Below are 576,716 nucleotides of genomic sequence, written 5' to 3' on the forward strand. Positions count from 1 at the left end.
AAATCTTTACAATAAACAGAAGGTAACCAGCCAAGCGGTGCCATGAACTTCCAATGAGTACAATTGTGTATCTAAACCCCTTCTTTTGATATGTCTGCTTCATTCTTCTGTCTGTGGAGTTTCTTTTCCATAGATTCCAAAATAGATGACTTAAAATGTGGAAATTATACAATCATTTGGCTGTTACAGGTAGATTAGAGTCCCTGTTGTTAAAATGGAGTGGCTTAGCCGGCCGGTAGGGGGTCCAGCTAACATTAGGTGCTGCCACTGGTCCAACTGGCCTCTGGAGGTGGAGGGGAGCAGGGAGGGTCTTGAAGTGAGTGACTGCGGCCGTGGTCGGGACGGATGTGCAAGAAGGACACGTGGACTGCGGCAGGCGCAGCGGGTGAGTGACGTGTCTAGAACACAGATGTCTCTGTGCACACGCACACACATGCAGTGCCTCGTGTGCAGCACTCTTGCTGTTTCTCACGGGTGGTGAACGGCTGTGCACCCTAATCCAGCGCCCTGTGTGATTGCTGGACAGTTTGTGGCAAGAGCTGAGGAATGGCCAGAGGCACCAACAGATTCTGACTATTTCAATGAACCTGAATTCCTTGGAAAAGGCATTCATGACCTTGGCTACACCAGCTGTGGTCTCCACCCCTGTATGAATTGCTATTAGTGCTTTGAAGAGAATTATGTTTAATGCTACATGATTTAAATATTCAAAAAAATTACTCTAGTAGTATGAATCTAGTAGTAAATTGTTGGGTTCTAGAGTCAGACAGACCCCAGCTTGAATCCAAATACTACAAAAGTTACCTAACGTGGTTAAGCGGCAAGATTCTTCATCCATAAAGTTGAGCTGATAACAATACCTGTGTGCCAGGTAAGAATTTTGTGGGATAGCATAGAAAAGACGACCGACCCAAAATAGCAGTGGCTTAAACATATATGGTTTAACTCTCTCTAAAAGAAGCACAGACAGAGCAGCCCAACGCTGACAGGGTAGCTCCAAGAAGCCATCCAGGACATAGGACCCTCAGCCTTTCTGCCCCCCATGCTCAGCACTGGCTTCCACCCTCAAGCTGCCTGGTCCATGCTGGCTGCTGAATCCTTAGGCATCACATCTGCATTCCAGAGAGTGAAAAAAGAGCAAGTGGGTAGAGGGTGGATTCAAAGAAAGCCTCTCCCAACAGCCTGAGCTCCACACAGCAGGGCTGTGCACGGTCACTGACTGGTGCTCGGTCCCGTCTGCGTGATGCTGCAAGGGAAGCCCGGAGAGGGACTCCTCAGCTGGCGCTTTGCCCCCTTAGGTAAAATTTGGGTACAAAGGGGGGGGAGTAGAGTGGTAGGCAACCAGCAGTCTCTGCCACAATGTTCCTCACAGCATTATTGTGCAAATTAAATGAGTTAATGCACGTTAAGCTCTTAGCAGTGTCCGAAGGATTCATTGTCAGCCCTCAGACACTACCATTCTTCGTTAGCCAGTTGCCAGGGACATAACATTCTATTATTTAAAACTCGTTAAAAAGGAAGTTATCTACAATTCTGCAAGATGTAAATTCCTTTATTCTATTTGGTACTGATTACATTTTAAAGGAAATGATTTAATCAAGTCATAGACAAAATATGTAGGAAAAGCAGTTTAAGCCAGTAGTTAAAAGTTATATTTTAGTGAGTTTATAAATCAAAAAAACAAAAAAAGTTAAATAAAAGGTCCAAAGTTAGAAAACTACATATATTGAGGAGGAAAACCGTTTCCTTCAATTCTAGAATGATTCTCAATAAATAACTTGGGAGAGATGAGGATAGAATTGGGCTCCTCCTGAATGCTTCGCAGGTTCCCACTCTCCCTTGGATGTCTTCACTCTCTGCTTGCTGACTCTTCACTTTCTATTTTCTCCAGCCTTTCCTTTTCCCTTTTTTCCCTAAGTACCCATCTTCTTTCTCCATCCCTTTGCATTTTTCTCCAGGACTGTTCTGTGACATTATACTGCAATGTGTTTGAGGGTTGATGCAAATTTCAACCAATGTCTTTTATTCCTTGTTAGAATGTGCATCTCCCTGAATCACTCTTTCCAGGCAAGAGAGGGTGCCAGGTACTTTTCACTCTAATTCTCCCCCTTCAATGGTCCCTGGACACGAAAATGGAAATATACTGCTGGGAACATAGTGGCAGGATGTATTCCAGCATCACACAGACCTGGGTATCCGTTACCTCATGAGAGGTGAATTCATTGTTCTCAGCCTCAGTTTATCTTCCCCTTGGGCTGGCACAATAGCAACGTATGTTACATAAGGACTTTTGCTAGGATTAAATATGGTAATGAAGGTAACTTCATAGCACAGTGAGAAACATGGAGCAAATAAATGTTAGCTCTGATAATGATGATAGTAATGAAATTAGATAGAGAAAATCCACAGTCAAGCTTTCGGCATCTACAACATACTGTTGTTAAATAATAATTATTTTACTAGATTAGTAGATCAATAAGAATTTTTCACATTGGACCATATCAATAAACAAAATCTCAGAAACTTTGCTATGTTTGATTCATCTGTTGGGTAAATTCCATTATCTGATAGGATACTACAAATTATCTAAAGTCTGTCGTTGTGACTCTAGGCCAGTAGCCAACACTGTTATGCATTATCTGTGTGATGAAATATGAAGCCAAACTCTCAGCCTTCCGTCATTTGGTCTAACTCAGAAATATGTCATCTCTCGGCTTAATTTTTCCCTTGTACCTTGGAATTAGTTCCTCATTGTTAATCATTCTCCAGACAGAATACTCCAGGCTTTCTCGAATTATTCATACTGTATCAGTCCTCACTGATACACCTTTAGTCAAATTAGCGTGGATACGTTTATTCTTTGCCTGGCCAAATGCTCCCACTCATTCACTTCTTTCCAAAACACATATGGCGTTTTTCTGTCTAATAGTCCTTTTCCCAAGGCACTGACATATCTTGACAGACTTTCAGTACCTCTATCAGAAACAAAGCTTCTTAAACTGTTTTTGGAAAACCTGACAAAAAGGATATATATTTTCTCTGGGGGGAATAAAAAAACACATGTTACTGTGGGATGAATGTTTGTGTCCTCCCAAAATTCATATGTTGAAATCCTAACTTCCAAGGTGGTGATAGCATTAGGAGGTGGGGAACTGGGGAAGTGATAAAAGGTCATGAGGGTAGAGCCCTCATGAGTGGTATTAGTGCCCTGATAAGAGAGACCTCAGAGAGCTCCCCAGCTCCTCCCACCATGTGAGGATTACAGTCAGTCTGCAACTTGCAGGAGGACCTTTCCTGGACCATGCTGGAACCCCAGTCTTGGACTTCTAGCCTTTGTAACTGTGAGAAATAAGTATTTGTTGTTATAAGCCACCCAGTTTATTGCATTTTGTTATAACAGCCCAAACAAAGGCGTCACCAAATTGCTAAGTGCTGCTTCTCCCTTCCCTTTTGACATTTTTTCTCCCCAAATTCTATGCCTTTCAAAGTCTGCCACTTCAAATCCCACACACTTTCCAACTCCTACCTATGGTCCACGCCTTAATCTACAGGCACAGGTTTAGCATTTCCATACCTCTTAGGATGGCTTGGCCTAGGTTTGGATCAACTCTAGGCCAGTTCTAGCCCCCATCTTCTCTCTCCCATCATGATTCCAGGCCGCCTCTGCTTCCTGCAAGCCCTTGATGTAGGAGGCGTTGAGTTGTAGTGTCAGACCCCAGGCTGGATTTTGCTGTTTCTACTTTTTACCTTAGAAACTAAATTTCTATAAAATTTAGTCTCTACATTATACTGAAGCTGTTGTTTTGGTATAGTTTTATTTTTCCTCTCATTTTGATCTCTATTATTTTTGGAAGAAATATTGGGAAATAGGGACAAAGGCAGCCACCATTGTCACGAACTATCTGGAATTCCTCAGAGATAAATCTGCAACCAGTGTGGAGGAAAGATTGGAAGAAATGCTAAAAAACGAAAAGACTAAATAGAAAGCTATTTTAATAGTGTAAGTAAAATACAATGAGGCCATGCTTTGTAGATGAAGAAGATATGGTGGATTCAGATGATATTAAAAATTTGGCGTCAAGAAGCATAAAGAGGAGAGGGTAACCCCTAGGTTCCTGGCTTAGCCATTGACTATCATTATCCTAGAACCATTCTGACACAAAGAAAAGAGGGTGAGGGCTGATTTGGGCAGATGGGCAGTGTCTGTAGAGGGAATTGAATTAATTCAATTTCAGAACTAAGAGTTCAGGGTGCCTGAGAAATACCCAGGAGGACTTAGAAACAGAGAGCTCAAAACATGTTGGAACTAAAGATAGAAATCTGAAAGCCTACAGCATAAAGCTGAGAGGAGACGCTGTGTTCATGTGTGAGGTTTTCAAAGGAAAGGGGGTAGAAAAGAGAAAAGGAAAGGATGTCAGGATAAAAACTTGGCAGACACTTCCATTGATGGTGCAGGCAGAGGGAGAGGAGGCAGTGGAAAGACCCAGGAAAGAGAAAGATGTCAGCGAGAGGGGAGGAAACGAGCAGAGGCCCATCTTGGAAGTCGAGGGTAAAGTCCACATCTTGATGGGCGTGTTGATCTATCTTTTAAGTATTGAATAGAAAATAAAGGAGGAAGTGAAAGTATCAACATCAAGTTGCTTGAAGACTGAAGATCTTTTGAATTTTTTAGCCTTAGGAGCTCATTGGGGATGTTTGCCAAGAACATTTCCTATGGGTTGATGAGGGTCAAATCAGATTACAGTGGGTCAAGGAATGGGTAAGAGGTGAAGACTGGGAGGCAGGAAGTCTAGACCTCTCATCCATAGAGCCTTATCCATTGCAGTCCTTAAAGAATGACACAAGGGCACTAGTTAAAGTCATACACCTACTAATATTCTCATAACATTGAACGCTCCTGGCCTGTGGCACTTTTGACAATACGTGTATACACCTTCTTTCCCATTTGAAATTGAGAGTTCCTTTATGTAAGGATATGTGTCTGAATCATGCCTGAATCACATAGTAGTGCGCACCTATGATGAATTTATTCAGAATTTGTTGGCCAAATAAATGAACCAATGAAAGACTCAGAGAGCCAGGACCCAACTCTGTTCCATATCCCAAGAATAACACTTAGTCTCTATTTCCAGGCACCACTGCCTGCGATAATGTTTAGCTCCAATTTGAAACGCCGAAGAGACGCCCACTCTTAGCTTATTTTAGGACATGTGACTGGAAGTTCATGGAGCCCAAGCAGAGGAGCTGTTAGGATGCACGGAAGACTCTGGCCACCAGCAGAGGTATGTAAATGGCTATTCTGACAGCCCTTCTTCAAAAGGGGCTTTCAGACCCTTTATCTGTCATTGCACAAGGAAAGAAATACTATTTCATATGTAACTACCCACAGGCATTTATTTAATTTTACTACTGTTCTCTGCAGCCAGGCAAATCTCCTTTGAGCCTATTTTGATTAATCACATGGTTTGCATTTATCGTTTGATTTCCAAGCCCATCTCAAAGCAAGACTCTGATGTGGGCCTCCAGATCTTCTCCACATCAGCTCTGTTTTGAAAGGAAGGCTCCTATTGTTGTAGATTTCGGAGAACACACCACTGAGCGTGAACACAAAAGCCACAGCATGTGCACAGCCACAGAAAGGAAGAGAAAACAACCCAGAGCCAACGTGCCAGAGCTTAGCTGCTGAGAGGAAAGAACCAAAGGATAAATGTGGACCAAAATATCTAATGCAAGATTTCAGAATCTATTTGCCTTCCACCCCAGGTGTGGCTTCGTATATAGGCCAATGGCTTTTTTGAAAGCCAAATAAAGAGGCACAATAGGGAGTTTTCTGTTAGACTTGTAATTCAAGTATCTAGACATGCTTAATTCCTCCTGCTGACTGTGGGGGCCATACCCTTAATATTTACATGAATTTGGCTGGAATGCTCAAATCCTCTATGACGATTTAGGAAAAGATATGGTGGGCAAATTCATGTTTTTCCATGTCATTTCAGCTAAATTCTCAATCTCCATTCCAAGTTATGCTTCCTGTGCCTGGGAGGAATCCTTCGTCCTACACCCCACCACCCCACTGAGTCAAACCCAGATCCTTCCAATTCCTCCAACCCGAGGTAATGTGTATTTCAGACTTCACTTAAGATTTTAGAGACAACAGAGGAAGGCGTAAGTTTACTTGGCTGCACAGCAGGACAAACAGCATTGATGAGTGACATCTCTGGCCTTAAAAGTCCTTGAACTTACCTAGGGAATTTGTGGTGGCCATTATTTTCCAACTAGGATTTGAGCCTCGCACCACATTGCTGCCCCCCCCCCTCCTTCTCAGACCAAGCTCACTCACCCATAGCTCCCACCCAAGGTTTCAGATAATTTCTGCTGCACAGCAGTTTAGCTAGCCCTCTGTTTTATCGCAAACCATCTGTTCATGCCCAAAGGGTCTCATTCTCATATTTATGACCAGACATGACTTTTCTCGCCCTAGGAGTTCTGTGCCAGCCCTTAAAGTAATATAATTTTACCTCCCACTGCTACTTTAAAATAAAGCTTGTATACTTACTTGGGTTCTTTGTTATGCAAATTTTGTACTTATCGGATTCTCAAAAAATTTAAAAGTATAAAAAAAAATAAGGATTTATTTTACTTATTTTGCTTTTGCACCCAAAGGAACGATCCTAACCCTTCCCCTCTTGAGCTAATCTATCTTTCAGAAGTCCTCAAAAAATGGTTAAGAAAGGAAAAGTGGAAACCTTTAGTTTTGAGCACCGTCTTTCCCCTCCAGTCCTCAATCCCCATCTTGGTTCACTGTTTCCAGAAGGTTTATTATATTCTTGTGATGGTTAATTTTATGTGTCAACCTGCCAAGGTCACAGGGTGCCCAGACTTTTGGCCAAACATTATTCTGGGTGTGTCTGTGAGGGTGTTTTTGAATGAGATTGACATTTGAGTCAGTAGACTGAGCAAAGCATATTGCAGTACATAGGGTAGCTCTATCATGTTTGTCAGATTTGTGGCCTTATATGGTCTTTATTTAGATAGTAAGTATTGGTTGATGGGATGTAAATGGGTACCAATTTGAAAAGGGACTTGTGAAGGTTAATTTTGTGTCAGCTTATTTTTAAGATGTCCACTAACATTTAATTTCATCCATTGTAATGGAAGCACATTTTATAAACCCAACCTAAAAAATACTCAGAATATTTTGCATTGGTTTAAAAACTTATATTTCTTAAATAAGGTTTCCTGAAACGCCTTTTAAAACTACCATACCTTACACTCCACATAAGTTGGATTAAAATCTTTAGCACTTAATAGTAATGGGAAGATTGTGGTCTCTCCTCTCAATCCTCCCAAAATCCACACTGTATATAATGCGTAATATTAAAATTTTAAAAAATGGGGTGCCCAGACATTTGGTGTGCCCGGGCATGTCTGTGACTATGCTTTCTAATCAGATTAACATTTGGCTCGGTAGGCAGAGTAAGGCAGACTGCCCTCCCTAATGTGGATAGCCCTCACCCAATCAATTAAAGACCATAATAGAATAGAAAGGCTAAGAGAAGGGTACTCACTCTGGCCTGACTGCTGAGATGGGACAGTGGCTGTCCTGGTCCTCCGACATTTGGACTTGGGCTGGAATTTATACCAGCCACTGGAGCAACCTCATGACAGTGTTTTAACTCTTTTTCAATTTTTCTCTTTACTCCTACCCAAATCACTCTATTCTAGATTATCATAAATTGAAAAGCCAACCTCCAGGCAATGTCTGCTTTCACCTAACAATAGTACAAAGCCCTGTAATATAACAGTTGAGGGTTTCATCACTGCTTGATCTACCCCAAGTAATGCATCATGGACTCTCTCTTTACAACATTTCTCTTTGTCCATTGCATTGTTTTAGAGCATTTGACCTACAATGATCCTGAGTGACTGAAAAGGGGAGTGGGGTAGGGAAGAAAAGAGGGGAGAGGCAGTCTTCTTGAGACCATCCAATTAGGTGTCAGCTAAGTCTCTGAACACAGGAACCACCTGGACAAGTTCAGGCAGTTTTTGATGGAAAACTCACCCAGCATTGACATGAACTGCTAGTGAGGCTCCCCTGCACCAGGAACAAATTGAGCTGGCTCAAGTGGCACCAATGGCCTGGAAGCCTTGGCCTGTCTCCCACGCTGCCTCCTGGAACAGGAGACTGAATGCATTCAGAGTCTCCTGGTGCTGACTATTATTTCTGAGGTAGCCTGCCAATTTGGAAGTCAAAAACTGAACCTTGTCTTTCTCTTTGCATTCCTGCCACAACAGTCTGATTCTCCAGGTGATATGCACACTTCTGAGTAGGGAAAGGACAATATACAGGAAGTTTATGTTCAGTGTTTTAATGTAATATCTCACTGCACAAAGCATCTACATTTCTCACTGCGTACATCCCCCAGAAAGCTGTGCACAGGGGAGTGAGCAAACAAAGGGAAGGAGCAAAGTTGAAGACTGGAGAGTTGCCCCATAGGTCTGAATACTTAATGGGGTCTTTTAAAATTCTGAGGGGTTAGAGAAATCTGTAAAATCTTTTGGTTAGTTATGTCCCCTCCTCCCCAAACATGTTTTCTGCCCCTTTTCATATTTCTTTGGAGTATAGATAAATCCACAGATCATCTTAGATGACTTATGCTACAGGGTCTAAATCTTTAGGATCTTTTTAGAAGAGTTTCCCTTCTATCTAGAAAATATTCAAAATAATCCATGTGAGCAAATCCAAAACCACTTATCTAGTTAGTGATCTGGGTCTTACCCCAAGTTTCTATCAGAGCTTTGGTTATCATCTGGCAGGGAGGGATGTGTCTCCCTCCTTGGAGGATTTATCCAGGATTGAACTGGATAAAAGTGAAAAGAGATGTGCGTGGGGAGAATAGGGAGACTTGGAAGTGGTTTGCCTCGTCAATATAGACATCAACCATCACAAGAGCCAGCAATCTGCAATCTCACCTAGCTCTTTGGTGTCCTGAAGATAGGGTATTTGGCAGTTTTAATGTGTACATGACTCATTCGATATTAACTCAGCAATATTTTTTGGCAACTTGCTATAGTGCCAGCCTCTGTTCTAGGTATTGGAGCTCACATCCTAGTGTTTGTGCACACATAGACAGTGACTCTACTATGCGACCCTTCTGTCCTGTATAACACAGAGCAAGGCATCTTGGCGTGTGGAAACATCATTCCCTAGGACTCAGCAATCCTAGGTTCTACTTCATAAACTCCCCTTTAAGCAGGTCTATAGTCTATTCAGTGCTAAAGTCTCAGTTTCCTTATGTGTTTACATGGATGTTAGTCTAGTAGCCTAATACCTAAGTCCCTATAAAGAGTAAACAAAAATGCATTAAAATACTCAAGGGAGAATAGACTCAAATGAAAATGTAATAAAGTATCAAGTGTCCATTAACAGGTAAATGGACAAAGAAGAGGCGGTACATTTATGAAATAGAATATTACTCAGCCGTAAACAGAGAATGAAATCTTGCCATTTGCAATAACATTGATGGACCCAGAGGGTATTATGCTAAGTGAAATAAGTCAGACAGAGAAAGATAAATACGGTATGATTTCACTTATATGTAGAATCTAAAAAAAGAAAAAATGAACAAACAAAACAGAAACAAACTCATAGATACAGAGAACATTTTGATAGTTTCCAGATGGGTGTGGGATTAGGGTGTGGGTGAAAAAGGGAAAGGGGTTAATATGTACAAATTGCCAGTTATAGAACCAGTCATGGGGATGTAAAGTACAGCATAGGAAATACAATCGATTATATTGTGTCAGGTGGGTACTAGGGTTACCAGGGTGATCATTTCATAAGTTACATAAATGTCTAATCACTATGTTGTACACCTGAAAATAATATATTTTATGTCAACTGTAATTGAAAAATAAAAATAGTATTTTTTTACAAAAGAAAATTTAATAAAGTACATTCAAGAGAGACAGTAAAACAGCCAGGAGAATAAATGTGACATAAAGAAAAACATTAAAAGGATAAAAAGAAAAGCAGTGGAATGGAAAACAGGCAAAGAAAGAATAACAGCGCTTATTATAAGTCACTGAAAAAGAGAACAAACTAACAATGGAAGAGAGTTAATATTTAAAACAATAACCTCACAGGTAAGTATGGAAATAAATGTCATCATGTCTAATTAAAAAATAAAAAATAAAACTCAGAAAACATTCCAGAAATATATTTGAAAAAAATCTATACATTGAAAGAGCTCAAAAAATTACCAAGAAAAAATTAATCCCATAGCAATAAATTCTGAGACATAGCTTAGCTAAAATTATTAGACTTCAAAGATGAAGATAAAATCTTGAAGACATGCAGGCAAAATGCTCAAATAACATATAAAGATATTTGAGTTTTCAAAACATAACAAGCAAGGCAACAATGGGACTTCATTTTGTAAAATTTCAATGAAGGAAAGTATGAATCAAGGATTCTGTACCTAGCCAAGTTGTCTTTCAAATAGCAAGAATGTAAAAACAAAGCCAATCAACAGTTTTCAATATACAAGAACTCGGGGAATCTGTACCCAGCAGCCCTTTTGAGAAATCTGTCAGAACGCTACTCGGCAAACGGTGGACAAGATGCTGTCCTGTCGGGTACACAGTCACACTCAATCCTTCACGAGGTGCCCGTGGCTACGTCGCACCGAAACAGAGAAGCTGTGACAGAAATAGCGTGTGGCCTCTTGATCTACAAAACCCCAAGTATTTTCTACCTGGACTTTTACGGAGCACATTTGTTAGCCTCTACCAACTAGAGAATAGTTTTCATCCAAAAATAATGATGAGATAAACTTTAACAAAACGACTGGAGGCAAGCGCTTTAAAATATAGGAATGTACATAGAAGGCTACGATAATATTGGCGGTGAGAGTGGAAAACTAATGTGCAGCTGTTGTATATTGTGATAAAGTAGAAATACGGCAGCTGAAAATGGGAAGATAAAACAGGGAAAAGAGTCAAATATAAAAAGCTCTTCGTTGTATAAACGTATGGGTGCTACAGATTACTTACAAAATAAAACAAAATTTGATAAACCGGGTGATAAAGAGTTAAATAAAGGACTTCAAAAGGGTTAAGTTCATGTTACCATCAGACAAAAATACAGAGCTTCCTATATACACCCCTAATTTTTTAAAATAAAAGAGCAAACTATATGCAACTCATATAGAAAGACTCATAGAGCAACATATGTAGTGAGCAAAATATATACATCTCAGGGACTTGAGACCAAACATAGGTGACAAAGATTATTGTGAATGAACTTAATTCACTGTATTAGTTTGCCAGGGCTGCCATAACAAAAGACGCAGACTAGGTGATTTAACAAAAACTTACTTTCTTATGGTCCTGAAGGCTAGAAATCCAAGATCAAGTAGAATTAGCTTCATATGGCCAACGCCTTTGGAATTATATGGATCAGAACTCTCTGGAGAAGCAGCACACCAACAGGATATACAGACCACATATATAAGGTGACACAGTTTATTTGACTGAAACGCAAAGTTCAAGGTGGAGACAATTAGTGAAGGATGAACATGGCTTAGTTAGCAGGAATTAATTATAAAATGCCTTATCGGAACTTTATTTAAAGATTTTTTTTTTAAAATATGGCTTTATTAATTTCAGAGAGAGGAAGAGAGAGGGAGAGAGAGAGAAACATCAACGATGAGAGAGTCATTGATCAGCTGCCTCCTGCAGGCCCCTGACTGGGGATCGAGCCCACAACCCTGCAGGTGCCCTGACCGGGACTCAAACCTCGATCTCCTAGATCATAGGTCGATCTCAACCACTGAGCCACACTGGCCGGGCAGCATTGAAAGATTTTAAGGTGGGGACTGACAAGGTCTTATTTTCATTTGTAAACCATAAACTGCAATTTAGATACTGTATTAGAAAGGGGCAAAGAAGAGAAGTGGTTGTTTCTAAAATGACCTTGCCTGTGTCTTCTTAAGGAGAAACAAAAGGCCAACAATATTATTAGATAGGAATCCATCCCCTACATTAAATACAAACAAAACTTGTTAGGAAAAAAGTGATGTGATTATAGATTTCTAAGTCCATGTTGCATTGAAATAAAAAGTCATTTTGAAGTAATAAACAAATATAATTGTAACAACGATTTGGGTACACATGGGAGCTGAGGAACTAATTATTTTCACTCTCTAAAGTGCCTACTGCTATTTATCAAGTTTGCAAGATAAATGCTTTAATTCATTATATTTGCGTAAATCCCCTTGCTGTACCTTCTTTATCAGTGCACTTACAAAAGGAATTGATTTTCTAACACTTTCTAACTTTTTTCAATTAGCATACTTACATTTGCACTGCATTAAATTCAGCTTTTCTCCCAGTAATGTATCTTATCAACTTATCACCAAAAATAGTGTTTTTCAGGATGAATAAAAATTTGAAAATTTAATTTCCTTCCTTATGAATAGAGTCCACCTCTCCTCACCTTCTGCAAAATACCCACTACTTTCATTAAATCAAAACTAGTAACTTTGTCCTCAGTAGGTTTAACTGCCTTAAAAAAAAAAAAAAAAAGAGACTGAAAAATTATATATCATGTTGGTACAAAAGCTGGGTATGTCATGGATAAGATTGTTGAATAATTTTTTTCCCTAAAAATAAAACTCAGGCATGAACTTTTTTCACTGTGAATTGTTCTCTTCTTCAGGACACAGAACTTAGTAACTTAATTTGTAATATTACATTATAATCAATAAGCAAAATTCCACTCTTTATGATACTCACTAAATAGATCAAAACAACAAGTATCAATACACTTTTCTGTTCTTATTACCTTCTTTAAGTACCTTTTAGAAGAAGATGAAGTAACATTTGACAGATGGTAGGGAGAAGCAGAGGATGTAATTATTACTTTAAGCACATTAAAGAATAGATTAGATCTAAGGTGATCCATTATACAAATAGCTCTTTTTTATTTTATTTTTTTTGTTCAAATATTACAGATGTCCCTTTTTCTCCCCAATGACCCATTCCCCCCCGTTCCTTCCCCCTCCCCAGTCCCTCTCCCCACCATTGTCCGTGTCCTTGGGTTGTGCATATATGCACATAAATTCTTTGGTTACTCTCTCCCCCTCCACCCACCCGCCCTCCTCCATCCCTCTGAGATTCCTCAGTCTCATCTATGCTTCCATGTCATTGAATCTATTCTGCTCATCAGTTTATTAAGTTCTTTAGATTCCACGTATAAGCGAGATCATGTGATGCTTGTCTTTCTCTGCCTGGCTTATTTTACTCAGCATAATATCCTCCAGGTCCATCCACACTGTCCCAAAGGGTATGAGATCCTTCTTCTTTACAGCTGCGTAGTATTCCAGGATGCAAATGTCCCACAGTGTTTTTATCCACTCATCTACTGATGGGCACTTGGGCTGTTTCCAGATCTTAGCTATTGTAAATTGTGCTATGAGCATAGGGATGCATATATTCTTTCTAATGAGTGTTTCAGGATTCTTAGGATACATTCCTAGAAGTGAGATCACTGGGTCAAAAGGTAGGTCAAATTTTAATCTTTTGAGGAACTCCACACTGTTTTCCACAGTGGCTGCCCCAGTCTGCATTCCCACCGGCAGTGTACCAGGGCTCCCCTTTCTCAAACAGCTCTTAGGGATCCTTGAGATGAGCCTAGATGACAGAATGGCTGTCTCTTCCTCATTCTCTATCCTTGGGAACAGAGTGACTCCGATTTTATTAACTGAGCTACTGTTTTTTATCTATTTCTGAGTCTTCTTGGTGCAAATTGACACCACCCACCTGAGTTCTGACTTCTCAGCCCAACTGAACTTTAGACAGATGCCTTCTTAACTACAGGCTCCCAAATAAAGCGCTTACTTTATTCTCTGACCCTTTGAGACTTAGTCTTCTACACGCCAGAAATGTCTTTCTCGGGGACCTGTGAGTCATCCCTTTGAAGAGCAATCATTAAGAAAGACAGAGCCTCAACCTCCCAGTCTCTGTGGGAGGGTAGGAGCTTAACTTCGTGACAAGCACCAATTAGGAAACTTGGATGGCCTACTCACGTTGACCAACCCCATCCAACGTCCTCCAGCACTTTTTCCTTAGCTCAGCCCAGCGTTTATAAGCTCCCCAGCCTTTTGTTTCAGTGAAATTTCATTCATTCTCTCGCCCCGATTACGGTCGTCTTGACTCCTGTTGGAATAGTCTTGAATAAAGGCTTCTTTGCCTCTATACCTGCTACAGGTACAGTTTTTATTTTGACATGTCTCAGGCTGATGTCCTCCACTGCTGGAGACAGTCGCAGGCCTGTTTGAGCATAGTTTTAATGCTTAAGCCCAAAGAGCATGAAGAATATAAGGACTGAGCGTGTGCTGGCTGGGTGTGTGAGGGAACATCCTTTCCTGGTTTCACCTACTCATCTAGAGGGGCTCCAGTGGATCATTTTCTTGTCCCATTGTTAGCGCAGGCAGCTAGTTAGTTATTAACAAAGGAAGGGCGCAAATGGAATCAGACATCAAGCCAGATTAACTAGGAAGGAGCAGCTTCGCAGTCCCTCTGTGCATCCGAGTGGGCAGAAAGATGGGCTTTCAGTCTCCCCGGGGAGCGACCTGCCTGCTGCTGCACCTTGCAGGGAGGAGGCAGAGCCGGTAAGGGGAAATGCCTGCGCTGGGGCCTGCACAGTGAAAGCTAAGCTGGCACAGGGGCAGTCCTTCTGCTAAGTGCATGTGCAGGAGAAGCCAGAGGACAAAGCAAAACCAGGAGGCGTGTACAGTAGGAGCCAAAACGGCGACCATAAAGGGGAGGAGTGTAGCCTTGGAAAATCTGGGGAACAGGCCTCATAGATAAAGGCACAAGACCCTGGAATATCCAGGAAAGAGATTGGATGGGGGAGGCACCAGCGTAGTCCTGGGAAGCCCAGGAAGGAGATTAGATAGTTTGAAAGGAAGCTTGCTCCTTCCTTAACCCAAGGAAATGTACTCAAAGCTTAACAAAGGCCCGAGTCTGGCACTCTCTCTTCAGCAGCCGTGTGCAATTGAAAAACACCTTTAAACTCAGGCAAGGAGCAGGTGGATCATTTTTGACATGCTAAGAGCTTGTCAGGTTAATGCTTAAAAAACTTGAAGATATTAAATTTATAAATTCTGTTTAGTTTAATTAACTAGCTGCTCAAGGAATTAAGAGAGTTTAACCATGAGACTTGAGCTAATCAAATGATAATTGAAGAATACGTGAAAAGAGTAAAGGTGGCTGTTCTTTCTCAAGTAAAATGTATTAGATTTATAAATGACATAACATTTACAAAAATGGCTTAAAGTCCTAAGGGAAAAATAAATTTTGTATTTATAACTCTAATAAATTGACTGTCAGCATAACTCCAAAATGTTGTTTCTGCTCCTTTCTGCCTTTAAAGTTCTTTCATTTTGTCCAGCTCCTTGGAGCTCCTTTCTATCTGCTTACCCAACTCATGAATCATTGAATAAAGCCAACCAGATCTTTAAAATGTACTCAGCTGAATTTTGTTTTTTGAAATACGACCCAATGACCCCATTCTACACATGGCCAGAATTTTATTTTTTAATGTTGTAAAACCAAACCAAAATAAAGACACTTATGTCAAGGACAAAATGGAGTAGGCCAACTCAGGCAGTCAAAGAAATTAAATTAAACCTTACCTAACATAAGCTGCAGGAATTTACAGCTTTTCTCAGAAATTAGCAGAGGATACGGGCCAATCCCCCAATACCAAGACTATTCATGCCACCTCTGGACTCCCTTGTTCCCATGACTCTGTTACCTGGCTCCAAATATGAGGAAGGCCTCTGGGCAACCAACCAGCTGAGACAGCCAAACCCTTGTGGAACAGGTAGGAACCTGAGAGCGGATGTGATGCAAACATATTATATATAACTAAATGTCCACTGTCACATACATGACTTCCCCAGCCTTGAAATTGTTCCCACGGGAAGTATGATGCATTTCATGGAGACCTAATTTATTCTGTGATCTTTAGGAAACAATTTAGTGAGAAAATGGGAACATTCTCTCTTCAGGCATATGAAGGCTGGCCCTGCTCCCTCTGTGAATAAACACATATTGCAGACATATTACCTGTTAAAGAAAATGTCATCAATGGGAAGTTAGCACTTAAAACAAAAGCTGCCTGGCCGGGCCTGCCTCAGAGGTTGAGCACTGACCTGGGATCCAGGAGATCACAGTTAGATTCCTGGTCAGGGCACATGCTGGGGTTGCGGGCTCGATCCCCAGTAGGGGGTTTGCAGGAGGCAGCCGATCTATGATGACTCATCATTGATGTTTCTATCTCTCCCTCTCCCTCTCCCTTCCTCTCTCTGAAATCAATAAAGATATATATTTTTTAAAAAGCTGATTGCAACACATTCAAGAGGAAACACCTGGAGAGACATCTCTGAATACTATGTGAAAAATAGTTGTGGGTTTAAGTGTAACTAAGAAATAAACTAAGCAAGGTTCAGGAATGCAGAAACATGAGGAGACAAGACAGTGAAAGATGATAGGAGGCTTTTGCACATGGATTTGAGAGAGGAGGAAAAGAGTAAGCGAAAGCAGTGAAATTTGGATTGCCAGGTACTAAAGGCCCTTTGGTTGTTCTCATCAATAACCAGGAAAGGCATTTCTCAAGGCCACTCCACAGCACAGGAAAAGAGAGCACCGGAGAAAACTGTGTCCCAAGGGCAACCAGTTTACCCAGCAGGGGCTGACCTAGAGCTCTGCAAGCTGTTGGGAAGAATTGCATGTGCGTAGCTGAGGGAGAAGTCCAGATCTTTCTGTTTTTCATTCAGTTCAAATAAAAACCAGGACACAATCAGCATAACAAAAGGTGTGCTGATTACTTAACATAATTCTACTGCATACATCAAAAACCTTTCTCTCTTTAGAAGCCTGTTCTCCAGGAGTTGTTAGGTGTCTCACAGAGCTAATGAAAGGCATCGTCAAAGCAGCCCTTGTACTCACCTGCATTAGCAAAAGCACAGGCAGGGCCGCCTCCTGGACATGCTGTGGAGTTTAAGGAGAGGCCCCGGTTCACAATACCTTCCTCATGGCTGCTACTCTGCAAAAATATCCCCTCAGCAGGGCCTTTCAGGCTGAGGCATTTTTCTTCTTTGAAGGCTCCGGTTTAAATGTAAGTCTGTTAACTGTAAAGAAATCTAGAGTTCTTTTCTAGACAATATCTTTACCTCTAATGGTTGATTACACTGCAGATGGCCACTTCGGGGTATCTCCCCAGCTCTTTTTCTTTGTAAACTAGCCCAGTTAATATGAGTTGGCCAGAGAGAAATGTCTTACTAGTGTGGACCTGCTATTCTGATCACAGCTCACTGAGCAAGCCGGGACACATGATTCAGGCTGGGCCAGTCGGGATCTTTTGCTGAAGAATTTAAACTGAGATACACAGAAATGAGGGATTGATTGCACACTGAGATGAACAAAATAGCTCAGCCTCTTTCCCTCAAATCTGAATTATGTAGGCACCACTTTTAAAGGAGGAAAATATCATGGAAGTGTGCTCTTACTAATTTTGTACAATGTCACTTGGTCATGGGAAAGCATAACACTATATTTGCATTTATAATCACTATCCATTTAAGATCAAAGACAATTATAAAATAAAATCATATAATAAAAATAGTCAAACCAAGAGCATAAATTTCATATAAAGAGAATGCTGTTTTGCTTAAAGTAAACCACTGAATACCCAAGGTGTTGCGTTGATGAACCAGTTTACCCATGACTAAACTTTACCTCAGCAAGTTTGACACCATGGGTTAATGTCACAGACATCTTAAGAGCCCATTGTTTATGCAATAACTTTGATTCCATTCTTTCATCAGTAGCTCTCAACATTTACAGTAGTACTGCCTGGTTGGAACTCCATTATAAACATCCAAATTCAAGGTCTTAAATCAAGCACAGAAATCAATTACCAGTATTTGGTTTTAAAAGGGTGGTTCAAACGATCCAGAATGTGTTAAAAAAAAAAAAAATCATTATGCCAAACATCTCAAATATTTAAATCCAAATAAAATTCACAAAACATATCCATGTTTTCCAGCTTTTGCAGCTTCCTATTTGAGCCTGATAGCTCTACAGCAACACTGCCTAATGGACCTTTCTGCGATAATGAAAATATTTTATATCTGCACAATCCAACACAATAGATACCAGTTACATGTGGCTCCAGAGTTACTTGAAATGTAGCTAATGTGACTGGTAAATTGAATGTTAAATTTTATTTAATTTTAACTAATATAAATTTAAATAGCCATATTTCAATAGGCCAGCAGTTACTATAATGGCCCACACAGCTGTATTTTTATCTGAACGGCCTTCAAATGCTAGCTTTGCAAAGTATTACTGAAACAACTTTATATGTGACAAATTACCCCCACAATTTTGTATCTTCAAACAAGCATTCATTTGCTCACACAGTTTTTATGAGTTTGGAATTTGGGAGCAACTTAGGTGGGTGGTTTTAACTCAAGGTTTCTCATGAAGCAGAGTCAAGATGTTTGCTGGGGCTGCTGTCACCTGAAGGTCATCTGGGGCTGAGAAATTAAGCCTACAGTGGCTCACTCACATGGCTGTTAGCAGAGGCCTTGGTTCCTTGCCAAGTGGATGTCTCCAAAAAGCTGGCTGTGTTCTCACAATGTGGCAGCTGGCTTTCTTGAGACTCGAGCATGCAATCTGAGAGAAGTTGAAACGATTTTCATGACCTACTGTCTAAATTCAAACACTGTCGTTTTTTTCCTTAATCCACTTAATCTGTAAATCACTATGTCCAGCAGGCACTCAACAGGAGGGAAATTAAAGAATCTGTGCACATAATTTAAATCCACTATAGATAGGTTAACTTATCTAAAGCAATGGAGGGAGGTAGTGGAAAAGCCTGCATCTGAACTTGTTTCAGTTTTTGTCTGGACCCAGCGTTTTTTATCACAGCTCTCCACTGCCTAGAACATATTATACATTCAAACACATGATTTCTTGAGGACAGGTTTAGAAGCCAAATGTAATCTAAATGCAAGTTGTAGTTTAAGTTTTGTTGGTTTTAAAAGGTAGGCATTTAGAAAAATCTATTTGTGAGTTCCCAAATACTATTTGACCTTATATCATCTTTTTTTTTTTTTGAGAGAGGGAGGTAAGGGGAGGGGGAGAGAAAGAGAAAGATGTGAGAGAGATACATAGATTAGTTGCCTCTTGCTATTGCCCAGATCGGGGATGAAACCTGCAACCTAGATATATGACTAACCAGGAATCAAACAGGAGACTTTCCAGTGCACTGGACAATGCTCCAATCAGCTGAGCCACACTGGCCAGAGCATCATTTCACCTCTTTGAAAAACTTCTCTTTCCTAAGCAACTGGAGATATATTATGCTCAGAAGGTGGTTAAGCGACCAGCAAGGTGTTTGGGATTCTAGGATCCACCACTATACTGGAAAATTAACTAAACTGCTCCCTTCCAAGAAGCCTCAGAATGACAGCCACATCCAGTCTCCTCTTTGGCAGTTCCTTATGTAATCCTATTTAAGGGGTGTCCCCATGGTTAGGCTCAGGGAAGTTTATAATCAAAGCATACTTCACATGATGTTTCCAGTCTTTGCCTGATTTCTCAAAGTAAAAAAAAAATAAAATGAAATAAGAGGACCCAAGTACATAGTCGACAAGAATTCTTACTGAAATCCCCAGCTTTCTTCTATTCTCCAGCATCGTGAAACACTCCACGGCCTCTCGTGATTCTGGCAGAAGAGCTCTTTCCACCCTCTGTGCCACTCGCTGCCCGCTTCCTCCCCGTCTCCTGCTCCACGCACAACGCGGCTTTCGCGTGGGCCTTTCTTTAGGCCAAGGGCCTCCCAGTGCACTAGCTGTTCTGTCCTCACTGTCCTTATGGTGGCGTTTGGCAATGAGGCTGTTGTCCCTTCTGCTTTTTCACTCGCAAACTCTTCACCATCACAGCCCGAAGTACCAATGACCTTGGGACCAGCAGAGACAGCAAAAGAATGGACTGACCCACAACCTACCTTCAAGGGCGCGGCGTCTGGGGAAACAGGCATGCCCTGCTTAACAGGGGGATGCATCCTGAGGGCCGGGCGGTTAGAGATTTCAAGCTGTGCAAACACCACAGAGCTCACTTACAGGGGCGCTGGGTAGTTAGACAGATGCGAGCGGGTCAAGGACAATGGGCCAAGCACAGAAGGTCACCAGGGTAGAAAGTCCCAGGTGCCTAGCAAAGGGCTATCGACAATTGTAGGGCAGGGCCTCATCCCCAGGGTGACATTTTCTCCCCAGCATAGCGCTGGTCATGCGGTTTGCACCCCTGACCTTTCCTCCCTAGAGATAACATGTAGGCCTCGGTTGTATTTCCGCTCCAGGCCCAGAGAAGCAGCAACAGCAGACAAGCCACACCAGGCCTGACCTCAGGACCAGCTGCAGTGGATAAAGCCCCCTGCCCTGGTGCTGACCAATCACGCAGCGGAGACCCCAACCCGAAAGGACACACCTGGGAAGCTGAACAGGCTATGGAGACCCGCCCCTGGGACCTCCCCTAAAATCTCCTCCCTTAAAACCCTTAGGAGGCGGACCCAGCCCACGCGCCCCCTCAGGGGACCCGGAGCTTTTCCCTTCCCCTCCCCTCCCCCTTCCCCTTCCCCTTCCCCCCAGGTGAATCGCCTTTACCTTCCGCACTTCTAAGCTCCAAGGGCCCTTCCTTTGCCTCTATAATTTGTTCCTAAGCCATTTCTTCTACAAATTACTTCTTCTACCTTTGTGGTTTTCTAAATAAATGCCCTCTTACAGTTTGGGTCTTGGCTCTGAATTCTTTCCTAGCCAGAATTAGAGTCCCAAGGTTGCTGAGCCCAGATGTGGGGGTCTGACCCCACCGGCCTAACACCCGGTGCCGTTCCGGCCACTGCCAACACAGGGACCGAGAAGGTACAGCCCACCGCACTCCTAGGCCGTACGCTGTGCCCTATGGCTCCTGGGTTATGAGCCTGTGCACCACGCTGCTGTGCTGAACTCTGCAGGCAACTGTAGCACAACAGCATTTGTGGATCTAAACATAGAAAAGGTAGAAAGTGTGTAATAAAAGATAAAGTGTGTGGGTGCACGCACATATGCACTGGAGGGGAAGGGGGCGCTGTGGAGGTAGGCTCCCGGGTGGACGTAGGGTAGCCTTCAGGAGGAGGGAGGGAGAAAAGAAAGTAGGGGAGAGCAGAGATCAAGAGAGACCCAGAGATAAAGCCTGAGAGGAGAATGGGAGAGAGAGAGAGGAAGGGAGAAGAAAAGGGCTGGGAGGAAAGAGAGATCAAGAAAAATGGAGGGGCCTGGACAGCATGGCTGAGCAGTTGAGCATCGACCTAGGATCTAGGAGATTGCGGTTCGATGCCCGGTCAGGGCACTTGCCTGGGTCGGGGGCTTGATCCCCAGTGGGGGCCGTACAGGAGGCAATCGATCAATGACTCTCTCATCATTGATATTTCTATCTCCCTCTCCCTTCTGTCTGAAATCAATAAAAATATATATATGTAAAAAAAGAAAAACGGAGGGAAGGAAAGTGAGTTTGTGTGCACACGTGTGTGTGTGTGTTTGCCTGTGGGTGTGCTTGAAGGGGCAGGCATCCGTGGACGGGGTGGGGCTCCCTTGCCAACCCCGGGGCCCTAGCCGTGGGTGGGTAAGACAGCATGCCGATTTAAATCACCTTGCTGATTTAAACCACCCAGAACTAGCAGTCAATTCAACGTGGTCGTCAGGTCCAGCCTTTTCTTTCAGCACCACAAGCAAACATTATGGGACCACCACTGTATATATGGCCCACATTGACCGAAATGTCATTAGGCTGCCGGAGCGTGACTGTAGCAGCATTTTCTCTGCCACCCTGGGCACAGCGGACTGGGCCAGGAACTGATGTTTGACACAAAGTCAGCCACCTACAGGAGGGACCAGGATCTGAGAAGTAAGTCGCTTGGCAGAACTGCTCAGACTGAGAAATCCACACTTAATGGCGACTGGGAAAACCACTCACGTTCTTTCTTTTAGAAATTTCAGTGTGTGATACTGAGCAAGAAAGTAAGTTAGTTTAGAGAAGAGAAGCAAAGGAATGGAGAGCTGCGGGCCGTAAGCCTTGCATAAACCTTAGGCCTGAGGCAGAAAGAAGGGAAACAGGTTTAAAACAAAGTCAGACAACTCAAGTGTGCCTCTTACTTGTAACCCAGAGGAATCTAAGAGACCTATTTAAAAGGACAAAAGTTGTGTTTGCTACCTTTTAACAACTTCTCTTTGGGACTTATTATCTACTTTAAAAAAAGAACACAATGTGGGCCCCAGCGGACTGTTAAGAGTAACAATACTGGCTGAGGTCCACGAGACTGCCACGACGTAAAGACATTGTTGCGAATGCTGCGAATACATGAACACATCTCTTACTATTCCCCTTTTACACGAAGATGTTAAGGCGTAGTGAATCAATATAATTTGCCCCAAGTCACACAGCTCATAAGTGGCAGAGGCAGGGTTTGGACCTGTCTAACCCCACGCTCCGTGCTCCTACCTGCTGTCTTCTGCTGCCGCTCTAGGTGAGAATGCCTGTTCATCAGATAATTTTCAAACTTGTGGCCCTGCCATGTACGGCCTCCACTACCTAGCCCACAAAAACCTTTCTTTAGCCAATTCCATTAGTACTTCAACCCTGATCAACTCCGGCCTCCCCTCCCACAGTCGCCCAAAGCAGGCAGCCTGCAGGCTCTGCACGGCCTCTCCCTGCACCCTTATGCCCCCTGGAACTGGAAAACTGTGAGCAGAGCAAGGACGATGGGCCAGAAAGCCCTGGGGGGCTCAGCAGGGGGCAGAACTAGGAAAACAGGGCCTCGCCCCAGGGTAACCTTTCCTTGCCTAGCATATGGCTGGTCATGTGGTTTGGACCCTCCCCTGACCTTTCCTCCCTGGCATGTTGCTAGTCATGCGGGTTAGTCCCCCTTAAAAGAGGAAGGAACATCGGGGGGCGCGCAGAATAGCCCTTAAGCATTAAGGCCCCAGGGCAACAAGGTTCTGACCTGCATCAAATGCGTACATCTAGGACTCAGTTGCGTTTCAGCGCCAGGTCCAGAGAAGCAGTGAAACCAGACAAGCGACGCCGTAGCCGACATCAGGACCAGCTGCAATAACTAATGACCCCCTAATGACCCCTGCCCTGGCGCTGACCAATCAGTGGAGACCAGGACCCTGAAAGGACACACCTGGAAAGCTGATGAATATTCTATTGAGGTCCTCCCAGGGACCTCCCCTAAAATCTCCACTATTTAAACCCTTATGGGGGATGGATCCTCCCTCCCTCCCTCCCCCTCTCTCCCCCTCTCTCACTCTCTCCCTCTCCCTCCCTCTCCCTCTCCCTCCCTCCCCCCCCTCTCTCCTTCTCTCTCTCCCTCCCTCCCTCCCTCCCTCTCTCTCTGGAGCACTCCTGAGCCTTCCCCCCCTTCTCTCCCCCCAGACATGTTACCTTTGCCTTCTCGCTCCTAAGCTCCAAGGGTCCTTCTTTTGCCTCTGTAACTTGGTTCCTGAGCCCTTTCCTTCTGCGATCACGTCTACCCCTGCGACGGCCTGAATAAATTTTCTGACAGTTCGGCCTCGCCTGGGCGCGCCCTCTTAGCCAGAACTCAGGTACCAGGTTGCTGAGCTGCGGGCCTGCCTGAAGCCCCTGGTGTAACGCCTGGGGCCATTCCCGCCACCCCGACAGCCCCTAACTGAGCAAGTCTGTGCACACAGAGAACCCCGGCCCGGGGAAGGAAAAGGCCTCCCAGCTGCCAGGCTCCCATACATCTGAATTCCGAGGCTGTAGAATCCAACTTTGATGAACAATGTGATCTTTCAGACCGTGTTATACATGTTTATTTAGCCTCTCAGCTGAAGAAAAAGGAAAATGAAATTTAGTGCCGAGCTGTGTGAACATGGTCTGATTCTTGGATAATTTATTTTTCATGACAGATTCCATTTTCTGCTGCTGGCATGATTACACGGGAATACATTTGTCCGCTGAGAGTACATTTGTGTCTTTTGCATGGGCTAACTCAGTGGTAGCATTTAATTTGTGTAATATTATTCACTTATCAGACCAAAAGACAGTACATGCTCAGAATTACTGAGTTTACTGAAATGTTATTACAAGAATCAGTCTTGAGAGTCAAAAAGAACAGCGGTGCTTAGCTCGAGATTGTCTCATTTTCTTCAAAGTGCAGATATCATCGAGATGATTAGTTTCCTGGACAAATTCAGGCTTGAAGAGGCGTGAGTAGGCACTCTGTCAGAAATGCTGTGTTGCAGCATTGTTTATTGTGCAAGGCAGTTGAAAACAGACATACGTGCAGAGTGGAACTGGCCGGAGGGACATCCACGGGGACGGGAATCCCCCTGGAGAGGCTGGGAAAGAGGCCGCCCCTGCTGGCCCGGCCAGCGGCTGTCATGGTAGAACGTGGCCCGTTGCTGGGCATTCTCACGTTAAGAGAAATCGATCTCTGGATATCTGCATGAAGTACCCTGATGTTTAAACGTTGGTAAGTGTGGCAGAATTATCAGAACGACTCCCAGCGGCCTTCTTCCGTGTATAATTCTTTTCCTTTTGAAGGTGAGCGGAATCTGTTAATATGCTGAGACCTCACACCCAGGGCTGTTACGGCAAAAGGTTGATTATCTAAATGGGCCTAATCTAATCACGGAGGATCGAAAGGGGAGAACACGAGGATACCGAGGACCTCTGCTGGCTTTGAAGGGACAGAAGGCCACGCCCAAGGACCAAGCAGCCTGCAGGAGTTGAGAGTAGTCACAGGTTGACAGTCAGCAGGAAAACGGGGACTTCCGTCGCACAACCACAAGGAACGGAACTCCGCCAACAAAGCGAATGAGCTTGGGAGTGAATTCTTCCCACGAGCCCCCTCGAGGAAGAGCTCATCCTAGCCAACACTTTCATTTTGGTCTTGTGAGAACCTGAGCAGAGCCCAAGGGAGCCCAGCCTGACTTAGGACATACGGACTGTGAGATAATAAATGGGTGTTGATTTAGGTCACTCTGGTTATCTGCTACCCAGCAGTAGAAAACTAATACAGTAGGCCACTGAAATTACTTTAAAATTGTTGGTACGCCAGTGAGTACCCATCACTCACTGAGCATCCGTTTGCAACCTGTGATATAACTAAGGTGAAGTGAGTGATTTCAGGTGAAAGGAATCAGAGTTTCTCCATCTTCTAAGATAACAAACTATACAGTGTGCTTCTCCTGGACATCACATGAAGGCACTCTTAAAAGAAACACACTTTTGATTTTAATGAAAGTAAGAATTATCCACAACGTGATGATGAGTGGACAGCGTAAGAGAATGAAACGCATAAATGAGCCCATTCATAGAGACAATTACTGGCTTTGTGGTGTTTGCATTGGGCAGTCTGAGGTCACTGGGATAACGCAAGAAGAAGGAAGTGCTCTTTACATTTTTCCCCCTAAATTGAGGATAAATGTTTCCTTAACACTATTGATTTTATGCCACCACAAATCTGCTCCCTTTATTCTTGATTGATGATGTATCTTTAAAATAAATGGCAAATATTTGCGTTTCCAAAGGTTCCCCAGCTTGAACACATGCAGTAAAGACAGGCAAGTTCAGACACTTGAAAAGAGGCAGTTTCCCTTTGGTAAGCAAATGTTGGTAGTTCCCTTGCAGCCCTTATATGACCTCTCTTTATTCAGCATCATTAATTGAACACCTAATATGTTTCAGATGCTATGTTATGAATGGAATGATAAGATTAAAGTTAATGACAAAAAACATGCTAGCTAGGTAGCAGCTAGTGCCTTACTCTCTTCTTTTAAAAATCTTTCTGTTACAGTTAGACGTGAGTACCTGTGGGTTCTATTAAAGATGCTACCAAGATTTCCCAGTTACCCTCCCTCACACCACAAACAGTAATTTGCAGGCAAAAGGCAGCTGGGTCCACTCAGTTGCAGGTGGAAAAGCTGGGAAAGGGCAGGCTCCGCAGCATCTCCTCCCACGGCTTGCAGAGCCCCTGCCCGGGGATGCTTGCTGCATAAGAATTGATAAACTGGATCTGAACACAAGAGCATTTAAGAGAACAGCCTGCCCTCTTAGGCAGGTAAATGTGACCGGCTGCACGTCTTACCATTCATATAAGTCACTCCTGCTCTTGGCAGGTTCAAGTCAGGGGTAGGACTTTCAAGAGCAGGCCTGGGCCCTGGAAAAGCCCAGAGGAAGACTGGCTAATAATTGTTACAAATACAACATATTTGGACTCTGGATAAACTCCCTCACCTCAGCCCTCCTTTCCAGAATACCAGGCAGTTAATTATTTGTACAGGCCCTTTACCTAGGGGATGGAGATGCAGAGAGGGCCCTTTCCCAGCTCTTTCTGGGTGGAATTTCTATTCCCTAGAGCCCAAGACCAAAATGCAGGGAGATGAGAAAGTGTTAACCTTTCGTTAGCACTTATTATGCCTTTAAAACAAGCCATTTGTTTCCTCAATGAGGTCATAAAATAATGGATGTTCAATAAATTAAACAAATGTCTTATGTTTAGAGGCCAAGATGATTCTTAATATCTGTTTGGAAATGCTAAAGCTTACATGAAAAATAACTATCACACGTTTCTTTGGGAATTTTCCAATTAGTGCCCCATACACATTAAATAAATCATGCATTTAACTGACTTGCTACCCTTTCAAAGAACAGTAGTGTTTACTCTGGGATTCCACGTTTTCCTGATTAGATGCCATGTTCTGTATGAAGAGCAATATAAAGTTATTTAATAGATATTTTTGCATGCCTTCTAAAAATTGGTTACACTACTTTGCAGATATACCTCAATGGTATTAACACATCATAACATGCTGGAACTTACGATTATTTGGCCACAAAAAATTTTTTTCCCTTCAAATTAACATTTGGGATGATTTTCCAATAAAAGGTAATGAGGCAGATTGCTCTCAGCATTTTCTATCATTTGTTCAAACCTATGTATGCTCCATTTTTGCCATATTGATGCTGAGATCTGCAACTTGACCTTTCTTTGAAATTAACGGTCACACAGGAACTGTAAGTCAGATTCTAGCCGTATCAATATTTGCTTGGCTGGAGAAATGTTTTCATCTGTTTGCACATGATCTATTTTCTAGTTCTCTGGAGGTCTTGCATGTCTTTTGCAATTCATTCTGTGAGAAGGAAATTTCCAGAGCAGACTGCAAATCCATGGCGTCCTGCAGGAGTAACACAGGAATCGCTCTCATGTAGTTATCGCACCAGATGGTCGCCCCAAAACTTTCCTCTACTATTGTTCTATGCTAATGGCATATAGAAAATTTATTTTCAAGTTGACAATTAAAATAACATCTGTATCAATTATATTTCATTTGATAGGATAATTAATTCATTTTACTTAAACCCTAATGTGTGTTTCAGGTATTAATAATTTCAAATTTGAGTGTGGCCTCAGTATATTACATGTTTTTCTCAAGCAAGTTAATAAAACTCCTGGCTGATGCTGAAAAGAGCAAACAGCTAAAAGCCACACTATTGAAAAAAAGGCTAATTACTGTGCTACACTCGCCAGGGGAGCTCCTTACAGTATTTACAGCCTGTTCTTTGTAGTCGGCCCTGTGGTTTCTGCAGGTGAACTAAATTTCTAGTAGCAGATTTTAAAAAACACATATGTAGGCAAGGAAATATGTTTTTCAGGTGTTGGAAATAATCACTTAACTTTCGTATATAAGGAAAATAAAGGAAAAAGACATTTGAGAAATACCTTTATAGGTGTGGGGTTTCTAGGTAGCCGGACTAACGATTAGAATGCTGTTCGGTGACCAGCGAAGGTGTGAGCAGAGGCGGCGGACAGCTGAGGGCGACATCTAACCAGAGCAGGAAACACTGCCTTCGTCTGCTCCCCCATGTTTAGTCTGCGCGATCATTGTTAGTGTACTCGCAGATTCTGCTATCTCCGATCTATGAAAACACTTTATCTTTATATATGTTAATATTGTTGATAGGTCTGCGTGAAGTTTTGATCTTGATCTGGAGGTCACTCTGCTATTTAAAATGTCTTTGGATGGTTATGCTTATTTTAAAATACAGAGAAGAGAATAATTTCCTATCAGGCAAAAGGACAATTTGAGTAGAGGTCAGTTTTATCCAAATGTAGGGATTTGCCCTGGGATTGCAGAGTAAAAAGATAATCTATCTATCTATCATCTGTCTATCTGTCTATCTATCTGTCTATCATCTATCTATCTATCTATCTATCTATCTATCTATCTATCTATCATCATCTATCTAATCTATCATCTCTATCTATCATCATCATCATCTATATCTATTTATTATCTATCTATCTATCATCTATCTATCTATCTATCATCTATCATCATCTATCATCTATCTACCTATCATCTATCTATCATCTATCTATCTATCATCTATCTATCATCTATTTTCATCTATCTATCTATCTATCTATCTATCTATCTATCTATCTATCTATCTATCATCATCATCTATCTAATCTATCATCTCTATCTATCATCATCATCATCATCTATATCTATTATCTATCTATCTATCTATCTATCTATCTATCTATCTATCTATCTATCTATCTATCATCTATCATCATCTATCATCTATCTACCTATCATCTATCTATCTATCTATCTATCTATCTATCTATCTATCTATCTATCTATCTATCATCTATCTATCATCATCTATCATCTATCATCTATCTATGATCATCTATAGATATACATACATAGGTGCTAAAATACATAGACAGGGATGGGTATGTATATAATGCGCATCTCCAAAGAGTGGACACATTTACTAAAGAGTCCATGGTTTTTCACTCAGTGGTTGACATTAAGGAAAAATCTTTGAAAGGACAGATCAGGGTAATCTTTATCAAAGCCTGAGAACAAAGAAGGGTAACAGATTCACTGAAATAGTTGCAATGAACTACTGTAACCCAGCTCTACCTGTGAAGGAAAAATGGCCTGGGTCCCTGAATCAAGTAATTTAAAAAGTCCAAACCAAAGCCCCAGGTTGGTGTGTGCACCCGGGAAGCAGCTCTATGTGTGATCTGAGAAAGCTGGTTGCCAAGTGAGGCTAGTGCTGTGCTGTCTGATTCCGTAGCAGCCACTGTCAACCTGTGGCTACTCAGCGCTTGATGCCTATAGTGATTTAGGGAATTGATTTTTAATTTTATAGGTAATTATCTAAAATTTAAATTCAAAACTAGTATGCAACTGATATTAACTATGTTTAGAACAACGTAGTGAATCTATTTTGTAACTGTAAATTTTTAAATTCTAAATAATCAGGTTGTTCTGGTGAACATTTAGTGTCCAAACTGAGATGTGTTGTAAGTATAAAATTACATGCTAGGTTTCAAAGACTTAGGTACAAAAAAAAAAAAAAAGAATTCAACATATCTTATTAAAAAGTATTTTAGCTTAATTATATATTGAAATTATATTTTTTGTATGTTATCATAATAAAGCACATAATTATAATTAATTTCACCTGTTTCTTTCTTACTGTTATTAGTAAGGCTACTGGAAATTTAAAAATTGCACATCTAGCTGTCATTATATTAATAATGGAAGTGTTGCAGTTGCCTAGAGTACAAAGCTTCACAGCGACGCGGGCCAGGTGCCTTCCCTCCCCGGATAAACCACTGATATTGGAGAGTCTCCTCTAGCCTCTGCGTAGCGGCCAAATGGGAGGATGGATCTCAAATCACTGTCAGCGTGACTCCGCCGCTCACTGTGCTGGCTTTGACCTCAGACTTGCATCTAATACGAGATTTCTGGGCAACATGGCCCAGTGGTCGTCTGGTCTCCAGCCCCACCAAGAGCCGGCCTCGTCTCTCCTGTACCACAGCCCAGTAACCAGGGAAGGGGTGGCCTGGGGAGTGGATCAGAGCAAAACATCTGCGTGGGAACTAGCAGCCCGCCCTCAGAGAGATGCTGATTTAGGCAAAGAAACCACCACGACCAAAGGGTCTGTAGGGAATTTGACCCAGTTTCTCCATTCTGAGCACCATCTCCTCAAACCAGCTCCTGCTCAGCTGCACTGCTCAGCGCACCAGCTTAGGGCCAAACCGGACTGAAGACAACTGCTGAAGATGCTCAGCAGCACGCAAGGGTCCCTGGATGGGCCCTGACTAGACTTCCAGCCTTTCTATTATTCCCTGGAAGAATGGTTCTCTGGGAACTGACAGACACACATTATTTGTATCACAGATGATGTTTAGACCACCCCAGGTACACTGGGTGCATTTTATCATCTGTGACCATTTTCCGGGTATAAAATCTAGATGAACAAAGGTGGCGGATTAGTTTATTCTTCCAGGAGAAATCACACAACATCGCTAGGATACAGATTTTCTGACTCTGAATTCAATGCTTTTTTCCTTACGTTATACGCCTCCTTTGTAAATGTTGCATTGAATGGGCGCAAACATCTCTCCAGTTCTATTTTCAGTCATTAATTGGTCAAGATCTTTCCTGTAGAGAAACATACCAAAGGGAAATTCACATCTTCGCTTCTGATTTCTGTGCTGAGCATTCCTGTTTTAATCCCTCCCCCACCTCTATTCTAGGTTACACTTCCAACTACTTGTATTTTATCTGTTACCCCCCAAAACCCCACACATTTAAATTATACTGTATATAACTAAGGCATCTTCAAAGGACTTGAAAAGTAGAAAGAAAAAGAAAAGTTGGTAGAAAGTATTACATCTAAAGGCGGAAAACATCCCAATTGTGAGGCAGTACTTTGTACTGGGTGACAGTTCCTCAGATTGTCCCTGGTCACTAACCTGCACTCTAATTATTCATCCGGCTTCCCAGGGAGCTCAACGCCTCTGACAGGGATTCTTCTCAAATCAAATGCTTTTGTTTAACATAAGGTAAAATTCAGTTGCTGTCTCCATGTTCAGAAATATTTTATTCAATACTTATGTATTGAGAATGTACTATATTTTAGGCCCTGAAACATTTTATATACATATATATGTGTGTATATACATACACACATTTCCCCTAGAAAGCAAATAACTCACTTTTTTACCTAGTCTGAGGGATCAGAAAGGCTTGTCTAAGGTAATGCCATTTGAGAATGTGTAAGGGCCTTGGGGTAAAAAGAAGTAAATTATTGTAAAAGAAATAATGCTCTAAACCTGGTCTGGGACAAACATTATTGCTGGATAAGTTAGTAATCTCCTTTAAAAAACTAAATTAAAACAAAAAAATGTTTAGCAATTTTCAACAACTGGTTATTTATGGGATTAATATTTGTCTTGGGAAACCAATCACTTACCCAAGAGGCTGGGGATCTTTAAAAAAAACAACTACACTTTTTTGTTTGTGTAATCTACATTTTCTATAAATGTGTTTACTGGGAGAGAAATCTTTGACCTACCAGAGGTTTTCCCATACAGCAAGAGTATGATAAAACTTGTTCATAACTAAATTGTTTGGAAAGTTGTTACTGTTTCAACAATTACTTCTAGGTTCTAAAGTAGCCTAATGTCATAGAGAACAGAACTAAATGGGGACATTGGACCTGTGAAAAGGGGTGCCAAGGGATAGAAGCAAGGTCCAGATTGAAAGGAATTTTTGTCTTTCAATAACTGAATCTTATTCTTAAAAACAAAATAGAAAAGAGATGAAGGAGGTGATCGCATTTACACTTTATAAAGGTCAATATTTCGCTATTCCATAGGAACAGAAACATCGGTGAGTCACAAATATGAGCAACATATTTAATTGTTAATATTCTAGTAGCTACATTAAAAAAGTGAAAAGAATCAGATCATTTAATTTTAATACTATAGTTAATATAACCCACTATATTGAAAATATTTCCATTTTAACATGTAAGCAATATCAAAATTATTTACTCTGTTGTTCATTAACTTCAACTCTACAATGCTAATCCAGGAAATTAAGGCGAAGTATTAAAAACTCTGATAAAGAAAAGGTGTATTTTTTTTTTTTGCAATTTTATGGAAAACAAACAACTTGAGAAGTTTCATTTTCCTCTAATAAGATTCTTACTCAGAATGTGCTTTCTATGTTTAATTTCTATTAATATATTTTCTCACTGATGAACTCCTGGGTAACAGAGATAATGTATACTCCATGTGGAGAAGAGATCTTCTAATGATTACTTACCCAAATCATTTTCACTGAACATAAAAAAATACTGAATTCAATAATGCAATATTTTACCTATTAGTTGGTGTCCCCCTCCTCCAAATAAAAAGCAAAACAGTCAGAAAAAGCTAAGAACTATATGATTTCATTCATATGTGGGATATAAAACTTAAACTCGTGGATACAAACAGCAGTGTGGTTGTTGCCAGAGGGAAGGGGAAGGGGCATGGGTGGAGGGTGAAGGGGTCCTAACTTATGGTGATGGAAGAAGATTTGGCTTTGGGTGGTGGGCACACAGTGCAATATATAGATCTTATGTCACAGAAATCTATACTTGAAACCTATATGATCCTATTAGCCAATGTCACCCCAATAAATTTAATAAAGAAATACAAATAAAAAAACAAACACCACTACCACCAACAAAACAAAAAACAATTGAACCTTCTTTTTAAACATCTTAACTGATCAAAGCATAGAACTAGACATTATTTAAGATGGTTTATTTGTTATAAAAATGTTTTGTTAATGTCAATTTCCTCAAGACTGAAATAAAGGTATTTGAATTTCTCCAAATTCAAACAGAGGTTATTGCTGATTCAACCAGTGTCTGAAAACAGATCCTGTATCTCCTAGTCAGTGGACTTCTCACTGGTCACCTTTATAATAGAGAACTTAGATACCTAAGAAGAAGCAAAGGACAGAGATGCAACTGTGCTAACTGTAAGTTCCTTAGGACCATGGCCTGTGTGCCAATGTTTCTGATGCCTAAGAAAGTCGCCTGGCACCTAATAGGTGTATAATAAATTTTTATTGAAAATAATCATAGCTAATACTCAGAGCACTTAAAATGTATCACTTGTCTGTGTGCTTTATATATTTTAAAACATTCCATCTCAAAAACAACCTTATGAGTAGATACTATAATTATCCCATTATACAGATGAGAAAACTGGATGATATACTTTTAATAAGACTTTAACATTACCTTTCATGTAGAGTTGGCCCTTGAACAATATGGGTTTGATCACAGTGGGTCCACTTATATGTGGATTTTTTTCAGTAAAAAAAATGCAGTCCACCCTCCCTGTCCTCGGGTTTCCCAGGCAAGGATTCAACAAACAGTATTTTCGACCCACAGGTGAGAATCTGAGGATGTGGAAAGCTGACTGTATGCACTGTTCTATGTCATTTTATATAAGGGACTTGGGCCTCAGCAGGTTATTATGGGGGTCCTGGAACCAATACCCAGCAGATACAAAGGACAACTTAAGGTTTTGTTGAGTCAAAAGTTATATGCAGAATTTTGACTGCATGGGGTCAGTGTCCCTAATCCCCCAGATGTTTAAAGGTCAACTGTACTTGTAAATTGAATCCTGAAAAAAGCTATGTGGTCCTTTTTATGAGGTATACAAAATAAAAATTCATACACATCCCTCTGGATGGCGTGTTACTAGTGCACACAACATTTTAAAGCTTGACACTTCTTGGTGCATAAGTATTCAAATTTTCTCCATATATAGACACTACACCTTATTGTCAATAAATAATTCCACTTTAATGGCAAAGTAATAATTTAGACAGATACAGGGTGCACATTTGCAAAAAAATATATGCAAGCTGGTTTACAAGCTAAAGGAACAATTAACCAATAGAAAATACATCATCCAGTTAAGTCCATTGACACCAAGTACTTATTGTTGGGGCTTTACAAAGACTACAAAACTTTCCAGATGATTTATTTCACTGTTTCTGCCTATTTACATGATATGTTACATCAAAAATGTACAAAATATAAAATGTATACAGACAAATGTTTCACAAACTAGTTTAAGTTGTAAACTAGGTGGACCTACTGGGATGTATTGCAGGAATCTGTTTATGATCATGTTTGGACTGTGTTTTCTCAAAATGGCAGGGAAAGATTAGCAATTTTCTTAGGTCACATATTATACAAGGGTAACTAGTCACTCATCCAGCTACATATGATGTTTCACAACAGATGTGATCCACGTTTGGGGCTTCAAAGTCAGGGTGGCAATCCTCTGTGCATAAATGCAGCTCCGGTTTCCCTTAGGGCAATAGCACCGTGTGGGACCTACAGACTCAGAGACACTCTGAAAACTGCACAGATGTCTGCTGCTGTTATTGTTCTAGAGCAACTGACCCACGGTGGTCGCAGAGAGTAGCACCAGTTACACGTCCTGAAAGGAACACATGTTCACACGCACAGAACAAGACTACACCACGGCCAAGCCCTTGGGTGTTATAAACTTAAAAACCTGTCTGTGTGTGGTGGTAACTTCTCTAATGAATCCAATCAGTTTTCATGCACTCTCCTTAAAGCCTGCCATGACAGATGCACTTTCGGGCATTTTTACTTTTCCAAAAATGTACTGGCTTCATGTCCAGTTTTGAAGCATGCTCACTCTAGCACTGATAGCTCCTGCATAGTCATAACAACTGTAAATACAGAACAAACACACCAGGTAAGAACAGCTTTGAGGGTCTGCATTCTGTTTTTTGTTTGCAACGTACAGGAAATCGCAGCAAGTGAAACACCTCTTAACACCAACAGGATAAAAGACACATTTTTTGTGTGTTTGTTTTGATTTGTGCAAGTTTTTAAAATTATTATTTACAATACCTACCCAGTAGACTGTGCAAATCTAACCTTCTTTTACAGTATCCACGCCTCCCCTTCCACAGTGATGTCACTGCTTCTGTGTTCTAGATGCTGAATTTCTCATGTACACCAACAGCAATCAAAACAACATGCTCCAAACTAATAATAATAAAAAAGGAACAGGAGAGGAAAGCCAAATAGTTGTGCTCATGCTGCATCTAGTGCTTCCAGCTCTGCTGGGTAAAAATTCAAAATCTCCCGCCTTCTAAAACTCTTTCACCTAGAACTGGATGGAATGTAGCCACATGTCTTTGCTTTTAAGTGACGGTCCAAGAGGGTTTCTGGGTTACATGGATATTTGGGGGGAGGACAGGCAAAGCGATCTATTCACAAGGAAAAAAATACTGATCTTTCTCCCAACCGTTTCTTGGGGGGGGAAAAAAATAAAAGATCTATAGAGATGAGGCTACTGCGTTAACTGGTGTTGCTTGGTCGTAAATGAAAAGACAGTGGAAATTACCAATGGTTTAGGATTGAAACCAGCTGTTAATCTGTTGTAGAAATCTGTTTTAAGGCAGTGAGACAGCACCATAGGAAATGTTCCTTCTTTCACTGAAAAGGCTCAAACAAATAAAGCCCTAAGAAAGCCTTTTGTCAGTGTTGGCTAATAATTGGTATAAAACTCTTGTTAAGGGAGTGGGCAGGTGGCTTCAAAAGACCACAGTGGTAAAAACAACCTTAGAAAACCTGTGACTCGTGCGCTGCCAGGTGGCGGAGCAAGCCGCGCGCACCGGCCGTGGGGAGCTCCCCACAGCAGCTCTCCTGGAGGCCCCGGTTCCATTTGTGCTTTCGGGGGGCTGGCCCCTTGGCCTCGTTTCGGAAAGGGCTGAGCGCACAGCACAAACGCCGCCGGAGCCCTGTGACCAGCACCGTGTGGCACGGAGGAGGCGGACGGGTCAGAAGAGTGGGCCCTGCTCGGGGAGAACAGCTTGTCAGAGGAAACGAAATGAAGGGGGACAAAAAAAGGGTCTGTATTGTAAACTTTTAAAGAGGAAAAAAATAAAGTCCAGTTTGGCTATCCCATGTGCAGTCTATTCAGTTGCCCTGTCGTTAGGGTCCTTTCCAGTCGAGTCACGGAGCCTTGTGTCACTCCACAGATATAAAAATGCCTAGAAATAAAGCAAGGTCGAGCTTCCGGTTCGGTTTAGCATCTTGGCGGTTCAGACTCAGTTCTGCTGCCTCCTCGGAGACCACGGCTCTGGGTCAGGAGCCTGGATAGGTGCTTTCATACTGGCAGTGGTTTAGTGAAAATCCCTTCCTTTTTAAACCTTTTTAAAAAGCATAGTCTTTCCCCCCCAGCGTTTCTCACCCTCTAGAGGGTAGATTCAAGAGATGAATCCAAGGTGTCCTCGTGGCGGCTGGTGCTGTCGCTGTCGCAGGTTTGCGTGCCCGAGTAATTGGCTGCTTCTTGGAGTTTCATCAGCATATTCATCTGAGGAGAGAAAAAGAGACATGGGATGGAGCACTGACGCGAGCAGCCGGCCCCGCAGAGGCGGCCCTGAGCCACCCGAGGAACCGGCTTGTCCCGTCCAAGGGAAACGGGAAAACAGTTTTAGATGCACCAGTCGCCCCTGGCTCCTACACGAGTTCTCCCAAATACGACACCACCACCAAACCATAAGGACGAAATAAAGCCTCTAGATCACTCTTTTATTTGGGGTTGTGAATGAATACTGCTCCGGCAGGGCGACTGGGAAGGAAACTGTATCACAGCTGGACATCTGGGCTCATTGCTGCAGAGTGTGCCAAGCTTCCCAGCTTTTTGGCCGGGAGAAGCAGAAAGCGCTGAATGGCAACTGAAAGTCGTGAGTGCTCCTGCACACACAGCCGCACACACAGGCGCACACACAGTCCCCTGGGGGAGGGAGGGGGAGGGGAATGGAGCCAGCTGCTGCACACAAGCGCACCATCTGCTGCTTAGGCCCTGGCCCCGAGAGGAGGTGACTGAACGAGGCAGACCATGAGTGTTTGAAGAGGGGGAAGGAAACAATCACTGTCAAGTTTCTGTTGTTGAATTTCTGGCTGAAATATGATTGATATATCACCGACAACAAAAGCCACCTTCTGGAACAAGAGCGGCTGTCTCGAGTTTCCCAGCCTTTTAGGACAATGGCGATATTTGTTCCAGTAAAAGGGACATATGCATGAAAGCACCTGGGGAGACAGGCAGCTAGCATTTCCATGTATTACAAAATAAAAGGCAGCCACTTTCCTTGGATTTCGATAGACCTGCAGATCCTCTGTTAGGGAGGGAAGTTAAAAGGAAGATTGCTTACAAGCGAATTGTAGACAAGCAGTTCAACAAAGCGTAGAAAAACTGGCACGTGTCTTCATGAGGTAGTGGGCTTGTGTGTTTTTTACCAAGGGTTTCCCTAAATTGTAATAGTCTTTATATTATTTAATGCATACTAATTTTATTAATTTGTAAAATCATCAAAGTTGTCTTTTTTTTAAACAAAGAGAAATAGGTAATCTGATGCAACAGAAAGAAGTTAAAACGGAATTCCGTAGTCATATGTCAGGCTATGCGTGCCTGTGCGTTCCGCGTAAAACGTGTGTTCACAAAATGCTTGTGATGTAAATGATAAACTGGTTATCACCAATTTCAGTAACAATGCCTTTCTGACAAAGAGGCTACAGTTATAGCATATTTTAACGTTATCTTAATATTCTTCAGGAAAATAGTTTTCAATATAGTTTTTGGTCTAACTCTGAATTTATTAAATCAGCTACATAAGAATATGAAATAAAAGTAGTTGGTGATAACCTCTTGAACTCAGGAAGCCAAAAAGCCAAAATGTCTCCATCAGCACAGTTTTCCTCTCTCCCTCTGTCCGGCTGTTTCTCTGTCTGCCTCTCACCCGCGCACCCCGGCCTCCGCGCACAATCTACTCCCTCCCTCCTGTCCTCGGTCCATTCCTCCCTCGTTAGCAGCTGGCTCCCTATGTGTTCAAGCGCCTGGGGGAAGAGCATTTGTACCCCAGATCTCTATTTTCAGCACCTTCCTGATCTACTAAGAAGAGCAATGGTAAATGAGGTCTGTTGGAAGGGTTATGATTCTACCTTCGTCACAAATGTTTGAAATCACTTGGATGCTGAATGTTGTAAAAGTTTTATGTTGGAATAACAGTGTTGTTAAGGTCTTAATTTTTGAAAATGGTGCCATATCATAAAGATGTTCCATTAGAACAAGTTGCAAGTCTTAGATTTATAATAAATGTAACAAGAGATTTACTTTGCCTTCTCATAGTGTGGCCTTGGGCATTCAAGTCAAAGGAGATTTTAAGAGGAAAGGAAGGTTACCTGTGATTCAACAGCCACTGGGATAAATTATTATTTTCCACATAAGTATTTCCCTCCTCTCTTCCCCCTTTCTCCTTCCCCTCGCCCATAATCATAAATATAGTGTTTATCATTGTAACACCTTGGTCAGGTCCTTATCATCTGTGATAGTTACAAAGCTGCTCATCTCCCAGCATCCATCCTCTCCCCTTCAACATGCCCTCTATTCTGCCACCGAAGTGATCCTTATAAACTGGAAATCTAACTAGGTCAGTCTCCTGCTCAAAAACTTTTGGTGGCTCCCCATTCTCTGTATGATCAAGTTTTTACTTCCTACAATGCCAAACATGGCTCAGCATGCTCTAGCAACTGCAGACTTCTGTAGCTTTGATTCCTCCTGCCACTTCTGTTCTAATTCCAATGAGTTGTATATCGTTCCCCAAATCCATCCTTTTTATTATACGGTTCCACAGTGTTTCACCTGCTGTATCCTTAATTTTGAAGGTCCTCTGTCCAACCACATGATGAACGTCTACCATTCATCCTTCCAGATCTAGCTCAAGCATTTCCCGTGAAGCTTTCTCCTACTCTCTTCCTAAGTGGACTTACAGCTTTACGTAGCATGTACCTCTATCATTATTTTACTGTAATTTAGATAGATATCTCTTTCCACTACTGGACTGTGAGCTTCCTGAGGTCAAAAACATCTTATTTATCGCCTGATCACCGAATCTTAGTCCTGAGTACATACTTATCACATATTAACAATTGTAGGATGAAAACACATTATATTTTTAAAATACAGTGAGCCCGGCCGGGCGTGGCTCAGCGGTTGAGCGTCAACCTAGGATCCAGGTGATCGGGGTTCGATTCCCGGTCAGGGCACATGCCCAGGTTGTGGGCTCGATCAATGACTCTGTCATCATTGATGTTTCTATCTCTCTCTCCCTCTCCTTTCCTCTCTCTGAAATCAATAAAGATATATTTTAAAAAAAGAAAATAAAATACAGTGAGATATACCAAAAAATCTGAATCTTTGTTTGGACTTAAAACCATATTTCTGACATTAAATATTACATTGTTTCCCTAATTTTTTATTTAAATTGGACTATAAATATATTTTGACCTTACATTAAAATGTTAGAAATACAGAGAAATAAAAATAGATGGAGAATATTTACTTTCCTACAAGAACATATCTGGTCCAAAGACTTATTTTTAGATCATAAGTCTTTTGCCTTTTAGCATGTCATGTATATCATAACTCCTTGTTTCTTCAGATGTTTAGCAGATTAGGAGTCAAGGATTTTTTTTACCCCAATTTTCACTCAGAATGGAAGACTCTGGATCTCTTTTTCATACTAGAAGACACGAGCATTCAGAGCCAGGGAAAAGAGTGTTTAATGGATTTAACTGACCAAGACTGTGGAAACTGGGGAAGTTGAGAGCATTCCCTAAGTGTCCCATACTCTGCAGATTAACTCTGAAAATAAACTTTAAAAATACTTCTTTCCGAAACAGACACAGTTTTTCAAAACCGCAAAGGTAGAACTGAAATTTATAAAAATGCATGTGAAATAACCCATATTTGTACCCTAAGGCTTATATTTACTCTATTACATTTTAACCATTCTAGCAGCAATTATTTAGTGCATGCTCACAATTATGCCACATTCAAACCAATTCCACCACTACTGTTAATTTCTATGAATAAACTAAAGGGTCAGGTGCCTGTTATAAAAATGTAAGTGCAGGCCTTTACATAGTTTAAAGTCTAGATCAAAAATCCTAAATAGGACATCCCCGGACTCCGTGAAGGTCTAGTATGTACTTCTGTGACATTATGGAATTCTTTGAAATTTTGTGCAAATTTTGTGTGTGTATGTGCACTTATTTTATTGGTGAAAGGATATTGAAAATGTATCAGGTTCTTCACATGTAACCTCCAAAACATTAATAATGACCAACTGGAATGGTGATGATACACATGTGTTGAGGTTGATGGTACAAGGGTACTCCATAGATATCAAGTCATTTTACGTCTTTGAGTACAGTCATAGATTATGATTTTAATAATTTCTTTCTGATTTAAGTAATGTAACGGTCTTTATTTCATTATGTTTTCTTTCTGTACCGGTGTGCAAGTCCAGAAATCTCTTTAGTCATAGAGTGGCAAGACAACAAACATGTTACATTTGATATCAACCTATAGGAAGTCATCTAGAAAAATAAAAAATACGTAAAAACTAGTTTTTTTCCAAATAATACCATGTACTAATATCTTTGGAGTATTCATACTTTGGGGTTTTATCAACTTTTGTTAAGCCATACACAATTGTAAATTGAACAAGGTAGGGAGAATAAATTTCCTTTGATTTCCACGTCAATTTATTCTTCTTTAATTGAATTGTTGGCCACAGGAGACTAATTCTAAATTAAGTCAAGCTAGAAGATATATGTAAAATATTCTTTGGTTCTCCAAGTGTACATTAGATTATATTCCTTTTGTTTCTTTATTTAAGAACAAAATTCTTAAATACCGAGTAAATTTAGTCATGCAATCTAAAAATTTAATTATCTTTTTATACAGTTTTATGCATAACAAGAGAAAAATTATCGTCATAAAGATTATTTTTAAGCATACAAATTTGGCCTTTCGTTTTAAGAAATTCACCCAATGAAAGTAGATCAAACGTAAGAGTTAAAACTGAGTATCAATTTCAGAACAACCCCAAGTATTATCTAAGACAACTATTGTCTTTGGTGCAAATGACTAAATACTAACGACCACACACTGCAATCAAGATTCTATAGGAAGAACCACACATCCGCTCCTTACCAGGGGATCCCCCTCCGTGTCAGGCTGTGGAATGTGCTTTGAGGTTGTGGCTTCCTTGGTGGAGATGCAACCCTCATACCCAACATCTTCTGGTCGCAACTGAAGTAACGCTGGGCCCTCCTGAGGCACAGATGCTGAGGTCCATGGGTAGGTATCAAGCACCCACTTTGAGGGATCTTCCCAAGGTGCCCGTTTCCCATACATCTAAAAGGGGATCAGATATTTAGCACATATAAAATGCATTTCTATTTAGTAAAAAAGGCAATTGGTAATTGAGTGATTCCTTTGCACACTGAGTTTTTATGGGACTTTCAAAGGAATTACTGTGTATGTACAATTTTCCATATTTTAAATATATAACTGTCTATATAGCTCACTTTAAACTTGAAGGCTAGAGAAATAATAAAGCTGAATATTGGGGAAAGATGGTCAACATTTGGGGGAGAGTGTGAGGGAGGTTTATTTTAAATAACATGTTGAAATGACTGCCCAATATTTATCTTTATTAGTAATTTTACAAACCAAAAGAAAACTCAAAATGCAGAAAGAAAAGTTCCAGTTATGGAGAATTGAACAAAGCTATGCTAGACACTTAACAGAATTCTCCACTAAAGTGTACCCTGGAAAGATGACTAATAAAAATAAAAAAGAGGGACTTCTTTTTCTCTGTCTAGTTCACTCTACTCAAAGTTCCTTTGAGAATACTTTCTCTGATAACCATTTTCCTCAAATTAATTTCATTTAACAATCTTGTTGCTTCCTGTAAAAACTCTTTTTAGATGTTTATTTATAAGGTCACTAGTGAAAGGAGAAAACTATGGGAAACAATATCATCAACTTTGTGAGGAGTCACATGGAGGGAAAGTCAGTAATAAAAAGGTGATAAAGGCGGTTAACGCACTGGCAGCGGAGTAGAGGGAGACAATGAATCCAAGAGACATTAAAAACCACGCTGGGCAGGGCACACTGAGGAGACTGTAAGAAAATGTAAGGCACATGGGGAGAGAAAGAGAAGTTAAAATGAGGAGGGCAGTCAAGTGGGTGCGCCAGTTCTCCCCCATCTCCCGGGGGCAGTCCTGGTTGCCAGGAGCATATTGGGTCGCAGGTGGCGTTCTTGGAGGCGTTCTGTCGCTTGCTGTGGTTCAACGAGACAAAAGCAAAATGGTGGGCAATGAGGCCTTGAACTGCCTTTGGGTTTCTCCTGGACAAGACGTATGTGGTTGCGGAAGCTTTGCCTTAAAGAAATGAGCCCAGGTCTTGGTATTTGTGTATCTCTTCAGGAGATGATGGGAGGGGTAGCAATCATGAACTTTTAAAAATAGTTCTCTTGTTTTGGAGCAGAAGTTCTTTTAGTTAAAAACTTACTTTAGAAAGGATGTAAAACAGCTTGCTATACCACTTAAACTAACTGAAGAAAAATGTGTAATTCTTGGAAAGCAAATGTTACAAAAAGAATATGAAAGTCTAGAATCAACTGATGCCAAATTTTTAAAGGATCACCAAGGACAGCAAAATAGGTGATTGATAAAACGGTAAACACATCCGATTCTATATTTCAGAGTTTAACAGATTTAAAAAATAATCGAAAAAAGAGAAATTTAAATATTCAGAATGAGAAGAACTCATTGTTGACATTTCAAGAAAGACAGAATCACCAGAATAAAAATCAGAATCCCTTGCATCACCGGGTGTTTTTTCCAACTAGAACATCTGGCACAGAGTATTCCCCATATGGTTCCTCACCAAAGCATCAGCCTTCATTTAAAAAGATATTTTTCTATTCCTCTCAACTCAGATTGTCATCTTTGCAATTAGGCTTTGTTTTTCCACCTCTTGCTCCAATTCAAGATTCTTTGCTGCAGTAGTAGATCCAAGGAAATGGTTCATGATATAAGTGATTCTTTTCTTCCCACTCCTCCAGAAGACATATATGGACCACCCAGGAACTCAACTTCTGGCTTAGCACAGCCTTCAGCAGCAATGAGAACTGTCTACCCACCAAAGGGTTTTCCTTTTTTAAAAATCTTTCCCATGTTCTGGATTTTCCTCCCAAACTCCTTACATCATAGCTGATTCAGCATTCACACTAACCTACTACTCAACATCCAGAACCCCAGCAAAAAACTTCAACATTTTTATCCTTTTTAAAAAATAATTTTGAAATATCTTTCAGTTTTAGTTGGGAAACTGATATCATTTTTCTGGTTATACTTTTCTCCAAATGGAAGCTTTATAGAATTATAATTCTCAGGATAGTGTTTTATAAATAATATGTATTTAAATATTTTTTTTTTAAATGAGATCTAAGAAATCTAATTGTTTTAAGTTTTTGAATTTTCCATAAGCAACAACTGCCTAAACCTTGACTGAGTTAGTGAAAAGAAGATTGGATTCTTCTATAATAAGGTAGGTAATTACACAACAGAAAACATTTCAACCTTGAGTTTTATAATTCTACAATTTCATGAAATTTCAACTCTAATTTAAGGAAACAGCAAAACTAATGGAAAAGGGATAATATGTTTTGTTGAAGAAACAGGGTTTTCTTATTACTAATATGTTTTGACCTTTTAGTTAAGAGTAAATAGAAGGCTGGTTGCAGGTCCGCATGAGAGGAACAGCAGAGATGGTGCTAAACCAACTTGTCATAGAACTGCCTTAGAATTTCAAGCACTCTCTCAAAAACAGTAAAGAATCTTACAAGTGATGTTAAAGGGCTTCAAACAATAAAACACTAAAAATGGACCTATAAACAAAAACTACGTGTTGCAAACTATACAATAAGAGAATAAAGATCATAGCTCATATAAACATGCCTATTTTATAAGATGTAGGGCTCTGCACCTAATGGGCTATTTAATTAATGGGCTATTTAATAAGAACAAGTCTGTAAAAACCCATGGCAATATATTTGGCCTTAAATGTGTAGTTATTGAAATAGCCATGTTTTCACTCTCTTCTAAATATTTATTCTCAGAACAGGCAAAAGTATTACATGTTAGTGGCTCTTTAAAAGTTTACCACTATATTTATATAGCTCATGCCTAGTTTTCTGCATAAATATCCAGAGAAATGAATGTTTTTGCATTTAAATGAATGATTTTTTTAGTAGTATTCCTTTGTATGGATATACCACAGTTTGTTTAACCACTTACCCACTAAAGGACATTTGAGTTGTCAATTTTTGGTGATTATGAATAATGCTGCTATAAACATATACAGATTTTTGTGTAAACAATAAATTTTCATTTCTCCAGGAAAAATACCCAGAAATAAGTTGTTGGGTGTTATGACAAGTGTATGTTTAACTTTAGAGAAAGCTGTCATACTACTTTCCGGAGTGGCTGACCTATTTTGCATCCCTACCAGCCATATGAGATTTTCAGTGGCTCCATATTTCTCCCCAGCATTTAATATTGTCATGAAAAACTTTTAGAGACACTTCAGTAGGTTTGCAGTGGTATCTCACTGTGTTTTTATTTTTACTCACCTAATAATTAATGATGTTTAGCATCTTTCCCTGTGCTTAAATTAATGATGTTTTTAAAACAGTAAAGAAAATTCAGTCCTATACCTGAAGACCTTCTCTTACTGCCTCCAGAATATAAGGTACCAAAGAATAGTTCCAGAGATCCATGAACCATACTCTAGAACCTTCTACATCCATGGGGCAAGAAAGAAAAAGTCGGGGACCTGAGAAGAAACAAATAACAAAACATTTTAAGAATAATTATATTTAACAATCTAAACACATATTTAGACATGATATGGGGGAAAGTAGGATTCTTAGAAAATTTTAATCTTGGCCAGCTTGGTTATTATTAAAGTATATTTTACAAAAGACCCAATCTCCTCCAGACTCTTTTCTTTTTATACTAAAATCTTAATAAAAAAGATGATATATTAGAGTTAGGAGAAACCTTAAAGGTCATAATCTAGTCAATCTGTCCCATTTTACAAATGACGAAACTTGTTCTGAAATGAATTGCCAAGTATGAAATATGTCATTCATTTTTCTAATCTATACTGTGTGTTTGGTGAGTATGTCTTAATGATCCAGAACAATGGGAAATGGACTTTTACACATGTAACTTAAGAAATATACCAAAAAAAACTTTATGCCAACTAAAGAAAAATAATTCAAACAATGTTGTCTTCATGAAAAATATAAAATACATGAATTATCTATAAAACACCTAAATTATCTCTAAAATCTTCTCTCACAACTCTATTTGATATGAGCCATTAGCTAAAATTTGTTTTTAGCATAAAAAGGCACTCTAAACAGATACAATTTATTTCAAACGGTTATCTGATTTTTAGAATATGTCTATATTAAACTTATTCGATCTCAGTAATATCTTAGTAAACCACAACTGTCAGACAAATTGGAGATTCAAAGCTTAGAAGGCAACCTTTCGGAAAGGGAAGAAAGAAAACAAATCTTTGGAAGCTTGAGAAACATAAGCTTCCCTTGTTATTTTCTACCATTCAGTCTGGCCATCGTTACCACGTACTCTTAATAGTTCCTGGAAAATGGCATATTGCAATTTTGGAACTCACCAATGGTAACATCAGAAGAACTGTGTGTTTCCAAAAAACTATTGAGATGATGCCATGTCTTAGGAATCCAATCTATTATTTTGACTAGGTCATTATTGCGTATGTTCCTTTCAATTTCCATCTCTATCAGTTTCCTTCGAAGATATCTGCCTAAGAAGCCTTTCACTGGTTCAGTGTGGTTTGCACATAGTACCCACCTACAAAAAGAAAAATACATATATCAAAAATCTTTACATAGTTAAATTTTAAGTCCATAACAATTCTCTTTCCACTACAGAGTTCCTATTTCCATGGGTGTCCACATTTCAATGATCAAAGGAGCTAAGACGTCTATTAGCATTTGAGCTATTATGCAACTAACTCTTCTTTTTGAGCTAAAGAGAGGCTCCTGTGCGTCAGAAGTGAGTGGGAGCATCCATGCTGAGCACCCTTCTGCAGAAGAATCACAAATCCTGAAATAGGAACTCTCTTCACAGTCCTCACACTTAGGAGAAGTGTTCTGCTTTAGCTAGTGACATAGTGAGCAGGAAAAATGCTTCTTTTCTTTTCTTTTCTTTTTTTTTTTAAAGAAACACTTCTTATTACAGGTTGAGGATCACACAATGTCTGCTTGAGAAAGAGCGTCATAGGAAGTGAGAATTATTTTCACACCACAGGTCACCGCAGGCAGGATCTGTCAATGCACAAATGGAAAAACAACAACCAAAGCAAACAGAAAAAGACAGTGGGGAAAAAAAGCAAAAACTCTCCAAAAACCAAAAAACAAAGCATTCAATTTATCTTTACCTGAAATTGTGATGCAGCTCTAGATTTGGTGATGAAGAAACTCCCTGATTCATTGTTCCAATAATATATGGACTGCAAAAAAATATAAAAAAGTAGACTATGCAGATATACTGAAAAGTAAAATACATTAATGTATTAAATTGTCTTAGAAAACAATTTAGATAATTATGATTATTCCATGTTATAATTGGGCTTTAAAAGGGTAATTCTGTAATGGTAGCTTGCAAAATGACAAAGATCACTGAACTGGAAATTAGGGTTTGGTGTTGTAATTTCAGCTCTCGAATTCTAGGTGAATCATTTTCCCTCTCTGAGCCTAAGTTTACTCATCTATAAAATAAAAAGATTAGACGGAATAATCACAGTGGTCTCATCCCACTCTAACATCTTATGATTCTCATGCTTATAAAAAAAATCATCAATTTTTCCTCTATTATTATTTCATAGTTATTAATAGCATGAACAAGTTTGTATTCTTGCTTCAGTATTTATTTTATGCTGATCTATATTAAAAAGTTTAAAAATCTCTAGCAGAGATTAATTGGAACACTTGCAACATTAAAACTAATGCTTATTCTATTGTACTTATATGCCTTTTTTTTAGAGGTCATGCTAATGATCTTAAGTGGGTTTTCAGATTTTTTATACCTTATTTTAACATTTTCTTTCATTTTAAATAGTTAAAAATTAGACCCATTAATGGAGAAAGGTATATCTGAATATATGAAATCTGTCTCTACAGGAACGCTGAATTGAAACTTTGATATGGACTGAGAATGAAACCAGAGCTCTAAAGCCTCATTCTAGTTCTTCCTTTTCCTTTCAAACATTCTATCATTGATACAGAATCCCAGGCCTCCTGCATATCTGTTGAAGCTAACGTCATCGGGTAAATCATGTTTCCATAATCATGCCTGGAATATCGTTGTTGAAAGAATAAGCAGATTTTCTAAGAAATACATAGAGCATTTTTAGCAGTAATGTGTAGTATTAACGAAGGCTTCTCAAATTAATGACATCTGTTACAGGTCTTAAAAGGCAGGAAGGCATAAGAAACCAAACTTGATCACAATTTTTTGTGTGCTTCATCATTCAAAGTATTTCATAAGCATACCATTTGTTGTATTTACAGTTGAGGAAACCATTGAAGATATCACTCAAAGAGCCCACGTGATGAAGATTATCGAGAATTATTACAGCTGGGAGCTCTGCAGCACTGTTGTCAGCACGGCACTGCTCAGCCAGGCTAGCCAGATACTGTTGCAATTCCTTTACAAAAAATAAAGAAAACAAGCACATCAACAACAAGTTTATACCACTGGCAAGAATTTCATTGTATAAGAAGAGCAGACTCTGTCCTCCATTCAGTACCTTTGATTAAAACTCAAAGAATATTCTGTTGACATAAACCCTTATTCTACAAAGCCAGTACACAACACCCGCAACAAATATAAAACCGAAACGCCAAAGCAGATTTCCCAGTTGCCTTTTCCCCTGACGCAAAGCAGAAACAGAGTTCCTGATGTGAGTTCTGAGGATAAACCACAAATATTAAGACTTCACTCCTGTTTTTTGAAATTTCAATGATAAAAATAGATTTTAGCAAACCTTATGATTACAAGTATAAAATAAATCCAAAATGGCACCCCTAAATTTCCACATATGCTTTAAACATTTTAATTCCAATTCATTTCAATGGGGGTGGATCTGAAAGTCCTGCCCTGAGACACAGATAAAAGCATGGTTATTTATTATTTATTTATTATTTATTTATTTATTTATCTGCATGCAACTGCTCTAATTATAAATAAAGCAAAAAAGTTGTTATATTCCACTGGGTTAATGGACATTACACTTAGCATTTCGTGAGCTTCTTGGTTCTTTTACAGTCATTATTCCTTTTTAATAGCTTTTAATCTTTGTAGGATAACCAGTTCCCTGATTGACTGCTCTCACAGATGCGTAGGCCAAAAACGTAATTAGGTTTCTTAGAATTATCCTAATCAGTAAGAACATTTCCATAACATTTGCATATTTACAATGACATTTTCAATTTGTAAGTCTTGCTCAGGGTTAAAAACAATTCCATGATCTCATTGCTGGCAGCCAGGTAAATTATGTGAACTGCTCACCCTAGATGCAACTCCCTCTGTCAGTAATAGTTTCTACTTTTAAAAGTAAAAGTAGAAAGGGGTAAATGACATTAACCAGAGTTTTGAGGTATTTAGTAATATATTCAAGTTCACATATAAAATTTATTAAGGAGCTAATACACTATCTTATATTAAGCCAATCACACAGAATAAATATTGCTGAAATCAGAGATTACAGAAAAACATGTTTAAACTGGTGAATGGTCTAGAGAATTTCATGTATCTTATTTATATCAATAATCTAGCTATATTGAGTCATTCATTTACTTATAAAATATTCACCGTCTATCTACTATGTTCATAACCAAACGTTGGGGTGTATATAAATAATGAAGCATTGTTCAAGTAAGTTTAACATTTATTATGAACTGAATCAAGTACTGCTCTGGGCACAGGGGTTAAAAAAGTACTCAGACTGTCTTCCCCCACAGACTTTAAGAGTTGTCACATTAGGGACTGAAACCTAAATATGATAAATCATTTGATGTCATAGTGTATTAGGAGCTATGAGAGGTGAGGGGAGGAGATTTCACCTAGCTGGGGGTGTCAAGGAAAGCTTTCGGGAGGAGGTATTGCCGGAATTGGGAGGGCGGTAGGCACATGTATAACTAATGAACTTACAAATGGGATGTGAAACATTCCATAACAGGGTAAAGAGATGTGCCTGTAGGAGAGAGAAAGATTACTTCCAACGGGGTGTTCTCCATGGACTTCACAGAGAGGTGGAATTTGAGATAGATCTTGAGTAATGAGTAGAATTCCAAATGATAAACATGCAGTTATTTATCCCTTCAACACACCTTTAGCAAGTACTTACTATGTATCAAGTATTCTGGCACCAAGGATTCAGAGAATGTTTCTGTATTTCATGAACTTAGAGCTGATATACAGAAAGGCAGGTCAACAAGTAAATCACAATACAGTGTGATAAGTGAAATGCACAACACAAAATAGGGAAACTTAGGAGCAGCATCTAACGCAGACTTGAGGTTCAGAGAACAACAGGGTAAAGGGGTGGGGGGAACTATCATAGTCTAATGAATAAAGAGGGAAAGGTGGAAGGCAGGGGTGTGTGATGTGTTTGGGGAAATAATGAGTGTTCTGTTGTTGCAAAAGAAATGATACATAGTCGTGGTGGTCACATGAAAGCAAAAACAGAAAAGACTTTGAATTCATTCAGAGGAATTTGGATTTTACTATATAAGCAACTGTGATCTATTAATTTCTTTTTCAGTAGGGAAAAGCAGTTTATTTATTAAAGGAAACATAAATGTGAAGGATATGATGATTAATTATAGATGGAAAAGCTTTCAAGAAGCACAGTACCCAGAAAAGTAGGTTAGGCTTGTGTGTATGTATATATCTATACTTCGCAGTAAAAATACATTACTTCAAAAAAGTATAAAGCAAAGATGTTGTTCAGAGCCCACAAGGATCACTTGTAGCTGCTGGAAAAGACTTTCTCATGGCAGCATTACTGCTATTAACCCTTTATTTTTAAGATTGAGCAGTGTTTTGATGCTTAACAACAGAAAAGCTTCCCAAATAGAGCGAGAAGAACAATGAGAGGCAGAAACACAAAAATATGATACCCAGGTAGGAAAGACCCAGTCACATATGTGCGGTGAATGTCAATAGTGGTAAATAAATTGGAAAGGAAAGTACGCAACCTTGAATGATTAGTAAGGTTACTGGAATCTTCCTATTGGCAAGGATGAGACATTGAATGCTCTGGGAATCTGAGGAATGTAATCAAAATCATAATTTCAAAGCGTGGAAACTATATTGTAAAGGAGAAAAGGGAACCAGTCAAAAGAATACTGAATGTGTAGAAACTAAAACACACGATGGGACTCAATGAAGACAGAAGTGTGGGAAGATTTCTGATCATGCAGAAAGCAATGGGGAAAAAATGGCAGAATTTTAATGTGTCAGATTTTGATATTTCCCATGAGGTGAAAGGATAAAGACAGGAAGTGAGAGAAGGGAAATTAAATGCAAGTTGTGAATCAAGCAGTGAGAAAACAATGATAGTAGCCCAGCTGATAGTGTGTTAATTTGGGCGGGAGGGCGGAGACAGGAGAGATGGATGGAAGATGATGGATTTATGATTATTTTTTTCAGAGTTAAGATTGGCATTTAGAAAAATATATATTTAGTGTGCTAACATAAACATCTTTGTAAGCTAACAGAAAGAGAGCTGGCACGGCTAAAAGTAGTGTCGATACAAGTGGACACCAAGGGAGTCACCCAGATGGGAACAGATGTGGGAGAGAACAGGGTGTGCTGGAATATTTTTACTTACTGGTAGGTGAAGGAAGAGTAGTCAGTGAAAGAGACTAAGAAGGAGCTTTCTATACAGTAGGAAGGAAACTAGGAAAAAGTGAAAATCAGAAGCATTTCTAGAAAGGGGGGGTGAACTATAGCAGTTTGCTATACGTAAGGGGGGGGTCAGCAGCAGCAGCCCAGTGCACTGGATTTGGTAATTAAGAAATCACTGGGCGACTTTTGAAAAAGTAGGGCCATCAGGTTCTATCACAGTTCACTCTCGTCTTGAGAAGGGTAGTCAGTGGAAGATCCCCCTGGGAATCTAAGAAAAGCTATGGAACAGTCGCAAATAGAAATCAGCCTACGCAAAACATTTTGTCGTATAAATTAAGAGCTGTTCAGACCTTTTGGAAATCCTCTCATGACTCTCACCTTAGCCTAACTGGGGACGAAGTCTTAGATTGAAGAACCGATGCATTAGCACTAAGGTCTCACGCCCAAGATCAAATCAGGCAGTATAAAACAGGTGTATCTACCCGATGGACAGCGATGATGAAATGAATCCCGTATTTGAAAATATACACAGAAAACAGCAGTTATATAAACACTGTTGATCATTGCTTTCTTTGGTTTTGACTCTAGGCACACGAAAAATAAATCTGCCACGTCCAGTTTTCTGATCTCTCCCCACCTAACATTGCAGGTGGCTTCAGATGGCCACACAGTCTCTGCTAAACCCATCTCTAGTCTCGGGGCCACGGTATCGAATGTCAGCAAGCAGAACTGTTTCTGTGTGCTGCTCTCAATCAAAATATTCCAGCTGGCAGCTTGAGGGAGGGCTTGAAGAGTGAGAGGAGGGACAGAATGTGAAATACAGACGTACCAAAAGCACGAAAAGCTTTTTTTTTTTTTCTTTTGATGGTTTATTGTTCGATGTTTTGGAATCAGTGAGTGCTTTTTGGCTTCATCCCTTCGGTGCCATCTATGGCGCAGTATAAAACACATCAACAATTACAAAGCGCCAGTTTTCAGGGACAGGGTTTATTATTTTGTGCCTCATTCCCACTTCACTTAATAAATCGACACCACTAGCAGCTACCCCTCGCACAATCTCACTTTGTCATCCCTGTTCCTTTATGACCATTCTCACCTGCCACTCCCACGAAAACAAACCAAACCAAAACAAAAAACAAAATGCCAGTGTAGATTCTCTCACACTTTGGCAAGAATTAACCAAATTCTCTGGCAACAGCTCTGCATCCAGCATGACTGATAGCTCACTCCTCTCTTACAAACATAAAGGAAAAAAATAAACATTTGTTAGTTGCATTTTGCACTTTCTTGGTGCTGACTGCCACAGGATTTGTCCACGGTTGTTGTTTTTCCCTTATTACTGCTTCTGAGCATCGCTAGTTCTATTCGAATACTCCTGGCAATGCTTTTATTCCATTATTTTGTAATAACAAAAACTAAATTGACCTAATAATGGCACAAATTATTGTATTATAAAACAGTAGAAAATTAAGAATGTTGGGAATATTAGAGCAAAAAAATTTTAAAGGACACATACAATGTTGATAAGAACAGCTCTAAGCACTAAACATTTTTTTTTAACTGAAATAAACAGAACTTATATATAACAGTGAATTTAGAGGTAAGGTAAATTTTAAAATTAATGTTAATTAACCTACTTTGTTTTCCCATAATGAAACTACATCCTAATGAAGCCCAAATCAATCTGACTTAAAACCTGATTTTAAGTGATGCCCAACTTCATCAAAATGTCTTGGTTTCCTGTAATAAATCTAGCCTTCTATTTTCTAACCACTTGTTTTCTCTTAAAGAGAGTGATGTTTAAAGAGTTCTGTCACATTAACACTGAAGGTATGCCAAAAGCACACTGAGGGTGACGAAGAAATGCCAACCCTTTTATCATTTTGGCTGAAAAGGGAAAAAATATATATGTTAAAAGGTTTTTAAATAAAGAGATGAGGAGACCCAGAATTCACAGTTGGCATTAAACAATGTTGGCTGCAGCCGGCAAACGATTGTGTTCTTCCTACTTCTTAGAAAAGAGTCAGACACCCTGCCCCAGGTCCCATGTCTCCTGAGCTGTAATGAGTAAGGGTGAGTCAGCCACATTCTGAATAGTGCCGAGTCCCAAGGAAATATTTGGAATACATGTTTGGAATCCATTTCTTCTAGGTTGCCCAGTTAGTTAGCATATAGCTGTTTATTTAACTTTAAGAGATCCCATCGTGCTTTATGACACCATTGTTCTCCTTGAAAAATACATGTAGGGCAATTTTGAACAAAGTGCTGTGTGTGAGTGTGCATGTATGTGTCTAAATGGGTCTGTGCGTATTTGTTTAAGAAAAACCTTCATTGGGAGGCAAGGACTATAATTAATAACACAGGCAACACTTACACTGCACTTGCTATTGTACTGCTATCTTCCTCACACACAGTATACACACACACACACACAATTAACTTACTAAATTAATTGGTTAGATCTAAGGGTTTTTTGGTTGAGTCTTTAGGATTCTTTCTCTATAAAATCATGTCATCTGCAAAAAGGGAACATCTTACTTCTTCCTTTCTAATCTTGATACGTTTTATTTCTTTCTCTTGCCTAACTGCTCTAGCTACGACTTCTGGTACTCTGTTGAATAGTTGTGGTAAGAGTGGGCACCCTTGTCTTGTTCCTAATTTTAGAGAAAAAACTCAGCCTTTCATCACTGAGTATGATGTCAGCTGTGGACTTGTCATAGATGGCCTTTATTTCGTTGAGATGCGTTCCTTAGATGCCTAATGTATTAAGAGTTTTTATCATGTTGAATTTTGTCAAATGCTTTTTCTGCTTCTATTAAAATGATCATATGATTCTTTTCTTTCATTTTGTTAATATGTTGCATCATGTGATTGATTTGTGTATGTTAAACTATTCCTGGATCCCTGGGATAAACCCAACGTGGTCATGGTGAATGATCCCATTAATGTGCTGCTGAATTCAGTTTGTTTTCTTTTCTAGTAGTGTCCATTTCTGGTTTTGGTATCAGGGGAATAGTTGGACCCATAAAATGAGCTTGCGAGTGTTCCCTCCTCTTTGATTTTTAAAAGAGTCTGAGAAGGATCGTTGTTAATTCATCTTTAAATGTTTCATATAACTCACCAGTGAAGTCATCTGGTCTTGGGCTTTTCTTCATTTGAAGATTTTTTTATTACTGATTCAATCTTCTTACTAGTAGTTGATCTACTCAGATATTATAATTCTTCCTGATTCATTCTTGGTAAAAGTTGTATATTTCTAAGAATTTTTCCATTTCTTCTAGGTTGCCCAGTTTGTTAGCATATAGTTGTTCATACCATTAAAAACTTTTTATTCGCTAAGCTACATGTATGGTTCATTTCAAGAATCCACTGGATTTCTGGTCCTTTGGGAGTCATGTTTATTTCTGAAAATTTGCAGGCCTGAGTTTTCTGAGAGTTTGGGTCAGTTTAGATCATCTAACCAGTTATGTGGAAAAACAGCATGGCCCAGTATCACGTGGATTCCCTCATGGACTACTCATAACACATGCAATTTTCTAAGAGAAACTTAGGTTGAATTAATTGAGAATGAAAGAATAATTATAGGAAAAGTCTAGTGTTAGGTGTAAACAATTTCTTTTTTAAGATTTTTTATTTTACTTAGAATATATAAAAGTACTAACTAGGTGTTATAGCCTCTCACGCCTATTTAGAAGCTGAGGGTGTTCAAGCTGACTATTATGGTACATGAGATTTGAGTTGATGCTAAAAGGAAATACTGTTCAATTTCCTAAGGTTCCTAAGCAGAAATCCTATAGAAACATGATGTAAGCAATTGTTGCTCCCAGAATTTCTGCCTGGGATATTCTAATTATACCCAAATCCCCATTACTGCCATACTTCAGTTAATCCCTACTTACTTATTAAAACCCAGACCAAGTACTGACTTTTTATAAAGCTCTGATTCCTCCAGGGATTGTTATTTTTACCTCTTGTATCTATAGCACTTTTCCTGGGTCTCTTTCTACTCCAACACTTCCTAAGATAAATCAGATAATAGGGACTCTGCCGTTTTCTTCTGTATATTCCCAATGCTTGTGATAACTTAATGGTATCGAACAGCAAAGTCACAAAGCAGCATTTAGACATCTACCTCCTATTAGTTTTAGTCAAAGAGATGGATACGTTTCCATGTACAAAATGGAACTTTTACTCAGTCTTACTGCCTAATTGCTTTAGACACTTACGGATGAACAGCAGCAGTTCTCGTAGGAATCTGTGACTTACCTTACTTGACTTGTGGTCCACATTAAAAGTAGCAATTGCATCCTCTGTTTTCTTCCTCCCAGATTTGGTTATTACATATTCAGCAAGTTTGTTTGCTAAATAGGTCTTTCCAGTACCACTGGGTCCCGAGAGTATAATCCTGTGATGCTCCATCAACAAGTTAAAGTACCTTTGGGTAATTGGCTTAGGGATCAGTGTATCAAAAACGAAACTGTCCAAACTGTTTTCCTCTACCCCTGAAGGAAGAAACAAAGGGAACAGCTTGCCTTATTGTTCTACACAAGCTACAATTTAAAATATAATGCCAACTCACAACAAAGCTTTGTTATTCATAGCAAAGGAGTCCTTGCAGAACACTTTCCTTGGTACTTCTATCCCACAAACCCATGCTGCCAATTTAGGACAGAAAACATTGGTAGTAAGACAGAAGGAACATGCCGACGATCCAAGCCATTGCCTTTTGTTCAGGCTTCCTTCCACTGTCTACTTTGCATTTCCCACTGAAGTTTCCAGAGAGAGGTGGAAGCATTACTATAATTTCTGTTATACAATCTCACTCCCTTCGAAGGTGGTAGTCTTGTTAAGAATAAATGTAAGATTGAAATATAAAATACAAGTGCGTGTCACTGCGTTCTCCCCTTTTCCCTCCCGTTTCTCCCCTGCATTTTCATTTAGCTTTTATTCCATCCCAGCTGTACAACCACTTGAGCTTTTGAAAAACACAAACTGTGATATTTGGCAAGAAATTAAAAAGGAGAGAAACAGTATCTGCTTTTACTTAATCATAAAATCAAATATTGACAAATTCCTCTAGTAATTCATAGTTTGTATAGGTGTGTCCTGATTTTTTCACATGTATGAACAAGGATTTATGGAGACAAGTATGATTTAGATATTCTATTTGCCTATAATTAATCACAACACCCAAAGCAAAGAAAACAGAATTTCTCACTCTTGATTCTTAACTTCCATTCTCTATCCCCAGTGGGTATTTGTTGGGTACACATATTTTAAAATCAAAGATATAGTGATGAATATATTACTTTGGAATATACAATACATTTTGTGAATCCTCCTAACATTAAAGATGATAATGGGAGAAACCTAGAAACTTGAAATTCCCTAAATCACATTCCTTTTTTGTAAATCCTGGAGAATTTTCAAAATTACATTCCAAGTTTCATATCATCAAATTCAAAGAATTTCATTTACTTGGATTTTAGTGTCTTAAGTAGGATTTCTGTGTTTAAAATACAAATAAACTGATGAACAAAATAGATCCAGAGACACAGAAGCATGAAACAGACTTACGAATCTCAGAGGGAAGGTGAGGGGAAGGTGGGGGGGCGAGGAGAGATTAACCAAAGAATTTATATGCATATCATATATGCATAACCCATGGACACAGACAATAGTGTGGTGAAGGCCCGGGGCAGGGGAGGGTGGGTGTGGGTACGGGGTAGAAAGGGGTCAATGGGGAGAAAAAAAGACGACATCTATAATGCTTTCAACAGTAAACATAAAGTGTGTGTGTGTGTATACAGCTCATTTCATACCAAAACTATCAAAGTAGTTAACATAGTTTTCAAATATGAAAATATGAAGGAAAACTGCAAAGCAAACAAAAGAGAAATGTTGGTTAGAAAAATACAGTGTGCTCTTCTTTTCATTTTGATTTTTACCTTTCAGGTTCACAGTGATGATGTTATTATCTCCAACAAGGTATCCACAAGGCAGCAGCTCAGGCACTTCTAGGCTATGGGATCTAATTAAATCTCCTATGCAGTAGCTGGCGATGCAGTCAGAGCTCAGACCAAGGCTGGCGGATGTATCAATTCGAAACACATATTCCTAAATGGTCCACACAAAGAAGGGGAAGTCAAAACAGGTTCAGCTCGGCTACAAAAAATTCAAAACTCAAGGGGATATGAAGCTAGCTGTCAAGGATTTTAGAAATGGGCAATATAAAACTCTTAATATCGAACAGTACAGAGATAGAAAGCTTTCCTTGATATTCGAAATGAAGGAAAGTAGAAACAAATATGCCTATGCCATTAAAGCTAAAGGAAGTATCCAACATGAAACACATTTGAAAATCAGTATCAGGATATTTTGCACAACTTACCTTAAAGAGACGTCTAATTACACCATCTAAGACATCCCACTTGGTTTTCCCACTAACACCAATGGATCCTATCAAATATGCCTGAGACTTCTGATCCTAAATAAGAACAAAATAAAACAAGATAAAAATCCAACTGTGTGTCTTGTCTTATTACTACATTTTCTACTAAATGTATTGATATAGTGATGATTAAGACTAACATATTTATTAAGCGTAGGGGTTTATAGTAACAGACACACAGTGAGTTATGTAAAATAAAATACACCCCAACTAAGCAACCAATCAAAGAAAGAAACAGCAATAGGAACAAAAACAAGTAAGAGATTAGATGAAACGGTATGGCCAAGGAAAACTGATTCATGACGTGTTCAGTAGAAGGGAAAGGGCCAGGAGAGAATAGTCTTCCGCTTTAATGCAGTGGGTGCATTCCTGAAGAGAAGCGCTTGGTGGGCAGGAAATGGTGATAGAGAACTATCATAGAGGTCCTAGAGCTTCATCTTACTATTTGTGTGATCTTACCTTTGTTAAGCTTTTTTTCGTTTATTAACTTAGATTATCTCTAAAATCGAATCCAGCTTTAAAAATAAGTTTTCCATGGTCGTACTGTATTCACATACTTAACAAAACCGGTCCCATTTTGAATTTATCAGAAAATTCACGATTTTAAAGGACTTGCTAGGGAATGTACAGGAATCTTTTTGGAGAGCAAAGAATTCCTTAACAATACAAATAATGGTCCCAATTTTATCTTTTTTGTAGGATGGGATTTTGAGGAATGTCTACACATCTTGGAAAAGTAAACAATTCAAGATTTATAGTCTAACTGGAGCCCCTTTTATGTAGTGGTCATGTGAAATAGTCATCATGGCACTAGGAGATATAATTAGAGAGCTGATTATATTACAATCTTGGTTCTAGTGGCCAACTGCATAGTCCTTAAGATGTGGTCAAATAATAACTGAGTCAGGTATTAGAAGACAGATTCTACAACACACAACATCTACCACATAATTAATAAATATGACCATAGGTAAGTCACTTAGTTGGCTCAGAGCCTCAATTTCTTCATCAGTAACATTTAAGTCTATAAGAGTAAATAATTATCACCATTACTTAGACTAAGAAGCCAATGACTTTAACATAAAAAGTGGAGAAATTCACAGCAAAACCACTGTGATCTTTTTTACTACTGTTATGGACTAAATGTTGGTGTTCTCCCCCACATTCCCCCAAAATTCAAGTTAAAGCCATAACCCCCAATGTGATGGTATTTGGAAATGGGAACTTTAGGAGGTAATTAGAATTAGATTAGGCCATTGAAGTGGCCTCTCATGATGGGATTAGTAGCCTTATAAGTAGTGGGAGAGAGAGATTTCTTTCCTCCACTCCACATATTGAGGAGAGGCCCTGTGAAGGCACAGTGAGAAGGTGGAAGACTGCAAGTCAAGGAGAAAGCCCTCATCAGGAATTAACTCAGCTAGCACCTTGATTTTGGACTGTAGAATTGCGAGAAAATAAATTTCTGCTGCTGAAGTCACCTAATCTATGGTATTTTGTTATGGCAGCCCAAAAAGTCTGAGACAACTATTTCCAATGTTCAAAGATACAGTCTTTAGAATTATTTTGAAAAAGAAAACTTGTTTTCCAGTGTTATTGTAACCCAGTCAAAATGCTTTATAAGCAGCTGGTTTTAACTTAGAGATAGTTTAAGCTTCACTGACATTAAGCTTTCACATTAAGACCCACTTCAGGAAATCAGACACAAATCTGCAGCTAAAGCAGAAAGTTTATGGCACTGGAATTCTTGTAATATTTGCTCAGTGTAAAAATATTAGTGCTATCTTACTTTTTTCAAAGTTAAATACTTCAATTGTTTTGAAATTCTGAAGTATTTTTTTGTTTTTCTGATTGAAAAAAAATTATATTCTTACAAATTTATATTCTTGGCCACTCAAATACAATTTCAGCTTGAAATATTATTTTTAGTTTTAAGAAAGGGCTAGAGTCACAATGACTTGTCACTTTGAAGGTAATATTTGATTCCAAAAAAATTAAACTACTTGCTTTCTCAGCTAAAAATGATACATACAAGTAGCATTGATGGAATTTATCATACTGAGTTCAACAGCTAGTCTTTCCAGTGTCTAGAATATTTATATAGCTTATGGTCTCTTCTTTGTATAAAGACCAAATTGGTAGATGTAGCAACATGTTACTGCGTATCATAAAGATCACCTATATTCTACAAGTGAAACCCAAAGAACATTTTAGACAAGATGTTTATGACGAAGAAAGCAATGTGTTTTTTGTAAGTTTTAGAAATAAGTGAGACTGACAATGCCATATTCAGTGAGTGGACATGATGTACCGAGGCACAGTTCTACCTATTTGATGATGTCCTTTCTTTCCAGTTCCTAACTTTTCTGCTTCTATAACATATTAAGGCAATGACAGAACAAACACTGCTGATAATATGTTTATAGAACAAATACTGAAACATAAAATACATTTGGTTCATGGTCATTCTCAGCCTTTAGTAATAAAGAACTTAAGATTGAAGAAATACCTTTGCACGGCCGTAGCCCTTGCTTATGGAGACTATAATTTTCACACTGCGTCCATCTTTATGTCCATTTGCATCACCAGCGTCATCTAGCAAAATATCTACCAAATTAAACAAAACACACACACATACAATAGAGTAACGTTAGCCCAATTTGTGTGTTATCATTGTTTTCTCCCTCAGTTAGTTTTATAATTTTCAATGGGAACAGTTAGACTTTCTGCTTCCCATTCTAGCCTAATTGGTTTAAAAATTCTCAGCCCCTAAGAAGATGAATTGCTCTGGTTGGGTTCAAGTTTTCAATCTAAGATTTTATTTCAGCTTCCAAAGAGCTTCGCCCAAGTGTTGGGCCATTGCCTTTAGATGAGGAAATAAGGGGTTTCCTTTTCCATTACACACCAGTCTGAGTAATACTTGAGTAATATTCAGTTACCGTTATAACTGTGACAAACTGAAAAGCAATCTTATTTTTCAATCCAATCTAAAATATCTGAGCTCAATATCCATATAATTTATGAATGCAAAGGTGCTGAGATTGACTGTCAACTGAAATTATTTTCAAGCACTTGGCACACATCCAGCTATATCACTGCTTAACTTATATCTATAATTACTAAACTGTTATTGAATTTCAACTGTGGCATTATACTTCCCTTTAGAAGTACATTAATTATCACTGTCCTCTATATGCTTATACTTTCAAAACCAGAATAGCATTTCCAGTAATCGGCTAAGAGTTATAGAAGCATGCTAAAGCTAGCTAACCTTTAAAGCGCCAGTCCTTAAATGTGAATAAAGATAATTCTTAAAAATATATTATATGAGATTAATGTCCAATTTGGAGAATTATTAAGGCAAACTATCCCAAACGTATGTTTTCCTTTGACAGTGATGCTATTATAGAGTCATGTTTAATATGAAGATAGTGTGCTGTGGGCGAAGGAAACTCGGTTACGTGCAGAAGAGCACATTTGCCTGGTGACCGGGGACTCAACTGCTCTGACTGTAATTTCATAAAAACAGGGGCTGTCATTGTGCTTATGAAAATGGAATGGTTCCATTATCTTAATAATTAGAACATGTAATTTTGCAAAGGGAGGGGTTTAAAAAATCCCTTAAGACCATCATGATAATAATAAATCAACATTTAGAATTTGAGGAATCTGAAGATTTTTGCTAGAAATTTTTTAATCATCAAAGACTGTCTCTCTTACCGCAATTTAAGTATTTTACCAGATTAATATTCTTATAGCCTCTCACCTTTCACCTATCCCACTAAAAAATAAAACCCTTCCTTAAGCGTTAATTCTCTTGCCCCTTTTCTCAGAAGTTTACAGTGGCTTACTATAGCTATTCATACCTAAATTTCTTATAGATCATGACCAAATCAACTTTTTAGTACTTTGCTCAAGTACTCATAAATGTTGATAAATATTAAAAAATATTTATTACACGTAAAATATATCAGAAACTGTGCTGGGGACAGGAAATAAATGCCAAGGTGAGAAGGAAAGTGAATTTTCTACTTTTTTGTAGTATGCATTCTCAACAAGATAGTTTCATGTGTTAAGTGTAGGAAATAAAGGGCATAGGGCAGTAAAACAGAGTAAGTGAAGGGAGCCTGCTCAAAACAGATAGGTCATCTTGGAAGGCTTCCTGGAGGAGGTGGTATTAAAGCTAAGACCAGGAGGCAGAGAAGTGGTATGCAGATGAAGACCTAGAAAAAGAAGTCCAGTCAACACAAACAAATGCAAAAGTCTTGATAAAAGAGCTAGGTGTGTTCAAGGAACAGATAGATATACGGAATGGCAGGAGCATGGAGACTACAGGGAGAGTGGGGAGTGTATGAAATGATGCTGAAGGGGGTAAGGGCCAGGTCATATATAACCTAGTAGTTCATAATAAGGAGTTTAATCTGATTTCTGATCCACATGTCTGGTCAAGTTTGCCTTAGAAGATGTTATTTATTTTATGTCATGTTTACTCTTTAAAACTATACTTAAAATATAAACTGTCTCCTGACAGCGATAGGGTAAATATTTACGAACAAATTAGTGACTGACTGTCCTTGGCTCTTGAGTTTGTGGCTACTTAAAGCAAAATGAATATAGTAGTTAAAAGTTCAGGCGCTGGATTCATTTAGTCTTGGGTTCAAATATTAGCTCTGCCACTTACTAGTTGCATGATCTTCAACAAATTATTACAGTCACTTTCCTAAGTCTTGATCTCCTCATCTGTAAAATGGGGCTCAAATTGCATCTGCTTCATAGGGTTACTGAGAGCATAAGAGATTATGCTTTTAAAGTACTTTATTCTCAGTGTTTAATAAATTTAGCTGTTCTAACTGCTATTCCTTTTTTCCATGTGTTTATTTTAACTACTTCTATTGATGATGGGAGGAGCCCATGGTGACTCACTCTGGGTCTCCCCTTATCCCCGGTATATGGTAGGCTGATCACCTGAAGAAATAACTCCCAGGAAAAACAAAAAACAGCAAGTTTGAGTTAAGGTTCCTCTGTATTTTTTTATGGAAAATTAGTTATGGTCCTCTGCAAACATTTTGAGGGAAGAATAAAAAGATCTGTCATTCTGGTTACAATAAAGTAAATTTTGACTCCCCCCCAAAAAAGGCTTTTCAAACTTCTGTCTTTACTGGATATATGGAGCCTGAAGTTATGTTTCAGCAAATGGACATCTGTCAATTATCCTTTCCTTTTTTAAAATGAATTAATCATGACCCTGAGGAAGTTTTTCTGTTAAAATGTCCCATCATAAATGTGCTTTTGATGTCCAATTTTGAACTCACTAAGTAAGAGTAAAGGCAATATCAATGAACACAGAAATTGTAAATTTGATTTCTTTAGTTTTATATTTAATCTTTATGAGTTCTAGTCTTTCCTGGACATGAATTTTAGTTTCATTTTTATATGGCTGTTCTTTCTAAATTACCATTAATACTAACCTTGCCTTCTTCAAACCTTATCATATTTCCCTAGGACAAAACAAAACTATGCAACAGGCAGTGAAATCCTGCCATTAAGTCATCTTGCAAGGAGCCAGCCCTTGTGTTTCCTTGGGAGTCAAGCCCTGGGCCACACGCAGGCACTGACTGCCACAGGCTTATGGGTCCCACTTCACGTCCCTGTCAGGTTCATCACCAAGAAGTCAACAGGCCATTTCTCAGGCTTCTCTGATTCTACATAGTTTAAGTTTTTGTTCTTTCTTTTTAAGCATCTTTTGAAAACTGTGGATGAACCTTAGAGACAATTCATACATTCAAGTTATTACCATAGTTCCATAGTTTTTTTTTTTTTAAACCTATTGATTTGTAAGTTTGTTATGACTTCTCTGTTTTTTCTCGGCTGCTAATATTTGTTTTACAGAATGCTTACTTATTCTCAGAACTAATTTTCCTTCCCCAGTCCCCACCAAAGGTTACTATAGACATTGTTTTCCTGAATTTCAGGAGTTCCTACTTGCTTTTTATAAGACGAAAGCAAGCATACATGCAGGACATTCAGGGCAGATCTAATAGAATTTTTTAAATTTTGACATTTTAGAAGCAAGAGACATGATTTAAAATGTCATCGATATTAGCATGTGGTGTCTCTGGTTTTCTCATTCATTTTTGTCGTCATCTTCTATATTTTAGTGTAATTTAAGGCAACTCGTGAAGTTTCTCAGTTCTAGAATGGAATCCAGTTACCCAGGAACATGTATATTATTGATTGTCAAGCGTCACCTGGTGGCTGTACCCTGCAATTACACAGATACACATGTAAATCTTTCCTGAACTAAATCTTATGTGAATAAAATAATTCAATACTGTAGGAGCTGTTATAATTTATAACTGAATAGTTTGTCAGCCATTAAGACAACATTATATCACATCATCTTATTTGCAACGGAATAAAACTGCACCCTTGGTCCATCCTTAGTACCACTGATACAATAACAGAATCCAGTGTGTGCTTTCTGTTGTTCGTTGAAAATTTAATAGAGCTGCAGACTAGCGATTAGCAGCATCGTTACATTCTCTCTCGGCAAATTCACTCAGGATCTTCTAGTCAAATTTAGGAACAGGTCCTGATGCACTTGGAAATGGGCTCTGTACACTCCAAACACTATAAAATCACATGAGGTTATTAGTGTTACATTCATGAGCACTAACGATCATCAAGTTTCTTTATCCTGTTTGTAATCATGGAGAAAATATTTCTCAAAAAGTGATATGGAAACCATATCCCTAAGCCTTCCACTCTTTCCCAGGGGATGTGCTTTTAAAATGATAATGAAGTACAATAAATTTACAAGAGAAAAATAGGACTTCTTCTGAGAATTAGAGTGTTTACATTTTAAGAGGGAATGAGTGAGAGCAGTGGGGGGTAAGGTTCTCCAAATTCCAGTATCTACCCCGCCCCGCCCCGCCAGGTCTTGGCATGCTTTCACTCGGGCAGGGCCTGCACACACTCACCTGAGGCCACAGGCTCTGTGATGTTCAGGTTGTTCAGAGACAGGCCCAGCGACTGCCGCGAGGATGAGGAGGAGGTGCTGCTTGAGGACTCCGAGGGTGGCCGCGCGGGCTTAGCCGTGTTTCCAGTTTCTGCCTTCAACCGGTCATTTTCAGCCTTCAGTATTTCAATTTCATTCTTTTGTGAAGATGGGAAACATGAAAAAAATCGAACGGGTTTGACTGAGAAAATGGCATCATCTCTTTTATCAGAGTTAATTAGTTCGTTTACTGAATAAAGCATGTGGTGATAAGTTAAATGAACAAACATTGATTATAAAAACAGATTTCCTCCACAAAGAAGAAAAGGTACTCTTTTCTTTCTCTCTCACATACATATATTCATGAATTCACAAATACAGATGCACTAACCACTAGAATTTTAATAATTATTTAATATATCATATATCTGAGGAGTTTTACAGGATATGGTCTCATTTGAATTAAGAATACTGTAATTGAAGACTTCATAACATTTCTCACTTTAAAAGTATTGTTAAAATCTCGTAGCAAATCACACTTGTAATACTCTGAATTCATGGAGAGTTGAAAATCAGAGCAAACTAATGCAAATAAGGTGATTTCAAATTACTTCAGAATCCTAGCTAGCACCTGAGAAAGTTTCTGTTCCATCAAAATGGGGCAGTAAGCTCTCTAAAATGACAAAAGCCTTTTGATGACTGTATATGGTGGCAGGGGAATCTGCCCAGCAATGCGCCTTTCTTCCTTCCGTCATCTGTGGTACCAAGTGATTACAGCTTTGCAATAATAAAATGAAAACTTAGTCTGAGCACAGACTGGTTCTGAATTTAGCCCTCAGATGCTTCCAAAAAAATACAAAAGCTTTACTTCTACAGATGGCATTCGACATCACTTTTACTTTCAAATTTAGAAAGCCCGAGTTATATTTCTGTAGTTTTCTCATTACTTTTGTTTTTCAGTAGGAAATAGGTAAAGGTATTTGAAAGTCAGATTTCAAAAGAGCAGAAAACAATTCAATGTAAAGGCAAATCATGGGAAAGGGAAGACACGAGGACTGTAGTTCTGTCTCTAAAAACTTAGCTGCCAGGTGAATCCAACCACCAGTGTAAGTGTGGTGAATGGTCTTTGTGTGCAAGTGGCCAGTCTGCACTCCCACTGCCAACACCTGAGCTTTCTCCATTCAGTATGAAGAAACAGGCAGGCTGCAGAGACTGAATAAACAGAGGCTATTTCCCAAAAAGGGTTTGCAGTGAGATCTGTTTTTGTAATGACTCAGGGAAGAAAACAAGCAGCATCTTCAGCCTCCCCAGTTTGCTCCTCGGAGGGGCGTCTGCACTGACCTGCATCCGGTTCATGGCTTCCCTGATCTGATCCAGGTGATGGGCAGAGCTGAGGGCCTCCAGCCGAATGTCCGTTAATTTCAATTCCTTTTCTCTGAGCTCACTCTTCAGCTGCAGAATGATCTCTGCCTCAGCCTCGGTGCATTCACAGATCCTGGGAAAGGAGATGAACACAAAATTGGTGGTTGGGGGGCCAGGGGATTAGGAAAAACAAAGCTTCTCTTAAAGGCTGAACTGTAATATTATCCAGCAGGTACAGAAATTATTTGCTGCTGGCAAGACCTAGACAAAAGAGAAAGAGTTTTACACACAGTCACACATTCACAGGTTCAAAACTGGAAACGGTAACTACCTTTTCCTTTAATCTTTCCTTCATATTTTCTGAAGTATGAAAACAGTCTATTATTCTGGTATATAAAGTGATCCTCAAAATTCCCTTGTTGCTGATATTTATGGGGCCGAGGAATCATTGTGATATTACATTTCATTCTGCCATTTTCCAAGAGACTTAAATCTCTTATTTGCAACACACGAAATATTCTTTTTTCTAAAAGCAAAGTTATTATGTCCTTAAAATGTTGATTTCTTGTTTTACAAAAATTGTGCAAAGAATAACCTTATTTACCACAATACTATCTTCAAGTTACCATGAAAATTCAATATAGATATTGTAGAAAATAAATCAGAGAGATTAGTTTTGAACATTTAAATAATGGATGAGTGTTATATAATCCTCCTGCTAGGCTCAGCTGATTCAGGGGATCACAGCTAATGAAGTTAAATCGAAGATTTCAATCCATAAAAGCAGGCTAGTCCAGGGCTGCTGAAAGGTCATATACATTACATGCTTATTGCTGTTCTGTCATTGTTTTGCGGACAGCTTTGTAGGGAATGTGTCAAAAGAATTTGTTTGACAACTAATATCACTGCCATTTAAAATGTGAGGACTAGGTTGCTGGTCACAAAAGGATAGCGCTCTGTTCTTCCTTCCTGCGTCAGTTATGAAATTTTATGGTGTGTACAAGTGTCTTAAATGGTCCTTCGCGGCCCTGCTCTATATGACAGCTGTAGGCTAGTCACCGTCATGGGCATACAAGGAAATATGATTTAAATAGCATATAAAACAAAGAGACTCATCAGAGCCCATGTTCCCACATTCTAAATGTTGCATTCTTCCTTGAAACATCAAGTAGTGGGCTGGGATAAAAATGCTACGCCAGATTATCTCATGCAGTTAAAGAGCGCGGACTGGGGTTTGGCTTTAGGAAACTAAATTTTGCTTCAAAAAACAGAAAGACAGGGGAGGTTCTGATTGTTCAAATGCATGCGAGTGATTTTAGAAAAAGCGAAAAGCAAACACCGCCTCGGTTAGAACCCGGGTTGTCGTCTGCGGTTTTCATGCATCACACTCCATTTTACCGGGATCTATGCTTGTAGATCACAGGGCCATTTTGCCGTTTCTTTGGTGGCCAGACAAGGGGCGACCTGCATTTAACGCACAGTTAGACAGATCCATGGACAAGTGCAAGGGAAAAGAAGTGAAAATGATAACTTAGAAAAGTGGAGATTGAGATCAAGAAACACTGAAATTCTAACAGATGAAAAAAAGAGCAACAAATGCTGCCTGAGGATCTAAGGGAGCTCTGAAATGACTGGTGTGGAGACAGTGCGACACACAGCCTGCTGACCTTCAGGCCACAAGCATGGGCTGGGCCTGAGGCTGCTTTTAGGAACTGCTTCGGACGGCATTCCCCAGGGGGAGTGACTTACGCCGAGGTGGACTGCGAGGGCTTCATGGATGCTGAGCCACAGTCACCAGCGTTGTGGGGCAACTTGGGGGACGCTGGCAGGGATGAGTCCGTGAGCTCTTCAATGTCCGAATGCGAGGAAGGAGGCTTGGTGGACTTTTTCTTCCCAAAGGCTTGTTTGAATGAGCTTCTCAGCTGAAAAAAAGACAGAAATTACCTTTCCTGTCTATTTGCTCTTGGGGAATTTTGCTTTGGGGCGTTAGTTTGCAGGTGCCATCCTAGCCACTGCCTGGGGTCAGTATGTATAAGCAGAGTATTAACAGTTGCAGCACAGTATTGCTAAAAAAAAAAAAAAAAAAAAAAAAAAAAAAGATACCGTGTTTTGTGTTTTTGTTTTATTTTTGTATTAATCCAGCGCAGCGCAAACATGGGAGGCTTTTAAATAGTGCAGGGTCAAGGGCATGGCTGTCAGAGCACTCATTTAAAACTAAGCACCTTGAAGGGATTTCATTCCCAATGCTTCTCTCTTCAAGGCAATTTGTTTTAAATGGCCACTTTAGCGCTACAATCAAGTCCTGTCCTGCTGACAGTATGAACTTAAAGAGCAAAATTAAATCAAATTCACCTAACACTTCATTAACTGTGGTTTTTCTATTCAAATTTTCAGTCCCCATACTATTCAAAACCAGAATTGGTATCCCCTACAGCTCTATTCAGAAAATGGTTTTACTTTTTCTTTTTAAAATTTGAGATTAAAATGAAAAGACACAAAGAAAAGACATACAAGGTAATCTGCTTTTAAAAGGTATAAAAGCCTACTGCCAAAATAAATAGCATTCATGCCAAGGTAGGGTGTTTTTACAAATGCATGCCAAATTGTCCACGGTTTATATTCACCTCACTTCCTCTAGAGTTCACCTTGCAGAAACATGAAAGAGTGTGTAATTACAAATCAAGGGAATGAAGGCTGATCAGTATTTTAAAATATTACCTGCATAAACATTTTTTAAAACAAAAAAAGATATTTCTTTCATTATTTAGAGAAGGCACACCAGTAAAATCCTCTGACAGTTATGTTTTGGATTTCATCAAGAGCTGTACTTATTTAAAATCTACCTTTGTTTCACAGTATTAAATGAAACCCTTTATTCCATTGTTTTTAAACATTTTTGCAGTAATAGCATCTTCCCCTCAGTTTGTTAGCCACTGCTTAATATGATCATAAATACTATCTCTAGCAAACTAGTTCTGTTAACTTGCCTGTCTATACCCCTGCTATATTCTCTTGGTAAAAAAAAATAATAAAGCAGACATTAATGTAGTTGATTTCTTACAAGGTGAAACTTTATTCGCACCATAAGCCCTGTTGACGTGAAGGGTGGGGTGGTTTTCAAGGGCTCTTCTTTCCCTTTTACCAACTCCATTTCTTCCCTTCCTCCATCACCATTATCATCACTGTCACCTCCACACCATCACCATCAACATGCCACCACCACCATAATCATCATCAGTCATCATCTTTTTCTTCTTCATCTGCACAATAAACCCCTACTCTACGTCATCTATTTGCAGGCGTTATTTTTCTTTACAACAACCCTATAAAGTCAGTATTAATTATCCTGTTTTTACAGACGAGATCATTCAGGCCTCACAAAAGGTGAAGTAACCAGCCCGAGATTCAAACAGTGGCAGAGCAGGAATTCGAACCCAAGGTTAGCCCCAACTCTAAAACGTGCTCTTCAGCACCATGCCACCCTAATTTTGGCGACGAGCGCGGCGTCTGGAGCGCCGGTCACTGAATGAGCCTCTCGATGACCCGCTGCCCATCTCTAACGCCCCAGAGGAAAACGCCTGCCTCGCCGTGCAACACTGAGCCCCGGAACTCCGGGACTGATGACGGCTTACCCAGTTTTTCTTTTTCTTTTTCTTGGAGTCAGCATCGTTACCACTGCCGATGCTGGAATGGCTTGTGGCACTGTTGATACTAGAAACGCTTTCAGAGGAATGCTGTCTTCTGATGCGGAGATCTAGCGACAGATAGAGAGGATCACGTTTGCTCATAAAGACTTTAATTCAGAACAAATAAGAATTTGGGTTTTCTGAGAGGTGGTCTGCTAATAAAAGTCAACGTGGCTTTGTAAGAGCATTTCAATGCAGTTTGGTGTTATGAGTTTAATAGCGTGAGACCATATTTGCTTTAATTAATGGGCTTATCAGCATTAAGGTTCAGTGGGAATCTCATATAAGCCTCTAGCACTGTTAGTTTAATAAGTTCTGAGTTTTGTCCAAAAATGAAATGCTATGCTAGCGATTCTACTGAATACCTGGATCAAACTGTGCTTCCAAAATGATTTATTTCAAATAATTAGTTTTATGGAATAAATGGAAACTGGAAATAGCATGGGAATTAATTGTGTCTTTTTAATATTTGTGCTTTGAATAAAGTTACTGAAACCAAATATATTAACTTTCCATTTCATAGAATCATACCATGTTAGAGCCAAAATAAACCTTTGCAGTCATCTAATAAGCACTTCATCTCACAGGTGAGGAACTGAAGTGCAAGGAAGTCAAGTAACTTGACCAAAGTCAGAGAGAGAGTGAGGAGAAGAGCCTTAAGAGAGAGGTGCGGGTAGAGCGCGTTTGTGAATTAAACAGAAGACATTCCACCATGCCCTAAATTCCTGTTGATGACTTGGAACAATAATAACAGTAACAATAACAACAGGTGATTATAACGCTAGCTTTTACTCTGTGCTTACTCTGCCCAAGGAACATCTAGTTTTAATCTTAAAGTAAACCCCTGAAATGAGTTTAATCACTAAATGCAATTTTCCCATGGTCACTTAGCTGAAAAACAGTGAAGCCAACCAGAGACCTGGACTGAGTCTAATGTCTGTTGTGCTAACTGCCATGTATACGACCTCTGCATATTTCTAAAAAGCATGTGATATTCTCTAGTTACATATTTTGAAGAGGATAGCATTTTATACTTAATCACTTTTTGAAGATATTGACTTACTCCATACAATCAGCTTATCAGATTTATTAATAGTTATTAAAATTAAAATCGAAGTTTTATCTACTTACAGTGAACTGACACTAAGTGTTAGTGGAGACACTAAGAGTTTATAAAATTATTTTTAAGGTCAAATCTGCTTTTAGGCTATTTCAATTACTATATTATAATTGGCATCAGTGAAAATTAGACAAACAAAAAATCTCAGTGGAACTTACAAGATAATGGAAATTACTATATGGATTTCAAAAAGTTTCCATAGAAATAATAGGATAAAATCAAAGCTTCCCAGTTGACTGATTTACCAGTAAATGACCCATGCCAATAAAACTGGAACTGGTTACTTTTAAAACGTATAATAAATGAGTATACATGTGGGTATATAATATATGTATACATATCTCCATCCTTACACTCATATACATACACACCAATAAGCACTTTAATTTTTCCATTAAGATAATAACATGCTGACAAATTTTATATGAGGGAAAAATTAGAGCTATTTTTCAGAATCCCTAGAGTTTTCTCTCTTAAAAGTATGTTTTAAAATAATGATAACATTTACTGTTTGCATGCCAAAAACATTATCAATGCTGAAAGCTAAATTCAGGTATGTATATGTGCTACTTGGATTCAATAGTAAGAGCATAATATCTCTTAACTAATATGGAAGTTATATGAATAAGCAAAAGAAATCTGTGCGTAGGCATTTACTTGTGTTGTAAATATCTTCTGTGATTGGCTATAAGCTTTTCTGAACAAGATGTAGTTTTGCTAGTTTTTGCCTAATAAATGGCTTTCACAAATAGAGCAGATGTATTAAGCATTTAAGTATTCCAGAGTTTTTATTACATCCAGATAATAAATTATATTTGACTTCGATTAATCCCCAATTTTAAAAAGACAGGTAAATTCTTGTAATCATAGGTCAAAAATAGTCCTTGGAGGTATTAATTATGTTCCAATAACGATCAGCAAAGGCATAATTTCAGTAGTATCACAGAATGAAGGTAATGCGTTTTACTTTTCCCTAACTATTCCCTTCTTGTGCTTACAAATTTTTGATTCAGTACATGGAACATCACAGAGACAGGTAAAGAATGGTTGACCAGATGGAGGAAAGAGAGACGCTTCTTTGAATGAACAGACAAGCTTACTTTCAAAGTATATATTTCAGTTATGTGCTTGTTCCTCCTTCATTTTCCACTCCCCACCCTTTGCACCACCACTGTCCAGGTCAAACTGCCACCATCATTTACAGGCTCCACAGCAAGAATAGTTGTCCAACTCACCTTCAAGCCATTCTATAAAGAGTAGCTAGGCAATCTTTTCAAAGGAAAAACTTCATCATGGCTCCCTCACTTAAGACTTTTCAATAGATTCCCATTTTAATAGGAATAAAACCCATTTTGACCCCTAAATATGGCCTAAAAGTCCCTCAGTAATCTGGTCAGTACTTATTTCTCCAGCCTGGTTCTACTTATTTTACCTTCACTTGTTACCTTCCTTATATTAGTTTCCTAAGGGCACTAATCTATTTTCTCAAGACCCTTCTTGAATGCTCCTCTCTTGGTATTTACAATATGACTTGGTACTTATTCCTTGGATCTCCCCTTAAGTGTTGCTGTCTTAGAGAGGCCTTTGCTGACTATGCCTCCTCTAGTGGGTTCCCCAGTGTCCTCACTTTCTATGGCACTTATTCTCGCCTATTTTATTTTTTTTTCTTTAAGACAATTGTTAATCTTTTTTTTTTTTTTAATATATTTTTATTGATTTCAGAGAGAGGAAAGGAGAGGGGGAGAGAGAGATAGAAACATCACTGATGAGAGAGTCATTGACCAGCTGCCTAGCCTGCAACCCAGGCATGTGCCCTGACCGGGAATCAAACTCTGATCGCCTGGATCTTAGGTCGACGCTCAACCGCTGAGCCACGCAGGGCCGGGCTCTCACCTATTTTAGAACTTACAACTACTTGGGTATGCACAGTCACCTATGCCAGCGATCATAACAATCATTTACTTTCTGCTCCCCTACAGACTAAAAATTGATGGAGACAGAGACTATGTCTGTTTTGTTTACCATTTTATATTCAGGGCTTTGTACAGAGTGTATTATATGTAGTAGGCCATCAATAAGTTCTTGTTGCATAAATTTATTCTTATTAGTTATTCAACACAACTATGTTTGCCTAACATTCCTAAAAAGTACTTACTGTTGACCACAATTTAATATATGTTATGTCAAATTGTACTTGGTATATCTTTTTTTAAATATATTTTTTATTGATTTCAGAGTGAGGAAGGGAGAGGGAGAGAGAGAGAAACATCAATGATGGGAGTCATTGATCAGCTGCCTCCTGCACGCCCCAAGCTAGGGATAGAGCCCGCAACCCAGGCATGTGCCCTGACCAGAAATCCAACCGCTATCTCCTGGATCACAGGTCAATGCTCAACCACTGAGCCACGCTGGCCATGCATACTTGGTATATCTTAAGGAAAAACTATTCCATGTTTATGCACAGAGCTAGTAACTTAAAAAGCAACAGAGTGGATTTCAAAAAATATAAATAACATTTTCCATTACCTTTACCTTTCAGCCTTACAGCAATTATTTTGTTATAAAGCCATAATTGTTACATATAATATACATAAATTACCTTTTGTTGGAGTGGATTGTGAGCCCTTGAGTACAGGGGCTCTCTCTTTTGTATCTTCATATTTCGAGATTAAACAGAGTGCCTAATACACAGCAGATGCTCAAATAATGTTTGGGAATAAATAAGTAAATTTATTCCATTATAGACTGCTACTATTTTCAAGTTTTGTTAATAAATGTGATGCACAAATATAGAGAAAGTATAAAGTTAACATAACTTTATAAATTGTTATGTGATTTTGCCATAGTTTGATCTGTCTACAAAAGTGCTGCCTCATTCCAAATACATATCTTAAGTTTACATGTTAAAATTTTACCTGACATAAAGATTTTAAAAGTCTCAAAAATGAAATTTCAATATCATTTAAGAATACAAACTTATAGCCTATACTAATCACCTTAATTACCCTAGGAGACATACATAAGTCCAACTGACTGTGTAGCTTCTCAATATAGTAAGCAAGTTTGTGTTCATTGAATTTAATGTTGAGTTTTAATATTATAGAAACACAATCTAAATATTCTATATACATTCAACCCTTTATTACTATTTGTTTTTATTAGTTTCAAATCCTGTAAAATTATTTTGTAATCTCTCCTGACAGTCAATTTGAAAATTAACTGTTATCATTTTGTTTACTTTAGGCACCCTCCCCATATTTTTGAGCCAAGAAATTCCAACTTTTTAATTCCAGTAGATACAGTAAGCTACCTGTTGCCTAAGATAAAAAGAAATCCTTCCAGAAAGTTTCACTTCAGTTACTTGCACTGTGTTAAAGAAACGATTAAGCCTCTTTAAATCCCTTCTAGACCTATTTACGACATGAAGATTTAGAACATAAGCTGCTTTATTATAGCTCCAAGATAAGCTTTAAATATGCAGTAATTTTGCATGCAGCACATAAATCAACTCCCCCACATGGAAAGTTGCTAAATTCTTAACAGAAGTAGCCCCTAGAGAACTAGTTTGTCTTTCAATTTAAGTATATCTCATTTTACATAACTGTTTTCCTAAAATTTAAATTAAAAAAAATTTAATTATATTATTCTTTTCTATAAAATTTGAATAAACCCCTTTTATAGGCAAGTTATCAACATAGCCACTAGGATTAAAAAAAACAAACCATCCTATCATAGATCAGGAAAGGCAGAACATTACATCAATGAAGGTACCAAAGTATAATGGAAATTTTGATAGGGAAGTACAGCTATTTCCAGAAACAAATCACAAGAGAACCTCACCCAGTTTAAGGGTCAAGGAAGCATATTTAGGTTAATTCTTGCAAGGTCTCAAAAAGTTTTTATGCTTCACAAACAGGGTAGAATATTCCAAGTTGAATAAATAGAATATATACAGAACTTCTGAAGAATTGGAAGACATTCAGGGTTGCTGAAATATAAAATATGCAATATGACAAAAAATCAGAGTCTAGAACAGTGTCCAGCACACAACTGGTAACCAATAGATATTTGTTGAATAAATGAAGCTTATGAAGAGAGATTACATCAGGTTAAGGAGTTTGTATTTCATCCTAAAGGCAGTACGGGATACCTGTAGATGTATGTTGTTGGGCAGCTGCTCTAGTTTCAGTGTGAGGGGACAGCGGTGTAAGATGAAGCGCAGGAAGGCTTTTGGAGATTCTGGTCCTGGCGTAAGGAAGAGATGAGGGATGTTGATAGCAGGGTCAGAGAAAAGGGAACAGATCTGAGAGATATTTAAGGGGTGGGATCAACAGAACTTGGCAGTTATTGGGTGAAGAGAGGAAGATTTATAAGTAACACTTAGAGTTCTGGCTACAAGAAGGGTGCCATCGACTAAGGCGAGGCACACTGAAGGCTAAGCAGGTGCAAGAGGGAAAGGTGACAGTTTCAAATGTGGAGATGCTGAGTTACAGTGACGCACAGACATCCAAAGATAACCAAATGGAGTTCTCCCTTTGGGAGCTGTATATACAGATCTGTAACTCAAGAGATGAGCCTAGACTGAAGAAATAAATTTGACAATTGAAAACACATAAATGGCAATTAAAGCTAGAGCACTAGATGAGTTTGTATAAAATTTTAGATAGGATGCAGAGAATCATAATGTGAAAAATCATAATGGAAGAGAGCTTAGGACCGGGTCTTAAGAAATATCAATATTTAACAAATGGATACAAATGAGTGAACCTATAAGAGAGAGTTTGAAAGAGATGTCAAAGAAGCAGAAGAAAAACTAAGAACGTGGAAGTCATGAACATTAGGGAAGAAAATGAACATTTCAAGCAGGAAGGAATGGGCATTGATATCAAATGCTGTTAGCATGTCAAATGCAATGAGAATTTTAAATGTTTTGCTGGATTTAATGTCATATCTGCCATTATTGATCCTGAAGGGAGCAGTTTTGGTGGAGTGGTAGGAAGAGAGGCAACGTTCCAGTGGTCTGAAGTGTGACTGCCTGCTGAAGACACTGAAAGTTTCCATAAAAATTTCCCAGAATACATCTGAAAATGGGAAGAAAGATGACAGAATTTAGGAAAGCATTTTTAATCTAGTAAAGAGGTGAGCATATTGAATGCTATGGAAAAGAGTTAGAACATGAATCAGTGGAACTTACATAAAGAAGAAAACCAAGATATTAATATAGAAGCATTTTTCCTTCAGTGGAAAACTAAGGGGTGAGGATGGTGGCAGAGAAAATTATTTTATTGTTGCTTAGAATTGTTGAAGCATAATAATAATGAAAAGCGACCAACTTTTAGTTCATTGTCTTACTGTTTTAAAATTCTCTGCAAGAAGTGTACCTTTTTACCGCCCTCACCCCTAAGATGAGTTGCTCCCCATACCCACTACTTTGTATTTTGATTTTTTTTTTTAACCCTTACCCACGGATATTTTTTCTATTGCTTTTCAGAGAGAGTGGAGGGAGAGAGAGAAAAAAAATATCAATGTGAGAGAGACACATCGATTGGCTGCCTCCCGCACAAACCATGACCAGGGCCGGGGATCGAGCCTGCAATCGAAGTATGTGCAGTTGGCTGGAACATGCGGTCCTTCAGTCCATGGGCCAATGCTCTAACCACTGAGAAAAACTGGCTAGGGCTGTATTTTGATTTTTGATTTTATTTTTTTATATAAATCTAGATTTTCATACACCTTACTTGCTTTGTTTTGCTTGATGTCAGATATGAATGTATTAACCAACTGTCCATCCCCACCTTCACCAAATCAAACTAAGAGAAATGCGTATATATAACTATAGAAGCTAATTCCCTAAGGTAAATTTAAAAATTATTTGATAACGAAAGCAACTGTTCTTGAATTCTGAGATTCTGACTACATTAATACTAAATTACTCATTATCAAAAGCAGTGTCACTGAGCAAAAGCAGCTCTTCTCCAATCAGTAGATAAAATAGGTGACTAATATATTGAATGCAAAATGGCAGTATTTCTAAATTACCTTTGGGAGGGTGATCGGGACCATTCAGTGCTCCCTGAATGGCGGCCTGGGCAGCAGAATTCTGGGCCTTCAGCATTTCGATGGTTTCTCTTAGTTCTATGAGTTCAGATTCCTGTAAAACAAACAATGTAGAAGCTTTAATACTTAGAGAGAGAAAAAAAAAACACATCCCTGTTGTTTGAAATTCACTATCAAATGGGTTTTATTATATATATATTGATTGATTTCAGAGAAAGGGAGAGAGAGATAGAAACATCAATAAGAGAGAGTCATTGATCGGCTGCCTCCTGCACGCCCCTTTCTGGGGATGGAGCCCGCAACCCGGGCATGTGCCCTGACAGGAATCGAACCACGATCTCCTGGATCCTAGGTTGATGCTCAACCGCTGAGCCACACTGGTCGGGCGAAGGGGTTTGATTTTATGTACTGTGAATGTCCTGGGAGATTTGGATATTTGGCTGACCTTGTCGAATTGTATCTGACAGTTTCTTACTTAGTTAAATGTAAAGGAGAATTTAAAAAAAATTTTTTTCTTGGTTATTTCTTATAAATATGATCTGAAAAGTCCTTATTCTTCTCAAAGGGTGGCACCCAGAGCTGACCAGTACAACATAAAGCATGATATCACATTGCTTATTTTATACCCAACTTATTAATACAACCTGTGGTCAAACCTCATAGTTACATATCAGTACGCATGGGTGCTCCACATTGCATTTACTGTCAACTGGAAACCCCGAGTTTTTGTCAAATAAGTGATTTCACATTTTGCCTCATGTATTTTGCACTTGGGGGGCAGATTATTTATATTCAAGTATAAAACCTGGAACTCATCCATAACTCACTCCTATTAAATGTAATCTCTTATTAAATTCTGCTGGCATATCAAGGTCATTTTAGATTCTGATACTTTTCATACTATAAAATTTTTAGTATGAAGGCCCAATTTCACCAAGCCAAAGCAACACAGGAATTTTAAAAAAAGTGAATAGAAATATATATAATATATAGTCCTTAAAGAAGAGTTAAATTACAAAAAAGTTTAAGAATCACATTTTTATAAAACATTCTTTTTTTTAATTGAATTTAGGTAATTTTAAGATATGCCTCAAGGAAAATCATTGTATAAATTTAAACTTTCACACTTGTTTAAGTAAATTATTTTGCCAGATATGACTCACCATGAGAAAGATAACACAGAAAAGAAAAAAAACACACCGAGAGTGCTTTTTCAGCATAGGCAATATTTCTATCAGGAGCTCAAAAACAAGAAGTATCCTTCTTGGCAGTGATGGCGATCCTAAAAATTAGAATCCCTGTCAGCGTCTTAGAGGGAGAATGCCTTGGTAATATATTTGTCATTCATCATTTTCTCTAACATCTCTGGCAGAACGCCAAAGAATCAGGCTTGGGTTCTCCATTCCACGGTAAATAGTTTATTCCTACTCGAGGTCTCCCAGAATTTACAAAAAAGTAGGATTATGACAACTGCCTTTGTAGGGAACTGCTGCATGTGTGGAAATGTCCAGTGACTATTCTAACCTTACACACTTAAAAAAAAAGATAGATGATGCTAATTGAAATGATATCCAGGTTTGGAATAGATACCTGGTGCATCCTATATCTATTTTCATTAGATACCTGACATATTTCTAACAGATGACAGATTTAAAAAAAAAGAAAACCCTTTTTTAAACCTCTAATAGCTTAAAAGTCAAAGAATGTCATAATGAAAAATCAATACAACCTCCTGGATTCACAGATAGATCTTCAAACACTTGACTGCAGTTTCATTTGCATTTATTTATGAAAAAGAAAAATGATCATGTTTGTGGAAAGTTTCCAATGTCATACACAAAATTCAGATCCAATTCATCATAATTTCTCAGTCTCTCCAAGTTCTGTCTATATTCTGTCCCTGTCCAACAAGTAACAGAATGTTTACCAAAGTTTAATTTACTTTCTATTTAAAATAAACTTTCCAAGAGATACAATGTTTACTGAAAATTCATTCTGCTTTTACCAGAAATTTATTCACAAAAAGATATCTATGGTGCATACTTAATGAATCACATAATTCAAATCGTAATTTTACAACCTATAGACTGGGAAGCATGTAAATATTAAGAGAAATCAGATTTTCATCCTTGAATTTAAAATCAATAGTGCTTACACTGAAAATGAAGAATCTGCTAAAATAATGGCTTTAGGTTTAAAGAGGGAAAATGGAAATGGGATCCTATGTAAATGTCTAAAAATTGCTTAATTTTATGAGTTAGCTGACTTATTTCAGTGTCAAAACTTTAATATTTTCTACAAAAATCTCTTCTAGAAATATTTTGAGAAGATTAGAAGTGGAATATTCAGGGAATGTTGCTTTTTTATTTCATTTATTTATTTATTTATTCTCACTCGAGGATTTTTTTTTTTTCATTGATTTTTAGAGAGAGTGGAAGAGAGGGAGAGAGAAACATCGAAGTGAGAGAGACACATCGATTGGTTGCCTCCCACATGAGCCCCAGCCAGGGCTGGGGATCAACGAGCCTGCAACGGAGGCACATGCCCTTTGGTCCGCAGGCCGACGCTCTAACGATTGAGCCAAACCAGCCAGGGCAAATGTTGCCTTTTTAGAAAATTATGTTTAATATGACATAGAAGAATGATCACTTTCTAATATTAAGTATATTTTTAAAAACAACAGATATTAGCAGGCTGCAGTGTGACACAAAAACCCAAAGGAAGAATAACTAGGCACGAAATATATCCATTCTACAACTTGGGAAAATCACATCTATCAGTTTAGCCAAATTCATATTAGTAATTTTTTAGGACAGCTTTATAAGTCTAAGCAAGCACCTATAAAACATTCCACCCTCTTTAATTAAAAACATAGTTAAGTTCTACATTGAAAATCCTTGCAAGCTTGAACAAGTTCTCTCTCCATATATGCAAAACTTCCTTCCTTCTTATTATTTCAGATGAGACCTACTTTCACCATCACTCCAATTAGAACCATCTTTCTCTGAGTCTTTCCGTACGATCTTCCCCCTTTGCTTTAAATATCCTTCCTCACTGTTAAAGGCCAAGTGATATTTTAAAACTGGAGAACCAAAAATAAAATTTCATTTATCTACAATGAGCCATTCAAGACGATGATGCCCCAAACACCTGCTGACTAGGTAGGATTCCACTTTTCCTTTAGAGTTTCTTGTGTAAAAGAATCTGGATGGGGTCAGCACCTCTTCTGTTTTATACGTGTTTCTGAGGCTAAACAAATTATGAAGGCCAGACTTGAAATGCTTAGAAATAAAATGATCAGACATCATGTTATAAAACTAGCTTTGCTTAGTGTTCTTTCCCACTTGATTTCCTAATTATATCTGACCTTTCTGCACATCTCTCCTCGACACAGGCCTTGTTGAGTATCCCACAAGCTTGGTAACAAATCTCATCAACCCACTTGACCTTCTAGGCCAGGCTCTTACAAATTTCTACCAAACCTGTCTTTTGCTTCCTCACATTGGCACTCAGTTAATATCACACTATTGAGCTGTAGTTCCTTTGAACATATCACACTCCCCCACCCCTTTGTACATGGCTTGGAATCATGCAGTTTTCTACTGAAAGAACCTGGCTAGCCCTGGTTCTAACAAAACAAACAAAATTCTCCAAATCCCAGTAGAGTAAGTAACCTGAATCCACAACTAACTAATGAATGTATTTTATGACTCTGTTAATAAATTTTTTAAAATACTTCTTGATAAAAAAATATTTTAACCTGAGCCTGTATGTCAAGACCCATTTGGACTACAAAATTTTAGCTTTGACATCTATTTCCAGAGGCTTGGCTTTGAATTTTCTCATTTTTAAGGTTTAAGTTTCTATTTATATAGTTGCTCAAAAAAATAGTTTCACAGAGGTAGGAAAGAACAATCCCTAGACTTTATATAAGGATCAATATCTGAGCTCCATCACTCTGACCTTCTAACAAGACTAACCTAGCCCACCTTAATGTATGTTCTAATTACCTGTGGCAATGCAGCTCTAGGGAACTGATTTGAAAGTCTTCTAATTATCAGTGGGGAGGGTCTTAGTGATTTTGCAAAGATTTAGCAGTAGTTCTGTAAAAACATAGATTTGTAAATCATAAAAATAAAGATTTGCAGAATTCTTGCTATTTTGTTGACTCATATTACAGCCTTACTCATCTGGCATTCTACAAGAAAATAAAACTCTAACCAATGATTTTTCAACTCTGATAAAAAATGGTACATAGCTAGTACCCCTCTAGATACAGAGAAAATAAATTATTTCATTACATATAATAGATGCCTCAGGGCATTCGGTCTTAATTCTTTGAAAGAATCTTGATGGAGAAGCGCCAGTAAAGGAAAAACCTGAAATCCAGGTAAAATTCTTGATCAAACTGTGTCACTATCACAATATGTTGAGCCTTACTTTAAGTCCGAGGCAATTTCTAGAGAGAATTTCACCCTCCAGCTAGTATTACTGACATACATCCTACTTCTGGACTTACAATGATATGACAAGGGGTCTTCTAGTGGCTATTGGGAATGCTGCTAAGCTGTTGGAAAATGCTGCTAGGTGGATTTTCATTAACTTTTATCATGTTAGTCTACTGTCAAAAACCTTTGAATGGCTCCTTGTTTTCCAAAGACCAGATTCTTTAAACATTTTTCTAGCCTCAGTGCCACATTTTCCTCCACATTCCTGCTTTTTCCCTTAATGTCTCCAATAACTTCCCTGCTGGCTGCTCATGCTCATGGTGCTCCTTCCTCTACGACATCCAGGCCTCCATGTCCCCTGAGTTAACTTTCTTCACCCTCCCAGAGCCTGAGGAGGCTCCTCCGTCACCTCTGCTCTGAAACCAGTGTGAACATGCCCTGGTCCCCTGTGAGAGCTCTCAGGCCACAGAGCTGTTAGGCTCTAATTGTCCCCCAAATGTTCTGCCTCCTGAGTTATTCATACATGTGCTTTTCTTTCCTACCAGGCTGTAAGCTTATAAAAGCAGTGTTCTGGCACATAAATTTGGCAAGAAAATCAGTGTGATTTGGCTTCTGGAAACAAGGAACGATTTTAGGACGCTATTCAAGAAAGTGATTTGGGTGCATAAAGGGAACTAAAATTTTGATTTAGTTTTCAGACTATTAATGCCATCAGATTGTGATAATCAAATTTTGAAGCCAAACCAGCCAGAAGACTTGGCCTTGAGTCCTAGATTAGTTTCTCTATTAAGTACACAACCAAGAGCATTAGCCACCTTGGCCTTTTGTTTTGTTTTTGTTTGCTTTTATTGAATTTAGAGAAAGAGAAGAAGGGAGAGAGAGGGGGAGAGAGAGACATCGATTTGTTGTTCCACTTACACATTCATTGGTTGATTCGTATATGTGCTCAGGCCAGGGATCAAATCCCCAACCTTGGGGTATGGGGATGACGCTCTAACCAACTGAGCTACCCGGCCAGGGCCAGCCTTTGGTTCTGTATGTGTTAGCACCCTACCTTGCTTCCCCATTTGCTCATTCCCAGCTTAAAAGTTTTCAGGGGTGCTTATCTTCACTTGCTTTAACTATAGTTTTATTTAGTCTGTCCCTTACTAGAATACAAACTCTATTTTACATTATAACCAGTTACAAAATAGGATGTAAACAATGTGCGCATGGAGATATATACATATACACACACACACACACTCATATATACATATATATACACACACACATGCATATATATATATATATATATATATATATATATATATATGAATCTTAGTAGCTAGAACAGCACCTCCCATAGAGTAGAAATTCAGTATAACTTGAGTAAATGACTAGATGGACACTGCACAAACCATGGAACTCCGGGAACAGAGGTTCAAAACCTCTGCTCTGAATTCTCTAATCTTCTCCTCAGGATTGTTGGTTCACCAGAGAGCAATATACCCTTTTATCTCAGCTCCCTGGAGAAATGGCTTTACTGAAATGTGATTAAATGTTATGCCCTCAGCCTTTAGAGAAATGCCTATTTGAACAGTGATTTTGTCTTTTGTTATTCCATGACCTCAATTTGAGAAACTTTACAATACATTTGTTCTTGAATTCAGTGCCGAAATGCTTGTCTCTTCGATCTAAATTATGTTCTGCTCGGAGAATGAGAGCTAAGGATGCCAAGCGGCCTCGCTCTGTGCCTAGTGTCCCTCGCATGCAAGTCAGTTGGCGCTTCGCGGCAGTCATTATACAGGCTCTGCTATCTTGTTAGATACATTCCTCTACTGGACTTCACTTGATTCTGTCACCGAGTTGTGCTACACATATTGCAATGAACTTTATAAGAATCTCCAAAAAGAAGAAAAAAATCAAAACCACTTGGAAATAGGCAAGTTATAAATCTCAGATTAACAAGCTAGTTACTAGCATGTTGTGTGTGTACAGCTTGCAATTAGAAGAGCAATAAGTTAAACAAAAAAGGGGGTGATTTCAGACGTCATGATATCCTCTGAGAAAATTTAATAGATTTACCAGTGTCACTCCAAGAATAATGACAATACTGAGCACATAAATTATAACATTCCTTGTGTTATGGAGATGTATCTTAAAGTATTCAGGCATAATTCAGAGGCATTATAAATTAACAAACCAGCATATTTTTTTCAAATTTCTATGAGATTTTTTATTTACAAATAAAAAAAGAGTTGAAGGAAAATGGGGCATATTAATTTTTTTAATTAATGAATTTTATTTTATTTTAGAGAGAAGAAGGAAGAGGGAGGGAGAGAAAAAGGAACATTAATGTGAGAGAGAAACATCGATCAGTTGCCTCCTGTAAGCACCCCAACACAGATCAAACCTGCAACCTGGGTATGTGCCCTGACCAGAAATTGAACCCACAACCTTTTGGTGCATGGGACGACACTCCAACCAACTGAGCCACACCAGCCAGGACAAAAATATATTAATTTTAACTTCTTAAAGATTTCCAGCAATATGCTGGGCATATGGCCAATGATGAATTTGTTTTTCTTACACTTGTAAAGGGAAAAAAGTAGAGATATGTAAAGAAAGGTAACCGCTATTGACTACCCACTGCATGTGACATTATTATAGTATCTCCCTTATTCTTCATAATGACTCTACAAAGTAGTTGTTTAAGCCCCAATTTAAAATAATGAATGTGAGGGTCAGAAAAGGAAGATTCCACAGCTTAATCTTAAGAGATCCCCCTGAGATTCACGCTCCAGCCTCCTGAGCTCTAAGGTTTCCATTCTTTCCCATTCAGCTGTCCTAAAAGGCCTTGTAATTATGTTTGCCGACTTCTTAAGTTACATAGTGAAGTGGTAGAAGGTAACCCCCATCCAAAAAGATGAAGATAAAATTTAAGTGCTCAAAAGGAGCACGTTATCTTCCCTTGCAGAACAGGTTTGACGGGAATGGGCAGTGTCCTCTTTCAGGGGCAGGAGAAACGCATGAAATAGGAGAATGGGAGATAAGGGTGAACAGAACACAGTTTGCTAACTATGCCAGGCAATTATAGGACTATCTGATTTTCTCTTTTGGTTTAATTGGGCTCTTCATTCTGGTTTGTGTTTCTGTTTTTAACTTAAAAAATGGTAAACTGACCAAACTTGATAATACATGCTAGTTTTTTAAATCTAAAGGCACACTTTATAGAACTAAAGACAAAATTGAAGCCACCCCTATAGATAGTGGTTCTGAAAATATCCCAAACCTCTTAGATTATGAATCTCTTTGAGAATTAGATGAAAACTGTAGACATCTGCTCACATTATACACATATGCAGTTTTTAAAACTATTTCCATACAATTTGAGAGACTTCATGTGTCTCTGACACCCATCCAAAGACTCAGGTTAGGGCCACCAAGCGAATGGCAGAGGTAAGTTACTGGTCATCAAATGGAAAGTGCCCAGGTTGTTTCTAGGAAGTGTGGAATTGTTGATATTTCTGCCTTTGGGAACTAACTTCTCTGTTTCTTTCTTTCTTTTTTTTAATTCTCACCTGAGGCTATTTTTTCCGCTGCTTTTCAGAGAGAGTGGAAGGGAGAGAGAGAAACATCCATGTGAGAGAGACACATCAATTGGTTGCCTCCCTCATGCACCCTGACTGGGGCTGGGGATGGAACCCTCAACCGAGGTATGTGCCCTTGGTTGGAATCGAACCCAGGACCCTTCAGTCCGCGGGCCAACGCTCCAACCATTGAGCAAAACCGGCTAGGGCTGTTTCTTTTTAGTTTTCCTTTTTCTACTTCATAAAATCCTTCACGTTTACTTTAAAGTTTTTGGTATAACTTAATTCTACTTAAAAGACAGCATCCCCAGATGCCAACTCATCCTTTTTACTGCAGAATTATACAGGATTGTCTCTTGTCCCATAGGAGCTGTAATGTAAATCCCCTAGTTTGTAGAATCCTAACATCTGTTCCAGGCCCTCTTCGTGGGTAGCTCAGCCACAGGCTTTCTGCATGGCATTTGTGAACATTATTGTCAGAGCGCCATTGTGTCAAATGCATAACAAATTGTCCCTAAAATATTCTCTCTTCCTCTACAATTATTTCTCTTTCTTAGTAGCGGGTATTCTTTTAATAGTTACAGTCAGAGGTAAAATAATAGATTACCTAGAAAGAACTGTATGTGTGTGCATATGCGTGTGTGTGTTCCGATATGGATTCGCCTGAATCATAAATCCTTAGACTAAAATCTGAAAAGAAAAGCCATTACCTTGTCATTGTTCCACTTTAGCATAGGATGGATGCTCTGCAGTATTATTTTTAAGGAGCGGCATCTCGGGTAATGTTTAAACATCCTATGCAACTTGCTGCCTTATTTCAAGCCCCAGTGGCAATTCCTGGACATACCTTTTGTTCCGCTGTCATGGTTAGACTTTGCAGTCGGCCAGTCATATTCCCTAAACTCTTTTCAAAAGCTGCTACGAGGTGAGCCTGTGAACAAAATGGAAGGAACAGATGTCCAATGTCAGAAACTTATATGGATGGATGAAAATGCTTCACTTTACAAAATGCTTAATTTCAGGCATTCCGACTCTTTAAACACCACGACCATCACCGTCAGCTTTCCATGGGGTCTCTCCATGAACACAAATCTTCATTTATCATTTTTAGGCTTCAGCTTAAAATCGGTGTTTCAGTCTCTTGACATGACATTTCATGTGAGTTCACCTTCTGAAAGGGGATGGCATTTTGCAAATAATGACACCTTCTAGCTTGCCCATCGTGGAGGATTTGACATGTAAAATGCTGAAAAGAGTTCTGAGTTGCCACATTTTTAGACGTAAATCCCAAGTGGAGGTCAGAGCGATAGTCAATGGGCAAATGTTCATCTTTATACCTGCACTGTGACCTCTGAAGATACTGTTAACTCCTTGACTCTCATGACACTCTCCTTCAAGTGTCAGACATCTGCTGAAAGCTATACCATTATCTTTCCTTTGTCTACTTACAAAGAACTGAATCGAAAAGAGTTGTCTTCACTTTCCAAATTCTTTTCAATAAAAGGGCTTTTATTTCTACTTTATTCCCTTCAACTAAGGAAGTATAGGTAGGCCAGCGAGAAATAATAATTGGTCCTATTTTATTTCACATTAATTTTCTGGCTCTGCGGTTTTATTTTAAATCTCAGAGAATTATACCTATCGCAGCAGATCGCTGTGAGTCTTGTGATGAAGTATTGGGCAATCTAATTATAGCTCTAAAATAGGCCAGTTTTTATTAACATGCCATTTTGCAATAGCTTGACCCACAAAATATTAAGCGTGAGGACGTGCTGCATTCTTACACGGTGGCTGGAGGCAGAACTCCAGGTATGTGATCTCAAACTGATCAACCTTAAAAGGATGTAACCTACATCTATAATAAACTATGTGTGGGTAACAGTTTGGCAATCCTTAGCCAAAGATTAATTTTTTGAGGGGAAAAAGAGAGAGGACTCAAAACGCATCACCTTGTAACTGTAGCAGAGCTGAAAGGCTGAGGTGCCTATTATCGAGTGGATCGCTGGGGGTCCAAGAGTTAGGGCACTACAAGTTTATGGCAGCTCTAGTGGCAGCTAGGAGTTTATTCCATTATTGGCAACAGCAAGAATGTACAAGTCCCTTCCATTAGCATCATGATACAAAGGTGTCTTTGTTTCAAGCTCTAAGTTTTTGCTGGGCGGCCTTTCTTTTCCTGACACTAGTGCAGAGAGCAAGGTAACTTGTAGAGAAGGCCCCATCTTTTGATCTTACGTCTATCAGTACGACTCTAGTCTTTTTCGACTCCCTCCTCCTGCTTTCCCCCTTCCCTTCCTCTCATACACGCACACATCTTGAGAATTACACTCAAAGGTTTGTTAGCAGATTTAATGGGATAAATAACACTTTAAAAAATTTATTTCAGAGAGAGGAGGAGGCGCGGGAGCGAGAGAGAGAGAGAGAGAGAGAGACATCCATGTGAAAGAGAAACATCCATCCGTTGCCTCTCACATGAGCCCCAACAGGGGATTGAACCTGCAACCTTTTGGTGCACAGGATGACGCTCCAACCAACTGAACGGTACTGGTCAGGGAAGGATAAATAACACTGTTTTTGTTTTTTTTAAAGGAATATTATCTTACAGTTTAAAATGATTTCATTGACAAGGAATGTTACTACATCAGACTTAGTACCCTCAGAAATTAACATAAGGTCATGTCCCACTTTCTCCTATACTTAACCTGTGCATTTTTTTTTATTGTAAAAATACATATAAAAGTGAACAAAATGAAAATATGTAGCTCACTGGTTTACCACATAGTAAACATTCATGCACGCACCAGCCCAGTCAAGAAATAGGGCACTGGAAGACCCTAGGGGCCCTCCCTTGCCCCTCCCCCACTACATCTCCTCTCCTTTCCCCAAAGATGAGCACTATTGTAACAGTTGTAGTAGTTATTTCTTGCTTCTTTATAGTTTTGCTACATAAGCTTACAGCCCTAAAAATTATGTTTTAGCTTTGCCTATTATGAAAACATTCAAGCGGAATCAAATGGCAGGATTTCTGTGTATGACTGCTATCTTTTCCTTAACATCCTGCTTTTCACATTCATCCCTGTGCTGTATAGCAGGAGTTAGATTTTGCTGTAAAGTGTTGCTTTGTGTAATTTATAATATATTTGGCCATGATAACCATTTGTGCTGATTTCAGTTTAGACTATTAGAAATAATCCCACTATGACCTGACAATGGGTTACTATACCCTAAAGCTAGAATTGCTTGTTTTATTTTAAAATACTGAAAATTCTGGCAGAATACCTTTGTTAACATTTACTAAAAGAAATGCAAGATTCTGCTTAATATTGCAAAGTTTTAATTCTCCCAAAGAATTATACGTTTTAATTGTTGGACTGTAAGTCCTTGCATATACAAACTTGAAGAAAATTCCTATACTTTTCTGTGCATATTTTATCAGTTCAATGGGTGTTAAAAACATGACAAAGCAAGCAAGGCTGTGAAGAATATACTGTACAAATACATTGCTTATGTTTTGTAGTTGTGAGTAAATACAAAATATTCCCCACGAGAATGTCAGTTTTCAGTCTTTGGAAAATTGCTCTGCATTTTCACAAGAAAACTGGTTACAAAGGAACATTTTAATTCGAGTCACATTGTTCTCAATGAAAAATACGTTAAAAATATGTTAGTGAAATATTGCTTTAAATTTATGTTGCTTTGGCTTAGTTTATCAGATTAACTTTGTTACTTTGAAGGTAATGAAAGGTTAAATTTCTCACCAATCGGGTTCATGGAAAGGGAGTACCAGAAGCAAATAAGGGAAACTACCAGGGATCATTTTTTTCACCATAATGGAGAGAAAATGGAAAATAAAACTGATCAAACTATAGGATAATACATCTTGTCTGAAAAACTTCATAAAATGATGACTTTTTAAAAAACTGTGGATTTTTAGGAGGGCTGTTAATCATAGTTTACTTGGTTCTGGCTTTTAACAGTTGCATAATTTTCAAGCCAGAGTAAAACTGTATCAATATGATGATGAATATGTTCCAACTTGTGTTTGGTGGAGTCTGTCAAGGTAGTAAATTAGACAAGGCTGAATATTAGTTAAGGGAAAATATTAACACATACTATTTTTAGTTTTGAAACCACACAATATAATCTGAATAGGCATGCAAAGAGAATTATTGTGCTACTAAATAATGAGATGAAACATCATTATGAAGAATCCCTATATTGCATTTGTTCATTTAGAATTCAGTGACAGCCTGTCAACCAAATAAAAATACTCTGTACATATATTAATATGAGGATGAAAAGGATGATGGATATGACTTTACATTTGAAAATCCATAGTTAGATGAACTAAAAATGATTCTGAAACTATCGTAAACATGGTATCACATTTCTTTTACTGTACATAATTGGCTCTTCACTGTCTGTCGTAGTTAGTATGTGCAAAATGGTTTTCTCTTAAAGGAGATGCAGAAAAGCAAGAGTAACGGCCGGATTATACAAAATTATGAAGTAGAGCAAAGAAATGAGACACAATCCTAAAACAAAATAATACCTGAGAGATTATTGTTTAAAACACTTACATGCTGAAAAGGCAAAAGAAAGTGCCTTCAGAGATGCCTTTGAAAAATGGTAGTAATAACCAGCCTTAGTGCTTACTTCCAAATTATCTAAGGGCTGAGATGTGCAAGAACATGTATTAAAGCACAAACAAACGCCTCCCACCTGACTTGGCTGCATGGCGGTGTGGGCGAGAAGCGGGAGGGCCCCGGGCTGGCCGTCAGGGGTGACCACACATCCACAGCTGCCTCTGCTGCTGGGGCTCCTGGCCGCTCTCTGTTCCTTGGTGGGGTACTGATTCAGGGAAGGCCAGGCAATAGCGCTTGCCAGCATGCCCTCTCTGCCTTCTAAGGACATCCTAGTGGAAGAGCTTCACAAAGACTCTTCCCAGGGCTTTCTGCAGCTCTGTTCAGGGAACGTCTGCAGTGGGCGGGGGGCTCAGTGCGCGTTCTGCTGAATGGAGGCGAGACTCTGCCAGTCAACTGAGAGGTGAGCTCGCTGGATACCTTTCTGCCTGACCACCGCCCCTTTAACAAAGGGCTCAGAAAGCCTCTGAGTGAGAAGCATGGAAGTTTCAAGTTTAAACAGTGAAACATGGATTACTATGTGGATCCATATAAATGTAATCGTGCCAGGTTCAAGCACGTGATACATCAAATATGAAACACACCCCAAATTCAGGAAACAATGTTTACTTGTAGTCTGAATAAATGAATAAATAAAAGGCTTATCTCTAAGTCCAAATGGAAACTACACAAGATTTAATTTTTTTAACTTATGTTGAAGAAATTCTATTCAGAAATAATTTTATTCAGTTTTATGATTAATTTAATTTCTGTGCACATATGTTAAAAATATATGTATCTATTACTTACATCAATGGATATTAACTCAGGGGCAGTGAAGTAAAACACACTGAATGAAATTTCAATGTAGTAGTTCTTAGAACCGAGGAAAACTCGAGCATTAACTAAATCCTTTCATGACTATTATGGTCTAGGGCATCTAAAGTGACATTTTAATAAACCAAATGCTAAAGTTCAACCTGATTTGTAGTAGAGAGGTAACTTGTGAATAATTCAGATTTCTGAATGTATAAAGGAGATTATATCCTTAAAAATACAAATGGACATAAATATGCAAGACTCCATTCTTTGTAATTATAATGATACTATTACAATGTTCAACATAGGATTGACATTCAAATTATTTTATAAACATTTATAGATGCACTCATTCACACAAGTTCTCAGCTACTGAGATATTTACATAAACAGTGAATTTTAATAAACTTCTTTGTAGAAGAATAGACAATAATGTGTATCTTCACTACCTGAATTTTTTTCTCTTTCATCTTTTGTCATTTTCAGCAATAAATGGATACGATGGTAATAAACTTTCACAATGCATATCACAACGTAAAGAAGCACTATATGGTGAAATAAGGTTGAAATAGGTAAGAAATTAGAAACTACACATCTCTTTAAAAAATTGTGGTAGATCTTTCAGTGTTCTTTTTTATTTTTCTAATTTGAAATAATTATAGATTCACAAGAAGGTGCAAAGAGAGTATTAAGAGGACCTGAGCACCTTTCACCCAGTTTCCCAGTGGTTACATCTTACATAATTATAGTGAAATATCAAAACCAGGGATTCAATATGGATACAAATATGTAGATTCACATATGAAATAACCATCTTAATCAAGATACAAAACCATTTCTTCACCACGAAGCTCTCATTTATATACTTTTACAGCTACACCCACCTCTCAGGGAGAAAGGTGACCGCCGCCCCTAACCCTTGGCAACCATTAAGCTCCTGTTCATTTCTGTAATTTTGTCCTTAGAATGTTATACAGATGGAATTATATATAGAATGTGACCTTTTGAAATTGAGCTTTTCCACTCAGCTTAGAGTGAACTTGGAGATATCCACCCAAGTTGTGTGTAGCAAAGGTTCATTCTTTTTACTGCTGAGTAGCAGTCCATGATATGGATACATCAATTTGTTTATACATGGGCCTATTAAGGGATACTTTGGTTATTTCCATTTTCTTTTTCCATTATTAAAAAATAAATCTGCTATGAGCAGGTTTTTCCGTGTAGGTCTAAGGTGATATGAGAAGATTTCTAAAATGCTTTATGGTGTAAAAAAAAAGATCATGCAAAATAGGATATATTTTAAGCTCCTATACATGTGTAAAATTGTACTACTAGTGATAATATAGATATACATTAGGGAAGCTGGAAATCTTTGGACTTTTTCTCTAAGGCTAGACTTTTTAAACAAAATCATCTATTTGGCACCGCTTCGTCTAAATCTGTGTTTCTTACATTTTTTTCATTATTGCCCTCTAGGAAGAGAGTATAGATATTTTTTTTTCCTAATTACCCCCTTTCTCCATGCCATTTTACTGCCACAGGTATGCTAGATACCTGCTTATATACCCTTTGTATACCTGTGCTTTATACATAAAAACAGTGAGTTTGCCTTTTCAGCACAACCACCAATTTTACCTTTTGATGGTCAGATCAATGCCAGCTGAGATACATACTCCAAACTCGTGAAAACACTGTGAAGACAGTGTGGCATGCAGGGCTGGGGCAGAAGTGTTAGGTAGCCAACGGCAAACATCATTTAAAAATGATGGCTCCCTTTCCAAACAAAAGCAAAGAGCTGATGCCCCAAGGACTGTTCCCCTATGTTAGAATTAGGTTCTGTGTGTGTGTGTGTGTGTGTGTGTGTGTGTGTGAGCCTTTGTAAGTGTGTATTGTGTATTTATGTTCATGGGTATATAAAAGAATGTTGAAAGGAAACACAAGAAACCAATAACCATGAACAGGAATGAGAGTATCAGAGGGAAAAACAAATAATGTCTTTTTTATTAAACATTTCTAAAATTTTCTTTTTTCTTTTTAATAAAATAAGCATGCATTACTTCTCTAAAAAGGAGTTTTTTATTTATCCCCACCCAAGAAAATGTTTACTGATTTTAAAGACAGCAGGGGGGGAGGGGGAGAGAGAGAGATACATGCCCCAACTTTGTATCGAACAGCAACCTAGGTATGGGCCCCGAGGAATCAAACCCACAACCTTTTGGTATTTAGAACAATGTTCTAACCCACTGAGCTACACTGGCCAGGGCAAGCATGTATTACTTTTTAAATGGAAATAGTTTAAAAATTACTGTGTAAAAGCCCAAATTCCATAATGTATAGCAGCCACTTATTATTGCAATATCTGAATATATAAGTCCATACAAGAGACATTTTGAAATAAAATAAAACCCTGAATAATCATTCAGGACATCCGTAAGTATCTTGACTACTCAATGCACGGAGTCTATCATCGAGCCTTCCTCTTTGCAGATACACACAACCCAGGGTGTTTTGGCATCTGCATTGTAATATGTCCTTTCGGTACAAATTTAGGAACCTACACAGGAGTGTTTTATATCACCATACACGTAGTTTATTGTATAAAATTTACAATTGCTATTGAACCATTAAAGAGTTATACTTAGACACAAAATATAGGTTACATAATACTGCTTTCTTTCAGTGTTGCCCAAACAATTCTCTAAAACCTACTATAATTTTATGAATCACCTAACATCTTTAAAACATAAATATAATCAATTCAAAATTAATTAGATTCCCACAAACTTGAAAGGATAAATTCAAATACAATGCTAAAATGAATACATTGTGAGTGAAATAATTTACTTAGATACTGTGAAAGTTTTATTAAACCCTAATTTTTCATCTTAAAAATCTCACTTATTCAAGTCATGCCCAGGGGGGCTACACCTGCTCAGTGTTGCTATGTCAAGCTCTGTCCAGGAGACAGAAAAATTCAGTGGAGAGCATAGAAAGGTGAGGCAGGCAACAGGCCCAAAGCTACACAGTGGAACTGAGGAGATTAATGTTGAGTGAAGGTGGCAGGACATATGGCAAAATAGCAGGAGTCTGCTTACCCCTCACTGCTGTTTCTAACTCTAATGTTCCTTAGGGCTAGGCACAGTGCCACGTGCTCTTTACTATTCTACTTCTGTGTACTCCCTGGCACACTGAAAATCTTCAGTAAATGCTAATATAATTGACGGTCTTCATTGTCATCATTTTTGCTGTTCTCAGCTGCTTAAACTACGACAAGGTTACCAAGTTTGTTGAGAGAAATATATCTCAGATAGAATATAGTTAAGATACACAAGTTTAGACCTAAGTTATTTTTTTAGAATTAATTGGATGCTTAACTAATTGTCTAATAAATTGCACTGAAAGAGTCAGGGCACATGAATTTTTTATCTTCCAAAGTGAATCACTATCAATCCCTAATAGTACTTGGCTTGAGAAAGTCTTATGTATGGGGAGTGATAAAAATAAAAAATAAGAAAATAACCTTTGTCGCTATTGCTAATACTCCCAGCCTTACAATAAACAAAAAGCCATTTTAACCACAGTATGAATCCTTATGAATTTGGGTTTACATTTTATTACTCACTGTACAGGAAATGTACCTTTATATGAGCCCCACTGTTTAGTGACTTAAGTTTGTATAATTTTTGACATTTAAAGTGTGTAAGTGTTACTAAAATTATCCTGTTTACTATATAAAAATCTGTTTTAATCTATCAAAAAAATCAAAAGTGACTTACATTTGCTGAAAGTTGAGATGTGAGGGTAGCCACTTTTTCTTGAGATGCAACCAGCTCTCTCCGAAGTTTATGAATTTGCTGAATGTAATTAAAAATAAATCAATTTAATATGCTAGCAGATTTTGACTTAAAACTAAAATTCAATCCAAGAAAGCAAAGCAGACATTATAGTTAGCCCCTTCTACTCCCACTATATCAGCACCAATTTCTGAAAATTAAAGAAATGTGAATACTAGCTGCACAGTAACAATGAAAGCCACTGATAAGAAGAGGGGTAAGTGCCTGTGTTCAAAGCTGGGACTCAAATCTGCCAGTGAAGGCATGTTTACTTGTTCCATTTGCCATCCCTGCCTGACTGAAGAATCAGTTTGCTCTTTATTGATTCTTTAGAGAAATCTGCAGTAATAAAACTCAGGTAGCAAAAATCTGTATTTTTAAAAAATTAAATATATATATACATATTTTTTCTGGGTCTTTTGAGTGAAAAATACTCCATGTTATTTACCTATCAAGTGTTTTTTTGCATGTTTATTTTAAATTTCCGTAATTTGGAGACTTCTTAGAGCTGCAGAAATCCTGCAGTCACTGAAAGCTGTCTCTGAGTCAACATTTAATGACCCCATATTTGAAAATAATTTTATTGGCTGGAGTTTTAATGACTGACACTCAGAGAAGCCTTCCCAAATCTTGATTATAATGCCCTTTATTCAATGAGTTACTCAGAAAGGCTTTATAGATTATCCGTAGTTTAAAAATAAGGGGAAAAATCAGTATTATTGTGCAAATAACTAGATAAACAACAAAGTAAATATGCTGAAATGTTTTCCTTTTCAGTTACGTTCACACTTGAATAAAACTGTACCAGAAAACTATAAGAATATATGATATATTTAAAATTTTAATTTAAGCATTTTCGCAGTTTAACCTGCATGTCTCATGCTGCCATGAACTAGAAAGGTAAGACATTTATACGTTGACAAGGAAACTTCTGGTCTCAAGGGGTTTTAGTTATTTAGATGTCAAACATTCTACCCTGATGATTCTCATTTCTTCAAAAACTACTCTCCTTTTGTTGTATTTGGATTTGTGCAATATGGTCTCAGTTTGAAAGAGAATTCTTGACACAGTTCGCTACGTCTCCTTTTCTCTTTTCTCCCTTCACATTAGACTTTTGTGGAGAAGAAACAGTGGTCAACATTGAGAGACTAATAAAGAAGTGAGCTGGAAGCCGGAAGCAGAGACAGAGGGCATTGTTATCATTTGGGCAAAGGCGATTCCTTTTCACTCTTGTTTTTTAAAAAGAGATACATCCTAGCCCCAGTTAACTTTTGAGTAACATTCCTAAGATGATGGCCACAAATAAGTCTCAGAAATCGGAGAATCCATTTTATTCCTAAACCCAATTCAAAGAGGCTTTATCAAATGAATAGCCTCTACTGCAGGATCCCACTTCCTTTAAAATATAACCCAGGAAAACTTAAAGTACTGTAAATTATTTTTTTTAAACCATGATCCATGGTGGGGCATGAATGATAAAAGGAGATTTGGATAATTACTAATAAGGCAAATAGATGTGGCATTTTTATACTTCGGTAGCTATATTATGATCAACGTTAGTCGCCTTGCCATGTCCATACAATGCAAATAAAATAGGTTTTAAAAAAACCATAATCACTTTTTTGGTCTAGTAATTACAAAGATGAAATTGGTATAATCAATACTTTTTCAGTATTTTGAAGTACATCACAAACTTTACATTAAAGGCTAATAAAAATACGACTTCAAAGGAAAGAATTCCTTTGTAGAGACTGTTGCCAAGACATTTATTTTCTCTGGGTTCTGACTGCCTCAGTGTAAGCCAATCAAAGAATCATTACTGTACCTTGAATAAAGGCCTAATTAAAGTCCTTCTGCTCTTCCTGGCCAGCACAACTCTTATACAAGGGAATATTCTCTCCAGGCTGAATTCTGATTTGTATGTGATTGCGAGGAAGTGTGTATTTCTGAAATGTGTATATTAGAGCAATATACTGCACTAGACATAAAGTGGTGGTTACAGGCAGCAAAGTCCTGGCACCGAAGACATGGACTGGGGTGCCGGTAGCTTGTGTTGTGGAGGTCTGGGGCTCCAGTCAACGGTTTCCTTAATCCTAGGCAGTTAGTTTTATAGGCAGTGGGGAGAAGAGGCTAATAAAATAGAAAGACTGTACACTCAATCATCCATCAAAGATTTTATGAGTGCTTGCTACTAGACATAATTTATTAGCTAAGACTCCAATCTATAATGTGAGAGGAGAATTTGCTTGTAAACGCTGCATTTCATTTTATTTTAAGAAGAAATATTTGACCTTTTATCAACTACTTTGGTCATTTGTATCCAGTGCTGGAAGGTTATGCTATTGTAACAGAGCCCTCTAGTGGGAGAAAACCTCATTTCATCATAAACCTATACTAGAGTAGTCAAATATAAAAATGCTACAAGCTTTTTACCTCTGAATGAGCTTTTTCTTCAGCCTGTAAAAGAGAAAATGCAAAAAAAAAGTTATTATAAATAATTAATGTCAATTAATTTCACATGTATGAATAAAATAATTAAAATGTGTATTTAAAAATAGGGGGGGTGAGGGAAAAGATTAACCAAAGAATTTATATGCACATATGCATAACCCATGACACAGGCAATAGTGTGGTGAAGGCGGGAGAGGGGGTGGGAGCGGAGAGGAGGGGATCAATGGGGGGAAAAAATGGGAACATTTGTATTACTTTCAATAATAAAGATAAATTTAAGAAGTAAAATAAAACTGTACTGTCAAAAGAGCAGCAACTAGCCACAGATGGCTGTTAAACACTTGAAATGTGACTAATTCAAACTGGGATGTACAAGTGAAAAATATACACAGGAGTTTGAAGACTTAACGCAGAAAATAATGTAAAATATCTTTACAACTGCTTTATACTAATTCCATGTTTAAATGATATTTTTGGACATACGGTGTTAAATAAAATATATTATTAAAAATATTATGATCTAACATAAGAATATAGTAAAATGTATAATATTAAATTAAAACAGTAAGAACAGGAACTTTTAGAATTGCAAATGAATATTTATTTATACATAAGCCATGTAGTATTTTTAAAAAATAGGTTAGTTGACTCATGGATATATAATATCCCTTAAAAGCAAAGGATGAAATCTAGAGATAGTATTAGTCAAAAATCCAGACCAAAGACAAAATAGTTTTAAAATTATACTCTAAAAAAAATGCGTACCAAAAAATATTGGAATTTAAAACTCAGATTGTAGGAAACGGACTCCATAAAATTATAGGGATCTGCAGCCAAGTTTTAGGAGCCAGAATTTTATTCTGTGATTTACAGATCATAAAGAATGTCCAATAAAGCTGAAGGGAAAATACTGGCCTCTACTGATAACCACAGAAATCAGGTTTCTAGTTTCTATTTTCTTTTAGTTTTCCTGATGATCATTAATTAAGTTTATTTGGCTACAAGTCAGAAAAACACTAAAATGTCCCTGGTTAAGGTGGTGATCAAAGGGGCTGAGGAACATCTTCAGTTTATGCAGATTATGCAAATGAGGGTGCCTGTGAAAACTGGCTGAGGGTTTTGGCTTCAGATGCAGAAGACTCCCAGCTCTGGTTTTCTTCTTTGTGCTGGGCTGCAAAGTGCCAGAGTGTGAATTGTGTGCACCATTACATTCGAGAAGCTCTCTCATTCTGGAAAAAGCTGGAGAATGCAAAATATAGAACAGCACAAGTCTGCTCATTGCTTTGAGCAGATCCAATGCTCAGAACAATCTCTTATCTCTTTTTGGGTATATTGCCTGATTAATTGATGCAGATATACCTGAACCACTTTTTATATCTTCTTTTCCTCCAGAAAATGTAAAATACAACAAAGTATTTTAAACATGGAGATATTTTTATGTGTAAGCATCTCTTGAGTTTTTTCTTTCCTATATTTTCTTTACTCTTAAAAATACAGTATAGTTAGTAATATAGTAGTTAAATAAAAGAGTGGTAAAGTAGTAGAGTCCTATTAGCCTTTACAAGAAAATTGTTTTAAAAATCAATGCTGACATAAAGCTCGAATATTTTACATCTCAACTTTAGTTCTTTTAAGTGAAAATCTTTTTAATTTTAGTAATTTCAAGGTTTCATAATAAGTTTGTTTTTGAATCATAAGTAGGAAAGGAATTTTAAATAAAATTTCATAAAATCAATAGACAGCTGCAGGCTGTTTGCCATAAGACATATGGCACGATTAACTATGACTATTTGATTTCCCTAGTACTTTGCATATTTATTGCCAGTTTATTCTGCCCAAATCCTGCCTCTAGGCTTGCTAAGATTATAGAAGACTGATACTCAGTAAATAATTTGTGTATTCCAAACAAGCAATGTAAATAGTCAAGGAATGGTCACTTTTTTTTCATTAAAAATGCATGGATAAGTTACATATACTAGTTATAAGCCTAATTATTATATATTAATTCTCTATATACTATACATAATGATTTCTCTCATTGCAGACTTCTCAGAATTATCTTTTCCTCTAATATTTGCCTACTTTCTTAGGCTTGGCTGTTAATACTGGGTAGGCGTTACTATAAAGCTGAAGCAATGAGCCAGAATATTAATATTACATTTTGTTCAGTGGGTTAGGCATAGCATGTGATTACTTGCCATTGTAAACAATGGTTTTAAAGCAGGCCCAATGTCCTGAAGGATGGTAAACATTATGAAACACCTTACCTAAATAAAACTATAGGAGATTATTCTTTATTCTATAAGCCATTAATTGGCCATTTATTCATCCATTCAAACTTACAAATTAAAAGTATATATTTACTTTAATATTAGCTGTGTGTTAGTAAATACTAAAGAGATCTACAATGAACTAAACATGGCCTTTGCTCTTATTAAACGAACACAAACTAGATTCCAAGTACAAATCAAGTTCAATGAAGTTTTTAATATATAGCCAATCAGAAAACTACTGTAAGAATAAAAAATGTAAATGCATAGCAGGTTCAGGCTTACAAAGAATAAAAAGGGCTCTGGGTCCTAAAAATAAAATTGAATAGCTTCCTAGGCTATCTTTATTCTCTCACTTTTCATAAATACATAGATAATGAGGATTATTCCTTTCCTATGAGAAATCCACAGTACAATGATAGCAACCCAAACTCAACTTCAGGAAGAAAAGGGGAGGTGGAGGCTTGGACTTGCCTGAAAAAACATGCCAGTCTCTAAAGGGGGTGATGCCAGGGGACTGTAACCCTGGAGGAATTTCATCTTAGTGATTTTAGATATTCTGGTTATTTTTAAAAAGAATTAAAAAACTTATTTTTAGGTCAAAGCTCCAGATTTCAGAGTGTTGTTTTGGATTACAAAACAAACATAAACTCTGTTTACCCAAAGTAATAACTTGGCAGATGAGACTGGGCCTGTCATTTGTAACGAGTTTGCAACCTCCCTGAACCTTTCAGTTCAGGAATTCTAGAAGGTGATTTACACAACTTTATAAACAGATACATTTGAAAAATTATACCAAATTATAATTGGTAGAGATTTTAATAGAACTACATGTGAAGAAAGAATTCTTCCAATGGGATTTGTTAGACTGGTGATTTTACAGGTAAAGGTTCTTTCCAACAAGCCATCTTTGTTAGTGTGCTTTAATATTTTAAAGCAAAATATGTAATTCCATAAATTGCATAAATAAGAGTGTTAGAGTAAACATGGGTTTTGCCCATGTTAATAAGAGCAGTATTTTACCTGATAAGAAGAGATAGTATCTAACATTCTTACAAAAAAGGAAATTTTCCCCCTAAACACCAATTTATTTTACTTAGGAACACCATGCACAGCAGTGTTAGTGTGCACTGCATACTTCAAAAGATGCGGTTACATAGACTATGACACAAATGGTGCTCCCTAGAACCAGGCAATTAACAATGTTTTGTCATTTATGGTATACAACATTCCTGGTCTTCTCTAATTATTTCAGAAAAACTATGAATATATCTGTCTGTTGTTTTCTAGTTTTATTTTACAGGTCTAGTCCAAAGAAATTTGGCAACTTGCCTAATGTCAAGCAATAATTACTGATATAGTCAGGCAAGAATGCAAATCAATAGAATCTATATCCAGAATCCTTAAAAAGGCATGAAAAATGATAAATTGCCTTTTCACTTCATATTTGAAAAGCACTGTCAGATATTTTATCATTGCCAATTAAGTCTCAGTGCATGGAAAGGGGAGTTAGAGACAGAATGACTCCTTATCGTCTTTAATTTTTATCTTTATTAGTCCTCCAAATAGTCATTTTTGAATGTTTTATTATAGGTTATTTGTTAATTCAAGTATATAATTTACATCACTTCTAATACAACTATTTAAATTTCCTAATTTCCTAATAATATCACCTTGTCATGTGGCTTGATCACCTAACCCATCCTTTTCACACTTAACACTAGGACGTAATTCATCTCTGATGTTGGCCTATAAATATGTGTTTATAGCCTATTTTCATCTCTGTTCCCATTTCATACTGTACTATTAATACAATGCTTCTCATTTATGTTTTCTAATTGCCCTTATTATTTCGACATATTTATATACCATATTATATCAATATCTATAAATCTGTATCTATATCATATATCTAGCCTTTTTTAAATATACCCCCTTTGTTCACAATAAACCTGCAATATCCAATATGGCAGCTACTTGACACATATACTTATTTAAGGTTAAATTAATTACAATTAAAAATTCAGTTCCTCTGTTACACGAGACACACTTGAAATACCCAATAACCACGTGTGGTTACTGCGTTAGACAGTGAAGTTATAGAACAGCTTTATTATCACAGAAAGGTCCGTTGGACTCTAGTATATACTAATTAGCTGTTTTTCTTCAATCCATACTCTTTTATTCTTGAGTCTTTCTTGGGCTTCATAAAGGTATTTTTATCCAAATGTTGCTTTTGTATATGTTTGTATATATTTAAAATATGATTATAATGATGTTGCATTTTCATGCCGTATAGAGACTTCAGCTGCAATGGTTTCAGTCAGAATACACCTCCCTGAAAAGCAGCAGCACTGGCCCAGGAGGAACACTAACTCTTAACATATTTCTCTTACACATTCCGTTTCCAATATATTTTCACATTTCTCACTTCTTTATCTATTTGCTTAACACAGTAGATTTAGCTAAACACTAATAGTGATTTCTTTAGTTATATATTTCATTGGAAATTTTAAAAAATGTTTTTATTGATTTCAGAGAGAGGAAGGGGGAGGGAGAGATAGAAACAGCGATGAGAGAGAATCATCGATCAGCTGCCTCCTACATGCCCCCTTCTGGGGATCAAGCCTGCAACCCAGGCATGTGGCCTGACCAGGAATTTAAACTGTGACCTCCTGGTTCATAGGTTGATGCTCAAATGCTGAGCCACCCTGGCCAGGCTCTATTAGCAATTTTAATCATTAAAAGGAGAAATGATAAGAAAAATACTGTCTCTGCTAATGATAACCTAATTTTGAATAACTTTGTAAAGCAATAAATATTAAGATAAACTTATAAAAAGAGAGGCATAACATTTGAACCTAATAAAAATGAGTTTAAAAACCCCAATTTTTCCCTTGATGCTTAATTGCTCAGCGAACAGCAAAGGCTGTGAACTTTTTATGAACCTTTCAGTGCAGGATTAAGGATTATTCCTACCCTTCAAGTCTCAGTGCAATTCAGTAACGCTAAATATACCTCTCTCTTACACAGGCATGAAAAAACCCTCCTGTAAAAAATAAATTCCTAAAGTCTATCTTTTTTGAAAAAGATGAAATTATATTAAGCAGACAGAAAACTCACCTTTACAAAAATAAAATATAACTTCACATATTGGGAAAATAAGTTGACACACTGGCATTTCTCTCTTAAGAAATGAAGTTTTAAAAATCATATTCTATTTCAGAAGATTATAAAATAAATCTCAAAGCCTCTGAGGCCTTTACACTTTGGCATAATCTTTTCAAAAAACAAACTAAAAAAAAATACCGTAGAACAATCATGGCTCAGGGAACCAAACAAAGAAAACTATCCAATATTATAAAATATGGTAGAGCACAGCACACGATTTCAGGAATTCCAAGTTATATCTTAACAGGTCTTGTGAAATTCCATTTTCCTTCCATAAACTGATTATAACAAGAACCCAAAAGTCAGGCGGAAGCCCACATACGTGGACCACAGAAGCGCTATTACTGTACTTGCCAGCTTCTCAGGTGTGCAGGAGCTTAGAGTATTTCACCAACAGCCCTCATTTCATTGTGAAATTTCTGTGTAAATGTCAGTCTGTTTAATCATTTGTGTGCTTGGCAAAGGCAGGAGCTTTTTCTTAACGGTCAATACTTACTGTGGAGTAAAGAGAAGAGGTGCTGGAGACCAGTGACAATGAAGAGCCATGAACTGAAGAAAACAAAAAGAACAAAAGGTAAACTGCAGAATTTGCTCTGGAACACCAGGTCTTGACTAAAGCATGAAGAACAGGGAAATAAAATAATAACTGCTGGACAAAAGAACTGGAGAATAAGTCTGTCATCATTTTTTTTGGACATAAATATGTTGAGACATGGAAAGACACATACCTACCCCCTAAAGTATCTTATTTATCATGTTATAGAGGGGGTGTTTTGCACATACTGAAAGCTATGGTAAACTCTCACATAATCAATAATCAGAAAATCATGAAAACTTGAACTACAGTTGCCATAAACTTTAAAAAGCCTTATGTACTTTATTTATTTGATTTTATTTTTATGCAACAAATATGCATTTTCAATATTTTTCACTATGTATTTTTGGGGAAGTATTTTATCCAACTTGTTAGATCAACATTTTCTGTGATAACTTGATTATGTTTTTTTTAAAATGGAGAATTATTCTTTATAGCTGCATAATATTCCTTGGTGTAAATGTCCCACAGCTTTTTTACCCACTCATCTACTGATGGGCACTTGGGCTGCTTCCAGATCTTAGCTATTGCAAATTGCGCTGCTATGAAGGTAAGGGTGCATAAGTTCTTTCTGATCAGTGTTTCAGGATTCTTAGGATATATTCCTAGAAGTGGGATCACTGGGTCAAAAGGCAGTTCCATTTTTAATTTTTTTGAGGAACCTCCATACTGTTTTTCATAGTGGCTGCCCCAGTCTGCATTCCCACCAGCAGTGTACTAGGGCTCCCCTTTCTCCGCGTCCTAGCAAGCACATGTCATTTGTTGATTTGTTGATGGAGCCATTCTGACAGATTAACCAAAGATTTTATGCACATATGCATAACCCATGGACACAGACAATAATGTGGTGAAGGCCTGGGGAAAGGAGTGGGTGCAGGGGGGAAGGGTCAATGGGGAAAAAAGGGGGACATCTGTAATATTTTCAACAATAAAGATAAATTTTTTTAAATGGAAAATTATTGTTTCTTTTGTAATTTTAATGATAGAAAAATACTTCTTATTTCAAGGTGGTATCTCACTGAAATTAAGAATGGAAATTGCTGTCCAGTTCCATGGATGGAACTGGAGAGTATTATGCTAAGCGAAATAAGCCAGTCAGAGAAAGACAAGTAGCACATGATCTCACTGGTACGTGGAATCTAACGAACAAAATAAACTGATGAACAAAATAGATCCAGAGATATAGAAGCATGGAACAGACTGAGGGATCTCAGAGGGAAGGCAGGGGTGGGGGAGTGGGTGGGGAGAGATTAATCAAAGAACTTACATGTATAAATGCATAACCTATGGACACAGACAATAGCGTGGAGAAGGCCTGGGGGTGGAGGAATGCAGGGTGGAGGGGATCAATGAGGGTAAAGGGGAACATCTGTAATACTTTCAACAATAAAGATAAATTTAAAAAAAAAGAATGGAAATTGCATACTGTCTTTTATCTAGGTATATCAAAATACCATCTCAAACAATTAACAGAATGCTTTATATTTCTGCACGTCCAATGTATTAAGCCCAAAATGAAGATAAAGTTGTGCTTAATTATATTTGTAGAAAAGTCTTTTCTTTTCTCATTGTGGTATAATATTAAGTTATCTCTGCTTATTCATCTATTAAATAAACATTAATTGAGTGTATACAATGTGACAGGCCCTTACTAGATCCTGGGACTATAAAAATGAATGACACTATCCTAGGAGCTGAAAAGGAAGTAGAAAGATACACAACTAAAAACATAATCACAACAGAGGAATATAAATACTATCAAGACTATGTATTGGGTAGTGTGAGAGCACATGGGAGGTGCTTACAACCTGTGTGGAGAGATCAGAGGGAAAAATGCAAATACTACCTTTCTGTGAGATATGCAAAATGTTAGTTTTTTTGTTTGTTTGTTTGTTTGGTTGGTTGGTTTTTAAAAGCACATTCTTTCAACCTGGTATGAACTAGTGTGGTATACCAGAAGGAAGGTGGACAATGAATCAGGACATCCCATTTTCAGCCTTTTTTCTGCTACTTGTACAGTATTTCTGCCATGTGATTACTTAGGATCACTTCATATTTATAGGTCTATGACCTTATAGTTTGTGGCTTAGTTACCTCATCTTTCCTGTGAGCACTGAGAAGTACTTCATTAAACTTCCTTCTATCTCTCTAGTCCAGTAATTTCTCAACTCTAGACCATAATTCAAGAATTATAATAGTTCAGTATTCAGTACATGGCCATCAAAAAGGCATCTTGCCCACTCAGGCTGGCATTCAGAAATTCAGATTATTCAATCCTCATAAATGGAAGGCCAGAAATTCCCAGCAGGTGAACAGTATTCTCTTTGTAAAGGAGGCAGTCTAGAAATCCATCAGTATGCTTATCAAGTTAGGAGGCCTATGAAGAGAGTGATAGAGCCATTTCAGGAAAGCAATGACAACATTGCAGATTAGTTATATTTTTTCCTATCTTCACTGCAGTAATCAGCAGACTCTCAAGGAAAAATTCACCCTTTGTCATGGTGAACTCAGTGGTTTGGTTACTATCCCAAAAAGCTGTGGCAACTGTGGTGAATTTTTTTTAGTGCCAGCATGTTAAATACACAGAGGTGACCTGAACACCATGAGCCAATTTTCAGAGCTGCCTAAGCTTTCAGTCAGAGACACTTTAAATAAGAAGGTAGGGAGGTAACGGAGAAAGGAACAAAACTATTCTTTACTTTAATTTCATTCTCATGACAAACCTGCAAGATTATTGATGTGGAAATTAGAGGTAATAAACTTAGGAAATTTGCTCAATGTTCATACCACAAATAAATGGGTAGCCAGAGGCTTAAGCCTTAGTATATTTCAAGATCTGGGGTCCTTTCTTTTATACATAATTATTAAGGAGTAGGAGACTATGGCTGATTTAATGTTTTAGTTTATTCTAATCAATTTGAACTTCTACATTTACTTTTATCTTTAACTGATTTGTTTTATAATCTGAATGCCACATTTTTCCTTTATATGTATTTAAAAATCAATCGTTAAATCAAAGAGGAAAATTTCCCAATATTATTATCAACTTTGATATTTTAGGTTATAGAGTTTAAAAAATTTATATACATTTAAAAATCAATTAGGCCTCCTAAGTGTTTCAAATAAGATTTATTATAAAGTGTTCATACAGAACTTTACAATTAAAAAGATATTTACTAGGAGAGGTGAGAATTTTATTACATTAAATAAGGAAATGTAACTTTTAAAGCAAAATATGAATTAAAAATGATATAATGAAAACTAACACAAGAGGGAGTTTCTGAGAAAGCAAGCTGGCAGCACATGATAGTTTCATAAGATAATTTTTCTGATTCATATTTCTTTATGGCCCTTTAACTGAGATGTCAAACAAAATGATTACTCTGACATTTGATACATTAAGTTAAGTAGTCTCTAAAACTATGTAAATTTTTGTATGAGAATTTATTCTGAACTATTTTATAGCCCATTATTAATCTAAATGATTTCTGGCATATTTCCAAATGCATGAAGAAAAAAAAGTAGTGCAAACTAAAACTTCTTCTAGCTCAGGGCTCTTCAAATAAGAGTTGCACTTATTTATTTACTCTTCAGGAATTGTTGTGATATGAGTGATGTGATAGTTTTCGTCTCAGTTAAATAAAGTAACCTCATCTTTATTTCCCTCCACACCTACCTTCTTCCATGCTGTCTCGAAAGGAGCCTGAATGACTGATGGCACGTGGCCTTTCCTCCAGAGACGTGGCACTCCCGCAGAGCTGGGAGTCATCGTAGAGGTCAAAGGAAGAGTCTTGGGCTGGGATGCTATTTGAGCGCATCATGCTGGGCCCGGGAAGGTTGAACTGAGACAGGTTGGTTGGGCTCACTGAAAAACAAAGCCCCCACAGCCTATTATTCTGTGGCTTGGGTGATGAAAATAGCAGGTTGAAAGTGAAAATGTTATTCCAGTTCTTATGGAAACATGAAGCTATAGGGTGTCCCTATCTAAGGTAATCCAAGAGTCTGCCTCTGAAATGTTCAATGACAGCTACAGTGAAGGACCTCTTTTCTTCTAGCACTTCTGTGAAAGCAGTATGTCAGTTTCTAAAATAATATTAAATAAAACCAGCAAGTTACCTCTACTGTTCATGCTAGAAATATAACATGGTATTTTCTGCTAGTCTATGAAGAAAAGACTGTCAATCTAGAGTCTGCAGCTTTCTTTTTTGAGAAGACTGTATCACTTTAATGGGAAAATCAAAATGAAAATACAAAAAATCTAAATTTCCCAAGAAGAGCCTTTCAAAGATTCCAGGCAAAGACTCTCAGTCATTTTGAGTTTCAATGTAGGTCTCTTCCAGCTCAGATTCTATGTTTCCATGAGTGTAGAAGAAAGGGATTAATTCTGAATAGTTTGAAGGGTGAACAGAGAGAATGGGGTAGAAGGTCATTCAAGGTGGAGGGATCCTTGGAAGCACAAACAGAGAAACTTCCATAAAAGGGTGTTTAAACATCACTCTGTGTGCATAGGGGTCTGTCAAATATACAGAACCTGGAAGTCACAGGTTGATAGTAAATCTTCTGCATGGTAACCCATAACGCAAGGTGAAAAAGCAACCTGGGCAATTGTTCTCTCTCTGGGGAAATGACAATGACTCTTACCAGGTTTGAGATGCCTCACCACGATTGTTATCAATAGTAAATAAAGTTTCATCCAAAAATTTATTTGGGATGGAAAAAAATGGATCTATTAAAAGATAACTAGCATATTTAAACTTCTTAGATTCTTGTCATTCTTCCCTATGTTTTCTATGATGTTTATATCAATGATTTTATATTTTATACAAATGATACTAAGCACAAAGTAACCCAAAGATTAAGCTAGTTATTTTTCATTGTATTTATCCAAAAATGTTCACAGGGTATTATCTTAATAGAAATTCTCATATGCATTTTTTAAATCCTTATCCGAGGATATTTTTTTCCATTGTTTTTAGAGAGTGGAAGGGAGAGAGAGACATCGATATGGGAGTCTATTGGTTGCCTCTCGCACGCATCCCGACCGGGGCCAGGGATCGAGCCTGCAACCGAGGTATGTATCCTTGTGTATCCTTGGCCGGAATCAAACCCGGGACCCTTCAGTCTGCGAGCCGACTCTCTAGCCACTGAGCCAAATGGGCGAGGGCTCATATGCATTTTTAAGGAGAGTTTTAGCTTTAAAATAGTGAAAGACATGATCTTGGAGTCATAAAATCACAGTCTTTCTTCTTAATAATTATTTATACTTTCTATTTTTCTACAAACAAGTTGATTAATTTTGTCATAAGGATTTTAAAAAACATTTTAAAGAAAATACAAGATGGTTTACTCATTTTTAAGAGGACTCTTTGAAAACCCCTAGGCTTGAAGTCGGTGTTCTGGAATCACCTGTTGCCCCTGCTTCTTACCAGGGGTAGAATTTCTTTTCAGGTCAGATCCTAGACTGCAAAATAACAACCTATGTGAAGTTGTTGTCGTGAGCAACAAACTGTATAATATTTGGAAATTATTTCAAGCACAGTGAGCAATCACACAAATAAAAGGGACTATTAGGATGCCTTTATCTCTTCTGTAAATGAACAGTTTTTGTAGAGAGATACCAGGGCTCCTGTGAGGCTGGGTGGTGAAAGGAGTGAGATGTAATTGATGTTTTAGACTCTTTTACCCAAGTTAGAGAAGTGGTATTTTCCTGCTGCAGAAGACGACATGGCAGAAGGGGAGACCAGAGGTGACTGGCTGCCGGTGTCCTGCAGCCCTCCGGTTGAATGGGATCGCAGCCACTCTTTGCCCTCCTCTTGGTTGGCCTGCCGAGATGATGGGGTGTATCTGCAAAACAGCACAGCTGAGACACTTAAGCACATGTAAAGGGGCAAGGCAACAGCAGGACAAGAAAGCAACTGAGAGGAGCTTACTGTTCAGACTAAACAACATTCTCAAACAGACTGAGTCGAATTATAATTGCTTAGTTCTTCCAGATGATTTGACACCATCTGTTTGAATCTCACAGGGGAAAAAAAGAGAGAATTTTGAAAAGAAAATTATGCTTTTGTGAGATATGTAGTTGATAATCATAAACAATGAGCAGACAGCCAAGTTAATTGAGAAGGACTGAAAAGCACAGTGCTTAGGAGGGTGTGCAAAGGGCGAAAACATAGACTAAAAATGATGGACAAGGGAATTGGAGTGATGGTCACAGGGAGGCATAGGAAATGGAACATAAATTAACAGCTCTTTTTCTTTAATAAAGAAAAATATTTATTTGGTTAAAAGCCATTTGACATTGTATCTGGATTTTTATTATTTTTTTTAAAGGTGGGAAAATGCTCTCACTTTATTAGAAAACACACTCAGGAACAAAATCTTGAAGTGGAATAATTGCAAGCTCTTTGCGATTGCTAAGGAACTGGAGAGAAAAGGGGTAAGATGAAAAGATCAATTTGGCCAGTACTCACTTTCACCAGAGTAATTCTCAGCACTAAAGAGCAGTCAACTTCTTATGTTCACACAGTTTTATAGCAACATTAGTAGTTTATTCTCTGACTTCTCCGCAGATAAAAGTGTGCAATAATGGATGGCCATGGATTAAATTTTCATTTTATTTTTTATGATGAAATGGTAAGTTATTTTGAGATTACGTAATATTAGACTAATTCATATTTAAATTAATGTGATAGGTATGAGCACTCTTAAAAAGACAGAAATTAAAACTCTTGAGTCTTTGCCAAAAGGATTAATTAAAAATTCATACCTATTTACAACACTTGTCCACTGATGATGAAAATATATTTTCCTTGCTCCAAATTAGAGCATCCTTTCAACATTAACTGGCCACATCTGTAGACTATATGGGATCTGAGGTTTTGTAAGTATATGCCTCCAAGATGCAAAAATTAGGGAAGTTAATTTTATTTTAATTTTCAGAAGTGAGTTCTGAATTCTACCAAAGTCACTGCCCCCATAAATGGTATTTACATTGGATTTAATTTGGGTTTTGTCCCGTATGAGCATCTCTGTCTGAGGGCCACCTCACCTACTCTTCAGACCTAAGAAAGTATTAAAAGTGACACCATCCTCAATATCAGGTCCTTCATTGCAAACAAACAAAGAAAGAGAAAGAAAGACAGCACAGAAAGTCTAAGTAACAACAGAGAAAGAAAGGCAGCAATTGTGCTGAGAGAAATATATATACCTTAGTCCCTTTTTGGGTAGTGTATTTCTGTCAAGCTGTATGCTGTTAAAACAAAAAAAAGCCCTAAGGACATAATGTAAACAAAACTTCCAAATTATACATCCAACAAAAATGGTTCTCTGTTTGAACTACAAAAAATAAACTTTTTGTAACATTTATTTAATGCTTAACTCTTTGGGAAAGGACAACCAAAGGTGACCACATGTCTACTGTTGCAACACATGTAAGCTCCTTTCTAACCCAGTTCCAATCAATTATAATTTAGTGACAGGATTATAAGAAAAAAGATTCAATCATATGTTAGAATAATTCATCTCTACATTCTATTTACCTAATAGACTGTAGATTTTCCCTCCCCATGAAACTGACTAGACTTCCGCTATGCAAGAGAATCACAGAGGTGGAAATGAGATAGGTCTGCTCTATTAATATGAATTGACAAGTTCCAACGGGCAGGGAAGATACAAACACTGTTTAATATTTATTATTGTCTTCGAATTATTTTTAATAAAAATAAAGGCAGACTTATTCCCCTTTCCCTATAAAAAAAATATATATATATAATAAATATCTTCTTGAAACATAATGTATCTGCCATTATTTATTTACATATTTTAATAAAATTAAACTATAGGCCATTTTTTGGAAATTATAAATTAAGTATTTAAAAGACTATAATTTTTATCGCTATTTTAAGGAATTAAAAAAAAATCTCAATTGGTTGTAGAAAGGGGTGAAAGAATGTGTCTAGAGAAAATGAGAAATGGCCTCTAAAAATAGAGGAAGAAGGTTTCAGCAACTACATGGGACAAGTCTTGAGATTTCTGTTATAATCTCTGGCATGTGGATAACGAAGTAATACAATTAATTCGAATTTGCAGGATTACAGCTCTCTTCCATTAGAATCTCAAATGATCAAAATTAAACACACAGGATATATGCGTAATGGGGATGATACAGCATGAATGAAATTTAATTCACATTGACTTGAAATTGAATCACTCAGAATCAAAGCTAAAATGTTTTCTTCTGTGTGTACTCCATTATTTAGCACTGCCATGGAAAGCATCCAAAGACATTATAAAACTTTAATTGTATTTTCTGGGAATGCCCACATGAGGTAATTACTATATTATGTAGAGGCCAGTTCTAATATATATCTTGACTATAGGAGTTTTTTTAGTATTGTAAATAAACAAACAAACAAAAAGCTATCACACTGAACACATATCAGAAATCTCCAAATGTCAGCTACATTGTGTTAAAGCTCTATTATGGTTAGAGGCCATTTTAAAGATTATCTCTTTCATGAGTGAAAATTTGTTAAAGTTTAACATAGTAGAGGAAATTGAATATAGGCACTGTCTTACCAATGTTATAACTGTATAAAAATTATATGTTTATGTGATGCAGGAAACTTGAAGAAAAATAAATATATATATATTTAAATTTACCAATGTAAGTGAAAACTTTAAGTAGAAATGTCTGTTCGAATCTAAATATCAATGATTTTATGATGTAGACACTTTCCACAAACCATGAAACGTCACAAACTCATGTGCCTGCAAGGGCCAGGCAGGCCCTGGAAACGGGGATTCTAGGCAGTAGTCTGTCTAAAGCCAATAGATGCTGTGCAGGATAGTGACAGCAGTGTTCTCAGATCTGACATTTAAAGACAAGCCAGAACCTTCTAAAATTGGTTACTACTTTAAGTTCTTTTTCAAGTTTGGTTAGTTCACATAAAACAAAACAAACAAAACAAACGTAAACTGGTTACGGCCTGAGGGCCACCAACGATCTAGAGCAGCTAAAGGGAAAATTATTAAAGAAGTTATTTTATTGCTGGTTTATTTATTATTTCATGATATTTTATCTTCTCCTAAAGATAATAAAGAGGGCTTGAAACAAAAATTAAAGTCTTTCTGAAAAATTGTTTTAATAGTACTAGCATATGAGTATCAATAAAGTAGATACTGTAGATGAACAGGCTATGTCATGAGCTTACTTTGGCCTCTATTACCTGCCTCTGATTACTTTGTCTTACATATTTACATTGCAGCACACTTGTTTCAGGTATGGCACTTTGGTTTCCTTAGCATTCTCAATATTCTGCTGACTGCTTCACGATAACTAAGCCAGGATCTCTGATAGGATCTAATTTCCTCTTCAATAGATCATAAACTTTTTTGAATGTACTTTAAAGGATTAGAATAAACTGCTTTCAATTTCCTTCTGAAGAAAGAAAAAGTACAACTTCTTATATCAAAAATTCAAACCAGTAGTAATTTACTGGGAGGGATTAATTAATACTTATATATCATATACTATACCTATGAAGGTATTTTAGTTTTCACAGTTTAAGAGTCATCGATACATTTTAGTGAGGATCATGGGGAAAACATTCACTTATTCGAAATTAGTGTAAAGCTTACTTTAGAAAAACTGTTCATCTGGTTGTTTTCAATATTAGAGGCCTCTCATTTGTAAAAATGGTCTATTTCAAAGATGAACAACAGTTAAAGATTTTCTTAAAGAGAATAAGTAACTGCATAGTTGCCAGTGTATTTTTATAGTGAAAATGTATATTGACTTCTGCTAAAATACAGATCAAAGTAAAGTATTAACATTGCACTATGTTATAGCTATAAACTTATCAACTTATCGTCTGCTTTGATTTGAGGGTTATACCTGCTTACAAATTAGCTATTTAATTATTCTTTTGAGTTTTTAATGTCTGACTGGGAAAGAAATAGGTTGATGGTTAAATGGTCAATTTCTGCAGTCATGTTTATGATTAAAAATTAATCAGTATTTTGGAGGGTGATTTTGGTTAATAAAGAATAACTTATTTGCAATGTACTTGGTTTGGTTATAAAATTGTTATTTGGATTCCTCATATATCAGTACATAAACCAAGACACATTAATTAAAAATATAGGTTGTTAATATATTTTCAACATAATTTAATTTATTTGTGAGAAGTTTTGAAAATGACATTGGAGGATACCCATTAACCTGCAAAGTGCTGAAACTTAAATCTAAGATGCTGTAGGAAGCCTAAGTTCTTAGATCAGAAATTAAATGCAACAGGACTTATACCAATGTTTTTGTGTATGCACTTGGTATTTACATGCTGTCCATAATGACAAACCCAGAGGGGAAATGTCACCCAGCTGCTTGTCTTGTTTCTCCTGGTGCAGTTTTTTGTTTATAAGTAAAAAATGTATTTGGTAGGTAGCAGTCTACCATAAGAAGTATAAAGCACCAATGTTACAATTAGCTTTAACATTCTCTTATCAAGGGCAAGTCTCATTTGCATGGCTGTCCATGTACCATTGTTAGGGGAGTGGGAAGTAAGTGGGATAGAAGCAATGTTTTGCTCTTGGTTTTGCATTTCACAAAGGCAACAGAAACAGGAAATCTTACATTAAGGGACTACTGGTACACTGCAGTGAGAGTTTAGGTACTGGCTTTAGTTGATGTTTTAAAAAATGATTCTGGGAGTAAGGCTGGAAGTCTGGAAAAGAGGTGATATATCAGCATCAGTACTAGATTGAACAAAAGTTTAGGGAAAGCCATCAGGTATTTTCAGTGACTAGTAGTGCTTTCACAAATAATACCATTAAGGTATGTGCCCAAGAGTTGTTTTTTTAAAAAGCTTTGGGTGTGCCAAGAAACAAACAGCATTAAGTTCATTAGGGGGAAAAAGTGGCTGTTTGAAGATATTTTCCTGGGGAAAGAGTTAGTGCCAAAATATCTGAGAAAGGAATTTTGTGGGGAGAGAATCTAGAGCCATTTTGGTCTACAGTGATGCTTTCTGGTAAGTGTATCAGGTAAAAAAAATGTCTCATTATGATCTTAACTTTCATTTTAAAAAATCCGTAACTCGTTAAACCAACAGGAAACACCTTGTAATAAGATATATTTTCAAGGGGCCTATTAAACATGTCACTGGTGTTACTATTATTTTCTCTAAGAATCCATATCTGACAATTGATTTTCTTTCCAATTCAACTACGATTCCCCAGTGGTCCATTTATTATTCTTCCATAGAAGTGCTAATAAAGCAAATTTAATATATTGCCCAGAGCGTAATTGCAGAATCGATTTAAATTTGGTCTTTAAAAACGCATACATTATCGTAAGGAGCTAGCTGTGTTGTCCTGGAGCTTACGCCAAATCGTTCAAATGGCTTGAGAAGGCACCATTTGATACATAAATGCATGCTTTGAATTTTATTCCAGCTGCCTGTTGGGTATATGTATATGCATTCATATTGAGAGAAACCTAATTATCCAATTATCCTAGCCTTGAAGATTTTGTTCTTGTGCAAACTTGGCAATAACAGTAAATAAAAGGCCCAGTCGCATCCATTTTACGTCCCTTTGCAGAAGCGGGGACTTCACGGGAAAGGGGGCAGGCATCGCGCAGGGCGGCGGGGGCGAGGGCTCCACCGACACCTCCAGGGAAGCTCACCTTTCTGAGAGAGTGGATCTCACACTACCCGTTCTCATGAGCAGGCTCTGCACCTCGTGGGTGCCTGCGGTCAGTCCAGACAGGGAGCCGTGATGGCTGAGGGGGAGGTCAATGGACTCAGAGCTCGTATGGAGGCTAGTCAGGGACTGGTAACTTGGAGTGTCCTTGCTGCCTGCAGAGGAACTGCTCAGATTGGCAGCCCACACGAGACCACCTGACGTGAAAGAGTGAACCGAAGCCGGGCTGGACGCCAACGAGTGACTTAAGCTTATAACATCTGCGGTTAGGTCTGAGGGCTTATTGAAGAGAGGGCTGCTGCCGCCACTCAGCCCGCCGGCACTGCCCATGCTGCCGGTGCCGGACGACGGTGACTCCAGGCTGCCTTGGCGCGCTAATGTGGTACTAGGACTGGGCATTACTGAGGAGGATTTCACACCCTCAGTACTAGGTGCAGAGGCAGGTTTGCCACCTGCCTTGGCACCAAACAACCTAAAAGAAAAACAAATAACAACTTCAGTTGTTCCAAGAAACTAACATCCACATTTCACCTTCAGGGTTCAGTACACAGAGCCAAGCGTGCTTGGAGGTGCCCGGCTCCCAAGCACTCCCCGTCTCTGTGTTAATGAACTTCATAAGCTTGAACTTTTGAACCTGCCGCTCAAAAGCTCTCATATCACCGTGAGGGTCAGTCCGCACTGGGCTGCTACCCAGGGGGTGGGGGAAGTGGGCAAAGCAGAAGTAAACCAGACACGAAAATCCCTGGCTTTCACAACTGAAGCAAGCATGAGAGTCTTTTACGAAAATTAAGCTGTTTGACTGTATTGGCTGTTACCTATTTACAGAACCATTGTAATGAAACAACTTCTACGCATTCAGTACATAAGAAACATTTTTTTTCCCCCCCGTTTTTAACATTTTTTTCAAAATCTAGAAAGAATGCGTCAGGCGAGGTTTGGGAGGTTACGTTGCATAGCTGGTGGTCTGGGTGACTGGCAGGGAGAAGTTGGTGAGAAACAATATGAGACACTACTGGCAACACATCAGCTTGTCTGCATTTTCCCCAAGAAAGGCCAGAGGGTTTTATGTCAGTTGCCAGGGCATTTCAAAGGCATATTTTTGTTAGTGATTTGAAACATAGTTGGTGCTGAGTTAGGTGTTGGAGCTTAGTTCAGAAAACATTTTAGTTTTGTAAATGAAGATGATATTACCAAATTTATGTAAGTATGGAAATAAAGTGACATGAAGTAATGGCATAATGATTACTAATTAAGTTGTGATGAAATCCATATTTCCTATAGTGAAATATTTTACGGCGAATATGAGAAATTGTTTCATAGGTAATGGGCCACTGGAGGGCACTATTGGCTTTTACTTAAGTGATGGAAATATTTACTCTCACTATGAGCCATAGTTTATTCTTTCCAATGAGAATCAACATTTTAAAAAGCCAGTTCTTCAGGATTAATATGTCTACTGAGGAATACACCCTCCAGGTTTTTCAAACAATCATGTATCAGAGATTGCTTGAAATATAAATGTTTTAAGACCTTCCCCCCAACTTAATCAGTATAATAAAAACAAACATTAAAAATACTTAACATGCAATAGACTATAAATCATACTCTATCATTTCAGAGATGAGGAAACAGACCCACAGAGGTTTAACTATTGTCCCAAGTCCTTAACTGTATGTATTTTCCTGTATGTATTATACTTAGAACATATAAGTATTTAAAAACAGTGGTATCTCAGAGCAGAACTCCACATATTCAATAACAAAGACAGTCCCGGTGCAGAAACCAAGCCATTCTTACCAGACTCATGCCAACGAAAGCTGATGAAGAGTTAGGAAACCTAGCTCATTCCTTAGTTGCGATCCTACACCCAACACACGAATGCTTTTGAATTCTTTCAATCATAATGTGCCTTAATTTTCAAAATAGGTCAAGATACGGTAGTACATACATGTGTCCAAGGTAATCTGTTAGAAGGAGCACAACCCCATCTACCTTCATGATCATCAACTCATTAAGAGCCAGCAAGATAATAAACATTGCAAAAGGATAACAAAAGTCATAAAAATCTATTTTGTTTTGCTTTAAATTGTGGAAAGAAGAGATGAAAATCTATGGATATTTACGAGCTCTTTATCTTTCCACTACCTCTCAGTATCGCTCCCTGCATTGAACTTTTTTATAAATGGTGTTTGTGTTGCAATTACTATAATAGTAAATAATGGTAGTAAAACTGGAAAGTTTGAGCATTTTTCAAAATAAGCACCATTTTTTTTGGTGCTAGCTAATTATATGACCAGCTTCTTAAAACTCATTGTACTAAAAAAACTGAATAAAAGAATCTAAGATATACGTGTTTTAGAATATGTTGGTGTATGTATATATACACACACATATACGTGAATTGTGTGTGTGTGTAGACTTACACATATATACACATACACATCTTGAGATGTAGCATTTTGTACTTCGCCAGCATCATGTCACCCATCCTTACCTTCGGAATGTAGGTGAGGCGATGTCAGGATACTTGGATCCTGGCTGCCTGAGCCCTTGTGTTCCACAGGCACTGGCAGAGGTGGGGCTGGACTTGGGGGACCCTGACAAAGAAACACTCTCTGAATCTGAGACGGCTACCTTCTCCTTCTCCTTGTCCGTCTGGTTGACAGTGACGGGACTGGAGCGCCCTGACCCAATCTTGGTGGGTTCTCTCAGCTTCGAGGTGGCGGCACCGGCCGACTTGCTGCTGACGTTGGAGTCGATGCTGCTGGTGCTGGAGCGGTGGCCCCCGCGGCCAGGAATGCCGCCGGCGCTGGACTTGGCGGGCCGGGGCAGGCTGCGGTACTGCAGCGAGGCCTTGGAGCTCGCGTGGAGCACCACGTCGTCCTGGTGCTGGGACCCGTCCAGGCTGGTTTTTCTCCCGGCGTTTGACTTCCCACCGATGGCGGCGGACTTGGGAATTTTACCCAGCGTGGCCGATCCACTCGTGATGGTGGCTCCACTGCTCGTGATCATGGTAGATGATCCTACTCCGCTTGGTTTCTTAAACCCAAAAGATCCCGTGGCAGTTGATCTTCCGATACCCGAGGGGGGCTTTTTCCCCTCATCTCCGCTGCTTTTTCCTGCATCTGAAGGAGACCTCTGCAGAGAGGATCCTTTCAGGGGAGTTTTCCCTTTCTCAGAAGCTTTGGTATCATCGGTTTTCCCTGATTAATGAGAAACACACAAATGTATTTGCCTGCACATTTTGATTTCATAATAATATTTCTTTGAAGAATGCGTCTAAGGTGAATATATCTTTATATTACTTCACTTCCTAAATATTAATTTTTTTAGATCTAAATAGGCAAGCACTCTAATACGTTGAGTAAAAAGCTGCAAAAACGGGGCTATTAGACAAGTGTGGTGAGAGATCAAGGAGATAACTGAAAACACATAATTTTGCCATTTACGATTGCTTTATATCTTACAACTGTTCCTTTATAGGGATAGCACTTCATCTTATCAAGCTAAGTATTAGAAAAGAAATTCATTTGAATATCTGTGAGATGATTACATTTGAAGTACCCTGTTACACCAGTACTTCAGGTGGCACTATTTAAAATTAGGCACCATTTAAAAAGTAGGGAGAGAGTCTTAATTTTTAAAAAAAGGATGGTGCAATTTCGAAGAATTCTTTCACAAAGTTTAATTCACAAATCATGTTTCAAATCTCTTGCATTCTAACCCCGTAGATTAATGTGATCAATCTTCTCTCACAGTTGGTAGTGAACCTCTGTGGCATACTTAACATGAATACAGTAATCCAAACTTTCATAAGGCAGTCAGAAGGAAAGCAATTATTTTTTATTAGATAGCCTTATTTTATTCCCACATGACGAGAAATGACTGTGGCAAAAGAAAGATACTCAATCGTTCCAATTATGACAGTGCTTCCTGGAGAATGCCTAGGTTGTTATAGACATGTGGATTTACATGGGAAAGTGTGTGAAATTTACCCTAAAAAGTATTTAACTATATGAAGAATAATATCATTTAATAAAAAAGAAAGCTATTATTCAAGAGAAGAAAGATCAAATGGAAACAATACATTAAAACACTTTTACGTAACAGCTGCCAGTTGGCAAGCCTACCAGGGGTCTTGAGAGCGCTTGTCCCAGCTTTCTGCCTGGGTGGTGCCCCTCCCTGGGCAGACATGCCCCTTCTCCAGGAACCCGTCTGGGAAACAGACAGGGAGGCTTTCTGCCCTGCCTTCTCAGGGTCTTCAGGGAGTCCTGAGGACACACCCTTCCACTTGCCACCGCCATCCCCGTGGCTGTCAAAGTCCTCTTCTGTTTTTTTCAGCTCCTCAGTGCTATCCCAGGTCTCATCTGTGGTAGAACGTTTCTCTGAATCTGTCTTCAGCTATGAAGAAAACATTACAGAAAAACTTTGTGCAGAAAAATCTATAACGTGTGAATAAGGCACTGGAATTTACTTTTAGTTAACTGGTAAAAAAAAAAAAAAAGCGCTGATTTATATTTCAAAAGAATTGCAAAAATTCCTCTATTTTTTTATGTCTTCATGTATGTTTTACTAATTTTAGCCACATAATTCTCACCTGTACATATTAGAGAATGTCAGAATAAATATATGTGCAGAAAAAACGCAATTAAACATTCTAGAGAGGAAGAAATTTTTTTCTATGTCAAATCTAACAAGGAAAAGTAAGACAAGATAAAACTTAATTATCTAATATCTATTCTTGATTTACCATCCTCAAGAGATTCAGTAATTTATTTCAAAGATATATATAAAATTGATCAAGAACTATTCAAAATTAGACTATTAAATATTTTTTAGATTTTAAACAAATATATTGATATTATAAAGCGTTATGGCAACATAAATCTTTCTGTGTTAGCTTTTAATCAATAGGAAATATATATTTATACACAAGCTGTTTAGATTATGCAATTATTTCAGATTAAGAGATTATGCTATATTTAGTTCTAATATACAATAATTTGGGGTAAAATCTGGCAGAAGCACTGGAAAAAGAAAGCAGGTGAGTCTCACCTGAGTGTTCTTCCTGGAAGGTAGAGTGATGTTGGAGTAAGAGCTGACTGAGGACGTGGTGTTCAAGTCATCGGTGCTGATGTTATCAAGGGTGTCACTGAGACCACTGCTCACAGAACTGCTGTCATCCCAGCTAAAGACAAGACATGCAGCAGCAGTGAGCTCCACACGGGATGCACAATGCAAGTCATTTCATTTACATGTGACCTTTATCATGCTTTGAGAAGACAATCCTTTCTTTTAACCTTATGATGAAAAATTATTCACTTTCCATTTTTGGAAAATAATATTAATAAGAAGTGAATGCAGACCTGAGAATAACCTTATCTAATATTTGCAAAGAATCAGTGTCTAGAGTAGATCCAGGTCCCAGGGGAATATTTATAGACTGAATGAAAACACTGATACAAATATTACATGTTATCAGGAAAGAATACCATTAAGGATGACTTTTTTCCCTTGAAACAGTAACCAGGAATCACATAGCATCTAAGAATACACCCTTTATTCTAATTATAAAGAAAACAAAACAAAACCGTGCTTTAATCAGAAACCATAAAGTCATCCTTCATTCTTTGTCCTACCTTAGTAACTACTTCCAATCATTCACCAAATCTTGAATATTGAGATTCATTCTATCATATGAATATCTCTTTTCATACCTCACATTTTCTGGCTGGTACAATCTCTCCTTTGGTCTTTCTTAATACAACTTTCCAGGCTAAAGTTCACATCTGGCCATGTGACTCCCCTCCTTAACACTCTTCAAAGAGTTCTCTTTACCAAAGCAGTAGATTCTCAAATGGAGTGTTCCGGCCCTGGGGGGGCACATGGGGAACCCACTGAGGTATTAAAACAATGCTAAAATTCTGAACATATTTGATTTTGATCCAGAGAAGAATTAATAAAATACGTGATATAAATATTCATGTATAAGCTAACATGGCACATAATATTCAAGCACATAAGCTAACTTAGTCAATGTGTCATATGATGTGGAAGTAAGGATGGAGCAGGGTCACCCGAAGGAGAATGGGACTCAAGAGTGCAAAGGGGTAAACCACAGTCCTCTCATTTACTGGGTGGTTCTCAGTCTACTGTGATGTAGTGCTGCTGCTCACCTGTGCTCTATTAAATGAATTCGTGCACACTGGATACGGATATCAGATAGAGACAAAAGTGAAGTCTCACAAAATGCCTAGGTGGCTTAAAGGACCTCCTGCAAATAATCCACACATTGAAGAGAATACCCATAAGGAAAGCACAAGCAAACCACAAAGAATGGTGAACTGATACTGTTCTTTCTCCGGTATGTGTACTTTACGAGTCACATAAATTCAAAATAATAGTGATGCATTGCAATCACATACAAAACCAACTGGAAAAGTAATTACCAAGAAGAAAATTTGAAATTTGAATTTATAGCAAATATTGTTAATGTGATACCTCCTTAGGTGTGTATTTTGGTTTGAGATACTAGGTACTAATGGCATAAAGTATCAATATTACCAAAGGCATTTATAAATCAGATTATTATCAATAATAACTGTATTATTCATGAGAGGAAAGGGGTATTTTGTATCACTGTCACAAATATCTGTCATTTGTGGCTACTCACATTTTTTGAATACTCTCCTTACATCATTTTAGATAATTTCCCACATTATGAGTCTTACCTTCCCAAGGCAAAATACAAAAACACTCGCATTTCCATTTTGCCTGAGAGATATGCATGCAACACAGGGCTTGTCTGTCATATGTTCCCAGAAAGTCACAAATGAGAAAATGAGAAAAACAATCTTCTGGGGAACATAGCAGAGTCCTGCAGTTCTTCTCTATCTGCAGTGGCAGATATCTGGCCAAGTGTTAGAGGTGCCCAGTGGAGGAAGGAGTGATGCCCTGTGGCTATGGCTGGTTAAGAGCATGCAAAGAGCCTGCTTTTCCAATCATATCAGAACTTCAGAGAGTCTTCTAATATCCTATAATTCCTTACATTAGCCAAAGCAGATTCTGCAGTTTTCAAAAATTATTATTCCTTTACTCTATCCTTTACATTTTTTCATATCTGTATATGTTGTATAATACATATACTATCTTCTCACAGTAATGCATACATATACATTATATGAATATAAGTATACACATTTTAATGACCACCAGTTTAAAGCAACGTCCAGGGTTCTTAAAAAGTCATCAGGGCTTTCCATTATATAGCTCCATACTACGCTTCAGTGTCAACATTTCATGTGCCCGCTTCACTTTCTGAACTTTGACCTAGAACCACATCAGATCCCATCACCATTACATTATTTCCAACCTTTGCTGTTGCTCTAGCTACCCCTCTGCCTACCTGACTAACCAATCCTTACCTCTGTAACACATCTTCTAGGAAGACTCTTTACTCTCTGCTGCCAGGATGGATTAGTTAGCTCTCCTCTTCACTGCCATGATGCCATGTACAGTTGTACAGGAGTGGATCTGGCCCATTGTTTAATAAATCAATAAAAACAGATCTAAATGGACCATTAGCCTGTGATTTTTCTAAGTATAGAGTATGTGTAATTTTCCTTTGAATTTCTACTATTTAGAGCAATGAGCAACACCTAAATGTTGAATAAAAGTCTTATGTTTCGACGAGATTAAGAGAAAAGCAATTATGGAGGTAATTTGTCACACTTATATAAAGTGAATTTTAAAGGAATGCTTGGCACACAGTATATTCTGCATTCAAATAATAAAATTAAACAAAAGAGTAAAATTTCTAATGAGTATTTTTACAGTGGCCATTTCTCTGGCAAAGAGACAGAGATCAATATTTCCAATAATAGCTTCTATCAGTGTGAATCAGTGACTAGGAAGTTAAATGCAACGACTCTTATTGGAATCATAACAACCACGTAGGTCCTGCTTTAAAACCATTTAAAGTTTAAAGTGAACACAACACCTTTGTGTTCATATAAATGATATAAATAGAAGTGCATGTCTGGTATATTTACTTAAACTTGCTGTTCTGACTTTCCCATCTCACAGGACGGTGTGAGAAGCAAATGAAATCACTTACTTGAATGATTTTGTAATACCTTACATCTTGCCTTCTCCTCAAATCACTTCACCTCTAAGGTCTCAAATTCTACATTCTCACTTTTGGATCACATTTTCTATACTTTCAATACTCTAAAATCTACTAATTCCTAATTGTCATATGTATGTATAGATACTTTCTATTATAAATTTTTAAGTCTTCTTGTGTATTTTATTCCACTAAGCTTTTTACCAAATGATCCAGGATCCAAAAATACTAGAGGAAAAGTGTCCTTAAAATGACAATCTAATCAGTACTATGTTCCTTTTTTTTTTTTTTTTAAATGTATTTATTGATTTCAGAGAGAGGAAGGGAGAGAGAGAGACAGAAAGAAACATCAATGATGAGAGAGAGTCATCAATCAGCTGCCTCCTGCACGCTGCCAACCGGGGATCTAGACCGCAACTGGGAAACAAACCGTGATCTCCTGGTTCACAGGCTGCTGCTCAACCACTGAGCCACACCAGCCAGGCAAATCAGTACTATATTCTAGTTTTTGCCACCCTAAAAGTCTTCCATATCTGTCCTGACCCATTCTTATTTTGAAAATGACAAGAAAGTCAATTTTAATGACTAATATAATAATAATATATACTTATTATATGTAAAAAACTAATTATAATGACAATGCCTATAGGTTCAAGTCATCTAACCTCAGGTGATTTCTCAGGGCTACTTAGGAATTTTGTTTTATCCAAAAGTAATTTTCTTCAAATTCCAAAGGCATAGTGTTATTTCTCTCTTTCTCCTATGGATTCTAAGATCTTGCTCCTAATACTTGACTGAAATTGCTTCCACAAAGGTCAATGGCATCCATGAATTGAATGCCTACTATGTGTTCTACTCTTCTAACATGACCTAATCCCCAAACAAATCTATGAGACAGACACTCCAAAGAAAAAGAGGTTCAGGTAGGTTAAATGACACGCCCAAGATCCCATCATGGTGCTGAAATCTGAATCCAGGGATTATGTCTCAGAGCTTGCTTAGTAATATGCTCCCCTGCCTACCACCTTCTTACCCCTTCTCTCCTGAAATATATCAGTAAAGATCCTCAGGCTCTCTGCAAACTTTACCAGAGTCCTCAGAATCCTCTTCCTTGGGCTTCTTCTGAATTCACCAATATTCAGAACTTAATTCACCTCAGACATTCTTCCTTGGAAACTTCCTAGTCTTCCACAACTTCGATATCACTCCCATGATCATGACACTCATTCACATCTCTAAGCCAGACTTCTTTCCTGACTACAAGGTCAGCATTTCCAGCCTTCTGCTGGGCAGTTTCTCAAGGATGTCCTCTCAACATCTCAAATTCACTCGGCCTAGATTACATCATTCATCTTCAAAAATTCTTTTCCATCTCAGTTATTTACATTTCTTGTTCATTCTTTGGCCATACAATATTAGTGTTACTACCTTTCTTCGCTTGCTTAGCTCCATTCTTAGTCAAGTTGTCCCTAATCCTTGAAAATCCATCTCAGCTATAGGTAACACAGCCAACCCTTTTATCCTACATCTTGACTGACCTTGCTTGTCTCTTCTTCCACAAAAGCTATTAGTAAGCATATGCTCTTATTCATTAGGTGATGAATAAATGATAACTCTTCTCCCTGAAGAACTGTGTTTACTGTGGAGCACAAACATTTAAACAAATGATTATAATACAGAGGTGCAATAATAGAGGTGAATGTTAAATGCATGCAGGGCAGAGCTACCAGAACTTATTTTAAGAGTTAAAGAAATTCTTCATGATAGGGACATTGTGGAGTGATCAGATACAGTCTATGTTAATCACTGTATTGTAAGCATAAACACCTGTTATAACCATTTTTGTGTGTGCTTTTATATCTTACTGGTCATAATTGGAATTACCTAAAGTCAGGGACTGTGTTTTATTTATCTTTATAATCCTAGCGTATAACACGGTGTCTGCTATTGAATAGATGGCTAGCAGATGTTTGTTAAATGAATGAAAGTTTTACTTTTGAAAGTGCTACTTGTAGCCAGTAATGTTAAAGTGGATTGTATCCAATAAATGTAGTTTTTGAGAAAAAAATTGTTCATCATATTTCTTTGCTAAGTAATCCTACAAGAGGAAGTTTTGATTGATGACGTTATTTTCCTAATCTTAAAGTTCTGTGATGTTGACATTCATCTTTGATTTTTCAGATACCAGAATTCTCCCTAGCCAGGATGCAATTAATCAGTTAATCTTATTTATTATGGCACATTTAATTAAGTTGAAAAAACTTCATAGAACATAGGTTTTTACTGGAAAAAAAAGATAATTTACTCACATGGTCTCATACCTCATCAATATATTTTTCCATCCTTTCTTTTTTAATTTCATTAAGATGAGCTAAGAATTCTTGACTAGGTGCCTTATAAAAGGTCTCTTTCTCCTCCAAGTTACAGATCACTCTGCTAAGTTTTTCTCAACAATCTAGGACAGCTCAATAAAACACAAGTCTGCGTATCTTATATACATAGCTTGCATTTGCACATTGGGTTGTTTCCCCATTTGAAATACTGTGAATAAATCTGTTAAGAATATTCCACTTATGTGACATTTTAGAAAAGGCAAAACTATAAATACGTAGGACAGATCAGTAATTGCTAGTGGTTAGGAGTGTTGAAGGTTTGTGGTGGCTGTTACATGACTTGATATGTATGTTAAAACTCAGATCTGTAGAAAATTTTTAAAAAAGTATGTAAACTTAAAAAAAATCAATTCACTTGTTAGCAAATTACAATTTGGGTATACATTAGATAACTAACTATTCTAAGAAGAATAGTAAGAAAAGGCATATCTTTTACTGTTCATATTTTTAATGCTCAGTCACTCAGTGGAACCAGGGATCTATTTTATTTATCTGGTCGTGAATTTATAGCTTTGGCTCTCACCTTCACCTCTGGATTCATACTTAGAAGCAGATCTGCCTGAAAACAAATGTCTCATATATTCAAGTTCTTTTTTCTTTCTTTCTACTTTTTATGAAGAATCCAGAAATATTAACTAAATAATTACTTAAATAATTTTGCATATTTAAAACTAATTCCAGAGGAAAATGCTGTCCCCGTTTGTAGGTAATTTTCCAACACATTCCTATATTTTGGTGCAGCACTTCATATAGCAGGTACTAAACAACCTCTTTTTTAAAAAAGAATTTTATTTTTTTACTTTAAGAGAGAGAGTAAGGGACAGAGAGAAACATTGATGTGAGAGTGAAACATGTATTGATTGCCTCCTGCAAGCCCCCTACTGGGGACTGAGCCTGCAGCATGGGCGTGTGCCCTCACCGGGAATTGAACCAGCAATCTTGCAACCTTTCGGTGCACAGGAGGATGCTCAACCAACTGAGGCACTGGCCAGGGCTAATCAAGCTCTTTGATAGCTTATATTGCCAGGTCAACATGTCCATTTAAACCACAGAGATTTTCTTTCAATAAATAATTCCTACACTTCGTATTTTTATGTCTGATTTCTATAAAAACACCTTTAGTCCTAACCTTTTAACAATTCACTTTTTTGTTAGCTTGTTTTATTAAAAGTTGAAATAACAAATAGCCATGTAAACAATGCTTGTGTATGTTTTTGAATGCTTTGATTACATACTGCATGATTATTTAAAAAACCAAACTGTGGATATTATAATATCCGTCAGTATCTGAGTGTTCTGGGGTCAGTGCTGTGGGAACCCTGTGGAACAAGTACGCCAACTATGGCCCAACAGCATAATGTTCCTCCTCCAGCATGTCTCATTCCCTCATTCAGAATGATCCTTAACATATACACTCAATACTCAAGGCCGATAGCACTCACCTGGCTGGACTCTATATCCCCAGCCATGCTTTAGATTCCTGGATGCACCTCCACTTAGGCCTCAGTCCTCTACACATCACTTCGATGTATTGGACAGGTCTTGAACCTAAACCCTTCCCCCACCACACCCTCACTCTGAGTTCCAAATTAAAGCTCATATATACTTGGTGTCATTTTTAAGAACCTCAAGAATACAAAAAAATTTTTTTTTTAAAGTTAAGAAAATTCAATATGTTTAATATATGATTGAAATACAAATTCTGGAATGAAGTATGTCATTGACAAAAATTGTAGATAATGGTAGAAAATGGTAGATAATGTAACTGCTTGAGACCTGTGGACATTCAACAAGTCTACAGGATGCTAGGCTTGATGTATTAAGGCACTGTTAGACACTTCTGTGAGTGGAGATTGCCATTTATTCCACAGGTGTCTATTATAAAATGGGTATTTTTTAAAGACATAAGTGAAGTAGCAGAAACAAAATATCTAGAGGCTAGAAGGGGATATAAACTCCTAAAATTTCACTGGCATGCCAATGTCAAAATTCTCATAGACAGACATACTAAGAAAAATAATTTGTTCTCTTGCAACCTAAAAATTAGCAAACATAATAATATATGATAAAGTATAAGTTCTAAGAATTTTACTAAATATTTCTTAAGACTAATATCATTCATAAAAAAGAAAAATTAAATAACCTTAGCAATCCATGAGATCATTTTTAAAAACTTCTGGATATGCTTCTTGTTTCTAGGGGAAGATAACATTTGCCTAAAAAAATGTAGGTACCACTTTAAAAAATCCTATCACATTCCAGGATAGCTTTGCTTACCATTTCCATTGTTTACAGCAATTTAAATAATAAACATAAGAAGATGTAGATATCTTTTAAAATATTATTTATACACAATGATAATAAAAATAATAAAAATAATACTGTGAATCAACTGGCTAGGCTTTATGCTTTGGTAACAATATTTTAAATCAATGATTTTCTCCCCAAAACTAAATGAGCGCAAAACCACTCAGTACCTTTTTTATCAGCAAACATAATATACTGCTTGTCAAGTCTGAGCACTGCAGCCACTGAGTGTAAATTATGTGTTATTTTCAGGGCCATTGATAAAAGCAACGTAGTATATTTCAACAAAGGTTTATTCAGCATTTCCCTAGAAAAATATTCTGTTACCAAGAAAAATAAAGCATTAAGAGAGACTTTTGAATTGGAAGAAACTAAGTATATAAAAATATCAATATGCTAAAAATATTATGTTAAAAATATTCCTTTCAACCAACAAAATATATGTGATTTTTTACTGAATTTTAAAAAGTAATTTCCTTCTACCTTCAAAGGTGCTTCATCCTGCCGCTGCTCAGTAACTGTGCATCTAGTGGAGTTTGAACAACTGGTTTAGAATCGAGCTGAAACATTGTTTCCTCTGTGAATCCTTCCATGCTTTCCAAGGAAACTTTAATTCTTCCATGTCTGTGTTTACTACTAGTGCGCTTCCAGGTACTGTAGTCTGTCTGCCTACAAAGCTGTTTAGGCCACAGTTTTGTGAATGAGAACAAGGGGAGTGGCTTTTCTCTCGTAGTCTGTGTCCAGCTGGCACCTGACCCATGACGGGTTCTCGGTGTTTGGGAAATTAACTCAATACATGACAAACCAATGAGACGAACTGAGAGTAACACCAATGAGAGGAGCTTACTATGCCTGGACGAATAAAAAAACTGCCTCTTTGAGGGGGTAATTTTAAAAAGGTATTAGTTAGACAGCTGAAAGGTGAAGAGAAGAAGCCATTTGTTGAAGGGGTGGAGAAGAAAGCAATAAAGGAAGGGGAGGTGGGGAGTGTAAAGACCTGGGAGAAACAAAAGTCAAAGGACCAATGGGACTAGTGCTAGAGGCAAAGGGGAAAGTGTAAGTTCTGAGGCTGGAAAGGAAGGCAGGGCAGCCCTAGAATGATCTTCTAGACAATTTTAACAAATTAAAGTTCCTTAGAAGTGCACCAGAAAGTCATCACATAGTTTAAAGTAATGAAATGACATAAGCAGATATGCGTTTTACAAACACTGTTTTAGTATTGAGAATATATAAGGGGTAAGGAGGAGTGGAAGTGGGAAACTCAGTGAAGAGAATATTGCAACATCCTTCAGTTTTTGACAGGTTACAAGTAAATTAAACAAGGCAGTTTCGAGATATATTTGGAAGTAGAAATGTTAAGATTTACTGTTGGTTGGTATGACATAATATGAAATATATATTTGGTCACTGCTCAGAGATGCAAAGTTGCTATAACTTTTGCAATTTCTTTAGCGATAGGGGTACTGACTGCAGTTCTTAAGCCAAAGCTCTTAAATTCCTTGGAATTTCCTGGGTGATAAGAGCGTTTTTTTGTTCTAATAAAGCAACTCTTGATTGGCTCCTGGATAGCCCATTAATATTTTGAAAATCACAATTCATAATTATTCGTGCATTTAAGTGTTAGAATGAGTGGATGCATTGCAGATTAAGGCCTTAATTTGTGACTATATGTAGGACTAGATCATTTATTGATTTATCCCACACCTCTACCCTCTGGGAGTGGGGAGGGGCTGAAGAGTGATTTAACAATGTCTCATGCCCACCTGATGAAGCCTCCATAAAAGTCTATAAATTATGGTGTTCAGAGTGCTTCCAGGTCGGTGAGCAGATGGAGTGTCTAGGAGATCGGTGTGCCCAGAGAGGGCTTGAAAGCTACATGCCCATTCCCTATACCTTGCCTTATGTACCTCTTCAATTATCTGTTCATCTGTGTCTGTATTCTTTGTCATATCCTTTATAATAAACAAGGAAATATAAGTAAGTGTTTCCAGGACTTTTGTGGGGCATTCTAGCAAATTATTGAACCTGTGGAGGGGGCCATGGAAACCCCTAATTTATAGCGGGTCAGTCAGAAATACAGAAAGCCCGGACTTGCAATTGGTATCTGAAGTGGGGGCAATCTTACAAGCTCTTGACCTGTGTGACCTGATGCCAACTCCAGGTAAAAAGTGTCAGAATTGAGTTGTATAAATTTTACAACACTTAGTTGGTGTCAGAGAATTGGTTGGTGTGGGACAAAACTCAAACATTTGATGTCAGGAGTATTCATTCAGTAGCGTGCATAGAAATCAGAAGTTTTTCTTTTAGTTGGAATGTGGTAAATGAGAAAAATGACTTCAGATCTCTTGCACGCTTTCCATTAGCAATAGTGGCATGAACGGGTGTTTGGAAAAAGAAAGAATCCATCAGCAGGACTCAAAACAAAATTTTAATCCCATGTTCTGTTTGCAGTCAATATCATTATTTTTAGTGCACACAGAATGCTATATAGTTATAGAGACTACTATTAATATCCAGTGGGTTTGGGGTCAGAAGAGAAATCAATAAACTCTATGAACTGACCTTTCCATTACCTTTTATTTCCTCTAGAAAACAAATAATAAAGACTTACAGTTATTCTATTGTGGCAACAGATGGGGTGAGATAAACAAAAAATAAAAAGCTCTTGTTCTTTATAAAAGAAAGCCCTGGATAGATTTGGTTAAGTGCAATAAATAATTTATGATAAATAATTTATGCAGATTGTTATGTTTTCATGATATTTCAGGCAGATGAGAAACATCTTCTTTCATTTTTACTATAATGTAGACAAAAATCACAAGCGATAAAACAATCTTATTAAAAATTATTTTGCTGAAACATTGCTTACTGGTTTGCTAGTTTGTTGCAATGTTCATTTTCATGATGCTGTTACATGGTTGAAATATGTACAAGTTTATTAAAAAGTTTTCTATTAGTGATAAACTGAGAATATAAATATGACACATGAAAGTTAACTCAAGAATCCATTAAGGTCCATTTGGTATCCTTTTATCTTTAATTTAAAAACTAATACCTGTTCATTGTTGAAAACTAGGCAGTCTGGAAATATATAAAAGAAACAAAGTAACTCCTCTGTAATCCTACCCAGAAGTAGCCACCATTAACATTTTGATGATTTCTGTCCAGTCATTTTCTGCACATATTATGCATACATATGCAAATTTACTTGGTTGAGATCTTGATTAAAATATTAGTACATTATACATTCTTTATATTATATTATAATGGTTTATTGCCCTAAAAATTTCTTTCACATAATTATATCATATGAACTATTATATACATAACCATTTCTGTTTTAGGAGATATGAAATATTTTACAATTTTCTTACTACTGTAAATAATGCTGCAATGAATACCTTTGTATATAAATATTTAGGTTACATTTATGATTATGCTCTTAGGATAAATTCCTAGAAAGAAAATTAGTGATTCATAGGATACAAACATTTGAAAGACTGCAGATGCTGCATAACAATTAAGAAACACATCGTTTTAGCCTCGCCAGACTGGCTCTGTGCCTGAAGCATCCTCCTGCGCACTGAAAGGTCGCCGGTTGGGTTCCTAGTCAGGGTGTGTGCAGAAGGCAACAGATTGATGTTTCTCTCTCTCTCTCTCTCTCTCTCTCTTTCTCTCTCTCCCCCCCCTTCCTCTCTCTAAGCATGTCCTCAGGTGAGGATTAAAAAAAAACACACAAAAAACCACATTATTTTATAGTCCTGTGAGCCATATGAGAGTCCCTCTCACACAATACACTGGATGCTTTCAGGTAATACGTTTTCCTTCAGTAAACAAAATCTTGAAATGTAAAATAGTTGCTCATTGTGATTTTAGTTTACATTTATCAAATTATAAGTGAGATTAAATTTGCTATAGATTTATTAGCTTTTTTATATCTATATAAGTTGCCTCTGTCCTTTGTATATTTTACAATAGAGTTTAAATAACTTATCTGTATTAGATATTTACATAGTAAAATTGTTTCAAATATTTTCCCAATCTATTTCTTGACTTTTATTTTTTATTCACGCTATGTTTATGTATAGGCTTCAAAAATGTTTTAACCAGTTCTATCAATCTTTGATCTTTTCTTCTGCCAGGAAATTTTGGTATATAATTGATTTCTCTTTCTTTTCCTTCTGTTATATTCCATTGTTACAGTAAAGTCAGGAACTATTTTTTCAAACAGTAAATTTCTTAGAGGCCATTTATTCATAATGATTTTAAAATATTTATGATTATGATTCACTTATCAAGTCTTAATATATGAATATACTAATATTAGTATTAGTATTTTTATAATGATTAGGATTAGTATTTTTTAAATGATCATTAAATTTGTTCCACTGATCTGCTTGTTAATATTTACAGAGATGCCATGCTGTTCTATTATAGTGATGTTTGGAGGGCTTTTTAAATGGACTACAGCTTTAAAAAATATACTTAACCAAGAATTCAAGCATGTTAGAAATCTTCTCAAAATTATAGAAATTGGTTATTGCTCTAAAAAATTATTACCATGCATGGTTTTATTCACCAATTACTGCCTGAAACATTTATTGAATGGTATCATTATGGCGGATGCTGAGAACATAGAAATCAGTACGATATAGAGACATAGCTTTCACTTTAATGTAGAAAAAGTGTAATTCTTACCTTTGAGAATTCACAGATTACTTTTTGCTATCTGAACATTTAGTTGTAGCATTTTACTTAATAAAAAGCAGTCACAAGTGTTACTTCTCAACTAACTTGTCTCTCCTCTCAAAAACCTTTATCACTTGAAATATTTGTGACATTAGCTACTTCTTTCAGAAGAATAAAAGTACCCAAATTACTATAACTTCAAGGTTCAGTGAAAAGAGAAACATTATGTAGACATAAAAGAACTTAGATAAAGCTCAACACCTAACTGCAAGCAAGGTTGAAAACAGAACTCTGGCCTGTGTTACCTTGCTTGAAATAGCATACATTAAAGCAACAAGAGTTCAATAAAATATATATTTTTTATTTTTAAGAAAAAAAATATTAACAATGGAGAAATATTTTTGCTCAGAGAGATATAAAATATGTTATATAAAACACTCTGGATTCTTTCATTTTAAAACATTTGGAACATTGCCTTGATAAAGACCATTTCTTAAAGAAAAGCCACTTCAGTGAGTGAGTATCTCTAGAAGGGGTGGCAGCTAGTGCAGAATGAGAGAGATGCTTGCCGGGAAATGCACATCCCAGCACTGAGGAACAACAGATGGCAGCAGTAACAATGAAAACATACAGCAGGTCCTGTCTGGCACCCTTTCAAAATGACCGTTTATATTTCCTGTCACAAACAGCCAACTTCTGTCTCCTTGTATTGCTTGCGTGGATATAGAAGAGAGGAAGAAAAATGCAGGAATGACCCTTGAATTGTCTTAACAGGGAAAGGATTAAACCTGAAAAGCAAGTGTCAGGTGAGGACAGGGCCCTGGCCATGTCTTCGTTTCCTGAGATGTCCCAGGCAGTCCCAGTGCTGTTTTGCTTACACTGCCCCCAGGTCTGAAATGTCGCCAGCTGTTCCCAGGCTACTGTCTTGGTTCCCACACCCTCGTCTCTGTTTCTGAGCCCTGCTTAGCAACTTCTATTTGATTTCTGTTTCCTCCAGATGAAGAATTGAATCCACAGATTTTTGTTGCTAATGCTGGACCATAATATCCGCCCTCTTTGATCTTGTGTCTCACTCAGCAGGAAGTGAGAATTCAGAAAAGATGCGCGAGGGGTTGGTCAACAGGCACCGTGGAGTCAGGGCACAACCACAAAGAGGAGGCAGGGGAGTCCTAGCACTGCCTGGAATTTGGGGATTCACAGGAGTTTAAAGGTCTTACAACATAAACAGGAGAAAAGATACGATATTCAGAAAAGACTGTGAAGAATGGCGCAGTCTTTCATCTCAGACAGAGCATTTGTATCGCTAGAGCAGAAATCGATTTCCCAGGACTTGGTGACGGCAAACAGAAGGGCCTGACAGAAAGGATGTAAAGAGTGGAGAAAAACAACTCCTCTCTAGGTGGTTTGGGATGCAGGTTATGATGTTGTTCCTTTTTCCTGTCAACAGAGGAGAGCTAGGTTTTATTCTGTAATGGGGATGTCAGATAATTGGTTGGGGCATATCCTATACGGTGCTGATTCCTGGGATTCATCTTGAGAATCACCTCTCTTTCCAAATAGCAAATTTAATACCACCTTGTCCTACTTTCAAGAATAAGATATATGGAATACTCTTCGTGGGCGATATGAGTTAAAATGGTAGAATTAACTTAATAAATGGAGGAATGAAATAAATTCCATGGCATGGAAGCATGGATCAGACTGATGAATCTCAGAGGGAAGGTGGGAGTGAGTGGGTGGGTGGGTGGGGAGAGATTAACCAAAGAATTTATATGCACATATGCATAACCCAGGGACACAGACAATGGTGTGGGTGAAGGCCTGGTGCGGGGAATAGGTGCAGGGTGGAAGGGGTCAGTGGGGAAAGAAGGGGACATCTGTAATATTTTGAACAATAAAAAAAATATTAGAATCAGAAAATGAATTTTATCAGTAGGACTTATAACAAATCTACTCATCTCCTATATGCCATATGGGTTACTTCCGGAGCTGTCAGTAGCCTGTGCGGTAGGTGCCTTCATATAGTCCCATGGGAGCATGGCTTTGCAAGCAGAGTGTGGTCTGGGCTTCAGCTACACGGTCATTCAGCTGTGTGTACTTGAATAGTACACAACCTGCACGGTCAGACATGTCCATCCTGAGTACTATCATGGAAACAATTGCCTAAGACAAAAACAAGAGCCTAGATTTCCCCATCTTGCATAACCTCAGTCCATATCCAGTTGGTCATCAAGCTCTATCTGATCTCTATTCCCTCCATTTGCATCTCTTCATCCCCACTGCCAGTGTCTTAACTAATGATCTCACCACTTCCCAACAGGCTGTTGCTATTTCCTAAATGATATCTCTGCCTCTGCCTGGCCTTCCAGTGCATCCTTCAAAGAGCCAGAATAAATGATCAAAAACTTAGCATGGGGTGAGATTCCTCAAAGTGTCACTAGTGTTTTAGACTAGGTTCCCATTTTTTCTCTTCATATAGTTATGTTGAGCTACTTTGCATTTCAAGTGTCCTCTCAGTTTCATGAATTTACATATTCCTAATGCATTTCTCTACTCATACATTCTTCCCAGATGGTCACTTTTCCTCAGTTACATTGTCTCCCTTCTGAAAATCCTTCAAACACCTGAAGCCTTTGAATAACCATCCTCTGTATTCTGCAAGTATCCAACTTAAATATTTGTCATCCTCATTAAAGCCCTTCTCTCGCCAAATCCATATTGCTTACTTTATTTATCTATATTTTTCATTAGAATATAATATGCTGGAACCAAGTAATGGAGAGATTTCTGATTCCATGTATAATAAATTTTGGAAATATGTATGAAATTTGGAAACATGTAGCATAGGCTACATTAATAAGAGGGTTATACAAGATCGGTGGATTTCTTTCTCAGAAAGCTAAAATACAGCCCCCTACTTCCCACTTGTCTTTTTGAAAAAATCACTGAAAAAGTAAAATGCAGCGAGTTGGTAATTTTTCCCTCATTAAATGTTAAACATAAACAACTGGTTTGAGGTAAGCGAATTCAAATGAAGCAAAAGATGCAGATTTTGGCATTTTTAAGCCAAACTCTCTCCACTGATCCTCCTTTCTTTGTTAATAGTTACTCCCCAGGTGATCTCCTTCAGTCTTATTATAACATATTGCAGTTTCTTCAGGTCAGCCCTACGTGAAGTAGCTAGGTATTTTGTTTTTTTAAATTTTTTTAAATTGATTTTAAAGAGGAAGGAATAGGGATAGAGAGAGAGAAACATCAATGGATGAGAGAGAAACATCGATCGGCCGCCTCCTGCACGCCCCCTACGGGGTGGCGGTTGAGCTGCAACCCGGGCACGTGCCCTGACTGGGAATCGAACCAGTGACCTCGTTTCATGGGTCGATGCTCAACCACTGTGCCACACCAGCCAGGCGAACTAGCTAGGTTTTATTGAGGGGGGGAAATATATGAAAGAAACGTATCTCCAATACTAGAATCATTGCTTGTCTCCCTGTACAAAGGACAAGTAGGGAATAGAACTGAAAGAACCACAAACATAACTCGCCCATCTATGCTCACCCCGGGGCATGGGCTCCTTGAGTAGTGAAATGAACTCCAGGAAAGCGTCAACTGTGTTTATCAACATAGTCATTCATATTCTTTCTCTCTCCCTCTCTCTCTCTTACCCTTCCTTTTCCTTCAAGATCTGAGTTTGAATTGATTGAGGAAGTTTGCAGATGCTTATAGAAGTCACTTCCACCAACTGGGATATCCTCTCACAGAGCCTACGTACCTTGCGAAGCTCTCTGAAGTGAGGTCTCATACACTGCGCTGCGGTATTAACAAAGTAAATGTATAGGAGGAAACACATCGGTTATGCTCTCTGTCATATCAAGAAATATGTTTAATATCTTAGAAGTGTAAGTCACTGTAACCAGGTGTTCTATGCTTCTGATTTATAATGTGGTATTGAAAACACTTTCGTTTTTCTTCAATCTTCATCATATTCTTGAGGGGGGTTTAAAGAATAATTAAATTTACAATTTTATATTCACAAAATGTTATAATTATGACCTCAAAAGATTAAATGCTTTAGAATGTTCACGATATGAAAGAGTTAATATCATCTTCAAAGTTTATATATGCAATTTTCAATCATCTCAATAATTGGACTTTATCAATTGCATATATTTTTGGTTTGGAAAATTATTTTCTTCTCATTAAAATGTTATATACCATTACATTCATTGAATCATTTCAATTAAAAATAAACAACCCATTACTTAACAATCTGGACATAATGTTAAACCACAGGCGTTTGAAATTAGTATTTTCTAGATTGCTTATTGGGATAAAGGTCAGCTGACTTCATAGCTGCATGTTGGATGGAAATTCCCACCTGGCTCAAGACTTTACAAAGAATGATCTCTACAGGGATTTTATTTTTTTTAATTTTAAACTTTTGTAATTCTCACCTGAGGATACATTTTTCATTGATTTTAGAGAAAGGAAAAGAGGGGGGGGGAGGAGGAAGAGCGAGAAGGAGAGAGAGGGAGGGAAGGAGGGAACAGGGAATCGAACCTGTAACCTGGGTATGTGTCCTGACCAGGAACTAAATCCCCCACTTTTCAGTTTGTGGGCAGCACTCCAACCAACTGAGCTACATTGGCTAGATCTCTACAGTGTTTTTTAGATAAACTCGCAAGTGAAGGGATACAGCATGAACATCTAAAACATCTAATTCTCTGATGTATTCACAATTGGTGCTTAAGAATATCTCCTTAAAAAATAACATAGAAATAAAATAAAATGATTACATATTATTTTTAAGACATCTAAATAAACAACAGTCTTTTGAATATATTCTGAAATTAATATATCTCCTAATGTAAGAGTAAAGATGGCTTTGGGCCCTGCTGGGCGTGGCTCAGCGGTTGAAGGTCGACCTGGGATCCAGGCGATTGGGGTTCGATTCCCGGTCAGGGCACATGCCCGGGTTGCGGGCTCAATCCCCAATGACTCTCTCATAGATGTTTCTATCTCTCCCTCTCCCTTCCTCTCTCTGAAATCAATAAAGATATATTTAAAAAAAAAAAAAAAAAAGATGGCTTTGGGTAGGAATGTTTACTGGGGAAAAACAAAATAAAACATTTGTCTATTTTTTTTTCTTACTGCTCTCCTGTTTGTTTTGCTTAATCCCTAGAATCCCTTTGTTTTGCCAAACTAAAGGAGAGTGTTTATGTCCTACAGCTTTTCCACTGCTCTGCAAATCTGTATACCATAGTCCTGTGTGCTTTATTTCCAAAGATAACATTTGGATTTGTTGTATTATGCAGCCCATCAGGACTTCATATACTATGAGATTTACGTGTACTTCAGATTTCCTAATCAAAGCTTAAAACGCTCCCTCTGTTCTTTTAGTCTATTCTTGGTTTACTGAGCAGCTTCTATATTCTAGACTCTGTACTAAAAGGGTAAATAAAAATTATATTTTGTCTTCAATAAGAATATAAAATGCAGGAAAAGATAGATGGGTAAACATTGGTAACTGAGAACCTGAATTTTAGCTAATTTTTAGACAAATAACAGAAAAATAAGATTGCATTATGTAAAACCCATGCCTGAATTTGCTTTTTCCCACAAAAGGCAGTCACAGATTTAGCCACAGAAACTTTAAAATCTTACTCAATAAATTATATTCATTGTTTAATGTTAAATCATTCCTTTCTTCATGTATTCATTCATCCTCCAAGGACTTGCTAAGTGTTTACGCACCCTGTGAAGATGAACAGAACAAAACCCAGCCACCTAGGGTTTGATCAAACGACAATTATTGCAGGAAGCAGACATGACTTGGTAAGTTTCTCTGGGGAATTTGTCCAGCCAACCAGCTAATACATATTTAACCAACGTACGAAAGGCAAATACATACCTTACTCTGCACTGTGTGACAGGGAGAAACAAATGTCTGCATCTCCTTAGAATGACACGGCCTTTGAATCTGGTTATGGACGAAACAGTTTGGAAAAGAACGAATACTTTCAAAGGGTGACGGACGTAAGATTTTTTCTGGCATTAGAAAAATATTACCATACCAAATATAACCACGTGTTTAAAGATGCATTTATTTTACATTCTACAATGATCCCTTAGCATAAGCCAACTATTTCATATGGAGCTGACCTCTTTCTGCCTCCAAGACTCCCAATTTACACAGGTACCATTTTGCAGTGTTACTCAAAATAGCCCCGAACTTGAATGTGAACTTTCAATAAATTCAAGAAATTATGCAAAAATCTAGGCCATGAGGAATGTGTGTGTCCTGGTCTATCCTGAGCACTGTTTTATCCCCAGTACTTTGTGCACAGCAGGTTTGATATTTGCTTGAAGAATAATGAATGAATGCTGCAGGCTTAAAAATATTAGCAAAATTAAATTATCATTTTCTTTCCTACCATTGTGACTGCTTTCACTTAGAGTGAGAGATATTTTGAGACTAGACTGAGAAAATAGTGATTTTTAATATTACATCTAAGTTTAAAAATGAAAACTCAAAGAGGGAGAAAAGGAGAAACTGAATAAGAAATGTAGCCCATCAACAGATAAATTACTTGCTAGACCCTGATTACTACATTGTTTTTATTTTAAATTTGTTTTACGTTTTTGGTCAATTGAACCTGCTGAGCAATGGGGATTTATCATAGGATCAGTTCCGGAATTGCAAACTTCCAACAATTTAAAAATTGTCAACATTAATCAAAGAACAATGCATTTTAGCAAGAAAGGGCCAATAGTGCACCTCCAAAGAACCCATCATAATCCTCTTCTGGAGCCAAATTTAAGTATACAAACTAAGGTTATTAAATGTTATACCTTCAAATGAGCCTTTAAATGTCAAAACATCAGTAAGAATCACTAGATGTTATTTCTATGATCTTTAGCCCATCAAGCACATATCTTAAACTAGTCTCCTTAATTAGCCGGGCTAGTATATCAGTTTTATTTCAAAACCACATTTCAAAATGGAAACTACACACTTTTCAATTATGCCATTTTCCATTATGACAGTTACTTGAGTAAAAAACTAAATGCGTGTCTCTTTGGGTATGTTCACACACACAGAAACATAGAGTGCAGAAACCGCTCTGACACTTTGCAAGATACCATTCATCTTTCCCTTTTATTGTTAGAGTTTGGAAGTGAAAGGACAAATCCTATGAAAAGACATTGAATTTTCACATCTTTTTAACTTTATCTCTAAAATCAATGGATTGTAGAACTATAAAAGCAATTATTATATGATCTTTTTTATCACTGTAAAGACAGGTCATAAAGGTAGTTGTAGGATGTGTCAACCATAGCAGTTTATTTTTTTAGAGAAAATTTAAAAATATATTTGGTGGTAATTTTAAGAAGCTACAAAAGAAGTGCCCAGGGTTACTCTGTAGTAAAGTCACGATATACTGACAACAAAGCTCCACTTAATGTCAATGGTACCATGATCACAGGTAAAATATTCCAAAAAGCTCACTCATCCTATCCTTTATATTAATCTCACAGTTTGGAATCATATAAGGCACAGTTCCTACAGCGAGAACTAACAGGCATCCTTAGGCAATTCGGTTAATGTTAGCAGCAGAGGCTCTAAATATAGACAAGCTTAAATTAGGATCTTGGATACGTTTCTTAACATCTTTGAATTTTCCTTTGCTTCCTATTATATTGCCACATTCACCTACAGGGCCGGAACCAAAGGAGTACGGCTATAGGAACGCTTACAATGTAATTCAACTTTCAAAATGTTTTTTGGAGGAGCCTGTCTACAAAGTACAGTAGCCATAGTTTAGTGAAGACACAAGAGCTGGAGAAATGTAGACAATGATTCTAATCTTGCAAAAAGGTAATAGAGGTGAACTGATAAAATAAGCACACAACATCACAGAAGTCAGTCAGTGCAGAGTAGAAGAGAGAGAGAGCTTAGACCAGAGTTTGAGAAATGGGTAATTTTAAGTAGATGTGGAAGGGAGAGAAAACTCATAGGACTGAAGATACCAGCCCAGCTGGAAATCAAGTCATAAACTGAAGAAGAATGGAAGATGAGATTGGATAGCTACACTGGAGCATTTGGGATCTGAAATCATGTTTTGTTGGATGAGCTAAAAGTAGTGGCTAAAGCAGCATTCTCAAGTAGGAGAGATGTATACTGGTGATCACAGGTATCAACCCACATCCGGTGAGGAGGGAGAAGAAAAGCAACGTCTCAGAAAATACCTGGTATCTCATCATAACTTGAGAGTCCTAACTTCTGCCCTTGACCCTGTCACTAAACGGTACATTCAAATTGGATAAATATTTCAAAAATCATTCATAATGCTAAATTGAAAAACCATCATCCAAGCCAACAGCTGAAATAAAGTGTATTCATCTTAAAAATAAGAGACAAAAAGTAGAGAAAGGAAACCTTTGAGAAAGCCAAATACAGTGGAATCTCAGTTCTCAATTTGTTCCCAAAGGCTGTTCGAGAAACAATTTGTTTGAAAACCGAATCATTTTTTCACATTAGAAATAATGTAAATATGTAGAATTAATTTGTTCCAGACCCCCAAATATTTCCCTGTTTTAACCTTTTTGATATACAGTATATGTCTAATGTACTGTTTAGTCTATAAACAAACACTTCTTTTCTTAAATGTATTAAACCAGCCCCTACTAGCCCTAACCAAATCACTTTCAGCACCTAGTCCAGGGTGTCTTTCAGGAGATCAGTATGCAGCATCTTCACTTTTTCATATATCACAGCATCCGAAACGCTGTCACCTGCTAACTGTTTTTCCTTTATCCAAATCAACAATTTTTCTACCTCTTCAACTGCCTGTGATCATCGTTTCGTTCACACCCTAAGCAACATCAGCATTCTTAATGGCCTCTTTGTGTTTTAAAATTGTGCTAATTGTCCATTTTCCCAGCAACTAAAGCAAAACACAACACAAAAATATTCACAGCACAATTTCCAGAGATTTTAACAAGGCAACCGTTAGCTGTAAAATAACTCATGCTGGTGCATTCTCTCCTTTGTTTGTGGCCAGACAGACACTTTTTGTCCTGCTGATGTATCAGCATCAAAGAATTGTCAGGTAGAGAACTGAAGTTAACTGAGACATTTTTTCCATGAAAAACTTGGTGGAGTTCCAAACTGTTCTAGATGGGAGACATTTGAGAACTGAGGTTTAACTGCACAGTGTATCTTTAAAAAGGCTAAGTATTCCAGAGATCTACAGGTTTTCTTGACAATTTAGAAACAATAGTAGGCCTCTTTAACCAAGGCAAATTGCCTTGGCTCTTTTAATATGTTAAAATGGAGTTTGTTTAATATGGTAACATGTTCCTCTGAATGTTTTATTAATAAGTATGGCCTCACCACATGGTTTAGCATTTGCCTTCTCATGCGTTGCACCTCTGTTATCTTTATCTCTACTTGAATGAACCTAAGAGGGAAAAATCTGACCTTGTAAAGTTTTTGGGGAGGGTGGAGTGGTGATGGGAGTAGAACAATAAGCTGTTTGACTAAATCACAAATATAAAATACCCAGCCTCTTTCCACATTTGCAAAGAGAGTGCAATATACAAACATACCTACAGTGCTGATTATGAGTGGAATAGAGTCCGTTCATAATCCCAAATTCTAAGAGATCGATGAGCAGATACTAACAATGAACTGCATAGTTTCTTATGAAAGGTCAAAATTCCAATAAGAGAATGTGTTTGGGGGTTGTAATATGCACAGATGTTTCCTTGGGTCCAACCTTTGCTAGTACAGCACGTCTCTCTACGGTCCCACTATGCTCAGGCTCTCAGACTCTGGGTCAACTGTCCCACCTTCAAATTCTCTGGGGACCCCTCTAAAATCAAGTAGTTGCAGCACAGGGTAGGCAAGACCTCGAGAGCTCCACAGTCACAAGGGCAGTAGCACTTATGTAAAGTTCTGGATGAGAGGACTTATATTAGTTGCTTCCTGAGCTTCTCTCTTGAGAGGAGAATAAAAAGAGAAAGAAGTGGGATGAAGATCTTCTTGTCTCCTCTTCTAGAGAGAACACTATTAGCATCACCTGTACGTTGATATGATACAAAGTACTGAAAGTTAAAAGGACAAGTTGCAAAACGAATTTGATCATTGGGTCTTCCCTCTGTCAATCTAGTTAAGATAATATTGTTTTCAGTAATAATACATTCACACATTCTATAATAGTGTTTTATTTACTGTTGGAAAAATGGTTGGAAAGAAAAGACAATGATTGAATGAATTTTCAATTTTAACCTGCAACATTTTGTTTAGAATATGCTAAATATTTTTCTTCATATGTATTTCAGAACCATTAACCAATTGACAATAATGTATTTTATGTTACATGTATTATAGAGCTATAATAATAAAGATTATTGCTAACTCTCATCATTAAAAGCTGCATATGTTAAGTAAACAAGCGGTATAAAAAACTGAATGAGCCTCATATGTGGGTAAAAACAAATACGCATGTAAAGAAAGACTGGAAAAGAAAAGAAAAATGGTGACAAATTGTGCTTTGAGAGTTGGGGATTTTTTTCTATTCAGCAAAAGTGTTCTATGATATTATTTGTTGCTTTTGCAACAAAAAATAATAGTTCATATTAATCATGTTGATCTATAAGTAAATATTCAAATTAATCTTCCATTAGGAGTTAATCTGTTAAACTAGTGCAAATAAATATATTTTTAATTAAATACCAAGTATCTATAGGACTATAAAAAGAATTAGCTGACTATTTTAATTCTAAAACATTCCTTGCCTATTATATAGGGAACAAATTCAAAAGAGGACAATTCACCTGAGTGGCTGCATTTATAAACCATTATTTCTAGAAACAGACAAGTAGGTGAGCACATACACTTTATGATAAATCTACTTGGACATTGCTCAATTACTTTACCACATTGTTCTCATGAAATTTTTAGAAATGACAAACAACATAAACTGCATGTTAAATCACATCCAAGTCACCACCCTACCTCAACACCCATTTCTTGGCTGTGCATTGCAATCTTGGGGAGGGTAACAATGGGGTCCTAATGAATGTATCAAACAACTTCCAAACCCCTCTTTGCAGCACAAGGCAGAATACACATGTGGATGCCAATATAACCTTTAATCCTCCCCGAGGCTGTTGATTTGCAGCTAAAAGTTTGATTTCTAGAATTAGATCATACTTGTCAAGGTCTGCTAGAAAATCAGCTCTCATAGGAGATTTATGTGTCTTGGCAGCTCAGCAAAGAAATCCTCAATTTCAGAGAGATCAACAGGACCATTTTTAGAAAATCACTGCCAGACCTGAAGCTAATTTCCTTTAATTCTACAACATCTGTACGTCTCATAGGGGAGTCTGGGTTTTAACTAGTCCTGCAGTCTAACAAATGTCTAGTGAGGCTTATAGAAAATAAACACCAAAAACCATTTCGCAAGAAAACCCCCAGAGTATTAAAGAGCAATATGGGCTACAGGCTCTAGAATACATACTGCTTCATTGACAACTGTTAAGTCTTCAAAGGCAATTAATTCAAAAATATGAAAGTGTGTTGGAGTCATAAAGACAATCTTCTTTACTAAAGATTATTTAACTATTTTTTTTACTAGATGGGCAGTGAAACCAGTATAACCCCAACACAGATATATCTCAATGTAAATCATATCTCAGTTGGAAAGAAGTGCTAGTGAAGAACAAAACGCAAAGTGAATCTGGGCCACAAGTGGGCTGCAGATGCAGAAATACTGACAGTGAAATAGACATATCTTCCCAAGTTTGTAATTCTACCCAGTTTTCAAGGGTTGTTTCATTTATACTTCAGGCTAAATGGAATCATCCCTCAGCAATGTTTAATCCCTTAAAAAATTTCTCATTACCATAATTTCTCATTAAGCACAGAAACTTAAGAAGTTAAAGATAAATAGTATCGACACTGTCCAAATAGCTTTTCCTACTTTCACTGTGATAAAAATATTGTTGGTAATAAATATGCAGGCGGCACAGCCATACTCTTACAAAGAACAAGAAATAAGTGTTTGGGCATAATGAATCCAGATAAATACATCATTACTCAAGGTGCTACATAAATTTTAAAATTTAATCTTAGTTGCATTTTACATAATTGGCTAATAATACACATCCCAGGCATTCTTGTTAAGTTGTCAACAGAATTTTTAACACTAGTAAATAAAGAACATATGTTTCAAGAAAAGACTAAGAAAAGCAAAGGTAAGCAAAGCCAGAGTCAAATATTTCTTTCTGTAATGCTGTTAGCAATATTACTAATGCCAATTCAATATTTAAAATAAGCTAGAAGCTCTGAACATTGGACAGGCATAATCTCATTTAGCCTCTAAACACTCCTATGAAGTATATGCTATTGCTACGAGAAGGAAAGTAATTTTCCCAGTTTCAAAGAGTTATGAAATGGCTGAGAGGGAAGATAACCCATATCTTGAGCTCCTGAGCTTGTGTTTTTAATTTCTATGCCATACTGTTTCTGATGAATTCATAGATCTCAGAACCTACCACTGAGCGTGGGCAACTTGACGGTGGGTGGCCAATTCATACTTTTGGCAGGATGCATTTTACTAAATATCTGAGCTTGGATTTTTGTAACTTGTGAACTCGGTAATTCTGTTCCCTATAGCTATACCCTTCATACTCATTCACCAGAAGGCAGGTGTCCCCAACTGATCTATTCTTGGCTCTATGAAAAATCTCCAGCCCTGACCTTTTCCTAAGTGCCAGTTTTCCCTTTCAAACCGCCTGCCTGACATCTCCTCCTGGATGTTCAGCCCACACACAATATGTTTCTCACTGAATTCATCTTCTTCCTTCCCAAATCCATCCTTTCTACTAGATTTTCTATTTCTGCCCCTTATTTTCACAGTCACTTAAAAGGATAGAGACTAGTTTGAACTGCCATTATAGTAAATGGCATTATTGTTCAGAAATATTTTTTATACCCCTTCCATTCTGTGGCTTATAGATGTCTATGCCATTGACTGACTTTGGCCACATGATCGCTTTGGCCAATGGAATGTAAGCAGATACGACATACGCCACATCTATTAAGGAGCACTGCCAGTTTCTGTCAGCTCTCTCCTTCCTCTCTGTCTCAAGAAAAGATATTCCAAACAGGGCCCGCTCCTTCCCTCTGGGTCTAGGAATGGGAAAATACCAAGTAAAGTCAAGCCACAGCAGCCAACCCACAGCTGTGCATGTATTGTAAATAAGAAATAAATGCGTATCATTGTAAGCCACTGATAATAGTGGGTTATTTATTATTACTACAAATGTAGATTTTCATTTTTGTTTCGCCTTAACATTAAATCCATGGCAATTGTGTTGGTTCTACATTTGTAAAGCATCTTCTGTCATTTTCTTTCTTTACTTTTACACCAGCACTACCCTAGTTAATTTTATCATTACCCATCCCTCTGATGACTGCAATTCCTTAGGCCTGTCTTTTTCTCTAGTTTCTGGTCTATCAAGGTGACTCTTCCTCAAGTGAACTTTGATTGTATCACTTCCTCATTCAAACACCATAAATGATCCTCCCAGGGGCAGAGGTGGGGAAGGTCTCACACAAGACTAAGTAATCAATTTACCAACCAGTGATGATAGGTCAGAAGAAAAATAAGAAATGATCCCTGGGGATTTAGCAACATATAGTTGATGTCAATGAAAATCACTTCTCACCTTAATTTGAAAAAGGTCATTCATTACCTAAGGTCAGATTTGGAAGAGTGGAGTGGATTCAAGAAACAAAAGAAAGAGAGAAATTGGAGATATAAAGAGATTTTAAATAAATCTTTTCAAGGGTTTTTGTGTAAAGAAGAACAGAGCAAAGAGGGTAGTGGCTCAAGGGCAATGTGAATTTGGGGGCTGGCTTTTGCTTTGTTTTGTCTTATTTTGTTTATCAGGAGGGAGAAATTTAACATGTTGGTGTGCTGATGGGAATAAGCTTGGGAAACAAACAAGCAAACAACAAGATGCCGCAGACAGCTTAGAAATAATGGAGCTGTAACTGAACAGAAGGGAGCGGGATCCAGTGCCTGTTTGAGTGTTTGGCCTTGTGTCGTATAAGACGGTTCCTACAGAGTAACAGGAGGTAATATATAAAAGTGAGCTGGAGGGAGGGAGGTGGTTAGGGTGATGACAATATCTGCACAGCTTTCATTTCATCAGTGAGCATGCTTACTGAGAATCTGAATGGGAAAAAGACACTAAAAGTTTGAGGAGAAAAAAAAGTAGGTGCAGAATGTTTGTTAAGAGAACAGAGTGAGTAGACCAGGGAAATATGGAATTTCTGGGCATACTAGGAATCCACTTGAGATGACTACTTACAAACTTACTATGAAATCAATCTGCATGATTTTTGAAAACTTTTCTGCTGGGTAGGTGCAGAGTGGATGAAATGTTGGATTTAACTAAAGGTTGAAGTTCTGCTATTTAAATAAGCAAAGGGAGAAATGGGCATGGAATAGAGGTGATCTCTTTATCCAATAAAAGGATTTTCAATGGATCATGGAATCTAACTCATGCAAAGAAGAATATAAAAACACAGTGAAGGTATGGGATTCTGACAAGTTTGAAATCAATGGATTGAAGGTCCTGATAGAATTATATTATTCTTGAAGCTGGGATGAAAAACAAAGGAGTAAACTAGAAAAGTGGGACCAGCTGTTAGAGAGCATGATACTCAAAATTGTTTCAATGGAGAGGCTAAAGCTTTTATCAATGACAAGCTCTGGGATGTGACAGTGAGACTGTGTGGCTAAGAAAGAATAGAAGGCTAGATCATTGGAGGGAAAGGTGTCAAGGCACTGAGAAGTTGGACTATTACGCAGTCTATGTAGACACTGATATCATAAAGAATTTTTACAGGAATAGTGTTGAGAAAGTGAGAGGAAAAAGTCAAAATGTTGAAAAACTGAGGGAGTATAGCTTAAGGTTCTTGGAATGACAATACCAAGGAGGGGTAGGAGGTGGCCTAAATTGATGGTAGGGGCTTCAAAGCTGCATGTTTTTAGGGAAGAGGGGTAGGAAACATGAGTTAGAGGAAGGAGATCATCTAACCTACATCCAGGCCCCTAGTAGCAGAGTCCTGGGGAAGTCCTTTGTGGGAAGCAGAAGCCTAGAGTGGGGAGAGGCAGTTTATTGGAAAAACGAGGTGAAGGGTGATATTTAAGAAGAGATTACTGATAGCGGCCACTTAGCTGACAGTGGATTTGAATTCTAAGAAGCTCAGTGAAAGGGTTCAAATATTTGGAAGGTATGGAAAAGGAAGGTTTACAGAACTGCACAGCTGTGGGGGTAGAGGTCTGAGGGAAAACCTTTTAATTTTCACATTAAGTGTATGTCTTGAGCTTTTGACATATGTAACACAGTTTGTATATCAAGTATCTTCTGTTAAAATATCAACAGTAGAACTTTATTACACACTGCTTTTGTTTAATAATTAACAGATGAACAGAAATCATACCCAGCATGTCTTAAACAAAACACCGAAGTACTGAACACACCGTGTGTTACCCTCAAGTTAAAACTTACCAGAAATAAAGTTAACTGATCAGAAAGAACATGTTTTTCTTAAAACAAATGCACATCTATTTTCAAAACAGGTCACTGATTTGACAAAACAATTAAGGGGGAATAATTCATCAGCCCACACATTCATTTGGAAAATGTGCATATGCCAGCGAGTAAGATAAATTACAGAGCCCCCAGGAAAATTGCTAATTCACATTTTTGCCCTTAGGAAATCTGGCATTTTTAAATGAAAAATGTTCTCTGTGGTGTGGTCAGGGGAAGAAATACAGAGTTTAAGTTACACAAGGAAAGGGACAGGTGAGTGAAGAGGCTGGGCACTGAGAATGCCTGCCCCAGGGAGGGCAAATGATTCCCTGGCCCTTCTCGTGAGACAGGGAGAAATACTCTTTCCATGTGGGAGGAAGGCAGAGCACCTCAGGCAAGCCTCTCTCCCACTTCAAGATCTGTCCCCATGAGTAAATAGGTTCTAAAAGAGAAAGCGGTGAGAGACAAGGAGAGTAAAAGATTGTGGACAGTGAGCAAGAGATTGTCAGCAAGACAGACAGCCGATAGAAGCTGAGACAAACATCTACGACAGAGGATGCTTCCCCTATTCATCTGCCATTCATGGTCCATAAAGGGCTGCAGTCACCACCTTGGGGCCCTCGAGCTGGGCTGAGCACCAAGATCTGCGTAGGTACTAGGTCTGCATGAGCCTTGCAGAGGTGGACCGACAGGCTCATTAGTTGTAACTCTCCGTAGAGAAGAATAAGAGGCATGGAAGTGTCTGTTGACTGACCAATAGAGAGTCTTTTGAGAAAAATACATTTCTGTGAGTCTGAAACATCAATTTAACTTTCTCTTAACATTTTATAATGATATATAGTTCATAACATATTAGAGACGGGTTATAACAATGTAAATAACTGGGTGTTTCATAGACACATTAAACAAAGACTCATATGGCTTGATAGGTGTTTCTCCAAAAGGAAAAAAAATCAAACTTTGCTTCTCTATTTCTTGCCTTATTGTCTTCCCTCTTCATACCTGCTGGCTTGTCACATGGATGTGGATGCATTTTCTAAAATGCACCAGACTCCATTTACAATGACTAGATTGCCTGTGGTTGACAAGGATTTTGAATTAGCCTGTTTGTTATTACCCTGTGCATGTGCTCAGCTAAATAAAGTCATAAGACAAACAAGTCTGAGATAATTAGATGGTGCTGATTGTACCTTCAGTACGCACTTGACTTTCATGATTAATTCTGCAGAGAAGACTGCAGATACTATTGTATTCTGCAAAACAGAGCATCCCTGTAGGAAAAAAAAAAGCCCAGGTTGCCTAGTGACCACCAGTGTTAAGTTGAGCACTGTTATCTTACCATGAATCCAATATCTCGGAAATACTCCAAGGTGGCCGTCCATTGAAAGTTATGATCTATTTTAGGTAGAAATTAAACTCTAATGAGGAAAAGTAAAATCCAAAAGTCATAATCGATACTGATACCCACTGAGTTAAGGAGCTGCCGTCATTAGCGTAACAGTGGAAGCAGAAGGTTAAGAAAAGCTTCTCTTTAAAGTGTGGTGATTAAGCCTTTAATTCAAAGAGCATTTACGCAGGTGAAAATTTATTTTAAATGCATGTTTCAAGATAGAAAACATTCAAAAGTTAATTTAAGGCTCACTCTATATAGCACACAGCTTAATTTTACAAAAGGGCTCTATTGATCTTTAGAAAGTGGGAAGAGTCCTGTTCTCTTCCTGCTGCCTGCTAGGGGGATGCGACACCCCCCTTTCCACTTTCTCCTGGCCTTCGTACTTTCATTCCTCACCCCACTCCCTGTGAACACCTGCTATGGAACAGACACTTTAAAGCTAGAAAAATCTTAACTGTACTCTATCCGTAGTCTGAAATGTCAGTCAAGAAGGCCCATGTGGATATAGTTTGAGATTCTACTGTCAACAAAATGGGGATGGAGAGGGGCAGAACCATGTTCATAAGGTATTAAAATATAAACAAAACACATTTAGTAATATTTAGGTAAAACATATTTAGGTAAATATGTTCACTCTCCATGCTACAGTTGCCTCCTTTGCAAAATGCAGAATACAGTATCTTCGATTATGAATATAAAGCGCTCGGTACAGCATCTCTCACATAGCTGGACAAACGTAAGTCCCCTCCCCTTTCTCTAGTGCCATATGTCAGAAAGGGATAACGGCACTCATCCTGCATGGAACTGACAGAAGCCCCATCTGGTGGACAGGCCTAATCACTTCTCCAGCGTTCACTTTGAAGATGGTTCCATTCTAAAGGTATGACCAGAGTATCTAGCCGTTCTCTAACTAACTAAAGAAGTGTCATGTTTGTTTTCTTATTTGTAAAGAAGTGTTTTTAAAAATTAACACTTTCTTCTATGTAGAGAAGAAAAAAAATCATTGTTGGCACTGTATAAGATAATTTTTATATGTCATCTTATGTATTCTTTATAATAGTCCTATTAAAGTGGATTTGGGCTGATAAGGGAGATATCGTGCAACAAATACCAAAATATACTCTCGGCCCAGCCGGGTGTGGCTCAGCAGTTGGGCGTCGACCTAGGATCCAGGCGATCGGGGTTCGATTCCCGGTCAGGGCACATGCCCAGGTTGCGGGCTCGATCAATGACTCTCTCATCATTGATGTTTCTATCTCTCTCTCTCTCCCTCTCCTTTCCTCTCTCTGAAATCAATAAAGATATATTTTAAAAAAAAATAAAAAAATAAAAATATATATATATGTGTGTGTATATATATATATATATATACACACACACACACTCTCCTTTTGCTGATAAAAATGCCATCATCAGTCGTGAAAATAATGCATGGATCAATGGCAGGCTAATAAGGTTTCTGTTTTAAAGCACATATCTTTAAAATTGATGACTATGGACAGATTTTTCAAGGACAGTGTCAGGCACATAAGCTACAAATCTAAGTCTTTATATTCTAAAGAACCTCACATAACCTTTTCATCTAAAAATAAAATAAAATCCTCTTTAGAACTCCTGTGCCAACCCACCCTTGTCCTGGCGGTAAGGCTTACCGGCACCTTGGCGTTGCAGGCTGTGACGGCTCTAGCTATGAAAGGTAAGATCCTTCCTGAGAACGAAGCACACGCATGGTGGGGGATTTTAAGTGGCAGTTCTATTTTAGAGTCAAATCTATCTGCTGCCTAGTGTGGCTTGTGGGAATCTTACTTTTGATACGTTTAGGGAATCACAGAGTTAAGGATCTCAACCAGCAGAATAAAATTCAAATTAATAATTTTCCTTATAATTTGATTTTTCTAAATATTGCTACCCATTTCCTAACGTGTTAAATACTCAGAGGATTGATATTATTCCGCATTTTCTCCTGGGTGTTTTGTAGGGTTGAGGTGGCAAGTCTAATGGGGTCATCTTTCTCTTTTCTCAGTTCAGTTCTCTTTGTCTATTATGTTGCAGGGTGGTTGAAAGAGAAACGATGGCTTCAGATTTAGGACAGAAAGAGGGAGGATACAGCTCTCATTCTTGTTCCTTTATCTCCTAATGGCAATTGAGTCAGATATAGTCCAAAGAGAATAAGAGTGTTATGGCTGAACTGTATGCTACTCCCATACACCAGCCGAAATTTGAAATTCGTATGTCAGAGTCCTAACCCCCAGCACCCCGGAATGTGACCTTTGGAGATAGGGTCTTTACAGAGACAATCAAGGTAAAGTAAGGTCACTAGGGTCTGCACTAATCCAATATGACTGGTGTCCTTAAAGAAAGGGGACATTTGGACACAGACAAGTAACAGAAAGACAATGCAAAGACAGAGGAAACAGCCATCTACAAGCTAAGGAGGTCTAGAACAGGTAGGGCCTTCCCTTATTGCCCTCAGAAGGAGTCAACCTGCCCGCACCTGGGTTTCCTACTTCTGTTCTCCAGAACTGAGACAATGCATTTCTCTTGTTTAATCCATCTAATTTATGGTTGTTTGTTATGGCAGCTCTAACAATCTAATACATAGAATGTTTGTCAGGCCTAAGAATGTCCTAGAACAGGAGTCAGCAAACTATGGCCATGAATCAAATCTAAACAGTAGATCCCATAAGCTAAGAATGTTCTTTAGATTTTTACATAGTTGAAAAAAATGTGTGGCTTTTTTTTCCTCTCATTATCTAAGCATGTGCACAATTTTCTCTCTTTCCTTGCAAAGCCTGAAATATTTATTGTCTGACCCTTTCCAGAAAAAGCTTGCAAACCCCTGTCCTAGATAAAAATCAATCTAGACTTATTGGGATGATCATTTCATAAGGTAGATGAATGTCTAATCACAATGTAACACACCTGAAGCATATAATATTGTATGTCGACTGCAATTGAAAAATTAAATTTTAAAAAAGTTCCAACTTCATTTAATTATTGGAAGTTCGTTTCGACTAACTTCATTGAGCTTTCATATTTTTATTTGTAGAATAAGGCTTTTTAAACAACTTTCCTGATTTCATAAAATTTGTATCAAGAAGTAAACAAAAAATGCAAAAAAACTTAAGAAATGTAGAAAGGTGTATCCATATATAATTGTAGCTTTTGCTAGAAATAGTAATATAAATTATATATATTACACCAAATTTTAGAAGTCTATAGTTGCACTCTATAAATTTCCTACATCCAGAGATGAGTTCTTTGTTGTTTTAGACCCAATCAAGCACACTTAAAGCAGAATTTCTGAGGAACATTGGCAATGGATATCCTAGTGTTATACTATGCTATTTAAATTTCTGGTTTGAGTGTCTTGATCAAAATATTTTTGAAAAGATCACCAGCTAGAATCAAATCAACATGTTATAAGTCTTAAACTTACACAATGCTATATGCCAAATACATCTCAAATTTAAAAAATAAATAAGTAGCAATATTCTGAATGGTATGGTTTTGAAAGACAGTAACACATAGTACAGTCTCTTCCATAATGCCTTCAATTGTTACCACCTTATCTACTTGCTTCTTTTTCTGCCCTGGTTTTTATAAAAAAAGCTCTCCAAAAAATAAACTTAAATAAAGATTTATTGAGTACTAATAGTGTATCAAGATCTGTGCTAGAGGCTAAGAAATAAGTCAAATAAGACATGGAACAAATAGTTTCAATACAATGGGGAGAGCATTATGTAATATAAAGATTCACATGATGAAATGAGATTTCAGGGTAACAGATGTATATTTTGTGTCAAGAATTGCATTTGAAACTGGCGATACAGGAATGAATAGTACATAGTTCCTCTCCTTGGATATATCACAGGCTTCGGGGAGAGATAGACACATAAAAAGAGCCTTCAAAATAATATGTTAAATTATAGGACTGAAGTTGACCTAGTGCACAGAGAATGGACACTGAGTCTACTCAGGTTTTGAGGAAAGTTCACAGAGGATACAACACCTGAAACGAGTAAGAATTGTGAAGGAAGACAGAATGGGTATTCCAGGTTGAACATGGGATTCCAGTCTAAGCAGAGGCATAAAACAGCAGATTTGTTGGAGAGGGGGGGACAATAAATAGTTCAATATTTTCAAAACATAAACTGTAAGGTCAGGCAAGGCATAGATGAGATAAAGCCGTGGACCAGAAGCCAAGATGCCCAGGTTTGGAACAGAAGGATGGAGCAAGTAGAAAAGGGTACATAGATAATTGTATAAAGTATGTTTAATGTAAGTAAGAACTTAGGCAATTAGATGCTTTTTTGGTCTTGGTGATTGGTTCAAGAATTTGCATATAGTAACCTGTCCAAGCCTAGGACTCTTGGGAGCTTGGCAGATGCTTGCTTCTCCCACACTGGACTTGAACCTTGAACCTTGAATTATGTAGGACTGACAATGAGTCTCGATAATGAGAGAAGTATGAAGCCTACCCATGCAAAATACCATAGCGAAGCCAAGACATAAAGGGGACCTGATGCTGTTCCATAAAGACACACCCAAATTCAGAGTGTAGCAGAGTGAAATGCTGTCTCTCAGATTCCATTTTGTTCAGCCTGGTTTGTTCCCATGGCCTTCAGGCTTATAGCTGTTGCTTAGTCTTGCATACAGACATGCTAATCATTAGAGGAATTCTGCTCTCAGTTTGAGGAGATAAGGGAAGTAAGTACAAAAATAATGCTTGTTTATAAAAGATTTGCAGAAACCTCATGACTAGACTCACATCAACTAGCACAATCTTCCTCAGACCCTGCTGGTGCCCAGATGTTTGCACCAGTCAATCACCTCTTGCCCCTCCTCTTGACCTAAAAGGAACCTGAACTCAGTACTTTGGTGAGATGGATTTGAGGATTAGGTCTCCCACCATCTGACTGGTGCTTTCTCGGTTAATAAACCTTTCCTTATTCCAAACTCTCATGTTCTGAGTTTTGACCTTTTGAAGCACTGGGCACACAGACATTGGACCTGTAACAATTGCTACCTATGGGCTTCTCAATGAATGCCTTTTTCCTAAGCCAGTTTTAATATGATTTTCTGTCATTTACAATCAACATAGGCCTAATAGTCTGACTAGTTAATTCATTTTTGTAAGAATAAAAATGAGGCTGAGAGAACTTTCCAGTCACACAAAGAGCCATTGCTTAGCTGGTATCAGCAGCCAGGAATCCAAAGTCCAAAACTCTTTGTAATAACCAATTATGCTAAATTCTATCTCACAATGCTATATTTTTTTCCAAATGTATATTACTTATAGCGATTTAAGGACTTATATTCAGTAAGCACATGACAGATATATGGGGAAAATAGAGGGTAAATGATGGTTCTGATAAGATGGACTCACACCTGGTTGCCGTGGTTATAGAATCTAAACAGGGGGAAAGCTGGTAATCTCCATGTTTACTATGCAAACTTCACTTATTTACTCTGTTGTCAGTCTACTGCTGTATCCTGTATCCCATACAGATTCCATTTCTTTTTCTCTCCCCAGAGAATAATCTCCAGTTTTTGTGCTAAGATAGAAAAGGGGCAGACACCCAGTTATTCATGGGCTGGGTTGAGGAATCTCGGGGTCTGACTGCTTCTTAAAAGCCTTTTCCTTAAAAATCCAATTCCCCTTATTCTTACTTCACGTTTATCATATATCATGAGGTAACCAATCCTAAAATTCCCAAGTCTTTTGGGGTTTCTGTGGTATAAACTGCACTGTTTCTTGACTTCACCTATAGTGTGCTCAGTGTTTTCATGTGGCTGCTAAATCACCTTTCTACCTCGGTTTCGCCCACAGCTTTCTTGCTATTGTTGCTTTCTGTACTCAGACCCTTGTGGCTGTGTACATTTTTTAAAAATCTCCTCACTGATATATTTGGAGAGCTTCAGCAGCAGTGGAGCTGGTGTGATATTTGACCATCAAAACATTTCTGCAATAAAATTAACTACACTAACATATTCTAAAAATATAGTAGCCAATTTGAATATGAACAGCAAGTATTTCTATTGGCTTTTACTATGATCAACCTGTTGTAGCTGCTAGCCAATCAAACTGGCTTAGAAAGTCAGGAAACAATAAAATTACTTAGTCAAAACTGAGGCTAAAAATGATTTCAAAAAATATTATTGACTTCATTTTTAAAAACCACTTATTTGTTTTACTTCACCTGAGTTTAAATCCAACTCTAACATTTACTAATGGTGTGACCTGGACAAAGTGACTCAAACTCTTTGTGTTAGGAATGCTTCATTTGCAAAAAGGTGGCGATAATACCAAATACAGAAGTGTGTTCTGAGGATTAAATTAGTTAATACATGTAAAATACTTAGAAATCATTTCATTGGTTTCTCCTTTTATGTATATATTTTCTTTGGTTTTAATTTACTATTCTTTTCCTAACTTCTTGAACTGAAAAATTACTTACTTCTTGGAAACACTGCTCATGGATTTTCAGCTTTATTTATTTATTTACTTATTTATTTGCTATTGTTTTTTAAACATGTTTTTAAGGCCTATTTTCCTTTAAGCATGATTTTTAACCACATCCCATAAATTTTAACATGTAGTGATCTTATCATTCAGTTAAAAATATTTTATATTTTCCATTGTGATTTCTTTTACCCCAATGTTATTTGGAAGTATATTTCATAATATTTAAACATAGAGTTAATGGTTTTTTTTTGTTTTGTTAATAATTTCTAGCTTAATTCCATTGTAGTCAAACAACATATTTTGTGGAATTTCAGTTCTTAGAAATTTGTTGAGATTTACTTCATGGCCCAATATCTAGTCTTTTGGTAAATATCCAAATGTGTGCTTGAAAAGCATGTGAATTTGCCATTCTTGGTTCTAGTGTTCTACATGTATGCATTAGGACAGGTTTTTTACTGTGGTTCAAATCTTCTATATTTTTATTGATCTTTTTGGTCTTCTTGTTCTGTTAGTGACTTAAAGAAGTATATTATGTCCCAGGATGAAAGAAATAAGCCTGGCATTAATGAGGAAACTATTATTATAATCATTTTTATTTTTATGTAGTCAATATTTGGATTGTCAAGGGAACATGGCTTGTACAAATTATCTGGGATCAGAACAAAATCTACTGTTAAAGAAACAAATGATGGGGTTTTTAAATCTGTAAGAAATAAGGCATCTCTGGATATTAAGTTTGAAGAGGAAGCACTGTTTCAGTCAATAGTTTTTGCCATCTATTTGTCAGCAGGAAAACCTGCGTGACAAAATATTTTAAAATTGCGACAAAGTCAGGAATCCTAACAGTTTATAAAACCCTAAATATATATTTGAAATAAAAAAACTAAAATTAAAAATAAATCATAACTTAATCTTAAGGAGCGAGATTTACATGGAATATTTAAATTCCAAATGTACATATGTGTGTGCAGGTATATATATATAGACAAGCATGCATAGGATATATGTGAGGCATCCTCTTTTAGTGAGTTCAAATGTCTGGGTGTTTTTAGAAAAAGCAACAACATGGATATAGACATACAACAAGATCAGGAAGATTCTGCTAATGACTTTGCCAATAAAATCAGATATTTGATGACTTTCTTAAATTTAATGGTTGATTAAACAACCTCCTTATATATAATTTATTCCATACGGTAGAATAGTATACAATCATTAAAATTCGTAATTTAAAATAATATTTCATACTATGTGGTAGTGTTTGTTATGTAAATTAAGTGAAGAAAGCAGGATGATACATTGTATAGATGGTGTAACCCAAACTGTGTAATGTGGCTAAGCAAGCCTGGGAGGGAAAGCATCAAAGCAATATTCTTGGTTGTTCTAGGGATGGGAAATTTATGGATTATTTTTAGATTCTTCTCTATACTTTTATTTATTCTGTGAATCTTCAAGATTCACAGAAAAGCTTTATAATAGCAAGATAACTATTTAATTCAGAAAATAAGCACTTATTTGTAATGAATACACTTTTATTTGCAACTTATCTGAAAAAAAAATATGTGGAAAGTCTGTTACTTGCTTTAAAAAACACAACTTAGCCTGGCTGGCATGGCTCAGTGGTTGAGTCGACTCATGAAACAGGAGGTCATAATTCGATTTCCAGTCAGGGCACATGCCCAGGTTGCAGGCGCGACCCCCAGCAGGGGGAGCGCAGGAGGCAGCTGATCAATGACTCTCTCATCATTGATGTTTTTATCTCTCTTTTCCTCTCCTTTCCTCTCTCTGAAATCAATAAAAAACATATTAAAAAACACACACCAGCTTATACAAATAATTTTAACCATTTTAAACACAAATTAAGTCAAGCAATAAAAAATGAATATAAATGGGCCACATATGACTCTAATAAATAAGTCTTTGCCACCTACTCTAGATAGCTGGAGTGAAGAAGATGCAGAATGTATCAGCTGTCAGCTGGAAGCCTTCAATTTAATTATCCCAAGTTGAATGTCTCACCCCATTAGTTAGCCTATTACAAAAAGAATTCACCCTTAGTTCTTGCAGGGAAAAAACAAATGTTTCATGTATAGATGTAACTTCTTAAATCAAATTAAACAATCAAATTAGCTGACACAGTCTCTCCTTTTTATTGCTCTTTGTGGGGGGAAAAAAAAAAATCATGTAATAATAAAAAGGCCCAAATTGATTTTCCCTTCACATATAAAACAACAAAATACTGCTAAATTGCTTTACTGGTATTAACAACTTAACCAGCCTTTTTGAAGCTCTAGTGCATGTGAAAATACTGTTCTATCAATTTTGTTTTTAGATTTATTGACAATCTGCAGTAGAACTAGAATAAGATTACTTACAGAAGGAACATAATTATCACATTTATGAAGTTGAATAAAAAAGATCTATTCATATTTTACAGGTATTTTAGACCAAAACGGAAAAATGAAATAATTTTAAAAATCAGAAAATGTCTTCTAGCATTATAAAAACCTTTATCTAAATTAATAATTTTATGAATAATAGAAAGAGCACAAGAACTGAATTCAAATCCTGCCACTTATTAACAAAGGTTCTATAGGCAAGTTACTTGATCTAAGAAATCTTTGTGTCACACGATGGCAGTAATAAAACCCACTTCACAGATCTGCTTCAAAGATAAAATAAAATAATGTATTTAAATAATATGGCATGTTGGCTGTACATCCTAGGTCCTCAATCTTGATAGTGACTATAAATTTTTATTATAACAACCATTATATCATCATTGGCATTTTCATAAGATTTATTAGTAAATTGTTTTGAAGGAAATAAGATAAAAATACTGCATAAATAAGAGTACTGGGGACCATTTTCTCTATTGGGAGATTAATTCTAAAATGGTAAAGTTTATTTCTGGTCAAGTTTAATGTCAGGAGCAGTCTTAAAAAGAGGTGCTAGAGCTTAGAGCCGCCTGTATGTATGTTTTGAAATGTATTAAAAGTTATGCCAACCAAAAATATCTACAACTTATGCTACTTGTACTATTCAAGTATCCTTTGAGTCTTCAATTTTTTATAGGCTTTAATAATCTCTATTCTAATGTCCTTCTAATTAAGGCCTCTGAGTGCAGGGTCCATGTCATTAAGCATAGTGCTTGGTACACAGTAGGTTCTCAATGTATGTCTACAGTGTGAAATAATTCTATGAGGGGTATTACTTAAAAGTATTGGGAGTTAATAAGATTATTTATAATGAGGCCAGTTAATTCTGAGAACTGGGAAAAAGTTCAACATCAGTTCACAAGCCTGTGTTGGTGAGCCGGTGCCAGGGGATAGTGAGAAGACAAATGTTTTCTACTTCCCTAGTGTTTTGCATTGGTGTCTCTCTACTTAAAGAAATGAGGGAGAGAAAATGCAGGCCATTTGATTATGAAATGAAATAATTATATTTACTTTATCTATTTCCATCTCAGCCTATTTAATCTCTTCCGTGTTTGCTTTTAATTACCATGGAAAGGGTAAGCTAATGAAGGAAATACTTAAGATGTGGGACTGTACTGATTCTGCGATTATGCTGAAACAAATCAGCACAGAATAGAATGCATTATTAGATTGTACACAGACCAGTGACAAGCATCATGAATCTGAACCCTGCAGATATTTGCTTGGTGGTTTAGGAGAATCTCTGATGCCTTCACTGCTATTTGGTGAAGTCATGGAAATATTAAAGGCCTCCCTCCCTTAGAAATGACTCCCCACCTGATTTTATAAGATTTTGTCAGGACTCCCTTTGTGGATTCAGTGAAATTTTCTACACGTAGATAACAACTGTAGGCTTAGGGTGAAGGGATCCAAAATATAGCACTGTAAAGAGTTGGATCTTCTTTTGTTATTGTTTTCTGAGCTCCCATATTTGCCTAAAAGGAGACATCCCAAGAGAATTCACAAATTCCCTCCTTTCCGATTTTACAACCAGAGAAGATTGCCTGCTATCACCAGACATAAGAAGTAGAGATAAGAAATCACCTAAAAGACATTGTTGAAACAGAACGATGAATCTCAGAGGAAAGGGGGGAGGGGCAGGAAGAGATTAACCAAAGAATTTATATTCATATATGCACCACTGCCCATGGACACAGACAATAGGGTGGTAAAGCCCTAGGCAGGGCGGAAACCGGGTGGAGGGGGCAATGGGAGGAAAAAGAGGGGACATCTGTAGTATTATCAACAATAAAGATAAATAAGTAGGTAGGTAGGAAGGTAGGTAGGTAGGTAGATAGATATAGATAGATAGATATAGATAGATAGATGATAGATAGATAGATAGATAGATAGATAGATAGATAGATAGATAGGTAGGTAGGTAGATAGATAGATAGATAGATAGATAGATAGATAGATAGATAGATAGATAGATAGATATAGATAGATGATAGATAGATGATAGATAGGTAAAATAAATAAAAGACATTGTCACAAAACTATCATATCTCCCATCTCTTCTTCTAAGGGCCCACTTGTTTTTCCAAAAAGTCATTTGTTTTCCCATGAGTGCCCTTCTCCCACTCTTCTTCCTCTATTAAAATGAGCCCCAAATTCTAACCACCTCCTTGATTCACATTTCCTATGAACAACCACAACATACATACATAAATGAAAAAATCTCTCATTTCTCTTGATAATCTGTCTTTTGTCGGTGTAATTTGCACACCACCAAACACTAAACCTAAGAGGGTAAAGTTTCTCTCCCCCAGCCCTTCAAGGGATTCAGAATGAGTCAATGTTTGCACCTAGGCTTTCCCTAATATACAGGGCATCCACCCAAAGTGTATGTATACTTTAACAGCTGATAGCTCAATTTTGAAAATGAAGTGTATTTTAATAATCACTGCCTTCATAATTATTCAAAGTGTGTGCATACATTTTTTTGGGGCACCCTATTAAGGCATGTAAAATCATGATAATTCCTTAGGGCTTTTAGCAAACTCCTTCTTCAACTGTGATTTCAGCATCTGAATTACAGTATCACATATCAAACCAATCTGTCAGTTACTACAATACAAAAAATTATAATTTCTATGCTTTGTTATGTATTTATATTTTTAAAAAGTCATAATTAAACATGTAAAAATCAACTAAAATATAAATAGCAAAATTGGCTATTTTATAACTAAAATCAACTATCACTATATTTAGGAATGTAACTTAGATAACAATGTAATAGGCAACCCAGAAGAGACCTAAAAAGGTATCTTTGTTAGTATGTTTTGTATACTTCTGTTCATATTTAATAAAGAATTTGGTATCTGGGGCTTTGTCTTCCTCTCCTTTAAGACCCATTCCATCATTATTAGGACCACCTGGATATATCATCTACATAACCCAATTTTGACTTCTATGACCACTCTACTTCAGTAATTCAGGCTGTGGCTTGTACCTGGTGTAATCATCCAGGAGAGTTCTAACTTCCAATGTTAGACTTCATATTACTCTTTTCTAGTTATTTTGGCATGAACTGTCTTCACTTAACTGCACTTGTCCTTGGAATTTGTCATCGTTGCCTATTCCCTCTTCTCTCCATCTCCAAGTTATCAGTTAACCCGATTTGTTTCTCAACATCATGTTAGACCTGATTTCTTTGTCTCTTCAGTGGCTTCTCTTTATTTACTTTTTAAACATCAAGGGTTTATTCTCAGGGCTTTTTTTACCCCTCTATATCACAGATACAAATGTGTGCTTAGCCTGTATAGTGTTGATTCGTATAATGGTTTAAACAAAATTAATTAATTACTGCCAGGCCAGCCCACTGAGCAATGCTCTGGCTGGGAAACAGACCTTAGATTTGCTCGTCTTGCACTAAACACTTGGAAACGTGCTCGATAGTTTTGCAGCTGGCGGGCCAGCTTCTCATAACTGGTGCATTCTCGTTCTATACCACAGGTATCAGCACCAGCGTACCTCTGTGGGAAACTTCAGGGGACCTAGGAAACTTACATGACCATACATGAGAATGAGAATGTTCATTGTCTCTTAACATACATGGGCTTCTCTGTGATTTCATAGATTATTTCCCACTAAAGAAATTTATATGTTTAACTGTCTATTGAGACCATAGTTAAGATAGTTAACAATATTTTAAAATTAAAAGATTTCTCACAAAAGTCCAGACTCTGGACTTCATTTAAAAAATCTAATGGTTTGGAAATCCTTAGCCCTCCTTTCCACATAGTGTATTTCTATAGGAAGCACCCTCTAGACACGGTGACTCCCCACTTTGGAGTGGGCATGCTTATTACCTCTCTTCTACTTCATTAATTTTATGTGATCTCCGTGATTCCTGTAGAATTTGAGCTTATAATGTGTATACGATATATACTCACTACTTTAATAAACCAGTACTTATATGACTGAACCTCTATCTCCAAGAATAAAACTACCTGAGAGTCACACAGTGATATGGACTGAATTGTGTCCCCCCTTCAAAATCCATATGTTGGAGCCTGAACCTCCAATGTGCCTGTTTTGGGCATAGAGCTTTTACTGAGGTGATTAAGGTTAAATGTGGTCCTAAGGGTGGGGCCCTATTCAGATACAACTGATATCCTTATAAGAAGAGAAATAGACAAGAGCTGTTTCTCTCTTTCTCCCTGAGAGTACAGGAGAAAAGCCACACGAGAACACAGTGAGAAGGTGACTATCTACAAACCAAGAGGAGAGCCCTCACCAGAAAATAAATTTCCAACACTGTAATCATGGATTTGTAGCCTCCAGAGCTGTAAGAACATAAAGATCTGCTTGTTAGCCACCCAGCCTGTGGTATTTTGTTATGGCAGTCCAAGCAGAGTAATACATGTAGACCAAACCCAGCTTCCTCTAGAAATGGCATCTCCACATTCACTCTTCAGTTAGACGCTTATCTTCTTTCACCTGGACTTCTACAGTCACTTCCTAAACAGTCCGCCTGTCTTTGCATCACCCCTCTCCAGTATTTGCTGTGGAAGAGTTCTTTTTAAAATGCAATGATTATAACATGTGCTCTTGCTTTGAAATAAAAAAAAATACTAATTAAAATTAGTAAAATTATCACCTGCAGACCCATACACTCTAGAGTGGCCCTGGAGATCCTTTGTTTCTTGTCTTCCCTGCCCACATTCCCAGGGCAATAGCAAAATCACATTAGCTTTGACCTGGGCCCCTTGCTCAGTCTTAGTAAGGATCTTGGTAGGTCACTTCAGAGAGAATCTCCACCCTTGATATCTGATCACCTTCAACATCTGGTCAAACTTCTCATCTCCCACCTTCAATATTTGATCACCCTGGCCTACCTTCAGCAAGACTCCTGTTGAGTGGGTTTAGCAAGAATCCCCCTACTGTGATATATCCTCTTAATAATTTTCCATCCACTGACCCCCACATTCTGCTTGTTGGCTATAAATCCCCACTTTTTCTTGTATTCAGAATTAAGCCCAGTTTTACACGGCAGTCTCTTTTCCCCTATTGCAATAGTTCCTCGTAAAATTGGCTTTTATGGCTTTGACTACTGTCCACCTATTGTTTTCTTTAACATCTCCCTAAACCAAATTCTCCTAAGCCTCTGTGCTTTTGCTCCTGCATTCCTTCTGCTGTCTTCCAGGCTACACGTCAGAAAGTCTTATGCTTTCTTTATGGGCCCATTAAAGTCATACTGCTTGTTGAAGTCTTCAGGGTAGAAATTATTATTTATTTCCCTTTGGTGCTTCTCAGGTACTTTGTATAGACATCTGTTATTACTTGGTCAGTTTTGTTATCACTTTATATTTTGTTTACATTATTCTGTCTGACTATGAAACTCAGGGCTTTTCATCTTTATTATTTATTTTATTTTTACCCAAGGTGCTATTATGCTGTTAGGCACTTAGGAGGTAATTATATACTTATTGCCCTGGCTAGGTAGCTCAGTTGGTTAGAGCATCGTTCTGAATATGCCAAGGTTGTAGGTTCAATCCCTAGTCAGGGCACATATAAGAATCAACCAATGAATGTATAAATAAGTGGAACAACAAATCGATCTCTCTCTCCCTCTCTCCTCTCCCTCTAAAATTAATAAATAAAATAATTATATATTTATTAATCAAGTATTTGTTAATGTTAGCAAAGAAGTCAGAGTATGGACAATAACAGAAGCAAATAAAGGCCAAAGCAACAACCATCTTCCTTTCCCCCATAATTACCTTTTAAATATAGCACAACTCAATTTTAAGTGTATGTGAGTTACAATCAACCTCATTATAACCAGAGCCAAACGTATAAAGCCCACACATTTTAACTGCTATGAATTTATTAGTGAAGTTCCCAGAGAGTTTCCAACATGTCTACAAGGCATAGTGCCATTCTGTAACCTTTTCTTAGCTTAATAAGATGTGGTTGGTGTTGGACTGATATGGAAAGTAAAGCAACTGTAATGTCTTTGAGTAACAAAATACTTAAAATACACTCCAGTTGGCTGTTGAAAGCCCTCCTATTTTCTTTGGGGCCATTTCAATCTGTTGGGAAGAGGAAATCAGCTGTTCTCTATTGCCCTTCACACTTGAACCAGAGTTTGATCAAAGGGGAACCTACAACATTTGCTATAGCAACACGAACAATTCAGGCCCATTGCTATTCCAGCCAGCTGGTTACTTTGCCATTATATGAGTGCATTTGCACTGATGCAGCTTTTTGCATCTAAGAAAAATTAATAAAACACTGTTGTTTGCTTTTAAGTTTTCTTATCAGTGAGCTATCACAAGCTTTATCATTTACCAGTTTACTAAAATGAACCAATTACTAATATGTTTCATATTATTTAAAAGACCTTCACTAAGGTAGCTGGAACTGGAAGTATAAGAGGTAAAAGACCCAAGGCCTTGTGTTATTAAAGCCACCAAATGAGGGCATTAGGCTAAATAAGCATTTCTTAAAATATTACAGGAACAGATGAAATATCATTATAGAGAAAAAAAGTGGGGGAATATGTGATGGAAAAAGCTTAAAGAGTACTGAATTGAATAAAGTTAAGGAGGTTTTATTTTGAATTGCAGGATTTCTCAGTAACTTTTTTGAGTAAAACCAGTATCATTACCTAGTAGCCATCCTTGCCTATCCTATTTAGAATTGATATCAGAATTATAAAAATTTTATGAAGTATAAAGTATTTTAAATTAACAGAAGAACTTACACAACTATGATACTTAAGACTATGCATTTTAAAAAGATATGCATCCTGAATCGCTTCCTGAATATAGGATTTTAAAAGAGCTTCAGGCTTATCTATAATAAAGGAGAAACTTCTATCTGCTGATAGTAGGATTTTTCACTATAATCTTTTTGCTGTTTAATATACATAATCGAGTAAAGTGTTTTAGTATTTCTTAAATTACATTAATTCTTTCAAAACACATATAATTCTCAAAAGCTGAATCTAACTCAGACAGTTATTTCAAGTGCAACACATCATTAGTTGATTTATTTTAAAGATTAGTGCCATTGTTATTTTAATATTCTCTTTCTCTTGACTAAACACAGCTAATAAAGTAAGGGACTTTAAAATGTCTTTTTTATGTTAAGCGTTTATGTTTTCATATGCCTGGCACCTATCTGTTAATTTTAAGACACTGGTTTGAGAACTTTAGAGTACAGAAGAATCACCAGAGGGCTGGTTAAGCTCAGACTGTGCCCCCACCCCCAAGAGTTTTTGACTCAGTAGGTCTTGGACGGAGCCCATAGTCTGCATCCCTACCAAGTCCCTAAGTGATGCTGACGCTGCAGGTCCAGTAGCACACTTGAGTAAACCACTGCTTTCATAGATTCCTATTTATTAGTGCATACCTGGGTCTTTCATTTGGCTGAGGTTCCTGTCAGGCCCCAATGTGGATGGAGCCTTAAAGGAACAAAGAGAGCTGGTTATCCCAATTGTCTCCAAAATTGTCACCTTTGTATTAATTCCTAGGTTCTACCACAATAATCTCATTTCCAAAAACCAACAAATTTTCCCCCTCTTTTAATATTTTCCACTGTGGGCTAACAATGGGTAGGTCATTATATTCAAAATGTGGTCCACACTTTAGATTTCTTCCCCTCTAATCTCTGCTTCTCATTTTCCCACATAACTCATTCCCTCCCTTACATAACATTTTTGCAGGATCGTGGCTCTTTCCTGACATCACGTGCCTCTCTTCCAAAGTGGAGGGTATTGCTAGCCTTTGTGAACATGTCGCCTACAGTCACTCCTAGGTTCACTTGCTCCACGAACATTTTTGTTAAGGGCTCGACCTACAACAACTATGACAATAACTCTGTCATGAGGGACATATGAAATAAATATGAAAATAAGTTTGCTACGTTCAAGAAGTGATGTGTAAATTGAAGAAAACGATATAAGGTAATGACCGAGAGAGAGACTGGAAATGAAATGTATCTTAGCTGCTCTGGAAACAGTTCTCTGAGAAGGTACCAGAAATGCTGCGATGGAGCAATCATGCGATGAATGTAGAGAGAAGGGCATTCCAGGCACAGAAAGCATCCGTTCAAAGCAGAAAGAGGCCCAGGGTGGTTGAGGTTAGAGGAGGAACCAGCAAGGGAAATGGCTGAAGAGGAATCCAGGGTGAGGGATGGGGGTGGCAGAAGTTTTCATAAGCCACTTATAACCCTGTGCTTCGCCCTCTCTCTGTCTCTCTGTCTCTGTCTCTCTGTCTCTCTCTGTCCCTCTGTCTCTCTCTGTCTGTCTGTCTCTGTCTGTCTCTGTCTCTCTGTCTGTCTCTGTCTCTTTCTCTGTCTCTCTCTCACACACACACACACACACACACACACACACACACACACACACACACACACACACACACACCCTGGCATACAGACCAGAAGGCTGGGCTGAGAGTCCGCCCGGTCCCTCTGACCCCCAGGAATTAAAATGCCAGCCGCATTTGAGAGGAGACCCTGACGACTAGAACCAGAACTCACTGTCTCGTCTTTGGGTTGGCAGCACAAGGAATCGTGCACAGCCCTTCTTTCTTTGGGACCGATTTCTTTGCGCTGACAGACTCAATAAACAGCACCGGACAGCCAAAGAACCAAAAAGCTCCCCACGCACCCGCGCCCTGCAGCGGCCTCCCCGGTCTCTCCCGCCCCGCGCCCCGCGCCCCGCGCCCCGCGCCCCGCGCCCCGCGCCCCGCGCCCCGCGCCCCGCGCCCCGCGCCCCGCGCCCCGCGCCCCGCGCCCCGCGCCCCGCGCCCCGCGCCCCGCGCCCCGCGCCCCGCGCCCCGCGCGCTCCCGCCACCGAGGCTCCCCCCGCCGCAGGGAGGGCGGGACGGGCCTTCCCTGCTGCGCTCGCTCACGGCCCGAGGCTACTGCCGGCGCCCCCTGGGCTCGCTTCCAGCAGCTGCTGCCCTGGAAGTGCCCAGTACCTGGGGAAGCCGACCCCACCACCCTGGTGTCCCCGAGGCCGACCCTGGTCACTGGGGGGCGAGCTTCTTTCTCGGGAAGCCGCTCTCCGGTTCCCAGCCGCAGTGTTGGATCCCAGAGCACTCGGAATCTCCCCACGCCCCCCGCAGCTGGTCCCCAGTGACCTGGCTCTGGGGGCACCAAGGAAGCAGCCTGGCAGCCAGCCCAGCAAAGCCACCTCGGGGCCCCCATCCCCAGCGGCCACCAGCAGCCACCAGACTTCCAGAGGCGCTGGGTTTTTTGAGCCCCTCCCCCCGCCCCTCTGTCTCTACCCCTTTCCCCCCTCGTCACCCCAAACCACAGGCTAGGCAGGCCCAGCCAGCAGCAGCTGGGGTCTTTTGTATCAAAACAGCAAAACACGAAAAAGGAAGTTGAGAGAGCCCCGCTCTTGACTACCCGAGCCACGCAGGAGCCTTCCTGACACCCCAAAACCAAAACGGTGCGCCTGCACCCAGTGGGAAACAAGGGACAAGCGGCCAGCGCTCATTTCAGAATATTGATACATGAACTCTTAATCTTTTGTGCCTTTCATAAATGCTGAATTAAACAGCCACTCTAGGTGCTGATACATGGTAGTGCTGGAACTGCGTGCTCGCTTCCTACTCAATGCAAAATTCTAAGTGAAGATGCAAAATTAAAATTAGGTCAGAAGTATGTCTTACAACATTATTTTACACAGACAATATTCTCGAGCAGCAGTGCTTCTGATAAAATTGACAAAACAATTTCCAGCAAAATAACAACTAGTATGTGAAACACACATACACACACACACACACACCTTTAAGCATTTTGAAACAATTATGAACCAGAGATTAGCCTAAAGTGAGAATTGTATGCTTTCAACAAACCCTTCAAGCAAAGCATCAAGCTTACTGTACCTGATCATCTGAATTACGGATTAATTTTTATATCTTTAGCCTCCAGGTACATCTGAGGGTATCCAAATGGAAAGGAATTTATCTGCCAGGGTTCTTTTTAAGTAAAGAACGTAGGTCTGCGTTTATAATTTTGCTTTAGGTGTTTTCAAGTTTGCTGCCATGAAACCTGAAATTTGTTAAATATTCTCACCAGCAATGCAATTTTTTTTCCGTATACAGCATTTAAAAAGCCTTGAAGTCTTCAATCGAAAACACCTTAGTTTTTTTAAACGCCCCATAATGATGATTGTATTAAAAAAAGTCCCTTGGTTTGGACTGTAAAACTCCTAGGATCTCGTTTGTGAAACTGCTGTATGCACTCCTTGTTACCATATACATGCCGATCGTATTACCTGTCTGCATCGACTGTCACATCGTGAACACCTCTCTGAATGACATCCCTGGAAGTCGCCGTGTCTGGTATTCGGTTCAGACTTCTAGTGTACAGGTTAAGTCCCCCATCTGTCATGTACCTGAAAATAAATGTGTGATCGATCAGCAGGAAGCGAAACGACTTCATCTGTATGATTGGATTTACTTAATAAATAAACTGTGTTCACATTTTTCAATAATTATGCAAATATCCTCTATTAAAGTTTTTTTTTTCCTACATAAACATACTCACCAGAAAGAATGAGAATATCTTTTCAAGTCTATTAGGAAATCAATCTTCCTTACTACAAGTTAGAAAACCTCTGTTTCCCTTCTTCTATTATCACTATTTTGAACAGGTTTGTAAATTATACAACTCTTAGCAAAATCAAAGTCAGATCATTTCATTTTTGAAGCACGGATGGCCACAGGAGTACTGGAACATTACTAAACTTAAAATTAATTCATTTGACAAGGAGAATATATGCTATAAGTGGCCACTATCATAAAATAATAACCAAGATGCATTAAATTTTTAATATGTTACCAGGAACTTTTGAAATAGTTTGCATGTAATAACATTATCATCCCCACATTAGAGATAAAAATAAGGGGGAGCCAGAAGAGATTAACTGAAGAATTTATATGCATCTATGCATACTTGTGGACACAGACAATAGTGTGGTGAAAGCCTGGGGAGGGATACGGAGTAGGATGGAGGGGGTTAAGCGGGGGAGGGGACATCTGCAACACAACAATAAAGGTGAATTTTTTAAAAAGACAATAAATAAAAGAATAAAAAAAATAAGCAGGCACGGAAAGTTTAAGGGCTTACCCAAGGTCACTCAACCAGTCATAGCAGAATTGAGAAATGGATCTAAAAGGTTTGCTCCAGGAACCGTGATCTTAACCACCACATGTTGCTGTCTGAACTGAAGGACCACGCTGTCTGCCCCACTCCCAGGCTCTGAGATCTTCTGCCCTGTGATCAGAGGACCACCGCTGTTCCACAGGGCTGGCACAGCCTCAGTCACGTTACTACTAGGTCATCTTAGGACAGGGATGGCTAATCTCATGCCCATGCTAGGCTAATTAATTTTTCTTGAGAACTGGGATAGAGCTGATGATAATGAAGACCCAGGAGCTGTGGGTATTTATCTTCACTAGATGCAAAGAGCCACAGAGAAAGCTGGTCAGTAAAGTAAAAACAATGACACAGGTGCACAAAAAGAAGCAAAGACCCTTGGCCACATGGTTTCAGCTTCACAACTTGCCCTTGTGTTCTAGGAGATATCCCTGCTTCATTATAATCATTGCCCAATGTGCTTAAGTAAATTCAAGTGGATTTCATTTTTTGGTATCAAAACATTTAATCCTGAACATACTAAACACTCACCAAATTGCTACAGCTAGGATTGTGAAATTGGCTAATTACTCACGTGATTAGTAAATTCTATTCTTACTAGTTGAAGGACCGTGAACAAGTCTCATAAACTGTGACTCAATTTATTCCTCTGAAAATAGGAAGAATAAAATCTACTGCAGGTAGGTTATATGACAAAGAAGAAATACAAAAAGCTCTTCATATAAGAACTCTATAAATAATAGCTACTTGTTGTTATTCACAAAGTTTCTCCCATATAATTTGAAAGGAAATATATGAATATTATATACAAAACAATAACACCAAGTCATAATGCTTTATCCTTATAAGGTTAATTTTCTTGATAACAGTTCAATTTCACCGAAATTAAAAAGTAAAAAGAGACCGTTGGCTCCAAAGTGTGTAGAACACTGACATACTCTGTTAAATAGGGAATGCGAGATATAATCTAATGTTTTTTATAATGAATTCATGATTGTGAGCATCATTTCCTGTACTCTGTTGAGTGATACAAAATGGGACAATTAAAGAGTAAAGGGATAGCTGTCCTTCTAAATGTCATTATTGCCTCTTTCCTTAAGGTGTATATAGACTTTCTGATAAAGTAAAAGTGTTTAGTAGCAAATATCTTTCTCATTTCACTATCCTTTTAAAATTATGTTTTAAAAGGTTGAGGGCAGTAGAAATCTTTTCTCCAGATAAGTGATATTTTTCCATTTTTTAAAAGCTATCAACATACTTAACCTCTGGACGAAGTTGTAACAACACTTAGATGTTATTCTTTACATCTTATTGGTCTACTTTATTCAGCTGTGTATCTCCAAAAGTGTATAGCAAAGTGTTTTTATATAGTTTGGGATCAACAAATATATTAAATGTTTGTTCAACTGAATTTAAAAGTCTTCCATTTTGTAAGAAGAAACAATCATAGCTGATCTCAGCAACTTGATCCATAACAGTGATGCATGTAAAAAAATATTAGAAACGAACCTTTCAATTATTCAATACTTAAAGAAAAGTTAAGTTCTATAGACAAAGCTTAACTGTTTTAAATCTAATTTTCAAAATAGTTTTCAAAAACAACAACATACGTTTAAACTTCCATGAATTAGAAAACAACTATGTTTTCAGGAAGCATTTCAAAGGACAGTCGTTTTCTTTGGCAAATTACCAGGTAATATCAAGTAGATTTATAACAGGTATTAATTGAACCCCAAAATGTTGTTGTATAAGTCTTCTGTTTACAGACTCTCTCATTTGAATGTTGGTAGAGCATTTTCATAACAGAACCATGAGTTTGTTATTTGAAAAATTAAAACAGGCATCGCATGAGTAAACAAATTCCTGATTTAAGTTTTTTCTTAGTAATTCTTCTTTCTTTTCATATTTTCTAGAGGATTTAAAAATCTAAAAGAACATAAATTTCATAGTTCCTCTAGAAAAATTATGCTACAATCTGGGAGCTATAAATGTTAGGGAATCAGTTTGAAAGAATAATGAAAAATTTTAAAAAGAATTTCCTAATAATACTCTATCAAAACTTCAAAACCATCAGCCAAGGTGAGTTAAGAAGAGGTAATAGTTACAAGGAAGACTGGTACAAACAAAAAGTTTCAAAGGAAACTTGTGAAGGGTAAAGACAAAAATAAATTCTCTCAAACTATGAAAGTCGTAGAATAATTTTAGCCACTTACAGATCCTGTAAGCTATAAAATTACTCACATTTAAAAACCCCAGTAGTCTCACAAAGCATTTCTAAGCCCTTATCCCTTCCACTGCCACCTCTCTTCTTCTTCTGCGAACCTTACACACTTAGGGCATATTTCCTTTAGGTGTCTGTTTTCCCAATTAATATTTCTAGGCCCTATGGCTGGCTCTACCCTGTTCTAGGATATTAAATTGCTTCCTATGCATAGACATGTGGATTTCCCACAAGCCTATGCAATATAGCATAAAGTGAGGACATATTATATTTACCACAAACGCTCACGCTCCTCTTGTACATGCTAATACACTTACAGGAAACACACCGTCAACCCAGTCAACCATCCGGAGACACGACTCTTCTTGTCATTCGCCACCCTACCTAGTATAAGACGGTGTCAGTTCAAATTTGTGAATCTGCATCGCTATGCTCTAATTTTGTCTGGAATTCACTGAAATAGGTAAAAAATATAAAAATCTCATTTTTAATGTTCAATCCTACTTTCTCAATCAACATAAAGATATACACCACTACCATCATGCTTTTTGAAGAAAGACTTATAGTGAAATATGTTTGTGCAAGGATATAAAGTGTAACAGTTTATTTAAATAATAAAATAGTATCAACTTTCATGTGCTTATTAACTGGCATCAGAAATAGAACATTTCCAGTTTCTTCAATGCCCATGTAGGCTCCTCCCAATTATACCCCAGAATCTCCCTTCCTGATATATCTACTGTGTTGGATTTTGTGTTAAGCATTCTTTTACTTTTCTTTATGGTTTTACCACATGGACATGTATCCCTAACTATATATATGTATTGTTTAGCATCGCTTGGATTTGAACTTTAAATAAATTGAATCATACTATATGTATTCTTTTGTGACTACTTTCCTTCACTTAAAATTACATTTTTGCAAATCACCTATCTTGATGTAGTACTCATTTTACAGATGTGTAGCTCGGACCAATGACTACAGTTTATTAATCCATTTGACTACTATGGTGGACATCTGAGCTGTTTTCAGTCCTCTTGCTATTACAAACAATGCTGCCAGGAACACTGTGTACACACATTTCCTTGTGCTGACAGGCGATTGCTTATCTAAAGTCTATAGCTAGGAAGAGATTCATTGGGGCCTAAGAAAGAAACACAGGTGTTCAATCTTGCTTGTCACTGATGAATAGTTCTCAAAATAGTTTCAGAATCAACTTCTACTTGCCCGTGGATGAAAGTTCTGATTTTGGTTTTAATTTACATGTTTTATTCAGAATCCTAAGCAGGTAGGTCACATTTTTACTTTGTCACAGGCCATTTTTGTTTTGTCTTTGAAATGTCTGTCTTTTGATAAACACAGATAATATTAAGAATTGTCCCCTAGATCAAATGCCCTAGGTAAGAAAACTATAGTAATAATAAATGCTTGCTATAAAGCTCTGTTATGTTTGTCTTGAAAGAAAGTACAAGTAGACGTGTAGACAATCTCATAGGGCCAGTATGATGGTTGAAAGTTCAGACTGGAGCCAGACTGTTTTGGTCCAAGTCCAGCATTGCATGCTTCAATATATTTTGAATTCTCAGAATGTGGATTAACTGTTTTTCTGAGTTCTACCTGAAGTCACTTAAATTCATAGAATACTGTCTTGCACAATTAAGTGCTTTATAAGTCTTGGCTAGAATTACCAGCTATTTTTCCACTAGAATTTCTACATTCACTAAAAATAACTCATACCTTGAATATAAAATTAGTAGAAGCATTAGAATTAGAAATCTGTTGTTTACCATGTACATCCTTTTCACCCAAATCAGGTAACCCTGCCCTTTCCAGTGTTATGCATGCTTCAGTCATCACAAAGCTTACCAAAGGGAAAGGAAAGGGGGATCCAGGAGAAAGCAGAATTAAAATACCCACCTCCCTTTTAAAAATTTCATTCCACAAAATTAAATTCCTTTGTGTCTGAGCCATGTGACTTGAAGTAGTATTTTAGGTTATTTTCTTAGCCCATTATCACTGTGAAATCTGCCGATAACTTCAATTTCTGCCCAATTAAAATACGTAACTTTTCCCCCAATATTCCAGGTTGTGCCTGTTCTACTTCATAAATAAAGACTTTTTCAAAGAGGCACATTCTAAATAAGAGGCCTTCCTCTGACTAATTCCTAATTACTGGCAGATTCACATCCCCAAGTGTTTAAAGTCATTTTCAAAAGAGAAGAAAGCGATAAGCCTTGGCATGCTTCAAGAAATTTTGAACTCTCAGAATGCTGATTAATTTTCTGAGTTCTACCTAAAGTACATAGAAAAAAATGAAACTCCATTCCCATTTACTTCATGATATTCCTGTGACTACATGAGAAAAAATCCTAAATTAAACATTTTCATTCATTATTGTCTGTTGAGCCCTTTGTCTCTTTCATCACTAAACTATATCAAAAATTGGGAACAGAAAGTTAACTTTGTGACTCAGTTTTTTCAAGAATCATAGCACAGACATGTCTGTGCCCTTTTTTCTTCAGGAAAATACCATTAAATTAAAATTCCCCTAGGATATCTCTAGCCCTCTCTTCTTTACACCTTTCAATTCTAGGCTGAGACTCCGGGGTACATCCTGCGGATGCCAACAATGGCACACTATGTAACCTGGCGAGCAATGATGTACAGACGCCCTGGGTGTCCTCCACACAATGCCCACTAGTCACACGTGAGCTGAGAGCAGCCATGTCACCTGCTGACCATGCCTAGACACCTTCCACCCGGGGAACAGAACTCTGAGTCATTCTTTAAATTTCAGGGTTCCATATTCTGTCTACCATGGGAAACAGAAAATGTATAAGGCCAAGCAGGTAAAAATCACCAGAGGAAGTTTTCATACAGGATGTGTGATTTTTACTTAGTTTATTTAGATGCTAAATTTGAATTACTGGTAAACATAAAACATGTGGACCACTGATGTTTATTTCAATGGACTCATTTGTTGAACCCTCCAAGACTTCACTGGAAAGACTGATAAGGAACAAAGGTGGAGAACAGAAGTCTGAATTGGGTTTCCACTGAGGCATGAAATAAGTAGAAAGGACAATGGGTGTAATTTTTTTTTTTTCTTAGTAAATTCAGAAGAGACCGGCCAGCTCTCACCAAAGCAGTTTCCCCTTCCTCCTGGGCACACAGCTGAACCATATTTCCTCGTCTGCCTACAGTTAGATGTGGCCTTCTGGACGAGGGACTGTGGGTAGAAGTCATATGCACCACTTCCCGGCCTGGTACGTATGAAATATTCTTCCTCTCTTTGCCACCTGCCTGTTGAATATTAATGCCCAGGGGGACACAGGAAACCTGGCCGGATAAAACCAGAATTACCTATCACCCATCCTTGTCTGTGAAAGACTATATGGTGCAATTCCACAACTGAAGGTCAGAAACCCCAGTGAGGGTTTTATGCAAAGGAGAAATGAACTTTGTGTGAAGTTACTGAGATCTTGAGAGTCCTCTGTTACAGAAGTTAGTGTTAACCAATAAGCTAGAGTCCTGGAAAATACAAAATGTTTCTGAGTATAGGTATGCCTGTAATATACACTATTATATGCAGAAATCAGTTGTTTAAAAATTTCCTTAAAAAACTACTTATCTAAGGATGTATACACACATTTACATACATATGTCTACGTATTACTATTCATTTATTGAATAAAGGAGCACATAAAAAAATATAAAAACACTAGCATGTAAATCACATGTGGGAAGGCAATGTATCTAATTATTAACCAATGCCTAGAATGTTGCTTGACACATAGGATGAACTCAGGAAAATTTTTCGGTACATACATACACACATAAGCGCCTCATCCCTCCCCTCTCTCTCTCTGTTCTTTCCCACGAATCCTCATGTCTCCCATAATTTCTACTATCTACTGTATGAGATCACACCCTCCCTTATATCCCGAGCCTGGGTATTGCTTTTGCTTTACATTACTTTTGCTTTATCACCCTGTAACTGCGCAGAAACCTTATTTTCTTCAATCTGGCCTTTTATTTTTATTTTTTTCCCTTTGACCCAAACTGGCCTCACCTAGCGCCCTGACTCACCCCCCTCTCTCCCCTGCTTAATCATTAAGCCCTCCAGACAATGAGGTTCTGGTCGGCATCCAGTAGTCTAAGAAACAAGGTCCTGGTTCTACCAACTACTGGGACAGAGTTTTCAATCAAACTAAACATAATACCTTGTCCTCAGTTGTATTTTAGCTCTGGACCCAGGAAAGTGGAAAGATCCCACAGAACAAATCCTTGTGAAGCTGAACAGAGTAACAACAGGGCTGACATCAGGACCAAAAGCAATGATCAATTACCCGCTACCTTCACACCAACCAATCAGTGGAGATCACCACCCTAACTCTACTAGTCACCATGTTTAATGATTTTTTCCCTGTATAACCCAACCCCTGGAAGCCACTGGGGAGCCAGGCCTTTGAGCATGAGCTGCCTCTGACTCCAGGCATGGCTCCATCTCCTTAATAAATCCTTATTTTTTGGCTGCAAACTCCTGTTCATGTTTTATTGGGCTTTGATGCACACAGTCGAGTAACACCCCTGTCTCCAACTCTGCATTTTTAACTCTGTACTTATCATCTCCTCTCTTTGCTTTCTCACCAAAATAAAAATATAGCAAGCTCTCTCTGTGCTTATTTTCCCTACTGGTATCATTTTCTATCTCCTGTGCTTATAAAATGGGCATCTTGTCTGAATTATCTTTCTCTCTTACACCCTCTTGAGCAGCCCATCATTGTGTCTGTAAATTTTTCCTTTGCGGTACCTCCCATATCAATTCTCCCCCAACCCTTCATCCCACATTTCTGGCCTTATGACTCTGGACACGAATTCTTGCAATAGTACCTGAAATCTGTCCCCAGAGCTTCTTCCCTCAATCCATCTTGCAGATTTCCCCTAAACTGGTCTTTCAAAACCCATCATCGATTGAGAAACAAGATGGCGCGTAGGTAACAGCTGCACCGGCCTCCCGCAACCACATCAAAATTCCAACTAAAATACAGAACCACCATCCCTCAGAGCCTCCTGAGATCTGGCTGCACAGAAGCCCCACAACCAGGGAGCTGAAGGAGCATCGAGACCGGGAGGAGGGGCGGAGACGCGGGCGGATCGGGGCTGAATCCTGGAGACTCGGCCGGGGGCCCACACCCGGTGCCGCGGTTTAAAATCAGGAGGGAATCTCGGCGGTGGGAGTTTCCCGGAGGAGGGAGGGGTCCCAGCCCCACATCAGGCCCCCAGCCCAGGGCTCCAGGGCCAGGAAGAGACGTCCCCACAACTCCGGGCTATGAAACCAGCGGGGACTGTCGCTGAGGGTCGCAGAGGCTGCGGGAGCCCCAGCAGCTCCTCTAAAGGCCCCGCACGGACTCACTCGGACGCTCCCTCTGAGCCCAGCGCCGGGCAGCAGCCGGAAAGGACCTGGGACCCTCGGGGAGGAACTAACCTGCCTGAAGTTGGGGCGAGAGCTGGAGGGGTGGCTTCCTCTCAAGCAGAAGAGGTGGCAGAAGCCACTGCTCCTTTGGCGAGTCCTCCCCGCACACAGCCGGCAGGCAGGCGCCATGTTTGAATCGCCAGCACCTGACTCACACCTTTGGCCCCGCCCCGTGATTCCCGGAGGCCCCGCCCCTCCCCACCTGCAGCTCATCCAGGCCATTTCCAGGGGCTTTTCTGTGCATGTGGCCTCTTGAGCCTCATGCTTAGGGCTTTCCTAAAATCTCTCACACAAGCAGCAGCGGGCCCCATATGGCTTGATAAGTGGTCTCAGGCCTGGCACTAGCGGCAACTGCATTGGTTCATGGCTTGGCCTCTCCTGGACACCTCCAAGCCCAGCACAAGTAGCAGCCAACTACGGTTTGCTGTGTAGCTCATGCTGGGTGGCCCTGGGCAAGGCACTGGCACAGGCTGACTTTTTACCTCCCAGGAGACCCCAGAGACAGTGGACCTGGTGGTCAGACTTGACCACGCTGGATTATAACCCAACCACATCCACGAGTGACACTCAAGGGGCACACTTGGTGAACACCAAAGCTCCGCTGAAGTAAATCCTGCTCCATAGCGGTGTCTCCAGCACAGCAGCTCTTTGGCTATAGTTGCAGCTGGTCCTCACAGCCGACTGGTCTGGGGGTCAGTTCCTCCCAGGAGCACCAACAGCAACCAAGGCTCAACTACAACAGGACAGTGCACACAGCCCACACAGGGGAGCATCTAGAAGGCCCAGCTAAGGTGACTGGGGAGGCTGAACCACTGGACCCTACAGGACACCTATTACACAAAGCCACTCTGCAAATTCCAGGAGACATAGCAGCTCTACTAATACATAGAAACAAACACCAGGAAGCAGCCAAAATGTGGATGCAAAGAAACATGTCACAAAGGAAAGAACAGAAGAAATCTCTAAAAGAGGAACTAAATGAAATAAATCCAAGCAAGCTAAGAGATACAGAATTCAGAATAATGGTTATAAGGATGCTCAAGGATATTAGTAAGAGTATGACGAAAATAATTGAGAAAACCAATGACATAATAAAGTACCAATTTGAAATGAAGGCTACACAAACTGAAATGAAGAATAATTTACAGGGAATCAACAGTAGAGTAGAGCACGCTGAGATTCAAATCAGCAATTTGGAACATAAAGAAACAAAAATCACCCAACCAGAAGAGCAAAAAGGAAAAAGAATCCAGAAATATGAAGATAGCATAAGGAGCCTCTGGGACAACTTCAAGAGGCCCAACATTCATATTATTGGGGTGCCAGAAGGGGAAGACAGAGACCAAGAAATTGAAAACCTATTTGAAAAAATAATTACAGAAAACTTCCCCTACCTGGGGAAAGAAATAGACTTACAAGTCCAGGAAGTACAGAGGGTTCCAAACAAGAGGAACCCAAAGAGGCCCACAGCAAGACACATCATAATTAAAATGCCAAAGGTTAAAGACAAAGAGAGAATCTTAAAAGCAGCAAGAGAAAAGCAATTAGTTACCTACAAGGGAGCACCCATATGACTGTCAGCTGATTTCTCAACAGAAACTTTGCAGGCCAGAAGGGAGTGGCAAGAAATATTCAAAGTGTTGAAAAACATGGAGCTACAACCAAGATTACTCTACCCAGCAAAGCTATCATTTAGAATTGAAGGTCAGATAAGGAGCTTCTCAGACAAGGAAATGTTAAAGGAGTTCATCACCAAACCAGCACTACAGGAAATGTTGAAGGGTCTTCTTTAACAAGAAGCTAATGAACCAAAGAATCTGATGAACTAAATAAATCCAGAGACATTGGTTGACACATGTAACAGACGATCATATTTCAGAGGAAAGAGGGAAGGGGGGTGGAGGGTGGGAAGAGATTAACCAAAGAAATTATATGCATATATGCATAATCCATGGACACAGACAATGATGGGGTGAAGGCCTGGGGGGGGAGTGGGAACGAGGTGGAGGGGGTCAGTTGGGGGGGAAAAATGGGACACCTGTAATACTTTCAACAATAAAGATCAATTAAAACAAAACAAAACATTATCACCCTATGTGTTGTTACTATTAGGGACTCTTCTCTAAGACACAGTACTTTCCATCACTCATAGTACATAGTTTAAACCTCTTACCTTAAAATTCTTGAAGCCTGACCCAGTAGCCCCTATCTCTCAAATCTTATCTTTAAATATTCAGATTCTATGAATCTCAATTCAAGGAAAGGTAATTGCATGTCATCTAATCCAACTGTCCCTCTGCTTTGATAATTATATTTTAGTAAAGGTTGCTGTATATGAAATTCCATATTTACGAATTTGGCTCCTCGCTGAAATTTTAGCCCCCAAATCAGTACTTGCAGCATGTTCGTGTCATTCATGGACATGCTCAGAGCAGCGAGACCTGTGAGCTGCCCATGTGGACATTTCCAACTGAGGTTGAATAAGGTGACATTATGCTTCTTGTTTCAGCTCTCCTACTATAAGTAATTGTCCTTTTCACAGTCTATTTAGAGCTACCTTTTTTCACATTTTTGTGCCTCTGTTGGAGATTTTGCTGTTTAAAATGGCCCCTCAGTGTAATGCTGAAGAGTTTGTCTTGTGTTCCCAACTGCAAGAAGGCTGTGATGTGTCTTACAGAAAAATGTGTTAGATAAGCTTTACTCGGGCATGAGTTACAGTGCTACTGGTGTGAGTTCAATGTTGATTAATCAACAGATATACAGTAAATAATAAAGAAGGTATCTTTCAACTGAAATACATATGAAACAATATTATATATTGATCCCTTAATGAAAATGTTATAACCAAACACTCAAAGGAAAATAAATTTGTATTTCCACCAGGGGAATGATTCAGCATTCACTAATTCAGTGTTTGTGGTGACTGTACAGAACATAACTACCGTAAGTATTGAGACTGACCACGTATGTGTGTGTGAGTATGCAGATACATATATATATATGAATTATTTAAATATATGTGTATATTTATGTATATAATTAAATCTTCATCCAGTGGTGGATATAAAAAGTGCATACACATATATGCCCTCATTTAAAGAAATAGGGAAAGAAAAGAGAGAAGAGTATTAGAGGGAGAGAGGAAAGAAGGGAGTGACAGAGTTTGAGCTTTGTACCATTTTGTGGATTATTTCCCTCATTCCAAACAATTTTGTCGAGATTCTGCAATGTTATCCTTTTTACAGGTGACAAAAATGAATTTGGATAAATTAAGCTCCTAAGGAGTCCACAGATAGCAAGCAGTAGAAAGGGATTTAAATTAGGAACTCTCACTCCGGTGACAACTCAATTATTTTCTACCTTAATTGACCATAATCTGTGTCCCTAATTATAAATCGTTAGAAACGCAGGGAAAGCGGCTACCAGGAATGGACTGGCAGGTATCAGGATAAGAGAGGAGAGATATAAATCTGATTAAACTCTCTTTTGTATGTTTTAGGTCTTGTCACCTTTCAAACAAGCTTTTCATGAATGAAGTCAGGAAGGGTTAGTCACGTAGAAAATGATTTCTGACACTGGTCCTCTCAGATGTAAAAGGGCAAAAATTAGGTCAAAACATGAAAAAATATAGATAAGGTTAATTGGGAAGCTTTTCCTTGCATTACAGAGCCTGGGTCTTGAAGTCAGGCTCACCTGAATTCTAATGCAAGCCTGCTCTTTCCTTAGCACATACAACTGGGGCCAGTTAGGATTAATTTCCCTATCTATAAAACAGGTACAAAAATACCTCATAAGGGATTGTGGTGGGAGATTAAATGAATCAGAATCTTTAACACACTTAACAACAGTGTAATAGTTAACAGAAAGTATTCAAAAGGGCAATTACAACTGTTAATAAAAGTGGTTTTAATAGAACTATCCTATTGCCTCCACTGAGGTTCACCCTCAGATTGAACTAAATATTCCAAATTGCCAAAATACTTTAAGAGTTTTATAATCACAACATTTTTTGAAATCTAATAGGAAACAGAAGGAAAACAGGGACTAAAAGAAGCAAATCTGATATCACACAAGGAACTGATGGAAACATTCAACTCTAAAATGATTTTCCCTCAAGTTAGATTGGAGGTGCAGAATTTAAGAATGCTAAAGAATACTTGTTCCTCAAAGCAGTTACAGGCAACTTTGACAAGCCAAAAGAAAAAAATAAAATAAATTAAAAAATCAAGCAGCTGAGCAAAATTCCTCCTGTCTCCTTCCCATGTCCTTCACTACAAAATCTGTTATTTAAGCATGTGAGAAATCACTCTGAAAAACACAGGGCATGAGTTTCTCTGAACTAACAATAGAAAAAATTAATGACTTAGAATGAAAAGATTGTATAGAAATTTTAGATATCTTACTTTTCATGAATGAGAAGAAAGGACCTGAATATCCCAACACCTTAGATTTCTCACATTTTCTAATGACTTTGAACTAAACTTATACGCTCTTTTATAACCAATGTGTCTTCCTAGACCACGTTTCTTCTTCACGTAATTCTGTTAGAAAGCAGTGCCCAGTGTCACTTACCCACTGTTGATGTCATCCGTCCTGAGACTTTTCCCCAGGATATCTCCATCGCTCATATATCCACCCACATCAACTTCAGAGGTCATGTCCAGGTCACTGCTTGCTTTCTCACTCATGTCAATTTGTGACATGTTTCCCAGCCGAGAGACAGCAGCTCGACGGAGAGGCGTTGTGTACATGAACCTGGAGGGGTCCGTGTGGATGAACCGACTGGTACTGCTGCGAGGGTAGCCAGCACCCAGGGAGGGAGCATCTCCAGCCTGCAGCCGGGGACACGCCTGGCCCAACCTCCAGGTCATAGGGGTGGGTCGGCTTGTCAAGTTGGGTATGGTCCTCCCATTCACTTCCGTTGTCACAGTGCTGTCAAATGTTGTCTCCAGGGTGCTGTCAAATAAAATAGAGACATAACTGTACCCTGGTTCACGTGGAGCCACTGACCAAGAATGCACAAGACCGGAAAAGCTGGAATTAAGAGTCATTTCTTAGAAGAATATCATTTTCATGAGAGCCAAATTACACATTCATGAGGAGATTCTAAACAGCTCTGCAGGTGTTAAATTGTAGGAAAGGGCATTCGTTAGCAGTTTTTTTTCCATTTTTGCTTTCAAAAGGAAGAGCATGATTACAGTTTAGATTAAACAAAACATTGTTTCCCATTCTCAACAACCATTCAATTTACCTTACTGCAGCCTTCCCAGAACTATTCTGGAAGTTAGCTACAAGGATGTTTGAAAGTCTCTCTACACTCCTCCTCAGATGCATTTCAACAGCAACTTCCCCAACTGCTCTTTAAGGCAGGCCTGGAAGGCTACTCTGTAGTGATGGTGGTACTTTCAGTAGCTAATTCAGTTTGAACGGGAAATTACACTGAAAAAAGGGTGGACAGGAGGAAAAAAGTCCCGGTGTATGTCCTGGTGAAGTAACCAGTTGATTGTCATGAAATATTTGAGTGAGAAAATAGTAAAGGAAAACTAAAGTTCCTTCTCTATCATTATAAGAAGTTAAGTGCCTGATTGTATTTTTTGTCTTTACTGGCCCCAAAATATGCAGAATTGAGGAAAAAACCTGTGGCTTATCTGGGTCCCACGAAGACTGGACATGGTCTCTTCTAAATTCTGCCTCAAATCTGCTATGTTTTTCACTGTTCGCATTCTTCTTGTTTCAGGGTCTTCACCTAGAATAGTAACTCACTTGTTATTCATGTCATTTACTGTCCCGAGAATAATTACATACATATATAAGTAATATAAACTATTTTCTTTAAAAGTAAAATGATAGCTGGGAAATTCCAAACAAATATTATCACCTAAAAATTATAATTCTTCTTTCTACAACTAAAATGTGAATAGAAACAAATATAATGTTACAAGTAATCATCTGAAGTGGTGATAATATAATAATACTTTGTAGGTCTATGACCTTAATCATTGCAAAATGAGAGAGTCATTTGGAGATACACTGTATACTACTCCATGTTACTGAGCTTAATTTGAAAATGTGAAATCATTTGGACTCAATTAATTATCTCCATAATTACCTGTTTCTAAGTGTACTCAGAATAGACGAGATAAAGTTGCCTTATGTATCAAGTATACATTTGGACTCTGAGATAAGATAATAGGATGGAGGCCTTTTCTTATAGGAGCAGTATCTTTTTTTCTCTTCATTTTGTTTTTTCCTCCAATTAGTATGACTTAGTGCTTTCTCTTTGTTCTTCCTCACTTTGCTCACTAAAATCCTGGCTGGCAGTTCTATCAGTGGAACTTCCAAAGACTGCCGCATTCCTTGCATAAGGCAAAGGTAGTCATGGGTTCATCTGGGCTGTGTCTGCCCCTCGTCATAGCTACAATTCTTCTTGCATTTGCTGCACTGGAAGAGGTCAGTGTTGGTGCCGCCTGTCTTGGCCAACTGGTGTTCACAGATAGCCTCCTGAGCCATGGCAACCTCAACTTCCTCGGCTCATCACTGACCATTTTCGCTGCTGTCATCTTGGCAACAAGGCTGGCAGAGATGTCCCGGCTGAGCATGGTCTGCTGCAGGGGGTTCCTGGGGCCATTGAGGTTGCTGATTTGGCTGTGCACATGCTTCTGGTAATTCATGTCTGAGCTCTTGAGCTCCTGTTAGACACGATATTCGATTTCTGATGCCATCTTGCCACAGTTGACTCCATAGTCCTTGTAATATTATCTGCCTTCAAGGCCGCTGAGAGCATCTCCACACACTTGTCCAGGACAGAGTCCCCATGAGACAGCAGGGTGCCAAGAGGCAGATGGAGGAAGCAAAGGTGGAGCTCAAGGACTGTTGGGTGTTTTGGGAGGGGACTCCACTTTTGAGGTGCTGCTGTTTTATCTTCCCATCGATGGCTATTTTTGGAGAGGAGGTGGCAGAGCACATAGAATCCACAGGGTCTCCACTGTCTTTGGGCTCTTCCCTCATTTTCCCCTGGGAGGAGAAAGGCCTGCCTCTGGCTTCCAACTGGAACAGTCAAACCCTTTTCTTTCTTCTTGGCTTTTTCTCTTTTCTTTCCTTTTTCTCCTTTGGGGAACCCAGAGGAGTCCAGCAGCTGCTTCCCGTTTTTGATGAGGAATTTGGCCAAGGACACTCCTCCTTATCTGGGCAGTGTTTTCAGCACTCTAATCCTGGTTGTCTGGGGCAGCTGGATGGACAGCTGGCAGCTGCTCTGCTTCTTGGGAAGGTGGAGGGCTTCTTCCCTACTCATGCTGGCTACCACCTTCTCCAGCTGCGCGGCGATCCTCAGCAGCCCCGCTGCCTGGCCCATGATGGCCCACAAAGCCCAGCGGGGTGAGGGGCGCAGGGGCAGTAACTAGGGCTCAGGGGTGGGAGGCACAGAGGCGGAAGGCGTGCAACCCGGGCCAAAGCCGTACCTGTTTAAGTCTTGTATTCTGTTAGACTCACGGGCCAAGACTCACAGCATTGGGTAGTTGTATTTTTAATTATGTCTCTACTTTCTACAGGGAACAAAACACCCTCCCATATGTTGCACTCGAATTCTAGTAAAGTGCTAAGCATCTAAACCGAGAATGTGCCATAATGCAGGTGAACAAACAGCTCCACCACAGTGACAGATGCTAGCCTTTTACAACCACTACTGTCATTTGAGGGCAGAGGTGCCATTAAACCGTTCTGTTTATGGCCAAGTAACACTTCCCAGGCCAGTGGCCATTTGAAGCTGATGTGTCTGGACAAGAATAACATGGCAACAGGGTAGAAAAAACAGTTTTCATTCTGTTTAATTTAGGCTCAAGAAGATGTCCAATGATGAGAAATTTTAATAAGAAAGAAGAAAAGAAGGAAGGAAGCAGTTGGATGATGGATGGATTAAGGGGAGGCAAGGTAAAAGGAAGGAAATAGAAAAGTGATGGAAGGAAAAGAAAAAGAGAAGGAAGAGTGGAGTTAGGAAATAGCATGTGTTAAATTCCACTGTGGAAACTGTCATAGAGAAATTCAAGATGCATATCTATGATCTGTGTTAAGAGCACGGGTAGATATTCAACCTGTTAATTGACTTCCACAGTACTCATGCCAAATGTTTCAGAACACACAACAAATGCACACATCTAACATTTATAATTTAATCATTCGCAGAGTTGGTGAGGATTTCAGAGATTGTCTCGCTGTATCTTTTAGCGGATGAATGAACTCATTTATGTCTCACTTTGGAGAAGGCCTCGTGCTTCTTCCTTTCCAGTTAAAGATGTCTCCTTCCAATATTAGACATGTTTCACTGTGAAAACATTTCTAAGGATGAGTAATAATTTGCCTCCCTTTAACCTTCACCCAGGGTCCCAGCGGCACTGAAACCAACTGAATATTTTGAGTGACTACCATGGCAGTCACTCACATACTGGAAGACAGCAACTGCTAATTCTCCTACTTTCTTTTTTAAAAAATATCTTTATTGATTTCAGAGAGAGGAAGGGGGAGAGAGAGAGATAAAAACATCAATGATGAGAGAGTCATCGATCGAGCCCGCAACCGGCGCATGTGCCCTGAGAGGGAATCGAACCCTGATCGCGAATCGAACCCTGATCGCTTGGATCCCTGATCACTCAACTGCTGAGCCACGCCCGGCCGGGCTAATTCTCCTATTTTCTTCTTCACCCAAATATTACTACATTGTTCATTATTCCTCCTTCGGGATGGTTGCCAAGACAACCACCATTCTGCTGACGGTCTATAAATCTCTTCCTTTCAATTTACACATTATTCCAATGGTTAAAATATGCTTAATAATAGCATTATTATTTGAAAACATAGAAAGTATTGAAAAACTTCCCTAAGGTAAATATATTAAGAGATAGTAAACCCCATGCTGTGTCCTCACACGCACGGCATAAACTTTCCCTGCACTGGTTCAAGTCACACAGTCTCTAACCTTATAGATCAACGTTCTTTTAAATGCAGAACTCGAACCACATTCTCCCTGGAAACTCTTTCCATCCTTCCCTTCATAAAAATAACACAGCATATTGGAGAAATGGCTGGAAAGCAGTCTACCTTCTACTGCCTAATAACCTGGCAGAACCCTGAAGAAAAAGGAGGGTTTTGTAAGGAAAGTCTTAAAGGGCAGAAAGAGAACGTCATTACAGTCAAAGGAGAGACAGGGGAAGAAGGTCTTGTACTCAAAGTGGACACAAGAAACAGTGAAGAGACAAATTGGGAGAAGCGCCAAAGCCAATATTCGTAAGATGTCACAGGGTATGGAAGCCTTTGATTCTCAGTGAGGGTGAGAGGAGGAGTCTTAGAGGAGGAGGGTACTGAGAGCACCCTTTTTGGAGGGGGCGGGGGTGCTAGTGTTGACCTTACACAAGTTCCTGGCATATGCCTCTCCCCCTGATACCCTTCCTTCTGGGGGAACTTTTAAGTGATCTCAACCACTTGCCAACTGGCATAATATTAATAACATTGATATTTGAATTATTTTCAATATCTGTTTTGCATAAATTTTAAGAACAGTGTATTTTAAGATATTCCCTTTTACTAAATCCCCCCCCCCCCATCTTCATCTCTTTAAATTCCCTTCTTCCAACAGGCATCTTAGATCCTTGGAGTCTTCTAGCCGATTCCATTATTTGTTTGCATAGCTTCCCTCAGGTTTCAGAACCATAATCCAGCCCCCCTTTGGTTTTTCTCATCAGGATATCCACTCATGACACTGCACCACTGATAACAATCAGACAAATGGACCTTTTCCTCCCAGCACCTATGGAGCAAAACATAATTGCTGCCTCGTTCATGTCATGAAAGATAATAGCCAAACTAAAATTTATTGCAGTGCATGTTCTCAATGATCTACAAAAGACAAGATGCAATTAAACGCACTTACAAACCCTCTAAGGATTGCTCACATCTGAAATATCCTGTAAATTTTTATCCAAATAATGTCTAGAGAATTGGGGGTGGAGAGGGAATTATAATTAAAAAGGTCTAATGTAAAAGCACAAACAAAATCAATACCTAGTAACAAAAGTTAGCAGAAAATCGCACAGGAAGAATTTACTGTCACAAAAATGTTGTACCCCTCTCACTTCCATAATCTCAAAGCCAAATATTGCTCCTGAAGGAAGCCTCTTAAGTGTCAGACACAGTAGTAAGGGCTTACACATATTTTCCAGAATTGTAAATTCTGCAATTCACTTGGAGTTTGTAGCGTTGGTACAAACTGCTCTCTCATGCTTGTAAGGTCTCCTCTGTGAGTAAGGCACAGGATAGCAGGCTCCATTTGGTGTTTTTGAAATTTTACTTAGTAGCAGACGGACCATTTAATCTATGTGGTCCTGCTCTTATTTTTTAGGCTTTAATTAAACACATTATTATTAACACTGCCAGCACTGTCATCTTTCAACAGGAAGTCAAATTACATATGAATGAGCCTGATTCACAGAGAATTATGTCCTTATACCATCCACATTACAAATGTTACTTCTTAGGGTAGAGCTCCCTGATTTATTTTGAGAAATAACCCTAATTTTGTGGATGACCCCAACAGTGATTTGGATTGAAAATTTTCAGCTCACCAGTTAGCTTTTAAATATACTCCTATAGAGCTATATAGTACAGAACCTCATCTGTCTGATTTTTTAGGATATCCAAGAATAAAGAGTTGAACTCAAGGAACCCAGACTAAAAATTAACTTGGAAGAGGCCATTTTGAGCCAGAAGCAGAACCTAGTCAGCCACGTGGCAGAAATCCTGAAATCCCTGTGGGCAATGGGCTTGCAAATATTCACCAACTCAACCTGCATCATTATTTAGGGAACTGCATTGCAATGCTTCATTATCCTGATATGATTATTCATATCAGAGCTATTTCAATGAACTCTTCCTCCTACTTTCTCATTTGCATTTTCTAGTACTGACATAAGTGGGGAAAAATGGCTTAAAGGGAATAATCCCATAAATACAGTAAATAGATGCTCAATTTAAAAGCCCTGGAATACACAGACTTCTATTGAGAGACTCCCTCTAACAGTAATGCTCCAAGTTATTTGTGCTCAGAAAGGCATGTATCATATATACACCCACCCACAGCATGCTGCACCTTGCAGAGCAACCAACAAATACCATCAGGGGAGGCTCTCTGTTCATATCCTTGAAAATGCTTACATAAGAAGTACTTAGAACGAGATAAACGCTACCATTTTAAAGGCAAAAGATGAATATTATCTGATTTTACAGTTCCAGAGGAGCAGAAAAGGAAAAAGGTTCTTAAGGATTAGGACTCCCTGTCTTGCCTTTGTACTGCATACAGGTCTTTTATGAAGAGCAGCTCATCACAGAAATCACCCACTGTGAAGAAGTAAACCTTCGGCATCTGAGCACCTGGTGGATTCAGATTCAGAAACCACTATTCCCACAACTGTGGAAACATTACCCCATAAAAGCTAAACTAACACTGAAAATGGAGCAATATTTGCTTTTGCTGTCTCTCTAAGCTTTTTGCTTCTAAAGCTGGTTCACTGAGATTCTGGAAAAGCTCATAAAACATCTAACAGGAGGGTCTACATAGAGAATAAAGAGAAACCTGTATTTAGCATCAGTTGTACGAATCAGAAACAAAGAGCTAACTGGTCAGGTTGAATTCTTTCCAACTTAAGGAACCCTATATGAAGTCCTTTGTGAAAACACACATTGGCATAAAATAGGTGTTCGATGGTTTAATAACTTGTGGATTTTTAATAAGGGACATTATGATGTAAATACACATCAGTAAAGCACTGAATTTAGGTATAAAAATTAAAATGTATCTAGTTTAGTTATTCGGGCAAGTGGCAAACTGACAAAGTTTAATCACAGAACTGAAAAATTACTTCAGACATCTTCATATCTAGTTAAAGATAATGTCTGAAGTTACTACTGAGACTCGTGTAATCAAAAGGCCTAGTTTGTAAAGTATAAAAACAGTTCAGTTACCTACATAGCAGTTTACATGTACACACTTAGGACCATTTTTTATTTTTTTCTGCCAAGAACCAAATAAACATGCACATAAAAAAAACCAAAGCCAAAAAGTATGTGAGCAAAGCTGTCAGAAGAGGCCTCTGCATTTCTGAAAGTGTTATTGGGTACCACTAAGGCAGCAGATGAAACACTTACTACACAGAAAATTTACTCATGAGGTTCTTCATTATTCAGTATATATCTGGGGTGAGGTTACCTCAAGGGACGTTGGATAAAAAGGCCCCATTAATGACTAAGTAAAAAACATGTTTGGAGTCATAAAATACTAACGCTTATTTATGGATGTCTAGAATGTACTGGACACCAAGGCCAATAATGCCCAGGACCCACTGCTGCTGTTTACTTCCTCCAAATAGACTTCACAACTAATTACCATAGCTCAGTTTTACAAAGAAAAAAATTTCAAGAAACAAGGAATTTAAAAAATTTTTAGTTAACTATAGCTTAAAAAAAAAAAAAAAAAAATCAGCCGGAAGCATGGAAGATAGATATCTGTCTAATGCAAACGTGCAGCTTCTTAAAATGCCATCTTCATTTTAAGAGCGAGCCTGACTTACCCAAGAAGTCAGTGTAAAGAGCCTGCTCCAGGTCGCCCAGCATGGTCAGGATCACCTCCTGGTCCAGGTGCGCGGTGCCTTCCCGCAGGCAGCTTTCTCCCTCTTCCTCCGCCCAGCTCCTGCTGATGCTGCTGGGCTGGGAGGCCACGTGCTCATCTTCGGACCTGCTGTCCTCGTCGCTCTCACCTTCCAGGCCTTTTCCGCACGACCAGTCCCCGAAGCCCTCGCCGGCCGCCTGGCTGGCAGGCAGGAGGCTCCAGGCCCCTGGGCCGCTGGTGTGGTACAGGGACTGCACGGACCGCGACAGGAACCTGGAGAGTGAGCGCCTCTCCGCATAGTGGGACTCCCTCTGGCTGGCCTTCGCAGCATTTCCAAACCAGTTGGAAATGCGCACAGTGGGTCTCCTCTCCCCTTCGCTGGCGAGGGAAAGATTGGTCAGCGACTTTTGTTTCTGAAGGCAGGATCCCTTCCTCCTTACTTCTTTGCTCTGGAACACAGACAGTTCAGCCGGGCGCTGCATGGTTCTTCTAGCGGTTTCTGCTTTTCAGTGGGACTTCATATTGTCTTTTCGCACCGAGAGGGCAACTGGCCCTTTTGGTTTTAATGAACACGAGCACTTCAATAAAAGCCCAGGCAGGCTCAAACATTCACATGAGATCCTAGAGCCACAGCACAATGAAGTAGCTGGCCGCAATTTAACTTGCTACATCAGCTCTGTAATCAGCAGTACTTACAAATATTTTGCTTGAACATATCTGAAGCAGAAAAGAGTTCACCAAAGACGCTGCTCCAGCTGAAAAGTAGCACAGGAAGCCAACTACGTCTCCCCATCTTCCTCCAATCGCAGGTCTCAGCAGGGCGATGGGTCCACATTTCCACCTCTCTGGCTCCTGTCTTCCCAGTCGTGAGGCAGTGAAGCACCAGCTATGTCTCGCTTCTTTTCCCCCCCCCTCTCCCCAGCCCTTCGCTGATTTAGGTCTGCAGCCCCTGCCTCCAGATGAGCTGCGGGTACAGCACGCACAGCCTCTGCATCAGGGCCCCGTGAGAGCAGGAATCAGGCTGTGCGCCCAGCCCGCACGAGCGCCCGCGTTCAGCATTCCACCTGCATCCGCAGATCTGTGGCTCTTCCCCGCGCTGCAGAGGCTGCTGCCGGCTGCCATGGCAGCACACGCGCTGCTAAATTAAACCGGGGCAGCAGGCGCCCATCAGCCTCCGTGCCACAGGTTTCAAAGCCAGGGCTGAAGGAGGCTGTGCTATTAACCCCACGCACGTTTAAATCGCTCTTGGCCGCCGGGTCTCAGACGCGGACACACTCACTCACAGTACACACGGCACGCGCTCCGACACCGAGAAAGACAGGCTCATTCTCTACAGCTCCCGGCGGCTGAAGCAGGCAGGTCTGCCTTCTGAGTGCTGGGATTTGTGCTGTAAAAGCACAAATCAAATTTAAGAGTGTAAAGGACCTAAAAAACGGAGCGTGACGTTCCGGCTGACAGATAAAGGCTTTAACAGAAAAGACTTTACCTCATCTTTTACAAATTCAAGGGCTTTTCATGCTGAGCTATTTAGGAAAATCCTAATGTGACAATAAAAATCATGATCGCTTTCTGTAGAAAACAGCAAAAAACAAAACAAAAAACACATGCGCAAAAGGTTTTCCCCCCAATATTTTTACTCAAAGCATAAAATGGAAAGTTTATGGCCAAGTACGTAGAACATAAATGATGAGACAAAAACATAAAATGTACATCATATCTTTTGATATTGAATATTTTCCCTAGTCTATTCCATAAATATACTGCAATGTAACCAGATTTTTATTTTTAATATTTTGATAAAAACAGAAAACTAACAAGATATCTTGCATTTATCCTGTACTGTATCACCACCCTGAAATTCTGATTTTAGGTAAACTTTTAAAACACCTACCAATAAAGTAGAGACCATGTATACCACCGAGAGCTAAGGAAATAGTATTTAAAGAAAAAACTTTGAGGTTTTCTGTTCATAAACATTCCTTATTAAAAGGGAAAAAGTGAAGGAATATATAGAAATATTCATGTGTCATTGAAATTGATTTATAAATCCCTATCATTGCCTGAACTAATATGATTAAATTAACATATTTCACCTCAGAAAAATCAACTACTTGAAATGCCCAATCTCTTAATTACATAAATTGCCATTTTAATGTATATTGCCTATACTTTTAAATATGATAACAATCTACTTTGCAAAGTTAATTATTCCTTACGCTCAAGCTCAAGGCACAACATCCCTAGATCCATTTTACGCAGATGCATAAAAAGGAATCAGATGGAAGGAACAGCGATTATTTGTGATAAATTGTTTCAACCAAACAAAACTGTGAATTATAAATACCAATTCTCAATTCTTAGCTCTTTAAAAATAAATTGTATTTATATAAAATGTGTTCAAATAAAATGAAGACACAAATGTCAAATTAGAGAAATGGACAATTACTCTTCTAAAATCATCATTTTGTGAGTATTTTTTTAAGGATCAAAATACTACTGCCTTTTGTATTTCTAGTCAGAACTTTTTTTTCTTCATTTTTAGTTATTGTGAATCAATGAATCGCCAGGTTATGGGACCATCATAAATTTGGTAAAGTTCTAAAACTTCTATTTGTCTGAGAGGTATTACACTAGTTTATTGTCATGTACTCTGAAGTCTTACAGATTCACAACCAGGGGATCCTTATGCTTTAAACATCAAAAAAATTAACTTTCTGCATCTATTAGTAAAAGCAGTAATTATGCCCTCTTTTCATACAAGGGTCCTTGTGTATCGTTCAGCTTAGGCTAGCGGTTCTTAAACTTTAATGTCCAGAACCTCTTGGAGGGCTTATTAAAATGTAGCTTGCTGGGCCTCAGCCCCGCCCCTACTCACTCAGTATGTCTGAAAGGGGCTTGTGATTTTGCTTATCTTACAAATTCCCAGGTGATATAGATATGGCTGGCTCTGGGACTCGTACTGAGAACTATTAGGCTAAGACTAGTGCTTTTCAACTGGGGGTGATTTTTTGTTTTGTTTTTTTTGTTAAATATATCTTTATTGATTTCAGAGAGAGGAAAGTAGAGGGAGAGACAGAGACAGAAACATCATTGATGAGAGAGTCATTGATCGGCTGCCCCTGACTGGGGATTGAGCCCGCAACCCGGGCACGTGCCCTGACCAGGAATCGAACCCCAATCGCCTGGATCCTAGGTCGATGCTCAACCGCTGAGCCATGCCCAGCCGGGCTGGGGGTGATTTTTAACTGACTTCCCCCTAGGGAACCTTCGGCAATATCAGGAGGTTTTTTTGGTTGTCGTATCTGGGGTGTGTGATGCTTCTGACATCTAAATGGCCGAGGCCAAAGATGCTGCTAAATATTCTACAGTGACAGAACCCCCCTTCCCCACAACAAAGAATTATGCAGACTCCAATGTCAACAGAGCAGAGGTTGAGAAATTCTGGTTTAGACTAAGTTATGTTCCATTGACAAACAACTTACACATTTCAGTGGCTTACAAAAAACAAACAAGAAAGATGCACATTAATGTCCATCTTATGTTGGCTGCCCACTTGATCTAGGTAGCCTTTATGCTAAGAGCCAGGCTAAAGGAGCAACTCCAATCAGAAACATGCTGATCTCATGAGAGAGGGAGGAGATGAGCGATGCAAGGATCCAAGCAATGGCTTTTAAAGCTTCTGCTCGGGAATGGCCCATGTCATACTTCCACTCGCATTTCATTGACCAAATCAAATCACATGGTCCATCCTGACTCAGTGGGGCAGGAAATACCTTCCTGCAGGGTCAACCCAGAAAGGGGTTGGCTGAGTCCAATGGAGCAAGTGAGGAGGGGCTGGTTATTTTAACAAAATAACCCTAGTGGAGAAAACATCAAAAGGGTATTTTTGTTTGGCTCTTTAAGATATTGTTGTCAAATTTGTAATTACAGTAGTTTTTTCTCCCCCTGAAAATATAGTAGTCTATAAATTTATCCTGAACAAAAGCAGAGAAGCTACTTACTGTTTCTCTAGAGGAATGTCTCTCTGCTTGCTTTGGGTGTATATTTATACATGAGTGTATTTATACTTATCTGAATTGACACATAAATATATGTTACACAAAGTGAAAGAGGAAGCCTTAATGCATAGGAGACAAATAAGCCCAATCAACACTAAAAATACAAATCACTCTAATTTTACCAAGACCTAAAACAAAATAAAATTTCTATTCTGTTCTGAATTGGAATTCTTTTCAGCTTTTTAGTAAACATAATTATAAAGTGACTAAAAGATCTAAACTGATTTTAATTACCTGAGCTCAATCTTCTTAATCTTCATAAACATTCAAGAAAAAAAGCAACTTAAGTGACCATAGACAAAGGTCTTAAATATCAGATATTTCTCATTATTCAATAAGAAGTCTGGTAAGTCAGGAATAACACAGGTAACCATTAGCTGACCCCTCCATTTAAATGAAATTCTCACTTCTAAAATGATTTCCTGAATTCATCCAATTATTTTATTACTTTTTTTTTTTACAAACTTCAAGCCAGCTTTGCTGAGACTGAGTTAGTCTGGCATCTATTAGTGTTTTTCAGTGAATGTAAATTCTAGGTAAAGGTTAAAAAGTGCATTAAACAAATGTCATACATGTTGGTAGATCATCTTATGCAAAAAAGGGCAAGTGTGAACTTATGTAGGAAAAAAAAATCTAAAAACTTTCTTGAATGATTCTGGTGGAATGAAAAATAAAGCTCACTTTACATTTGGCAGGATCTCCTGGCACTGGATGAAAAGGGGCGGTCTCTGGGGCCAGACTCCTTTTGTCAATGAATGCAAGGATGAAACCCAAGCCAAATCTGTAAAATCTGAACTGTCAATTCGGCCAGATTTGTAATATCAAGGTCATGGCATGAATCTTAAAGGATAGGCTAAAGCAAGAAGCTCCCTCACTACTTGCCACAAATGTTATAATTAATGGAACTGTTACTGGAGGACTGCATGAGCAGAACTAGTCTGATGGTAGTACGAGAGGGGTTTTTGCAATATCTTGAGAAAAAGAATGTTCTAAGACTCACGTGGGAGAATGAATGATTTTTTAAAAATATGTTTTTATTGATTTCAGAGAGAGGAAGGGAGAGGGAGTGATAGAAACATCAGTGATGAGAGAGAATCGTTGGTCGGCTGCCTCCTGCATGCTCCCTCCTGAGGATCAAGCCTGCAACCTGGGCATGTGCCTTTACTGTGGATGGAACCGTGATCTCCTGGTTCATGGGTTGACGCTCAACCACTGAGCCACACTGGCCAGGTGAGAATGAATGATTTTTATTTGGGTGAAATTATATTCCTTAGTTTTGAAAGAACCCATTTTCCTTAAACCATTCCTGGAAAATGGATAGCTGGGGCTTCAGTAGCGCTAGAAGGAAAGCCGGTGTCCAGAGCTTCGGTTCTATGATGGAGCTGGGTCCCATGTAGTATCAGGCCAGTCACAGTCCATTAGTCCATTGTGTGTGGGGTCCATGTGGCCATGAGCCATGTTGACGAGTGCAGAGTGTGAGAGCCCCTCAAACCATGAGTCAGGCTCGAGCAGCAAGAGAGAGGGGGGCTCCTTTGTTCAGGGGCTTAAATATAACATTTTCCCGAGCTTGCAGTGGCCACACCTACTTTGACCAATGCCCTGTTCCCAGGTATGACTGACAGACAAGCACCTTCCCACGTCACCCAGACCTTACTGGGCATGCATCTAAATTGCAGCTTTCTGTTGCTTCTTTCCAGTTATTAATTAATAACGAGGTTATGACAATGGTATCAGAACCATCATCTTCAGATCAGGTAAATATCACTAGTTTTCCTCCCTAGAACATGACAGATAGTAAGAAATCTGAATGATATACATAAGGACTTTGGAGGGATGCATGACTCTGAAAGTTTTGAGTTTTCTCTGGTATGCCATTTTATTGTGTGTCCCTCATTTCTGATGCTTATATTCACAGCATAATTTAATTACATTTTTAACTTCCACTATGTTTTTATTTCACCCAGGTTCCTGCTCAGTTGAACATGTGAATAGCAGAGCTTCCCAGATCACTTAGTGAATCCCTTTAAGAAATCTGCCTCAAGTTTGCTCCTTAACAGTATCACACATCATTGCATGTGTCTCCCAGGTTATGCAATAAGGATGCTATTTACATTTGTTTAAGCTCAAAAAGGGATTTTTCCCTGAGTACCATAACAGAAAATTGAAGGGACAGTGGGAGGGATAGTTTCAGATGGCTTGCTCAGACATTTTCTACAATGACGAGCTTACTCTCTCCTGCTTTAGGTTCTATTTCCTTTATGTTTGTTTCACTTGAGTGAGAAGGTACCACCAGCAGTTTCCAGCTTTATTTTGTTTAGTTTCAGGTCTAGTGGGGGGAAAAAGAAAGTGTCTCTTTTCTAATAGTCTCAGGAAAAGTTCTGAGATTGATTTTGAGCGAACTGAGTTGGGTTACACGACCATTCCAGAAAGTCACTGTGGTGAAGAGAATCGGTTGCTCTCATTGGATCTGCTTGGGTCAATTTCACTTGGTCCACATGAACAGAGAATTATGAGGCCACAGATCCAACCCCCCTACACCCCCCCAAAAAAATCAAGGTGCTGTTATTAGCAGATGGGGCAATGGGTGTTAATCAGGCAAAGCTACACCGAGACTCACAGTAAGCCACAGTGAAGCCCACGGTGCTTAAGACATGGAGCTCCTAACTGCTTGAGTCCCTTTCCTAAACACTGTATGCCATTTTGCATTTTTATTTTTGTATTATTTTCAGACTCCCCCAAATTGTATGGGCTTCAAAAGTTGACAAAACCTGGATCTTCTCCTGTGGAGGCTAACTCCATCATAGCTCTATATCATGCAGGCTATTCCACTTGGGGAGCAGGATAGAATTACCCCCAGTGAGGCCCCCACACTAACCATCAGCAATAAGAGTTCCACAGTAACAACAGCTTTGAAACTTTGGGTTATAGAAAACTCATGAACCACCAAGATCTCAATGAAGTTAGAAAAAAATGCTCAGTTTTACAATACGAAACTAATAAAAATCGTTAAGGTAAGGAGAATTTTTTTCTAAATTATTTTCATTGAAGTTATTTCTTCCTAAAATATTATTCCCTGGTTTCTCTGTGGATTAGAGTGCCACAATATACTTGTGTGACCTTCTTTTAAGCCCTATATAACTCTTTATAGCTAAGCTGGCTGTTCCCATATGTCTAGTAATTCAATTATTTGAGGTTTTAAAGTTTACTTTTCTCTTATTCTTCTAGAGGAAGACTCACATCATAGTCGTGTTGGTGTTCCCAATGTTTTGCATGCCTGGCATGTATAAGGTACCAGATGATAACGACTGAAAAGATGGATGGAAGAATAAAACCTTATCTCACAATAATCCTGTGAGTTTAATAAGCATCAAAAGAGTCACCTCACGAAAACAGGAACCAAGAAACAATTCATCCAGCTAAATAATGGCAGTGCAGAGGCCAGAATTAATTTTTCTACTTCTTAGAACACTTCTCTTCCCATATCTCATACTGTCTCAGAAAGAATATTCTGTGGGCCAGTCTAAGGTAGGGTGTGGCAATATATTTAAGTGCTTATGTGGTCTGTGGTTTCTCTAGCAGCCAGAATGAAGAGGCAGCAACAGAAATCAGAAAGAGAAGGGAAGCTGTAAAAGGGCTGAAGAAAAGTTGTTGTCTTAGTTAAGATTGCCGTGTCCTCTTGGCTAAAGAGAATGATTTGGTAGAAAGGGAGATATTAAAGAGTAGGAGAGAAAATAATCCAAGGAAAGGCAGAGAAAGTGGGTATTAATGCTGTACACACGTAGATATGGTAGCAGGGGTTTGTGAAATTGTTTTCTGTCTGCTTTAATTTTTCAAGGTCATTGGTTAAGAGAAAGGATGGAAGAGGTGGTATTGTAGGTCTGAAAAGAAAATAAAAGGTACAAAAAAGAGTGAATGGACCAGAGAAATACAGCATGACTGCTGGGCAGCATTAAATATTCACTTGAGATCCGTAGTCATGAAGGTAAAATGAGTCACATCAACATGTGACGTGCTTTTCTCAGGCTCCATTCATTGCTGGTGTGGACTAGGTGGGGAGTTGAATGCAACCAGGTCTGTGATTTCATCAAATGCATACAATGCAGTGAGAAAGAAGCAAGGAGGTTAAGGGAACGTGCAAGGGTGAGATTACATTCGGTTACCACAGGAATTCGGCTGATTAAGGGAGCTGAAAGAATACGCAGAGTTTGGGGAGGTCAGTAGAAGGTAGTGGAATCAATGAATTGGAAATCCTAGTGGAACCAGCATGGAGTAAGGAAACAAAAAGAACACTGATAAGACAGGAGACTGTAATCCGCAGAAGTGAGGTACAGAGAAGTTGCAGATTCTGAAGATGCCCAGATCTAGGGTATGACCATGAGAATAACTAGCTCGGGAGGGATTAGAAGACAAGGTCACTGAAGAAAAGGTCAGGATATGCTAACGATCCTCTCCTGTTGGTCACTGGCATACCCTCATCCAGGTGCCTCAGGCTATGGAACTCAATTTATAGTTTACTAACAAAAAACAAATACCAACTTTCCTCCACAAATCTCAAGTTTACATTGAGAGAAATTTTCACTACCCCACTACAGGCTAATTTTAAACAAATAATAGTAGAAATGACACAATCAGATGAGCCTCGTTTCAGCACTTATTTGTTGTTTTCTTTCTTTTATTATATTCCTACCTAAACCACACTCAAATCTGTGATTCTATACAAATGAATTATTGCTACAATATACATACTTCCTAATATTATTATATTATGTTAAAGTCTAGTTTATATTTCATTTTAAGTAGTATCCCATTAAAATATCAGAACATTAAATGAAAATATTAACCTGAAATATGAAAAACTAATCAAATGGTAGACAGAATAAGAAACTGAGGAGGAAACTCAAATAGGGATTATTTATTTAATCAGAAATACTGCGCGATATATTACTTTCAGAAAAAAACAATGCTCCTTTATGAAATTCATATAAAAATTAGAATTCAAGCAATACTAAATGTATACTTCCTTTCCGAATTGAACTCTATCTAGTATTTTACAGGCATACTGATGCTAATTGAAGGCATTCATGAAAAAAGAAATTCGTGAAGCGTATGCATCTTCACGCCACACTAGGTTTAAAAATATCTAGTCCCAGTGCCGACATGCATCATCGTCTGCGTGTGGGGCTATCTGGAGCTGTAGGAAAACGCTTCCCCCGAGTATCTGGAAAATCTAAACATTCCATTCCCGTAGCTGTGCTTTGGCAGCACCATTTCTACCCCTCCTCTGCACTGGACACTGCAATGGCCACACATAACCTCTGGTGCCTAATGAGACCACTGATGTTCATTCCAGAAGGAACCCGAGACGCTGTGCACTCACTGCCGTCAGTGTCCACTGGTGGGTGTTGCCGTGATGGCAAATGCCTGCCAAAGTGTTTCAAGTCTGCCCAGGTAGGAAGTTTCTTAAACCCCCAGATTTGTGATATGGTTATTTTCATGAGCTTCAGAGCAACACTTTGAGTCCTTGGGATACTATAATCATATTATAAATGAAACAGTTATTTTAGTTTTTTCTTTGGAATATACAAGGGCTGAGCCAGAGGTATTTTGGGATAATGGACATAGCTCTACTCCCATGCATTCTTATACTTAGAAACAGATAAAATGTTCTTAAAGTCTCTTTTCCTTTAGGAGCAGTATATTTTGCTAAGAGTTTACTTAGTTCCTCATGAACTATATGTAATAAAATTATACCAAAGGGCTTCTATATATGCCTGGGCTTATCTGGATTCTAGAAAAGCATTAGACTAAAGCTGAGAATCCTGCTTGATATACCTAAATATCTGACAAAATGTGTCTGGGGTGTGTATATGTCTTTGTTTTCTTACACTGTTCATATATTTAAAAATATTTCCACAGTTAGATTTTTTTTCCCCAGAACACACGTTTGCAGTGTTCTCAACAGTACAGAACTGAAGACAGGGCAGGGTTTGATTGGCCATGAAAAACAAACATTGACACCTGATCCTCAATATTTTTGAAATCTCCACATATAATCAACGGTTGCCTTATTAACAACAGAAGATTCTATAGGTTTTCTCTGATTATATTCAATTTGACCAAGGGCAACAATGACTTAAAATCCCAGCCTCTGAAAGCACTACCATTCTCTACAGAAATCTTAACACAGCAACAAAGAGATCACCCTAAGCAGAACAGCCAAATATCTAAGACTCTCTGAAGCATGAGACATACATAGTCCACTTATGCTTAAGAGGAAGAGTGTAGCACAAATATGATTTAATAAAAGCTCTATGGAGAGATTACAAGAATTCTGAGGCTTGACCTACCCATGAATCAGGTCACTTACCAGATATCTCCTCTAGGCACTGCTTAGCAGTCTTACTGTATGACAAATCCATCTTAGTAGGACTGGTACAGGAGTCAGCAGATGATAAAGAAGTACCTTCATTTTCTGAATGTGCTCTGAAGTTAACCAAGAAGACAGAAACAAATAGCAATTGCTGTTACCAATGACTCATTCAAGTTCTCTATTATAATAAGTCAACATATTAAAAGTTTTCTATCAAGGTGAGTAAGCATTTCTGTATGACGGGGACATTCCAAAGCTGTCTGAATATAGGGGGATGTTCTTACCCCTTCCTGCTCAACTTCTAAAGTCCACTATATTCTATTTCTTCTACTTGGGCTTGTTTCTTGTGGGCCGCCGTATCTCCCTGACCTGTTCCTTAGCCTGCTGTCTATAAAGGAAGGGGAGGGGAATCCTCTGAAGTTTTCTAAGGATTTTTATTACTTGCTGAATAAGTTTAAATGGAGAGTGTGTAATGAGACTGGAGATCCCAGGGAAAGCTTACTGGCTGCCTGCCGAGACTGGAGTCTCGGTGCCTTGGCGAACTGGCTGTGAGCCAGCGCTGGCTTATAGTCATGCAGGCCCGGTATTCACACACTGAGCTCTCAGAAGCTGAGTCACACTAAGCAGTGCGCTGAGATGGCTTCTAAAGCCCAGGGCCAGTGGCTCTCATCACAACAAGACCCACACTGTCACAGGAGCCCCAATGCCCGTGGCCCTGTTAGTTATAAACATTCACAGTATCCCCCTCTAGAAAATCTGTATGAAGCAAAAGAGTACTGAGAATGTATTTTGGGAGTTGAATTTTTGCTTTGCTGCAAAAAATAAATAAATAAATAAATCTTTAAAAGTATCCCTCAGGAGCTGACTGTGGCTAACTTCCCCAATCTATGAGACGCAGCACTCAATTCCGTTGGCTAAGTCCCCACTCCCTCTTCCTGACACGCTCTTTTATAAAAAGTATTCATGCTTCTGACAGCTCAGTCGTGTCTTAGAAGACATTGTTTTATTTTATTTTTAATGTGGCAGTGCACATTTTTGGCTGATTCACCCTTTAATGTGTTTTTAGTTTAAGTCCTATTTACCCTATTTTTAAGTTCCTTGTTGTATTTTCCATGGTATCCCCTAAATGAATTACCAACATTAGTGATGATAGGGAAACAGATTGATCAAGGAAAGGACCATGGACAAGGTAAACTTCAAATAATTATATAAAGGACTTAGAAGTCATCTTAGGTTTATATATACATCTAAATGGGTCCTGATCTCCGCCCTACATATATTATAAGCCATCCATTTCTCCAGGATTTCCACCTCATTATTTGGAATCAGGTTTTAACTCCCATATGTAAAGGGAGAATCTTTGCTAACTGGTAAAGATTTAAAATGTATACATATGATCAAAGAAGTTCAGTTAGGTATCTGAAGACTCTCAGCATGTCCTCTATTTGGGGCCATGCTTTGTTCCAGTAAAATAAAAGGTTTGGGATTGATTAATGGAACAACTTATGAAGACTTCAGAATCAATAGTGTTCTCTAATCATGAGGCACGCTTTGACATATTGCAGCGGCGCCAACTGCTATTCCCACATAAACTGATACTGCAATTCCCTCATATTTACTAGAAAAGAAAAATGAGCATCATGATGTTCCCTCAACATATTTAGCAGACACAGTCATGCACACGCTATCTTACTGCGCATTTCCAAGATGATCAACATGTTACAAGTACCTGTTGAAAGTACAAGATGTTGTATTGCAACAATGCCATTTAATTTAGTGAAATTAATAAGCCAGGCCCTCAGGGCTAGTGTCTGTTACTAAGAGTTGTGGTGGCTAAAAGTCTAGACTTCACCAACAATGAACACAAAAGCGATTTCTTGTACATGTGTACTATGTGCCAAGTACTACTCCTAGTGGTTTATTTACTGCACATCACTCAAACTTCACAACAATCCTGTGCTATGGATTAAATGTTTGTTTCCCCTGCAAATTCATATGCTGAGAAGTAATCCCCAATGGAATGGTATTTGGAGGTGGGGCCTTTGGGAGGTAGTTAGGGCATGTGAGTGGAGCCTGAGTGGTATCAGTTCCCTTATAAAATAGACAATCAGAGAGCTCCCTCGTCCTTTCTGCCAGTGAGAAGGTGGTCATCATGAGCCAGGAAGCAAGGCCTTCATTAGACACCAAATCTGCCAGCATTTGATATTGGACTTTCCCAGCCTCCAGAAAGTAAGAAATAAAAGTTTGTTGTTTAAGCCAATCAGGCTATAGCATTTTTGTTATGGTAGCCTGGATGGATTAAGACACCTGTAATGTATGTGCTATGGAAAAATTAAGAAGTTTACGCCCGGCTGGGCGTGGCTCAGCGATTGAGCATCGACCTAGGATCTGGGCGATCGAGGTTCGATTCCCGGTCAGGGCACATGCCCGGGCTGCAGGCTCGATCAATGACTCTCTCATCATTGATGTTTCTCTCTCTCTCTCTCTCTCCCTCTCCTTTCCTCTCTCTGAAATCAATAAAGATATATTTAAAAAAAAAAAAAAAGTTTACCATTTTGCCCTACAGAAGAAGCTGGTAAATAATCTATTCTTAAACCTATGAATACTATTCTGTTAACCACTGCTCTACATTTTAACTCCATCCAAATGCCTATGGACACTGAGCATTTTATTGCATTTTTTTGCAGCTATCCCCTTAGCTGAGAGATAGCTCAGTCACAAAGTTAACACATTTGAATGTGACAATATCCACCGGTCTACCCTAAATTTTACTCTTTACTACCTTAAGTTTTACTTATAAGAAGGAAACTATTAATGTGCCATTTAAAGGAACTCAGCAATAAATCCTAGATGCTTTCAATCTTTAAATTTCATACATATAGGTTTAAATATTGATTTACATTAAAAAAAATCTCCCTGTGGATTCATCTTGATATGATTATAGTCATAAATGTTGATACAAACAGAACTGGTTTGAGTCAACAATATTAATGAATGGTCTTGTAGTTTCTGCTTTACAAACCTAACAAAAGGGAATGAAAAGCAAATATCTTTCTAAAACCAGCAAGAGGTTTGCTTTCTTCTTTCCTTCCTGATGAGAAGGTAGGTAGATGACAACTAGGGCCCAGGCCAGATATAACAATATTTATATACAATAATAGATATTGAGATAAATAATGATATAAAGAAGTGTTTGTGTGTGTGTGTGTGTGTGTGTGTGTGTGTGTATGTGTATGTGTACCTACATGTATTTCACCATTTAGAAATGTTAGGAGCAGTAAGATCTGATTTTCTAAATATCACTTTCCACAAAAAGAAATCAGGGCTCCTTAGATAAAAGCTGAAGCCATGGCAGTGAGAGTATAATATCAATCTGAAACACCTTCAGCCAAAAAGAAAGAAAGTTCTTAAAAAATAATGGGAAAGAAGTCAGCTTGAAGGGGAGCCCAGTGGCCAAATCTGGGAAAATTTAAGCATTGTAACAAATAGTAATATCAATGGATTATATTCCATTGAATGCAGGGTGGGGCAAAAGTAAGTTTACAGTTTTGAGTATGAAAAACAGAGTTTATTCTTGTATTATTAGTTATTAATTATTGTATTATTTTCTATACAAACAACTGTAAACCTACATTTGTCCCACCCTTTTGTCCCACAATAGTAATCCATTAGTCCACACAATTTAGAGAGAGAGAGAGAGGAAAAGAGAAATCTCTTTCTTAAAGTAGACTGGTAGAATTCCAGGGCATAGACATAGATGAAATGATCAAATTAGAAATCATATGACATCCACTGGAGTAAATTATTATTTCAGGTAACAAACCTCAATGGATGCTAAAATTTAGGTAAAAGTAGATTAAATAATAGAAATTACATATGCAGTCTCAAAATACTTCCCACAAAAATACTGAGTAAATGAAAATGGGGCAAAGTAACTCTAGAGTAGAAAACCATGGCAGACATTATCTTAATCAAGTGATCAATTTGACACACCCAAAATGGAAAGTGTCAATACTTTATGATGCCTAATAGGATGCAATAGAAAAAAACACAGCATTATTTCTGTGACATTCCAGACAAATCAAATACACACATACACAAATACACACATACACACATACACATATATATGGGTCTAATCATGGGTCTAATCTATGTATGTGTGTGCGTGTGTGTGTGTATATATATATATATATATATATATATATATATATATATATATGGGTATAATCATCACAAAATATCAGACAAACCCAAATTAAGAGACATTCTACCAAATGCCTGCCTTCAACATATCAATGTCATGATGGTCAAGAAAATACCAAAGAACCATTCCAGACTGAGGGATATTGGGAAGACATGACAACTGGGTGCAAAAAGTTAAGTGTATGTGGGAGTTCTTTGTACTAGTCTTGCAAATTCCTGTAAGTTAAATTCCACCCCCCCCCAAAAAAAATGTAGAAAGAGGAAACGTCAATGGTTTGGTTAAGCTATCTGCAATGAACCTTGTAAGCCAAGTACAGAAAGGAGACTTCAGTGAAGTTTCCCTGCTGAGAGGATGCCAACTCACAGCAGTGCTCCATACACAGGCCCTCTTCTAGACGTGTTTCTTTGTTCCGTCTTTAAAAATATTGCTTTGTGAAAGTTTAAACTGCTACCCGATGCACAGACATATATCAAACCTAGCACATTTGAGCTCGGAAGGCAAGCATTCAATAAGCTTTTTGTGCTGATGACCAATTACGCCCAGTTCACATAAAACCACAATTGCAGCATAATCTGCAATAGTAGCTGCAGGGCTTACAAAAGCTTGATCTGCATGATGCTTATAGGCTCCACATTTCAATCTTTGTAAACTCACAGATCTATTGGTTCAAGAACTAAGCCAAACTTAAAACCATGTGAGTAAGCATTTTCAAATCTAGTATTTTGCGTTCTTTGTCTTTTAGAAGATAGTATAATTGTCAATTTCCCATTGTCACTTTTAGGCAAAACAAATCTCACAAAAACTTGTTACAATAAAAACCTCTTCTGAGAACCCGTGAAGCTGTTATATACGATACATCTTATATAAAAAACGAAACTATAAATTCAGACCTTTTTAACCTAAATTTACAAATCAAGTGTGTATAAAGGGTCTCTGCCCATGTCTAATTGATGGGCTAAAAAAGCAAGATGATTTTCTTCTCTGTATATCATTGTCTTGCTTTACCTAAGGATAGAGTTTCTTTTTTCTTTTGCAAATTGCCCACACCCCTGATTCTGCTTCCTTTGACTTTAGGAGTTTGCTTTATGTCCAATGCATTATTTTCTTAGCTTTTACTACAAATAGTCAGAAAATAAAGGAAAAAGAATATAGAGCTAAAAATAGTTGAGTTCTGCATCTTGTTAACAGCTATTTTGAAATTTTGTCAGGAGCTGCTAGAACTGAGGTCTCTCTTTTCTCCTTAACTAATTATGTCCCTGTTTTACTTCACATATCTTTGCAAGCATGAAGGACATAGGTCTAAAGTAATGATGCAAAGCAATGGAAGGCAAATGACTCATGGAAAGAGGGCAGGCATTCTGTGGGAGGTCTGAGGAGCTAAGGCAATTTTTGAACTGCAGGCAAGAAAAACAAGGTTGAAAAATATAACATAAAGAGAAGACACTAAGAAATAAGAAAAACAGTTAAAAGTAGGTTGGTTTCTTTTTCTTTAACTATGCTCCTCTCCTTCCTCTTTCTTTACTTCCTATAATTCGGGCCTTTGATTCAAGTCTGAAGAAAGATGCCTCCAAAAGTCAGTAACTCTCTCCTTCATCTAGCCATTCAGTGTGCTTCACCCTACCTCGATCTCTCCCACGAACAATCCATTTGACACATTAAAGACATAGTGACTTTCTCATCACGCTTCATACACACATGGTCGTGCGCACGTTTGTGTGCACACGCACACAAAGACACATACACACAGACCTCAGTTGCCTGACATTCAAGGATTTCTGCTACAATCATGCTCTAATAAATCTTCATTTTCTAAGAATACTGACCTACTCACCAACCACTCTACCTATCTTGCGTTCACCCTGTTTACATGGTTCCTCCAGCCTTGCATTTCTTTGCCTATCCCCTCCAGTTCCGTATGCCCAAATCCCACTTATCTTTCAGGACCCAGCGCAAGTGCCACTTGCCTTGATTCCAACAGCTAAAATAATTTTTCACTTTTTTGAAGTCTCAGTGTACCAATTCTGGTTCGCTGCTGGGGAGCTTTAAACTTTTGTAGTTATCTTTGAGTTAGCTTCTTGCCTACTACATTGTGGACAATGGAAAGAATATGATGTATAAGATGTGTGATGCTTCACTCTACCCTTGATAGCTTATGTATAATAGTTTATATGCTGAAAGAAGAAAAAGATATAAGCGAGTGAATGTCTTAAAGAGAAAGTATTATTTCATTCTGTAAATATTTAAAGCTATTTAGATTTCAGTTAAATCCTCTCATTTATAGAAAGGAAGAACCTATTCCACTGTACATTTTGGCAGTTTTTCTACTTTTCTGTAGCAGGTGAATCTACCCCAGGATGATGGTGTTGCATTCAACAATTTTTATTTGGTGCTTACTGTGGGTAGGCTCTGTTCTGGACAATTATGCTACTAAATAAAGAAGAAACTCTGGATCTCAATGAGTTTACACTGCAGTCAGAAGTGGGTGAAATCGTGCTTGTTAATAAGTAAAGAAAAAACAGTAGATAGCGGTAAACTCTATGAGTAAAATAGAAGAGATAATGGGGTATAATTTTGGGAAGAGATGATGGGTGTTCCTTTGGACTCGATAGTTGGAGATAGCTTCTGTTGAGAGGTAGCATGTAAGCAGGGGTGTAGTGAGAAGAAGGAGCCTGTTGTGATGAGAAGAGAGTCCTTATAGGCAAAAAGGACATCTGTGACAAAGCAGGACACATTAGTTTGCTGAGAAGCAGAACCGGGCAGGAGTTCAGTGTGCGGGGGAGAGCAGAGTGGGTGTGCCTTGAGGGTTAGGGAGAGGGCCAGGTTTTGCAGCACTTTGTAGGTCTTGGTAAGGCATCTGAGTTTCATCTTTTAAGAGTAATAGATGTCCAGTAGATGGTCTCTTTGAAATAACATATACAATTAATACTTTTAGAAGTTTAGAGGCTCTGCTGTATGAAGGATGATATTAGAAAGACCCCAAAGTGGATGCTGGAAGAGTCATCAGAAACTAGGTAAGAATTGGTAGTGACAATTTTGGACCAGGAAAGGGGTGTGGAAAGGCAAAGAAATGATCATTGAAATTACGTTTTGAAGGAAGAGCCATAGGACTAGCTGAAAATATACAAGGGGAGGTAGTAATCAAAAGAAAACAAAATATAGATTCTTCCTGTACTTTTCTTCTGTCTCCTAGTCAAGTAATCCTGAATACTAACCTCTAGCCTCTGTAGCAGTGTTAGTTATTAGCATTTGCATAGCACTTCATCATTTGCTTATATTTTCCATCATGTTCAGAGAGTGAAATTGTAAAATGTCAAATTTGGATGACAGTTCTCCTTTCTACTTGTCAAATTCTGATTCATCCTGTAAGTCTCATCTTTTATCTTACCTCCTATGTGACGCGTTTATTGAATCCAACCTAAGACTTAGGAAAACTCTACATTATTTCTATATGTTGCACGTGCTCTATAACAGCAATGATTTTAATTTTTTTATTATATTCTTTCATTATCCACAACAGACTGAGCTCCCAGAGGTTAGAGACTTAAAAAAAGTCTTCATAGCTCTTATGATTCAGTGTTTACAAAATGACTAATGTGTACATATATGAAAAGGTATTTGGTGGTTTCTCTTTACCTAAACCACGGCAAATGGTTATTTCACTAGTTCTTAAATGCCTCCAGTAATCACCTTAACATTTAAAAAGGCAGCCTATTCCATTCAGATAGATCAAATTATTGAGAACTACTTACACCAAATTAAAACTTTCACCTTATCCATTAAATGGATAAAGATATGTCAAATTCAAAACAATTTTTACCACATTACAGTGATAAATGAGTTATAGGACCTTAATATAGACTATCTTTGCATTGTCTAGGAAGTAGGACTACTAAGATAGTCATTAACTTCCGGAACCCAACATTAAATTTTTAGGACTCTGAAATTTCAATTTGTAAGAATATATTATGTAGCATATATTAGAGTCGCAGAAGGAATAATTAATAACCTAGCATGACCTAGAAGTTGGCTGAGAAAAGGGGAAAAAATCACTATCAGCCATCAATCTTTACATTATATTAAGGCTATTTATTTTTAAAAGTTTTTGTTTGGGGTGGGGCAAGGGCTGGGTGGAGGGGGGCAAAGGAGGGGATGGGGGACACCTGTAATACCCTCAACTATATATATATATACACACACACACACACACACACATCTTTATATATGTTTAAAAAATATATACTATTAAAAGTGATTATGAATTTCCCATTATGAGCTATGTTTGAAAATTTTACAAAACTATCATTGACATTCTCCCAGCCAGAATTTTCCCACTAACAATACCTCTTATTTTTTTTTAATGCAGAAAGAATTGACAAGCAAAGGAGGGCAAACTGTAGACTTAGGCAGACTTGGGTTCAAAGGCAAACTGCTACTAGCCCTGTGACTTGGAGAGATAATCACTAATCTGACCTGAAATCTCTGCTTCTTCATTTCTGTAAAGTGGGAATAACATTCCTTTCTCATGGGTTTCTGATAAAATTTTAAATAAGAAACTGCACATAAAATGCACATAAATCTTACAGCAGAGACTTACATCAAGTAAGCACTCAACAAATGAGAATACCATTATAAAACAGTAAATTATTATTACTTATCAAATGATTAGCAATTCCAGAAAGCCTGTGAGGGATTTTGCAGGAAAGATTTTTAATGGGGTTCGAGCAGCCAGAGTTGAAAGAATACCAGGGGTTACATGATTCAAACGACATATTTTATTTTTAAGAGAAAATAAATCATTATAATTATTTTCTTTACTTAAAACCCCATGTATTTGATAAATTTAATAAATTTTAAACCATGGAATCTTGATCCTCTCTTAGTTGTAACAGATGCTACTTTCTGTTCAGAAAATGTCTTCCCTGTTGCTGAACTGCTGACCTGCTAAAAGGGCTGACATGACTCCTCCCTGGGCTCTCTCCTCTCTGAAGGGACAGCGAACAAAAATAGAAACACGGCAGTGACTGACATATTTCTAATCGATTAAAACAAACCTTGGAGCAGTAGGCAAAACGTGCTATTTTTATAACCGTATTGTAGAACACATATTTTAAAATATGACATATGATGTAAATTTAATGCCTACACAGTGAAATAAATAGAATGCAAAAACAAATTTAAAAGTAAAGTATAAATATAATAGCTATGGGATATCCAGAAAAACATGTACACACACACTTTGAATACTTATAAAGGTAGTGTTTATTAAAACAGATTTCATTTTCAGAATTGAGCTATCAGCTGTAAAAGTGTGTATACGTTTTTGGGGACACCCCGTATATAGGCCATTATTTTTTGCCTAGAAACTTATGCCTAGCTGTGGGAAATTAATATAAATTCTATGTTGGGAAAACAATGCCTTATAAAGAACACATACTGAACATTTACAATGTACCAGGATATGCAGTGAACATTTTATATGCATTATCCCTGTTTTTCTCCCCAGCCCTAGGAGGTAGATACTATTGTTCCTATTTGACAGCTAAAGAAAAAGAGGCGAGTAATTGTCCAAAGTCATACAGCTGGTCAGTGGCCGAGCTGGGCACTAAGTCTCTGTTTGTCTGATTCCAGAGCCTGTTCCTTTATGCTATACTCTCTCTTACCAGTGCAAACAAAAAGATCTGTAAACTCTGTAAAACCGAGAAGTGTTTTAAAAGTCTAATAATAAAAACAACAGCCCTAGTAGCAGCAGTAATAGATACAGGAGAAAGGCAGGGCACCTGGCTTCTAGTTTGCTTCTGGCAAATCCGTTTACTTTTGAAGGAGAGGGGAGGGAAGGACGAGAGAATATTGAAGGTTTTTTTTTTTCCTTGAAAAATTAAATTTTGGGTATCTATCTTCAGAAGGAAACAGTGTTTCCAAACGACTATGTAAAACATGACTCGGGGAACCTTCCTTGTTCCACCGAGTGCGCAGGCTGCAAACGTTTACCACCGCGGGGAAGAGGGCCAGCTCACCTGTAAATGAAGGGGGCCACCGTGGCGGTGTTGGGGTGGCTGTGCTGCTGCTGCGGGAGCTGGACCGCACCGTTTCCCGGGGTCCCCGCACAGGAGCCGGCCTCCCTTCCCTCGGGGGGCGCAGGGCAACTGGCTGTGCTCGCTCTCTCGGCGGCCGCGGGCTTCGGGCAGGCCTGGGAAGGGCTCCCCTTGGTAGTCCTGAACTTGTCAGACTCCTTGCTGGCCGCGCCGCCCGGCGAGACGGTTTGTTTTGCAGTTGGCACCTTGGAGCCCGGCTTGGGGATCCCGCTGGAGGACGGGATCAGGCTTTCCTTCTTGGCGGCGGTGGTCTTGCTACCCTTTGGGATCAGGCTTGCGATTTTAGAAGTCTTTTTGGGAGCCGCCTCGGTCACCTGGTCCTTCTCATCCTTGACCGGTTTTTCAGTGCAAACTTTATTTTTGTCTCTGTTCTTCTCCTCTTTTTCCTTTGGCTGTAGCAAAGACTTTTTATTGCTGAGATTTTTGCTTCCAGCTTTCGGGGGGGCTAACTTAGGTGAGGCTTTGGGGCTGCTGTTGGTTGAGCCGCCGCTATTCAGGCCACTGTTCAAACCTTCCATGTCGCCGGGTTCAGAAAAGGCGTCCTCGTCCTTCCCACCATCACTGGGTCCTGAACTGGGAGGCTGCGGGGGGCGTAAAGCAGTCCGGGCATTGACCAGCTTGAATTTTTCAAGCATGGATTTCTGTCCCGAGGGAGCTGTTTTGACCCCCTCGGAGGCGGGGGGCTTCAGCCGGTCTGCAGGTGGCGGGGGAGAGGTGGCCGGGCTGGACTGCTTCACAGTCAGCATGGTGGAGGTGGCGCTGTGCTTGACATTCATGGACTTGCTGCGCCAGGGCTTGGCACTCGGAGAGGGGATGGCGGAGGCAGGGGGCTGCCCCGCAGAGCTGGGGGGCTGCACGTTCCCGTTTACACCTGAAGAAGGCTGAGGCCCTTTGGAGGAATCTGGACATCAAGGACAGAGATAAAGGAGAGGCGGGTGAGATGTGATCGTTCGTATCATACCACCGAGTATTTCTAACTGCGGACACATAGAAGTATTTCTCCTGTGAACTGAGAACAGACATGTCTTGCAGCATCAGTAACTTTTGTGATGTGGTTGTTTTGCTTTATCTTACCTTCTAAAATTCATCTCACCCAAATGAACTTTGCTAGTCATAGATATCTAAAGATGAATAAAACACTATCCCTCCCCCTAAGCAATTCTGTATATTTTTTCCAATTCCCGATGTAGCTCAGAGCAGTAAGTTGATATTCCACCTAGCCATATAAAAATGTCATATAATGAATATTGATAAATTGCTTAAACCTAGAGGGAACCTAGCTTATTATTGTCTGATTAAATATGCAATGAGTCATGATTTAGCTTTTTGTTAATATTGTTTATTTTTATTTGTATAAAAAGCATTTAAATCTATGCTTATGTGGGTCAGATAATCTACTAAGACATATAAATATATATACATATATTGATAAAATCCTTATAATAACCCAACAAGGTATGTTAACATTATTATTCTCATTTTTCAGATTAAAAAAAACTGAGACACAGAAAAACTACATAAATTGTCAGAGGTCTCTCAGCCTGGATTTGAGCTGAGTTCAAAGCCTGTGCTCTTAACTAGCATACCTACAGCCTCCTGCAGTGAGCTGGACAAACTTTCAATTCTAATTAACAATTGAGCTGCATTTCAGGGGCCATAGGGAAATAAGGCCTTTGTTATACAGGTACTTGACAATGCACTAATTGCCACTCAGAAATCTCATTACATGACTTTTTATATGACTGTTCCAGCACTGATTAATGTTTGATTATAAGCCTTATTTTTAAGCATGAAAAACTAAATCAAAAAGAGATTTTAGCCCTAGCCGGTCTGGGCATTGTACTGAACAGAAAAAGGTTACCAGTTCCATTCCTGGTCAGGGCTCAAGCCCCGGTTATGGGCGCAACCCCCAGTAGGGGGCGTGCAGAAGGCAGTCTGTGGATGTTTTGTTCTCACATCGATGTTTCTCTCTCCCTCTCCTTCTCCCTTTCTCTCTCTCTAAAATATCATTAAAAATATGTTTTAACAATATATTTTATGATCTGTTATAAATAAAGAAGAAGTGAACATGGAGTAAAAGACCTCAGTATAAATGCTAACATTGGGAACTGTACAATACTGACCAAGTCATTTGCTTTAAGTTTCATCTACCATAAATGCCTCCCTCTTCCATTGTCTTATTTTTTTTAAAGAGATGGAATGATAAATGATTAAATTGGATATTTATGTAAAAGATGCATCATTTGGTATTTTTGATATACTAGACATTGACAAATAGATGCAAAGCTGTTTTTGACGAAATGCCCAAAGGAAGTATTTTATAAAGAATATTCTCTTTATAATAATCAGAATTGGAACCCATTAAATTTCATTAAGTATTCACAAATATAAAAGTACAATGCTTTTACTTTTAAATGCTTTCCTCAAAGACATGAAAATGTATGATAAACAATATGTAATCAAGCCAATTAATACAATATGCTAGTCTCACCCATTTTTCAGAAGAGGAAATTGACATAGGAAAAAAGGAAATAAAAATAAAGGAAATAAAGAAGAGATAGGAAAATAGGTTAAAAATCATCAGATTTTTAAAAATAAGTGTGCCTAAAATAACAATAGGTTTGTGAAACTTTTATTAACAATAGTAATATAAACAAATGCACTTTATATTTTTTTCTTAAACAAATTGGTCTGCCAACACTGACTTCTAACACTTACTACCTTTCTATAATTCCACATGTCAACCGGCAAAAATTAATATAAGACTGTATCTATATTTCCCAGCCGGGTGGCTCAGTGGTTGAGCGTAGAGCTATGAACCAGGAGGTCATGGTTCGATTTTTGGTCAGGGTACATGCTTGGGTTGGAGGCCCTATCCCCAGTAGGGAGCATGCAGGAGGCAGCCGATGAATGACTCTCTCTCATCATTGATGTTTCTATCTCTCTCTCCCTCTCCCTTCCTCTCTCTGAAATCAACAAAAACATATTAAATAAAAGACTATGTATATACACTAGATTACAATGTAGTAGATCACTAAAGTCAAAATGTTTACATGGTATATTGAAACTTTAAAGCATAAGACGATGAATTTTTTTCAGTATTCATGTAAATTCAGCAATTGTGCCCACACTTCTAGGAATCCAAATTCATATTTAAACACTACGGTAGTCTAAAAAACTGTAGGATTCCTGACTAACTTAAGACAAATAGAACAAAATTCAAAAGATGCAATGTCTCAAATACGCTCACTCTCCGTGAATGAATTTCAGTCTTCTACCTCTATCTGTTTTCAGTATATTTAACTCCAAATGTATTTCACATACAGATGTGTCCCTTTCAGAGAGTCCTAATGTTTCATCCTAACCTGAATCATTCTTGGTAGAAAGAGCACATCTACCACCTCTAGGTAGAAATGCCTGCCATACTTTTCTTCAGAATCATTCCTATTTATTGCTCAAGTCTCAAGTTTGACCTTACTTCATCTGGAAAAAAACAACAACAAAAGCAAAAACATTATCCCCACGCCCACCTCTGACCATCTTAACGATAATTCTGGATCAGGTGGCTACTCTGCATCCTCCCATAGTTTATTATTTCCTCCACTATCGCCATTATAACTCCGCTGAACGGGCCTGTTTGCTCCGCTGCACTGTACATCCCGGGAGAGCAAAGGCCACGCCTGAGTCACACATAGTTTTATACTGTGCGCACAGCTCCTGCTATATGACAGGCGCTGAACCAAATATTCGACTTACATTAACTCAGTTCTCCCAACAACTGCACAAAGTTTTCATTAACACCCTCATTGTACATACAAGGAAGCTAAAGCACAAAGAGGTTAAACAACCTCGCCAGTTATACACTTTGTAAGGGATAAACTGAGAACTGAATTTACCTTGTATTCTAAGTTAATTCTATCAACTATATTATACTATTTCTCAAATGTATACGGATAAGTTTAACGGCTCATTAATTATAGTATTATTCCTTGAATACAGAAACATAGAAAATAGCAATTGTCAAATTCATGCCTTTAATTGAATTATATCAAGTGAACTTTATTTCTCAATTGCCTGAATTCAATTGGAAACTAAGAATACCTTCAAACAAAATGAATTTTCTCAAGTTCATTGAGTTGTGTACATGTTAATGACCTCACTGTTTTGCTGAGTTTTGTCCAACAGATATGGCTCTATGGTTCTACTATTTCTAGCAATATTGATCAATGCTTTTCGGTTCCTTCAATCTATAGAATTTTAATCTAAGCACACCATCTGTTAAAATTTACTGAGTGGCTAGTCTATGCAAGACAGCCCAAAACACCATGTAATCTAGTCAGAGAAAAGAAAACATACCTTATAAAAGATGAGTGGTATATATTAAATATTAAATGAGTAGGATGTGGGAAAGAAAATGGTAGAGATCAGAGTTGCACAAGCAGTGTACCATATTTAATAAAATCAAGACAGATGAGTTAAGGGAGATATGTAAGCATTCAAAGCAGTAGGAACTTTTATAGAATTTTATAGAATATTTTTAGGGAACTATGTGGAAATTTGGGGGGGGGGGGGCTCAGCTTTGATCCCACATTGTGTGTCTCTGGAGCCCAAGCTCCATCGTTGTAGAATGTCTAACATTCTAAGGGGTTAACACAGTGGTTCTCAAAAACTGTACTGTGCCTGAGTCGCCTGAGGTCTCACTAAACACCATCACATGTGACGCCACAGGTCTGCAGTGACCCTGACATGCTACATTGCTCACAAGCTTCCAAATGACATCAGTGCTCCTGGTCACAGGCCATGTTCTGAGCAGCAGACGTTTAAGACTCAGAAATCCTGGAAACTGCTGGTATTAGCAGCTTTAAAGGCTTGTTTCTTCTGAAAGCACCCAAACTGGCTTCATTTGTTACATGTCCCATAGCTGTGAGACATCAATATTCTTCCCTCTCTGAACACTGGAAACCTTCGCCAGTCCCGCATCCGCCTGGCGAAGGATCACGGAAAACAAAAGCAGCCTATTACGCTTCCCTAATGTCCTGTATTTCATTATTTTAGCCACATATTTAACATGCATCTTCCATTTTTATGCAACTGGGTTAAGAAGTCAGGGGATTCCCACCCTTGCACGCCTGGGAGCTTTGGTGGCGACGGAGCGAAGGGTAGAAACCCAGTCAGGGTGCTCTCCAAACGCGCTGCCCTCAGCCAGAGGCACCGCCGTCGGAGCTCGAGCGCAGGAGAGGAATTTCAGTATCGCTGCACCAAAAAACGAGACAGGAGGGACTGCAAATTACAGCATCCACGGTCACAGTCACAGCGACAGCTGTAAAATTGTTCTCAGACGAGCACACACGTATAAGACACTTCTCTAAGCTCAACTTAAATCTGTCCCCAGCCTGTCTCTAGACAGCAGCAAGGAGCTGCTTCAAGTTTCATGAAGAGGGCAAATCATAAGCCGCTGTGCATCAGCAGGCGCTGGGGTAACGGGGGTCCCTCTGGACCCCTCACAGTGAAGGTTAAACAACAGCCCCAGCTGAAAGGACAGCGTCTGTCGCCCTACAGAGTGGGTGTCGCCGCAAATTCTAGTTTCTGTGCCATTTATATATTCAATATTAAGTCGCTGGTCAAACTGACACATTTCTGAGTGTTGATAACTCAGCTTTTGACTGTGGATGAGTTGTTATCTGACTATGGGGGAAAGAACAGACACCCACCGTACTTATTTAAAGGCACTCCTGCAGTCGGTTTTCATCCTGCAGCTGCGGGGCCTATTTGTGCCTACAGCACTGTTTTTTGCCTCTGGCCTCCAAGGGAAAAATGTCTTCCATTCTCTCCCTCTCCTTTCCTCCCCCTTCTTCCATTTCCACATCTGCCATCACCAACTCCACAACAACCAAATAATGTAACTTATCAACTGCCTACTTTTCCTAAGAACTTTCATACTTGGTATCAGATTTAAAGGTCTTCAAACACGGTATCTCATTTAAAGCCATAATAATCTGCATTGTACTTATGATTTCTTGTTATAAATAAGACAACTGAAGTTTAGGAAGAGAAACCAACTTGTTTCAATCCACAGAGATAGCAAAACTTAGAAAAGACAAAATGAAAATTGGAACTCAGATTCATCGGGCTCCAGAGTTTGGAGGCTTTGGCTCTCTCTTCCTTTCATATGTTCGTCCCATGCCCCAAAATTCTGCTGGGACAGTTCTCCAGAAAGTCACGTGTTTGTCACAACAGTGCAGTGAACTGGGTAACTCCTCGCAGTGTGGTTTTCTTCTTTCCCAGTGAGCAGCGTATTAATGAGGAGAACGTCATAAAGAGACTCTCTACTCAGTAAAATATACATGGGTGGGCAGAAGTGGGTTACAGTTGTAATACAAATGAATAATACAATAATTAATAAATAATAATAGAAGAATAAACTCTGTTTCATGTACTCACAGCAGTAAACCTACTTTTGCCCACCCCTCTATACTATCTCCTTGGGCATCCTGCTTGCACCATCCATCTGAGCTGATGTAAGAATAGATTTTAATTCATGCTTAGAAAACATCTAAATTCACAGAGTTCATTTTTAATGATCTCACCTTGCAAAAACGTAACATTGATGACCTGGGGAAAATGCCAATCTAGTTTTAAAATTGATACATAGAGGTAGATGCGGCAACCGCAACAGGCATATGGGGATTAGCTAAGGAGATATCCCTGTGGAACTTTAGCAAGGGTTAGAGACTAGAGCCAGGTGCCAACAGTGTTATTAGCCTCAGAGAGGATACAGGGAACATCCTCAACTATTTAGCTCCTCTTCCTCATGGAACAGTGTATTACTTAAATGGAAGCAAACCAGTTCTCAACCCAAAAGGTAACAAAAAGTAACAACTACATGAATGACCACAGCAAGATGCTTTTGAAAGTATTCACTGTGTAGCAGGTGTCGTACTCAGTGTTATGTATGTACCCTGCTAAATTTAGGACAATTTAAGCATCACAGACCACTGTGAAAGGGAAAAAATGATTAATCAATGTGGCCACAGCAATAAGTTCGGCAAATAATAAATTTAGACCCTCATTTCACAATACAAAATACCTTTGAACATTTAAAAAGTAAAAAAAGAAAAGTAGCATTCAGAATTTATGCACCCCTATGTTCATAGCAGCATAATTTACAGTAGCTAAGATCTGGAAACAACCCAAGTGCCCACCAGTAGATGAGTGGGTAAAAAAGCTGTGGGACATATTTACAATGGAATATTACTGAGCCATAAAAAAGAATGAAATCTTACCATTTACAACAGCGTGGATGAACCTAGAGGGTATTATCCTAAGTGAAATAAGTTGTCAGTCAGAGAAAGACAAATATATGATTTCACTTATATGTGGAGTCTAAAGAATGAAATAAATAAACAAACAAAACAGAAACAGATTCACAGATACAGAGAAAAGACTGATGGTTGGGGAAATGGGTGAAAACTGTGAAGGGATTAAAAAGTACAAATTGGTAGTTACAAAATAGTCATGGGAATGTAAAGTCCAGCATTGGAAATAGTCAATATATTGTAATAATTATGTATAGTGCCAGGTGGGTACTGGAAACATCCAGGGGGAACACTTTGTAAAGTATATGATTGTCTAACCGTTATGCTGTACACCTGAAACTAATACAAAATAATATTGAATGTAAACTATAATTTAAAATAAAATTTAGTGCACCAAAAGCTTGTCAGTTTGGTTCTGTCAGGGCACATGTCTAGGTTGTAGGCTCTATCCCCAGTAGGGGATGTAAATTGTTCACATCAGTGTTTCTCTTTTTCTCTCCCTCTCTCTTCCTTTCTAGCTAAAAATCGATTAAAAAAATAAAATAAATGTTAAATTTAAATAAATAATAAGTACTTCCTCAATTAGTTAATCTCAGGGGGAGAAATGTCAAAGGATTCCCCCTGCAAAAGAAAAACAGAGAAAACACTTAAGAATTAGATATCTATATTTTAGCAGTCAAAATTCCATGAGTAATGCAACATTCATATTAAACCTTACAGTTTAAAAGTTCAATCAAAAATGTTGCTACGTTGAGTGTCAATGAAAGTAAACACTTCCACACCAGAAGGTACCTCATCAGGATTCAGGAGAAGAGAGGCTGTCTCCTCTTGAGGATGCACAGGTACAGTGCACACACCACATGGGGGGACAATGCAAAGGGGGAGCATGCCCTCTGGCGCTGGGGCGTCTCCTAGCAACACGGAAAACAGCTCTCTGCTAACAAACTCTGTCAAGTAATAGTGTTCACAGATCCTAATTCAGAAACCGAATTCCAGAGAAAGCTAGGAATATTAACATTCCTAATAATTCTAAGCTTTTTCATACTTATCCAGATTCTGTCAAACAAGAATGATTTCTTACGATAATTGGCTTTATGGATATAAAATGTGTGTCCAAATGAACCAGGGCGTCATTTTCACAGGGTCCCTGATTTCCAGTGAACAGGTATTTGGTTTTTCTTTCAAGCATATATCTGTCTAGAGTAATCTTGTCAGGTGCATGGGCCAAGTGATAAATGCTGGTGTCAGAACATATTATTCATTGTTCGTTTCTGAATGGCAGGTCACCAAGAGAAGACACTTGGACTCTCAAAAGAAACGGGTTTCTGGAAACAATGCTATCTTCATTTCGCCATTTGTTCTGAGAAATGTGTCCCCGCATTCCATTTCAACAGAATGGCAGGATGACATCGCCTTCCATCACAACTTTTCTATTGCAGCCTTCTCTGCAGGCGAAAATCGATGGCCATGTTCACTGATATTTTAATTCATTTGGTGAAATGAGCATTATTAAAATAATGTCAGATGTATCTTTTGAAGTACAATCTGTGTTTCTCTATGATTTCCTTTCATTAGATGGCAAATTAGATCGCAAATAAGCTATTTTACAATCCCATACATGTGAAAAGCTACTGTGCTTTCAATGGCATTTTTAAAATAGGGAAATGAAATTGTTTAATTGTGAATAAGCCTTTGCTATCTATTACAAATTCTAGGGATTCTTCAACTGACTCATATAACTCATCAACTAAGACTTGTTAAAGAAGGGAGAAAATGTGTTTCTATTTACAAGCATTCAGGGAGCATATTAGAGAATCTGGTTAACCCTTCCAGTAAAATATCTTAATTTATTAATTTTAAATGTTACGATTTCTAATAACTAGAAGGAATAGCAATTAGATTAGAATACTCAAGTTAGTACTTTCTGAATTCTGTCATTTTAATACTGTAACCTTTGAAAATTCTTGTTTAATTTTCATCTTACTTAGTTATGCCCTGGATATGTAAGCAAACTAGTTTTGACAGAGGTCAACTTGTCAGCAGATGGGATCTTGTATTGGTATGTTATACCAAATCTCCACGTCAAAAGTTAAATAGCCCTAGCCAGGTTGCTCAGTGGTTAGAGTATTGGCCCGGTTTGATCCCTGTCAAGGGCACGTGCCTCAGTTGCAGGCTCCATCCCACCCCTGCCAGGGCGCATGCAGGAGGCAACCAGTCAGTGTGTCTCTCTCACATTGATGTTTTTCTCTCTCTCTTTCTCCCTTCCACTCTCTCTGAAAAGCAATGGGAAAAATATCCTCAGGTGAGGATTTAAAAAAAACGTTAAATAAAATATTCATACCAGAAAAAAGATATACCACTGGAATAGTCTAAAGAACAAATTATAAATTGTTTCATATGAAATGTTTATTATTGTTTTGTTTGCTCTCATAATTTAAGATAATGTTTTTGAAATATAAAATATCATGACACAAATATTAATTTATAAACATTGATATTGGATATATTGACATAAATTTGCAACTCCATATTAATAGAAAATGCCATGTAGCATGTAAAACAAATTCCAGATGGCTATACTATATCATATGATACAATTTACGCTTAAAGTGCTCGCTTCGGCAGCACATATACTAAAATTTACGCTTAAGTTATTATTGGCAGCTTTCAGGCACTTAATGCCTACACTTGAGGTATTATAAATATTTGTGAATGTGAGATCATACACATTAAATATTTTGTAATTTTTAGTTAATTAGAATTAAAAATAATGACTAACTCACCATGAAAACTATTGTCTTTTGCTCTAGATCTGGACCTAAGTCTATCTGCTTTTCATGATCAAGACCCTCACAATGTATGTCATCTGTCTCCACCTTGTGGTTACTGTAAATATTGCTGTTTTCTAATTTTGTACTGCTTCCTAAATATACGTAAGAGAGACTGAACAACTATGAAAAAATATCACTGCTTGCCTACCCTTGGATTTTTACTTTAAAACACCAGAAATTTTTTTAAAATTTATTTCACATGACAAGAAAATTCAGATACATTGTGATATCGAAGTGTTAAGTCACCCAAAGCATTTCTGGGTCTCCTTGTCAATGTTATTAGTAATTGGTTGGGAAAATATTATATAACTGCACTATCACATAGCTAAATTGGATATATGATTGAGCAGCCTGTTCAGGATAACTCCTTGTCTAAATAGGTTTAGTTTCCCTGAGAATTTCACAGCACATACACTTTCGAGGAAAGTCACAAAATGAGGGAAATGTTTTTTCTGGTAAGGAATTGTTTTCCCACTTTTCCCCAGGAAAAGTATAAGTCTTCAGTAATATATCTCAGGTTCTTTAATTAATGGTTTTATTCTATATTTTAAAGACAAACACCTAACTTCCAAATACCCACTATATTCTTCTTTTTCCATTCAACTAAAAAACTGGGGATATTTCAGGGATCAAGACACATTGGTCTGCTTTCAGGGATTTATGGTCTGTCCAGTTTTGTGTTAGTAGATGGGAAATTCTTGCAAAAATACCTAATTCATAGATTACCCCTGTCAACTCATGTCTGAGTAAGAGAGAGTTGTCCAATCAGATCATCTATAGGAAATAATTTGAAATGTAATCTTAGCAAAAAAGTTCCTACTTGGTTCAATTAGTTAAACCAAATTTGCCAGCTGTTCTATTGACTAAGCATATTTGTCATTTTTGAATTTCATGTCTTGTTGCATGTATCATGAAGAGAAGTTAAAATTCTGTTGATTTGAAAATGCTACCTCAAAATCCAGCAGAATGCCCTAGTCCCTCACACAGTCACACAATAGTATAGGATCTTTATTTTCTCATGGTTTAGGTGTAAACTACATACTTTCTTGCTTGTACACACGATCCACAGTGAGATGCATCAAGTCAGCTCCTCTTTAAATGCGCATTTTGTACATTACAGAGACCTGTACACCGTTAGGTTAATACATAATCTGGCTTCAGCACAGACCTCTACTATGTGTCCTTTCTTCCTGATAACTGTGAGTTTTGATATTTCTATTTTGCATTCTTTCAAGAAAATAAACATGAATAATTTGTCCCTTTAGGAAAACTACAGTTATAATATTTCTGTGTCCTGCTGCTTTCAAAGATTAAACACCCATCATAATTATGTCTCAGAATTTGATGCCCCAACCTTAACTGCTCCAAACGCCATGGTACTTATTTATGTTAACTAAAGCTAAGGATTCCAATAAATTTAATACGGATTTATGATGTCAGGATAAATGTTCATAAAACATGAGAAGACAAAAGAAAATGCTAATTAGATGCATCCGGGAGAAACTATTTTGAGAAACAGATTTTATACTGTATATAATTAACCACTTTCACATAAATGAGTCTGTTTCCTTAAAATGTTCTTCAGATAAGAAACGCCCCGAAGAAAGCTGGAATTCAGGAGGGGCAGTTAGAAAACACAGGAGACTTCACTGGTAACATTTCCAATCCAAAAGCTTTAACACTGCTTAAATATTCGATTTAGCATGTAATTTACAACACAGGTAGGTTAGACTGAGGCCATCACGCTGTGACAGGCTACCGCTTACCTTTTTCATTGCCATTTGCATAAGTTGGAGGCTTGTTTTTGTCAATGCTGTTAAAGCTCTGACTTCTCCTATTTAAATTAGAGGCTCCCTGGGCCTTGCTGCTGCTGCTGCCTGCAGCGGGCACCCTAGAGGGACCTGGAAGCCTGAAATAGTATAAGAAAAATTACATCATTATTGTGCCTTATGAAAAGCTGTAGAGCAGAAGGTTCTGAGCAGGGAAGAGTTCATGGGAAAATCATAACCTACGATGTTCTAAAATCTACGTAGAGGAAAATGTTGCTTTAAGTGACAAATAACTAGCTAAACACAAGGTTTGAGAATCTTCAGAAAAATCCTGTTTCATTTTCCAGTAACTATGGCTCCAAAGTATATTAATAATATAGAGTGATTAGAAATAAAGTCACCTTTAACAGAAAAAAATCATACCACACCCTGATGAATAAGAAATTGACTAAATATACTGTAACAATTACATAAAAAGCAAGAGAAATAATGACACTTAGCTTTATTATGTTCTCAGGGCATTAATCAGTACCTGCATTTGTTAAGCTATATGGGCATTTGTTTTTATCTTCGGTAGCTGTGTCCTAAATCAACTTGCATGGCAATAACAAGAAGAATGAAGTTACCGAACCAACTGCAAACAGTAAAAATTTATTAAATATCTGAGCTAGTTAGCTCCTCTACAACTTGGAGTGCAGAGCAAGGTCACGAGCTAATTTATTTTTGACCGATCTGACTCTCATAAAAACTTTCATTCTCTTGCCCAAAGTAAGCATCTAGACTTCATCTCTCAAATGTGGCCAACTGATCACAGAGGCAATATCACAAGAAAGATTGCAGCTCTCAGAAGAAAATTTCTGTTAGCAGAAAGACAATTTAAAATGCATCTACAGTGACAGTGGCTTTAGCTGTTCTTCATGTATGAAGGACAGGACCTTAGGAAATATATGCAGACTGTCTTGAAATTAGGGGAAGTTGGACAAGAAGTTATAATCTACAGTTATTTTATTTGAACTATAAATATCAGTTTGGATCATTTATTTGACTGTTTAAACAGTTTCCATATTAAAATTTCAAGTATCAATTTTTTCCCCATGAATTATGCCTAAAATGTGCAATTACTGTACTTTATTTTATATTAACATATATTGTATATATAATAAACTCAATCCACGCAAATTAAAAACTAGAAATGAGGAACTAATTGTGGCATTCTGAGACACATTTAAATGCATGAAAGTAAAGGTTGCCAGCGATTTTGCTAGTATTTGCTGCCACCATGTGAGTGCCACTGTGTACTGCTGTGATCATTTCTATTTTAAAAGAAAAAAACAAAAATAACCCAGAATTATAAAACATCATTGAATTTTTTTACTGTTCTTATTTACAAAGTGTCTAAAATAAAAGACACTTTGTTTTATATCTGTTACACTGGTGTCTAATATAGCACAATTTCACAATTGGTTGTGACAATATTCACATTTTAAGTCACATTGCACAAATTATTTCAATTTATGATATTACTTAATATATTATTTCCATAGATTATTAGGAAATTGAATGCTTAAATAACATAAATACTTTTTTATAGTAATAGGTATTGCAAAATGGAATGAACATCGGGAAAACACAAATAGCAGCTTAAAAACAGAAGTGCTGATTTCTTGGAATAGTTAATAGTTTCAAAATGTTGACTGTATTTTAGAGTTTAGATACATGTGGCTGATAAAGATCTCATCAGCTATTTTGCTAATGAGAGTTTGTGTCATACACAAGATTAGAATTTTTTCCAAATGATTCCAGCAATTAAACTTTTGTTCAAATTGATCAACAGACGTTGTAAGTAAAGCACACTAACCACAGACACAGGGATTTTGAGAGCCCATGACTGCCCGGTGCAGAAAGGACTCAACTAATTAATTTGGCCAAACATCCCAATCATAATAAATCTGAAAAGTGTTCCTGTAGACACAATCATAGATTTAGAAAGTTCTTTCCAAACTCACATGTATAAACTAACTTTGTGAAAAACTGTCCTGCTTGCAATAAAAGTTGATCTGTTTCTAGAAAGCAATTAGAAGGCATTTTAATCTTTACTGTGACCCATGAAGCCAAGTGATCTTTAGTTCTCAGGAAAACAAATTAAAAAATCCATTTGCTCTTCTCATTACCCTCATTTGACAGGCAGCCAGAGCTCCAGATCATTTGTCAAAGTAATAAAAAGAGAAATGAGAATAAAGTTAAAAAAAAAAGAAATAGAGATGTTCTATTAAATCAAAGTCCTTAAAATATATTTTATGAGCATCAGTCTTAGAAGTGGTAATAAAAATACTTGTGCACATGGCAGGTCACTGTTCTTTGCACACTGTAATGTATAACATGTCTTCTAATTTTAATTAAATACCCTTTTACTTTGTCTCTCCAAAATAATTTTAATTACTATGGAAATGAACATAACTTAGAAAATCAAGGCCAGGGGTAAAGCACATACCTCAAGTCAAGGCATCATAAGCAGTCACTGTACTATGACTCATCACAGCACTGACTAGCAAACCACCCGGAGATACTTCCCCAGTGAGTGAGAGGCACAGTCACATAATAATCAGGGGTGCGAGACACATTGCTGTGGCTTCACTCAGCTGTTCCATGCCACCATCAAGCCTTCAGCAACTTCACAGTGAAAAGAGAGCCACTTTCCACACATTTTTATATACCAGTATTTTCCAAACAGTACATAACAAAATGTCATTTATTATAACAGACTGTCTTTAGAATACATATATCATAAAGAAGCAAACATTATATCTATTATAGATAAAAGAACAGTCCAGGCTGACCTGGTGCCACAAAAATCTGCCACTGTTTCTTAGTTCTGCTTCAAAATGTGCAATGATTACAGCATGCCTATCTTAGAAAGCAATCATAACCTTCGTGCATAACTTCCAGATTCCGTGACCTGAAATGGGTCCTTCCAAGCGGTTTTTTCCTTGACCCTCTCTAAGCCTGGAACCTAGGCTTCAGCCCAGCTGGAGCACTATGTGCAACAAAACTAGATTATACGAAGTCAAGCCCCACTTCAATGATCTAACACACACACTCATCCCCGAGACTGCATAAGAATATCCTCTTGGAAGATCAGTCCTCTAAACTTTTTATACAGAAGTATGTAATTTTCAAAAACAATTAGAATGACAGGACAAAGTATCACGGGGCATTTACTTTATTATCACTAATAAGCAATACATTAGAGATATTAACTGACCTAGTAGGCTTTTTTTGACTGGTTGCAATTCCACTGTGATTAGACTGAGTTGCATATCTGGCTGCCAGACTGTATGAGGAGAAACAGAGAAATTGAATTAAAGAGATTCTTTGAACATGAAAAGAAGGCACAAACTTACAAGAAAACTATGAGTTAATGAAATGCAATTGGAACATGTATACACATGTACAAAGAATAAATTAATTAGAAAATTATGATAATGCAACATATATACCATGACATTTGATTATGAACACACTATGAAATAATGCAGTCCGCCCCTGTAAAAAAGTGTGTCATCGCTGACTTTAAAATTAAGCCTGTGTGATATTATTCATATTATTTTAAGTTGTATTATTTCACCTTATACAATATTTAATCTTTGTAAATAACTATGGAAACTTTAGGAAAGCTAAAGTTTGACTTATACAATAGAAAGATCTCTTCCTCAAAAAGTTAACATGAAAATAAGAGTATGAAATGAGTCATTATTTTCTTTAATAGACTCTTCTAATTTGCTGTTTTAACCTAAATGTGATTTTCAAAACCACCTGGTTAAACTATCTGGTTTCTAATAATTTACTGTTGCTCTTTCATCCTAGATAGAGCGTTTTAAAGAAATAAACTATACAAATGTTTTTTTCTGAGGAAAGAGTTATGCACAACTTGAGATTAAAGTTAAGTTAAATTCTTCAAAAACAAACTGAACAACTACTCATGACAACTTCTGGGCATTCTCAAATTATAATTCTTAATAATTTTAACATAAAAATCTCTGATAAAAACCACACAAGAACACATTATTTAACCCAAGTCTTAAAGAGCAGTAACTACTTTATAAACAAAATGAAAATGTGTACTTTAAGTTAAATTGACTTCTGAATTACCCAAGGGGTCTGAAATTGGTGTTCTGAAGGATATGGTAAGACCCAGTAGACCTGAAACATGTCAACGCACCCTGGCATGGTTATGGGGTGACTGATGCCTGTGTGAAGAATCACCTCTCAGGTGAACTGGGATGACTCTACATGAACACTGTTGCATGCAGTTTCCAAGGCCTCCAAGGAAACAGGAACAACATGGGGCATTGGAACCAGGGTAGAAGGGTCGCTTGGAGCCCTGCTGCAGTGGATCCAGCTGCTTTGCTGCCAAGCAGAGGGTATCCTACTCAAAGGGTGGATTTCTTAAGGTGATGACGTATTTCCCAAGTTAACTCTTACTCCACCGAGCAAGTCTGTGGCAGGAACCTGCAAGCCCTTAAAACTGCCTGGTTAGACAGGACTAAATCCTCATGTCTAGGAAGATTTTTAGGTTCACAGAGCACTTGTTTTTCACATTTGATTTGAGATATGTTATTATTTGTATATAGTATTGCTTTCTGTATTCTAAGCACACTGGACACTGAGTCAACTGGCCACAAGTGGCCAAACTACCTAAGTAACAATAAAAACAGAGGATAATTTAAAATAAAAATCAAGTGTCTCAATGAAATGAGAAAATTAATTTCAAATTTAAATTTAAAAAAAAAAGCACCTAAAGTAAAGAAAATCTTTTGTGAACTTCTCAGTTTACTGTGTCAATCCAAGAGTAAGAGAACTACCTAAAGGTTCGCCACTGTGGCTTATCCTGTAACTCTCCAAAGTGAACACAAATATGAGCAGGAGTGACGGCAATAAAACAGTGGACTTTCCTCCATGGAATTGAAGCTACCTCACTGGGGTTTCCTCCATGACTTTAAGAAATATCATCATTTCTAGTAGAAAAGTGAAAAGCCAACAACAAAATTTAGAGAGGTCAACGGCCTTGGACAAAATCGATTTGGTTTTATGGCCCATGCGTGTTTTCCAATGTATTACAAGAGGATACTCGCTGCCTATATTTTTATACCAAGCCCTCATACTTTAATCTCTTGAAACTTGGCTTTTGCCCCGCTCCCCTTGTATGTGAAAACTGTTACTTGAAGGACACAGAGTGGTATTCGATTCTCACTGTAACATCTTTGTGTCTGGCCTCCTTCCCCCTGCCCTTTTCGAGCTCTCTCTTTCCCGGCTGTCATACCAAGAAGCTCATGGGATTTGCCCCCCGTCATTCTTGCCCATTTTCTCATTTCCTCAAAGGCCCTCTTCCTTAATCCAGCTCTCAAAGAAATGATTTTCTTATGCCCTCTTTCCTCAAACACTTACAAGTATTCTTTCACTTAGTAATTTGTTTCTTACCCAAGATTTCAAGTAAAATGTACTAGAAACTTAGAATTAATGTCTGCAACATACTCCCAGCCATGAATATCAACTGAGTAAAAGACGTCCGTTTCCATGACCCTCAAAATCACCATATGAAACTCGCCACTTTCCTTCTTGTATTAGCCAAGTTCTAACCAGAGCCTTCCTTTAGTTTCTTGATTTCTCTTTGCAGCATCACCATTTTCTCTGAAACCTCAATAATTGATTCTCCCCCTTTTTCTTTTAATCACTGCGGATGTTCCATCAATACCGTGTCATTTGCATCTAGGTTCTTGTTCAGTTTGCATTTTTTCCACAGTAACTCAAGCTCCCAACACTTCCCACACCGCCTCTAGCTCCCTTTATTTTTCTTATTTTTTTAAATTAATGGATATTTATTTACTTATTTATTTATCCTTTATATTGAATTTTTGGGGATGACACTGATTAACAAAATTATACAGATTTCAGGTGCTCAATTCCACAACACATCATCCGTACACTGTGTTGTGCGTTCACCACCCCAACCTACACAGCAAAAAAGCATTTTTTTTTCCCTCCAGAGTGCTTGATACCATTTCCCAAGTTTCAGATTTAAGAACAGACTAGTAAAAAGCAGGTGAGTAGGTATTGCTAACACAATTTATTAGTAAAACAGACACAAGGAACATGTAGACACAGCTCTGAGGCAAGTGGGGTAGAAAAATAAAGTCAGAACACCAGTAAACTATGGATTTTCAGACATCTGGACTGAAGATTGCATATTTTTTTCCTGAAATGCTGTCAAATGAGACTCCAAGCTAATGAGTGGCAAAAATACCAGGAACAAAAGCACAAAAGAAATAAATATTTCGAGACTCACTGTGGGTTCTACTAAAGGGAGTATCAGTTCATCTACCTGATAAAGTGGAATATCAAAGGAATGCTTTTTATTTCCCCTAACATGTAAGGTAAAAGGGGACTAGAGACACCCAATTTAAAAAAAAAAAAAAAAAAAAGGATGGAACTCATCTGGTGTCCAATACACAGAAAGATGCAAACTGCCAGAACTTTCTAATCCAGCATCAGTTAAATTCCCATATGGGACTGTAATATCCATTTACTGCAAGGAAAGACAGCTTCTCAGAGTAAACATCCTGAATTGTGATCACTTCACTAACCACCAGAGTCTTGCTACTCAAAGCGCTGTCCATAGACCAACAAAAATAGGCCCCACCTGGGGCTTGTTAGAAATACTGAATCTCAGGTCTCATCTGGACCTACTGAATCGGAATCTGCATGTTCACAGGACCCCCAGGTGGTTCCAAGGCATAATCAAATTGAAGAAGCTGTGCTGTACAGAAGATCACAAACCACAAACGTGCAACCTTGAAGAAAAAATAAACAACTTGTAGTTTCCTAAGTCAAACAGCATAATCAGCATAACCTAAATATCTCAGGCCATGCCTCATCTTCTATCCAGATGCTGCTTTCGATACTGTTGACTCCTTTCTTCTTCTAGAAACCCTAACCTCACCTTAGTGCAACAGCTATCTTTCTAGCTGCTCCTCTCCTATTTCCCAAATACAGGTCCACTCACTATCCCCTCCACTAAATTTTGTACTATGACATGAATATTTTCAAAATTATAATCCTAGGCATCAGCTAATTTATCTCTCCAATCCTTTCATAGCAACTCTATATTTTATACTCAAATCTAAATCCTAAACTCAGAGCCTCTTTTCTAAATATCTTACTGATATTTCTTAGATATTCCACCTGGACCTATCACCTACATTTCTGCCAAATATTCCAAAAATGTTCAAAACTTAACTCACTTTCCTTCTTTCAAAACATCTTCTCTCTTTGATTTTGCTATTTAAATTTAGTGTCACCATTTTCTCCATTGAACAATATGGAGTTGTCCTGATAAGTACCCACTTTTTTTTGTTTGTTTTTTACCTCCTTGTCATTTCTATCATGGACTCTAATAATATCTCTTCACTAGTCTCTTTGTTGTCAGTCCATTTTTATTTCCAGGCAAATCAGATCATTCTTCTCACAGCCAAGAGAATTAACTTCCCCAAGACAGAACGGATGTCAATGGCTTCCTTTGAAGTTGCTGTTGACTCCCCATTGTCTGCAGGATAAACTCCAAGCTCTGTGACTGGGTTTACAGACCCTGGGGCATGTCTCCACATCCTCTCTTACAGCTTCGTCTCCTCTGCACATCCACCCCCTGCTATCTGCTGTCACACCTTCTTCCCCTTGGCCGTGGCGTCTTTCCCATGGGTCCGCGGGTTTTCTCATGAGTTTCCCTTCAGCTGAAACACTGCTCCTCTTCCCCACATTATGAAATCTTACTTCTACTTCAAAATCTTACCCAGACATCAACTCAAGTTGAAGCATGTTTCAAGTCCTGAGGTAGTTTTCTCCCCCACTGGTGCACAGGTCTTTATTCCTCTCTAATTGTTGGGTCCATAGGGAAACTTATCAGGGTAAATGTCTGTTTCCTGGACTGATTGTTTATTGTTCACCAGGACAGGAATTATACTATGTTCATTTTTATTTTTTTTTTGCATTCTCCGTTCAGCTCAGGGGGTTGTGTGTGTTCAATAACTACATGATTGATTGATGTTCACTGGGGAGTATTATCAAACAATGATATGTTACAGCACCATCATTTAAGCTAGGAAAATTGTTTCAAGAATGGAATTACCAAAAGTATAGTAAGGGAGACTACAGGAACACTCATCTTCACTGTGTCCTTATTAAGTGACAGGCAGTTTACACTTATTTTCTCACTTCTTTCTTTCTCACTTCTTTCTCACTTTTCTTCCTCCCTCCCTCCCTCCCTCCCTCCCTCCCTCCCTCCCTCTCTCTCTCTCTCTCTCTCTCTCTCTCTCTCTCTCTCTCTTTCTCTCTTTCTCTCTTTCTTTCTTTCTTTCTTTCTTGCTTTTTCCCCCTGATTTTCAGGAATTCTTTATTTTATTGAATTTATTGGGGTGACATTGACAGTATTTAAACACTAAGTAATTTGTGTAAGTTACATCTCTTGTAAATAACAGTGCTAACATTTAAACTTTGGTTTGTTAGTTTCTATAATCTGTGCTCTGTTGTATCATACAATATCATCTTCTTGTAAATTGATTATAAATTATAATATTTTAATGCTTCTTTTGCTATTAATTCATTGCCTTTTCGATGTGCAAATATCTTTTAAGACATTATAACAGTAATTTTATACTTCACACAGAAAATAAACTCTTCCAACATCAAATAAATCTACTTTCAACAGATACTTTTCAACGTTCAGACAGATAACATCAAATAATTTCATTCAACAGGTCGCTTACGTAGAAATCTAGAATAGGCAATAACAAATGCCACAGGGTAAGATACTTTTAGTATCTAAGCAGCTCTCCTTAAATATCTTCCAAGTAAACACTATCTTTAAAAACTTTAAGCAGCATGTTAGTCATGGCGAGTAAATATGGCATATTATTTATAACTCCCCACTCCCATGCCCATAGCACACATGATCAATCAATCACAGGACTTTCCTTTCTGCTGAGTCCTGTGTTAGCCTCAAAATCCTTGGCCAGGATTCAAGCAACACTTATTAATAATAATAATAAAAGAATAAAATTGAAAATTATTTTCATCTCTTCTTTAAGCTCGCATCAAAATATTGTTAGATTTGAATGGTTCAGTACAGGATTTTTGTAGAAGATTCTATTTCTGTTGTAGTTATTTTAGCAGTGGACTTCCATGCAGAAGTAAAAATTATATAATCGTATTCCTTAGTTTTCATCCTCCAAAATATAATTCACCCTAGGCATAAAGTAATGTGCATAATTAAAAATCAGCAAAACATAATATATGAGCCTCACACGATCTGTCACTCTTTTTTTTTTTTTTTAATCCTCTCCTGAGAATATTTTTTCCATTGCTTTTCAGAGAGAGTGGGAGGGGGAGAGAGAGAGAAACATCGATGTGAGAGAGACATATAGATTGGTTGCCTCCCGCATGTGTCCCAACTGGGGCCAGGGATGGAGCCTGCAACCGAGGTACGTGCCCTTGGCCGGAATCAAACCCGGGACCCTTCAGTCTGCAGGCCGACACTCTAACCACTGGGCAAAACTGGCTAGGGCAATCCGTCATTTTTTATTTCCATGGCTGCTAACAAGTTTATTCTAAAAAAATCTTAGTTGAGACTGTTGATATTTAAATTGTCCCGATTGTTGTTTAATTACAAATATTTTTTTAAAAAATTTTTCTTATTCATTCATTACGCAAATATTCTTTTAACTCTGACTGTTTGCCCAGGTAAGAACCTAGAGAGCCACAGCAACTTGCTAAGGAACTGGGCCCTTCTCCTGACTGCAGTAGGAATACCAAAGGTTTTCATTGTGGAATAAATGATGACTTCTCAGATTAGAGAGATTCTTTTCTTAGATATGTAAAGGTGGAATTGGAGGAGGAAGGGCCTAGAGACCAAATAGGACCTCACTGCTATAATTCAGGAAGGACTTAATGAGCGTCTACATGAAGGCAGAGGCACAGAAAATAGAAGTAAATGATTAATTAGAGAAGTTATAATCATGGGCAAAGAAAATGTAGAAAAGGGAGGAATCTAAGTTAGCTCTAGGGCATCTGGCTTGACTTGCACAGTAAAATTATATGGAAGCAGTGTGTCGTAGAATGAGATTGAACATCCTTGGTATAGTGTATAAAGAGAAAAAATCAGGTCTTCACTTCTCTGTTATGTCACTAGTCAAATTGTGAATGAAGTAACAGGAAATACTGGGAAGATGGATATTCACAAGTGACTAAGTCCACTTTCATAGTACATATGAAGTAAAGATCACTTTATGATATTATAATGGTTCTCTTATAAATAAATAAGAATACTTTTGGATGTTGAATAAATAAATAAATAAATAAATAAATAAATAAATAAATAAATAAATAATAAATAAATAAGAAATTGACTTCATGCCCTTAAAGCTTTTATGGATAGACACAAATATTGCGAAATTTTATTTAGTTTTGTGTTTCTTTATTCTAATAAGCATATATTCATTCATTGATACAATCAACCAATTAATGAATCATTAAAAAGACTTGCTGACTGTCTACCTGTATTGGGACTATGCTGGAAAGATTTAATTTGGAAAAATTAGTTTTAAACGTGTAGGGATTAGTTATTTGCTCTAAGTATAACCCTTAAAACCCTTCCTAAAAACCCTTCCTAAAAACATATAAATTAATATTTAATGGAAACAGAATTTATTTCAAGCTTAGAAGGAGAAACACAAAAATATTAGGCAGGTGGGCAAAAAGTGATACATTCGAATATTTACTTGCTGTGGATCATTAAATTGAAATGCCAGCAGCAAAGACATAGTGTATTGGTTAACAGCACAGAATCTAGAACTAGACAATCCTACCTGAAGACCAGCTCATCTGTTCTCTGCCTGTGTCCTCATCAGTTAATGAGGACAATAGTTTTACCTACCTCATGGTTTTTATGAGGATTACATGACAAATCACTGAGAAGGGTGTCTTGTACAAATAAGTGTTGTATGGTTAAAAAAAAATTCGGTGGTATTTGTTAGGTGGGCCAGGTGCAGAAACTAGGGTACAGAAACTCACCCAGGCAGGAAGCCCCCAATGCCTAGCAAGGGGTGAAACTGGGAAAGCAAGAACTTTGTCCCCAGGATGGCCTATCCTCCCCCAGCATATCATTGGTCATTCAGTTTAGACCCCCTGAGCTTTCCTCCCCAAAGATAACGTCTAGGCCTCAGCTGTATTTCAGCTCCAGGCCCAGAAAAGCTGTGAAACCAGACAAGTGATGCTGTAGCTGCCTCAGGACCAGAACCATTGATTAATAACCTACTGACCAATCAGTGGAGACCAGGATGCTGAAGGAGCACCCCCGGAAAGCTGCTGAATATTCTATTGACCCTCCTCTGAGACCTCCCCTGAGATTCCCGCCTATAAGAAAGAGATAAATATGCTCAGGACACAGGACCCAGCACATGCTATCCCCTACCACCCAGGGGAGCGCGCCAGTGCCATTTCCTTCTCTCCTCCGAGGGGACCCCATGAGACTTGCAAAAGGGGACCAAAGGGCAGCGGCAGCTCGTCCCGGGTTTACCCCCTGGACCTGCTCCAAGGCCCCCCTTTCTCTCTCTGGCTCCCCAGGGAGCCACAGCAGCCCAGCCTGGGCTCTCCTGTTGCTTCTTCTATCCTAGGCTCCTCCTTGTTTCACTGTCCCGAGTATATTTTGCTCCCATCATGGATCCAATACTGTTTGGCTCAGCGCTGTGTAGCCCTTGCCTTTGGATGCCGCCATCCCCTTTTAATACAGTTAATTTTTCTTTATTCACCCGTCCAGATGGCTGTTTAGCTTCAGATGTATCTTTGAGAGCATGTGAATGCACTAAGGCCCCATAGGAGGCTCTATAAATATTCGGGTGAATTTAGTACAACATAAATTCCTATATTTTTCAATGCCATGACAGTTAGTTACCCTGCTCTCCTGAGCTTGGTAGTCTTACCAACACCGCATCCTTCAGTTCTCACCTGCTACTTTTGAGATTATTATGTTCTTACTCCACAAGCATGGACCTCTCAGTACAGTGGTTGAGCTTTAAACTCTTGCTCTCAGTCTTCAGCTTTGGGACCTTGAAAGATTTCTTGAAAGTGACTACAATGAAGTCTTATCCTCTCTCAAACCTTCCTGGATATTAAAATAAAATACTATAGCTTCTAAGCATATCACTCTTCTTTCTTGAACTCAGCAATATAAATCCCTAAAGGTCCCAATCTTATAAAGAATAACTAGAAATTGTCCCAAAATGACATTCAAGAAACCATCATTCCCACAACAATACACAGGGTGAGCCTCAGAAAACAAGGCATTCTTCAACAACAACAACAACAACAACAACAATCTGCCTTTAAGAAGGAAGCAAACAAGCTACCATAATTGAATATATTGCAAACAAACAAAAGGAACATTCTGTAGTTCACTCACTTTACCCATAAATGTAGTCACCGGAGCTTTGCTCTGAACCCTCCTTTCTCCCCCTAGCTTTATACCATTTTCTTGAGTAATCTCTTCCATTTCTATTGTTTCAATCAATAAAACACGGTTAAGCTAATGTTCCCAGGTCTTGGTCTCTGGCCCTGACTGCTGTCCTGGGTTCGAGCCACACACCAGAAATGGTCGTCCGGCTGAAAGATCAATTTCATGACCGCCAGAGCTGAACTTTTTCTCTCCGGCTCCTTCTTTTCCCCCGTTTTCACTCTTATGTTATTGTTTTATTCTTTATTAAAATGCATTACTAGTCAATGAGTCAACAAAAACAGACACATGATGATTTCCTTGCACTCTTATCTCCAAACAGTCCCCAAATCCATTGCCGCCAGACCCTCACGCCTGAACAGTGAACTCTTCACTCTCCGGCCTCTATAGCTGCCTGTCCCTCCCTCTCCTCTCCCGAAGCACATCTTTTCTCTACCCCGTTACCAAGCTTTTGTTCCTCAGTTACAAATGGCATTATTTTTCCTCTGTTAAAAAAAATCCAAGGCAGTTAAATTCAAGAAATAAGTCTCAGCTCCTAGACATAAGCATCCCGAGTCTCCAGAAACTGACCTCTGCTACCTCTTTATTCTTATCTCTCATCAAACCCTGTAGCAATTTAAACACAGAGCTATAGTAAATTTTTTGACTCCTTTCATTAAGAGGTGAGATCTTTGTCTCACCCCTATCCCCTTAAATGTGGATGGGCTTGTCATTCCTTCAACCAATAGGTCACCACACAAGAAGTAGCATGTCCCCGAGATTGCTCTGCTGCAGAGACCCTGTGTGGTCACTAGTCCGGCTAAGCTGCCAGACACGTGAAATAAAAAGTTACCTTAGAAGAAATTGGGGGACATCTGTAATACTGTCAAGAATAAATAATAATGATAATAATAATAATAATAATAATAATGAAAAAAAAAGTGGATTCTCCAGCTACAGATGTTTGGCTTCCCAGCAGTTCCCTCTAGGGGTGTGCCCTGTCTGATTCCTAGGCTCACAAAATCCCTAATAATAAAAAAATGGTTATTGTTTTGTGCCACTATATTTGTTTTGTTGTTGTTGTTAATTCTCACCCGAGGATATTTTTTCCATTGATTTTTAGAGGAGTGGGAGGGAGGGGGAGAGAGAGAGACAGAAACATCGATGTGAGAAAGACATATCGTGCCCTTGGCTGGAATTGAACCTGTGACCCTTTGGTGCTCGGGCCAACACTTTAACCACTGAACTGCATGGGTCAGAGCTGAGTTTGTCTTTTTAAACAGTAATAGATACCTGAACATACTTCTAGTTAAATTTTTTCCTTGGCTGAATAGTTGTCATTTCCTGACTGGGAAACGGCATTTCTTTCATCAGTGCCTTGGAAGGGGCTCTTTTCTCTAACAGTGACCACTGGGAAACTCCCCTCTGTTACACTAGTTAGCACACCTGCTGAATGATCTGGTTAAATAGGCCCTCTGACAGAGTGTGGGCAATTTGAAAGTTGAAACATCACCGTTTCTCAGCCACATATCAAGCATAATTCTTGGCATATAGTGGGGTCTGAATCTTTATTTGTGGAAAGGCAACATTTGAACTTTCAATCACCAATGGAAAAAACCACTGGGCTCTAATGTAATATCTAGAGCATCACCAGAAACAGTATCATGTTTCATTAAAACATTTCATTTCATTGCCATTCATTAACTATGCCCAACTGCACAGTGATTGGTTAACACATAAAAAGCAGGCACAAAACAGTCATTCTTAAAATGTATGTACTTAATACAAATCTAATTGAATAAACTATGCTTATCAGAGCAAGATAGAGCATAAGAGCAATTTTTCATATTATGTAGATTTTTATAACTCTACCTGTGTTAAGAAATTTTATAGAAAATTATTTTAGAATCATCCTTATCTCTCCCTGGTCTGTCGACCTTCAGTCTTGATGTCACACAAACACATCATGAGTTGAAATTCCTATATAGAAACCTTATACAGTCAAACATTTAGTTCTCTTGATTCCCAAAGAAAGAGAAAAATGTGCTTAATTATAACATCAATATTTGTCCTTTTAATAGCACTATACTCAAGGCACCAATGAGGAATACAAAGAAAGAAATCCCAGAATTTGAAGTAAGAAATTTCTTGGGCATGGGGTTTAGTGAACAACTTTACCACCTAATTGTACTTTTCTTTTACAAGATATAGTACAAGGTATATTAAAAAGGTAGGCATTATTTCCTTCAAAATTCAGAATATCACTTGAGAGGAAATTAGGATTAAGTTATCCGAGATATACTATAATTAAAGACATGGGAATAAAATTTTAAACTGAGAATTTTTAGACACAACAAACTTTGAAGACAGTGAAGCACGTTCACTAAAATTTTAAGACTTTAAAATTTAAAAAATTTGACAGATCAATTGAAATAGATTTCCTTATATATCCTATGACTGTTAAGTGTAGAAATGAAACCATATATTCAGAGTTAAGGTGTGAAGAATTCTTTTAACCAAATTCTTCCTTTAGTATAAAGATTTCTCTTTGTAGGATCCTTGTGCAATGTTATAAAATGGCAACTGACAAGCTATTGGCTCTAAGAAAGAGGGAGGTGTTCGGCTACTTTTACAAAAATACTTTTGTATCTCAAAACTATGTATATTCCTTCAAAAATATTTAAGACATTTTGTGACAATTATACTCCCATCAGAGAAGGTAATAAACATACTTTCTCCCTAAATTTAAATTTTGCTGAGACTTTGCTAAAAACAGTTATTGCCTAATCCATACATGAGTCAGGAACTTCGCTTTCATTCACATGTGTTTCTCCTTTAGTGGCTGGGTGGCTGAAATATCATCCCCATTGTATGCGAGACAGGTTACTGTGATAACTTATCCCATTAGTGAATTATGGTATGTAAATATGTTATAACCTCTGACTTAGCTTAAATTTCAACAGACAGTTAATAAGGCCACCTGAATGGTCTGCTTTCCTGGGATCTCAAAACAGTAACTAAAGAGGGAGATCCCTGTGTAAGATATTCCCGCATCAAAGTCTCATGCTCTTTTAAGAATGTAGAATTTCAAGATAAAGAAGTCAGGAAACCAGGGTCATATTTCTTTCACAACGTTACCATAAATTACATTTTCCACAGTGCCTTTACTTAAACGTAACTCAAAACATGCTGTTTCCAAGAATTTTTTCATTTACAATTTTCAGTATGGAGTAAAATTGTATTGTAATGCATTTAGTACTCCATTACAAAAGTTAACTTTAATACAACCACCTTCAAAAAAACTGCTCCTGAACACCAGTAGGCAAAGCTATTTTGTTAAGCTGAAAACTTAAACAAACTTTGGCAAAGACTACCCTGATTAGTGAAAAATATGGATTAATACCTCTAAAGACTTACAAAGTATTGTAGTAAGCACAAAATATGTTAAGCTAGTTCTTAGTTCATGAAAAATACCTTTAATTATCATACTTAGAAAATAATTATATAAATGGATGTTTTAAAGTGTTTAAAGACCAATTAGAAAGTCAATTTTATAGAGTCCTTATAATTGGGCTACACTCAGTTTACTGCGAAGTAAATGTCATCATCGGGACAATCAGACTCATCTTCTTAAGGGGTGGCTGGTGTCTCAAGACATCCGAGGGTGAGCTTTGGGCCAGAGTCTGCCCCAAGCCTTGCAGGGAGAGAAGGCTGGTTTCGTTATGCATCTCATGAGACTAAGAGGCCGCTCCCGAGCAGGAGGCAGTAGGGGCGGTGAGAAGTGGAAGCACAGGAAACAGAAGTGAAGAGGCAAACGCTGCCAGGGTGCTTTGTAACAGAGAAGAACCCTCGACCAATGGGTAAAATCTCACTGGCAAGACTCAGCTGCAGGAAAGTGTAAGTCCCTTAAATCCAATTCTGTGCTCACCCCATCACCCTCTAAATATGATTTGGCTTTCCACGTAGATCTGATTATAGGAACATAATTCAATGACATACTGACTTGATGACTATTGTTTTTGTGATGGTTGCATTTTCCATATTAAGTCAATAAGTTGAAATTTTGAAGTACAATCTTTAGTGGAAAATATTAATATTTAATAATTTCATACGGTATAAAATTTCAGGTATATTCATCAAGTCTATAGTACCAGTGCTCTATTCGAGAAGAGAGTGACCCATAAATACTAAAAATAAATAGAATCAAATAATTTCTTATGCTCAGGAGACAATGTTCATAAAATGTATGAACAGGATATCCAAATGTCCTGTGGTAAAATGTTAAAGAAATAAAACACAAATCAGTTATCCTGAATCACACCCTATGATGGTACACAAATCACATTAAAAAAAAAAGAAAAAGAAAAAAGATTTGGTAGCTGTAAGACCAAATTATAAAAAAAATGGCTCACTATTGTTTTTATCTAGATATCTATCCCAAAAGCACAAGTCTTAAATTCTCTAAATCAGGAGTCAGCCTAATACTGGAAAATATATATTATATTCTCACAATTCCCTTGGAAATATAAAATATAATTATGCTATTTTCATTTTCCACCTGGAGAAACTCTGTTCAAGTAAATGGTTTTTATTTTGTTAAAGAAACAAAGTTATCAGAACTAAGAATGATTCTGTCTATGCCTTTTGAGACTCAAACTTGGGTGTTATTGGCTTTTCACTATGTGATGTTACTAACATGTTGATAAAGGAATAATGAAGTTTTAAGTTCACAACATCAAGGATAACAGGATAGGGATGGGGGACATAAAGGGACAGGAGACTGCAAGAGATGTTGGAGAACTGAAAATAACTGGAGTAATGTTAAAGGAAAACACATCATAAGGGAAGCCTCATCCTAGTGTACACCCGGGGGAAGGATTAAATCCAGGCCAGTAAGGAGGGAAAGTGGACAAGCAAATTGCAGATGAAAAGACAGGACTATGAATAAAAGGAGGATTAACCAAATGTTTGAGTCAATCACTATCAATGACCAGTTACGGCCAGGCATAAACAAACCAATTAATCAGTCATCCAAACAAAAAAAAGCAACTTTAACTATAAAAACTGAGTAATCCCAGAAAAAAAGATGCTGACATAGAGGGGTCCCTCAGTATCCCTGAATGATTCCTCTAAAGCATCCTTCAATGGGCCCTGGCCCATTCTCAGTTATCTATCAGTTTATGCTTACCATTCAATCAAATGTCAACTTTCAACAGACATTTATTGAAGACCTTGAGTAGTAAAGAATCAGAGTGTATGTCTCGATTCTGCAGAACATATTTATAATTGCCATTATATACATACTCTATTGGTTTTCATATTTTTGGACTCAACCTACACTTGGAAAAATCATATGTGTACAAAACAGAATGTAAATTTTATGAAACTTAATAAAAAAATTAAAGTGCAGGTGACTGAGGTTAGAAAATGTGAGTGGATAGGCGAGGCCCACCCAGAAGTGCTAATATCCTGTTTTACAGAACACAAGGCCAAACGATATTCCACAGTTGACCGAGAAAGAATGAAAGGTGCTATTTTATTATATAAAGTTACCAACCTAACTATTACAAGAACAAATAGCGTGAAATTTAGCTGTTAGCAGCACTCCTAGAAAGAACTGTCCATATTCACTATCTCCAATTCCTCCCTCCTGTTGTATGTTGAACAGATTCCGGTCAAGCTCTCACAGCCACTACCCAGTGGAACAGCTCTAGGCAAAGTCTCCAGTGTAAAACCCACTCACGGGTTAGTTCTCAGCACTCATCCTACTTATGTGCAACATTTAATGCAGCTGGGGTCATGTAGGTAGATAGGTTAGAAACATAAACTGTGAGGACCGATTGTCTGGATTTAATTTATGAATTACTTACTGTGAAACCTTCTGCAATTTAATTGATCTTTTCATTTTCAGTCCCCTTATCTGAAAACTAGGATTAATAATATTACCTATGTCATAGGGTTGTTGTGAGGAGTGAAAGAATAGGTGTATAAGGTGCTCAGAATGGTGACTGGAACACAACAGGGGTTACATATACACTATTACTGTTGCTCTCTCCCTCCTCTTCAGAACACTTCTTTCACTTGCTTTCTAGGAAAAGAAGTTCTGATTTTCTTCCTGCATTGTAGGCTGGCTCTTTTCACTTGCTTCTACCAGGTCTTGCTATGTGCCTGCTCTATGAACATTGGTGGGCCCCCAACCCCAGTCTTCAGTCCTCTTTTCTTCATCTACACACACATTTGAGTGACTTGATCATGTCTAGTCTCGTAACTTTTCATAATTTCTGTATGCTTATACTTCCAGAATTTTTGTCTATAGCCTACACCTGTCCCTTCAACTCCAGTCTTGCAATTCCAATTGTCTCCGTAAGATCTCCACTTAGATAAATTTAGCAGAAGTTTCAAAATTGACATGTCGCAAGTGAATATTTGATGTTCTTCCTACCAAACCTGCTCTTCCACATTCTTTTCCATTTCAGTAGAGAGAGGTGGACAAGGTTTCTAATGTGAGTCAATGTGTTTTGTTTAAGGCAGGTTGCATAATCTAAAAGCAGAAGGGAATATGAAAGTAGTTGTTTGTGTATCTATTATATGCTGAGCATTAGGCTAAAGAGGCATTTTATACACACATGATTTCATGTGCTCTTCTCGATATCCACGTGAGGAAGTTCTCACCATTTCACTATTAGAGGTAAGAGCACTGATATTTGAGTAGGCTCAAATCACTTGCCGGATGTCACACCACTGGGAATTGGCAGGCAGAATTCAAGCCCATGTTTGCCTGACTCTACAATAACCCAGACTGTGGAGATGCAGCTTCATCTGCAACAAGAGAAGTATGAGTGGTCATCAGGCTTTTTAAACAGGGAATAAACACACAGAACATAAGCAAAGAGTGTGTGTGTGTGTGTGTGTGTGTGTGTGTGTACACATACATTCTTTTAATATTACACCCTCTTAGTTTCCTAAATTGCTCAATTAAAAATTAATTTCCTTCAGTTATTTCTCTTTAGGCATAAAAAGGCATGCCTTTTAAAAAAGATTCATCAATGCCCTTCTGTTGTGTTTGAATTTTAATTAATTCACTGACTTTTTTGACGAGCACACTATAGGCCACAACACAGAGCTGAGTTAAGCAACTAATAGAAGCCAGGTTCCTGAGGGCTTAAATTACAAGCGCATTCCTGTCATCTTAGATTAAACTTCCTCATAAGCTTCACAAGATTTATGACCTCAGGCTGAAAAGTCCTCCCAGTTTCAGAGTGAATCTCCCAGAAGGAAATGATGCTTCCTGGAAAAGAGAAAGGCAAACGTCTTCTATGGGGAGAGGGCTCCAAGAGCCTCGTGTGTGGCAGGGGTCCAGGGAACCCTGGAAGGGGCTGTGAGGGGAATAGACAAGTCCCTCAAAGAGCATGTTCCCAACGATTTGCAATTTGACTTGTGAGTTCTATAGGAACAAGATCATCTAAGTTGCAAGTGGACACAGTCATGATTTTCTCCTACAAAATAAAAGGCAGAAGAGCAATGATGATCTATGGAGGTCAAAATCTCCCCTATTCCTAAAATAATCCTTATTTTAGTTCAGAAAGATTTATCATCATCACTGCCTTTTGCACTTCTATCATCTACCAGTGTGATATCTTACCTACCTCTACTTTTACCTTCAATTATTTTCTTTTTTACCTGTTTTAATTATACAAAACATATAAAAGTATTTGCTCACATGATTCAAACTATTTAATAACTGGATAGAAAATCATTTAGTAATCTGGATCAAAATTAAACTAGAAGCCCCACATTTTAAGGAAGATCACCTCCCTTTAAAAAATTTTTTTAACAATTAAAAATTATGTTTTGCCTATACTATCATCCTAACACCTCATATGTATAACCAGATCTGTACATAAGAAAAATAAATTTTAATTTTATAATTTTCTTTCATTATAATCCTTTACCAGATATTCTTAGGAAAAGTGTACATTCATAGTATGCATTCTGCTCATCACTGGCTGTTCTCATGGTCCAGGCACTGTGTATGGTTTCCATGAAATTGAACTTTCTGCTACCTTTCATGTCAACTACAACTCTAACTGTCAACAAACAATCAAAAAACACATGTGGAAAAGAATGATTAGCAGAAATATTAGGAATACCTAAGACATATTTACTGATGGAAATTAATTTTCTGATTTTGAAAATTATAGAATTCATTTCCACTTTGTTTCTTAGAATCAGAAATAGTATTTCCCTCATCTCACAGTTAATACCTATATTAAATAACTCTGATTTCAACTCATCACTTTATATAAAAATATTTCTCACATTTTAACAGTTGGTTGGTGAAAGTGTATTTAATACTCCTTTCAAAATAGATAGAACAAACTGGTTTTATCTTTTGTATTATGTGATAAAGCAAGATATATAATACCCATGTAACGTCCTTCTAGAGATCTCTGATATAGAGAAAATCTAAGTTTTATTCTCAATGTATTAAAATTGTTGAGAATTGATGACTTGATTAATCAAGTCTTTACATTCCAAATATAACCAAATATTTCCCCATGTGAAGGATTTAAGAAATTTAAAATGTGAGTCCCACCTTTATTTTCATACAGATCCTACCGTGGATAATTCAAGTGAAATGATAAAAGAGATTGGTGATCAAGAAACAAGATTGCCTTCACATATCATCAGTTTAGATCACACAAACAAGGCCATTTTGAGATTAATTCAGAAGCATGTGCCTTTCAATAGTAAATTCCCCTTGTAAGATTAAATTTTATTGACAAGGGCCAATTTTTATATGAATATTATTTATTAACAAAATAAATCAGTAATCTGGACATCTTAAAGACAATAGTTTCATGTTGGATTAGTTGTAGCATTTATATTTTTTACCAGGCTATAATGAAAATTGTTTAAAAAGGCAGACTATGCTCTATCAGCTGCAAATTAGATACATCATTTCTGAATAACAGAACAGTTATCGCAATGGCTTGTCTAAGCAAAACAAGACAGAGGAGAAAGGAGTTATAAACACAAATGGCTTCAAATTCTCAGTGACCTTCCATTGCCCAAGCACTTGCTGCATCACCCATTTACTTTCCCCAGCACCAAAGTGCTAACAGACTTTGTCGTCTGCCTTCTTATCCCACAGAACTGACCTCGCTCATCAGTGAAGGAACATTATTGCAGAGAGGTAACAACACAGACAGCAGTGAATTAATGAATGACAGCCAGAAAGCGAAAGGAATCTAATAGCTATAACATACTGATAAAAGACCAAAGAAGGATATAATCAGGGATCAATGAAGAGGGAAGTAAACAGTACCATGCAGGGTAATTTCTGGTGGTTCTGTTATGTATCATTTTGAAACTTAACTTTAGCTCAATAACATGACAACCCAAAAATCAAGAAAATCTTTATCTTTACTATACTAATTTTATAAATACATACAATTATAATTTAAAATGAGTTAAATTGTAACTGTAAATCTTATAAAGAGTTCCTAATTTAAATTGGAAACAACTATAATACAGATTCTTACATTAACTTATTTCTAAAATAATTACTAAAAACTTACTTTATGGCCCTGGCTGGGTAGCTCAGTTGGTTAGAGCATCATCCTGATAAGCCAAGGTTGCAGGCTCCATCCCCAGTCAGGGCACATACAGGAATCAACCAATGAATGCATAAATAAGTGGAACAACAAGTCAATGTTTCCCTCTCTCTCTCTCTCCCTCTCTCTTTCTTTCTCTCTCCATAATCAATCAATCAATCAATCAATCAATAATAATAAAAGAGCTTACTATATGTAAGGCCCTGTGCTAATTCCTTGCACTACAACAGTGACTAAAATATAAAATATTGCTGTCTCCAGATTGCTTACATTCTAGAGAGGAGAAAATGGTAAGAATAAAGAATGAATATAATAAATAAGTAAATTGCAGGTTAGCCAATGATTAGAGTTACAGAAAAAAAGAAAAGTACAACAAAGTACTGCAATGAGGAATGAAGATGGGCAGCTTATAATGTTAAAAGTTTAGTCAAGATAAGCATCAGATAAAAAGTTGACTTGAAGAAGGTGAGAGGTTTAGCCAAACAGCTATCAGGGAAGAACATTCCAGGCAATGAATCAGCTAGCATACATTTCCTAAGATGGGAGCAAGCTTGGGATATTTGAAACCATTGCAAGGCTTTGAGCAGGGAAGTGAAATATGGCAGTTAGGTTCAGTGTTTTTTTATAAGTACTGGCCCATTGAACTCCCATAACAACCTCATGTAATCAGGGCCATTTTTTATTCTGTTTTGACAAATGAAAACCTGAAGCACAGAGGAGTTGGGTAAGTTGCCCTAGGCCACACAATTAGGAAGTGGTTAGATTGGATCTAAGTAATATGTAGAGCTCTAGTTGCTCCTTGAACAGGACACACACCCATGCACGCATGCTGGTCTGCTGTGTTTGCGCACGCCCACAAACACGTACCTGCAAGAGTGGAGAGGAAGCTGAGAGACTAGAGGAAGGTTTGTTTCCTACTTTCTATTCCTATTGGCCCACAATTTATTTTATTTTCCATTGTATATTTTACTTGTTAACCTTTAGATCAAAATGTCTGTTTAAATGAAAGATGCTCAAATTATTGAAAAGTGGTGTTATTTTCAAAACAGCAAAGCCAAATTAGCAATTCTTAATGTATAAAATAAATATTGTGAAAATATATACAGTTCTACCTATTTATTTTAAATAAACAAAGAGAATATTATCAAAACACTCATACTGAATTGTAACAATATACCTTAATTTTAAAAAAAGTAATCTACAGAAAAAAGAACATTTTCTGGATAAATATCCTGAATGATATAGCAACTAACCATTTATACTATTTATTTGGAAAGAGCTTTGGAACCAATAGAAAGACTTCATAAATTATGATTTATGACTCATATCTCAAGAGAATGAAGATAAATGTGTCACTAGGATTCTTTTTCTACATTAATTACCTTGGTTCTATTAGATACAATATTCTTTTGCTATGTATATTATCACTACAGGCTTTTGAAAAATGTTGAAATACATTGATTGTTATACGTAAGCCCACATAAATTCTAATTCACAGATGGTATCACTATACTAAATCTATACAAATGGAAATAAGTATTGATTTCTGAAATACAATATTCTCCAAACCCTATATACATTTATTAAAATTAAGACTTGAGCTCCTCTATATCAGGGTCCTAAGTACTCTACATGTATTAAATTAATTATCAACCCAAAACTAATTAAATCCAATTTAACAGAAGAAAATTATTTAAGTCCCTATCTCGGTCTTAAAGGACACTGGTGAGAAGAATACTTTTCATAAACTTGCAATGAAAGAAATAAGACAGCTCTCCCCCAAATGATGTACAATTACCATGCCTATTATATACAGCTCTGTATTTTAAAATATCATACAGTTTCATAGCAGCTATGCATATCCAGCAAGAATAGAAAAAAAAATACATCTCTACCAAATGGTCGTAACCATGGAGAAATTCTGGGCAGGAAATTACACATGGCAGATACAGAAATAGAATGAGGGAAATCAATGACAAATGAAATTCCATATCACTTCCAGAGTCAACATGCTTTGTATAACACCACTTTACTTCCTATATTTTTTCAGCTACTATTCTTGCTTCTTGTCAATTCAAATAGCTTAAACCAAACTCTAGGAAATATTATTTCTGGCAGTTTTCAAAATCTAGATAGATCTCTTTCTACCAACCATCGCCCTGAAAATTAGTAATAAATTAAAAAAATTGTTCCTTTTTTCTCTACATATATTCTTAAGAAATCCAAAGAACTTACACCATAGAGAATTTTTATTCACTTTGACTCCTGAGCACTTTCACTTGACATCACAAGAGCCAATTAAACACCAGCACACCCGCATTACTGAGTAATGAGAAAGACCCCTTATTACTCCGTGGACTTTGTAGTACTGCTATATTTTTTCAGTGAAACTATAATTTTCGTTTATTGATTTAATACTTAACTAATTAGCAAAACCTGCCAAAGGGAATAGACTTTACATAGCTACATAGAGAAAGATATTGGTTAAAATGAAGTGAGAGCTGGTTGACAGATTAAAAACAAAGGGATTTCTGAACTCTTGAATATTTGACAATAAGTGTGGGGTGGTTTGTGAATATATTTTGAAGTTTCATTTTAACTTTTTGAGTCAATGTTAATTACCAAAAAGAAACTCAAGGTAAATTGAGTATTATTAGGTTTCAAGCTTGGTTTCTCAGATGGAAAAAGTTAAATATTTACATATGTTTGGTATGTGTATATATTTTTAAAGACAATGAAGAGTATCTTCATATTGTACATTCTCCCTCCCTAAGAAAAGTCATCATAGCTATTTATGCAACAGAGCTAACTACGTGCTACTCTCATCATTGATGAGGAACAAAGGAGAGCTTGCATGAAACTCCTCATCTTAATTTCATTCTGAGATCACTGTTTGATGTGTCAGCTTGGCTAGGTTTATTCAGTCCCACTTATTCAACCAAACCCCAATCTAGCTGCTGTGGATGTGGCTGGAGTTCACAGCAGTTGCCTTTAATACGTTCAGCATTTCTGCTCTACTTTTCCTCTGTGGAGATAGCTATCTCATATTTGAGGTAAGCAAGTTTTCTTTTTTTTTGCTTTTTTAAGTATACTGTTGTTATGTATTTAAGAAGAGTTTTTCAAACTATGCATTCTTCACATTTCTTGAGTCAGAAGTGGTGTAAGGGAGATTATTTTAGATACTCTGGGTGGGTCTGATTCATCCCTTGAAAGATCTCAAACAGCAGGACAGAGGATCCCTTGAGAAGAAGCTCCACCTGTGCAGACAGCACTTTCAGCTCATGCTGCGAGTTTCAGCCTGTTCTTCCCGCTGAGCCGCTCTTAGGATTTCAGCAAGTCCCCACGAACATGTGAAATAATCGTTCACAATAAATCTCTTAATATGTGTCTCTTACTGGTTCTGCTTCTCTGGGTCAACCCTGACTAATATAATTCCAAATTGGGAAGAAAAAAAAAGCAGAAATGCAAGAGGAAGGAAGTAGCCATGATTTGTTAGCACCCCACCCCAGGCTGTGTCTACATGCACCAACAGACTCAAGTCAGACAGACGGATGCATGTGCGTATATAAATACACACGCACACTCACACACACGAGCTCACACCAAAAACAGTACATTTCCAAACACTCAAACTCCTATGTTTTTCAGACCTGACATTTTTGACAGATTTAATGACTCAATCAATCAAAAGCATCAACAAAAGATACCTACACAATTGGAGACTAGGATTCAATAGCACATTCTAAATAATACGGTGATTTGCGGAAGGAAGAAACTGCTATGTTTCTTAACAAGAAAGGCAAATCATATACTTTGCTACAAACCATAATCATCTTTAGAAAACAAACACAAATACTTCACCTAAAAAGTGCTGCGTTGCTCATCCAACCAAAAGAAGGGTGGTTTTAACTTCTATAACATTCGTCAAATAATCCCATCCCATCGATAGTACTACATAAATATATTCTTCAAAGTCACAGACAACAATTTGTTAAAAACAAGTTGTATCTGCCAACTGATTTAAACATATCCCCGGTGCCCTCCTTACCTGGACTGCATATCTTGCTGGGCTTTGGCCGGACCGGCTTCTGCCTGAGGAGAGGCGTGAGTGACCCGCTGCTGGAGCTCCACCAAGGACTGGTAATACTGCTGCTGGTGGTGCTGCTGCTGCTTGTAGCGCGACAAACTGAAAAACAGCCCTAGAATGGCTTTTAAGTTTCCATTTCTTATTTCTGCATCAAAGGGAAAATATAAAAACAGTATTATATGAAATGAATGTGGTTTTTATTTTTATATCTTTACAAATGAAATTCTAGATGCCAGTCTCCTAGGCTGTGTCTATGAAGATAGAAATGCAACTTGATTCTCTCGGTAACAGATTCAAGCAAATCTGAATTTCTGAAACATGTGAACATTTCCAAAGACTTGGAATTCCAGGAAGAAAGGGAAGAGAGCAAAGTTTCCTTGAGTGATGCTCTTTGCTGACCCTGAGCTACAATTTTTCTAGAGTTAGCTTCTTCCTGGAAATGGATGGGCTCTCTGTCTTGTGCTAATCATTTGATTTAGCACTGCTTCTCTCACAAATACACACAGCTGTCACCAGGCAGTGTGGCTATAAATCGAAGAAAGCAAGCCACTTCAATGTCTTTGCCCTGCATTATAAATACTGAAGGGTTGGGTGCACCTCATAATAGAAATTGAATTTATAGCAGGCAACATTCCTTCTAAATCATCCATAAAACAAAGTATTAAATATATATATATATATATATATATATATATATATATATATATATATATATACACACTCCAAAAAGCTTAGTGCATCACAGGTACCAATTTCTAATGGTCCAATTATTTTATTTTTAATTCATGGTATATACCAATAAATAATAAAGATCAATTTACTTATGACTTTAGACAACAATTGGGTAAATGCAAATAAAATTCCTAATTCTAAAACCTGGGTCTCCTGTGTAAATTTTTCTAATACTAAATAAAAAAAAATAAATGCACAAAGTAAGCTACAATCTGACTACAGTTTTCTCTTGTAGTAATAATTTTAAAATTAGGAAAAGAGATGGAAGTAAAGCTTGAAATAAGGCCATGAAACCAGCATTCATATTTTAAATAAAACTTGCTATTGGCAATGAAATACATCCTCTTGTGAGGCCAAGGTTTAATGCTTCCTTTTTGGAGTTTAGGAACATTAATAAACTATTTAGACTTCTTGCTCTCTGATAGTTTATAATGTCATACAAACAATGCAGTGGAATTACCCATATAAAATGAGGTAAAACTCTGAGTTTTTCTTCTATTTTTTCACCCAAACTTGCCTCACAGCTGCATAATACAGAAGAGTTGGCTTAATCAATATGAGGCTATGGTGAGAAAGTATTTTCTGAAAGAATGATCTTAAAGAGTTTTAAATTTTTTCTTATTTTATTATTATGCATGTTTAATTAATTTAGAAAGTCACATACATATATTTTAGAAGATAAAAAAATCAATAGTTTAATGTTAATAAAGGATGTTATGTGAGAAGGAAGATCTGTATCTATATCTATTTTTATCAGATAGATCGATATAAAATGGTAGCATTTTTAGCTTGCTTTTAGCCACTTAGAAAGTAAATTATCCTAGGGAATTTTATCAAATTTTATTCTAAGTAACAGAACCACCAGTGAGGTTTGAGCCTAAGTTTGTTGGTTATTGAATATGTAATTTAATATTAGACATTATAAATATAATAAAAATGTGAAACAAAAGAAAATTTAAATATGGAAGAAAAGTTGGGAAAAGTCAAACTAAATGTTCATTATGTTTGAGAAGCCACACAACCCTCTTTTTCCAATGGTAACAAAATTTTAAAAACTTAGAATTGTCTAATATTTCTAGTATCTATGGGGAAAAAGCCTTTTCAGAGCAAATAGATTGTAGTAGAAACATTAACCACTCTAAATGGCCAAAACATTTACCAGTAGCTAGCAGATTTTTTTAGATTATAATTAATATTCTAATTAAAATTGCTTGCTGTTGATGCAGGTCTCAAAGGACTTGCTTTCATAACTTTAGCAACTGGTTTTTGTTAGTAGTGCTTAAAAATTTTTCCTAAGTATGTATGTAGAAGAAAAAGATTCAGAAAAAAATGACGGAACCAGTTCAGTCTTTTTCAACTTTTCTATACTCAATTTTAGTGACAATCTTTTAAACCTTAATGACTTTAAAGCCTCTGTATACAATGGTTATTAAATACGGTTAGTGATAATTATTTCAGAGCTTATGATGACTTATTTACAATTATCAAATATTTAAACTAGAATTACAAACATGGTCATATTAGAGAAATGTTACTGATAAAATATTTGAGCATTAATTATACTATTTTTACCTGTATTTAGGTCCAAATATCACCCAGCATTATCTACCCACCCATTCTTCTAGTTAAGACTTTAAACATACTACACGCTGGTACTCTCATATAGATGTTTTGTTAAACTCCCCCTTCCCCATAAACTCAGTAATGTAAAGAGGAGTTAATTAAAGCATGCATTAATAACCACTGCATTTGTGTTTCTATTAGTTTAGAAACTTTACTCATTTCCTTTATTGTACTGAGGAGCTATGAACCCTCAATTTACATTTCTTGCATTATGAAAAAATCTCTTACAAACTTGGGTATCATTTGTGACATTTATGCTTTTTCTTACCTTCAGCAGATAGACCTTGGACATTTACTCCTCTGGCTGCTAGAAAACTAAGGCAGACATCAACATTTTCAATCTGTAACAGGAAAAGCAGTGAAAAAGTCACTTAGAGGATTATTTTTAAATAAATAAATGAGCTAGAATGAAACCAGAGAGAAAGAATGAATACTTTACATTCATTTCATACTAGAGATCTTTACCAGAGTTTAACTAGAATTATTTTGACTAATTGCAGAATGAATATAAAGCTTGCATTGTCCAGTTTGGTACTTACAAACAATTCATAAAGGCCTGATCAAAAATGGCATTCTTACAGATTAGCAACCCACCTACTTAACATAAAGCCCTATGTTTAAGATTCACAAGTGAGATTGCTTCACAAATGAGCCCCAACTAAACCATCCATTCAGGAAGAGACTGTGGCTTGTGTGTCTTGGAATGTTAGGATGTGGGTATTTGAGATCCAACCAGTAATATTTGGTAAGTGCGCCTAAAGATAAATAAGATGGACAAAGGGTTGATATGTCATGAGCAGAATGGAGCACATTTTCATCCTAAACCACAGCAAATCTTTATTTTAAAAACTGTATTTGCATCTCTACAGTTGAATAATTCTTTGATTAAATATAGGTATTGTCTTTGTAATTTGAGTGATGCCATGGCTTTTAAATAGGTTCAATATGATAACCAGCTTGTAATAACTTAGCATGACAAAAAACACCCAAAGACTGATTTAGGTTGATCCACGGGTTGATCTCAATATTGGCCATGGTATTCCACAGCAAAGTTAAACATGTAGGTCTTTTAAAAAAGGGTGTAGGGAACTAGAAAGTTTAAGTTCTTTATGAATCACCTTCCTGGGTTTTTTGGTATTCCATAAATCTTGAAATTCTAAAGAGGAGATTTAAAGTTAATACTTGGCAAAGTATTGTTCTCTGTCTCATCAGATTCTCATCAAAAACTATCCAAGAGGACATACAAAGTTCTGCCAATTCCTTCTCTAGCTTAGTTTCAGAGTAAGGTCAAAATGTCCTTTAAAGAAATTAAAAAAAAAGAGATTCAAGAATCTGTCCTGCCCGGCCAGGTGTGGCTCAGCGGTTGAGCGTCGACCTAGGATCCAGGCGATCGGGGTTCGATTCCTGGTCAGGGCACATGCCCGGGTTGCGGGCTCGATCCCCAGTCGGGGGCGTGCAAGAGGCAGCTGATCAATGATTCTCTCATCATTCATGTTTCTCTGTCTCCCTTCCTCTCCCTTCCTCTCTCTGAAATCAATAAAGATATATTTTTTTAAAAAAAGAATCTGTCCTTATAAAATAGACAACTGCTCGTGTTCCTTTTTAAATGTACTTTTGTGTAAAATTAAAATAATGATATCCAACGAGATGGTCTTTGCTTCAAAATCATCATAGCCAGGGTATACACTATTCCCATGAAAAATGGGAGCCGTTTTCCAAAACAGAAATTTCCTTTCTAATTTCATAATTATACATTTATCTTGACCCGTGTATACTCAGTAAATATTAGCATATCCATTGCTAAATCAAAAATTGGATTTCAAATGAGGAATAGAGTGTGTATTGAAAATAGCTATATTTATTCATTTTAGTGTTGAATAAAATATTTCCCCAAAATGTAGTTTTTAATTAGCACAACTTTTTATTGAACTCATACATTTTAAGCTGTATGTTTTATGACACCGAGTTTTTGAGCATTTTCACTATAACGCTGGTATAATGTGTTTTAGGAAATGTACCTGGAGGACTTTTTCACAATATTAACAAATTTATACCTTGTTCATTCACAGGTTTCTTTAACTTTTACTTATGGACATTTAATAGAAATTATATTTAGGTACTAAATATGTGGGTATAATTAATATCAAGTTTATAGTTGTTGATTCATTTTAGACGACAGCACCAACACAACGATTAACAAATTCATTCAGCAACTACTGACTGTTTAGTATGGGTAAAGAGCTCTGCTAAGGAGTAAAGGGATATAAAAGTTAATTATAAGGTCTTTGCCTATGTGAGCCTGTAAACAGCTGAAGAGCCGAAAACAATTCATAAATTACCATAACACATTCCAAAATAGAATTACAAACAACACTGAGAGGCAGTGAAGAGAACGGACTTACTAATTTCCATTACACATCTGGGGAAAGCTTCACAGAAGGTGCATCATTTAGACTAAAAAACGAAGTCCGATTTTGAGAAAGTTAGGAGTCAGAAGGAGGGGCCCGGGCATGCCTAGGGGAGCAGCTACGAGCTAAACGCTCACAAGGATGCTTGAGAGTAGGTCATGCCAGTCTTCACTTTCTGCAACTATGTTTACAGAGCTGAATTTAGCCTGCAATTGAAAAAGCTCTGCTGCCCCTTGGATTCTCTAGAACTACTGCAATATAGAAAGTTAAGGGACTGCAAGCCAGCAGCAGGCACCACAACTGACAGACAGAGTCCTCGCTCCGGGCGCAGTGTGTCCCGGGCCAGGCCCGCCCCGCGCCAGGCCCTGCTGCTCAGTTACACAGAGAAAGTGTGACTTTCTCCGGATGGTGACTTATTTTGTGACTTATGCTATTTTTGATTAACTTACACTTCCTATTTTTCAAGATAAACTTGTACTGTTAGTATCATTATATAAGTTAATTAAATAACCATGATTTCAACTAAAAAAAATAGATAAGATGGCTCAGGTTAAACAAACTCCTCCCCATCACAGAATTCAAAGTTATATTTTTTAGCTGCAACTTTAATCAAATATAAAGTTGTCTGGTGAATTAAAATAGAATGTAGCAGTATTTTTGCATTAATTAAACTTGATTAAGATGTTGATTCTCATTCACTTAATTATTAGTTCACGCCTTTCTCCCCTCCTTAAAGAATTCAGCCCGTGGCCACCGGAGGTCTTTTCTTTTCATGTGGTAGCTGCTGTGCAGTTTATTCAACGTTTTATTTATTCCTATGTGAGCAGACCCACTACACTGCTTGCATATAAATAGAGAAAATTACAATGTAAAGGACTTGTGATCCCTTCTTTTAGAGTAATTTGTGGCTGGCTGAAGCCTGGCTCATTCTGCAAAGAAAGAGAGAACTTCCTCTCCAGATAATTCCACTGCTTCATGGAGTCTATTCCAAGGAAATAATTAGACAAGTGCTCCAAGGTTCACAAAAGTACTGCAAGGTTCACCAAAAAAAAAAAAAAAAAAATTACTTATAAGGTTATTAATAATACCAAATATTTAAAATTAACCTAAATATCCACAAAAGGATGCTTGCCATTGAAATAAGCCATGGTAGAGAGTAATCCAAGATGGCAGATTAGGAGGAACTTGCACTCACTTCCTCACATGACCACATTGAAATTATAACTAAATGATAAGATAACCAACTGAAGACTAACTGAACAGTCTTATAACTAAGGATTTACAGAGGAAGCCACCTCGAGACTGGCAGGAGGGGCAGAGACACGGCAAGGGCTGGCCCAGCACCCACATGTGGTGGTTGAGAATCCAGAGGGATACCTCAGCTGCAAAGTTTCCCCTCTCCCCCAAGGAGTGCGGGGTCTCCACCCCATGCCAGGCTCACCAGCTCAGAGTACCAGTGCCAGGTGAAGAGCCCGCATAGCATCTGGCAGTGAAAATCAGTGGGGATTCTGTCTGCCTGGGTGAGATGGGAGACTGCTGGAATCCCAGGTGCCCTCCTAAAGGCAAAGTACACAAAATCTTGCTTGCAGGTACTCACCCTGGCTCCAGCGAGAGGAGGCCGAGGGTGCCAGAGTCATACAGGGAGAGCACGAGCTGTGTGGCTTCAGGGAGAAGGTTGAAAAGACAGCTGCCAATGTCCTTGTGTTGTCTCTCTCTCTCTCACACAGCCCACAGATGTCATCTTTCCTGGGTCCAGCATCCCCTTCCTATGGCATCTGCCTTGGGAGCTACACTAGCCCCACCCTGACAACTCCCTGAGGTCCCACCCTCCTGGCCTACATTTCATTTCTTGAAAAACTCTCAAGGAATTCCAGGCAAGCTGAGATGGGGGCAAGGGGGTGTGCCAGAGACACAGAAAAAGACTGAACTGTGTGGCTGTAGGGTGAAGACCACTTTTCCCATGCCTCCAACCAGTGCCACCATTCCTGTGTTGGGACTGCTCCCCAGGCATTAGCCTAGAGCTGCACTAGCTCCATCTGATGACTCCATGAGACCATGCCCCAACATAAAGGTCTGAAGGCCACAGGTGGGTGGTGGCTGGCCTCAGTGTACCCTGAGACTTTTGTTGAGTGGCCTCAGACCCAGACCTGGAACTGAGATGGAATCTATATTAACCCGGTGAACACCACTTACCCTTACCTAGTGCTTCCCTGAGAACCTGCACCAGGCAGCTGATGTGCTGCCCGGGCTCTTTCAGTGGCGGAGCCTGAAGGACTGCCGGCAGGCAGTGGCGGGTCTTGAGGTGCCCTGGGCCTTTTGCTGACTGGCCCCAGGCGCAGGACTGGTGGCAGCCAGCCTCAGTATGCAGCTTGGCCCCTCACGTGCACATTCAGACACACATGTTAAAAGGGATAGAAAAAGATATTTCATGCAAACGGCAACAAAAAAGCTGGGGTAACAATACTTAAATCAGACAAAATAGACTTTAAAACAAAGGCTAGAGTAAGAGATAAAGAAGGATACTACACAATGATAAAGGGAGCAATCCAACAAGAGGCTATACCTTTTTAAACATTTATGCATCCAACAGAGGAGCACTTAAATATATAAAGCAAATACTGATAGACATAAAGGGAGAGACTGACAGTAATACAGTCATAGTAGGGGACTTTAACACCCCATTGACATCACTGGATAGATTTTCCAGATAGAAAACCAACAAGGAAACAGTGACCTTAAATGACACAATAGACCCGATGGATTTAATTGATATTTTTAGAGCGCTGCATCCCCAAGCAGCAGAATATACTTTTTTTTTTCTCAAATGCACATGGAACATTTTCCAGAACAGACCACATGTTAGGCCATAAAATGAGTCTGAATAAATTTAAGAAGATTGAAAACATATCAAGCATCTTCTCCAATCACAATGGTATGAAACTAGAAATCAATTATAAAAACAAAACAAAACTGAAAAACACACAAAAACATGGGGGCTAAATAACATGTTACTGAACAATGAATGGATTAACAATGAGATCAAGGAAGAAATCAGAAGATAACTTGAAACAAATAAAAATAAAAATACAACAACTGAAATCTATGGGTCAGGCCTAAGAGGAAAATTCATAGCAATACAGGCCTACCTCAAGAAACAAGAAAAATCTCAAATAAACAATGTAACCATACACCTAAATAAACTAGAAAAAAAACAACAACAAACAAAGCCCAAAATGAGAAGGGAACAAATGATAAAGATCAGAACAAAAATAAATGAAACAGCCTAAAGAAACAATACAAAATATCAATGAAACCAAGAGTTTCTTTGAAAAGATAAACAAGATTGACAAACCTTTAACAAGATTTATCAGGAAAAAAAGAGAGAGGACCCAAGTAAGTAATATCAGAAATGAAAGAGGAGAAGCAAAAGCTGACACCACAGAAATACAAAGGATTATAAAAAATACTACGAACAATTATATGACAATAAATTGGACAGTCGGAAATAGATGAATAAATTCCTAGAAACATACAATCTTCTAAGACTGAATCAAGAAGAAAAAGGAAATCTGAACTGACCAATTACAACCAATGAAATTGAAGCAGTAATAAAGAAAACTCCCAACAACAAAAGTCCTAGACCGGATGGCTTCACAGGTGGATTTTGCCAAACACTCAAAGAACTATCCTTCTCAAACTATTTCAAAAAATTCAAAAGGAGGGAAGGCTCCCAAGGTCATTTTAAGAGGCCAGCATTATCCTAATTCCAAAACCAGATAAAGACACTGCAAAGAAATAAAATTATAGGCCAATATCCCTGATGAACATAGATGTAAAATCCTCAACAAAATATAAGTACACCAAATTCAGCAATACATTAAAAAGATCACACAGTTCTAGCCAGTTTGGCTCAGTGGTTAGAGTGTCGGCCCCTAGACTGAAGGATCCCGGGTTTGATTCCAGCCAAGGGCACGAACCTCAATCCCTGGCCCCAGTCGGGGTGCGTTCAGGAGGCAACCAATCGATGTGTCTCTCTCACATCGATGGCTTTCTCTCTCTCTCTTTCTTCCACTCTCTCTAAAAAGCAATGGAAAAAATATCCTCAGATGATAATTAAAAAAAACATACACACACAGAAACCTCCAAACAATTCAATTAAAAATTGGGCAAAGGAACTGAATAGGCACCTCCAAAAAGGGACATTCATGTGGCTAGTAGACATATGAAACAATGCTTAATGTCACTAATCATCAAAGAAACACAATTAAAACCACAATGAGATATCACCTCAAACCTGTCAGAATGGCTACCATCAATAAGTCAACAAACAACCAGGGTTGGCAAGGGTGTGGAGAAAGGGGCACCCTCATGCACTGTTGGCGGGAATGCAGACTGGGGCAGCCACTGTGGAAAACAGTATGGAGTTACCTAAACAATTAAAAATGGAACTGCCTTATGACCCAGCGATTCCACTTCTGGGAATACATCAGAAGAAACCCAAGCACTAATTTGAAAGAATATATGCACCCCTATGTTCATTGCAGCGTTACTTGCAATAGCCAAGATATGACAGCAACCCAAGTGCTCATCAATACATGAGTGGATAAAAAAGTGGTGGTATACATATAATACAATGGAATATTACTCAGCCATAAAAAGAATGAAATCTTATCTTTTGCAGCAGCATGGATAAACCTAGAGGGTATTATGCTAAGTGAAGTAAGTCAGACAAAGACAAATACCACATGATCTCTCTTACACGTGAAACCTAAAGAACAATATAAACAAACAAAATAGAGAACAGACTGATAGTTGCCAGAGAGGAAGGGAGTTAGGGGCCTGGGTGAAAATGGTGAAGGGATTAAGAAGTACAAATTGGTAGTTACAAAATAGTCCTGGGGATGTAGAGCACAGCATGAGGAATATAGTCAATAATATTGTAATAACTATGCCTGGTGCCAGGTAGGTACTTGAAATATTGGGGGTGAGGGGGAAATTATTTTCTAAAGTATATGATTATCTAACCACTATGCTGTATACCTGAACCTAATACAAAATAATATCACATATAAACTGTAAATAAGAAATAAATTTTAAAAAATAAAAACATCAATCAATCAATCAATCAATCATGGTGTAACTAGGAAAAACACAATTATTAGTTCATTAAAACACTGCCAAGCCCTTAAAAATAAATAAATAAATAAATAAATAAATAAATAAATAAATAAATAAATAAAATTTTACAGGAGAGAGAAAATTTCAATGTAATGCAAAAATGTTATGGTCAGAGAAACACAGACACCTAATGAGAAGCACGCAGTAGGGTTTATTCCTGATTAGAGATCCAGGGAAAAGAAATGGAGAAAGCTATTATTTTCTAAGGTATCTAACATAGTTATAAAGACATTTCCTTCTGAAGCCGCCATTACCATACCATTTTAAAATGAGAAAAGTGTTATTAGAGAATTCAATTGACATGCTAACGGCCACAGAGAATGTGTCAAAACCAGGGCCCATATCATGAACTCCCAGATTTTTCTTCTTCAAAGGAAGCCTTAGCTAGTCCCTGAAAAGTTAAGAAGAGTTTGCCAAATAGGAGGATGTGGTGTGAGGTGAACTTGAGAAAAAAGCACTATGTGAACTGGTCATGGTTGAGAAGCCATGCAAGGAATTCAGAGTAGCCAGGTATCCTGAGAGTTGAAACTCATTTAAATCTTTCTCCACAACTTCTTTGTTTACTGATGTGAAAATAGTCCACTCCAAAGGTTGGTAACCTTGAGTCAGTTTAAAGAACCTATGTAGGAGGAGAGAGTAGGAGGGAGAAACTCCAAAAGCAAGAATCCTGAAATCTGGAGAACAGTAGAGGCAGGCGATGAGGCCACCGAGACAACAGGGCTAGATGAAGAACCTCCTCCATGCCCCACCGAGGGCCTGCATTTGATCAGATGCACAGGGAGCTAAAGGCGTGTTTCAAGCAAAAGAAAGAAATGATCAGTGTTGCATTAAAGGCATACACTTTATATGACCACACAGTACATACATAGACCTATTGATAGATAGCCATAAAGGTTTCAGAAATAAATTTCTACCATACTATCTACAATAAACTCTGATTTTTAAAAAGTTCTATTTTTTTTTTAAATAGCACATGTAGCATATTGAGAGCATAATACACTAGGTGAACAGCTGCAGTTTGAAAAACCCTACAAATATGTCAGGAATGGAAGCAGGAAAATGGTTTTGAAGCTACTCCTTCCGCCCCCAAGAACCAACCTAGCACAGGAAGGAAATTCATTTTGAGTTTTAAGCACGTATATTATTTACTCCAAATACAAAAGCACTTTTTCATTTTCATCATAAACTGGTAAATTAGGCATTATTTTTCCTACTCAACAGAGGCCTACAGAGATGACATACTTTTTACAAGTTTGCGCAATTAATAAATAGCAGAGTCAGAAATAAAACTCAACGGTCAGCCTGCCGCCTGATGCTGCCTGCCATTGTAATTTAGACATTCTGACTGAGCCATTTCCAGCCTCTGACGCACGCTCTCTACATGACTGACGGGCAGCTAGGACATAGTGCCAGGCACAAAATAGGTGCTCAATAAATATTTGGTTGAATGTAAGGATGAAATTGTGTAGTGTGAAGGTAGACAGGTAGTATGCAAAATGTACTTGTTTCATACATATTCTAAGTTTACAAGGTGTAAATGTTTCCAAATTATTTCTCAAATATCCAATGCATTTTTACATCCTGATGGATTAATATATAGAATGACTGCCATGGTCCCAAGCCAAGGAATGTCTGTATTAACCAGAAGTCAAAAGAGGCAAGGAATGGATTTCCCTACAGATTTTGGAGGAAACACTGGGCTGCTGAACCTTGATTTTGGCCCTGTGATACTGATTTCAGACTTCTAGCCTCTAGAACTGTGGGAGAGTAAATTTCTATTGTTTTAATCCACCAGGTTATAGCAGCCACTGCTATAACAAATATAATTATCTTCTCGGTAGAGAAGTAGATATTGTAACTGCAGCAAGTCTAAGGGTGAGCAGGGTTCTGTGCACATGCAGATTTCCAGGCCTTCCCTCTGAGATTTGATTGGTTAAGCTTGTAAGGAGGGGAGGTGAAGGTACAGTTTAATTAATTATATGCCGGTGTCACTGCAATACTAGGTTGCATGTTTTCCCGTCCCATGTCCCATCTCAAGTTAGTTTGTTTTGTGGGATAGAAAGAGGGGTAGGGGACAACAGTTTTATTAGCTCTTCCGTTGGCTATTTTCTTTAGTTGGTCTCTGGTTAGATACAAGGAGTCAGTTTATTAATTAAGCACTTTCACATAATAATTAAAAGTTTTTCAGTCAAATAAAACTGAATGAGCATCCTAGTTATGCAATTTACATACTGTAAGAAATTGACAAAGTTTCTACTTTCCAGAGGCCTCAGCTTCCTTATTTGTGAAATGGGAATAAAAATAGTTCCCACATAATATATTGTATGAGAATTTAAGATGTTTATAAAGAACTTAGCTCCATACTAGGTATATGTGTATATGCATGTGTATGTATTTATATATATATCTTCATACTAGGAATGCTTTATATAAACACATACATGCTATTACAGAATTGTGTGTGTGTGCATAGATAAATGTATATATACAGATATGGATATAGATATGGAAAATTCATTAGGATTTCATCAGATAAAAATATTTTTGTTGTTAAAAATTCTACTATTCCACTTTAACTGACTTGGTAATTAGAGGGTAATGAACATCATTTAATTTCATTGTCTATTATAGATGATATTAAATCTTAATTATAAGCTATAATTGCCAATAGAAAGTGTTATAAATGTAACATTATTAAAACTGCATCAGTATTCATTGACTTAAAGATATACTCTGTGGGTTTTTAATAAATTCCTGCTTTTCAGTTTGTTTTAGACAAAAAACAAGGAATCTTACTCTTTTATTATGAAGTTATAAAATGGTTCTATACTTAATGTTTATATATAGGGACAATGTCAAACATAACAATTATTTGCCAAATGCATAATTTCACTACAAAATCTATAAATCATTATCTCACATGCCCATAACCTCTCCCAACCTAACCAAAGCTTATATTCCTGCTGTAGATGGAAGACACAAGTAGAATGGTCAAGAAAAATGCTTATTTCTATTGCAAGGCTGGAGATAAGGAGGGTGGGGAGGGACAGGGACAGGGACAGGGAGCGCAACCAAAACCCTGAAGGAGAAGGAGAGGGGCTGGAGGAGGCCTGGGGAAGGAGTGGGGAGCAGGGAAAGCAGGAGGCGGAAGCGGGGGTGGGGAAGGGGAGGAGGTGATGATTTCAATTTAAAGATTTGTATCCTGGGCCTTATTTCATTGAATATACTTGTTAATAATTTTAAAAGCATAATGACCTAGACATTAGGCCAAACACTCATTCTTCAACTTACTAAACAGGAACACAGGCAGCCTCCATGAGACCCAGTTCCTTTGTAGGTTTACTGTGATGACCACATGAAAACGCAAGGAAGCATCTAGCACAGCACCAGGCACACACGGTATTCAATCAACAGGGGGGTCAGCAAGCGATCCTGACGCTGCTGAACTCTGAGGCCCATCTCTGTAATCTGATGTGTCTATGCTTTGGTTTCACAATATTTTTTGGCTGAAACATGCCTAATACAAATCAAGTGGGCAATACAATTTTAAGTGTAGACAGGCATGTCATGAATTTTTGTCTGTGTCTATCCACACAAGTCAGTTTAACATATTAAAATCATTGAAATATAATATCATAAAGAAACTAGCCTGGACTTGTCAACTGACTTTCAAGTAATTTATCTCATCAAAGATAAATTTTTCAAATGACTGTACTGAGATCAAGTGAAAAATATTCCCCCTATTTCCTTTTTCCCTCTTCATAGAAGTAATTTTTATAACATTATTTAATCATCATAGATTTTTAGGCTGAGAATATCACAGTTCATATTCAAAATGGCCTCATGTCTTAGTATATTGTTTCCAAAGTAGGAGTTTACAAATTGTTCTTTGTTATATATTTTACTACAGAGTATTGTAAGTGGTAATTTTCTATTAAATTTCAAAAGGGAGGTTGAAAAACAATGGAGCAGTTCTTTAAAAATAAAATAAAATTATGAAAGAATTGCTACAGAATATGTTTTACTATACTAAGTTTGATTGTATTTTTGTTTGCTGGGGTACTGGCCTATCAGTGGGAAATAATTTATAGCATTTTAAGTTAAATTATCAGGATAAAAAGCATGCTAAGTGTTTAGGAAAGTGGTTGATATTTAAATATATAGCAGATGCCTCTTAGGCTGATAGCTGTCAGAGGGGAAGGGGATTGGGAGATGGATGAAAGGTAAAGGAATTAAGCAAAATACATATACACATATATAGATAGATACATATATAGAGAGATAGAAAGACACACACACACATATATATATGAATGACGCATAGACACAGACAACAGTGTGGTGACAGCCAGAGGGAAAGGGGGGTGGGGCGAGGCTGGGTGGAGGTGGGCAGAGGGAAATACTGGGACGTTAAGAGACTTTGCACTGGGAGATGGGCGACAAAACAGTGTGCAGATGATGTTTTGTTGAGTTGTACACTTGAAACCTGTATGGTTTTGTGAACCAATGTCACCCGAATAAATTCAATAAAGTAATTAACAAATAAATAGAAATATTAACATTTCTCAGTTTTTATTATATGTACATAATAGAGGTTATGAATTTCTCTCCAAAAAAATTTTTTTTTATATCTTGTCTCCAAAAAGAGAGAAAATGTACCTAGATTCTGGAATTTAATCCAAAATTAATTACTTTACTTCAATTTCTATTTGTCCTACTAATGGTACAAATCAACTTAATGACGATATTCCTAAGAAGAACACTTAAGTCATTGACTCGATAATACAAAGTTAATGTAGAAAAGCATTCTTGTATTTTCAACATTTATTTAATTCCTGAATGGCAGACCAGATAATTCCTATAAAAAATATAATTTCCAGCCTTGGCTGGTGGCTCAGTTGCAGTTGGTTGGAGAGTCGTCCTGTACACCAAAAAGGTTGAGGGTTCGATTCCCGGTCAGTGCACATACCTAGGTTTCGGGTTCAGGGTGCATACAGGAGGCAACCAATCGATGTTTCTCTGTCACATCGATGTTCCTCCCTCTCTCTCTATCTCTTTCTTTTTCTCACCCTCTCTCTAAACATATCCTTCGGTGAGGATTAAATATATAAATATGCATATATAATTTCCATGTTGCCATTGTTTTTCTTTATAAATTAGACAATATACAAGATATCCAAAAAAAATGTGTACACACTTTAACAGCTGATAGCTCAATTTTGAAAATGAAATGAATTTTAATAAACACTGACTTTATAATTATTCAAAGTGTGTGTATACATTTTTGGGGGACACCTTATATTTTCGGAAATATCTTTCTCACCTTACTATAAATGTAGTTTTAAAAAGCTACAAAGACTGAAAATCCAAACATTTCTTTAGGATAGGCTACTGAGCAGAAACCATGGTCTTTTGTGTTTTGTTAACTCAGTCTAGCAAGTCAGGGTTCCAATGGACTTTAGAGTTCTAATTCCCTCATTGCAGAAACAGGCAGAGAGACTTTGAGCATTTACTGAATTCTTTTTCCTGGGTCACAGAGTCAGAGTTAGAATTCCAGCGACCATTGTCTTTTCAACATGACACATTTCCTCTCAATGTCCCCATGATGTTTCAATTGCTTCATTTGAACTTCAAACTACTGGTATACACAGTAACTCTGAGAGACAAACTCAGTTTTAAAAATCACCAGCATGATATTCTAATAACTTCAATATACATTTCCTAATACTAGTAGTTTACAATTATTCTTCCAAAGTTTGAACCTATATGAAAAGAAGGAAACTGTTATAGAAAGTAGAGATTTTAATTTAGTGTTTTGTTAGGGATCGGAGTTATATTTGTAGTGAAGCATTTGTCTTCATTAAGCTATCTTTTTCTAGCCATTCCAAGAGATGAGCAGCTTCAAAAATGGCAGGGGATCATGGGAAAGGACTATCTTAGCAACCTTCCACTCCTCTGAGTCAGAGTCTACAGTCCTGCAGTGTGCCATTTATAAGATTTTATTAAAGCTTTAAGAGCATTCCAATATTCGATCTCTTCCCTATTTGGTTGGAAAGCTCATCTTCTTATCCTACCTAAATAGGTCTTTTAAGTGAGCCGCAATTACAAGTGACTGGAAGAATTAAAACTTTAAAGGGCAGAGTGCTGATAAAAGTACAGGATATCAGGAATAGTTCCACTGTCCAAATAACTGTAAACAACAGAAATGGAATGAAGATGCCTGTGAAATCCATACAGTAATTATTCTGGAAGTCACAACCCTGCCTTCATGGAATCACATAAATTAAGAGAAGACTGAAACCTAATTTTCCATCTTCTAGGAATAAAAAAGAAGAATTCCAAAAATTCTCTTATCAGCAAGTTTTCAATAATGCGATGTGACAGAAAACAAGGTTGAGGTTGTGGTGGAAAACAATTGAGCTACTGGGTGAGGTCAAGAGGGGAAGCAGCAAAGAGGAAGGACAAGCTGTGACCACACTGGCTCGATCCTTAGCCGAGACACATAATTGAATTCTTGGTGGGCAAATATTTCACATAATCGAGTTTCCATATCCCGCCATGCTCTTGTGAAGGTCCTAAAATATAATGGCCTACTTTAAAATAAAGAAACAAATCTGTTTTCAAAACAACTTTTCCCCTACGTGTCTTACATTTTTGTCTAAGAACCTTGCACTTGTGCCTGTGCATTTCAAATGAATGTTGGGCATTTTTTTCCTGCTATTTTTAATCTGCTGGGCATTCTGGACATTCCTGGTATTTATAGTTTACTAATTTATTTCCTGATGTAATCTCACCAAATCCTGATACCACCCACCTAGAAATTATTTAACAGGTGCTGTCCGTACTAGTAACTTCATCTTTGGATGAGGTTAAATATAGTGTTGAATAAGCTCCTACAAACTAAGTTTTGTTTTTCAGGATGAGTTTAGTCTCGGGCTTATTAAGGAATGGTAGCCATGGCTGTAAAACCCTGAATAAACATGAATCACAACCTCTCAATAGTGTCAGCATGTTGCTAAAAGGATAAGCTCATATTTTTCTTAAATATGTACTCTTTGGTCCACGTTACTTGAAAGAATTATTTTTTGCATCTTCTTTATCTATTATTAGATATTATAATTGAATTTTCTTTATATTATAACATAACCATTAGAGAACCACATGGAAACAAGCACACCCGTGTTATCTAATACCTGAAGGCGTCATATTGATTTGAATTCCTTCCATTTCTATGTAATCCCTGTAAAACACCCATATCTTCATGCAATCATATCTCATTATGACATGGCACAGAGAAAATTCGTATCACCATTCCTTCCAGCATTAAATCTTGCACACAGGCTTCCAATTTCCTCCTCTGCCATTTGCTGCAGAATTTCGCATCGTTGCTCGTCTCCCTTTCCCCCTGGACCCTCCTCTCTCCTTCCTCCTTCCTCCTGCTCTGCTGGCTCCCCCTCGCAAAAGCTCCCCTCACCCTGCCTTCCTCTCAAACTATATGTTGGTTTGTTTGTAATTTATTCTTCCATTCAATAGGAAACCTTTAGAAAGATTATTCAAGACTCAATGGATATCTGCACCCCTTACTCCTTGGAAGATGTTTCCATGAAGGCCATCAATGCCTGTCTAAGGACCAGAACGAGCTTCCTCACCCCGGTACACCAAGTCAGCAATGGAGCACTTCACAGCATCTGCCACATATGCTTACGTTACCTTGCCCTGTCCCACTCAGTCCAAATCTATAGCTTAAGCTCCCATAGCTGCCCTCGGGATTACCAGCCCACACCTGCTGACCCCCTCTCCCTCCACCATGGGCTCCGGCTCTCACCACTCTTTCCCTTCCTGCCTCCTGCACACACGTTCATCACAAACACACTGATATCCCCCAATGTGAGAACCTCAGCTTTCTTTCCATCTGACTTTCCACAGACCTGTGAGGTCTCACCGTTGTCCACAGCTTCAACCATGACCTCTACATTTGGTATATTCTAACCAATACCTTACTTCTGACCTTCAGAAACACATGCCTAATAGCCTGAAGTCACTGCCTGCTTGACGGATATGTAAAACTCTATTTGTCAAAATAGGTATCTGTCATCTTTTCCACTCTACCTTTTAGCTTTTTTCTCCCTCTCTATTAATCATCTTGTTTAATGGTAACCACTTACTCATTCAGGTGAAGAAATCAGGGACCATTTTATAGTCCCTATACTCTTCTGCCTCCTGTATGCTCCCTACTGGAGATCGAACCTGCAACCCGGGCATGTGCCCTGACTGGGAATCAAACTAGGGAGTTTTTGATGCATGGGATGGCACTCAACCAACTGAGCCACACTGGCCAGGGCTCCCTACACTCTTCATCTCTCACATACAACTTGAGAACAATACGCATTCTACAGTTCCCAGGAAGCATCTAGGGTGACCTCTCTGATATTCACATCTGATCCTGCCATAGCTCAGCTTTAAGTCCTCCAAAGGCTCCACAACCTTTGGAATAACAAAGAATAACATACAAACTCCTTGCTTTGGTCCTGCCTGATGAGGCTTCCATCATCCCCTGCAAACACCTTTCACTGTGTTCAAAACACAACGGTCTTCTATCTGTTTCTGGAACAAACCAAGCTCATTCCTTCACAGTCCTTTTGTTCTTGCCTACGCAACACTGTGGTTATTGTTTATTTAAATATTTGCTCCTGTGATCGTCAAGAGTCCCTATACCTGGTACCATAGGTGCTCAGTTAATATTAGCTAAGTATGAGCTGTCTGGCTGGTACAGGAATCCATCAATAATATATTATAGATTCATACTACCAGAGAACTTCTATTCTTGAAGGCTTAAAATAATCCAATGAAACTTATCAAGCCTGAAATTTAAATAAAGACAATCTGTGACTAAAAATAGTAGTGGACCTAATTTTACCTTACCTGTATTATTAAACACAAACAGTAGCCAAAGGCCATAAAAGATCAGATATGAAAAAGATGTAGTCAAAGTAGTTCTATGAGCAAGAACAGCACTCCCCGCTCCTGACAGTGCCTCTCGGCTGTTATATAATAAATAAGAAACATCCTGTTTGGAATAGATAGATGAAATTCATAAGTCTAGTCATGCTATAATAATTCTCTTTTCTCTACTTTCTTGTTTCTGTTAAAATCTAGAATTTTAATTCACTAATAACATAGTGCCAATGCTGATTAAGAACAGAGGCAAAAATAATTCATACCAAAAAAGTTTCATTTAAATCATGCGTATTCTTCTGAATCAACATGTTGAGGACATGCCAATTTTATTCAAAGTTCAACCACATCAGAAAAAATTAGAATCCAAGTCATTCTTACTCAACATCCAATGTGATTACAACTAATACTTTTTGGCTAGAAAGGCTACCTTCCATAGCATTTACATTTCTCAGGCTTGGATTTTTCTGGTTTTTTAAAATTTGTTTTTAATCAGAAGCAGAAATATCAACATGACATGCATACTAGATGTTACATGACATTTGGGGGCTAATAAGGAGCAGGAAATAATAAAAAATTAATAGAGTCTGATACTTATGAGGATATTTTTATAGATTTGTAGACTCTTTGGTACAGATATTTCAAGAATAGTATCTAAAGGCTGCATCTCTACCCAGTTATAAGCTTTGGAGGTTTTTTCCTCCTGTCATAAAGTATTAGCTTGGTTGTTCATCAGATTCCTGTAATTAGGATCAAACTGGAATGAAGGCAGAGAAGATAAGAGTTTTAGTATACAACACCTCCTTATGGTTGAAATAATGAAAGCAAAACCAACATCACTGGCCTTACTTAAGAAACACAACATATGATATTCAGGAACTATGGAGATTTTTAGTATTAAGGCCCTAAAAATCTTCTCACAGGTGTTAATTCAGGAATTTGCTCTTTATATATAAAGTTTGTAGCAATACTATTCTGCATTTCCATATCATTTTAGGTAGTAAAAAATGTTCATAATTATATGTCACTATCATATCCTCATTGATGATCATTTTATAGATGAGAAAACTAAGGCTCAGAGAGGTTATATGTCTTTCCCAATATCACACGTTGTAGCAGGGCATGAAGGTATTATAAATGCTTTCAGTAAAATGTCAGAAAACAACTATAATTAATTTCCATAAATTCATGTTTGTTCCCAGAGTAATTAAATCAGGAAATTTTCTTAAAACTTAAGTATTTTATAATCTTTCTTAACAGTGATTTTTTTCCACAACAACTACACAGAGTTTATGACATTGTGACAAATCCTTAGAGTGTTCATTACACACTCACACACACACACACAAACACACACACACTCATACAACTAATGTGATAGTTAATGACTTTAAAAATAAATTCATTTTATTATTTTGGATTTTAATTTTCTCACATTAGGTAAAGCAGGTCAGCAGGTCAAAAAAGTTCAAATTTTTTTTTTCATTTTCCAGTCTCTGACAATTAAGAACTCATAAAGTTTATATAAAATGTCTATTCTGTGCTAAAAAGAGTTTTGGAGGAAACCTCATATTGTGGATTTTGGCTAACATTCTTGATTATATCTCTGATGAAAGTTCAGGTAAGGCAGTCTGTGATACAAGTTGTCCTATAACACTAAGTTGTGGCTATTTCATTAAGAATGGGGTTTTTATTTCAGTTGCTTATCAACCTATTATTTTATTATAAAACTTTAAGTTTTGCCCGTTGGTAAAGATAAGAGAAGACTGAGAGAGAGGCAGACCTCCAGATTGATGACTTTCTGGAAAAGGTTATGAATCATATGTCCCAGTTAGTCACTGCTCAGCAAATGTCCAGAAGAGTGCCTTTGAAGCTATTTCCAAAAGTGTTGAAGAATCCATGTGTTTACATTGGACTTTGTTACGAACAAAGAAAATACTATTCGTATATTTTAAAAATGCACGTGGTGTGCTCTGTTCTTCAAGCCAGTTGTCCAGACAAAAGGGCTCCATTTAAAATTGGAAATGGGTTTTATTACCACCAAGACCAGTGTTAAATTAAATTGTTCAGCCATCAAAACAAAAAGGACATGAGGATGTGATAAAACACCTGGGGAAATGCTCCTCAGGAGTCATACATATTCAACTTTTTGATGTTATCACATGTTTATAAATTGCACCCCAAAAATACATATCATAGAATGTGATCAAATGGCCCCTTAAAAAAGAAGGAACACATGCAAAAGAATTTTCTAGTCCAATTACAAATGCAGCTAAATCTAGAAGTGAAGATAAGCAGTCTATTTAGAATAAACATAATTCTTACCATCTGAGATTGACTCCTAGGACATCCATTGATATCTTCAACTTTTTCATTTGCTAAAGCCAAGAAATAAAATAAAAGAGAGAGAAAAAGAACGATACTTAGGCAATGAAGTGAAACACAAAAGACTAAGAAAAAAAAGGGGGGGAAAACCACAAAACACCAAGCAAAATGCTGCTGCTATATTCACTCTATCTCCCAAGCCGTGTACAAGGGGACACACTTGTTAGCAGCCACCAATTCCATATGCACAAATCAGGCAAATTAAAAAAAAAAAAAAAAGTGAGTGAGAAGGAAGTTGCTGCTAATTCTTTAGCCTGTGCCAAATGACTGCTGACATGAAACCTTTCACAATTGTCCCCGCTGGGTCAGGATACAGTTTCAAGGAATCTCCGAGTGCGTAAGTTGCTCCAGCTAATGAAATGCACACATGGGAGACATATGGTTTAATGAAGCATTCAGTTCTGACAATTCAGTGGATGTAAGACACAGTTCTAACCATTTAAAAGTATGGCCAAGCTGCCTTTTCCAAACCTTCTCACAAAAACATTTTTTATTAAATCTTGGGAGAGCTACATTAATCTCAGAGACACATGGACCAAGTTTGTATGCATTGGACTTAAATTGTATTTTACCAAAAGGAGTGGGAGCAGGGACGTTCACAGTTTCTCTCAGAGGGCAGATCTTACCAATGATCTGGATGATCTCGGCTAGCAGCACTCCGTCTGCAATGTCTTGTTGTAAATCCTTGATCAGCCGCTTGTGGCCGGATTTTGCCAGGTAGTGGTTGGCCCAGTCAGTGTAAATCTGTTGAACAGAGGGAGGGAAGAAGTGAGATGGGCTGAGGGAAAAGAGCTAATAAAAATGCTGAAGACAAATGCTGGATTCAAAGGGAAGCTCTTCTGAATCACATTCCAGTTTACAAAGTCATAGCTCGAAAGGAAATAGTTGTAAAATTTTTTTAAACAGCTCTTTCCTCCACTTATCTCCTGTTTCAAAGGGAGATGATTCACTCTCTTTCAAAACCAGGGGCTAGTCACTTGTGACACAGCAAAACTCCCTTCCCGCAGGACTCCTGTTTGCAGATCATTTGGGGATTTCACTCTCCTTCCCCTGGATCTGTCATATTGTAAATAATCTGTCTAGCTCTGTAAAAGGAAGCCACCTGGACTGATTTCTACAGAAACCTTACTATAAAAATTTGTGTTTCTCTGAGAAGACTTTATTAGATTTGTCACATGTGATACTGTATGTGACAATATTTTGGCATCATTTTAGGGAGTAATTGCAAATGTCTAAGATATTTTATGTAGACTGTCATCTCCCATTTCAGCCTCTTGAAATGTGTTTATATAAGCGAATAGAAAAAGCAAATGAATCTATTACATAGAAATTACAATACAGAATTAAGGATGTTAGAGTAAAGGTGACTCCAGTAACAGATTATGATATAAGGAAAAGCTGGAACTGTTCAAAACTTTCACAAAAATAAAATGTTACCAATTTTTCAAATGTAATGGCGCACCTACTAATGTAATGTAATCTAACAGAAAGGAAATAAATAAGTGTTCAGACTTTTCAGTTTCATGGGTGGATCACATAAACATATCAGTAAGTTTATTGCAAGGCAGACTATGATATGTAATGTGACAGAAGAACACAAAATTTGAAATGAGAATTGAGGAGGGGAATTAAATAAGAAGTATGCACATAAAAATGTGTTACAGAAGCACTTTAATTAGAACTGGGAACACAATGGAATCTGAACATAAGAAGTGAAGAGAAGGGCCTTCCCACAGAGGGTACAAGATATAGACTGGAAGAGAGGGGAAAAAATCAAGGACATAGTTGTTAAATCTATAATTAAAACAGGATTCTGAAAATAGGACAAATTAGGCTGAAAAGGTAAGCTGTATCTTAAATCATAAGCACTGAATGCCAAGCAAAGTGTAAAAACCACTCTTTTATATCTCACTAAACCAATACACATTTTTTATAAAAATAAAATAAATCAGCCCTGGCCAGTGTGGCTCAGTTGGTTGAGCGCCATCCCTTGCACCAAAAGGTCACCAGTTGGATTCCAGGTCAGGGCACATCCCTGGGTTGTGGGCTTGATCCCCAGTAGGGATTGTGCAGGAGGCAGCCAATAGATGTTTCTCTTTCACATCAATGTTTCTCTCTCTCTCTCCCCCCTCCCTTCTTCTCTCCCTAAAATCAATAAAAACATACAAAAAATAACTAAATCAGAAGTGAAAGTCTCCCTACAACTTGCAAACCACCCACTTTTGAATAATTTGATATGAAGAGCTCTAGAAGTGTTTTCTGGGACTTTACACTGGACCACATGACACCACATTACACACACACTAGGATTTTAAACCAAAGCTGGCTCAGATTTTATATATCATTCTGAATTTATCAACTTTTTATGTAACAATATTTTAATAAAACTTCTAAAACCATTTCCCATATATTTATCTCACTATCTTTGATGTTCAGTTACAGATAATATCAATTCCCCTGTTGAAGGATATTTAATTTGTCTAGATATGTTTCCATTACATCTAAATTTGTAAGACACATCCTCATATACATGTCTTTGCACACTCATATGCTAGTATTTTTATAGGACCAAAGCGTAAAAGTGGGGCTACTAAATATATTTTTAATGGATCCTAGGTACAAATATTCAAAAATACAACATAGAAGAAAGAGTACTTCTTAATTTTACAAAATATAAAGTTGCATTTTAATGCATATGTAGTAGTGATTAAGTTTCCTGAAAGACATAAATAATTGGAAGCACCCAGTTGCATAAGAAAAATAAATGGTAGCAAATTACATCTCCTTTCTTCATGTTCATGATCTTTAGGTTGAAGATATTAAAGTGTGAGAAAAATAACTCGTACAATTGTCCCCTGAATTAGAAAGCAAGCACCTGACTTCTAGATGGATATTCTTTTACTTGATGATCATCTTCCTCAATTAAGGTTTTATTCTTCATGTATTATTGTAAAATTTTATTTTTATAAGGATTTATACTCTTGAGAATCTAAAACATTGAGCACATCCCCCTCATCTACACACCAATCAAAAGACAGCATTAAATGTTTGGCCTCCTAGTAGAAATTTCAGGTTGACCCAGTCTTTTTGGTCTTTTAATAGTACTTTTTTTATTGAATTTATTGGGGTGACACTGGTTAATAAAGTTATATAGGTTTCAGGTGTACAATTCTCTAATACATCATCTGAACACTGTATTGTGTGTTCACTACCCCAAGTCAAATCTCCTTCCATCAGCATTTGTCCCCCATAAGCCCTCTTCTACTCCCTCCCCCCTCCTTGCCCCCTGGCAATCACCATGCTGGGGCAGGTTGAGCCCGTCTTGATTTGTGCCTATATCACAGGCAGTGAGATAAGGACCAGTTGATTGACTCCAAAGATGAAGAAAGTGGATTCTGGAGTCAGGAGGGCCTCGCTTTGAGCGTTTACGGCCACTGGGACCTCAGATTCCTCATTTGCAGAGTAAAAATACTGCTACTTACATTATAGGATTGTGTCAGGGCTAACACAGCACTTGTGAAGTACCTGTCACAGAATTAGCCCTGAAAAAAATGTCTATTATCATTATTACTATGGCATCTGGTATTTGCTATGATGGCTTTCCAACAAATATTTGTTTAAGTTATCATTTGGCAGAGGTTAAAAATTAGAGAGCACTGGCAGTAGAAGAATGAAGAAATTGTTCTCTCTTCTGACATTACTCACACCTCTGACTCCCCCTGACTTCTGTTTCACTGGGGCCACAGATCTGTCCACCATCCAAACCCAGAGGAATGGAACTGATTTTAAGGCTGTCATGTTCTCATTCTGACCTGCAATGCCTCCACCGAGACATCATCTCCATAAAACTCCATATTGCATGGATTTTGTTTTATGAAGGCATTAAATTATGGAAAAATACTTATTTAAATATACGCAGAATGGAATATATTAAAAACAAAACCAAGAATATTTGCATTTTTCAAATGCATGTCAACAGTGCCTTAGCCCCTATCCAAATCCCCCCTGGGACTTAGGTGAGAAACTAATGGGAAGTCAGCAGGTAAGCTTCAAGGGAGCAGGTAAGCCAACTTTGAACACCCACAAGGTGTTCTCTGCAGTGATGACAATCTAGTCTCTCTTGCCTATCAGGTGGCATTCTAGCTACTTAATTCTTTGTCCAAATCATCACTCCCCACACTCCTCCGAAGACTCTTCAGCATCCATCTGAAGCGATATGTGCTACGCGCTGTCCCTTCATGCCACTCCAAATGTCCTGAACACTTCGGTTCCTGAGTCAGCGTTTCCTCCTCCAACCTGAAGTGTTACAATCATCCTGGGAAATTTCATCATCAGTGTGGACAAGCCATCAACTACTCTGCCAGAAATTAAATATACAGTAAAGAACCACCTATCCTGTCTTAAATGCACAGTGGCTAGTAATGATCTTTTCTTCTACAGAGAATATGGCAGTTTGTAAATTTTTGAGAAAGAATCTGGATATTATAATTATATAGCAAAATTTTGGTTCTAATTTAAATCTTATTTCACTTAACGTCAATTGCATTTCCATTGTTGCCAGCAGCATGAAAAATAAAAGGGTCTATATAGCATTATTTCTCCAAGATGTACTGTCTACGAATAACAGTGCTGAGGGTGAGACACTGTTTTAAACATGTTAAATGGTTTAACTCATTCAATCAAAGCACCATAAGAGGAAGATAATTATTCCATTTTAGAGATGAGAATTTTGAAGCAGAGAGGTGAAGTCTTTTCCCCAGGTCACAACAGCTGCATAGAACCCAGATGTTCTGGCTCAGAATCTGCACTCTGAGCCCCCACAAAAGGAAATGTTTCATTTATGAGCCTTCCCTAACCCCAGCCTCCTGCAGTTATTTCCATTGCATCTGATGTCCATTTCAAAATATGGGGAAAATCCTTTATTTGACTGCTATAACATCTGGCATCTATAGAGTGCTCTTTGGGGAATCCATTCTAACAGCTTGCAAAATTCTAATAATGCAGGTGACAACATGAGCTAAATTCTGCATATTAAACTGTACCAAGAAAGTATTTTAGGAAAAACAGTTAAAAGAACTTTTTGTTCTCACAATTTTCTATAGGTTATAAAAAGGCAAACTTCAGATTCTTTTACCTTCTTTTTATCTCAGTTTGATAATTGATGTTAATAGATACAGCAAATAAATGTAAGGTAAATCTTAGCAACCATTCTGCAGAGACCAAATAATATGGCAGAAAGTATGTGTAAGAAAATAAGTTAATAAAACACAAACTTAAGAGAGAATAAAAGTGTATAAGTCTTAGCATTTCAAAGTTTATAAGCTTCTGACCTGAGTTTTTCCACTCACATACCAATAATTAGCAGTGAAGAACTGACTGATAGAAACATTTAGTGTAAACCAGCAGTTCTCAAAGTCCGGTTCCTGGACCAACAGCATCTGAGCCATCTGGGAACTTGTTAGAAATGCAAATGATCAGTCCTCACCCCAGATCTTCTGACTCAAAAACTCTAGAGGTAGAGCCAGGAATCTGAGTTTTAACAAGCCCTCCCTCTAGTCTAGGTGTTTCTGATGTATGTTAACATATAAGAACTGCTGGCATAGACCAATACTGTTCACAAATAAAAATGGTTTTATTTCTAACACTTTAAACTGTATTTTAAAGTGGAGAGAATGCTATTTCAGTGTAAGAGAAAGGTAACAAAAGAACTGTGGCTTATATAGTATTTACCCTTAACTCTTAAACTTCTCTTGCTACCAAGAAAAACACACTGAGGCCCAGACAATACTGATTGTAAATGTTATTTGCTTACTACTGATTTTGAGAGAGAGAGACTGAGAGAAAATGAGATCTCAGTTTGTTGTTTCACTCATCAATACATTCCTTGGTTGATTCTTGTATGTGTCCTTGGCCAGGGATCAAACCCACAACCTTGGTGTATGGGCTCCAACCAACTGAGCTATCCACCTGGCCCCTGTTCTGATGTTTTCAATCTTTTAAATTATTAGTGATTTAATAAGTCGCCAAAGTTAAGCGTTTCTTTCAAAGTTTGTTCAAGACAGAAAATCATTTATTTATTTAGAAAGAGGTGAGCAAGAGGTGGTTTACATTTACTTAGACTAAAAGCACAGAACTTGGAAGCTGAGAGAAAACATAAGTCCTGCTGTGCTAAAAAACAGCAGTGAAAAGTAATGGAAATAGAAGTGCAGCACCCCAGGGCGACTAAAACATCCATCTAGCCATGGACAGGCGGCAGGAGTAAAGATTCTGGGGGGGAAAGAGACTTTGCAAAATATTTGTTTCCTTGCAATATTTCTTTCCTTTTAATTACATGAGCTCTAGGCAAACACAACAGTATTTGGAAGATTTTGTTGATCCCCACTAGAGCACATCCTATTTTCATAAATATTTGAAATTTTTGAAGCTATCATAAATTGTAATAAAACACACACACACCACACACCTATGTATATACATGGCACATGGTCAGATTGCTAAGGACACTTTGATGATCCAATATATATTCCAATCAGACAATTACTTATCGGCTCCCTGCAGGTGGCTCCTCTCCAGTGACGTGCTATAGCTCCAAACCACCACGGGTAGGGGCTAGAGCCACATAACTCCAAGATCAGCAGCCAAATCCGCTTGCTTCTGTGCAGCTTTGTTACACTGCAAAGTAAAACTGCTCACCTAAGTCTCTTGACCACTATAAGAAAACCATGGCTTTAGAAGTCACCATATTAACAGCCACCTTAAAAATCTCCAAATTTCATCCTGAAATCCTTTCATTTTACATGTACCCCAAATGCTGGATTGCTAAGGATTCCATTTGAAACCCTTATAAATTCCTGCACATTAAGTAAAACAGAAAATAAAAATAAAAATGGGGAAAAAAATTCAGGCTGCTCACTGTATGACTTCATATTGTATTTATGTGCAAATACAAAGTGGCAAATAAAAATCAGATTCTAAATTGGCCAATTTTTCAAATTCAAGCCTCCAAACCAAATTTTACAGTCTGTTTCCTTATAAACCTATTCCTGTGCTTGAAGTTCCTCAAGAGGTGTGTGAAACATGGTCTAAAACATTCATCCAACATGGAGCACTCAGGAAATAAAACTTCTCACTGAGCAGGGCAGTTGATCTCAGTTGATGTAGTTCTCCAATTCCCAAACCCCCTAAAAAAAAAATTAATTTTTTGAAGGGTTTCAGAAGTGGAGACTGAAGTCAGAAAATCTGGGCTCCTTTCCCAGTCCCACCACTTACTACGAGATCTGAGTTTCCTCCTGTCTAATGCAGAGATTGTAGCCTCATCTGCCCTGTCTATCTCACAGGATTATTGTGAGGATTAACTGTAATAAAAAACATTTGAAAAGCAAGATGTCTTATACAGAATAAGGCATCATTATTGTAATCAATGAAACATGCTACCCACAAATTACATTAATGTATTTGGCCAAAACAAACATGCAATATTAACTATTGGACATGTGTACTGAGATCAACTACTTTTGGGTTTTTTTTTTACTTGCATTAATGAGACACAGAAACTAACTTATTTCAGTAAAATATCCTGAGTCCCATTCTCCATTGCACACTCAGGGAAGCTGGAAGTGCCTATCTAGGCAGAACATGGAAGCCACATAACGAAAATGGCAGAACTTTCATCAGTATGAGTTATTGAGTGACTGTCTAAACCAGAGCATCCCAACTCTGCACCTGACTACGGGGAAATGCCTTGGACTGTGTGTGAAAGAAAGAAACAGCTACTGTGCTGAGCCCCTGAAATCTAGGAGTCTGTGACAGGCTGGTGTTGATTTCCATTATAGAGACACTCTTTTTGCAGTCACAGACTCTGAGCAACTCCTGCGTGTCCAGGAATTCAATTACAAGTCCAACAGAGGGCTGACGTCCATTCCCAATATTCCTGTTTCCTTTCCAGAGACCACTGCCCTGTACCCACAATCCTTACCGAGGACTCTCTCTTCATTCCTGAAAATCTTTTCATTAAGTCCTTTAATATACATTTTTAAATACTGATTATGAGCTCTTCATCACTAGAAATTCTCTTCCTTCTGAAGGTCAGAGCTTGGACTCTCAGAGGTTCCAGATAATTTGTTACTACTGGTCCTGGGGTTGGGGTTGGGGTTGTAGACATAGGTTGGTCAAATTTCCATAGCTGGGATCCTTGGAACTTGGAATATAATTTTTGAATATTTTTCATTAAAAATGATAAAAACATGATAAATATTAAATATAATATCTTAATTTTGTTCTACAGTTTACAAATGGGTCACCTCATTGGTTCCTTTTCAGTTGAATAGAGCAGGTGTTATAATCATAGTCCTACTCTATAGACTCAGAGAAGAGGTAATATGGATTTAGGCGCACTGTTCAAGAAAACTAATACGGCAATGGGGGTTCCCAATTTCAGTACAACACATTCTTAAATTTTTGAAAGATAGTCAATGTCTGAATCCATCAAGTGCATCTTTTCTAGTTTAGCTGTGACACGTGTGTGTGTCAAAAATTAAATTTTATGGCTTATAAAGTATGTAAAAGCATAAGCAATGGTTTTTAAAATTCAGAATTCACTATCATAATCCAGATGGTAGAATTTTTGAGTAATAGAAAATGTATTTGTTATTTCTCAAATTGGTTTTAGGCTTGCCATACACCCTTGTGACCTTCCTTTACTCTTTTTTATGTGCCAAGAAATGGACATTTAAAATATTAATTATAGTGTTTAAAGAAAATAAAAATCAGAAGTAATATAAATACCTAACAGGGAACTTATTATTAAATGTAGTATATTCATCATATGAACTATTAAGTACCATGAAAAATATAAATTATGACAATTATGCAGCAAAATGAAAACTATGATGCAAAAAGAATATAAAACAATCTTGAGATGTGCATATAAAAAGATATTCGAAGCAAATTCAGGGTACAACAGTAGCCGTAATGAGAGTGACTAGGTTTATAGAAATTTTTTCTATATAAATATTTTCTGTAATATATGTTATATATTTAAAATTTATTTCAAGGCATTATATAACAGGTATTTTAAGAAAATTATAGAGAACACTTAAAAACACTTTTTGGTCTAGGGGGAAAAGAAAGATGCTATGAGACTTTGGATTCTAATCAATAATATCATCACTTATTGTTTATCAACTCAATAGAGAGATTCACAGGGAAGAGAGATTTGGACCATACTTATGTTGAAGGACCCATGTCAAGAGAACAAGAGAAGCTGGACAAAGGCAGGGCTAAAAGCGGGACATGGTCTGAAAGGGGAAAACACTTTGGAATGGTCTGTTCAGGCTTTAAAAGTGAGGCCAACACTTTTGCAGGACAATAGAGGTGGGCTGGCGGACACATGGGAATTACAAAAGTCAGAATAAATATAGATGAGGAATTTTCCCAGAAGTAGAAAAATGGAGGTAGGTGACTAACTAAAAGATTAAGAGATCAGAAAAGAACCAGGATGTTTACAGGAGCTCAGTGACCAGAACAGCAAGTAGGAGATGGAAGACAAAGCACTAGTTCACAGCTCAGAGATTTTAAAACACAGAGGCAGGGAACTATCCCAGGGCAGCTATTATGGCATCTGTAGGGAGAGCAGGTAATTTGGAACTAATGGCCAAATTAAGGAATGTCTTCAGGACTGGCACAGGCCACAGCTCCCATTAAGCTAGCGATTTTCAACTGGTGTGCCGCGGCACACTGGCGTGGACAAGAATTTTTAAAACATACAATGCTTAACTATTTAGTCAGAGGCACTGGCCTTTTTTCCCTTAGACTGTCAAATAAAAAAATGACAAGTCAACACAACGATAGCCATCCGGTATGAATGAGTCAAAATTATACCTATTTTTTTGTCAGATGGACAAAAAATATACTATATATTTTTAGTGGGCTGCTGAATTTACTAATTTGCTTATGTGTGCCAGGAGATGAAAAAGATGAAAAATGCTGCTTTGAGCGAATGACCAGAAGTTGTTACACTCCGAGTTCACTGACACGAAGATTCAGAGGTGGAGCTGTGAGCTAATGAACATAGTTCCCACTAACGTATTTACTGCCTTGTGCCGGGCTCTTTATAGGTATTATTTCATCTACCCTCCAAAGGACCCGATGAAGGGGTGGGCATTGTTGTGTTCACTTTACACAGAAGACAACTGAGGATCAGATCAGTTTACCAATTCACTCAACGTCAATAAAGAGCAGGGCACAGAGCCAGGTCTGCAATCACTTCTCTCTGCCTTCGATACCTACACATTTTCAACGAGACCATACCGTCTTCTCTGTTGGTATAAACAATAAAAAGAGTCACGATTTTAATCTTCAAGCTGTCTGCCCTTGTATTACCTTTACACATACCCATAAAATAACTGCTTTCTTTAAGAACATGTCACTTTAACCCTATGTGTCCCAGTAGATTTTTCATTTGTGAACACCAAGGGAAAGGGATTTAGCTATGAGAAAACATTTTTAGACAATCTTGCTCAAGTCAGCTCCAAGCTGCAGCTGTTAACAGCATTGTTTTGTGGCTCTGATATATTGGCGTTAATAACAATCACAAGTTTTTGGTTATCCCAGGCTAAGTGTCCAATGTATGGCTCATTCAAGGGTACAGGATTGTAAAGAACATTGGTGCCACGTGGCTACAATTCCCTAACACTTTTAAAAATAATAAAAATAAAATATTGACCTTCATTTCTAGGACTCCATTAACTTTTTTGCAGTTGGCATGGGCTTAGGAGAAGAACATTGATTAACCTCTAAAATTCCAAATTAAAATTTGAATAAAAATTAACATTTATAGAAATCCATGTCTTAAAGACACATGTCCCCAGTACTAACCTAGTAAGGTTTACAAAAACAAAAAATAATTCTCATCTTTTCTCGAACTAGCCTAAGTTTAAGCCTTTCAAAGTGTGGTAAACATGTCACATTCCTCTAGCCTTAAATTTCAGCTTGTTCACTGGCAGCTGAGCCCTGGGAACGGGTCCTGTCCATCTTCTTATAATGAAATAATTAGAAACTCACTTTTCTAACCAAGATTCCCTACCCAGAAATATCTAAAGACTTATCTTTTTTTTTTTTTTCCTGACCACTATGCAGGCAGATAATCCCTAAGAACCTGAACTTAAGGTCATTAACAAGGCAAAACAGTAATTAATGTCACCTTATTCTCTGATAATTTTCTTTTTCCCAAAGCAAGAAGCATTTCAACTATAATTTTTAAAATCTATACCTTACTTTTTCTGACAAACATGGCTGGTTAACATTTGGACTTATGCTTACAAGTCAAGAGGAAAGAGGTGGAAAATACTTGGCTACATGAGCTAGAAGATATTTGAGTCCTGGTACATAAAAGTAAGTTCAAATATGAGTACTTGTCTTTCAGACAGTTCTAAGTTTCACCATATATATTTCTATAAAACTTTAATTTTCCACAATTTCAAATTAATTGCATTTCCAGAAAAACACAATGAAGCATTTCTTTGTTCTATAAAATTAAAAGTAAAAAGGTCAGTTAGGACTTAATTCATTTTACAGTTTTGGGGCTCTTAATCGTGTGCTTCTTAAATTTATTTTTTTCCATTTTCACGTCCAGTATTAGACCATTCTTAAAACAAAGTCTTTTTTTTTTTTTTCAGACAAATGTGATAAAGTTGGATAAAGTTGAGCTGGATAAAGTAACTGAGAAAATTAAGTACTTATTAAGTTTCTTATTAAGAAAATAAGATGTAGTATGATAATCTTTATTCAAATATTAATTGCGAGGTTTGGGGTGTTAATTATATATACTTGAGTAATAGTAATAATAACATTAAAATGTACTGAGCTCTTACCATGTGCTAGGCACTGTGCTATGTTCTACAGAGGTACAATTAATACAACTCCCAAAATAATAATATTAAAAAAGTGTTATTATTACTCTTTTTTCACATTAAGGAAACTAAGATTTAGAGATATTAAGAGATTTGCCAAAGGTCACACAGGTAGTAAAGTAGCTAAGCCTGAACTAGTAACTATGCTTAACAAACTGAGCTCTAATTCTATGCTCTATGGCAAATGCATATGATGAATATTGCTTACAGTCGTGGCAAGTTCTAAACCTGCCATATTTACAGTGCCATTTCCAAAATTGCAAAATAAGTGACTATTCAGCACTCTATTGAAATCATGGCCTGTTCCCTTCAAATCCCAATCACAAAGCCCCAACAGTGACAGGAGGCCACCAGAGTATCCAGGTCAATTAGGTTTTCATAAAGGTGAATGGACAGTGGCCCTCTGAGAGCCAGAATCCTGTTGACCTGATTGAATATAAAGCGAGGAGAGTATAAACTGCCACTAAGAACAGTGCGTATACAGATTGTCTCGATGAAAACACGTCTATTCTCATAAGAAAACAGATGTTTGCTAAATTAATATGACTTATTTTGCCTTGAAAGAGATGGGGTTGCTAGGTAACACATATTTTAATTTAAGAAACAAGCTAAATTACTGATTTTGGAATATTTTTCTTAATTATGTATTTTGGTAAAACGGGGTTCAAAAGGAAGGCACAAAGCGACGAGTTATTTGACATGATAGACTCCTTGCTACTCCCATTTCCACTTACTTACACAGAGTTGCAATAGTGCTCCATGAGCGTTTGTAGAAGGTAAGCTGGACCCCAACAGTTGAAGTCTAATAACACTCATGTGGGCTTTCTCATAAGTAAGTTCTAAATACGTTAATTCACATATGTTTATTTGGTATGACCAGTGCTTCAATTCATGTGGATGCCTGGTCAAGGTTTAGCTTGAATCTAAAGAAATCTTTGACCACACTTTGACCCTTGCCTCACACTAATCCATGATCAATAGCCTGCTCTCCATACCTCCATTTCTTTTTGCCCATAGACCCCATGTATTTGTTCTGTTTATTGTCTTTCTGTGATATTCATACTCACTTCAAACCTAAGTTTCTCTCCCTTGTTAAATCACTAAAGATTCCAATTCTTCCTCTTTCTTGTCTTTGAAAATATTCTCTTATAGTTCCTTCAAACCAGTGCGCTGGTTCTTTCTTTACCCTTCCTTGAATGAATCACCTAGTCAGTTGCATATATTTCCTGGGGTAGTTGTGACAATGGTCACAATTGTCCTCTCTTCCCATAATGATACAGAATGTATTTGTCTGGCCTTCCCTATGGGACCTGAGCAAGCATGACACACGCAGACCTGGGAAAAGCAGTGTATAGTGGGGCCTGCCTGCTCCTGTTGAGCTCTGGGCTTCCACGTGAACAAGCCTGGCCAGTGTTCTAGAGGAGGCCAGACCGTGTGGTGAGACGGCCCAGCCATCTCAGCTGTATCAGACGAGGCCACCATACACCAGCTCGCTGAGAGGCATGCTACCCTCAGAAACATCCTATAGCTGACCGTGAACATGAATGAGCCCATAAAGCAGAAATGAACTGCCTTGATGAGCCCAGGCCAAACGCTCAACTCACAAAGCTGTGAACTAAATGGAGTTTTGGGTTGTTTTTGTAGAGAAAGCTACTTGATACATTTTTAAATAACTTAAAATAGGTAGGGATGTGCTAATAAATCAGTAGCTAACAGCCCTAGACTAGCTGGCATAAAAGGTGCCCATCATATAGAATGTAACCATACTCAGCCAAATGGTTTCTGCTTATGGATCACAGGCTAACAGAATGGGGATGCAATAAGCAAGCTTATACAGTTCCTCAAAGAAAATAGCCTTGACCATGAAAACTTGTTTAAAGGAAAGGTCACAAAGTGATGTTTCATGAATTTCAATTAGGAAGAGCTCTAATAATGCGATCAACGGACTCCCTAGGGTCCAGAGAGAAACATCACAATTAACCTTTCCATACAAAAGGACAGATGCCAGAATATTTATCTTTGGATATAAATTTCAGTGCTAAGGCTTGATTTTTGATTGGCTCAATGTGGACTTTATATAATTTGATAGTCATCCTACTAGAAAACAATGCTGCTAATATTGTGCAAGTGAGTGAAAGTTTTTCTAAATGTCATTCCATTTCCTAAATGCTATTCCCACTTTTAAGAATAGAAACTATCGCCCAGCCGGGAGTGGCTCAGTGGTTGAGCATTGACCTAGGATCCAGGCGATTGGGGTTCGATTCCTGGTCAGGGCACATGCCCGGGTTGCGGGCTCGATCAATGACTCTCTCATCGTTGATGTTTCTGTCTCTCTCTCTCCCTCTCCTTTCCTCTCTCTGAAATCAATAAAGATATATTAAAAAAAAAAAAAAAAAAGAATAGAAACTTAGAAACTATCAATCCAAAGGATCTACTGGGCTACTGTCTTTGGATGTAAAAAGTCATTGTATCAGTCAGAGTCCAGTCAGGAAAAGAGAAAACACTCTAGGTGTTTCCCATTTTAAAAAGTGTTTATTCACTTGGAAGTACAATGTCCTTCCATCAACGAGTCGTTCACTTACCCATTCATTTACCCAACCATTGATTTAAAGGATGGAACAGCCATGAAGGCAAACAAGGAAAGTTTAACCCAGGTTTTCGCAAGAGCAGGAAGCCACCATTCCACTATCACCTCTACTGCAAGAGGGAAAGGGGTGTGGTATTGCTGTTCTAGAAGCTGGGCTGAAGAGATGGGAGCTAGAACTGGCAGGATCTGAGACCACAGAGGAGGCACGCCCCTGCATAAAATGCCCACCCACGCCCCCAAAGCATTCATACATTGAAACACTTTTTAATACAACAGAGATATTAGGTAGATTTTGTGCTTCAGGCTTTTGTTACATTGTACACTAAAACTGTAGAAAGCCTGCCTTTCCCTGCTTAAACTAATGCCTAACAGCCTTGGCTCCGTTTCTAATATAATCTCTCCGCCACCTGTCCCTCTTTGAGCAGGATTAATCGCTCCTTCCTTGCTGCTGTGCCTTTTAGTTGAAGGAGCTGGACTCCCACAAAATGCAGCCCTAAAGGGGCTTTGGTCTCTCCCTTCAGAACAGTCTCTGAATGTATCTTTCTCTCTTCCCTTAATAACATATTGAACCAGGTGTACCTATTTTCTAACAACTTTCAAACAATCAATAGTCATTTAGTTTCAGCATTTAAAAAAAATTGGTGTAATGTACATCTCATGTAACTCCAGCCCAGCTTCAGGGCATGGCATTCACTGTTCCCTTTGCGTACAATGTCCTTCCATCAACCAGTCGTTCACTTACCCATTCATTTATTCGCTTCACCATCCCATTCACGCCTCTGCTCAAACATCACCATCTCAGAGAGGCCTTCCTTAATTCCTTGATAAGATACCCTCTCCTCATTGCAGTTCTATCACTGTCTAACTCCATAAATTGCCTTATTTTCTTCAAGTGCTTATCAGCACCGGATACACTATGGATTTGTCTCCACCCCCCACTGGCAGGTAAGCTTCCTGTCAACCAGCGCTTGGTCTTGCTCATGGCTATGTATCCCCAGTGGCTTCGACAAGGCCTAGCCCATAAGAAAAGCCCAATAAGTATTGATGGGGTAAAAATGAATGAATGAGGAATGAATAAGTGAACATAGCCAATTTACAACTTCCTTATCTTTACACCTCTACAAAAGATAACAGTGTAGTTCATTTCATTCTTTCCCTGAGATAAAGTGATTATCTTCAAAGATCACAGAACATGAACCCTCCTGATCCTGAAAAAATGTTGCAGATATAAAATGGCGAAAAGTACATTAAAAGATGGGAGGGATACACTATCCAGTTGTATTACTGGATTCTGGCTGGAAGACCTTTCCTTTCTTTTAACATGAAGTGACCCAGTGGGAAATCCCTGGCTTGCGTTTCTGTTTTTGTCAAACATTCAACAGTAACTGATAATCTCTGCATCTGTTATTTATTTGACAAATCTCCAGAGGGCCATACAAAGGGAAATTTCAGAGAAGCCCTAAACAAATTGCACAGCCTTATGCAATGCCAGAAAGAGTGTTTCACCACTATATAAACGCTAGGTTTAATCTAATCATTCACACAAATGGCTACTACTGATGCATTCTTCTGCACAGAATATATGTAATGTGAAGGTATGGGATGTGTCCACAATTGTATTTAAAAATAAAAATTGATTACATATTGAAATTAAGCCACTTGACTCTGGGAGGAGACAAAAGTCAAGGAAGATTTGCAGCTGGTCAGGAAGTAAATCCAGGGTGGAGAAGTTTTTGCAGAGCTCAGGAAGAGAGGGGGATTGTAAGGCATGAAGGATGACATTGAGATTCTACGAGGGAGTTTTCGAGATTTGGACAGCTGGAATAAAATGATGGAACATAACTCCTATGGATATTTTACATAACCAAACTGTATGTTCTTCAGAAATTAATGAGCTGCATTTGGCTTGGATTTTTGAAAGCAAGCTAAACGATTATTTTGTAAATAATATGTATGCTGCAACTGCAGGCATTAGGCAAAAAATGAAAATATCAGCTCATAAAACTAAGAAAAAGCGCCTATGTATTTTTTAACCCAGTAACAAGTTTTAGTTTATTATTTCGAGTTTAAGATGCCTGTTTTCCGAATGAGAACATAGCTGAAAATTGATCTTTACAAGCTATTCAACATTCACTGAAGTCCACAACAGACTAGGCGATACCCGTGATTGTCACTCCACGGTCACGCAGTGGGGAGAAAAGCAAGGCGCACAGGGCACTCACAAACCCTTTAAGAGAATCACTCCATGCCTGTGGCCATAATTTATTTTAATGGAATTCCCAAAACAGGAAGGTGCCCTTCAAGTGTGATTTTTAGATGAAAGCACAATCATTTATCTTACAATTTCATGACACATAAACATCTGCTGGAAAACACGGACAGCACCCTTCACTATGATATCAAAGTAACTGCTAAACTCGGAGGCCAGCTGAAGTGCAAGCACATCAATCACCTGCGTATCTTCACAAACAGCTTATACCTTCCCAACGACGGATGGGCTGGCCGCTCGATGAGTGAGCAGTCGACTGAAGCTCTTGATAGGAAATCAAAGGCTCGATCTCTTTACATGCCAATGCGACTAATAGGTATTAGCCTGCAGAAGAGATCAGATGATTCTCTCTTGAAGTAGTTTAAAAAGTTGGCGTAGATACAAATTGTAAAAATTATGGGAAGCATTAACCAGCTAAACATCTGCTGAAATTTTCATTCAATTAAAAGCAGAGCATCATAAAACCTCAGGTTGGCTTCCTTAAAATGTCATGGCTCAGAGGAGAAGGGGGACTCCTGCTCTGGATATGATTAAGACTCAAAAAGAGTTTAAATAAAAAATACAAAATACAAAAACCCTCAACATTCAATGAATCTATATTATACACTAAGTGCAGTGCAAATAAAAACTGCATGAGAAATTCAAGATCCGCATCAGACTGAAAAATGGTCTGTTCAATAGATGGAAAGAAGAGGAGGCACGTAACTGAAGAATCATACTTTAAAAAAAATCCTTTGTGAAATAGTATGAAGCACAGCATAAGCTATGAATTGTGTGAACATTTTAATTAGTTATATTCTAAGTAAAGAACTTAAGACAAGTGTAAAGGGGTAAAAACACTCAAGCCCTATTTTGTTTCCAGCCTCTTTTTAAAAAATATATGTTTTTTATTGATTGCAGGAAACGAGAAAGTTGGGGCGGGGGCGGGGAGAGAGAAACATCGATCAGTTGCCTCCTGCACACACCCTAACTGGGGATCGAACTCACAACCTGGGTGTGTGCCTTGACTGGGAATAGAACTGGTGACCCTCTGATTCACACAAGATGATGCTCAACCACTTGAGCCACACTGGCCAGGGTGCTCCCAGCCCCTTAACTGAGAATACATGGTACAGAAATCATTCACACATATATTCCCTGAACTCAGAGTCCAGTCTTCGGAACTACAACCTCTCTAAGTCACATTATCCTAACTGAAGAAATCAATAAAACAGTTAATACAATACATATAAAACTATTAGAATGATGCCTAGTACATGGTTAAATACCAAATATATGTTACCTATCATCATCATCATAACCTTCATTCTTCTTATTAAAACATTAGTCTTATAGTGCTTTATTAAATGAAGTAAATGTTACAGGAACTGTTTAGACTGTTCTCCCCATACACCAATCACCACTGTGAATTTACTATTGGATATACACGTGGACTTTCCTTTTGCTTCCCATTTTAGTCTAGTTAAGTGGTTCTCCTCTGGGTATAAGAATTGCTGCATACACGATATATGAATTAAAAAGTATATATGTATATATGACACATAATCATAAATAACATGTTTTGGGGTCAGTTCAGCTATTTAAGTTTTTTTTTCTTCACTGTTTTTTTCATATCATAAATGGACTTTAGAAGTTACTTTAACAAGAGAGTGACTCAGACATAACTAGTAACCTAGAAATGGAAAACATTAGCATCACTGAAATAATTGAAGATTAAAGAAAATACAGTAAAAAAATTATCCAGACACTTTAAACATAACTAACATCTTCAAGTATACATTGCATATTTACCAAAGTTCTGAAAAATGTATGTTTTAAGAACTACAGAAATAATCATATAATAATAATACACTTTTAAGAAATAGAAATTAATCAATTTTTCTAAATTGGGCAAAATGTGTATTTGCAAATCACCAATGTGATGCTCTTTTATGGAAAAATTCTAGCGTGAATTACTGAACAATTGATTCGTAAGGAGATTCAAATTAAAAGATGTTTCTATCCATCAGTTTTTGTTTTCTAGGAACAAGTCAATTCAAACCAACATGATAACATTGTAATGGAGTTACTAGGCATTCCTTGGCTTGTAGACTCATCACTCCGTTCTCTGCCTCCATGGAAACATGGTGTTTTCCCTGTATGTCTGTATCCAAATTTCCCTCTTCTCATAAGGGCACCAGTCATTAGATTAGAGAAATCAATAAAGATACATTTTTTTAAAAAATTAGAGAAGCACTGCTGGAGTGACACGTGTTTTTGTACAAAGAAGGAATAATCATTTGTCAGGCTATTATGGAAAACATCCAGGATAGGATGCAATTCTTTACATCTAAATTGATAACAACCCAAATATCCTATTATCTGTCCTTATTAGATGACCTTTTAACAGAAATGCAGACACAAGAATGAGGTTAAAAATATTTAACAATTCTGGCATGATGGAGCGACAGTTTAATAAAAAAATTCTGGTGGCAGGTTCATGCTCTCACTAGTCAACAAATTGGATACATTTTAGGAAAATGCCAGATTCTAATCCCTTTTCCTCAAGGGAATTCTAAAGCGTACAAAGGCTAGGACATATAACCTGTTTATGATGTTTATTTTCCCATGACATCTTGAGGCACCTAATCACTTTTCTCATCCAGACGGCTCTTTGCTTTCTTCCCAGATGCATTCCTCCTTCATTATTCTACAGCTAATGTTTAGTTGAAATGACAATACTGCCCTATGAATTCTCATTCCTTCATCAATTCAGAATCTGTTTACTACACCCAAACTATTTGCTAGGTATTGTACTGCAGGCTGGTAAGAGTATAAAAATAGGGCCGTTCACTTCCATCTCAAATACAGATGGTTTTGGGGTTTCCAACTCTGCTCTTCTGTTGGTTGTCTCTACTGATTAGCATCTATACAACCTCAGTATCTAGCCCTCTCACTGTCTGCATTTTATCATATTCCTTCCTTCCACACCTCAGCTTTTAAGCAAAATGTCTTTGGAGGCACATCACCAGCTTCTTTGTGTGCACATTTTCTCTCTGAGCTCTACAGGAACCTCCTGAACATAGATGGCAAGGCATAGGCTGGATGTTTCCAGCATAAGGCTCCTGCAGAGGTCACTGGGACGGGGTGCCAGGGCGTCCATACCACCCATTTCACGTGCAGAGGGAGTGTTGTTACAGCAGCTTCCCAGATATGAGGACTGAAGGCTTCTTGTGGCCAGCCACGAGCAAATCGCTGAAGTTCAGAGCAAACGTAAACTTAGACACAGACAAGAAAGAGTTTTTAGATTATGGTAACTTTAGCAATCTGTTAAACATAATACCTCCAATTTCCTCTCTAACTGAACTCCCTATGGGACATAGTTGAAGAATGCCTTCACAGTAAGATAGTGCTATTCTGAAAAGAAGTTTAAAATAAAAACAGTAGGAACACTGTAAAGATGTCTCAAGAATGACAACAGCAAGACATTTAAATGATTGCTTAAATATTTTGATATATCTTAGTCCCTAAAGCTATCTATCCCGCCAGGGGAAATGTATAATAAACTCATTTTTATACATTCACTTATGTGTGTTTAAAGTAAACTGTGATGGCTTTAAATATGTACACTGTAACTGTAGACTCTGATGCCAGTCCAATTGTTTCAATAGAATTTGTGATACAGATTAAAGAGATTATTCCATGGTATATAAAGCATTCATGAAAAAGTATTTGTACAAAAAAGCTGTAAATTCCCCATTTCCACTGAGTCATATTCTATGATGGGTGATACATTCAAAAGGCAGCTAAAGTTCATGTCAGAAGCTGATTTTAAAAGGCATAAGTGTGTTGTATCCACTAACGTTCCAGTAAAGAACTAGTTCTATTAAAAGAGAGCTAACAAACAGGCTGCCTTTCCTCCAGGCCTTCGAGCACCAGCACGCAGAGCCCCAGTCTCCTCACAGCGTTACTTCTCCAGACTGAGCTTCTGTCACCACTTGTGCTCCTTCCTCCTGTCAGCATTCACTGTGGTCACCTTTGACCAGGACGGAATGGAGCCACCATCTGGACAGGAGCAGGACCCTCTAAACTGAACTGATGCTTTAGCAAGATCAAGGAAGAATATCCCTGAAAAATTATCAACTATATTTATTCAGATTCATTTACTGATTTTTATTTTCTTTTTTAAAATACATGTCATCTTTAATGATCAAATTGTTTTTAAAATCCTATAACTACGAATGTAAATGTAATATAACAATAGCCACATTTTGAGCACTGGCTACGCATTAGGACCTATATTATCTAGTATATAATTTATTTTTAATTCTCACCTACGGATATTTTTTCCATTGCTTTTCAGAGAGAGTGGAAGGGGAAGACAGAGAGAGGGAGAGGAAGAGAGGGAGAGAGAAACACTAATGTGAGAGAGATACACCGACTGATTGCCTCCCGTATGCACCCTGACCAGGGCAGGGGATCAAGCGTGCAACTGAGATATGTGCCCTTGGCCAGAATCGAACCCAGGACCCTTCAGTCCATGGGCCAACACTCTAACCACTGAGCAAACTGGCTAGGGCTTATCTGGTATATAATTTAATCCTCATAACAAAACTGTAAGGTGAATAATATTATCCTCATTTTACAGATAAAGAAACTGTGGCTGCAAGAAATTAAGAAGCTTAAGCAGGGTCAAAAAATAAATGAAAAGGTCATGATTTGAAACCAGTCTGCCTATTTCCACGTCTATGTTGTTTTCACTGAACTATAGAACTTATGGTTTGTTTTTACTTTCAAATTCTTTAAACTATTCAATCTATTTTCATAGGCAAGGATAAAGCACTGCTATTATACAGAAGAAGCAATCTGATCTATAAATTATGCGAAGGAGAAAAATCTCTTAGAATGATATGTAGAACATTTCTCTGAAATACTGTGATTAGTGAAGCAGTGGAAAAATCCATCCATTAATCAATGTCTTTTAACTATATCTAACCCAGTTATCAAAGAAAAGCATGCATTTTTATGATAGATATTATTTTCAGAAAAAATAGTGAAAAAGCCAAATCGTATAAAATGAAATTTATATGATTACCTAAAGCTGTTTAGATACTGGAAGCTAGAGAGTAACAAGGGTATATTATTTTTAAAGTGCATTTCTCCGTCTTAAAAATACTGGTATCATTGTTTCTTTTTCTTCTAACAGACACATTTATGCACATTTCAGTCCATGGTGCCAATTTGGAAACCATTTTGTATTTTTAAATAAATGAGTAACTTCCAAGCTTTTTAGTGAAGCACAATATATTTAGCCCATAAGAAGTCATAAATAATATGTCAGCTTCAATACTTTCTAGAGGCATATGTTGTTGGTTTTACGTTACATTTACAATAGTGATTTTAATATTTGTGTATATTTTCCAATATGTAATTAGTAGTCTATGTGAAAACAAGCAATCCTGAATATGTTGTGTTGTAACATCCTGCTGAAAAGTAAACATATAATTTGTGATTGCTACTTACATACAAGACCTCATTATGTTTTAAAATAAGAATAAAATATAAGAAAATATGCTAAAAACCAATGTTGACCACAACATTATAGTTTCTACATGGGGGAGGTTTTTTCCTGGCTTTCCAGAACTATATGGAAGGAAATTATGTGGCAATAGATAAGCCACTGACATTATTCAGCCACTCACACTGAGAAAGAAAAGTTCATATATATCCATACCTACTTGCAAATATATGCCACTCATGAAATATTCAGATAAAAAAGAATACACTCAGCTAATGTTCACTGAACTTGCTCACAAGCCCAGTATCACGCACGTGTCCAACATATTGTATATATCACCTATCTATTAGATGTTTACAGTCTTAGGAGATGGTGCTGGGGCCTTAACTTTCTTAACTGAAAATCAGGTATAATAATAGTACTTATTACATAGCATTGTTGTGAGGACTCCTATATAGAAAACCGATTAATAAACATAATTGAACACCATGATAGAGATAACTAGTGACTTGTATTACTAGTTATCCTGGTGCAAGAATCAGGAAGTCTGGAATGTGTGAGAAAAGTTTCATAGAAGAGATGGGACGGAGTTAGATCTTGAGAATCAGAGGGGGCTACCAACAGTTCTCACCGGGTGGCTCCTAGAAACTACTCCAACCAAGGCTCAGCTTGTAGAAAGACAAGGAAGACATACTTTCCACAGAGATGAATACAGTCCTCAAAGATTCAGACTGTGAATAAATCTAGGCTACCTGAAGGAACTCTCATCTGCCCTGGCTCCAGGCCTTTGGACATGCTGTTCCTTCTAGGTGAAGACCCCTTTCCCCTTTTGTTCAACTGGCAAGTTTCGATTCATCCTTCAAGTCTTACTTTCTCAGGGAAGGGTTTTCACGTCTGCTGAGCCCACCTTCTCTACCTTCTCCCCTAAATCAGGCATCCTGTTCCTAGGATTCCTTTTATAGTTAGTTACACAAGTGCCAAAAACTGCAGTGCCCGTGCTTGCTCCATCCCTCTACTTTACTTGTGCTGATCATAAGCCTGTCCCACAGGAAACTCAAAGTAAGGTGACTCGGGTTAGAGATGAAAGACATGTGCCTGGGACAGGAAGAACAATGGCTTCGAGGGGACAGAGAAGAGGGTGACTGAGAATCAGATTGTGGGAGATCCAGAAAGCTGGACAGAGAGCTGCAGATTTGAATTCAGATTTTACAGTTTTGGGCGAACCAGTGGCCATCAACATAGCGTCTTAGGGAGTGGACGTAATGGAGTTTGGAAGCCTACTTGAGGCCATACAGATGGGCCGCGAGAGTGGTGAAGTGTAGAAAGATGCAACTGCTAAGTAATGATACAAGCTGGCAGCCTCTGTGAAACATTTACTCTCTTTAAAGTTATATAGTGCTAGCTATTTTACTCCCAGTTAATAAAAATGTTATAGAACAACAGTTTAATAGCTAACACATGTAGATTTCCGATGTGCCAGGCATTCATCTGAATCTTTGTATGAATTAAATCGTTAAGTCTTCCCAACAACCCTGTGAGGTGGGTACTATTTTTATCTCATTTTACTCAGAAAGAAAGGTCAGGAATCATCTACATATACAGCTGGTGTGTGGCAGGGCTGGGGTTTCACCCCAGACTGTCTAGCTCTGAGTCAGCCGTGAACAGTCTGCTACACTGCCTGAGGTTGTTTTCTAGCCTCTTAAACCTAGCCCCTTCCCTTCAGTAATCTTTCCTCCCTGGCAGTATTAACTATTGTCTCAATGTGTCATTCAAATAAAAAAAAAAGCTGTCTTTTTATGTGGATTGCAATAAATGTAAACTCATACAAAAAAGATTTAGACGAAAAAAGGAGTTTATTACGAAGATTCAGAGGTCTGTCTGTCCTAAGGTTAGTATTCTGGCTCTGTAGAACCCATAAGCAGATAATTAAAATTAACTGGAAAGTCCTTGGGAATAAAAGCTTGTTTGCGTTTCCTCTCCTCCCCTCCCCTCCCCGCCTCTGTCTCTAAGGTCTTTCACGCATGCTCTTCTCTACCTCATAAATCGGCTTTCTCTGCTCTGCAGGTCCTTGGCAAATCCAGGTCGGATATTTCTGAACTAATATATCCAGTGCCTACTGCTAACTACTTACATTCTTGGTCCACAACTTTTAGGGAGAAGAAACGGAATTGACAAAGCTTGGATCAAAAATCCACCCTTTACCTAATCAGAAGTGACCTGCAGGAGCGAAGGGCTCATGGCATGCTGCGTGCTCAGTGGACTGTAGGAACAGCAATCAGAGAAGGGAAGGGAGCGAGCAGTCACTCATGACATGTCTACTCTAGTATCTACCAGCAATCCAAAATGTTCTAGCTAGCTCAAAAAGTTTCTACTGTGATCAACACACAAAAGAAAATCATCGTGGCAATATCTGTACTAATAGTTTTATAGGTCTGGTCAGCCACAGTTTTTATTAAACAATAAAATAATTACAATTGTCATAAAAAATAAACGTTTTATTTCTAGATTCTGGGTTGCATTATGGTTAATCCAAAAATTTTCTAAGAGTGATAAATGCATTAAATGTGGAGATAAAATCCAAAAGATATAAATATAGAACTGAATATGTAGGTTAAAAATATGAACTGAATATATTTTAAAGTAAAAAAAAAGCAGTTATGGAACCAAACTACCATAACTTTGACAGATCACTCGAGTTTCTAGCCTAGGTTTCACCATGCTATAATTTGACATATGCATTTTGAAGGTCTCTACTTTTAAAATTATATGGCACTTTTCCTCCCCTACAAGTATAGTATTTGAGATAATTATCTAAAATATAAAGAGAACTCCTTTCAAAAAAATAAGATTCACTGATTATATAAAAAAAGAATGAAAAAAATAAAGCATTTTCTCCACTTGTATACTATTAGCAATATAAATAGAGATGATATATTTTGGTTTTGTTCCCCAAAGCAACTCCTATAGCTTGCAATACATCTATTCATCTTGAAGTTGAATTTTGAGATTCAAGTTGGTATTTAAAAAGCACCAAGTCCCTGAAGACAAAGTTAACATTTTGTTATGCCAAAGAGGGAGGGGGTTAATAAAACAATTTCAGATATACTCAAAGGCATTTAGTGACCAGGGGAGAGCATAGTGACTTTATGACCACTGAGCAGTAAGTATGAGAACAACTTCTCATTCCTTGATTTGTGCACTGACCACACACTGATTTCAGGTCTCTTCGTGTTTTTAAAAATAAAATACTTGCTTAAATTAATGCAACCATATGACATAAACAGCAAGAAAATAAATACCAACTCTTGCGCAGATAAGGTGTAGAAGTAAAATTAGAGTAGACAGAAGTATAATGAAATAGTAAAAAAACAACTTCTGGACCGAAGCCCAAAGTAAGTTAGGACAGAATTAAGAGAATCTGGCAATAGTTCTAAAGTACATTTAATAAGTGCTGCTGTGCCTTCCCATTCCCTGCCAGCGTGGTTTTCATGACCCCCTACCTTTTGGGATCATTTTTATTGCATTTTTCATAGGCCCAGTTTCATAGGGGCTGTTCACACAAGATAAAAACAACAAAAGGTTCATTTAATAAAATGGCCGATCAGCCAAACTATTAGTTTAGTGGAACTGACCAATTCACAGAGTGAGCACGCTGCCTGGAAGCCAATTTTGCAAATAGCAGTGTCCCAATTAGAGATGATTAAGAAAGAAAATTCAGAGAAATTCCACCATTCATACAACATATAGTCAAAATTCCAGGAGATAATTTTTTAAAACAATATATTAACAGCTAACATATAATGCTAGAGAGAAAAATTAGGACTATAAATCTTTTTTCAGAAATAGGAATAATGGTAAAGACAATCATGATGAAATCACTTACTTCGAACAGCCCTGTCTTTCCTTTCCCAAGCACTGCATACGTATGCGCATGGTGGGGGATGCTGCTCAATCCAGAGGGCAGGCGGAAAGCTATGGAGAACTTCAGAGTTGCATTTTCAAGCAAAACCAGGAACTGCAAACAGAAACTGAAGAACAGAAACTTCCTCTCTAAAGAGCCAGAGTATCTCAGAAGAGACTGGTAGAAAAGGGCAGCAACAAGCTCAATCTGAAAAAAGCTTTATTGTTGATTCAGAACATGAGAGCAGAAAGGATCTGCGGCAAGGACAGTCCAGGTCTGGGGAGTCACACGCAGTGAGCAATCTCCACGTGAGTTTCAATTCCACATTAGACTCAGGTGGACTTTTTTTTTTTTTTTTTAATATGTTTTTGTTGATTTCAGAGAGAGGAAGGGAGAGAGAGAAACATCAATGACGAGAGAGTCCTTGACTGCCCGCCTCCTGCACGCCCCCAACTGGGGACTGAGCCTGCAACCCGGGCCTGTGCCCTGACCGGGAATCAAACAGTGACCTCCTGGTTCATAGGCAGATGCTCAACCGCTGCGCACCACTGGCCAGGCTCAGGCGGATTTTTTAATGGCTAACATTTCCTGTGTTAAATCTTCTTCATGGTCAGTGGGTGCACTTAGCAGAGGAAACATTAGAACAAGAGAAGAGTCTGTGCCTCCTCCTGCCCTCGAGATGACCAGGCTGTGCGAGCGGAGCTTAGGGTGGCGCACTGACAAACACTGTCAGGTTCTCCTTCTACAGAGGGGCAGAGGCAGGCACCAGGCCCAACCTGCACGAAAGAAATTTGATGAGAACAAAAGAGTCTCCTCTGCTGAGAAGTCTCTTTAGCAGGTTTGGAGGTAAAAGGAATAAAAAGACAGTCAAGATTTCAAGAGAGTAGCCAAAGAAAAGAAGGGTGATTCGTATAAAGCAGACGAAGCATTAGAACAAACAGAAGAAAAAAATGGACATCAGGAACAAACATTAAGTTGACTAAGTTATGAGTCTCTGGTCCAGTGCATAAAGAGCTTATTCTAAAATACCATATACACTTTAAAATTTGAACACATAAAATATGCCTCACTTGATGATTCAGATATTATTAAAGTGTTAGACTCCACACCCTACCCTGCTCCAAAATTCACATTAAACCTTCAGGAACAATCAGTTCAGATCTGGCTCCTCAAGAAGCCTTGTAAAGGCCGTCCTGCCTCCTCAGAATCTAATCCTCATAAAACTCTATCCAGTGCAGTTTATGACCCCATCTTTCCCCCTCCCTAGGCCCTGTCTTTGTCAAGATCAATAACTTCCAAGTTTCACATTCACTGGCCAATTTTCAGTTCTCACCCACTTGACTTGCCAGCAGCATTTGATGTAGCTTCTCTCCTCCTCAAATCCCTTCTTCACTTGGCTTTCAGGATAACACTGTCTCTAGGTTTTCCTCCTGCCTCCCTGGCTGCTCCTTCTTAGTCTCCACTGATGTTTTTTTTTATACCTCTGACTTCTGAACGATGACCTTCCTCCAGTATCAATAGTAAGCCTCCTCTCTTCTCAATGCACACTATCTCCCTTGGAGGTTTCATCAAGTTTCATGGTTTACACACTACCCATACTCTACTACTCCAAAATTATTAGCTATAGTTACCACCACCCCCTTGAATTCCAGATGCATACTTCCAACTGTGAATCCAATATCCCTATTTGAATATCCAAAAAGCATCTCGTGATGGTTAATTTTATGTGTCAACTTGATGGGGCCACAAGATGCCCAGATATCTAATAAAGCATTTCTTTCTGAGTGTATCTGGGAGGATTTTCCTGAAGAGAATTTTAAATTCATGGCCCTCCCCAAGGCGGCAGGTATAAGCCAATCCTTTGAGGGCTTGAACAGAATAAAAAGGTAAGAAAGGTTGAATTGGCTCTATACCTGACTCAGCTAGGACACATATTCTCCTGCCCTTGGCACTCCTGGATCTCAGGCAACAGACTCAGACTGGACGCTACACCCATCGGCTCCCTGGGGCTCAGGCCTTTGAACCACACCACTGGCTTCTGTGGGTCTGCAGCTTGCAGATGGCCGATTGTGAGACTTCTCAGCCTCCATAATATCATGAGCCAATGCCTTATAACAAATCTCTTTACACATATCTTTTTGGTTAGTTTCTCTGGGGAACCCTGACTAATGTACATCTCAAACTTAGCATTTCCAAAATTGAGCTACTCATCCCTACCTCACGCATCGCATTTCACAGCAGTTGTCTCCTTCCAATGGATCAAGCTAAAACCTCAGAGTCATCCTTGATTCCCCACTTATTCTGACAACTTTACGCTTTAAGCTATATTTAACTTAGGTTTTTAACAGGATGAAAACTTACATTCAATTGGTTTGACTAATCTGATGAGAGGTGAAAAGAAAGGCAAATGTGTTATAGGGAGCTTTCTTTATCACACTTGGGAGAAAAATAGTGATATAACCTGATTCCAAAAATATACCAGAGGCCAGAAATCTAGTGTTGGTTCAAGTATGTGTAGTCTTAATCTACTTAGCTGAGCTCCATAATTATCACATTTTCTCTTATGAAATAGGAATATCGACACCCCTAAGCTATGATGGCTGTCATAACAAATAGAATATTAATTTCAAAAGCAATGAAACGCCAAATAAAAATGGGTACTTATAATAAAAAGTACTGGTGAGTTCTAGAGGTCCAGTCTTAGATCAGCCAAGATGTGGGCCCCTTGGAAACAGAGCTACAAAGAAACAAAGAGGTGTGAGGACCAGAAGTTGAGCTCAAGGAGAGGAGAATCCACAGTAAACGCACAGATTTATTCTCTTGAGACCTCATTAGAATCGTACAATTACCACAGTGCTTTGAATAAGATGAATACCAATGCGCACGGACATACTATACATCCCTCTCCCCGCAACACACACACACACACACACACACACACACAATCTGACGACGAAAACAAACAAAAGGCCAAAACCAAAGCCCGGGATTGTCCGGTGGAGACCACAGGAACAGCTCAGGAGAGAAGCGGAGGAAGGAAAGGCTGCAGAAGCCAGGTGAGCCCTAACCCAGGGCAGCCTGCGGGCTTGCAGTCCAGTTTGCTGTGACAAAGTAACTTGAAACTGAAGTCAACAGAGGTCTAACCAAGGCCTACCTTGGAAAAGACCCCTTTGTTCCTGAGTAAAAGAGATATTGAGAGAATGGAGATGAGGCGAAATGGGAAGAAAGGGCCGCGGAGAATGAGGCCAGAGCTCCGGGATTACATGGGGAAGGCCCGTAAGTACTCAGGCTCCCGCCAAGTCAAGGGAGGGAGAGGACGCGATCGTGCGCACGAGGCGTGCACCGGAACACCCTGGCATGCTTTCAGAAGGTTTGTGCCCACGAGGGTTTAGATGAGCTGTTCTCTAGGACAGATCAAGGATCAGCGACAGTCAACCGTGGGCGCGGGAAAAGTGCAAGAAGAAAAAAGAAAGGGCCAAGAATTCAAAGTCAGGACCTTTACAGGAAAATCCATTTGTTCTTTCTGGTGCCTTCCTAGGCTGGAGGCTGGAGGATATTTATGAGCCTACACACCACCCGGGGGCTTGTGGAAGGCGATTCTGTGTCGGTAGGTCTGAGAAGAGCCTGACATTCTGCATTTTTAACCAGCTCGCAGGCGATACCTCTGCCACCGGCCCATACTTTAACCATGAGGTACTGGTCTAAGCAATTTCAAAGCCTGAAATGGGTCTTCTGTAGCTGTTCATTGGTCTCCTCCAAGGCCATGACCTACAGCTTTGCTCTTTTCGCCCACACGATTTAAATCCAAGATTTAAAGAACAGGAGATTTCACATAAAGATTGGGTGTCCTGGTTCTCTTAAAATACCAAGACAGCTGGCATCACTGGGTCTGAAGTTTTCCATGTCAACCATCAGCTGGAGCTGAGTGAAAATTACCCCCTTAGAGGATGCATGTTCCTTCCAGACCCCCACAGCCCCCTTCACTACCAAGCACAGCTCTGATAGAGGCACAGGCCATTTGCTATTCATTGTGCAACTATTCTGTTGATTTTGTGTAGTAGAGACATATTTTTCCATACCCATGACTCTGCCAAAGCTGAGAAAACAAATTTAGACCAAGTTGTATCATGTTATATACTTTTTCCATATCAATCACTTATGTTACCTGCCAATCCCCTTTAAAATTTTGACTTAGTAACACCTTGTCTTATTCAGCTATCTATTTCCAATACCTAAGAAAGAGCCTGGCAAACATGATTGTGAACTGAATTTCTAATTGGAAACAAAGATTCAGAATCAAGGGCCTTCTGGAATCCTTCAGCAGTACCCTATTTTGTTACATTAATATTTCCACTATTAAACTGGTTTTAATGTGCAGTCAGATCCATGAGCTAAATTTATATTTATCTACAGTGAATCCATAGGTTTACAGTCAATCTTTTAGATGAATTTTGTGGCCTGAAAAAGTAGAGAATGGGATGGTACTGATCTATCTCTTGAAAAAAAAGCTTGGCTAGGGGTATTAAAAATGATGATGAAATTAAAATGAAAAGTGCAACCTTATTTATATATATATATATATATATATATATATATATATATATATATTGCTTTCTTCATTAATTTTCTAACATTAGCACTTTCTAAATTTTGTGACAGATTCCCATTGTCCTAAAAATAGCATAAAATAAGTTTTGTTCTTTTTTTATTTTATTTTTTACCATAAATTCAGATTTAAAATGGCAAACCAAACGGCCACAAAAGGCCAGAATGAAATTAAATCCTTTCAGTGGTTATAAATCATAATTTATACTTTCATATGCATTCTTTGCAAAGAAGTGGGAAATATGACTCCTCTTATCAGATCTGTGTATTTTGTTTAAAAGAAACATTTGGGTAAATGTTTCCAGACCTCATTTATATTTTTTTGTAAAAAGGATATATATAGTAGCATAGGGTGGAGCGGCATGGAGGGGAAGACAGATTTGAAACAGAATAGTGATGCCTACTTCAACTTAACACTTTTAAATATTAAAGAAAATGTAAAACTGTTAATACGTTTTATACAAAGCCCAGGAGTAAAATTTTGCATTGAGAATAGAACTGCTGAGAACATTAACCACATAAAATCAAAGCCAAAATAATAGAAAGGCAGGTTCTAATCAAAACACTGATCTTGTATTTGGAGAGTATACCCTGAGGCATGCCTGAGACTCAGAAAATGTTCCCTGTATTGTTTACCATGAAAAGACTGATGGGCAAATTTTGAAAATTATCCATCCACAATCTACTAGCCCCTCCCTCCCTCCTCCCACAAAAATACACACCCACATACACACCACCAGTCCCTAGTTCTTAAAATCTGTCTTAAAATTGGGACAGCCCCAGACAGACCAGCAAGTCTCGGTTGGCTTTTCACCTACTTTGTTCCTGCTACTCTTTGTGTTCATATTTGATGTCCCCATTCCTTCCACCGTACCCTGTCCCTGGGCTCCTAGGCATGCAAGGCGTCTACTGGATGAATCTATGAAAACATACATTTTTCAAGAAACATTGCCATCCTTTTCTTATCTCTTTTTTCTATCAGAACTCATCATCTCATATTTCTTTCAAATGCGTTCTACTTTGCTAATATTTTAACGAGTTATTCCTCTACAGGTGGGGCATTTAGTGTCCAGAAAATAGGACTATGTAAGAAACACCTGCTGGAGCAGAGGCACTAACGTGGACCAAGCTCCCCAAAGGCGCTTTGTTTGGCAAGCACAGTGTTTGAAGAAGGTTTTAGCTAGTTAGAAAAATTCAGGATAGTTCACATAAAATAAAAAATAATTATATAGAACAAGATATATAATCGTTTTCTATATCTTTAAATAACACGATTTAAAGGTATATAACCAATGGATACCTTTTCTAACTTTTACCTTGGTTTATATTTTGAATCTTATTTTAGGGAGCGAAACCTTCCTAGGCTTTGTTCATAACGGTCATGTCTGGTTTCTTTTAAGAAATGGGAAGATCTGGCAACACGAGGCCCGCATTCTTGCATTTCAACAGTGAGCTGAAGCTGTCCCCTTAACACGGAGCCCGCATACTGTCCCGTTAACCAGTCCTCACCACGCGCTGCTACTTGTCACACTCAGCACTGCTCACACATTTTGCTCTTCTTACCTGGCCCCTGTAAACATTTCTTTGAGATTCCAATTCCTGTGCCGATAGTGGCTAGTTCCTTCTGCTAGCTGCAGTTGGTAGTGTTGGTTAAAATAATGAAACTCCAAGGATTTTTCTTTTCCAACAACCAGGCCAGCTTCACTATCAGTAGATCGTTTTCCACGCCCAACCTGCTGACATTTTTATGTTGACATGAAATAACAACACTTAGAGCAAGATTTAAAGATGTATAACCAATGGATACCTTTTCTAACTTTTACCTTGGTTTGTATTTTGAATCTTATTTTAGGGAGAGAAACCTTTCACGGCTTTGTTCATAATGATCATGCTGGGAGGGTGGTGACAACGCCATCTTGTTAGTCAATTGGAAAAATATCTGGGAAAGTGCTGGCAAAGCTCCAAAGTCAACAGACCAAGGTAAAGCTGCTACAGTTTCTGGAAGTCAGGAGGTAAGAAGGAAACTGGAGTTCTGGGATCCAGGAGACCAAACCTCAACGTTTGAAAGGGGAAACCAGGTGTCAACGAGCTAGTTAAAAAAAGCAGCAGCCCACTGATGGAAAAAAAACAAACTGTCCCATTTAATCCTTGATATCTTCTCCAGAAAATGGGTAGTTCTTGGTCTACTTTTGGGCCTATGTTAGTATAACTAGATGGAGGAGAGCAATATTATAATTACAACTGGAGTTTTCATTTTAATAGCAATTAAAAGGAAGCTCTTGGAGCACCTTGAAGATGCTTCTTCAGCTCTGAACAAATTCACTTTGCTTTAAACACCTCTGCAAAAATCCTGATGGAAGTTGCTGAAGTCAGTGTTCTAAACCTTCCTGGAGCAAGGCTTCCTTCTTGCCACCCAAGTCCATGATCCTGAACCCTAGCTTTTATCTTGAAGCAAGCCTCCTCCCTTGAAAGTCAGATTAAGCTTGCCCACACAATTCCAATTCCCTCCTTTTACTTAGATTGCTTATCCTTTGATTTTTAAACAGTAATAATCTTCATTTTTATCAATTCACTTACATTAAGATGCTTTCTCTATTAATATATGCATACGACAATATCAACATGAGCATTCTATGCAGTTCAACTCATATAAATACATTAGCATTATGAACTTCAATGAGGTCTTCTCTTTTTTTAAACAATTTTTTAAAAATATATCTTTATTGATTTCAGAGAGAGGAAAGGAGAGGGAGAGAGAAACATCAATGATGAGAGAGTCATTGATCGAGCCCACAACCCGGGCATGTGCCCTGACCTGGAATCGAACCCCCATAGCCTGGATCCTAGGTTGATGCTCAACCGCTGAGCCACGCTGGGCTATTTTAAACAATCTTACTCTCCTAAGTTTCATGCTTGAGGACTGAGCAGCAGAGAAAGTCTGACTTAATAGTAAACTCCTAAGGAAATGTTTAATCTGATAAAGTGGGGCCTCGATAAACTTTAAGATTAGATTTATGGTTCGATGTTAGTTGTACTTGGTTATTTAGCTCATTCCTGAGGGTTTTAAAGAGACCAATTTTCTTTTCTTAGTCCTTTCTTGTTCCTTTGAATCTAATATTTTTAAAGACCCTTTTCACACCATGTAAGGAAAAATGCTATAATTAGAGAGGATGTTCTTATATTTGTATTTCTGATCACTGCTCTTCAGAAAACTAATATCCAGTGAAATACTAATAGTTGTCACAAATTAAAATGGTTATCATGGAACTCATCACTATGGAAATTCTTACTTTACTTACTTCCCCAATATCAAAATTACCTCCCTACCGAATAATCGTTACCTCTTCCTCCTTTTCCTAGCTAAGATGTATTTATTATTTTTTTTTAAAACCAAGTACTGTACTAAGTACTTCATGTCTACTTTCTCATTACTATCCCAATTTTAAGATTTAAAAATGAGGCTTAACAGACTTAAGTAATTTCTCAAATCACGCAGTTAATAAATGGTAAAGGTGAGATTAAATCCAGAGAGTCTGATTCTAGAGTTTACCTCCTCTATGAACTTGGGGGGAACTCTGGTGATCATATGATGCACAAAGAGATAATTTTCCATCAGCAAGAAGATACAGGCAGTATTGATCAACTCACCATAGGTTGCTTCTATTCAGTGATTATAGGCTCTGTAATGGGCTTACAACTTCACCATCTTTATCGAAGGTGCATTTTTATAATCTCGTAAGCAATTAATTAATGAGACATTTTTGCCTCCTATTTTAAAAGTTATCTACCACCTGTGGGCATCTTGTTAGTACAGTAACCTAATTCAAAATCATCGTTAGAAAAGTGCTCCATGGTTGATAAGTGTGAGCCGCTTTCATGTAGGTCAATTCTTTTAACCCCATAAACCTGACTGAGGGCAGGACTTGCTTTCCCAGAGGCTTCTGTTAGACGCTCAGATGAGGACTCACACTTGCAAGGCTGTAGGTCACAGAGCAGCAAAGAGGAGAGAATGAAGGGCTCGCTGACACCCTTAATGGGAAGGAAAATAAATGGACAAGGGAACACGAACACGTAGGATGAATGAACGCTTCGCCTCAGAAGGCAGCACAGTGTTAAGAGAAGTGCATTAGGCTGGAAAGAGAAGGCTCCAGATGTTGGCTTTGGGGATTTTACAGAAGTCCTTCAATTCAACTTGCTTCGCTGCACAAGTGTTAAACTGCTAGCTCTGTGTATGATTTACATGATCCAGGATAGCATATTAGGTCACTTTAACTTAGGTTTCTATTGTTTCAACAAATGTAACAAGTCACAAATAACAGGACTAGAAATTTGTGAGTCCTCAAAAAGGATCTAGATTTGAGAACAAGAGGAGCAAGATGGCCACTACCCAAAACAGATGACATCTATTTATCTGCCAAGGATATCAACAAGAAGATGTGAGAGAAGACATTTTATGAAATACATTGAGATCTACATAATATAAAAATAATACTCAGTAAATTTCTTGAGTTAATATCAAAATTATTTTTGGTAGTAAATTCACACTGAATCATAGCATAGATACAGAAGATTATCTCTAAATCACTAAGAAGACACATTTGATTTAAGTTATTTTGTTATTTCAGTTTGTTTCGCTTGCCAATTTTCAAGGCAGCAGCACCAAGGAAAAGTTCTAATATTTCATCATGAACACTAAATGAGCAGGGGTCCTACTTATGAGGATACTCTTACTTAAGAGAAGAAAGGGTGGAAAATATTTGAGTAACTGCAGGCTGCTTTGAAGAACTCTCTTGTGTCTAAATTATTAACTCATTTATCATATTAGAATACTGGGCACGATTCCTTCCCTTTGAACTGAACTGTGAAACGTTATAGGCTTTTGAGATGTTGATGTGACTTGAAGCTACTTTCTGAACTTGAAGCTTTCCTACAGAGTTTACAGAAGGTAGTTAAAGACACGTCAGTATATTTTCAATGAACACTCATAGTGGAGTACCTACACTGTGCAAAAAATCATTTACATACTTTAAATTCTAATCTTATAGTTAATATTAGTGAGATCTGGGGATACAGTTCTAGGTCAAACTAAGGCAGACTATTTATCCTATGAGGTACTGTATAAATATCAAAGCAAAATAAGTTCTCTAAATTCAAAACAGACAGACATGTTTTTCTAATTCCAACCATGGATAACCAGTTATAAAGCAGATATGAAGTAGGGCATAGAAATTAAATTTCTTTGTTTCATACTCTTTACAATTAAAGAAATTAAATAGGCTGCAAATACTAAAGTTCTCATCAGTTCATTCATTTAAAAAATCAAACCAAGACCTAAGATTTAATTAGAATTTGAATTATAATTTGTTTGAACAATAACTTATAAAACAAAGCCTTATGACCCTAACATAAATATAATTCAAAGATTCCATTCTAATTCTTAGCTTTTTCTCCTATCTTCCCCTCCCATTGGTTTCACTTTTGATTCACTACCCAAGCCAGGGCTCAGAAAGCTACAGGACAAGAGTGGTAACTATGGCTTGTATTTGTACACAGCCCAAATTTATAATTCATCATGCTAACGTATAACACAGTACTTAGCTCCAATCTGACAGAGGCAGAAATAAAGAAATAACCAGAGCCACCATTTTCCAAACTTGGAGGTATTTCTAGGCATCAATCTACAGGCACCCACTAATTAAATGAACCACCTGGCCTTAGAAGCCAGCTCTGCTTCCTTTACTTGAATGAGCTACGATAAACAAGTGTCAAAGCTCCAGTGGGTACTGGGCCTCCCACAGAAGTCACTTTGGACTTCATTCAAAATTACTACAAGATAAAAAAATATTTCAGGTGCCAAATGTAACTTGTTTTGTGCCTCTTTTATAAAACAATGGCAGGAAAGTATAATCTTTTCTAGCAAAGATTATCAGCTGGACCAGTGATTTCTGATTTCCTCATGGTAAACTGAAAGTTAAGAGAAACAAACAAACAAAAACAGCTGAGTAACTAAAGGTCATAGCAAAACTCAATACAGCAGAGAGCATCTGAGAAAAAGAAAAGAGGAGCTACCTCTCTTTAATGTAAAAGATGCTGGTCGGTGCACATGCTCTCTCATGCACTCTCTTGCTTAGTAAATATGTTAGAAGGAAATAGCTTTTTAACCAAATGTAATTTCAAAAAATTTTGTTGACCAGTGAAAAAGCTGTAGTAGACTGACTGTTATTTTTGATGAATGCCGATGGATGATTAAATCTGATCCTTATACACACTGCATGGGAGAGTCCAGCTGAGCTACTAAGCATTTGCAAACACTGTAGTGACTTGAGATTTCACCTGGGAATACAGTGGGTCGAGTGTTGGAGCGGAGTAGGGGGAGAGACCGATTTTAAAGTCAGCTCCTGAGGTCAAAATCACTGTAACAAAACTTCCTTTAAAAAATGCTGTACCCATAAAAAAATCACATAAATGCGCACTTAAATTTGAAATCCACTAAGTTAACCTGAAGGAAAAATGAAAGCACAAATATCTAGGAATTCAGTCCTGGCCAGTGTGGTTCAGTGGTTAGAGCATCAGCTCGTGCATGGAAGGGTCTCTGGTTCCATTCCCCTTCAAGGGCACGGACCTGGGTTGCAGGTTCCATTCCTGGCCCCAGTCAGGGCCTGTGCGGGAGGCAGCCAATCGATGTGTCTCTCTCACATCGATGTTTCCCTTTCCCTTTCTCTTCTTCTCTTCTCTTCTCTTCTCTTCTCTTCTCTTCTCTTCTCTTCTCTTCTCTTCTCTTCTCTTCTCTTCTCTTCTCTTCTCTTCTCTTCTCTTCTCTTCTCTTCTCTTTTCTCTCTCTCTCTCTCTCTCTCTCTCTCTCTTTCTTTCTTTCTTTCTTTCTTTCTTTTTCTTTCTTCTCTCTCTCTCTACCTCTACCTCCCTCCCTCCCTTCCTAACTTCTACTCTCTAAAAATCAATGGAAAAATATCCCCAGGTAAGGATTAATAACAACAACAACAAAAATATATATATATATTAGATATATATATATCTAATATATCATATATATCTAAGATAGATATATATAGAATATATATAGAATATATATAGAATATTCTATATATATAGAATATTCTCTCTATATATAGAATATATATATATTCTTAGACATATCTATATCTAAGAATTCTACCTTAAAGATAAATATAAAATATCTGGTCAATATTTGGCAGGGTAGGTGGAGACAGCGTGAATCCATTGCACAACCTCAGAGGGCACCATTCACATGCTGTCCATGTAGATGGCACCTCCTGAAGTCTAAGCATGCTTCAGAGAGGCTCTGCATATAGGAGTTAAAGGATTCCCACTTGCCTGCAGGGTTATCCCCCTTCTACTTAATATCAAGTCTTCATAAAGAATTATACATTTTCCTGACAATTAGGGGGAATCATGTTTTACTATTGCAACTCCACTAGGAGACCTAAACTATTTGCAAAAGAAAGGCTTCCCCCCTCAGGCTTCCTGCTGATGTCTTCCCAGAATGAGGAATACAATTAAGAGGAACAAAATTATGCCACTTATTATGCCTTTATTACTTTGAAGTGGAGGTTCAGACACATTTTTATGAAGTACCATTGGGAAGTTGGGAAGGCTTGGGGCTCCTAGTCACTCTTACCTACTGTTGAATAGAAAAAGGAAAGCTCATATTAATAACTACCACCATTTATTAGGCACTTAAGTTAGGCACATTTTTACAAAAACGATCACATTTACAATATCCCGTAAGGCAGAGATGATGACCATTATGCATCAGTGAGGAAAATCAGAGCAGAGGACTTATGTCATTTATCCTAGGTCCAGGCTAGTGGGCAGGAGAGCCAGCATTTGCATCCACATCTGTGAGACTTCGTTACCACCTGCATTGTACTACAGAATTACGGGAAAGATGACTTTGGCTTAACATGAGAAAGTGCTTTTTAAAATGTTATAGCTAATCCACTGAAACACACTGGCTTGTGAGGCCATAAGCTCTGACAATTACACATAGTAATTACGCACATCCATACGGTAAATAATTTTCACAAACATGATCTCATTCAGTCTATATAGATCTGTGGCTCAAATATTATTTTAGCTCCCATTTAATATAAATTCTGTGAATCTGAATCTTGCATTATGTAGAGCAGTGGTGGGGAACATGCAGCCTGCTGGCCATGTATGGCCCTCGAAATCATTTAGTCTGGCCTGGACAAGGCAACATCAGGTGGGACTCGAAATTCAATAAATCTAGGAGCTTTATTCATAGCTAATGTTTAAGTTGATAATTTTGTATGGCCCGTGAATTATGTTACAAATATTCAAATGTCCCTTGGCAGAAAAAGATTCCCCACCCCTGATGCAGAAAATTGATTTAGATATCTACTAAAACAAGGTGCTGTTTCAAAATTTTATGGTGTGGAGGAGACAGTTTTGAGCCTGCGAACTTTCCAGGGTTACTTGCTTACTGTGGACTGTACTGGAACCCTCCCTTATTAACTCATAAACAGTTCCTCCAGCATCAGCTGTATTTGGTGGCATAGAGCTACCAACCTCTCAGCACTGTCATATTCCTCATACAGAGAGATACATCCTCCTAGAAGAGTCAGTAAAAACCAAGAAAGGACGGTCTGGGACAAAATGTGTGTAGGCACAGACCCAAATATGCTCTACTGGGAACTGAAAATCTACAAATTCATGTCTCTCTCCTGTGAACATCTTATCAAACAGTTTGAGGTGGATATAAAGGTTAATTTTTCTCAGTCATTCTCAGAAAACAATTCAGATGGCCAAAAGCTGTTTCTGGAACAAAACACAGTTACAATAGGAACCCTAAAAACCATTATACAGTCTGGCCGGTGTGGCTCAGTTGGTTGAAGCGTTGTCCAAGCACCAAAAGGTTGCTGGTTCAATTCCCGGTCAGGGCCCATGGCCAGGTTGTGGGGTGGATCCCTGGTCAGAATTTGTATGGGAGGTGATAGATTGATGTTTCTCTCTCTCTCTTTCTCCTTCCTTCCCTCCTCCCGTCCCTCCCTCCCTCCCTCTCTCTCTACTCCTCTCTCTAAGCATGTCCTCTGGTGAGTATATCAGGAAAGGAAATTAAAAAAACGGGAATGTTCTCACTTTATATAGATATTTCTTGAACTTTTGTGTTTTGGCATTTCTTGTGAAACTCAAAATATAACATAGCATGATGTTATAATAAGCAAATGTGAAATATTACCTAAAAATTTCCAGTGAATGCTCTGTATACTTTTGAGGAAGGACTGTAGTTGTTCATGGAGCCTACTAAATATTATGTAGGATGTTTCTTAAATTTGAAATTAAGGTAATACTTAAACACATATCGTCATTAAGAACACAAAAGTGTCCCTTCTTTTATCTTTAAAAATACATACTGAGAATTTATGATCATTTTCATGGAGAACTAAAGGAGGAGAAATGACTTTTCATTAGAAACACAAAAAAGAGGAAAAAAAAATAAGTAGGCCAACAAATCTTAATGTTCTGAAAGCCCTGACCAATTGATTAGCCATATTAACTTTCACACTAAACTGAAAGTATAAAGTGGATTATAAATCACCAATATTTCTTATACTTTATGATAGAAAATACATTTATTTATTTTTTATTAAATTTGTTAGGGTGACAATGGTTAATATGAATATATAGATTTCAGGTGTGGGTTTCTATGTTACAAGATCTGTATATATTGTTCTGTGTGCCCACCACCCAAAGTCATATCTTCTCCTGTCACCATATATTAAAACCCCCTTCATCCCTAGGATTACATTTAAAGTGATTTTTATTATCTTTTATAGTTTCCTTTAATTGTAAAAACACCTTTCCTCTTTATGGTTAAATGATGTGATAAATACATTCATCATACTTAGTGACAAAGATGTTCCAAGTAATTAAGTCTACATGTGTGTGTGCATTATTGAAAGCCGTAACAAAAACCTTATTTTGAGTCAGTTTAAGAAACATTAGGAAAATATAAAAAACTCATTCATCAAGAAACAGGCTATTTACTTCATCTCTTTGATAAAGTGAGTTCTCAAATTATCATCCTGTTTATCCCACTACACCACCTTCCTACTCCCAAAGCCGTGAGTACTATAAAAACACTTAAAGGTTAGAGCTACATAGATTACTTTTTCACATTAGCTTTCTCTCATGCCATTATTGTTGAAAAAGTACAAGGACAATGACCAGATTTTGTAACCACAAAACACAGCAGAAATGTCCAACTTCAACTTTGGTGATCTAGTATAACTTTCATGTCTAAAACCATTGACCGTGAAACCATTCATGATATGATATAATAATAAAATACACAAAAGCATGGCTGAAAAATAATGATAGATATATGAGTCAATTAGATTTCCACATTTATTTTCATATCTACGTTACTTAGAATTTTGATGGAAATAAGAACAACAGATCACAGTGCCATTGTCACGCTACCCTATGCCTGGAAAAAGACTAAGAATCTGAAATGTTAAGTGCTGCTTCATTCTGTCATATTTTTATCAAAAGACCCTAAGGGCAAGGGGAAGTCATTAGAGATATCTCCAAGTGTCGCCTATTGATAGAGGAACACACAAATGGAGACATGTAATGAACATTATAGACTACTTATTAATGATGTATTTGGACAGGAACATGAATGTAGACTTAAATGCATTAAACAGACAACTCATTAACAATGCTTTTGAAATGTATTATCTAGCCTGTCATTTACATAGAGCCTAAATATTTCCAGTCAATAAAATATATAACTCATGTGGGCAGGAATATAATCATCCTGTCTTTTTAGATAATCAAATGTTAACCTTATTAGTACTAGATTCAATGTATTCATTCATTCATTCAATAAATATTTCATGTGCATGTTCTGTAGGAAATGAGAATGCAACAATGAATGAAAGAAATTCATTGTTCTCGTAGAGTTAACATTCTAATTAGAAAATTAACAATTATAATTTGTAGATAAGAGCTATGAATAACAAAGCAGGGTCATGAGATGAGTGACAAGGTGTTCTTTTGAGAAGTGTAGGCAGAGATCTTTTTGAAGAGGTGTCATTTAAGCAGAAAGTTGTAAAAAATGAAGGAATGAGTCTTGCAAATAGGCAGGAGTAAGACATTTTAGGTAGAGAAACAGTAAGTACAAAGGTTCTGAAGCAACCATGTTTGGAGTGTTCAAAAACAGAAATTTAGTTTATAGTCTGCTGGTAGTTTGAAGGTAAAGAAACTTTCAAAAAACTATTTTTGAAAAAATTTGTTTTAAAAAATGTTTTTCTTTATATAAAATCAAATAAATAACCACAAAAACCTCCCTTTCACCTCTGTTTGTAGCAACTATAAAACTTTACTCTTGCCAAGTGGCCTGTATTTATAAAGTTAAAATAAAAGCATTTTTCCTATAATGAAATATAACTTTATTGTGACACTTCGGTTAATTTCTTCTAGTGTATATTTTTGTGCATTTTTCATGAAATCTATTAACTTCAGAGTAACAAAATTTGTAGAGAGTAAAGAAAATGAAATAATCATTAACTGCTTTCAAATGTAGGCTTAACTTATTTCATGTTCTATTCAAGAAATATCAATCTGTACCTGTGGTCAAGAAGAACTTGACCAATAAATGGCAAGCTAATAGAGTACACACAGAAATCATGTGTGCTATTCATCAACTGGAAAAAATACCAAAGGCAATTTTAACTAGTGTTTATTTTCTACTTATATGCTGATTTATAAAAGTTATTTCTCATATAAGAGTCTGTCCACTTAGATCAGTATTGAAATATATTTCATGTATTTAAATTGACTACAAGATACTAAAGAGTAAAGCTGGGCATATATGTTTTTGATACCCTTGTAAATACTTACATTCAAGAGCTAAAATTAACATAAGTGGACCTCCTGTCACGGTCCAGTTACCTTCATGCGCTTGATTATTCCTTCCTTCCCACATCTGTGTGGGGTGTGGGGGCCTTCACCTTGCTTTCGCGTTAAAGATGATGAATATCCTTGAATTTCATGAAAAATGACTGGTGCTTTTCTGACTTCAATTTAGACCCTCTCCCTCTCTCAGTTTATAGGATCTCAGGCATGAGCGTTTTCCTTGCCAGGTCTCCCACTGTCTTTCTTCCCCTTCCCAATTCTCCTTACCACTGGCTACTTTTTCCCCTCCACTCATTTCCTTTCCTTTCCCCAGTGTGTGGTAAATTGCCTGTCCACACATTCTCCAGCATCTGTAACAAGCAACATCACAAACTGACTCACTGGCTGGTTCAAATCTCACTTTCAGCCCAAATGTATCTCCCTTATTCTGATTCCTAAATGTCTCACTAATTAAAAAAAAAATTCCAATTTTCTAGGCTTTATTCTGACTTATTCAATCACCTAGAATATATCATTTTGCTCCCTCTATGTTCTTATGTGAAACTTTAGAGATGTGATGATTATTAGAAAATTTTATGTGTGCTATTTCTATACAAAAATTTGCAGCAACATATTTAGATATTTTCTTGGTAAACTATTATAGACATAAATTTTTAATTGGGTAACAATAAAATACTATGTATGTATTTACTTATTTCTTTATATTTTTACAATATAAAAATGATAGGCAAGGTGGAATTGAGCACCCACACCATGCATTAATTCATCCATTCATCCATTCATCACATAGTATGCCTAGTGTGTTAAACACTAGAAATATATCGGTGGGGAAAAAACAATCACAGGGTTTGTCCCCATAAAACAAGGAGCCTAGTGAGAGAGAAAAAGGTATTCAACAAATAATTATAATAATAGATATATTATTCAAAACTGAGATAAGGGTTCCGAATAAAAGGAACATGAAACAAAGTAAAGGAAATCAATCTAGATACGGAAGGTGGAGGCAGGTAACCATGGAAGTAGGCCCCAAGGTAATAAAGTTTGAATTAAACTATGAGAATAGAGTAAAAGTTAACTAGGTTAAGAGCAAATAGAAATGGCACTGCCAAATATCATGAGGGCGGAGGGTCCACCATGCTCAAATTGGCTGACATAATCAGGATCACATCCATTGAGATAAATTTTCATTTACTTAATAAATGATTATGGACATAATATGTCTTTGCATTGGACGGCGAGTTTCATAAAAACCATAGGTACCATAACATATTTTCAACACAGAATTGTTTCTACTTGACATTTATTGCCTCAAATAGTGTATTTACCTACTCCATGTCAAGAACTTTATTTCATTATTTAGTTGAATTCTGTAAGAACTGGGGAATTGATGCTTAGAGAGGTTAGGCAGTTTGCTCAAGGTCACAGGGCCGAGAAGGGCAAGCCTGGGGAGTGTATGCCCGAAGCCCAGCTTCTTTCCACTTGCCCCCATTTCCACCACATTAGTTAGGACTTGTATTCTCAGCTAGGACAGAAGAGCCTTCTCACTCTTCTTAAACGATCATTTTAAATGGCTTGTGCTGATCTGCATGCAGTGGGAGTTTCCACAGAATGATGTTTTAGGCACTCATACAATTATTTAAATCAACCAGGCTTCATGCGAGAGTTGAGAATTTTTAGGAGGATCTGTTTTCAGTTCATAGAAACATGTCCCCTGGCTCTCTTTCTCTCCATATTATTATCCAGTGATCCTGGCAACTGTTTATTTTTCTCAAGTTCTTCCTCATTTTAATAGCTCTCTAAGTTAGAGCCATATGCAAAATCTGAAGGCTGGAAGAAAATGACAAATTCTGGTTCACAACAGAGCCAGCAGAACCACAGTGCAGATCCTGTGCCTGAGATGAAGGACATTATCTGGCGTGAGCCGATCCCACTCTCTACTCTTCCCTGGTGCCTTAGACACATCTGTGCCTGAGTGGCCTTGGCACCCTGAAATCCAATTGGTCAATACAGTCCAGAACTGTATAGGCTGACTACCTCTTATATTGTTTGGGGCCTAAGAGGTAAGGCACAACACACCTCAGGGTCTACTCTATTATTATGAAAGGAATTATTTACTATATTAGTTGTTCAAATTAATTATTTTAGTGTTTTAGTTTTTAATATCTTTGTGTCAAAGCTCTAGGGAAGGCCTGCCTATTATGTTTGGAAACATTCACATTTTATTCTTATACTCCAGAACATTCTACATGTCCAATTCTGTTTAAAAGCCTATCACCTGTTCCACTCCTTTCCTCACACCATCTATTTATTATTTTTCAAGGGCCATTCAACACTCATCTCCTTGTAACCATTAAGCTCAGCTATATGCTAATTTCACTCACTTTAAACAACAACCCTTAGGATTTTATATACTAACCTATATTTTAATAACAACTCCTACATGTTTTAAAATGTGCTTAAGCCCTGTACATGTATTTCACATTAGAAAATGCCAGACACTCTTTTAGAGAAAAGATTACTGGAAATCAACATGTAGTGAGAAATACAATGGTTAAGAGGAACAAAGAATAATTATGTATCTTGGGACTTCACTTCCACATTGAATAATGGCACTTATCATTTCTAAATGTTGGCTACCTTTCAAATTTTAAATTTATTGCTTCTTTTGACTGTCATCTTACTAAATTTAATTCTCATCAAGTTATCTGCATGTTCTAAAGAACAAATATACCTGTTCATAGTTTTATTGGGTTGCATTGAAGAGGAGCCTACATATAGGAGAGAAGGTTTCAAGAATATTCTTCATTGGGAATGGATGTTTCTTGTTTTTGGAGGGGTAGAATTTAGACCAACATTTTGATTGGATATTAAGAGGATTTCTTCACATTTAAAACCATTAAGTGAGTTATTCTTCAATGCCTCAGACTAATGAGATTTTAAAATTCTAAGCAAACTTCTTATAACTAACCAAAGAGTAAACTTGTCTAAAGTCCCTTCTCAAACTTTTTCTGTGATTATAATTAAACTGTGAAATCTTAGTAACTGGTCTTGATGTGGGACAGAAGGAAATGTTTGGTTCAGCGTCCAATTCTTGCTGGATCACCTGTCTTCTCTGATTCAAATCAAAGTGCCTCTGGCTGCAAGACCAGGCCTGTGGAATTTGCATGAGCCAGTAGCTAGTAAGCTAACTTGTTCCTATTGAACCAAGTTCTTTTAAAACACTTTCTTGTCTCCAGCATCATTGTTTGAACACTCAAAATCATTCTAATTAAACCTTAATCCTTATGGATTCAATCTCGATTCTTCAACAGATGTAGGAAGACAATATTCTCACATCCACATAATGGTTCTACCATTATTTGTATTTTATTTAAGTTGACCAATCATTAATATAACTGTATTCAATAATTAATTTTTTCTTGAGGATTTGAATTTTTGCTTTATATAAAGTTAAAATATTTTCTGTTATCCCATGCTTATTTTATTAATTATTCTTCATAAAATGTATTTGACTCACAAATAATGGAAAAATGTAATCAAATATTGTTTTTATGACAGGCTGACAAACTCCCATAATGTGAGGTCAATGGGCAACATTCCTAAGAGTAGTAGGCTGTATTTTCATGCTTAGTGATTACCTACTGTGCATAGAGTAAGAAATCTCAAAGTTTAGGGAAAAGGGGAAGTGGGAAAGTTTGTTTCACAGTAGTCACTAAGCAAACAAATTAGAATGACCACACATATGTATACAGAAGAGAAACAGTTGTTTCATGTTGTAGAAAGTTATACAGTAGAAATTTAGTTCATTTGTTTGTTGTTAAACACATTATCTTATAATTTACAAACATCCCTAAACAACATTACTTTAAATTATAATACACAGAAAATCTAGACAGAAACTTATTTATGTTACTACTAGCAACAGGAGTAAACAGATAGATTTCAAGGAATCAAACATTTACTAATGAACACATTTCCTATATTTCAGAGATGCTCGTAGTTCCAAAGAACCTCAAATTCTCCTTGGGAAAAGGTATTTGAAAAGCAGAAGATCGGACAACAAAATAAGTTCCATTATATTTGTTGGAAAAGGGCTTGACCTGTTCAGTGACCTTATTGACATTATGAGGATAAAGGGAAGTATCAATTATTTGTTGTTAAATAGAAATGTTTAACATCATTTTTCCTCTCTCACTCCCAAGTAAAATAAAATAAGATAAAAACAGAGTAACATACACTCATCTACATGAACTACAAAAGAGTTTTGAAGTGTAAAGTGAATAAATTTTAGTTTAATCATCTATGTTTGCATATGAAGCTAATATAAATAAACATCTTAAATTCCCTTACCCACTATTCACATTTAATCTAAATTCATCATTTATTGACAATACAAATGCCTTCTCATATACCTTATGAACTTTTGTGGGGTTACTTATGGGTTAGTTCATTCATTCATTCATTCTTTCTTTCTTTCATTATTTGAATAATATTTATTGAGAGCCAACTTTTCAAAAGATACTATTCAAGACATAGAGAGGTTCAGAGGCGAGAATGAGTGAGGCAGGTAAGGCCCCTCCCCTCATGGTGCATACATTCTAAAAACAACAACAAAAACCAAAATAAGACAAACCGATGAGTAAGAGAATTACAGATTGAGATACATACTATGAAGAAAATAAAAATGGGTGATACGATACATAGTGGATGGGCAGTGGGAACTTTAGATAGAAAAGGGAGTGTTTAGAGGCGAGCAGACTCCACTGGAAAATAGCTCTGAGGGAAAGGGGAAATCTATTCAGAGTAGCCTCAAGGGTTCACATAATCTCTGTTCTCCCAGCCATCTCAGCAAGTATAATTCACTGCATCAGAGCTCTATAAATGCTTACTACGGAGAGGGGCATTCATACAGCAAGGCCCCCCATCCTACTGCACCAGAGAAATTCTCACCATGGACATACGCTAATGTGTACATGTGATACCTTCAAAGGTAGTTAAAATAGGAATTATTTGATGTGAAAAGCACCCACAGCCTCATATCAAGGTACCTTTAAACAAATGTCACGGTTTCACTTCGATGCATTTGCAAATGATCAGGGTCCTCTTTCTCAGAAGACAAGGGACTGCGAAGGTTAAAGGAGGCATAACTTGGCAGGTCCCAGTAAAGGACTGAAAACGGAAGAAGAAAAAACAAGGGGACATGAAGAAGCTATAGAATGATGAACGTACAAGTGAAACCAGAGATTCCTGAATCACAGTATTCAAATAAATCTTCATGTTTAGGGTACTTTCTAAGATATACCAAAGGTGTGCACCATTCCAGCCCCATTTATATTATAATCTCTGCCAAAAAAGGAATATTTTTACAGTGACACATAAATTAAAATACAGAGAACCCCCTTATCCACAGGAACACTTCTAAGACCCCCCATGGATGCCTAAAACCTTGGATAGTACCAAACCGTATAGTATATACTGTGGGGATTTTTTCCTATCCATACAAGCCTATAATAAAGGTTAATTTATAAATTAGGCACATTCAGAGATTAATAACAATAACTAATAATAAAATAGAATGATTATAACAACATACTATAAGGAAAGTTATGTAAAGTGGTCTCACTCTCTGTGTCTGTTTGTCTCTCAAACTAGCATGAGCTTCATAATTTCACAGGAAAACGATTTGTTCTTTCTGCAGATCTTAGCAACATCAGCACACTACTTTTCTCTCCTTAAGTCTAGAACATACACCTTTCACCCTGGCTGGTGGCGCCATTGTTTGGAACGTCCTCCTGGTACCAACAGGTTTCGGGTTCGATCCCGGGTCAGAGTATGCATGGAAGGCAATCGATCTATGTTTCTCTGTCACATCTCTCCTCTCTCCTCTCTCCTCTCTCTCTCTCTCTCTAAAAATATCAATGGAAACATATCCTTGGGTGAGGATTGAAGAGAAAAAAAAGCCCAGCACTTAGACCTTTCCACTCAAAGGACGCCCTTTACAGCTTCTTTTGGGCGTATCCCCATCGCCAGCATCTCTGCTCTGGTGGCTTGGGAGCAATTATTAAATCAAATAAGCGTTACTAGGACACCAGCACTGCGACACCAGGACAGCCGATCTGATGACCCGGCGGCTACTGTGTGACAAACGGGCAGGCAGGCACAGAGTGTGTACAGCCTGGGGACACTGGGCAAAGGGATGATTCACTGGGCAGCGTTGAGCAGGACGAGAGATTGTATCACGCTGCTCAGAAAGGCGAGCAATCTAAAACTTAGGAATTGTTTCGTTCTGGAATTTTCCATTAATATTTTTGGGCTGTGGATGACCACAAGTAACCAAAACTACCTAAAGTGAAACTGAGGCTAAGGGGGAACGACTGTACACAAGTGTGAGAATTTAGAGATCTATTACTATTAATTTGATCACACTGCATGACTCCCTGATTTTTTAAAAATCCTTACCCAAGGATATGTGTATTGATTTTTTAGAGCGAGAGAAGGGGGGGAGAGAGAGAGAGAGAAATATCGATGTGAGAAAGAGAAACATCTATTGGTTGCCTCCAGTATGCATCGCGACAGGGGATGGGACCCCCAACCTAGGTACGTACCCTGACCAGGAATGGAACCCACAACCTTTTTTGGGTAGGGAGGATGCTCCAACTAACTGAGCCACCCAGCCGTGCTCACCTTAAATGATTTTTGTTTCCTGTTCTTGTCTTCTAATTTAATAGACCTGTTATTAAAAAATAAAATTTAATAAAACAAAATTGTAAGAAGCTGTCTTTAGGTAACTCTAAAATTAGCCTTAGCTCTAAATTTCCCTACTTTTAAAGTACATGTTTCCCTACTTTTAAGGTATACACTGTAGCCTTAAAATATAGCTCTTTATGGTTATAGGAATTTTTTTCTCTATGTAGTCAACTCAAGCTTTTTCATCCAAAAGGATAATTTAAGACTGTATGAGTATTGCTACCTAGATGAGTCCCATACACATTTCTGTCAGTGGAGAGTGAAAGGAATCATAATAAAATGAAGACTGAAGAGTTAGACATATCACAACCCAAACCAAAAGATTTTTAAAATATCTTCTTAAAATGTGCAGGAGAATAAGTTATGCTATTATTATTTTATACACACACACACACAAAATAGGTAAAACACTTATTTATGTAGACTTCAAAAATCTGTCCACCAGCCCTGGCCAGGTGGGCTACTGGCCGGAGCATCATCCAGTACAAAAGGTTGCAGGTTTGGTTACTGGTCAGGGAACATACTTAGGTTGCAGGTTTGCTCCCCAGTTGGGGTGTGTGTGGGAGACGATCACTGATGTTTATCTCTCTTTCCCTCTCCCTTTCTCTCTCTCTAAAATCAACAGAAACATATCATTGGGTGAGAATTAAAAAAAAAAAAAAAGTCTACCAAATAATCCAAATAGTGTCTATAAAGAAGAAAATGCAAAGTGATAAAAAAAAAAAAAACACAGGCACACCTGGGTTATTTGTAAAAGTTTAACCAGTAGAGTGTCTTCCCAACATATCTCTTGACATGGGCTAAAGAGATCTGATTTTAAATAGAGATGATTCATTTTAACCCTCCTTAGATATATATATAAGTTAAAAGTTAACCTTTCAAACAAGTATGATTTCTGTTCTACCTATCTAGCAGAATTGTTATTTGTTTACACGTTGCATTTCTGTTTCTCTAGTATTTGGACAGTTGGCGCTCTCGATCCTTCCACTGTAAATATAAACCTGTTGTATTTGGTATGAGCAGCTGCAAATAATTTAACAAAGATTTTCAAGATGTCGATTCCTTAAGTTTATGCGTACAGTTAATCACATCACTGGCAAGATGTGTTCATTAACAGAAAAGAAAGGGAATTCAGAACGGTAACACAAGCATACTATGATAGATATAAAGAAATGAAATACTTCATTTTTTTTTTTAAGATGAGAGAAAAAAGGTGAAGGTTTCGTGACCTAAAATTGAGTGTGACAGTACCCTCCCTCATCCTGTCCCCATTGAAGTTTTAAAATAAATAGTTGCTTCATCCAAGAAACTTCTGCCTGATTAATATGGAAACACAAGATAAGCTATTTTTAATCAAATTAATGTTTTAAAAAAGGTCACATATCACACCAGTGAAACAATACATTCCCTTTGGGCTTTCATCTATTTGATGAATTCAAACAGAAAGAATAATAGCATGATGCTGTCGTCCTTTTTCAATATGTTTTTTGTTGTTTTCATATGCTTTTACATTCATTGGACCTTGCGAGGAAGGCATACAGGAAGGATTATTAATTTAATAAATGTTTTCTCTTTTGTTTCCATCTCAAAACAGAACATTTAGCCAAAGTAAATACTTTCAAATTATTCAACAGATTCTACAGCTGGCCACAGTGGATTCGGCATCAGTTTTACAGGACCTTCCAGCTTTCTCTTCACCTCCCTGGAAGTACTCTGGTATTACAAAACTCAAGCAAATTCATCTTGTTGACAAGCAGAACAGATTCAAAGAAGGCAAGATACTTCATTATCTCTGCCATTAAACTTTAGATAATTAAAATGTCACACCAAATTTCCTTTTGGACAAAGGCTCTTCATGGACAACCGATGAACTGTTCTTTTCTATACACTTAGCTCAAAAACATGTAAAAAACATTTTCATGATACAAAAAAAGAAAATGAATAGACTGTTACTTTATTCAGCTTTCTTTCAAAGACCCATGAAAAGAAACATAATTTATTTTAATGTGTAACCCACATCTGGAGAAATCTCAGAAAAGCTGGATTTGCCTGTTAATTAAAATAATAATCATCACAATATTATCCATTGGAAAAATTAGAAAATATGTCAGAAATGAATAAAGAGAAAAGTATAGTTTTTGTGTGTGAAATTTCCTCTTGACCTTTGATTGTATATTTTAAGAGTACTTAAGACAAACACAATTTATATAAATTAATAAAAATGATTAACATCCAACCTAATGTTTATCCACATTGATATTAGCGTGGGAAGGGAGGGACTTTTTCTAACAGCTCAAATAAATGAATTTCATTTTTTGAATAATGGAGTTTAAACAGCAAAGAACTTATAAGCATATATGCACAGCCCATGGACACAGACAGTAGACAGGTGAAGAACTGGGGAGAGGTGGGAGAAGGGGGTAAAGGAGAGAAAATGGGGGACATCTGTAATACTCTCAATAATAAAATAATTTTTTAAAAAAAGAGCAAAACAAGCTTCAGGAAAATTACTTAAGATCTCACAAAGTTTCTTTCATAGCATCCTTCAAGATTTTTTTTTCCCCGTAACATATCCCCGCCCCAACACCAATTTAAAACAAAATTGGCTTCCACGATATCTGGCAAGAAAGTAATAGCAGACTCTAAGTTATGTATCCTATTGTTTAACTAGCAGGTTGCAAAAGTCTAGGGAGAGGGCTATACTTAATTTGTTATTTAACTGTCTGCTTTATTTTTTCATGGTACAATATCAAACTCTACTTGCAATGCTGAAGCATTTCTTAATATGATCTTAAGAGATGCAGACAAGCTGGTTTCATGAGAGCATCATTCCAGATTTCTTAGCATTTGACCAGAATGTAAATGAAATTAATTTAGCCCATTTAATAGTGTTCTTTCTAATCATGACCAACACCATATAACAGCAAGAACGCACACAATGTTACAGAACCTCTGGTCAGGCCTAAGCAAGAGGGTTTCATGCAGACAGGTGCATATAATTATTTGTACAAAATAGAAGAGAAGTAGGAGGATGTATATAGTTCCTCTTTTTAAGCTGGGGAATATTTTAATTAATATGACCCTGTAAATACCACAAGACTATGTGGCTTTGCAATCACTTGCGAACTTTATCTCTACTGCACAGGAGACAACTCTCTGCTGAAGCCCATGTATGCTCAGGACAAAGGTCTCCGTGATAAGAAAGGTACTGAGATTTCTCAATTCTATGCTTTCAAATGACTCTGTCATTTCCTCACAAACATACACTAAATAAAGACTGTAGATTATAGACAAATAGTTTAGATAAAAATGATCAAGTTTACCCACTTTGTGATGAACAGTTTTGATCTTCAAGCCCATTATTTCCCTTTTATAGATCAATTAAATAGCTTGAAATGCTAAGTTCACTGCCATTCAAAACTATATGAGACACTACCAGGGACCCTTTCCATTGGGCTTTAAACCCATGCGGAGCTCTCTTTAAAATTGTAAACCTGACTTCAGGCATTCACATCTGCATCTAATATTTTGACATTAAAAGCTAACTTGAGCCCGGCCGGGCGTGGCCCAGCGGTTGAGCGTCGACCTGGGATCCAGGCGATCGGGGTTTGATTCCGGGTCAGGGCACATGCCCGGGTTGTGGGCTCGATCAATGACTCTCTCATCATTAATGTTTCTATCTCTCTCTCTCCATCTCCTTTCCTCTCTCTGAAATCAATAAAGATACATTTAAAAAACAAAAAGAATAGAACTTTAAAAAAAAATAGCTAACTCACTTGATTCTTTTTGAATGTCAAATACAGACTTAGATTTTGTATTTTATTCAAATAAAACTGATAATTTATTCCAACCACAAAGTAATAACACTTTATTAAATAATTGCAATTTGTGCCCTAAACCCAGAAAACATTTAACAAAAGACAAATAATGTCTAGCAATTTAAAAATATATATATGTAAGTACTTTTTTGTTATTTGGACACTCATGTGTTTTAGTGTAGCACTACTTTGGGAAATGGCTATTTCTAATTTAAGTGTGAAAAGGGTTATAACAGCAACATTTAAACTTCAGCAACATCTTAGCAGAAATTCTTTAATTTTTAAATAATGTACATAATAAAAAGTTTAAATAAGACAAATTGTATATATATGTATGTGTGTATGTATGTATATATGTATACTCTACTTTTATATATGTAACGTATGTGTATATATACTTCTTTATACATGTACAAGTATAGTTGCACATATATATCAATTATATATGTGTTATATATGTATATATGTGTCCTTATACTTTACTTTTGTATATCTACCTAGATGTATAGAGCAGTAAACATGCTTCTACATAGATACATAAACATGCTTCTACATAGATACATAAAAGTAAAGTGCGCCCACCTCTGCTCTTGATCCCTAAGCTGCTCAGTCTTCCTTTCCTCCCTGGAGGCAGTCACTGTCACCATTTTCTATGTATCCCTCCAGGTCACTGTCACCATTTTCTATGTATCCCTCCAGGTCTGGCTTATGCATAAATACGTATCTACACATACAAACAAATATATTTTTTGTGTTTGTTTACAAAAATGGAAGCATATTATTCACCATGTTCCACACTCTATTTCCACTTAACAAACCTTAAGTCTAACTCACTATCAGTACATGTACATCTACTGCATTCTTTTCAATGAACAGGAAAATGTTTCTAATGTGCTTTACTTATTAGCAGAAGTTGATCCAAGATATGATGAAATAGAACTAAGTATAAAAAATAATGAAAATGGTGACAGTGTGAACAAAAGAAGAAAAAGAGAAATATAACAATTATGAGGCCTGCCAGGGTTCAAATTCAAGGCAAAGTTATCATTTTATATATTTCCTTGAAAACCAAAAGATACTCCCAGAAAACTGTTCTTTTAAGACAGCCACATCTAATTTTCCTTAAACCTGAAAAATTACACACTGTGCCATAAAACTTTTGCCCTGGGGGCCAAAAGCCATACCTCAAGGGACTACGCATTTCTCTTAGACAAAACAATAATTTTAAGGCTGGATTTATTTATTCAATTGTTTCTGAGACACATCTGTAACAATAGTTTCTGGGTCTTTACAATATAGTTTCTAAGGTGGCCATTTGTGAACATAAATGAATCCCAGGGAAAGTTTATGAGTATGATAAAATATGCTAATAGTTTTGTGATTTAAAGAAAGTCACGGCTAAACTGAAATTTTATTCTTTTCTGTCTAAAAGATTGAAGAGAGATCTCAATCAGTTTTGAAACTGACTTCTACTTCTCATCTTTGATGGGGACTGAAACATTTTTATTGTGAATGACACACCCTTATGCATGTAAAAATAGAGTAAAGGTCTACGTTTTTGATAACTGTAATGAAATAAACTAGAAGAAATACCAGTCAACTTGTGACGCCCCTCAACCCACACAATAGGTGTCTGATCTCGGGTTGGGGTAAAGAAGCTTGCTCCTCTCTCAGTTGGACACCGTGACAGAACCGTCCAGGGCCGCTTCTCTGCGAAGCACTGCACGTGGAGCTGTATACTTAATGAGGTTTTGTTAAGATTTTATTTGAATCGGTTTGGGTTTGTGTAAAGCAGCAATTGTTCTATGAATCAGCATGATTATGCAGTGGGATTTTCCTTTTGAAATATTTTCCTGGGGTTTAACATGAGCAAAGTTTTGATTTGTTGGCTTCTGCTTTCCCTGAAGAAAAGGGATCAGACTACAGCGGAAGCGAAGAGGCCCCCCTGGTTCTGGAAGCTGAACCCCACGGAGTGGAAAAGCACAATGAGAGAGCAGCACTGCCCCAGGGCTGTGAGGTCCCAGGCTCTTCAACAGGGCTGCTTTCTCCCAATTCTTCTGGTAAATCTCTATTAACACCATGTATATAAAAGGCTCACGTCTTAAATATTAACTTTAACAGGGCGGCTATAAGCATTATACTTCCTGGGAACCCGAGGTATTTCTGAGCCTTTGGAAATCTTTAATTAACATCACAGTCCTCACGAAACATTTCCTGGAACATATGTATTTTGAGTCAAGTTCTTCATGCACACATGGAACCCAATCCCCCCTAAACCCCATCTCCAATGTTCGTTTTCTTTTCATGTTTTCCACCTCCCATGAATAGTGAATTTTTCAAGCCATACTCCAGAGCTTAAAATACTGCAATGTACTTTGCAATGTGGATGATGGATAGCTTTTTGAAATATTATAAGGTATTGTGTTTTATTTCAGAAGCCACTGCCAAAAGTGAAAATCACAGGCCAGATTCCTAACTCCCTTGGAACTCTCCTATAGAAGTGACCCCTTGAAATTCCTCAGCCCATGAAATAAATGTGGATTGTATTTTGTCTCAAATGCTAACCATGTTTTTATGCTTGGCAAATTGCATGGATAGCATTTGGTACCTTATGTGAATTTTCTACTTATTCATGTAATCTTTGTCCTTACAAAGATACTAAAAACAAATAAGCCAAAAATAAATAAATAAAAATAAAATTCATCAACTTTGTGTCATAAAAACGTAACTGACTCCATGACATTGTAAATATGAGTTAGTGGAGGTGGATCATTTTTTGTCTACATAATATAGATTTTTATTAATTCCAGTTTTAGGACATGGTTTTGTATATGAATATTTAATTAAACTCTTTGCAAGAACATCCAAATCTGATTAATTCCTTTGAAGAACAGACTACCAAGGCAGACTTTTTCCAAAACCTTTTTCCTTTCTTGTCCTTGAATAAATTGAAAAAATGTTATATATAACTAAAGATACTGGTTTAAAATTCAGGTATTACTTTAAAAAAGGGAAGTGTTAGGAACCAAAATGATATTTTAACATTCATCATTACAAATATTGTGGAATATATAAAAGCAACAGAACTGATTGAATTTCTATTTCAGTTGCTGAATTAAGACTTAATATTTTTATTAGGGCTAGTGGTAGAATTAGGTTAGACTTTTAATATTTTTGAAATATTTTGTTTCAACATGTTTATTCTATGCAACCATCACCACTAAAAATAAAACAAACAAAACTCCCACAATTGTCATATTTCAAAGAAAATGTAAACCAAAATCTTAAAGTATATGACAAGTTATCATTTGTCATATACTTTATTGCGGGTGCTGTGAAAAGATATCTAACAAAACTAAAAAGGTATCTATAAAAACTCTATGAAGGTCATATTACAATTTCCATTCTAGAGACAAAAGACATGGAGCTCCGAGAAGCTAAGTAATATATTTAAGGTTACTCCCCCTCAATAAATGGCAGAGCTGGAGTTTGTATATAAAACTGCCTGGTTCCAATGTTCATACTTGAATTCCTCCCCAAATTTATAGAAACAAGTAGGTTTGAATTTCCTTCCATTGGAATCTCATATTTCAGATTAACACAATAAATACATTTGTTTTTATAAAGTTAACATTTATTCAATGTGAACTCAGAAAAATTGTTTTTAATTTTTGACAATGCTGAATGAAGTCTAACCAGTTAGAATTTTATCATTCTTAGCCTTTCATTGTCCAAAGTAAGTCTAAAAATTTAGAACCACTACAAATCTGTAAAGGTTTTTTTTAAAATGTAACTTTTCATTGTCAATTTAAACCATTAAAATTTTAAAGTGAATAATTCTACAATATCTGGGGAAACATTTTTTAAAAGCCATTTCCCAGTATTCAAATATTTCATGTTGTTTAGAAGGAAAAACGTGGATAATGAACTGTATTTTTTCTCTTTTCAACTTAACATCTTAATGTTTGGTGTTACCAAACACAGTAAAAAATTAATAGCAATAATTTAACTTTATTATTTTATTTTTTATTACATCAGTTCAAAACTTTGTGATATTCTTTCCACCAGAAAATATTCCAAAAGAATATTTTTAAATTATTTTTGGAGTTAAAAACTTTAATTAAAAGATTGAGTTAAGCCAAATACAGTCCTAAATCAAATAAATCTCGATGTCCATTGTGTATTTTTACACTTTAGAACACAGGCAACAAATTTTGTCTGGATCTTCTGCGTGAGAAAATAGCCCTCAGGACTCAAGAGGATGCCAAGAGTCAGCATCCAGAATTTTCATTCTGTCATTACTTCACAGACTTAAACAGCTACACATTACAAGAACAAATAACAACGAGCCAATTAATTGAATAAGATCTGCAAACCCTACTTTTTCCTGAAAGAGGTAAAACAGCATGGACAGTAAAGTTATTAATAGATATCCATGGTAAAATAATTGTATAGTGCTCCTTCGACTCCACAGCATATGCACCAGGCTAAAACGGGTCTCTGAAAAATTATACTCATGTGAAGATAACAGTATTCCAAAATTTATAGAAAAAATAAATTTTAATAATAAAACATACATGCAAATGAACTTTATAGCATTATTACAAAAATCCAGTACATATCTATATTTGCTACATAATATACTACAAAAATTTAGTAAAATAAAAGAACTGTTTTTTAGCTCGCAATACTGTGGACTGACAACATGGGCTAAGGCCAGCTGAGCGGTTGTTCAGATGATTTCGACCGACTTTAGTCCATGACTCACTCATCTGTCCCTCACTGGCTAGCTATTGTTTGGGACCCTGGGTCATGTGCCATTCATCACTCAGTGGGCCAGCCCAGCCTTATTTACACAGGGCTCCAAAAAGCAGCAAGTGAGACAGCTACAGGCCGCCTGAAGCCTATGATCAAAATTTCCAGTGTCTCTTCACGTACATTCTGTTGCTTGAAGTAAATTCTAAGGCCAGCCCAGCCCAGATTCAAGATGGAAGGAAAGAGTCTCCTGTTCCCCACCTTGATGGGGGGAGCTACAAAGTATTATAGAATTTTTACAGTATATCACAATGTCATTAAACAAAGACCTTATAATAAATTAGAAAAATAATGTGATACCCTGTAGGGATATCATAGATTCAGTAAGAAAAGATTCTATCAAACAAACCTTCTGTCATTCTGTGACCGTGTTACTAAGTTGGCAGCCAAGGGAATAACAAAGGTATTTTTATTTCAGCAGATTTTTTAATGACAACTTCACTATTTTTTTGAAAAAAATATAGTGAAATTCAGGCTTACAATAGAACAGTTGGATAATTTCACAAATATTTAGACAATTATAATGAAAGAATGATGATTAACAGATCACTGTCTACCTGAATATTTTTAGGGTACAACCAAAATTTCTAAGTAATAGATGCATTTCTGAGTAATAGATGTTTTACACTTAAAAAGATTTAGATGGCATTCCATTCAATTTAAAGATTTAGAAAAGACAGTAGGAATAGTTAGCATGATTGATAAGAAAACAATCTGGAAATTAGCATAGTTGAATTTAAAAATCCCATGTTATTATCCAAAGATAAATGCCATGTATATTTAGGTGTGTTTACTTACAGTTATTTCAACACATACATCACACACACACACACACACACACATACACACATGAGTTATGGTAATTATACAATTTCATATCTTGTCTTTTTTACTTATCTTTATATAAAAATAATATAGCCCTACATTATTAAATATTCTTGAACGGTTTCTAATGACAAGCAATTTTGTGTATTTCACTGCTAAAATGTTGGAATAGACTTGGGTTGACAATAACCATAAAAAAAAGATATGGGGGATTTATTCAGATTTATTCAATTTCAATTTAGTACATGCAAATATGAATAACTGGCAAAAATATGACAAATCTGCTTTAGGCTAAATCAACAGAAACAAGCTGCCTTCCAGCTGTAGGAATTTATGGAACCATGGTCTCTTTGCTGGTAAAACATCATGAAGCTACTGCTTTCTACAGATTTATTATTTTATATTTAAAGATGTCAATAATTAGGCCATATCTAAAGAAGAGCAATCAGCACGACAAGGAGTCTAGAAACCACATCATGTGTAGAATAGGTGAAGGCCTCTGCTCAAAGAATAGGAAAATAAAATGAGACATTTTCATTTTTCTACCACCTTGTTCAGCTGTGTGCTCTCTCTCTCTGTCATATATATATATATATATATATATATATATATATATATATATATACATACACATATATATATATATATACACTCTTTAACAAACGTGCTTACAAAAGTCAACTCTGAGTTCCTCAAAGCTTTTATTTTTCTTTGCATCCCTGAAACTATACAAGTCTGGGATGTGGTAGGACTCATATAATGGCTGCTGAATAAATTAGTGAATGGAATAATACATTAGTGAACTAGAACCCGTAAATGAATGTTATACACAGGCAATTTTTACCCCAGTATAAGAAAAAAAAATATTCCTTTTGAGGCACTAACTCCTGGCCATTAGAAAGATTCTATCAAATAACTATAAGAAGAATCTCTACATTAAAATGAGAAGTTTCATTGGGTTACTTTGTAAATTCAGAAATTATCTGATACAAAATAAAATGGAAATTAATTTTTAATATAGCTAAGATTATTTCTATTCCATACAATGAGCAATTCTGCATGTTTTTATGTATAGACTAAAAACACAGCTATCTCAAATGTTTTTTATGTAGAATGGCTTTGTGACCTTGAATAGGCAGAGTCCTAAACAAAAAAAATGACATAGTGAATTACATTAAATTAATAATTTATGTTCAGCAAATGAAGCCATTCCTATAGAGGGAAATAGCAACCCACAAAGGAGAAAAATATATTGATAAGGCGTATCCAACAAAGGACTCATGTGCGGAAAACAAAGAATTCCCATAGACCGTTAAGGAAAGGGACTCATGACCCAGTAGAAAAGTGGGCAAGAAACCTGAAGACACTTCACAAAATAGGATATCCAAATGGTCAATTAAATATATGAAAAAACTATCAATTCAATTAGTCATCGGGGCAATGTAAATCAACACTACAATGAAATCCCACTACACAGAAAATACTAAGACTCATGACCTCATAGTAACCGGGATACCTAACATGAGCAGAGATGGGGAGCAACCAGAGACATATACGAGGTGGTAGCAAACCAAGACGGTACAACCCCTTGGAAAAACTACAGCAACCCTATTAAAGTTGACTATTTGACCTATTGTCTATGACCTCCCAATTTCACTCCTAGGTATCTACCCAACAGCCATTATTTCATACGTTCACAAAAAGACATGTACAAAATGGTCCCAGAAGCATTATTCATAAAGCCCCAACTGTAAACCATCTAAATGGCCACATTAATGATAGAATGAACAAATAAGCTGTGGGAAAAACACACCAGAATACAGCCGGCGAGACCCCACTTCTTTTACAAAAAGGCAGAAGCCCTAGTTGTGATACATGGGATCACTGATGGGTAAGAAATGGTAAGAATAAATTATCTGAGTTCACATGCAACAATATGGGTAAATCTTACAAACTTAATGATTAACTTCAAATAGCAAGACAAAGGGAGTATATATTTCATGATTCCATTCATATATATCACAATAACAGGAAAAAGTAATCTATGCTGTGAGAGACCAGGCTAGAGCTTCTATCACTAGAACCCAAGGGGATGCTGGCGATACCTATTGCCTGGTCTGTGCCGGTTCCCCAGGTGTGTTCTGTTTCTCACACCTATTTATGATATGTGCACTTTTTGGTGGTGTGTTTATTATGCTTCATTACAAATTTAAAAATAGAAGTTTAAAAAATGTTTTCTAGCTAGCTAAATACTTTACTAAGCTCTTTTCACAAACTTATAGTAAAGAACATTATGCTATTATGCTTAAGCATAATAGACAATTTTATGATTTAAACTGCTATTTTGAAGGTCAGTTAGTTCATTGCCACACCTCAACGTTGTGATGAGAAGGCTGCATCTATCCATAATTTCAAAATTCACTAATTCATTATATTTCCTAATGGTCATCATTTCTTTTATACTCTTGCTCTGACTTCCCAGATGAAGCTGTTCCTCAGTTGCTGCTACTGGGGTAATAGCTCTTATCTCTCCATGCTAAATCCACAGGGATTACACGAGAGGCAGTAGCTGGGTCATTTTATTCATGTCACTTGGTTCCCTTATGCTTTGGTGTGTTTTTTAATCTGAAAAGTGGGGCCAAGAAGAGTACACATAAAGACTAAATGAGAATGATTTAAAGCACCTCCACCAGTGTCTTGCAAGTATTACTTAATAGGCGATATTCATTATTATTAATGGAATTTCATGACTTATATAATAGAAAATAAGGTCAGTATTAGAAAATGCTTTCAACATTCCAGGAAAAATATACATTAGTTGTGACTTTCACCAAATCACAATAAATATAATCATTATGTTTATGTTGGAGGGAGTGAATTTTTGAGACATTAAAAAAGAGTATGTTTTTCCTCATTCATTTCTATTTTTTTAATTTTATTATTGATTGGTTTTAGAGAGAGAGAGGGAGAGAGAGAGAAACACTGATTTGCTGCTCCACTTATTTATGCATTCACTGATTGATGCTTGTATGTCCCTGACCGGGGATCGAACCAGCAACCCTGGCTTACACCCAGCCAAGTACATTTCTATTTCTTAGTTGACCTATGGGCCTTCCAGTCATTAAAATAATGACATCTATGATTTAAAGACAGAATTCAGACTATAATAAAAAAAATCTCATTGCTCAACTTTATTACAAATATATTTCAAGTCCATAGTGACAAAATATTCTTGAAAGTCAAGATTCATTGAGTGAGAAAGCGTTTTCCAGATTGCAAAGGCTTCCCTTTACCTACCAAAGGAAAACCCTTGAAAACCAGAGTTGTACTATAAAACACAATGCCGATGATGCAGGAGATGTTTTCAGAGAAGCTAACTGTGATAGAGTAAAAGCTCAAGTAGCAGGAAAGAAATAAGAAGATTCAGAAGGGATGTGTCTCAGATAAGACACCATTAGAATCCAAGGTGAAATCTGGTGCCTCCATACCTTGGGAGTAGGCCCAGGAATGACAGCTGGATAAGAAAAATTCTCAGATAGATTGAAGGTTAGGGTGAAAGCTAAGGGGCCTTGTGTCCCACTTCCTGTCTGGACGCTGGGAGGACCAAGGCACAAGATGTTCCTTGGCAATACTGAACAGTCACAGTAGAGGGAGAATGGAACCAGGACGTGGTTAGGCAGATAGTGCTTGAGATAGCACACCTAATATGCATGAATCTAGAAGCTTCTGTGTATCCCAGTGCAAGTGTGCAAAAATGTAGAGAGGACTAGCATGGCCAAAGAGAGATGGCATTAGAACCAGGCAGATGCAGAATTGGGGCAATGGTTATCAGCAGTGGGTGTTCGCACAGTACCCAAAGCCCAAATCTCAGCAGTGAAGCCCAGCAGGCCAGGGACCCACTGTACAGGGCTTTGCCGCACAGAACAGCAAAGATCCCAATGGGAGCAAGCAAACCAGAGACCCTTTCTCATTCCATCTCCTATTACTCCAAGGACACACAAACTTCCCCAAACATGTTGTATCTACCCATTGGAGGTGCCATTTCATAAATGAGAAAAGAAGAGACAAACCTCATGGAGAAAGGAAAACAGCACTGACCAAAAGTTTGACCTTCAATTTACTAAATATTTACTCTGAGTATTTTTTAAACCAGAAAAAAAAACTTAATTTAGGTTTCTCCCATCCTCACCAATCTCCTTTCTACAACCATCAGCAGAAATGGAGGTTTGAGAGCAAGAAGAAATATGTTACAGAAATACTGAGTTATATTTTCTTACATTTGAGAAGTAGTGTGTCTTAAGGCCCTTTAAGTAAAACATATAAATTACAATGTACTTGGCTGAATTTACTACACTACATACATCACCCTAGACTTGAAAAACTCTATTAACATCCATAAACCTACCTTGGCAATATATCATGGGCATTGTTACTGAACAGAGTGATTTCACCAGTTAGGTTCTAATTGACAAGCAAATCAAAAAATGCCAAGACACTTTCAGGTGTTGCAGGGATTCAAACATAACATTACAGCCCGGCTGGCATGGCTCAGCGCTTGAGCACCAACCTAGGATCCAGGAGATCCTGATTTGATTCCTAGTCAGGGCACATGCCCAGGTTGCAGGCTCGATCCCCAGCAGGGAGCGTGCAGGAGGCAGCTGATCAATGACTCTCTCTTATCACTCATGTTTCTATCTAGCTTCTCTCCCTCTCTTTTCCTCTCTCTGAAATCAATAAAAAACAAACAAACAACAACAAAAACACAAAAACAATACATCTCCTTACTGATTCTCTAGCCCAAGGCTATGGCCAGCTTTCTATGACACTATGAGTCTTGGATTTGATGTTAAAATCATATTCATTTTTCTAAGCAGGTATGCTTCAGTAACCTAAATAATAGTTACCAACAAATGGGACACTCAGGTTGTAACTTTTTATTCACTATTTAAGATGATATGGTTTTAAGATGCTTAGTCTTAATTTTAAGTCTTAGTCATTTCAATTTGCTTAGTCTTAATTTTACCAATGCACATAAAAGAGATACATGTATTAGAAGATCCTCCACTGTCCCTCCCACTGTTAATATTCTACATTTGATGAGATAGGTTCAGAAATAAATAAGACCACCACTGAACTGCCTCAGATTTACTCAGGATGGACTAGTATACTCCAGTCATGCACCTCATAATGACGTTTCAGTCATGAACTGCAGACATATACAATGGTTGTCCCATAAGATTATAAGAATATAATGGAGATAAAAAAACTCCATCACCTAGTGATGCCACAGCCATCAAAACGTCATAGTGTCACACATTCCTCACGTGTTTGTGAGAATACTAGTGTAAACAAACCTATTGTGCTAACAGTTATATAAAAGTATAGCACATACAACTACAGCAGAAGGTTCTACCACCTAGGTTTCTGCATGCACACTCTGATTTTTGTACAAAATCATCTAGCAACACGTCTCAGAATGTACTCCTATCGTTAAGTGGTGCATGATTGCATACTAAGGCCAAAATATAAATAAGATTTGACCTTGAATCACTGAGATAGTATAAATTCACCAAAAGAGCAGAGCCAACATTTATATCCAAGAAATCATGAATAGAATCTAGGACAGTTCTTTTGTAAACATGAGCCTGAGGCATACCATGAGGCAAAAGAATAGAAGTACAAAATTCATTATTTATTTTTTAATTCAACAAATATGTTTAAATTCCTACTGTATCCAAGACATTGTGTTACAGGTGTCAGGGGATATAAATATGGATCAAATGGGCCTCTCCTTAAAGTGAGAGTTTAAATGAGAAAATTCATTTCACTCGGATTAGGAAGAACCTTGAATTATGGCCAAGATCATAGTCATGGTAGGGAAGGCCAATTTGTCAATTGTCTACGAAGGGCTAGTATGACTTTTATAGCCACACAAAAAGTAGAAGAAAACACTACTATTATACATTCACCCCTGAGAGATTCAAAACCTATGATCTATAAACCTCAGCTAACTGGCAAACGTAGCACAATCTCTCTTTTGGAGTACATATTAAATTGAGTAGAATCATGCTGGGATGACTGATGTTTTTGGCCTTTATTAAGGAGATTTCTCTCTATGTACCCAGGTTCTGCCCTCTAAAATAAAGAGCAGCAAGGAAATGTAAATCATCTAGCGTTCCAAACATATGGCAAATGCAGCACACGTTTTGTTCAGTAGGTAATAAGGTAGGCACCTCTTCACCCTTTATGCCAATGCCAGGATAAATTGTTCCAAGTGTTTAGTAAATTATGTGCTGTATTAAAAATGGTATGAGCTCCTTATTCATAATTTGTAGTGGAGGACAAGTTCCCGTGCGTCTCCAACTTGACTGTTTCCAGCAGAGAAAAGGCTCTGATTTATTTGGACTAAAATACTTGAAGTACAATGGAAGAAGGGTACGAACTTCTCACTGATTTTTCCCAGTAAGCATTCTTGGGCAAACCTCAGGAATTACTCCACAGTATGGATCTTATATTCACTCAGTGGCCCAGCTTTGCAGCTAGTAGCAAAATTCATTGGCTTAACTCAGAGCAGTCTTGTTATTTTAACATGGCTGTTTCTATTTATAAAGTTACACAATCCAGTTGGTTCCTTCTTCCTCCCTGTCTGAGACACAGTTTACAAAAAGAAACCACAGTCATTACATAATGACATTGCCAGGAAATCCAAGTGTTGGTTTCTGGTGGAGAGTAAAAGACCCACACCTTGACTTCTGTCTTACTCATCCTGAATCACATCTGCCCTTCGGGGGCACTTTCTCCTGGCTCAAGAATGTTTTCTGAAGTTTTGCTACATTCATTAGAAGGCCGCCTCTGCTATTCTGCCTCTTCAGTCGTGGTGTTACAGATGTCCTGTAAATGAAAGCCTGCTGCACAACAGGAAGTGCCTACCGCCAAGCCTCGGGGAGCAGCAGCACATCCAGAAGAGGAACCAGGTGCTAAGGCATTTGAACAAAAGTTTACACAACTGCACTTGAAAAGAAGAAAGCGAAAGACAAGGCAGACACTGGGACTCATTCTAACTCTCCTTCCAACTTAATGGCAGCTGCACTGGCTACGGCCACGTAAGGCCACACAGGTCAACACTGTGATAGGGGCGTATATACGGGAACTTTCCTCTGGAAGGTCAAACAAGATACAAATGCAACAGAATGGACACAGGGATAAGACGTCCAAGATTTTCTTACAACTCCTTAAAATATTCAATGTAATTAAAATTTAATTATGATTTGACCAAGGCTACAGAAGAGATGGATATACCCATACTTGTAGCGGACTTTCTCAAATTTCAAGCAGAATGAATTGTAGATAAAGTCAGCACCTGGGCCACTCTGCCCAGAAGGACTTCTTTCCTGCCGAATCCCCCTTATTATTGTCTCTCAGTTGAATTTTATCGTCTCACTCTTTCAATTCCCTCAGTTTGATTCACATAGACCATACATCAGGGCTAAACAAAATGTGTTTGGTGCCTGAGGGAATTAATTTTCTGCCTGGGATCACAAGACAAAATGTGATGCAATTCCTCCTTTGAATTTAAAATGTTTTGTTATCTTGAAGGCAACTTTCCTCATCCAATAAAAACAGAGAAAGAAAACGGGTGACCTTAAAAAACATATTTTTGAAACCTAAGATTCTCACACACACAACCGCTTCTGATAATTTGGGGTGTAGACAGATGCTCTCCTCCCCCTCAGACTTCCCAGACATCCTGTCAATGGCCTATTGTTGCAGTGCACCCTCCTAGACCGCACCCTGCCTTCCCGGAGAAGCATGCCTGGAGTCAGGCAAAGTCCTGTTTCTGCATATAGTCTCTGAAGCATAGAAAAGATAAACTAACTGCAGTGTCTCAAGGTATCACTACACTCAACTCAAGGTCCACAGAACTCATGTTGGAAATTACCTGAACTCAGGGAACTCAGCTATGTTTGATTTATTGACAACTTGAAGCTTTTCACACAAAAGGAAAGATCAAGACATCCATTACTGCCAATACTGGTTAAAATGGTATGGATAAGGGAGTGAATGTAAGGATATGAATCTCATAAAAAGTAATTCTTTGAATAACTAAAAGCTTCACAGGAAAGTCTTTATGACTGATTAAATTTAGTTTTAAATCTAGCACTACAAATTCTCTTCCTCCCTCTCTCTCTCTCTCTCTCTCTCTCTCTCTCTCTCTAATATATATGTAATCTCCCTCAGAGACCTAGCCTTTCCCCCACATCGGTAGGTCTGGACCTCGAGCAGGCTAAAGGTAACATCTTTTTTTTTTTTTTTTAAATATATCTTTATTGATTTCAGAGAGAGGAAGAGAGAGAGATGGAAACATCAATGATGAGAGAGTCATTGATGAAGCCCACAGCCTGGGCATGTGTCCTGACCTGGAATTGAACCCCGATCGCCTAGGATCCTAGGTCAACGCTCAACTGCTGAGCCACGCCCGGCCGGGCTAAAGATAACATCTTGAATTAAGTTATATTTCAGCTCCTGAGCCCTAGGTGGAATGACCCCTGGCTACTTTTCCATCGGACCAGACAGAGGGACACTGAAAATGACCTCAGAACTGTCCTCAAGACCTGAAGAAATGATTCATTACCCTTATCTCACCTCCAACCAATCAGCTCCCAGCATAACCCCAAACCCCTAACCCAGGGTGTCTTATGATTTTTCCCTATATAATCTATAACCTACATGCCATGGAGGAACCTGAGCTTCTGACCGTTCTCCTGGATGGCGCCATTCATCAATAAAAGAGCCAATATTTCTCCACTGCAATTTTCCTTGTCTAGTGTTTAGCTCTGCGGGCCCTGAGTGGACCAACCCTTTCTTGTCTGTAACAGAAACTACTTCTAATTTAAATAATTGCTGTTAAAGAAAGGACATGTTTTGTTAAATCTGAGTAGAGAACTGACAGTGTCTGACAATGAATCCTTCAATAATGCAAGATTTTTAAATCAATAAGTATATATTTCCAACTGCTACAAAATTGGAATAAATAATTATACAATTATTAAAAAAAACACAGAACAAAATTAAAGAGAGAAACAAGAAATCTGATTCAAAATTAGGGAGACCAACCCTTCCAGATTGCTCTGGACTGAAAAATCCCAACAATAATCTTGCAGCGCTAAAATCAGGACAGTCCTGGGGAAACCAGTACAGTTTGGTCATCCTATGTGGATTTAATTAAACTTTTTATTTTAATGGTTTCATGTAGAACGTTGGGGTACAGGGGGGAAACAATAACTAAAATCTGGAATAAAAATGTTATTGAGAAAATTGTCATTTAAATGACATAGTATGTCTCTATAAATGCCTCAGGGAAATATTTTTTGCACACCCAGAAACAGACAAAGACATGACCCTCCTGAGCAAATATTAGCTCCTGCTTTGGGCACAGATTAAAACGTCACTAGTTTGACCTTTAGGCATCAGGAGTTGGGGGGCTCAGATGCGAATGTGCAGGCGATTCCTAACGCCTATAGGAACCCTCACAGCACAGACCCGACACCCAGCCTTACCACCAGCTTTGCCCTTTCCCCTTGTTCTTTCCTTCCTGTAATCCCATTTTATTTGCATAGGTTTTGAAATCTTACATGTTGTATATGTTTTTTAATTCTACTAAAGTCCTTTTTTTTTAACAAGGCAGGGTCTAAATCAGTGGTTCTAAACTGAAGGTGGATTTTTCCCCAGGGGACAGGTAATGTCTGCTGACAATTTTTATTGTCTCAACTGGACAGAGTAACTCTGTTCTAAATAAAACAAACATACTCCAAATGTATAATAAAAGTTATGATTATTAAAAATCTGAATTGTATGTTTCTGATATTTCTAGATAATAGTAAATAGGAATTTCATGTTGGCAAAAAAGATGAATATAAATTTCTAAAAAGAAGCCCAGCTGTTGCAAGTATATTTCCCATACAGCCTATTATGTTAAAATAAGCTATTTATATGCATAAATATATATACACTTTGCCTTATATGTGGTAAGCATGCAATCGATAGCTGATGGACTAACTGACTGGAAGAATGGTCTATAAAGGTCAATCACGTAGGATCCGCGATGTAGACCCGGAAGTAGCAATTGAAGAATTTACATTTGTGAAATAGCAGACTTGTTTTAGAATACAACAATCCTCTCGCCTGAATCAGAGGAAAGAAGAGGAGAGAACATATTGTTGGAGATGATAAACCTGTGTTCAGTGGAAGAAGGCAACACACCAATGTGGATATCAAAAGGCCAGCCAAAGGAAGGAAGAAACAGCTATAAAAAGCAGATGGTTCTAAGAGAAAGGAAACGTGAAACAGGATCCAAAAATATATATGGGTCAAAATAATAACATAAAAGGTTCTGGCAAAAAGTATCATTCTGTAGAAATTCAATAAATTGTCCAAAAAAAGGCACAGCGAGGTTATATTTTAAAATATAAGCATTCAGGGGCAATAAAGAGAAATACATAACCTGTATATTATTTTTAGAGTCCAAAAAGTGAGCAATTTAAGTTGACCCAAGCTAAAGCTGAACAGTAAATATTGTCAAAGAGAAGTAGAAACCTGAGTAGAGATAGTCCCAGATTCACAACTCAATCTAAAGACGAATTAAGTCATTTAGAAATTTGCCTTGCATTGGAAAAGAGATTGCTCTATGTACTCTTATTCATATTTGGTTACCATGGTCTGAAAGGATTGTAATATGAGTTGCTCCTGTAAATACTGGTAGCAGGTTGGTCAATGACCCATCTATGCATTCCCAATAGGTCGCTTTAGAACCAGTTTGCAATAAGCTGACAGAAGCTACATGGTATCTCCAGGCCAAGAGAGCAGATTCTCCCTTACACAACTATGCAGCCACCCATGTGACAACATCTAGAAGCCAGCAAATGACGCCTTCCTGCTGTGATGCCTGACTTTACCCTGATTCTTTAAATTTCACTTCTAGAATTCAGATCTTATCCTGCTTTGGCCTTTCTGGTTCCAAGCTTGATGGGCAATTTCCAGGTCCAGCAAGGGAAGAATGCTAAAAACTGAGCAGTCAAGCAAGTAGAAACAAGGGCACAGGACCAAGAGAGAGCTGCTTCAGGATATGAGTTTGGATCAGCAGGTTGGAATAGAGAAAATGAAGGAGGTTAGCAAAACCATAGGAAGAGGAGGGGCCGAAGGAATTATGAGACCACAGTGAAATTATTATATGATACTTTTGTGTAAATGGGCCCAGTCTATTTTTTTTAAAAGCTGGGTTAACTGCAAGATATTTTGTTTCTGTACACTTAATAACTTGAGTGTAAACATGGCCCTCTAATTATTCAATGTTTTGCTTTTAAAGACACATCAGTATAATTCAGGACAATTTCTTCTTGACAATCTGGAAGAGAGAGTCACTGATCAGCCGCCTCCTGCACGCCCCCTGCTGGGGGTCGAGCCCGCAACCCGGGCACGTGCCTTGACCGAGAGTGGAACCGGGATCTCCTGGATCATAGGTCGGTGATCAACCGCTGAGCCACTCCAGCCGGGCACCGAAGAATATTTTGAATATGGTCAATTTTGTGTTATCTTCCACATCTAATTAATTAGATAGTCTCTGGCTAACTAAATGCTCGCTAATAGTTCACCAAACCATTTCCCTCAACTTCTGGGCACACAGCTAGACTATATTTCCTAGTCCCTCTTGCAATGAGGTATCATCCTAGGACTGAGTTCTGACCAACAGAACTGAGTGAACGTGACGTATGAAATTTCTAAGCCTTTTATAAAATTCTCCATTTTCTCCCTTTCACTGATGGCTGGCTAGAGGTGGGATGATAGAATCACAAGCTAGAAGGAATCTGGTTTCCTGAGTTATCCTAAGCATGTATCAGCAAACATTTTCCATAAAGGGCCAGATAGTAAGTACTTTAGTCTTTGCAGGCCATACAATCTCTGTTGTAACCACTCAACGCTGCTGTCCTCGCACACAAGCAGCCATAGACCACACATAAGCAGACATCAAGGCTGGATTCCAATAAAACTGGACTTCATAACATTGGGCACCAGCTCAGAGTTGACCGATGGGCCATAGTTTGTCAACGCCTGACTATATGAAAAGCAAACTCCGAGTGTGGTAAGCCACTGAAACTTTGAGTTCGTCTGTTATAGAAGTTAGTATTACCTTAACTGACACATCATTTTGATTGTTTATAAAATGTGCTCTAACACATTTCATGATAGAAAATTATGAACCTGCCCACCACAGGTTTCAGGTTTTACAAAAGAGTCCTTTACCACATCCAAATACATTTTAAAAAAAAGAGATGGCTTGTTGTTTTTGTTAGTTTGCTCGGATTTTTTTATTTTACAGAGTCCGCATCATGTTATTTTATTGGGAATCTGGTAAAATTTTGCCACTGCTCTCTCATTTAGTGATTTTTATCTCCAAGTAGAATTCCAACACTTAACAAATCCTTCCATTTTCTGGAAACAATGGGGAAATCCTGCCATGTATCCAATTAATAAACTCTCCCACAGATACTGAATTTCTCTGTGGGCCCCAGTGACTAGGAATCCAAAGGAAAGCATTTCTTACAGCAAAAATGGAGCAACTGTGGGGACTCAGGAAGATTTCAAAGAAATTTGTCAAAGATGCATTCAGTACTCCTGGCAGGAATCTGGTTTTCTTTGTTTCTCAGTATGTGACTCAGTATCCACAAAGAGAGACAAGAATAACATTGATTTTGACTGTGGTTTATAAATTGCTGTGAGAGAGAGCCAGGCAGGAAGATGAACATTAAGGACATAGGAGTCAAAAACACCTAGGTTGAAATTCCTGCTCCACTCTAGCACCAATCTGAGCTTAGTTTCTACATATGTTTAATTAGAATAATAATAAATTGGGTGTAGCATCCAGCATATGGTAGGTACTCAAGAAGTTCTAGTAATTATCATTAATTGTAATGGCTACTTGTTGCCAAGTTCACAAATGACCATTTCCAAGTAAACTGTAAGTTTTTGTTTGAAGAAAAATGTGTTTATCCTTCAAGACTTAGAATTTTGTGGATTGTTGATATTTAATCGGTAAATATGAACACCTACAGCTTCTTTTACAAAACGTGTCCCTCTTCCATGGCTTGACACTGGTATTTTAGTCAAAATTTTGCTCCTTTTCTGTATTTTTGAACTTCTCTCTCTTTTTACTGAATCTTTCCATGTTTCATTTCATCATCATCTTTCTAAAATATAGACTTAGTCATGTCACTTTGACATCCTCCCCTTACCTTCTATAGAGTAAGTTCAAACTCCTTATTAGACACTTAATGTCCACCTTCCCACTGCACCAATTCAACTCTGTCTCCTTCATTTACATCCTACATCCTAGGATTGGTGAATAATCTGTAGTTTTCTAAGCACAGTACAGTATTAAATACTTTGGTAAATGCTATTCTATCTAAGATGTTCTTTTTTCCATATTTATTTGGCTAAATCAAATTCATTCTTCAGAATTCGTTTGAAATGTTAATTTCCTCATATGTAGAAAATTAATCATGGCCCCCTCTGCTCTACTTCCAATTCTTAATATTATTAATTTTTGTATTAAACCGTTGGATACTTTTATAATATTGCAGTAGGCAACAAATGTTGACAATTAACTATATACTAGGTACTCTATTGGCATATAGTTTATATGCAATATCTCATTTACTCTTCATAACAATTTTATGGGGTAGTTTATACTACTGTCCTCATTTTATAGACAAATAAATAGGTACCTAAGCATTAATTGACTTTCCAAGGACACTTTGAGAGTAAATATTGGCCCATTCAAAGAAGAGAATTGTGGCCAGCAGATGTCAAATGCTGCAAACAGGATGAAAGCAAAAGGCAATATATTAACCAAGAAGAGATGTCCTTTCAAAAGCCACTGGTAACCTCTAAGAAAACAGAATAGAAGTCAGAGATCAAGAAAAATAAGGCAAATGCAGAGCTTGGAAGAGTGGCAATGAATACAAACTATTCTTTCAAGAAATGCATCTGGAAAGTTGGAAAGATGGAGCAGTCATTTGAAGCAGGGTAAAGAACATTATTAATTGTTATTATTGTTATTAAGTAATAGAGACCTGGGCACTTTTGGAAATTGATTTTGAAGCAGGGTTTCTCAATTGGGTTTGATTTTTCCCTCTATCTAGATACGTTTCACGATGCCTGGAGACATTTTTAGTTGTCAAACTGAAGGATGCTACTGGCATGTAGTAGGCAATGGCACAGGTGCTGCTAAATATCCTATAATCATAATAATACTGCTCCTGCAATACAGAATTATCATGTCCAAAATGTCACTAGTGCCAAGGTTAAAAAATCCTGTCCCAAAGGACCCATTGAAGAGGAAGAGATTGAAAAAAATAAGAGAAATATGATAACTGGTAGGACAGCACTGGGAAAAGGAATAGATAATAAAAATATTACCCTTAGAAAAGAAGAGCTTTATAAATAGCTATTACCCCAATTTTATTTTATTTTGTACAGAGACAGAGGTTGAAGTTCAGAGAGCTTACAAGACTTATTTTTTCAGGATCTAGCAGAAGTTTAATTCAAATCTTTGAGCTCCTAATTTGATGTGTGTTGTTTTATAACTATGCCACCTAATATTTTAAGTTCAAGACTGACTGAGGGTAATTGTTGATGTGATAGCATAAATTCCAACCATGGAGCAATTATTTTGCTTAAAAATTCATGACATATACCTGTTGATTTCATGTTCAATGGATAAACAATCCATTTAGTGCTGTCCTTCTTATTAGAGGAAAGAAAGATGTCTCTATATTGGTAAGGAAAAAACTAAGAGGAATGTGTTTGGCAAATTGGCATCAAATATACACACAATATTAACACTTGAAGAACAATAAAAATATTATATGAGATTTTCAGTAACATTTAATCATATATAATTTACACCAGAATTTTTGGTAATTTCATAGTTTAAAACATGAGATATAATTCTTTAAAGACTTCATAAAACACAAACTAAAATAATAGACACTAGCATTAGAATGCCACATTTCTACAAGTTGTTACTCAAGGGAAATATATGTATGACACTGAAAAGTTTAGCCTTGTGCCAGTAGAGACAATATAAATTTCAAGAATCATTACAACAGTCTTCACACTGTTGCTACGACAAAGGTAAAAACAATTAAAGCAACCATTAACAGTTAAACCATGAAACCTGGAGCATAAGCTATAACTAAAAAAATAAATAATCATGTTTCTTTAAATACAAATAAGTAAATGTGCAAGCACAGCAGAAACAGGCCAAGCAGGGAATCATCTAGGGACCTGAGGGCTGACCTATGCAGCAGTCAGCCTGGCCAGCTCTGGAAGTGCTACCATGTGAGCAAGCCAACAGGACTGTCAACAGTCTTCAGCAATTAGACATCTTCTCCAAGAAGGAAACAGCTGGAGGCCAGAGCCAGTCATCTACTCTATTGACATCTGCTTCTATATTTCTATCCTGAGGTTTCTTTTATTTATTTATGTTATTCAAACAATTCAATAGAGACCATGTGTCAACTTAATTGTCTTCTCCTGATAATTCTAGGCACTTGGGTGCACCAATGATTTATTTGTAATTCACTAGCAATGTTAATGCAATACTTAAAACTTACTAGTATATATAGAAATCAAGTCAACCAATAGCCCTTCTTTTCTCTTTCCCTGACACCAGCTTCATTGTTGCAGAGTTACTAGTTAAGAGTAACATCTTGCAGCCACACAGCATTAGTGTGAATCCATATTCTGCCATACTCTAGCATGGAGATATTGCAAGTCATTTAACCACTCTCAGCCTCAGTTTCTTCATCTGTAAAATGGTAATAATAACAGTGCCTATATCATAAGGCTATTGTGAGGACTGAATGGGATACTCCACAAAGTGCTCAGCTCAGTACTTGATATATATCAGGTTTCTATAAACATTAGTTAATATTAGTACCTCTCTGCTATAATCTTTCCTAAATAACATTGATAGTATAATTTTTGTCTAAGTCTTACGTAAGAGCCTTCTATAATGAAGTCTGCCCCCATCTATAATTAGACCCAAAAATGTTCATTTCCACAAACTGCTCAAATTATAATGGTTTACTCACTAGATATTCTTCTATGCAACCCTTCCTCAAAAGAGTGGGTTGTTTTTTTTTTCTTTCTAGATGAGTCCTATCTTCCCATTAAATTCCAACTACTTGATGAAGGTTTTTTTGGGGTTTTTTTAATGCTCCATTTAAATAGGATTTCTCTCATACCTAAAATCCTACAAAAGAATTGCCTCATTAGAAATATTATTCATACAATATATTTGCTTGTGTATATCACTATTTATGTTTTTAAAATATAATCAATTTAATGCTTTTCAGTATCTTTTGTTTTCAAAGCACTACTGTTAGCATGATGTACAGAGAATAGTAAGAAGTAATCTCTACCTTCATTGTCCTAACAACTAATAGAGTAAGAAGATTAAACAAACATCCATACTACCATGTATACAAATGCCACTACTTTTTCAAGAGTTTTATTTAATTCTCCCCAATTGGATGTAAAATTACCTTCATTTTAATCTCCACAACAATTTGTTTATTCTTTTCTTTGACTTTTGAACTCAGTCTTAAAGAATGAGATTTAGAAGACAGGATATATCCAAACAATTAAAATATATATATATATATATATATATACATATGGCAATTATATTTTGAAAGGAGTAATATAATATGCAAAAAAGGCTTTGTAAGGACAAACTTAAATTAAAATCCTGGATTTTGATACTAGTTAACTCTCTGATTTTATGACTCTCCCACTCTATGTAAGCCTCAGTTTATTTCTCTGTAAATGTGGAAATAATGCCTTCTTTGAAATGTCATGAGAATAAAATGAAAAATTTCCTATAAAGTACTTGGTAAATGCTCAAAAAAATAATTGCTTTCTATAATAATGTAAAAAAAAAAAATCTTGAGTTTGCACAGGCAATCCAAGAAGGAAGGAGCCACTGAGCCCAACATGGGAAAGAAGTTAGAAAGGAGAACACAGGTAAAAGAGAGGTGGCAGATCAGGTAGAAAGGATGCTAGGGACTGAAAAGTGAAGACCAGAAAAGAAGCTCTCAGTGGTAGGTATGGCCAAGGAACTTTCATGAACAGGGATGTCCAGTGCTTAATTGTAAGTTATTTGCTGAGCCTTGAAAAAACAGTACCCTCTTTCTTAACCTTGCTCTCTGGATTAAGTAAAGATGCCAAAGTAAAGTGACTCTTTTCCTCATTTGGGTGAGTGGCCAGGAAGAATGGAAAGATGAAACCACATTAGGAGAGACATTAGAAAATTCAAGGAAAATAAGAAATCAGGAGATAGCTAGAGAAACCCTGAGTCGTTGAAATATTGTGGTAGAGTTTCCAAATGTATGGGACACGGAATCTGGAATTAATGTTATTCATCTGTTATAGATACAGTGAGACTAAGCAGTCTGAAGAACCTGGCACACCCAGGAAGGGTGCATCTGGAAGAGAGCAGCTAGATGGAGCTAGTATAGAAGAGGGGGTGAGAACAACTGGGAGACTAGCATGCTTATAGGAAGAAATTATAAACATGGAAAATAACTGAAGTGTTTTCATTAAGCAGGATGCTGAAAGTGTTGGATGGATGTGGGGGGTGCCACAGAAGAAGAGGCCAGTTTGGAAGTATTGTAGTAATTAATAGGAAACAAAGGCCAAGGCATGAGCTTGTGCATTAGGGGATAAATCCAACCTGTAACACAGAAACAAAATCTCCAATTTCTAGAAATTATGGGATGTGAAATAGTGATGTATACCACCCGATACTGAACTAGGAATTCGAAATTAGATGACTGGGAAGGGAGTGCTGGGTTGAAGACACATTTCTGACACATGCATAGGTTTGTTCTCTCTAACCAGACTGTGAGGTTGTTTGGTGCAAGGACTAGCAGAGAATTCCACATAAATGTTTTTTAATGACTGTCATCTATTGTGGGTACTATCCATGGTCTCTTTTTTCTTAGAAATAGAACCCATAATTTTTAGCTGGGCACATAGCTTCCTAGAATAAAAACTACATTTTCCAGCTTCCATTGCCCAGCTAGATAAGGCCTTGGAACTATAACAGGCCAATGGGGTGTGGGAGAATCCTTAATGAAATAGGATATGTCTTTTTAATTGAATGGAACTCAATTATCCACTCAAGACTGAGAGACAGATGCCACAAACTGATGATGGTGGACAAAACAGAGAAAGCCTGGCTCCCTGACAACTTCATGCAGTCACCCTACTGACCACAGACTGCCTGCTTCCATTTCCCCCTTACGTGAAAAGGAAACAAACTCCTGTCTTGTTTATGCTATTGTTAGGTTGAGTTTTCTACTATTTGCAGCCAAATCTAATTATCTCTAATATAACCACCATGATCATTTTATTTTCCTCAGTTCTATTTTTCAAAAGTTTATAAATATCCTTAAATATACCTTTACAAACATTTAGAAATATTCTGAAGTGCTGACCAGGCATTCTTTACATTTGTTTGAAAAAGTCTTTAATATGATAAGTGGCATGGTAAAAACATCCCTATAAATACAACATTGCTTACCACAGAGTCTTATTGGAATATCAGATGTGTGATTGATATGTTTGCTAACCAGAGATCAACCAAAATTCTATTGAAAACAGTACTTATAGTGGTCAAGTCTTAGGCCAAGGCCATCTATCAAAGTGAAAGTTTGACTAAACCTGCAGAGATAATAGCATGGTCAGCAGAGAAAAAATGGTCTATCTATTCTTTCCATCTAATCCAGACAAGTCATTGTGGTTACAAAGACAGAGTTATATGGTGTTCACATTTAATTACTTGCATACAGTTAAATATTTTTAGTCTTCTGTTGATAATTTACACTTCTCTACTTTTACCCTGAATTACTTTCATTGGACTGAGAACTAAAAATCTTTAATTATTTTCTAACTGACTTTTCTTGCATTGACAATGCTTTCTTAAAACATCAAAGGAATAATATAATTTTAGAGCTAGAAGTACTTTAAAAATCATTCATTCTAAATCCTATGTTTTATAGATTAAAATGATCCAATGAGAATGAAGAACTTAACTATGTATTTCTCAGGGCAATTGTTCATTCATTCATTCATTCATTCATTCACTCATGTATTAATCCAGTCAATTATTATTTAATTCTTACGCCTAAAGCATTGGAGAGAAGGAGCTGAAGCACAGAATAAGGTCTTGAATCTATATTTTCAACTTAGTGGGGTTAGAAATAAATTATCCAGATAATTAAAATACAATATAGGTAAATGTGCTATAAGTATTACTACAGACAAAGAATCACAGGAGGGGAAAGGAGGAAGAGGGGTAGCTAGCAAAGCCTTTATGAATAAAGTTGCAATGGGGGTGCACCTTAGAGGATGTGAACAGTTGAAAATAGAATGGACATTTCAGACAAAAGGGGTGATTTTCTTTTTAACATGTAGAGTTGATTTCTATATGAAGTTATTTTTAAATTACATTTCAGTGGGACAGTAAAATCAAACCATTCCCTAAGAAGCCAGATGTAAGAATGGTTACTTTGGAAAACTTGACATAATAGTTAAAACTGCATGAAAAAAGTGATGTTTATCAAGTACAAATGAATCCCCCTGAAGTTCATCAGCTAAAGGGCCAGGCTACCCCACCGCATCTGGAGAAAATGATTGCAGCTTAAAAACCAGTAGTATAAACTACTGCTCACAAAATGTATAAATTAAATGACTGAAAAAGATGTCAGTAATAAGTAAAACAGTAGGGTTTCAATTTACAAGTGAAAATCCAGACAAATGTACAGTATCAAGAAAAAGAATATTTCATTTTCCTTCATATTTCAATGAGGTAAGCAGTCTATGATTCAGATTCAAACAGTGTTTAATCTGCAAAGTGTTTAAGATGCAAATGACATTTAGAGAAAAGTGGTGGTATCTCTATGAACTTTTACAAATAAATCTCCTTTAACATTATAGTATGTATGAAAAATAGGTCCCCTTTTCCCCATGGTTGTGATTGGTTATGGTTATCAGTAATAGAGCAATATCTAGGACTAACTAGGCATTCCTCCATGAGTAGTCCTAGGTGATAACATATGCATATTCAGAGAATTTTGTTCACGACTTTTTCAACAAGTATAAACTGTAAGTACGAGATTTACATAGGCTAAATATTCAGCTTTTCAGCTATGCAAACGACTGACTTCCTTACGCCGGTGTTCCTCTACTAGACACCATTTCACACCATGCTTTCTATTCCACCTGAAAGGAAATTAGCATTTTAGCTACATAAGTCCGCAGGTAACCTTCAGCCACTAACCTTGCTGTCTTCTGTGTCCTTAGCTTTCCCCTGGAGGGGGTTCTTCTCTCCAAATTCACAGGTTGATTTTAACGGGAGCTGACAAGAAAGCATTGAGCTCTCTGTTTCAGTGAGTTCCAAAGGTCTCGAAGAACAGTGCTGTGACCCAGGAGTGCCAAGACTTGGTATCGGAAGAGCAGTGTGAACAGGCTTTGACCCAACAGCTGGCTGCCTCCGTTTTGAGGCAACCCCAAGTACAGGCATGGCTTCTATAAAAGTATCTTCCTGCTGCCAAAGAAAATGTTGCTATCCTCAGTCTGGTAGACTCCAACTTCACTATTTCCAGAACAAATACTTTAAACAAAACTAGCAGTCATCGAGATTTAAAACAGAAAAAAAAAAAAAAACCCTAATAATATAACTTTCAACAAGAGGCAACAAAACTTCCCTTCATCTTTAGTTAAGTATATTTTTTTCTTGCTGGCTCAAATTCTCATATTCTCTCCCTCTCTCTCTCTCTCCCCCTCCCTCCCTGCCTCCCTCCCTCTCTCTCTCTCTCTCTCTCTCTCTCCCTCTCTCTCCAGTGAGTCAGTGTCTATGTAATATTAAATACTCCTTTGGGGAGTAGACTTCTCTTAAAGGTAACTGCTAGGAAACTCCTCCTTTAGGGTCACAGAGCTCCCAGCGTTACCTTTCCTTCTCACTACAGCAGTCTGAGCTGAGCCCTGAGACTGAAAAGGAGGAGGGGAACAAAAGGAAAAGTCCTTCAGTCCAATTGTCAAAGCAGCCAAAAGGCCACAATAGTGGAAGGACAGACGTTCTTCCTGACTTCAGAAATAACCAGCCTACATTCTCTTTTTAAACAAAATCGTATTTCCCCCAGCTTAAAAAAAAAAAAAAATTGGACACGATTAATGGCCAAAACAAACAGCTGTTGGAAGAACTTTTAGCCCGGAAACAATCTCAGCAATGAAGCTGTTTGTCTGATTTCCAGCTATTTTTCACTGCTGACAGCCATGAACCGCGGTGTTCATTCTGTTTTATCCCATGAAATCAGGTTAAACTCGTGCAATAGTGCAACTAGCTAAAGCTGCTAAATCATTCAGCAGACCATGCCTGCCTAGGTTATGAAAATATAGTAAATACAGAGAGCAGGGCACTAGCTACAGAGTAATCATTGTCTCTAAATTTAGTAATGATAACAGCAATACTTAGAGCTAATACATATACAGAATGTACAACATAGCAGTTACTAGGCAAGCACTTTTTGCATTAGCACATTTAATCAATCCGTGGATGACTCAAGAATAGGCCCACTTATTTCCTCCACTTTATAGAAAGAATAATTCCGATTCATTTGAATAATTTGACCAAAATCATGCAGTTAGAAAGTGGAAGAGCCTATGTAATCTAAAGAGTAACTTTGAGCCATCTTAGAAATAATTTACATTATTACCCACGCTTATTAAATACGACTTAAAATGCTCAACATCTAAAGTGTCCAAATGTATACTCAATGAGTATGAAAATACAGCTTCTGTCCATAAATTACTTTATTATAACCAGATAATGTTTCATTTCTGATAAAAGTAGGTCAGGGTCTGCAATAAGAGCAAAGGGTACATTTTGAAGAAAACATCTGACGCATATGTACTATTGTCTTCAGAGTAGGTACACTCGGTAACGGGTGCACAGGAGAACGGCCCCCTCATTCAGTAAACACAATGTTATGCGACAGTGTTGAGAGTTCATTAGCAATTTCCTAACTAATAACAGGAATTTATTTGATTTCATGTTCCTCATGTTTTCGTTTAAGAATTCTGTAAGACGTAAATGGATTTACCCCCTTTTTTTCTTTATTTAGAAAATCTATCTTATATTTATAAAATATTTTAAGAATTAGTAATATTTCAAGTGAACTTCCTAGAAAAATGAGTGGACATTTAGTATGGGTCCAATAAATAGTGGCACTTATGAGAATCGTAAACCATTATTGTAGAAAATATCTCTCTATAGTAAAGAAATGAATTTTTTTGTCTACTATTTTCAGCACTAAAATCATGTACTTTTAAGGAAGGTGGAGTAATTTACAGGTAAAAGAGACAAATAACTAAAGTCAAATGTACAGGTTCTCTTAAGACAAGTATAGAAGAAACTCAAACACAAGTTAGAAATCTTGACAACTTTTTTAAAAAGCAACCCAAGTGGGCTTTACCCAGTGAGATAATAAAAAATAAATACAAAACTGGGGTTGATAAAGAAATTACATGGTCACTCTGAGAAAGTAAGTCACTTTATAATTTACAAACCATAAACATATAATCCCTTCCGAAGACTATAAGATATTGCAAATCTAGAGAGATGTTCAAAATGGAGTTAAACTATATGAGAAGATATATACACCCTGTAATCCTCACATTGCAAACAAAATGGCATACCTAAAATAATAGGACTTTAGGGGAAATTGGTTCTGGGAATAAGTAGATCACTAACAAAAATTATCTTGGTACCTCAGAAAATAATTTGGACCACCCAAGCAAGCAGTTCAGCCTCAGAGTTTTAAAAAATTGAATAGAAGTGCTGACAATCTGTTAATTAGAATTGGTGGGGAAAATCCAGTTGGAAGGCCAACTGTGAGCCAATAGGCTTGCCCGTGGATTGCAGCAGAGGGCAAGGTAATCTGCAAATATTTAAGAGCCTCACAAGGAGTATGCTCCTTTGGCAAGGACACCTCAAATATGGGCACTCATTTTTGTTTTGTTTTGTTCTGTTTTGTTAATTTTCACCCAGGGAAGGGGGGGGGGATCTATGCAAGAGACACATTGATTGGTTGCCTCCTGCACCCTGACTGGGGCCAGGATCAAGCCTGCAATCCTGGTACATGCCTTAGACTGGGAATCAAATCCAAAACCCAAGAACCTTCAGTACTCTGGCCAACACTCTAACCACTTAGCCACACTGGGCCAGGGCTGGGCACTCATTTTCAAGTTTTTCTTAAGACTGAGCCAAAGGGATACCTGTTGACTATGTAGTATCAAAGCTGAAGGCTTCTTTTCCCACCCAAGGTAATCATTCTCCTTTGATTATACTGCCTCTGTTAGCCTAGAATAAAGCACATATTAAAGCTACACTACTTCTACATTATACCAACATAATTCTATTTGCCAATGACAAATGAGCTCATTGGTATTTCAGAAACATATGCTGGAGCAGAACACACTATGATTCCTGATGTAATCAAATTGAAAAAAGTGTTCACATTCAATAAGATGTCTTTTCACTCTGAAATGTTTTCTGCTTATTAGACAATATTATTTCACTGTGACTGAAGTATGGTATTGAAAATAGTTGTCACTGTTGACTAATTCTATGAAATAACATCCACCACCAAGAGCAACATAAACAAGTTAACTTATTAGAGGATTTACTGTGTGCCAGAAGCTGTCATCCCATTTCATTCTAAAAGAACATCACCTTTGAATAGGAGACAAAGGCCCTGAGAAGTTAAGTAATTAGCTTAACATCACAGAAAATGGAGTTTCTCAAACTGGGTTCAAGAAACCACCACCTGGAACACTTGCTAAAAATACAGATTACTGGATTCCTCCCAAACCTACCAAATAAGAACTGCAAGGGAGAGGGAGAAGTCCGAGAACTGAATTTAAATCAACTGACTCTCCTGCACACTAAAATTTAAGATCTGTATTTTAGTGGATTTGTAGTTTGACAGTTCAGTGAATGGACTAACACTGGATTGCCCGTAGTCAAATCTCTGTTTCCTCATTTATTAGCCTTGAGATTTTGGCAGCTGCTGTGCCTCAGTTTAATCAACTGTAAAATGGGCGGAAAAATAAGTGTACACCTTTCACAGGTAGCTGTGAGAATTAAAGGAAATATATGCATGGAGTCATTAGAACAGAGTCTGCCACCTAGTAAGTACTCAATAAATGTGAGCTAATAATGTTATAAGAAATAAAATAGCTTTGAGAATTATTGAGGAAAGGTCAAGAAACATAATTGAAGAGTTTAGCCAGGATCATAAGGCTTAAAAGAACTGAATTCAGAGAGGAAAAACCTGAAAATATAAATGTGATAAATTACTTGTCATTTTTTCCCACCAAATCTAATAGGAGACGCAGTGATGTCTCCTGAAACACAACTGCCTTCCAAAGCCAAGCTACAGTTTCAGGCAATAAGAGAATTCCAACCTGGCTAAATTTTAATATCAGTGATTTTTGAAAGTAAATCACAAAACCTCATGAAATGTTTTCTATTATTTATTTATAAAAAAAGAGAAAGAAAATAACTGTCAGCACTAAAAACATGCTTATAAAAAGACAAAATACAACTGGTTAGTCAATTGTGCTGTTTGCTAAAATAAAGATAAAACAGTCATATCCCTATTTTTAGCAACTTGACTGAAGTAAACTTTACACAATAAAATTCAACAATGCTACGAAAATAATTCAACATGATCAGCATCACAATCCAAATGTGGAGTATTTCTTTTATCCTAACCTCTTTTAGGCCCCTCTGCAGTCAACGTTCCACTCCCAACTCAGGCAACCAATGAGGTGCTTTCTGAGACTAGTTTAGCCTTTCTAGTAAAAATTTAAATGAAATCATACTGTACTTTTGTGCCTGACTTTTTCATTAGATATTGAGATTGATCAACAGGTTATTAATGCTTTATTTATTCTTTAAATCGTTTTAACTCTGTTCATTATTTTGCATTCCATTAACTTCCAGTGCTATGTTTTCCAGTTTACCAATCTTTACTTCTACAGTATTTAATTTGTCATTAATCCTATCTAGGGTATTTTAATTTCAGATAATGCATTTTTCATCTCTAAAAGTTCCATTGGGTGTCTTTTATATTGAGCATTTCTTTTTTCATCACATTTATGTTCTCTTCATGAACACATGGGACCTATTATAATAATTGTTTGATACTCTTATCCACAAATTTTATCATCTCTATCACTTGGGGCCATGTTTCTATTAATGAATCTTTTTTTTTCTCCTACTCATGTTATACTATATTTTACATGACTCATAATTTTTTACTGAATGGTAGGCATTTTGATTTATACATTTTTGGGTGCTAGACTTCAAGTAGTGTTTGACTTTGCAATGGCACACAATTAAGTTACTTTTGACAATTTACTACAAGCTTAAAGGAGGTACAGAACAGCTTTTGGTCTAACATTAATTTAACACCATCTATAAAATAAATATTTTTTAAAGCTCTAACAAATACTTCATATATTAAGTATGCTCCACTCTAGCTGGGGAAATATAAAGTATTCCCCATCGTGTACGAGTGCTAAGGATTGTTTACCATACTCTTTTCTAATGCTTCTTTTTGTGGTCTTTCTTTGTTTCCTCTCTTACGTGTACATATAAGTCCTCTGCCAAACACTGGAAGGAAGGCCTCTGTACATTTCTAGTATTTATTCTCATTCCCCCTCCCCCGACCTCCACAGACCTCTCTCTTATTCATTTTTTATCTCTGCAATCACTTCCTTTCTGGTACTCTATCTCAGCAATTTTAGAGCTCTAGGCTTTCCTTAACTTTGATTTTAGTCTTTTAATCTTAGCAAAAACTGCTGAACTGTACTTGGGTTGTCCAGCCCTAATCCTTGATCTGGATACTGCCTCCAAGAAGTAAGCTGGTGCAATATTCAGACTCCCCTTTTACTATCTTTCAAAGACTTGTGCTGCTTTTTGTCCAGTGGATGAATAATGTTGTTTTATATACTTTTTTTCCAGTTTCTAATTGTTTAATATAGGAAAGTACATCTGATCCCTCTTAAACTATAATGGTTAGAAGCATAAGTAAAGAATCAGATCCTTCATTCTTTTTCTTTCCAATCCATCCTGAAAATACAATTAATATTATCAATTTTTTCACATTAGACTTTAAGGACTTTCATTGGTATGTTAGTCTCTTAGTCATCTAGCTGAGAAATCCCTTAAACCTTAGAGAAGAAATAATTTGTACTAACAGCTTGCAAAATGTTTGGTTGTTTGGGTTAGATTGTCTTCCAGATCTAATGAGGAAATTTAAATAATTAAAAATAACCTAAGATATAGTATGCATGGAGTTAAAACTATTCTCCAGTTGATTTAAACCCTGAGGTCTGTTTTAGAATTTCTCTTGCCAGAATCCCCATTGGCATCATTTTTTTCAGCTATCTGGGAAAAATTTGATGCATAGAGAAGTATTAGCCATGCATATATATTTGAGAGGGCAATAAGCCAACATAAGCCTTTATTGTGGTATTGAGCAGGGGAAAATAAGGTAAACCAGCTGGATAAAATAGAAAGTCAGCCTATGAGTACAAAGGAGCCAATAATAAAGAAGTTGATGGGCTTTTGGAAGTGCATACAATGTCCACTAAAATGAGGAACAACTCAGGAGAGGTGGAAACTAGTTGTATTTGCTCTATGGCATTTATTTACCATCTCACAGGCTTCCTTACATATGCTACTGATGTAGTTAATTAAGCAAATAAATTCCATCAAATTCAGAAGGCCTCTTAACCATAAAGTAAAATGAAAAGCAAATGTAGAGAGCTTTGAAAAGGCATTGCATGTCGGTACTCTCCCTTTCAGAAAATCAGCTCCAGAGTTAAAAATATACACATCTGGAGAAAGGACAGCTATTTTATTAAAACAGAATTGGCTCAATCATCTTGCCAGATAAACTTCAGTGCTCCAACAAGACAGTGGACCTTACAAGTTTAAATGAATACTCAAAAAAGACATTAATAACTTTAAAATAGTTATACTTAAAAGAATGGTTCCTATTGGCATACATGTGCACAAACACCCTGTTTTAAAGGTAAAGAGAGGCATCGCAAACCAAGTCATGACAATTTGTTCCTGGGGAATTCAGCCAAATAATTTTAGGCATAACAATATATTAAAACACTATTTTATAAAAGTATTGTTTTTACTAATTACTCTCTTTTCTTGCCACTTTTGTTATTTTCAGCTACTTTTTAATATTAAATGTAAATAAGAAATCATTAAAATAAATAGGGTGACACACCAAAACATAACTACTTAAAAGGTATCAATAAAAATTTTGTTTGCGAAGGTGGTATCTTGTGTTTGTGAGGAATGTGTAGAAATGCCACTTGGAATACTCACATGCTCACGTGGCAAGGGTCCTGCCACATGAAATACAACCACTGCCCTTCCTCTTTCAGAGTAAGATTGTTAACCACCCTGTGCTTTCTTTCAGTATATTGAGGATGCATCATGTTTCTTTCAGGAAGTGAAAAGAAATCATTTCCAAAGTTCTTTTTCTTAGCTTTATTTATTTTTATATTTTTAACACAGGGTAGCAATATCATCTCCTGAGATTTTAATCCAAAAAGTGAGTCAAATTAACTGCTGCCTGTGATCAAGAGGAACGTCCAACAAAGGTTCAAATTTTCAGATATAATTAACTTTCATTTCCATTCTGGGAGACCACCCACAAAAGCCACCCATATCAATAGGTCTTTATCAGATCATGCAACATTTTACTAGGAACTCTGGGGATATTTCCAAATTGTGTGTTTGGGGAAGGGGTGGTGCTAATATTGGGAGATTCAACAAGATCGCCCACTGAACTTACCTGAAGACGTGAAAATGAGGATGGTGAATTAGGAAGTGTGAGAATGAAACCAGGGAGTCTAATGGGAACTCTCCTATTCTGAGTATTTTATTCAGCTGCCTGGTCAGCAATATAAAATTACACATACATTATGAACATCTCTTTATTCCATTAAACAAGAATAGAGATCCAGGGCCACCACTAGGAGTGGCAGTGTCTTTCACGTCTGGAGTGGTGCAGTGTACAATCTTCCCAACCGTATGCAATGGCCCTATTCTCAACAGCTTAGACATAAAATGGGACCAATAACCGGAAACCCGTGTGTCACTTTCAGATACATATCACCCATTAGATTCAGAAATATATAGAAAACATACCATAAAAGATGCAAGCTTCAAATGCGCTCTTTAAAAAGCCTGAGTGAACACTTCTGTTTTCTTTCCTTTTTGCCTGCTTTCCCCCAGAAAGCTTGCTTTGTGTATTTCCCTTTACTGACATTATACCCATCCTGACCTTGCCATCCATTTTCTTACTAAAATGCTGATGTCCAGACACATACTTCCTTTACTTCCATGGACTCTGAGTCCCAAGGCTTTCTTTTCTTGAAATTTCACAATGATGAAATGATGTGTGATAGCAAAAGAAACCACTGCCTCACTCTCTCATGTGCCTCTTGGCTGTTTGACCCACACATAGGTTGTCCTAAGATATCTTCCTATTTCCTGTTTTTAGTGCTCAAACAATGAAAATAGCTATATAGAAAAGCATAATGTTGAAAAATACATAGCCTTCTGTAAAGATGTCTTTTAGTTCAGGAAATTTTTTATTATTATCAACATAAGATACCTATGAGGAGCTTTGAATTTTTAACACAGTTGAAAATGTAGGCTAAGGCTAAGATGTTTGGCTTCCTTCATTTCTTTCCCTGTACATATTCTCTTGCCAAATATTTTTACAAAAGCTTTCTGTTTCTCATCTCCGCACAATGCTTCCACAAAATATTTATAATCATTAGGGGATGGGCAAGGATGAGATTAGAAAGAAAAAAAAAGATAACTAAGTTTGGTACCTAAAATTAAAGCCTATTTTTCTTTATTCAATAGCTATATTTTTAAAGAAGTTAAGGAGATTGCATAAACTTAAAGGAAATGAGAAGAGAGAAAAATTTGCTGGTAACCTGCTATTAAGTATCTGGTGATAAACTAGATTTTCATCCAATAAAAAAGGAAGTTTGACTCTTAAAAATCTCAGCTTAAAATCCTCATTATTATTCAACTCTTATGCTCTCAGGATGAGTAGCATATTTACACCGTAGTTAAGTTACTATTCAGTTTAGACATAAAGGAAAAAGAGGGTGAGGTGAAGAGGAACCACCAAAAATATTTACAAAGTTCCCACTGGTCTCATAAAAAGTTCCCAGAAACGTCTATTGCTGCCATGAGTTGTCTCTGTGCCAAGTTCTGTGATAGCAACAAGAAGCTTTGAAATCAATCAATTCCACCATCACTGACAGGTATCTCTTTAGTCACTGAAAATGCCTGCAATGGATTTTAAGAATGGAAGAAATTTGCACAGCTAAAATAAAATGGAACAAAAATCCAGTAGATTTGCTGAAAATGCAATGGGCTGAAATCTATCAACATCTGGTATGATACAGATTACATGTGAATGTATAGAATCAGGGAAATGAGCAATTTTCTAACTTTTAAAATAATCTGAATTTTCATTAATTAAATTTGGCCTATTAATACATTTATTTTCATATTATTTATAAGTAACATGAAATCTCTTATATATTTCTGGAATTGATAGAACAAAAGTTTCCTCTCTCAAATACAGATAGGCTAAAAGAGCAAATCTTAAAGATGAAAAGTAATTTGTTGTTTGTCTCCTCTACTCTAACACTGCTGATGGAGACCATTAGATCCTAACATAGATTCTTGCAAATGAACCGATTTACTCCAGACTCTTCTAACAGAATTGTTAACTTTTACACAAGGTCACTGAAAACAAAAGGTATTAGCATTCACATACTCTTAGTCCTGGGGTAACACTGCCAACTTGCCAACTTTCTACACTTTCTGATAGAAAACAGGCAAACAAAACAAAACACTATGAACAAATAAACGAGAAGTGTCATAATTCTAATTAGATGAGAAAGATTCTCCTCCCATAAAGTCAACTTCCCTGTTTCTTATTAAACAGTAAAATTACTCATCAGAAATATATCACTGTCATAGGACAGTTTTAGAAACCATGCCGGGAAGTATGTGCATTCTCGAAGTTTTATGTCTGTGATTCTTTTAGCAATAATGGCATATTTGCATTTTCTACTGTACATATCCCAGATCCTCATGAAACAAGATATTTGGGGTTTCTCTAAGAATAACATTAAGAGACATAAATTCAATTCAATTGTATGGCTTACTAAAAGTTATTTAAATTATTAAACTCCCATTTTCCTTTCTCTGCCAAACACTGGCTTTTAGAGAGAGTAGAAGGGAGGGAATGGGGGGAGGGAGAAAGAAAGAGAGGTGGGGGAGGAAAGATCGATATGAGAGAGACACATAGATTGGTTGCCTCCCCCATGCGCCCCAACCCGGGCTGGGGATGGAACCTGCAGCCCAGGTGCCCTTGACCTGGAATCAAATCGAGACCCTTTGGTGCATGGGCTGATGCTCTAACCACTGTGCTGCACTGGCCAGGACAACTCCCATTTTCTTTGACATTCTTTTTGTTTATATTCATCAGGGAGAATCCCTACTTCCCAGCCCTCCTCACCCCAAAGCCCAGTTTCTACATATATTTATTTCACCACACCTCAGCTTTGAAATCTTTTCCTTATGGTATCTTATCTAAAAGTACTATATCAATAGGTCAAAGCTCTTAAGTGATAAGATCAGGTTCAACATAAGCAGAGATCACTTCCTTCATGGTTGAAGAACTAGACAAAAACATTGCCTGAGAGTTGAAAGATGCTTAGAAACACATTTGCAGAGCTGAACTTACCTTGAGTGTAAAACTAAGATAAATGGGAGATCAGTGATGATTTTTTCCCCACCAGCCTGCATCTCTCAGCTGGGTTTTAAGAGCTATCCTACATAACAAACATATGGAGAGCATAAGTGCTGCAGTGTACATAAACAAGAAAAATAATGAAAAAAACAGGCCACGGAAACTATAATAAAGGTGTAGTGACCATTTAATTGCACATCTGGCAATGCTAAGAGCTGAGGAGAAAGTGCTTTGTTAGAAAAACCTTGTGGGAGAGGCTAACATTTGCCTCTGCAGTAAAAAAGTAGAGTGTGGTCTTGACAGGATCACTAGAACAACTTTGCGAAGCTTTTTAATCAACAAAGCAACATAGTCAGGGAAAATTGAAAAAAAAAAAAAAGGAACTTTTAAAATTAAGTAAACTCAGCAGCTTTTCCTCTAGTTTTTCTCCAGGGTATTTGATTTAAACAAAGTGTCTCTGGCAAAGAAACAGGGCTTATTATTTCCTCACAAAATATTCAATAGAAATGTAAAATAACTAGTGAATCTTAGAGAGGGCATTGCGACTCCAGGCAATCTTAAAATAGTGAGCTGCATTTCGATAAGCTTGGAAGTTTGCTTGCTCTTTCTCACCCATTTATATTTTATTGCTGCTACACGTTCCTCAGCATCTGAGCCCCTGCAAGGATCCTTCCAAGAACTGATCACCAAATTTATAGCAAATTAAAATTAAGGGTCGATAAATAGCCACCCAGAAAATGGAAAGAATTTAATAAATTGGAAAGAAGAATGAAAAAAAAAATTAAAATAAGCAACCGCAGTTTGATAGAAGCAGCTAAGATACCAGCTCTTCAGGCATTCCTTCATCCAATTCACTTTGTCAATTAGCAATAATTCAGAATTGTAATATATATATGGCAATTTACTACTCTCGCTGCATTTTTTAAGCTTTAAATGTTCAGTGGAAAACAGTGGGTGTTCTCTCTATAGTTTAGAGATCATAAAGAAGTTAAAAATTGAGCTGAAACATAAAGTCCTAAACCCACATTATTTATTTCAAATAATTTTTTCCATATTTGCTTATTGATATAAAATTTATTTTTCTCCAATTTTGGCTTAGGAAAGGGGGTAGTGGGTGATACATAATAAAATGGAGTAAACATAAAGCTAAATGGGATGACGTATTGTGTTTGTAAGTGATGCTCACAGCCTACCTGGTGCAGAGGGGTGCAGGGAAGAAGGCTGTTAAGAACCTGCAGGGTCCAAGTGCAGCACCATGCAAGAGCGCTGCAGGTAACAGTGCTTGTCAGAGGCCACCTGGTGGCTTCACCTTCCGTTTTTCTAGTCATTTGTGCTTGCATTGGATAAATAACTTCTGAACAGTCCTGAACAATAAACTCATAGGAAAGAGAGCAAAGGGAAATAAATATCATCATCTCATAGCCTAGCTGATAATATTGACCTAGCACCAACCAATTTTATCCAGAAAGTGAGCAGTTTTCAATTGTATCCAATTTGCAGAAGACCATCAAATTCCTTCTCCAAAAATGCAACTTCTCTGGCTAAGCTAAAATGCTTATTTATTTACATACTGATCATATTACAGGGTGGTGAACAAGTCTGAAAACATAGATGAATATGTTAGGCAATATTGTTAACAGGGAGACTACGAGACCTCAGTTCTTGTCTTCTTGAATGAAAGATTTCAAAAATATACTTCAGACAGTAAAACAAGGGAGGATATAGAAGAGGCAACAGGAGAGCCTAGGCTTCCTGCTTTGGCTCACTGAGAAGTCAGAGAAAAGGGGGCCTTGGAGGCAGGTTCAGGGGGTAAGCCCAGGATGAGCTGCCGCTGCCCATTGCTCCCCAGGTTGCAAGTTTTGTGGGGTCCCTTAGAGGGAAAGGGGGGAAGGGAATGGCTGGGCGTGCTCCCCTTGGGGAGAGCTCATCCTGGGTCCTTCATTCCAAGTGTATTTATCTCTCTCTTGCAGGTGGAAATCTTAGTGGAGCTCTCAGGGGAGGGTTTCAATAGAATATTCAGCAGCTTTCCAGGGGTGCTCTTTCAGGGCCCTGGTCTCCAATGATTGGCTGGTGCCAGGGCAGGGGGTCATCATTCAATGCAGCTGGTCCTGAGGCAGCCACGGCACCACTTGTCTGGTGTTGCTGCTTTTCTGGGCCTGGAGTCGACATACAACTAAGGCCTAGATCTCAGTTATATCTTTAGGGAGGAAAAGGTCAGGGGGTTTAAACTGCATGACTAACAACATGCTGGGGGAGGATAGGTTACCCTGGATATGAGGTTCTTGTTTTCTCAGTGTTGCCTTTTGCTAGGCATCTGGGGCTTTCTGCACTGGTGATTTTCTGTACCTGGCCCATTGTCCTTGCTCTATTCATGTCTGTCTGTCTTCCTATAACAATATATTGATATTATAGTACAATACATCATAAAATAACAGTTTGTTTCCAGGCTTTCTGCTTTTAGTATTTTTAAGTCTTAATTCTTAACCCTGTCCAATGAATATTACGTTCACTTCCCCCTTAACAGCCTTGCAATTATCCATAAATCTGCACTAATTCATTCTTAGTTATTCTCCCATCAAGCTTCTTCCTGCCTTTGAAATTCTGATATTTCTCAATGCTTCTGTTCTTACCCCTTGTCCTCTAAAATCATTTGAAATATTAGACTAGCTTGACACACAACATAATGCATTTCAATCTCTTACCTCCCCGGTGCAAACTTATATATTAAGAGGTTCCAAAATACAAAAAAAAAAAAAAAATTAATAAAAATTATCCAGTTTTTCTTAGACATCAGATTATTATTTTATTGCAACTTCTAAAAATTTCTAAGTACCACGCCCAAGCTCTAGTTTTGATAGATCATACTTGGCAATATAAATATAAAAATTACAGTGTATAGTTCAGAAAGGATGTGGAGATGAGATGTAAGGAGAAAAAGATTTGATGAATTATGACATCTCAGGAAGCCATGACCACACTTTATATAAGAACTAAGATGTTCTAATATAAAGTGATAATTATATCAGAATACGATGTAATTTTTAAAACTGCCACTTATTGGAGATGATATACATGATAAATTAGAAAGCCATTCATCAGGGGATATATCAGAATTTTTTAATATATTATATTTAAACTATCTAATCATAGTAGTGAACCTTAGCCTACCCAAATATTTAAAAGGAAAGGTCAATATTTTACTATGTTCTCCTAAAAACATATATGTTGTCATTCTAGTAATGAGAAAATAGTAGCATAATAACAGCAGTATCTTCATAGGACAAGATATTCAAGTTTCACCACTTGAATTTTTGGAGTAATTGCATCACTGCCCACTCTAGTATCTTCCCGACTGAGGCATTTGTTTCAGTATAAACAACGTAAGTAACTGTAATCCCATAAATAAAGACTGCACTGAGCTAAATAGTAAGTTGTGACTAAAGTTATGTCTGCAAATTATTTGCTTTTTGCATTATTTACTTATTCAGCCTAAAATTTTACTTTGAAATAATGAAGAACGTCTGACAAGGAGCAAACAGAGCCAGAACTAAAATTCAAGAAACTTGTAACCCCTCCACCGTCAGGGCTCATAGCCTTGCCTGTTCACGCTGCGATACTCTGAGGTTCACGACAGGTCCCTTCTCCTAATCACTTCCAAAGACCCCTCAACTAACAGAGCCAACTTAAATGAAGTGAAGTCAGTACATCGTGCTGTGATTAAAACATATCTTCCTCTCCCCAAAATTATGGATTCACACTCACTGATTAATAGCAGCAGCAGCAGCAGCAGAATTCTAATCAAAATTTTAAAACCATGAACAAGCTTAGAAAGAGTCTTATTTTAAAGCTTACACATCCAGTATTTTACTGCTTTGCTGTTGTTGGTTTTTAATCACAGGTGAGTCCCACTAATGGGCAATCCCAGTCTAATTCAGGAGGAAAGTAGGCCTGCACTACTGTGCACTCTCTCAGTTTACAAACTGCTTCTCCACAGCTTTCCAGTCCTTTCCATGGGATCCAGGTTTCCCCTCCTTCTGTAATTGCCTATGCTTACCACACATCGGTTGTTTTTATTGGCTCTACCCCAGTCATTCCCTTTGAATGCAACCTCCTCTCCCTGTTGTTGTTTTCTTGGTATAACATTTCAAACAAAGATCTCCATTGCTTTGGTGTTGCTTTGTTTATTTCTCTTTTAATTTGCATGGTGTAGAGTTTGGTGGATGTAGAGTTCAAAGCCAGACCACGGCAGAGAAAGCAGAATGTCTGATTTGGACACCATGTCTTCCCAAAGGATTCTTGAGAGATTCGCTGTAAAGCAGGAAATGTTAGATGTTGGGATGTTCTCCCAAGAGCAGAGTTATGTTCATCAACATACGAAGGGCCATAAGTCTTTTTAGGCATTGACACATTACTTCCTCTGGGAGATTAGATTTGTGAGTGTCCATCAGCCTTTGACATGATATTAAGTCAAGTTCTTTAATCTCAGTGGACTTCTGAATCACCTGGGGGCCTTGCTGGAACATCTGGCTGGCCCCACCCGCAGGGCCTCTGAGACAGATCTGGGATGGGGCCTGGAGATTTGCTTTTATAACAAGTTTCTAAATGCTGCTGATGCTGCTGATCTGGGGGCCTTACTCTGTGAACCACTGTTTTGCAGTGCGCAATAAAGAAAAGAGCAAGAAAGAGAATTTACCTTTGAGAACAACTTAGATGTATCTACCTTAGAGGCAGAAAAAAATACTGGAAGAAATGAAGGCACCAGAAGTTTTAGAGTCTGCACTCTTCGCTGCAATATTTCGGATTAGTGCCAGGTTCTAATCATTGGAGTGCATCGTATCAGTCATATGAACCGACCTAGTACCGGCGTGCGGTTGCAGATCACTCCTATGCTTCATCCTTCCCTGTGAGCCATCTGTTCGGTACACATTTATTCTGTTTTCCCTAAGCACTTTTATTTTGATGGGTTCTCTTTTCTTCAATGCTGTTTTCTATGGAATAGCTGTAGAATTTGGGATAGCTCCTCCAAGACTGAATATAGCCATTGAAAGAAGATGCGGAGATGCTAATTGAATAAAAGCTAAATCAATCGGGTCTGGTGATCTGAGTGGCAGGAGCTAATGGGCATTTCCTCAGGGCTTTCTAAGATTAATTCCAGATGTGTTTGTTACTCAGGGATCACATGTTTGGGAAATACATTTGATTCATATAAATCTGGCCTACATTCCTATCCCTCAGGCAGGAAAGGTAGAGTACCTTGGTATATCTATCTGTCATTCCACCAAGACAGTATCCAAGAGCGGTGGCTGGTTACCCAAAGTAAAACTAGTATGCTTTCAGCAAGAGAATGGGTAATGAATGTGGGGCGGGTAAAAATAAAAGGAGTCCACTGCATACAGGCTCCTTGCTTAGGTGTGAACTCTGCCCAGTCACTGATGGCTGAGAGAATCCCATTACCCATAGGAGTTTGGTAAGAATGTCTGTCAATCCCTGAGTTTTGTTCAATGATCAAACGTGATTTTTATTACACTGGAAATAAAGTTTGTCAATACTTCACTAGGACTAAATCTCTGATCTGTAAAATGATCATGAAAGTTGGGGTAGGAAGAAATAAGAAATTTAAGTTATTTATCTTCATGTCTCACTAATTGGTTGGGTTTCCATCAGAACAGGATATCTAGTCAAAGGAAGGTATAAGGCACATTGAAGGAATAGAACTGAAAGTTGAAATTTGTTACAATTAAAGAAGTTGAATGCTAAACATGGAGTTTAGCAAAAGGATATGGGATTGCTATTTCAGGCTAGGGTAGTAAAAGAACACAATGGAAAAGGCACATCTCACTGAATGAAGGGATACAACAACAGGATAGATTTTTCTATATTTATGTTTACCAACTTGCAGAATATTTAATGAAGAAATGTTAAGGTTGCAAGTAAATAAAAATATGGTGATGGAATAAGGTTTGGTCATTGAGTTAATCAGCACCTCTAAAGAGTCAACAATCATTTTTTTTTTTAATATATCTTTATTGATTTCAGAGAGGAAAGGAGAGGGAGAGAGAGATAGGAACATCAATGATGAGAGAGTCATTGATCGGGTGCCTCCTGCACGCCCCTGACTGGGGATCGAGCCCGCAACCTGGCCATGTGCCCTGACTGGGAATCAAACCCTGATCGCCTGGATCCTAGGCCGATGCTCAACGGCTGAGCCACGCCCGACCAGGCAAGAATCACTTTAACAGATGATTAATGCATGATAGTAAGAAGATAACAGGCATAAGGGCTAAACCAAAGCAAGAAGTAAACTTCTACTTTAAACTTATACACAGTAGAAAATAATTTTAATGGGATATGTTTGTGAATAAAACAATCATAAACTTGAAAATAAATTTTCTATTAATGCAAAAATTTTACAAATGGGAGAGTTTTAATATTCACAAAATGATCTTTTCTTTGGATAACAAATAAATGTTAGGTCATAATTTGCTCTAAATCACTATAATGTCATAAAAAATGATCCAGCAATTCTACTCCTGGATATATACCAAGAATTAAAAACACATACTGAAATATTACATGTACATACGTGTTCATAGTAGCAATGTTCATAACAGTCAAAAGGTGGAAACAGAGCAACGGTCCATCAATGGATAAATAGATAAACAAATTGTGGTATATACATTCAATGCAATGTGCAGCCATACAAAGGAATGAAGCAATGTTCATAAGCCTTGAAAATGTGCTAACTGAAAGAAGCCTGACACAAAAGTTATACATCATACAATTCCTGAAGGCAGGGGCTTTTATATACTAGAAAACAGGGCCCGATACTAAGCAAATTATCCTGCTCTTAACCTCTACTAAGAAAATGAAGAATGGATGAATAATGTATAGATATTCATGGACAATAGGAGCAGATGGAGAAGAGATGGAGGTGAAGAATTTGCACTAGTACCTAATAACTACATTACTAATTAACACACTATTATCTGCTATGCATGTTTACATGTCATTTTTGAGAGATACTTTTTGAACTGAAATATTTGGTACCAGCAGTCATATCAGGGGAATCTGACTATAAAGCTATTTTATTTTTATCACTCTTTGCATGTTTTAAAATAGCAAGTATTTTTAAATTAACATTAAAAATCCTAATAAAGTGTATTTGACATAAAAAACTTATAAGTGGCAACTTAAGAAACAATTTAACTTGAATACTGGCCTACTTTTATTTATATTGGCTAGGTAGAAATATTTGTTAAACAGTAAGAAGAGTTAAAACATTATTAAGGAATACATTTGCTGACGTTGTATCTGGAATCTCTTAGTTCTATTTTAATTAACATTTCCCAAAAGCATTTAATCCTGGAAAGGAAAATCTATTCACCCCTTCTGGATCTGCAAGATTGTCCTATATTTTAGAATATTTTCTGATTCTAAAATAGTTATCAGTCTATTAGTGAAGTCATGTAGTATCACTATAAACCACCCAATTATTCACTAAGTAATAATATAATAGGTTATTGATATAAAATATATAATGGATATTATATAAAATAGCTAAGAAATTTTAGAAAATTGAGCAACAGAATTAGACATTAAACTGAAAAAAAGGCAAAACCAGAATCAGTCTTGAGCAGAGTAGTTCAAATAGTCACGCATTTAAGAATCTGGTTTTAATAGATCCTTGATTTAATATTTTTACAACAGCAAAGGTGACAAGCCAATATAAATACTTGACAGTCCAATTTTTGCTGCACTGGAGCAACCAGGAACCCAACCAAAGACAGATCTGATACACAAACCAAGTACGTATCTGCCAAACATTAAAGCCAAGCTCATTTGTAATTCACCGTGGAAAAAGCCACACAACAGTGGTTTTGCTGTGAAATGGAAATTAGCAATTTAACCCAATTTAAAGGACAGGATTCAAATACAAAAAATAAATAACTTGCATCAACAAAGTATTTTTATGTTGAATTTTTTTCATAACTAAAGAAACAAAAAGATAGTAACTGGTTCTTCAGGTTCATTGGCTAAAACATAAAAAAATACAGTAAGAAAGAAAACCAGACAATGTAATATTTGCTATTTAAGTGTCACTGAATATAGGATGTTATATAATAATAATAATAATACAGGATGTACCCTTTAAATTATCTTAAGGAGTTTTCAAAGTACTAGGTTCATAAGAAGAATATAGCTTTTACAGTTGTTTTGTGCTTCATTAATATAGTTTGTTGAAACACACTTACATTACTCTAGTATCCATTTCTAGAACATAACTGTGAATTTCTTAGGAAATAGTTCTGTTTTCCTTTTGAATACCTGGAAATAATAGAAACTTTTTTTTTCTTTTTCCATCTTTTCTTCCAAAAATCACAGATAAACTTGATTGAGCTACAAATGTAAACCACACAATTAATTTAACATGAAATTCATGATATACCTAACTTCTCAAATCCCTTGTTTGGTTTTCTTAGAATTGATTCTTGTGGGAGACCTAACAGTATTTGCTATAGAAAGTTATGTTTGTATTTTTAGCTGTTCCAGCCCAGTGACCCCTGAACATCTAGGCTAAGTTGGAAAAGGAGAGAATAGCAGAAAAAGAAGATATAGGTACCATCAAAATACAAGGTGGGGCAAAAGTAGGGTTACAGTTTTAGTATGGAAAATAATACAATGATTAACAAATAATAAGAATAAACTCTGTGTTTTGCATACTCACAACTGTAAACCTACTTTTGCCCAACTCTGTATATACCAAACCCACTGTACTAGAATCATTTCCCACATTCTTGTTATTTATATTCACTTTAAGGCCAAAGCCTTCTTTTTAAAAGATAAATTATTTTATGCAATGATTGAGCTCACTTTTATGTCTATATGTACAATTCAAGGATGCTCAAAATGGAAGCTGGAGAAACTAAATGACCATGTTTACCAAATATTTAGTCAGCAACTATGAGCAAAAGAGCTGTAAAGAGTAGAAAGATGTAAGACATGGTGTCTCTCACTCAGTAGCTTACTAACTGGAAAGGAAGCTAAGATAAGGACCTTCTCATTTAGAAATCATTCAGGAGTGAAGATGAATGCCTCTGACGTGCTAAGGGAGTTATAAGCAAAAGGCTGGGGAATGGGGAAGCTAGGACCTCCCAGGCCGCTCTTAGTCTCCCAGGCAATAAACTGAAGTATCAGGGAGCAAGTTACAGCAAGCATTCCAGGTTGTTGCATTAGTATGAACAAAACCCAAGAAAGGAAAATTTAAGTTTTATATACTAAGTTTTCCAAATTGGATGGAGCACACTACATTTTTTAGAGTTTTAATATAGTAAAGCATCCCAAGTTCCATTTTTATCCATCAAAGAAAGAAATAAAGAAAAAAATCTTAATTCCTTCTATGTCACTGAAAATCAGTCCTATAAGTACACAGTGAAAACAGAAATCCTGAAATCATGGGAAAACAAGTGTTCTCTCTTCCCTCTAGATATAGGTTCTTGTGAGAGAGACACAAAGAAATGGTGAGGGTGTAAATTTTAAACATAAGAGAGGAAATTAACATTCATGTTATAATTATTTTTTAAAAACCACTACATATCTAAAACCACATTCGGTCAAGGTTCAGTGTTGTTCACAAAGACAGTGTATTTAATGTATGTTATACAGAGTATTACACATACTAATATACACAGCACTCATATAAATGTGGGAAAGAAACTAATACTGAATAATTTCTTTGTGCCAGCCACTCTGCCAGGTTCCTGTCATATATTTATCTCATTGGATCCTCACTATCACATCTTGAGGCAGGTTATCATATCAGGTCTTTATTGTGGGAACTAAGACTCTGTGAGATGAAGTATTGTACCCAAAATCGATCTGGATTAGAAAATGGATTAAAAATTATTATTTTTTCCAGATTCTAATGCATGGGTAAACAAAGCAAAGAAACACATCAGTTTTGGTGGGAAAAGATGGTTGTCATGTTTTACCTTAATTGCCTTTTTTATAAAATCATAGAAGCTACTCTGAATAATTTCAATGTTCTAAAAAGTGATGGTGAACATCCTAGATAAATTTAAAAAACTTAAGAGTAAAGAAAAACCTAGTAGCTGCTGGCTTCTGCCTTCCATATAAAGCATAGGAATAATTGAGGACTTTTCTATTTATGTGTTTTATCTCACAAATCTGTATCCACTAAAAAGCAGATCTTAAAAATATCCCACCAGCTAATTCTTCATAACTCATTCTGGTATAAACAGATATATGCGCCAGTTTTACAAATGCCAAAGTGTGTAGTTACTTTAAATTTTAAAAGTATAGTTACATAATCATTTCTAGGAAAATTATAAATTGTTTATAGCCCATAGTAGCTTTTTTTAGTACTTAAAACCCATAAGAAAAAAATGCCTACTTTCTTTGTTAGTAAATATTAGGAAACCAAGGCTAATATCAAGCCAATGATTTTTGTGAGGAAAATCCTGTAGTTATTTTATAAATATTTAGTAACCATAAAAATTTCATATTCCCTCATGAAGAACATGAGCCCAAAACATTGAAACACTATGCGCTCACCAGGACCCATTTACTTCATAGGGGAAAACACTTTTCTACAACAAAAGCCAAACTGAAGTTGGTGTGATTTGCAGATTTGAATACTTCTGTTTGTTAGCTTTGGGAGTTGAGTTCCATGTTCCATTTCTACTTTGGGAACAGTTTCATTTCTAAAGTCTACCGATAAATACAGCCAGCCCCTTCCTGCATCTCTACCCTTCTCCCTTTTGGCCTTTATCTATGCTTAGCAAGCCAAATTGAATCTTCACAGTGGCTGCCAACTTCAAGGCCTCAAAAGCCATTTCATGACACTACTGCTGATGTTCCACAAGAGAACAAGTCTATTATTATTAAACTATTATTCACCCATAGTTTGACATGTTTTAACTAAGTTATACCTCTCTAAAAGCAAGTGGAAGTGATGATGAGGTTCCTTTTAGCATATTAATCTAATGGTATCATTAAATTTTTGTGACATTGACTCCCAGTATTCACTGAGATTACTGTTGAGAGTCTGGGAGAATCAAATAATACAACAGCATTACAATTAATAGGTACAGATAATATAAAACATTATAATTGTATAAATTCATTTAAAATTTAAGATATATGCCCGGCCGGGCATGGCTCAGCGGTTGAGCGTCGACCTGGGATCCAGGCGATCGGGATTCGATTCCTGGTCAGGGCACATAACCGGGTTGCGGTCTCGATCAGTGACTTTCTCATCATTGATGTTTCTATCTCTCTCTCTCCCTCTCCTTTCCTCTCTCTGAAATCCATAAAGATATATGTTAAAAAAAAAAAAGATAAAATTTAAGATATATATAGGTGATGGACACACACATACATACATGATATTTGTGATGCTGTATAGTACAGTAAGTCTGTATTCTGATATCAGACCAACAAATATCAATTATCATCTTCACTACTTGCCAGTGTATGACTCTGGGGAAGTTCATTAGCTTCTCAGCACTTAACTTTCCTCTTTGACTTTTTAAAAATGAAAAAGAATAGAAAATGGTAAAAGATAAAATAAGTGAGTATATGAAAATAACTTGGCACAGTTTGTGGCACACAGTAGTAGTTCATTTAATGTTATGTGTTGTCACCATTCTTAGTGTTATCATCATTGGGGGAAGAATAAACCTTTTTAGCATTTACTACCAGCCAAAGCTCCTAAAGTTTGCCACAGTCATATTCTGATAAATAATTAGAAGTAGACAATATTTTTAATAAGGGATGGTGTTAAGATTTTTTTTACGTATATTTTTAGAGAGGGGAAGGGAGAGGGAGAAAGACAGAAACATCAATGATGAGAGTCATTGATCAGCTGAGCCCATAACCCGGGCATATGTCCTGACAGGGAATCAAACCTCGATCTCCTGGATCACAGGTTGATGCTCAATCACTGAGCCATGGGCGACTGGGCTGAGTAAAATTTTCTAAATTGGGTTCAGTTGCCTGATCGGTATGGTTCAGTGGTTGAGTGTCAACACATGAATGAATAAGTCACGGTTCGATTCCAGATTCCAGGTCAGGACAAATGCCCAGGTTGATCCCCAGTAGGGGTCAAGCAGAAGGCAGCCGATCGATGATTCTCTCTCATCATTGATGTTTCAATCTCCCTCTCCCTCTCCCTTCCTCTCTCTCAAATCAATAAAACCATGTTTGAAAAAAAAATCTGATTCAATGGTATACCCACTTTACTTCATGAACAGGAAAATTAAACAAAGCATTTATCAATAATAATTTTTATCAAACCAAAAATTCAATAAAGCAAAGGAAGCACAAAAGTTATATTTTTAGTAGACTATCACAATAAAGAGCTCCAATGAATCATCTCCTGGTATACAAATTCCCATGTTATCTCCTCTCCCACTGACTCCTTACACACTTGTTTTGGCCAATGGAAAATTAGCAAACACTATACAAACAGATGTCTAAAAGGTACTTGAATTTGGGGTGTGCTCTCTCTCTTGCTGCTCAGGCCAAAGCTAGGCTGGTATAGACATGTGGGTCAGCTGAGAGCCAGCACCAATGGCTAGAGATCTGAGTGAAGCCATCAGGGATGAGCTAGCTGACTGCAAATGCATAAATGCAGCCAAAGCACATGCAGCAGAGTAAAACCAATCCAGTTGAGCCATGGAACAAGTTGCTAATAAATGGTGTTTTGTGGATGTTGTTTTGTTATGCAGCAGAAGCTAACTGATACATTATTTCTCCTCCAATTAAGTAATTGCTAAATTATTCATTTGGATGAAAGAGTAGCTCATTAATTCATTAATCAATAGATATTTATGACACATCAACACTGATAAACACAGTGTAAAAACAAGGTCAATGTGAATCTTGCCTCAAGAACCTCCATGGAAACATGAGGTCAGAAGAAAGGAAGTCAGAAATTACTATATTTCAAATAGAACTAATAAAATAAAACTAAGATTACATATTCAGGCACCAAACATCTTATTTCATTCCCACGATCCTTGTAAAAGAGGGTTTATTCTTATTCCTCAGATAAGAATGGTGAGGCGCAAGAGGTTAAATAATTTGTATGTTACACAGCTATTAAATGCAATATTTTCCGTAATTTCTACATCCAGTTTTATATCCATATACTTACATAAGGTTAAGTATTTCACTATATTATAATTTTAAGACAAGATTAAGGCTAAATCCATTTTTATATTGCAATAACAATGAATTTCAAAAGGGAAAAATCAACAGAAATACTTAATTTCAACTTGCTTTTACTAAAGTAAATTTATTAAATATAGTCTTTGTTAACTACTCCAACCCTTATTTCTTCCTCAGTTATCAAATGAAGGTATTTGAAGAAGCAATCTTTAAACTACTTTCCACTTTTAAATTGGCAAAGAACATTAAATCAGTAAACTAATGTGTTTACTGATTGACTTGCTCAAAATATATAATAAAATTAGTCAAATTAGAATTTTAAAACAGTTTAACAGAGACATGTATACATTGAGAATTCACAAGATTTGCTTTTATAGAATACTACATGTAAAAAAATAGATATTAGAAAAAAATGAAGCACAGTACTATGACCTTGATTAATACTGTTTTTAGCTCTGCTCCTTGCTAGCTGGACAAGTTGAGCTAACTGTGCTTCAGTTTTCTAATTTGTAAAATAAGGACAATAGTGCATATTCCATCAAGACTTCATACATAAAATATAAAAACCAATGAGAGACTCTATTTCTTATCTAGTACATTTGTGCTAGGAATAGTGCATATTTTATCTCCATGCTCACTGCATGTGAAACAGCTATTACTTTTATTTAATAGTAAAAGAAAGCTGAAAATTTTACCAAGGTCACATATATTAGATGAAAACAAGTCACTGTTCAAATCCAAATATCTCTGACCTTGCTGTATTGTGCTCTGAAAACTATGAAAGTTGATGCCAAAATAACATGGTTTTAGACAGCAGGCAAAGAGATTGATCTTGACCTGGGGACTATTAGAGGTAAAGGGATATTAAAAACCACCTAGCTTAAGTACAATGAGAAAATGAAGATCATCCCTCCCCCCCAAAAAATGGAGACCCTAAGAAGTTTATTTATTTGCCCAAGATTTTACTGATAGTTTTAAAAGTAGACTTGGCTATAAACAGTGCTTTCCCTCTTAATATAATAAGTTGGAAACTACAACTTAGCTACACCTTAAATAGAAGATACTAAGAAATAGTTATTGCTTCTCTTTCAAGATTTAGGCAAAATGCCACCTTCTTAATGAAACCTTCCTGATCTCAATGTAAGGTTATCTAATTCCTTTTTTTTTTTTTTTTTTTGGCAGGGGGAAGGGGCAGTGCTGAGACCACATGATTAAAATTTAAGTCATTTTATATCAGGAAGGGGCAAAGGCTCTAGGGGAAAAATCTCTTCCTTCATGAAGAGGTAAGGTAACCTAAAAGAAAGTGGGATGAAGGTGGAAATTTGGATGGAGAGCCTTGAACAATGAACTTGATATGAGAGAGGAGGAAATTCTTGACCTTGAAGACAGAGGATCCAGACTGAAAATTAGAAAGTAAACACAGAAGATCCTTCACAAATCTTCAAGTTCCTTCAGTTCTGAGATTTAAGGCAATGTTCACATTTTCTGTGATTATACTATCTTCCTTTCTGTATAATAATTCTGGAAGTGTTTAGAAAGAAAAAAAAAATGTGCATGTAACCATATACCCAGAGATACTGTTGTTGAGAAAATGAAGGAACAGAGGGGCAAGAAAAGGAGTGAGCCCTCCTGCTCCAATACACTTCTTTTATTATACCTCGACTGCTTTTTCCTTCATAGGATCGATTGTTAGATGTAGTTATGTTGCTCATTCACCTATTCATGCATTCATTTCATTTTATTTCATTATTGTCGGTTTTCCCACTAGAATATAACGGCAGAGGGGCAGCCCTGGTGTATGGGTGGGGGTAGTTGGGCATTAGCAAGACCTAAGAAGGGCTTTAGCTTCCCAGGGAAACTAGGCGCACAGGATGACAGGGAGCCCCTGAGGAGGTTTCTGCACTGGAATCATGGAATGAATCAGCTGACAGCCAGCTGACTTGAAAGGCCATGGTACCATGTCCCCTGAGCAATATGCCTCTTAGTATTAACTGGTGGGAAGAGATAACTTGACCAAATCCTCTATGTATTAGTATTGATTTCCTCAGAGACACCCACTAAGACAGGATTAAGCGTGGTAAGATTTTACTAAGGCAAACACTTAGGAGAGGAAAGGGGGAGGGAGCCTTACAAGGTGTGATTGCCTTCGGTCTGTAATGCAAGTCTGTCCCCATGGAGGACAGAGGGAAGGAAGGTTGAGAGTGGAAGAGCTCAGGCTGCTGTGCAACCAGAGGACAGTTCAGCAGGTTGGAGGGAGTCCTTGAACCCAAGTTGCTCATCAAAGAAATCCCATTATCTTCTAGGAGCAGACCTGCCTTTACATTCCTGCCATGCTCAGTAAGTGGCTGCCAGCCATCCCTGGGGAGCTTGTGTAAATGTGCCGATGGCTTTCAGAGCCATAGCAGCGGGGACCTCGGGTCAGAGATGCTCCCCGCAACTTATGCTCTGAAAGGTCTATTCTCACAGCCACCACGACCCACATCTGTTTTATGATATTTTAGTACCATGGTAGGTGGGTGGGTGAGAAGGCTCTAAAAATGCCCAAAGATTAACTTTTTGCCAGCCTTACAGGAGGTTGATTAAAATTGAAATTAAATTGAATTATGAAACAATGATTTTTTTATTGCTTGCCACCTGAGTTTGTGAACTGAGCTTTATACTTTATGCACGTAGGGGGATAAAGAATTCCAAACACAGGGAAAAGCGGATGAAACAAGAAGACAATTTGTAGGAATTAAAAGAAAATAAGTCTGGCTGTAGCATACAAAGTGACAGTCAGAATAGTGTTACATGCTGTTGATGGAACATCACGAGATGTACCCAGCAGGCTTATATGGTGGTGCCTCCTACAGATGCAGGTTCCACCACATGCCTGTGGTGAAACTGGGGGTACTTCTTAAACACTGTGAGATCAGCTCCCTTTCTGTAAAACAGGAATCATAGTAGCACCTTTGTCACAGGAGAGTTATGAGGATTAAATGAGACAGTATGTTTAAAGCATCCATTGGAAGTTGATGTTCAATTTTATCATAGAACTTATTCCATAATGCAAGACCTTTTCTACCATTAGGTCTTAGCCACAGGATGAGTCAAGAAAGAACAAATGACACATAAAAGGAGAACTTTCTTACTGTCCTACAAGAACAAAGAAAGCAAAAGTTGAGATCTAGGTTCTTGCCTTTTTCTCTCCCTCTTCTGCCTCCTTTGAGGCAGACATGGAAAGGGTATATGTGGAGAAGAGGGGCGTGGGGAGATACGCTCTTAAAATCATGAAGTAAGTGGAGAAAACCATAAAGATAACATGGACCTCAGTCCACAGTGGAGTGGTGAGGTAGAGAGAGGCTCTAGCTTGCACTCCTGAATGTTCTTATACTGCCCAGACACTGAATTGAGAGTCACTGGGGCTGTTGAGAGAGTGACTTAGTGGTGGCTCCCATAAGATGGGGTGAATGTCCAGGATCTCAGACCCAAAGAGAGGATGTTGCAGAACCTGAAAGAGCAACAAGCCTCTAAAACAAGCAAGATCTGATCAACCAGGGTTCAAAGGTGAGCCCTGCGCAAACCACCAAGTCAGGTTGCAAAATGCACAAGTGGCTGTCCTCACCTGCAATGCCCTGGAACCTGATGGAAAAGGGTGATCATTCCTGAGACCAGAGGAAACAGAGGCTTCAGTAACCAAAAACCCCGGTCCTTTACCTACAAGATTATTTAAGTCACTCATTCCTTAACTTTTTATACCCAGACCAGTCTAGGAAAGAAGTCTAAACTGGAGGCAGATGACTGAGAAACCCAAGAATGTGTGTTTTTTCCTAAGGGTGCTGAGACTCCTCTAAAGAGCCAGTGTGATATGTCTTATCTATTTTTTTCCTGGTGAGTCAGAAGATGTGGGCCTTTGCGAAGGAAAGCAGCGCAGTTTACAAAAGCACATGTCCACTGTAATGTGAGTCAATTTGCTATCGTTTCTTTTATGGTTATTACAAATGACAGCAATGACACCAAAGAGAGGTTACCGGTAGTGTGAGCTGGCGTGGTAGTAAGAGGAGTTTCACAGAGGTGGAATCTGCAAGACGGAGATCTGCTGAATCTGGAAAAGGTCATGGGTACTCAGTCGACAGAAGCAGCGCAGGTGAGGAAAAGAACAGTACTCCAGACAATGGGGACAGGAGGGTAAAGCTGGGCAGTGAGGAGCAGAAAAAGAGTAGGGAAAAGAAAGGAGGTCAGTAACAGCCAGAGTGTAGAGGGCTGGGGGGAAAGGGGCTGATGGCTAATAAACCAAGTGACAATGGAGGCAGGAAGCAGTCTCTGATGAGCTGACAAGAAATTGGAAAAAACGCCCGGCTGGCGTGGCTCAGCGGCTGAGCGTCGCCCTAGGATCCAGGTGATCGGGGTTCGATTCCGGGTCAGGGCACATGCCCGGGTTGTGGGCTCGATCCCCAGTTGGGGGGCGTGCAGGAGGCAGCCAATCAATGACTCTCTCATCATTGATGTTTCTATCTCTCTCTCCCTCTCCTTTCCTCTCTGAAATCAATAAAGATATATTTAAAAAAAAAAAAAAGAAATTGGAAAAACTTATTAGGGGAGGAATATGATAATCAGACATACACTCCAGGAAATCCCACTCTGACAGAGGGGTGGAGAATTGATTGGAGGGGTTGAGATCAGAAAAAGGAAAACAGGTTAGTTGGAAGAATCTAAGAAAGAAATGATCAGAGCCTGAACTAAGGCAGTGGCAATGGGAATGGAAAGGAGAAGACACACTATCAGATATATTAGTGAGCTGAACAGTCAGAGCTGTGTTGAGGAATTGCCATGCAGGGGGCAGTGGGTAAGAGGGCACTTCTACCATGGCGGCCAGAGCTCTGCTGGGAAGATGGAAGAGAAAGGGGCCCATTCATGAGGTGAGGGGAGGCAGGGAAAGGGTTGGGTTTGGGGGCTAGGCAATGGAGGAGATAATGAGTTCAGGTAGGAGGCGAAATTTAGTTGATTTTTAGTTTTTGTTTTTATTGTTTTGGCCTACAGTAAGAATTTAATCTCAACGGATCTCAATTACTGTGTCTTAGAGATGGAAACCCTATTATTTAAACATCCTGAAAGCAGTCGTCATTCCTGGAATCTCTACAGATTCCATATAATAGAAGGAAGGAGAAGGAAGGGAGAGGAGGAGGGGAAGAAAGGAGGTGGAGGAGGAGGGGGCGGAGGAAGCACCTGAAAAAGTCTTTGTTTAAAAAAGAAGCGAAATGCTTTCAAAAGTATTCCATGTGTAAAACTCATTAAGCCCAAGAATATTGAAAGCTTCATAGACTTTTAGAGCTGAAAGACGCCTCAGAGATCACGTAATCCAAGTCGGCATTTTTATGGATGAAGCAACAGGGGTGGAAGGGGTTAAGAAACTTGGCCAGTGTCGCACCAGGGAGCTGTCTCGGGGTCACCCGGGGCAGCCCAGCCTGCTCGCTGCCACCTCTACCGACCACACTCAGCACTGGCTCAGGCAAAAGCTGGCACAGACCAAGAACTGAACGCAGCACATCTTTTTACCTGTCGCATTTCTTCCTAATTTTACTAGAAACGTCTCAACATCATTCTGAATAATCTCCAATAACAGAAAGACGCATATATACAGGTGATATACTTCCATAAAATCCACGGTAAAGACATTAGTGAGGTCTACTGATACTCATACACTCCCCTGAGGATTACCCATGTTTTACAGATGAAGACACCAGGGCACAGAGATGTTAAATGTCTTCTCCAGGGCCACAGAGTTAATAGCATGTGGAGTTAGGACTTGAACACTGGTAATCAAGCCCCAGAGTCTATATTCTTGAACTCTGTAATACACTGCCTTTCACTCACTTTTTTTGTTGTTGTTCCAATACAACAAAACACTGTAATAAAACTGAAAATATTTTCAAACATATTGCTATTTAAATCTAGACCTAAGCATTATCAAAATATACTTTTAAAAATGTGTATATTTATAGAATTATCAAATTGTCCATTCAATATTAACTTTATGATGATCTACCAAACAAGCCTGATAAATTATATTTCCATAAAATAAATATTTTCCCAAGAAATGCTAAACAGCAAAGAAGATTCTTTTTAAAAACTACTTAACTTAGGTCAAGGCATCACTACTAGGTGGAGGCTTATGGATTCAGATCCAGTACACAAAGAATGCATCCTAAAGGAAGCAATGCCAACCCAGCCAGGCATGGCTCAGCGGTTGAGCATCAACCTAGAATCCAGGGGATCAGGGTTCGATTCCTGCTCAGGGCACATGCCCGGGTTGCGGGCTCGATCCCCAGTCGGGGGTGTGCAGGAGGCAGCCAATCAATGACTCTCTCATCATTGATGTTTCTATCTCTCTCTCCCTCTCCCTTCCTCTCTCTAAAGTCAATACAGATATATTTTTTAAAAATAAATAAAGGAAGCAATGCCAGCAAAATATGTTGGTCACATTAGTGTTTGTGCCTAACTTAGCCTCCAGGCAGTTAAGCAAGTGCTGCTGGTCTAAAAGGACAGGTGGGACAGGTGAGCTACACTGACAAGAACTTCTCTGTTTCTCCTCAGTTGTCACTAGTGCTCATCAGCTCCTCAACCTCGGGACATCAGTCTGAGCAGAAGGGAGTCCTTCTCAACCAACTTAAAGTAATGCATAGTTCTTAAACAGCAAAGCTCTTCTTTTGGATATTTTTAACTAATGAGGAGCAATAGGTGGAGTGTGAGCAGAGGAACAGCATGACAGAATGGGGACAGTGCATGCTGAGAGACCGAAGGCCAAGACAGCCTTTAGAAGAACAATGTGGAACCCTGAGACCTCAATCCCACTGCTGGTAGGATTGGGAAACAATAAAAGCTGACAATGCGGGGATAGAGTTAAAAATGTAGGGGTTTCTTCCATATTCTACCTTTATCTACAATCCCAACTCTCAATGCAGTTTGATAGGACCTTCTTCAAGGGTCCACCCCTATGCTTCCTCTATCTGAACTGCTTCAGATGTTGAAGGAAATTACGCTTACTGTTTGAACTACATGGCTGTCGATGTGCTGCCCAAATGTACAAAAATATTTTATTTGGCCCACTTTAGAGCAAAATAGAACAATGTTTCAAAAACATTCTCTTTAAATTATCCCAGTGTTACATAGACAAAAAGTCACTTCGGTTTTAACATATGAACAACATTAAGATGACATATGAATAATATTAAAATACATGTATAATAGTCACCATTTGGAAGTGATAGCAGGCAAAGGGGTGCAGGATGAACAATCCAAAAACAGAAAGCTTTACCTCGGGAAAAAACAACAACAAATAAAATAATATCAGTGTTCTCTTATTTCACTATAATCAGAATTATCTTAGTCTCGATCATACTTCTCAAAAAAAATAAATAGTACCACATAGCAGTTAGGAGCATAACAAAACAGACATTTTCAATTATTTTTGAGAAATGACTTAAATAGAGATTTCTTTGAAGAGGCACTATTTGGCCAGAATCTCTACTGCACTGATTTTTACTGGAAAGATTTCATGGGCTCCCCACAGCTTAGGTGAGAGAATTTGATCCCAAACTCCAAGCCAAAATTCTTATAAATCTATACTCATCAAGTAAGATCACTCAGTTCCTGCTAAGCCTTTACTTGTTTAAGGTTTAATATGACAAACATCTCATCTCAGTACACATAGGCTCTGTTACTAAGAAGTTTATGCCAGAAGTAAAAAGGAGGGAGGAATGACCACAGGTTTCATGGGTTACCAAAGTATGTCCACTGCAAACTGCCCCTGATGAAAGGCATACGAAAGCAGCCCACCAGTATTCCCTTCTCAGGAAGGCCATGGAGTTAGCAGCCCACACATACCCAGCACTCCAGGAATATTAACATGCTTACAGACAACGTAGGAATTACCGTGAGACTTTGCGCTTCTACTTATGCTTGCCCTGCTAACTGAAATGTCCTCGGGCTTGTTTCTCCATTGACCCTTCAAGGATCAGCTCAGATTCTACTTTCTCCTCAAACCAATCCCAATACAGTAATGTGTTACTAGTACGCAAATCTGTCTCCCAGAAGCTTACTTTCTTTCTTTGTCCCATTACCCTCTTTTGTAGCCCAAACCCTTCACCTACTTTAATTTCAGTGCCTCCTGAGAAAATATTTATCTGTCTACCATCAAACCCTTTTCCAATCAGCATCCTAATCTCTGTTTAGGAGATTTCCTCCCACTGCACTTTGCTTTGGTAAATGAAAATAAAATGTATTTAATAAACACTGTCTTTATAATTATTCAAAGTGTGTGTATATATTTTGGGGACACCGTATATATACATACATACATATATACATTAGTAAGTCTATCAGCTCCTTAATCTTCAGTTCCTGCTATTACTCAGAATTCAGATTAAAATCATAGATTAATGGAAGGGATAAAGAACCATTATTTCCCCCTGTCCAGACCAGGAAAGTGCCTGAATAACATTCCTTCCTGACCAACACAGAGCTACAGGCTCCGAAAAATCCTCCCAGCTTTATCACCTCAAGGAATTTATTCTAGGCTAAATTCCATAGGCTTTCTACCTCCTTTCGTCTCCTTTAGCTTTTTGTCTTCTCTCTCAATTCTTCCTCTCTCTGTTGATAATTCTGTTGTACATTCTGTATGACTTTTGAGTTTCTCTCCATGAGATCATTGGATGCTGAGTCATTTGGCAATAAGCTAGGTCCAGCCGGATCCATTTCTACTTACCTAGGTAAGAGGGAATGTTCCATCCACATTCACAGTGAACAGAGCAGTGGTATTGAGGTAAGTGGCATTGTCACCCCTCTCTTTAGCATGATCACAGCTACTGCTCAGAGGGTTGCTATTGAGTGCAGGTACTTACCTAAGCCCTTTAGGTACATAATTTTACTTGATCCTCAGAATTTCCCTCTTACATTGGCATTATTGCTCCTTATTTATTAATTAAAAAACTGCAGGTCAGATGCATTATATATTATACAGGTCCACATAGCTAGTGGATGACAAAGTCAGGATGGAAACCAAAGTTACTCTGAAGCCAAAGTCTATTCTTTTAATCACTACACCAGAACTTCAATCTGCCCTCTACACACACACACCCATGAAAAGGCAACAACACTTTTTTCAAAAATATGTTTTTATTGATTTCAGGGAGAGGAAGAGAGAGATAGAAACATCAATGATGAGAGAGAGTCATTGATCAGCTGCCTCATGCACACCGTCCACTGGGTATCGAGCCTGTAACCTAGGCAAGTGCCCTGACCAGGAATCGAGTCGTGACATGCTGGCTCACAGGTCGACACTCAACCACTGAGTCAAGCTGGTCGGGCAAGGCAACAATTCTTAACCTGTTAATTGAGCCCTTCACGATCTGCCTTTATTTGCCTTTCCAGAGTCATCTTTCCCTTTGTTCCTACCCTTTTGGGCCACATGGGATCTGAACTGCAGGTAAATTAAAATGTATGTATCAACAAATAAGCCACACAATTATTAATATGGTTTCCTCTAATATTCTCGCCTCTATAAACCCCATTTTCAGGTCTATTCATTCCAAATGACCCAGATCAAATGTACCATATTTCATGAAGCCTGCCCCATTCCCCCCCTTTGAAATAACTGGACCCTTATTTTAATTCCCATATCACTTGATTTACTCTCTACATAATTCACACTACTCTAACCCAATTGCACTGTACTCTTTTGGGATAGATTCGACTGTTGGATTCACTTAAGGGTACTTCTGTCTGATCATATTCCCAGCACATCCTGCGGGAACGTGGTTGTCAGATGCTGGCAATCAGAGGCCACCAAAACTGCCCTTTGCTCCTTTCCCTTCCCATCTGCAGGCTCCATGTGCCCCGCCTGGGGAGGTTCTCCGACCAGGCCTGGCAAGGTCACGTGCTTACACTCTACACAAACAAAGGAGAGGAGTGGTTCCAACAGTGCTAGTAAGTAAAACATTAAACAGCAGCTGGAATCTATAACCACAACTGAAATTAATACGACACCTTTTAAAACGGTGCCCTTACTATTACAAATTGAAAAACAAACAACCATATATAGAGTCGATAGTACAAATGAATGTAAAAAATATGTTTCAAGGGTAACTTGTGGTGGGCTAACAACATAATGAGAAAAACAATTGCTAAGGGCCTGCCTCCTCCCAGCTCCGTCTCACCTCCAGCCTAGGACACTGTGTCAGCATATGTTCCATTTTCACACTAAGATGGAAAAGATAACTTAGCAGATGAAAAGAGGGGAAAAAATAAAGTATGCTCTCAAATGTGGAAAGCTTAAGTAAGTAATAAATATTCTAGAATGATAACAACATGTGACTTGGTCCCTCTTCACCTGGATACCACTTTAAGCTCCACTAAGAGTTTCTTAGACTTTCCTGTTGCAAGTGAGATGATCCCTTTGGGGAAGGTACGGCTGTGAAAGACCCAAAGATATGCAGAGAAGAAAAATGGGAAGAGTCTGATTGAATTGCTGTCTATGTGCCTCTGTGGGGGGGGGGGATGTAAAGAGAAGAACCAACACCCCAAAAATATATCTAAAATAGATCCAAGGATTAAACCCACTTACGGTTAAAATTCCATGCTGCCTCTAAGGAAAATGAATGTGACTAAGATGGCCTTAAGGATCCCCGGGGCTTGACTGAACTTAGACAGGTTTCTTCTTGACTACTAGCCTCTGTTCTCTTTTTCTTACAGAATTTACTTAAGAAAATTTGTGACTGTAAAATCTCTGCCCCTTTTAGTTAGAAATCTTTCCCTAGCCTCTGGCCCATTGTACTAGTTAAGAATGCCTTTCTCCAGGATCTGGGAGTCATGCCTTAGAAATGCAATCATCAAGAAAGACTGAGATTCAACCTCCCAGTCTCTGTGGGAGGGTAGGAGCCTAATATTAGATAAACTACCATTTGGCAAACACATTGACACAATGTCCCACAAGCTCGTGCCAGCATTTAAACATTCTACTGCCTTGTGTTTCAGCAAAATTAAAACAACCTCTGTCTTCTACTGTATACTCTTGAACCTTATAATAGTCATAAATAAAATCTTCCTTCTCTGTTTAACTCCATCCAGTATTTGCCCAATTTCAGGAGGTACTATTTATACTTTATTCACATTGAACCCCATGGAATTGTGCTACGTGGTGGCTCAGCTGTACATATTAGTACAATTTACATGTTTAAACTAGTTGAAAGTTCTCTTCTTCAGCAGGCCTGAATGATCTGAGTACTATACATACAAGCTATCTAGAGCTCAATTTAGGAATATGTCCATTTTATTGGAACGGTTGGTTTTATACCCCTTGAAATGTTGTTTTAGTGTTGGTTTCACCCAACTCATGGGCAGAAGTCAAAAATTTAATTCAAATCCTCTGGGTGAGATGTTTTAGTGTTGTGACAAAATTTCAATCCAAAACCACAAATCTCAGTGGTTTCATGACATTTATCCAAAATTGACACTTGTAGCGGAAATAAGTAATGTGACCAACTGCCACAAAAGTGTCATTACAAAACTAAATTTAAGTATAGACTCCAATAATTTATTCTCACATGTATAGAGTGGCATGAGGCTTGTACCTACGGGGTTTTTTAAATTTACATTTTCGAAGCCTATAAATGTCTTATCAATGGTTTGAGAAATTTTTTGTAAAAAATTAATAAACAAAAAAACCTCATTTAAAATGAAGTAGGAAGGCCAGAAGGGGGAGCCCTCACACCCTAACATAAATCTCCAAGCACAGCAGGGGAAACTGTAATATCCCTTCCCAACTTCCTTTCCTCCTCCATAAAGGACCTTCCTCTTTGTTTCAGTGGACTTGCACATGACCCCCATGGTTACATGTTCCAGACTGCAGTTCCTTATTGTTCCCAAATAAATTCATTTTGCCGGAGAAATATCTGGCTGATTTTTGTTTATGGTCAACATTATAAATTCCAACACACACATTACATATCACAAATTATTTTCGTCATTTCAGACATTCATTCTCAATATGAAGCCAAGCGTCCTTATGACTTAGATTAAATCTAGTTTTAAATCCCAGCTCCAGAAATCATAACCCTCTCTCTTTATATATACTATACCCACTCAGAGACCTAGCCTTTCCCCCAGATAATCAGCAATCCCTGAAGTTACTGAAACAATAGCCTGGATCTGACTAATGGTCACAAGGTCTGGACCTCCGGTAGGCTAAAGATAACATCTTGACCTAAATTATGTTTTAGTTGCTGAGCCCTAAGATGGAACCCCAGCACAACCCGGAACCCCTAACTCACAGTGTCTTGTGATTTTGCCCCATATAATCTGTAACCTACTGACCATCAGGGAGTCAGTATTTTTAGAGCATAAACTCTCCATCTCCTAATTGGCTAATTCAATATTAAACTATTTTTTCTTTTTATACTGCAAACTCCTGTTCATACATTTCTTTGGCCCAGTATGTGCAGGCTAGTGAACTCAAGGGAAAACACTAGGGTTCTGGTAATAATACCGTTGTAATTAACACAGTTATTAATTAACAGGAAAAGAGCAAAGGGAAGGCCAGATAATATGGGCATGCCATTTATGCCAGGAAGCTGCAGCTTAACACTCTTCAGGTCTGTTCCCTACAGATCCTGGGGGAAGGGACTGGACAAAGAAAGAATAGACATATGCCCACTAAAGCCTAAATGATGCAGAGAGGGGGCGTGCCTGTCAGTCATACCTAGAAACAGGGCATTGGCCAGAACAGGCGTGGCCACTGCAAGGGAGTAAAATCTGAGATACATAAGCTCCAAAGGGAGTTCCCTCTCTTGGCCTCTTGCTCTCTTGGGACTCTTGTTGCAGGGGGTGTGTTCTCAAGCTCTGCATCTGCCCACATGGCTCAGGGCCACGTGGAACCCACGCAATGAACTAATGGATTACAACTGTCCTGATGGTCTGCCAGGCTCAGCTCTACCATGGAATGGAAACTCTGGACACTGGCTTTGCTTGGATCCCCAGCTGCACCTTTTCCGGGGCTGGTTTCAGGGAAATGGGACTTTGGAAACCTAGGGATGTAATTTCACGCAAATAAAAATCACCCAGTCTCCCATGTGAGCATTAGGAAATTTTTTTTTCTCAAGATATTTTAAGCACCCCACTTCCACTAGCAACAGGACAGAATCAAATAATCATTAAGCAAATTGATTGTGTCTCTTTGTCCCAAAGAGAACAGTTGATGTTATATAATTATATATAACATCATATATATAAATATATATTAGTGTGGATTGATAACTCTTTTGCTTAAAAATAACAGGTTTTCATTTGACTATACATAGTTTCCGTTCCCCAACAACCCACTTTCTATATTTTTTAAATAAACTTTTACTTCATTTTTAATGTAAAATAGTACATGTTCATTATAACAATCTGGAAAATAAAACAGTGTAAGAAGAAAAAAATGAGGAGGAGAAAGTGACCTGTAATTTGACCAAAGAGAATCACAAATATTTTTGGTATAATACCTTCTAGTCTTTTTTTATGCATAGTTTTTTTTTAAGGAAATACAAACATACACTGCAATCATACTGATTAAACTCTGTTACAAAGTATGCTTTATTATCTTAACAGTATAACCCAGCATATTTTTTTCTACACAATTACTAGTTCCTTTCAAACATCCTTTTAAATGACTATACAGTACTTCACTGAATAAATGTATAATACTATACTTAATCCTTGCTTTCTTATTAAGCATTTGTTTAAGTATCAGAATATGCTGAGTAGAATCTGAACTATGGGGCTGAATGGAAGAGGGAAATAACCTTCACATTCATTACTATTAATCACTGTTTTAATATTGTAATACTCTCTGCTCTTACTTAGACTTATTCGGGAGCCATACCCATCAGTGGTACAATCACAGATCATGGCTTAGTAAGCTTAGGGCTTGGTGATTTTGAAGCGTAGGGTCAGAGAGGGACAGTACCTTCCTAAGGTCATCATCACCCTTCTACAGAACAGATAGCTGAATGGATGAATGAATGAACTGTCTATAATCAATAGTGAGAGTCTGTTTCCTAACATCTAGTAACTTGCAGAAATTCAATAAAAACATTTATACGCATGTGCCTTTGTGCATTTTCCTACAGAGGGACCATAGCTTTCATTGGATTCTCAAGAGGCCTGTGACCTACCAAAAAAGTATTTGGCCATTAAATACAGGAAAGTTCAATACATATAAAAAAAGTAATAACTTATTATATGACACCTATCTATCCTATTGTGTATCTTCCTTTTCTGTGAGATTAGAGCTGTTCATTTGTGTTTACATGTTTATAAAATATCACCAACTTAATATTTACCCCATCGGTGATCAATCTTGTTTTCCTTGGAGAGACACATGAGGCAGATGAAATGCACATGTAATACACAAGCAGGGCTTCTGTAAAAGGCCCAGCAGCTCAGCCTTCCCCATTAATCCCTGGCCTGAAAGAGATGGGGTCTAAAATCCTCGCCAGGTTCTGAGGACAAAGGCTCAAGTCCTGACCTTGGGTAGTATCCTCAGGATGTCCTTTTTAAATTCATGCAAAGATACCACGTGGGCCAATGGCAGTCATGAATACAGACAAAGGGCAGGTTTTTGTTTACATGCTACTCCCAGCATTAGGTGCTAATTTACCTCTCTCTTACCACATTTAAGAAAGTGAACAATGCTTTTATTTAAGATCTCATTATAAGGACTATCCAGGCATTTTAACTTATGTCAAAATGTAAGCACTTTGCCATTATTATTTATGTTTGGTAATAAAAATATTGGCATTTGTGACCTACCTTATAACTAGTGTGCAGTGCTATTGTGAGAAGAAAAATTTCAAACAGTATAGATTTTGGAAGTTGCTTATTTATTTTTAATCTCACCTGTTCCCAAAAGTTCTAAGGTGGTCTATATAGTTATATACAATAAAACAAGGTACAACTTTAAAAATAAATGGATGGAGAAATGGATCAGAGGGAAAATGAGAATAAGAAAAATAAGATAAAGTCAGAGTGTTACTAGACGAGTATCTATTGCAAGATGAGCTACATTGGCTAGAGCTTGGTCAGGAATTTAAATTAACTTTTGCAAGAGACAGCTCAAAGAGACTAACAGAAAGACCCTTTTAAATAAGATATCCATGTCTAAAGCCATCAGCTCAAGGTAACTTAAGAATCTACTTATTTTATTAATGAGCTAAAATCAGCCATTTGTTTACAGTAGAAGCACAACCAATCCTGTTAGTAAGACCAGACAGAATTTCTTCCAGGGGTCTTCTCAGGAGGACTCAGTAATATGCAAGTATAGTGAATAGAGCCACATGCTTCATAGATCTTTTATCTTTTAACTTCCTCAGTGCAGACTTTTGGATTCACAATACATTACAATTCAGAAAATTATATTTTAACAGAGATTAAAATATTTAAAAATATAGTCTTTTGCCAGCCTGTCTCAATGAGGGGGGGATTTGAGTCTATTTGAATGCACAGCTTCAAAGTGGTTATCTGCTTGCAGGAATCAACCTGCAATATTTTGTGCAGCTGAAGGATAACTGTCCCTTAAATGACATATGACCTCCAGCATGCCACAGATCACATATTTGCCTTCATTTAATTTTGTTACTTTTTTGGCCTCTCTAGTCCTTTGAGTTTGTAATTCCCAGTCTAGAGGGGTGAATGACCTGTATCTCCTTCAAGAAATCCACCATAAATATTATTTCTCTCACTCCAGGCCTTGGTAAGCATTTTGAAACAGTGATATCAAAATAATATCTCCTGAGAAGTGTCTTGAATAGAGCTATTATATGTTGCTGATTGAGCAGTGATTACCCAGAAAAGCAGGTAAGGATATGACCAGCATCAACTTATGTAGGTTAATAAAGCCTACCCTACCTCTTCATGGAAGTGGATCAGAGGAGGGCAATGACTGGAAAACAGTAGGCATTTCCTATCAGGCTTTGCCCAGTGTGTGACAGTGTGACCATCTGAGTGCCTGAGTAGAAAATGACATGCTATGGTTGGGCAACCATGCACACTGTTCACCTGAGCATGGCAAGCACAATTAGAAATTGCTATTTAATCCTCAAGAAAACTATTTTACTCACATTAATTCAGTAATATTAATGTAAAAATGTTGTGTAAACTCAAGCATTTTTTTACCCATGACCAATTTCTGATCATGCATTTAACAGGCAAGGTAAGCACAATAAAAAGGTAACAGAGTTTTGGGCAACATTAACAAAAAAGCATAATAGTGACTAATAGCAGAACAATCATATCTAATGCCCACCAGCTGCTGATATAGAAGAGGCGCTTGGAAATCTACCAATTCCTACAACTTTTTTATTCATTAACATGATAGAGGGGATTGGTTGACATAAATTTAAAAATAGAATATAGTGTAATTATATAATTAAATAGATGAGTATATCCAAGATATATATTATCTACACGGGGTAAAATTCATATGAAGTTATCAAAACACACACTGGAGAGTTAATCTTTGAGAATTATTTTATTAAAATTGTACCTCCCTGTACCACCCAACTGCATTCTCTATATGTCTTCTCTATCTTAGGTTGCTCCATAGCTCTTATCACTGTCTAACATATAACCTATTTGACTTACTTATGTTACACTAGTTTTAAACTCCTTAAGAAAAGAATTCTTTTTCCACTTCACTGAGCCCAGGATTGTATCTCTCTAGTGGGTATAAATTTCCCTAGCACTTAGTGAATACTCAATAAATATCTGTGAATGAATAAACAGAATATTCTTTAAAATGTATAAGTGACCTTGCAAAGATCAAAGTGAAATAACAGAAATTAAACAGTTTTTCCAATGGAATATGTTACCATATGCACTGTTTTTCTTTTGAAATCTTGGCGATAACAATTATAGCCATTTTTCTTTTTGTCTACAATAATTTCAATATATTCTTATCTCAGGATTATCACTAGAGAAAACAAACAAAAACTCCTGATGGTTTTGGCAAAGGGGGTTCTGATAAGATGATTTAGTAAATAATCCACACTTTTGGGGAAAATGTAACCTCTGATTACTTATTACTGAAGGGCATGCCGATTAGATATATATGTCTTACAATGATGTCATCATAGCTATGTCATTGGGTGCCTTTGTAGACAACAGAAGCACTCATCTGTTTCTGCTATTTAGGATGATTAAAATATTGGGATAATGGAGTCCAGAAACTAGCCTATTTTTTCACTATTGCAATTTCTTCATATAATATATATGCAATTAAAATGTCCAGATTTATCTGTTGTTCATGAAGACTCATAATGCAAATGACTAAAGGAGACAGGAACAGCTGGTAGGAAAGCCTCGTAATCTGTTTAGTACATTAGGTCCGGTCTGGGTGCTATCATGTAACATGTGTGTCCCACAGGCACATTTGGGCCATCAACAGTCCTCCTAAACCTCAGTAAGAATTCAACACAGACTCCAACTGCTTGAACCATCAAGGATTTTCCTTTTAAAACAGCTTCTCATGTGACTGTGAGTTTATCCATTGAAATAGAACCTCTCAAATCAAGAAGAATTGAAACTTAAGATAAAAGGCTAACCAAACAAAAAAACTCAGTTCAGTTTTCAAGTAATATAATATGAAAATCCTTGCATACTAGCATGTCCTTACTATTTTTGCTCAGTGAAGTCAAGGTCAGTGTTAACACCATCATTAGCCTTAGCAATGGATTTGTTTCTGAGATTTCCTTATAGAAAGACATATATCCATAAAAGGGGTGACAAGTCAGAGATTTATGAATAAAAATATTTTGTTAGATGTTAAGTCACTGCTTTTCCCCAATTAACTAAAATATTTCAAATTAAATTGATCTCCCCTTATTTTTCTTTTGACATCATCTTTATGTTTTATCATCTGTTGCTCAGAAAGTAAAAAGTATACAAAGTTTTTGAAAAACCATCACAGAATCAGTGTGACTTAAGAGATCAGACAGACCTAAGTTTGAATACCAGCCTTGCCCCTCCTTAGCGCTGTCATGTGGAGCAAGTAACACAATCTCTCTGAGCCCCAGGATCCTCATCTGTGAATGGAGCTAATGATGTTACCAAATTCAGGACTGATGTAAGGTCTAAATGAGATCACCACGCAAAGCCCTTGCACAATGTCCGGTACACCCTAAAACAATGATAAATATTAGCTGGTATTAGTAGATATCAATATTGAATATAGAGTATTAATTTTTCATATTTGGTCATATTATGGGGTAATCTAAATCCAAATGGTGAAGTCTTAGAAATCAGATAAAAGCAAGGAATGAATGGGCAGGCTCCAGAAGCTGTAGGTGTGGTTGCTAAGCCTATCATTAACTACTCAGGTCTGAAACTCTTGACAAATGTTGAGGCCACCTGCCTCTAATTCAACTTTCTGAGTCTGTTTATCGGAAGCTCTAGAGAGTTCAGACAAAAGTCCCTACTAAATAACACTCTCCCAGTTACTTGGAAGGACAACTTATTGATTGACTTGGTTCCTTGACATGTTCAACCCCAGTGACATCTGTCTCCAAGGCTACTTCCCCAGCAGACCTCTGGGAGGTCTCTAATTCAGACTTGACTCCATTTCGAAGCGGTCTACCGCAAAGACTGCAAATTGAAAATCTATTCTCCTCCCCCAGGCATTTTAGCTTTCTCATTTTTTATTTCTTCACTTTTATGAATGTTCTCTGTACCGCTGTTCTTTCTCATAAACTAGAGAATGCCACCCCCATCTCCAGGCTCTTAATAACTCCAATGTAAGAATCATCACCATCATCTAAAGCTCTGGTCCCAACTCTCTTGTGTGTTATGTTTTCATAGGCCTATCGGCATCTCAAATACAACATACTCAAATTCAAAACCATCATTTTCTCTAAAAGACTATTTCTTATTTATTTCCTTAACTGTGACTTTTTTAAAGTAATCCAGATATCCTAGTTACTGGTCAAATATTCATCTCACTAGATATACTGATGATAAGTACTTTCTCAAAATAGGAACTAACAGTTTTTCAAAGTTAAAAATATTCTCTGCCAGGTTATCTGAAAAAAATCAATACAGAGTATGCTCAATTAGTGTCTAATAATAATAATAATGGTAACTGTTTTGAAAATCACTTCCTTGTTGGGACAGCTGATTTCCATGATGGCAGTATATTTCAAACAATGGCATCACAGACTTTAATTACAAAAGTAAACCATTTTAGTTGAGATTATTATAATAATTCAAGTTTTACTTTACTAATTTATAAGAGTGTAATAACCTATGTTTATTAACATAGGTTAATGATCAGAATTTCTCTTCAAGCATCCCTGTGACTTTTCTTTGATATAGTTATACTTTCAGGGCAAGGAAATATACAGAAATCAAAGTTTCAGATATCAAAGTAGTTATCTGGCTAACTGTACAAAACAGATCAACATTCCTCTTTTCAAATACAGTAACTACTGCACCATTAGAAAATGCTTCTGACAGATCGCATGACCACTCTGGGAGCTGGCTCTTCTGTTAGTTATTACCGACAAACTGGGCATTTTACAATTTGTCTAAAGTTATACCAGAAATTATATTTGAATGTTTGGAAGTCATATATAACTGAGCTATATATCAAATGTAATTTATATCAAACAGATTTGACTAAGGGCTATTTCATAAATATATAGCGACTCTATATAGCAGTTAAAAACATAGGCTTTGGGACTGACCTGCCCAGATTTAAATTCGGGTTTAGTTCTTTGTCTTTATATGTGAGTTATCTTGAACAAGTCACTTAACCTCTATGCCTGTTTACTCAACTGTAAGATGACAATGAAAATAATACCTACCTCCGAGGGTTTTTAGTGAGGATTAAATATATGAATTCATGTAAAAGAATTAAAACAATGCCTGTTTCATAGTAAATTTTCATTCAATATCTGTGATTAGTATTTTCTTGAGGAAAGGCACTATCAATGAGCAAAATGAATTTAAGGAAGAAGAGTCACAAATGTTCATTCGGTACCCATGATGGGCCACATCTGTTTGCTATTTTACACAGATCACTTCACGTTGTTCTCACCAGTGTCCTGCAGAAAATTACAAACCTACCCATTCCAGAGAGATCAAAATCCAGACTTGGTGAGTTTAAGTAACTTAGGGAAGAGTACAAAACTGCCATGCAAGAATCCAAGTGTGAAACCTGCCTCTCTGACTCCCTGACTTCCCACCACATTTTCTAATAATCTCCTTCCCTTTGAATAAAATTCATAGTTTCCTAATTTTAGAATCCTTCAATTTTTAAGCTAAAATACATCTTAGGTATAATCTAGTAAAATAATAATTTTTTAAAATGGGAGAAGACACAGACATTACTCCTTTCACAAAAATTAAGTCAAAATGGATTACAGATATAAATGTAAAACACAAAACTATAAAGTTCCTTAGAAGATAGCATAGGAGAAAGTCTAGATGACCTTGGATATGTTGGTGCTTTTTAGGTACAATATCAAAGACACAACCTATGAAAGAAATCACTGATAAGCTGACATCATTAAAATTAAAACTTCTGTTCTGCAAAAGACAATAACAAGAGAATAAAAAGACAAGCTACAGACTAGGAGAAAATCTTCAAAAAAACATATATTTGAAATAGGCTGTTACACAAAATATACAAAGAAATTTAAAACTCAACAATAATAAAACAAACAACTCAATTAACACATGAGCTAAAGACCTTAAGAGACACCTCACCAAAGAAGAGACACTGATGGCAAATTATCTTACATTGCTGGTGGGAATGTAAAATGGTACTGCTACTTTGGAAGACAGTGTGGTAGTTCCTTACAAAACTAAACATACTATTACTACACAAGCAGTAATGATTGTCCTTGGTATTAATGCAAAGGAGTTGAAAACTTACGTCCATGCAAAAACCTACATATAGATATTTATAGCAGCCTTATTCATAAATGCCAAAATTTGAAAGCAACCAAGATGTCCTTATATACGTGAATGGATAAACGAATTAGGGTTCATCCAGACAATAGAATATTCTTCAGCACTAAAAAAAAAGAAAGAAAATAAAAAGAGCTATCTAGGCACAAAGGAAACTTAATACAGGTTACTAAGTGGAACGTGCCAGTCTGAGAAGGCTACATATTGTATAATTCCAACTATATGACATTCTGGGAAAGGGGAAACCATGGAGACAAGAAAAAGATGAGTGGTTGCTGGGGATTGGGAGTGGGAGAGATAAATAGGCAAAGCACAGAGGATTTTTAGGGCAATAAAAATACTCACTATGATATTATAATGATGGATATAGGTCATACATTTTTCCAAACCCACTGAGTATATAACACTAAGAGTGAACCCTTTGCTAAACTCTGGACTTTGGGTGATTATGATGTGTCAGGGGAGGTTTATCCTTGGTAAAAAAGGTACCACTCTCCTGAACGATGTTGATAATGAGGAATGCTGTGCATATGGGGGTAAGGGGTATGTGGTAACTCTCTGTACCCTTCTCAGTTTTATTGTAAACTTGAAATTGCCTTAAAAAAAAGTCTAAAAAGAGTAGGAGGAGCCTGATGCTCAGAGTGTTTAATTGACTTGCCTTGAGACCCGGTCACCATCCTAATTTTTCTTTCTTTAGCCATCAGTATATCTTTATACTAAAAGCATCCTCTTCAAATGTTAAAGCACTCTCCTGGCAATTATTCATATTAGGCAGATTTGATGCATATGCAATAGGCCATGATAACTGCGGAATGAAATAGCTCAGCCGCTAAGGAAAGAGTGAGCCAGGTTCTGAGATTGAGATAAAAAGAAGTTTTGCTGGTGAATTACAGTTGTGCCAAATGGGGATTTAAGTTTCACTTGAAAAGGAAATGAAGAGAGAGAGAGAGAGATGGTGTTGATGTGTGAAAGGAACCGACAGGCTTTCCATACCTCCTTTAAAAGTAATTATAATCTCGCCTATTTCCTGTATCTTCACCGTCTTCCTTCCCTTCAGCTCCTTCTTTTCCCTTGTGTGACAAATTCGATCTAAGTTTTGCTATCTAGGAGGAAAAACAAGAAAGAAAGCCTGCCTGGATATGTCTTCAGTGACTGCTTTCTCTCTTTTCTCCTTTAAGTCATTGATCACTCCATGTGCCCTCCATGTCACATCCCTTAAATTTCTCAGCCTATGGCAGTTTCTCTCTCCCAACTGGGCAGCTGAAATAGATCTTGCTCTGAAATTAAACAGTCACTTCACAATTCTCATTTGCTCTCATGAACCTCCTTCGAATTTCCCCACGGATGCCTTCCTCCCTCATTACATTTTTTCTTCTTGTTTCTGTGCTATAAGCTTCTGTGGGTTCCCCCTCTCCTCCCTCCTTTGACCTCGGTAACCCCTTCCTGCCTAGTCAGGCTCCCCCTGGTCTCCTGGTCCGCCCTCCTGCTGCTCTCAGTCTCCATGCCTGACCAGAGTTGCCTTTTCTTCAGCTGTACTTTCTCGGCCTTCCCAGCCTCAGGTGTTCCTCCAGTTCCCCACATTCCTTCAGAACCGCACACCTTTGTTCATGCTGCTCTTTTTATTTGGATGGCCCATTTCTTCTTTGGCTTCCTGCTCATGTTGCTTAAAATCCCTCTTAACTAAATGCCTGGAACGCAGTCAGCTGCTGCTGCTTCTGTGCTCTCATGAGTCCCTGCTGCACCTATCACATTCTCAGGTAACTGGACTTCTCCAGTAGGCTGTACTCTCCAAAGGTACCCCCTTGAAACACATCACTTATCTTCACAGCTAGAATTCAGTACGCTCTCTCACGATTAGGTTTTTAAATTTATTTTACGAGAGAGTGAGAGAGAGAGAGAGAGAGAGAGAGAGAGACATCGATGTGAGAGAGAAACAGGGATCGGTTTCCTCCTGCACACACCCTGACGGGGATTGAACTTACAACCTGGGTATGTGCGTGTACAGGGCAATGCTCCAATCAACTGAGGAATTCAGGTCTGGAAACAAAGCTGTTGTCAGAAGTCTTCCCTCAGGCAAGAGTATGAAAATATTATGTTCTTCCAACAAGATTTGAATAAAGAAGAACATTTAAAAGATTAGGATTTCTGGGGATTTCCACTTTCCAAACGTCATTTTAAAAATTTAATAGCCTTCATAATGTTTTATGTTCATGAAAACTTTTAAGCAGGCTTCTTAACCTAGTATTACTGACAACACATCATTAAGAGATTTTACAAGCGGGCACAAGGAGGACTGGCTTGCTGACACACACCCAGACACTTCCTGGATGAGGTAGATCTTACAGGGACTGGGATGGCTTCCAAAACAATGACCCAGACTTGCTTTCACAAATGTCACCTGCACGCTGATATGAATACCCAGAAATTTATGTACCTAGTCATTCCGTTTATACATGAGAGACCCTGTAGCTAATTCAAGGGCACAGACCTCCTGTAGGAAAGTAAAATAGTTAAAGAAGATAAAATGCAATAACACTAACAAAAATGACATTTTATTGGGTATAAACCAGTGTAAAACCAATTTAATAAAAAAAATCTTTTTTTAAATTCTGTGAAGTAATAAAATTAATTAATTTCATGTTTAAGTCAATAAGATAGCAACTTAAATGAGGCTAAATTCTATTTTGGAACTTGATTAAAGTAACCTTGAAAAGTCTCAGGATTAAATGTGTATCTTTCTTTCAAAATTACTAATGACCAGTCCTAACTACGAAATGGCCAGGGTCCTGTGTGTGGGCCTTGAAACATGCACCCAAATGACTATGGCTGCCTGGGTGGGAGTATTTGTATTTGACGAGTGACAATCGGGATGATTTTATTGACTTTGAGGAAATTCTATTACCGAGGATATGAATGCCAAACAGATACATAAACAACAGATGATACCATGTGCAACTTAATAAGAAAAGACAGTGCCTGCCCACAGATGGTCACACACACAAAAGAATGGCATCTAAATGTCCTTACACTTCAGAAGGCATTCATCCACTGTGGGAACATCAAGGAATAAAGGACGATGGGTTTAGAAAGGGAAAGACAATTTAGGGCAGAGAAGAAAACGTTTTTACATAAATAAACTGCTATAACGGGCAGCTCCAGCTTGGCAAGTGAGGCCCCTGTCCTGGGCCCCAGCCATCAGTGACTCCCACACTTAAAGGGCCTTCCTTGGAATTTTCTATTCTTTGCTTTTAAAAATAATTTTATTGAGGTATAATTGACATACAAAAACTGCATATTTAATGTATACAATTTGATGACTATGGATATAAGCACAAACCCATGAAACCATCATCACAAAATAACAGACATATCCTTTATTCCAAAAGTTCCCTTCCTCTTTTCCCTTTTGGGGTGGTTGTGTGTGTGCGCCCACTAAGAACACTTAACATAAGGTCAATCTTTTTGGCAAAATTTTAAGTGTGAAACACAGTATTATTAATTATAGGTGCTATTTTGTACAGCAGATCTCTAGAATTTATTCATCTTAAATAACTGAAACTATATACCACTCATTGAAATTTTCTAAGTCCCTCTCTGGTGCCTGGGCCCACCAGGCTCTGCAGTTCTATGTGGGTGTGGTACCCCAAATTCAGACTGGCGTGGAACCCATTCCTATTCCTTCTGTTTGAGGTCTTCTCCAACGCTTTGTCCCAAGCATCAACCAGATGTTGAGAGCTTAGGTACTCACATCCATCTCAGGGCTTAGTGACCTTGCCCTAGCTCCAGGAGAACAGTCTGGCAAGGGCTCTCTCCCATTGATCAGTGCAGTATTTCTTTCATAGGATTGTACAAGACTAGGTCACAAAAAATGATACATACTTAACTGATTTTGATTGATGTTAATTATGTTGGACAAAGGGCAAGTTCAGGGTTCCAGGCAATCAATGATACAGGCTGAGGGCTTTAGCTCCATGAGCCTATGAATCAGCCTACTTATGTTCAACCACAGTGATGCTGCTGGTCTACAGCACTTAGGAGTAGCAGGGGTGGCCATGGGTATTCTTTACCCTGTGCTCCTTGGCCACTGCATCAGGGACTGTCACCCTCCACCTCTACATGTTCCATGTTAACTGACAGGTGTCCTCTGGAGGGGCCATGTCTGTCTTCTCCTCAGAGGTCTTTCAAGATCATGTTTCCCTAATGCTAAAGGACCCTTCTGATAAAGTCCTCTCTTGCCTCCTATAGATGTGCTGACATCATGCTTCCCTAGGCCAGTCCTAAGCTGTACGGTCAAGGGACAAATACTCCTTACGTGAGGGGACCCTTACCTCCTCCCTACTGGTGGCATGTGCAAAAGGCAGGGGCACAGTCTACATTTAAAAAGATCATATTCCAGAAATGCAGTGACTATGGCCCAAAGAGTTCAAGAAAATACAGGGTTGGAAGATATGTTATTCTCTGTTCACTCTAAAAATCTGGATAGTGAATTTAACATGACTAGATAACTGATTATGGTTCACATTTCCCTCCAAACACTGAACAAGACAGGCATCTGTGGTTATGATTGTGCACAGGCACAACCCCTGAGGGAGCCACCAGTAGCCAGTAAACATGGGAAGAACAATGGATGGTAAAGTGTCATGAATAGTGATCTAACCAGCATTAAACTGATGGCACCATGGAACTACAAAGGCAAGATGTACATTTTTTCAGCGTAAATAGATTCTGAATATTTTGGGCATTGAAAATAATAATAGCATTGCTACTCTTTACTCATGACTGGGAAATAATCAATTAGCCAGAAACTGTGCATGTAACAATAAAGAACATGAAGAGAGGGGTGAAATTTTAAGGAGGAAAAACTCTGTTGACTAAAAAGAAATTTGTAACAATTATTCTTGTTCACACATTGAATAGTCATCTTTTGAGCCCTTTCCAGGGTAAGAGAGTTGAGGCAACACTGACTGAGTGTCATGAATGTTGAGAGATGAGAGCTGCATCGTGTAGCAGATTAAAGCAGATGGCGGTGCTGAATTACTACAGTTTCAGACAGCTCCCCCTTTGGTGAGAGACTGGAATTGCCCGAACGGTTTTGAAGTAGTGTTCTATGTAACTCCAGGTTTCTACGAGGTGTTGCTTAGGGTTTCTCAAAATAAAAGCATGACGCTGATAGAAATTTCTGAATTTAAAATGTCAATATGCAAATCAGCTGTCCATTTATAAAAACACACCCTTGAAATAGAATTTTTAAAATCTTATAAGTAATCTTCCATTACTCTGCTATGCCGACTAAACCACATGGCTTTGGGCAATGCATGTGAGTGCTCCTACTTCAGTAACAAGGGAACCGCGGGGGCAGTCTCTGGAATCCTTGGTTTCTATTTCCTCCCTCTTCTCTGAGCCATCCAGTTCCAGCCCACCTTCAACTAATACCACCACAATACAGGGAATAAGTATTCTGGACAATACTACTCCTACTAATAATAAACCTAAGATATTCACCAAAACTTCATTTTCTTTTATTTGTTTGACTTCTAAGTGAATTTGAATCCCAGTGGAATTATTAAGACTGCCACTATGTATTGTACTCCTTTCTTTCTTTTCTTTTTTAAAAAATATACCTTTATTGATTTCAGAGAGAGGAAAGGAGAGGGAGAGAGAGAGATAGAAACAGCAGTGATGAGAGAGTCATTGATCAGCACGCCCCTGACTGGGGTTCGAGCCCTCAACCCGGGCATGTGCCCCGACCAGGAATCGAACCCTGATCGCCTAGATCCTAGGTCTACGCTCAACCACTGAGCCACGCCTGGCCGGGCATGTACTGTGCTCTTAACATGAGACAACCTAACAGAAACCAGCACAGTAAAAGGAAGGGAGGGCGAGGGTGAGCAAGACAAAGGGTCAGGCACTGCAGCAAGTAACCTCTGATCAGCTTTTTAAAGATAGCAAGTTGTTTTCTTTCATGTGGTCTTTAGGGGCTACCTTGGGGGTGATCTATAGATATGCTCACTGTCTCAAAAAAACTGGGCCCCTTGCAGACATGTGACTATCAATTTTGGCTTCTTGGGGAAGCCCACAGAATCACTGGGGAGGATGTGGCATCTTCTTGGCTTGAAGTCTCTAGTTTCTTCCACCTCTGCTGGTGCCAAGAAGCCTGACCCGAAGCCTGGGGTGAGCTTCAGACTTCATTCAGAGAGACAGCAATAGTAGGGTGGGTTTTATTTTGCTTTTAAAGTGGTCAGGCCTTAGCATTACTTAACTACATTTCGTAAAATTCCTGTACCCTGGGAAAACCCTGTCACTCAGAACTAATTATGGTTCTGCCTCCTAGTATTCACAGTTGCTTGCATCACACTGGAGCTTGGCATAACCTTTGGCACTCTGGTGACCCAGAGCTATAATCATCTACCTTCCTCCCTCTCTTTGTATGCTCTGTGCTATCCTTCACTCATATGAAGCCTACCCTGTAGGTCAGCATTGGCAAAAGTCACATAATACACCCTCTATGATTGATAGTTTCTTTTGCTTTTCCCAAGAATTTCACTTAAAATGGAGTTCATCTTCAATACAACTTCTTAATAATGATGACTTTGAAGTTCCACTCACTGACAGCTAAAGTAATATGAAAAACAAGGCTCCAAACGCCTTTCAAACTCTCCAACTGCTGCTAGGACAAGTGACACTAACCAACAGCCAAAATCAACAGTGAAGGCTTAGAGATGCTAATGCAGGTGAACATTTTACTTTGAAATTTGCATGTATGGCAAGAAACCCTGTCTCCAAAGTAAACCTGCATGCTGCTCTGTGGTTCCCCAGAAACCCACTCCTACTCCATTTTGAACAGAAGGACCAAGGCCAAGATATTTCCTTAGCATAAAAATGAGCTCCACCTGAAAGTGTAACTAAAATCCACACAAAAGGAGAGTTAGTTTTGGGTAAGATTCAAAAGATATTTACATGGCTATTCAGTGACTTAAAAGATACTGCTTTCCTCGTACGCATGGGTGTTTCCTGCCATATCTGGGTGTAATATTGGTTCTAATCAAGATTCAAAACACTAAACATATTCTGCACTAGAGACCTTCTGATGTTCACAATATTCAAAGGTCTAGGATATTCAAGTCACCATTAAAAAGGCTCCAGCCCCCCTGGATTTATAACTGATCCTGGGAAAGGAGCACACATACATTAATGTGTACAAATAAAGAGGTCACTTTCAGTTCACTCTTCGGGTATCTGCCACATGCAGAAACCAGAGCATACTAAAGCCTAACTTGAAGCAGAAGGTAAGTGAAAGAGCTTCAGAATTCAGAGAAACAGCAGGAGTGAGCAGACCAATGACTTTACTAGTAAAAAGTTGTTTGTTCCAATAGAATGAAACTGGGATATAACCCAGAAATATTTTTAAAATCTCTCTTCATTAATAAGCAACCTTATGTTCACACTTGCACCTTTGTTAGTAGCGTGCTGAATACCCTCAGCATGATTATCAATATTTGCTCATTTGAACAAACGTAAGAGATAACAAAAATAATGAAATTTATCCATTTAGAGCACATTTCTAAGGTTAACTTTTAGCTACATTGGACACAGGAATGGTTTTATTTGACAAGTTATGCAAGGGTCAGAGGATTACATTTAGAGCTTCACATTTATTTCAATTAACATGGTTTCATTACCTATCAAATAAAGTTTATTTATAGCTCCCTAGACTCCCAAGATCACTGACTCTACACAAATTTGTAAGTCAATCAAAAAGTAAGAAATATCTGAGCATGATCCTAGCTCCACCATTTTAAGCTGTGTGAATTTAGGCAAATTGTATAACCCTTCTGGGCCCCATTTTCTTTTTAACACCTTTTCTTTTCTTTTTTTGTGTGAAGAGCTAGATGACATTTATAAGGCACCTACTTACATTGCTAGCACATAGGAGGCTCTCATAATTATTAGTTATGATAAATTTTCTTACTAAGTTGTGGGGAGTTGGGGGGATGGAGGGATTGAGCAAAAAAGAAAAAAAGGAGAGAACTCATGGACAACAGTGTGGTGATGGCAGGGGGGAGTAGAGTGGGTGGAGGTGGAAGAGAGCATAGAGGAGGTAAACAGTGTTGGAAAAAAATAAATTAAAATAAACATTCTGTTAGATCTATGGCCAAAAAAATTAAAATAAATAAAGATTAAAAATTAGAAATAATAAAACAGTGTTTTTGTCTTTTAAGCTTGGAAAATAAGAAGACAGCAGTAGATTAAGGGTGCCATGAAAAAGCACTCTTGTATACTGGTATGGCAGGTTAGGCTGAAACTGTGATACCTGATGTGGTAACTACCAGCCACAAGTGGCAACTGACCATTTGAAATTTGGTCAATCCAAATTGAAATATGTGATAAGTAGAAACATACATCGGATTTCAAAGAAACAGTATTAAAAGTGTAAGGATCTCATTCATGCATTGTATATTGATATGCAGAAATGAAACCGGCTTAAATGAAAAACCTTAGCTTCTTAGCATCTTAAATAAAACAGCTTAGATTCTTAAACTTTTCATATATTGTTAAAACTAACTTCCTTATTATTAAATTCCTTGCTCTGAACTCAAAGTACTGTTAGGTTTTTTCCCCTCTTATCTATTTTTCCAAGGAGGGAAGCAATTTTACTCCTATCCTTAGCCTATTTGCTTGAGTGTGGTTTACATTTTAAATAAATCAATTTCTACCTGTAAGAAAAAACACGTAATAGAAATTATTTTAGAAAGTATTAAAATCAAGTATATTTTACAGTTCCTTATATTGCCAGCAATTTCTAGCTACTTAGACTGCAATCAGTTGGGTTAGTGATGTGGAACATAAATATATACATTCAATAATTATGCTTCAGTCACCCCTTTCTATGCCAGTTTTTGTGTGTATAGTGATTAAACAGAAGATCTGGAGATCCTATCCTGTCTGCTTTTCACTGGTCAATTTTATTATTTACTCTCTTGGGTGACAGATTATAAGATAGATTTATTTACCCATCATTAATTAAGCACTCACTATGGACCAGGTACCATTGTAGGTGCTACAATGTACAGTAAACAAAATAGTCTCTGTTCTTATGGAATTTAAATTCTAGGGGGGAAAAAAAAATCATTAGCCAGTAAACAACAAATATATAGGGTATCCCCCCAAAATGTATACACACTTCAACAGCTGATAGCTGTTAAATGAAAATGAAATGTATTTTAATAAACACTGCCTTTATAATTATTCAAAGTGCATGCATACATTTTTCGGGGGACACCCTGTATATGTCAAGAAATCAAAATATAATATATGTATAGAGGATAGAAATGGTGGAGAGGTTTGAATCTCAGTTAGAGTGGTCAGAGGCCTCTCTGATGAGATGACATTGAAGCAGAATGACATGGTGAGGTAAGCCTCATAGATATTTAAATAAAGAACAGTCTAGTGAGAACAGTGTGTCAAAGATACCAAGCCTGGAGTGTGCTTTGGGTATTTGGAATTATCAAGAAGCCCAAGATATTGGGAGCAAAGTAAGCAAGGAGAGAGTAATGGGGCCAGGTCATTTTGGAGTATGTAAATGTTAAAAGGACTTCTGCTGTAATTCTAAGTGAAAGGAGAAGTCTTGGAGGGTTTCAATGTTAAGTGAGAAAGGATGTGACTTACATGAGGATTTATAATGCATTAAGCATTGTCCCAACTGATTCACATTTTTTAATGTCATTTAATCCAAAAGGTTCTAATATCTCCACTTTACTGTTTAGGAAACTGAAGATCAAAGAGAATAAATAACGTGAACAAGATCACATAGCTACTGAATCACAGAGGCAGAATTCCAGTCTTCTCTCTCTTATTTAAAAAGTATAAGTTGTCTGAAATTTGACATCATAAAAGGTGAGTGAGAAAAAAGATTCAAGGAAAACATCTCGAAAATTATTCAATATGTATAGAAATAAAAGGAGAGTAAGAGCTAAGAATGTCAATAGACTTTTCTTTCAGTTTATGATTCTTGATATTAAACTATGTACAATTACTGACTATGGGGAACAGATAATAGCTGATGCTCAATATATGTTTAAGAAATTAATTCATGATATTTTAAAACTAGAGAGAGGAAAGTACATTTCAACACATAAAGACAACAATATTAAGGTAGTGTGGTAGACTGTAATTTTGTTCAAACACCCTAGCTTCCTCCCCACTCTCCCACCAGGCCCATTGCTGCAGAGAGGTCATACGCTCTATCATATTATTTTCACGCTTGGCTATATGACTTGATTTGGCTAATGAAATGCAAGTGGAAGTGATATGAGACATGTGCCTCCTGTGAGCAGACGTTGGAAGAGTCAGCATATAGTCTCACAGTCTCTCTTTTTGTGTCTTCTGTGATATTGGCATGGCCCAAAAAAGAGTAGCTCCTTGGTTTTCAGTCCCAGGATGAAGAGGACATGAAAGAGAGCCTCAACATGAGTACTTAACATGAGCAAGAAATAAAGCTTTGACTTCATGGAGTTTTGTTGTTGTTACTGCCGTATAAACTCATAAAAGTCATCTAACAGAGTTAAAGGGTGAAGGTGAAAGTTGAGTAAGTTGAAAATGGGGAGGTCTTCATCTTATGGAAGTGGTAACTAAAATCTTATGCTAAGAGTGAAATTAGGAGTTTCTAGCAAGTTAAATGACTAAGAAGAATCTTTTCAGGAATCAGATATATATATTTGTTTGCTTAAATGCAGAAAATAGTTAAATAGCCTGGCTAAAATGTACCAACTAAATATAGATGGGGAGACATTGTGTCTCTCAAAGACTTCCAAAGCACATCTACATTTTAATTATTAGAAACTCTTCACTTTCAAAGAAGAAAATAAGAACAATATAACAATATAAGAATAATTATAATATCAAACTTAAACCATTACTGAAAGACTCAATCTGAAAAAGAAAGCCAACCAAGAATCTTAATATAATCTTCAGCCATAAAATATAGAGCTATGGATATTTCTTTTCATATGGTATTCCAGACTCATAAACTACACAGCTCCTGAAGAAGCTTGTCTTACTTAACATCACTGAATGTAACAAGAGAATGGCCAAGGTAATCTAGACATTTCCAAGAACTCCATTATTCCCGTGTCCAGAATAAATGCGTAGGGATACATACTGTGTGGAAAAATAAAAATAAACGCTTCCTGGAGACAGCAGAGGAAGTTAAAAAATTTTCAATAAATTTGACAGCATGATATGCATAAACTTCAAAAGCTATCTGAGCCAACATTCTGAAAGATTATTCTATCATGATTTTCAAATTTTTGTAACTGTAATTTCCATAATGTCTTGTTTTGAATAACATCTATAATAATAATAAAAGGTACAATGCATTAAGAACCTATTTGGCCCAGCCAGTGTGTCCCAGTGGTTGAATGTCGACCTATGAATCAGGAGGTCATGGTTCGATTCCCAGTCAGGGCACATGCCTGGGTTGTGGGCTCGGGTTTCCAGTAGGGGGCGTGCAGGAAGCAGCTGATCAATGGCTCTCTCATCATTGATGTTTCTATCTCTCCCTCTCCCTCTCCTCTCTCTGAAATCAATAAAAACATATTTAAAAATAAATTTAAAAGAATCTATTTGGTGGCAGTCATTGTGCATATTATTTCATTTAGTTCTCATATACCACCATGAGGATGATATTTTTGTTACTTCTATTTTTCAGAGAGAACAAAATCAGAACACAAAGAGGTAAGTGCAATTTGTGCCTGTTAAGTAGCAGTGATAGGATTGAAATGGTGATAAATTATCTCAAAGCTCTTTCTAAGTTAGTATTTTAGACGTTTTCCTGTGCTTCCCTATAGCATATTGTCATCTTTAAAATATTTACCTTTAAATATTTCTTAAAATAATTTCTAACTTGAGTTACCATTTTAACCTATTAACTATTATCCAATAGCTTCTCCAAAAGGAGATTGTAACCCCACCTGATGTAAGCAGAAGGCTTTGTGCCCCTTACATACCCAGCACATAGTTGGTACACAGTAGGGATAAATGAGCAAAGAGGTCAAAATATCAGTAGCCTATATTAAATTAAAGTTATGTATTCCATTTATATGTTAATCACAAAGCCTTATTAGAAAAATATAAACTGAGAATTATTAATTGCAATATAAAGGATCTGTACCAATTTCAGAAATAGTCTATTAGGAAAAAATATTCTGTAAATATAATAGATTTCAGGGGAAAAAGGAGAGATTTAGAAATATCAAGATGGAAAGTTTCACAACTATATGAAAATGTCTACCTACAGGCTTAAGTTTGAGCTGAGAAACAAGGCAAAATTAAACTATTAGATTTTGCTTTTTAATTCAGGAAGAAACTTTCCCTGATAGTGATGAAAATCATTTAGAATGTCATATTTAAATCTCTTGATAAAAGATTCATATTTAATCCAACAATTATAAGTTTATTTTCTTCTTTCACCGCATTACCTGCCTATCTCTTTGAGTTTAGTGCAAAACCAGGAGCAAAATAACAGTATTATAAGGAGCATGACTCTGGCAACACTGCTGTCCAAGGCAGGGGGAAAAACCTCATAGAAGCATGGTCTCATGAGCAACTTAGGCCAAGTTTCACATTCAGGCTAATTCATTGGAAGCAAAGCCAAAAGGAACATTAACATTTTCCTAGGATCTTCATAAAGTTTCACGAATACTAGTCAACACGGCTGCCTTCCTGCCTGATTTAGTAGCAGCAAGAAACCAACCTTGTGATTAAGAAACTTGTTTTCTGCAGCTGCCCAAGATCTGTGGGTAAGAATTAGATATTCAATTAACCTCAAAGTCTGGGGTAGACAGAAAAAGAGCTACATTTGTGTTCTATGAATTGAGACCATGAAAGGGAAAGACTAGGTAAAGTAGCTCTTTAGGAGCAAGGAAGGTCCCCATAATAATAACAACAATCTGGGGAAGTGGTAAGAGCCATAGCTTATATTGGAGTATAGCTTTAAAAGAACTTTTACATATAGTTATCCCTTTCCCATGTGCGCATAAATGGGGAATTAGGCCAATAAATAAGTCAATCAACTTCTTTGACACTGATTCCATGTGACTGGGGACATTCATAGTCCTAATCCTATGTCAACATCAACTTGAGGAGAGTGAAGGACCTGGTCAGAATAGGAACTCTAAATGGACAAAACTGATAGAAGGACATGGTGATAGGGAGTGATGAGATGCATGTGAGAGGAGAGGCCTTTGGAGAAGCTCATTTAGAAATATTTATACAATAATTTCACTGGTAAACCTAAAATTATTCATAATTCTAAAGCAAACTCAAGTGTACCTGGCCTAAGTTTTTCCATATGTCATGACTCAAAACTCACAGTTAATTATGTGAAATTTAAAGGCACTGAAGTGGCAGTCTGACTAATGTAAAGAACTTTGGATCCTTGTAAGTGCACCTTAAGTGGAAGGACAAAAATGGCCTTCAGTTAATCCTTCTTGGACTATAATCCAATGTGCCATTACCTCAGTAAGCACTCATTATCTTCATCTGTAAAACAATTTCACTTTAGGCAAGAATTTTTTTTACGTAATGTGTACAACGCTTATGCCATTTCTTAAAAAGCAAAGAGTTCGATGTTATAGAGCAACAGTGATGGATCACCCCTCTTTCTTTTCCCTTTCCTACTGAATTGTGGCAAAGGACACAAAAATATATAACACTTCATTTATAATGCTATCATCATTCTCAATATGACCTAACCAGTAAAAACTGCAAAATCAGCAGTGGATCCAGACCTAGGGATTGTCTCTAAAAAGCGAGAGAAAAGAAACACTCATGAGTTCTATCCAAGAAGCTGTCATTAGACTTAGGGATGAAGTTTGCTTTTGGCTACTGCTAAGCTCAGCAATTGCTACTGCTCTACTTCTGACTGGTTATCTACTTTAAAAAGAAGAGACTTAGAAAATATTTTAAAGGGAACCTTCCAGTGAAGAGCTTGGTAATAAACTTCAATTGAAAAAAAAGATTTTATTAGGTGCCTACAATGTGCAAGGCAGGGAGGTCATGAAAATGATAAGTAGTTTTCTCCACTGCATAGATTCTAGACACTCAATAAATATGAATAAATGGATTGATTTGACAGGTAAAGTTTGGTATGTTTTGGGGTTTTTTTTACTATTTCTATGTGTTTTCAATTTCTAGCCTCATGTAGCTCTTACGAAAGGTAGTTTGAAAAATTTCCAAACTATAAACTAAAGCTTACAAGACCGAAATTATTAATAAAATATGATTGAAAGTCTCGCATATTAAAGGTGTTTTAGCACCTTCAGGTCATTCAAACATTCAGTTTGCTATGTAAGAAGTAGGAGACCATGTCATCGACTTAGCAAGTTAAAGCAGGGCGATAATGAGGCCGGAGTGTACAGAGCTAACGCTTTAAACCCTGTATCCCGCGGTCTTGACGAAAGGGAACGTAACTCACACATCCAGTTTCTAGAGACGAGAAGGAAGGTGACACTGTGCCAATCGCTGCACTAAGTCGCTTTTCCTGCTTCAGCCTAACGAGAGCTCTCCGAAGTCAAAACTTTTGATATTTCATTCTACAGTTGAGAAAACAAAGACTCGGGGAAGTTAAATAACTTGCTGAGGCACACGAGTGGCAGATCCGACCCTGTGAAGCACTGTCAGTCCTGCGGGGCTGCGACAGGAAAAGCCCCTGGGCTTGAGGACAGTGTCTGTCCTGGGTCGTTCTGCATTCCCTTAAGCTGAGACCTTCTGATGGGTCTTTATCTGCTTTTACCTATAAACTGAAAAAAAGAAAAAAAAAGATTCTTGGGTAGATTTCTTTTTAAGTAGCAGTGACAAACCTGAACTTACGGGTACTGTCATAGTCAGGTAGCAGTTCTGTCCCCATAAAGAGTAGCACAAACTTCCTGGCTATATATTCCTTTAGAGAATGTCAAGCAAATAGTTTCCTCCCCGGATTCCATGTCAAAATGGAGTTTGTTTCATGTTTTACACCAAAGAGAGGATCTGTGCCAAGTTTAAATTAAGAACAAAAGTCAAAGTAATGGTGCATCAGTTGTGGGTTTGGCAACGGCAAGGAAAAATAGCCTCAAAGAAAACTCATACCTTTTATGGAAACCAAATATTGACCACAACTGGCACACAGAAAACTGCACGGACAAACAAAACTGCTGGATAAACAAATCAAAATTACACAGGAAGCTGACACCCATTCTTTACAGTGGGAAACCAAAGATAAAAATGAGTCACAAATTTTATATTCTTGGAAAGGATAAATGCTCACCCATCTGGTAATATGTTTTAAAAAATTTCCCTGAAGATGTCTAATATTTCCAATATTTTCTTTAATAACAAACTAAGAATAACTGCAATGTGTTAATGGCACAGAACAACTGACTATAATAAACTCAGTTGTGAAAGAAAAAAAAGTATAATTCATACATTGTAATTTAATAATATAAAATGTATTCTCAGATTCACAGGACATTTCTAGATTTTGAAAGAAAGAAAGAAATATACATATATATTTCTTTGTGTGTCTGGATAGGGGTGAATATTGAATTGGAGGGGAGAAAAGGAGTTCTTTCAAATATAACTCTATACAAAGCTAGCTCTATACAAATTTTTGAAGTAGAGAAGCGTAAAGGGTGTATAACATTAGGCATCCTTTTTGTCTCTTTTGTTATCCAGTGTTCTTATGTGTTTTTTTATTGCTCTGACTCACACCACATTATACTTCATATGCTTAACAGATTCTAAAGAAATAATAGGATCAATTTATTCAAACTAAGATCTACTATATCTTTGTGAAACTCTACAGAACAGAACCCTTTAGCCCACCTCCCCTAAAATAAATGAAAAGGTGAACAAGAAAATTCTTACAATTCATTGGGAGATTACAAGAATAATTAAGCAAATTAGAAGGGCAGTCATGTAGCCAGAGGTACCTTTGTTTTCAATTCTAAGTGAACTATAGTATAAAAAACTGTAATCCTGTTAGTTCATGAAAAGAAAAGAAAAAGTAGCTATACTATTATTTCCTGTGAGTTTTGTGTTCCGCCTTTTTCATTTTAATTTTTTTGCCTGATTTGGGATAAAATCTATGTGAAACTATTACTGAACTTCTCTTTCTAATGCTAACCATATACCTTGTGCATTTGCTATTTTACCACTTGTCACTGTATACCACAATTATTTAAGTCCAGTTTTTAAATGGAGACCTGAGGTCTACACAAGTTTAGCAGGCCCAGAAGCTAATCAAGAATGTGGTTAATCATATCCCAGCTCGGTACCTACCCAAACAGGGCTGGCTCTCTTTCTTTGTGCTGTCTCAAAATTTTCATTTATATTAAAATAATCATGCATCTTTGACTTTTAAAAGAAAAAAAGAAGTTATTCCATTTAATCTTTACTAAATAAAAGAATCCCCTTTATACTCTCTCTCTCTGGCAGCTGCTGCCCATGACTTCCCAGGAGAATCAGGTCCACTTCTTGAAGCTTTTATTTGAAAGAATTTAATTCTAGCATCTGTTTCAATGGCAATTCAAATGTTTGAAGGAACCTGGTCAGCCCTGTTTGGAACCACGAAGATATATCACGTACTTTCTTAAAACATAGCCCGTAGACAGCAGCACAAACCTCGGATCTTCCCTACATTTCTACAGCGCCGAAAGTTTTTATTTTTAGCAGCTGCTTCATACTACTGGCTTACATTAACCTTTTAATCAGATTTTTTAAAGCCCCAGTTTAACCTTTTTAAAAAGCAGTATTTGCTATCAAGCTGTGTCTCCATTTCCTTAAAATTGTCCAAATTGGTTTTTTAAATAAATATTCACATTTAAATTTAATCCCATAATTTGAAGCAATCCATCAACTCAAGCTATTAACTTAGTGCACTGATTTTCTCATCCATCATATTAATGCTCCCTCCCATGTTTCTATCATCTGCAAAAACAGATTACATATCTTTTATGACTTCATCTAAGTTTTAATACTTAATTTTTTTTTTTAAAATATTAAACCCAGTCTCAGAGCTGAACCCTTCAGAGTCTGACCCTCAGATATCCCTCAACATAACAGAATTGTTAGAAATGGAACATCCCTTTTCTGTTAACAATTATGTTCCTTTTTTTCTGTTCATCTGATGTCTACCAGCACTGTCTGGTCAGAATCACTCTCTGGAAATGCAGCTCCTATTGCGTGAGTTTCCCTTCATCATGCCTGTCCTCATTAAAGAACACCATCTCTTTCCAATAGTTGTAAGACTGCGGTGGGAAAATCGTCCCCACTTCTGTCTGTGACATGGAGAGCTCATTGTCCACAATGTGGGATGGTGTCTGGCACAGCATCACAACTACCTTAACTTAAAAGGCAACTTGAATCCTACCCATGATCTTGAAAGCTTAGTAGCCAAAAAATCTTTTGCCACCTAAAGCAATAGAAATCTTGGATTTGACAGTGAGTAAAGCAAAACAAAAATGGAATGTGTACACTGATTGTGGCAACCAAAATGCCTAGACAGCTTTATAGTGACACCATCATGACATCATGATGACAAATGGTTGATGCTGTAATTTTCCATCTAGAGTCACAGATTATGTTTTATTGTAAAATAACTACTAGGAAGTTATAGCCCTGGTATCTTCCAAGATACTGTCCTATGAGATCAAAATTAAGCAAATATATAATACTTTTTTATATGCTACTTTTAAAATACAATTTGAAGATTTAAAATGAGTGTTTTAACCTGGCAAACACTAAATAGAATTTAGCCACCGCCCGATCTTTATTTTTCTTAGGTAAAACTTTGCAAAACATAACCAACAGACTTAATCTATTGCCAGACATATCCATTTTATAATTCAATAAAATGTTTATTTAAAAAGAAGAAAAAAGAATCTGTATCAGATATAGCAAGACACTACTTTTAAGAAATGAAATATTTTGGGAAGCTAGTATTGTGCCTGTCAAAGTGTGATTAAGTATGAAAAATGTTCACTTAATTTTTGGTTGTTTTTTTATGACATTTAGCAGAACTAAGCAGTAGAAATAATAATCTTGGAAAAATGAGTCCTTTTTTTCATCTTTACAGAAGCGTGAGAGTAGCTGAAATGCTATACATGAGAAAAGAGTTCCCAGTTAGCTACCGTCTTAAATCTCAAGTCCAAAGGCAGAGAAATCTTCCTTCTTGGTATACAGGCATTTTGTACTCAAAGTCATAAAGTGACTTTTTTCCATCACTAATGCACAGTTCAACTATATCATATTTTACAATTATTACTATTCCTCCAATTTCCATTTCCCTATCTCCTCCAAATAGATTGGTATTTCTTAGAAGAGAGATTATTTCTTCAATTTCTACATATTCCTTACAGGACTGAAAACAGCACTAGGTATGTAATATACATATACATACACATATATGCATATATGCATATATGCATATATATATATATATATATATATATATACACACACACATATATATATATACACATATATATGTTGAAAAAAACTCTTTAACATCCAATAGGCTAGGAAGTCTATTTTTATAAGGCCTCATCACTGTTTACACTGAGACTGATTTGTCTTAACTTCGAAAGGGGACTTCACACTAGTGTTTCTGGGCAACCACCAGTAGTTTTCACGTAAATGAACTTGCATATCGTCTAAGGTTGCTTTCATGCTTTGATAGACTTGAGTAGTTGTCATAGAGAATATTACCCACAAAGTCAAAAATATATGCTACATAACCCTGTAAGAAAGTGTTTGCTAACCCCTGATGTAGGTAACATACACAGCAGAGTAGCCCTCAACGAACAAGAATCATGTAGAAGCCAGGCTGGTATAATAATTCTTCTGTGGACCACTATTTACTATTTTGTCATTCTCAGCTTGCAGACTGGCCATCAGGTTACCACCCTTTGCTAATGGATCCTAGGACATGTTCCTATACGTTGGCCTTAAGTCATTAGCTAATTTTGTGGGTCTGTATGGATTTCTAGCCTCAGTTTTTATAGTCAGGCCTCTCGACCCCTGTTCCATTTTCCCATATAAATCCCTGGTCTCCTATCCACTTGAAAGTTTACTGTTGTCAAATTTACTTAGGAAGTTTAGTTTTCCTTGCCCCCCTTCTATAAAGAACTCCCCAAAAGATTACAAATCCATCTTGATTGACTCAGAAAACACATGTAACCCCATTGAGACCTCACTATTGCTCAACTGGCCTTTGATTTAGTCCTAATTGACTACTTATTGCATCTCTCCCACAGATGATCCCAAATTTCCCTATGGCCATCAAAACTTTTCAGTCTTTCTTTCATCCCTCAGTGATTTCAACTCATTCAAGTAGTATTTACTGAGCAGATGACCCCCCATTTCTTAATTTACAGAGAAGATGATGGTCCCTGGAGATGATACCTTAGAATATCCTTCCTCTGCACCTGAAGATCTGGCTGGCTTCAAGTGCACTCAGTCTTTCACTCAGCCCCACTTTCCAAGACAGTATGTTTTATCTATGCCCCGGGCTTATCCCCAGTCTTCTCCTAGGCAATTTGTTACATCAATTGCTCTTTGCCCCTTTATCATTGTCTATCATTCCCAGCATTCACACCAATGACTGTCACCTAGCTGAGTGTTCCAAACTCCAACTGGGAGAGTAAGAGTCCAGAGATAGCTTCAGTTTCATGCAGAATGAATGCAGTACTTACCACTAACAAAGCGTTGGTTTCAGTTACTAGCTCATCTGACAAAGTCTAATGATATTAAAATTGGCAAAAATTACTAAAACACTAGTTTTCAACCAAAGACAATGCTTTAGTCCTAGATTTTTTTAAAAAATAAAATAGTTATATTAGAGAATTATCACTGTCCAAAATGAGATACAGAGATAGGGTTTTTGTTCACCCCTTGATATGCAAATCTTACATAGAAAGGAGTTATGCAGCATCAACAGACATTCTTATGGTCTATTTAGAACCACTGCACTGTTTTCCATTCACATCTTCAAAAAAATCCATTATGATTTCTGACTTAAAATATTTAAATATTTCAAATATTATTAGTTTCCTGACACAACTTCCCCCAACTTTTTTTTATTAATAGACCACTAAAACCACTGAAAATTTTTTTAAAAGTCGCAAATCCACCACAGTAAAACACCAAATATAGCAAAGAGCCCATCTAGACTCTTAGGATCAAAGAGCTCATCTAGACTCTACAAGCTCCCTGAAATTAGACTGAGGGGAACAGTGTGCTATATATGCTTCCACTTACAGACATAGAAGAGCTTTCTCTGAAAGTTCACAATACACGAGTTCTCCGACTTGCTCCTATAGTCCCTTGCTTAGAAACCCCAGACCTTGAAAACCTGAACTAGATGGCCATTTTTGTATTGTGTGTATACTTGTACCAACTCCCTTTACTATGTATCCTTTAATCCAGCCTTTCATATTCCATTTGGGTCTAAAGTCCAATCAGGAAAGGGGGAGGGAAAGAGGGAATGAAAAGGGCTTCACAGCCTGGGAGCAGTAGTTTCTTTAAAAATAAAATAAAAGCTTTACAACTGTTAGAGAACAATTTGTTGGAAAGTATTTCCTTATCTTATTGAATTGCCTTGGCGTATTTGTCAAAAATCAATTTACCATAAGTGTGTGGGCCTATTCCTGGATTCTCTATTCTCTCCCACTCATTTGTATATCCATCCTGTCATCATATCACACTATTTTAATAACAGCAGCTTTATAATAGGTCTTAAAGTCAGATAGTGTAAGTAAATATAGTAGTTTGTGCAAATTTTTAAAGGTGCTTTATCTGTTCTAAGTGGTTTACATTCCTAAATAATTGTTGACTACTTCTACCAACAAACAAACAAAGCCCAGCTAGAGTTTTTATTGAAATTGTTTTGGACCGACAGAGCAGTTTGTTTAAAATTAACATTTTAATAATATTAAGTCTGATAATCTATGAACATGTGTCATTAAATATGCTAGTCTTTTATCCCAGCTGAGCTCGCCTTAAATTTTCCACCTCCTAATTTCAGATTGCACTAACGATGCCAATGTTTTCAAATACACTTCTAGATTCTACAGTAAATGATTTACAAAGATATAGTCATTATCTTACTTTTTAGCATGATGTTCCTTTTCCTGTGCTCTATCATTTTTATTGCACCCACATTTATATTGTCTTACAAGATTTGAAAGCTTATTAATAACTTTGTTATGAAGGAATCATATAGCATATGCTCTTTTGTATCTGGCTTATTTCATTCAGAATAATATTTCTCAGATCCATTTATGTGCATGTCAGTAGTTTGCTTCCTTTTATAGCCAAGGAGAAATCTTCTTTATGGATATGTCATATTGTTCATCCATTTGCTTGCTGATACACATTTAGGCTCATTCCAATCTCTGGAAATTCTTACAAAGTTATCTATGAATATTTGAGTATAAATTTTTGTGTGGACATATGTTTCATTTCTTCTTGGGTAGATACGCAGGAGTGAATTGCTGTGTCATATGGGAGGTATGTGCTTAATGTTTTAATGATGTTGTAACATTTATGTTGCCAGTAGCAAAAGCCATAAGCAGAGATAGATTGGTTCAATGAGGAAGGGCTGCAAGGACACTCAATTTGTACCAGCTGAATGAAGAACACGATTGAGTCTGTGGTTAAAACTATAACATAGAGGTCAAACTTGAAAAACTCTCCCAAAGCAGACAGAAAAACAGCAGAGCTAAACATCATGCCAGAAGACAATTTTTATAGAGGATGCAGAACAGATCACTAATCAGAGATTTTCAATTGTACTGAGTGAGGAAGCCAGGAAGATAAGCTGTAAGATTCTCAATGTTTATTGAAGAATGAATGGTAATAATGAAAAAAGACTTCACGAAACTGGATGTGAAGTTCAAAAGAGATCGCAGTGTTCTTAACAAAAGAATTCAAATTAATTAAATAAGAGCTTATAGTCAGACACTTCTTAGATTTTCTTTTTTTATATAAGGATCAATTCATATAAAAAGCATGTAGTCAGGAAAAAATAATTATCAATGGAAAATGAAGGAATTGTGATCACATTCATCTGAAAAATTAAATTCCTAAACAATTATTGAGCAATGCTTAAAATTTTTAGATAGTTGACCAACCAATAAACTTTATATTTAGTCACATTTTTATTCATAACGTATAAAGGTGAGAGAAAGACATTTTCAGTAATTCAAATCATCAAACTGTTTAAACATGTACTCAGCTGACTGAGCAATGGGTCAAATTTAAGAGGTCTTGAATAAGAAAGTGGTGGTACATAACTAGAAGTGAGAATAAAAAAAAAACAGTTAAATAAAAATTGTCTATCAACCATCCCTGCCCTCATCCCCACATTCAACCCTTCCCCAGACCCAGTCTCCTTGATTGCCTGCATCGCTCTGTCTGAATCACTGCATCTCATTAACACTGCCCTTCTCCAGGTTAGCACCTCACCTGGGCTGCCTTAACCATTCCTAACTGGTTTCCCTGTGTCTAATCAAAGCCCCTCATGGTAGCCTCTCCCTTCAAAAAATGTTGTCTAATTGTAGTAAATATTGTTTAAAAAAACAAACAGAGAAAGCAACACAAAAATTTAAAAGTACATATGCATAGAACGTACATAAAAAATGTAATAACCTAAGACCAAACCTCAGGTTCTTTTATATACCATTTAACAACAGGAAGTAATAGGTAAGTTGACGCAGGTAAGTAAAAAAAGTGCTAACTGTATCATACTTTATAAGAGTTCTGTCTCTCCTTTTTTTTCTGTCTCTACTTTTTTTCCCATTTTTTTCTTTCTCTTACTATCTTTGCCAATTGAATTTTGTTGTTATTTCTAAAATCAACAAATATCAGTTCCAACTCTTTACACATGGTGAGAAATGACATTTCAAGGAATACGTTCCCCATAAACTATCTTTTTACTGATACTGGGCTCTATTAATCTAATAACATACAATCTACCTGGTACATTTCTGTGCACTTCTTTTGATCAGAAAGGCTAAGAGCTGGAAACTTGCTCAGGAGTCCTCGCTGATTTTCTTTCAAGCAGAAAATGGGTCATCACATTCCGGACATGGGTCACCCCATCCCTGACATGGGGTCACCCCATTTCTGCTGATGTAGTCAGTGTTTGGAAATTCACTTCTTTGCAGACCAGCTTACACCATAGCAAAACTCTAATGTGAGATGATGCTTCTCTTCTAGGAGGCATAATTCACCTCCTGGCATCATTCACCCATTTGTTCTACTTTTGCCTCTGTAGCCTACTAGTAAGCCTTCTCTTTTCCAGGGTAATCACAGCAGCTTATTCTCATTGGAAACCATTAAAGACTTGACACTGTTCCATTTATCCTCTTAGAAAATGGCCCCAAGAAATAGATTCAATATTCCAGATGGGGTCTTACCAGGGAATGGGATCTATCAGTATAGAACCATGGGGGAAATACTTTCTTTAACTGGAAATATACGTTTTTTTATTCATGAATAATGAGTTCTAATTCCATTGTTACTTTCTCTCTTTTTTTAAAATATGTCTTTATTGACTTGAAAGAGAGGCAGGGGAGAGAGAGATAGAAACATCAATGATGAGACAGTCACTGATCGGCTGCCTCCTGCACGCCCCCTACTGGAGATCCAACCTGCAACCCGCGCATGTGCCCTGACCAGGAATCGAACCGTGATTGCCTAGCTCATAGGTTGAGTTGAGCTGTGCCACGCCGGCCGGGCTGTTACTCTCCTTTTTAAAGCTGAACGGTTTAACATATAAAAATTAATTTTTAGTGGAATAACTTCCCCGCTCCATATACATTTTCCTATGGATTTTTTTTTCAAATCAGGTTTCCTCCAAACAGTAATATATATTTTTGATTTCTATAATGGCCCTTATTCTGAAACATATTCTTTATCACCTTCTAGATGGCTATGTACATAGTCTTTGAAGTATTCTGATATCCTGCACCAGTTTCTACCTATTAGAAATGCCACATTAAAGAAGAAAATGTCTACACATTCAATGAAGCATGTTTGAGTTTTAAATTGCATGCTGTATTATTAGTTTTCTCATGTCTACATAAGAATAATAACTACATTGCAAAAGTTTTAATAAGAGAAGACATGTAAAATCTACCAACTTTAAGAACTGAAAAATAATTTATATGCAGTAAGTGGTAATTATCAGCTCCCAATACAAAAACTGAGAATAAATTTGTATCTTTTTAATTGTATAACTAAAAAAATAATGTTATTAATTGATAATCTGGTATTATCAACTTAATTGAAAAAAATTGTTGCATGTAAATTTTCTTTCAAGGTATAAATGACATTGATTGTTAAATCAACTAAATTCTATACATTGTATTAAAATTTGATTTAAACAATTTAAATTTAAAATAAAAAAGTCACTGTGAAGCACTGCAAAACACTAGAACATTTATCTTTTAGATTTAAATGCTTAAATCCCCAGAACCATAGCCACTCTCTACTTATAAGAGACAATTATCCATGTGGATTTGAATTTTCCATCATCTGACATTATTCCAATTTATTATTACTGTAATTTTCTGGGATCCGAAAGGTTGTGTAGAATAGTTGAGGTTAGAATAAAATCTGTTTACTTCTCACAAACTTGTATTTCAATCATTTTAAAATTTGCTGCTAAAGGAATAGTTATGCCTTGGGTAGATTTGGTTTAAATCAGTAAGATACAATTTTCACTACTAATTAGGAATACAAAATTTAATCCATTTTCCCAATAAAAAGTGTCTTCTTTCAACCTGGTATGACCTTAATGGTCAATGTCCCATCAGTCAATAAATGTTGATTTTGCTATTATTAAATGTGGCATCCTTCTAACTGCTGGACATACAGAGAGGCAACAAAAAAGTACAAAACCTTATTCTCTGTGTGTAAAGATATAACGTAGGTAAAGATGTGTAATATATGCAGAAAAGGAAACATATCTTAGAAATATGTGATGTCTTTAGGCAAACATATTTTAAAATATATATTTATATTTATTTTAAATATATATTTAATATTTATATTTATACTTTAAATATATATTTATATATTAAGTATATATAATATATATATTTAAGATGTGCCACACACTATTTTAGATTATTTCCTTTAATCCTCACAATGATCCTATAAGATATGTACTTTTATCCAAATATAACTAATGAGGAAACTGAGAGACAGAGGCCAATTACTTGCCTCAAATCACATAGCTAGTTAGTGCTGGAGCCAGGATTTGAACCTAAATCCAGTTCCAGAACCCACAGTCTTAACCACTCAGCTATTCTGCTTCTAATTATACCTTTCCCCTCAAGTAATTTATTGAGGTATGATTTACATCTAGAAAATGCATAAATCTTAAGAGCTCCATAAACGTTGGCAAATGTATATGTCTGTGTAGCCACCACCCAAATCAAGATATGTGCATGTGTGGATGCACATGAGCGCGTGCTTGTGCACTTTTGGGTCTAGCCTCTAATAATTATACTTTGCTGAATTTATTTAGAAAAGCCAGTAAACTTTAGAAAAGGAGAGGGTGTCCTTAGGAAGTAATGATAATAGCTAATATTAATTGAGCACTCGCTAAATGGCCATCACTGTACTGACTGCTTTGCACCTAATGCCTTCTACAACCCTCCTAACTACCCTATGAGGACAACGTTGCAATGTGTCCTTTTTAAGTACAGAAAAGTTAAGGAGGAAGCATCAAGACAGCATTTTCACCCTACTAAACTGATCGATGAAAAAGATAAAAAGGTAAAACAGATGACAAGAGAGATGGATATTAGGACAGATTTTAAAGGCCCAAGAAAGAATTCCATAACTACCAGTTTGAATGTGACTTGACTTCCAGGATCTAGTTAGACCTGGACTGGACTGCGCATCAAGAGAGATTCACCACAGAACTAACAGAAAGAAGCTAAAGTGAATATCAAGGGGCCTGCGGAGGAAGTATTCTTGAAGGATGCCCAGATTCAGAAGAATGGGGTGGAATGTCAAGGGAGAAGAGAGACAGGCTGGCAATGGAAAAGCTGTGGAATTGAGGAGAGGTAGAGAAATTCACTGATACCAAAAAGGCAACTAGAAAAACACAGGAAAGCCTTTGAACTCTTCTAGAATATGGTCAGACTCAGTCACCAAATCAATGTGAAATACTGGTAACATTCTCTCTCTAGAAAAAGGTTGTTAAATTCTTACAGGACAGAACGTGTGCTAGTAGCTGAAGAGCCCAAAGAATGCTGAGTCCTTCTCAGAAATGACATATATAAAGCTTATCCTTTCATTTGTGATAGCTGCTAATATCCTGTAGTTGAACCTGCCTTCTGCAGATAACATTATCAAGTCGGGCCTTTCTCCTTTGACTTTTCTCTCCCTACTTGGAATGCTCAGACTTTTTCCCTTCTCACATTCCTTTAGTGGTTCTTAATCCTGGGTGTACCTACATCAGAATCTCATGGAGCCCTTTCGCCTGGGAAAGGAAGACATATAAAAGCAGCACCTGGGAATTTTTTCCAAGTATACATGCTTCCTTCTCCACCCCAATGATGTCAGGGGGCAAGGCAGAGTTTCAGAATGTTGAGTTTGAAAAATATCCCTAGTGGATTCTGATACACTTCCCTCCTCTTTAAGAAACACTGCTCTATGTACTCGTGGGATGAGCTTAATCTCTCCAAAGGTTGCAAATACCAATTGTATGCTAATGACTCCTAAATCTTCATCTCCATTATCTCCCTTCTAGATCCCTCTCTAGTTCCAAACCCACATAACCAATGTGACTAGTACTTATTTCTACCTGTTCATCCAAAGAAACTTCAAAGTCAATAGATTAAAAAAAAAAAAGTTCCCTCTGCCTCTCTCATCTGCGTGAATGTTGTTACAGTGCACAGAATCATATTAAATTTATCTTTCCCCCCATATCTTTATTTCTTCACCCTCTCCCAAAGTTTAAAGGAAGCCAAAAGAAATTTTAGTTGAAAACTTCCTTTGCTCAAATCACTTCTGACGTCAGTTACTACGCTCCTTTTGAATTGGCCTTGTTGGCTCTAGTCTTGTTCTCCTGAAATCCATCCTCTACAGTGTTGCCCAAGAGAACTACACACTACACCTTGAATTTAGTTTTTTTAGAACAGTATGACATTGGTGGCCTCCAATGAACCACTGGTTCCAGTATTCATACCTTTGTATACTCCTCTCCCCATGAATATGTTTCACTTTATAACCAGTTCCCAGCCTAAGTCCTTGCACTCTTGGGAGCCCTGAACTGATCTGTAGGAAGTATATCTGTCCCCCTCCAGAGGGACCACATGAAGAGAAGTAGCCTTGAGATTACACAGAAGAGAGAAAAGCCATGCGATCTAGGGGCCTAGTGGATCTCTGCCCACAGTCCATCTGTCAACTGGATACATCCACATTAATTACTACCAGCAAGACCAGCAGAAGAACCACTCAGATGAACCCAGCCCAAATGATTGTTTTTGGAAGAAACTGAGTTTTGGGGTATTTATTATGTAGCAAAAGAGAACTAAAATTGTTTCCTGCTAACTCTGGGAAGAGTCTTCATATCTATTGCCCATATAAATGCGCGTATATGTTGACCTTCCTTAGAATAAAAGTAGTTTAGTAAAACTTGACCGAATTTGATAATTTTTTAAAAAAAGAAATACCTTATAATCCATTTGATATGGAAGATGTTTATTTGGATATATTATAGAGGGAGTGTAACATTGGTCAACAATTACAGAATTTTTCCGAGCATCTTTACAAAACATAATGAAGTCATAGTGCAAAAAGACATGAATGGCTAACAAGTTTGGTAAGTATGCTTTAGAATTTCCCTTCGGGTATTAGATTGAAGTGTGGACATGGGAAGGATGCAGGCATACTAATTAAAGCAATAAATGATGTTAAAAATGTTCTGTTGTGATTTTGATAACTTTTTAAAGGTTTAGTTTTATTTTTAAGCTTAAGTAGTGGTATGCACTCATCTATTGCATATGACATTTCATTCATTTTATAAAAGGTTATGTTTGGAGTTAAAACAGCAGATTCAAATGATGGATATTTCATGCTCTATGAAACAGTAAACTTTAAATAAAATCCCATTTAAGAAAGTAAGTTTTTATCATTTGTATTTTCAAAAATAAAAATATATATATTTTTCTGATTATAATGATACAATATCTAATAACGTAGAAAAATTAAAGAAATATTAAAAAATTTAAAGAAGCAAATTAACAACTTAAATATTAAGAAGGTACTTAATCAAGCTAAGGAAAAGAATAGACTCCTGCCAGGGGCAATCTGCTGTTTACAGGAGGGTTTAACATGTTTTCTCTCTTTTCTTTGTATCTTTCAACTTCAGCTAACCATTGTTGAGCTTCCACTGTGAACAGTGACCTGTACACCCCTTCATGTTAATTCATATATTAATAAAATTCTTCACACACACACTCACGTGTATTGAAATTCAAATCCTATTCAAGAATAAACTAAGCATTTATATTCAAAGATAAATAAAATTTTCTAGCCCTCTTACTAAAATACTCATTTTTGAGGTGTCTTATAATTACAAGACTTTAAAAGACCTTGTCAAACTTTGCATAATTTCCCATTTTTGCTTTAAAATATCTTCATCCTGGAGTGCATAAATATTTGCAATTATGTGAATAATATAATGTTCTTGATATCTACGCAGAGAAAGGCTTACAACTCAAGTGCACACACAGTGTACTCACTGACATTTGTATATCAATGTGCATATTATTAGCTTTCTCAGAGAGAAAATTGATTCAACTTTATCTTGTCCTTGGTAAAATGAATTATACAGGACTCTTCTTGTAAAACATCAAGGCTATCAAGGGGGGAAAAAGAAGAAAGAAACACCACCAGATTGTCAAAGGCAAATAGAGAAAGTAACCTTGCTACTGCCCTTCAGCAGTAATTCTGTTGTTTTTTATTGTTAATGCTTCTTTTTACTTAAAGAAACTGGTCAAGGCTGACATTAGGCAGTCCTGCCTAGCAGAGAATATTTTTAATAGTAACTTTCTGGAGGCAATGGCTTTGGGTTGTGCAGTGTCCCTAGAGCTGGCAGTTTGAAATCCCAGATAGGCTGACTCATCCCTTCCATTTGGAGGTTTAAAAGAAATAATAAGTCACATCTTACAATTTACTACATACAGATCTTTGAGGCCAGGTTGTAGATCATCTGCTCAGGCTGCAAAATTATATCTAAATGCATGAATCAAAAACCTCGAGCTCAGTTGCTGTGACTCTAACTTCTATAAGGTCATCAGCCAATACTTAAAATTTCAAGTTCACTCTACACCAGGTATTTGTCATGTACAGATCAAGACATCAGCAAGATTTTCTTTATAGATTATCATGTGGCTAGCATACACATGACATCTAGGAAATTCAAAGGACAAACGGATGCAGCCTGAGATTTCAAGTTCACAGTTGTCGTGAAAAAAAAAAAGGGGGGGGGACATAAGTAAAAATTACCACAATTACAACAAGAATTCAGAGAAAGGAAAAATGACTGATGATGGAAGGTTGGATGTAAGAAGGCAGAGATGATCAAGCTGACAGACTGTAGATTTTCTGCACCAAGTTGTTACTTTCAGCCTTACAGCATCAGTAGACAAATATACCTCAACTGTTATCCAAGTCAGATGGCCCTTTTTTACTCTCAATACTACCTTTTCACATTGAAATATTTATCCACAATTCACTTTTCCTTTGGTGTCTTCAAATTCATCCCTTTTATGATTCTTTCCTTTAAGCCTCTCCAATCTTAATAAAAAATAATAATAATCCCTTGACTCTATTCTTTGCTTTATCTCCTAGCTTCTGAAATGTCTAATATACATCAATTAGATTTACTTCATCTCTCATTTATTTATAAACTGAAAAGAAACTCTTAATTCAACTTCTTCAAAGAATCTATAAACTAAACCAAGTCAACAATGGCTTGCTAATAGCCAAAGGGTATTCTAGTGAAATTTGATCACTCATTCCATGAAAATCTACTCACACCATTCTTAGTTTCATGTAACCATTATTTGTTGGTTTCCCTCAGAACTCAGCCCCTCTTCAATCTCCTCTGTGGTCTTTGTCTCTAGCTAGCATTTAAATGTGAACTCCCCCATTTATAACCACATTCCTCTTCACCATTTAGTTTACATTTGTCAAGTGATCACAGATGATGTTCTGGAACTTTGTCATATGTCCTTAGGATGCTTACAACCATGTACAGTTTACACAGGTGGTTTACACAGATGAAACCCAGACCAAAATATTCAGGTCACTCATGTTTGTTCATTCATTCATTCATTCATTCATTCATTCATTATTTCTTTTCTCTCTCATTCTCTCTCTCTCTTCGACTTTAGAGCAGCTAACCTCTGCACATTTCTATCTAGAGGTTTCCTAGATCACACAGAGTTGATGTTTCTTGAACTGAACTCTATTTCCTCATTTCCCACATGCTCTTCCTCCTGGTATCCTTACACACATGAATGGTGCTTCAGCTACCCATTTATCTAAGCAGAAAATGAACAAATCACATCCTTCTTCCTCTCTTCTAACCTTCCACGAAGTCCCATTAAATGTAGTTTCTTAATGTCTCTCATATTTGTCCCTTCTTCTCTGTGCCTACTGGCGCTTTTTTGTCTCAATCAATGTCAGTCTTGTAAATGTTCTCATTGCGACATCCCCTTTGCAGACATTTCCAACCATCTTCTATAATGTCAGAGGGCCCTTCCTGAAAGATATCCAATCTCATTATTGTCTCACTTTAAATCCTTCTATGGACCCTTCTAGCTATCAGGCTAAAGCCCACAGGCCTTTAATATGAACTAATTTCTGTGATGACTACAGCCTTTTCCCACCAGTGGCACACATGCACCCTTTGTATGTACATCATACATCTATGCGTCAGCCCTACTTAATTACTTCCAGTTCCCCACATACACGCTGTTCTTTCAACCAGGATACTCTTCCTCTGTCTACAGTGTTGTTACAGGTGATATAAAATAATAACTAACCACACAGGTTCAGGCATCAGGCTACTTACATTCAAGTATCAGCTCTTCCATTCACCAGCCTGGTTACCTTTTCGATGCTTCATTTTTTTTATTTGTAAAGTGGGAATGAAAACAAGTTTCACCTCAAAGAGTTGTGGTGAGGATTAGATGAGATGATCCATATGAAGCAATGAACATTGGGTCAGCAATAACCTCCCAGTAAATGTGGGCAATAATTATCACACTTACATGAAATAAGTGTCTACAGGAAATACTGAATTCATTCTAGTTTGGGGAGTATTTCACAAAACGAATCAAGCAATGTTGAGAGCCTATAGCTTGGTACCACTCTGATGAAGGTACCTTCAGACGCAGTGAGAAGAGCCTCTTCCAAATCTCTCTATGCACATGAATGTTTTCTCTATACGTCAAATTCTTCTCAAGTTCAGTTCATGCCCAACTTCCTTCCTCAACCCTTCCTCCTCTGTTCTTCATTCCATTTCAACAACCCAACACCATAACCTTTCTCTGGAAATTCTTCTAAGCCAATAGGGCCCTACTTCATTACTCCTCCACAGGAGCTGCAAGTAGGCTATTGAATTTGGGGTGCAGTGGAGCACTAGGACTCCCTGATGAGCAACAAGAACATAAATTTGCAGGGACCCCAATCCTTTTTGACATCCCACTGCACACTTTACTCTTTTTAGAATTTCGTTTGTGAGCTCTTTTCTTTTTTGCCTTGTTTTCAAACTCTTCCTCTCTACTCTTTCATTCTCTGTATCCTATAAACCAATTCAAATCTCTCCCATACTAAGACTGCCCTTCCCCTCAGTGCTAAATGCAGCAATAGCACCTCACTTTTCTTTCCTCTGCCACTCATAGTTTAGTTCTAGCTACAATTTTGCTGCGTTTACAGTCTCCACTTCCTCAGCATCCATTCACTCATTTTAATTCATGTAATAGAAACATAATTTTACATTCAAAATGTTACATGTAAACAATTTTAAGTTAAACAATACTGGAAAGATTTTAATAAAAGCAGTAGTCCCCTATGTAAACATCGAGTTCAATTCCTGAAAGGCAACTATTTTAACACTTTTAGCTAATTCTTCTAGAATTTATCTGAAACATACAAACAATATTGATGCTATTTCCTATTATTTCAAAGTTGAACAATCTCTTGAATTCCTGTAAGGAAGATAAGGATTCTTCTCTCTCCTAGTCCAAATTTTACTCCCTGATCAGCGGTCTCCAATCATAGTATGGACAGATACCAATATTCAGTGTTCACATTGCAGTAACTAAGTACATTTGATAACTGCTGGGTCATGTATCATATCATGAAAGCATTTACTTTTTTTTCAGTTATAGTTGACATTTCAGGTGTGCAGCGTAGTGGTTAGGTATTTATATAACTTATGAAGTGATCCCCCAGTAACTCTAGTTCCCACCTGGCACCACATGTAACTATTATAATATTACTGACTATATTCCCTATGCTGTACTTTACATCCCTGTGACTATTCTGTAATCCCTCCACCTTTTTCACCCAGTCCCCCAACTGCCCATCCACCTGGCAACTTTCTTAACTCACGTTTTGGTTTTAACTGAAATCACTTGTCTCTTTTTAAAAATTGGCACAGTTTTCTATGTTCCTGTCACTAATTCTATAGATAACTATGGCAGATCACATCAGATCAGCCATCATTTTAACTTTTCTTTCCTCTGAAAGACCTTTCTCCAGAGCCCTCCTTCCCAGTCCCACAATCAGATCCGGTTGCTCTGCAGGCCTGGCATCCATCAGCCTTGTCTAAAATTCCATTTTCCGGAGAATCCTTCTCCTCTCTTCTGTGTTGGCTTCCCTCATTCCTGAGTCCCACGCTACCTTCATTCCGATTTTTTACCTTAATGAGATGGAGCACAGCCCACGTGATGCCTTGCATGATGGACACTCAGCTCACTCCCCATCCTTACCTTAGGCCATTCTCCGCACTGGTCACCTGCCAGTTTGTCTGGCTCCTTTGAATTCCTCCAACGTGCCAAGCACTTCATGGCTCACTGTCTTTACTGCTGTTCTTTCCCTTCAAACACTCCTCCCCACTCCCTAGAACGTACCAATCCACCCACCCTTCCAGCCCCGCTGAAATGTCGCTTTATCAGGGAAACCAGGCCCAAACCCCCCACTAGGTGTGTGTGTTTTTGTCACTTTTTACGGTGCCCTCTTCTTCATCTTCATGCCCAAGTCAGCAATTTTAATTAATTACTTGAAAAATCCCTTACATGTCTTTCTTCTCAATTTTCCCACAAGTTCCCCAAAGGCAGAGGCTTTGTCTTATTGATGCCTAAAGCCCCACTTCTTTACAGGACACCTCTCACATAACTGGCACGCGATCAAGTTTTTTAAATAAGTGAAACAGCTAACATTGGGTGGTAGGTGAGTAAATGATAGTAAGTTATTTCAACGTAGTATTCAATGGCTGTGTAAAGGTATACACTAAAAAGTATTGCTGTGAGAAAAAGTACGAATTACAATACTAGGTGGAAAATGCTAAATATGTTTTATATAGATAGATGTGGCAGACAGAAAAGTGACCCCGCCCCAAAGCGTCCACACTGTAATCCCTGGAACCCGTGAGTGCGCTACATTACAAGGGAAAGGGGAATCAGGGTCGTTAGTCAGCGACCTTGAAATAAGGAGATTATCTTGGATTATTTACTTGGGCTTATGTAATCACAAGCGCCTCTTCAATACGGAAGATGAAGCCGAAAAGCCTGAGTCAGAGTGAAGCTGCCACTGGCAGGGTTTTGAAAGCAGAACAAAAGCGCAGGAAAGGAACATGAATGGACAACCTCTAGGAGTGGAACGAGGCAGGGAAGTGAATTCTCCCCAGAGCCTCCAAAAAGAATCAGCCTTGTGTTCTTAATTTCACCCTAGTGAGACCCATCTTGGACTTCTGACCTCCAGAACTGTAAGACAAAGGATTTGGGGGTGTTAAGCAGTTTGTGATCATTTGTCACAGCAGCAACAGGAAAGTATTACAATAGGACATACGAGTACAGGAGAGTTTCCTTTTCAAAGTTTATATGTTTTTGCAGGCAAGCTCTCCACAGCTCCTGTTTTTTCTGCCTTTACCCCCATTTTGCCAGGATAGATTGCAACACTGCTAAGACTGCCATATTTCTTCTAAACTCATGAAATTAAAAAAAAAAAAAAAAAAATTGGAGAAACTATCTGGCTCACAAAGGCAAGCATTTTCTTTTCCCAAAGACATATTAAATGAAAGTGTAGATGGAAAATATCCAGAGAAATAGCCCGAGAAATTTGTAATTTTTCTTCCAAAAATGATGAATGAATAAATTTTCATCAGCTATATTAATATTACAAAAGGGCTTCATAGCCTTCTATGCAGCTTGTTGACTTTTAGCACTGAAAGACAGAAATTGTTCCCAGGATAAGATTAGTATCCTTTTACTATTTTACCCTCTTCTTGTGCCTTTATAACAGTCATAAAAATAAGCCTGGGATTTTAGAATGTGGGAAGCATATTGTAATTCCTGAATGGGAAAGAAAAGTGAAATCCTCAATAGAATTTTTTTGTAATGCCAGCATCTCCTAGATGCTTAAAGTATCTTGAAATAAACTGTCTAAATAAAATACACATGGACACCTGACAATAATTTGTATTGAGGAAAGTTGGAGGACCGCAAAGTCTTTAAAAGTTAGTGAATTTACTTACAAGATTGAAAGTGTCCCCTGGAATTATGCATTCAACAATATCATTCTCAATTCTATCATATTCTGAAAGGAGTTAAATTGACCTTTGAAAGACCTAAGATTTAAATAAACAGAGAACATAAGCTTTCTTTATAAAATGAACTGAAAAGAATAATTTTTAAGCATAAGCATAAAATATTTTATCTTCAATTACATGAATGGTATGTTCTCAAATAATTCATACTTTTTTTTTTTTCTGAAGCCTTTTCTAGTTACTTTCTGGTAAAGAAGCAGATTAAAATCTGCTTTTGTTGCCCAGCCAGCGGTTGAGCTCAGCGGTTGAGCATTGACCTAGGATCTAGGAGATGATCGAAGTTCAATTCCCGGTCAGGGCACATGCCCGGGTTGGGGGCTCGATCCTCAGTTGTGGGCGTGCAGAAGGCAGCCGATCAATAATGACTTTCTCATCATTGATGTTTCTATCTCTCCCTTCCTCTCTGAAATCAATAAAGATATATATATATTTTTTAAATCGCTTTTGTTTTTACACTTGGCCAAATCCCCAAAACTTCATAAATATGACTGAAACCATACGAAAACCTGTCAGTGAGCAGAGTAAATTATCTAGAGAGACAGAGAAAGCACACACTTAGAGCAAATGGAAAAACTAGTCCAAAGCATTCATACAGAGAACTGGTTTCATTTTCCTCTAGCACCTTCTGGTGGCAAACACAGTGTATTGCTGAGTCCTACAGCACTGGCAAGAAGAATTTAGTGGACACACTTTTTGTCTTGATTTCCCTAAAAATATTGTCAATACATTTTCAATTTTTTCTGTAGTTCCAGTTATGCATTCATAATATGAGCATATCAGAGAAGAAAATTTTTAATTCTCCTTCTGGAATTAAAAGTCTTTGACAATTTATTGGCAGGCACTGTGAGTGTTTTCAACCTCTGCTCTCAAAAGAAAAACTGATAAAGAAAAGACCATATGACAGGACCATAGACAAATACACAAGCACCCACATATGTGGTCTCAGCCTAGATTATATATGCTAGCTGCAATTTTAAGACAAATGTACCACATTTTTCCTCATTAGATTGAGAATGTGATCAGTAATAGCTAACATTTCTTGAGATCTTACATGACTACCTAAAATAAAGTTAAAATACATTATATACATTATTCTCATTTCATTACACAATATACTAATGAGATTGGTGTTATTATCCCCATTCAATTGACAGGAAAAAGTAATAATTTACTTGGCGTATTTTAAAATAATGAACAAAAAGAAGAAGCAAAGACTCAAATGTATTTTCATGTTCAAAGAACAAATGGATGGGTGGATGGATTCATTACTTAAAATCATGGATCAAACCTTTCAAGGACCAGACCTTTGGGAATTTGACATGAAAGAAGCTCATCACTCTATTGAAAGCACTCACTGTATGAATCGCAGAGGCAGAAATAAAAGAATTGGAATGTCAGGAAACTGTTATAACAGAGACATAAGTACAAAATGTCAGGATTGCCAAGAAGACAAGCCCTTAAATCTGTAGGAAGATACAGAAAGGGCATCAGCTAGCTAGTGTCCAGGATCTATCCATTAATCATCTATTTCTATGATTGTTAAGCAACCAAAGAATCATAATTTGGCTTTGCACCTGGATTTCCTGCAAGGAGATGATGCATGAACCAGAAGATTCAAACCTTTCACAGCATCTGTCATAGGCTGAAATGTACTTACATTAGGTAGACAGAGCTCACCTCTATTTTGTTGATCATTGAATTTCCAACAGCCAACAGAGTGCTGAGCACATACATGGCCTATGCAGCTGGCCAGCCTTCTTAAGGAACATCTGCTCCCATAAACTCTCAGCACAACACTATCCTATATAGCCAAACATTTTCAATAGCATTAAGTATAACAGGTAGCACAATTCTGCAAAAGTGAGAGGTCGCGGCATAGAGTGATCTACTCCTCAGTTTACCTTATTGATAGCACGACAGTGAAAGGCAGTGCCAGGTAAAGAAAGGGCACTGAAAGGACACTGAGAGGAGGACATGCTTTGGTATACCACACAATCTCCCAAGAGGACAGAGGCCACGCCACTGTCATTTCTGCATCCTATCCCTCTGCGCAGTCTTTGGTACCTAGCAGGCAGACAATCAAATGTTTGTTGAAGAATGTAGAACATGGTATATATGAAACTCTGAATATATTTTACAGAGAATTAATTACAAATTATAAAAAATATTAAGAATCTGAAAAGCAACAAAATTTATAAGTAATCACTATAGGTGGTCACATAAAAGCTACAGCCATGCCCCAGCATACAGTGTCATATTCAAAAGGCCACTGTCCGTATGCGTCTGGAGCGAGCCCCACTGAGCCTTATGCCAAGCACGCGGGGCGGGGCGGAGAAAGAGAGCAATCATTTCTCACGTTAAAGAGCTGAACTTCACGAGTAGGGTTTTGGCTAGAAAATTGCTATCTCCATAAACACTGCATGATTTCCAAGGAACATGACAACATTTCTATCAATAATTCCATAAGATAAATATTTGGCTTAATTCAAGAATAGTTCAGATCATTCTTTTACTTAAACCGTTTCCCCATATAAACAAAGCATGGAACAGCCTGGACGCCCTTCAAAAGGCTCTAAAAAACTCAACGACCCATATAATAACAATATTTAACAAAATTTCTTTCAGATAATAGCAGAATATTTTTCATTTTTTTCTATTACTGTCATTTATGTGTAACATGCACACTGCCCTTTAAAAAAAGGTTTCCTAGCCCTTTAGTAATTGAGTTATTGCTAAATAGCATTACCAGCATAATGCTTTGTAGAAGCAAAGGTTTAAACATCCAAAGGCTGAAAGCTATCATATACCATAATCGACAGCATTTTTATACTACCTGGTGCTTTAACATACAAATACACAGCATGCACTTTTCTTGAAAGGCTGTGAGTATATAAATTACAGAAAGTCTTGCATCTCCTTTTTTCTGAACAAAGGGTGTTTATAATTCCTACCAACTGAAGTATGTCAGTCACAGCCTAGTACACAGGGCAGAAAAATACTACCAACCACAAATGAAATCATTTTCATGCCTTTCCTTGTCTACAGAAATCCCACTCTTACAATAAAGAGAACAAAAATGTACATCGTGTTGAAAAGGTTGTTTGTGGGCTCGCTGTTGCTTTTTTCAATGCAAACATTTGTCCAGCAGAAAACTGAGCTGGGTTTCAGTTCCACTTAGACACACAGAGCATATGGTTTATGGCATTGCTGGCACAGTGCAAAATTCACAACTCTTACAGGTGTGCTATTCTTGAATTTCTGGCCCACTGAAAACCAGAGCAGTGCAGTGGTATCTAGGCCTTGTTAGGGGGATCTCCTGATTCAGAAAAGCCTGTGAAAAGACTTTTCCTTTCATTAATAGACTTTGGGATTTTAAATGAGGAGAAATGTGTTTCCCCTCCCACAAATCAGATAATGATCATAAACTGCTTTATATTCCTTGAAAAAAATGTGCTATGTAAATTGCTACATTTCTATGGAGTACTTTCCAAAAATAGCTGTATGGCTTTTAGCTACTCAGATCTTGAATGTAATGTCTTAATTATTTCAACATAAAAGGTAAATAATAGGAATTACCAACTTAGAAAGACAAGCAAATAAACCTATTCTCTTTACTTTTGATTCAGTGCTTCCTGTTTTTATACCCATGTTCTTTACTTATAACTAGCACTAATTTAAGCATAAAATGTATACCTAAGTTACTGAATTCCAGGATTTTAGTATTTACAAAATGGATATGAATGCATTCATATATGTGAAGGAATTAGGCTAAATATAAAGTGGAGATACAACAAAATTTTAATTACTCAGAATTGGCTGTAGACTTGAATTTCTCTGCTCCGCTTGTTATACTTAGGAAAAATTAGCGACTGTCAAAACGAGCCAATTGAGTGAATTGGGTTGGGAAAAAACAACATCCACGTCCTTGGGATATACCCTGTGGTCATTACACAAAATAAAAAGCGCTAGTTTAGTGTTTTATGCCCTAACAAAGTACTTACAAAGGTACTCTCTGAACATTTAACTATTATCCAAATTTTACAAAAGCAAATTTTACAAAAGTGAGACTAGAGTTTCAGAGATGTTAAAAGACTGCCTTGCTCAGCAGTTAACAATGGATCCACTATGTCTGCATGTGGGCCATGGTCCTTTTATTCTATTATCAAACAAAACGAAACAAAACTTATCTCCAATTCAGACACAAACCACACTGCTCAGCTTATTTCTATGGCCCTGAAAGAATTAACAATTGATGTACAAACTATTTCTGTTCATTAACATCTTAAGAAATATAAAGAAGAGGAGTGTTCTGATACACGATAGCGAAATAGGAAGCTTCAGGCCTTCCTTCCCTGCCCAGAAATACCAACTGGACAACAATACACAGACCAATTCCCTTTGTGAGATATCCAGACATCAGTGCAGATGCTCCTACTCCCCAGGGGAGAGTGAAAAGTAGCCATAGTGAAGCCAGTAGGAAAATTCATGGGACTCACTGGCTATAGTCCCTTTCCCAGGCTTAGTGTGGAACAAGCAAAAGAAACCCCCCTCAAACTCCCAGCTTCTCCCTGGGAGAGGAAGTGTAGGAGCTGCAGTCCAACATTCTGGCTTTTCAGGGGCCTGCCTGCCTGAGGAATTGGTTTCTGTCTTGTGTCTTGGAGCACTGTTGGGAACCAGCATATTCTAAATGCCTGAGGACCACTGAGAACAAAGGGGAGTTAGGCAACGTGTGGAGGCTCCAGAGCATATGCAGTAAGTACTGAAGACAGACACCAGAGGAAGGAAGAGACCAAAAGTTGTGAAAAGAAATTGGCAAGTTCCTCTGACTGGGAATTTGCATGCACACCAGAGAAGAGGCATCACAGAAAAAAAGCTTGAGAGATCCGCAGAGTCTATAGCTGGGCTGACTGGTAAATGTATTTCCCTGTATAAAGCTTGTCCATAAAAATATGGAGAGGAAGTTGTTTTTCCAAATGTGTAGATCCCAACACAAACTTACAAGATACATGAAGAAACAAAGAAACTTGACCAAGCACAGAACAAAATAAGTCTCCAGAAACTCAGCCTAAAAAAACAGAGATATATGAAATATCTGACAAAGAATTCAAAATACCCATCATAAAGATATTTAATGAACTCAGGAAAATGACACATGAATAAAATGAGTATATCAACAGAGACAGAAAATGGAAACACAAAGGACCCCAAATAGCTAAACAATCTTGAGACAGAACAACAAAGCTGGAGGCCTCATACCTTCTGACTTCAAAACCTATGACAAAGCTACAGTAATCGAGAGTGTGGCACTGGCTTAAAGACAGACATACAGACAAATGCAACAGAATAGAGAGCCCAGAAATATAGCAACACACATTGGGTCAAATGATCTTCGACAAGGTTTGCCAAGATTGCAAAATGGGGAAAAGACGGTCTCCTCAACAAATGATGGGGAAACTGGATATTCAATTGCAAAAGAATAAAATTGGAGGCATATCTTATACCATACACAAAAATTAACTCAAAATGGATTAACAACTTAAATGTAAGACTTGAAAATATAAAACTTCGAGAAGAACATATAGAGGAATAGCTTCAAAACACTGGTCTGAACATAACATTGCAATGATTTCTTGGCTATGACACCATAATCAAAAGCAACTAAAGCAAAAATAGACAAGTGGAACTACATCAAACTAAAAAGCTTCTGCACAGCAAAGGAAACAGTCAACAGAGTGAGAAAGCAATGTATGGAATGGGAGAAAATATTTACAGACCATGTATTACTAAGGGCTTTAATATCCAAAATATATAAGGAATGCCTACAACTTGATAGCAAATAAACAATTACCTTATTAAAAATGTAAAAAAGACATGAATAGATATTTTTTCAAAGAAGACATACGAATGGCCAACATGTATATAAAAAGATGCTCGCTCTGTCCAGGTAGCTCAGCTGGTTAGAGCATCGCCCTGATACACCAAGGATGTGGGTTTGATCCCAGGTCAGGGCACAGACAAGAATCAACAATGAATGCATACATAAGTGGAACAACAAATCAACGTCTCTCTCTCTCACTTTCTCTCTAAATTAAAATCCCATCATGTGAGACAGAAAGTGATCTATTATTTTCCTAATGATACCTAGTATATATGAATCTGTCATTCTTTATCTCTAGCAACTTACATGATAAATGATTTCAGTTGCTTAGATAAGCTGCTTATAAGTTTCTATGTCAAAACTAAAAAATATGCAGGAAAACTAAAGGTCATGATAATTTCTGTCATTCTTCTAAATCAATGAATGCATTCTAGACTGGACAAATGTAATTGCCCAAACGTATATAGGAAAGAAAATTTCATTATTCTTTTTTGGAAAATACAATGGGATTTCTTGAAGTTCAAAATTCATTTTAAAACACCACTTTGCTATTCCAATATTTAATTTAAACTCTTATTTAGAAAAAAATATACCGATGGCCTCAAGACGTACACAGCTTGGAAGGAACCTTGAAAAATGAGACTGTTTGAATTTCATTTTAAGAGGTTGATAAATCTAACAGGTTCCAAGTTACAGTTATAGGTTCTGCACACTGTAATTACATCCTGTAGATATACTGTACTTGCGAACTACAATGATTTTCCTTTTGCCTCTAAATCTTGATAATGGCCTCAGCTCCGCACAGCTCTGAAAATCTGCACTGTAGGTATGAAGTAGGACCTGCAATGTAGCTAAGGTGTAATTTTATAAAGACCACATGCTCTCTGGATATAAATAAATGGGATTCTACAACAATGATTGAAGACTATCATAACTTTTCTTCACTGAGCAAAATGGCACACTATGCAGAGAAAATATAGATGAAGTAAAAATATAGCTGAGTCAGCAAAGCTTTTACACTCAGCCCAGATGTGCCTGTTTAGTTAGAGACCCTGCAGTAAAATAACAAAATACATTGAATAAAGAACTTTACTTCAAAAATCATCAATGGCTTAATAATGATTTAATCTAAAATAGTGTCCTCAGTAATGGTAGATTTTATTCATTTATATTTTATCAGCTACAAATTTTGAAAATGATATTTTAATAATCTATTATATTTGCAACTGTATATGTATACTTACATAAACATTTGTTGTTTTGGACGTTTTAAAAGATATTAAACATTCATATTCAAAAGCAATACAAACAGAATGTACATACAATACAAAATGGACATAAAAATCGAAGTTTCAAAGTTAATTTTAATACATGATATGTGTACATTTTTACTTAATACTTGATTCCACTGTATACCAACTGTATATTAAGGATAATTAACTGAGCTCAAGATATCATTTTTGATGGCATAACAAAGACAGAGTACATTTTATTTGAATTTCATTGCCAATTCATACTTCTTATAATTACCCCCTTCTGTCCTGTGGATTTAATATCACAACTTCCAGTTTACCAAAACAATTCTATTGACAGGTAGAGGTTTATAACTAATGTTTTATAGTTCTTGCTGTTACAATTTCAATGGGAGAGCCAAATCACTATTAAGTGTGACCTACCATTTATTTACACTTAAGAAACTTAATACCCTAGCATTGATATAAATTAAATTCTTGTGGGTTAAACAAATCATGAAAAGTAAATATATTTTTAAGTAAATATACTTTGTGAATCTGAAAATCTATATGTTATATATATAAATATATATATGTAACTTTTTTATGCCAAGTGGAACATTTAATAACTTTTACATGAACTTACTTTCTCCAGTTTATTTAAAATAGCAAAAGTTCCCGAACTGTATGGGATACTTTATAAGAGGAGAAAATTAAATGTCTTTGCAAATTTCCTTCTTAATAGCACATAATAAGATTGGAAAGCAAATTATTTTAATCCCCAAATAAAAACTGAATTCATAGATATTTAGAAGTTTTATTATAAACAAAACCATAGATAAATGATATTGAATATAATATAGTTTAACAATTTTTCAATATCCAATGGGCAATGTCTTTTGCTTGGTTCTATTAGAGAAGTCCCTAAAGAAACGAATGTTCTAAGGTTGGTACAGACCTTATTCAAATCTTTCCTGGAGAAATAAAATAATAATGGAATCTAACCCGCAGGTGGGGCTGCGCCTTCATTTCTATGAAGATTTGATAGGCCATAGGACACCAAGTTGAGTAAGGTCAAATAGATCAGGAAATAGATCTATCATCAGTGATTCTGCACAGGGCTCAGCACAGTTAAGCATGCAGCTGGCAAGCTAACAACAACAAAATCAAAATAATAGTCTCTGCTGATGAATTTCCTGGGTAAATGTGAGTACAGGTCAAGTTGCACTGGACCCTCTTCTCTAACCAGTCATGTGATATTACTTTGGATATTTCTTCATAGCTTCATTTCTCAGTTATCTAAGTTTTAGAGATTTGACATCCCTATGCCTTATATCCTCAATCTCTGAGCAAGATACTGCAAAGCAGAGTCTGGAACATCAATTTCTTTGGAATTTCTCCAAATGCCAGTCATGAGCCATGCATATGATAAACTATAATAAACTATATTCCCAGAAGAAAAAGTATGTCCTCAATGTAATGATATTTTATAATATAATACTATGTAGTAATAAAAGATAATCATAATAGCAACTAATGCTTACTGGGCACTTAATTTTTCTAGGAAATAGTATCCTCCCCATTTTAGAAATGATGAAAATGAATCTAAATGATTAGTTACCTACCCACAATATCTACTGAACTGATAAATGTTAGAGCTAAGATTCAGATACACAGTGTCTGACTATAAAGCCCATGGCCTTAGCCACCACAAGATATTATACACATTTGTTTTTTTTCACTTTTCTGGCTTGCACATTTCCATAATTAATCTAAGATTGAAGAGAGATAAAAAGCAAGAATACAACAGGGAAAATATAGTCATCGAAAGGTCAGATCTAGGAAAGATCTAAGGAAGATCATAAAAGGAAACGTTGAAGACTAAAACAGAATAAGCTGGAGTGCTTGTGTTCAACATTTCACAAGCTTTCATATACTCTCTGTATTTCACTAAACACCATTGCTACCCTTGGGTTCACTGACTTTCACTTAAATGTAGAATTAAAAATGGACATATTATTAAAATCAAGTTTTGGAATAACATTTCATGGTGGGAAAATTGTTCAATCTATAAGTTAGAAGCAGTGTATAAAATTTAATATACATTATAAGCCCAAATTTTAAAGCTCTATTGCTAATGGGATACATGCAGACAGATAATTTCTGCACACACCATAATTTTTGTCAATGAAAGTATATTTTTATAATTGGATAAAAAACCCAAATGCTTAAAAACTCAAAAACGAATGCATATACACAGCAACCTTCCTCTTTAATGTAATTAACTGGTGGTTTCTTAACATCTAAATGAATATGCAAACACACAAGAGCAGGCATGCGTAGCTATGCCCGTTAAGTCAAGTGCAACCAACTGAAAAGGCCATTCTGGTCCCAGTGCTGTCTTATTTGGAAGAAGCTGAGCTGTGTCAGCTGCAGGGCACTGGGTCTGAGCTAGCGTCCATGGTGACCCTGACTCCAGAGGGCAGTAGGTCCATCAGTATTTGAACAAAAGGCAACTGGAGCCACAAATACAAGTGGCTGTGAGCTCTGGAATCATCACAGGAACAGATTCTCACAGGACTGAGTCACTTGCTCACTTTGTTGAAAAAGTCAGCTATTAGCAATAGCACATGATTTATAAAAGTTTACTGTAGATAATTGTGTTAAGTGATTTCCATCAACTTGCCTGCTTATTCACCAATATGTAAGACTCTAGTTCACAGACTCCTGAGGGAATGATCACTATCTCAGAGAAGTGTGAATTGTTGGGCATTTAATAATAGTTAAATAAGCCCCATTTGAAAATAAATATCAATAGTTGGGGACTTATTACAACTATCAGTTAATAAGAATCCAACAGGCAAAATTATGGTTGCAAACACCTCTGAGTCACTATACACATATTCTTGCTGGACATCAGGCTAACAGTTATTTTATTAGAGTCTTGATTCTAATTAGAAGTGGCCACACATTAGAAACACGTTTTGGACCTCAAAATATGTTGGTCCTGAAATCATCAGTGATTGGCATCTTCCTGTTTCCCAAGCTTTGATGTAGGCATTGGGCTTTCAATATATTTCACTTGGGAGGGAGTCTGTGTGCATTTAAACTGGTGCTTTCTGGAAACAATGAGTATTCTTACAAGTGGAACAAATTGATGAGAGGAAATATTATATGATAAATATAGAAAGAGCTCCTTCTTAAACAGCAATATCTTTCACTGGTTCAGATAATTTTTTCTTTCTCTCTCTCTTGGCTTCTGCTTAGTCTCTACTGCTTTTTTGCATACACAAAAAACAAAACAAAACAAAAAAACACATGTATCCCTTTCTGAAAAGGAGACTGTGGCTTAAGGGTGGGCCAAAGTTAGACATGATAAAAAGCAATAATAAAAAATAATACAGGACAGGTAAAACCAGCATTTGCTTTTAACATGCTCAAGTTACAGATGGTTTAAATGACTTGCGGGTTGAAGGACAGATGCAGGCAGACTTAATTCAAAAGAACTAAAAGCTTTTTAATGGAGTTGTGGGTTCTGAAAGAAAAAAAAAGAAGAAAGGCAATGAGCTCATTGGAAGTAGAGGGCTATAGAAACAGCCCACCAGAGAAAAGATAAAACCAAACACGGGAGGCAATAAACAGGAAACAGGAAGATCAAGTTGAAGGGGGAAGAACCTCAACTCTATTGGTTGGCAGAGAGCCTGAGTAAGAAGACTAATCAGAAAATGTCCTGAGAGCAGATTTAGTGGCTACTTAGTGGCTGATGGAAGAGCAGCTTTTATCTCATGCTGAAACAGAATAGAGAACTAAGTCTGAAAATGAAGACCTCTCTTTGCAAAACTTAGATCTGGAAAAAGACCAATATTCAAGATGAGGGCCTAAAACTGATACAAAGGGACCTGCGGCAGCATCCCCAAACACTGTTAAACATTTCATGCCTGATTCTAACTAAGTATAACCAAACAACTACGTATGATTTACCACAAGTCCATACACAGTTCACTCTGAAATGTCCTCCCACCTGTAATAAGAAAGGTCCAAGAACTTAAAGAACAGCATTGGACCCCTGGGAGGGAAAAATAGAAAGAAGATTCAGACAGGCATCAAAGCTTGGAATGAGAGCGCCCCCCTTTGGGCACCCAGGTGACAGGGATAAAAAATTACCACTAGATGCACAGCAATGAGGATTCCCCCCAAGAGCTTCCAGTCTGTGGACACCTCCCTCCCTCAGAGCTCTCCTGGCCCACTGACATCCTGGCGAACCTCCTCAGGCAGCCGAAGACACAAGACTGGCGGGCCACGAGGAGGGCCTGCCCCAAAGCCGCCCCTCACAGCACACTCCACACCATGGCTGGAGAACGGCCAGGTCCTACCTGTAATTTCCCTCCAGTGTTTAAGCTATAATTTCAAGATCAGTTCCAAGTTCTTGCCCCTTCTCCTAGATTTCAAAAGTAAAGGGGTGAGAAAAGAAAATTAGCACAATACTCTTCTAGTTTGGAACAATTCCCCTGAAGGCAAGAAAAGAAAGTCATAACAGGAATAGCAAAGACTGTGAATTTCCCATGAGACTAGTGATGCACAGAGTGGGAAAAGGAAGGGTGGAGGCCATAAGCAAAAATAAACAAACAAATAAATAAACAACCTCTGCTTCAATCCAGAAACATGAGGTTAGGCCAGATTAAAGAAAGTGAAGACCACACAGGTCTCAGGCTCACACTAAGAATTCTAATGCAAAGTCCCCAAAGACTGCAGATGATTGGGAGATCCTAGGTAAGTTTGATGTTTCACAAAATGCAAAGCACTCAAGTAACTTTGTTGTGTACCAAGTTGGTTCAATCAGCATTTATTTCCAAAACACACAATTTCCAGTTACTGCATTTCTTTGTGAAGTACAAAGTAACATAGTATTTGAAGTGTGTTTTAATTCAGTTAGTTGTTTTATAAGATCATTGGTTTGGGATGGAATCAAGAAATATCATAGTACAAAAGTTCTGACCAACAAAACATGAGTAACTTAAATTCTTAGAAACAATTTTTAAAAACTATGTTTAAAGATTGCTGCCAAAAAAAGAAAACCTGACTCAAAGAAATTTTGCCAAGCATATCAGATTAGTTCATTTAATCCACTGCCAAGTGCTAGAACCGGAAAAGCACACAAATTGTTTCTAAAATACAAGTAACATGAAGCGTTATTTTTCTAATGTCAGTGAAATTCTGTGAAGACTCAAGAACAGAAACAAAGATCTCGAGTCCTTACCCAAAGATCTTGAGTCCTTACCTATGTGCATGTCAGAGACACTTTTGCAGGACTTTGGTCTAACAGTTACACAGTAAGATCCCTATTAATTTCTTCATTAAATTACAATTGTGCAATATATTATATTTCTAAGCACTTTTAAATAATTTCTACCAGTACCTATGGGGGAAAAGGGACATAGTAACATGTACATCCATTTTCTGGATGAAAAAGTTGGTGCAAAGGGGACAAGTGGGTTTCAACAACATACAGAACACTGGCAGATTCAAACTTGAACTCAGTTTTCCAGTTGTACTTTTAATCAACTGAGTTGGTAAACTACAGGTCATCCAAAACATTGCTTATTTGACAAGAGCTCCAAACAGGTCACAACTGCCCAGAATCAAATAAAGAAAACTCTTAACAGTTTTAGATACATAAGCTAAGTCTATGTTCACAGTATTGAATTTAAAAGCCCTTTGCCAGACAATGACAATGGGCATGTTACCTAATTTCTCAATAGTCTCAGAGTTTTTAAATTGTCAAATGGGGACAGACCAAACTCACCTTTTCTTAATTAAGCGGAGATTTCATATTTGAAGGACTTTTAATACTGTAAAATACTATGTTTGATATGATTCCTTACTGTGCCTGGCAAATATCTTTATGGGACCTAATATACTTTATTGCATGTCTCCTAAAGGCATGGGATGTTTATAAACTCAATGTCTTAAACAGTAAACCTGTAATAAGCCCCCAGTCATTGTGAATGAAAATGCTTTGAAACTTAGGAAGGGAGAAAAATTAAAACTACTTGGTAATTTTTAAAAAAGGGTAAAATTCAAGCAGGACCCTGAAAGAAGGAGTCAAAGTTTAGTAGGTAAATAAAAGAAAGAAAAGCATCCTAAACAGATAAGCATACAAAGGCCTGCTTACTAACAGTATTTAAAAGGAGCACCCCACCTCAGATATTTTAATTCTGGGCCTGTTCTATCTTCTGATTTCTAGTTTGGGAAGACTGATTAGAACCAGTCAAGACGATCACAGTAATTCACGGCTTAGCAGGTATCAAAATATGCACTTTATAAGTAGAGTTTCAAAGTAGGCCTTAATAATGGATTGAAGGTTTAGATCAACATATTGAGTTGGGCCCTAATTCAAAGAAAGTCTTTTTATGTGGAAATGAGAAAAGAATATCAAAATTTTTGAACTATTGGAAAATATAGTATGCACTACCAGAAGTTTAATTTACTCGTTAAATTACAGTATTATTGCTTCGGCTGGTGTGGCTCATAGTCTAGTGCACTGAAAGGTGGCAGGTTCGATTCCTGGTCAGGGCTCTCACACCAATGTTTTTCTCCCCCTCCCTCTCTCTAAAATTAATAATAAAAAAAAAAATACGGTTTCTTTTTAAAAAAATTACATTATTATTTTTTCAGCATTCATAAAAAATCTGTTAATGTTAATTTAGTTCCCCAAAATGATTAACTGGGTTCTCTGGAGTAGTTTACATAGTGATAAATCTACCTGAAATTTCATTAACTTTTTATTAATTCATATCTCTTAGCTATACAACAGGGTAATCTTCTTTGATTTGAAGTATGAATCATATAAGCCAGAGGTTGTTTAATAATAACTTTATGAAAGAATTGCATCTTCTCAGTTATAGATATCATAGATGTAAGAACACCCTCTATGATAATAGCTTTGGAGGGAAAAGCATAATCACAATGGATAAACACATCAAAGACCACTTCTAATAGAGAAAAGGACTACATGTGGAAAAATGCACAACTTACAATTAGAAATAAGATGGTTATTGTGAAATATCTGAAAACTCACAGAGACTAAGAAAATATATCAACTGTAATCCAGTTATAAGAAATTTCTATTATTAATAACAGAGAGCTTTACATCCCCAATCTGTGACTAGGACATAAGCCCCACGATGGCATAAACTAGGATTGTTTGTTCTCAGGATTTACAATAGTACCCGTGATTTCAGAGGGTCTGACTCCATCCCTGATTCAAGGGCCAGCAAATGACTCAAGTGAAACCAACTAGTGGACCCCATCTGGCCGCAGCTGCTGACAGCCATATGTATCTCCTTTTTTTCTTCTTCAAGAAACTGTGCCCAAGAATGGAACCACACAGAGAAAAGTTATGCTAACAAATGAGAGATAGTATCCTAAAAATATAATTTTCAGGACTGGGTCTAAAGCCACTTTATAATCTTGTATTTTCCAAGTTTTGTTAGCCGATAAATTCCCTTTTAATTTCAAGCTAGCTTGAGCTAGTTTCTGTCATTTTCTCTCACTATAATGGGAGAAAGAATACTAATTAATAAGTACACAAATATGACACAAATATATTCACTTTTAGGCTAACCTAGAAATAGAGTTAGTGTAATATCAGGACAACAAGAAGATTCCTTCGCTCTGCTTATTACTGTCTCTTGCACCTTAAAAAAGGCTTACTACTTGTTAAGTTCCTAGAATATTATCATTAAATCTTCTATTTCACAAATGTTAACTAGATTTAAAATTGAAATATCCTAGAGAGAAGTAATGCTGTTCCAGAAACTCATATTTGAGTGGGAAATTACTAGATATGCTACGGAAGGGCCTTTGATCTGAAAGGACAGGACAGAGGGAACAACAAATGATTGCATCTCTGAAATGTGGGAAGTGAAAATTTCTTATACATCTTCTTTAGTTCATTTAGATTTTTTTTTTGTAATATAGCTTTTAACCAGTCTAGTTTTCTAACGTTCATTTTGTTAAAGTGGAGTCCAGTTCACTATTAGTTATTATTATTGCCCTTGACAATTAATGACTATGGAAAATTTTGCAAATTCATTAACAGGGACATTTTCCCTTGAAAAAAAGATATGCTTATTTTTCTATAAGGTAATTTTTATGGAATAGCATATTTTCTAAAGGATTAAAGAGCAGCAATCACTGGATTATCATGGGATTACTAAAGCATTGGTGCCTAGTACTATTTTGGAAATCTAGCAATAGAAATCAGGGCTGCTTAACTGAATAGAATTTGAGATACAGCAGTTTTTGTTTGTGCTTCAAAATGTAAGCTCTTAACAATATCTTACAAACTCCCAATTGGCAATATGGCTACTAATCCAATCTATGTAAATCGTCCGCCAATTATTTTTAATTGCTACCCACACATACACACACGCAAGCATGTATCTAACCCTTGATATCTTTATTAAAACTAACAGAGAAGACAGTTCTTTATCCAATTTAAAAGTGATAATAAACTAGAGAAATGAAAATAAAATAGAAAAGACCTTTGGCTGCACATTCTTTAAATTTATTCTCTCAGTACATGTTTAATTGATATTCTATGGCTCGGTTTAGGTTTATCATATGTGCTCAAAATGGCAGTGATAGCATCAAGGTTATCCATTCCATTCCTCTAGTATTACAAGTGAGAGAAATGTTACACAGAGAAGTCAAGTGTGGTACAGGTCATGCAAATGATAACTGACAAGGCTAGAAGTAGGGTTAAATCAAATCCAGTGGTCCAACAGTCTTCCTACTTGCGCAGCATTTTTGTGATTTACGTTGCAGAAAATATCACTGATTCCATCTGCTCAGCAGTCAGTCTTCTACTGACATAATCTTATTTTAACTTGGAAAATTACTGCCTTTCCACTGATTTTAACTGTGGAATTATCAAAGAAGGAATTCTACTCTCTCCTGATGAAGGTATGCGCATATAGCTGAAACCAGGCCAACTGGACTTGTTCTCTCAAGAATGTGAACTCTCATAATTTCCTACTGGAAATGGAAAATGTTACAGATATTTTGCAAAATTTTGACAGTTCCTTATAAAGTTAAAGATACTTTACCAATTTGTATGCAATATTTACATGGCATACATTATATTGCACATATTATTACATTACAAAATGTAAATGTGTGCAATTTGCATGCAACCTGCATATTATTTGTATGCAAATATTTATGGCAGCTTTTTTCAGAATAGTTAAAACCAGAAACAACTCAAATACCCACAACTGATGAATGGATAACCGAATTGTGGTAAAACCATAGGATGGAATACTATTCAACAATAAAAGTAAATAAACCCCTGATATATGTAATACATGGGTGAACTAAAAAATATGCTAAGTGAAAGGAAGCAGACACACAATCTTATATACTATGATTCTATTTACATAACATTGCTAAATAAGAAAATCTTTGGGAACAGGAAACAGATGTTGTCAGGGGCAAGGGAGGGAGAAGGGAACTAACTTGGAAGATATATGAGAAAACTCTTTGGGATTAAAGGATGATCTATATCTAGATTGTTGTTGTGGATACAGGACTACCTATATTAATCAAAACAAACCATACAGTTTAAAGCATGACTTTTATGCATATATAAATAAATTATCACTAAAAATTGAAAAAAAATGACAGATGAACAAAACTAGAAGAAATTGGTTACTAGCAGACTATTCCATTATGAAAAATGTCAAAATTCTGAAAGGAAATGATACCAGATAGAAAATCAGATTTATAGGAAGAAATAGAAAGAAATTGAAATTTCTATTATAAAATACTATTTTCCTCCTACTAATTTATTTTAAAGTCACTTATTTAAAGCAAAAGTAATAATATTGTATGGTGGTATTTTTAATGTTTATAGAAGTAAAATATATGACAACAGAAGTAAGTAGAAATATATTGTTATACAGTTCTTGGATTTTTTGTGAAATGATATAATATTAACCATAAGTAGACTGTGACAGTTATAGAGGAATATCATAATCCCTAGAGCAACTACCAAAAAAAATCAGAAAACTATAATTAAAAAAAACAGTAAACAAATGATAATAGTAAAAAAATTAAAATTTTATTGATCTAAATAAAAACAGAAAAAGAAGAGAGGAAAAATTACATATGACTAACAGAAAACTAAGAGATAGTACACATTCCTAGTCATAACATTAAATACAATAAATGTAAATGTACTAAATACTACAAGGTAGAATTGTCAGACAGGATAAAAAGGCAATCTTTAACTATATCCTCTGTAAGAGTTACACTTTAAACAGAAAAACATAGTAAATAAATCAATAAATAATGTTAGGCTATGCAAACAGTAAGCATAAACAGTAAGTGTTCACTTGATGGGGTCAATAAGTTCTTAGAAATTGTGACTTTAAGCAAAAATGACATATAAGGAAACTTATTTTGCCATATGCTAATTGATATAAACAAGAGTTAAGTTCCTATGGTATATTTCTGGACACAAAAACTTCTAAATAAAGACCTAAAACTCTTCTAATATTAAATAATGAAAAAATGTGAGTTAGCCATACATTTAAGAAAGGTTAATGAAAACAAGTAAGATAATTCTTTTCCAACCTACTGAATCCAGCTGAGGGTCTCTGGTGGCCAGAGCCTGTCCTGGTAGTTCAGGGCAAGAGGCGGGAAGCCACCCCGAAAGGACGCCCTTCCATCGCAGGGCACACTCACACACACTCACACACACTCATTCGGACCGGGCAACACAGACGCACCCGTGGATCGAACCTGCGCATCTCTGGGAGGCTGGAGGAAACCAGAGCACCCTGAGAAGACCCAGGCGGCCGTGGGGAGAATGTGCGAACTCCACAGACAGTGGGCCCTGCCGGGAATCAATCTTTTTTCCTCATCAACATTAGAATGAAAGGACATTGAACAAAACGGTATTTTCAAGGACTTGCTAGTACTGATGTCGGACAAAGTAACCTTTAAGACAGAAAGTATTATCAGAGTTAAAGAACACTTTGTACTAATGAATGGGTCAATTCATCAAAAAGACAAAAAAAATTAATATGTATACACCTAAAGACAGAACTTTAAAATGCATTAAGCCACAACTCAAAATGCTAAGTGAAATAAGTCAGAAAAAGCTAAGAACGATATGATTTCACTCATATGTGGGATATAAAACTGACTCATGAACACAAACAGCAATGTGGTGGTTGCGAGAGGGAAGGGGTAGGGTGGTGGGCACACAGAGCAATATACCGATCTTGTAACATAGAAACCCACACCTGAAACCTGTATGTTCATATTAACCACTGTCACCCCAATAAATTTTAAAAAAAGGGGAGAGATTAAAAAATTCACAATTATAGTTGGAGATATTAATAACTCCCTCTCAGTAATTGATAAACCTAGAAAAGTCAATAAGGATATAAGAAGAAAGAACATTATCAACTAACTGACTTAACTGATATATATATATATAGAACATTACACCCAATAACTAAAAAAATACATATTTTGCTCCATGTACATATGAAATATTCACCAAGTTAAACCATATGTGGGGCTATAAAATGTCTTAATAAATTTCAAAAAATTTAAATTTATAAAATGTGTTCTCTGACCACTACAGTAAATTTTAGGATTCAATAACAATAAGATATATAGCAAATCCACTCACATTTGGAAATTGCACAACACTTGACTAAACTATGAAACAAAGAAAACATCACAATGGAAACTAGAAAGTATTTTAAATTCAATAATAAAAATACAACATGGAACAATTTGTGAGATGCAGCTCAAATAGTGACAGATGAAAATTTATATATTTGAATGCTTATATTAGAATAAGTTATTGGTTTCTAACTTAAGTTTCTAACTTAAGAAGCTAGAAAAATTAGGAAGTTAAAGCAAATTCTGTTTTTCCTAACTAGACTATCATCTCTACTGATTACTTATAAATATCTACTCATTTTTCCAGGTCCACTTCAACTGTCACCTCTTTTGGGAACCCCTGAATTCCTATGTAATTGTTCCCATCTCTTCTCAGGCTCTTGGCACATGTCTTATTTCTTAATTTATGGCATTGTGTATAATTTTATTCCTTTAATTCCAACCTGTAAGTACTTTGAGGACAAAAATAACATCTTAGTAGTATTTTTATCCTTGGTGTTTGTCACAGGAGCTGCCATATGTAGGCACTTATTAAAAATGTATTTAATGCAAGAGTGATTCAGGGAATGAGTCAGAGAGAAATGCAAATCTGTGGGTATATACAATACTGAAACAATAAAGATATGAAATTAAAAGGACATTTCTGTCCATTTAATGTGAGAAATGGGAACTCAGGGACAGAAAACAAAAACAAAGAATCATCATCTTCATTTTACAGATGAAAAAAATGAAAGATTAAGCAATCTGTTCATGGTTAGAACTGCAAGGAATCAGGATTTATATCTAGGACAGTCTGACTCCAATGTCCCCGATTTCTTAGTCAGTTAGTTGAAGCCGCTGCTACTGCCCAGCCCTGTTGGGAGATGCCCCCAGACAGGCCTGGGGGCAGTTGTAGGGAGAAGGAGGAGCAGGCGGATGATGACACAGCGGGGGTGCATCTAGAAACACAGAGGGGGCTGGGCGAGCAAAGGGCTCAGGGCAGCCTGAGGAGAGAAGCGAAGGGAAGGTAAGAGGGTTGTGGGAGTTAATTACACTCCAGGCTCCTCCAGGCCAGGAGAGTTGCACACGATACCCAGACGTGCCAGCTCTTCTGGGAGAGGAAAACTGGGACAGCAGAGAAATGCAGCCCTGCAATAAGGTGAGGGGGGCCCAGTCACCAGGAGAACAGCAGCAAGAGGTTTTTAACGATATTACCAAAGATGAAGCTAATGAGCTAAATATATACTGATACTGAACTGGTAGTGGTTGAAAATAATTAAGGAACATCCATGAGCCAAAATCTATAACCAAGCAGGAATTTGTGATAAAGCACGATCACTTCAATGTGTCTGTATCCAAGCAGCACTGAATCATAAACCGGTCAACAGAGGAGTGTGGGGTGCCTATGCACACATCTCTCCAAGTGCTTATTTCCTCAGTCAGCAAATGCATTTACGCCTATCAGGTGTCAGGCACAAGGAGAGTCACCAGGGATACCGGGATGAAGGAGGCAGGGTCCCTGCACTCAAGGAGCTCAGAGTCTTGCCACATGTCAGGAAGGAGAATGAATCAGAGGATCCTATCATGTGCGTCCTAGAGAACCAGAGGTTCTTATTCAGTAACAACAGAGAAAAGCTCCTTTACGTATGTATATGATTCTTTTAAAAATCTTCAGGACTAGGGCTTGCCGGCAATCTCTTCTTAGAATGGAGCCAGTGCCACTTGTTAGGAAGCTGGATAAAGTTTCTAAAATCAGTTTCTAAAACCCAGCCAAGGGGCTTTCAGTTTCCACAGAAAGTTCAGAGATCATGGATGGCTCTCAAGCCCTTGTTTACCCCATTATATCTTGAGCTCTTTGATGGAAGGTATTGTGCCTTATACCCAAGAGTACACATGAAATGACCTAAAAATTCTCCTTCGTGTTTTCATTCATGAGCTCAGCAGCTCATGAGCACCCCCTACTCTCTGCCGTACACCTGCAGTTCCAAACCCAGGACACGGCTGTAAGAAGCTGAATGCCTAGAACAGAATTCACTGCAGGGCTGAGGCGGCTGTCCCAGCACGTGTCAGTGAGAGTGCGTCAGCCACGGAAACAGCACCTGAGCGGGAACAGAGGGGAACACGTGCGAGAGCGTGTTGGTATACACAACTTTATTGTACCTATCTGAACTCCCCGTTTTGCCAAGGGTTAGACTGATATGTTACCTACCGCTGCTTAAAGATTTATCACGAGCCTAGTGGGTTAAAATAACAGATGCTTAAACAAAATAAACAAACAAGCAAACAGTTAAATTTATAGTCACAGACAACAAAAAGGTAGTCACCAGATGGGAAGTGGGGGTGGGGAAGGACACAGAGGGTAAAAATGGTCAAATACATGGTGATGAAAGGAGATTAGACTTTGGGTGGTGAGTACACAACAAAGTATACAGATGTATTTTAAATTTGTACACCTAAAATTTATATAATTTATATAAAAATTTATATAAAATTTATATAAAATTTATATAAAAATGTTACCCCAATAAATTTAATATAAGTAAGTAAATAAATAGGAAAGGAACTCATACTGAGAGACTGGAACCTATGACATAAGCAATGGTGAAGGAATTCATCAAGAATGAGTATATATTTGGTGATTATTTTGCAATATACACAAATATGAAATCATTATGTTGTACACCTCAAATTAATATGTTATATATGTCAATTATATATCAATAATTTTAAACAGATAACAAATTAAACATTTCCTAAAAAACACACACACACATGTGTTTATTATCTCACAATTCCTGTGGGACAGGAGACCAGGCAGAATTAACTAACTGGGGCCTCTGATTCATGGTGTCTCACATGCTGCACTGAAGGAGTTAGACAGGGCTGGGGTGAGAGTCTCATCTGAAGGCTCAACTGGGAAGAAATCTGCTTCCAAACTCACATGGTCGGCAAAATTCAGTTCCTTACAGGCTTTTAGACTGAGGGCCTCATTTCTTGCTGGCTGTTGGCCAGGGACCTCCCTTAGTTCCTCATGACATGAATCTAACATAGCAGAGTGTTTCATCAAAACCAACAAGGTTTAGCATAGGATCATCTTAATTTAACACAACAATTCAACAATAAAGATAAATCTTAAAAAAAAGAAAATGTGGCAAATTCATACAATGTAATATTATTCAGCCGTACAAAACAAGGGATTACTGCCATTTGCAACGGCATGGATAGACCTAGTGGACAATACACTAAGTGAAATAAGCCAGATACAGACAGACAAATATTGTGTATTCTCATGTATATGTGGAATCCAAAACAGTCAAAGTCATATTGAAGCAGAGAGTATAAAGATAGTTGTTAGGGGCTGGGAGGAGAGGAAAAGGGGAAATGGTTAAAGGATACAAAGTTTCAATATTGTAAGATGAATAAGTTCTGAAGATCTATACAGCACAGTGGCTATAACTAGCAATATTGTATTGTAATATAAATTTTTCTAAGACAGTAGATCTTTTTTTAAAATGTTTGTACAACAGCTACTACTGTTAATAAAATTAGGGATTAGAGGAAGCTTTGGGAGGTTATAAATATGTCTCTGGCCTTGATGGTGATGATGGTTTCATATGCATATACTTATCCTCAAACTCACTCTGCTATATACATTAAACATGTAAAGCTGTTTACATATTTAAATTTCAATCATACCTCAATCAAATAGTTAAAAAAAAAGAAAGAAATACCGTTAATGGTGGTATATGAGCAAAGAATCACTTTTTAAGTTATAGGCCTAGATTATGTGGAGCAGTAGCAGAACTAATGGCCATAGTTTTCCTTCCATTTAATTTCTATATTGATGAGATGTGTGTGATTTTTATATTCATTCATTTAACAGATATTTTAAATTTAAGTTTAGGAAATACACTGGCATCAAAATGGACAAAGCCTTGTCTTTAAAAAGCTTACATTCAAGTAGCGGGAGAGCTTATATGATTATTTAAATAAAAGGTTATACTGTGTGCTTACTGTGTGCCAATCATTGGGCTTAGTGCTTTACATGCAGTTTATCTTTAAATATCTCATCTACTGCATACATTATATAACACCCTTGTACATTAGATACTATTTTATGACCAATTTATAGCACCTGCCCATGGTGGCATAGTAAGTGGTGGATATGGGTTTTGATGCCTGGCCTTTTTTGATTCCCAAGTCCCTAGCTTGAACTATACATCACATTTTTTTTCAGAGAACCATCAGTTTGGTAAAGAAGGGATAAAATCAGGCAAAAGACCAAAGTATCAGTCACGGATAAAGACTCTCCCTTTAATCACACTTTTGACAGGCTCCTCTGAGGCATCTTTTCCACTAGGACTTGTCCTTGGGCCCTGACTTAGTCTGCCTAGTCCAGCTGTAGTAAAAATCCTACTAAGTCAGTTTAGTGAGAATATCCCCACCTTCGATGTCTGACCAACCTGGCCTGACCTCAGCAAGGATCCTGGTAAGTCAGTTTAGTGAGAATCCCCCAACCCCTGATGTCTCCTCTTCAGTCTCTTTCACCCACTGACCCCTCACCATATTCCTTCTCCCTGTTGCGTTCAAAGTCGGCCCCTATCTCTCTCCTTTATTACATTAGTTTTGACGCTTATCATAACAGTCCTGAAAAAACACTTCCTTACCATTTTAGCAAATGTTTGAGTAATTTTACACTTAAAAAATATTAAGTATCCAGGAAGGCTAGGCACATTTGAAACAGCTCAAGGAGAAACCGTCCTGTTAAAGCTAGTCTGGTAGTCATCAGTCAGCACATGGTCAGGACACTGAAATGGATTGTAAAGATTGGTATGCATGACATTCTAGCTGCAAAGAAAGAAGGAACCACATTTATAACTATCCCTGCATTGGAAAATATTGGCCACGATGACATTCAATCACAGAATTCTATTGCAGGTACTAGGATTATAGAAGAGAAACAGAGATATATAGGAATAGAGATCATAGGAACCATAAAACTTGATGTCACGGATGAAGTGGGGGGACTGACTGCCGAAGCAAAGCCCCAGGGACTCAAAGGTGTCCTCATTATTCTGTGATAAGAGAAATAGCACCCTAAGTATTTCTAATATATCCTATTAGAACATTGTGTCAGTTGGGATTAAAGATTATAAGCTTATCCAGATGCGTTTTTATTTGAAGAATATTAAGAAGGGCAGACAGAAAAAGAAAATAACTGACTTGTGTAAACCAGAAAGTCAAAGAGCATGATGGCTTTTGGGGAGAAGAGTGAAAGTCCAGAGCAGGAAATAAAGTAGATAATTTTTGTGAGCACAACTACTAGGGCAAGAAAGCTATGACCTGTGTCCCCAAGGATAATGAGCTGTGGCAGATGATAACAGGTTTTGCCCCGTGTCAGAAGAACAGGTGGAATAATTTGTTCAGCCCCAAGATTATACCCAAATAGTATAAAGGTTTAACTACAATAGGAGTTCTCAGAGTCCCCAGCAAGTAACTAGACGCCATAATAGGTTGTCAGTCGTTTCAAGGTTGTCATGAATGGCATCTTGACAAGTAATCATTCAACTGATGGCAGATAATGGTGTTGGTCCAAGTGATTTCTAGGTTACAGGCTGGATTACAAGGTGCAGAAGTTTGTAGATGAAAAGAATGACATAATTTTATCACGGTCTGATATTTGGGATACTGGGTTGAGACACTGACATTGTGGTACTTGCTCATAAGCTATAGGGATCCAGAAGTCACACCTCAGGATTCTGCATGCTATGGCCCCTGGCGACATCTCCTTACTCGCTCCTTCCTTCTCTGTGGTCTGGACACTGGCTTTGTTTATGTCCTTTGAATATGCAACTTCCCAATCAAGAATTCTCATTTTCCCCCACCGTATCTGCTTGGTTAACATCTATTCTTCAGATTTTAATTCAGATATAACTTGCTCAGAAAAACTTTCACTGATCTCCCAGATTGTGTAAGGCCTTTCTGTTTTTATGTTCTTAAAATTATGTGCTTCTCCTTTACAGCCTATACTAGTTATAAAATAATTTCTGCGATTCCTTGATTAACAGTTATTTCTCCCAATAGACTACTAAGCTTTATAAAAGCAGAAAATTATTCTTGTCTTTTTAAAACTTGTATGTTTTCCCTTTATGCTCTCTCTTGTACCATAATAACACTCAAAAAATAAAAACAAAATGAATGGCTGAGTGATCTAATAAAATATAATTATTATACCTTTATAGTGTATAAGTAGCTAAACACGCCTCTTGGTTCTAAGCATAGACTGTCATTCAGAACTATCACTAGGTAACGGTGCTGGATGGTGACGGGAGGGAGCTTTTGGACGCACCACAAGTAGTGCCAGATCCCACGTGTACAGTGTGCCATTCCCAATAAAGTGTTCGACAAATTTATTTGATCCTTGCCACAATCCTATAATGATTGGTAATAAGATTTCTTAATTAAAAATTTGGCTTACTAAGGGTTAGAAAGAAGATGAATTACTTAATTCCATAAGGTATTAAATGGTGGAGCAGTGCATTTGACCAACGTTGAGTCCTTTCCCATTCAAAATAGTAATATTTATAAAATAAGTCCTTATGTAATAAAAAGATAAATATAACATTTTATTATGGATTCCTCATGTAACATTACAATATAATCATTGTATCCCTATATAAAATACTATACTCATTGTATAAACTGATATATTTCATGCTTAGTACACTCAGTACTCCTGTTCTTGTCTTTCATTTATTTATTCCAATGTTTACTGAGACACAGTCTTAGGCATAGGGACTTCCCAAGTAGGTTGTACACTAGAATCACTAGAGGGGGCGTCATACAAACACAGAGTAACACTTGGCATCCATGGATAAGCATTTGGCATCACTGCTGAAGGTGGTACCATGATGTAAAAGGTACAGTCCCTATCTTTAAATGTGCTTAGAGTTTAATATATTTAATATATATGTAATGTGTTTTATGTGCATGTATATGTGCACACATATCACATACATATATACACATACATATATATTTCTTATTAAAATTTGACAAGGAAAGTGATGTGGGTAAGAGCCTAAGTGCTTTGAATTTTCACGGATCTGAATTCAGTCACAGATCTTCTATTTACTAGCTGTGTGACACATGACAAATTACTTTCTGAGCCTCAGTGATCTCATTTATAAAGGACAATATAATGGTGCCAACCTCACAGCATTACCTAGTATAAAGCAATGACTCAAAAATGAGAACAATAAGAGTAGTAAGATACACCTTAATAAAGGTGCAACATTACATACATAAAAATTCAAAGATGGAAAATTATATTTGGCATAAACAATCATTGTCAATAATGTCCGGTCAGTCATATAAGCTTGTATTACAAATTTTAAAAAATTAAATAAAAAGAAAACACAAATCACAAAATTTTTAAGTAAAATTATGAGACAGAATTATTTATTTTTTAAAGAACCGCTTTCAGTTTCACAACAGTGTCCTAAATATTCCACCTTACACATTTTGTAGGTACTGCCTCTCAGGAAGCCGCACTATTCAACTTCTATAGACGTGATGCCGGATCCTACCACCTGAGCTGCCACTGTGATACCTAAACTACTAAAGAAGCAGGTTCAAGTAAACCAAGCAGAAATAAAAGATGCCATCTGCAAGGGAATGTCACACACTAACTGAATTCTAAAGCCATGACTCATAACAATAATTGAGTTGTTAATGGCTCTAAAAGAACTTGCTCTCAGAGTGGTCAAGTCCCTTCTGACCAGCTTTGCCACCTGCTGCCCCTTCTTATGATTTCCAACTACTTGACTTCCTCTGCTATGATTTTAGTTTTATCTCAGAATTGTAATGTTGTATTTGTAAGTGCTATTTTAAGTGTTCTTGAATTTTTAAAAAGTTGCGGTAGAAAAGATGTTTACTCAGATAATCTTTATCAAGATAATATTACTTCCTACCTTGTAGCACATGTGTGACAGAAGCCAACTTTCTACTCTGTTAAACTGAGGTTTCCACTTAATCTGATTTCCTTTTTAATTGACCAAGGTTTGTTGGCCATTTACTCCAACTATGCACCAAGCAATGTTGCAAGTGTGGTAGGAAAATAAAGATTGATTCTACCTTAGTTCTCTGAAATTTTGTTTATTTCTTGTCTGTCTATAAGAACAACTGTGATTCAGTAATAATTATCTGTCATTATTTCATCCATAATCTTTATTTATTTTAATATTCCTATTATCAGCATATAAATAATGTTATATAGTTTGGCTTAGAACTGAAAGATTAATGTAAAGAAAACAATCAATATAATAGAACCATATATGTAAGAAAACAAATTGAGATTTGGTTAGGTGTGCTTTATGACTTTGGTTTTAAGTTTAGCAACGCTACTGAATGATAAACTCAGAATATTGTTAACACTGAATAAGCACTCCTTTTTACATGTGGAAGGAGGAAAGAGGCAATTTTAGAGTAAATATTATTCCATATGCCACACATATATTTCATTGTTTATTATTCATAACCATCCAGGGTTGTAGCTATAATAATCGCCACTTTAACAAAGGAGAAAACTGGGGCTGTAAAAAGTGAAATAACTTGGCTAATATTACACGGTAGAGTTGAGAAAAGGGCGCATAGCTGTCTGGCTAAAAAATCCAAGCTCTTTCCATTCCACCATATCGCCCCATAGAGCACAGATGAGATAAGAATGTCTTTGACAGTAGAACGAAATAAAAATGTAAGCTTTAGGAATTTAATAGTTATATTAGAATGATGGTTACAAAGTACAAAACATTTTCAGTGATTTACTGTATTTTAATTACCCTGTTAGTAACGGCAACCAAACATTATCTTTTCTAAAAAATGGATTTCCTAGAAATTTTAGTAGTGCTTTTATGTTCCAAGCCTCCTACAGTCAACTCTAAATTTATCTGCCTCCTTTGGAGTCTCTCATTTGTCAAAGTGACCCAAGTCTTCCCTGGGGCATCAAGCTGAGACAGTTTGATTCTCAAGGGTTTATCTAAGAACCATCTGCAACAGAATAAACTTGTGCAACTGAAAGTACTCAACCCTACTGACTCAAAATGCTTGAGAAAGACACCTGAAAAACTGTATTTTATCAAGGACCATAAATTATTCTGATATAGATGACCACAGAAGAACCTGCTAAAGCTGAATGTTAATTTATCCTAAAGTTTCAAGACCACTTATCTATGAGAGGGCACAAAACACACAAAACAGCTCAATGTTGGTGATTCTTCAAGTTCACTTCAGAATGGCAAACGAAAAATAACTATTATGATCATCCATGTTTTTGATATGATCACTCTTGGAGATAGAGGCTACAACTAATAGTTAGCATTCCAAAATCTAGCTTCTGACTGGGTGACATTAGTCTGTGTGATTTCTGAAAATATTAAAATATTCCATTTTACCATAAAATCCTAATAGTCGAAAATAGATGCATTACTTAAACAGTTGACTCCCTATTTTAATTATTGCCATAAACAAAAACAGCTAAAAATGAAACTATTTTAGCTATAGTGATTTGGAAAGATTACCTTTATGATAAACCCTGACCCCAGTTTAGGTTCCTACTCCGTTTCCCTTTTTGCTACCTCTGAACACGAGGATAAGTGTTTGTACAATCAGCTCTCAGAGAAAAACACCTAAGTGTAGTGCACTGCCGCAGCTGCTAAGGTAACCACCATCTGCTAGTCCATTAAAAGTTCCTAGTTAACAGGCATCTTAACTCACCTTCCTGAACCAAGCAACAGGAAAGCCACTGCCTAGAGAAATTTGCCTCTCATATATCGGTTAAACATCTCAGACTAGACAGTGTACAGCATCAAAAGAGGTTGATATTTTTAGTTTACAATTTCCCTTTCCCTCCACCATCGGTAGAAAACCAGACAGGTTCTAAAATGGAATCTTGGATGAGCCCATCTTGGTTCACTCAGGGATTTTAGTGCTGCTTTGACTTGAACAATGGTATAGAACATTGAGCTTTCTGAGATTTTCTTCCTAGTAGCAGATGTTCAAGACATGAGAACAACATATTTTGCTTGGAAAAGAGGCAGCAGTTTCAGCAGGAAATGTTATCTTAATCAGACGTGTTAATACTTGAAAATATTCTGCTGGCTGTGCTGAGATCTTCCAGATTCAATCCTAACGATGAGGTCTTTAATAATGCTCTCAACCCATCACCTCCTTAACTCTTCTGCTATTCCAGGTCTGAATCCTGGATTACCCTGTTAGCCACTCCCAGCATTTTCGTTTCAGCTGAGCCTTTGCAGAGAAAGTTATGAAACCATGGAGATTTGACCCACTGACAATTCAAATTCTCCAATTTCAGTTGGCTTCTTACCACTTCCTTTCATTCACCCCCTATTGATTAAGTAGCACACTGGTCAGAGCAGCCAACCATGCCCTCCCTTCCCCCCATGCCCACATATCCCAATTTTCCTGAATTTCTCTTTTCTTTTACTGCCTCTCCATCTTCATACCCATCAGTCTTTAGTATCCTCTACAATATAACTTCCATTCATTCCTTTCTACTGAAATTCCGTTCTCCAAAATCAAATGCAATTGCATTAATTTTTTTCGTTTAATAACGGCTTTATTTGACCACCTTTGTTTTCTTTTTCTTTTTGTAATATTTCACTCTCCTGGTCATGTTTCTGTTGGCTCTTATTCCGTCTCCTTCACTTACTGATCCCTCAATAAAGATCGATTGAACAAACATTTACTGTACATCTACCATTATCCTATCCCAAGGCTAGTCCTTGCAAATGAAACAGTGCACAAAATAACAAGGTCCTTAGCCTCACAGGGCCCACAATCTAGTGAGGAAAGCAGACAATTAAAAAGTAATCCCGGTATTAAGAAAGAAGTAGCACAGGGGACAGTGAGCACACAGAGTGACCAGGTATAACCTAATCTGGGGGTCAGGGGTAGTCTTCATGAGGAAATGTCTGAATTTTTTCACTAAGCATCATTAGCGCCTTCTCTTAACCTCATTGAGAGATGTGTTTCAAATAAATCTTTAGCAATGGCAAAATTTTAAATATATTTATGTTGCTTTGAACTTCTGTGAACTGATAATAATTGTGTGGGAGAAGTAGAATGGGAGAAAAATTTCAAGAAGAAAACATAACTTAAATGCCCATTTTTTTAAATTGAGGTAGTACATATACTATTTAAATGGATATCAGAGGGTTTCAATTTGCTGTGATATTTACATTCCACCAGATACAATTAAAAGTGTGATATAACAGTTATATGTAACATCAATATCTATGATATGCCAAAACGTTATCCTTATGAAAATACAATGAAAAATTAAGATGTGGATTAAAATGCAGTGTTCATAAAAAATATTTTGAGGGAATGCTCAGTCAGAAAGGTTGAAAACCCTATATGATAATTGATTATTTTTAAAGTTGCTACCACCCAAGGTGATGCATAAGACTCTCCTGATCCTCAGGTAGCTAACAATCAAGAAAAGTACCACCAAGTCTTGTGGAACCTATCTAAACTCATTTTACCGTTCAGTGGGAGAGCCAATGAACCCAGTGTTTCCTCATGATTTTTTTTATCTTTTTACTATGCTAGAATGCTTCCATATGCTGTTCTTTTTTTTGATCACATTTGGCCTGTTATTGAGCAACTAAACAGTCCATTTAAAACACTGGCAGATATAAGCTTGACTAATTAAATCCCTTTCATTATCTCTAGGCATTTCCTGGGTCCATTTCCAAACTCTGAATTGTCTACAGATTCAGGCATTTGAGGCATTTTAGATCTTGGAGTCTCAGAAATGAGTCTGGGATACACCCAGATGTAGAAGGATAAAGTGTGCGCTGAAGGACTCCCCGATAAATACGGTCCCTGCACACCCTTCTCCTGCACGTCCACACACACGCACACAGGCATTCTCAACTATGAAAACACAGCGTATCCAAATAATAAAGAACACTCCTGCAAAAAATCACGTATCAGACCTAAGGTCATAAAATGGGCCAGGCCACTTCTTCCAGTTTTTTGTAACTGAGTATCTATCACAGGAAAAAAGAGGACACTGCCGGATCAGCTCCTCGTGTTCTTCCAGCCTGGAGCTGTGGAAGTAGGAAACTGGGTTGACATCACAACCTGTTAGTAGGAAAAATCAAAGTTTATACTTACAGGGTGGGGCAAAAGGAGGTTTACAGTTGTCCGTATGGAAAACCTTACAATCATTAATAAATAATAACACAAGAATAAACTCTGTGTGTAGAGTACTCACAACTGTAAACCTACGTTTGCCCCACCCTGTGTATCAAATCATTATGTTGTGTACTTTAAACTTATACAATGTTATATGTCAATTATATCTCACTAAAACTAGAAAGAAGACGACAAATAGATTTTTGTGGCCAGACTGAAATATGCTAACTCTCACAGGAAGTGACATATTTAGTTAATAGAAGATACTCAATGTCTTAGTGAAAATGCAAAGACTGTTATGGGAAAAAGACCCCACTAAGAGGCAGCATTGCGTTTTGGACATGTACACACAATTAGGTTGTGTGTTTTTTTAACTGCACTACAATTCTATATTTGTATATTATAAGACAGATATTAATTAGAAAAGAATGAGATTGGAAAACTTCATCTGAGCTTTTGGTACAAAAAGCTGTTTTAAGAGAGTCAATCTATGAAATAGAGAAATAGTCATGTGTATTAAGAGCTTGTTATAAAATCAGATGGACCTTGTTAAACTACTGGCTTCACTCCACCATGTACTTAGGATCTGGGATAAGTTACTTCAGCCATCTAAGCACAGTGTCATTATTTACAAATGGAGATAACAATAAAATTAAATAATACGTGCAAAGTACTCAGCATTCAAGGATGCTGTGTGTGGGCGCATCATTGATTCTGAGGCTTAAAATAACTTTATAAATCATAGTCTGATCATCCAAATATTACATATATGTATAAGGTATGAAACAACTTTGTTTAAAAGAGCTTAACTACAAAACCAACTTTAGAAAAAAGTCCCTGGTTTTAATGCAAAAAAAAAAATCCTAAATAATTACTGTGGCTAAGAATAATCACTGTGGTAGGCACTGGATATTCATGTATCAGGATTCTTGAAATAAGGCATGATGAAGGAAGAAAAATTCCACATCTAGATAGCTAAATCAATCAGTCTCTCTCTAATTAAATATTGACTTTCAAAAACTAGACATTTGTGTTTAGTTTGCAATGTTAAAGGAACCCACTACTATACTGGTTAGTAAGAGCCCCATATCTGTAGTAAACATTTTCAAAGTTTTCTCAAAATGTTTCAGCACTCTAAATGGCAAAGAGAATAGGAAAGCAAAATATATTCAATATATTTAAACTTTTCTATGTATAAATTATTACGTAGTAAACAATTTTTGAAGGTTGTTAATGGATCCTCCCCCCCATTCAGCTCACAGACTACCTAGAGTAGTTTAAAAAACACTGACACTACTGATCTTTAATGTTGTTTGAAACAGATTGGCAACGACCTGTCAGAACGCCATTCTTAGGTGTTTCTGGGGCTTGCCCTGCAGAGGTCCAAACCTTCAGGGCCATTCATTCCAGAACGCTCTCGAGATGAGAAAAAAATGTAAAACTTGGTAAATGGGTAGGAAGGATAAAAGTGGAGAGGAAACAAAGATATCAGTAAGACAGAGAAACAGCGGTGTGTGTGTGTGATAACTGTGTGGCAGACTGGGCCGGAGAACAGTGGCTGGAGACGCTAAGAAAACAAAGAGGCAGAGAGTCCATCGCCGCCGCTGCAGCTGGAGGCGCTGGCCAGCAGGTGGCACACGCGTCAGAGACCTGTTTCACTGCACAAAAGAAATGCTCAGACACTTTACAAATGTCATGGTATGTCATACATTGATTCCATGAAGCCTGGTGAAAACATGCATATTTACATGTTTGACTTCTTCAACCGCCCATTCATAAAAAATGTCATTTTCCAATTAGAGTATAAGTAGAATAGTAGGCTCTACATAAGTACCATTCCAATTAAAAAACAATTTCAGCTGCAGACTCTTTAAAAGGAATAATGAAATGAGAGGATAAGCATTATCTGATTTCAAGACTTACCATAAAGCTAAAATAATCATGGCAGTCTGGTACTACGTAAGGACAAACAGATCACTGGGACAGAGTAAAGAGTCCATCAATGACCCAGGTGACTTTTGACAAAGGTGTCAATGGAATTCAATGTGGGAAATGAAAATCTTGCCAACATATTTTACTGGATTAAATGAATGTCTATATAGAAAAAAACTGAACCTTGATTCATACCTCAGGCCATATGCAAAAATTAACTTAGCTAATTATGTCTGGATTACAAACCTAAATGTAAAAGCCAAACTACAAAGTTCAGTTAAGAAAACATAAGGAATATCTTTGTGACAAGTTAGGGGGAAAAATTTTAGATGGAACAGAAAAAAAATTAACCATAAAAAAATTATAATAAATCTGACTTAAAACCTCTGGGAGCAGGGTGGAGGAGGTTAATGGGGGGAAAGGGGGTGACATCTGTAATACTTTCAACAATGAAGATTAATTTAAAAAGAAAATGAAAAGGCAAACCACAAAATGAAAGAATATTTGCAATCCATAAATTAAATACTTGTGTCCAGATTATCTAAATAATACCTACAAAAAATAATCATGGTGATGATGATGATGATGACCAAACAAACCATTTAAAAAGGGGCAAAAGACTTGACAGGCACTACAGAAAGAGTGCGCTGGAAGGCCAATAAATACAGGAAACAAGTGCCCATCACAGTCATCAGGGAATGCTAATTAAAACTACAACAAGGTATCACTTTCCACTCAATCGAATGGCTAAAATTAAACAGAGTAAAGGCATCTAAGGTGGGAGAGAATCCAGAGCAATGGGAACGCTCAGATATTACAGGTGGAAGCATAAAACTATTCAACATTTTGGAAAATCATTAAACAGTTTCTTTTAAAATTATACATATACCTACCTATGATCAATTAATTCCACTCCTGTATATTTACCCAAAATAAATAAAAACACGTCTCCCAAAATATTATACACAGATATCCACAATAATGTGATCCGTAATAACCTAAAACCAAAACAACCCAGACATCCATCAGGAGAAGGGATATACAACAGCAACATATTCACAAAACGGAACGCTATTAGCAATAAAAAGAACAAACTTCTGATGTACAGTAAATGGCTGAATCTCCAAAACATTATGCTTAGGAGAATCCAGACATGAAAGCATACCGACCCATAACCGACTGTTTCAATGAACAAGCAAAATCATTCTACAAAAGAAGAAATCAGAGGAGTCCCTGCCTAGAGGGTGAGTGGGATAAACTGGAAAGATGGCACTGCTCTGTATCCCGATGGGAATATTGGTAACATGGGTGTTTACATTCATTAAAACTCATCAAACTACACTGAAGATCTCTGATCTTACTGCTTGAAATTATACCACCAAAAAAGGGGAAAACGTCCAGTGCACGGTACAGCTTGTATCAGAAACCTATTTAAGAAAAAATGTTGATTATTTAACATGTTACTTTTTTTTTTACTTCTTCTGAACTGTAAATGCAGCCCGAATGCAGGTGTTTCAACCCAGATGAGAGTCTCTTTTTTAATTAAAAATTTTAAAGAGACATCTCTATAATAAAATAAGCCGTCACTTTACTGAAAACACACACTAGCTGCTGTCCTTATGCTTTGGTGTTCTTTTCCCCTGCACTCACAGGACACAAAAGGAATGACAAAGACTTCCTGGGCCAAAATTGCTACTCACAAAAGGTTTGGTATATTTAGCATCACCAACATAAATAACTGTTACCTGCCTGCCCTTCACCAAATAGGCATACAAACTTTGTTAATCAAATTTAATGTTACTCTTGACTAGGCTTTCAAAATTTCATTTCTCTGAAGGGAGATGAAGTTGTGGAACCACTGTTTTAGACTGAAATCTTGGCAAAATTAAAAGATATTTAGGGTAAAGAGCTTGTCAGAAAAGTGATCAAGGTATCTTACTTAGGGCTAACAACAATAAGGACAGAAATGCTAGGTGTATATATATATATATATATATATATATATATATATATATTAATGTTTTTATTGATTTCAGAGAGAGGGAGAGGGAGAGAGAGAGATAGAAACATCAATGACGATAGAGTCGCTGATTGGCTGCCTCCTGCACGCCCCCTACTGGGGATCGAGCCCGCAACCTGGGCATGTGCCCTGACCCGGAATCGAACAGTGATCTCCTGGATCACAGGTCGATGCTCAACCGCTGAGCCACACTGGTTGGTCTGAAATACTAGGTGTATTTAGATATGTAATAACTTTAGAAAAAGTTCAAGAAAACATAGATATGATCCCAGAGTCAGAAATCTAACAAAAAATGTAACTGAAAAAATTAAAACTTATTTCATCATCTTAGTCAGACATGAAGAAGGGAAAAATATTTTAATAAACTCTTGTCTCCCCTGGATGAAAAATGCCAATCAGTACTCTTTCTAGTCTGTCCACATTTGACTCTCTTCAGATTCTACTCTGTTCTGACCCCTTCAACTCGCATTTGTTTTTGTCTCCTCCATGAAGCCAAAAGCTCAAACATATGGAGATATTTTTATGTTCTATTGTCAACACTTCCCACTTATCTTAGAAGAAAAGTTTGCTGAAAATTAACAAGGGGCACCAAGAAGAAGGTTTGAATTCCAAGCCAATTGAGAAATAACACAAAAGTCAGTAAAGTCCAAAAATATCACCTCTCTTCTTTTTGAAGCTAACATCATTGTAGACTTTGGCTAAAGTGTGAGACTTTAATAAAGCTCTTAATACTAAAAACCAAAACTAAGCATTCTTACCAACCCAGGCAGAACAGCGACAGAAAAATGAAGAATTTACAGTGGAAAAGAAAAAGAAAGAGAGGCTACGAACACTCAGTTTTCCAAATTCACAAATTAAGTAAATTATGTCACTGTCTTCCCCTAGAGGAGAGGCTGGTGAAAAGGTGGAAAGAGGCAGTTACCCTAATAAATGTTCTTTCCTCACGGGAGGAAACGTCAGCACTGGGCTGCTGCTTCATCCCACCCCTGTTGCGTCCCTCCCACTGACATAAAAGTGCTGCCCTCAACTTCCATCAGAAGCGACCCAGACCCTGGAGACCTAGAACCTGTTATTTTCTCTCTCCCTCCATCAGTTAACCCCCTTCCTCTGTACTCCGAGCTTCCTCGCTCCTTCAGTGCACCGGGACCTAGTCTCTGTTGTTGAAAACCTTCCCCTTCACCCGGACACCCCCCTGCGTCTATAAATCCGTTCCTCGGGCTCTCGGCTCGGCTTCCAACTGGCGAATGCACAGGTTCACCTCTACTCTGCCCATCGCTCCCGACCCGTCACCTGGCCTTCCTCCCACTGACCCGGCGACAGTGCTGTAACTAAGGTCGGCAACTGCAATCCCAGCTCCCGGGCCGATGTCAGTTCCTCCCTATCCTACGTGTTTTCCACTTGTTGACACTACCGACCATTCTTTCCTCCTCCGACACATCCCTGCGTGGGGTCTTCTGACACCGTCTCCTGCTTCCCCTTCACGCCCCCAGCCTCGTGCTTCTGCGTTTTCTCAGCAGCCTGTCCTCTCCTTCCGTTGGCTGACGTCCTCCGTGTTCCATCTGTGGCCTTTCCTTCTTACACGACACACTCTGCGGAGTCGTCTCTTTCACTACCCTGGAGTGAGCCATCACTTAAAAAGAGATAATTCTTGGACTTTTTTACTGTCCTTTGGGTCCCTCTCCTGTGCTCCAGACTCTCACACTTCCCTCCTTCAAATGCAGCAAACTCAACATGAGCAGAAGGAACTCAGCGTCCTGTTGGCCACATTGTGCCTGTTCTAGCTCAGTGGACGGCATCAAACTCCGCTCATCGGCTTGTAAGTTCTCCTAAGGATTCAACCTCTCATTCCTCTCACCATATCCAACTGACAACAAGTCCTGTCAAGCCTCCCCCATCACCATTCTACCCTTCACAGTTTTTCCCGAATCTGTTAGTACCCCACCGTTAACAGAGGCCTTCATACCTCTTCCTTAGACTATTGCAACACTCAAATGTATCACCTCAATCCTACTGCAATTTAACAGAGCTAAATGTAAAGTCCTGAATTGGGATTAAAAACAAATAAAAAGATCCAGAGCTAGTGAACTGCAAATTCAAATGAGTTATCATTGAATAGTTAACTGCTCAAAAGCCTAATTTGGACACAATCGTATTTAATATGCTTTTGTTCACAAGTTAAAAAAATGCAAATTCAAACTATTTTTTTTTAAGTTTTGGAATTACTTAAAAGATAATGAGATACTTAAAGAATCTCAAAGGAAGCGGGACCTCAGAAGGCAACAGAAACCGAAGCCAGAGAGCCTTCAGCAATCTGGGCACGCTCTCTTCATCTCCTCTCATCTCTGACCTTCTGCTTGCTTCTGATCTCTCTGGGACTAGATTTCTCTACTTCTTAGGGAATCCATATGGTATAAGATGGCTGAGGTACTGCTCCTGAGTTTTCACAGATCTCTTCATTCTAACCACATAAAGGGACTGACCAGAATCAAATGTATTAAAAAATCCTGAGAAAGGAGGGAACTGTAGAAATATAAATTAAAGGGTCATTAGAAAACAGAGGTTGTGCCAATAAATAAGTAACAGCTAGCATTCTGCAGAGTCTTGGGGAGATTCCTTGAAAGAATGAAAGGATTCTATGCCCCTTTAAAAGTTCTCAAAAAGCAAACACCACTAAGGCATAATATTCATAGTGATGACCTTAAGTTATTAATAAAAGATACACAATATATAACACATTCTATTTTCTAAATCAGCTGTCTACAATACTTAACATTTCCATAGAAACAATAATTTCCATCAAAATGTTTTCAAGCAAACATGACGAATATAAGTGCTTAAGTTTCAGTTATGAGAAAGTTTATTTATCCATTCCCCTGGTGTGCTAAATGGATGAGGTAGTCTGCTTTCAATCCTTTATCAAATAAGGTTGGTTATACACTTTTAAAATATGCATAATATTACCCTATTATGTCTACTGCCTCCTCCAGACCTGCCACTCCCATCTGTCCATCAGCTCCACCCTTTTTATTTATTAGAGTTTGTGTTCTTAATTTATTTATAAATCTATATAAAATATTAATTCCTAAAATACAAGCTAACTTGTCAAGTTCCTGAGAGCAAACCAATGCTAATGAGACATAATATCAGAGCCTCTCCTTCAGAAAATCATTCCATTTAGCAATCTTAAAGTGGTAAGAAAAAAATTCCAAATTTAATTAAAATTTATGGGGGGAAAAATCCTGTCTACTTGCTGTGAGAAAAGTAACCAGTGACTAGTAAAATAAAGAGGTAGGCAGTATTATGATAAGACCTTGGAATTTTTTAAAAAATTACTTTCTATTGTTTTTACTTTAGAACAGTAAAATTTATTTGCTACTTTAATAAGTTGTTCAGACCTAAAGAACAGTTTGGCTACAGAACACATTCATTTATTTATTAGTAACAGCAGTAGCAATTGCTTGCTAATTGCTGGGCAATGAACTAATTCTATTAGCATATCTCATTAATCTGATGTAGGCACTGATATGTTCCCATTTTATAGATGAGACAATAAGGTTTAGATTAGTTAAGTAACTCACCTAAGTGCTAGTAAGTGAAGTCAGGATTAGGAGGTAAATCCCTCTGCTCACGGCTGGCTACACAATTTGGCACAAAATAAAATTGAGATGACCGTTATTCAAAATTTATTAAGATGCCCCGGCTGGTGTGGCTCAGCAGTTGAGCATCAACCTATGATCCAGGAGATCCTGGTTCTATTCCCAGTCAGGGCACATGTCCGATTTCACGCTCCATCCCCAGTGGGGGGCGTGCAGGAAGCAGCCGATCAATGACTCTCTCATCATTGATGTTTCTATCGCTCTCTCTCCCTCTCCCTCTCCCTTCCTTACTCTAAAATCAATAAAGATATATATTTTTTTAAATTATTAAGATGGCAACAGCAGAGGAAAAACCAAGCGTGGGCCCTTCCAAGCAGACCCATGGAGTCAGCCCCACCTCTCCTCTATCAGATAAGGAAGTGTGTGAAGTTCTGTTTTTTCATCTACCTAGTTCACACTCTTCACAGAGTAAGTCTTTGTAATGGCTAAATAGCCAATTATGAACAAAGACTCAGATTTCATGTTACAGATACACTCAATCAATATTTGTGAGATAAATGAACTCACTTCTTGGCCTTGAACTGAACCCCCTTCTTCAATAACTCATGCTGATGATGCCTCTGGTTAAATATGGGGAGGGGCTCAGAAAAGATAGATGGACCATTGGGAATCTGTCCATACTCCTGGTGTAAACACTTCACGTTCCATTTGTGCTGGTTTAGGAGTTTTATGACTGTGAAAACCGTTTTAAAATCTAATGATCATTTCTATCTAGAGTTGACATTTAAATTCTGGGGCTCTGAGCAAAGCTTAAAGAATGCACTCCTCACACTCCCTGCTCTGGGCCATAAATACACCCCACCCTCACTCCACCCCTAAGCCCTTAAGTTTCCCTAACAGTTTACCAGAAAAAGAAAAAGAAAAAAAAAAAAAGTCCTTTCTCCTCAATCCATGGCCCGTGAAGGACAACATGATCGATATTAAACAGTGCCTTTCAAACCACATTCAAGGTGAGGCTTGCAGGCCACACAAGAAGAGTTCTGCAAAAAGAAAAGAAAGTCCACTCCCTTCTAACTCTGGGGGATTTTAGGAAGAAAAAAATAAAGATAAAAACCAATATAATACATGCTTATTGACTCTGCCGGGGGAGCAATGAGGATAGACTATCATCTGCCTAAAAGAAGCCACCAGAGGACACCACCCTCTCTGGAGCTGGGGAGCAGGGATACAATCAGGGTGGTGAAGCCCTGCCAGGCACAGGGGAGCTTTAAAGTTAGCATTTCGAAGCTGCTCCCCATGTAGAGTGGATGATTCAAGAATTAGTGGGTTTACCACTGAGTCCTCCTGGTGCGTGAGAGACTATGAAAATTCCTAGGCTGGGGCCAAAATGAGGTGTAAAAGAGAGGACTTGAAGTCCGTATTACCAGCAAGTGAATGGGGGCGGTGTCCAGGAACATTGGCATGATCACTGCACGTCAACCAGGTAGGTGAGGAACAGGAACCCGGAGGCCACAAACACCAGCTAGGGTACATATATACGCAAGGACCAGCATGGGAGGGAGCCTTACACCTCTCCTGTGAGCCCAGATCTCATAAGCACAACCGTCCTGGCACATTCACCCCCAGACACCCGCGCGCCATCAGAGACAGAAGTAGGCTGAGAAAGAAGCAGTGTGGGCAGCACATTTTTATCTAAATGGAAGGCTCAGGTTTAGCTGAAAGGACTGTTTAAATGTTAAAACTAGGAAAATGTAAATTGTATAGGTGTACTGGTCAGTTTTATGTGTCAATGTGGCCAGACTAGAGTTCCCATTATTCAATCAGACACTCACCAGGTGCTGCTGTGAAGGTATACTGCGGATATCGTTAAAATCCAAATCAGTAGACTTTGTTTAAGGGGATTACCCTGGATATTCTGGGTGGAGCTTTCAGTCCATGTCTTAAAAGCAGACTGAGCGAAATGATGCCTTAGGACAGCAGCTTCGGCTCCTGAAAGAGTTCCAACCTGCCCTTTTGACAGAATGCCCTATGGATTTCCCTGTGGATTTGCTTAACCTGTCCCCAAGTTTGTGTCAGTCAGTAACTTATAATTAATCTCCTAATACATATCTCCTACTATCTGTTTCTCTGGCGAGCTCTGACGATTGCAATCAGATATTCACAAGGAAAACCAAAATGATGATGAGATGTGTAAAATAGTGCATTTTTCTTCACATCTGGTTTGTAGCATGAGTAATTTAGTATGTGTAAATAAGTCCTGCATACCTCAAAGATTTCATGCATACTCCCTCTCAGCCTGAAATGCACGTACCCTACCCTATTCTCTGTCCTTCCAGTCCCAAGCTAAAGATCCACTTCCTTAGAAATGCTTTCTTTGACCACCTATCAAATCCAGGTCCCGCTGTGAGATATGCCCTGACACCTGTTCTTCTCTTGTAGCCCTTCTTACAGTTGACACGAATGTTCAATTATTTGACACTCATCTGCAGTCCCCTCTAGAGTTTAAGCTCTATAAAGAGAGAGGCCAGTTCTGACTTGGCCAACGATGCATCCTCACTCTCAAGCATACTGCCAAGGGCAAATAATGGGTGCTTAATACATATTAATCAAATGAATGCATGGATATAAATGAATGTAGAATTTTAAAAATATCCTGCATTCTAAATTTGAATGTAATTTGAAACTCTCTGCATTTGGTCGTTGACCTTTAGAGCTATAGCTCCCAAAGAACACTTGTGTGGGATTCAAAATGTGGAAATACGGGTGCCATTAGCTTTGCCTGTGTAGGCAGCCCAGTGAATCTCACTGTGTTAGTACGTTTGGGCGGCTACAACAAAATACCACAAACTGGGTAGTTTGTAAACAACAGGCATTTATTTCTTACAGTTCCAGAGGCTGGAATTTTGAGATCTGTGTGCCAGCATGGTCTAGTGATGATCCCTGCCTGGTTTGCAGACTTCTTGTATTCTCACATGGTGGAAGGGGCAAGGGATCTCTCTAGGGCATTTTCTGTAAAATCACTATTTCCTTCATGAGGGCTCCATCCTCATGACCTAATCACCTCCCAAAGGCTCCACCCCTAACACCTTGGGGGTTAAGTTTCAACATATAAATTTTGGAGGGATGCATTCCAACCACAGCTAGCATGAACTCCTTTTTAGTTAGAAGGACCCAGATCACATGAGCTAAGGATGGCACCACAGCACTGCTGCAAGAAGAGGGCCTCATAAATCTGTTTGCAAATTTTACATTCATGCAGAAACATAGATTTTACAGTTCTCTGTGACAGCTGAATGGTACAACACTTTATGACATTCTTAATAGTATTTTAAGATCCCTTTGAAAATAATGATTCATCTCATGACTTGGGCTATTAATTTGGAAGTTAAAATAGGTGTTGAAAATACAGGGAGTTGTAAATATTTTAATAAAAACCTATATACTCACTTTTAAAGTTAACCAATTCTTGTTATTTTGGCACACTAAGGCTGAATCAAAACATCAATTACCCTTTTAAAAAGTGCAATTACATTAAGCACTGATCATAATATATTAGTAAGAAAAATAGATATGAAATATAAGCTATTTATAATTTTTCTATATATTTCACAGTTTAAGAAATGGAATCTTCCCTGTTAAAAATCCTTCCCATGAGAAAAGGATCTTTAATCACCTCTTCATTTATTTTTTTCAAGTAGCTAAATTTTAGAAATGGTTGAAATCAAACACCATACAAAAATTCAGGAATAAATATTAAATTTCAAATGAATTTAATACCACTTGTGAATCAGGTTATTTGGATGGGTGTTCAACAAATGATTGTATACTTCCTATTCACTAAGAAAAAATTCATGCTTGTACGTAGACACAAGAATTTGAAAATCTGTGTTATACTTTGGGTATAATATTAAAAGACTTAACAGTTATCACTAGTGTTTACTCGTGCTACCCCTTCTAATGAATCACAAGAAATTACTATAATAGCTATTAACTGCTGTTGAATCATTCATACAGCACACTGAGCACGAGGCTCTTGCAATGCAATCTGATTTATAAAAAAGTTAAATTCAATATGTATGTGAATGGTGAAACCAAAATTCACTGGCAATGGAGATTTTTAATCAAACTGAGAGAAACATCATTCAACAAAAGGGATGTGTAAAAAAAAGGAAATTGTCTTAAGTTAATATTTCTGATTTAATTATTAGGTGTAAATTTTAAAAAAATAGAATGTATATAGCAAAATATACTTGATTACTACTATATATGAGCAAACACTAGTAAAATTTACTAATTTCTACAAAGCTAAAAATCATTAATGTGCAAATGCATAGCAAGTTTTCAAAAGTGAGGAAAAGAATGGGAGGAACAAAAAGCAAGTGTACTTTATTTGGAAGGATTTAGTCATTTTCTTCTCTTTTTATCTTTTAAAATAGTTATAAAATTTTTAAATCCATTTCCACACTGACCAAAAGTGGGAGCTACTTTCCCACAAAATTCCTTGCATTCCCACTTCACATTCTCCGTGATAGGTATGTATTTTTAGAACTTGGACATGGACCTGATGAATTAAAAAAAAAAAAAAAAATACAGCCAACAAACACTCTGCATTCTGAAAATTAATCTTTTAAGTATTTATTTCTGAGTAATTTGGTACTCAATACCCACAAGCTTCATTTTATTTCCTATAATTTGTGCTTAAAAAACTCTTCATTTATAGAATATTTTTAGGTGATCATTAGCTGCTTTAAGAAATTACATATGAAACACCCAGAAAACAATCCACTTCCAAAAGAAACCCACTATTGTCCACTATGATAAGCAACATGTAGAAAATGTTCAATACTATATCTAATCAAATCGACCCTACAAGATTTTCTTTCAAATTCTATCTCTTTATCTGATGTGAATATGAAAGTAGAAATCTACATCAAATAAAAATACTCAATCCAGATAGAATAAGCTTCAAAGCAGCACAGTACATAATTTTAAATGAGAAGGTTTAACTCATAATTCAATTTAATGCATTTAGCAGAATATTTGAGTTAGCCAAGCCAACTGCTCTGCAGCCTTTGAATTCATTCTCATTTTGAAACTCTCCTTGTCTTGTGGAGTATTTTTGTCCCTAATAGATAATGTTCAGGACATTGCTTCTTATTTAACACACATCAGATAAAATTACTGTGTCTCTTCATTTAATTCTGATCTATATATTTTTTGTAGTCCAGGCATTATAAATTCATTCATTCACTCATTCATTCTGCAAGTATTTGTCTGCTGTTTACAAGGCATTCGCCTTAACAGGAGAAGTTACTGAAATCACAAACCAAGGACCACTGTTTTGCCGTAATTTGAAAATAAATTGTTAATGGGTGGTTTGAAAGACTCCATAGGGAAGCATGACTAGATAACAAACTAAACGGGTGGTTGACTGGGACCACCAGGGGCTGGGTGTGTTGACATGAGCGTACCTGAAGAAGTTTAATAGGAAATTTAAAAACAGAGGAGATCATTAGAAAAAAATTATACATTAAGTTTCGATTAATGGACAATAAACTCATAGGTTCCTCAAGTTTTCCCATCTACCAAGTAAGAACAGTTAATCTTAAGTCCTAAATATTTCTTGAATAAATTAATTAAAATAAAATGTGTAAAGATTTTTTTAAATGTGTAAAGATTTTGAGATGTCACATAATGTGTATTTATTTTCTAATTTGAAAAATTATCAAAGTAACATTTCTCTGGTAAATCTAGGCAAACTATTTTAATTTACAGTGGAATGGATACAATCAGAGGCTGAAGAGTCAGATAAACTGACAGGGATCCCCCCCATCTGAGTAATCAAGTAATTACTGATTGAGTGATACTTGGAAAGTCTCTTCAACTCTCTCAGCCTCAGTTACTTCAACCGTAAAATACGAATAATAATGTATACCTGCTATAGAGTGAATATTTGCACACACACCCCTCCAATTAATATGTTGAAACCTAATCTTCAATGTGATAGTATTAGGAGGTGGGACCTTTGAGAGACTATTAAGTCAGAAGAGAGGAGCCCTCATGAGTGGGCTTAGTGCCCTTATAAAAGGGACCCCAGAGAACTCCGTTGTCCCTCCTGCCATCTGAGGACACAGCAAGGAGATGGCTGTGTATGGACTAGGAAGCTTGTCCCCACCAGACAGTGGATCTGCCGGTGCCTTGACCTTGGACTCGGCAGCCTCCAGAACTGTGAGGAATAAATGTTTGTTGTTTAAGCCACCCAGTCTATGACATTTTTGTTAGAGCAACCCAAACAGAAAAAGACAGTACTTTAAGGGTTTCTATGAGGATAAATGAAATTATATCAGTAATGGGCCAAGTATAAAAGCCTAGTATGAAGCAGATGTTTAATAGTTCATATTAATTTTATGACTTAATTTCAGAATATAAAAGACTTTAAAGATATGTGAGCTCTACACAGTCTTTATCTTCCCAAGATACTGGGATATTTGATAAATAATGGAGACTTCCTCACAACTTCCTGACAGAAAAGAATAAATATTATCATCTTCAGATGAGGAAAGCGGTATGAAGAAAGATTGCTCTTTTTTTCAGAATGATACATAACTTTTTAAAAATTGTTAATGCTCACACAAAAACTGTAATATGAAATAATGCCACACAGCCCATAACGATTTGGTCCATATCACTAAAAATGTAAAACAGAAAAGCAATACAATTTCTGGGATGCTGACTGAATACAAGAAACTGTGGGTTATTAATAATTGTCTCTGATTTACACAGAAATAATAGAGTTGGGTTTCTTTTTTTTTTGTAGTACTATTTTTTTAAATTTATCTTTATTGTTGAAAGTATTACAGCTGTCCCCTTTTGTCTCCATTGACCCCTTCTACCCCGCACCCACCCCCCACCTCAGGCCTTCACCACACTGTTGTGTGTGTCCATGGGTTATGCATATATGCATATAAATTCCTTGGTTAATCTCTCCCCACCCCACCCCCCACCTTCCCTCTGAGATTCATCAGTCTGTTCCATGCTTCTATGTCATTGAATCTATTTTGTTTATCAGTTTATGATGTTCCTTAGCTTCCACGTATAAGCGAGATCATGTGATGTTTGTCTTTCGCTGCCTGGCTTATTTCACTTAGCATAATTTTCTCCAGGTCCCTCCATACTGTCCCAAAGGGTACGAAATTCTTCTTCTTTACAGCTGCATAGTATTCCACGGTGTAAATGTCCCACAGCTTTTTTACCCACTCATCTACTGATGGGCACTTGGGCTGCTTCCAGATCTTAGCTATTGCAAACTGCGCTGCTATGAACATAGGGGTGCATATATTCTTTCTGATTAGTGTTTCAGGATTCTTAGGATATATAGAGTTGGGTTTCTTAAAGAAGCAAGAATTATACTATGCAGTGTGTCCTTGGTTGAATTTTACAGGATCCAGTAACATACAGAAACTACAGAAGTCCACGCTTATCTTCTGGGGCATATGTTCCAAGACCCCCCGTGGATGCTGGAAACCACAGACAGGACCAAACTCTACATGAAATATGTTTCTTTCCCTATATAATCATACCTTGCTTACTTAAAGGAAGCACTTTACAGCTTCTCTTTGGCATATCCAAATTGCCAACATCACTACTCTTGCTTTGGGGCCATTATTAAGTAAATGAGGGTTATTTTAACACAAGAACGGTGACACTGTGAGTGTCCACAGTTGATCTGATAACCTAAATGGCTACAAAGTGACTAACAGGCAAGGAATGTGCACGGTGTGGATACACTGGACAAAGGGAGTGTGCACAGTGTGGATATGCTGCAAAAAAGGATGATTCTCATCCAGAGAAGGACAGACCGGGATAGTGTGAGATTTCATCAAACTAAGAACAACGTGCAATTTAAAACTCATGAATTGTTTATTTCTGAAATTTTCTATTTAGTATTTCAGACAGTGGGTGACTATGGGCGACTGAAACCATGGATGAGGGGGGACTACAGTATATACAACATTCTAGTTGCATATGTACCTACATGCTTGCTTTCAGAGGAAAAGGTCCAGGGCTTTCACAAACTCTTTCACAGATTCTCAGAAGGGTCCACAGACCAACCATAAGAGGTCCCTCCTCCAGAAGTGCTGACCTAAGTCATGGCTCGTAAGTAGAAACGAGCACGGCAAAGTTGTTTACAGGAGCTATCACTCAATGTTTCCTTTTAGTGTCCAAAGATAATGTGTTATCAGAGAAGAATCTACACAGATTAACAAGATTTCAGGGTGCTTTTGGCTTTTGCTTTTTAACCTAAATAAATATAAGTAAGTGGGGAGGCAGTTAAGTCATGTGAACCTGGGTAATGCAGTTGAGTCCTGGCTCTTAGCTGTGTTTACAGTCACCTCTGGGAGTAGTGGTAACAGAGATAAGACCGGTGGTGAGGAGGGATGGAGTGTTTGGGAAGTATGGTGACATGAGGGGATACCTATTTGGAAAAAGCTTGAGTCAATGCTGATTATGTATTTCGGGTGTAATATTAAAGCATGCATGTGATTGTGTGCAGTTACAGGCATGTACCCATACACTCATGATGTGGGGAACCCGCCACACATTTGAAAGAAATGTTGTTTCACATGTAGTATGATCCTTACTTGTAGCTGTAAAATTTAGCTTTACTGTGTTGCATCTTTTTGTGTGTGTTTGTTTATTTTTTTCTTTGTGTCTTTAATTTCCAAACTGACACAGTTTCAGAACTGACAAATTGAAAACTCCATAAACCTACCTTTGGCTTGAAAAGAGAGGGATGTTTTGACACACGTCACACAGTAGTCAGATTATGACGCATGTTTAGCATTATACCAATTAATGCTATGGGGAACGCAGGTGTTTGTGTTTTATGTAGTTTAAAATCTTCATTCAAAATTATAAGGAAAAAAAATCCTCCTTGTGAAGTGTGAGATGTTTAAAATGACTCAGATTGTTCGTTTAAAAAAACCACTTAAGTAAATAAAAAAGATTTGTACTCAATGTATTCTTAAAGAGTGTAATTTACAACATTTAAGTAAAAATTAAATAGCTGCATTGTTGCTGTAAATTGCAAATTATGCAATAAACATGATAAGGCACAAGCATTTTTCTTTCATGAAATCAAAGACTGACTATAAGAAATGCATACTTAATGTATTTAGTATTGATCACATATTCACTTAAAATGTTCATCCTTTTGGAAAAAAATAGAAAAAAGAAAAATGTTAATCGTATCACCAAAATGCTCTTGGATCAAACAAATGTATTTTACTGCCAAGTTGCCCTGTTGTTTTTCTCCCCCCACATTGCCTGTATAGTCTAAAGCACAAAACATTGCAATTTAATTGTAATGAAATGAAAATATATAATTATTGAGCCTATGTGTAAAGTTTTGTTTTTGTAAAGTTAAATTACCTATTAATTATAGTTCGAAAAAGCATAATACTTTGGAGAAATATATGCAAAAATCCATTCCATCATTCAACAAGCATGTGTTAAACATTCGCTTATGTGCTGGGCATGGGAATCTGCTCCTGAGTAGTGAACAGACTATTTCTAGGAGAAATTCAGGATGAGATGTCTTTTTAAAAATTCTATCAGAACTACAAAAAATATCTACTAGGACTAATACATAAATAAAGCAAGATAAGATATAAGATCAATATTAAGAAATCAACTGTATTTACATACTATGAACAATCTAAGATCAGCCAAAGAACATACACCCACAGCCCACGGACACAGACAACAGTGTGGTGATGGACAGGGGGGGGGCTGGCGGGCCGGATGGAGGTGAGAAAAGGTGGGTGGGGGACATGAGGGGCATCTGTAATAGTGTCCACAATAAAAAAAGTAAGAGAAAACTTTCACAACAGCACTAAGAAATAAAATATTTAGAAATAAACTTAATAGAAATGTAAGGCCTATAAACTGACAACTATAAAGCACTGCTGAGAAAAAATTTTAAAAACCTAAAAAAAGGTGAGATGTGCCATGTTTACAGATTAGAAGACTCAATATTGTTAAGATGGCAATTCTCCAAACTTATCTACAAACTCAACAGAACCTCTATAAAAATCCCAGCAATTATTATTGCAGAAATTGATAAGCTAATCCTAAATTTTATATAGAAAGGCAAAGAATCTAGAATCATTAAAATAATTACTAAAAATGTCAAATTTGAAGAATTTATATTACTTGATTTTAAAAGTTAATAGAAAGCTACAGTAACCATGACAGTATGCTATTTTCATAAGATAAACATAAATATCAATGGAACAGAATAGACAGTCCCGAAATGTACCCTCCAATTATGTCAACTGATTTTTTATAATGGCGCCAAGGCAACTCAAGGGGGAAAGGGAAGCTTTTCAGTAAATGATATTGGGATGACTGAATATTTATATAAAAATAATAAATTTAGAATCTAGCCTCACACCATGTACAAAAATAAACTCAAAATGTATCATACACCTGTGTGTACAAACTAAAAGTATATAATATCTAAAAGAAACAGGAGAAGATACTAAAAAATAGAAGAAAAGTCCTGACTTTGGGGTTAGGCAAAGATTTCTTATGTGTCCTACCAAAGGAATGATCTATCGAACGAACAAACTGTTAAACTGAACTTCAGAAAATTTAAAAAGTTTTCTCTCCAAAAAAATACCATTAGGTGAAAAGATAAACCACAGTCTGTGAGAAAAAATCTGCAACCCATACATCTACCAAAGGTGTCCTTTCTCCGAAATATAAACAATTCTAGCAACTCATTCAATGACAATTAAAAGTGACAAAAGATCTGAATGGCCATTTCATCAAAGACAATATAAGAATGGCTTATAAGTACAGAAAAGCATCCTCAACATCATTTGTCATTATTAAATGCGAACTCAAACCACAATAAGATATAACTACTCACAGGAAAATGACTACAATAGAAAAGACTGACAAATAGAAGCGTGGTGAGGATACGGAACACTGGAGCTCCCCTCCATGGCTGGTGGGAAGGGGTAACAGCATGCCCGAGACGGGAGGGGGGGTGACGGCCAATGTGCACAGAGGAACTTTCGGCGACCACAGACATGCTCTCAAATCGAACTGAGGCAATAGCTGCACAATTTATGTATTTCCTCAAAAGTATCAAACTATATCTACTTACAGTGGTAAGCTATGGTATGTAAATTATACTTCAATAAAACTGTTAAAAATAAAAGGGATACCTTTAGACAACTCAGGTAGAAACCCTGTAGTATGAAAATAAGGAAATGTCTAATCCATTTCAAGACATTCAATGGTTGGTTCATAGAAGTGAATCTTTTGGGGGGGTTTTCCCCCATTTTCACAGCTCCAATAATTTCGTTTATAGCATCACTATGTATCACTTAAAATCTGAAATAAGACAAATTCCATTCAAAATGGAAAAATGGTAATAAATAATATCTACTTACTAATTTTTTTGGTATTCCATTTAACAAACCACATCTTTACAATGATAGTGGTAGTTGAATTAAAGAACTTCAATTAGTCTGTGTTCCACCCAGTAAAAGTAATTTCTGATGCATTAATTATATATAATTACCATAAAATAAGATGGCTATCTGGTATTCTTCATTTCAGGGGATATTTGTATGCTTTTTTGTGATTCAGAAAGCCAGAATTTTTTCCAAAACCCTTCCCACATAGGTGCATACATGTGTTTGCAAACATAAAAATAAAATTGTATGCATGCATGTATATAGAGTTATATATTTACGTATATCAGGTTTATATGTATGTGTGTATGGATACTTTGTATCCAAACTAAAGTACTACACTATTCTTTGGCAATAGTGCCTTCTGGATGCTCCTCCCAGTAATATCATGTCAAGAAGAAGCTCAAGAAAAATGATGCTATACTTTCATTTTGCACTTATCAGTAAGAGTATATGACTTTAAAAGTTTGTTCTGAAAATATTTCCATCACATAATAATTCAAGAAATTTATTAATTTTCAGTTTATTTAAATCTTATTATGAAATCCAATTAAAATAGGGACTTCCTTTCCTCAAATAAAAAGCCATAATAATTTTAAATTAGTTTTAAAAGCCATAATAATTTTAAATTAGTTTTCAATCAGTCTCCTCTTTTCAAATATATGTTAGATCATATCTTGAAGATATTAAGTAGTCTATCATTTTCTTCAGGATTCTACTCAATATTTAATCATTTACTCATTCAGTCTACAAATACCCAGACTGCCCTGTGTGCCTGGCCCTATGGTAGAGAGTAGTGATAGAAAAGGAAGCAGGGCAGCCTCTGCCCTCAAGCAGCTTAAGAGTCCAAAGCAGGTGCTTCAATAATTCCACCTAGCATTTTGCAAATCTGGAACATAAGTTCCTCAGTAATGACTGTAGGGGGATGGTTTCAGTAACGCTGCATTCTAAAATCTTTCATGAAAATTAGCAAAATTAAAGGCTCTGAGCAGCCCTGTAGTAAAGAAGTCTGTTTCACTTTTTATATTCCTGGGTTTCTTAAATTTGACTGTAATTTTTTCAGCCATTAAAATTATGAACATGCACTGAACACACTTTGTAAAACACCAATACATTGGATATTCTCTATATAAGATCTATAACTCTTTATAAAAGAAAAATAGACGTATTTACCATTGCTTTCCCTTCTCAGACTCCCGCTGATTACAGCATTTGTGGACTGACAAACACTGATTGCTTGATAATGAGCTCTGCGATTGCACCAGCTATCACAGAGGTATGGGAGGTACATTGAACAGCCTATAATTTCACAAACCACTTATTGTCAAAAACGGACATAAATTTACTTTTCCTTGCCCTTCCTTAGGTTCATCCTTCAGCCTTTTCTAAAACCAATGATTATGAGATTTTTGACTCAAGGCCTGGCTGTCTTTCACTGCAAGGCCTCAGGACTACAGACGGGTGCATTTTGATGGGTGTGCGATATTTCCTTAGTACTTACACCACCTACATCTTTGTGGTGTTACAGCTTGGCTTTCAATTGCTCCTGTCAACTGATTATATCCTAACTGCTTCTGAAATGAGAGAAGAAAACAAGTGCAGAGCTTTGGGATCTGTGGCCTGAAGACACTTAGGCATTCAATACTTATTTATTGAGTGCCCTCATAAAGTGGTAAACAAATTAGGTTACTGAATTTATCCTCAGAGAGCTCGCTGGTTTGGCTCCATCACCTACAAACTACGTAGTTCAGAGAAAATCTTAAAATGAGTATGCTAAGTACCCTTAGCTGTAAAATGAAGGTGATTTTAGTATGTACCACATATTAGGATGATCAAATTAGGGTGCTGGAAGGTCTAGAATATTGCCTGAGATTTTCAAAACATATGCAAATACTACTTCGTTTTAGAAGCTTCCATATTTTCACTGTATGGTGGTCATGTATACTTTTTGCACTGATGAATTTTTAAAATTATTTAAATTGTTCTTGTCCAGGGTAGGGGAGGATGTCAGCTGCATTCTCCTGCTATCCAAGATGCAGTGAAGTTTGGTCAGAGGAGCAAAGCTCCAGAATCAGACAGAACTGAGTTTGAAGCTCAGCTGCTGCCCCTATTTGCTCTGTGACCTTGGACTGAGCTGGATTTTCATCATCTGAAAAAATGGAGATCCTATTACTGGCCTCAAAGAGGGATTTTAAAGATTAAGTCAAGTACAATATATGTCATTTAGGAAAAAAAGTTAAGATTTAAGATTGTAAGGAGTCAAGTCAAATTCACTTTTCTTTAAAATGACAGCTGTTATTTTGTTCATCAGTTTATTTTGTTCATTAGATTCCACAAATGAATGAGGTCATGTGGTACTTGTCTTTCTCTGGCTGTCTTATTTCACTTAGAATAATACTCTCCAGTTCCCTCCATGCTGTCCGAAAGGTAAGAGATCCTTCTTTTTTACAGCTGCATAGTATTCCATGGTGTAAATGTACCACAGCTTTTTTATCTATTCATCTACTGATGGGCACTTGGGCTGTTTCCAGATCTTATAAATTAAGAATAAATAAATAAATAAATAAGTAAATAAAATGACAACTGTTAGGCACTGGGAAGTTAGAAGTACTACAATAAAGAGCAAGTTGCAGACTCTATGGACTCAGAAGCACCATCCACAGCGTTTCAGAGTGGATGCTCTGTAAGGAGAAACAGCATTTGAGTCTGGTTTGAATGCCACTCATCCACTCCTTAGAGTGACATTGGGCAGGTTATTTAAACGTCTCTGAACCATAACCTCTCATTTGTAAGACAGAGATAATAATGACACTGAGTGCTTACTAGTTGTTAAAGGTGTTCTGAGTGCTTCTACTTTCACTAATGTTACCGACCTGTGAGATACTACATAGTAGTATATTATCCCCATTTTATAGAAAAGGTCACTAAGAGAGAGGTTAAATCCCAAAACCAGAGCAGAAAGCCTTCCCTGTACCATTCCCCTTTCTTCTGCTCATCACACACCCACTACTACTTTGAAAGCAACTCTTTCCACATCGGTACCCTGGCCCTTCCAGAGGCACAGCTGCAGAACTGATAAGATTCTCCTTAAAATTATATTCCCAAACTCAGGGCATGAGCTGCTGCTACACAGAGCCCACAGCACTTGTGAGCCTTTCTTTTTCAAAGCCTGGAAATTCAGCTGTGTTTTCTACTACGTGAGCCACCAGACCTCCTTTTAGTAAATTAAATATTTGTTTATATGGCCATATTTTAGTCCATTAACTGAAGTAGCCTGAAAAATAAACACTAGCCTTAAAATGTGGAAAGACCACTGGGTATCTAATGTTAATAGTCACCCGATCATACATCTGGATGTATGATCTATGGTATGGCTTCAGGAAGCTATGGGTAAGGGTAAAGCCTGCACTAATGAGGGACCAGGTTTCAGAGGGTTTTTGTTTGTTTTGTTTTGTTTTTTACCGTATTTTAAAAACCCTGTGGCTGTTAAATAACCTACTCCAATTATCATTCATATAAGTAGCAAGAACTATTGAAGAAAAGACATGGGAAAATATTTTGGAAGTAAGAAACTGAATCACCAACAAAGTGGGGAAAACACAGGAATGGATCAGTCAGCATTCATGTGAAAGGATCAAGGGCTCACAGAGCAAAAGCAGTTGACATTTTACTTCAATAATTTTTAAAGTCAATATAAATATGGTGGGAGATTCCCTTGGGTTAATGGCCAAAATTTTCTAAGGGACTGATAAAGTTATGTTTGCCAACGGATAATTATGCAAACAGCTGGGCTGAAAACTAGAAAAGCTTTACATTTGACTCAAAGGGATTGCGCCATCTCAGGCATTCTTCATTAAAATGCATCAGCCATATACACTACATTTGTGTTTTGATGAGTCTAAAATGCTGACCAGCGAGTTTTAATAAGAGTCTGAGTTGTCTGAATGAATTTCATCCAGATTTAAAATAGCTGCTAAAAATTTATGAGAAATGGGGTTTTTAATTCTCAAGGCTCATTCAGTTGGATCAAATCACTCAAAAACAGTTGGGAAGTTTTGAAGCTGTTCCTCTCATTATCAGCATCTTTATTTTGATTCTTAATCCCACTGTTGCTGCCCTAATGACAGGTATTATAAAGTATCTCTATGGTCTTTATTAGCCTGCTAATAAACAATACCATCAATAGAAAACTTAATTTATTAACTTTAATGTTTATCTAAAACTTATATCAAGCTCTAAGAACACTTTCAGGTTTATTACCCCCATAAAATCAAATGTCCTTTTGCAAAAGTGAATTACAACTTATATAATTTTGAATTGAAGTAATAAACCACACTAAATAACTCCAGTCAAGGCCATAGAGAAACACTGTAATGATTCATAATATATGATGAAATGTTCTTCTTTCCATCAGATTTTTGCACTTAAAACAAATCCTTTCTCTCTGAATAGTGACATTAGATTAATTCAGCGAACCTAACATCAAGGCCCCAGCTGCACCTCCTCAAAACTCTGCACCAAGTGAAACATCTGCCAGCAGAGAGTGGCAGCTAGAGAGTCTTCTCATCAGGTTCTCTGCTGTTGTCTCCAACTAACAGATACTCGAGGTTCCGCTTAAATGTTGATATTCAAGGAAGGCTGACTTGATCCACCCCCTCCATCCACAGCTTAGGGTAAGTTAAGTTCACCAATTACACCTTTCAATATTCCTCATACTTCTCCTTTCAAGATATTAAAAACAGGAAATCAAATTACTGTGTGTGATTATTTAAGGAACCTTATTTTATTATCAGATCCACAAGAGATGTATGTGATTAACTGCTTCATCGCTGATCCCCAGAAGCCAGTACAGAGTCTGGCATTTAGGAAATACTTAAAAGGTGTGGGGGAAGGGATTGAACTGTAATTTGTGAATCAAAAATAATCCAAGAATTCAGCTGCAGAATTTGATGCAAACAACATGATGTGCTAATTTATATCTTTTAATTAAACAAGATGAATGAAAAACTTATAATAAGTACCAATGGTACAAAAATAATAATAATTGCATATGGTGTATTACTATACAGGGGTTACATTTAATTTACATTAAATTATCTCTATCTCTTATTACTAATACTTAATATAGAAATCAAAATGCACAAATACCATCAGACTTTGAACTCTCTAAGGTCAGTAACAACTTATGTTTTATTCACTAAATCATTCCCTAAGTGCCTAGTGCTATGCCCCCCACATAGGAATTACTTCATAAATATTTGTTGATTGATTGAATGAATGAATGAATCTCATTTCCATCTGGGTCCATCTGTGTGGCAGTGGTCTCCCTGCAGAGCCACTGGCTTCAACAAGGTCTAATCCAAACCATATCCTGAAATTTATTTAGGAAATTGAAGAAAGAACAGCATTGAGAAAGCCCATTAGATATTAGAGATCATTTATAATTACAGCAGGTAGTCTGAGCCTGATTCTATCTGGACCACCTCCCTTGCACTTTCCTAGTTTCCAAACTTCTTACTCTATGACTTTCTGGAAGAATTAATGACATCGGAAACAGCATGTGGTATAATCAGAGGATTTCTAATCAACTCTGAGAGCAAAAACATATTTCCTCAGTAGACATCCTGAACAATGAAATTTGCAAGCAAAAGTAGAAAGTCCAGGATGCTAGTAGAAAGCAGAGTTGAAGGACACTTTAGCAGGACTCCTCAAGTCCACCCTTCAGGCGCGAAGCAAAAATGAGATAATTATTGAAAGCAAATAAAATAAACAGTCACCAAAAATCTTACAATGACATGTATTAGGAACCCTTCACAGTTTCTCCATAACTGGATGAACCATAATGAGCTCAGAGTATCTCTTCCCCTGAGTGCCAGGCTCATAATCAAGAAGCAGAAACACTTGAATAATCAGGTTGGCCCTGGTTCAACTATTACTATTTAATAACCAGACAGGAATATATTCTAAGACTGTAATTTGTGAGATATAAATACTGCTATTAAATTGCTTGTCTGCAATGCTCACCACCTTTGATGTTTTAGACTTAAAACACCTTACATGACTTAAAGTCTCCAACCAAGAGCCCAATTAATTAGTAAAATTAGGGGTGTCGGTGTCTGTGTGTCTGTGCGTGTGCACACGTGCATAGTATGTGTTTCTGAAACGGTAATAAAGATCAGGTCTCTGATTACAGCGAATTACAGCGTAATTCAGGATCAGACCCTGTCTGAATACACTCCAGCAGCCTCTTGGCTTTTATAATCCTCCAAAGAAATTCCTTTGAAACCAGGACTTACTCTGACCGAACACAGTTGAAATACTCAATTTTATTTTGTTCACCTTTCCAAAGAGGCATGAGGTTTCAAACAGGCCTGAATCTCTGCTTGGCCAATGACAGAGGGTCCCACATCAGGGGAAAATCAGGATCTGTTTTCTTCTCTTTGTTGTGTCATTATTTCTGAACAGCTGCCAGGTTCTCCTTGGGTTCAGGGCCCGAAATGGTATATTGTGTTTCCTCATCTGTTTTAGGAGAAGTTAGATGTACACTGTAAATTAAAGTACGGAGAACCGCATTTTTCTTTTATATGGTATAGGAATGGTCGAGCTGTGCTTTTAAATCAAGTAATTTCCTGACTGGCAGGCTTTAATTTTTTGGCAGTAGTAAAACACGATGCAGTAGTAACATCAGTAGAAAGAGTGGAACATCTGTATTGCTTTGGTCCATCCCTCAGAGGTGACACAGTATAACAATAGCACTGGCTTTGAAAGGTGAATAAGTCACTTCACTTGCTATGGAAAGGAAGAGGGTCAGAACTAGCGCTAAGCGAGCAGTGCCTTGATTCTGATCACGTCTTTTCAAGTGTTTCTGGAAGTATGGGAGGATGGTAAAATGCAGATAATATCTATCTCAAGTCACAAACTTTCTCAAATTTCTGAGATTAAAAAAAAAAATCTCTTCAGTTTCAGCAAAGCAAAACGTGCTACAAGTGGCACAGAGCAGTTTCAGAAGACTGATTTTAGTGTCCTGTGGTTTTAGCTAATGCAGAAACAGTACAATGTAACCCGATGGACCAGCTAAGGCGTTTAAAGCTTTCCTAATTCACAGGGGAGCTGCTCTCCCTTTACCAAAAAAAGTCACTCCCCTAATTCTTTTTTTACTGTAAAGAAGTTAAGCTTTGTAACTATTTTCACTGTATGAATATGATATAAATGTATCCATTCTCTTCTTGATGGCATTTCTATTAGTTCCAATGTCTTGCTACTACAATTGTATTTCTTGCACACATGGACAAGTTTCTCTAAGATATATCTATGTATAGACATTATATATATGTGTGTGTGAATATATATATATATATATATATATATATATATATATATATTCATATGAAACTGCTATTTTTGTAGGTCTAAAACTGCCAAGTATCAGCAATTTCAGATGGTTCAACCTAATAAGAGTGGAGTTGCTGGGTCACTTCAGGATTACTGGGTTTTACAAAATTACTCTCCAAAATGGTTTTGAAATTTATATTTTATACGGAATATTTTTTTAAGTTTTGCTTTATTCCAGGCCTCTCTACAAATGGATTACTCACCCCCCACTGAGGAATTGCTTCTTCTTGTGTGTTGCAAGACTAGTCTCTTTCTCTCTGCTCTGCATCTCTGTAATCAGCTTTCTAAACTTGTCATTTCTTTTGCACAGTACCCTTGGCAATTAGAATCTTCTATTTCTCTGGAAAATTTTAATACCATGTAACTTAATTAAAGGAAACAAACAGAAACATATCTGTATACTTGGGAAGGTGCCTGATACAAGAATGATCAACAAGCCTTAATCTCTAAGACCTGGATCTAAGAGTCCAGGTGACAGGAAGATTCTATACAAGTACCTTTATCTGGGCCATTCCTGCGGCCGTGGAGGTTATTCTCAATTCTTCTTCACAACCAACGTCCCCGTCTGTCCTTAGGTCAAATGTTTCTCCTTGTGAAGTGGTTTTAGGCTTCAGGCCATGCTTTAATATCTGTCTTCTCTATGCCCTCTGAGCTACTCTGCAAGTGCTATATTTCTGTGTGTGCAACTGTGTCTGCAAGTAGGGTTGTGTGGATAAGAAGGAGATTAACACTAAGAGCTCAGACTCTTGGGTTTTAAGAATTAAAACCCAAGATGACTGCTTGGGGCACTAGGAGATCACTTCCTCTAAGAAGCTAGTCTCCGGTGCGAGCTTCTTCCTCCCCATGCCCCTCCCGGCCCCTGAGTCCCGCCCGGGCCACACGCAGCCGCCTCCCAGCAGCCCGCCTGCCTGTTCACGCACCGGCCCTCGTGTTCCCTGGGCTCCCGCCTGCCTTTCTGCACCAGCCGCCGGCACCCTCACTTAACTGATGAATAGAAAACAGAGAACGTGTGTTCTTCCTCTTTCTCATGGACTTCACACCATGAGCCAGTCACTGTTTTAGGAGTGGAATTTCAACCATGAGCAAATCATGGGATTTACATTCTGGTAAAAAAAAGAGGTCCACCTATAATGTGTGAGATCCTAAAGAGTGCTACAGAGAAAAGTAAAGTGTGCTGACTAAATGGAGGCACATTTCTCCTTCCATTTCTGCTTCAATGTTCCTGTACGGGTTATAAATTGCATGAGAGCAGAGAATGGGTCTGTCTTGTTCACCTGCACCTGGAAAAGTGCCTGGCCCCTGAACTAAATCGCTCAATAACTAAATTAATGAATGAAGAAATCTCACATAGTCCTTCAAACATATGAGGGTAAACAAAACTATGTTCACGTATCCTAGATCTGTTGGAAACCCAAATACAAATGGAGATGGTCTAGCCACCCAAAGTTTTATCTCAATGGGTGTTGCCCTGCATCTGCTTCAGTGGTTTTAAATACTCGCGTGCCATGTGCTTAGTAAATGAGAGAATTGCCACTCATCCAGTATGGTCTGCAGGTGACTTTGAAGAACTGTGCCCAGCCATTCCATGACACACACGAGACCCTGACTTCTCATAGAAAGCAGATGCCCACACTGGCTGTGGCCACAAACCAAAGATGATATGAAAAGTAGAAGAGGCGTGAGGTGGCAGTGAGCTGACATAAGTACACTGCATGGATTTCTGGCCTTTGAAGAGATTAATGATTAGTAGAGCAAAAACGTATCCTTTCTTGGGGCTGATAAGATGCATAAAGAGAAATTCCAAGCTTTTATCCTTTGCTTTCAAACAAAACAGGAAGACACAATCTCCCATTATCCTTGGGAGAGACTGCATTATGATGTCAAGTTTGGCAATTTAAAAAATCACTCAAAGATCTTATTTCATTAATTAACGCGTTTAATTGGGACAACACATTAATTTCTCTCTTAAGACTTACCTATGCTATGTTCTTCAATTAATAATCAGTTGCTAAAGAAATCTCTATAGACAAGAAACATTATGTTCTGTGCTCTCATGGACAAATATAAGATGACAAACAGCATCAAAGCACACCAGGAAGGTTGCTTTACGATGCACCGAAAGTGTCTGCTGAGAATCTTTGACTTTTGAATTAAAACATCAGTTAATTCGGAAATTTTCTATGACAACAAATGAGGAAACACTATTTATGAAGACTCTGCCATATCAGTGCACAATATAAAAAACAATTATATTATCTGGAATTATGGCTGGCATGCATCACTTTCATAATAGAGCACAGAACATTGTGAGATATATGCAATATGTTTAAAATAAAACACTGACCATTAAGTTAGGTATTTGGGAGATATTGATGAGCGGCAGCATTGAGCACATATTCTAGAATTAGCTTAGACTTAAATCCAATGGTCATACAAAGTAGCTATGCAAACATAAGCAAGTTTTTTTTTTATGCTTCATTTCCTTTTCTGCAAAATAGAGATAATAATAGTACACACACCTTATGGGGGTGAATATAAAGATTAAATAAGTTAACATTTATGAAGTGCTTAGGACAGTCTCTAGAACATAGGAGTTGCTATATATCTGTCTGATTAAAATGACCTAAAATATATACATCTCTGAAAAATGTATATTTTTGTCAATATTGGATATTGCTTCAATTCTAGCTGAACATCAAAATCTGTAAATTGCTACAATTTTCCTGATCATAGGGAAGTTTTCCCCCTAAAATTCCAATTACTGCTTAATCTTTCCAATTCCAACTATTATTAATAATTTTACATCTTAGTGATGCTTTAAATATTACAATATTTTGTCATAAGCATTAGAAATTGCCCACAGTCAAGTATGTATAGAGCTGGTTTGTTTTACATATTAAACCCAATATGCATCCCTAAATATTTATAAACTTGCATATTTTTAAAGAAAAATTATTTCGATTACTTTCTCTGCTGTAATACAGTAGTAAAACATAGAAGATAAGAAAATGACTTTGGAATTAAACTAAGATTTGAGTATTGTATCAGTTTTATATTCATTCTTATTAATTCCTAGAGTTTTCTTCATCTTCAAAATAGGACTGATAATAGTTCCTACTTTGTAATATTTTTGTTGAGAAGAGTAGATGAGGTGATTCAAGAATAGTGTTTCATCTTGGAGCCTGCAGCAGAGTGAGTGTTCAGTGAATGTTAACTGACAGTATTAGTGTTTACACTCTAACTCTCTTTAATCAGTTTTTACTGTTCCTCTTCAGAAAGTCAGAGAAATTAATCAGTCCCAACTCATGAGGAGATCACAAGTCAAGTCACTGTTATGAAGGCTTAGGGCACCTGAAAACATCTTCTGTATTTTATTTTTTAATCACCTGCTGCTATTAACACAAAACTGTCATATAAACATCTCAGGAGAAAATTTAATCCATATATATTCCCCAACCTAAATTATATTTCTCATCTTATATAACCAGTCCTCTCATTTAGAAGGCAAAATTATCCTTAAATAATATTTGCTAGTGTTATAATATGAAAAAATCACTACTGATAAATTTTTATATATGAATTATTTTTTCTCATTTTTTTCTTTTAGACATTATTATCTTAGTAAATTTTGCCAGTCATATAGATAATATGGTTTTTTTGTTTTTTGTTTTTTTAATCCTCACCTGAGGACATGCTTAGAGAGAGGGAGGGAGAGGGAGGGAAGGAGGGAGGGAGGGAGGGAGGGAGGGAGGGAGGGAGGGAGGGAGGGAGGGAGGGAGGGAGGGAGGGAGGGAGGCTAACCCGAAACCTTTCAATGTACAGGACCACACTCCAACCAACAGCCACACTGGCCAGAGCCATAGAATATTTTTAAGGCAATTCTGAAATAGAAAAAAGGTGACTCATACTCCATAGTTTCACATCATGAGTTTCCTGTTCTACATATTAAAACATATATTTTTTGTGCTTAAGAATGCAAAAATTGTTATTGATTAAAGATAAAGAAGTTACAAGGAAAGGAGCATCTCTTGTTCAACATTTTTCATAAGCATCTTAATTACACCAGTTGCAACCTTAAGTCAAGATTACCTTGCAGGTTGGTCCCTTGCAGTAATGTTTACGGTATGATAGCCATTAGAACAAAGAAATTATTGCTTATGCAGCTTCACAAAGTTATCAAAAATCATCTATGCAAAAGCATCTAGTATACAATTACAGATATTCAATAAGTGCTATTTAAAATTAGAGTGAATTGATCAAGTTATCAAAGTAGCTCTAGATAAGCAATTAGCTCTAGAGAAGATGTTCTATAGACACGGAACACGCAGCCTGAAAGGGGAACTTCAGGTCATGAAAAGAGCCACTATTTACTGAGGACTTGCAGTGTGCCAGACACAATTTAAGCTCTTTAACAGCATACTTTATTTCAATCCTCTGATAAAACAACCTGAATTAATGAGATTTGCCAAGATAACTAGAAACTAAATCAAAATACACAAAAAAGCGAGAAATACTAGTAGTAAGAAATATTCCATCTAAAATTAATAACAAACCTATTAAATAACTAGAAATAAATTTAACAAGAAAGACCAGGATTTTATAAAGAAAATAAAGCAATTTTGAACAAGATCTGAACAATTAGAAACTTATTTTATATTCTGGGAAGGGAAGATATGTCATAAAAATATTGCATCTTGCAAAATAAATATATAAATTTGATATAATTCCAATTAGCATTCCAATAATATTATTTTCCAAAGAGAATAAAATAGCATATTTTATCTTACCTAAGCATATCCTTACCAAAAAAGAAATAAGTGGCAAGTGGAAATAGATATCTTGCAAACTCCTTTATCAATAAAATAATGATGTATAATTAAAATATTTTTTACTTTAAATTTTGTTTAAAATAAGAACTATCTAGAGCTTTAAAAATAACTGCTCAGTGCTAACAATTATTTACTATATCCAACTTCAACACTAACATAAAATGTTATTTTTGAGATGTAAATTGATTTAGTTTCACCTTTAAAACTTTTGAGTTAATTATTTACTATTTGGAAAGTGTTTTGAATAGTTTAAATTTTACTTTCAGCAAAATGTCAAGAAAAATATAGTTTTTTATTAATATCTTTATAAACGTCATCAGAATTGTACATTTTTAAAGAAAAAAATGACTTTTAATTATCATTTAATTTCTTCATTGAGAACAATACTTGCTATCGAGAATTGCAGATTAGCTTTAGAAAATTAAAAGTTATTTTATATTAGGTATTAATTGCCTTTAACAATAAGTATTAAGAAAACAAATGTTTAAGAGTTTAATGGTGACTAAACCTTAGAGCCCTTAGTCTGCTTAAGTAAAAAATATAGTGAAATAGTTTGATTACAACTTCAACCTAAATGTAAGATACTCAGTGGGAATAACCACCTGAAACCTGTAGAATTTTGTTAACCATTGTCACCCCAATAAATTCAATAAAAAGGAAAAAGAATTGAGATAACAATGGAGCACAACTCATACGAATACAATGAGATAACGTGTGCTACCTAGTATAATAAATCAGTAAATTTGTAGTAATAATTGAGTGTATTCTGATAAAACATTTTTATTTTTCTCTGAATATGAACCTCTAAGTCAAAATTGGAAATATCTAGAAAATAATTTTTTTCGAATTAGTGTAATTATATGAAAGGTAAGAGAAGACAACTGCAATGACAGCTAACACTTCTGAATGCTTACCAGGCCAAAGCCAAATATAAGGAAAGATTTTAAATTATGGCATATATATATGTGTATTTCCTAAGATATATTCAACATATAATTATCCCAAAACATTTATGCATACCTATTTACCTATTTTATATGTGTGTGTGTGTGTGAATCTTTATAGAATAAGAAAAAATTCCAAATTTTTGCTGACCATTTAATAAGGTTCCACTTGATATACAGCTTTTAAAAGGTTCTTCATTACTTGTTGTATATTAGATATTTTTTCTTTGAAGTAGGCAGTAAAGATAACAGAGATAATAATAAACATTTGACAGTGATACACACATACAACACCCACACACATATAGTATAAACTTAATATTAACTTAGGTAAATAGAAGAATAGTATCATTAAGCTCCCAAGGTCTCTTACTGGAATAAATAGGGAATAAAACAATTTTAATAGTTCCCTGCCAATATCAAAGCTCCAAATACACAGGGAAGACCAGGCAGATCACAACTCTGTTCCCCTCTCTGTTCTACTCATTACCCAGCTGAAAACTAGAAATGGAGACAGTACAAATGGTCCCTGGGTGCCCTAAATGTGGCAGGCTACACTGGTTGTTTGGCCAAATAGTATATCTCAGTGATTTAGGAGAAGGGAATAGGCTCTGGTACATGTGACATTATACACCTTATCTGACCTCTCTGTGCTTCGGTGTCTCTCTCCCATCTAGTAAGCTAAACTATATGAAATTACTTTCTTTAAGGTCAAAAATGGTCAATGCTGACCATTAATAAAGTTCTACCAAATAAAAAAGGGAAACCGATTGCCCTGATTGTCACGTACAAGAGTACAGAGTAAGAACCCACTCGATGCCAATATTATTCTCATCACCCTCACAACAGGAGAAGCTGGTGTTGCCAGTCTCAGCATTAGGATTGGGAGGCTCCAGAATTCAAACTTGGGCCTCTCACTCCAAAGTCGTTGCTGTCTCCTCCATAGCATGCTGTGGCCACAGTGTCTGAGACTGCTGAAAGTATCGACACTTTTCTTTTCATAAAAATTAACATAATGCCAATGCTGCTTTCCGGGGCCATATTATAAATTAAAGCAACACTGATTTAATTGCTATAAAATGGCATTTGCTTCTTTGTTTTCCCTCATGATGGATTAGTTCCCCGGAGTAACTCCTTGCCAAATGGTACCCTAGTGTCCTGAAAGAGTTAAGGCAGCTTGTATATTTGCATAATTTACAACCAGGGAGTAGCTGGGGATGGGGAGAATCTGGTGCACTAGGCCATTTAGAAATTCATTAAAATTCATTCAGTCCTTATGCCTTTTCTGGTTATGACCAGAACCTGAAAACATCAAAAATGTGTTTCCAAAAGTAAAGTAGAAAACAAGGTAAAACCAACGTGCTTACATCTATAACTGTAAACTTTCAAATCACTCCATCGTTTGGGGCTTTTTCTTACACACAGAAACTTATTCATATATTCACATTAGGCAGTTGATTGAACAGAATAGAAGTTGCTATGGAAACAGTGTGGTATACCCTAGTACTTAGTGAGGAAATGAACACTAATTATCACCAAATGTATGATATTTCTGCTTTCGTACTCTATAGTTTTTAGTGTACAATCTGTTTAATGAGCAGCAAGTTGTTCACCCAGCATGCAGAGGGTGAACAAGGCATAAAAATAGACGATTAAATCCTCAGGTGTGAATCTGCAAATTTTATTGAAATAAAGCAGTCAAAGACCTGTCTTCCTCCCATCCATCTCAACAAGCATTGGGCAGCTTACTGGAGCTTAAAACCTTAAATATAAGCAGTTAAGACAACAGAAAAATGGCTGCCATGGAAAAAAAAAATCTGGTTCCTCCCTTACTTCATTAAAACATTGTACACACCCAGTACAACTCAGAAGGCACATACTGAATGCTTACTATGGGCCAGATACTGGGGAGGAATGGAGGCCTGGTCTAAAGGTACATGATTTTACTCTTGTTACAAAGCTAACTCTATCAGGTTCCATAAAAGAGTTACAAAAAAGCATGCTACTAGGAACAAAGAAGATAAACAGATTAAATCTAGCCCAGAAGACTGAAGGAAACAGTTCGAAGGATGGTGAAACTGCTGGCTGATTGAGGTGCCTGTAGCTGCAAGAAGTAATCACTTGCTAATCTGAAAGTACAGCCTACCCCTTGAGCCCCACTAGTAAGATGGTCTGGACACTGAATCAGGAGGCTTCTGCGCTGCTAATGAGAGGCATCTGCAGTTGGCTGGTCTGCTGTTCACACTGCTACATCCCATCAGATTTGAAAGAGAATCTGGCTGCAGCTTCCTTACCTAACTTTGACCCTGGGCAGGTGAGTTCTGGCATCCAGTGTCCACTTCCTGATTGTTGTTTTTGTCACCTGGGTTTCATAACCTGTTGTGCTAAATCTATGGGACCTCCTCCAACAATTACTTCTGTACCCATTGTTGCCATGAATTGGCCCCAATACAGACTCCTTAAAAAACCCTGGGTTACGCCATAATGGAAATTTTGAAATTAAATGACAGAGTACTTTTGTTTGCAACAACCTGTCAAGGACTCATCCTTTGTACACATTAGTTCCTCCTATCTTCTCCCAAGTCTGCTTTGTTCCTCTTTTCAGCATGATAGACACGCTCAGCATACCCAAAGGCAGAAAAACAAGCCGAATGTGATTTTAAGCAGAGGGGTGAGTTTTTATTAACATACAAAAGTTAATATGGCATGTAATTAAGAAATACAGTAAATCATAACAGTAATATAGGATATTACTACACAAATAGCATTATTCTTGGGACGGTAGGCTGGTACCACATTGCAGAGAACACTTAACGCTTTGGAACTTATGCTACGGAGAAATCATAGTAAAAAGTATTGCAACAGTCCAAGCAAGAGATAAAGGGAAGCACTGACGAAACATACCCATAACTTTGCAAGTGAAATTCCCAGCTCCAATCACAATGCACATTAAATAATGGGTACTGGATAAACATTTATAGACAACCCCAATGTTGTCAGGTCAACTTCAAAATGTCAAACTAAAGGCCACTTACCACAATCATAATTTTAAAAGTCACATTTATTTCTGCTCTGTTTGTGTGGTTTAAACAACATTCACAGAATTTCAATTTCACCTCATTAGCACACAAAATTTATAATTAAACATTCATCAAACTGCAAATATTCATTGAATACCTATGTCCAAGACAATTGGAATCCTGCTATAATAAAGACAAGACAGTATTCATGGGCTTGAAAAGTCAGCCCTCACTTTTCACAACTTCATTATTTTCATGCCAAGATAAAATTGTTATTAAGGACTACAATATTAACAAACATCTTAAAAATGATTTCAGATTGTCTTAAGAACATTTTGCAAAATGAGAAAATAAGTTTCAAAACGATGAGCAATTACATTTTAGTTACTATGTACACTGATTTTAGTACCTTCAACGTGTTTGAGAATTTATTAAGAAATTTAAAATTCTGGGAAATTCAGAAGATAGGTTTAAATTTTGGATTCCTGAAAAGCAATTTGCAAACAGGACAAAAACAGCAAATGTATAATATAATAATAGTTTAATGATACAAGAAATAATTGAAAAAAAAAGTTTCTCTTGCTGGTATTGTGTTTCTTCTCTCAGGTTACAAATCTAAAACTTGTTAAGCAAGAATAATCTGATACAATTTTTAACTTTATACATATGAATGTATCTATTGAGTATTATTTCTTTCATTAATTTTATATAAAGCTCCTATTCAATTATTCATTTTGGTTTGATCATTTATAGATTCTTCAAGCTTTTTGTTTCTGAAACTGCCTTTTTCAAAATTTCAAATCACTACATATCTATTTTTATTTACAATGGTATTGATAATAAAAATCATTAATACTTATTAAGAACTTACCATGTGCCAAGCATTGCTCAGTCTTTTATAAAAATCTATTAACTCTTTGCAATGATCCTCTAAAGTAGGCAATATTATTATTTATAATTTACAGATGAGAAAAAAAGAGGTAATTAATTTTCTTAAAGTTGCAAAGCTCATTAATGGTGATGCCAGCACTCTGCTGTTAAAATTCTCACTCTTGATGATTTTCCTATCGTTTATACTTCACTCCTCCATGAAGTAATTCTTATATGCATTTTTAAACATCCTATGTATCTACTATTTTACTACAGAACTATAAAAAACCAAAGGCAAAGATTAGACAAGTCTATCGAGAGCAAGCCACTAATCATCCCTGATAATTAGGGATGACTTGAATATTTGAATGGGCTTAATGAGCTTAAATCTGATAGATAATGCCAATTTTATTTTATTTTATTTTTAAATATATCTTTATTGATTTCAGAGAGAGGAAAGGAGAGGGAGAGAGAGGGGTAGAAACATCAATGATGAGAGAGTCATTGATCGGCTGCAGCCCGCAACCCGGGCATGTGCCCTGACCGGGAATCGAACCCCGATCGCCTGGATCCTAGGTTGATGCTCAACCGCTGAGCTACGCCCGGCCGAGCCAATTTTAATTTTGTAATAAAATGTTAGTTTCTCAAATGAAGGTCCCATAACTTGAGGTTACTTCAAAGACTTTGGAGTCGTCCTTGACTCCCCTCTTTCTCACCAGCCTGCGTTCCATCATCAGCACATCCTGAAACTCCACCTCGAATAGCCTCTTCACAACTCCCACTGGGTCCAAGGCGACCTTCCCCTCTCAGCCCCTGGCATTCATAGCCTCTGCCTCCTCTCTTGCTGGACCACATTCTTTTCTACAAAGACTACAGGGTGGTTCTTTGGAAATATTTGTCACATTGTATCTCTTTTGTATTCAAGATCTTCCAGTGGCTTTTAAGGTGGCTCCTGATAAAGGTTGTTCTCGGGGCTACTACTGAGTTCCCATATGTTTGGAACTTGGCTGCTTCTCCAATTTTATTTCTCCTCTCCAACTTTTCCCTTGCTCTCTGGTCACCTTATTGGTCTGCACTGTGACCAGCTATGCTCAGAGCTTTTACTAATCTGTGCTGAACTGCGTTCCCCCACATATTGACACACTGGTGTCTGCCCTTTATTTAGTTTCACTCAAAATGTCACCTCTTCAGACAGTCTTTTCTTGGTCAGTCCATTTAAAATAATGCATTGTCATTTTCTGTCCATTTACCCTGTTTCCCTAGTGCTTACCACACACCCAACACTATTTTCTGTCTTCCCTCAAATGATGCAAGTCCCCTAAGACACTGCTGTATGTTTCATTCCTAGGGCAGTGTCTGAAACACAGTAGATGCTGAAAAAAATCTGTTGAAACAATGGATAAATTTAGACCCAGAATTTTTTCCCATGGTCATTTTACTAGTGTAGTAGGAAATGAATCTAGTTCTTTGTCATCTTATTTTCTTTAAGGAGACTGATTCTTAAACTCATGCCTTGAGTTTTTTATAGAAATTTTAATCTATAATCTCCTCTAGAAAACAATTTAAAGACTGAGCACTGTCAATAATTTAAAGATGAAAATGTTTTTTATATTTGTTACTAATAAGAATTATTTTAGTGATTATCTTTCAATGGAAAATTCAAGGAAAATCTTGGCATTTTATTCTTTAAGATAAGAACAAAAACATAAGGGCATCTTTATCTCAGGGGACATGCTAGAACTTAATAGTGGTGTGTAGGGGTAAAGCAGACTCCCCTGAAGGGTCTTATCCCTAATTATGCTATCTCTTGGATACAACCCCTCCAAACTCCCACTGATTCCACTGCATCCTTTCCAAAGGGCTGTGCCTGCACTTGGGAAGCAGTTTGTGGTGCAGGAGATCTCTTATAATGAATGTTTCACCGTCCAGACTCCCACAGACTCAACACCAAAGCCACCCTCGGGGATTGCAATGACTAAAATTGTCTCCAAACATTTCCACACCCCAAGTTAAGAACCTGTGATAGATCATAAGCCCTTGAGGTTCACGTTTGTTCTTCTGTAATAGTCTGCCAGTTTGACTTAATTCTCCATTTGCTTATAATCCATTGAATATACTATGGTCAGATTAACCTCCTGAAACACATCTCTAATCAAGATGCCCCCAAAGCTCTCCAGTGCCTAAGGGACATTACATGAAAATAGGCCTTTATTATCTTTATGTTTATTTTGATTTTTGATTTTATTTTTGGTCTTACAGAATTTTAATAAAGAAATCAATCTGTTTTCAGTAACAGAAAAATACTATAGTTTAATCTGAAAAGAACATATTTGTGCTAATACAAATGTGTTGTGGTCTCAAAGCCCATCCTGAACCAAGACATCTAAAGTAGACACATAGATGAATCATTCCTCTCCCTGCTCTGATGTTTGTCAAGTCACACTTCTATCAGTGTGCTCTGGTATCCATCACTTTCTATTATGACATGTCTAACATAAAACTCTACTACAAATATTATCATTGAAAAATCACTGTGTGTTTAGCACTTTCACCAGGCAAGTACAAATATGAACTTTTGTACCTGTCTAGATGATAACAGAACTGCCACATCTGCATCTAAATCTCAGTATTGTTTACAACACCAGAGAATGTGGTGAAAAATAAATTTTTTAAATATATAAATTACATACACACATATGAACATTAACATACACACACATGTCACCATTAACACACACACACATATCACCCAACTCTCATAAATTCACCACATCAAAATTAATGTGATTGATATAATGTGCCAACGCCACGAACTAAAACACAAGGACATTAGTGATTTTCTAAACACTTTGGAACAAGCACACCTCGCTTATGTAGCATGTTTTCTTGGTACTTACGTAATCATTTCTCCTCCATTTTCCTATGAAAAATGCATATGAATGTGCATCACGCAGAGCACAGTAGGCCTTGATCAGTGAGGTGCGGTAGGGAAACAATGAAGGCTTGGAATCAGATGCTGTGGGTCTCCTGCCTCCCCTCCTGGGGACAAGAGGGGAGGAAGGCTAAATTCAGAATCCTCTACTTTTCAAATCCTTTTATTAAACCCTTTACCCAAATAACGTGATGAAACATTTGAAAACTTCCTAAAAAAGGGTGTGTGTGTGTGTGTGTGTGTGGTGTGTGGTGAAAGAGACACAGATATTAATTCATTATCCAAACTTTCAATTCCTGTCCTCCCATTTAAAGCTCTCCTATTTCAAAGTCATTTTCAGAACAAAATGCCTCCTCATGTTCCTTTAAAAAAAAGAGAGAGATACACTTGAAGAAAAATGGTAATTTAAAGAAAGTAATTCACACCTTGACAACTCTACTTATTCATTTTCCATGCCCATGTGTTCCCTCTGATAGCAAGAGCATTTATTCCTTCAACAGAACAAAACCAATGGATGCCATACATCATGTGTAAACCAGCCGACAGGACACAGCATCTGCAGGACCATGGAATGGCTGTTTAGAAGGCCAAGCACACCTGCAATCTAAGATCTAGACAAGGAAGCATGCTAAGATTCCCAGCTATATTTTAATACATACATGTCATTTACTTTACCAACAGAGGAAACTGTCAAAGTCAGAGGAAATAATGAAATGCAATTACTCTGGTCAGAACAAAGGGCCAGCAGAAAAGACTTAGGGTCTGATTTCTGGCTCTGTCTGACGTGGTTTATGACCTTAATCAGCAGAAGCTTATGGAATCTAAAAATAGTATTAATGGATATGCATTCTTCTTAAATATTGCAGGAAGCTTTGTGGCTTCTGATAGCATTCATAAACTTAAGGGGGGGGGGGATACGGAGACAGCTTTATTTTCTGAGGAAGCATGAAGAATCATGGTCATCAGTGATCATTACATCATGCCAGTGTAATAAATCACTTCTTCAAAAGATGGAAAAGCACAATCAAGTTCTTTCATGAAGGAAGCATATTATGCTAAAAGTATTCAATATACTACTAACCTGGTTTTAGAAAACCATATTTTCAATAATTATGACAAGATTTTTATTTTGTGAGCAAATCTCCTGAGTAAACCTTTATGTTCCTTAGATTTCAAAGCTATGGCTCTTGGTCACATAATGAGAAGCTTATCCTGACAATACAACTAAAAAATGCGTAAGCCCCGTCAATACGGCAAGGAATCTCTACTAGACTACTGACAGTTAATTCAGAGTTTGTGCTTTCAATTCTTGGTCTGTAGATGAGGGCTAATAATATTTACTGCCTTATCTTTCTTCCTTTTTTGTTCCTGTCTCTATTTCTCTGAGGCATTACAAAAATCAATGAGTTAATCTTATGAAATAGTAACATAAAGGTAATACTCAAGAATTACAACCATTTTTGTATTAAGAAGGAATCTCTTGAAGCTATTTTGTTATTATGAGAAATCATATACACAGGGTGGGCAAAAGTAGGTTTATAGTTGTAATACAAGGAAATAATACAATTATTAATAAATAATAATACAAGAATAAATTCTGTGTTTCACATACAACTGTAAACCTACTTTGCCCACCCCTATGTATATATAAATACATTGCAACAGTTTAGAAATTAATGTTACAACTGCCTAACACTTCTATTTCATAAATGTTTTCCATATATCTCATTTATTTTAAATTTAAAACACTAAATGACTAACAATAAAATCAACAGGATCATTGTTTAATTATAATGAGCATAGATGAACAAAGTGTATTCTACTTCAAGTAGGCAAAACAATATGCAGAGCACTTAATATTTCACTCATGTTTTAACAGCACCTAATAAGAAGTTTAAAATCATTCCAAATAAGTATTATTTTAGTTAATTATTGCTCAATGTGACAAATTAACCCAAACCTACTGGCTTAAAACAATAAATGTATTACGTCGTATCTTCTGTGAGTCATAAATCTGGTAGTTTAGTGGAGTGGTTCTAGCCCAGCATCTCTCATGATGCTGCAGTGGGAATGCTGGCCGGGGCTTACAGTCGCCTGAAGGCTTGACTGTAGCTGGAGGACTCACCTCCTGGGCGGCTCACTACAGCATCTGGACAGGAAGCTTCAGTTCCTTACCATGTGCTGCTCTCTGTAGAGCTGCCTCATAAGGGGGCTGTGTCCTCATAAGATGGCAGCTGGCTTCCTCCCGGAACAGGTAATCCAAAAGAATAAAATTGAAGCTGTAATGGGTTTTATCACCTGGCCTTGGAAGTCACGCTCTGTCTTTCCAGCAACATCCTATTTGTTATACAAGTTACCCCTATTCCATGTGGGAGGGAACTGCTCAAGGTTGTAGGGATCACTGGAGAACATCTGGAGGCCGGCTACTACCATCACCTATCTTATAAGATGGTTAAAATTAAAGAATTGTCTGACCCACCCTAGCAAATTCAGTAGTCAGTTGTCCAAAGAGCTTCCAATAGGTGAGAGAAACTGTAAAATGTGTCCAAGATAAAGTCACAGATGTCCTCAGAAAGCTCATAATAATGGACAAGATAAGTGATTATTTAGAATCATGTAAGTGGATTCTACTATGTCCTTCTTGAAATAAGAAAAAATTATGAAACCAGTTTGAAGTTAAAATAATCAGTAGTCTATTGGCAGTAGCTTAGGATTAGGAAATATGAAGGAAATGAAGACAAGATATTGAGCTTTTCTGCAGAACATCATTCTACCTTAAAAAGCTGCTAATAAGAGGTCTTTGAAAAACAGGCATATGACTGCATAGCGTACATTTTAATATATAATTGTATATGAAATAAAAACAGAAGGCATTGGAGATAGGAAGACCTAATATTTACTGAGTCAATCTAGGCAAGTAACAATAATTCTGAGCCCAGTTTTCTCACCTGTAAACTTGTCCTACCTACTCCAATGGTTATTCTTTGGGTCACAAAAGCCTATGTACATGTTGGGGATAGCATCATGTCATATGTTAGGAAAGAATATGGCTTGTTCTTGAATATTACATTTGAATCACAAGGGAAGCTAAGCATTCTTCAGGAAATGCCTGAGGGTGATTAGATCCCTACTCTCATAAAAATAAGGTAACTAACTTGGAGAAAAAAAACACCAGAAAACCTCCATTAGAAAAAACTTTTGTTTTAACATTATTTGTGAAAAAACAAAAGTAAGTAGAAAATAACCAGGATATCCTTGGTCTTTAGGAGGAATCCTAAGAAGAGACAAGATGATCATGTAGTTCTCAAGGAAAAGTAAAGGGTTCACTTAAAATCAATACCGCATTAAAATGGTATAAGGAACACTTCATGAAACTTCTCTAATGGCAAAATAAACTCTTGTAAAGTATAGCGTTTACAAGCCTGAGAAATGCGGGTTGAAAAATTATTGCATTTTTAAATAATTCAAAACAACAAACATTTATCTGTTTCTGTATCACAGATTATACCAAAAAAAAGGTAACACTTTTGCTGGAATTTCCTTTCTCCTGCTTCTTCATCTCACTATATTTTGGCTGACCTAGTCTTACAGGGCTCAGCTCTGGGCTCATCTTTTCCAGAAAGCTTTTCGATGTTGCCACCACATCTCCACTCAGGATTAGGTGCTGCTATCTTGAATGGGCACAGCACCCTTGATGATAATGCTGTTGATGTAGATAATTATAACATCTACTACAATTAATATTCTTTAAGCACTTACTATGCATCAGGCACTGTGTAAAGTGCTTCATATCGATGATTTTGTTTCATCTTAACAAGTGTGTGAAAGCAGGTAGTACTATTACTACCATTTTATATATGACTAAATAGATATACTCATTGTTTAAGATCATATAGCCAGAGCCCTGGCCAGTGTGGCTCAGTTGGTTGAGCATCATCCTGTGCACTGAAAGGTTGCCAGTTTGATTCCCGGCCAGGTCCCAGGGACACAACCAATCGATGTTTCTCTGTCACATCTCTCTCTCCCTCTCCCTTCCTCTCTGTCTAAAAACAATAAAAACATTTAAAAGAAAGATCACATAGCCAGAAATGCTGGGACCAGTCTTTGATCACAGGCAGTCTGACTTACATTCTGAACTTCTAACTGAATACTGTCTCATCTTATTTATTTTTAAAATCTCATTACATAGGACAGTGCCAGGCGCACATAGGTGCTCAACTACATTTTTCAAAAAAACAATTTTTTTAAGTGATAAATACTTTAAATATTAATTTAAAAAGCTTCTGTTCACTAGTATAGTCAGACTGAGCACACAAGTTTTGTAGAAGATACAGGGTTTCTAATGCCACAATAAAGACAACATGAATTATGAAAGGCTATGTTTTCAAGAAGTAAATATGTTCAGATTTTCTTTGCCTATAGACTGGTGATTCCTTACCAGGGTTGATTTTGCTCCTGATCAAGGGACATCTGGTAATGGCTGGAGACATTTTTGTTGCTACAACGGGCAAGGTAGTGTTACTGAAATCTAGTGGGTAGCTGTCAAAGATCCTGCTAAGCATTCCACAGTGTAGTGAACAGCCACCCACAACAGAGCATTGTCCAGCCTAAGATGTTAATAGTGGTACAGACCTCGTCTTGAATATATATTTCCTCCTAAACTTTAATATACTTATTAATATTTAGGAAATCTCTACTAACCTCTAAATCCATAATATTTTAAATTCTAAGAGGCAGTAAAATAAAAACATAGTTTCAAAGGTCAAGAGAGAGACACTGATGATTTGGAAAATAGTGACTTCTAGGAAGATGAACATTGACCTCAGAAAACACTAGAACATCAAAAGCAAAGGTTGGTGGGGGAAGAGTTATTTACTGAACACGCCTACTTGGTTCAGGCTGTGGGCTAGGCATCTAGAAACAACAGAACACCCCATGACGTTTTACTAGAGAAAGAGCCAAGTCTTAGAAAAGCAATGTGGTTTTTCTGGCCACACAGGTTTAATGGAGCAGCAAAGCCCAGACCCACATGTGCCTGGGCCAAAGCCAAGGCTCCCCTTTTACAGGATCACACACTTAAAGTTACAGGGGGAAGTCCAGCAGGAGGAAGAGAAAACCAGGCCCTCTGGTTCATCTCCACATGTATCAAGTCAACAAATAGCTGCCGGGTCAACTTGGTTTGAAGTTAAATAAATGGTTTATTTGGAGGAAAACTCTGATGTTTCTAACAGACAAAAAGACAACCCCATAGAGAAGTAAAACAAAACAGAACAAAACAAAAATGCCATATGAAACATAAAAATAAATGACAGTGTGTGTGGGTTTCTACTGTGAAAAGGCCATTTATTCTCCTCATACTACTCTTCCAGCTTCACCCACAAAGACGAGAACAATACCCTTTTCTGACTCACAGGCACAAGTGCTGGAAGGGTACTGGCTGCCCTGAATACCAAGAATTTCCCTCCACTATTCTCTGTAAAGGGAACACCAAATGACAGGCAAAAGAGAATGGTGGGAAATGCACACTTCAAGGAAGGAGGACACCTAAGTACAATTTTCATGAAAAAGAATTGTTTACCCCTCTCTGAGGCTAACGTTTGCTAACTTATTTCCCCAGTTTCTCTCTTGACTACAGTGTTCCCAATACTCCCAAACTACGCGCCAATATAATCAACTTCCTTCGACACCAAAAACACTGGTAAAGGGAAATGAAAGCCGTTGGGTTCTTTTTGAAACAAAGAAAAAAATTAAAATAGTAGAGGACTCGTATGTACACAAAATCCACTCAGTGCACTCTTTGGAGGAATCTATTCTGAGCAAAGTATGCGGGTAAGTAGCCAATAAACAAATAAATAAAATCTAGTTTATTCTGCTTTCAAAGCAAGATGAGAGAGATTAAACATTGCCACTAATGGAGACTGTTCTAATCACAGGGTATGGCATCTTAAAAATGAGAAGAAAAGAGGTCATCAAAAATATTTCTGAAAAACTATAATTCTATAAAATAAAAAAGTAGCATTAGAGCAAAATAGCTCCTTGTTCTAAAACCTGTTGGGGTGCCTTCCGAATCTATAAGAGGTCCTGACAGGTTTAGAAAAATCATGTTCTCATTAAGCCAAATTATACTGGAAAAGCAACACAGATACCACCTAGGGGACACCCAGTCTCTCCAGCTACCTCCCACCTCCAAGGTGGAAAAGAAAATACTAATTCAGAGGACAAGAGGGCAAGGGCAAGTGGACCAGCTCCCTACCTGTCAGAGCACACCATGAGCCTTCACATAACAACCTCTACCAGGAAGAAAGACGTAATTACAGGTATTGCAGATTTATCTGACAGCGGAACAGATATTGAAGCTTCACTTCTATAAAAACTCGAAATTGCATATTCCTATAAGTGCAGGTCATTACTGAAGGCACCTTCCACATGAGTGACTGAAGAGTGATTCCTCCACAACCAGGGTCAAGTATTGACTGTATTTCTACCCACTTCATATAGTACAGTGTACTTAAAATAACATTGTAATATAAAATAATTTCTCCATCAATTACACTTCTAAAAGTCTACCCATACTTTTACTATGGGATTATAAACTCATGAGGTTTAGTCTGGCATATGATAAAAAATATTTTTTATAGTTCATTAAAAATTAACACTAAACATATACAATAAAATCATAACAATAAACACCATCTAAAATGTCTGGGATCATTACCTCCCTGGCTAATTAATAGTACTTACAGGATATAGAAAAGCAATGAATGGTAGCAAACATCTTTGAGTAAATGAATACCAGCTTCCTGAATCAACATTTAAAACATGAAGAAGAGCTCCTTCCCTTTTCTCCTAATGGAGAAACTACTGTTAATCTATTTCAGGTTAATTATATATATTTTTATAAACTATCCTCAATTATCTATTTCTCCTCTTTTTATCATAGCAGTTTTGCTCATCATTTTTAAGTATGTATTTTTAAAATATTTCAGGAAAACTCAAGGCTTTGTACAATATGTAGAGCATGATTCTATTTTTGTTTGTGTGTGTATGTGTGTCTGTGTTATATGAGTTGTAGGATACACAAAAACCTATTAACAGTAGTTGCCTCTGGGCAATAAACCTGGCGATTGACAATTCTACTGTATTTCTTAAAGACTTTTCAATTTATATTACATTTTATATATTTTTATGCATTTGAACTTCCTATTATGTGCACATAATTCTTTTAAAATATAGTTGAAACTTTTAAAGTAGGAAAGTAATAATTTATAGGAGAATAAATAGCTACATTTAGCATTTCATTCTTTTGTCCAGTCTCATCAAATTCATTTGAAATTATAATTCCTTTTTCCCAGAAGGTAGAGGCATAAAAATCTAGACATTACAACTAATTTTCTTTAACTCAAGGAAAAAGCTTTCTGACAGGAGGAAAAGATAAACAAAATGGACCATTAAAATAAATGGAAAATTAGAAAACAAAGTGGCTTTGTCAGGACAAAGATTTCACTGGAAAGTGTTGCCATGCAGGTGCCCTGGCTAAAGTTCTTTCCTTTTCACCCTCTGATGTGGGTGATTAGGTACAAGACTAAACTCATCTCACACTGACATTTAAAATGAAAAATATTATTAAAGTATTCAAAATTAGCAAACATAAATATTACTATTAAACAGAGCTAAATGTTTTCTTAAATTGCCTGAAAATTAGACTTCCTCCATTATTATAGTTTTCTTATTCCCTTTTATTCTATTTTCTTGTCTGTTTTATTTCTAAAAGTGTACAGATCACACACATCTTTGATCAAATATACTTATTCTTTTAAAATATTTCATTTCCTAATAAAAAGGCAAAAAATACATGCTTTTCTCTCTCTGAGTCCCTGAGCACAGGGCTCCCATTCTTGGACCTTTCAGCAGAACTTGACTCTTTTAGTGCTGCCTGGAGGTAAGGAGTCCTACAGTTCCAAGCACATATGAGATGTTCTTTGAAATTCTCTTCTGAGTCTCAGTAAATGGAGTCTAGCTGATTCCAGACAGAGTTTTAGGACGAGAGTTACAGCTCTGCCACAGTTCCATCTGTGACCAGCGCTATTCTTTCATCGTTCCTGGCTTCAGTCTATTCACCTAGAAATGTGAATGTGAATGTGTTCCATAAACTGACAGATCCCCTCCAACACTAAAACTCTGGCTCTGAGAGAAATATGTCAGTGGTGGCTATTTTCTATTTAGTTTTCCATTAGCAAACAAACTGAACAGAATACATACAATACCAAAGCCCCTTATCCGCCCAGATTCCTGACAGGAGCATGTGGAAATCAAATGAAAGGTGTAGTTTCAAAAATAAAGCAGTTATCAGGACAAAGGCAGAAAGATAGCTTCAGACAAATGTATTTGAAGTAACCTGATGTTAATTGAGAATGACTAAAGGAAAAACTATTTTTTAATGTAGGCAAGAATTATCATATCTTAGGAACCACTAATTCAGCAGCGTAGTTTATCTTTCTGAAAATAGTATTCAGCAGGGCCTTTTTAAATTTTAAACAGAAATATTACTCAAAGAATTCCTTATATGATTTTTTTTTTAATGCATTGGAAGGAGAAATGTAAAGCCATGAGTAAAAAGTAGAAAAAATATTTAAAAAAGGAATTTTCAAGTGGTTGACATTCATTCAAAAGTACATACTAAATTTCCCTGTCTTGTTACAAATCCCTGAGACACAGATATGGACATAGGATGTTGTAGAGAACTGAGATGCTAAGTTTCAAAGACCTTACAAGCAAATTTTTATTTAAGTATGAAATAGTGACAACAAAGGAAGAAATAAAGTGTTGGGCAGAATACAGAGGAAAGAGATCCCTTCTATCTGGGACCTTGAGGGTTGTTCCATGAAGGCAGCTGACACATTGGTAGGTGAAGATGGTGTAGGAAAGTGGCATCCCAGGGCAAGGTACTCACATAAACCAGTGGTTCCAAAGTGTGGTCCCTGAACCAGTAGCATCAGCATCATGTGGGAAATGACCAGAAATGCAAATTCTCAAGCCTAACCCCTAACTTGCTGAGTCAGGGGACCCTGGTGATAGGCCCCAAAATCTACATTTTACTAATCACTCGAGGTGATTCTGATACAGACTGAAGTTTGAGAATCTTTGCTACAAGTAAAGGTATAGTGAGGCAAAAACAATGTTTTTCAAATGTTTAAAATTGGATTAGCAGACTCAGGATCATCTAGAATGAAGAAAAAGAAAAAAAATACCTATCAGTTCCACATTGAAGTTTCTCAATCTATAGAGAAAATTCTCCAGGTAATATTGCCATGTATCGAAGTTTGGGAACTAGTAGTACAGTAGTGGAAACTTAACTTGAAACAACTTGAGACCAGGGTGTTGAGGAGCCTTAAATTCAAGTTTGATGAGTCAGATTTCAGGGGGAGGTCACAGAAAACCATTTAGGTGGTGAGTTTTTTTACCTGTTCATTGAAATATCACACCCATGTATAGAATTGTGCACAAGTCATACGTGTACAACTCAAGGAATTATCACAGAATAGACAATATTGCAGGTTTGTGAGCAGGTAAAGCAATACTTCAGAAAGATTTATATTCCAGTGATCAGGAGCCCTGACTTAGAAGGTGAAATTCAGGAAGAGGCACCAGATAAAAAGGTTATTAACAATTACAAGTGTGATATGACAAAAAGGTAGAATGCAGAGAAATTACACACAGAATTTTATCTGAGAGGACCTTAAGAGTGGAGAAAAAATGTTAGGTGAGTTTATCAAGGTCATACAAATGGCTAGAGAAGGAGCAAAACTAAAGCCAGACTTTGGGTCTCCCAGTCCAGGGGTATTTCTCCTATATTACACTGCATGCCAGGAAAGTGTACAGCCAGGATTTGGAGAGGACTGATAAAACTTGACAAGTGGTCAGAGGAGGAAAATGAAATAGAGAACTCCAAGTTCACTCTGAAATCCTTGTATAGGGCTCCAGAATGAGTCACCCCAATATGTGCCTCTGGGATATGTGGACTGTTCTGAACTGAAGGCAATCAAGACCCTGCAGGCTCAGGGGAAACTTTAACCTGTCCCTGAAAGAATTTAAATTAGAGGCCTTGACCATAATAAGAGTTATCACTGGAAATAACTTTTTATGATCTATCTATAGGGCAGGGAAAACTTCTAATTACTGCACATCAGCTCTTCTTATTTCCTGTGAATGACCTTCCTCCCTCTGAAGTCTCAGGGTGCCTTACCTCATCCTTAGCTCAGAATGTCACATATACCTGATTTTAACTTTCTGTCTCTGAACCTCTCATGTACATGGGGCCTCTGACTCGCTCATGTATGTGGGCTTTCCATACCTACATATGTAATTAAATTTGGCTCTTTTCTCTTGTTATTCTGTCTCATGTAGATTTAATTATTAGATCAACCAGAAGAACTTTGAGGGTAAAAGAAAGTTGCTTACTCCCCTCCTCCCTCCCCCACACCTGGGTCTGTGTAACTGGGGAAATGCTACCAGCCTGTACAAATTAGAGACCTAGAAAATATCTTTACTACATACAAGAGGGTGTGACCCCAGCTGCTTAGCACTTTGAGCCTCAGCAAGGCCAAAAGATTCTCTTTCTCTTATTAGCATCTTGTTATGGCCCAACTCCACATCTAAAACAAAGCAAATATTTTGCACATAGGATATAACAGTCTGTTTAAATTACATGGAAGGGATAACACTGTCTCAACTGACACTTGTGATTAATTCTAATAAGGGCTTGCTTTAAAAGGTTTTTGGCAGAACATTTTAAGCTGACAGTTCACAAAAAAGACAATGACTTCACTGTTTACAACAACAAATATGGGAACAATAATGATATTGCACCATCTCCCCTCGTTTCCCTGCATCTATTTAAGGAGAATGTTTGAATAACATAATAGCATGTACATATATCTTGACATTTTTATGGATTTTATGAAAGTAATATAAATTCAGTGACACACACATAAAATTTCTTCCTTTATTATCTGTTTTAAAGTCATTAGAAACCTGGCATCGGAAAAGCAATGAAAATAATTTCAAATGGTTCTATTCCTTTTGAAAGTCTTTTCATGGTCTCCTTTCTTATTGGCATTTTTTCTTTGCATGTCAATATTTAAGGTTTAGTCTGAGATTTGCAGTGGGGGAAAAAATGTTAGGCAAACACTCATGTCACTGGGATCCAATCACCTTCACCCAAATCACTGTGAAAGAGATCACTTGACTCAATTCCCTTAAGCACCCATTACATACTGAGCCACTCTACAAAATGCTGGGGTTAATCCCAGAGAAAAACAAGACAAAGTTCTTGCTCTCAGAATGTTTACATTCCATTTAAGGAGACAAGACATGCAAATGAAAACCATTAAATGATATTGCAAGGCAGTATGGGAGTAAGAGAAGAAAGGATCAGAAAGGATTTGTATGCGGTTGAAAAATAAGAAAGGGGGACTGCCATGGAGGAGAATGTGTGATAAACACACATTCTACTCTACAAGAAGATAATTTAAGTTTTATACTCAGTTAGCACCACCCCCACAATACTGGTTTTGGCTTTCTGGCTACAGTCCTCCCCCTTAGACACTTAATTTATTCTTCTATCTCCTTTCACAATGTAAATGTGCATGCAAATCAAGTTTTTAAGAAGTCAGAAACTTCAGGGATAACTCTAGGCAAAATCAATTCTGCAAAATGTGTTTCCCTCCATTTTCTCTTTTCTGTGTTTTCCTTTATCCAGTTACTCATGCATTTTCCTGTTATCAAAAGAAAATGCACCCACAATTGAAGGCTAAAATTCCTTATAGATTTAAGGGGATAGACTGGTAGGGGTTGGGGGCTGGGGGGGGCGATGGAAGGGTCAATGGGGAAAAAAGGGGACATCTGTAATAATTTCAATAAAGATAATTTTTTTAAAAAGGAAAAAAAATATATATATATATTGAATAAAATAAAAAAAATAACCTGATGAACAAAATACGACCAGAGGCATGGATACATGGAACAGGCTGACAGATCTCAGAGGGGAGGGAGGTGCGGGGGACTGGAAGAGATTAGGCAAAGAATATAGTACATACATACACAGCCCATGGACACAGAAAGCAGTGTGGTGAAGGCCAGGGCAGAGGGCCTGGGTGAAGGAGGGAAAAAGGGAAGGATGGGGTATATCTGTAATAATGTCAACAATAAAAAATAAAGTTAACATAAAAAAGTCAAGACTGAACCACATCAATATTTTATATAGTATAATCATCTACCAGTTAACAGTATGGCTAGTTCCTTTGCATTCAGTGCGAAATGCCTGTGGCTTAAATACCAAATATTACTATTCTTACCCAACATGAGCCCCTTGAAATCACCAACTCATTCCTAATACACATTGTTATTTATTCTTTGGTGCGATAAAGACATTCCAGGGGACAATAGGCAAAGCATTAACCCTTAGGCCACTACCAGGTAACTGGTTTTACCTGTAGGGTTTTTCATAAGAAATCTCTGTGGACCTGAAAGTCAACAAATTCAGTGAGGCAAAAGTTAACTGCTATTTTAAAAAGCCAAGGTGATAAAATAGTAGCTGGATGTTAAAATATATTCCCGTGTGAGCAAAATGTTCTCTGTGGAATCATATGCAATAAAGGATATGAAAGCAAGTTAAAGATTATAAACCATTCAAACTAAATGCCAGTTTTTGCCATTCTTCTAGCGTGTTCACTTTTACAATAATAATCAGAGATACAGGAAGCATGATTATTTCATGCACTTACCTCTGGAAAAAGATTATATATTTAATCCCAGTAGTCCCAGTACAAATTAATGTGCTGAAATAAAGAAGTGCCATCCTACTCTTCTTACCTGGGTTTGTAAAATACCACCAAATGGTTTGGAGCTTGGTTCCCTTGACTGTTTGTCATTCAGAATGAACTACAATGAGAATTCATTATTTGACTGAGTCTTTAATGTAACAGGGAAGTGGGTAAGAATAATAATATTTCGAGATAATTATCATAGGATAAGTGCTATTGATTTTATTCTCATAACTACCATGTTTGGATGATTATTCCCATTTTACAGGTGAGGAAACTGAGACTAGGAAAGCTTAATGACTTGACTGAATAAATGACTGTAAGGCATTTTGTTAAATATGATTCTAATTTAGTTCATAATCATTATTTATAATGCTGTAGCTAAGGGATATTTCTACAGCATGGAAAATTGAATTGCTTGTGAAATGACTCATCATTTGTGATACACAGCCCCTTCTGTCTTGTTCCCTACATATTTAGTCTTCAGTTCATTTTTCATAGTTTAAGCTATAGCTTAATTTAAATACAAGGCTCTCGAAAAATGTTGAATAAAGAATGGAAACATGAGTTAAACTCCTCCTTCAAACAACCATTTCAGAGTATTCCATTTGAAATAGTTAAATAAGTGCAGTGTTAATATGAGAGCCAGTGATGTGAGTGATAATCAGTAAATTCTCTTAATACGCTACCCAAACATTCCCAAGCTAATTGGAATTTTACCAATAAGCACTGTTTATATATAAAATTTAAACTTGTCTATTTAAGTAAGGTAAAAAAAAATAACAAAAATGAACTGAGGATCATCGCAGCACAAACTAAACACCCCGGTAAACACTCAAAAGGAAGAAATGTCAGGAAAAAAGCAATACATAATCCAACGTCCATTTGCACCTCAATGCATTTTAGAGATCTATTTTTCCCCAAATCCCCCCTGCCCCCACAGAAAAACTACGGAAGAATAAATTACAGTTCCTGGAGGGGCAAAAAGTCACTCATTTAAAGAATATTTATTTGTGACTATTCGGTGCTAGGCACTGTTTTAGGTTCTATATCAATGCCCCTGTGAATAGTTTTACTAAGAAGTCAGTATGTATCGTTTTACGTTTTCTTCATCTTGCTGAGAATGCTAATCTTTTTCCTATTACTTTTACATTTTCATTCCAAACAGCACTTATTTTCCTAGCCAGTCTGGAACCTCAGATTTTCCATCATTCTTGATTCACTTTCTGTTTTTTTTTCTTTGGTTTGCCCATTGACCCCTTTGCCCTGGAAACAGAAGTGTCCTTTCTTTCCTGAAAGCTTTCAATGAAAAGCACTGCTGGAGAAATTTGTCCTTGCAGACTGGTTGTACAACGGATGGTTTCTGACCCCATCTGGGCCATTGGCATGAGGCCATATGTAAAGGCCATTGTGACTGGGCTCTTAGAGATTTTGAAAGCCATATTCTCACAGGTAGGAGGCTCCGGAGTAGAATCACTTTCACGGGCATGGTAATCTATGTAGTGATGTAGACTGTTGCCACAGCAGCAGTGAAATGGGGTCCACGACCCTGAAGGAGAATTCTAACGTCGTTCTTTCTTGTCTCTCTGCCCATCTCCTCCTCTGCTCTGCTGACATTTCTCACTGGCTCTTCTGCTCCTATCTCCAACCCATTCCATCCAAGGCTGGTGTCTTTTAGATTCTTTTCTTAGACTTCAATCTTCGCTAGTAATGCCCTCCCCGGTTCATTTGACACAGCTCTTCAAATTGCTCTGTCAATATTATCTCTGTCATGATGAAAATCCTAATTCCAAACTATCTTTTGGACGTAGCTATCAGATAGTCTCACAGACACCTAGAGCTTAAATATGTATCCAAAATGGAACTGATTATCTCCCCATGTTTCTCCCTAAATCTGTTCTACCTCCTCCATCTCTATTAATATAGTCATCAGACACTCTGTACCTCAATAATCATTCTCCCTCCCCCCCCCTTTAACAACATAATCCCAAATTTTAGCTAGGAAATGGCCATCCAGAATAACTACAATTCCCAGCCTTCCTTACTTCTGGAAATGGCTATGTGACTAAGTTGTGGCCAGTAGAATGTGACCACACTTCCTGATTGTCCCTTCTCCCACATACTCCTTCCTATCTGATGGACTGAAGAACTGTTTTGATGATAAGACCTCTTCAACCATATGAATGAGAGTGTCACCCTGGGGGAAGGTAGAGCAACAAGAAAAACTACATCTGGATCTTTAATCCATATTATGTCTAGACTGCTAAATTGGGATTGTCTGGCTGAATGAGAAATAAATTTCTGCCTTATTTTTTTAATAACTGACAATTAAAATTAATATGCATTTAAGGTGTATATATTGATGATTTGATGTACATATACACTGTGGAATAATCACCACAATCCAGTTAATTAACATACTGTTCCCGCACAGTTACCTTTTTCTTTTTCTTTCCTTTTTTTCAAATGTGGTGAGAACATGTACACTCTTAGCAAATTTTAAGTATACAATACAGACCTGTTAACTATAGTCACTTTGTTGTACATAAATTCATCTTGTGTAACTGAAGCTTTGTAGCCCAGGATAAACACCACCTCATTCCCCATCCCCAGCCCTCCAGAGCCTGGTGATCACCATTCTGTTCTCTCTGCTTCTACAAGTTTGACTAGTTTAGCTTCCACATATAGCTAAGGTCACATAGTATTTGTCGTTTCTGTATGTGGCTTCTTTCACCTAGCATAATGTCTTCTAGGTTCGTGCATGTTGTCGCGAAAGGCAGGATTTCCTTCTTTCATAAAAGTAAATAATATTCTATAGTGTGTGTATATCTATATGCACATTTCCTTGATGCAGTCCACCAACTCCTGCCTTGCTTAAACTGTAATTGTCAAATTGGATTTTTGGTACAGCAGCTAACCAGAATCCTAAATAATACACAACCCACCTCACAAGCTAGAAGCTTCAAAGACAAGACTCCTCTACATATCTCATCCCCTACCTTCAATCATTTATTAAATCTTGTTGATTCTAAATGAGAAAAATCTTAAATTCAATTCCTCTTCTGCAAGTGCAAGAACACTGCTTGAACGCTTGCTGTCAAAGCCTCTGGCTTATAATTTCCTAAGTCTCATACCTGATTCTCCTTACACTATAATCTAGTCTTTAACAACCTACAGCATAATCTTCCCATCAAACAAATCTTTTTGACATTACTATTCTGCATCAAAACTTCAGAACGAAACCTTCCCAGTACATACCAAATACAGCCCAAGTCCCATAACTTGGTATACATACATCTTTAAAATCCTTCTCACTTCTTACCATTCCTCACGATGCACCACATGCTCAGCCACAAAGTCTCTTACTTTTTCCTAAATGATCTCAGCCTTTTTTAACACTATGGCTTTGCTTATGGAGTCTCTTTGGTTGAAATATCCCTTTCTCTTTCCTTGGTCATAAAAACATTTCCTTAGCCCTGGCCAGTGTGGCTCAGTTGGTTGGGCATCACCCCCTGAGCTGGGAGGTTGCTGGTTGGAATCCTTGGTCAGGGCACATGGCCGGGTTGCAGGCTCAATCTGTGCAGGAGTCAGCCAATGTTTCTCCCTCTCTCTCCCTCCCTCTTTCTATCTAAAAAAAAAAAAAAATCAATAAACTATTAAATAATAATAATAAAATTCCCTAATCCCTAAGGCCCAGTATAAGAGTTATATTTTCAAGGAAGACTCTTAGAAATCTCCCAGTAGATATTATTGCTCTATTATCTGTTTGACCATACTTTTGTAACAGCAGTAATAAATCATATTTCAATATACCTGTTTGCATATCTGACTCACTCTAGATTTCTGAAAGATAAAAATAATGTATTATTCATCTTTGTATCTCTGTCGCCTCGGCATGCATGTAGTAAATATTTGTTGAATAACTTCAAAAGTTCAAGTACGTCTACAAGGATTGATTTAGTGAATATAAGGAAGCATCCTACCAATACAATACATACAATGGTGGTAACCCTTTCTTATATTCATCCAGGACTCCCCTCATCTTAATCTCTCTTTTTGGTTTCAGTTGACACAGCGGCATAGTAGCTGTAAAGTGTGTGAGTTTTGAAAGTGTGTGACAGAGCTAACTCTGTCACTCCCCAGCTATATGACCCTAGACATGTTACTTACCCCCTCTGTGCTTGAGTTTCCTCATATGAAATGAGGGTAGTAATTATTCCCACTTCGTATGGTGTTGGTGAGGACAGAATGACTTTGGATATGTAATAAGTTATAAGTAGGTCAATATGTAATGAAATGTGAGTTGAACTGGATAATTAATGCACTTAGATACAAAGCACTTAAAACAGAAACTGTAGCACTAAGCACTACGTAAGGGCTAGCTGTTATTACAATTTCAAAAAGAAAATGATACAAGGAAGGCCAAGGAGGGCCCTGGGTGATTTGGTGAACAAATAATAGCTAATTATTTGTATTTTTTTCTAATTATTACCTAGTAGGAATGCATTTGTAAAACTGGCCAATTGCTATATAAATTATCTATTGAGTTTCAAGGGCTATAAGATGCCTGGAAGAAGCCTGCTACTTGCAGGCCCAGCATATATAAAAATACTTGCAGAGATACCTATAAAAATACTGGAAGCCAGAGGTCAATGTCAGCTAGATTGGTCCTGAACTTTGCGGACCAATCTAAAGGCCATCCATCATCACATATCCTGGGATGAACCAACTGATCTCTCTGACCAAATTTCTGTACTTTTCTCTTCAGCTCTGCCATCCAATAGATGCTTTTCCTTCAGCTCCCAATTCACATATTCATCCCTGTTTAGTGATGGGTCTTTATCCCCTTCTGAGATAACGTACTCGCTGGTTGTGTTTCTATCAAGTTCTCTTGACTCCGGTCTGATCTCAAGACCATATCAATATTGTGATTTTCCCCAGAGTCTGAAGAGCCCAGATCCCACTGTCCTACCCAATTCCTACTTCATATGTTGGATATGAAGCTTGGAGAAGGCTCTAAGGTGGAAAGATGGGTGGGAAGAAGAGACAGGCTGGGGGGCAGAAGGACTTATGTTGGAAACTTCAGCAAGAGAGAGTTAAGATGTAGTGGGGCAGGGGTCAGTACCAGATCACAGACCTCGGCCCAGTACATCAGTAATTCCATATAGAAAGGAGCTAAAAGAAGATGAGAATGCCAAAGATAAGCTTTGCTAATTCTGCCTAGAGCTGGCTTGAGTACTAAATATTTAAGCACAAACATCAAAACCCTAGTTTTTTGTTCCCCGGGGCAAACCTACACTTATGCCGCATTACTCTGACCACATGTATTACACACTTGCTTAAGCATCAGTGTTTCTAAATATATGCCGACAGCAAGCACGACTACAAAGGAAAAGAAAATCTATGATGTGTAGATTTTCTAAGATCTGACGGGCTTCTTTAATAATTAAAAAGTTGCTATACTGGCCTAATAGCAAAATTTTTCTGCAAATTGACTTTCTATTCACAGTGTGAGAGGATTGGACTAAAAACTGGATAATCATTGATAGGGCTTGCTGCTCTGTATTTCTTTGTGTTTAGCTTCTTATAAAATGAAAACAAACCAGATTAAAAATTAACAATCTCTCCAGTGTAAATCACACCATTTTATTAGACAAAAAGATCTGGTTAAGTCTTCTTTTAATAACACTAATATGTTTTAAAAAATAAGAAAACCTGAGGAAAATACTGGAACTTTGTAAATTATAGTCATTAAAGGATCTATGACAACTGATAATAAAAATAAGTGTTTCAAATGCTTAAATATATATCACTACTAACAAAATATTAAATATCGTATCTTGAAATGGTATTCAGCCTACAAAATTTTGTTTTATTTTTGACTAGCAAAAAATGTGTGATACGCAAAATAGATATTTAATAAAGGAAATCAGCATTACCCTTCTAAGTCACATCACTGCTAAGTAGTATACCAGATAAACGGTCCTAGAGGAGAAGACTCAAAGGTTATATTTAAATCCCACTTCTAAACACATAGCCAAAAGAATTCTGAAATCAATTTATGTTCATTACCACATTATTCACAATAGCCAAGGTATGGAAACAACTCAAATGTCCATTGATGGATGAACAGATAAAGAAAATGTGGTGCCCTAGCCAGTTTTCTCAGTGGTTAGAATCTAAGCCCACAGTCTGAAGGGTCCCGGGTTCTATGCCAGCCAAGGGCCCATACCTAGGTTGCAGGCTCGATCCCCGGTTAGGGAGTGTGTGGGAGGCAACCTATTGATGTGTCTCTTTCATATCAATGTTTCTCTCTCTCTCTCTCTCTAAAGCAATGGAGCCCGGCTGGGCATGGCTCAGCGGTTGAGCATTGACCTATGATCCAGGAGATCAAGGTTCAATTCCCAGTCAGAGCAAAAGCAATGGAAAAAAATATCCTTGGGTGAGGATTTTAAAAAAAAATTAAAGAAAATGTGGCATATCATACAAAGAATATTGTTTAGCACTTAAAAAAGAAGTAAATCCTTACAGCATAGATGAAACTCAAGGACATCATGCCAAGTGAAATGACCAGTCACAGAAGGATGAGGTACCTAAAATAAACTCATAGAGGTACAGAGTAGATGGATGATCTCCAGGAGCAGGGGTGGGAGGGAGTTGTTCAATGTGTATAAATTTTCTGGCATACAAGATGAGTAAGTTCTAGAGATCTGCTATACAACATAGTGCCTATGGATACCAATACTGTATTGTACAATTTAAAAATTTGTTAAGAGGGCAGATCTCATGCTAACTGTTCTTGACACAAAAACAAACAAAAAACAAAAGAGCATGAGGAAACACTTGGGGATATGTTTATTACCTTGACTGTGGTGATAGTTTCATGGGTGTGTGCATATATCCAACCTCATCAAATTGTACACATTAAATGTTCAGTTTTTTTAACATCAATGATACATTAAGGAATGAAGGGAAGAGGGAGGGAGGAAGGGAGGGAGGGAGGGAGGGAGGGAGGGAGGGAGGGAGGGAGGGAGGGAGGGAGGGAGGGAGGGAGGGAGGGAGGGAGATCATGTTTAAAATTTAAAAATTGCTACACAATTTCTGAAGGACAACTACAAACTATTACCAAATCTTCAAATATATGCATATACTATCATCTAACAACTCCACTTCTATAATTTATGCTACAAAATGAAGGGTATGTTGAAATATTTAGCAAACATTTAGTTATTATGAATGTCAATGGTGTGATGTATCACAAATAAAAAGCAATTAAATTCCCAAGAATAATAAAATTGTTAATAGATTAGGATACACCCATAAAAAAAATACTATCCAACCATTTAAAATGCTATTGTAGAATAATCCAAATATTCTAGATGGAGCAAAAGTAGGTTTACTGTTGTTCATATGGAAAGTAATATAATCATTAATAAATAATAATACAAGAATAAACTCTGTTTCATGTACTTACAACCGTAAACCTACTTTTGTCCTACCCCGTATTTGTAAAAGGATCACTTTATCATGAAATAAATATTTCCAGTGATAAAATAGCAGGTATAATCTGATCACAAATTTGCTGAAAATGTACATACAAATATATTCAAATATAACATTCTGGAAAGAATGGTCTAGCTTCCCAGAATGAATATATGTGGCTATTTAATTATTTAAAATTTTAAGCTATTTATATGAAGGCGGCATCGATTTTTATACAATTGAAATACATTGGTTACCAGGCATGCGTTTCTTTAGTGCTCAGAGCCTTCTTCATAAATTTATTCCATCTACACCTGTCTTGCTCCTACCTTTTCCCTTTTTTCTTCCTCTACCTTGTCAGAGATTTAGAGAGTTGTTCGCCTTTCCAAGACTGACACCACCATTAAATTCCCAGTCCCTTGCATACTCAGCTGAAAACTAATAATTTGCTACCAGGTTAAATGTTCACTATTCTGTCAAAGTTTTCTTATCATCTCAAACTGACTTGGGTGCAGCTTTATCTTATTGCATTTTGTACACATCTCTGTTTTCTTATTCTATTTCAATTGTTTGCAGGAATCAGAAGACAGAAACTGGAAGCTGTTTGAGACCATAAAACATATATTTTCATTTTTACCTCTCCAGCATTCAAGACAGTGCCCAACACCTAATATTCAATTAATCTTGAATAGGAGTCTATTAGCATTCTTCCCTTAAAATACAGCTGAGTAACTCAGGATCGTTTAAAATTTAATCACTTACATAATCACTGTGGTAGCCAAAATCTTATTCAATTGATTAAAAAATGGTATTTTTCTTAATGTCACTGAAAATCATTAAGCCTAGAAAATAAAGAGTTTGAATATTTACTAAGTAATTTCTCTGTGCACTGGGACTATCAAGACGTCATAGCTTAGTAGAGGGGACAGGCATAAAAACAAGTCATTTCATCTCATATGACTAGTACTGAACAGAGGCCACTGCAATCTGTTGAGGGAATACAGAGGAGTGACAATGTATCTTACTAACAACATACCCCAACAAAGAGAGAACGCACTAAAGAAAGGAGTTGTTACTTTACACCCTAAATATCATTTAACTCTTACTGTCACCCTAAAAGAGTTTTCAGGGTTTTCACGTTACATGTTAAATGTCACTGTTTACTCTAGCCCAGCAAATGTTGACCAATTTTAGAATAATGATGGGCTCAGATCTCTACTGAAGAAAGCCATCATGATTTCCATGCTCTTGACATGGCAGAGAATGGAATGGACCGATGCACAGAGAAGCAGCCGTGCCGTGACTAGAAGATCTCCCTTCTACCGAGGACTTTATTTTACCTCTCTCCATCTCACCTATCAACTTTACTTACTAGCAACATCAAACTACATATGGATGCCCAAACACACCAACCTAGGTTAGGTCTCTAGGTTGTTCAAACATATAGTTCAAACATAACCATGCTTTTGTTCCCCTCCCCCGCAAAAAGCTCCAAGTCCACCCCTTCCATAGTTAATCACCACCTTCTCTGTGTTACCTCTGTACATTATACAAGCTTCTCTTCCTTCATTGATCACTCTTTTAAAATGCTTTTCTCCCTTACTCTCCAATGCCTTGAAAGCTGAGAAAATGTCATTTACATCCTCTAGTCTCAGTACCTCATGCAGCACCTGGAAATGAACACTTCATGAATAGATTAATAATCTTTAATTTGAAAGTACAGAGACACGCTAAAATATTTTTACTTACTCTATTATCTGTGAAACTGGCCTAACGTGATTATCGGAAAGAAACCTGAGAATACAATTTTATGCAATTTTACTTCATATATGAGAAATTTGAACTTTGAATTACATACCTTAGTAGCATTACATATAAATTTTTATTTTACTGTAATTTAAAGAGTAAAATATGTATGCTCCAATATATCAATCAATAAATATTAAAACAGATTTGATAAAAAGCTAAACTTGGATCAAATCCAGAGTCTGTACAAACTAACACCAGTTAGTGTGGCATGCTCAAATAATAAAAATCACCATTTTTGAGTACTCACCACTCATCAAATGCACTTGCTAAAGGCTTTATATATATTTCCTCATTTATCTTCCCAACTGTCCCAAGTATAACATTATTATTATCCCTAGTGATGACAAGAGTTTCAGAAAGATCAAGCCTCTTGTCCAGTGTCAGACGGCTAGGAGAGTGGTAGAGTTGGCATCTGGACTCCAATTTCCCCGGCCCCAGAGCCTAACCTTTCAGTCAATAGTTACATGACTGAAATGACATGTTGCTCACAGATTGCCAGAATGGACCAGAGAACTGAATAAAAACTGTAAGTCTAATGGATCTCCAGTGTTCTTAAGGTAAGTTTCCCCCTATTTAAGGCAATTTTAAAATTCAATGCATTGCTTCCCTTTCTTACTATTTATATGCCAGATAAATGTATCTGTCTTAGAGCTAATCAGAACTATGTGAATAGGACAAATATTCAAGTTAAACATACACACAGCAAAGCAAATATACTTCACATTTCTACAGTTGACCCTTGAACAACAAGGATTTGAACTACATGGGTCCTTGTATATGCATATTTTTTTCAATAAATACTATAAATATATTTTCTCTTCCCTATGATTTTCTTAATTACATTTTTTTCTCTACCTTACTTTATTGTAAGAATATAGTATATAACATACAAAATATGTTAATCAGCTGTTATGTTATTGGTAAGGCTTCCGGTCAACAGTAGGCTATTAGTGGTCAAGTTTGGGGGGAGTCAAAAGCTATGTCGCCCGAGCTGGTTTGGCTCAGTGGTTAGAGTGTCAGTCTGTGGACTGAAGGGTCCCAGGTCTGATTCCAGCCAAGGGCATGTACCTCGGTTGCAGGCTCCATCCCTGGCCCCAGCTGGGGTGCCGGTGGGAGGCAACCAGTTGATATGTCTCTCTCACATCAATGTATCTCTCTCTCCAAAAAGCAAGAGCAAAAATATCCTCAGGTGAGGATTAAAAAAAAGGTTTTATGTGGATTTTCAACTGCATCCCTAAGCCCCACGTTGTTCAATGGTTAACTATATATGATTATTTATTTCTTTCATAAACTTGTGTTTGACATGACAAAAGATGTGCTGAAAATAAGTATAAATTATGGAGCAATTTGTTCAGTAAGTATTCACTTACTATCTACTATATGTCAGCAACTGGGCTAGAACATAAAAATTGGTAGGGTACATTCTTACCCACCAGGCAGTCTATTGGGAAGTCCATCTTAGAGGGTAAATGAATTACCCGCTGCAACTTGAGGAATGCAAATAAGGAGGTCATGTCAACACAACCTACCATTCATGCTTAGTACGATTGGCCAATTCCTTGAAAAACTTTTTTGTTAATGCCCCACAAGCAAATATATGCTACTGCAAGATCCTTAGAATTAAACAACAAAAATCTCCACATCAACATTTTATGGTCCCAAGCACAATCTGTAACTTATAACTCAGAGAAATCAGCTGAGAGAAAACACATTGTGAACTTTCAATTGTTGTGGAAATTACCCATTTATTAGAAAAACAATTACACTATCCAACATAAAGACACACAGGCCAGACTGTTATATAAGAAACAAGCCAAATGACAGTATTTATTATCATCAGTATTGCATCCCAATCAGTAGGATTTTAGACACATTTTCGCAAGTATTATATTTTGATGAAGAATTATCTTTTTCTCAAAACTGGGTTTTCCTTCCTGGCATTTATTTAAAAAGCAAAACTCCATTCAAAAAAAAAAAAAAAAAAGGGCTAATTACAAATGATTTGAAGTAAAATAATTATCCTACTGTATATTGCCTTGTTTCCATTTTTTTTCAGTCCTCACTGGACAATATATTTATTGATTTGAGAGAAAAGAAGGGAGAGAAAAGAGGGGGGGAGATACATTAATGTGAGAGTGAAACATCCATCAGTTGCCTCCTGCATGTGCCCCAAACTGGATCCAAATGGCAACTTAGGTATGTGCCCTGACCGGGAGCGGAACCAACAACATTTCGGTGCAGACAACACTCCAACCAACTTAGCCAACCAGCCAGGGAAACCTGGCTTCCCTTTTAAACTCCAATAAGGAGGTCCTGCAAAAGTATCGCCTAACCTTCAGCCCGTATGTGAAATATGTCTCATCTCTTCCTCATTTTCTTTCAGTCACTCACTTGCCTGATGCCATCTATGTGTTTTATGCCCAGAGCAGCCTGATCTGGCACTTTAGTGCTCTAAAACCCAACAGTGAACTTATTCCTGTTGGGGAACGTTCCTTCAAAGTAAATATCCAGGCTGTTCTGCCAGATGTTCAATTAACTAAATCAATTTCTATATAGTATTTCTGTCCAGTCTTGCCACTGGCAGACCATTACTATACACAAGGATTTTTGAAAAGTCAGTGGAAACTGGTTACAATAATTGGGCACATTTAGTTAAACTCTGGAAGAATAAGCGGTTTTTTGTTTTTCTTGGTGTAGATGATAATAGAAGATGATTATAGCTTTTTATTGTTTATCAGTGAATAGCATGTCTTTATTCTATTTACAGTACATTTGTTATAAATATAATACATTTTCCCCAGACCAATGTCTGTGTCCATGGGTTAGGCTTATAAACACATAAGTTTTTTTATTAATCTCTCCCCACCCACTCCCCTATCCTCACGTTCCCTCTGAGATCCTTCAGTCTGTTCCATGCTTCTCTGTCTTTGGATCCATTTTGTTCGTCAGTTTATTTTGTTTATTACATCCCACATATAAGTGAGATCATGTGGTACTTGTCTTTCTCTAACTGGCTTATTTCACTTAACATAATACCTTCTAGTTCCCTCCATGCTGTCCCAAAGGATAAAAGATCCTTCTTTTTTATAGCTGCATAGTATTCCATGGTGTGAATGTCCCACAGCTTTTTTATCCACTCATCTACTGATGGGCACTTGGGCTGTTTCCAGATCTTAGCTATTGTAAATTGCGCTACTATGAACATAGGGGTGCATATGTTCTTTCTGATTAGTGTTTCAGGTTCCTTAGGATATATTCCTAGAAGTGGGATCACTGGGTCAAATGGCAGCTCCATTTTTAATTTTTTGAGGAACCTCCATACTGTTTTCCAAGTGGCTACACCAGTCTGCATTCCCACCAGCAGTGTACTAGGGTCCCTTTTCTCCACACCCTCACCAGCACTGTCTTTCCTTGATTTGTTGACGGAGCCATTCTGACAGGTGTGAGGTGATACCTCATTGTGGTTTTAATTTGCATCTCTCTGATGATTAGCAACATTGAGCATTTTTTCATATGTCTCTTAGCTATCTGCATGCTTTCTTTGAGAAGTGTCTATTTAGGTCCTTTGCCCATATTTTAATTGGATTGTCTTCCTTTTGTTAATTGTATGAGTTCCTTATATATTTTGGATATTAACCCTTTATCAGATGTGTCATTGGCAAATATGTTCTCCCATTCAATGGGCTCCCTTTTCGTTTTGTTGATGGTTTCTTTTGCTGTGCAGAAGCTTTTTATTTTGATGCAGTCCAATCTGTTTATTTTCTATAAGAATTCTAAGCGGATGTTCTCTTCTCTGTGACAATATTTCATTTTTTAAAAAAATATATCTTTATTGATTTCAGAGAGAGGAAGGGAGAGGGAGAGAGAGATAGAAACATCAATGATGAGAGAGTGGTCATCGATCAGCTGCCTCTTGCACGCCCCCAACTGGGGATGGAGCCCACAACCCAGGCATGTGTTCTGACTAGGAATCGAACCACAGTCTCCTGGATCCTAGGCTGATGCCCAACCACTGAGCCATGCCCGGACAGGCTGTGAAAATATTTTCAATAAAGTAGACCAGCTATTTCTTCCCACTCCCACCTCCCCGTGGTCAATATTAATTATTTAATAATGTGTCTACAATTATAAATGTGTGAGGTAATATTCATAATTCCTCTGCTAAAAGACAAAATTAATTACCATTTATTCTGTTGTTGTCCCAACAGTATGGAGACTTGGTAAGATTTTCCTTTTATGATTTTGTTAGTCACTGAATATGTGACAGAAGCTATGCTAGTATATATGTAAGTTTCATATGCTCAAGATTGCAAAGGTAGAAGAACCACGTGATAAGGGAGGAAGTAAAATATTGAGAAAAGAGCGTCAGATGCGTATAACAGTGCCATTGCTATCCAACAGAACCATTATTTTTTAAACTGTTATTTCTAAACACCCAAGGGTGACTTGGGCTTCTCTTTTCTCTGAAAGGCCCAGTCTTCTCCGAAAGCTGGCATCCATCCTGGTTGCAGGCTGAAAGAAAGCAGGGCTGTTTGCATGGCACAGCACCAAGCCCTTTAACTCAGAGACTCCTGCCATTTAGAAGCTCAGATTTTACCACCTCCATCTGCTGCCCAAGAATTGGATCCCAATTGTCTAGGCCACTGAGAAAGAATATTTGTAGAATTCCTCTGGCATTTCCTAAGCCCTCTGGCCTTTCCATTCAAATGTCAGCATTTTCTTTTCATTTAAAAGACTTTGCTAAACAAAAAGATGACACTCTATGAAACTATTTGATAAAAGCAGGACAATTTCAGAATACACAGTATATGGGCAACCTAGGTAATTAACTGCCAGAGGAAATTACTGAGCCAAAACATTTAGCGGAATTTAGGAGAGTTTAGCAGTTTTGCTTATGTGAACAAGTACAACATACAGCACCAACCAAAATGTCAGACCAAAGACTAGGAACAACTGGTAGGCTGCAGGGAATAATCCGACTAGCTTCATGAATAAAGGTCAGAAATAATCACCCCCTGAGGCTTTACTGTATTACAAAAAGAACTGTGTGGGCATGATCTAACCTCTTTTGGAAAGGGAAAGGATAGGGAGCCACTTCAATTACAGCTTCAGACCAACACAGGGAATTTCTCAATTCAGCCGTAATAATGTTTGCATGAGACCAAAGAATGACCACTCTCTCATTACAAACCGGTTGAAAAAGTCCCATTATGACAAGTATCTACAACAGTAAAACATTCTGAAACTGATCTATTACCTCTCTGGGCTGCTTTAGAGCAGGAACATTACACAGCAAGTCCTAAGCAGCATTAGCAAAGCCCCTCTCTAGGTGACCCTTTAGTCAGAGGGTGGACAGCGTCCCATCAGCCCCGGGCCAGCTTCCAGCCTCTTGTTGATTTTCACTAAGCTTCCTAATGACAGGCAGCAGCTGGCCTTCAATTTTCTGATCAGGAAACCTGGGAGGAAAGCCCAATGAGCTAGGCAGGATCCAAATCTGGTTTTCGAGCCAGACACTGTGCAAAGCGCCCACAGTGCCTGCTCGAGAGGCCCAGAATTTCTGGTTTCTAACAAAAATGCAGCAACCTACCATTGAATTCAGTCTCAGAAGCCTTAATTCAACAGCCTTATTTCACAATTCACAAACCATCTCAAATTCATAACATTCTTTATTTTACTAAAAATTGAGACTTTCCTATTAATCAGTAATATAGTATATATGATATTGTATTTATACACACATATATACATTTGAATATATATACACACACATAATACACACATGTAAATCTAAGCTTATATAAATATATATGTGCATATATTTTTATATTTATATAGAATTCCATCCTGGACCACTCCTTTTTAGATATTCAAATCTAAAATAATTTGCCAAATGTTTAAATGGTTTTGAAATCTACTGACATACCTGCCTATGGTTGATCAAACTTATGTATAAGGTTTTCTGCACACTCAATTAATCTATGTTGCCTGGTTCAAGAAGTTACTCTCCAATCATTAGCTTCTTCCATCTGTGTAGAGTTGACATTATTGACTATAAATTTTATACACTTTCCAGAAAGATCTTCAACTTCGGACCTTGTAAAAAATAATTAAATGTTAAGAAACATCACATGCATTTTCCACGCTATAGTCTCTAACTGTAAATAATCCTAAAAACCTTTTATAAAGGAAATCTAGCTGATAAAATTTATCCCATTGTCCATAAGAATAAATAAAATAGACAAGTAATGTTCAATATTTGAGATGGCTAGAAGTAACAGATTTATTAATTAATTACAGCTTTCCTTTTAAGATATGAGTTTAAACTAAAAGTGATTCATTGAGAGATTTTATTAAGAAGTAATTTTAATGAGCAGTAAATTTAAGATAGCTATACATGGGGTGAACAGTATCTCATATGTTCTCTGCTTTCTCCCCAAATTTTCCAGTTGAATGACTATTAGCAGCATTTGAAGGGACCAACTCAATAACTCACCACTGCCTGTCTGATAATAAAAATTCTTCCTTTTCCTCTTTTCCTGAATCATTCTTACACAGCAATTGCTGAACAATGGGATTTATGTTGTCATGGCTATCAACCTTATTACCACAACCATCTAATGAGGTGTGTATTACTACGGCCCCCATCTTCCAGATGGGTAGCTGAAGCTGAATGGGCTATGACTGCACAGAAAAGAGGGAGCAAACTTGGCACGCATACCCAGGTCTGTAGGGCTCCGCAATCTCCTTTTTTAACCACTATAAAATTCGTTGTCTATGCACAAAGCTCATATAAGCTTCTATGCATAAACTTGTATGTTTTGCCTGGCCGGCATGGCTCAGAGTTTGATCACCAACCTATGATCCAGGAGATTGAGGTTCAATTTTTGGTCGGGGCACATGCCTGGGTTGTGGGCTCGATTCCCAGCAGGGGACCTGCAGGAAGCAGCAGATCAATGGCTTTCTCATTGTTGATGTTTCTCTCTCCCTCTCCCTCTCCCTCTCCCTTCCTCTCTGAAATCAATACATATATATATAAATAAACTTGTATATTTTTTAAATCCTCACCCAAGGACATGCTTATTGATTTTAGAGAGAGGGGAAGGGGGAGAGAGAGAGAGAGAGAGAGAGAAGGGAAGGAGAGGGGGAGGGGTGGAGGTAGGGAGGGAGAGGGAGAGAAAGAGAGAGAGAAACATTGATGTGAGAGAGAAGCATCAATTGGTTGCCTCCCTCATGCACCCTGACCAGGAATCAAACCACAAACTAGGTATGTGCCCTGACTGAGAATCGAACCCACAACTTTTCAGTGTACTGGACAACGCTCCCACCAACCAGCCACACTGGCCAGGGCTCTATGTATAAACTTGTGATCCAGTCCCAAGAATGAGCAAGTTGATGTGAATAATTAAAACCACAAGGATGGAGTCTTAACTCCCTCCCCCCCAGTTGGGGAATCTGCTGTTGAGTCTTCTCCTCTCAATCATGGAGGGCCCGAGCAAAAGGCAGGCTTGCAACTGAACCCATCACGGATGAACCCTCGACAGTCCTGTCCCCCAGCTGTCCATGTTCTGCCATCACCTGACCTAACATGACAAATGCAGATTTGGGTACACAGTCTCTTCTGGGAATTCTTTGTTATTTGTCCTATGGAATGATGACTCTATACCTAGACAGCGTTTTCTTCCCTGTGCAGCTTGAAGATTGTTTTAGTCTCCTATTACTCAGGAAATATAGTAGCCAATAAATCTAGTCTGTACTGGATGCTTACTCGGCTCCAAGCTTACATGAGTTACCTCCCGTAATGTTCTCAACAACCCTATAAGGAAAGACTATTTTGTCCCTGTTTTCCAGACAAAGGAACTGAAGAAAAAAGAGACGAAGTAATTTGCAGAGCAGAAATGTTCAAACCCAGCCTGTCTGACTCCAGAGCCCATGCTCTTAACCTCTATTCTTTGCAAATCATACTTGGTGGACAATTCAATTGTTTCTGTGTAAAAACAAATTGTTTTAAAATAAGGCTTCAGCAAGGGCTCTTCATGTGTGATGGTAAAATTTAAACTAGTCAACTATGAGTTAAAACTTTATTCTCCAGAGTCCACTGACTTCTATGTCAGGAACAAGGGTTCTGTGGCCCTTCTCAGGAGCCGGTGGACAATTATCTTTTTCCATAATTATAGCACATTAGTAGCAGCGATCCTTCACCACCCTACATGCCACTCAACTAAGTGTCACATGAGTCCCAAAACGGGAAGAAGTTCTCTCCACAAAAACGGTGGGAAATGATTTTTATTGTTTAATCATTTTTTTTATTTTTCAATTACAAAAAGAGTACAATTTTAATTTTGTTTTGAACTATAACCCAGAAATAAGTTAACACTTTTATTTTTTTAATCAGTAGACTGTATATTGTTATACAGGGTTTGGCAAAAGTAGGTTTACAGTTTGTAAAATGCTACAATAATTAATAATAATACAGGAATAAACTCTGTGTTTTGTGTACTCACAACTGTAAACCTACTTTAGCCCACCCCTGTATATATTTCTCTGATTATAATTTAGCTGTCATTTTCAGATATTCACATTTTAATACCTAGAGTATATGAATGTACACATATACTCCGTTGATCCCAACACTGACAATTATTATTTGTATATTTTCTTTTAAGAAAGTATTCTTGGGCAGATTCCTTTTAACCAAGATGATGTCCAGTATATTCACTGGATCCCCTACTGCTGTTCCTGTCATCAAAATAGAGATAATAAAAGTGATTTTAAAAGAGCATCCACATTTTTCCTGTGTCGTAGAATGCTTGCTGACTAGTAGTGTCTGAGTAGGCCATGTTCTGGAGAGGGGAACTATCATTACAAACCCATTTTACAGATGAGGAAAGTTGAGGCTCAGTGTGGTTAAGTCATTGAACGAAATTCACAGAGCTAGTAAGCGACGGGACGGTGCCAGGATTTGAGCTTTGTCTGTCTCTTTCCAAAATCTATAATTTTCCTATTTCATGGTACTGAGATCTTCCTATAGGGGTAACATTATAAACTGTTTCCTTCCTAAAGCAATGTTTGTCTTAGTATTTAGATGCTTTATCGCCAGCCTCAGTTAGCCCAGGCTGCTTGGCGTTGAAGGAGCTTGACAGTCATACCACCTGTAAAAGCTAACATTCCAGGATGCTGGGCTGTCTTTCCACAAAGCTCTCGTGTATCCCCCATCTGGACAAGCTCTTCAGTCATGCCCCGGTTTTACTGTGCTGTGCCCAATCCTAATTTACAGCCCACTGCCCTCATCTTCTACTGCTCAGTATCCAGAGAATCGGCTAAAACTCCATTTCTTTTTTTAAAAATTTATCTTTATTGTTGAAAGTCTCACAGATGTCCCTAAAGTTCTCGTGGCTTTAAAATTCTGTAACCATTACATGGAGTACATACTTTGGCCTACTAAGACGTAACATTCCTGCTAAAATTAAGTATTCATGTATCTTAATCATATTATTTAAACTCCATGCTATTCCATTCATCTGTAATGAATATACTAGCTTCACCAAGCTTTTCTGGGGCCACCTTGGTTTTATATTTTGTACCTAAAGGGGTCTGATATGAATTCATTTAAAGTAGGCTTTCATAACACATTTTGGAACAAAATTGCCTGGATCACAAATTTAACTAATGATAACTTTGCTGACTGGGTAACATTTTACCTGTTCTAGGTTTAGTAAAATTTCTATCCAAGAGAAGCTTAGAAAACATGACTCAGCTGATTTGATCACTTAGCAAGAACACAATAAATATCTATGGCAAATAAGTGGAACTACAGTATAAACGGATACAATCATAATTTTAAATCATTTCCTAAAATGATGGAAAATATTATGCATTTGTTTTTGTAAGTATTTTATGATTATTTTCTACATCAATACTTTTGCCCTAATACTAATTTGTTGGCTGACCTTATTGTGTTTTAAGATCTGAAACAGCATTTAGTTGCCTGTGAGATCATAGAAAGCATTTTCAGGAAGTCTTCATGTTGGCTTAGTAGTGAAAATTCATCATCAAATAATTTATTATGGATAATAATTTATGATCATTTTTTTCTCTATAATGCAAAACTGATTATTTCATACATTGATTAACGTATATTGCTTCTTAAGGTAGGATCTTTGGGTTATTCCATGTAAGTAAATATAGACAATATAAACAGTTCAGATATTGAGTAATTGGCCCAACTGCCCTTTAAGATCCTTCTAAACTCTTGATTCTGCTAAATTTATGGCAGGGAAAAAGTTACTGTCCTCTTTTTCACAAAAAAATGTTAGCCCTCATTCCAACTTTGTTCCCAAAATGCCCCCCATGACTGCTCTTGTCCCAGCTTTCGTGGGCCTCACTCTGACTCTGATTCCCTTAACTTCCCCTTCTACAGCACATTATAATGACCATCACATTTCAGCAGCAGTGTCCTACAGAACCCTCTGCAATAATGGAAATGTCGTATATGTATGCTGTCCAATGTGGTAGCTACTAGCCACACGTGACGACTGAGCACTTGAAATAATGGCTATTTAATTAATTAATTTAAATGTTCATATCTACAGTGGCCAGGAATACTATATCAGCAAGCACGGTTAGAGCATTCAAATCTCCTTTTACACTCTGGTTGCTATTTTGCAATAGTTGTTCTAGCTTTATTTTCTCTTAAAAATAATCCTAAATTTCCATCAGGTGCTCTCTAAGACTTTTAGAAAAAATTCTAAATAACACTTCAGTTAATCAACATTCCATCAGAATTACTTTCCTCTCTATAAAAGCCTATTTTTAATTATGTTTATAAACAAGAGTATGAAAAGCCCATTATCTTTGAGGGGAAAAAATAAAACAACAGTGTGTGCTAATGGACCCCTAGCCTTTCTGAATATTGGAAAGAATCTAGCCATATAAAACAAGCCCATAAAAGGTTGATTATATTTTCTTATCAGGGAAAGTGCTCTCCTAAGCTCCAATAATAAAGTCTTTCTTTCAGGAAAGAATCTTTATACTTTTGGCCAATCAATATTATAAGACTTTAAAGAATAAAAGTCATGTACAAGGAGCTGCTGTCAGTATAAATTATAAAAGGACAGCAATTTTGAGAGGTAAGGAAATCATAATATTTGAGAGATAAGGGAATCAACAAACTTATTGACATGAACTTCATGTGACAGTGTGGCTCATCAGAGAATAATTTAAATTTGTTTTCATTTTTGTCTTTTCTTTTCCCTAACCAAGGAGTTGCTGGAAATTATCTTGCAGTCATTGAAACTGACTCTGTCTAGAGTCTGAGTTACACTAGGCGCCCACTACCCAGGTAAAGGGAGTATAATCAAACATATTGTGTTTGATCATAGAAAAGATAAAGAGGTGATGTCTAGGGATAAATGCCTGGAGAAAAAAGACCCGGGAAACAGATCTGATGCAGTGTCCCTGGTGCCAACTGATACCCAGGAGGTGGGAACGAAAGTGATCTGAAAAGAAGGGACATTAAACACTGGAGCTACAGTAGCAAAAGAGTGATCCAGCTCGGCCCTAGGAAACAGGATCATATTCTCTCAGAGAATATTCTGGAACAGCAATAGATGGGCATGTTTTTTCAAGCTATGAAAAAACACCTGTCGGCACCACCTGGAAACAAAAACAGTGCTGTGACCTGAAGACACTGGGGCTTATATCCACTTGGCGGTAAAAGTAGGACCGACCATCCTTAACTTCAAGTATATCACAGAGGCCTGAATATCACTCAAGGAGTTGATACTAGTGCCTGTGCTAAATGGCGGTGGCAGCACTCATAATTATTTCAAAACTAAATACAATTTGCCATCCTCTTACCCTGCATTTGTGGGGGAAAACAAATCTTGAATGTTAAATAACCAAATAACCCTACCCGTAATTTTTGATGCAGCCTTTATAGAGAGTCCAAATAGCACATAAATATCTGTATCAGTCAGTATCCAACCATTTTAAACACTGGAGATGATATCACTTCTGCCTATAAAATATTATTTATGAATTCATAAAATACTAGCTAGATAAATTGTCATGAAAATTGTAAAACTTTTAAACCTGCCATTTCTCTCACCTTGGAGAGCTGGAAGGCTTCAGGGAGTCAGTGGGAATTGCAGGAGGCCACATAGATGGTCTTGCTTTGCAAATTCTGCTCCTCCCTCATAGGGGAATAAAGAGCCAAGGGTACACAATGTTAGAGAATACTCATGAGCATTTACTCTAACCAAAAAGCCCTTTTCTTGAGTTACAGTTCTCCTGTTTTCTTATGTAATAATATTTTAGCCTGAGAGCTTCTTTGGGGCAAGATGGGTATTTATCTTTTTATCTTTTGTCTTTAGTTTTTTCATCAAAAATTACACTTGTTTGGTAAGTGTTCTTTAAACCTTTGCTGCATCAATGGTTGTTAATGAACTCCCATAGATTTTTCTTCTTTGCTCCATATTAACAATTCCTGAGTTTGTATCACATGCGAGGTTTCCAACTCAATGATCACCAAGACTGGTAGCATCCCTGACCTAGTAGACACAGATTATAAACAAGCAAGCAAATACCTGGCTAACAGGTCAAATGGACACTCTCTGCAGGAAATTACACTTAATACCAAATACCTGAATGATGAGAAGCCATCCACGCAAAAAGGAAAGCAATGAGTACTCAAGGGGGGAAAAAAGAGCATGCAGGACAAGGGACCTGAAGTGAAGTGAGAAAGCCTTTGGTTTGTTCAAAGAACTTGAAAGTGAATCGCCAATATGGCTAGAATGGAATGAGGGAGAGGAAGAGTGGCAGGAGACTAGGTTAGAGGGGGAATCAGAATCAGATTATGCAGGGCCCCACAGAAAAGTCATGGAAGGGTTTTAGGAAGGTGAGTGGTAACATGGATGCACTGTGCATTAAAAATATCATTGCTATATTCATGAGTACTTGGTGTCATATATTTATCTGGACCACTCATTAGGTGCAGTATGAGTCCCCCCTTATCTGTGGTTTCACCTTCCACACTTTCAGTTATGGTCAACTGTGGTCTGACAATACTAAGTGGAAAATTCCAGAAACAATTCAAAAGTTTTAAACTGAGCACCATTCTGAGTAGCATAATGAAATCTTGCACCGGCCTGCCCAAGGCATGAATCATCCCTTTGTTATTTTTGTTAATCTCGTTATATATATTTAATTGCTCTTTTAGAGAGAGGGAAAGGAAGAGGGAGAGAGAGAAACATGGACATGAGAGGGAAACATTGATCAGCTGCCTCCTGCATGCCCCCACCAGGGACTGCAACCCAGGCATGTGCCCTGATAGGAAATCGAACCAGCAACATTTCAGGCACCCAAAGGACAATGCCCAACCAACTGAGCCCCATCGGCCAGGACTATTGTTAATCTCTTACTGTGCCTAATTTATAAATTAAACTTTATCACAGGTAAAGGGAATAGTATATGTAGGATTCGGTGTTATCCATAGTTTCAGGCATCCACTGGGGGTCTTGGAACATCCCCTGTGGGTAAGGGGAGATTACTGATAAAGGATATGAAAGACATTTGTAAAATACCAAGTGCTACAGAATATTATGACACATTTACATTTTTATTTAATATTATTTTGCACTTTTCCACTAAAGCAATGTGAAAACCACTGCATTGGTTTATAATAATATAAAAATATTTTACACAGAAAGTAGATTAAGACATTAATTATAAAGTTAACATTGTTTTTAAATTTTAACTCTAAACCTTTCCTCAATGTTAATTAGAAAATAACATATACATACAAGGTGTTATCGGTTATTTGCTAACATTATGATTTGCCACTACCAGGAACTGTTAAAAGAAGAGGCCCTTCTTACTGAGATTGCATGAGGTAAAACTACTACATTGTACCCAACAGTGTTGCTTAATCAAGCAGCTGGTAAGAGTTTCTAATTTTACTGAAAAACATAAAGTATAAAATTAACTACCAGCAGCAAAATGTGAAGAGCAAACAGAACTCACGTGGCTTCAGTCACACTCTTCAGAAGAGCCAGTCTTGCCTCAGAGCTGGATATTTGTATTTTGATTAGTACCTACAGCTATTAGCATGTGTGAAAATATGAACACTAGAAAATGTGATGCTTGTTAGTGTAGCATCATTTAAAAATATCACAGCAGATCAAAAGGGCCATTTACATAGAACACTATTCTCATCTTCATTTCACATCAGACAAATCAAACGGTCCAAAGACAGACACATATCCATCTCATTTTAAAACATTCCCTTAAACATGATGTGGCTATGCCTTGAAATGCCGACGAGCCTTACCTCACATTCCCATCCACTAGGGTGAACAAATTCTGAATGTGGTCCAACAGGACATCCTGCCTCACTACAGGAGAGCACAGCGGCTCACATGCCTGCATGTCCTCACATGTGTCACTGGCACAACCAGGAGACCAGGTAGCCAAGCTTTATGCCTCATCTGGTAGCTGATGAGCTGGCAAAGCTGAGAAGCTGAGATGGAGTGTAGCCCTACCTACGCAAATTGACGATTTTTCTCTGTGTAGCCTATCAAACTTAAATGTGACCTGTGTTCCTTACAACATAGTTCCCTAACAATTAAATGAAGCTTCCTATATGGTTTAATAAAATCAGCCACCTTAAATAAGATTGACAGAGAACCTGGAATCTAAGTTCCCAAGTGACACATCTAATGTGACCAAAGCAGGTTGAATGCCAACACAAAACAGCACTTTCCCAAATCTGGACTCTCATTTTTCATACCTTTTCAAAATCATTTTGGGAGCAGTTCCTGGAAATCATTTGCTCAAGGAAGTATATCACACTCAGACCCATGTAGCATAAAAGTTTAATAGAAAAAACTAGAAAGGCTCCTGTAGATCCATATCCTTCAAACGGATTTTTAACAAAGCATTAATAAATTAGATGTTTTTAAGAAAGTAATAATTTGATATGTAATTCCCATGCACAGATAAAACATGCTAAACATAGGTAGGTAAAAATGTAATATAAAACCATAAACCACTAAACAGGATGAAAACATGCTATCTGGTGAGTTCTCCAACCTTGGACAAGCCTGTAACTAGACTGTACATAAAGGATATCTAATCCAAATCTCCACAAAGTTGTAAGGGTAGAAGGAAAAGCAAGAAAAAGTGCTTTGTAAACTATAGGTTGCTATTCAAATATGAGTTAGGGGCCTAACCCACCTTGTTACACAAGGGGTAAGTGATAGATATAAATGGATCAACTCATTAGTAATGCAGTTAACAGTAAAATGTATTACTGTTACCCACCACGGAGCACTAGCAGGCATTGAGCATAAATGCACAGATACACACTGAATTCAGCCAAAATACTGTATCATCTAAACCTCTGTTTAATTCTTAAATTGATCATTTCTATCTTCAAATAAAATCTAATACTAAAATAAAATATATACTACGTTAAGATCAGCATTACTAACCAGAATCTACTAACCTCCATCTCTGTCTCTGAAACAAGGACTTAGAAAACTTGGTGAGCTAACTGGAAGATAGCAAGCACTAGGCAGAGCCTTTGGAATACACTGTAGAACATTCCTAGCCAAGAAGTACATCCTTTGGGCACTAAGGAACTATTTTATCATTATGCAAGAAACACTGACCGAAAATTGCTTCTAAACAAGCAATATAACACTGCACACATGAAATAAATATGTAACCTGTCACACTATCCAGTGTAATATGTGTCACGAAGTATTTATAAAGGCTAGTTTATTCCATAAAGTATGAAAACAGTGATCATGAGTAATTATTCCAAAAATGATAAAGAGGTATTTATTTTTATTACATAAATGCATGGAAATGATATCTCCATATTTAAATTGGAGTACAATATCATGCTCGTCTATAAAACATACCAATGATTGAATATATGAAATTCATTTTTAAGTCAAGGAAAAATGAATACATATGGAATGGTGTGCTAAAACTTATTTTTAAGATAGTTATCGAAAATTGTATGTGTACTTCCCATATACATCATGTAAGAAAGGCTGCTTAGGATCCCAAGCCCACTGAAAAAACTACTTTGTGAAGCTAAAAGATTAGGATTAGCATTCCTGAGTCAGTCTCCCTGAATTCCTCTAAAGGCCTCAAAGTTCTCTTGATCCCCAAGTTACACTGAGAAGGCTCAAGTGCAGGGATGTAAGGCAAAAAACCTACTATGCTACTAGACTGTAAATACCTTGAAAGTAAGCATCGTCTATTTTTAACATATTCCCCCATGTTGTTTTATAGATATTTTCAAGCACACAGAAATGTTGAAAGAATTTTACAGTCAACACATACCTTCCACTAGATGCTACAATTAACACTTCACTAGGTATGTTTTATCACACATCTTGGTTCTACAATTTTCACATCCTCAATCTCAATGTGAAAATAACAGAGAAAAGGCATGCTTCGGTTAATGCATTTAGAATTGTCCCCATGTACAATGTCCTTTTTCTCCTCTTAAAAATAGAACCATCATTCATACTAATATTTAGGATTTAGAAAGTAAATTTTTTATTTAAAATGTGTGGTGAATTAAGGATAACTTTGTACTTGTCAACCTGCCATGGCCAGGAAATACTTAGGTTTATCAAATGTGTTCTCCTAAGGGAAATAAACTTCTCTTCCTACTGGCTCAAAGCTTGAATTAGTCACATGTGGCTGGCTTTATATCCATACTTTAGGATAAAATATCCTCAGCACCAGCTATCCTGTGACTGTAGGAAACAGGCAAGCTGGGCCTTGGTCTCAGATGAGCCATTAACACCAAGTCCAATAGAAATCGGGAGAGAATACTCACAGACCACAGGGAAACTGCCCTGGGGCTTGGGTGGAAAGTCCAGGGCTGACTGATTAGTTCTGCTTCCCTATTTGTGTGTGTGTGTGTGTGTGTGTGTGTGTGTGGTTGGAGCTAACCTGGAAGTCATTCAGCACCAGCACTTCAGGGCCTTACGGGAAGTCAGGTGATGAGAGGAGAGTATAACCTTCTGCCCTTCAGCTCACATTCTGGCCTCTGCCCACAGAGAAGAGACCACATCCAAGGCCTTAGAGTTCACTCCTAAAAGCTATCAGTTATTGCATGTTTTCTGGGCACAAGGCCTTGTTCCAAATGCTTTATATATAACTGTTTTCAATATTCCCATTTTCTGAAATAACACAAATGAGAAAAGTGGAAGACAAGTTGAATCATCTGACACAGCGCCAGAGCAGAGAATCAAACTCAGGCCGTCTTATTCTAGAATCTTTCCTATTAACTATTTACCACATTACTTTTTACTAGATCCTCCCAAAGACATTAATAGTCTTACTGGCCAGGCAATGAGTGAAATCATGGGCCATGTTTTATTACTGGGCAGTGTTTCTTTCTGCTAAAGGTATGTATGGGCATCACCATTTTTTCCCCATTGTAGTGCTCGTTTGTGATAAGCTCACCTAACAGGGTCCTGCTCTGTGGGCAGGCTTTCTCTGTCCATCTTCATTCGCACAACTAAATTGGTTAGTATTTTCAGGTCTGTTCAGCAGAGCAGGGATTCTAGTGTGAGGAACAAAAAATCCCATATTTGGCATCTGGACCTAAGGCAACAGAGCTCCTCAGAGAAGATCTATTTTTAGAAGAGTTTTGGAGCATTTATATACATACTATTTTATAATGCTAGTCCTTTGTTCCCATTTAGTCATTACTTTGTGTATATATAGCTCCTCAGCAGGGAACCTTAGAGGAAAAGAGGAAAGAATAGGAGGATTTCACATAAAAACCCACCACAAATCCCAAACACAAGTGGTGTCACCATTGTGTTTTGTTAATTTTTAGTGAATGAGATGAAGGCAAGAGGTTCAAAGAGATGCTGGCAGCTCCTTCAGCAACTGCTTGGGGCCCAAGCCTCTGCATTACTTATATGCTCCCAGTTAAGAATGATGCCACTGCTCCTCACAACACACTTCGAAGATCAAAGATATTAATGCTTTTCTGCTTATTTCTCATTCAAATTTCCAAATTGCACATAAAATTGACAAAATTTCTTACACTGTTTTCATAAAATATCATTAAATCGGCTTTGTTTCATGTAACTCTTACCCCACGCATTGCATATTCATTGAATATCATCAGCCTTGGAGACATTTGGTCAGTCCCTATGTAAGGAAGGCACAAAACATTCTGTCTACCTTGTTCTAATGCTGTTAAATCAGATGGTTTGCTCACCAGCAAGTTGCCTGCTGTCCACAGAAGCAAAGCAGGCATGTCGGCCCACTCCCCACACGTCTCTGACTCTTCCTCTGCTTACACATCTTGGCCTTGCTCCCCACTCCACTCTAGTGCCAACTCACATTCTGATTTTGTGATTAGTCTCAAAATCTTTGGCCCTTGGTAATGAGCACAAGTTTGCTTTCCTGGTTTTGACACTAAGCACTCTTTAACGGCATCTTTTTTTTTAAGCCTCACCCAAGGATATTTTTTCCATTACTTTTCAGAGAGAATAGAAGGGAGGGAGAGAGAGAGAGAGAAACATCAATATGAGAGAGACACACCGATTGGCTGCCTCCCGCACGCACTCCAACTGGGGCCAGAGATCTAGCCTGCAACCAAGGTATGGGCCCTTGGCCAGAATAGAATCTGGGACCCTTCAGTCCCTGGGCCAATGCTCTAACCACTGAGCAAAACCGACTAAGGCTTTAATGGTATCTTTGCATGCGTTCACAGGTTCTACCCACTTGGCTGCCACAGGGTAAGCTTTGTGGAATCTCAGTCCAGCCAGTTATACTCACCTGAAACCTCAAGAGAGGCAACAGGACATGGCCAAACCATTGTTTAAAATGACTATGCTATGTTGAAATGTATATATTCATATGGTCAAATGGAGAAAAGTCCCAGCTCCTTTAGAAACTGACAATGATATGATGGCAATTCAAAACAGGCCACAAAATATTATAATATTTGCTTTATATATATATACACACACACACATACATGTACACTAGATATAAATATATAAATATCTAATAATGAACACATAGAAAGTGAGAGCATATCAGAGCATTAGTGTAATCTGTTTTCTGCTTTGTGTGTACACATTTTTCAATGTATTTTAGAAGAAAAAAATTAGTCTTAGTCATTCCTTTATGAAATGATAAAAGACAGAAAAACATATATGTTAATACCAAGACAGAGGAAGGTATTAAAGAGAAACAGAACTTAAAACATACTAAACCTTGTATGTTAGTAATCATTATCATTGACATCATAATTAATGAAAAGTAATAACATTAATAACAATTTATGTATCCTGCCTTCAGAAGTTCAAAACATATATCACATAACTGAAGTGTCATATACCTTAGGCATGTCTATTTATAAAGATTATGTGGTCATTATATCTGTTGACATCTTAAATCTAACAATCAGGAAAAAGAACATAGTCTAGTTTAGAATAAAAGAGTAGAAACATGAAGCATGGTATGTATATTCACTTCAATCTATTTCCAGTTCTTTCTGTTACCCCAAGTCTGTTTACATTGAAAATGTGTGCTGCCAGGAGCAGAAAGGCAAATGGCCACATACATTCTCAGAAGTCTGTTTGAGACCCAACTATCCGAATTCAGGTCCCAGGGAGAAGTTTCTAGGATCACTTCTGAGCAGAAAAAAGGGCTCATCTAATCTAATTTACCCTTAGAGAACTCCAGGTAAAGTGGCTGGGAGATGGCTGCTTGCAGCATCCTTTTATGAAAAACGACAGGACAGAGAGAGAAATTAGGGGCATCACGGTACATCACAGTCCCAGTACAAGTTTGTTTGTGAACTTGACATTCACATTTGTGTTCGGACATATATGCCAGATTTGTATAATAACATTGCAGAATGGCTGCTCAATGTATTTCGGAAATTAAAAGTTTGGATAATCAGCACTGGATGACTAACCAAGTTTGCTGAAGCCCCCAGACAATCCATTCATATTAGCGGCCATGCTTCAGGATCAGATGATTAATAAATGATGTGGTTTTGCTTCAGAAACCTCATCCTCCCTCGGGGTCCTTTTAACATATTTCGTACACACGAAAAAAAAAAGAAGCCAGGCAGATTTATAAAAATAAAGCACCGTTTAATGAGCCCATCCTTCAAGAAGATCAAAGAATGAAAGGGCTGAACCTACCCTGAGCCTTCTCTATTTTCACGATTTATCTTCACATTTTCTCTTAAGAAGACAGATCTTTAATCAGTTTCCAACATAAACAATCTCAAGTAGTCCTCAACACCTGGGAGAACAATCCCCATACACTTCTTGACTCTTATATGATACTATTTTACCAGCACTGCAAGAAAATGCAACAAATGTTGTCCAACTTAAAGTAATCAGCACATTTAAAAAATAGTAAACTGTAAGACTTGTACCACCCTTAAACTTATAAATTATTTTTACTCAGAAAAAAAATTTTTTAAGTAGCCTAACATAGGTGTAGGTAAATATGTACCTGCACCACACTTCTGTCTGAAGTCATTTGAAAAAAATAAGAACAAAACTAGTCTGTGTGGATAGATGGATAGTGATGAAGAACTCACTGTCACCTACAGATGACGCTTTATCTAACCTTCCACTTAAACTTGATCTGAAGTCTACACCATATCACAGGGCTGCCCTTAAAATAACAGGCTTTCTCCACACCAGCATCGTCCTTTCTATTCATTAATACAATCATTTCTCTCACTTTACATGACTTTCCACATTTCAAACACTCTCCTCCACTATACCCAGAGTGTGTCATTTCTGAAATAATTGTCATCTCTTGGAAAGACAGACCTGGTGTTTTGGAATTCATCTTGAGCTTTTTGCATGGCAGTGTGAAAAATAATGCTGACTAACATTGTAAAACACATGATTTGGGGAAATAAAAAACAGAGATGGCATCGATCTTAGATGTTTCCATAAAAGTAAATATCTCTGTGTATGTGCAATAATACAGCTCACCCCTTTCTGCTTAGAGAACACAGAAACAAAATAATTCCCACAGGTCACCAAATATTTACAAGTATTCTCTACTTCTAGCATATCCACACTTCTGGTTTGTCCATAATGAAGAGCACTTCAGATAGGACTTGTGGATATGATACCTTTTAATTAATTAATCATTGCCATAATCTCAAAATGTGTACCCTGCTGTCCTCTTAGAAGTATCTAATAAATTGTTGACTATGACAAATGCTTCGGTTTAATACACAAAATATTTGTGGAGCAATAAAGCAGCGTCCCAAGGCTGTCTGACCTGCAAACTGCCTGCAATTAGACTGACAGTAAAATCTACTGAGCTCTGCTTTTCAGTTCAAGGTCACAATTCATTATATCATTGTGACATTTGTGCCAATTGAGCTTTCCCTGTTCTGGGGGCTTTTGCAGAAATAATCCCACAAAGCAATAAAATCGGTGGAAAGTAATATACCAACCTCACTGGCATAAATGAGCAAACAAGGATCAAAAGGTCAAGTTTTGAAAAATAAAACACATTATGGGTATTTGGGAGCTTTGAGAAGCCATGACAAACCGAGAAGCTGAACAACAAGAATAGGAATTATCCTACTGATAAAAATCACAGGAATCCAAAGCACAATGGAGTTCCACCTCGCCCTACACTAATCCAAGTTGATAGGAGATTCTGAGAAGTATTCTCAACTTCTAGCATATCCACACCTCTGGTTTGTCCATAATGAACAGCACTTCAGATAGGACTTGTGGATATGATACCTTTTAACTTTCAGGTAGGATTTGCTCTGTTCAAATTTTGTAAGGTGAGGAGGCATTATTTTTTAAAAGCCCTGAAAGTCACACACATGTTTAAATGCTTTAATGTTAAATAATGTTATATATGCATTATTTTTTAGTATATATATTCTTCAGGAACTTTTCATTGTTTTTACAGTAACAAATGTCTCATGGAGGTAAAAGCAGCTTTTTTATCTTTGTAGGAAAATCCTTTCTTAATGAACCAGAAAGGAGCAAGCCTGTGGCTGGTATACAGTAGGCACTCCATAAATGACCTCTTTTCTGACATTCACCTACTCACGGCAGAACACATACAGACTCACATGCTCAGAGTCCTAACAGTTCCACTTAGAAGCAGAGCATAAGCAGAAATCCACATATTTGAAATTAAGAGCAAAGCTAGGAAGCTATGGTAGACCGAACAAGAAATCAGTTGTGCAGTGTTCAAAATAGGAGACTCTGTTGAAGTCAGTTCAATGCATCTTATTTTGAGTATCTGCCATATGTCAAACACTGTAAAAAAAAAAACCCACATTTTTCAGAAATACCAAAATGATGCTTCACCTCTGGGTTAAGTCGTGAGTTAGAATAAATGTATTTTATTTCACTGGTGTGCAATCCTGTGCCTGTTAAATTAATTCATCATGAAAGACTACAAACGCCTGAAGTAATTACAAGAATGATCTTATAACCTCAGCTGGCAATTGTGTGGTGACAGGGCTGTGCCCAGAGCTTAGTCTGCAAAGATTTACGATGCTATATTTCACTTTCCTCCATAAGACAAACCCACAAATCTGTCACTGAGACTAGATGTTCTTGCTGACCCTTAACAAATTTGCATCTTAAGTATTGATCATTTGATTGATTTGTATCTGAGTTTCATGCTTACTGAGTGTGAATGTTTGTACCAATTGGGTGGCCAGGAATTCATTACAACTCCATTTTCTGTCTTGCGACTGCTCATTGTTAATGTTCATTCCTCCCCCTATCTCCCTACCGACTAGAAGGTGAGGCTACAGAGAAATGGGATCATCTTGTCCCACAACAGCAAGTTGGTCTTTTTCATTTTCCCACAGAATCATGGCTCTCCATAGTTTGTCTAAACACTATGTACTATTCTTATGAACTGAACGGTCCTTTGTGAACTGGCCTGGGAAACTAAGCATCATCATAGGCCATTGTGTAAAGTTCCACACAAGGAATTTTCAGAATGACTTTTATAATTCATATCATTCTTCGGCTCTCAATCCCTCTGTGTTTGCAGAAAATATCTCTTATTCAGAAAATGAAAAAATAGCACCTGCAGAGGTACTTTTCTTTCTTGCCAGAAAAGCAAAACTTCTATCAAAAATTAGAACTCATAATATTATTTATTTACCTCCCTCTTCTTTCACCCGATACAGGAGGCAAATTGCCATCAGGATTAAGGATATTTTAAGAATGTGGATAGAGAAAAATAATTAAATGGCTCCTCAGTAGTTAAGAAACTACAGTGCATGCTTTTGATGGAAATTTATCTTGCCATCTCTTTTGGATTAATACCATTAGTGCCAGCAGGGGGGAAAAAATGCTGACAATTTGAAACACCAGTACTCTTGGTAACAAACTTAATGATGTAGAAATTTATATCCACATTGATGTGACAATTAATTCCAGGAATCTTGGATTTTACAGTACTTAGTATTTTCTGAGATGTCCTTATACTATAGGTAAACCCAGTGAATGAACCAAACTGGACATAAATAGTCCATCCATTTCTGCCTGGATTGGTACAATGGGATCACTGTGGCCCCTATCCTAGTGGCATTGGTCATAATGTCAGAAAAAACTAATAAGCTATTGACTCTGTATGGTCTCTTCTAAACTTCTCACCTCCAAAACTGTGAAACAGCTAGCTGTCATCTGGGAGTACAAAGTGACTACTAAAAATTTTTCTAACAGAGATGTAAAAACAAACCTTAATCATGCCCCTCAGACCCAGGTTTAACAAAAAAATCTCCTTTCCATTATCTCATTGCACCTTGCTTTTGTGCCTTAGCCACTGAGTTCCCCACATACCTCTCCTGTACTAATGGAGTCAATAAAAGCACCACAAAAGATAATATATTTCATTATGAGTGGGCTTTCTCTCCCGGGCACCATCTCTGACCCTTCTGATAAGTGCTCTCTAGATGGTTCTCACGACAGTACTGCAGTTTAGCAGGTAAGAGTTTCTAAAAAAGTAGATACACAGGGCTTAAGTGAAACCCTTAGTATTCAGTTCCCAGCTTCTCACTCAGAAGCTCTCTAAACGCATTTTTAAAAATATATTAGCACAGCCGTTTCTTGATATTTTCCATTATCTCCTTCAACATCACACTTGAAGAATCAGACCAAAGCTCACAGTTGCCTCATGACTCTCTTTCCAGGCCAGCTGTAAAAATAAGAAGGCTTACACTGAAGTTCCCCAAGGGCGCAAAATTGAAGAATTTCAAATGCCAACTATGGCATCTAATGGCAGGGAGGCAGGTGGTCTCTTTCAGGAGAGTTCTAACTTGGTTCATGACTCCAGAGATGACACACACCTCACCTCGGATCTCAGAAAACTGCTCACATGAGGTCAGGCCAGCAGGTCACCAGAAAGAAGTCATGAGTAAGACAGCAAAGCAAAATCCTTTGCCAGCCTATTGGATGGATGAATTCAGGAGACTATAAACAAAACCGCCAACTAGTAATGAAATCCAGACTCATAGCAACACTTGGCTATATGGCAGGATTTACTTCCATGAAATAGCATGTTATTTTATCTCCTGAAACACATTCATTTTCAATTTATAAAATTCTCTTTAAACATAAACGAAAAGGACGGAGCGAAAGGAAATGTATTTGCATTACCTTCTTCTGATCTTCTAGCTTGTGGCTCACTGGATTCTTCCCATGTCTGCTCATCTCTGAAGATAAATCCATCACATTAGGTCCTCACCCTTCAAAATGGAATCTCTTCAAAACAGCAGGAAACTAATCCAAGATTCAGTCACTAGGAGAACACCAGCATGCCACATTCCCCATCACACACCGTCGCTGAACTTCATCGACTCCAAGGAATCAGTAAAAATTCCACTGAGTGAATGGAAAAAATGAATTTTGCAGTTTACTCCCAGGACTTTCCAAATCAACATGTCGTTTTTAAATGCCGATGTCTCAAAATCAAAATAGTCCTCCAGCAATTTTAACTCCAACTGCTATCTTTTCCTTTCTTCACAGTTTTCCATTTTAATAAATGATTACGCAGTTCCTGTAAACCTGTGATAAAATAAAATAAGCACACAGTTAATTCTCCCCCATATTTACAGTACAATTAATATAAAATTCTTACCTAAAATGTCCAATTTAGAAAAAAAAATTAGGCACGGTTTATATGCCACTGAAAATAGCAAGTGAAAGGCATTATTCTTCATCCCTGCAGCCTTTAAAATGTCAATTATAATACCTGAACCAAAAGAGACTATTAAAGCCAGGGATTCACAGCACATTGATGCTAAAAAACAACAGGGTGCATACACTCATCAAACGTGTATATGCTCCATGGTTCCATCATTAATAACAGCATTTATAGAAACTGAGAATTTAGAAAAGAGCCCAATAAAACTAGAAACAATGCTACAGTGACACTTTTCATAAATAATTTCATTTAAACTTCAAAATCAATCTATAAAATGGTTATTATTACTCTATTTTAAGATGATATTGAGAGGAAAGTGAATTCTTGTAAGTACAGTGAATAAGTAGTAAATAACAGAATCAGAATTCGGATACCTTTGAATCCAAAACCGTTTTTTGTTCTAGACATACTTGTCTCAATTCATATTGGATATTTTGTCCACAGGATACCATAAATGAGTCTGTCGAGTACCTTGCTGAATTAAGAATGTACAAGGCACTCTCCTTAAAGGGGTGATATAATCCATTGGTTTCCAAACCCAGAGAGAAAACAGAACGACCTGAAAATAATCTTTTTTTAAATGTATCTTTATTGTTGAAAGTATCACAGATGTCCCCTTTCTTTCCCCCTCTGATCCCCTCCTCCCCGCTCCCGGCCCCTTCCCAGGCCTTCCCCACACTATTGTCTGTGTCCATGGGTTATGCATATATGCATATAAGTACTTTGGTTACTCTCTTTCCACCCCACCACCCTTCCCTCTGAGAATCACCAGAAAATAATCTTACTCATATAGATTCCTGAGTTCCACCCAACTCTACTAATTTAAAGCTACAGGGTAGCACTTGGAAATCTGTATTTTTTTCACCTCTTCTAGGCACACTGATGCAGGAAAACCACTAAGGAGCTGAAACCTCCCTCTTATGCAGGGCTTCCCAAACTTGTCTGCATTTTGGAATCACCTGGGAAGCTTCAAAAACTACTGATTCTTGTGTCCAGTCCCCAGACACTGTACTGAATTAGTCTGGGACGTAGCCTGAATCTTGGAACCACTGCCCTAATGCCATATAAATGCCCTGTGCATAGCTGACCAGCCACAGCTTGAACACATTAAACAAGAGGAAACACAGTGCCTCCGGAGGCAGCTCGTTCGACACTGAGGCAGTTCTCGTCTGCAGATAGTTCGTCCTAACTTGGAGATGGAGTTTGCATTCCTGAATATTTCTGTCCATTTGTAATTATTTATGTTCTTGTAGCCATCAGCATACACAAAACATTTTTTTCTTTCCCTTTTTATCTGAGAGTTCTTCAAGCATCACTTAAGCCAGGTTAACTACGTCTAGCACCTTCCACAATTCCTCATCACCCTGGTCACTTTCTTCACAAAAGGTTTCTCTTTGCACCTAGAAACCGTACTACCAGAAGCGAGCACAAGGGTCGGGCATGGCATGCTCCCCTTAAGAATAACCTCGAAGCATACGATAAATGAGAGCAGACAGACAGTGTTTAAAAAGCAGCCCCTGAGCTGCCTTTTGTACCCCCCCATACACTGTTTCTCATCTAGCCATCCTCCCGCCAGCCCTTGCTCCTTTAACTCCTCAGCTCTGCCACGTAGGTTTTTGGTGTTTTTTTTAAATTCAAAGATCTATATTTGGCAAAACATCCTGGCAACATTTTGTTAGCCTAGCATATTTATTGTGCCCATTTGAAAGTAATAAAAGTGGCATTTCTGGAAAAGTATCCCATAATTCAAACTATTTACTGGCCCCTCTGTGAGTGCAAACGAGGGAGATTTCATTGTAAATCTTGAGAAAATTTTCTGCCTTATAAAGGGCTCCTGACTGGTGCTTTAGGTAGTGTAAGTACCAGTGTTGGGAAGTATTAACTAGTCTCAGAGTTTTAGGCTATTAGACCTAGATAAGCAAACTCTGGTCCCTCACTCTAACCCCCACATGATACTGATGACAAAGTAATCTCAAAGAAGTCAAATATTTTGCCCAAAGTCATACAAACAATAAGTTGCAGAGTTGGGACCTGAACCCTTGTGCCTCCTACTAATTCAAAAGATTGCAATTCTAGGGCTTTATGCTGGGTGTGTTTTTTCCTATTTTATTTTATTTTTTCCATCACCATTTATCCCTCTATGCCCTCTTCTATCTCCACCCACCTCTCTACCCCCACAATCAGCACACTGTTGTCCATGTCCATGAGTTCTCTCTCTTTTTCCTTTTTTGCTCAATTCCCCCACTCTCCCTACTACTCCCCTTCCACCAGAGCTGTCATTTGTGTACTAATGTCAATGCTACTGGCAAAGCAAACAGCAAGAGCAAAGGCTTGGATATGAGAGAAAACATGGCCTATCTGGGAGCTCAATGGAGCTCAATGAGGAGTCCCTGAAAAATGTTAAGGAATGGAACATAACAGAATTAGTCATTTTAAAAGTTCATTGAACTGCAAGTTGGAAAATAGATGTGAGAAAGCAACACTGTGACAGAGAAATCTTAAAGGAACCGCTAGATCAATAAAAGAAAGAAGCACTAGCATCCTGAACTGGCGAAGGCGCTGATGGGGTGGAAAGAATGACGAAGCTGAGTGATATGGTATTTAAAAGGTGGAAGCTGGCAGAATTGGTATTTGATTGGACGTGAGTGTGGGTGTGTGGTTTAAGGGTGCATGGGGATATGGATGATGATATCATTATCTAAGGCAGCAAATCTCACAAGAGAAGCACTCTGGACAGGAGAAGATAAAAGAGTTTGTAAAGCATACAAAAGAGGCTCGCTAAAACCTGGAAAATTTACGCCAATTTCACTGATGTACATAGAAGCAAAAATCCTAAAGGAACATTAACAAACTGAATCCAGCAATGTATAAAATAAATCCCCCATCAATTCCAAGTTGGTATTATTCCAGGAATAAAAGATTGGTTCAAGATTTCAAAATCAATCAGGGTAATTCACATTAGCAAAATAAGGAAGAAAAATAATATGCTCATCTCTGTTGGTACAGAAATAAAATTTGACAAATTAAGAATTGATTCATGACACACACAAAAACCTCTTGGAAAATCAGCTTTATCTGATAAAGCTTACACTTCATCTGATAAAGTGTATTCACAAAATATCTACAGCAAACATCATATTTATTGGTTAAAAGCTAGACTTTCCATTTCCTCAGGAATAAAACATGAACACCTGCTAACACAACTTCTACTCAATATTGTATTGTCTTAGCCATGAGGTGAGGCAAAAAATTAAAAAAAAATTAAAAAAAGCCAGGGAGGGAAAGAGAGCAATGCAGGCTAGCAGTATAAATATTGTAAACAACTGTTATTTTTTGTAAATGCTACTATAATTATACATTTTAAAGAACAGAGAGGTAACACTAGAATAAGTGGATTTAGCAAGTATCTTAGATACAAATTCGATATATAACCTTCTTTTATATTTCTTGATAACAGAAACAAATATTCAAAAAATGAAACTTTAAAAACATACTATTTACAGTGCCACTAAAAATATCAAATATCTGGGCATAAATCTTCTAGAAGATGGAAATAGCTGTATGATAAAGCAGCACATCATCATCCAAAATAAATACATAATAAAGGGCTATGCCATATTCATGGACTACAAGAGTCAATACTGTAGAAATGCCAATGCATGCTTAAAAGATTTATAGATTCAATGCATTGCTAATCAAAATCCCCAGTTTTCTTTTTATAAGTTTAGAGGACGCTTCTAAAATATATATGAAACTGCAAAATACCAAGAAAGTCCAAGACATTCATGAAGAACAAGTGCAACTATTTGCTCTACCAGATGTTAAGACATGTTATAAACCAACAACGAGTAAAATGGTATATAACCAGTGCAAAGATAGGCAAGTTAACCAATAAAACATGGAAAGTGCAAAGAAACTCTTAACATATATAGTCACTTGATTTATTGCAAAGCCAGAATCACAAACTTGTGGGGAAAATGTCTTTTCAGTAAAGAGTTCTGGGTCAATTGGACATCCAGGTGGAAGAAAATGAAACTTGACCTCTACTTCACACCAATATTCAATTTCAGGTGGATGGCTGATCTACATGTAACAAAACAATAAAGTTTCTAGGAGAATGTTTTTGTGTTTTGGGTGGAGGGAAATATTTCTTAAACAAGAGCCCAAAAGCACCGAATATAAAGAAAAAAATAACTATGGTTGTATTAAAATCAAAAGCTTTTATTCATAAGAAAATATAAATGCAATCCATAGAGTAGAAAAAGGTACTTGTTATGCATATCACTACATAGGAAAACATCCAAAAATCAAGAAAAGACAGGCAGCAGGCAAAAATATTTGAATAGGCGCTGCAAATAATAATAGTAATAATAGACACAGAGATAGCAGATTAGTGGTGGCTATCGGTTCAGAATTGGGAGAGAAAGTAAGTACATAGAAAAGGGAGAGTACAAGGCAGCCCTGTAGTAACAGAACCACGTTGTATCTCCATTGTGGACGTGGTTATATGAATCTATACATGTGGTAAAATTGCATAGCACAATATACACCCATACAAAGGAGTGTACATAAAGCCGCTGAAATATGAATGACCTCTGTGGACTGTACCAATGTCAATTTCCTGGCTTTGATATTTTACTACATTTACACAAGATGTTACCACTGGGGGAAACCAGGTGAAGGGTTTGCAGGGCCTCCCTGTACTTTTTTATTTCTGCCACTTCCTATGAATCTGCAATTACTTAAAAATTAAAAGTGAGAAAAAAAGAGTATGTACAAATGGCCAGTAAATACATGAAAGCAATAGTGAACACCTTCATTAGTAATCAGAAAAATGCTAATGTAAACCATGATGAGATATAGCTTCTTATCTACCTAAATGGACTTAAAAAAAAAAAAAAAGAAAAAGAATACCAAATGTTGGCAGTTGGCAAAGACATGGAACAATAAGAACACTGCTGCTAAACAAGTACGGATATTTTGCAAAAAATATGTAGTTTTACCTGCTAAATTTGAAGATGCACATACTATTGTATGACCCAGCAGTAATATCCCTAAGCATGTACTCTTCAAAAATATATACATATGGGCATCAAGAGAAATGTACTAAAAAATTCCTTCAGAATGACAAACAAAACTGAAACAACACAAACGTCCATCAACATTAGAATGAATAACTTGTGACATTTTTATACAAGAGATAACTAACTGTACTTAAAATAAACAAGCTATAGACACACATATCGATATGAATGAATCTCAAAAATATTCAGAATTTAAAGAAGTCCAAACCAAAACAATATATACCATATGATTCCATTTATATAAGTTCAAAAAAATTTGTAAAACTCAACTATGCTATCAGAAGTCAGGATAGTGTTTTCCTTTGGTGAGTGGAGGAAAGGCATTGACTGGGGTGCTATCAACATTCCATTTTTTTACTTGGGTGGGAATTACATGGATGTTAGCTTGGTTACAACTCATTGAGCTGTAAATTTACATTCTCTGCAGTTTTCTTGATGTTCAATAGGTTTCTCTGATAAAAATATTAGCTAAGAAAAAATTCAGATACATCTATGTCTTTAGTATTTCCATGTTGCTCTAATAAGCAACAAATAAGTAAGTTAGACTGAGGTTACACTGTTATTAATGGGTATTAATAGTACCTACTCTTTTTGAAGGTTATGGACCCAGCTGTTTGATTATGGCATAGACTTTTGCCTAAGAGCAATGTTAAGTTTACCAACACAGGGGCTATCAAGTGTCAGAAAATGTATTCATCTCCTGACTTCCGATGTATCTTCCACTTTCTTTGTATACACATTTATTTATATTAGTATGAAATAGTATTTCCCAAAGCTTCATGAATGCTCTAAGTTATTCGAATGTATCCACCTTACCTAGAACCTTCTCTTACAGTGATGAAAGACACATAGCAATGAGTGACCAATATGCACTCAACAGAGTGCAGGCCCCAAATAGTAAATTTCCAGTGTAGCCCTTGTCTTTATAGAGCTTACAGTCCCATGGGGAGTCAGATGTAAATAAAACTAAGGAGTATCAGCATACTCTTTTCAACAGTGTTCAACACCAAAATACTGGAATACTGATGAGTTTGTATCAATGGTAAAAGGCAATTTCATGTAGACAGCATTAATTAATAGAATACTACACAGATAAAAATTCATTTGAATATAATTTGAGTTCATTTTAAATGCATAGAAGGTGTAATGTGATTTATGCTTACTTCTGTGGAATGAAAACCATTTATAAGGAAACTCTTATAGGAGCTGCCAGGGAAAGAGTGGATTTATATATGAAAATGATTCTGAAAGGTTACTCTCTCGTATGAAGGTAATTGTCAATATGTCAATATTAATTCTCTGCCACTCTTAATATAATTCAGTGGTTGGGTTTGGCAGTAAAATCTAATCAAATTATGCATAAGTATAAGTAGTTTCCTCTTTCTATAGCTTAAGAAAAGATTTCCATATTGTTCAGGCTTACCTAGGAGTCCTTCAATCATGTTAAGGACAAAAAAAAATTAAGAAGGTGGGATTTTTAAAAGGACTTTTGAGTGGCTGGGATGTGTGCTACCTCCTAACCCGGGCTTCTGATGGAAATTTTAAGGGAACCATTCAGGAAGCTTGATGCTCATTCCAGGCAGTTGAGGAAGCATAGAAGCCCAGTACCTGAGCCAGGTAAAGTGGCCTGCAGCAAAGGGTTGACTGATCATCTGATAAGTAAATTGTAGTCTTCTTTGACTGTGGATAAAAGATGTGTAATTCTTAGGGACAAGATATGGAATCTGTGGTAGGAATGTTTGCTTCAATTCATTTATAAAAGGGACTCTGTTCAAAAGAGTAATTTGCCAGGGTAAGGGGACCCCCACAGGAGGAACTTGTAGGTGCTACAAGGCAGAGAGCTGAGGAGAGATCTGAAATGTCCAGTTCAAGGATGTCATTACCCAGTCCAAGGAAGGTGAAAACAGAGGGACCCAACAATGAAACATTCAAACATCATGAAAAAGTCAGTTTTAAACATCACCCAGGCCTAGAGAATGAAGCTACCTCACAACAGCATCAGCCAACAAAAAGTTTCCTACCTCTATGCCTCCTCTCTCTGCCCCATCTTCCCTACAAGACCCTAGTAAGTGGGGGAGGAGGTGGGAAAAAAGGTCCTTTCCAAGTGGCACAAGTACAGTAGGGAGGGGCACTGGTACCAGTCTTGGTTTGGGGGGAAGAGGAAGAAGATTTTGAATAAAGATGTGTTGATAAATATATTGGAATAAATGTTCTAAATTGTGAATTGAAATTTTTGTGACCTAAAGTGATCATAAACCTTATATTATCTAAATGTGAGCAAATACATTAAGTAACCTAAATTTACATCCAAGGACCGGGAAAATTAATTCTACTAAGAAGTTTGAAGAAAGATTTCAAACTTGGAATAGAGATTTAGAATCAGGAGTCATCAGTCTAAAGAGAAGAAAGTTACATAGGTTGAGAAAAGCACCAGGGGCAGAACGACAGGAGAAAGACCCAACTTGTCTTAGGTAGTATTGCTAAAATCAACCCTAAAAATGCAAACTTGATCCTATCACTTAATTAAAACTCTTTGGTGGTTCCCTAATACCTAAAGCCAAAAAGAAAAGAAAAACAGCCCAGCCGGGCGTGGCTCAGCGGTTGAGCGTCGACCTAGAATCCAGGCGCTCGGGGTTCGATTTCCGGTCAGGGCACATGCCTGGGTTGCAGGCTAGCCAATCAATGACTCTCTCATCACTGATGTTTCTATCTCTCTCTCCCTCTCCTTTCCTCTCTCTGAAATCAATAAAGATATTTTTTTCTTTAAAAAAAATAAAAATAAAAAATTCCTTTGAATGTCTTCAACACTACCCATCACAATCCCGTTTTAACTTTCCAGCCTGATATAAGTTGTTCTCAGTCTCCATATTTGGTTGTAGTTACATGAAGAAAACTTAACAGTTTCTGAGTACAAGATACCACTTCATATCGTGAACACTAACATATCCCCAAGTGCCATACAAGCCAACTGGCAAACTCCTGCTTGTCCTTTAAGTCTCAGAAACACAAACATCACATGATCTCACTTATATGTGGTATCCAAAGAACTTAATAAACTGATGAAAAAAATAGGTTCAGTGACATGGAAGCAAGGATCAGACTGACGAATCTCAGAGGGAAAGTGGGGGTGGGGGTGAGGAGAGGTTAACCAAAGAATTTATATGCATATATGCATAACCCATGGACACAGACAATAGTGTGGGGAGGCAGTGGGGAGGGGGAGAGGAGGGAGGGGGGAGGGGGAGGGGAGGGGGTGGAATACTACATCTGTAGTATTTTGAACAATAAAAAATTAATTAATAAATAATTAAAAATAAAATAAAATAAAAGTCTTTGCAAATCCATTTCCTTTCTGAAGGTTTCACTTTCTTTATGACTCCGACCCCACTCCAGACAATTCAGACCTGTCTTCCCCAGTGTTCTAGGGGCATCTATATACTTCCCCATGCTACCACACTTACTGAGTTTCTTGTCCCCCACTAGGCTGTCAGTCCCTCTATACTTAGAACTCCCAAGGTATGACACAATGCCTGAAGGCTGATAATCATTCATAAAGTGATTATCATGATTCTGAAGAAGATATTTGAGGTGCACACACACACACACACTCCTACACACTAATAACTTCCTATAAACCTAAAAAGCTGTACCAAGATTGTCTCATTCTACCAAAAACATATGTGTAGTTTAGAAAAGGCTTTTTCTGAACTTGCTGTTTTAGCTGTATGCTTTCTAACTGAGGTGCTACATGCAACGATAAAATACAAAAATCTTAAGTGTGCGGTCTATGACACACTCAGTTAACCAACACTCATTACAACCCAGAACATTTCAAGCGACACCCTCATTCACGCTCTCCCATAATAGTCCTAAAGGTAACCACCACTCTGTTTTATTACCATAGATTTGTTTTCTCTGTCCTTGAAACTTCATATTAAGTGGAATCATACAGCATGTACTCATTTGTTTCGTCTTTTATTTCAACATTAAATCTGGAGGGTCCATCTGTATAGCTATAAGTAGTAGTCATTCATTCTTTTCTTTTGCTCTAAGGTGGGCATGGTTGTGCTTAAATGTCTCAGTTCATGTAATTGACCAAAATAATGCCCAATTCAACACTGAGATTTTCAATCATCCTGAACTCCATATGCTAATTCAGGCTTTCTGGACTCTTTATGCTTACAAATCAAGAAAATAAAAAAGGTTTTATTTCATATATTTCTCCCAGGCTCTGTGACCTCTATACAAGTCAAAGAGAACACAAAAGAATCAACAGTTCCTGTGCCCAGACTGTTGGCAGAATCTGAAAAAATCACAGATCCAGAAACCATTAAAAAATGACTGAAAATTTCTTTTGGATTTTTAAGTATAAGTCAAAGGTGAAATGGACATTGTATACCCTTTGAATTCTAATACTGAATTGTTAAGTAATCTCTATGTGGCTAAATCAGTATTTCTAAAGAGGGGGGAGAGGGGGAAGGATTCAGGCCCAAATGGAAAGGGTTAAGAAGTTGCTTCAACAGAAAAAGGTGTTGGGGCCAGAAGTTTCACCTGCCCTCCCACCAATGTGTCCCAAACCCTACTCCAGTGTTATATACAACAAAGGAATCTACCACTGTAAAAATATTAGAAACTACTGGAATAATATGATTGTCATAAAAAATGCTTAAAATGTTTTACCAACATCTATACCCACTCATTATTTAAGAAATATAAAAAGAAAACTAAAAAACTAGAAACAGGAGTAGAAGGAAGTCAACTATAGCAGAGATCATCATACTTAATGGTAAACTATCAGAAGAATATGTAGAATACCATTTGTATGAAGTTTAAAAGCATGTAAATCATCATTAAGCAATATTTATAAATGCAGACAAATACAGAAAAAGTATAATTTCATGTATGACATTATAAACCACTTAAAAGTTGGGAATAACATAAAGATGCCTGTCATCATTTCAACAAAATATTATAGGAACCTATCACCATGGTAGGACAAAAAAAAAAAAAAAAAAGGTAATAAATATAAGGATAGGAAAGGTAAAAAATTATATGTATACAGTATTATTGACAATAGTGCCAGTTTGAGAAAATTTGTTAACAAATTATTTATAAGTAATAAAGAAGATTATCATTTACAATACACTGGCAAAATGTATACCTTTATATCAGCCACAACAATAAAAACAATGAAAAAAACACAATTTTAAAACAGATTCCATGAGTAAGAGAAAGACTGAATATAATCCTCCTTAAAAGAAAACTAGAAAAATATATTAAGATTTTTATATATAAATTTTTTTTATAATTAAAAGACATAAAAAGTATCTATATAAATGGAGAGATATAACATGCTCATGGGTAGAAGAATTTAATATCATAAAAATGACAGTTGTCTTCTTCCCATTTTCCCATAATTTCAATTTGGTTCCACTCAAAATTTAAATATATAATTTTATATATAACTTAAAAAGCTGATTAAATTCACAATAAATGAATTTATTTATTATGAAATAATAAGTACTAAGACAAAACAATTTTTAAAATGCATGCTTTCAAAGATATCAAGACTTATATAAAACAATGATATTTAAGACAGAGAGGTTATGGACAAAGGAAGGACAACTAGATAACTGGAACAGAATACACATCTCAGACACAGAAACAGGCACACTCACAATAGACTATTAATATGCAATCCAAGAGGGGATGCAGGGTGGAGGGGATCAATGGGGGGAAAAGGGGGATATTTGTAACATTTTCAACAATAAAGATAATTTTTTTTTAAATATGCAATCCAGCCTGGCCGGGCATGGCTCAGAGGTTGAGCGTCGACCTAGGATCCAGGCGATCGGGGTTCGATTCCCAGTCAGGGCACATGCCTGGGTTGTGGGCTCGATCAATGACTCTCTCATCATTGATGTTTCTGTCTCTCTCTCTCTCTCTCCCTCTCCCTTCCTCTCTCTGAAATCAATAAAGATATAAAAAAAAATTAAATAAAATAAATAAAGAAATAAAAATAAAATATGCAATCCAATGAGGAAACAATTGATTTAGAAAAGTGATTCTGGCCGGGCCAGGCGTGGCTCAGCGGTTGAGCGTCGACCTAGGATCTAGGAGATCAGGGTTCGATTCCCGGTCAGGGCACATGCCCGGATTACTGGACAGGCAGCCGATCAATGACTCTCTCATCATTGATATTTCTATCTCTCTCTCTCCCTCTCTGAAATCAATAAAGATATATTAAAACAACAAAGAAAAGAAAAGTGATTCTGAAACAAGTGGTTATCCACATGGGGAAAAAATATGGCTAATAGAAAAAGATTCTTTACACAATACATAAGAAATACAAGCTCTAATAAAAAGATTGATAATATTGACTGCAGCCATCTATATAACAAAAAGTAAGCATATAACACAGAAAACCCAGGGAGGACTGGGAAAATAGATGTACAATTTACATATATGTATAAGTGTACATCCTAAAAACAGGATTCTTACCCAAAAAATCTACAAAGAAGACAACCCAGTAGAAAAAGGAGCAAAGTATATGAATAGGCAAGTCCCACGAGAGGAAATGTGAATGGCCAATAAGCATATGAAAAGCAGTAACTGGGGAAAGACGAATTTTTTAAAAAGACACTACTCCCACCTAACAGATGGTTAAGATTTTAACTGTTACCAATAGCAACTGTTGGAAAAGATGTGACAATGCTAAAACTTTCATGAATGGCTTAGTGGGCATGTAACTGCTGTGCTGGTTATAGTGTAAGTACTGTAGTGAGGAATTTGTCAGCAGCCGCTCAGACATGTCCACTGCATTGCTGGGAAGAAACCATACACTAAAAGACATGTATGAGAATAGTCGTCCTTGTCACTGGTTAAAAAAAAAAAATTAGAAAGATTCTAAATATGCAGTATCAGAAATTTAAATAAGTAAATTGTGGCATATATGTATAACATGGTTTACAGCATTTAAATGAATCACCTAAAGCTCCACATATCCAAATAGACATATCTTGATAACATAATTATGCATCAAGGGAGTTACACAAGAATAGAATGTGATGTCATTTATAAGAAGTTTAAAACAAGTTAAGAAATCATAAACACCATTCAGAAATACATACCAATACAGTAAAAGCATAAAAACATGTAAGAAACTATCGATCCGAAATCAGGATAGCAGGTCTTTTTATCCTTGGATGAGGACACATAAAGGAGTTTGGGAGAATTACAAAGGGAGTTTTCATAATGATGCAGTAATCCATGTCTTTAAAAAATGTCTAAAGCAAAATGTTAAAATGTGGCAAAGTTAGACATTAAGTACACAGAAGTTAATTTTGTGTACTCTTTCTGCCTATTTACTCTGCTCTTCTTAGCCTTTAAAACAGTCCACAATAAAAATAGAAATGTTAAAAATCAAAACAAAAATGAGACTTTATAGAATGTAGAAGTATTTATAATAGATAAATCAATCAACCAACACCCAACTATGGGACTGTAGCAAATGTTTTTCTGCAGAGCTAGGACCTCCTCATAGGTAGCATTTGACGATGTGCCAGGATGAGGTCTCTTTTTTGGTTGACTCATTAACTGGAGAGCACTGCTGGCATTTACTGAGAGGGAGGGAGAGGGTATAAATGTCTTGCGATGCACTGGTACAATCCAGCACAAGGAAAAATGGTCCCTCCAGCTCCCACTGAGAGAAGCAGTCACTATACCAAGCAGCCTGGGACCACAGTATGAGCTCACAACTCCCACCATGAGAAGACGGCCTCTTCCTTAGGATCCTTCCCTTGATAATGTGTGTTCTTTTATGTTGTTGTGTTGTGTGTTTTTTCCAGAGCATCCTATGTCTCAGAGATTGTTCTAGGACCAGGAAGAGAAAAGATGCATAAGGCTCTGCCCTGTCCCCCACCCACCTAAGCTGAGTTTCCAGCTCATCCCCTCAGCCAAGGAGTTGGGCTCCATCCAGTTAACCTCAAGAAATCTTTATGTCCCACCTGATTCGGCCACATATAATTAAACAGAGCCTTGGTGCTATTGCTTGCTCCATAAACACCCCCACACATAAATGCATCCCTTTTTGCGGTGTCACAGAGTACCTGGTAACCAGAAAGTCAACAATCATGTAACACAAATTTTGTGAGTTACTTTTTAGAAAACTACAACCCAATTTTGTAAGACAAAAAAAGTTTTTCTCTTGTATACCAAGTATTCAGGAAAAAGTATTTTTCTTAAAAAATTGCATTACGCTTCACAAACTAAGTTCTTGTAAAACTCAGTCGTTCCCACCTGTGACATGCAGGAGACATAAAAACAGCAGGGGAAAACATTATGTTCCCCGCAACACGGCCGCTCCGCCTCACTTCTGTAGGCTGGAAATGGTAGATTATTTGCCTCTATCAGATAAATTGGCTCTGCAGCCCACAATTATAAGATCGTACATGGGTTTTCAGCAGGAAGTTTGGACTTGATTAGTTCAAGATTAAAGGATGCAAGGAGGACTGATATCATTCTGAGCCAATAACTGTACGTGTAATGGAGATGGAACAGTATAAAATGTACACAGTCTTAGGTACTGATGATAAGTAGCCAAGAAGCTTGCATCTTTTAGCTAAATTTGTTTATTGCCTAAAAACTCAACATAGTAATTCAAGTCCAAGTGACAGGAAATTGCCATTTCCTGGCTGACAGCAATTTGATCTGTAGTAATAGTTCTGAAATGGAATTTCTAAGCTCTGAAGAGAGGGAAATACACAGTATTTCCAATAACTCAGGTCACAACCCAGATGATATAGCACACATTATGTAGATAGAATTATGATGTGTGCTTACAAACATGCAGTGCCTTATTATGTACTTTTAATCAAACTTTTGATTTGATCTATGGGGGTCTATACCCGGACCCCCATAAGGGAGATTTGGGAACACATAGCTGTTTCTCGTTGCACTAGCAAAGAGGCAATCATTCTATCTAGGTAATCATAAAAGTAAATACACTGAAAATTGGTGAGCTAAGAAAAGTTTTTAACATTTTTCTAGTTTTCTTCCTGTGGAAGGATGGTTTTCTACATAATTCCTCCTTGGGGAGGGGTTTTCTATCCATGCTCATTCTCTGCAAATACGTAAATTGTTATGAGTGAAAAATAAACTTTAATCTTGGTTGAGCCACAGCACTCTTTTTGTTACAGCAAATTAGCCTTTACCCTAAACAATACAGAAATCTTGGCCTGATGGGGAACATGACAGACTGGACTGTTTTCAGTAAATACCTTCTCATCTCTCCAGCCCCAGTGACTTAAAACTTGCCCATGTGACTCGCTTTCCCCAATAAAAGGCAAGTGGAATAATGCAAGCAGAGGTTTCTAACTGGCTTCCCCTCCTGCCTCCTCTGGTCCGCCATGAGCAGAGCAGGCCTTGGGCAGCCGCTGGTCCATGAAGAAAGGGGAATATGTATACAGAGGAGACCTAAATCTAACCCACAGCATGATGCCAAGCCCACCAAGCCCCGCTGAGGCATGGCTAACCCATTAACCAGAAAATAAATGTGGCTTGCTCTAAGCTACTGAAGCTGGGGGAAGGAAATAGGGGGAAGTTAGGCCACGTTATTGAGGCAATATATAATACTGAAAAGAAAGAAGATCTGATGACATATTAAAGGAAACAATTTGCACTTCATGAATTTGAAATGAGAAGTTCTAAAAACGGTTATGGATAATTCATCATGGTTTTGAGGCAGGAAAGTTAGAAATGGAACAAAAGCCTCAAACTCTACACCTCCCCTTTTCTGTCTTGGCTGAAGCACCTCAGATGTGACCTTAACTGACCACCCCCACCCTCCTCCTACCCAATTTCCTGTAACTGAGGCAGATAAAACTGGTCTCAACCAGACTGGACAGCCATATAGACCTAAAAGTGACCAACAGGGCCATTAATATCTTTATAATAAGTTTGCATCACAGTTTTGAGACACTCTCCTCCCCTGATCGCCATGACAGCTATGAGAGAACCAAAAAAGAAACTGCTGTCTGGAGAGGAGGGGCAAGGAGAGCTGGTTGAGCAGTTACCCCTCCCGCCTCTGAAGCCTGGAATGTCCTGTCCCCCTTGCCAGCCTGCCACCTGGGCACATCGGCGCTTCTCTTTCTCGGAGGTCGCGTGCTCTCACTTCTCAAGTGGGTCCAATTGCTGTAAAAAATTTACTGGGCTTTGCTAAATCTTTCTGTCACACACTCGAAGAAATTGTTGTTGTTGTTTTTTTTAATCCTCACTGGGGGTATTTTTCCCTTGCTTTTCAGAGAGAGTGGGAGAGAGAGAGAAAGACACTGATGTGAGAGAGATAGAGCAATTGGCTGTCTCCCGCACATGGCCCTACCAGGCTGGAGGTCGAGCCTGCACCTGAGGTGCGTGCCCTTGACGGAAATCGAACCAGGGCCCTTCAGTCCCCAGGCTGACGCCCTAACCACTGAGCCAAACTGGCTAGGGCTCTCGAATTTTCTTGTTCTGTGATAAGAATTTGGTCCCCAGTATAGGGCTGAGGCCTCCCCTGGCACCCCCAGGGATCCTCCCCACCCCCTGCATCAGCTTCAATTAAATTTCCTGATCATCAACATAAAAGGGTGAAATACACAATCTCTAAAGATCCCTACACTTCAATATTCTAAGATTTTGTACATTGCCTCCTAATTTCTGCTACTTTCTTAGCCAAGGCCCTTCACTACAGACACTGAGTAGAAGCACATTCTCTTTCAGAGATGTTCTCAGTTCTCCTTGGTTTCAGATCATCATAAGTGATGATTTGTTACTATTTTAGAGCCCAATCATCTGTACTTTACTTTCTATTATATCCAACCTTTGAGCATTCATGCAACACAAAATAGAAAATGCTATTAAATACCATAAACTCTATGTTAAGTATAGAATCAGAAGACTGGCCAGCATATAAAACTGGAAATTTTCTACTACAGGGGCCAATGGTATATTTTGAAGAGATATCAAAGAAAGACTAGCACTCAATGGAAGTCCTTCATGTAGTAAGATTTGTAAATGTATGTGGAGAAGAGAAAGCCTTCTGGAAACAGTTGGTAGTATTTTGTGTCCAGTACAAACCCAGAATTTTTTTTCTTCAGAGTTGAGACTACATTGTTTAGTTCTTACCAATAGCAAAAGTGAGGTGTCACCTCAGAAGAGAATTCAGTACATATGTGAGTGTGATTTCCTAACACTGTTTCCCATCTGTGCAGCTGAAAGGGAAACAGTTTGAATCACTGAGCTACTGTTGAGGGACAGTAGCAGGAGAGTGGCTCAACTGACATCAGACACTGATCGAAGTGAGAAATAACCCTGTTGTGTTAAGCCACTGACATTGGAACTTCTTGTTACCACAGCTGCCTTGGCCCATACAGCAGGGTCCCTTGGTCCTATACCCCATAGCATTGCACGGTTCATCATCCTCTTTATTGAAATGTTTCCATCACATGTTGAAAACCTTTCTCTTTTGTTTCTACATACATCAGTAGAATTTGGCTGAATTAATAAAACCAGAAGAAAACAGCACAAAATGTTTTAAGTTTCCATTTATGCTGGCATACACACCATGCCAATGCACAAGGGTATTCGGGAAGTTGTAAGGTTTGTTTTATGCAGTTGATCAATTTTCAAAAGGACAAGAGTTTTACAGTGAGTCCTAATATCATTATGGTAAAGTTTTCAATAACTACTAAATAATGTGCTTTAATATGCTCATAAATGTTAGGTATCGAGTCATAAAAATGAGACACAATGATAAAGTCTTTTATGTTTAAACATTCATGATAAGTTGAGTATAAATATCTTGGGAAATATGAAATGTAATCAAATAAGATAAATTCACATACACTCTAGTAACCCTTCTAGACAATGACTTATTTACATGATAGTTAAGACTATCATATTTTTAATTCAGGAGTAAGTTATCTTAGCACATAGTTTGACAAATGATTGCGGAAATAAGAAAGGAAAAAGGAAGAGAGGAAAGAAGGAAGATTATATCAGCCAACCAAAGAAATTTAATAGTCAATTCTTTTGTGAAGGAATATCCTATATAATTTTTCTGAAAAATCTAGCTATTTGCATAATATGAAAGCATTGAGCAAAAAAGATTTTAACAATGGTGAAATACAGTATTAAAAATATTTGAATCACCATTAGTCTATCCACACTAATACATAATTTGTACTCAGTAATTAGAATTATATTGGACTTAATTTTCTTTAATATTATTTAATATTAACTAATAATATTAGTTTTGAAAAGGATTTCAGAGCAAATCAACAGTGTAAATAGTACTTCAACAAGCACTAGCTACTGCAAAGCTCTTCATCTACATGTAATTTGTTTACAAGTGATGAATGCATTAATTACATATGGCTCTTATTATTTATCAAAGCAAGTCAGATATTCCTTCATTCAATGCACATGCACTGAGCACCTACTAAATCCTAAGCATTAACTTTACTGTCTTTATAAGGGCACAATGAAGTGACATTTTCTCAAATGTATTCTAGAAAAAAATACTTTTGAAAATGGCAAGGCAATCCTGATCCCAATTATCTACTTTAGCAAAATGTTGGTAAAATTGTTATGCTTAAATTTTTGTAGCATAATTTAAAATGAGAAAATACCATGGGAAAGTAATCAAGAAGAATTACAGATCCTCAGCTTAGTCTTGAAGGAAAAAGACATATAGCGTGGCTTAGGGCAGTTTCCCTGCCCAGAAATTTAAGCATAAGAGAGAGAGTGTTGGAGTGTGGGCTTGTCAGAAGGGGTGTTATGGTTTTACTTTCTTGCTTTTCTTTGTTTTAACTGTTATTAGGCAAAACACACATTTTCAATATGTCACAAGCCTTGCCACTTGCTACTGTCTTACAAGTAAGCACTTCACACATTTATATTAATTACCTATTCTCTAAACATGATTAATGCATTTGATATTGCAACCCCTGACTCAGAAAGGTAGAGAAAAGGAAATATTTTCCAGTAGAGGTAATGGTTTAGGTAGATGATACTAATTTTTGCATGGATTTAGATCCATTCGTGAAGAATGAAGCCATAACTTTCCTTATTAAATGATACAGTTTTAACTTTGACGCGTTATAGAGAGTAGCTTGCATGATACAATTTTAAAACAAAACAAAGTAAACAAAGAACACCCCCAAACAGGTGACTGGCTTTTTTCCCTCTGGAGGAAAATACTGATTCCAATGGACAGCATATCTTACTGCCTTAAAATGTAAACAGGGAACACTGTAGAAGTATCTCCTACTTCTGCATTAAAATATAAATATGTATTTTAATGTACATAAATGATGTCAGCAACATCAGTTCATAAGGTAGACTACCAGTTAGATGAACAAAAAAACTGATATATTAGTTTAAGGTACTACATATATTTTCTTTTGATGGCTTTCATAGAGTCCATTTCTTATTCAATGTGGGGGCTCTGGCTTTGGTATCAGAGTAACGCTGGCCTCACTGAATAGGTTAAGAAGTGCCTCCTCCTCTTCAATTTTTGGGAAAAGTTTGAAAAAGATTATTAGTTTTTCTTTAATGTTTGGTAGAATTCTCCAGTGAAGCCATCAGGTCTATTGCTTTTCTTTGTGGTGAGATTTTTTTATTGCTTATTCGATCTCCCTCCTAGATTTTCTACTCATGATTTGGTCTTGATATGTTTGTGTTTCTAGGTATTTGTCAATTTCATCTAGGTTATTCAATGAGTGGCATACAGTTGTTCATAGTATTCTTAGAATCCTTTTTATGTTTGTAGAATTAGTAGTAATGTTCCCACTTTCATTTCTGACTTTAGTAATTTGAGTTTCTTTTTCTTAATCCATGTAGCTAAAAGTCTTTCAATTTTATTGTTATTTTCAAAGAAAATTGATTTTTCCCTATTGTTTGTCTATTCTCTCATTTATCTCTGTTCTAATCTTAATTATTTACTTCTTTCTGCTAACTTTGGGTTTAGTTTGTTCTTTTTTTGTAGTTCCTTAAGTTGCAAAGTTAGGCTAAAGATTTGAGATATTTCTTGTTTTTAATGTAAGCATTTATAGTTATAAATTTTCCCCTTAACACTACTTTCGGTGCATACCCTAAGAGTTGGTATATTGCATTTTCATTTTCATTTATCTCTAAGTATTTTCTAATTTTCCCATGATCTTCTTTGATCCATTGATTATTTAAAAGTGGGCTGTTTAATTTCCACAATATGGTGACTTTTCCTGTTTTCCTAGTGTTATTGATCTCTAACTTCATCATCTTGTGGTCAGAGATACTTTGTCTGAAATCCTCTTAAATCTATCGATATTTAGTTTGTGGCCCAAAAGATGTTCTACCCTACAAAATATACTGAGTGGGGTACTGAAATCTCCTACTATTATTGTGTTGCTATTTATTTCACCCTTTAGCTCTGTCGATGTTTGCCTCATATATTTGGGTGCTCTGATGTGGGGTACATGTGTATTTATAATTGCTATATCTTCTTGATGATCCTTTTATCAAGCATCACTTTTTAAGTACTTAATTTCTGACAACACAAGGTGTTCCAGGCTTATCTAATATTTTCCCTTTCCCAAGTCTGAAATGAACCATTTCTCCCAGAAGCTATGGTGCCTTTTATTGGAGAATAGTATTTAGAAACCAAGGTCTGGGTGTTAGGGGTACTCACTGCTACCAGGATGTCACTTTCAAGCAGACAAAGATGAGAAATATACGTATGTATACCAACACATGCATATACACACATCTATATTTATGTTTGCATCTATCTAACTACTTATATATTAAAACCATGAGATCATACTAATAGCTCTGATTTTCACCAAAAGCATGAGCTCATTCCAGCCTTCCCTTCTCCCTTTTCTATTTGTAACTTCTTTATTTGACAATAAGAAATATGGTTCTCATTGCTCACAATATATTTACTTATTTATTAAGTTCTAATATTCACAAGAAATAGTCAAAAATTGCTAACCTAGACCCCTCTGAAAAATGTATTTATTAACTAGAGTATAATATTGGTATAATGTGGGGGGGGTTCTAATCTTACAGCACACAGCCAAATACTATTTTCCAAATTTACTTAGTTAAATATCTTCTTTCCACCCCTCCTTCAGTATGGTTATGTCATTCACCTGTAATAGAGTTATGTTCATTTGTTAGTCCTTAAATTCCATTTTGGGTTCTCCCTCAATCCTGGCTGATTTTAATTGTTTATTTGGGGTGACATATGTGAAATATTACCATGTTTATAAGACTCATAACTATATAAAACCTATATAGGAGAAGTGTCACTCTCATTTCAACCCTCTTCTCACTCAACCCCTGTTGGTAACAATCTCAGTAGTTTCCAGTTTAGCCTTCCTACATGTTTTTGTGGACAAATGAGCAGACACACTATATTTCTTATATTTCGTATTTTTATATAAAGAGTAGCATGCTACAGTCTTTTGCATTTGCTTTTTTTACTTCTTACAGTTGCATAGTATTCCACTGTATGGATATACCAGTTTATTCAACTATTCTTGTATGTGTGGGCACTTGGGCTGTTTCCAGTACTCTGCAAATCAAATTGAAGTTGCTATGAATAACTTTGTATAGGTATTTCCATAGTGTTGCATGTATAGTTATAGAGGAGGTCCTAAAAGTGCAGCTGCTGGTCAAAAGATAGTAGCGTAAGTATTTTTGCCAAGTACTGTTCAATTCCCACTCACAAGGACTGCTCCAGCTAGTGTTCCCACCAGCAATGTTTGAGAGCACGTATTTCCTCATAGCCTCACCATGGGAAGTCTGAGCAAATTTTTTTAATTTTCACTAACCTAGTTGAGAAATGGCATCTCATTAAAATAATACTAAATCTTTATGATTATTTTATTGGCACTTATCTAATTATGAGTGAATTTGAACCTTTTTTCCTATGTCTGAAGGCCATTTTTATATCTTTTCTTGTAAGTACGAATTGTCAGTTAATATCTTTTTAGTTTTTGGTCATTTGACTCAGTCTCATAAGTCATTATATGTTAAGGATATATGAAGCCTTTTGTGACATATGTTGCAAATATTTACTGCCAGTACATCAGCTTTCTTTTGCTTTGCTTATGCTGTTTCATCCCGTGAGCTCTGTGTATGTGTTCAGAATTACTGGTTCTTTTCTTTTATTGTTCTTTGGTTTTGAGTCATAATTAGATAAGCCTTGCCTTACATCAAGGCTAAAGAGGAAACCACCCATGTTTTCTAATATGTGTATGGTGATTTTTTTTTTACATAAAATGTAGCTGTACTAATCCAATTAGATAAATGGTATTAACTTTAAAACAATAGAAGAGGAGAATATTAGTTCCTGTTTATGTTAAAAAGAAAAGCAAAAGGTACCCACTTTAACTACTGCTTAATTGTTTGGAAGTCATCATTAAACTATTAAGGACTTAAAGTAAGACTTGAGATGAAAGTATGCCAGAAATTTCAGGAAAGTTTTCCCAGATCCTCACACACTGGGTAACCTAGGCTCCAGACCCTGAAGGAAAAAAAAAAAATAGCCTTGATAGAATTTCCAAGTCAAAATGAGGATCTTTTACTGTTAGTATAAAAATAGAAGTTGCTTTAATAGCTGGCATGTGAGAAACAAACATTTTTTATAATTCAGTTCTTATCTACAATAAGCTCATAGTTTAGTAAACAAGGTAAAATACAGCCAAATACAAAATAATAATTGGTAAGTGCCTGACTAAAAGGATGAAGGAAATGAACCGCAAAAAGCAGAAGACATGATCAGAAATAGACTTGTATCCCACCCTCTCCTACCTTAGACTCAGTATCTTCATCCATAAAATGGGGAAACAGCATCATGTTTTTATATCAAGAGGATTAAGCAGTATAATGTATATGAAAACACCTATTCTCACATATTGTCAGGGATATGCAAGAAGCTCAAAATATATTATTTAAATGAATTAGCTACAGACAATTACTATTTTCAAAGAAGGACGATAGTATGAAAGGCATACCATAAATAGCAAATCTGCAAAAATACACCATATTCATACCAAATACAGTGTGGAATATTGTTCTGCTCCAACTATAATTAAGGCAAATTGAGTATGTTTAAAATTTTTCTGTAAATTATCTTTCCCATCTATGTGGGGTTTGTGTGTATGTGTTGTGTGTGTGTGTAGAAGTATCGTTTATTTGCATACCAGAACAAAATAACCTAAATAAAGAATGTAAATTATTAACTAAATTAACAAAATAAACTTTACATTTAAAAGTTAAAAAGACATATTCCCCAGTAAGGCAACTTGTACTTTCCTAACTGAAAACATTTTCTTCTTTTATAACATCACAATGTACATGGAGGTAAACATACACACATACACAGTTACACACACATACACACATGGAGTTTGAATTTTATTTGTACATATATAAAGGTCATATGTTTTACCATATGCTTGAAGATGAAAAGACACCTGCATCTCACAAAGGGCAATTTGTTACGTAGACTACACAAAATGTTTAATGTAACACTGTTTACTGAAGTACTACGAGAAGATGTGATTGAAAACAAAAATGAATTCATGCAATATAAATGATCTCAGAAAATCAAATTTCGGTTCTGTAAACCACCCAGTCTGTGGTTTTTTGTTACGGCAGCTCTAGAAGACTAATGCGCCTTCTGGGGAAGCAATATTCTTCTAGGAATTTCTACTAAAGAACTACAGCCTCTTTATCAATAACCGTAAGACACTGGTGACAGCTAAATGTTATATACTAGCAGTTTTGGTCCATTATAGTGCATAAATGATGAAATGTTGTCTATCCAGTAATTATTATTAATACGAATACTTCAGCCTCAATAAAAAGTACATACAAAAAATGTTTCATTTTTTAAAAATATATGTTAGGTAAGCTGAAAAAGTTTTAGAGATGGATGGTGGTGATAGTTACACAAAATTGTAGATGTACTTAATGCCAAAGGACTATACACTTTAAAATGTTGAAATGGTAAATTTTATGTTACGTATATTTTACCGCAATAAAAAAAGTAAAACACACACAAAAAAAGAATCATATCCCTGCACTGTGAAAGCTTAGCAAGCCCTGAAATTTACTTTGAATGTACAGTAGTCAACTTTATCATTAGATATGTATTAAAATAAAAAGGCAGATTGCCTCTGTTATTTGAGGAGTGGTTTCACAGTTATCAATGTCAGAGTTGAAAATACTTAGGCTATATTCAGATGTAGAGTTTAGGTTACAATTATATTTGGATTGAAAATGTGGTACTTGCCGTAACTCATCATATATTTTAGACTTACACAAGGTTCAGGGAGAAAGTATGTGTCTTGGATGACCAATTTAATATATTAAGGGAACTTCTAATGCAATAATCAGAAAACAAAAGCATAAAACTACTTTTAAAAACCACAATGATTTAAATACTTGATGCCCTTGTCATGTTTTTTTTTAATATGGTATCCCTTTTTTTGTATCCTCTTAATGTACACAATTTCATCTGTTTATTTAGTATTTATCTATTAGTCATAAAATACAGACCAGGAACTGTGTTAAACTTTGGGAATATATAAATGAATAATATGCAGAATCTACTCTCAAGAAACAGTGACTGTCCTTGCTGTTTTCCCCATGTAGACGCATGTCAAGTTCTTAAGATAATATCCAGTCACTTTTAGGGATGCAGTCCTCCTCCCCCTGCCAGTTACAGCAGGTGATGTGATAAAATGATATTCCTCAGGCACAATGAGTATCAGAACCAGTGGCTTGGAGTCATCCAAGGCATTGATTTAGTATACTCAATACCTCTGAAAGGCACCAATGGTTTTTCATGAATATGCATCACCTCCTTCTTCTTTTAATAGCAAAAATCCCAAATTAAAAGTTGCAAATTTAAGAGCTAGACAACTGCCTACATAGAGACACCTCTCAGTCTCCGTTGCATCTAGTTGTGACCATATGAGGCATTTCTGGCAAATGAAATCTAGGCAGAACTGATATGTGCCACTACTCTTAGAAGAAATGGATATGCTCACCGGACCGTTCCTTTTCCCATTACTGGAGTGTATATATGACAGTGAGAGCTACAGCAGCCACCTGGGACCATGACATGAAAGTTGCATCTTGAGAAGGACATAGTAATAAGACTGAAGGAGCCTGAGTCCCTGGACAGCTGTGAGGCAGAAATACACCAGCCCTGGACTACCCTTGAATGGGTACATAAGAATTAAACACACACATGAACATGAACACACACACACATACACACACACATTTCTCTCTTATTTAAGCTACATTATGATGGGTGCGGAGAATTATTTTTAACAGCAATGTGGACTGTACCTTAACTGACACCCACCCTTACTCCATGTGACTTCTCTAAGAGCATCCCAGTGATTGTCTTACTTAGAATTTGAGTCTGCTCTACTCTCACCAAACCCCCACTTCCAGAAAGTTTAACTATATTGCTCTTTCCCAGTTTTGCTTAGATAAATCTGTTGGCATGACAGCCTAGAATCTTGATTTGGTCTGATATTCTGTCTAACTATTCTGGATACCCCTGGACCATGCTGGCCAGCTTTATCCTGCAACCACTCAGCAATATCTCAGTCTGAGTAGGGCTATGAAGCTCTGACATCCTGCATCAAGGGAAACAGATTCTCTCATTTTCTAGTTTCTAGTTTCCTATTTGCCCTAGTTCCCCTTCCACTGAAGTTCTTTCCTTAGAACACATGTTAATTAAAATTTATGACCACAGAAGTTAATTGCTACATTAAGAGAAGGTTGACTCTTGGAGTCTCATGTTTAATATTTGTAGTTTCATCATTTGATTTCAACTCTAGAGTGACTTAAAAGCCCTGGCCAATATAGTTGCATGGAGACTTCAACTCTTTTCCCACCCAAAGTTATTTTGAAGCAAATTTCATCATATGTCATTTCATTACAAATGCTTTTCATTAAATTTTGTTGTATATATTTTCCAAAGTTTTTAATATGACTATGTATTTTATATTAGAAACAAACAATAAATACTATCAAATATAAGTGTGGAATCCAAGGCAAGACCAAGAGCCCATTAGTGGCTAAACAGAATCTGTAAACCAATATTAATAAAGAAAACAGATCATGATTATAACACTTACTAACTTAGCATCGGAGGCCTCTTACTAACATTTCCTATTTCAATTATCCTTTTACTTCAGTGTTTTCAGTTTGGGAGGATGTGTAGGCCTTTAAATTGTTGTTAAACAACACATGAAATACAGGTGAATATTCACAGCAAAAATACTGATTTCTTCCCAAATACCTGGATGTATATTTTCCTTCTGCCCTCTCTGCTTAGAATTACCGTGCATGGTTTAGCATCTATTTCCATGTCCTTCGTGTAATTCAAAAAGAATTCTAATGTTGGAGCCATGACCTAAGGTATTTATATATTTAAAACCTAATGAGAATTATTTACAATTCACTGTGCAGCTTCAAAATACATATTTTATATTAATCAAAAAACATATATTCATATATGCATAGTCCACAGACACAGACAATATTGTGGTAAAGACCTGAGGGTGGGGTGAGGCTTGGGTGGAGGGGGGCAAAGGGGAGGAAAATGGAGGACATCTGTGATACTGTCAACAATTATATATATGTTTTGTTGAAAAGTGCTATTTGGGAATTGAAATATACATTATTTTTTTAAAGGTATAACGCCAGGGCCCCTCCTTTAAGAATCAGGTTAAATTTGAGATCTGAAGTAGAAATCCAACACTGGCTACCTGCATAGGGGAATAAAGGACTCTCTATGATAAGGAGTCTCCCAGAGAGGCCTCCATTACAAATCCATCTTTGAAAAGATGTAAATTCGCTGTACTCAGTCCTATTCTTCCAGCTTGGGCCAGGATGTGCTGGGGGTCTGGTATAGAGCATAGCAAACTGATTTCTCGTAAGAGTGGTAAGGAAGGACCCAGAAAGATAGTAAGACTAAAAATGATCATATTATTTCCAAAAAGTTGTCAGCTGACAGCAAAAATCTAACCTCTAAGTTTAATGCAGTCCATGAAAAGCAAATCACCTCCTCTTCTCCATAATAAAGCTCCTACCTGAAGAAAGGTTTGAAGAGGGGGGGACTGGAAACCATGACAGGAGAAAAGATGTGATCCTTCCCATTTAAATTCATTCCCATCTAGGCAGCTCCGTCCGCTGCAGAACACAGCAGCTTCACAGAGAAATGGACCTCAGGAGATAACCAAAGATGCTTTCTAATTTTATTCTGAGTTCAATTAAGTTCTCACAGAAATCCTACATGCCATTTTAAAATCGTATCCTCTGTCCTATTTTTTTAGTCCTACTAAAACAATCTAAAAGTGATGTTGCTGGTATTTCTAATTAAAACCAAAGGAACCATTGATAAAATATATAAACAACCCTCTCTGGAAAGACCCGTCTTGTCATTTGTTCCCCTAATTATGAAAATGTGTCACAGCCATGCTCCCTGCTGAATCAGACCATGAAATGAGCATCTTACTTGCAATGCTGCTTTTATATCTGGTTGCTATCTGCCTCACAGGCTCAGCAACTGATCATCATTCCAAGGTAGATTCGATCGATCCTTTACCAGGCAAACACAACAGGCAGGGGTCTGCCACCATCATCACCCATCAGCCGGCGACAATATGAGAAGCACATGTCCATAGCATAGCACTCAGGAAGAGGTATTCAGCCAGTGATCCCAGATCCCCTGTGATAGCACAAGCTGAATTCACATCACATAAAACAATTAAGAAGACCAGTTCTTACAGCTATTATGCAAAACAAGGAAGAATCCAGACAGTGGGTTGTGGAAACTCCTGGCTTATTTTGAGCCAAACTAATTCTTAGGTGTTGAATGTACAAGAAAAAAATATATTAGTTATTGAACACTCATACTACAAGAAAGCAAGAGGGCAAAATGATGTCTTAAATGAAATAACAAATCAATAAAAATTCACTCCATTCTACTTCAAATAAGAATCTCAGAGGATTGTTCCCTGATTCTGTAATAAAAAAGGTATATTGCTCTGTGCTAGCATTGCAATAATAGTTCATCTCCTATACCTCTTGCTATTTGAGTGAAATGCAAAGGATTCTTAACATTTAAAATGAGATGATTCATGTGATATTTTGGTTGGCCATGTAAGTAGTATGTATAACTCATTTCAGTTCACACATCTCTATAGTTTAGTATTAATTTATAATGAGCATTATCAGAGCTTGCTATTCCTTTGCAGATTTTATTATTCTTCAAATATAAGGTCTGATTTTTTAAAAATCTACATTCAAACAGCACTGCAGTCATAACATTTCTAGCATACCCTAACAAACAGACATGAAAGCAAAATATTCAGAATAATATGTATGACTTCCTGCACACACTAGTTGTATGTTTTTTAATAAACTACTATCTTTGGCTAAAAAAAAAGTTTACAACCCACAAGTTTATTTTACTAAAGACAAGTACTTACAGACTGTTAGAGGTGGGTTTTCTATGAAGAACAATGCTTTGAGAGTGGGCACTGGGTAGCCTTTGCCCAAGAACATATGAGCTCCCCTGACAGGAATTTTAATGTTCTAATCCCAGATGACCTCACACATCCCATCAGGTACAGTGACAGGTCACCCACCCTGATAACCAACACCAGAAAGACAGACTCTGCCTACATCCACACGTGACATCATTTTCTCCTCTGTGAACACCTTCATTTCTCTTTATATAGTATTCTCAAAAACATTATGTTTTTAATTTACTTCATTTATATTTTAAAAACCAGTGATACAAAACAATATGTATCAGGCATTGCAGTAAGAGCTTTATAAATACTACCTCATCTTCATAAAAGGTAGACAGTGTTATTATCCCCATTTTACAGAAGAGGAAATGGAGACACAGAGCTTAGTATTTTCCCCAGGTCACTTTGCTAATAAGTGGCAAAGCTGAGATTAGGACCCAGGAATCTTACTCCACAAAATATAAACCTAAGGCTTTCTACTAACCATGCATAATATTGATGAAGTAAATCTATTTGATACATTTTTCATAGAAATCTTAGCTTAGGTTGATAAAATTATTCTAAAATTCACTTGAATGTTACATATATGTTAATAGTAAAGAACTTTCAAGAAAAAAAGGTAATGCCTTTCCCTAGCAGTTGCTAAAAAAATTGAGAACTCAGTATCCAAAGATGATCCTTCAATTCAAATCAGTGATGAGAAGAAATAGCCAATAAGGGGTATAGGGGCAACTGGCTAATATTAAATCTGGGAAGACAATGTAAGATGTCTGTAAATGTTTTATATCATATAAACCTTATTTTAGTATATTAAAATACATTAACTACAATTAAAGCACAGTATCCCGATGCTCTGAATTCTAGAGCCTGTTAAACCAAAGGAAGAGATCATACATCTGACAAAGTTTTACCACCAAAAACACAGGTAAAGGTTAAACAGTATCTGCTTTATACACTCAAAACATTTTTTTTTAATACCTACTGATCTCATAAACACTCTGGTAGAAATTTCTAGTGCTCGCTCATATCTGGTTCTCCTCTCCTTCCAGGCTCATTCAGTTTGGTGGGCTAAGTGACTGCTTCCGGCCAATGAGTCAGAGAAGTTAAATCACAGTGCTGTGACTGAGAATGGGACATATCCCAGATGGTGCTTGGAAATAACAGTGGGGCTCCATCAGCTTGGATCACTGAGTGGCTACGTGGAGCAGAGCACACATCATCTTAAATTGAATGTGTAACAAGAGAAACATATACTTTTGTTTCATTGAGCTACAGAGATTTCAGGGTTGGTGATTTATTCCTGAAGCATAGGAATTAGCATAAATGTTAACTTGGCAAATAATACACTAAGGGGGCTGTATAAAAGAATGATAGTCATTTATAAAGCTATGGTGGAATTCAAAAGAACATTAGATATGGTGAGTAATAAATGTAAAATTCAAATCAGGAATTATGGGTCAAATTTTATAGATTTTCCAAAAATGGAGAGGAAAAATACTAAAATTGACTACAACAAAGGGAACTGATTTAAAGATAGTTGATTTTCAACATATGGATGGTAGGTATATTCCTGACAAAGAGACTAAGACAAATAGAACAAATATAATAACCTACCAAACATAGTAAAAATTATAGCTAAATAATGACCTGAATAACCAGTTGAAAATACTCAAAAAAAATACAAGTTAGTAAAAATAAAAAAGAAGAAGAAGAAGAAGAATGGAATTGAATTGGATTAAAGAATCCTTCCAATAAAGATATATGCAAAGAAAAAAAGAGAAAGAAAAATCAGGCAAGAGACATTTGCTATGAAATAACACTTTACAGAAGATGATAAATAAATAAAAAGAATGCTAAGTATGACCTTGAAGTTCAAAATTTTAAACAATGAGTCAACCTGTATGTATAATGCAAGTCTGTCTAAAAATGAAAATATTCATAGGATTTATATGAAAGCAAGTTTAGTTTCTCTCCTTTTCCTTATTTATTTAGTCAAAAACTTTAAAGACTATAAAAGACAGTGGAATCCTAGGTACCTTAAAATAAATAATACGAACAAAAAAAGAGATCCTTTATGAAAAAATGATTACAAAATTTAAGAGAACATAAAAAGATTGAGTGCTTGAGTCCTAAACCAAACATGTTTTTCATGAAAGAGCTTGTGTATGTAAGACTGTCAGCTCTGTCAACATTTATGCTCAACTAAGAAAACTGAAGAAATTATCATGTATTTCATTATCTTCATATGGCTATAGTAAAATATTTTTGCAGCTGCCAAGGAATTTGGAGATCGCCATCAGCAATTAGAAACACTTGAATGAGATAAGTCTGATTGGTTTGAATTTATTGATAGAGAGTTGATTATATTTTATTTCAGAATGCTCTACCTGTTATAGTAATGAGAAAATAATTACTGTGTGAAAACTCTTATCAACAAATACCTAATTCAGTTATTGGTGCTTTGCATATAGTTGATAAATAACAAAAATTACAAATGTAGTAATTACCTGGTAGTTTCTTTAAATATTAATGATGAGAATAATAATAGTTTCCAGCATATCTAACCTTTTAGGCCTGGAGTATATGTTTGTTGTTTTAACTTTACATAATGTTTATCTTTGCCAGCTGCCACATTTACATTTTGTGCAACAGACATTTTATTCTTTTTTATATGCTTTTATTGAATTTAGAGAGAGAAACAGAGAGAGAGTAACATTAATTGGCTGCCTCTGCACGCCCCCTACTGCGGATGAAGCCTGGAACTCAGGCATGTGCCCTGACTGGAAATCAAACCTCTTGGAGCATGGGACGACACTCAACCAACTGAGCCACACCGCCTGGCATGACAGACATTTTAATCAGTCAAAACCAGATATCTTAATAAGAAACAGAAGAAATAGAAGGTAAGGCACTCCCAAGTGCTTAAAAGTAATGAGATAAGCCAAAAACAAAGACACATATATAAGTAAAAACAAGTATCAGTAAGACACCTACACAATTCAAAACTCATGTAACTGTGTGGTCATACACGTTTAAATGCCAGTGAAAGTTAATGATTTTTAAATGACAGAAATCAGGAGGTCTTCAGGGGGCGTTGAAAAGATATATATAAACCTGTTTTATGTTTAAATATATTAGCAGTACTGACATGGACTTAAAATACAAAACTTAAGAACAAAAGAGTTGATAATGTATCACTCTGCCAGGCTCAGCCAAGTTTAGCTTGGCCAGTCCTCTGCCGTCCGGCGGCCGGCACAGCCTGGCGTGGCCTGTGGAGCAGTCTCGAAGCCTGCTGCAGGGAGAAGGCGGCAGGCGCGGGAGAACTTGGCAGGAGCAGCCAGAAAGAGCCAAAGACAGCCCAAAGGACGTGGATGGGAATATCCGCAAGCTCATGGGGCGGGATCCGAATAATGTGAGGCCCATCCAAGCCAGGCGCTGGCCCGTGCTGGCCCTGGGGGAGGCAGAGGGCGTGGAAGGTAGCTCACTGCTGAGGCGTGGGCTCTCAGATTCTCAGAGAGCGGACCAGGACCCC

General features: G+C 37.3%; 1 protein-coding gene and 1 pseudogene across 5 annotated transcripts; both read right to left on the bottom strand.

Annotated features, from left to right (window-relative positions):
• Positions 1–33,805: 33,805 nt before the first annotated feature.
• Positions 33,806–348,787, bottom strand: NAV3 (neuron navigator 3). Of its 4 annotated transcripts, XM_081125421.1 has the most exons (40): positions 348,462–348,787; positions 269,786–269,903; positions 269,100–269,152; positions 250,502–250,574; positions 247,840–248,023; positions 224,902–224,970; positions 221,637–221,779; positions 209,646–210,624; positions 199,422–199,537; positions 181,985–182,093; positions 180,920–181,303; positions 167,767–167,886; positions 119,102–119,234; positions 118,177–118,447; positions 116,541–117,249; positions 114,030–114,518; positions 109,554–109,595; positions 108,030–108,190; positions 106,023–106,211; positions 102,248–102,300; positions 96,293–96,316; positions 93,803–93,880; positions 85,436–85,519; positions 76,551–76,662; positions 69,338–69,459; positions 68,330–68,350; positions 67,455–67,627; positions 67,104–67,169; positions 65,685–65,838; positions 64,327–64,501; positions 59,856–59,953; positions 57,290–57,385; positions 56,847–57,015; positions 55,165–55,400; positions 47,538–47,692; positions 46,424–46,495; positions 45,638–45,834; positions 44,649–44,767; positions 41,075–41,278; positions 33,806–36,385 (listed from the first exon to the last, which is right to left on the bottom strand). In XM_081125421.1, exons 1-40 carry the CDS (start codon positions 348,702–348,704, stop codon positions 36,266–36,268), a joined length of 7,113 nt encoding a protein of 2,370 aa, XP_080981547.1. In that variant the 5' UTR covers positions 348,705–348,787; the 3' UTR covers positions 33,806–36,265. The 4 variants fall into 4 exon arrangements, with proteins under 4 accessions (XP_080981547.1, XP_080981544.1, XP_080981546.1 ...); XM_081125418.1 differs by lacking the exon at positions 67,104–67,169; XM_081125420.1 differs by lacking the exons at positions 67,104–67,169; positions 109,554–109,595.
• On the bottom strand, positions 182,674–183,698 carry LOC308553574 (transcription elongation factor A protein 3 pseudogene; annotated as a pseudogene). The gene has a single exon. The product of its transcript is annotated as a transcription elongation factor A protein 3 pseudogene (transcript).
• Positions 348,788–576,716: the final 227,929 nt, after the last annotated feature.

This window comes from Miniopterus schreibersii (genome assembly GCF_964146895.1).
Source record: "Miniopterus schreibersii genome assembly, chromosome: 2".
Taxonomy (NCBI): Eukaryota; Metazoa; Chordata; class Mammalia; order Chiroptera; family Miniopteridae; genus Miniopterus; species Miniopterus schreibersii.

What these genes read in the sequence shown, in the direction of transcription:
- NAV3 (XM_081125421.1), bottom strand. Translation starts at nt 348,704, where the DNA reads ATGCCTGTACTTGGGGTTGCCTCAAAACGGAGGCAGCCAGCTGTTGGG. An exon ending in CCAAGGTCTATCTGCTGAAG is followed by an intron (nt 248,024 to 250,501) that starts GTAAGAAAAAGC and finishes CCTTTGATGCAG; the next exon opens with AAATAAGAAATGGAAACTTA. An exon ending in CACAGAGCCTGTGGCCTCAG is followed by an intron (nt 59,954 to 64,326) that starts GTGAGTGTGTGC and finishes TTAATTTGGTAG; the next exon opens with ATATTTTGCTAGATGACGCT.